Here is a 576716-nt window from a genome sequence, read left to right on the forward strand (position 1 = left end):
GTATCAGCAAAATAAGATTTGAAGGGTAAAGTAAGTGGGCTGCGGTGCGTCGGATAGATGCTACTGGGCTCCCAGGAGGGATTTAATGAGATGACAGTGGGCCCAGTTGTCACAGATGTTCACGTGCGCTTCATGAACAAAATATTTAATCTCGATGCAATTTCTGTGTTGTATCGGCAAAATAAGGTTGTGAAGGGTAAAGTCAGTGGGCTGCGGTGCGTCGGATACAGGCTACTGGTCTCCCAGGAGAGACTTAAAGAGATGACGGTGGCCCTAGTTGTCACAGATGAGAACGTGTGCTTGATGAACAAAATATTTAATCTCGATGCAATTTCTGTGTTGTATCAGCAATATAAGATTTGAAGGGTAAAGTAAGTGGGCTGCGGTGCGTCGGATAGATGCTACTGGGCTCCCAGGAGAGATTTAATGAGATGACAGTGGGCCCAGTTGTAACAGATGTGCACGTGTGCTTCATGAACAAAATGTTTAATCTCGATGCAATTTCTGTGTTGTATCGGCAAAATAAGGTTGTGAAGTGGGCTGCGGTGTGTCGGATACAGGCTACTGGTCTCCCAGGAGAGATTTAAGGAGATGACGGTGGCCCTAGTTGTCACAGATGTGATCGTGTGCTTGAAGAACAAAATATTTAATCTCGATGCAATTTCTGTGTTGTATCGGCAATATAAGATTTGAAGGGTAAAGTAAGTGGGCTGCGGTGCGTCGGATAGAAGCTACTGGGCTCCCAGGAGAGATTTAATGAGATGACGTAGGCCCAGTTGTCACGGATGTGCATGTGTGCTTCATGAACAAAATATTTAATCTCGATGCAATTTCTGTGTTGTATCGGCAAAATAAGGTTGTGAAGGGTAAAGTAAGTGGGCTGCGGTGCGTCGGATAGATGCTACTGGGCTCCCAGGAGAGATTTAATGAGATGACAGTGGCCCTAGTTGTCACAGATGAGAACGTGTGCTTGATGAACAAGATATTTAATCTCGATGCAATATCTGTGTTGTATCGGCAATATAAGATTTGAAGGGTAAAGTAAGTGGGCTGCGGTGCGTCGGATAGAAGCTACTGGGCTCCCAGGAGAGATTTAATGAGATGACGTAGGGGCCCAGTTGTCACAGATGTGCATGTGTGCTTCATGAACAAAATATTTAATCTCGATGCAATTTCTGTGTTGTATCGGCAAAATAAGGTTGTGAAGGGTACAGTCAGTGGGCTGCGGTGCGTCGGATACAGGCTACTGGTCTCCCAGGAGAGATTTAAAGAGATGACGGTGGCCCTAGTTGTCACAGATGAGAACGTGTGCTTGATGAACAAAATATTTAATCTCGATGCAATTTCTGTGTTGTATCAGCAATATAAGATTTGAAGGGTAAAGTAAGTGGGCTGCGGTGCGTCGGATAGATGCTACTGGGCTCCCAGGAGAGATTTAATGAGATGACAGTGGGCCCAGTTGTAACAGATGTGCACGTGTGCTTCATGAACAAAATGTTTAATCTCGATGCAATTTCTGTGTTGTATCGGCAAAATAAGGTTGTGAAGGGTAAAGTCAGTGGGCTGCGGTGTGTCGGATACAGGCTACTGGTCTCCCAGGAGAGATTTAAAGAGATGACGGTGGCCCTAGTTGTCACAGATGAGAACGTGTGCTTGATGAATAAAATATTTAATCTCGATGCAATTTCTGTGTTGTATCGGCAATATAAGATATGAAGGGTAAAGTAAGTGGGCTCCGGTGCGTCGGATAGATGCTACTGGGCTCCCAGGAGAGATTTAATGAGATGACAGTGGGCCCAGTTGTCACAGATCTGCACGTGTGCTTGATGAACAAAATATTTAATCTCGATGCAATTTCTGTGTTGTATCGGCAAAATAAAGTTGTGAAGGGTAAAGTCAGTGGGCTGCGGTGCGTCGGATACAGGCTACTGGTATCCCAGGAGAGATTTAAAGAGATGACGGTGGCCCTAGTTGTCACAGATGAGAACGTGTGCGTGATGAACAAAATATTTAATCTCGATGAAATTTCTGTGTTGTATCGGCAATATAAGATTTGAAGGGGAAAGAAAGTGGGCTGCGGTGCGTCGGATAGATGCTACTGGGCTCCCAGGAGAGCTTTAATGAGATGACGTTGGGCCCAGTTGTCACAGATGTGCACGTGTGCTTCATGAACAAAATATTTAATCTCGATGCAATTTCTGTGTTGTATCGGCAATATAAGATTTGACGGGTAAAGTAAGTGGGCTGCGGTGCGTCAGATAGATGCTACTGGGCTCCCAGGAGAGATTTAATGAGATGACAGTGGGCCCAGTTGTCACGGATGTGCACGTGTGCTTCATGAACAAAATATTTAATCTCGATGCAATTTCTGTGTTGTATCGGCAAAATAAGTTTGTGAAGGGTAAAGTAAGTGGGCTGCGGTGCGTCGGATAGATGCTACTGGGCTCCCAGGAGAGATTTAAGGAGATGACGGTGGCCCTAGTTGTCACAGATGTGATCGTGTGCTTGAAGAACAAAATATTTAATCTCGATGCAATTTCTGTGTTGTATCGGCAATATAAGATTTGAAGGGTAAAGTAAGTGGGCTGCGGTGCGTCTGATAGAAGCTACTGGGCTCCCAGGAGAGATTTAATGAGATGACGTAGGGGCCCAGTTGTCACGGATGTGCACGTGTGCTTCATGAACAAAATATTTAATCTCGATGCAATTTCTGTGTTGTATCGGCAAAATAAGGTTGTGAAGGGTAAAATAAGTGGGCTGCGGTGCGTCGGATACAGGCTACTGGGCTCCCAGGAGAGATTTAAAGAGATGACGGTGGCCCTAGTTGTCACAGATGAGATCGTGTGCTTGATGAACAAAATATTTAATCTCGATGCAATTTCTGTGTTGTATCGGCAATTTAAGATATGAAGGTAAAGTAAGTGGGCTGCGGTGCGTCGGATAGATGCTACTGGGCTCCCAGGAGAGATTTAATGAGATGACAGTGGGCCCAGTTGTCACAGATGTGCACGTGTGCTTGATGAACAAAATATTTAATCTCGATGCAATTTCTGTGTTGTATCGGCAAAATAGAGTAGTGAAGGGTAAAGTCAGTGGGCTGCGGTGCGTCGGATACAGGCTACTGGTCTCCCAGGAGAGATTTAAAGAGATGACGGTGGCCCTAGTTGTCACAGATGAGAACGTGTGCTTGATGAACCAAATATTTAATCTCGATGCAATTTCTGTGTTGTATCGGCAATATAAGATTTGAAGTGTAAAGTAAGTGGGCTGCGGTGCGTCGGATAGATGCTACTGGGCTCCCAGGAGAGCTTTAATGAGATGACGTTGGGCCCAGTTGTCACAGATGTGCACGTGTGCTTCATGAACAAAATATTTAATCTCGATGCAATTTCTGTGTTGTATCGGCAATATAAGATTTGAAGGGTAAAGTAAGTGGGCTGCGGTGCGTCGGATAGATGCTACGGGGCTCCCAGGAGAGATTTAATGAGATGACAGTGGGTCCAGTTGTCACGGATGTGCACGTGTGCTTCATGATCAAAATATTTAATCTCGATGCAATTTCTGTGTTGTATCGGCAAAATAAGGTTGTGAAGGGTAAAGTAAGTGGGCTGCGGTGCGTCGGATAGATGCTACTGGGCTCCCAGGAGAGATTTAATGAGATGACAGTGGGCCCAGTTGTCACGGATGTGCACGTGTGCTTCATGAACAAAATATTTAATCTCGATGCAATTTCTGTGTTGTATCGGCAAAATAAGGTTGTGAAGGGTAAAGTAAGTGGGCTGCGGTGCGTCGGATACAGGCTACTGGTCTCCCAGGAGAGATTTAATGAGATGACGGTGGCCCTAGTTGTCACAGATGTGATCGTGTGCTTGAAGAACAAAATATTTAATCTCGATGCAATTTCTGTGTTGTATCGGCAATACAAGATTTGAAGGGTAAAGTAAGTGGGCTACGGTGCGTCGGATAGAAGCTACTGGGCTCCCAGGAGAGATTTAATGAGATGACGTTGGGCCCAGTTGTCACAGATGTGCACGTGTGCTTCATGAACAAAATATTTAATCTCGATGCAATTTCTGTGTTGTATCGGCAATATAAGATTTGAAGGGTAAAGTAAGTGGGCTGCGGTGCGTCGGATAGATGCTACTGGGCTCCCAGGAGAGATTTAATGAGATGACAGTGGGCCCAGTTGTCACGGATGTGCACGTGTGCTTCATGAACAAAATATTTAATCTCGATGCAATTTCTGTGTTGTATCGGCAATATAAGATTTGAAGGGTAAAGTAAGTGGGCTGCGGTGCGTCGGATAGATGCTACTGGGCTCCCAGGAGAGCTTTAATGAGATGACGTTGGGCCCAGTGGTCACAGATGTGCACGTGTGCTTCATGAACAAAATATTTAATCTCGATGCAATTTCTGTGTTGAATCGGCAATATAAGATTTGAAGGGTAAAGTAAGTGGGCTGCGGTGCGTCGGATAGATGCTACTGGGCTCCCAGGAGAGATTTAATGAGGTGACAGTGGGCCCAGTTGTCACGGATGTGCACGTGTGCTTCATGAGCAAAATATTTAATCTCGATGCAATTTCTGTGTTGTATCGGCAATATAAGATTTGAAGGGTAAAGTAAGTGGGCTGCGGTGCGTCGGATAGATGCTACTGGGCTCCCAAGAGAGATTTAAAGAGATGACGGTGGCCCTAGTGGTCACAGATGAGAACGTGTGCTTAATGAACAAGATATTTAATCTCGATGCAATATCTGTGTTGTATCGGCAATATAAGATTTGAAGGGTAAAGTAAGTGGGCTGCGGTGCGTCGGATAGAAGCTACTGGGCTCGCAGGAGAGATTTAATGAGATGACGTTGGGCCCAGTTGTCACAGATGTGCACGTGTGCTTCATGAACAAAATATTTAATCTCGATGCAATTTCTGTGTTGTATCGGCAAAATAAGGTTGTGAAGGGTAAAGTCAGTGGGCTGCGGTGCGTCGGATACAGGCTACTGGTCTCCCAGGAGAGACTTAAAGAGATGACGGTGGCCCTAGTTGTCACAGATGAGAACGTGTGCTTGATGAACAAAATATTTAATCTCGATGCAATTTCTGTGTTGTATCAGCAATATAAGATTTGAAGGGTAAAGTAAGTGGGCTGCGGTGCGTCGGATAGATGCTACTGGGCTCCCAGGAGAGATTTAATGAGATGACAGTGGGCCCAGTTGTAACAGATGTGCACGTGTGCTTCATGAACTAAATGTTTAATCTCGATGCAATTTCTGTGTTGTATCGGCAAAATAAGGTTGTGAAGTGGGCTGCGGTGTGTCGGATACAGGCTACTGGTCTCCCAGGAGAGATTTAAAGAGATGACGGTGGCCCTAGTTGTCACAGATGAGAACGTGTGCTTGATGAACAAAATATTTAATTTCGATGCAATTTCTGTGTTGTATCGGCAATATAAGATATGAAGGGTAAAGTAAGTGGGCTCCGGTGCGTCGGATAGATGCTACTGGGCTCCCAGGAGAGATTTAATGAGATGACAGTGGGCCCAGTTGTCACAGATGTGCACGTGTGCTTGATGAACAAAATATTTAATCTCGATGCAATTTCTGTGTTGTATCGGCAAAATAAGGTTGTGAAGGGTAAAGTCAGTGGGCTGCGGTGCGTCGGATACAGGCTACTGGTCTCCCAGGAGAGATTTAAAGAGATGACGGTGGCCCTAGTTGTCACAGATGAGAACGTGTGCGTGATGAACAAAATATTTAATCTCGATGCAATTTCTGTGTTGTATCGGCAGTATAAGATTTGAAGGGTAAAGTAAGTGGGCTGCGGTGCGTCGGATAGATACTACTGGGCTCCCAGGAGAGCTTTAATGAGATGACGTTGGGCCCAGTTGTCACAGATGTGCACGTGTGCTTCATGAACAAAATATTTAATCTCGATGCAATTTCTGTGTTGTATCGGCAATATAAGATTTGAAGGGTAAAGTAAGTGGGCTGCGGTGCGTCGGATAGATGCTACTGGGCTCCCAGGAGAGATTTAACGAGATGACAGTGGGCCCAGTTGTCACGGATGTGCACGTGTTCTTCATGAACAAAATATTTAATCTCGATGCAATTTCTGTGTTGTATCGGCAAAATAAGGTTGTGAAGGGTAAAGTAAGTGGGCTGCGGTGCGTCGGATACAGGCTACTGGTCTCCCAGGAGAGATTTAAGGAGATGACGGTGGCCCTAGTTGTCACAGATGTGATCGTGTGCTTGAAGAACAAAATACTTAATCTCGATGCAATTTCTGTGTTGTATCGGCAATATAAGATTTGAAGGGTAAAGTAAGTGGGCTGCGGTGCGTCGGATAGATGCTACTGGGCTCCCAGGAGAGATTTAATGAGATGACAGTGGCCCTAGTTGTCACAGATGAGAACGTGTGCTTGATGAACAAGATATTTAATCTCGATGCAATATCTGTGTTGTATCGGCAATATAAGATTTGAAGGGTAATGTAAGTGGGCTGCGGTGCGTCGGATCGAAGCTACTGGGCTCCCAGGAGAGATTTAATGAAATGACGTTGGGCCCAGTTGTCACAGATGTGCACGTGTGCTTCATGAACAAAATATTTAATCTCGATGCAATTTCTGTGTTGTATCGGCAAAATAAGGTTGTGAAGGGTAAAGTCAGTGGGCTGCGGTGCGTCGGATACAGGCTACTGGTCTCCCAGGAGAGATTTAAAGAGATGACGGTGGGCCTAGTTGTCACAGATGAGAACGTGTGTTTGATGAACAAAATATTTAATTTCGATGCAATTTCTGTGTTGTATCAGCAATATAAGATTTGAAGGGTAAAGTAAGTGGGCTGCGGTGCGTCGGATAGATGCTACTGGGCTCCCAGGAGAGATTTAATGAGATGACAGTGGGCCCAGTTGTAACAGATGTGCACGTGTGCTTCATGAACAAAATGTTAAATCTCGATGCAATTTCTGTGTTGTATCGGCAAAATAAGGTTGTGAAGGGTAAAGTCAGTGGGCTGCGGTGTGTCGGATACAGGCTACTGGTCTCCCAGGAGAGATTTAAAGAGATGACGGTGGCCCTAGTTGTCACAGATGAGAACGTGTGCTTGATGAACAAAATATTTAATCTCGATGCAATTTCTGTGTTGTATCGGCAATATAAGATATGAAGGGTAAAGTAAGTGGGCTCCGGTGCGTCGGATAGATGCTACTGGGCTCCCAGGAGAGATTTAATGAGATGACAGTGGGCCCAGTTGTCACAGATGTGCACGTGTGCTTGATGAACAAAATATTTAATCTCGATGCAATTTCTGTGTTGTATCGGCAAAATAAAGTTGTGAAGGGTAAAGTCAGTGGGCTGCGGTGCGTCGGATACAGGCTACTCGTCTCCCAGGAGAGATTTAAAGAGATGACGGTGGCCCTAGTTGTCACAGATGAGAACGTGTGCGTGATGAACAAAATATTTAATCTCGATGAATTTTCTGTGTTGTATCGGCAATATAGGATTTGAAGGGGAAAGAAAGTGGGCTGCGTTGCGTCGGATAGATGCTACTGGGCTCCCAGGAGAGCTTTAATGAGATGACGTTGGGCCCAGTTGTCACAGATGTGCACGTGTGCTTCATGAACAAAATATTTAATCTCGATGCAATTTCTGTGTTGTATCGGCAATATAAGATTTGAAGGGTAAAGTAAGTGGGCTGCGGTGCATCAGATAGATGCTACTGGGCTCCCAGGAGAGATTTAATGAGATGACAGTGGGCCCAGTTGTCACGGATGTGCACGTGTGCTTCATGAACAAAATATTTAATCTCGATGCAATTTCTGTGTTGTATCGGCAAAATAAGGTTGTGAAGGGTAAAGTAAGTGGGCTGCGGTGCGTCGGATAGATGCTACTGGGCTCCCAGGAGAGATTTAAGGAGATGACGGTGGCCCTAGTTGTCGCAGATGAGAACGTGTGCTTGATGAACAAAATATTTAATCTCGATGCAATTTCTGTGTTGTATCGGCAATATAAGATATGAAGGTAAAGTAAGTGGGCTGCGGTGCGTCGGATAGATGCTACTGGGCTCCCAGGAGAGATTTAATGAGATGACAGTGGGCCCAGTTGTCACAGATGTGCACGTGTGCTTGATGAACAAAATATTTAATCTAGATGCAATTTCTGTGTTGTATCGGCAAAATAAGGTTGGGAAGGGTAAAATAAGTGGGCTGCGGTGCGTCGGATACAGGCTACTGGTCTCCCAGGAGAGATATAAAGAGATGACGGTGGCCCTAGTTGTCACAGATGAGAACGTGTGCTTGATGAACCAAATATTTAATCTCGATGCAATTTCTGTGTTGTATCGGCAATATAAGATTTGAAGTGTAAAGTAAGTGGGCTGCGGTGCGTCGGATAGATGCTACTGGGCTCCCAGGAGAGCTTTAATGAGATGACGTTGGGCCCAGTTGTCACAGATGTGCACGTGTGCTTCATGAACAAAATATTTAATCTCGATGCAATTTCTGTGTTGTATCGGCAATATAAGATTTGAAGGGTAAAGTAAGTGGGCTGCGGTGCGTCGGATAGATGCTACTGGGCTCCCAGGAGAGATTTAATGAGATGACAGTGGGTCCAGTTGTCACGGATGTGCACGTGTGCTTCATGAACAAAAAATTTAATCTCGATGCAATTTCTGTGTTGTATCGGCAAAATAAGGTTGTGAAGGGTAAAGTAAGTGGACTGCGGTGCGTCGGATAGATGCTACTGGGCTCCCAGGAGAGATTTAATGAGATGACAGTGGGCCAAGTTCTCACGGATGTGCACGTGCGCTTCATGAACAAAATATTTAATCTCGATGCAATTTCTGTGTTGTATCGGCAAAATAAGGTTGTGAAGGGTAAAGTAAGTGGGCTGCGGTGCGTCGGATACAGGCTACTGGTCTCCCAGGAGAGATTTAAGGAGATGACGGTGGCCCTAGTTGTCACAGATCTGATCGTGTGCTTGAAGAACAAAATATTTAATCTCGATGCAATTTCTGTGTTGTATCGGCAATATAAGATTTGAAGGGTAAAGTAAGTGGGCTGCGGTGCGTCGGATAGAAGCTACTGGGCTCCCAGTAGAGATTTAATGAGATGACGTAGGGGCCCAGTTGTCAAGGATGTGCACGTGTGCTTCATGAACAAAATATTTAATCTCGATGCAATTGCTGTGTTGTATCGGCAAAATAAGGTTGTGAAGGGTAAAGTAAGTGGGCTGCGGTGCTTCGGATACAGGCTACTGGGCTCCCAGGAGAGATTTAAAGAGATGACGGTGGCCCTAGTTGTCACAGATGAGAACGTGTGCTTGATGAACAAAATATTTAATCTCGATGCAATTTCTGTGTTGTATCGGCAATATAAGATATGAAGGTAAAGTAAGTGGGCTGCGGTGCGTCGGATAGATGCTACTGGGCTCCCAGGAGAGATTTAATGAGATGGCAGTGGGCCCAGTTGTCACAGATGTGCACGTGTGCTTGATGAACAAAATATTTAATCTCGATGCAATTTCTGTGTTGTATCGGCAAAATAAAGTTGTGAAGGGTAAAGTCAGTGGGCTGCGGTGCGTCGGATACAGGCTACTGGTCTCCCAGGAGAGATTTAAAGAGATGACGGTGGCCCTAGTTGTCACAGATGAGAACGTGTGCTTGATAAACAAAATATTTAATCTCGATGCAATTTCTGTGTTGTATCGGCAATATAATATTTGAAGGGTAAAGTAAGTGGGCTGCGGTGCGTCGGATAGATGCTACTGGGCTCCCAGGAGAGCTTTAATGAGATGACGTTGGGCCCAGTTGTCACAGATGTGCCCGTGTGCTTGATGAACAAAATATTTAATCTCGATGCAATTTCTGTGTTGTATCGGCAATATAAGATTTGAAGGGTAAAGTAAGTGGGCTGCGGTGCGTCGGATAGATGCTACTGGGCTCCCAGGAGAGATTTAATGAGATGACAGTGGGCCCAGTTGTCACGGATGTGCACGTGTGCTTCATGAACAAAATATTTAATCTCGATGCAATTTCTGTGTTCTATCGGCAAAATAAGGTTGTGAAGGGTAAAGTAAGTGGGCTGCGGTGCGTCGGATAGATGCTACTGGGCTCCCAGGAGAGATTTAATGAGATGACAGTGGGCCCAGTTGTCACGGATGTGCACGTGTGCTTCATGAACAAAATATTTAATCTCGATGCAATTTCTGTGTTGTATCGGCAAAATAAGGTTGTGAAGGGTAAAGTAAGTGGGCTGCGGTGCGTCGGATACAGGCTACTGTTCTCCCAGGAGAGATTTAATGAGATGACGGTGGCCCTAGTTGTCACAGATGTGATCGTGTGCTTGAAGAACAAAATATTTAATCTCGATGCAATTTCTGTGTTGTATCGGCAATATAAGATTTGAAGGGTAAAGTAAGTGGGCTGCGTTGCGTCGGATAGAAGCTACTGGGCTCCCAGGAGAGATTTAATGAGATGACGTTGGGCCCAGTTGTCACAGATGTGCACGTGTGCTTCATGAACAAAATATTTAATCTCGATGCAATTTCTGTGTTGTATCGGCAATATAAGATTTGAAGGGTAAAGTAAGTGGGCTGCGGTGCGTCGGATAGATGCTACTGGGCTCCCAGGAGAGATTTAATGAGATGACAGTGGGCCCAGTTGTCACGGATGTGCACGTGTGCTTCATGAACAAAATATTTAATCTCGATGCAATTTCTGTGTTCTATCGGCAAAATAAGGTTGTGAAGGGTAAAGTAAATGGGCTGCGGTGCGTCGGATAGATGCTACTGGGCTCCCAGGAGAGATTTAATGATATGACAGTGGGCCCAGTTGTCACGGATGTGCACGTGTGCTTCATGAACAAAATATTTAATCTCGATGCAATTTCTGTGTTGTATCGGCAAAATAAGGTTGTGAAGGGTAAAGTAAGTGGGCTGCGGTGCGTCGGATACAGGCTACTGTTCTCCCAGGAGAGATTTAATGAGATGACGGTGGCCCTAGTTGTCACAGATGTGATCGTGTGCTTGAAGAACAAAATATTTAATCTCGATGCAATTTCTGTGTTGTATCGGCAACATAAGATTTGAAGGGTAAAGTAAGTGGGCTGCGTTGCGTCGGATAGAAGCTACTGGGCTCCCAGGAGAGATTTAATGAGATGACGTTGGGCCCAGTTGTCACAGATGTGCACGTGTGCTTCATGAACAAAATATTTAATCTCGATGCAATCTCTGTGTTGTATCGGCAATATAAGATTTGAAGGGTAATGTAAGTGGGCTTCGGTGCGTCGGATAGATGCTACTGGGCTCCCAGGAGAGATTTAATGAGATGACAGTGGGCCCAGTTGTCACGGATGTGCACGTGTGCTTCATGAACAAAATATTTAATCTCGATGCAATTTCTGTGTTGTATCGGCAATATAAGATTTGAAGGGTAAAGTAAGTGGGCTGCGGTGCGTCGGATAGATGCTACTGGGCTCCCAGGAGAGCTTTAATGAGATGACGTTGGGCCCAGTTGTAACAGATGTGCACGTGTGCTTCATGAACAAAATATTAAATCTCGATGCAATTTCTGTGTTGTATCGGCAATATAAGATTTGAAGGGTAAAGTAAGTGGGCAGCGGTGCGTCGGATAGATGCTACTGGGCTCCCAGGAGAGATTTAATGAGTTGACAGTGGGCCCAGTTGTCACGGATGTGCAGGTGTGCTTCATGAACAAAATATTTAATCTCGATGCAATTTCTGTGTTGTATCGTCAATATAAGATTTGAAGGGTAAAGTAAGTGGGCTGCGGTGCGTCGGATAGATGCTACTGGGCTCCCAGGAGAGATTTAATGAGATGACAGTGGGCCCAGTTGTCACGGATGTGCACGTGTGCTTCATGAACAAAATATTTAATCTCGATGCAATTTCTGTGTTGTATCGGCAATATGAGATTTGAAGGGTAAAGTAAGTGGGCTGCGGTGCGTCGGATAGATGCTACTGGGCTCCCAGGAGAGCTTTAATGAGATGACGTTGGGCCCAGTTGTCACAGATGTGCACGTGTGCTTCATGAACAAAATATTTAATCTCGATGCAATTTCTGTGTTGTATCGGCAATATAAGATTTGAAGGGTAAAGTAAGTGGGCTGCGGTGCGTCGGATAGATGCTACTGGGATCCCAGGAGAGATTTAATGAGATGACAGTGGGCCCAGTTGTCACAGATGTGCACGTGTGCTTCATGAACAATATATTTAATCTCGATGCAATTTCTGTGTTGTATCAGCAATATAAGATTTGAAGGGTAAAGTAAGTGGGCTGTGGTGCGTCGGATAGATGCTACTGGGCTCCCAGGAGAGATCTAAAGAGATGACAGTGGGCCCAGTTGTAACAGATGTGCACGTGTGCTTCATGAACAAAATATTTAATCTCGATGCAATTTCTGTGTTGTATCGGCAAAAAAAGGTTGTGAAGGGTAAAGTCAGTGGGCTGCGGTGCGTCGGATACAGGCTACTGGTCTCCCAGGAGAGATTTAAAGAGATGACGGTGGCCCTAGTTGTCACAGATGAGAACGTGTGCTGGATGAACAAAATATTTAATATCGACGCAATTTCTGTGTTGTATCAGCAAAATAAGATTTGAAGGGTAAAGTAAGTGGGCTGCGGTGCGTCGGATAGATGCTACTGGGCTCCCAGGAGGGATTTAATGAGATGACAGTGGGCCCAGTTGTCACAGATGTTCACGTGCGCTTCATGAACAAAATATTTAATCTCGATGCAATTTCTGTGTTGTATCGGCAAAATAAGGTTGTGAAGGGTAAAGTCAGTGGGCTGCGGTGCGTCGGATACAGGCTACTGGTCTCCCAGGAGAGACTTAAAGAGATGACGGTGGCCCTAGTTGTCACAGATGAGAACGTGTGCTTGATGAACAAAATATTTAATCTCGATGCAATTTCTGTGTTGTATCAGCAATATAAGATTTGAAGGGTAAAGTAAGTGGGCTGCGGTGCGTCGGATAGATGCTACTGGGCTCCCAGGAGAGATTTAATGAGATGACAGTGGGCCCAGTTGTAACAGATGTGCACGTGTGCTTCATGAACAAAATGTTTAATCTCGATGCAATTTCTGTGTTGTATCAGCAATATAAGGTTGTGAAGTGGGCTGCGGTGTGTCGGATACAGGCTACTGGTCTCCCAGGAGAGATTTAAAGAGATGACGGTGGCCCTAGTTGTCACAGATGAGAACGTGTGCTTGATGAACAAAATATTTAATTTCGATGCAATTTCTGTGTTGTATCGGCAATATAAGATATGAAGGGTAAAGTAAGTGGGCTCCGGTGCGTCGGATAGATGCTACTGGGCTCCCAGGAGAGATTTAATGAGATGACAGTGGGCCCAGTTGTCACAGATGTGCACGTGTGCTTGATGAACAAAATATTAAATCTCGATGCAATTTCTGTGTTGAATCGGCAAAATAAGGTTGTGAAGGGTAAAGTCAGTGGGCTGCGGTGCGTCGGATACAGGCTACTGGTCTCCCAGGAGAGATTTAAAGAGATGACGGTGGCCCTAGTTGTCACAGATGAGAACGTGTGCGTGATGAACAAAATATTTAATCTCGATGCAATTTCTGTGTTGTATCGGCAGTATAAGATTTGAAGGGTAAAGTAAGTGGGCTGCGGTGCGTCGGATAGATGCTACTGGGCTCCCAGGAGAGCTTTAATGAGATGACGTTGGGCCCAGTTGTCACAGATGTGCACGTGTGCTTCATGAACAAAATATTTAATCTCGATGCAATTTCTGTGTTGTTTCGGCAATATAAGATTTGAAGGGTAAAGTAAGTGGGCTGCGTTGCGTCGGATAGATGCTACTGGGCTCCCAGGAGAGATTTAACGAGATGACAGTGGGCCCAGTTGTCACGGATGTGCACGTGTTCTTCATGAACAAAATATTTAATCTCGATGCAATTTCTGTGTTGTATCGGCAAAATAAGGTTGTGAAGGGTAAAGTAAGTGGGCTGCGGTGCGTCGGATACAGGCTACTGGTCTCCCAGGAGAGATTTAAGGAGATGACGGTGGCCCTAGTTGTCACAGATGTGATCGTGTGCTTGAAGAACAAAATACTTAATCTCGATGCAATTTCTGTGTTGTATCGGCAATATAAGATTTGAAGGGTAAAGTAAGTGGGCTGCGGTGCGTCGGATAGATGCTACTGGGCTCCCAGGAGAGATTTAATGAGGTGACAGTGGCCCTAGTTGTCACAGATGAGAACGTGTGCTTGATGAACAAGATATTTAATCTCGATGCAATATCTGTGTTGTATCGGCAATATAAGATTTGAAGGGTAAAGTAAGTGGGCTGCGGTGCGTCGGATCGAAGCTACTGGGCTCCCAGGAGAGATTTAATGAGATGACGTTGGGCCCAGTTGTCACAGATGTGCACGTGTGCTTCATGAACAAAATATTTAATCTCGATGCAATTTCTGTGTTGTATCGGCAAAATAAGTTTGTGAAGGGTAAAGTCAGTGGGCTGCGGTGCGTCGGATACAGGCTACTGGTCTCCCAGGAGAGATTTAAAGAGATGACGGTGGGCCTAGTTGTCACAGATGAGAACGTGTGCTTGATGAACAAAAGATTTAATCTCGATGCAATTTCTGTGTTGTATCAGCAATATAAGATTTGAAGGGTAAAGTAAGTGGGCTGCGGTGCGTCGGATAGATGCTACTGGGCTCCCAGGAGGGATTTAATGAGATGACAGTGGGCCCAGTTGTCACAGATGTTCACGTGTGCTTCATGAACAAAATATTTAATCTCGATGCAATTTCTGTGTTGTATCGGCAAAATAAGGTTGTGAAGGGTAAAGTCAGTGGGCTGCGGTGTGTCGGATACAGGCTACTGGTCTCCCAGGAGAGATTTAAAGAGATGACGGTGGCCCTAGTTGTCACAGATGAGAACGTGTGCTTGATGAACAAAATATTTAATCTCGATGCAATTTCTGTGTTGTATCAGCAATATAAGATTTGAAGGGTAAAGTAATTGGGCTGCGGTGCGTCGGATGGATGCTACTGGGCTCCCAGGAGAGATTTAATGAGATGACAGTGGGCCCAGTTGTAACAGATGTGCACGTGTGCTTCATGAACAAAATGTTTAATCTCGATGCAATTTCTGTGTTGTATCGGCAAAATAAGGTTGTGAAGGGTAAAGTCAGTGGGCTGCGGTGTGTCGGATACAGGCTACTGGTCTCCCAGGAGAGATTTAAAGAGATGACGGTGGCCCTAGTTGTCACAGATGAGAACGTGTGCTTGATGAACAAAATATTTAATCTCGATGCAATTTCTGTGTTGTATCGGCAATATAAGATATGAAGGGTAAAGTAAGTGGGCTCCGGTGCGTCGGATAGATGCTACTGGGCTCCCAGGAGAGATTTAATGAGATGACAGTGGGCCCAGTTGTCACGGATGTGCACGTGTGCTTGATGAACAAAATATTTAATCTCGATGCAATTTCTGTGTTGTATCGGCAAAATAAAGTTGTGAAGGGTAAAGTCAGTGGGCTGCGGTGCGTCGGATACAGGCTACTGGTCTCCCAGGAGAGATTTAAAGAGATGACGGTGGCCCTAGTTGTCACAGATGAGAACGTGTGCGTGATGAACAAAATATTTAATCTCGATGAAATTTCTGTGTTGTATCGGCAATATAAGATTTGAAGGGGAAAGAAAGTGGGCTGCGTTGCGTCGGATAGATGCTACTGGGCTCCCAGGAGAGCTTTAATGAGATGACGTTGGGCCCAGTTGTCACAGATGTGCACGTGTGCTTCATGAACAAAATATTTAATCTCGATGCAATTTCTGTGTTGTATCGGCAATATAAGATTTGAAGGGTAAAGTAAGTGGGCTGCGGTGCATCAGATAGATGCTACTGGGCTCCCAGGAGAGATTTAATGAGATGACAGTGGGCCCAGTTGTCACGGATGTGCACGTGTGCTTCATGAACAAAATATTTAATCTCGATGCAATTTCTGTGTTGTATCGGCAAAATAAGGTTGTGAAGGGTAAAGTAAGTGGGCTGCGGTGCGTCGGATAGATGCTACTGGGCTCCCAGGAGAGATTTAAGGAGATGACGGTGGCCCTAGTTGTCACAGATGTGATCGTGTGCTTGAAGAACAAAATATTTAATCTCGATGCAATATCTGTGTTGTATCGGCAATATAAGATTTGAAGGGTAAAGTAAGTGGGCTGCGGTGCGTCGGATAGAAGCTACTGGGCTCCCAGGAGAGATTTAATGAGATGACGTAGGGGCCCAGTTGTCACGGATGGGCACGTGTGCTTCATGAACAAAATATTTAATACCGATGCAATTTCTGTGTTGTATCGGCAAAATAAGGTTGTGAAGGGTAAAATAAGTGGGCTGCGGTGCGTCGGATACAGGCTACTGGGCTCCCAGGAGTGATTTAAAGAGATGACGGTGGCCCTAGTTGTCGCAGATGAGAACGGGTGCTTGATGAACAAAATATTTAATCTCGATGCAATTTCTGTGTTGTATCGGCAATATAAGATATGAAGGTAAAGTAAGTGGGCTGCGGTGCGTCGGATAGATGCTACTGGGCTCCCAGGAGAGATTTAATGAGATGACAGTGGGCCCAGTTGTCACAGATGTGCACGTGTGCTTGATGAACAAAATATTTAATCTCGATGCAATTTCTGTGTTGTATCGGCAAAATAAAGTAGTGAAGGGTAAAGTCAGTGGGCTGCGGTGCGTCGGATACAGGCTACTGGTCTCCCAGGAGAGATTTAAAGAGATGACGGTGGCCCTAGTTGTCACAGATGAGAACGTGTGCTTGATGAACCAAATATTTAATCTCGATGCAATTTCTGTGTTGTATCGGCAATATAAGATTTGAAGTGTAAAGTAAGTGGGCTGCGGTGCGTCGGATAGATGCTACTGGGCTCCCAGGAGAGCTTTAATGAGATGACGTTGGGCCCAGTTGTCACAGATGTGCACGTGTGCTTCATGAACAAAATATTTAATCTCGATGCAATTTCTGTGTTGTATCGGCAATATAGGATTTGAAGGGTAAAGTAAGTGGGCTGTGGTGCGTCGGATAGATGCTACTGGGCTCCCAGGAGAGATTTAATGAGATGACAGTGGGTCCAGTTGTCACGGATGTGCACGTGTGCTTCATGAACAAAATATTTAATCTCGATGCAATTTCTGTGTTGTATCGGCAAAATAAGGGTGTGATGGGTAAAGTAAGTGGGCTGCGGTGCGTCGGATAGATGCTACTGGGCTCCCAGGAGAGCTTTAATGAGATGACGTTGGGCCCAGTTGTCACAGATGTGCACGTGTGCTTCATGAACAAAATATTTAATCTCGATGCAATTTCTGTGTTGTATCGGCAATATAAGATTTGAAGGGTAAAGTAAGTGGGCTGCGGTGCGTCGGATAGATGCTACTGGGCTCCCAGGAGAGATTTAATGAGATGACAGTGGGCCCAGTTGTCACGGATGTGCACGTGTGCTTCATGAACAAAATATTTAATCTCGATGCAATTTCTGTGTTCTATCGGCAAAATAAGGTTGTGAAGGGTAAAGTAAGTGGGCTGCGGTGCGTCGGATAGATGCTACTGGGCTCCCAGGAGAGATTTAATGAGATGACAGTGGGCCCAGTTGTCACGGATGTGCACGTGTGCTTCATGAACAAAATATTTAATCTCGATGCAATTTCTGTGTTGTATCGGCAAAATAAGGTTGTGAAGGGTAAAGTAAGTGGGCTGCGGTGCGTCGGATACAGGCTACTGTTCTCCCAGGAGAGATTTAATGAGATGACGGTGGCCCTAGTTGTCACAGATGTGATCGTGTGCTTCATGAACAAAATATTTAATCTCGATGCAATTTCTGTGTTGTATCGGCAATATAAGATTTGAAGGGTAAAGAAAGTGGGCTGCGTTGCGTCGGATAGAAGCTACTGGGCTCCCAGGAGAGATTTAATGAGATGACGTTGGGCCCAGTTGTCACAGATGTGCACGTGTGCTTCATGAACAAAATATTTAATCTCGATGCAATTTCTGTGTTGTATCGGCAATATAAGATTTGATGGGTAAAGTAAGTGGGCTGCGGTGCGTCGGATAGATGCTACTGGGCTCCCAGGAGAGATTTAATGAGATGACAGTGGGCCCAGTTGTCACGGATGTGCACGTGTGCTTCATGAACAAAATATTTAATCTCGATGCAATTTCTGTGTTCTATCGGCAAAATAAGGTTGTGAAGGGTAAAGTAAGTGGGCTGCGGTGCGTCCGATAGATGCTACTGGGCTCCCAGGAGAGATTTAATGAGATGACAGTGGGCCCAGTTGTCACGGATGTGCACGTGTGCTTCATGAACAAAATATTTAATCTCGATGCAATTTCTGTGTTGTATCGGCAATATAAGATTTGAAGGGTAAAGTAAGTGGGCTGCGGTGCGTCGGATAGAAGCTACTGGGCTCCCAGGAGAGATTTAATGAGATGACGTTGGGCCCAGTTGTCACAGATGTGCACGTGTGCTTCATGAACAAAATATTTAATCTCGATGCAATTTCTGTGTTGTATCGGCAATATAAGATTTGAAGGGTAATGTAAGTGGGCTTCGGTGCGTCGGATAGATGCTACTGGGCTCCCAGGAGAGATTTAATGAGATGACAGTGGGCCCAGTTGTCACGGATGTGCACGTGTGCTTCATGAACAAAATATTTAATCTCGATGCAATTTCTGTGTTGTATCGGCAATATAAGATTTGAAGGGTAAAGTAAGTGGGCTGCGGTGCGTCGGATAGATGCTACTGGGCTCCCAGGAGAGATTTAATGAGATGACAGTGGGCCCAGTTGTAACAGATGTGCACGTGTGCTTCATGAACAAAATATTTAATCTCGATGCAATTTCTGTGTTGTATCGGCAATATAAGATTTGAAGGGTAAAGTAAGTGGGCTGCGGTGCGTCGGATGGATGCTACTGGGCTCCCAGGAGAGATTTAATGAGTTGACAGTGGGCCCAGTTGTCACGGATGTGCACGTGTGCTTCATGAACAAAATATTTAATCTCGATGCAATTTCTGTGTTGTATCGGCAATATAAGATTTGAAGGGTAAAGTAAGTGGGCTGCGGTGCGTCGGATAGATGCTACTGGGCTCCCAGGAGAGATTTAATGAGATGACAGTGGGCCCAGTTGTCACGGATGTGCACGTGTGCTTCATGAACAAAATATTTAATCTCGATGCAATTTCTGTGTTGTATCGGCAATATGAGATTTGAAGGGTAAAGTAAGTGGGCTGCGGTGCGTCGGATAGATGCTACTGGGCTCCCAGGAGAGCTTTAATGAGATGACGTTGGGCCCAGTTGTCACAGATGTGCACGTGTGCTTCATGAACAAAATATTTAATCTCGATGCAATTTCTGTGTTGTATCGGCAATATAAGATTTGAAGGGTAAAGTAAGTGGGCTGCGGTGCGTCGGATAGATGCTACTGGGATCCCAGGAGAGATTTAATGAGATGACAGTGGGCCCAGTTGTCACAGGTGTGCACGTGTGCTTCATGAACATAATATTTAATCTCGATGCAATTTCTGTGTTGTATCGGCCAAATAAGGCTGTGAAGGGTAAAGTAAGTGGGCTGCGGTGCGTCGGATACAGGCTACTGGGCTCCCAGGAGAGATTTAAAGAGATGACGGTGGCCCTAGTTGTCACAGATGAGAACGTGTGCTTGGTGAACAAAATACTTAATCTCGATGCAATTTCTGTGTTGTATCGGCAATATAAGATATGAAGGGTAAAGTAAGTGGGCTGCGGTGCGTCGGATAGATGCTACTGGGCTCCCAGGAGAGATTTAATGAGATGACAGTGGGCCCAGTTGTCACAGATGTGCACGTGTGCTTGATGAACAAAATATTTAATCTCGATGCAGTTTCTGTGTTGTATCGGCAAAATAAAGTACTGAAGGGTAAAGTCAGTGGGCTGCGGTGCGTCGGATACAGGCTACTGGTCTCCCAGGAGAGATTTAAAGAGATGACGGTGGCCCTAGTTGTCACAGATGAGAACGTGTGCTTGATGAACAAAATATTTAATCTCGATGCAATTTCTGTGTTGTATCGGCAAAATAAAGTTGTGAAGGGTAAAGTAAGTGGGCTGCGGTGCTTCGGATACAGGCTACTGGGCTCCCAGGAGAGATTTAAAGAGATGACGGTGGCCCTAGTTGTCACAGATGAGAACGTGTGCTTGATGAACAAAATATTTAATCTCGATGCAATTTCTGTGTTGTATCGGCAATATAAGATATGAGGGTAAAGTTAGTGGGCTGCGGTGCGTCGGATAGATGCTACTGGGCTCGCAGGAGAGATTTAATGAGATGGCAGTGGGCCCAGTTGTCACAGATGTGCACGTGTGCTTGATGAACAAAATATTTAATCTCGATGCAATTTGTGTGTTGTATCGGCAAAATAAAGTTGTGAAGGGTAAAGTCAGTGGGCTGCGGTGCGTCGGATACAGGCTACTGGTCTCCCAGGAGAGATTTAAAGAGATGACGGTGGCCCTAGTTGTCACAGATGAGAACGTGTGCTTGATAAACAAAATATTTAATCTCGATGCAATTTCTGTGTTGTATCGGCAATATAAGATTTGAAGGGTAAAGTAAGTGGGCTGCGGTGCGTCGGATAGATGCTACTGGGCTCCCAGGAGAGCTTTAATGAGATGACGTTGGGCCCAGTTGTCACAGATGTGCACGTGTGCTTCATGAACAAAATATTTAATCTCGATGCAATTTCTGTGTTGTATCGGCAATATAAGATTTGAAGGGTAAAGTAAGTGGGCTGCGGTGCGTCGGATAGATGCTACTGGGCTCCCAGGAGAGATTTAATGAGATGACAGTGGGCCCAGTTGTCACGGATGTGCACGTGTGCTTCATGAACAAAATATTTAATCTCGATGCAATTTCTGTGTTGTATCGGCAAAATAAAGTTGTGAAGGGTAAAGTAAGTGGGCTGCGGTGCGTCGGATAGATGCTACTGGGCTCCCAGGAGAGATTTAATGAGATGACAGTGGGCCCAGTTGTCACGGATGTGCACGTGTGCTTCATGAACAAAATATTTAATCTCGATGCAATTTCTGTGTTGTATCGGCAAAATAAGGTTGTGAAGGGTAAAGTAAGTGGGCTGCGGTGCGTCGGATACAGGCTACTGTTCTCCCAGGAGAGATTTAATGAGATGACGGTGGCCCTAGTTGTCACAGATGTGATCGTGTGCTTGAAGAACAAAATATTTAATCTCGATGCAATTTCTGTGTTGTATCGGCAATATAAGATTTGAAGGGTAAAGAAAGTGGGCTGCGTTGCGTCGGATAGAAGCTACTGGGCTCCCAGGAGAGATTTAATGAGATGACGTTGGGCCCAGTTGTCACAGATGTGCACGTGTGCTTCATGAACAAAATATTTAATCTCGATGCAATTTCTGTGTTGTATCGGCAATATAAGATTTGATGGGTAAAGTAAGTGGGCTGCGGTGCGTCGGATAGATGCTACTGGGCTCCCAGGAGAGATTTAATGAGATGACAGTGGGCCCAGTTGTCACGGATGTGCACGTGTGCTTCATGAACAAAATATTTAATCTCGATGCAATTTCTGTGTTCTATCGGCAAAATAAGGTTGTGAAGGGTAAAGTAAGTGGGCTGCGGTGCGTCGGATAGATGCTACTGGGCTCCCAGGAGAGATTTAATGAGATGACAGTGGGCCCAGTTGTCACGGATGTGCACGTGTGCTTCATGAACAAAATATTTAATCTCGATGCAATTTCTGTGTTGTATCGGCAATATAAGATTTGAAGGGTAAAGTAAGTGGGCTGCGGTGCGTCGGATAGAAGCTACTGGGCTCCCAGGAGAGATTTAATGAGATGACGTTGGGCCCAGTTGTCACAGATGTGCACGTGTGCTTCATGAACAAAATATTTAATCTCGATGCAATTTCTGTGTTGTATCGGCAATATAAGATTTGAAGGGTAATGTAAGTGGGCTTCGGTGCGTCGGATAGATGCTACTGGGCTCCCAGGAGAGATTTAATGAGATGACAGTGGGCCCAGTTGTCACGGATGTGCACGTGTGCTTCATGAACAAAATATTTAATCTCGATGCAATTTCTGTGTTGTATCGGCAATATAAGATTTGAAGGGTAAAGTAAGTGGGCTGCGGTGCGTCGGATAGATGCTACTGGGCTCCCAGGAGAGATTTAATGAGATGACAGTGGGCCCAGTTGTAACAGATGTGCACGTGTGCTTCATGAACAAAATATTTAATCTCGATGCAATTTCTGTGTTGTATCGGCAATATAAGATTTGAAGGGTAAAGTAAGTGGGCTGCGGTGCGTCGGATGGATGCTACTGGGCTCCCAGGAGAGATTTAATGAGTTGACAGTGGGCCCAGTTGTCACGGATGTGCACGTGTGCTTCGTGAACAAAATATTTAATCTCGATGCAATTTCTGTGTTGTATCGGCAATATAAGATTTGAAGGGTAAAGTAAGTGGGCTGCGGTGCGTCGGATAGATGCTACTGGGCTCCCAGGAGAGATTTAATGAGATGACAGTGGGCCCAGTTGTCACGGATGTGCACGTGTGCTTCATGAACAAAATATTTAATCTCGATGCAATTTCTGTGTTGTATCGGCAATATGAGATTTGAAGGGTAAAGTAAGTGGGCTGCGGTGCGTCGGATAGATGCTACTGGGCTCCCAGGAGAGCTTTAATGAGATGACGTTGGGCCCAGTTGTCACAGATGTGCACGTGTGCTTCATGAACAAAATATTTAATCTCGATGCAATTTCTGTGTTGTATCGGCAATATAAGATTTGAAGGGTAAAGTAAGTGGGCTGCGGTGCGTCGGATAGATGCTACTGGGATCCCAGGAGAGATTTAATGAGATGACAGTGGGCCCAGTTGTCACAGGTGTGCACGTGTGCTTCATGAACATAATATTTAATCTCGATGCAATTTCTGTGTTGTATCGGCCAAATAAGGCTGTGAAGGGTAAAGTAAGTGGGCTGCGGTGCGTCGGATACAGGCTACTGGGCTCCCAGGAGAGATTTAAAGAGATGACGGTGGCCCTAGTTGTCACAGATGAGAACGTGTGCTTGGTGAACAAAATACTTAATCTCGATGCAATTTCTGTGTTGTATCGGCAATATAAGATATGAAGGGTAAAGTAAGTGGGCTGCGGTGCGTCGGATAGATGCTACTGGGCTCCCAGGAGAGATTTAATGAGATGACAGTGGGCCCAGTTGTCACAGATGTGCACGTGTGCTTGATGAACAAAATATTTAATCTCGATGCAGTTTCTGTGTTGTATCGGCAAAATAAAGTACTGAAGGGTAAAGTCAGTGGGCTGCGGTGCGTCGGATACAGGATACTGGTCTCCCAGGAGAGATTTAAAGAGATGACGGTGGCCCTAGTTGTCACAGATGAGAACGTGTGCTTGATGAACAAAATATTTAATCTCGATGCAATTTCTGTGTTGTATCGGCAAAATAAGATATGAAGGGTAAAGTAAGTGGGCTGCGGTGCGTCGGATAGATGCTACTGGGCTCCCAGGAGAGAGTAAATGAGATGACAGTGGGCCCAGTTTTCACAGATGTGCACGTGTGCTTGATGAACAAAATATTTAATCTCGATGCAGTTTCTGTGTTGTATCGGCAAAATAAAGTTCTGAAGGGTAAAGTCAGTGGGCTGCGGTGCGTCGGATACAGGCTACTGGTCTCCCAGGAGAGATTTAAAGAGATGACGGTGGCCCTAGTTGTCACAGATGAGAACGTGTGCTTGATGAACAAAATATTTAATCTCGATGCAATTTCTGTGTTGTATCAGAAATATAAGATTTGAAGGGTAAAGTAAGTGGGCTGCGGTGCGTCGGATAGATGCTACTGGGCTCCCAGGAGAGATTTAATGAGATGACGTTGGGCCCAGTTGTCACAGATGTGCACGTGTGCTTCATGAACAAAATATTTAATCTCGATGCAATTTCTGTGTTGTATCGGCAATATAAGATTTGAAGGGTAAAGTAAGTGGGCTGCGGTGCGTCGGATAGATGCTACTGGGCTCCCAGGAGAGATTTAATGAGATGACAGTGGGCTTAGATGTCACGGATGTGCACGTGTGCTTCATGAACAAAATATTTAATCTCGATGCAATTTCTGTGTTGTATCGGCAAAATAAGGTAGTGAAGGGTAAAATAAGTGGGCTCCGGTGCGTCGGATACAGGCTACCGGTCTCCCAGGAGAGATTTAATGAGATGACGGTGGCCCTAGTTGTCACAGATGTGATCGTGTGCTTGAAGATCAAAATATTTAATCTCGATGCAATTTCTGTGTTGTATCGGCAATATAAGATTTGAAGGGTAAAGTAAGTGGGCTGCGGTGCGTCGGATAGAAGCTACTGGGCTCCCAGGAGAGATTTAATGAGATGACGTTGGGCCCAGTTGTCACAGATGTGCACGTGTGCTTCATGAACAAAATATTTAATCTCGATGCAATTTCTGTGTTGTATCGGCAATATAAGATTTGAAGGGTAAAGTAAGTGGGCTGCGGTGCGTCGGATAGATGCTACTGGGCTCCCAGGAGAGATTTAATGAGATGACAGTGGGCCCAGTTGGCACGGATGTGCACGTGTGCTTCATGAACAAAATATTTAATCTCGATGCAATTTCTGTGTTGTATCGGCAATATAGGATTTGAAGGGTAAAGTAAGTGGGCTGCAGTGCGTCGGATAGATGCTACTGGGCTCCCAGGAGAGCTTTAATGAGATGACGTTGGGCCCAGTTTTCACAGATGTGCACGTGTGCTTCATGAACAAAATATTTAATCTCGATGCAATTTCTGTGTTGTATCGGCAATATAAGATTTGAAGGGTAAAGTAAGTGGGCTGCGGTGCGTCGGATAGAAGCTACTGGGCTCCCAGGAGAGATTTAAAGAGATGACGTTGGGCCCAGTTGTCACAGATGTGCACGTGTGCTTCATGAACAAAATATTTAATCTCGATGCAATTTCTGTGTTGTATCGGCAAAATAAGGTTGTGAAGGGTAAAGTAAGTGGGCTGCGGTGCGTCGGATACAGGCTACTGGGCTCCCAGGAGAGATTTAAAGAGATGACGGTGGCCCAAGTTGTCACAGATGAGAACGTGTGCTTGGTGAACAAAATATTTAATTTCGATGCAATTTCTGTGTTGTATCGGCAATATAAGATATGAAGGGTAAAGTAAGTGGGCTCCGGTGCGTCGGATAGATGCTACTGGGCTCCCAGGAGAGATTTAATGAGATGACAGTGGGCCCAGTTGTCACAGATGTGCACGTGTGCTTGATGAACAAAATATTTAATCTCGATGCAATTTCTGTGTTGAATCGGCAAAATAAGGTTGTGAAGGGTAAAGTCAGTGGGCTGCGGTGCGTCGGATACAGGCTACTGGTCTCCCAGGAGAGATTTAAAGAGATGACGGTGGCCCTAGTTGTCACAGATGAGAACGTGTGCGTGATGAACAAAATATTTAATCTCGATGCAATTTCTGTGTTGTATCGGCAGTATAAGATTTGAAGGGTAAAGTAAGTGGGCTGCGGTGCGTCGGATAGATGCTACTGGGCTCCCAGGAGAGATTTAATGAGATGACAGTGGGCCCAGTTGTCACAGATGTGCACGTGTGCTTCATGAACAAAATATTTAATCTCGATGCAATTTCTGTGTTGTTTCGGCAATATAAGATTTGAAGGGTAAAGTAAGTGGGCTGCGTTGCGTCGGATAGATGCTACTGGGCTCCCAGGAGAGATTTAACGAGATGACAGTGGGCCCAGTTGTCACGGATGTGCACGTGTTCTTCATGAACAAAATATTTAATCTCGATGCAATTTCTGTGTTGTATCGGCAAAATAAGGTTGTGAAGGGTAAAGTAAGTGGGCTGCGGTGCGTCGGATACAGGCTACTGGTCTCCCAGGAGAGATTTAAGGAGATGACGGTGGCCCTAGTTGTCACAGATGTGATCGTGTGCTTGAAGAACAAAATACTTAATCTCGATGCAATTTCTGTGTTGTATCGGCAATATAAGATTTGAAGGGTAAAGTAAGTGGGCTGCGGTGCGTCGGATAGATGCTACTGGGCTCCCAGGAGAGATTTAATGAGGTGACAGTGGCCCTAGTTGTCACAGATGAGAACGTGTGCTTGATGAACAAGATATTTAATCTCGATGCAATATCTGTGTTGTATCGGCAATATAAGATTTGAAGGGTAAAGTAAGTGGGCTGCGGTGCGTCGGATCGAAGCTACTGGGCTCCCAGGAGAGATTTAATGAGATGACGTTGGGCCCAGTTGTCACAGATGTGCACGTGTGCTTCATGAACAAAATATTTAATCTCGATGCAATTTCTGTGTTGTATCGGCAAAATAAGGTTGTGAAGGGTAAAGTCAGTGGGCTGCGGTGCGTCGGATACAGGCTACTGGTCTCCCAGGAGAGATTTAAAGAGATGACGGTGGGCCTAGTTGTCACAGATGAGAACGTGTGCTTGATGAACAAAAGATTTAATCTCGATGCAATTTCTGTGTTGTATCAGCAATATAAGATTTGAAGGGTAAAGTAAGTGGGCTGCGGTGCGTCGGATAGATGCTACTGGGCTCCCAGGAGGGATTTAATGAGATGACAGTGGGCCCAGTTGTCACAGATGTTCACGTGTGCTTCATGAACAAAATATTTAATCTCGATGCAATTTCTGTGTTGTATCGGCAAAATAAGGTTGTGAAGGGTAAAGTCAGTGGGCTGCGGTGTGTCGGATACAGGCTACTGGTCTCCCAGGAGAGATTTAAAGAGATGACGGTGGCCCTAGTTGTCACAGATGAGAACGTGAGCTTGATGAACAAAATATTTAATCTCGATGCAATTTCTGTGTTGTATCAGCAATATAAGATTTGAAGGGTAAAGTAATTGGGCTGCGGTGCGTCGGATAGATGCTACTGGGCTCCCAGGAGAGATTTAATGAGATGACAGTGGGCCCAGTTGTAACAGATGTGCACGTGTGCTTCATGAACAAAATGTTTAATCTCGATGCAATTTCTGTGTTGTATCGGCAAAATAAGGTTGTGAAGGGTAAAGTCAGTGGGCTGCGGTGTGTCGGATACAGGCTACTGGTCTCCCAGGAGAGATTTAAAGAGATGACGGTGGCCCTAGTTGTCACAGATGAGAACGTGTGCTTGATGAACAAAATATTTAATCTCGATGCAATTTCTGTGTTGTATCGGATATATAAGATATGAAGGGTAAAGTAAGTGGGCTCCGGTGCGTCGGATAGATGCTACTGGGCTCCCAGGAGAGATTTAATGAGATGACAGTGGGCCCAGTTGTCACGGATGTGCACGTGTGCTTGATGAACAAAATATTTAATCTCGATGCAATTTCTGTGTTGTATCGGCAAAATAAAGTTGTGAAGGGTAAAGTCAGTGGGCTGCGGTGCGTCGGATACAGGCTACTGGTCTCCCAGGAGAGATTTAAAGAGATGACGGTGGCCCTAGTTGTCACAGATGAGAACGTGTGCGTGATGAACAAAATATTTAATCTCGATGAAATTTCTGTGTTGTATCGGCAATATAAGATTTGAAGGGGAAAGAAAGTGCGCTGCGTTGCGTCGGATAGATGCTACTGGGCTCCCAGGAGAGCTTTAATGAGATGACGTTGGGCCCAGTTGTCACAGATGTGCACGTGTGCTTCATGAACAAAATATTTAATCTCGATGCAATTTCTGTGTTGTATCGGCAATATAAGATTTGAAGGGTAAAGTAAGTGGGCTGCGGTGCATCAGATAGATGCTACTGGGCTCCCAGGAGAGATTTAATGAGATGACAGTGGGCCCAGTTGTCACGGATGTGCACGTGTGCTTCATGAACAAAATATTTAATCTCGATGCAATTTCTGTGTTGTATCGGCAAAATAAGGTTGTGAAGGGTAAAGTAAGTGGGCTGCGGTGCGTCGGATAGATGCTACTGGGCTCCCAGGAGAGATTTAAGGAGATGACGGTGGCCCTAGTTGTCACAGATGTGATCGTGTGCTTGAAGAACAAAATATTTAATCTCGATGCAATTTCTGTGTTGTATCGGCAATATAAGATTTGAAGGGTAAAGTAAGTGGGCTGCGGTGCGTCGGATAGAAGCTACTGGGCTCCCAGGAGAGATTTAATGAGATGACGTAGGGGCCCAGTTGTCACGGATGGGCACGTGTGCTTCATGAACAAAATATTTAATATCGATGCAATTTCTGTGTTGTATCGGCAAAATAAGGTTGTGAAGGGTAAAATAAGTGGGCTGCGGTGCGTCGGATACAGGCTACTGGGCTCCCAGGAGTGATTTAAAGAGATGACGGTGGCCCTAGTTGTCGCAGATGAGAACGTGTGCTTGATGAACAAAATATTTAATCTCGATGCAATTTCTGTGTTGTATCGGCAATATAAGATATGAATGTAAAGTAAGTGGGCTGCGGTGCGTCGGATAGATGCTACTGGGCTCCCAGGAGAGATTTAATGAGATGACAGTGGGCCCAGTTGTCACAGATGTGCACGTGTGCTTGATGAACAAAATATTTAATCTCGATGCAATTTCTGTGTTGTATCGGCAAAATAAAGTAGTGAAGGGTAAAGTCAGTGGGCTGCGGTGCGTCGGATACAGGCTACTGGTCTCCCAGGAGAGATTTAAAGAGATGACGGTGGCCCTAGTTGTCACAGATGAGAACGTGTGCTTGATGAACCAAATATTTAATCTCGATGCAATTTCTGTGTTGTATCGGCAATATAAGATTTGAAGTGTAAAGTAAGTGGGCTGCGGTGCGTCGGATAGATGCTACTGGGCTCCCAGGAGAGCTTTAATGAGATGACGTTGGGCCCAGTTGTCACAGATGTGCACGTGTGCTTCATGAACAAAATATTTAATCTCGATGCAATTTCTGTGTTGTATCGGCAATATAGGATTCGAAGGGTAAAGTAAGTGGGCTGCGGTGCGTCGGATAGATGCTACTAGGCTCCCAGGAGAGATTTAATGAGATGACAGTGGGTCCAGTTGTCACGGATGTGCACGTGTGCTTCATGAACAAAATATTTAATCTCGATGCAATTTCTGTGTTGTATCGGCAAAATAAGGTTGTGAAGGGTAAAGTAAGTGGGCTGCGGTGCGTCGGATAGATGCTACTGGGCTCCCAGGAGAGATTTAATGAGATGACAGTGGGCCAAGTTGTCACGGATGTGCACCTGTGCTTCATGAACAAAATATTTAATCTCGATGCAATTTCTGTGTTGTATCGGCAAAATAAGGTTGTGAAGGGTAAAGTAAGTGGGCTGCGGTGCGTCGGATACAGGCTACTGGTCTCCCAGGAGAGATTTAAGGAGATGACGGTGGCCCTAGTTGTCACAGATGTCATCGTTTGCTTGAAGAACAAAATATTTAATCTCGATGCAATTTCTGTGTTGTATCGGCAATATAAGATTTGAAGGGTAAAGTAAGTGGGCTGCGGTGCGTCGGATAGAAGCTACTGGGCTCCCAGTAGAGATTTAATGAGATGACGTAGGGGCCCAGTTGTCAAGGATGTGCACGTGTGCTTCATGAACAAAATATTTAATCTCGATGCAATTGCTGTGTTGTATCGGCAAAATAAGGTTGTGAAGGGTAAAGTAAGTGGGCTGCGGTGCTTCGGATACAGGCTACTGGGCTCCCAGGAGAGATTTAAAGAGATGACGGTGGCCCTAGTTGTCACAGATGAGAACGTGTGCTTGATGAACAAAATATTTAATCTCGATGCAATTTCTGTGTTGTATCGGCAAAATAAGATATGAAGGTAAAGTAAGTGGGCTGCGGTGCGTCGGATAGATGCTACTGGGCTCGCAGGAGAGATTTAATGAGATGGCAGTGGGCCCAGTTGTCACAGATGTGCACGTGTGCTTGATGAACAAAATATTTAATCTCGATGCAATTTCTGTGTTGTATCGGCAAAATAAAGTTGTGAAGGGTAAAGTCAGTGGGCTGCGGTGCGTCGGATACAGGCTACTGGTCTCCCAGGAGAGATTTAAAGAGATGACGGTGGCCCTAGTTGTCACAGATGAGAACGTGTGCTTGATAAACAAAATATTTAATCTCGATGCAATTTCTGTGTTGTATCGGCAATATAAGATTTGAAGGGTAAAGTAAGTGGGCTGCGGTGCGTCGGATAGATGCTACTGGGCTCCCAGGAGAGCTTTAATGAGATGACGTTGGGCCCAGTTGTCACAGATGTGCACGTGTGCTTCATGAACAAAATATTTAATCTCGATGCAATTTCTGTGTTGTATCGGCAATATAAGATTTGAAGGGTAAAGTAAGTGGGCTGCGGTGCGTCGGATAGATGCTACTGGGCTCCCAGGAGAGATTTAATGAGATGACAGTGGGCTTAGATGTCACGGATGTGCACGTGTGCTTCATGAACAAAATATTTAATCTCGATGCAATTTCTGTGTTCTATCGGCAAAATAAGGTTGTGAAGGGTAAAGTAAGTGGGCTGCGGTGCGTCGGATAGATGCTACTGGGCTCCCAGGAGAGATTTAATGAGATGACAGTGGGCCCAGTTGTCACGGATGTGCACGTGTGCTTCATGAACAAAATATTTAATCTCGATGCAATTTCTGTGTTGTATCGGCAAAATAAGGTTGTGAAGGGTAAAGTAAGTGGGCTGCGGTGCGTCGGATACAGGCTACTGTTCTCCCAGGAGAGATTTAATGAGATGACGGTGGCCCTAGTTGTCACAGATGTGATCGTGTGCTTGAAGAACAAAATATTTAATCTCGATGCAATTTCTGTGTTGTATCGGCAATATAAGATTTGAAGGGTAAAGAAAGTGGGCTGCGTTGCGTCGGATAGAAGCTACTGGGCTCCCAGGAGAGATTTAATGAGATGACGTTGGGCCCAGTTGTCACAGATGTGCACGTGTGCTTCATGAACAAAATATTTAATCTCGATGCAATTTCTGTGTTGTATCGGCAATATAAGATTTGATGGGTAAAGTAAGTGGGCTGCGGTGCGTCGGATAGATGCTACTGGGCTCCCAGGAGAGATTTAATGAGATGACAGTGGGCCCAGTTGTCACGGATGTGCACGTGTGCTTCATGAACAAAATATTTAATCTCGATGCAATTTCTGTGTTCTATCGGCAAAATAAGGTTGTGAAGGGTAAAGTAAGTGGGCTGCGGTGCGTCGGATAGATGCTACTGGGCTCCCAGGAGAGATTTAATGAGATGACAGTGGGCCCAGTTGTCACGGATGTGCACGTGTGCTTCATGAACAAAATATTTAATCTCGATGCAATTTCTGTGTTGTATCGGCAAAATAAGGTTGTGAAGAGTAAAGTAAGTGGGCTGCGGTGCGTCGGATACAGGCTACTGTTCTCCCAGGAGAGATTTAATGAGATGACGGTGGCCCTAGTTGTCACAGATGTGATCGTGTGCTTGAAGAACAAAATATTTAATCTCGATGCAATTTCTGTGTTGTATCGGCAATATAAGATTTGAAGGGTAAAGTAAGTGGGCTGCGGTGCGTCGGATAGAAGCTACTGGGCTCCCAGGAGAGATTTAATGAGATGACGTTGGGCCCAGTTGTCACAGATGTGCACGTGTGCTTCATGAACAAAATATTTAATCTCGATGCAATTTCTGTGTTGTATCGGCAATATAAGATTTGAAGGGTAATGTAAGTGGGCTTCGGTGCATCGGATAGATGCTACTGGGCTCCCAGGAGAGATTTAATGAGATGACAGTGGGCCCAGTTGTCACGGATGTGCACGTGTGCTTCATGAACAAAATATTTAATCTCGATGCAATTCCTGTGTTGTATCGGCAATATAAGATTTGAAGGGTAAAGTAAGTGGGCTGCGGTGCGTCGGATAGATGCTACTGGGCTCCCAGGAGAGATTTAATGAGATGACAGTGGGCCCAGTTGTAACAGATGTGCACGTGTGCTTGATGAACAAAATATTTAATCTCGATGCAATTTCTGTGTTGTATCGGCAATATAAGATTTGAAGGGTAAAGTAAGTGGGCTGCGGTGCGTCGGATGGATGCTACTGGGCTCCCAGGAGAGATTTAATGAGTTGACAGTGGGCCCAGTTGTCACGGATGTGCACGTGTGCTTCATGAACAAAATATTTAATCTCGATGCAATTTCTGTGTTGTATCGGCAATATAAGATATGAAGGGTAAAGTAAGTGGGCTGCGGTGCGTCGGATAGATGCTACTGGGCTCCCAGGAGAGATTTAATGAGATGACAGTGGGCCCAGTTGTCACAGATATGCACGTGTGCTTGATGAACAAAATATTTAATCTCGATGCAGTTTCTGTGTTGTATCGGCAAAATAAAGTACTGAAGGGTAAAGTCAGTGGGCTGTGGTGCGTCGGATACAGGCTACTGGTCTCCCAGGAGAGATTTAAAGAGATGACGGTGGCCCTAGTTGTCACAGATGAGAACGTGTGCTTGATGAACAAAATATTTAATCTCGATGCAATTTCTGTGTTGTATCGGCAAAATAAGATATGAAGGGTAAAGTAAGTGGGCTGCAGTGCGTCGGATAGATGCTACTGGGCTCCCAGGAGAGAGTAAATGAGATGACAGTGGGCCCAGTTTTCACAGATGTGCACGTGTGCTTGATGAACAAAATATTTAATCTCGATGCAGTTTCTGTGTTGTATCGGCAAAATAAAGTTCTGAAGGGTAAAGTCAGTGGGCTGCGGTGCGTCGGATACAGGCTACTGGTCTCCCAGGAGAGATTTAAAGAGATGACGGTGGCCCTAGTTGTCACAGATGAGAACGTGTGCTTGATGAACCAAATATTTAATCTCGATGCAATTTCTGTGTTGTATCAGAAATATAAGATTTGAAGGGTAAAGTAAGTGGGCTGCGGTGCGTCGGATAGATGCTACTGGGCTCCCAGGAGAGATTTAATGAGATGACGTTGGGCCCAGTTGTCACAGATGTGCACGTGTGCTTCATGAACAAAATATTTAATCTCGATGCAATTTCTGTGTTGTATCGGCAATATAAGATTTGAAGGGTAAAGTAAGTGGGCTGCGGTGCGTCGGATAGATGCTACTGGGCTCCCAGGAGAGATTTAATGAGATGACAGTGGGCTTAGATGTCACGGATGTGCACGTGTGCTTCATGAACAAAATATTTAATCTCGATGCAATTTCTGTGTTGTATCGGCAAAATAAGGTAGTGAAGGGTAAAATAAGTGGGCTCCGGTGCGTCGGATACAGGCTACCGGTCTCCCAGGAGAGATTTAATGAGATGACGGTGGCCCTAGTTGTCACAGATGTGATCGTGTGCTTGAAGATCAAAATATTTAATCTCGATGCAATTTCTGTGTTGTATCGGCAATATAAGATTTGAAGGGTAAAGTAAGTGGGCTGCGGTGCGTCGGATAGAAGCTACTGGGCTCCCAGGAGAGATTTAATGAGATGACGTTGGGCCCAGTTGTCACAGATGTGCACGTGTGCTTCATGAACAAAATATTTAATCTCGATGCAATTTCTGTGTTGTATCGGCAATATAAGATTTGAAGGGTAAAGTAAGTGGGCTGCGGTGCGTCGGATAGATGCTACTGGGCTCCCAGGAGAGATTTAATGAGATGACAGTGGGCCCAGTTGGCACGGATGTGCACGTGTGCTTCATGAACAAAATATTTAATCTCGATGCAATTTCTGTGTTGTATCGGCAATATAGGATTTGAAGGGTAAAGTAAGTGGGCTGCAGTGCGTCGGATAGATGCTACTGGGCTCCCAGGAGAGCTTTAATGAGATGACGTTGGGCCCAGTTTTCACAGATGTGCACGTGTGCTTCATGAACAAAATATTTAATCTCGATGCAATTTCTGTGTTGTATCGGCAATATAAGATTTGAAGGGTAAAGTAAGTGGGCTGCGGTGCGTCGGATAGAAGCTACTGGGCTCCCAGGAGAGATTTAAAGAGATGACGTTGGGCCCAGTTGTCACAGATGTGCACGTGTGCTTCATGAACAAAATATTTAATCTCGATGCAATTTCTGTGTTGTATCGGCAAAATAAGGTTGTGAAGGGTAAAGTAAGTGGGCTGCGGTGCGTCGGATACAGGCTACTGGGCTCCCAGGAGAGATTTAAAGAGATGACGGTGGCCCAAGTTGTCACAGATGAGAACGTGTGCTTGGTGAACAAAATATTTAATCTCGATGCAATTTCTGTGTTGTATCGGCAATATAAGATATGAAGGGTAAAGTAAGTGGGCTGCGGTGCGTCGGATAGATGCTACTGGGCTCCCAGGAGAGATTTAATGAGATGACAGTGGGCCCAGTTGTCACAGATGTGCACGTGTGCTTGATGAACAAAATATTTAATCTCGATGCAGTTTCTGTGTTGTATCGGCAAAATAAAGTTCTGAAGGGTAAAGTCAGTGGGCTGCGGTGCGTCGGATACAGGCTACTGGTCTCCCAGGAGAGATTTAAAGAGATGACGGTGGCCCTAGTTGTCACAGATGAGAACGTGTGCTTGATGAACAAAATATTTAATCTCGATGCAATTTCTGTGTTGTATCGGCAATATAAGATTTGAAGGGTAAAGTAAGTGGGCTGCGGTGCGTCGGATAGATGCTACTGGGCTCCCAGGAGAGCTTTAATGAGATGACGTTGGGCCCAGTTGTCACAGATGTGCACGTGTGCTACATGAACAAAATATTTAATCTCGATGCAATTTCTGTGTTGTATCGGCAATATAAGATTTGAAGGGTAAAGTAAGTGGGCTGCGGTGCGTCGGATAGATGCTACTGGGCTCCCAGGAGAGATTTAATGAGATGACAGTGGGCCCAGTTGTCACGGATGTGCACGTGTGCTTCATGAACAAAATATTTAATCTCGATGCAATTTCTGTGATGTATGGGCAAAATAAGGTAGTGAAGGGTAAAATAAGTGGGCTGCGGTGCGTCGGATACAGGCTACCGGTCTCCCAGGTGAGATTTAATGAGATGACGGTGGCCCTACTTGTCACAGATGTGATCGTGTGCTTGAAGAACAAAATATTTAATCTCGATGCAATTTCTGTGTTGTATCGGCAATATAAGAATTGAAGGGTAAAGTAAGTGGGCTGCGGTGCGTCGGATACAGGCTACTGGGCTCCCAGGAGAGCTTTAATGAGATGACGTTGGGCCCAGTTGTCAGAGATGTGCACGTGTGCTTCATGAACAAAATATTGAATCTCGATGCAATTTCTGTGTTGTATCGGCAATATAAGATTTGAAGGGTAAAGTAAGTGGGCTGCGGTGCGTCGGATACAGGCTACTGGTCTCCCAGGAGAGATTTAAGGAGATGACGGTGGCCCTAGTTGTCACAGATGTGATCGTGTGCTTGAAGAACAAAATACTTAATCTCGATGCAATTTCTGTGTTGTATCGGCAATATAAGATTTGAAGGGTAAAGTAAGTGGGCTGCGGTGCGTCGGATAGATGCTACTGGGCTCCCAGGAGAGATTTAATGAGGTGACAGTGGCCCTAGTTGTCACAGATGAGAACGTGTGCTTGATGAACAAGATATTTAATCTCGATGCAATATCTGTGTTGTATCGGCAATATAAGATTTGAAGGGTAAAGTAAGTGGGCTGCGGTGCGTCGGATCGAAGCTACTGGGCTCCCAGGAGAGATTTAATGAGATGACGTTGGGCCCAGTTGTCACAGATGTGCACGTGTGCTTCATGAACAAAATATTTAATCTCGATGCAATTTCTGTGTTGTATCGGCAAAATAAGGTTGTGAAGGGTAAAGTCAGTGGGCTGCGGTGCGTCGGATACAGGCTACTGGTCTCCCAGGAGAGATTTAAAGAGATGACGGTGGGCCTAGTTGTCACAGATGAGAACGTGTGCTTGATGAACAAAAGATTTAATCTCGATGCAATTTCTGTGTTGTATCAGCAATATAAAATTTGAAGGGTGAAGTAAGTGGGCTGCGGTGCGTCGGATAGATGCTACTGGGCTCCCAGGAGGGATTTAATGAGATGACAGTGGGCCCAGTTGTCACAGATGTTCACGTGTGCTTCATGAACAAAATATTTAATCTCGATGCAATTTCTGTGTTGTATCGGCAAAATAAGGTTGTGAAGGGTAAAGTCAGTGGGCTGCGGTGTGTCGGATACAGGCTACTGGTCTCCCAGGAGAGATTTAAAGAGATGACGGTGGCCCTAGTTGTCACAGATGAGAACGTGTGCTTGATGAACAAAATATTTAATCTCGATGCAATTTCTGTGTTGTATCAGCAATATAAGATTTGAAGGGTAAAGTAATTGGGCTGCGGTGCGTCGGATGGATGCTACTGGGCTCCCAGGAGAGATTTAATGAGATGACAGTGGGCCCAGTTGTAACAGATGTGCACGTGTGCTTCATGAACAAAATGTTTAATCTCGATGCAATTTCTGTGTTGTATCGGCAAAATAAGGTTGTGAAGGGTAAAGTCAGTGGGCTGCGGTGTGTCGGATACAGGCTACTGGTCTCCCAGGAGAGATTTAAAGAGATGACGGTGGCCCTAGTTGTCACAGATGAGAACGTGTGCGTGATGAACAAAATATTTAATCTCGATGAAATTTCTGTGTTGTATCGGCAATATAAGATTTGAAGGGGAAAGAAAGAGGGCTGCGTTGCGTCGGATAGATGCTACTGGGCTCCCAGGAGAGCTTTAATGAGATGACGTTGGGCCCAGTTGTCACAGATGTGCACGTGTGCTTCATGAACAAAATATTTAATCTCGATGCAATTTCTGTGTTGTATCGGCAATATAAGATTTGAAGGGTAAAGTAAGTGGGCTGCGGTGCATCAGATAGATGCTACTGGGCTCCCAGGAGAGATTTAATGAGATGACAGTGGGCCCAGTTGTCACGGATGTGCACGTGTGCTTCATGAACAAAATATTTAATCTCGATGCAATTTCTGTGTTGTATCGGCAAAATAAGGTTGTGAAGGGTAAAGTAAGTGGGCTGCGGTGCGTCGGATAGATGCTACTGGGCTCCCAGGAGAGATTTAAGGAGATGACGGTGGCCCTAGTTGTCACAGATGTGATCGTGTGCTTGAAGAACAAAATATTTAATCTCGATGCAATTTCTGTGTTGTATCGGCAATATAAGATTTGAAGGGTAAAGTAAGTGGGCTGCGGTGCGTCGGATAGAAGCTACTGGGCTCCCAGGAGAGATTTAATGAGATGACGTAGGGGCCCAGTTGTCACGGATGGGCACGTGTGCTTCATGAACAAAATATTTAATATCGATCCAATTTCTGTGTTGTATCGGCAAAATAAGGTTGTGAAGGGTAAAATAAGTGGGCTGCGGTGCGTCGGATACAGGCTACTGGGCTCCCAGGAGTGATTTAAAGAGATGACGGTGGCCCTAGTTGTCGCAGATGAGAACGTGTGCTTGATGAACAAAATATTTAATCTCGATGCAATTTCTGTGTTGTATCGGCAATATAAGATATGAAGGTAAAGTAAGTGGGCTGCGGTGCGTCGGATAGATGCTACTGGGCTCCCAGGAGAGATTTAATGAGATGACGTTGGGCCCAGTTGTCACAGATGTGCACGTGTGCTTGATGAACAAAATATTTAATCTCGATGCGATTTCTGTGTTGTATCGGCAAAATAAAGTAGTGAAGGGTAAAGTCAGTGGGCTGCGGTGCGTCGGATACAGGCTACTGGTCTCCCAGGAGAGATTTAAAGAGATGACGGTGGCCCTAGTTGTCACAGATGAGAACGTGTGCTTGATGAACCAAATATTTAATCTCGATGCAATTTCTGTGTTGTATCGGCAATATAAGATTTGAAGTGTAAAGTAAGTGGGCTGCGGTGCGTCGGATAGATGCTACTGGGCTCCCAGGAGAGCTTTAATGAGATGACGTTGGGCCCAGTTGTCACAGATGTGCACGTGTGCTTCATGAACAAAATATTTAATCTCGATGCAATTTCTGTGTTGTATCGGCAATATAAGATTTGAAGGGTAAAGTAAGTGGGCTGCGGTGCGTCGGATAGATGCTACTGGGCTCCCAGGAGAGATTTATTGAGATGACAGTGGGCCCAGTTGGCACGGATGTGCACGTGTGCTTCATGAACAAAATATTTAATCTCGATGCAATTTCTGTGTTGTATCGGCAATATAGGATTTGAAGGGTAAAGTAAGTGGGCTGCAGTGCGTCGGATAGATGCTACTGGGCTCCCAGGAGAGCTTTAATGAGATGACGTTGGGCCCAGTTTTCACAGATGTGCACGTGTGCTTCATGAACAAAATATTTAATCTCGATGCAATTTCTGTGTTGTATCGGCAATATAAGATTTGAAGGGTAAAGTAAGTGGGCTGCGGTGCGTCGGATAGAAGCTACTGGGCTCCCAGGAGAGATTTAAAGAGATGACGTTGGGCCCAGTTGTCACAGATGTGCACGTGTGCTTCATGAACAAAATATTTAATCTCGATGCAATTTCTGTGTTGTATCGGCAAAATAAGGTTGTGAAGGGTAAAGTAAGTGGGCTGCGGTGCGTCGGATACAGGCTACTGGGCTCCCAGGAGAGATTTAAAGAGATGACGGTGGCCCAAGTTGTCACAGATGAGAACGTGTGCTTGGTGAACAAAATATTTAATCTCGATGCAATTTCTGTGTTGTATCGGCAATATAAGATATGAAGGGTAAAGTAAGTGGGCTGCGGTGCGTCGGATAGATGCTACTGGGCTCCCAGGAGAGATTTAATGAGATGACAGTGGGCCCAGTTGTCACAGATGTGCACGTGTGCTTGATGAACAAAATATTTAATCTCGATGCAGTTTCTGTGTTGTATCGGCAAAATAAAGTTCTGAAGGGTAAAGTCAGTGGGCTGCGGTGCGTCGGATACAGGCTACTGGTCTCCTAGGAGAGATTTAAAGAGATGACGGTGGCCCTAGTTGTCACAGATGAGAACGTGTGCTTGATGAACAAAATATTTAATCTCGATGCAATTTCTGTGTTGTATCGGCAATATAAGATTTGAAGGGTAAAGTAAGTGGGCTGCGGTGCGTCGGATAGATGCTACTGGGCTCCCAGGAGAGCTTTAATGAGATGACGTTGGGCCCAGTTGTCACAGATGTGCACGTGTGCTACATGAACAAAATATTTAATCTCGATGCAATTTCTGTGTTGTATCGGCAATATAAGATTTGAAGGGTAAAGTAAGTGGGCTGCGGTGCGTCGGATAGATGCTACTGGGCTCCCAGGAGAGATTTAATGAGATGACAGTGGGCCCAGTTGTCACGGATGTGCACGTGTGCTTCATGAACAAAATATTTAATCTCGATGCAATTTCTGTGATGTATCGGCAAAATAAGGTAGTGAAGGGTAAAATAAGTGGGCTGCGGTGCGTCGGATACAGGCTACCGGTCTCCCAGGAGAGATTTAATGAGATGACGGTGGCCCTAGTTGTCACAGATGTGATCGTGTGCTTGAAGAACAAAATATTTAATCTCGATGCAATTTCTGTGTTGTATCGGCAATATAAGATTTGAAGGGTAAAGTAAGTGGGCTGCGGTGCGTCGGATACAGGCTACTGGGCTCCCAGGAGAGCTTTAATGAGATGACGTTGGGCCCAGTTGTCAGAGATGTGCACGTGTGCTTCATGAACAAAATATTTAATCTCGATGCAATTTCTGTGTTGTATCGGCAATATAAGATTTGAAGGGTAAAGTAAGTGGGCTGCGGTGCGTCGGATACAGGCTACTGGTCTCCCAGGAGAGATTTAAGGAGATGACGGTGGCCCTAGTTGTCACAGATGTGATCGTGTGCTTGAAGAACAAAATACTTAATCTCGATGCAATTTCTGTGTTGTATCGGCAATATAAGATTTGAAGGGCAAAGTAAGTGGGCTGCGGTGCGTCGGATAGATGCTACTGGGCTCCCAGGAGACATTTAATGAGGTGACAGTGGCCCTAGTTGTCACAGATGAGAACGTGTGCTTGATGAACAAGATATTTAATCTCGATGCAATATCTGTGTTGTATCGGCAATATAAGATTTGAAGGGTAAAGTAAGTGGGCTGCGGTGCGTCGGATCGAAGCTACTGGGCTCCCAGGAGAGATTTAATGAGATGACGTTGGGCCCAGTTGTCACAGATGTGCACGTGTGCTTCATGAACAAAATATTTAATCTCGATGCAATTTCTGTGTTGTATCGGCAAAATAAGGTTGTGCAGGGTAAAGTCAGTGGGCTGCGGTGCGTCGGATACAGGCTACTGGTCTCCCAGGAGAGATTTAAAGAGATGACTGTGGGCCTAGTTGTCACAGATGAGAACGTGTGCTTCATGAACAAAAGATTTAATCTCGATGCAATTTCTGTGTTGTATCAGCAATATAAGATTTGAAGGGTAAAGTAAGTGGGCTGCGGTGCGTCGGATAGATGCTACTGGGCTCCCAGGAGGGATTTAATGAGATGACAGTGGGCCCAGTTGTCACAGATGTTCACGTGTGCTTCATGAACAAAATATTTAATCTCGATGCAATTTCTGTGTTGTATCGGCAAAATAAGGTTGTGAAGGGTAAAGTCAGTGGGCTGCGGTGTGTCGGATACAGGCTACTGGTCTCCCAGGAGAGATTTAAAGAGATGACGGTGGCCCTAGTTGTCACAGATGAGAACGTGTGCTTGATGAACAAAATATTTAATCTCGATGCAATATCTGTGTTGTATCAGCAATATAAGATTTGAAGGGTAAAGTAATTGGGCTGCGGTGCGTCGGATAGATGCTACTGGGCTCCCAGGAGAGATTTAATGAGATGACAGTGGGCCCAGTTGTAACAGATGTGCACGTGTGCTTCATGAACAAAATGTTTAATCTCGATGCAATTTCTGTGTTGTATCGGCAAAATAAGGTTGTGAAGGGTAAAGTCAGTGGGCTGCGGTGTGTCGGATACAGGCTACTGGTCTCCCAGGAGAGATTTAAAGAGATTACGGTGGCCCTAGTTGTCACAGATGAGAACGTGTGCTTGATGAACAAAATATTTAATCTCGATGCAATTTCTGTGTTGTATCGGCAATATAAGATTTGAAGGGTAAAGTAAGTGGGCTGCGGTGCGTCGGATAGAAGCTACAGGCTTCCAGGAGAGATTTAATGAGATGACGTTGGGCCCAGTTGTCACAGATGTGCACGTGTGCTTCATGAACAAAATATTTAATCTCGATGCAATTTCTGTGTTGTATCGGCAAAATAAGGTTGTGAAGGGTAAAGTCAGTGGGCTGCGGTGCGTCGGATACAGGCTACTGGCCTCCCAGGAGAGATTTAAAGAGATGACGGTGGGCCTAGTTGTCACAGATGAGAACGTGTGCTTGATGAACAAAAGATTTAATCTCGATGCAATTTCTGTGTTGTATCAGCAATATAAGATTTGAAGGGTAAAGTAAGTGGACTGCGGTGCGTCGGATAGATGCTACTGGGCTCCCAGGAGAGATTTAATGAGACGACAGTGGGCCCAGTTGTAACAGATGTGCACGTGTGCTTCATGAACAAAATATTTAATCTCGATGCAATTTCTGTGTTGTTTCGGCAAAATAAGTTGTGAAGGGTAAAGTCAGTGGGCTGCGGTGCGTCGGATACAGGCTACTGGTCTCCCAGGAGAGATTTAAAGAGATGACGGTGGCCCTAGTTGTCACAGATGAGAACGTGTGCTTGATGAACAAAATATTTAATATCGATGCAATTTCTGTGTTGTATCAGCAATATAAGATTTGAAGGGTAAAGTAAGTGGGCTGCGGTGCGTCGGATAGATGCTACTGGGCTCCCAGGAGGGATTTAATGAGATGACAGTGGGCCCAGTTGTCACAGATGTTCACGTGTGCTTCATGAACAAAATATTTAATCTCGATGCAATTTCTGTGTTGTATCGGCAAAATAAGGTTGTGAAGGGTAAAGTCAGTTGGCTGCGGTGCGTCGGATACAGGCTACTGGTCTCCCAGGAGAGATTTAAAGAGCTGACGGTGGCCCTAGTTGTCACAGATAAGAACGTGTGCTTGATGAACAAAATATTTAATCTCGATGCAATTTCTGTGTTGCATCAGCAATATAAGATTTGAAGGGTAAAGTAAGTGGGCTGCGGTGCGTCGGATAGATGCTACTGGGCTCCCAGGAGAGATCTAATGAGATGACAGTGGGCCTAGTTGTAACAGATGTGCACGTGTGCTTCATGAACAAAATGTTTAATCTCGATGCAATTTCTGTGTTGTATAGGCAAAATAAGGTTGTGAAGGGTAAAGTCAGTGGGCTGCGGTGTGTCGGATACAGGCTACTGGTCTCCCAGGAGAGATATAAAGAGATGACGGTGGCCCTAGTTGTCACAGATGAGAACGTGTGCTAGATGAACAAAATATTTAATCTCGATGCAATTTCTGTGTTGCATCGGCAATATAACATATGAAGGGTAAAGTAAGTGGCCTCCGGTGCGTCGGATAGATGCTACTGGGCTCCCAGGAGAGATTTAATGAGATGACAGTGGGCCCAGTTGTCACAGATGTGCACGTGTGCTTGATGAACAAAATATTTAATCTCGATGCAATTTCTGTGTTGTATCGGCAAAATAAAGTTGTGAAGGGTAAAGTCAGTGGGCTGTGGTGCGTCGGATACAGGCTACTGGTCTCCCAGGAGAGATTTAAAGAGATGACGTTGGCCCTAGTTGTCACAGATGAGAACGTGTGCGTGATGAACAAAATATTTAATCTCGATGCAATTTCTGTGTTGTATCGGCAATATAAGATTTGAAGGGGAAAGAAAGCGGGCTGCGGTGCGTCGGATAGATGCTACTGGGCTCCCAGGAGAGCTTTAATGAGATAACGTTGGGCCCAGTTGTCATAGATGTGCACGTGTGCTTCATGAACAAAATATTTAATCTCGATACAATTTCTGTGTTGTATCGGCAATATAAGATTTGAAGGGTAAAGTAAGTGGGCTGCGGTGCGTCGGATAGATGCTACTGGGCTCCCAGGAGAGATTTAATGAGATGACAGTGGGCCCAGTTGTCACGGATGTGCACGTGTGCTTCATAAACAAAATATTTAATCTCGACGCAATTTCTGTGTTGTATCGGCAAAATAAGGTTGTGAAGGGTAAAGTAAGTGGGCTGCGGTGCGTCGGATACAGGCTACTGGTCTCCCAGGAGAGATTTAAGGAGATGACGGTGGCCCTAGTTGTCACAGATGTGATCGTGTGCTTGAAGAACAAAATATTTAATCTCGATGCAATTTCTGTGCTGTATCGGCAATATAAGATTTGAAGGGTAAAGTAAGTGGGCTGCGGTGCGTCGGATAGAAGCTACTGGGCTCCCAGGAGAGATTTAATGAGATGACGTAGGGGCCCAGTTGTCACGGAAGTGCACGTGTGCTTCATGAACAAAATATTTAATCTCGATGCAATTTCTGTGTTGTATCGGCAAAATAAGGTTGTGAAGGGTAAACTAAGTGGGCTGCGGTGCGTCGGATACAGGCTACTGGGCTCCCAGGAGAGATTTAATGAGATGACGTTGGGCCCAGTTGTCACAGATCTGCACGTGTGCTTCATGAACTAAATATTTAATCTCGATGCAATTTCTGTGTTGTATCGGCAATATAAGATATGAAGGTAAAGTAAGTGGGCTGCGGTGCGTCGGATAGATGCTACTGGGCTCCCAGGAGAGATTTAATGAGATGACAGTGGGCCCAGTTGTCACAGATGTGCACGTGTGCTTGATGAACAAAATATTTAATCTCGATGCAATTTCTGTGTTGTATCGGCAAAATAAAGTAGTGAAGGGTAAAGTCAGTGGGCTGCGGTGCGTCGGATACAGGCTACTGGTCTCCCAGGAGAGATTTAAAGAGATGACGGTGGCCCTAGTTGTCACAGATGAGAACGTGTGCTTGATGAACCAAATATTTAATCTCGATGCAATTTCTGTGTTTTATCGGCAATATAAGATTTGAAGTGTAAAGTAAGTGGGCTGCGGTGCGTCGGATAGATGCTACTGGTCTCCCAGGAGAGCTTTAATGAGATGACGTTGGGCCCAGTTGTCACAGATGTGCACGTGTGCTTCATGAACAAAATATTTAATCTCGATGCAATTTCTGTGTTGTATCGGCAATATAAGATTTGAAGGGTAAAGTAAGTGGGCTGCGGTGCGTCGGATAGATGCTACTGGGCTCCCAGGAGAGATTTAATGAGATGACAGTGGGCCCAGTTGTCACGGATGTGCACGTGTGCTTCATGAACAAAATATTTAAACTCGATGCAGTTTCTGTGTTGTATCGGCAAAATAAGGTTGTGAAGGGTAAAGTAAGTGGGCTGCGGTGCGTCGGATAGATGCTACTGGGCTCCCAGGAGAGATTTAATGAGATGACAGTGGGCCCAGTTGTCACGGATGTGCACGTGTGCTTCATGAACAAAATATTTAATCTCGATGCAATTTCTGTGTTGTATCGGCAATATAAGATATGAAGGGTAAAATAAGTGGGCTGCGGTGCGTCGGATAGATGCTACTGGGCTCCCAGGAGAGATTTAATGAGATGACAGTGGGCCCAGTTGTCACGGATGTGCACGTGTGCTTCATGAACAAAATATTTAATCTCGATGCAATTTCTGTGTTGTATCGGCAAAATAAGGTTGTGAAGGGTAAAGTAAGTGGGCTGCGGTGCGTCGGATACAGGCTACTGGGCTCCCAGGAGAGATTTAAAGAGATGACGGTGGCCCTAGTTGTCACAGATGAGAACGTGTGCTTCATGAACAAAATATTTAATCTCGACGCAATTTCTGTGTTGTATCGGCAATATAAGATATGAAGGTAAAGTAAGTGGGCTGCGGTGCGTCGGATAGATGCTACTGGGCTCCCAGGAGAGATTTAATGAGATGACGTTGGGCCCAGTTGTCACAGATGTGCACGTGTGCTTCATGAACAAATTATTTAATCTCGATGTAATTTCTGTGTTGTATCGGCAATATAAGATTTGAAGGGTAAAGTAAGTGGGCTGCGGTGCGTCGGATAGATGCTACTGGGCTCCCAGGAGAGATTTAATGAGATGACAGTGGGCCCAGTTGTCACGGATGTGCACGTGTGCTTCATGAACAAAATATTTAATCTCGATGCAATTTCTGTGTTGTATCGGCAAAATAAGGTTGTGAAGGGTAAAGTAAGTGGGCTGCGGTGCGTCGGATAGATGCTACTGGGCTCCCAGGAGAGATTTAATGAGATGACAGTGGGCCCAGTTGTCACGGATGTGCACGTGTGCTTCATGAACAAAATATTTAATCTCGATGCAATTTCTGTGTTGTATCGGCAATATAAGATTTGAAGGGTAAAGTAAGTGGGCTGTGGTGCGTCGGATAGATGCTACTGGGCTGCGAGGAGAGATTTAATGAGATGACAGTGGGCCCAGTTGTCACGGATGTGCACGTGTGCTTCATGAACAAAATATTTAATCTCGATGCAATTTCTGTGTTGTATCGGCAATATAAGATTTGAAGGGTAAAGTAAGTGGGCTGCGGTGCGTCGGATAGATGCTACTGGGCTCCCAGGAGAGCTTTAATGAGATGACGTTGGGCCCAGTTGTCAGAGATGTGCACGTGTGCTTCATGAGCAAAATATTTAATCTCGATGCAATTTCTGTGTTGTATCGGCAATATAAGATATGAAGGGTAAAGTAAGTGGGCTGCAGTGCGTCGGATAGATGCTACTGGGCTCCCAGGAGAGCTTTAATGAGATGACGTTGGGCCCAGTTGTCACAGATGTGCACGTTTGCTTCATGAACAAAATATTTAATCTCGATGCAATTTCTGTGTTGTATCGGCAAAATAAGGTTGTGAAGGGTAAAGTCAGTTGGCTGCGGTGCGTCGGATACAGGCTACTGGTCTCCCAGGAGAGATTTAAAGAGCTGACGGTGGCCCTAGTTGTCACAGATAAGAACGTGTGCTTGATGAACAAAATATTTAATCTCGATGCAATTTCTGTGTTGCATCAGCAATATAAGATTTGAAGGGTAAAGTAAGTGGGCTGCGGTGCGTCGGATAGATGCTACTGGGCTCCCAGGAGAGATCTAATGAGATGACAGTGGGCCTAGTTGTAACAGATGTGCACGTGTGCTTCATGAACAAAATGTTTAATCTCGATGCAATTTCTGTGTTGTATAGGCAAAATAAGGTTGTGAAGGGTAAAGTCAGTGGGCTGCGGTGTGTCGGATACAGGCTACTGGTCTCCCAGGAGAGATATAAAGAGATGACGGTGGCCCTAGTTGTCACAGATGAGAACGTGTGCTAGATGAACAAAATATTTAATCTCGATGCAATTTCTGTGTTGCATCGGCAATATAACATATGAAGGGTAAAGTAAGTGGCCTCCGGTGCGTCGGATAGATGCTACTGGGCTCCCAGGAGAGATTTAATGAGATGACAGTGGGCCCAGTTGTCACAGATGTGCACGTGTGCTTGATGAACAAAATATTTAATCTCGATGCAATTTCTGTGTTGTATCGGCAAAATAAAGTTGTGAAGGGTAAAGTCAGTGGGCTGTGGTGCGTCGGATACAGGCTACTGGTCTCCCAGGAGAGATTTAAAGAGATGACGTTGGCCCTAGTTGTCACAGATGAGAACGTGTGCGTGATGAACAAAATATTTAATCTCGATGCAATTTCTGTGTTGTATCGGCAATATAAGATTTGAAGGGGAAAGAAAGCGGGCTGCGGTGCGTCGGATAGATGCTACTGGGCTCCCAGGAGAGCTTTAATGAGATAACGTTGGGCCCAGTTGTCATAGATGTGCACGTGTGCTTCATGAACAAAATATTTAATCTCGATACAATTTCTGTGTTGTATCGGCAATATAAGATTTGAAGGGTAAAGTAAGTGGGCTGCGGTGCGTCGGATAGATGCTACTGGGCTCCCAGGAGAGATTTAATGAGATGACAGTGGGCCCAGTTGTCACGGATGTGCACGTGTGCTTCATAAACAAAATATTTAATCTCGATGCAATTTCTGTGTTGTATCGGCAAAATAACGTTGTGAAGGGTAAAGTAAGTGGGCTGCGGTGCGTCGGATACAGGCTACTGGTCTCCCAGGAGAGATTTAAGGAGATGACGGTGGCCATAGTTGTCACAGATGTGATCGTGTGCTTGAAGAACAAAATATTTAATCTCGATGCAATTTCTGTGCTGTATCGGCAATATAAGATTTGAAGGGTAAAGTAAGTGGGCTGCGGTGCGTCGGATAGAAGCTACTGGGCTCCCAGGAGAGATTTAATGAGATGACGTAGGGGCCCAGTTGTCACGGAAGTGCACGTGTGCTTCATGAACAAAATATTTAATCTCGATGCAATTTCTGTGTTGTATCGGCAAAATAAGGTTGTGAAGGGTAAACTAAGTGGGCTGCGGTGCGTCGGATACAGGCTACTGGGCTCCCAGGAGAGATTTAATGAGATGACGTTGGGCCCAGTTGTCACAGATCTGCACGTGTGCTTCATGAACTAAATATTTAATCTCGATGCAATTTCTGTGTTGTATCGGCAATATAAGATATGAAGGTAAAGTAAGTGGGCTGCGGTGCGTCGGATAGATGCTACTGGGCTCCCAGGAGAGATTTAATGAGATGACAGTGGGCCCAGTTGTCACAGATGTGCACGTGTGCTTGATGAACAAAATATTTAATCTCGATGCAATTTCTGTGTTGTATCGGCAAAATAAAGTAGTGAAGGGTAAAGTCAGTGGGCTGCGGTGCGTCGGATACAGGCTACTGGTCTCCCAGGAGAGATTTAAAGAGATGACGGTGGCCCTAGTTGTCACAGATGAGAACGTGTGCTTGATGAACCAAATATTTAATCTCGATGCAATTTCTGTGTTTTATCGGCAATATAAGATTTGAAGTGTAAAGTAAGTGGGCTGCGGTGCGTCGGATAGATGCTACTGGTCTCCCAGGAGAGCTTTAATGAGATGACGTTGGGCCCAGTTGTCACAGATGTGCACGTGTGCTTCATGAACAAAATATTTAATCTCGATGCAATTTCTGTGTTGTATCGGCAATATAAGATTTGAAGGGTAAAGTAAGTGGGCTGCGGTGCGTCGGATAGATGCTACTGGGCTCCCAGGAGAGATTTAATGAGATGACAGTGGGCCCAGTTGTCACGGATGTGCACGTGTGCTTCATGAACAAAATATTTAAACTCGATGCAGTTTCTGTGTTGTATCGGCAAAATAAGGTTGTGAAGGGTAAAGTAAGTGGGCTGCGGTGCGTCGGATAGATGCTACTGGGCTCCCAGGAGAGATTTAATGAGATGACAGTGGGCCCAGTTGTCACGGATGTGCACGTGTGCTTCATGAACAAAATATTTAATCTCGATGCAATTTCTGTGTTGTATCGGCAATATAAGATTTGAAGGGTAAAGTAAGTGGGCTGCGGTGCGTCGGATAGAAGCTACTGGGCTCCCAGGAGAGCTTTAATGAGATGACGTTGGGCCCAGTTGTCACGTGTGCTTCATGAACAAAATATTTAATCTCGATGCAATATCTGTGTTGTATCGGCAAAATAAGGTTGTGAAGGGTAAAGTAAGTGGGCTGCGGTGCGTCGGATACAGGCTACTGGGCTCCCAGGAGAGATTTAAAGAGATGACGGTGGCCCTAGTTGTCACAGATGAGAACGTGTGCTTGATGAACAAAATATTTAATCTCGATGCAATTTCTGTGTTGTATCGGCAATATAAGATATGAAGTGTAAAATAAGTGGGCTGCGGTGCGTCGGATAGATGCTACTGGGCTCCCAGGAGAGATTTAATGAGATGACAGTGGGCCCAGTTGTCACGGATGTGCACGTGTGCTTCATGAACAAAATATTTAATCTCGATGCAATTTCTGTGTTGTATCGGCAAAATAAGGTTGTGAAGGGTAAAGTAAGTGGGCTGCGGTGCGTCGGATACAGGCTACTGGGCTCCCAGGAGAGATTTAAAGAGATGACGGTGGCCCTAGTTGTCACAGATGAGAACGTGTGCTTCATGAACAAAATATTTAATCTCGACGCAATTTCTGTGTTGTATCGGCAATATAAGATATGAAGGTAAAGTAAGTGGGCTGCGGTGCGTCGGATAGATGCTACTGGGCTCCCAGGAGAGATTTAATGAGATGACGTTGGGCCCAGTTGTCACAGATGTGCACGTGTGCTTCATGAACAAATTATTTAATCTCGATGTAATTTCTGTGTTGTATCGGCAATATAAGATTTGAAGGGTAAAGTAAGTGGGCTGCGGTGCGTCGGATAGATGCTACTGGGCTCCCAGGAGAGATTTAATGAGATGACAGTGGGCCCAGTTGTCACGGATGTGCACGTGTGCTTCATGAACAAAATATTTAATCTCGATGCAATTTCTGTGTTGTATCGGCAAAATAAGGTTGTGAAGGGTAAAGTAAGTGGGCTGCGGTGCGTCGGATAGATGCTACTGGGCTCCCAGGAGAGATTTAATGAGATGACAGTGGGCCCAGTTGTTACGGATGTGCACGTGTGCTTCATGAACAAAATATTTAATCTCGATGCAATTTCTGTGTTGTATCGGCAATATAAGATTTGAAGGGTAAAGTAAGTGGGCTGTGGTGCGTCGGATAGATGCTACTGGGCTGCGAGGAGAGATTTAATGAGATGACAGTGGGCCCAGTTGTCACGGATGTGCACGTGTGCTTCATGAACAAAATATTTAATCTCGATGCAATTTCTGTGTTGTATCGGCAATATAAGATTTGAAGGGTAAAGTAAGTGGGCTGCGGTGCGTCGGATAGATGCTACTGGGCTCCCAGGAGAGCTTTAATGAGATGACGTTGGGCCCAGTTGTCAGAGATGTGCACGTGTGCTTCATGAGCAAAATATTTAATCTCGATGCAATTTCTGTGTTGTATCGGCAATATAAGATATGAAGGGTAAAGTAAGTGGGCTGCAGTGCGTCGGATAGATGCTACTGGGCTCCCAGGAGAGCTTTAATGAGATGACGTTGGGCCCAGTTGTCACAGATGTGCACGTGTGCTTCATGAAAAAATATTTAATCTCGATGCAATTTCTGTGTTGTATCGGCAATATAAGATTTGAAGGGTGAAGTAAGTGGGCTGCGGTCCGTCGGATAGATGCTACTGGGCTCCCAGGAGAGCTTTAATGAGATGACGTAGGGGCCCAGTTGTCACAGATGTGCACGTGTGCTTCATGAACAAAATATTTAATCTCGATGCAATTTCTGTGTTGTATCGGCAACATAAGATTTGAAGGGTAAAGTCAGTGGGCTGCGGTGCGTCGGATACAGGCTACTGGTCTCCCACGAGAGATTTAAAGAGATGACGGTGGCCCTAGTTGTCACAGATGTGATCGTGTGCTTGAAGAACAAAATATTTAATCTCGATGCAATTTCTGTGTTGTATCGGCAATATAAGATTTGAAGGGTAAAGTAAGTGGGCTGCGGTGCGTCAGATAGAAGCTACTGCGCTCCCAGGAGAGATTTAATGAGATGACGTTGGGCCCAGTTGTCACAGATGTGCACGTGTGCTTCATGAACAAAATATTTAATCTCGATGCAATTTCTGTGTTGTATCGGCAATATAAGATTTGAAGGGTAAAGTAAGTGGGCTGCGGTGCGTCGGATAGATGCTACTGGGCTCCCAGGAGAGATTTAATGAGATGACAGTGGGCCCAGTTGGCACGGATGTGCACGTGTGCTTCATGAACAAAATATTTAATCTCGATGCAATTTCTGTGTTGTATCGGCAATATAAGATTTGAAGGGTAAAGTAAGTGGGCTGCGGTGCGTCGGATAGATGCTACTGGGCTCCCAGGAGAGCTTTAATGAGATGACGTTGGGCCCAGTTGTCACAGATGTGCACGTGTGCTTCATGAACAAAATATTTAATCTCGATGCAATTTCTGTCTTGTATCGGCAATATAAGGTTGTGAAGGGTAAAGTAAATGGGCTGCGGTGCGTCGGATTCAATCTACTGGGCTTCCAAGAGAGATTTAGTGAGATGACGGAGGGCACAGTTGTCACAGATGTGAATGTGTGCTTGATGAACAAAATATTTAATCTCGATGCAATTTCTGTGTTGTATCGGCAATATAAGGTTGTGAAGGGTAAAGTAAGTGGGGTGTGGTGCGTCGGATACAAGCTACTGGTCTCCCAGGAGAGATTTAATGAGATGACGGTGGGCCCAGTTGTCACAGATGTGAACGTGTGCTTGATGAACAAAATATTTAATCTCGATTCAATTTCTGTGTTGTATCGGCAATATAAGCTTGTGAACGGTAAAGTAAGTGGGGTGTGATGCGTCGGATACAAGCTACTGGTCTCCCAGGAGAGATTTAATGAGATGACTGTGGGCCCAGTTGTCACAGATGTGAACGTGTGCTTGGTGAACAAAATATTTAATCTCGATGCAATTTCTGTGTTGTATCGGCAATATAAGGTTGTGAAGGGTAAAGAAAGTAGGCTGCGGTATGTCGGATAGAAACTACTGGTCTCCCAGGAGAGATTTAATGAGATGACGGTGGGCCCGGTTGTCACATATGTGAACGTGTGATTGATGAACAAAATATTTAATCTCGATTCAATTTCTGTGTTGTATCGGCAATATAAGGTTGTGAACGGTAAAGTAAGTGGGCTGCGGTGCTTCGGATAGATGCTATTGGTCTCCCAGGAGAGATTTAATGAGTTGACGGTGGCTCCAGTTGTCACAGCTGTGAACGTGTGCTTGATGAACAAAATATTTAATCTCGATGCAATTTCTGTGTTGTATCGGCAATATAAGGTTGTGAAGGGTAAAGTAAGTGGGGTGTGGTGCGTCGGATACAAGCTACTGGTCTCCCAGGAGAGATGTAATGAGATGACGGTGGGCCCAGTTGTCACAGATGTGAACGTGTGCTTGATGAACAAAATATTTAATCTCGATTCAATTTCTGAGTTGTATCGGCAATATAAAGTTGTGAAGCGTAAAGTAAGTGGGCTGCGGTGCGTCGAGTACAAGCTACTGGGCTCCTAGGAGAGATGTAATGAGATGACGGTGGGCCCAGTTGTCACAGATGTGAAAGTGTGCTTGATGAACAAAATATTTAATCTCGATTCAATTTCTATGTTGTATCTGCAATATAAGGTTGTGAAGGATAAAGTAAGTGGGCTGCGGTGCGTTGGACACAAGCTACTGGTCTCCCAGGAGAGATTTAATGAGATGACAGTGGGCCTTGTTGTCACAGATGTGAACGTGTGCTTGATGAACAAAATAATTAATCTCGATGCAATTTCTGTGTTGTATTGGCAATATAAGGTTGTGAAGAGTAAAGTAAGAGGGCTGCGGTGGGTCGGATTCAAGCTTCTGGGCTCCCAGGAGAAATGTAATGAGATGACGGTGGGCCCAGTTGTTACAGATGTGAACGTGTGCTTGATCAACAAAATATTTAATCTCGATTCAATTTCTGTGTTGTATCGGCAATATAAGGTTGTGAAGGGTGAAGTAAGTGGGCTGCGGTGCGTCGGATACAAGCTACTGGTCTCCCAGGAGAGATTTAATGAGATGACAGTGGGCCCAGTTGTCACAGAAGTAACGTGTGCTTGTTGAACAAAATATTTATTCTCGATGCAATTTCTGTGTTGTATCTGCAATATAAAGTTGTGAAGGGTAAAGTAAGTGGGCTGCGGTGCGTTGGATACAAGCTACTGGTCTCCCAGAAGAGATTTAATGACATGACGGTGGGCCCAGTTGTCACAGATGTGAACGTGTGCTTGATGAACTAAATAATTAATCTCGATGCTATTTCTGTGTTGTATTGGCAATATAAGGTTGTGAAGAGTACAGTAAGAGGGCTGCGGTGCGTCGGATACAAGCTACTGGGCTCCCAGGAGAGATGTAATGAGATGACGGTGGACCCAGTTGTCACGGATGTGAAAGTGTGCTTGATGAACAAAATATTTAATCTCGATGCAATTTCTGTGTTGTATCTGCAATATAAGGTTGTGAAGGGTAAAGTAAGTGGGCTGCGGTGCGTTGGATACAATCTACTGGTCTCCCAGGAGAGATTTAATGAGATGACGGTGGGCCCAGTTGTCACTGATGTGAACGTGTGCTTGATGAACAAAATATTTAATCTCGATTCAATTTCTGTGTTGTATCGGCTATATAAGGTTGTGAACGGTAAAGTAAGTGGGCTGCGGTGCTTCGGATAGATGCTATTGGTCTCCCAGGAGAGATTTAATGAGTTGACGGTGGCCCCAGTTGTCACAGATGTGCGGTGCGTCGGGTACAAGCTACTGGTCTCCCAGGAGCGATTTAATGGGATGACGGTGGGCCCAGTTGTCACAGATGTGAACGTGTGCTTGATGAACAAAATATTGAATCTCGATGCAATTTCTGTGTTGTATCGGCAATAGAAGGTTGTGAAGGGTAAAGTAAGTAGGCTGCGGTATGACGGATACAAGCTACTGGGCTCCCAGGAGAGATGTAATGAGATGACGGTAGGCCCACGTGTCACAGATGTGAACGTGTGCTTGATGAACAAAATATTTAATCTCGATTCAATTTCTGAGTTGTATCGGCAAATATGGTTGTGAAGCGTAAAGTAAGTTGGCTGCGGTGCGTCGAATACAAGCTACTGGGCTCCTAGGAGAGATGTAATGAGATGACGGTGGGCCCAGTTGTCACAGATGTGAATGTGTGCTTGATGAACAAAATATTTAATCTCGATGCAATGTCTGTGTTGTATCGGCAATACAAGATTGCGAAGGGTAAAGTAAGTGGGGTGTGGTGCGTCGGATACAAGCTACTGGTCTCCCAGGAGAGATTTATTGAGATGACGGTGGCCCCAATTGTCACAGATGTGAACGTGTGCTTGATGAACAAAATATTTAATCTCGATTCAATTTCTGTGTTGTATCGGCAATATAAGGTTGTGAAGGGTAAAGAAAGTAATCTGCGTTATGTCGGATAGAAGCTACTGGTCTCCCAGGAGAGATTTAATGAGATGACGGTGGGCCCAGTTGCCACAGATGTGAACGTGTGCTTGATGAACAAAATATTTAATCACGATTCAATTTCTGTGTTGTATCGGCAATACAGGGTTGTGAAGGGTGAAGTAAGTGGGCTGCGGTGCGTCGGATACAAGCTACTGGGCTTCCAAGAGAGATTTAGTGAGATGACGGTGGGCCCAGTTGTCACAGATGTGAATGTGTGCTTGATGAACAAAGTAATTAATCTCGATGCAATTTCTGTGTTGTATCGGCAATATAAGGTTGTGAAGGGTAAAGTAAGTGGGGAGTGGTGCGTCGGATACAAGCTACCGGTCTCCCAGGAGAGATTTAATTAGATGACGGTGGGCCCAGATGTCACAGATGTGAACGTGTGCTTGATGAACAAAATATTTAATCTCGATTCAATTTCTGAGTTGTATCGGCAATATAAGGTTGTGAAGCGTAAAGTAAGTGGGCTGCGGTGCGTCGAAAACAAGCTACTGGGCTCCTAGGAGAGATGTAATGAGATGACGGTGGGCCAAGTTGTCACAGATGTGAAAGTGTGCTTGATGAACAAAATATTTAATCTCGATTCAATTTCTATGTTGTATCTGCAATATAAGGTTGTGAAGGGTAAAGTAAGTGGGCTGCGGTGCGTTGGACACAAGCTACTGGTCTCCCAGGAGAGATTTAATGAGATGACGGTGGGCCTTGTTGTCACAGATGTGAACGTGTGCTTGATGAAGAAAATAATTAATCTCGATGCAATTTCTGTGTTGTATTGGCAATATAAGGTTGTGAAGAGTAAAGTAAGATGGCTGCGGTGCGTCGGATACAAGCTACTGGGCTCCCAGGAGAGATGTAATAAGATGACGGTGGGCCCAGTTGTTACAGATGTGAACGTGTGCTTGATGAACAAAATATTTGATCACGATGCAATTTCTGTGTTGTATCGGCAATACATGGTTGTGAACGGTAAAGTAATTGGGCTGCGGTGCTTCGGATAGATGCTATTGGTCTCCCAGGAGAGATTTATTGAGATGACGGAGGGGCCAGTTGTCACAGATGTGAACGTGTTCTTGATGAACAAAATATTTAATCTCGATGCAATTTCTGCGTTGTATCGGCAATATAAGGTTGTAAAGGGTAATGTAAGTGGGGTGTGGTGCGTCGGATACAAGCTACTGGTTTCCCAGGAGAGATTTAATGAGATGACGGTGGGCCCAGTTGCCACAGATGTGAACGTGTGCTTGATGAACAAAATATTTAATCTCGATTCAATTTCTGTGTTGTATCGGCAATATAAGGTTGTGAAGGGTAAAGTAAGTGGGCTGCGTTGCGTCGGATACAAGCTACTGGTCTCCCAGGAGAGATTTAATGAGATGACGGTGGGCCCAGTTGTCACAGATGTAACGTGTGCTTGTTGAACAAAATATTTAATCTCGATGCAATTTCTGTGTTGTAACTGCAATATAAAGTTGTGAAGGGTAAAGTAAGTGGGCTGCGGTGCGTTGGATACAAGCTACTAGTCTCCCAGAAGAGATTTAATGAGATGACGGTGGGTCCAGTTGTCACAGATGTGAACGTGTGCTTGATGAACAAAATAATTAATCTCGATGCTATTTCTGTGTTGTATTGGCAATATAAGGTTGTGAAGAGTAAAGTAAGAGGGCTGCGGTGCGTCGGATACAAGCTACTGGGCTCCCAGGAGAGATGTAATGAGATGACGGTAGGCCCAAGTATCACAGATGTGAACGTGTGCTTGATGAACAAAATATTTAATCTCGATTCAATTTCTGAGTTGTATCAGCAATATGAGGTTGTGAAGCGTAAAGTAAGTGGGCGGCGGTGCGTCGAATACAAGCTACTGGACTCCTAGGAGAGATGTAATGAGATGACGGTGGGCCCAGTTGTCACAGATGTGAAAGTGTGTTTGATGAATAAAATATTTAATCTCGATGCAATTTCTGTGTTGTATCTGCAATATAAGGTTGTGAAGGGTAAAGTAATTGGGCTGCGGTGCGTTGGATACAAGCTACTGGTCTCCCAGGAGAGATTTAATGAGATGACGGTGGGCGTTGTTGTCACAGATGTGAACGTGTGCTTGATGAACAAAATAATTAATCTCGATGCAATTTCTGTGTTGTATTGGCAATATAAGGTTGTGAAGAGTAAAGTAAGAGGGCTGCGGTGCGTCGAATACAAGCTACTGGGCTCCCAGGAGAGATGTAATGAGATGACGGTGGGCCCAGTTGTTACAGATGTGAACGTGTGCTTGATGAATAAAATTTTTAATCTCGATGCAATTTCTGTGTTGTATCGGCAATACATGGTTGTGAACGGTAAAGTAATTGGGCTGCGGTGCTTCGGATAGATGCTATTGGTCTCCCAGGAGAGATTTAATGAGTTGACGGTGGGCCCAGTTGTCACTGATGTGAACGTGTGCTTGATGAACGAAATATTTAATCTCGATGCAATTTCTGCGTTGTATCGGCAATATAAGGTTGTGAAGGGTAATGTAAGTGGGCTGCGGTGCGTCGGATACAAGCTACTGGTCTCCCAGGAGAGATTTAATGAGATGACGGTGGGCCCAGTTGTCACAGATGTAACGTGTGCTTGTTGAACAAAATATTTAATCTCGACGCAATTTCTGTGTTGTATCTGCAATATAAAGTTGTGAAGGGTAAAGTAAGTGGGCTGCAGTGCGTTGGATGTAAGCTACTGGTGTCCCAGAAGAGATTTAATGAGATGACGGTGGGCCCAGTTGTCACAGATGTGAACGTTTACTTGATGAAGAAAATATTTAATCTCTATGCAATTTCTGTGTTGTATCGGCAATATAAGGTTGTGAAGGGTAAAGTAAGTGGGCTGCGGTATGTCGGATAGATGCTACTGGTCTCCCAGGAGAGATTTATTGAGATGACGTTGGCCCCAGTTGTCGCAGATGTGAACGTGTGCTTGATGAACGAAATATTTAATCTCGATGCAATTTCTGTGTTGTATCGGCAATATAAGGTTGTGAAGGGTAAAGTAAGTAGGCTGCGGTATGTCGGATAGAAGCTACTGGTCTCCCAGGAGAGATTTATTGAAATGACGTTGGCCCCAGTTGTCACAGATGTGAACGTGTTTTTGATGAACAAAATGTTTAATCTCGATGCAATTTCTGCGTTGTATCGGCAATATAAGATTGTGAAGGGTAATGTAAGTGGGGTGTGGTGCGTCGGATACAAGCTACTGGTTTCCCAGGAGAGATTTAATGAGATGACGGTGGGCCCAGTTGTCACAGATGTGAACGTGTGCTTGATGAACAAAATATTTAATCTCGATTCAATTTCTGTGTTGTATCGGCAATATAAGGTTAAGAAGGGTACAGTAAGTGGGCTGCGGTGCGTCGGATACAAGCTACTGGTCTCCCAGGAGAGATTTAATGAGATGACGGTGGGCCCAGTTGTCACAGATGTAACGTGTGCTTGTTAAACAAAATATTTAATCTCAATGCAATTTCTGTGTTGTATCTGCAATATAAAGTTGTGAAGAGTAAAGTAAGAGGGCTGCGGTGCGTCGAATACAAGCTACTGGGCTCCCAGGAGAGATGTAATGAGATGACGGTGGGCTCAGTTGTCACAGATGTGAACGTGTGCTTGATGAACAAAATAATTAATCTCGATTCAATGTCTGTGTTGTATTGGCAATATATGGTTGTGAAGAGTAAAGTGAGAGGGCTGCGGTGCGTCGGATACAAGCTACTGGGCTCCCAGGAGAGATGTAAAAATGGCTCTGAGCACTATGGGACTCAACTGCTGAGGTCATTAGTCCCCTAAAACTTAGAACTAGTTAAACCTAACTAACCTAAGGACATCACAAACATCCATGCCCGAGGCAGGATTCGAACCTGCGACCGTAGCGGTCTTGCGGTTCCAGACTGCAGCGCCTTTAACCGCACGGCCACTTCGGCCGGCAGGAGAGATGTCAAGAGATGACGGTGGGCCCAGGTGTTACAGATGTGAACGTGTGCTTGATTAACAAAATATTTAATCTCGATGCAAATTCTGTGTTGTATCGGAAATATAAGGTTTTGAAGGACAAAGTAAGTGGGCTGCAGTGCGTCGGATACAAGCTACTGGGCTTCCAGGAGAGATGTAATGAGATTACGGTGGGCACAGTTGTCACAGGTGTGAAAGTGTGCTTGATGAACAAAAAATTTAATCTCGATGCAATTTCTGTGTTGAATCGCAACATAAGGTTGTGACGTGTAAAGTAAGTGGGCTGCGGTGCGTCGGATATAAGCTAGTGGCCTCCCAGGGAGATTTAATGAGATGACGGTGGGCCCAGTCGTCATAGATGTGAACGTGTTCTTCATGAACAAAGTATTTAATCTCGATGCAATTTCTGTGTTGTATCGGCAATATATGGTTGTGAACGGTAAAGTAAGTGGGCTGTGGTGCTTCGCATAGTTGCTATTGGTCTCCCAGGAGAGATTTAATGAGTTGACGGTGGGCCCAGTTGTCACTGATGGCTAAAGTAAGTGGGCTGCGGTGCGTCGGATACAAGATACTGAGCTTCCAGGAGAGATGTAATGAGATGACGGTTGGCCGAATTGTCACAGATGTGAACGTGTGCTTGATGAACAAAATATTTAATCTCGATGCAATTTCTGTGTTGTATCGGCAATATAAGGTTGTGAAGGGTAAAGGTAGTGAGCTGCTGTGCGTCAGATACAAGCTACTGGGCTTCCAGGAGAGATTTAATGAGATGACGGTGGGCCCAGTTGTCACAGATGTGAACGTGTGCTTGATGAACAAATTATTTAATCTCGATTCACTTTCTGTGTTGTATCGGCAATCTACGGTTGTGAAGGGTATAGTAAGTGGGCTGCGGTGCGTCGGATACAAGCTACTGGGCTCCCAGAAGAGATTTAATGAGATGACGGTGGGCCCAGTTGTCACAGATGTGAACGTGTGCTTGATGAACAAAATAATTAATCTCGATGCTATTTCTGTGTTGTATTGGCAATATAAGGTTGTGAAGAGTAAAGTAAGAGGGCTGCGGTGCGTCGGATACAAGCTACTGGGCTCCCAGGAGAGATGTAATGAGATGACGGTAGGCCCAAGTATCACAGATGTGAACGTGTGCTTGATGAACAAAATATTTAATCTCGATTCAATTTCTGTGTTGTATCGGCAATATAAGGTTGTGAAGGATAAAGTAAGTGGGCTGCGGTGCGTCGGATACAAGCTACTTGGCTTCCAGGGGAGATGTAATGAGATGACGGTGGGCCCAGTTGTCACAGATGTGAACGTGTGCTTGATGAACAAAATATTTAATCTCGATGCAATTTCTGTGTTGTATCGGCAATATAAGGTTGTGAATGATAAAGTAAGTTTGCTGCGGTGCGTCGGATACAAGCTACTTGGCTTCCAGGGGAGATGTAATGAGATGACGGTGGGCCCAGTTGTTACAGATGTGAACGTGTGCTTGATGAATAAAATTTTTAATCTCGATGCAATTTCTGTGTTGTATCGGCAATACATGGTTGTGAACGGTAAAGTAATTGGGCTGCGATGCTTCGGATAGATGCTATTGGTCGCCCAGGAGAGATTTAATGAGTTGACGGTGGGCCCAGTTGTCACTGATGTGAACGTGTGCTTGATGAACGAAATATTTAATCTCGATGCAATTTCTGCGTTGTATCGGCAATATAAGGTTGTGAAGGGTAATGTAAGTGGGGTGTGGTGCCTCGGATACAAGCTACTGGTTTCCCAGGAGAGATTTAATGAGATGACGGTGGGCCCAGTTGTCACAGATGTGAACGTGTGCTTGATGAACAAAATATTTAATCTCCATTCAATTTCTGTGTTGTATCGGCAATATAAGGTTGTGAAGGGTAAAGTAAGTGGGCTGCGGTGCGTCGGATACAAGCTACTGGTCTCCCAGGAGAGATTTAATGAGATGACGGTGGGCCCAGTTGTCACAGATGTAACGTGTGCTTGTTGAACAAAATATTTAATCTCGATGCAATTTCTGTGTTGTATCTGCAATATAAAGTTGTGAAGGGTAAAGTAAGTGGGCTGCAGTGCGTTGGATGCAAGCTACTGGTCTCCCAGGAGAGATTTAATGAGATGACGGTGGGCCCAGTTGTCACAGATGTGAACGTGTACTTGATGAACAAAATATTTAATCTCTATGCAATTTCTGTGTTGTATCGGCAATATAAGGTTGTGAAGGGTAAAGTAAGTGGGCTGCGGTATGTCGGAAAGATGCTACTGGTCTCCCAGGAGAGATTTATTGAGATGACGTTGGCCCCAGTTGTCGCAGATGTGAACGTGTGGTTGATGAACAAAATATTTTATCTCGATGCAATTTCTCTGTTGTATCGGCAATATAAGGTTGTGAAGGGTAAAGTAAGTGGGGTATGGTGCGTCGGATACAAGCTACTGGTCTCCCAGGAGAGATTTAATGAGATGACGGTGGGCCCAGTTGTCACAGATGTCAACGTGTGCTTGACGAACAAAATATTTAATCTCGATTCATTTTCTGATTTGTATCGGCAACATAAGGTTGTGAAGCGTAAAGTAAATGGGCTGCGGTGCGTCGAATACAGGCTACTGGGCTCCTAGGAGAGATGTAATGAGATGACGGTGGGCCCAGTTGCCACCGATGTGAAACTATGCTTGATGAACAAAATATTTAATCTCGATGCAATTTCTGTGTTGTATCTGCAATATAAGGTTGTGAAGGGTAAAGTAAGTGGGCTGCGATGCGGTGGATACACGCTACTGGTCTCCCAGGAGAGATTTAATGAGATGACGGTGGGCCTTGTTGTCACAGATGTGAACATGTGCTTGATGAACAGAATAATTAATTTTGAGGCAATTTCTATGTTGTATTGGCAATATAAGGTTGTGAAGAGTAAAGTAAGAGGGCTGCGGTGCGTCGGATACAAGCTACTGGGCTCCCAGGAGATATGTAATGAGATGACGGTGGGCCCATTTGTTACAGATGTGAACGTGTGCTTGATGAACAAAATATTTAATCTCGATGCAATTTCTGTGTTGTATCGGCAATACATGGTTGTGAACGGTAAAGTAATTGGGCTGCGGTGCTTCGGATGGATGCTATTGGTCTCCCAGGAGAGATTAACGAGTTGACGGTGGGCCCAGTTGTCACATATGTGAACGTGTGCTTGATGAACGAAATATTTAATCTCGATGCAATTTCTGTGTTGTATCGGCAATATAAGGTTGTGAAGGGTAAAGTAAGTAGGCTGCGGTATGTCGGATAGAAGCTACTGGTCTCCCAGGAGAGATTTATTGAAATGACGTTGGCCCCAGTTGTCACAGATGTGAAGGTGTTCTTGATGAACAAAATGTTTAATCTCGATGCAATTTCTGCGTTGTATCGGCAATATAAGTTTGTGAAGGGTAATGTAAGTGGGGTGTGGTGCGTCGGATACAAGCTACTGGTTTCCCAGGAGAGATTTAATGAGATGACGGTGGACCCAGTTGTCACAGATGTGAACGTGTGCTTGATGAACAAAATATTTAATCTCGATTCAATTTCTGTGTTGTATCGGCAATATAAGGTTAAGAAGGGTAAAGTAAGTGGGCTGCGGTGCGTCGGATACAAGCTACTGGTCTCCCAGGAGAGATTTAATGAGATGACGGTGGGCCCAGTTGTCACAGATGTAACGTGTGCTTGTTAAACAAAATATTTAATCTCGATGCAATTTCTGTGTTGTATCTGCAATATAAAGTTGTGAAGAGTAAAGTAAGATTGCTGCGGTGCGTCGAATACAAGCTACTGGGCTCCCAGGAGAGATGTAATGAGATGACGGTGGGCTCAGTTGTCACAGATGTGAACGTGTGCTTGATGAACAAAATAATTAATCTCGATTCAATGTCTGTGTTGTATTGGCAATATAAGGTTGTGAAGAGTAAAGTGAGAGGGCTGCGGTGCGTCGGATACAAGCTACTGGGCTCCCAGGAGAGATGTAATGAGATGACGGTGGGCCCAGGTGTTACAGATGTGAACGTGTGCTTGATTAACAAAATATTTAATCTCGATGCAAATTCTGTGTTGTATCGGAAATATAAGGTTGTGAAGGACAAAGTAAGTGGGCTGCAGTGCGTCGGATACAAGCTACTGGGCTTCCAGGAGAGATGTAATGAGATTACGGTGGGCACAGTTGTCACAGATGTGAAAGAGTGCTTGATGAACAAAATATTTAATCTCGATGCAATTTCTGTGTTGAAACGCAACATAAGGTTGTGATGTGTAAAGTAAGTGGGCTGCGGTGCGTCGGATACAAGCTAGTGGCCTCCCAGGGAGATTTAATGAGATGACGGTGGGCCCAGTTGTCATAGATGTGAACGTGTTCTTCATGAACAAAGTATTTAATCTCGATGCAATTTCTGTGTTGTATCGGCAATATATGGTTGTGAACGGTAAAGTAAGTGGGCTGCGGTGCTTCGCATAGTTGCTATTGGTCTCCAAGGAGAGATTTAATGAGTTGACGGTGGGCCCAGTTGTCACTGATGTGAACGTGTGCTTGATGAACAAAATATTTAATCTCGTTGCAATTTCTGTGTTGTATCGGAATTATAAGGTTTTGAAGGGTAAAGTAAGTGGGGTGTGGTGCGTCGGATACAAGCTACTGGTTTCCCAGGAGAGATTTAATGAGATGACGTTGGCCCCAGTTGTCACAGATGTGAACGTGTGCTTGATGAACAAAATATTTAATCTCGATTCAATTTCTGTGTTGTATCGGCAATATAAGGTTGTGAAGGGTAAAGTAAGTAGGCTGCGGTGCGTCGGATACAAGCTACTGGTCTCCCAGGAGAGATTTAATGAGATAACGGTGGGCCCAGTTGTCACAGATGTAACGTGTGCTTGTTGAACAAAATATTTAATCTCGAGGCAATTTCTGTGTTGTATCGGCAATATAAGGTTGTGAAGCGTAAAGTAATTGGGCTGCGGTGCGTCGAATACAAGCTACTATGCTCCCAGGAGAGATGTAATGAGATGACGGTGGGCTCAGTTGTCACAGATGTGAACGTGTGCTTGATGAACAAAATATTTAATCTCGATGCAATTTCTGTGTTGTATCGGCAATATAAAGTTGTGAAGGGTAAAGGTAGTGAGCTGCGGTGCGTCAGATACAAGCTACTGGGATTCCAGGAGAGATTTAATGAGATGACGGTGGGCTCAGTTGTCACAGATGTGAACGTGTGCTTGATGAACAAATTATTTAATCTCGATTCAATTTCTGTGTTGTATCGGCAATCTACGGTTGTGAAGGGTATAGTAAGTGGGCTGCGGTGCGTAGGATACAAGCCACTGGTCTCCCAGGAGAGATTTAATGAGATGACGGTGGGCCCAGATGTCATAGTTGTGAACGTGTGCTTGATGAACAAAATATTTAATCTCTATGCAATTTCTGTGATGTATCGGCAACATAAGGTTGTGAAGGGTAAAGTAAGTGGGCTACGGTGCGTCGGATACTAGGTACTGCTCTCCCTGGAGAGATTTAATGAGATGACGGTGGGCCCAGTTGTCCCAAATGTGAACGTGTGCTTGATGAACAAAATAATTAATCTCGATGCAATTTCTGTAGTCTATCGGCAATATAAGGTTGTGAAGGGTAAAGGAAGTGGGCTGCGGTGCGTCGGATACAATGTACTGGTCTCCCAGGAGAGATTTAATGAGATGACGGTGGCCCAGTTGTCACAGATGTGAACCTGAGTTTGATGCAGAAAATATTTAATCTTGATCCAAATTCTGTTTGGTATCGGCAATAAAAGTTTGTGAAGGATAACGTAAGTGGGCTGCGGTGCGTCGGATACAAGCTAATGGGCTTTCAGGAGAGATGTAACGAGATGACGGTGGGCCCAGTTGTCACAGATGTGAACGTGTGCTTGATGAACAAAATATTTAATTTCGATTCAATTTCTGTGTTGTATCGGCAATATAAGGTTGTGAAGGGTAAAGTAAGTGGGCTGCGGTGCGTCGGATATAAGCTACTGGTCTCCCAGGAGAGATTTAATGAGATGACGGTGGGCCCAGTTGTCACAGATGTAACGTGTGCTTGATGAACAAAATATTTAATCTCGATTGAATTTCTGTGTTGTATCGGCAATATAAGGTTGTGAAACGTAAAGTAAGCGGGCTGCGGTGCGTCGAATACAAGCTACTGGGCTCCCAGGAGAGATGTAATGAGATGACGGTGGGCCCAGTTGTCACAGATGTGAACGTGTGCTTGATGAACAAAATATTTAATCTCGATGCAATTTCTGTGTTGTATCTGCAATATAAGGTTGTGAAGGGTAAAGTAAGTGGGCTGTGGTGCGTTGGATACAAGCTACTGGTCTCCCAGGAGAGATTTAATGAGATGACGGTGGGCGTTGTTGTTACAGATGTTAACGTGTGCTTGATGAACAAAATAATTAATCTCGATGCAATTTCTGTGTTGTATTGGCAATATAAGGTTGTGAAGAGTAAAGTAAGAGGGCTGCGGTGCGTCGGATACAAGCTACTGGGCTCCCAGGAGAGATGTAATGAGATGACGGTGGGCCCAGTTGTTACAGATGTGAACGTGTGCTTGATGAATAAAATTTTTAATCTCGATGCAATTTCTGTGTTGTATCGGCAATACATGGTTGTGAACGGTAAAGTAATTGGGCTGCGGTGCTTCGGATAGATGCTATTGGTCGCCCAGGAGAGATTTAATGAGTTGACGGTGGGCCCAGTTGTCACTGATGTGAACGTGTGCTTGATGAACGAAATATTTAATCTCGATGCAATTTCTGCGTTGTATCGGCAATATAAGGTTGTGAAGGGTAATGTAAGTGGGGTCTGGTGCCTCGGATACAAGCTACTGGTTTCCCAGGAGAGATTTAATGAGATGACGGTGGGCCCAGTTGTCACAGATGTGAACGTGTGCTTGATGAACAAAATATTTAATCTCCATTCAATTTCTGTGTTGTATCGGCAATATAAGGTTGTGAAGGGTAAAGTAAGTGGGCTGCGGTGCGTCGGATACAAGCTACTGGTCTCCCAGGAGAGATTTAATGAGATGACGGTGGGCCCAGTTGTCACAGATGTAACGTGTGCTTGTTGAACAAAATATTTAATCTGGATGCAATTTCTGTGTTGTATCTGCAATATAAAGTTGTGAAGGGTAAAGTAAGTGGGCTGCAGTGCGTTGGATGCAAGCTACTGGTCTCCCAGGAGAGATTTAATGAGATGACGGTGGGCCCAGTTGTCACAGATGTGAACGTGTACTTGATGAACAAAATATTTAATCTCTATGCAATTTGTGTGTTGTATCGGCAATATAAGGTTGTGAAGGGTAGAGTAAGTGGGCTGCGGTATGTCGGAAAGATGCTACTGGTCTCCCAGGAGAGATTTATTGAGATGACGTTGGCCCCAGTTGTCGCAGATGTGAACGTGTGCTTGATGAACAAAATATTTTATCTCGATGCAATTTCTCTGTTGTATCGGCAATATTAGGTTGTGAAGGGTAAAGTAAGTGGGGTATGGTGCGTCGGATACAAGCTACTGGTCTCCCAGGAGAGATTTAATGAGATGACGGTGGGCCCAGTTGTCACAGATGTCAACGTGTGCTTGACGAACAAAATATTTAATCTCGATTCATTTTCTGATTTGTATCGGCAACATAAGGTTGTGAAACGTAAAGTAAATGGGCTGCGGTGCGTCGAATACAGGCTACTGGGCTCCTAGGAGAGATGTAATGAGATGACGGTGGGCCCAGTTGTCACCGATGTGAAACTATGCTTGATGAACAAAATATTTAATCTCGATGCAATTTCTGTGTTGTATCTGCAATATAAGGTTGTGAAGGGTAAAGTAAGTGGGCTGCGATGCGGTGGATACACGCTACTGGTCTCCCAGGAGAGATTTAATGAGATGACGGTGGGCCTTGTTGTCACAGATGTGAACATGTGCTTGATGAACAAAATAATTAATTTCGAGGCAATTTCTATGTTGTATTGGCAATATAAGGTTGTGAAGAGTAAAGTAAGAGGGCTGCGGTGCGTCGGATACAAGCTACTGGGCTCCCAGGAGATATGTAATGAGATGACGGTGGGCCCATTTGTTACAGATGTGAACGTGTGCTTGATCAACAAAATATTTAATCTCGATGCAATTTCTGTGTTGTATCGGTAATATAAGGTTGTGAAGGGTAAAGTAAGTAGGCTGCGGTATGTCGGATAGAAGCTACTGGTCTCCCAGGAGAGATTTATTGAAATGACGTTGGCCCCAGTTGTCACAGATGTGAACGTGTTCTTGATGAACAAAATGTTTAATCTCGATGCAATTTCTGCGTTGTATCGGCAATATAAGTTTGTGAAGCTTAATGTAAGTGGAGTGTGGTGCGTCGGATACAAGCTACTGGTTTCCCAGGAGAGATTTAATGAGATGACGGTGGACCCAGTTGTCACAGATGTGAACGTGTGCTTGATGAACAAAATATTTAATCTCGATTCAATTTCTGTGTTGTATCGGCAATATAAGGTTAAGAAGGGTAAAGTAAGTGGGCTGCGGTGCGTCGGATACAAGCTACTGGTCGCCCAGGAGAGATTTAATGAGATGACGGTGGGCCCAGTTGTCACAGATGTAACGTGTGCTTGTTAAACAAAATATTTAATCTCGATGCAATTTCTGTGTTGTATCTGCAATATAAAGTTGTGAAGAGTAAAGTAAGAGGGCTGCGGTGCGTCGAATACAAGCTACTGGGCTCCCAGGAGGGATGTAATGAGATGACGGTGGGCTCAGTTGTCACAGATGTGAACGTGTGCTTGATGAACAAAATAATTAATCTCGATTCAATGTCTGTGTTGTATTGGCAATATAAGGTTGTGAAGAGTAAAGTGAGAGGGCTGCGGTGCGTCGGATACAAGCTACTGGGCTCCCAGGAGAGATGTAATGAGATGACGGTGGGCCCAGGTGTTACAGATGTGAACGTGTGCTTGATTAACAAAATATTTAACCTCGATGCAAATTCTGTGTTGTATCGGAAATATAAGGTTGTGAAGGACAAAGTAAGTGGGCTGCAGTGCGTCGGATACAAGCTACTGGGCTTCCAGGAGAGATGTAATGAGATTACGGTGGGCACAGTTGTCACAGATGTGAAAGTGTGCTTGATGAACAAAATATTTAATCTCGATGCAATTTCTGTGTTGAAACGCAACATAAGGTTGTGATGTGTAAAGTAAGTGGGCTGCGGTGCGTCGGATACAAGCTAGTGGCCTCCCAGGGAGATTTAATGAGATGACGGTGGGCCCAGTTGTCATAGATGTGAACGTGTTCTTCATGAACAAAGTATTTAATCTCGATGCAATTTCTGTGTTGTATCGGCAATATATGGTTGTGAACGGTAAAGTAAGTGGGCTGCGGTGCTTCGCATAGTTGCTATTGGTCTCCAAGGAGAGATTTAATGAGTTGATGGTGGGCCCAGTTGTCACTGATGTGAACGTGTGCTTGATGAACAAAATATTTAATCTCGTTGCAATTTCTGTGTTGTATCGGAATTATAAGGTTTTGAAGGGTAAAGTAAGTGGGGTGTGGTGCGTCGGATACAAGCTACTGGTTTCCCAGGAGAGATTTAATGAGATGACGTTGGCCCCAGTTGTCACAGATGTGAACGTGTGCTTGATGAACAAAATATTTAATCTCGATTCAATTTCTGTGTTGTATCGGCAATATAAGGTTGTGAAGGGTAAAGTAAGTAGGCTGCGGTGCGTCGGATACAAGCTACTGGTCTCCCAGGAGAGATTTAATGAGATAACGGTGGGCCCAGTTGTCACAGATGTAACGTGTGCTTGTTGAACAAAATATTTAATCTCGAGGCAATTTCTGTGTTGTATCGGCAATATAAGGTTGTGAAGCGTAAAGTAATTGGGCTGCGGTGCTTCGAATACAGGCTACTATGCTCCCAGGAGAGATGTAATGAGATGACGGTAGGCCCAGTTGTCACAGATGTGAACGTGTGCTTGATGAACAAAATATTTAATCTCGATGCAATTTCTGTGTTGTATCGGCAATATAAGGTTGTGAAGGGTAAAGGTAGTGAGCTGCGATGCGTCAGATACAAGCTACTGGGATTCCAGGAGAGATTTAATGAGATGACGGTGGGCTCAGTTGTCACAGATGTGAACGTGTGCTTGATGAACAAATTATTTAATCTCGATTCAATTTCTGTGTTGTATCGGCAATCTACGGTTGTGAAGGGTATAGTAAGTGGGCTGCGGTGCGTCGGATACAAGCCACTGGTCTCCCAGGAGAGATTTAATGAGATCACGGTGGGCCCAGATGTCATAGTTGTGAACGTGTGCTTGATGAACAAAATATTTAATCTCTATGCAATTTCTGTGATGTATCGGCAACATAAGGTTGTGAAGGGTAAAGTAAGTGGGCTACGGTGCGTCGGATACTAGGTACTGCTCTCCCTGGAGAGATTTAATGAGATGACGGTGGGCCCAGTTCCCCAAATGTGAACGCGTGCTTGATGAACAAAATAAATAATCTCGATGCAATTTCTGTAGTCTATCGGCAATATAAGGTTGTGAAGGGTAAAGGAAGTGGGCTGCGGTGCGTCGAATACAATGTACTGGTCTCCCAGGAGAGATTTAATGAGATGACGGTGGCCCAGTTGTCACAGATGTGAACCTGAGCTTGATGCAGAAAATATTTAATCTTGATCCAAATTCTGTGTGGTATCGGCAATAAGAGGTTGTGAAGGATAACGTAAGTGGGCTGCGGTGCGTCGGATACAAGCTAAAGGGCTTTCAGGAGAGATGTAACGAGATGACGGTGGGCCCAGTTGTCACAGATGTGAACGTGTGCTTGATGAACAAAATATTTAATTTCGATTCAATTTCTGTGTTGTATCGGCAATATAAGGTTGTGAAGGGTAAAGTAAGTGGGCTGCGGTGCGTCGGATATAAGCTACTGGTCTCCCAGGAGAGATTTAATGAGATGACGGTGGGCCCAGTTGTCACAGATGTAACGTGTGCTTGATGAACAAAATATTTAATCTCGATTGAATTTCTGTGTTGTATCGGCAATATAAGGTTGTGAAACGTAAAGTAAGTGGGCTGCGGTGCGTCGAATACAAGCTACTGGGCTCCCAGGAGAGGTGTAATGAGATGACGGTTGGCCCAGTTGTCACAGATGTGAACGTGTGCTTGATGAACAAAATATTTAATCTCGATGCAATTTCTGTGTTGTATCTGCAATATAAGGTTGTGAAGGGTAAAGTAAGTGGGCTGTGGTGCGTTGGATACAAGCTACTGGTCTCCCAGGAGAGATTTAATGAGATGACGGTGGGCCCTGTTGTCGCAGATGTGAACGTGTGCTTGATGAACAAAATAATTAATCTCGATGCAATTTCTGTGTTGTATTGGCAATATAAGGTTGTGAAGAGTAAAGTAAGAGGGCTGCGGTGCGTCGGAAACAAGCTACTGGGCTCCCAGGAAAGATGTAATGAGATGACGGTGGGCCCAGTTGTCACAGATGAGAACGTGTGTTCGATGAACAAAACAATTAATCTCGATGCAATTTCTGTGTTGTGTCGGCAATATAAGGTTGTGAAGGGTAAAGTAAGTGGGCCGCGGTGCATCGGATACAAGCTACTGGTCCCCAGGAGTGGTTTAATGAGATGACGGTGGGCCCAGTTGTCACGGATGTGAACGTGTGCTTGATGAACAGAATAATTAATCTCGATGCAATTTCTGTGTTGTATCGGCAATATAAGGTTGTGAAGGGTAAAGTAAGTGGGCTGCGGTGCGTCGAATACAAGCTTTTGGTCTCCAGGAATGGTTTAATGAGATGACGGCGGGCCCAGTTGTCCCAGATGTGAACGTGTGCTTGATGAACAAAATAATTAATCTCGATGCAATTTCTGTAGTCAATCGGCAATATAAGGTTGTGAAGGGTAAAGGAAGTGGGCTGCGGTTCGTCGGATACAAGCTACTGGTCTCCCAGGAGAGATGTAATGAGATGACGGTGGGCCCAGTTGTCACAGATGTGAACGTGTGCTTGATGAACAAAATGTTTAATCTCGATGCAATTTCTGTGTTGTATCGGCAATATAATGTTGTGAACGGTAAAGTAAGTGGGCTGCGGTGCTACGGATAGATGCTATTGGTCTCCCAGGAGAGATTTAATGAGTTGACGGTGGGCCCAGTTGTCACTGATGTGAACGTGTGCTTGATGAACAAAATAATTAATCTCGATTCAATGTCTGTGTTGTATTGGCAATATAAGGTTGTGAAGAGTAAAGTGAGAGGGCTGCGGTGCGTCGGATACAAGCTACTGGGCTCCCAGGAGAGATGTAATGAGATGACGGTGGGCCCAGGTGTTACAGATGTGAACGTGTGCTTGATTAACAAAATATTTAATCTCGATGCAAATTCTGTGTTGTATCGGAAATATAAGGTTGTGAAGGACAAAGTAAGTGGGCTGCAGTGCGTCGGATACAAGCTACTGGGCTTCCAGGAGAGATGTAATGAGATTACGGTGGGCACAGTTGTCACAGATGTGAAAGTGTGCTTGATGAACAAAATATTTAATCTCGATGCAATTTCTGTGTTGAATCGCAACATAAGGTTGTGATGTGTAAAGTAAGTGGGCTGCGGTGCGTCGGATACAAGCTAGTGGCCTCCCAGGGAGATTTAATGAGATGACGGTGGGCCCAGTTGTCATAGATGTGAACGTGTTCTTCATGAACAAAATATTTAATTTCGATTCAATTTCTGTGTTGTATCGGCAATATAAGGTTGTGAAGGGTAAAGTAAGTAGGCTGCGGTGCGTCGGATACAAACTACTGGTCTCCCAGGAGAGACTTAATGAGATAACGGTGGGCCCAGTTGTCACAGATGTAACGTGTGCTTGTTGAACAAAATATTTAATCTCGAGGCAATTTCTGTGTTGTATCGGCAATATAAGGTTGTGAAGCGTAAAGTAATTGGGCTGCGGTGCGTCGAATACAAGCTACTATGCTCCCAGGAGAGATGTAATGAGATGACGGTAGGCCCAGTTGTCACAGATGTGAACGTGTGCTTGATGAACAAAATAATTAATCTCGATGCAATTTCTGTGTTGTATCGGAAATATAAGGTTGTGAAGGCTAAAGTAAGTGGGCTGCGGTGCGTCGGATACAAGATACTGAGCTCCCAGGAGAGATGTAATGAGATGACGGTTGGCCGAGTTGTCACAGATGTGAACGTGTGCTTGATGAACAATATATTTAATCTCGATGCAATTTCTGTGTTGTATCGGCAATATAAGGTTGTGAAGGGTAAAGGTAGTGAGCTGCGGTGCGTCAGATACAAGCTACTGGGATTCCAGGAGGGATTTAATGAGATGACGGTGGGCCCAGTTGTCACAGATGTGAACGTGTGCTTGATGAACAAATTATTTAATCTCGATTCAATTTCTGTGTTGTATCGGCAATCTACGGTTGTGAAGGGTATAGTAAGTGGGCTGCGGTGCGTCGGATACAAGCCACTGGTCTCCCAGGAGAGATTTAATGAGATGACGGTGGGCCCAGGTGTCATAGTTGTGAACGTGTGCTTGATGAACAAAATATTTAATCTCAATGCAATTTCTGTGATGTATCGGCAATATAAGGTTGTGAAGGGTAAAGTAAGTGGGCTACGGTGCGTCGGATACTAGATACTGCTCTCCCAGGAGAGATTTAATGAGATGACGGTGGGCCCAGTTGCCCCAGATGTGAACGTGTGCTTGATGAACAAAATAATTAATCTCGATGCAATTTCTGTAGTCTATCGGCAATATAAGGTTGTGAAGGGTAAAGGACGTCGGCTGCGGTGCGTCGGATACAAGCTAGTGGTCTCCCAGGAGAGATTTAATGAGATGACGGTAAGCCCAGTTGTCACAGATGTGAACGTGAGCTTGATGATGAAAATATTTAATCTTGATCCAAATTCTGTGTGGTATCGGCAATAGAAGGTTGTGAAGGATAAAGTAAGTGGGCTGCGGTGCGTCGGATACAAGCTAATGGGCTTTCAGGAGAGATGTAACGAGATGACGGTGGGCCCAGTTGTCACAGATGTGAACGTGTGCTTGATGAACAAAATATTTAATTTCGATTCAATTTCTGTGTTGTATCGGCAATATAAGGTTGTGAAGGGTAAAGTAAGTGGGCTGCGGTGCGTCGGATATAAGCTACTGGTCTCCCAGGAGAGATTTAATGAGATGACGGTGGGCCCAGTTGTCACAGATGTAACGTGTGCTTGTTGAACAAAATATTTAATCTCGATTGAATATCTGTGTTGTATCGGCAATATAAGGTTGTGAAACGTAAAGTAAGTGGGCTGCGGTGCGTCGAATACAAGCTACTGGGCTCCCAGGAGAGATGTAATGAGATGACGTTGGGCCCAGTTGTCACAGATGTGAACGTGTGCTTGATGAACAAAATATTTAATCTCGATGCAATTTCTGTGTTGTGTCGGCAATATAAGGTTGTGAAGGGTAAAGTAAGTGGGCCGCGGTGCGTCGGATACAAGCTACTGGTCCCCAGGAATGGTTTAATGAGGTGACGGTGGGCCCAGTTGTCACGGATGTGAACGTGTGCTTGATGAACAGAATAATTAATCTCGATGCAATTTCTGTGTTGTATCGGCAATATAAGGTTGTGAAGGGTAAAGTAAGTGGGCTGCGGTGCGTCGGATACAAGCTACTGGTCTCCCTGGAGAGATTTAATGAGATGACGGCGGGCCCAGTTGTCCCAGATGTGAACGTGTGCTTGATGAACAAAATAATTAATCTCGATGCAATTTCTGTAGTCTATCAGCAATATAAGGTTGTGAAGGGTAAAGGAAGTGGGCTGCGGTTCGTCGGATACAAGCTACTGGTCTCCCAGGAGAGATTTAATGAGATGACGGTGGGCCCAGTTGTCACAGATGTGAACGTGAGCTTGATGAACAAAATATTCAATCTCGATCCAAATTCTGTGTGGTATCGGCAATATAAGGTTGTGAAGGATAAAGTAAGTGGGCTGCGGTGCGTCGGATATAAGCTACTTGGCTTCCAATGGAGACGTTATGAGATGACGGTGGGCCCAGTTGTCACAGATGTGAACGTGTGCTTGATGAACAAAATATTTAATCTCGATGCAATTTCTGTGTTGTATCGGCAATATAAGGTTGTGAAGGATAAAGTAAGTGGGCTGCGGTGCGTCAGATACAAGCTACTGGTCTCCCTGGAGAGAATTAATGAGATGACGGTGGGCCCAGTTGTCACAGATGTAACGTGTGCTTGATGAACAAAATATTTAATATCGATTCAATTTCTGTGTTGTATCGGCAATATAAGGTTGTGAAGGATAAAGTAAGTGGGCTGCAGTGCGTCAGATACAAGCTACTTGGCTTCCAGGGGAGATGTAATGAGATGACGGTGGGCCCAGTTGTCACAGATGTGAACGTGTGCTTTATGAACAAAATATTTAATCTCGATGCAATTTCTGTGTTGTATCGGCAATATAAGGTTGTGAAGGATAAAGTAAGTGGGCTGCGGTGCGTCGGATACAAGCTACTTGGCTTCCAGGGGAGATGTAATGAGATGACGGTGGGCCCAGTTGTCACAGATGTGAACGTGTGCTTGATGAACAAAATATTTAATCTCGATGCAATTTCTGTGTTGTATCGGCAATATAAGGTTTTGAAGGATAAAGTAAGTGGGCTGCGGTGCGTCAGATACAAGCTACTGGTCTCCCAGGAGAGATTTAATGAGATGACGGTGGGCCCAGTTGGCACAGATGTAACGTGTGCTTGATGAACAAAATATTTAATATCGATTCAATTTCTGTGTTGTACCGGCAATATAAGGTTGTGAAGAGTAAAGTAAGAGGGCTGCGGTGCGTCGGATACAGGCTACTGGGCTCCAAGGAGAGATGTAATGAGATGACGGTGAGATCAGTTGTCACACATGTGAACGTGTGCTTGATGAACAAAATGTTTAATCTCGATGCAATTTCTGTGTTGTATCGGCAATATAATGTTGTGAACGGTAAAGTAAGTGGGCTGCGGTGAGTCGGATACAAGCTATTGGGCTCCCAGGAGAGGTTTCATGAGATTACGGTAGGCACAGTTGTCACACATGTGAACGTGTGCATGATGAACAAATTATTTAATCTCGATGCAATCTCTGTGTTGTATCGGCAACATACGTTTGTGATGTGTTTGGTAAGTGGGCAGCGGTGCGTCGGATACAAGCTACTGGTCTCCCAGGAGAGATTTAATGAGATGACGGTGGGTCCAGTTGTCACAAATGTGAACGTGTGCTTGATGAACAAAATATTTAATCTCGATGCAATTTCTGTGTTGTGTCGGCAATATAAGGTTGTGAACAAGTAAAGTAAGTGGGCTGCGGTGCTACGGATAGATGCTATTGGTCTCCCAGGAGAGATTTAATGAGTTGACGGTGGGCCCAGTTGTCACTGATGTGAATGTGTGCCTGATGAACAAAATATTTAATCTCGATGCAATTTCCTTGTTGTAACGGCAATATAAGGTTGTGAAGGGTAATGTAAGTAGGCTGCGGTATGTCGGATAGAAACTACTGGTCTCGCAGGAGAGATTTATTGAGATGACGTTGGCCCCAGTTGTCACAGATGTGAACGTGTGCTTGATGAACAAAATATTTAATCTCGATGCAATTTCTGTGTTGTATCGGCAATATAATATTGTGATGGGTAAAGTAAGTGGGGTCTGGTTCGTCGGATACAAGCTACTGGTCTCCCAGGAGAGATCTAATGAGATGACGGTGGGCCCAGTTGTCACAGATGTGAACGTGTGATTGATGAACAAAATATTTTATCTCGATTCAATTTCTGTGTTGTATCGGCAATATAAGGTTGTGAAGGGTAAAGTAAATGGGCTGCGGTGCGTCGGATACAAGCTACTGGGCTCCCAGGAGAGATGTAATGAGATGACGGTGGGCCCAGATGTCACAGATGTGAACGTGTGCTTGATGAACAATATATTTAATCTCGATGCAATTTCTGTGATGTATCTGCAAAATAATGTTGTGACGGGTAAAGTAAGTGGGCTGCGGTGCGTCGGATACAAGATACTGAGCTCCCAGGAGAGATGTAATGAGATGACGGTTGGCCGAGTTGTCACAGATGTGAACGTGTGCTTGATGAACAAAATATTTAATCTCGATGTCATTTCTGTGTTGTATGGGCAATATAAGGTTTTGAAGGAGAAAGGTAGTGAGCTGCGGTGCGTCAGATACAAGCTAGTGGGCTTCCAGGAGAGATTTAATGAGATGACGGTGGGCCCAGTTGTCACAGATGTGAACGTGTGCTTGGTGAACAAATTATTTTATCTCGATTCAATTTCTGTGTTGTATCGGCAATCTACGGTTGTGAAGGGTATAGTAAGTGGGCTGCGGTGCGTCGGATACAAGACACTGGTCTCCCAGGGGAGATTTAATGAGATGACGGTGGGCCCAGATGTCATAGTTGTGAACGTGTGCTTGATGAACAAAATATTTAATCCCAATGCAATTTCTGTGATGTATCGGCGATATAAGGTTGTGAAGGGTAAAGTAAGTGGGCTACGGTGCGTCGGATACTAGATACTGCTCTCCCTGGAGAGATTTAATGAGATGACGGTGGGCCCAGTTGTCCCAGATGTGAACGTGTGCTTGGTGAACAAAATAATTAATCTCGATGTAATTTCTGTAGTCTATCGGCAATATAAGGTTGTGAATGGTAGAGGAAGTGCGCTGCGGTGCGTCGGATACAAGCTACTCGTCTCCCAGGAGAGATTTAATGAGATGACGGTGGGCCCAGTTGTCACAGATGTGAACGTGAGCTTGATGAAGAAAATATTTAATCTTGATCCAAATTCTGTGTGGTATCGGCAATAAGAGGTTGTGAAGGATAAAGTAAGTGGGCTGCGGTGCGTCGGATACAAGCTAATGGGCTTTCAGGAGAGATGTAACGAGATGACGGTGGGCCCAGTTGTCACAGATGTGAACGTGTGCTTGATGAACAAAATATTTAATCTCGATGCAATTTCTGTGTTGTATCGGCAATATAAGGTTGTGAAGGATAAAGTAAGTGGGCTGCGGTGCGTCAGATACAACCTACTGGTCTCCCAGGAGAGATTTAATGAGATGACGGTGGGCCCATTTGTCACAGATGTAACGTGTGCTTGATGAACAAAATATTTAATATCAATTCAATTTCTGTGTTGTATCGGCAATATAAGGTTGTGAAGCGTAAAGTTAGTGTGCCGCGGTGCGTCGAATACAAGCTACTGGGCTCCCAGGAGAGATGTAATGAGATGACGGTGGGCCCAGTTGTCACAGATGTGAATGTGTGCTTGATGAACAAAATATTTAATCTCGATGCAATTTCTGTGTTGTATCTGCAATATAAGGTTGTGAAGGGTAAAGTAAGTGGGCTGCGGTGCGTTGGATAGAAGCTACTGGTCTCCCAGGAGAGATTTAATGAGATGACGGCGGGCCCAGTTGTCACAGATGTGAACGTGTGCTTGATGAACAAAATAATTAATCTCGATGCAATTTCTGTGTTGTATTGGCAATATAAGGTTGTGAAGAGTAAAGTAAGAGGGCTGCGGTGCGTCGGATACAGGCTACTGGGCTCCAAGGAGAGATGTAATGAGATGACGGTGAGCTCAGTTGTCACACATGTGAACGTGTGCTTGATGAACAAAATGTTTAATCTCGATGCAATTTCTGTGTTGTATCGGCAATATAAGGTTGTGAGGCGTAAAGTAAGTGGGCTGCGGTGCGTCGAATACAAGCTACTGGGCTCCCAGGAGAGATGTAATGAGATGACGGTGGGCCCAGATGTCACAGATGTGAACGTGTGCTTGATGAACAAAATATTTAATCTCGATGCAATTTCTGTGATGTATCTGCAAAATAATGTTGTGAAGGGTAAAGTAAGTGGGCTGCGGTGCGTCGGATACAAGATACTGAGCTCCCAGGAGAGATCTAATGAGATGACGGTTGGCCGAGTTGTCACAGATGTGAACGTGTGCTTGATGAACAAAATATTTAATCTCGATGCAATTTCTGTGTTGTATCGGCAATATAAGGTTGTGAAGGGTAAAGGTAGTGAGCTGCGGTGCGTCAGATACAAGCTACTGGGCTTCCAAGAGAGATTTAATGAGATGACGGTGGGCCCAGTTGTCACAGATGTGAACGTGTGCTTGATGAACAAATTATTTTATCTCGATTCAATTTCTGTGTTGTATCGGCAATCTACGGTTGTGAAGGGTATAGTAAATGGGCTGCGGTGCGTCGGATACAAGCCACTGGTCTCCCAGGAGAGATTTAATGAGATGACGGTGGGCCCAGATGTCATAGTTGTGAACGTGTGCTTGATGAACAAAATATTTAATCTCAATCCAATTTCTATGATGTATCGGCAATATAAGGTTGTGAAGGGTAAAGTAAGTGGGCTACGGTGCGTCGGATACTAGATACTGCTCTGCCTGGAGAGATTTAATGAGATGACGGTGGGCCCAGTTGTCCCAGATGTGACCCTCTGCTTGATGATCAAAATAATTAATCTCGATGCAATTTCTGTAGTCTATCGGCAATATAAGGTTGTGAAGGGTAGAGGAAGTGCGCTGCGGTGCGTCGGATACAAGCTACTGGTCTCCCAGGAGAGATTTATTGAGATGACGGTGGGCCCAGTTGTCACAGATGTGAACGTGAGCTTGATGAAGAAAATATTTAATCTTGATCCAAATTCTGTGTGGTATCGGCAATAAGAGGTTGTGAAGGATAAAGTAAGTGGGCTGCGGTGCGTCGGATACAAGCTAATGGGCTTTCAGGAGAGATGTAACGAGATGACGGTGGGCCCAGTTGTCACAGATGTGAACGTGTGCTTGATGAACAAAATATTTAATTTCGATTCAATTTCTGTGTTGTATCGGCAATATAAGGTTGTGAAGGGTAAAGTAAGTGGGCTGCGGTGCGTCGGATATAAGCTACTGGTCTCCCAGGAGAGATTTAATGAAATGACGGTGGGCCCAGTTGTCACAGATGTAACGTGTGCTTGGTGAACAAAATATTTAATCTCGATTGAATTTCTGTGTTGTATCGGCAATATAAGGTTGTGAAACGTAAAGTAAGTGGGCTGCGGTGCGTCGAATACAAGCTACTGGGCTCCCAGGAGAGATGTAATGAGATGACGGTGGGCCCAGTTGTCACAGATGTGAACGTGTGCTTGATGAACAAAATATTTAATCTCGATGCAATTTCTGTGTTGTATCTGCAATATAAGGTTGTGAAGGATAAAGTAAGTGGGCTGTGGTGCGTTGGATACAAGCTACTGGTCTCGCAGGAGAGATTTAATGAGATGACGGTGGCTCTGTTGTCACAGATGTGAACGTGGGCTTGATGAACAAAATAATTAATCTCGATGCAATTTCTGTGTTGTATTGGCAATATAAGGTTGTGAAGAGTAAAGTAAGAGGGCTGCGGTGCGTCGGATACAAGCTACTGGGCTCCCAGGAAAGATGTAATGAGATGACGGTGGGCCCAGTTGTCACAGGTGAGAACGTGTGTTCGATGAACAAAATCTTTAATCTCGATGCAATTTCTGTGTTGTGTCGGCAATATAAGGTTGTGAAGGGTAAAGTAAGTGGGTTGCGGTGCGTCGGATACAAGCTACTGGTCCCCAGGAATGGTTTAATGAGATGACGGTGGGCCCAGTTGTCACTGATGTGAACGTGTGCTTGATGAACAGAATAATTAATCTCGATGCAATTTCTGTGTTGTATCGGCAATATAAGGTTGTGAAGGGTAAAGTAAGTGGGCTGCGGTGCGTCGGATACAAGCTACTGGTCTCCCTGGAGAGATTTAATGAGATGACGGCGGGCCCAGTTGTCCCAAATGTGAACGTGTGCTTGATGAACAAAACAATTAATCTCGATGCAATTTCTGTACTCTATCGGCAATATAAGGTTGTGAAGGGTAAAGGAAGTGGGCTGCGGTTCGTCGGATACAAGCTACTGGTCTCCCAGGAGAGATTTAATGAGATGACGGTGGGTCCAGTTGTCACAGATGTGAACGTGAGCTTGATGAACAAAATATTCAATCTCGATCCAAATTCTGAGTGGTATCGGCAATATAAGGTTGTGATGGATAAAGTAAGTGGGCTGCGGTGCGTCGGATACAAGCTACTTGGCTTCCAGGAGAGATGTAATGAAATGACGGTGGGCCCAGTTGTCACAGATGTGAACGTGTGCTTGACGAAAAAAATATTTAATCTCGATGCAATTTCTGTGTTGTATCGGCAATATAAGGTTGTGAAGGATAAAGTAAGTGGGCTGCGGTGCGTCAGATACAAGCTACTGGTCTCCCAGGAGAGATTTAATGAGATGACGGTGGGCCCATTTGTCACAGATGTAACATGTGCTTGATGAACAAAATATTTAATATCGATTCAATTGCTGTGTTGTATCGGCAATATAAGGTTGTGAAGCGTAAAGTTAGTCTGCTGCGGTGCGTCGTGTACAAGCTACTGGGCTCCCAGGAGAGATGTAATGAGATGACGGTGGGCCCAGTTGTCACAGATGTGAATGTGTGCTTGATGAACAAAATATATAATCTCGATGCAATTTCTGTGTTGTATCTGCAATATAAGGTTGTGAAGGGTAAATTAAGTGGGCTGCGGTGCGTTGGATAGAAGCTACTGGTCTCCCAGGAGAGATTTAATGAGATGACGGCGGGCCCAGTTGTCACAGATGTGAACGTGTGCTTGATGAACAAAATAATTAATCTCGATGCAATTTCTGTGTTGTATTGGCAATATAAGGTTGTGAAGAGTAAAGTAAGAGGGCTGCGGTGCGTCGGATACAGGCTACTGGGCTCCAAGGAGAGATGTAATGAGATGACGGTGAGCTCAGTTGTCACACATGTGAACGTGTGCTTGATGAACAAAATGTTTAATCTCGATGCAATTTCTGTGTTGTATCGGCAATATAATGTTGTGAACGGTAAAGTAAGTGGGCTGCGGTGCGTCGGATACAAGCTATTGGTCTCCCAGGAGAGGTTTCATGAGATTACGGTAGGCACAGTTGTCACAGAAATGAACGTGTGCTTGATGAACAAAATATTTAATCTCGATGCAATCTCTGTGTTGTATCGGCAACATAAGTTTGTGATGTGTATGGTAAGTGGGCAGCGGTGCGTCGGATACAAGCTACTGGTCTCCCAGGAGAGATTTAATGAGATGACGGTGGGCCCAGTTGTCACAGATGTGAACGTGAGCTTGATGAACAAAATATTCAATCTCGATCCAAATTCTGTGTGGTATCGGCAATATAATGTTGTGAAGGATAAAGTAAGTGGGCTGCAGTGCGTCGGATACAAGCTACTCTGCTTCCAGGAGAGATGTAATGAGATGACGGTGGGCCCAGTTGTCACAGATGTGAACGTGTGCTTGATGAACAAAATATTTAATCTCGATGCAATTTCTGTGTTGTATCGGCAATATATGGTTGTGAAGGATAAAGTAAGTGGGCTTCGGTGCGTCAGATACAAGCTACTGGTCTCCCAGGAGAGATTTAATGAGATGACGGTGGGCCCAGTTGTCACAGATGTAACGTGTGCTTAATGAACAAAATATTTAATATCGATTCAATTTCTGTATTGTATCTGCAATATAAGATTGTGAAGCGTAAAGTAAGTGTGCTGCGGTGCGTCGAATACAGGCTACTGGGCTCCAAGGAGAGATGTAATGAGATGACGGTGAGCTCAGTTGTCACACATGTGAACGTGTGCTTGATGAACAAAATGTTTAATCTCGATGCAATTTCTGTGTTGTATCGGCAATATAATGTTGTGAACGGTAAAGTAAGTGGGCTGCGGTGCGTCGGATACAAGCTATTGGTCTCCCAGAAGAGGTTTCATGAGATTACGGTAGGCACAGTTGTCACAGATGTGAACGTGTGCTTGATGAACAAAATATTTAATCTCGATGCAATCTCTGTGTTGTATCGGCAACATAAGTTTGTGATGTGTATGGTAAGTGGGCAGCGGTGCGTCGGATACAAGCTACTGGTCTCCCAGGAGAGATTTAATGAGATGACGGTGGGTCCAGTTGTCACAAATGTGAACGTGTGCTTGATGAACTAAATATTTAATCTCGATGCAATTTCTGTGTTGTATCGGCAATATAAGGTTGTGAAGGGTAATGTAAGTATGCTGCGGTATGTCGGATAGAAACTACTGGTCTCCCAGGAGAGATTTATTGAGATGACGTTGGCCCCAGTTGTCACAGATGTGAACGTGTACTTGATGAACAAAATATTTAATCTCGATGCAATTTCTGTGTTGTATCGGCAATATAATATTGTGATGGGTAAAGTAAGTGGGGTGTGGTTCGTCAGATACAAGCTACTGGTCTCCCAGGAGAGATCTAATGAGATGACGGTGGGCCCAGTTGTCACAGATGTGAACGTGTGATTGATGAACAAAATATTTTATCTCGATTCAATTTCTGTGTTGTATCGGCAATATAAGGTTGTGAAGGGTGAAGTAAGTGGGCTGCGGTGCGTCGGATACAAGCTACTGGTCTCCCAGGAGAGATTTAATGAGATGACGGTGGGCCCAGTTGTCACAGATGTAACGTGTGCTTGTTGAACAAAATATTTTATCTCGATTCAATTTCTGCGTTGTATCGGCAATATAAGGTTGTGAAGCGTAAAGTAAGTGGGCTGCGGTGCGTCGAATACAAGCTACTGGGCTCCCAGGAGAGATGTAATGAGATGACGGTGGGCCCAGATGTCACAGATGTGAACGTGTGCTTGATGAACAAAATATTTAATCTCGATGCAATTTCTGTGATGTATCTGCAAAATAATGTTGTGAAGGGTAAAGTAAGTGGGCTGCGGTGAGTTGGATACAAGCTACTGGTCTCCCAGGAGAGATTTAATGAGATGACGGTGGGCCCAGTTGTCACAGATGTGAACGTGTGCTTGATGAACAGAATAATTAATCTCGATGCAATTTCTGTGTTGTATTGGCAATATAAGGTTGTGAAGAGTAAAGTAAGAGGGCAGCGGTGCGTCGGATACAAGCTACTGGGCTCCCAGGAGAGATGTAATGAGATGACGGTGGGCCCAGATGTCACAGATGAGAACGTGTGTTCGATGAACAAAATACTTAATCTCGATGCAATTTCTGTGTTGTGTCGGCAATATAAGGTTGTGAAGGGTAAAGTAAGTGGGCTGCGGTGCGTCGGATTCAAGCTACTGGTCCCTAGGAATGGTTTAATGAGATGACGGTGGGCCCAGTTGTCACGGATATGAACGTGTGCTTGATGAACAGAATAATTAATCTCGATGCAATTTCTGTGTTGTATCCGCAATATAAGGTTGTGAAGGCTGAAGTAAGTGGGCTGCGGTGCGTCGGATACAAGCTACTGGGCTCCCAGGAGAGATGTAATGAGATGACGGTGGGCCCAGTTGTCACAGATGTGAACGTGTGCTTGATGAACAAAATATTTAATCTCGATGCAATTTCTGTGTTGTATCGGCAATATAAGGTTGTGAAGGGTAAAGTAAGTGGGCTGCAGTGCGGCAGATACAAGCTACTGGTCTCCCAGAAGAGATTTAATGATTTGGCGGCGGGCCCAGTTGTCACAGATGTGAACGTGTGCTTGATGAACAAAATATTTAATCTCGATTCAATTTCTGTGTTGTATCGGCAATATAAGGTTGTGAAGGGAAAAGTAAGTGGGCTCCGGTGCGTCGGATAAAAGCTACTGCTCTCCCAGTAGAGATTTAATGAGATGACGGTGGGCACAGTTGTCACAGTGGTGAACGTGTGCTTGATGAACAAAATAATTAATCTCGATGCAATTTCTGTAGTCTATCGGCAATATAAGGTTGTGAAGGGTAAAGGAAGTGGGCTGCGGTTCGTCGGATACAAGCTACTGGTCTCCCAGGAGAGATTTAATGAGATGACGGTGGGCCCAGTTGTCACAGAAGTGAACGTGAGCTTGATGAACAAAATATTCAATCTCGATCCAAATTCTGTGTGGTATCGGCAATATAAGGTTGTGAAGGATAAAGTAAGTGGGCTGCGGTGCGTCGGATACAAGCTACTTGGCTTCCAGGAGAGATGTAATGAGATGACGGTGGGCCCAGTTGTCACAGATGTGAACGTGTGCTTGATGAACAAAATATTTAATCTCGATGCAATTTCTGTGTTGTATCGGCAATATAAGGTTGTGAAGGATAAAGTAAGTGGGCTGCGGTGCGTCAGATACAAGCTACTGGTCTCCCAGGAGAGATTTAATGAGAAGACGGTGGGCCCAGTTGTCACAGATGTAACGTGTGCTTGATGAACAAAATATTTAATATCGATTCAATTTCTGTGTTGTATCGGCAAAATAAGGTTGTGAAGCGTAAAGTAAGTGTGCTGCGGTGCGTCGAATACAAGCTACTGGGCTCCCAGGAGAGATGTAATGAGATGACGGTGGGCCCAGTTGTCACAGATGTGAACGTGTGCTTGATGAACAAAATATTTAATCGCGATGCAATTTCTGTGTTGTATCTGCAATATAAGGTTGTGAAGGGTAAAGTAAGTGGGCTGCGGTGCGTTGGATAGAAGCTACTGGTCTCCCAGGAGAGATTTAATGAGATGACGGTGCGCCCAGTTGTCACAGATGTGAACGTGTGCTTGATGAAAAAAATAATTAATCTCGATGCAATTTCTGTGTTGTATTGGCAATATAAGGTTGTGAAGAGTAAAGTAAGAGGGCTGCGGTGCGTCGGATACAGGCTACTGGGCTCCAAGGAGAGATGTAATGAGATGACGGTGAGCTCAGTTGTCACACATGTGAACGTGTGCTTGATGAACAAAATGTTTAATCCGAATGCAATTTCTGTGTTGTATCGGCAATATAATGTTGTGAACGGTAAAGTAAGTGGGCTGCGGTGCGTCGGATACAAGCTATTGGTCTCCCAGGAGAGGTTTCATGAGATTACGGTAGGCACAGTTGTCACAGATGTGAACGTGTGCTTGATGAACAAAATATTTCATCTCGATGCAATCTCTGTGTTGTATCGGCAACATAAGTTTGTGATGTGTATGGTAAGTGGGCAGCGGTGCGTCGGATACAAGCTACTGGTCTCCCAGGTGAGATTTAATGAGATGACGGTGGGTCCAGTTGTCACAAATGTGAACGTGTGCTTGATGAACAAAATATTTAATCTCGATGCAATTTCTGTGTTGTATCGGCAATATAAGGTTGTGAAGGGTAATGTAAGTAGGCTGCGGTATGTCGGATGGAAACTACTGGTCTCCCAGGAGAGATTTGTTGAGATGACGTTGGCCCCAGTTGTCACAGATGTGAACGTGTGCTTGATGAACAAAATATTTAATCTCGATGCAATTTCTGTGTTGTATCGGCAATATAATATTGTGATGGGTAAAGTAAGTGGGGTGTGGTTCGTCGGATACAAGCTACTGGTCTCCCAGGAGAGATCTAATGAGATGACGGTGGGCCCAGTTGTCACAGATGTGAACGTGTGATTGATGAACAAAATATTTTATCTCGATTCAATTTCTGTGTTGTATCGGCAATATAAGGTTGTGAAGGGTAAAGTAAGTGGGCTGCGGTGCGTCGGATACAAGCTATTGGTCTCCCAGGAGAGGTTTCATGAGATTACGGTAGGCACAGTTGTCACAGATGTGAACGTGTGCTTGATGAACAAAATATTTAATCTCGATGCAATCTCTGTGTTGTATCGGCAACATAAGTTTGTGATGTGTATGGTAAGTGGGCAGCGGTGCGTCGGATACAAGCTACTGGTCTCCCAGGAGAGATTTAATGAGATGACGGTGGGTCCAGTTGTCACAAATGTGAACGTGTGCTTGATGAACAAAATATTTAATCTCGATGCAATTTCTGTGTTGTATCGGCAATATAAGGTTGTGAAGGGTAATGTAAGTAGGCTGCGGTATGTCGGATAGAAACTACTGGTCTCCCAGGAGAGATTTATTGAGATGACGTTGGCCCCAGTTGTCACAGATGTGAACGTGTGCTTGATGAACAAAATATTTAATCTCGATGCAATTTCTGTGTTGTATCGGCAATATAATATTGTGATGGGTAAAGTAAGTGGGGTGTGGTTCGTCAGATACAAGCTACTGGTCTCCCAGGAGAGATCTAATGAGATGACGGTGGGCCCAGTTGTCACAGATGTGAACGTGTGATTGATGAACAAAATATTTTATCTCGATTCAATTTCTGTGTTGTATCGGCAATATAAGGTTGTGAAGGGTGAAGTAAGTGGGCTGCGGTGCGTCGGATACAAGCTACTGGTCTCCCAGGAGGGATTTAATGAGATGACGGTGGGCCCAGTTGTCACAGATGTAACGTGTGCTTGTTGAACAAAATATTTTATCTCGATTCAGTTTCTGTGTTGTATCGGCAATATAAGGTTGTGAAGCGTAAAGTAACTGGGCTGCGGTGCGTCGAATACAAGCTACTGGGCTCCCAGGAGAGATGTAATGAGATGACGGTGGGCCCAGATGTCACAGATGTGAACGTGTGCTTGATGAACAAAATATTTAATCTCGATGCAATTTCTGTGATGTATCTGCAAAATAATGTTGTGAAGGGTAAAGTAAGTGGGCTGCGGTGGGTTGGATACAAGCTACTGGTCTCCCAGGAGAGATTTAATGAGATGACGGTGGGCCCAGTTGTCACAGATGTGAACGTGTGCTTGTTGAACAAAATATTTTATCTCGATTCAATTTCTGTGTTGTATCGGCAATATAAGGTTGTGAAGCGTAAAGTAAGTGGGCTGCGGTGCGTCGAATACAAGCTACTGGGCTCCCAGGATAGATGTAATGAGATGACGGTGGGCCCATTTGTCACAGATGAGAACGTGTGTTCGATGAACAAAATATTTAATCTCGATGCAATTTCTGTGTTGTGTCGGCAATATAAGGTTGTGAAGGGTAAAGTAAGTGGGCTGCGGTGCGTCGGATTCAAGCTACTGGTCCCTAGGAATGGTTTAATGAGATGACGGTGGGCCCAGTTGTCACGGATGTGAACGTGTGCTTGATGAACAGAATAATTTATCTCGATGCAATTTCTGTGTTGTATCGGCAATATAAGGTTGTGAAGGCTGAAGTAAGTGGGCTGCGGTGCGTCGGATACAAGCTACTGGGCTCCCAGGAGAGATGTAATGAGATGACGGTGGGCCCAGTTGTCACAGATGTGAACGTGTGCTTGATGAACAAAATATTTAATCTCGATTCAATTTCTGTGTTGTATCGGGAATATAAGGTTGTGAAGGGAAAAGTAAGTGGGCTCCGGTGCGTCGGATAAAAGCTACTGCTCTCCCAGGAGAGATTTAATGAGATGACGGTGGGCCCAGTTGTCACAGTGGTGAACGTGTGCTTGATGAACAAATTATTTAATCTCGATGCAATTTCTGTGTTGTATCGGCAATATAAGGTTGTGAAGGGTATAGTAAGTGGGCTGCGGTGCGTCGGATACAAGCCACTGGTCTCCCAGGAGAGATTTAATGAGATGACGGTGGGCCCAGTTGTCATAGATGTGAACGTGTGCTTGATGAAACAAAATATTTAATCTCGATGCAAATTCTGTGTTGTATCGGCAATGTAAGGTTGTGAAGGGTAAAGTAAGTGGGTTGCGGTGCGTCGGATACAAGCTACTGGTCTCCCTGGAGAGATTTAATGACATGACGGCGGGCCCAGTTGTCCCAGATGTGAACGTGTGCTTGATGAACAAAATAATTAATCTCGATGCAATTTCTGTAGTCTATCGGCAATATAAGGTTGTGAAGGGTAAAGGAAGTGGGCTGCGGTTCGTCGGATACAAGCTACTGGTCTCCCAGGAGAGATTTAATGAGATGACGGTGGGCCCAGTTGTCACAGATGTGAACGTGACCTTGATGAACAAAATATTCAATCTCGATCCAAATTCTGTGTGGTATCGGCAATATAAGGTTGTGAAGGGAAAGTAAGTGGGCTGCGGTGCGTCGGATACAAGCTACTTGGCTTCCAGGAGAGATGTAATGAGATGACGGTGGGCCCAGTTGTCACAGATGTGAACGTGTGCTTGATGAACAAAATATTTAATCTCGATGCAATTTCTGTGTTGTATCGGCAATATAAGGTTGTGAAGGATAAAGTAAGTGGGCTGCGGTGCGTCAGATACAAGCTACTGGTCTCCCAGGAGAGATTTAATGAGATGACGGTGGGCCCAGTTGTCTCAGATGTAACGTGTGCTTGATGAACAAAATATTTAATATCGATTCAATTTCTGTGTTGTATCGGCAATATAAGGTTGTGAAGCGTAAAGTAAGTGTGCTGCGGTGCGTCGAATACAAGCTACTGGGCTCCCAGGAGAGATGTAATGAGATGACGGTGGGCCCAGTTGTCACAGATGTGAACGTGTGCTTGATGAACAAAATATTTAATCTCGATGCAATTTCTGTGTTGTATCTTCAATATAAGGTTGTGAAGGGTAAAGTAAGTGGGCTGCGGTGCGTTGGATAGAAGCTACTGGTCTCCCAGGAGAGATTTAATGAGATGACGGTGGGCCCAGTTGTCACAGATGTGAACGTGTGCTTCATGAACAAAATAATTAATCTCGATGCAATTTCTGTGTTGTATTGGCAATATAAGGTTGTGAAGAGTAAAGTAAGAGGGCTGCGGTGCGTCGGATACAGGCTACTGGGCTCCAAGGAGAGATGTAATGAGATGACGGTGAGCTCAGTTGTCACACATGTGAACGTGTGCTTGATGAACAAAATGTTTAATCTCGATGCAATTTCTGTGTTGTAGCGGCAATATAATGTTGTGAACGGTAAAGTAAGTGGGCTGCGGTGCGTCGGATACAAGCTATTGGTCTCCCAGGAGAGGTTTCATGATATTACGGTAGGCACAGTTGTCACAGATGTGAACGTGTGCTTGATGAACAAAATATTTAATCTCGATGCAATCTCTGTGTTGTATCGGCAACATAAGTTTGTGATGTGTATGGTAAGTGGGCAGCGGTGCGTCGGATACAAGCTACTGGTCTCCCAGGTGAGATTTAATGAGATGACAGTGGGTCCAGTTGTCACAAATGTGAACGTGTGCTTGATGAACAAAATATTTAATCTCGATGCAATTTCTGTGTTGTATCGGCAATATAAGGTTGTGAACGGTAAAGTAAGTGGGCTGCGGTGCTACGGATAGATGCTATTGGTCTCCCAGGAGAGATTTAATGAGTTGACGGTGGGCCCAGTTGTCACTGATGTGAACGTGTGCTTGATGAACAAAATATTTAATCTCGATGCAATTTCTGTGTTGTATCGGCAATATAAGGTTGTGAAGGGTAATGTAAGTAGGCTGCGGTATGTCGGATAGAAACTACTGGTCTCCCAGGAGAGATTTATTGAGATGACGTTGGCCCCAGTTGTCACAGATGTGAACGTGTGCTTGATGAACAAAATATTTTATCTCGATTCAATTTCTGTGTTGTATCGGCAATATAAGGTTGTGAAGGGTAAAGTAAGTGGGCTGCGGTGCGTCGGATACAAGCTACTGGTCTCCCAGAAGAAATTTAATGAGATGACGGTGGGCCCAGGTGTCACAGATGTGAACGTGTGCTTGATGAACAAAATAATTAATCTCGATGCAATTTCTGTGTTGTATTGGCAATATAAGGTTGTGAAGAGTAAAGTAAGAGGGCTGCGGTGCGTCGGATACAAGCTACTGGGCTCCCAGGAGAGATGTAATGAGATGACGGTGGGCCCAGTTGTCACGGATGTGAACGTGTGCTTGATGAACAGAATAATTAATCTCGATGCAATTTCTGTGTTGTATCGGCAATATAAGGTTGTGAAGGCTGAAGTAAGTGGGCTGCGGTGCGTCGGATACAAGCTACTGGGCTCCCAGGAGAGATCTGATGAGATGACGGTGGGCCCAGTTGTCATAGATGTGAACGTGTGCTTGATGAACAAAATATTTAATCTCGATGCAATTTCTGTGTTGTATCGGCAATATAAGGTTGTGAAGGGTATAGTAAGTGGGCTGCGGTGCGTCGGATACAAGCCACTGGTCTCCCAGGAGAGAGTTAATGAGATGACGGTGGGCCCAGTTGTCATAGATGTGAACGTGTGCTTGATGAACAAAATATTTAATCTCGATGCAATTTCTGTGTTGTATCGGCAATGTAAGGTTGTGAAGGGTAAAGTAAGTGGGCTGCGGTGCGTCGGATACAAGCTACTGGTCTCCCTGGAGAGATTTAATGAGATGACGGCGGGCCCAGTTGTCCTAGATGTGAACGTGTGCTTGATGAACAAAATAAGTAATCTCGATGCAATTTCTGTAGTCTATCGGCAATATAAGGTTGTGAAGGGTAAAGGAAGTGGGCTGCGGTTCGTCGGATACAAGCTACTGGTCTCCCAGGAGAGATTTAATGAGATGTCGGTGGGCCCAGTTGTCACAGATGTGAACGTGAGCTTGATGAACAAAATATTCAATCTCGATCCAAATTCTGTGTGGTATCGGCAATATAAGGTTGTGAAGGATAAAGTAAGTGGGCTGCGGTGCGTCGGATACAAGCTACTTGGCTTCCAGGAGAGATGTAATGAGATGACGGTGGGCCCAGTTGTCACAGATGTGAACGTGTGCTTGATGAACAAAATATTTAATCTCGATGCAATTTCTGTGTTGTATCGGCAATATAAGGTTGTGAAGGATAAAGTAAGTGGGCTGCGGTGCGTCAGATACAAGCTACTGGTCTCCCAGGAGAGATTTAATGAGATGACGGTGGGCCCAGTTGTCACAGATGTAACGTGTGCTTGATGAACAAAATATTTAATATCGATTCAATTTCTGTGTTGTATCGGCAATATAAGGTTGTGAAGCGTAAAGTAAGTGTGCTGCGGTGCGTCGAATACAAGCTACTGGGCTCCCAGGAGAGATGTAATGAGATGACGGTGGGCCCAGTTGTCACAGATGTGAACGTGTGCTTGATGAACAAAATACTTAATCTCGACGCAATTTCTGTGTTGTATCGGCAATATAAGGTTGTGAAGGGTAAAGTAAGTGGGCTGCGGTGCGTTGGATAGAAGCTACTGGTCTCCCAGGAGAGATTTAATGAGATGACGGTGGGCCCAGTTGTCACAGATGTGAACGTGTGCTTGATGAACAAAATAATTAATCTCGATGCAATTTCTGTGTTGTATTGGCAATATAAGGTTGTGAAGAGTAAAGTAAGAGGGCTGCGGTGCGTCGGATACAGGCTACTGGGCTCCAAGGAGAGATGTAATGAGATGACGGTGAGCTCAGTTGTCACACATGTGAACGTGTGCTTAATGAACAAAATATTTAATCTCGATGCAATTTCTGTGTTGTATCGGCAATATAATGTTGTGAACGGTAATGTAAGTGGGCTGCGGTGCGTCGGATACAAGCTATTGGTCTCCCAGGAGAGGTTTCATGAGATTACGGTAGGCACAGTTGTCACAGATGTGAACGTGTGCTTGATGAACAAAATATTTAATCTCGATGCAATCTCTGTGTTGTATCGGCAACATAAGTTTGTGATGTGTATGGTAAGTGGGCAGCGGTGCGTCGGATACAAGCTACTGGTCTCCCGGGAGAGATTTAATGAGATGACGGTGGGTCCAGTTGTCACAAATGTGAACGTGCGCTTGATGAACAAAATATTTAATCTCGATGCAATTTCTGCGTTGTATCGGCAATATAAGGTTGTGAACGGTAAAGTAAGTGGGCTGCGGTGCTACGGATAGATGCTATTGGTCTCCCAGGAGAGATTTAATGAGTTGACGGTGGGCCCAGTTGTCACTGATGTGAACGTGTGCTTGATGAACAAAATATTTAATCTCGATGCAATTTCTGTGTTGTATCGGCAATATAAGGTTGTGAAGGGTAATGTAAGTAGGCTGCGGTATGTCGGATAGAAACTACTGGTCTCCCAGGAGAGATTTATTGAGATGACGTTGGCCCCAGTTGTCACAGAAGTGAACGTGTGCTTGATGAACAAAATATTTAATCTCGATGCAATTTCTGAATTGTATCGGCAATATAATATTGTGATGGGTAAAGTAAGTGGGGTGTGGTTCGTCGGCTACAAGCTACTGGTCTCCCAGGAGAGATCTGATGAGATGACGGTGGGCCCAGTTGTCACAGATGTGAACGTGTGATTGATGAACAAAATATTTTATCTCGATTCAATTTCTGTGTTGTATCGGCAATATAAGGTTGTGAAGTGTAAAGTAAGTGGGCTGCGGTGCGTCGGATACAAGCTACTGGTCTCCCAGGAGAGATTTAATGAGATGACGGTGGGCCCAGTTGTCACAGATGTAACGTGTGCTTGTTGAACAAAATATTTTATCTCGATTCAATTTCTGAGTTGTATCGGCAATATAAGGTTGTGAAGCGTAAAGTAAGTGGGCTGCGGTGCGTCGAATACAAGCTACTGGGCTCCCAGGAGAGATGTAATGAGATACGATGGGCCCAGATGTCACAGATGGGAACGTGTGCTTGATGAACAAAATATTTAATCTCGATGCAATTTCTGTGATGTATCTGCAAAATAATGTTGTGAAGGGTAAAGTAAGTGGGCTGCGGTGAGTTGGATACAAGCTACTGGTCTCCCAGGAGAGATTTAATGAGATGACGGTGGGCCCAGTTGTCACAGATGTGAACGTGTGCTTGATGAACAAAATAAATAATCTCGATGCAATTTCTGTGTTGTATTGGCAATATAAGGTTGTGAAGAGTAAAGTAAGAGGGCTGCGGTGCGTCGGATACAAGCTACTGGGCTCCCAGGAGAGATGTAATAAGATGACGGTGGGCCCAGTTGTCACAGATGAGAACGTGTGTTCGATGAACAAAATATTTAATCTCGATGCAATTTCTGTGTTGTGTCGGCAATATAAGGTTGTGAAGGGTAAAGTAAGTGGGCTGTGGTGCGTCGGATTCAAGCTACTGGTCCCTAGGGATGGTTTAGTGAGATGACGGTGGGCCCAGTTGTCACGGATGTGAACGTGTGCTTGATGAACAGAATAATTAATCTCGATGCAATTTCTGTGTTGTATCGGCAATATAAGGTTGTGAAGGCTGAAGTAAGTGGGCTGCGGTGCGTCGGATACAAGCTACTGGGCTCCCAGGAGAGATGTAATGAGATGACGGTGGGCCCAGTTGTCACAGATGTGAACGTGTGCTTGATGAACAAAATATTTAATCTCGATGCAATTTCTGTGTTGTATCGGCAATATAAGGTTGTGAAGGGTAAAGTAAGTGGGCTGCAGTGCGGCAGATACAAGCTACTGGTCTCCCAGAAGAGATTTAATGAGTTGGCGGTGGGCCCAGTTGTCACAGATGTGAACGTGTGCTTGATGAACAAAATATTTAATCTCGATTCAATTTCTGTGTTGTATCGGCAATATAAGGTTGTGAAGGGAAAAGTAAGTGGGCTGCGGTGCGTCGGATAAATGCTACTGCTCTCCCATTAGAGATTTAATGAGATGACGGTGGGCCCAGTTGTCACAGTGGTGAACGTGTGCTTGATGAATAAATTATTTAATCTCGATGCAATTTCTGTGTTGTATCGGCAATATAAGGTTGTGAAGGGTATAGTAAGTGGGCTGCGGTGCGTCGGATACAAGCCACTGGTCTCCCAGGAGAGATTTAATGAGATGACGGTGGGCCCAGTTGTCATAGATGTGAACGTGTGCTTGATGAACAAAATATTTAATCTCGATGCAATTTCTGTGCTGTATCGGCAATATAAGGTTGTGAAGGGTAAAGTAAGTGGGCTGCGGTGCGTCGGATACAAGCTACTGGTCTCCCTGGAGAGATTTAATGAGATGACGGCGGGCCCAGTTGTCCCAGATGTGAACGTGTGCTTGATGAACAAAATAATCTCGATGCAATTTCTGTAGTCTATCGGCAATATAAGGTTGTGAAGGGTAAAGTAAGTGTGCTGCGGTGCGTCGGATACAAGCTACTGGTCTCCCAGGAGAGATTTAATGAGATAAGGGTGGGCCCAGTTGTCACAGATGTGAACGTGAGCTTGATGAACAAAATATTTAATCTCGATTCAAATTCTGTGTGGTATCGGCAATATAAGGTTGTGAAGGATAAAGTAAGTGGGCTGCGGTGCGTCGGATACAAGCTACTTAGCTTCCAGGAGAGATGTAATGAGATGACGGTGGGACCAGTTGTATAAGATGTGAACTTGTGCTTGATGAACAAAATATTTAATCTCGATGCAATTTCTGTGTTGTATCGGCAATATAAGGTTGTGAAGGGTAATGTAAGTAGGCTGCGGTATGTCGGATAGAAACTACTGGTGTCCCAGGAGAGATTTATTGAGATGACGTTGGCCCCAGTTGTCACAGATGTGAACGTGTGCTTGATGAACAAAATATTTAATCTCGATGCAATTTCTGTGTTGTATCGGCAATATAATATTGTGATGGGTAAAGTAAGTGGGGTGTGGTTAGTCGGATACAAGCTACTGGTCTCCCAGGAGAGATCTAATGGGATGACGGTGGGCCCAGTTGTCACAGATGTGAACGTGTGATTGATGAACAAAATATGTTATCTCGATTCAATTTCTGTGTTGTATCGGCAATATAAGGTTGTGAAGGGTAAAGTAAGTGGGCTGCGGTGCGTCGGATACAAGCTACTGGTCTCCCAGGAGAGATTCAATGAGATGACGGTGGGCCCAGTTGTCACAGATGTAACGTGTGCTTGTTGAACAAAATATTTTATCTCGATTCAATTTCTGTGTTGTATCGGCAATATAAGGTTGTGAAGCGTAAAGTAAGTGGGCTGCGGTGCGTCGAATACAAGCTACTGGGCTCCCAGGAGAGATGTAATGAGATGACGGTGGGCCCAGATGTCACAGATGTGAACGTGTGCTTGATGAACAAAATATTTAATCTCGATGCAATTTCTGTGATGTATCTGCAAAATAATGTTGTGAAGGGTAAAGTAAGTGGGCTGCGGTGAGTTGGATACAAGCTACTGGTCTCCCAGGAGAGATTTAATGAGATGACGGTGGGCCCAGTTGTCACAGATGTGAACGTGTGCTTGATGAACAAAATAATTAATCTCGATGCAATTTCTGTGTTGTATTGGCAATATAAGGTTGTGAAGAGTAAAGTAAGAGGGCTGCGGTGCGTCGGATACAAGCTACTGGGCTCCCAGGAGAGATGTAATGAGATGACGGTGGGCCCAGTTGTCACAGATGAGAACGTGTGTTCGATGAACAAAATATTTAATCTCGATGCAATTTCTGTGTTGTGTCGGCAATATAAGGTTGTGAAGGGTAAAGTAAGTGGGCTGCGGTGCGTCGGATTCAAGCTACTGGTCCCTAGGAATGGTTTAATGAGATGACGGTGGGCCCAGTTGTCACGGATGTGAACGTGTGCTTGATGAACAGAATATTTAATCTCGATGCAATTTCTGTGTTGTATCGGCAATATAAGGTTGTGAAGGGTAAAGTAAGTGGGCTGCAGTGCGGCAGATACAAGCTACTGGTCTCCCAGAAGAGATTTAATGAGTTGGCGGTGGGCCCAGTTGTCACAGATGTGAACGTGTGCTTGATGAACAAAATATTTAATCTCGATTCAATTTCTGTGTTGTATCGGCAATATAAGGTTGTGAAGGGAAAAGTAAGTGGGCTGCGGTGCGTCGGATAAATGCTACTGCACTCCCATTAGAGATTTAATGAGATTACGGTGGGCCCAGTTGTCACAGTGGTCAACGTGTGCTTGATGAACAAATTATTTAATCTCGATGCAATTTCTGTGTTGTATCGGCAATATAAGGTTGTGAAGGGTATAGTAAGTGGGCTGCGGTGCGTCGGATACAAGCCACTGGTCTCCCAGGAGAGATTTAATGAGATGACGGTGGGCCCAGTTGTCATAGATGTGAACGTGTGCTTGATGAACAAAATATTTAATCTCGATGCACTTTCTGTGCTGTATCGGCAATATAAGGTTGTGAAGGGTAAAGTAAGTGGGCTGCGGTGCGTCGGATACAAGCTACTGGTCTCCCTGGAGAGATTTAATGAGATGACGGCGGGCCCAGTTGTCCCAGATGTGAACGTGTGCTTGATGAACAAAATAAGCTCCATGCAATTTCTGTAGTCTATCGGCAATATAAGGTTGTGAAGGGTAAAGGAAGTGTGCTGCGGAGCGTCGGATACAAGCTACTGGTCTCCCAGGAGAGATTTAATGAGATGAGGGTGGGCCCAGTTGTCACAGATGTGAACGTGAGCTTGATGAACAAAATATTTAATCTCGATGCAATTTCTGTGTTGTATCGGCAATATAAGGTTGTGAAGGATAAAGTAAGTGGGCTGCGGTGCGTCGGATACAAGCTACTTAGCTTCCAGGAGAGATGTAATGAGATGACGGTGGGCCCAGTTGTCACAGATGTGAACGTGTACTTGATGAACAAAATATTTAATCTCGATGCAATTTCTGTGTTGTATCGACAATATAAGGTTGTGAAGGATAAAGTAAGTGGGCTGCGGTGCGTCACATACAAGCTACTGGTCTCCCAGGAGAGATTTAATGAGATGACGGTGAGCCCAGTTGTCACAGATGTGAACGTGTGCTTGATGAAAAAATATTTAATCTCGATGCAATTTCTGTGTTGTATCGGCAATATAAGGTTGTGGAGGGGAAAGTAAGTGGGCTGCGGTGCGTCGGATACAAGCTAATGGTCTCCCAGGAGAGATTTAATGAGATGACGGTGGGCCCAGTTGTTACAGATGTGAACGTGTGCTTGATGAACAAAATATTTAATCGCGATTCAAATTCTGTCTTGTATCGGAAATATAAGGTTGTGAAGGGTAAAGTTAGTGGTCTGCGGTGCGTCGGATACAAGCTACTGGTCTCCCAGGAGAGATTAAATGAGATGACGGTGGGTCCAGTTGTCACAAATTTGAACGTGTGCTTGATGAACAAAATATTTAATCTCGATGCAATTTCTGTGTTGTATCGGCAATATAATGTTGTGATGGGTAAAGTAAGTGGGGTGTGGTGCGTCGGATACAAGCTACTGGTCTCCCAGGAGAGATTTAATGGGATGACGGTGGGCCCAGTTGGTACAGATGTGAACGTGTGCTTGATGAACAAAATATTTAATCTCGATGCAATTTCTGTATTGTATCGGCAATATAAGGTTGTGAAGGGTAAAGTAAGTGGGCTGCGGTGCGTCGGATACAAGCTACTGGTCTCCCAGGAGGGATTTAATGAGATGACGGTGGGCCCAGATGTCGCAGATGTAACGTGTGCTTGTTGAACAAAATATCTAATCTCGATTCAATTTTTGTGTTGTATCGGCAATATAAGGTTGTGAAGCGTAAAGTAAGTGGGCTGCGGTGCGTCGAATACAAGCTACTGGGCTCCCAGGAGAGATGTAATGAGATGACGGTGGCCCCAGTTGTCACAGATGTGAACGTGTGCTTGATGAACAAAATATTTAATCTCGTAGCAATTTCTGTGTTGTATCTGCAATATAAGGTTGTGAAGGGTAAAGTAAGTGGGCTGCGGTGCGTTGGATACAAGCTACTGGTCTCCCAGGAGAGATTTAATGAGATGACGGTGGGCCCAGTTGTCACAGATGTGAACGTGTGCTTGATGAACAAAATAATTAATCTCGATGCAATTTCTGTTTGTATCGCCAATATAAGATTGTGAAGAATAAAGTAAGTGGGCTGCGGTGCGTCGGATACAAGCTAATGGTCTCCCAGGAGAGATTTAATGAGATGACGGTGGGCCCAGTTGTTACAGATGTGAACGTGTGCTTGATGAACAAAATATTTAATCGCGATGCAAATTCTGTGTTGTATCGGAAATATAAGGTTGTGAAGGGTAAAGTTAGTGGTCTGCGGTGCGTCGGATACAAGCTACTGGGCTTCCAGGAGAGATGTAATGAGATTACGGTAGGCACAGTTGTCACAGATGTGAACGTGTTCTTGATGATCAAAATATTTAATCTCGATGCAATTTCTGTGTTGTATCGGCAACATAAGTTTGTGATGTGTAAGGTAAGTGGGCAGCGGTGCGTCGGATACAAGCTACTGGTCTCCCAGGAGAGATTAAATGAGATGACGGTGGGTCCAGTTGTCACAAATTTGAACGTGTGCTTGATGAACAAAATATTTAATCTCGATGCAATTTCTGTGTTGTATCGGCAATATAATGTTGTGATGGGTAAAGTAAGTGGGGTGTGGTGCGTCGGATACAAGCTACTGGTCTCCCAGGAGAGATTTAATGGGATGATGGTGGGCCCAGTTGGTACAGATGTGAACGTGTGCTTGATGAACAAAATATTTAATCTCGAAGCAATTTCTGTATTGTATCGGCAATATAAGGTTGTGAAGGGTAAAGTAAGTGGGCTGCGGTGCGTCGGATACAAGCTACTGGTCTCCCAGGAGGGATTTAATGAGATGACGGTGGGCCCAGATGTCGCAGATGTAACGTGTGCTTGTTGAACAAAATATCTAATCTCGATTCAATTTTTGTGTTGTATCGGCAATATAAGGTTGTGAAGCGTAAAGTAAGTGGGCTGCGGTGCGTCGAATACAAGCTACTGGGCTCCCAGGAGAGATGTAATGAGATGACGGTGGCCCCAGTTGTCACAGATGTGAACGTGTGCTTGATGAACAAAATATTTAATCTCGTAGCAATTTCTGTGTTGTATCTGCAATATAAGGTTGTGAAGGGTAAAGTAAGTGGGCTGCGGTGCGTTGGATACAAGCTACTGGTCTCCCAGGAGAGATTTAATGAGATGACGGTGGGCCCAGTTGTCACAGATGTGAACGTGTGCTTGATGAACAAAATAATTAATCTCGATGCAATTTCTGTTTGTATCGCCAATATAAGATTGTGAAGAATAAAGTAAGTGGGCTGCGGTGCGTCGGATACAAGCTACTGGGCTTCCAGGAGAGATGTAATGAGATTACGGTAGGCACAGTTGTCACAGATGTGAACGTGTGCTTGATGAACAAAATATTTAATCGCGATGCAAATTCTGTGTTGTATCGGAAATATAAGGTTGTGAAGGGTAAAGTTAGTGGTCTGCGGTGCGTCGGATACAAGCTACTGGGCTTCCAGGAGAGATGTAATGACATTACGGTAGGCACAGTTGTCACAGATGTGAACGTGTTCTTGATGATCAAAATATTTAATCTCGATGCAATTTCTGTGTTGTATCGGCAACATAAGTTTGTGATGTGTAAGGTAAGTGGGCAGCGGTGCGTCGGATACAAGCTACTGGTCTCCGAGGGGAGATTAAATGAGATGACGGTGGGTCCAGTTGTCACAAATTTGAACGTGTGCTTGATGAACAAAATATTTAATCTCGATGCAATTTCTGTGTTGTATCGGCAATATAATGTTGTGATGGGTAAAGTAAGTGGGGTGTGGTGCGTCGGATACAAGCTACTGGTCTCCCAGGAGAGATTTAATGGGATGACGGTGGGCCCAGTTGGTACAGATGTGAACGTGTGCTTGATGAACAAAATATTTAATCTCGATGCAATTTCTGTATTGTATCGGCAATATAAGGTTGTGAAGGGTAAAGTAAGTGGGCTGCGGTGCGTCGGATAAAAGCTACTGGTCTCCCAGGAGGGATTTAATGAGATGACGGTGGGCCCAGATGTCGCAGATGTAACGTGTGCTTGTTGAACAAAATATCTAATCTCGATTCAATTTTTGTGTTGTATCGGCAATATAAGGTTGTGAAGCGTAAAGTAAGTGGGCTGCGGTGCGTCGAATACAAGCTACTGGGCTCCCAGGAGAGATGTAATGAGATGACGGTGGGCCCAGTTGTCACAGATGTGAACGTGTGCTTGATGAACAAAATATTTAATCTCGTAGCAATTTCTGTGTTGTATCTGCAATATAAGGTTGTGAAGGGTAAAGTAAGTGGGCTGCGGTGCGTTGGATACAAGCTACTGGTCTCCCAGGAGAGATTTAATTAGATGACGGTGGGCCCAGTTGTTACAGATGTGAGCGTTTGCTTGATGAACAAAATATTTAATCTCGATGCAAAATCTGTGTTGTATCGGAAATTTAAGGTTGTGAAGGCTAAAGTAAGTGGGCTGCGGTGCGTCGGATACAAGCTACTGGACTTCCAGGAGAGATGTAATGAAATTACGGTGGGAACAGTGGTCACATATGTGAACGTGTGCTTGATGAACAAAATATTTAATCTCGATGCAATTTCTGTGTTGTATCGGCAGTATAATGTTGTGAAGGGTAAAGTAAGTGGGCTGCGGTGCGTCAGATACAACCTACTGGTCTCCCAGGAGAGATTTAATGAGATGACGGTGGGCCCAGTTGTCACAGATGTGAACGTGTGCTAGATGAACAAAATATTTAATCTCGATTCAATTTCTGTGTTGTATCGGCAATATAAGGTTCTGATGTGTAAAGTAAGTGGGATGCGGTGGGTCGGATACAAGCTACTGGTCTCCCAGGAGAGATTTAATGAAATGACGAGGGCCTAGTTGTCACAGATGTGAACGTGTGCTTGATGAACAAAATATTTAATCTCGATGCAATTTCTGTGTTGTATCGGCAATATAAGGTTGTGAAGGGTAAAGTAAGTGGGCTGCGGTGCGTCGGATACAAGCTACTGGTCTCCCAGGAGAGATTTAATGAGATGACGGTGGGCCCAGTTGTCGCAGATGTAACGTGTGCTTGTTGAACAAAATATCTAATCTCGATTCAATTTCTGTGTTGTATCGGCAATATAAGGTTGTGAAGCGTAAAGTAAGTGGGCTGCGGTGCGTCGAATACAAGCTACTGGGCTCCCAGGAGAGATGTAATGAGATGACGGTGGGCCCAGTTTTCACAGATGTGAACGTGTGCTTGATGAACAAAATATTTAATCTCGATGCAATTTCTGTAGTCTATCGGCAATATAAGGTTGTGAAGGGTAAAGGAAGTGGGCTGCGGTTCGTCGGATACAAGCTACTGGTCTCCCAGGAGAGATTTAATGAGATGACGGTGAGACCAGTTGTCACAGATGTGAACGTGAGCTTGATGAACAAAATATTCAATCTCGATCCAAATTCTGTGTGGTATCGGCAATATAAGGTTGTCAAGGATAAAGTAAGTGGGCTGCGGTGCGTCGGATACAAGCTACTTGGCTTCCAGGGGAGATGTAATCAGATGACGGTGGGCCCAGTTGTCACAGATGTGAACGTGTGCTTGATGAACAAAATAATTAATCTCGATGCAATTTCTGTGCTGTATTGGCAATATAAGGTTGTGAAGAGTAAAGTAAGAGGGCTGCGGTGCGTCGGATACAGGTTACTGGGCTCCAAGGAGAGATTTAATGAGATGACGGTGAGCTCACTTGTCACACATGTGAACGTGTGCTTGATGAACAAAATGTTTAATCTCGATGCAATTTCTGTGTTGTATCGGCAATATAATGTTGTGAACGGTAAAGTAAGTGGGCTGCGGTGCGTCGGATAGATGCTATTGGTCTCCCAGGAGAGATTTAATGAGTTGACGGTGGGCCCAGTTGTCACTGATGTGAACGTGAGCTTGATGAACAAAATATTTAATCTCGATGCAATTTCTGTGTTGTATCGGCAACATAAGTTTGTGATGTGTATGGTAAGTGGGCAGCGGTGCGTCGGATACAAGCTACTGGTCTCCCAGGAGAGATTTAATGAGATGACGGTGAGCTCACTTGTCACACATGTGAACGTGTGCTTGATGAACAAAATGTATAATCTCGATGCAATTTCTGTATTGTATCGGCAATATAATGTTGTGAACGGTAAAGTAAGTGGGCTGCGGTGCGTCGGATAGATGCTATTGGTCTCCCAGGAGAGATTTAATGAGTTGACGGTGGGCCCAGTTGTCACAGATGTGAACGTGTGATTGATGAACAAAATATTTTATCTCGATTCAATTTCTGTGTTGTATCGGCAATATAAGGTTGTGAAGGGTAAAGTAAGTGGGCTGTGGTGCGTCGGATACAAGCTACTGGTCTCCCAGGAGAGATTTAATGAGATGACGGTGGGCCCAGTTGTCACAGATGTAACGTGTGCTTGTTGAACAAAATATTTTATCTCGATTCAATTTCTGTGTTGTATCGGCAATATAAGGTTGTGAAGCGTAGAGTAAGTGGGCTGCGGTGCGTCGAATACAAGCTACTGGGCTCGCAGGAGAGATGTAATGAGATGACGGTGGGCCCAGATGTCACAGATGTGAACGTGTGCTTGATGAACAAAATATTTAATCTCGATGCAATTTCTGTGATGTATCTGCAAAATAATGTTGTGAAGGGTAAAGTAAGTGGGCTGCGGTGAGTTGGATACAAGCTACTGGTCTCCCAGGAGAGATTTAATGAGATGACGGTGGGCCCAGTTGTCACAGATGTGAACGTGTGCTTGATGAACAAAATAATTAATCTCGATGCAATTTCTGTGTTGTATTGGCAATATGAGGTTGTGAAGGGTAAAGGATGTGGGCTGCGGTGCGTCGGATTCAAGCTAGTGGTCCCTAGGAATGGTTTAATGAGATGACGGTGGGCCCAGTTGTCACGGATGTGAACGTGTGTTTGATGAACAGAATAATTAATCTCGATGCAATTTCTGTGTTGTATCGGCAATATATGGTTGTGAAGGCTGAAGTAAGTGGGCTGCGGTGCGTCGGATACAAGCTAATGGGCTCCCAGGAGAGATGTAATGAGATGACGGTGGGCCCAGATGTCACAGATGTGAACGTGTGCTTGTTGAACAAATTATCTAATCTCGATTCAATTTCTGTGTTGTATCGGCAACATAAGTTTGTGATGTGTAAGGTAAGTGGGCAGCGGTGCGTCGGATACAAGCTACCGGTCTCCCAGGAGAGATTTAATGAGATGACGGTGGGTCCAGTTGTCACAAATTTGAACGTGTGCTTGATGAACAAAATATTTAATCTCGATCCAATTTCTGTGTTGTATCGGCAATATAATGTTGTGATGGGTGAAGTAAGTGGGGTGTGGTGCGTCGGATACAAGCTACTGGTCTCCCAGGAGAGATTTAATGAGATGACGGGGGGCCCAGATGTCGCAGATGTAACGTGTGCTTGTTGAACAAAATATCTAATCTCGATTCAATTACTGTGTTGTATCGGCAATATAAGGTTGTGAAGCGTAAAGTAAGTGGGCTGCGGTGCGTCGAATACAAGCTACTGGGCTCCCAGGAGAGATGTAATGAGATGACGGTGGGCCCAGATGTCACAGATGTGAACGTGTGCTTGATGAACAAAATATTTAATCTCGATGTAATGTCTGTGTTGTATCGGCAACATAAGGTTGTGAAGGATAAAGTAAGTGGGCTGCGGTGCGTCGGATACAAGCTACTGGTCTCCCAGGAGGGATTTAATGAGATGAAGGTGGCCCAGATGTCGCAGATGTAACGTGTGCTTGTTGAACAAAATATCTAATCTCGATTCAATTTCTGTGTTGTATCGGCAATATAAGGTTGTGAAGCGTAAAGTAAGTGGGCTGCGGTGCGTCGAATACAAGCTACTGGGCTCCCAGGAGAGATGTAATGAGATGACGGTGGGCCCAGTTGTCACAGATGTGAACGTGTGCTTGATGAACAAAATATTTAATCTCGTAGCAATTTCTGTGTTGTATCTGCAATATAAGGTTGTTAAGGGTAAAGTAAGTGGGCTGCTGCGTTGGATACAAGCTACTGGTCTCCCAGGGGAGATTTAATGAGATGACGGTGGGCCCAGTTGTCACAGATGTGAACGTGTGCTTGATGTACAAAATAATAAATCTCGATGCAATTTCTGTTTGTATCGCCAATATAAGATTGTGAAGAATAAAGTAAGTGGGCTGCGGTGCATCGGATACAAGCTAATGGTCTCCCAGGAGAGATTTAATTAGATGACGGTGGGCCCAGTTGTTGCAGATGTGAGCGTTTGCTTGATGAACAAAATATTTAATCTCGATGCAAAATCTGTGTTGTATCGGAAATATAAGGTTGTGAAGGCTAAAGTAAGTGGGCTGCAGTGCGTCGGATACAAGCTACTGGGCTTCCAGGAGAGATGTAATGAAATTACGGTGGGCACAGTGGTCACAGATGTGAACGTGTGCTTGATGAACAAAATATTTAATCTCGATGCAATTTCTGTGTTGTATCGGCAATATAATGTTGTGAAGGGTAAAGTAAGTGGGCTGCGGTGCGTCAGATACAACCTACTGGTCTCCCAGGAGAGATTTAATGAGATGACGGTGGGCCCAGTTGTCACAGATGTGAACGTGTGCTAGATGAACAAAATATTTAATCTCGGTTCAATTTCTGTGTTGTATCGGCAATATAAGGTTCTGATGTGTAAAGCAAGTGGGCTGCGGTGGGTCGGATACAAGCTACTGGTCTCCCAGGAGAAATTTAATGAGATAACGGTGGGTCCAGTTGTCACAGATGTGAACGTGTGCTTGATGAACAAAATATTTAATCTCGATGCAATATCTGTGTTGTATCGGCAATATAAGGTTGTGAACGTTAAAGCAAGTGGGCTGCGGTGCTTCGGATAGATGCTATTGGTCTCCCAGGAGAGATATAATAAGTTGACGGTGGGCCCAGTTGTCACTCATGTGAACGTGTGCTTGATGAACAAAATATTTAATCTCGATGCAATTTCTGTGTTGTATTGGCAATATATGGTTGTGAAGGGTAATGTAAGTAAGCTGCGGTATGTCGGATAGAAGCTACTGGTCCCCAGGGAGAGATTTATTGAGATGACGTTAGCCCCAGTTGTCACAGATGTGAACGTGTGCTAGATGAACAAAATATTTAATCTCGATTCAATTTCTGTGTTGTATCGGCAATATAAGGTTCTGATGTTTAAAGTAAGTGGGCTGCGGTGGGTCGGATACAAGCTACTGGTCTCCCAGGAGAGATTTAATGAGATGACGGTGGGCCCAGTTGTCGCAGATGTAACGTGTGCTTGTTGAACAAAATATCTAATCTCGATTCAATTTCTGTGTTGTATCGGCAATATAAGGTTGTGAAGCGTAAAGTAAGTGGGCTGCGGTGCGTCGAATACAAGCTACTGGGCTCCCAGGAGAGATGTAATGAGATGACGGTGGGCCCAGTTGTCACAGATGTGAACGTGTGCTTGATGAACAAAATATTTAATCTCGATGCAATTTCTGTAGTCTATCGGCAATATAAGGTTGTGAAGGGTAAAGGAAGTGGGCTGCGGTTCGTCGGATACAAGCTACTGGTCTCCCAGGAGAGATTTAATGAGATGACGGTGGGCCCAGTTGTCACAGATGTGAACGTGAGCTTGATGAACAAAATATTCAATCTCGATCCAAATTCTGTGTGGTATCGGCAATATAAGGTTGTCAAGGATAAAGTAAGTGGGCTGCGGTGCGTCGGATACAAGCTACTTGGCTTCCAGGGGAGATGTAATGAGATGACGGTGGGCCCAGTTGTCACAGATGTGAACGTGTGCTTGATGAACAAAATATTTAATCTCGATCCAATTTCTGTGTTGTATCGGCAGTATAAGGTTGTGAAGGATAAAGTAAAAAGGCTGCGGTGCGTCAGATACAAGCTACTGGTCTCCCAGGAGAGATTTAATGAGATGACGGTGGGCCCAGTTGTCACAGATGTAACGTGTGCTTGATGAACAAAATATTTAATATCGATTCAATTTCTGTGTTGTATCGGCAATATAAGGTTGTGAAGCGTAAAGTAAGTGTGCTGCGGTGTGTCGAATACAAGCTACTGGGCTCCCAGGAGAGATGTAATGAGATGACGGTGGGCCCAGTTGTCACAGATGTGAACGTGTGCTTGATGAACAAAATATTTAATCTCGATGCAATTTCTGTGTTGTATCTGCAATATAAGGTTGTGAAGGGTAAAGTAAGTGGGCTGCGGTGCGTTGGATAGAAGCTACTGGTCTCCCTGGAGAGATTTAATGAGTTGACGGTGGGCCCAGTTGTCACAGATGTGAACGTGTGATTGATGAACAAAATATTTTATCTCGATTCAATTTCTGTGTTGTATCGGCAATATAAGGTTGTGAAGGGTAAAGTAAGTAGGCTGTGGTGCGTCGGATACAAGCTACTGGGCTCCCAGGAGAGATGTAATGAGATGACGGTGGGCCCAGTTGTCACAGATGTGAACGTGTGCTTGATGAACAAAATAATTAATCTCGATGCAATTTCTGTGTTGTATTGGCAATATAAGGTTGTGAAGGGTAAAGGAAGTGGGCTGCGGTGCGTCGGATTCAAGCTACTGGTCCCTAGGAATGGTTTAATGAGATGACGGTGGGCCCAGTTGTCACGGATGTGAACGTGTGCTTGATGAACAGAATAATTAATCTCGATGCAATTTCTGTGTTGTATCGGCAATATAAGGTTGTGAAGGCTGAAGTAAGTGGGCTGCGGTGCGTCGGATACAAGCTAATGGCCTCCCAGGAGAGATGTAATGAGATGACGGTGGGCCCAGTTGTCACAGATGTGAACGTGTGCTTGATGAATAAAATATTTAATCTCGATGCAATTTCTGTGTTGCATCGGCAATATAAGGTTGTGAAGGGTAAAGTAAGTGGGCTGCAGTGCGGCAGATACAAGCTACTGGTCTCCCAGAAGAGATTTAATGAGTTGACGGTGGGCCCAGTTGTCACAGATGTGAACGTGTGCTTGATGAACAAAATATTTAATCTCGATTCAATTTCTGTGTTGTATCGGCAATATAAGGTTGTGAAGGGAAAAGTAAGTGGGCTGCGGTGCGTCGGATAAAAGCTACTGGTCTCCCAGGAGGGATTTAATGAGATGACGTTGGGCCCAGTTGTCACAGATGTGAACGTGTGCTTGATGAACAAATTATTTAATCTCGATGCAATTTCTGTGTTGTATCGGCAATATAAGGTTGTGAAGGGTATAGTAAGTGGGCTGCGGTGCGTCGGATACAAGCCACTGGTCTCCCAGGAGAGATTTAATGAGATGACGGTGGGCCCAGTTGTCATAGATGTGAACGTGTGCTTGATGAACAAAATATTTAATCTCGATGCAATTTCTGTGTTGTATCGGCAATATAAGGTTGTGAAGGGTAAAGTAAGTGGGCTGCGGTGCGTCGGATACAAGCTACTGGTCTCCCTGGAGAGATTTAATGAGATGACGACGGGCCCAGTTGTCTCAGATTTGAACATGTGCTTGATGAACAAAATAATTAATCTCGATGCAATTTCTGTAGTCTATCGGCAATATAAGGTTGTGAAGGGTAAAGGAAGTGGGCTGCGGTGCGTCGGATACAAGATACTGGTCTCACAGGAGAGATTTAATGAGATGAGGGTGGGCCCAGTTGTCACAGATGTGAACGTGAGCTTGATGAACAAAATATTTAATCTCGATGCAATTTCTGTGTTGTATCGGCAATATAAGGTTGTGAAGGGTAAAGTAAGTGGGCTGCGGTGCGTCGGATACAAGCTACTGGTCTCCCTGGAGAAATTTAATGAGATGACGGCGGGCCCAGATGTCTCAGATGTGAACATGTGCTTGATGAACAAAATATTTAATATCGATGCAATTTCTGTAGTCTATCGGCAATATAAGGTTGTGAAGGATAAAGTAAGTGGGCTGCGGTGCGTCAGATACAAGCTACTGGTCTCTCAGGAGAGATTTAGTGAGATGACGGTGGGCCCAGTTGTCACAGATGTGAATGTGTGCTTGATGAACAAAATATTTAATCTCGATGTAATGTCTGTGTTGTATCGGCAATATAAGGTTGAGAAGGATATAGTAAGTGGGCTGCGGTGCGTCGGATACAAGCTACTGGGCTCCCAGGAGAGATGTAATGAGATGACGCTGGGCCCAGTTGTCACATTTGTGAACGTGTGCTTGATGAACAAAACAATTAATCTCGATGCAATTTCTGTAGCCTATCGGCAATATAAGGTTGTGAAGGGTAAAGGAAGTTGGCTGCGGTGCGTCGGATACAAGCTACTGGTCTCCCAGGAGAGATTTAATGAGATGACGGTGTGCCCAGTTGTCACAGATGTGAACGTGAGCTTGATGAACAATATATTTAATCTCGATCCAAATTCTGTGTGGTATCGGCAATATAAGGTTGTGAAGGATAAAGTAAGTGGGCTGCGGTGCGTCGGATACAAGCTACTTAGCTTCCAGGAGAGACGTAATGAGATGACGGTGGGCCCAGTTGTCACAGATGTGAACGTGTGCTTGATGAACAAAATATTTAATCTCGATGCAATTTCTGTGTTGCATCGGCAATATAAGGTTGTGAAGGATAAAGTAAGTGGGCTGCGGTGCGTCAGATACAAGCTACTGGTCTCTCAGGAGAGATTTAGTGAGATGACGGTGGGCCCAGTTGTCACAGATGTGAATGTGTGCTTGATGAACAAAATATTTAATCTCGATGTAATGTCTGTGTTGTATCGGCAATATAAGGTTGTGAAGGATAAAGTAAGTGGGCTGCGGTGCGTCGGATACAAGCTACTGGGCTCCCAGGAGAGATGTAATGAGATGACGGTGGGCCCAGTTGTCACAGATGTGAACGTGTGCTAGATGAACAAAATATTTAATCTCGGTTCAATTTCTGTGTTGTATCGGCAATATAAGGTTCTGATGTGTAAAGCAAGTTGGCTGCGGTGGGTCGGATACAAGCTACTGGTCTCCCAGGAGAAATTTAATGAGATAACGGTGGGTCCAGTTGTCACAGATGTGAACGTGTGCTTGATGAACAAAATATTTAATCTCGATGCAATATCTGTGTTGTATCGGCAATATAAGGTTGTGAACGTTAAAGCAAGTGGGCTGCGGTGCTTCGGATAGATGCTATTGGTCTCCCAGGAGAGATATAATAAGTTGACGGTGGGCCCAGTTGTCACTCATGTGAACGTGTGCTTGATGAACAAAATATTTAATCTCGATGCAATTTCTGTGTTGTATTGGCAATATAAGGTTGTGAAGGGTAATGTAAGTAAGCTGCGGTATGTCGGATAGAAGCTACTGGTCCCCAGGGAGAGATTTATTGAGATGACGTTAGCCCCAGTTGTCACAGATGTGAACGTGTGCTAGATGAACAAAATATTTAATCTCGATTCAATTTCTGTGTTGTATCGGCAATATAAGGTTCTGATGTTTAAAGTAAGTGGGCTGCGGTGGGTCGGATACAAGCTACTGGTCTCCCAGGAGAGATTTAATGAGATGACGGTGGGCCCAGTTGTCGCAGATGTAACGTGTGCTTGTTGAACAAAATATCTAATCTCGATTCAATTTCTGTGTTGTATCGGCAATATAAGGTTGTGAAGCGTAAAGTAAGTGGGCTGCGGTGCGTCGAATACAAGCTACTGGGCTCCCAGGAGAGATGTAATGAGATGACGGTGGGCCCAGTTGTCACAGATGTGAACGTGTGCTTGATGAACAAAATATTTAATCTCGATGCAATTTCTGTAGTCTATCGGCAATATAAGGTTGTGAAGGGTAAAGGAAGTGGGCTGCGGTTCGTCGGATACAAGCTACTGGTCTCCCAGGAGAGATTTAATGAGATGACTTTAAGGAACCATTTGCACTCGAGCACAGACAATATTTAATTTAGTTAACTTAGATTATATGTATCGATTTTTAAGACAAGAGAATGCAAAATAAAGCAATTAACACCGCTCTCTTGTCACAGCCTGTACGCATCATCACTCTCATGTTATTCGTTGTCCTAGAAGGACTTAATATTTTGTGCGGCTCCACAGTTAGCCATATTGATATTTATTTGCAGAATAGAGGCGCAGAATTAATAAGTCGCTCTCATTTGTGAATGATCTGCCATTATTTAACTAGAATTTTACGTAAGTGTCAATTATATCGTAATGTATATGTTGAAATGAATATATGTTTTATTTAATCGTATGTTTTTCTTTGTTTTAGTAGTTTTAGTCACTCCATTTTCATGATTGATGCTGAGGTCAGATATCAGACTCTGTCTACAAAAAAATACATAATGAGCCCTGGCTACGTTCCGTACATCTTCGGACGTGCGAAGCTCGATAAATTCACGGCGTAAATTTTAATCCCTCAATTACTTATCCAAAACAAACTAACAAATTATTATTATTATTATTATTATTATTACAATATTATTATTATTTTTTTTATTTGTTACACTGGCGACTATGTGCCAGGACTCATTATTGTATCTGTACTACAACTAATTGTTCTTTTTCATGTACACCCTGACCGGCAACAACCTATGTGATGAGAATATTGAAGAAAACGAATAAAATCTGGAGACAATTTGGACTGGAAATGCAATCTTCGCATCAAGACGACATGTACGGTAAGACGCAGCACTCGCGCATCCACAATTGATTCCAAGCACATTTTTCATTCAAAATTATTTTTTCTCAGCATTAAATTCAATATTCAGTTTTCATTCAGTAATTTTTTCCAAATTCCGCGAAATCTCATTCAGACGATTACATTCCGATCCAACAATACGCAAGTTACATTGCACAATATGGCCGACATTGTACAAGATTCAAGCAACATGGCTAGTCACCATTAACACGTATGCTTCTTTCGATCTTTAAAGTCATCTTTCAATCATTCTCAGTCATTTAAACACACACATAGGCAGTACATTTTCACACTACGCGTTTAAACGATTTTTTTTTTGGACACAATTTATTCACGACATGGTAAAAACTCGACACCAGTACACAATGGAACAACAATCAAGTAATGTAAACATGGATACACGGACACATTCAGACACAGAAATTAATACAGACACGCAAACGCATCAAAATAATAATCCGCTACAGACACACATAAACGCCGAAAGGAGCAACTCCGAACCAAACCTGAGAGACCACGTCACGTCTAATGACGCGGCGGGGGCAAGCTCATTTTGCAATCAAAATTTTGCCGCTATACTGAATTCAATTTTGGAAGGCATATCCGATATTAAGCAAGATAATGCAGCCTTCAGGAATGACATAAAATCAGACTTCGCCACACTGACTCAAAAGGTAGATGAAATTAATACACGTCTTTCCAAACAGGTCGACGATCTTACGGAAAAATTCGAAAATTTAGAGTTACGACAAAGCGACAATGCCAATCACATCCATGACTTGACAAAAACCTGTGAAACTATTAATTGCAAATTAGAATCAAACACGCACGCATGTGACGAAATTAATTTAAAGGTGAATACAATAGAAACAGACGTAGCTGACATTCACAAACAGATTCACACAACAATACAGATAGAGGCTGAACCCCATCTGTCTCGCATTAATTCACAATTTAAAGAATGGACGGCACACAAAGACGAAATTTTTGAAGAATGTATACAAAACAAATTGCCACATATTGTGCACGATTCTGTAGTGGAATACATGAACAACAATAGACAAGTCATCGATGACGATATGCAAACAAAGACAACTCAATGCCAGGTACAACAAAATAGTACACCCACTACACATTTTTACACACACAGAAGAAAATCTCGATTCGGGAATGAACACATGTACACACACGAATTTCAACACTCAAATACACAATACACTGACACGCATAGCAACAGATACCCATCACACGAAATACAATACAATTATCATTCTGATGAAGAACCATGTACACACAGGGAAGAATTCAATGATTACACGGAAAGAAACAGACGAACACGTAATAAAGAAGAAGAAAGTCTATTCAAGCACCGTAAATTCCAACCTTTTATACCAGGCAAAAACACTGTACACCCTGTCATCTTCTTAAAAGCTTTTAGGAACGCATTCCCACGTTCGTGGAGCGACCACAAACGCATTGCGTACGTTGTGGATTACATTCAAGGGGACGCTGCTGTCTGGGCTTACCATGAAAGCGACAGATGTGTAACATACGAGCAGTTTGAACGCGCCTTCTTGAATAAGTTTTGGTCACCCACTGTGCAGGAACGTATCCGCAAACAAGTCACTGAACCCGAACACTTCAATCCTAAAAACGGCAACCTGCGCAGATATTTCGAGAAGTACCTAAACATGACACACTTCCTCAATGAACCAGTGAAACCAAAAGATGTGATCCGATCACTGAAAGCAAGACTTCCTTTTAATATTAAAGAGAAATTACTATACTTACCGGATGACGATCCTGAATATTTTTTGGAAAAGTTAGATGCTGTTGATTTACTGTATGAAGAACAAGAACCAACACACAACTCACGCAGTAGGAATCAACATGTCTACATTGCTACATTACCAAACACGCAGCAAAATTCACAACACACAGTAGACATGCAAAACAATCACCACAACTCACAGCTGCACACAAACAACAACTGCAACTATACACAGGGAGATAACCCGTACAAAAAACGAAGAAACGACAATTTTAATTCAAGAAGGAATAATGGAAACAACAACGGACACAAAGCCAAACAGAAACACTGGCAAGGAAACAACAACACAGATTACACAAGAAATGGAACACCTACACCGCACTTTAACCAGAACGACAACCAGTATTATGTGAGACAGTGGCAAACACAGCAAACGCCACCACAAAATCATATCCAGATGCCACAAGGGAATTTTGCACAAACAAGCAACACAAACCAACAAGTGACTTCAGCCAACCGAAAACAGACAGGCGATTGGCAAAGACAATATCCTAATGTAAATATTATTGAGGTAGCTAATGAAACTACAACTACACTTGCCAATGACCAGACAAACCAGGTAAACTAGAACCAGTCATACTGAGCCCCAGGTCGTGACTGAGGAACATTTGGGGGCAACTTCAATTTAGAAACTATGTTTGAATACACACTTGCTAGTGAAACTGTGAAACAAGAAAAATTAACATTTACACAACAAGAGTTGCCTACACTATTCTTAAGATATAATGAAAGTGGAAACTTAGCTGATGATCTGATAAATGACAACACACAATGTCACAATGTAAAGAAAAGATTTGTACTGTCTTCCACCTCAGGCATTGTAGGAGGTATACCTACTAACATAATTATTGATACAGGAGCTGCTGTCAGTGTAATTTCTCACAATTTTTATACTATGATCAAGAAAACTTCTAAGATACCAGAGTTCCCAGTTCAAAACTGTTTAATATTAACTGCATTAGGTAATAAGTCAAGTAGAGTTAATAAGCACGTATTTGTGACTGTTAATATTGGAAATGGAATCGTACAATGGCCTTTCCTAGTTGTCCAAAGCCTTGCTGCCAATTGTATATTGTGTATTGATTTTCTTTGCGAGAAGGACTGTACTATAGACTTCTCCAAAGGCATTTGTTATTTTAAGTATGAAGGCAGAGACATAGTTTTGAACTTGGACACTCGACTAGTAGACCATAACAAGCACTGTTCTGGCTACAAGATACAGATTATACGTGAGACTGACATAGATTCCACACAACAACCTGTATCACACAGTGAGGTAGTGAATGATGTACTTACACAAATTAATTCTAAGTTATCAGAATGTGATGCTATTAATGAAGAGGAGAGATCCCAGCTTAAACATATTTTACTTAAGAATAAGGATGTTTTCACTAGTAAGCCAGGTAGGATCAACACATATATGTATACGATTGAAGTCAAGCCTCACCAAATCTATTACCACAAGTCATACAATGTACCTCTAGCTCTGCGACCTGCGGTTTGAGAAGATTCACAAATGAGTACATGCCATACTGTGGAAAACCTAAAGCCATTCTATCAGATAACGCCAAGTATTATGCAGGATTCACCTGGAGAAAATTTCTAAGGGACAATAACATTAAGAGCATCTTTATTTCAAAGTTTCATGCATCAGCCAACCCTTGTGAGAGAATTTTTAGAGAATTAAATAGATTCATGAGAACTTATACCTCAACACAGCACACAAACTGGATACATTACCTAGCACTTTTTGAGGAAATACACAACAATTTAAATATATACAACACACCCTACACTCCCAGAGAAATCATGTTTGATACAAAGGAAACTAATGAATGGAGCAACCCACTACCAAAATTTTCTGACACCAAACCTTCACACGAGGAAAAGGTACGGGAAGTACTCATTGCAATTACTGAACAAGCTGACATTAGAAATAAGAACTATGGTGCTAATCTGAAAAGAAGGCAAAACTTTACAATAGGCATGCAAGTTTTACTTAAGACCCACTACAAATCGTCATTACCTCTAAAACGTAATGTTAAGTGGCGTCCATTATATGAAGGACCTTACACAATCATTGATATACCACACCCTGGAGCATATCTTCTACAAAACTCCAAGAATAAGAGAATTTTAGGTTTGTACCCTCACAAAGATTTGAAAACTTTTAGCCCTTAGCAGAGTATGCTGATACAAAAACAAGGTAAGTCACATCTGGTACTTCAAGCTGGAAGAAGAAGAAGATATAAGCTATAATCTTAAGTATCTACATTTTACAGCACCAGCAGTAACAGCAGCAGCAGCAGCAGCAAGACGATAAGACACAGGAAGAACTAACAATTTTCATGCAAAACACAGCTACTCATTATATTTATTAATACCTTGCAGACAAGCTGACAGACTAAATGACCGGAGACAATTGCTGACCTGAACCTGATATATAAATTGGCATGACAGACACTTGATTTTCTATTCACACTCACACCACAATCCACATGAACACAACATGCACAAAAACACTCTACAGGAAATGACAAATGAGATTAATTGAGCAAGGCCATATACTTTATTTTATTTGTAAATGATACTTTGTGCATGTGCTAATTTGGAATTGATTGTGGATGTGACGTGTCGTGTCTTATTGTAATCATGACTTTTCAGGACAGACCATCTCAAGGATGTTTTCTAACCTATTATGAAAGTTTATGTTGCAGGAAACATTTAATGAGGGAGAACACTTATTGTGTAGTACTGATGTAAAGGAAAATATACTTAAAAGGAAAACTTTATTAAAAAGGGGAAGAGACCTATAAAAGAAAATGGATTTTCTGAATGTATCACAATACACTGAACCTATAAGATAATTTTTTATGTCTGACCCATATGTATTTGTAAATATCTAGTTTAATGCAATTGAAAAATGTAAAATATGTATATGTATTACCAAACAATGTAATGTAAATGTATAAGTACATGTTTCACAGAAAATTTTTATATCTATGTAAATATGTAACAGAAAACTGTACTCAGTGTGAAGTGATATTTGTTATGTTTTGTGCTCTCTGTTGTGAACGAACATTTTGTTTTGCAACGACAATGTATGAAAAAGTTGTGTGCAAATTTAAAAAAAAAAAAAACGGTTCACAGCACTCATAATGGGACACTATAGGTGACGTGAGTCGCAAAACCACGGCACACTTTTCGACGAAACGACGACACAATATCCAGGAGACGACATACGCTTTTTGGAAGACGAAATATGGAGGTTATTGAGTAGATGTAACACGGACTGGTCAGTACGGAACCACTGACACCATGTATTCCTACCAAGACGAAATCACATTTTAACTACGTCTTCCAAAGCACGCTTCATTGCGAGATTCTTGATCTCCAACTTATTTCTTCAAGAACTTTCGTCTCAACGTAAACAAAACGTGTGACATGTGACATTTATTGTAAAGTGCAAAGACTCTCGCAAAGTATAAACCTTTAGCGACAAGTGACATTCTAAAGAGAATGTGTTCACATATCTCTGAATATGCACAAAACCATTAATTAATTTTATTTATTGAATGAACATGTGTAATAACATTTTGAAGTGAAAGAGAACAATGGAGTATATGCCCTACAATTTTTTACAAAGTAACAGCACAAGTGAATACGAACTGTGAAATTTGTTACAGTCTCTGTACAAGTGTTATAAAACATCGACAGCTAGTTTTGGATAAACAGTGATAGCACTGAGTCAGTGTGGTAGACTGTGATACTGGCGATCCCGGGTTCAATACTGCTCGGAATCAAATATTTTTATTTTTTCTTTTCACTTTCATTGATCTTGTATGTACATATTATTTATGTATTTTTGTGGATGTATGACATTTTATCATATTTTAAGTATGTTGAATCTGTGAAACAAGATACGTAATAACTTATGATTCATGACATGACAAATAAAGAAAATACGTCAACAAATTGCTCAGCTGCAGGTGGTACACCTTTGCTCTCGCAATTTGGGGGGCAGTTTAAGGAACCATTTGCACTCGAGCACAGACAATATTTAATTTAGTTAACTTAGATTATATGTATCGATTTTTAAGACAAGAGAATGCAAAATAAAGCAATTAACACCGCTCTCTTGTCACAGCCTGTACGCATCATCACTCTCATGTTATTCGTTGTCCTAGAAGGACTTAATATTTTGTGCGGCTCCACAGTTAGCCATATTGATATTTATTTGCAGAATAGAGGCGCAGAATTAATAAGTCGCTCTCATTTGTGAATGATCTGCCATTATTTAACTAGAATTTTACGTAAGTGTCAATTATATCGTAATGTATATGTTGAAATGAATATATGTTTTATTTAATCGTATGTTTTTCTTTGTTTTAGTAGTTTTAGTCACTCCATTTTCATGATTGATGCTGAGGTCAGATATCAGACTCTGTCTACAAAAAAATACATAATGAGCCCTGGCTACGTTCCGTACATCTTCGGACGTGCGAAGCTCGATAAATTCACGGCGTAAATTTTAATCCCTCAATTACTTATCCAAAACAAACTAACAAATTATTATTATTATTACTATTATTATATTTTATTATTATATTTTTTTATTTGTTACATGACGGTGGGCCCAGTTGTCACAGATGTGAACGTGAGCTTGATGAACAAAATATTCAATCTCGATCCAAATTCTGTGTGGTATCGGCAATATAAGGTTGTCAAGGATAAAGTAAGTGGGCTGCGGTGCGTCGGATACAAGCTACTTGGCTTCCAGGGGAGATGTAATGAGATGACGGTGGGCCCAGTTGTCACAGATGTGAACGTGTGCTTGATGAACAAAATATTTAATCTCGATCCAATTTCTGTGTTGTATCGGCAGTATAAGGTTGTGAAGGATAAAGTAAAAAGGCTGCGGTGCGTCAGATACAAGCTACTGGTCTCCCAGGAGAGATTTAATGAGATGACGGTGGGCCCAGTTGTCACAGATGTAACGTGTGCTTGATGAACAAAATATTTAATATCGATTCAATTTCTGTGTTGTATCGGCAATATAAGGTTGTGAAGCGTAAAGTAAGTGTGCTGCGGTGTGTCGAATACAAGCTACTGGGCTCCCAGGAGAGATGTAATGAGATGACGGTGGGCCCAGTTGTCACAGATGTGAACGTGTGCTTGATGAACAAAATATTTAATCTCGATGCAATTTCTGTGTTGTATCTGCAATATAAGGTTGTGAAGGGTAAAGTAAGTGGGCTGCGGTGCGTTGGATAGAAGCTACTGGTCTCCCTGGAGAGATTTAATGAGTTGACGGTGGGCCCAGTTGTCACAGATGTGAACGTGTGATTGATGAACAAAATATTTTATCTCGATTCAATTTCTGTGTTGTATCGGCAATATAAGGTTGTGAAGGGTAAAGTAAGTGGGCTGTGGTGCGTCGGATACAAGCTACTGGGCTCCCAGGAGAGATGTAATGAGATGACGGTGGGCCCAGTTGTCACAGATGTGAACGTGTGCTTGATGAACAAAATAATTAATCTCGATGCAATTTCTGTGTTGTATTGGCAATATAAGGTTGTGAAGGGTAAAGGAAGTGGGCTGCGGTGCGTCGGATTCAAGCTACTGGTCCCTAGGAATGGTTTAATGAGATGACGGTGGGCCCAGTTGTCACGGATGTGAACGTGTGCTTGATGAACAGAATAATTAATCTCGATGCAATTTCTGTGTTGTATCGGCAATATAAGGTTGTGAAGGCTGAAGTAAGTGGGCTGCGGTGCGTCGGATACAAGCTAATGGGCTCCCAGGAGAGATGTAATGAGATGACGGTGGGCCCAGTTGTCACAGATGTGAACGTGTGCTTGATGAATAAAATATTTAATCTCGATGCAATTTCTGTGTTGCATCGGCAATATAAGGTTGTGAAGGGTAAAGTAAGTGGGCTGCAGTGCGGCAGATACAAGCTACTGGTCTCCCAGAAGAGATTTAATGAGTTGACGGTGGGCCCAGTTGTCACAGATGTGAACGTGTGCTTGATGAACAAAATATTTAATCTCGATTCAATTTCTGTGTTGTATCGGCAATATAAGGTTGTGAAGGGAAAAGTAAGTGGGCTGCGGTGCGTCGGATAAAAGCTACTGGTCTCCCAGGAGGGATTTAATGAGATGACGTTGGGCCCAGTTGTCACAGATGTGAACGTGTGCTTGATGAACAAATTATTTAATCTCGATGCAATTTCTGTGTTGTATCGGCAATATAAGGTTGTGAAGGGTATAGTAAGTGGGCTGCGGTGCGTCGGATACAAGCCACTGGTCTCCCAGGAGAGATTTAATGAGATGACGGTGGGCCCAGTTGTCATAGATGTGAACGTGTGCTTGATGAACAAAATATTTAATCTCGATGCAATTTCTGTGTTGTATCGGCAATATAAGGTTGTGAAGGGTAAAGTAAGTGGGCTGCGGTGCGTCGGATACAAGCTACTGGTCTCCCTGGAGAGATTTAATGAGATGACGGCGGGCCCAGATGTCTCAGATGTGAACATGTGCTTGATGAACAAAATATTTAATATCGATGCAATTTCTGTAGTCTATCGGCAATATAAGGTTGTGAAGGATAAAGTAAGTGGGCTGCGGTGCGTCAGATACAAGCTACTGGTCTCTCAGGAGAGATTTAGTGAGATGACGGTGGGCCCAGTTGTCACAGATGTGAATGTGTGCTTGATGAACAAAATATTTAATCTCGATGTAATGTCTGTGTTGTATCGGCAATATAAGGTTGTGAAGGATAAAGTAAGTGGGCTGCGGTGCGTCGGATACAAGCTACTGGGCTCCCAGGAGAGATGTAATGAGATGACGCTGGGCCCAGTTGTCACATTTGTGAACGTGTGCTTGATGAACAAAACAATTAATCTCGATGCAATTTCTGTAGCCTATCGGCAATATAAGGTTGTGAAGGATAAAGTAAGGGGGCTGCGGTGCGTCACATACAAGATACTGGTCTCCCAGGAGAGATTTAATGAGATGACGGTGAGCCCAGTTATCACAGATGTGAACGTGTGCTTGTTGAACAAAATATCTAATCTCGATTCAATTTCTGTGTTGTATCGGCAACATAAGTTTGTGATGTGTAAGGTAAGTGGGCAGCGGTGCGTCGGATACAAGCTACCGGTCTCCCAGGAGAGATTTAATGAGATGACGGTGGGTCCAGTTGTCACAAATATGAACGTGTGCTTGATGAACAAAATATTTAATCTCGATGCAATTTCTGTGTTGTATCGGCAATATAATGTTGTGATGGGTAAAGTAAGTGGGGTGTGGTGCGTCGGATACAAGCTACTGGGCCCCCAGGAGAGATGTAATGAGATGACGGTGGGCCCAGTTGTCACAGATGTGAACGTGTGCTTGATGAACAAAATATTTAATCTCGTAGCAATTTCTGTGTTGTATCTGCAATATAAGGTTGTGAAGGGTAATGTAAGTGGGCTGCTGCGTTGGATACAAGCTACTGGTCTCCCAGGGGAGATTTAATGAGATGACGGTGGGCCCAGTTGTCACAGGTGTGAACGTGTGCTTGATGAACAAAATAATTAATCTCGATGCAATTTCTGTTTGTATCGCCAATATAAGATTGTGAAGAATAAAGTAAGTGGGCTGCGGTGCATCGGATACAAGCTAATGGTCTCCCAGGAGAGATTTAATGAGATGACGGTGGGCCCAGATGTCGCAGATGTAACGTGTGCTTGTTGAACAAAATATCTAATCTCGATTCAATTTCTGTGTTGTATCGGCAATATAAGGTTGTGAAGCGTAAAGTAAGTGGGCTGCGGTGCGTCGAATACAAGCTACTGGGCTCCCAGGAGAGATGTAATGAGATGACGGTGGGCCCAGTTGTCACAGATGTGAACGTGTGCTTGATGAACAAAATATTTAATCTCGTAGCAATTTCTGTGTTGTATCTGCAATATAAGGTTGTGAAGGGTAAAGTAAGTGGGCTGCTGCGTTGGATACAAGCTACTGGTCTCCCAGGGGAGATTTAATGAGATGACGGTGGGCCCAGTTGTCACAGATGTGAACGTGTGTCGCCAATATAAGATTGTGAAGAATAAAGTAAGTGGGCTGCGGTGCATCGGATACAAGCTAATGGTCTCCCAGGAGAGATTTAATTAGATGACGGTGGGTCCAGTTGTTACAGATGTGAGCGTTTGCTTGATGAACAAAATATGTAATCTCGATGCAAAATCTGTGTTGTATCGGAAATATAAGGTTGTGAAGGCTAAAGTAAGTGGGCTGCGGTGCGTCGGATACAAGCTACTGGGCTTCCAGGAGAGATGTAATGAAATTACGGTGGGCACAGTGGTCACAGATGTGAACGTGTGCTTGATGAACAAAATATTTAATCTCGATGCAAAATCTGTGTTGTATCGGAAATATAAGGTTGTGAAGGGTAAAGTAAGTGGGCTGCGGTGCGTCGGATACAAGCTACTGGGCTTCCAGGAGAGATGTAATGAAATTACGGTGGGCACAGTGGTCACAGATGTGAACGTGTGCTTGATGAACAAAATATTTAATCTCGATGCAATTTCTGTGTTGTATCGGCAATATTATGTTGTGAAGGGTAAAGTAAGTGGGCTGCGGTGCGTCAGATACAACCTACTGGTCTCCCAGGAGAGATTTAATGAGATGACGGTGGACCCAGTTGTCACAGATGTGAACGTGTGCTAGATGAACAAAATATATAATGTCGATTCAATTTCTGTGTTGTATCGGAAATATAGGGTTCTGATGTGTAAAGCAAGTGGGCTGCGGTGGGTCGGATACAAGCTACTGGTCTCCCAGGAGAGATTTAATGAGATAACGGTGGGTCCAGTTGTCACAGATGTGAACGTGTGCTTGATGAACAAAATATTTAATCTCGATGCAATTTCTGTGTTGTATCGGCAATATAAGGTTGTGAACGTTAAAGCAAGTGTGCTGCGGTGCTTCGGATAGATGCTATTGGTCCCCCAGGAGAGATATAATAAGTTGACGGTGGGCCCAGTTGTCACTGATGTGAACGTGTGCTTGATGAACAAAATATTTAATCTCGATGCAATTTCTGTGTTGTATCGGCAATATAAGGTTGTGAAGGGTAATGTAAGTAGGCTGCGGTATGTCGGATAGAAGCTACTGGTCCCCAGGGAGAGATTTATTGAGATGACGTTAGCCCCAGTTGTCACAGATGTGAACGTGTGCTAGATGAACAAAATATTTAATCTCGATTCAATTTCTGTGTTGTATCGGCAATATAAGGTTCTGATGTTTAAAGTAAGTGGGCTGCGGTGGGTCGGATACAAGCTACTGGTCTCCCAGGAGAGATTTAATGAGATAACGGTGGGTCCAGTTGTCACAGATGTGAACGTGTGCTTGATGAACAAATTATTTAATCTCGATGCAATTTCTGTGTTGTATCGGCAATATAAGGTTGTGAACGTTAAAGCAAGTGGGATGCGGTGCTTCGGATAGATGCTATTGGTCTCCCAGGTGAGATATAATAAGATGACGGTGGGCTCAGTTGTCACTGATGTGAACGTGTGCTTGATGAACAAAATATTTAATCTCGATGCAATTTCTGTGTTGTATCGGCAATATAAGGTTGTGAAGGGTAATGTAAGTTGGCTGCGGTATGTCGGATAGAAGCTACTGGTCTCCCAGGAGAGATTTATTGAGATGACGTTAGCCCCAGTTGTCACAGATGTGAACGTGTGCTTGATGAACAAAATATTTAATCTCGATGCAATTTCCGTGTTGTATCGGCAATATAAGGTTGTGAAGGTTAAAGTAAGTAGGCTGCGGTAAGTCGGATAGAAGCTACTGGTCTCCCAGGAGAGATTTATTGAGATGACGTTAGCCCCAGTTGTCACAGATGTGAACGTGTGCTTGATGAACAAAATATTTAATCTCGATGCAATTTCTGTGTTGTATCAGCAATATAAGGTTGTGAAGGGTAAAGTAAGTGGGCTGCGGTGCGCCGGATACAAGCTACTGGTCTTCCAGGAGAGGTTTAATGAGATGACGGTGGGACCAGTTGTCACAGATGTGAACGTGTGCTTGATGAACAAAATAATTAATCTCGATGCAATTTCTGTGTTGTATCGGTAATATAAGGTTCTGAAGGGTAAAGTAAGTGGGCTGCGGTGCGTCGGATACAAGCTAATGGTCTCCCAGGAGAGATTTAATGAGATGACGGTGGGCCCAGTTGTCACAGATGTGAACGTGTGCTTGATGAACAAAATATTTAATCTCGATTCAATTTCTGTGTTGTATCGGCAATATAAAGTTGTGAAGGGTAAAGTAAGTGGGCTGCGGTGCGTCGGATAAAAGCTACTGGTCTCCCAGGAGAGATTTAATGAGATGACGGGACGCCCAGTTGTCACAGATGTGAACGTGTGCTTGATGAACAAAATATTTAATCTCGATGCAATTTCTGTGTTGTATCGGCAATATGAGGTTGTGAAGGGTAAAGTAAGAGGGCTGCGGTGCGTCGGATACAAGCTACTGGTCTCCCAGGAGAGATTTAATGAGATGACGGTGGGCGCAGTTGTCACAGATGTGAGCGTGAGCTTGATGAACAAAATATTTAATCTCGATACAATTTCTGTGTTGTATTGGCAATATAAGGTTGTGATGGGTAAAGTAAGTGGGCTGCGGTGCGTCGGATACAAGCTACTGGTCTCCCAGGAGAGATTTAATGAGATGACGGTGGGCCCAGTTGTCACAGATGTGAACGTGTGCTTGATGAACAAAATATTTAATCTCGACGCAATTTCTGTGTTGTATCGGCAATATAAGGTTGTGAAGGGTAAAGTAAGTAGGCTGCGGTATGTCGGATAGAAGGTACTGGGCTCCCAGGAGAGATATAATGAGATGACGGTGGGCCCAGTTGTCACAGATGTAAACGTGTGCTTGATGAACAAAATATTGAATCTCGATGCAATTTCTGTGTTGTATCGGCAATATAAGGAGTTGAACGGTAAAGTAAGTGGGCTGCGGTGCTTCGTATAGATGCTATTGGTCTCCCAGGAGAGATTTAATGAGTTGAGGGTGGGCCCAGTTGTCACTGATGTGAACGTGTGCTTGATGAACAAAATATTTAATCTCGACGCAATTTCTGTGTTGTATCGGCAATATAAGGTTGTGAAGGTTAAAGTAAGTAGGCTGCGGTAAGTCGGATAGAAGCTACTGGTCTCCCAGGAGAGATTTATTGAGATGACGGTGGCCCCAGTTGTCACAGATGTAAACGCGTGCTTGATGAACAAAATATTTAATCTCGATGCAATTTCTGTGTTGTATCGGCAATATAAGGTTGTGAAGGGTAAAGTAAGTGGGGTGTGGTGTGTCGGATACAAGCTACTGGTCTCCCAGGAGAGATTTAATGAGTTGACGGTGGGCCCAGTTGTCACTGATGTGAACGTGTGCTTGATGAACGAAATATTTAATCTCGATGCAATTTCTGTGTTGTATCGGCAATACAAGGTTGTGAAGGGTAATATAAGTGGGGTGAGGTGTGTCGGATACAAGCTACTGGTCTCCCAGGAGAGATTTAATTAGATGACTGTGGGCCCAGTTGTCACAGATGTGAACGTGTGCTTGATGAACAAAATAATTAATCTCGATGCAATTTCTGTGTTGTATCGGCAATAACAACAAAACACCACGTCGTACAAAAAGTCTCTCCTTGTGAGCAAAAAATCGGCGAACCAGCGGATCCTCGATCCGTGACTTGGACAAGGGCCATTGCGTAGCAACAAAACGCAAAACGGGAGCAAGGGGCAGGGTCAGCAGCCGTGGCTGTAGTGACACGACGAAAATCAATCGGAAACGATTCGACCACGTCATCGGTTTCCGCATCAATGAACATGCAAGCAAGTTCGGAAGAATCGAATGCTCTATCCTCAGCAACAGGCAAACGGGACAACGCATCAGTGTTTCCGTGCTTAGCAGAGGACCGATACAAGATATCGTAGCGGTACTGCGAGAGGAAAAGAGACCAGCGAATGAATTTCTGCGCCGTACGCGGAGGTACCGGCTTGTTCGGATGAAAAAGCGATGTCAAAGGTTTGTGGTCCGTGATGATGGTAAAGTGACGACCATACAAGAAATCGTGAAACTTAGAAACACCAAACACGAGAGCAAAAGCCTCTTTCTCTATCTATGAATAATTTCTTTGCGCAGATGAGAGCAATTTTGACGCAAAGGCAATAGGGCGATCATGCATCCATCTTTGTGCGCAAGCACAGCACCGATCCCGAAATCCGAGGCATCTACTATCAAAAAAAGGGGTTTCTGGGGATCGAACGGCGTAAGGCAAGTATTTGAAAGTAACGCCGATTTCAACTGGTGAAAGGCACGTTCTTCACCACGGACATTGGGGTATAGTGCGTACGAAACAACTTGCTCGTCAGCACTGTACTTGGTTCGGAATCGATGCTGCGATTACGAATATGTGCTCCTCTTGCGTGGCGTGTGCCGAACAACAATCCGCACCGCCGCGGAAATTCTTTGCATGGCCGAAAGCCACTTCCCACGGCTGGCGGAAGCCTTATCTCACGACCGTTCGCCGATTTGCGGGGGAGGAATGTGGTGTCAGAGCCAGACACCATACGTGCTAGGTGGTAGCTTAAATCGGCCGCGGTCCTGTAGTACATGTCGGACCCGCGGGTCGCCACTGTGTGATCGCAAACCTAGCGCCACCACAAGTCAGGTCTCGAGAGACTGACTCGAACTCATCCCAGTTGTACGGACGACAGAGCTAGCGACTAGACGTACGAAGCCTTTCTCTCTCATTAGCCGAGAGACAGAATAGCCTTCAGCCAACTTATGGCTACGAACTAGCAAGTCGACATTAGCCTTACAGTGATTGTAATTAAAGTCTCCTTTGTGCGATGTACCACAATGATTGATTGAAGATAAGTATTATACCAGCTATGTACTTTTCTTCATAGAATTAATTACGTATCCTGTTCCAGTACTTCACGCCCATCTGCGTTAGTCTAGCGTGCCTTTTAAGCCACCTCTATCTACAAGGTGTTGGCACAGCTGCCGACACATCAATAAGGTTGTGAAGGGTAAAGTAAGTGGGCTGCGGTGCGTCGGATACAACCTACAGGTCTCCCTGGAGAGATTTAATGAGATGACGGAGGGCCCAGTTGTCACAGATGTGAACGTGTTGTATCGGCAATATAAGGTTGTGAAGGGTAAAGTAAGTGGGCTGCGGTGCGTCGGATACAAGCTACTGGTCTCCCAGGAGAGATTAAATGAGATGACGGTGGGCCCAGTTGTCACAGATGTGAACGTGAGCTTGATGAACAAAATATTTAATCTCGATGCAAATTCTGTGTGGTATCGGCAATATAAGGTTGTGAAGGATAAAGTAAGTGGGCTGCGGTGCGTCGGATTCAAGCTACTGGGCTTCCAAGAGAGATTTAGTGGATGACGGTGGGCCCAGTTGTCACAGATGTGAACGTGTGCTTGATGAACGAAATATTGAATCTCGATGCAATTTCTGTGTTGTATCGGCAATATAAGGTTGTGAACGGTAAAGTAAGTGGGCTGCGGTGCTTGGGATAGATGCTATTGGTCTCCCAGGAGGAATTTAATGAGTTGACGGTGGGCCCAGTTGTCACTGATGTGAACGTGTGCTTGATGAACAAAATATTTAATCTCGACGCAATTTCTGTGTTGTATCGGCAATATAAGGTTGTGAAGGGTAAAGTAAGTGGGCTGCGGTGCGTCGGATACAAGCTACTGGGCTTTCAAGAGAGATTTAGTGAGATGACGGTGGGCCCAGTTGTCACAGATGTGAACGTGTGCTTGATGAACAAAATATTTAATCTCGACGCAATTTCTGTGTTGTATCGGCAATATAAGGTTGTGAAGGGTAACGTAAGTGGGCTGCGGTGCGTCGAATAAAAGCTACTGGGCTACCAAGAGAGATTTAGTGAGATGACGGTGGGCCCAGTTGTCACAGATGTGAATGTGTGCTTGATGAACAAAATATTTAATCTCGATTCAATTTCTGTGTTGTATCGGCAATATAAGGTTGTGAAGGGTAAAGTAAGTGGGCTGCGGTGCGTCGGATTCAAGCTACTGGGCTTCCAAGAGAGATTTAGTGAGATGACGGTGGGCCCAGTTGTCACAGATGTGAACGTGTGCTTGATGAACAAAATATTTAATCTCGATGTAATTTCTGTGTTGTATCGGCAATATAAGGTTGTGAAGGGTAAAGTAAGTAGCCTGCGGTATGTCGGATAGAAACTACTGGTCTCCCAGGAGAGATTTAATGAGATGACGGTGGGCCCGGTTGTCACAGATGTGAACGTGTGCTTGATGAACAAAATATTTAATCTCGATTCAATTTCTGTGTTGTATCGGCAATATAAGGTAATGAAGGGTAAAGTAAGTTGGCTGTGGTGCGTCGGATACAAGCTACTGGGCTTCCAAGAGAGATTTAGTGAGATGACGGTGGGCCCTGTTGTCACAGATGTGAATGTGTGCTTGATGAACAAAATATTTAATCTCGATGCAATTTCTGTGTTGTATCGGCAATATAAGGTTGTGAAGGGTAAAGTAAGTGGGCTGCAGTGCGTCGGATAGATGCTCTTGGCCTCCCAGGAGAGATTTAATGAGTTGACGGTGGGCCCAGTTGTCACAGATGTGAATGTGTGCTTGATGAACAAAATATTTAATTTCGATGCAATTTCTGTGCTGTACCGGCAATATAAGGTCGTGAAGGGTAAAGTAAGTAGGCTGCGGTATGTCGGATAGAAGCTACTGGTCTCCCAGGAGAGATTTATTGAGATGACGGTGGTCCCAAATGTCACAGATGTGAACGTGTGCTTGATGAACAAAATTTTTAATCTGGATGCAATTTCTGTGTTGTATCGGCAATATAAGGTTCTGAAGGGTAAAGTAAGTATGGTGTGGTGAGTCGGATACAAGCTACTGGTCTCCCAGGGGAGATTTAATGAGATGACGGTGGGCCCAGTTGTCACAGATGTGAACGTGTGCTTGATGAACAAAATATTGAATCTCGATGCAATTTCTGTGTTGTATCGGCAATATAAGGTTGTGAACGGTAAAGTAAGTGGGCTGCGGTGCTTCGGATAGATGCTATTAGCCTCCCAGGAGAGATTTAATGAGTTGACGGTGGGCCCAGTTGTCACTGATGTGAACGTGTGCTTGATGAACAAAATATTTAATCTCGATTCAAATTTCTGTGTTGTATCGGCAATATAAGGTTGTGAAGGGTAAAGTAAGTGGGCTGCGGTGCGTCGGATACAAGCTACTGGGCTTCCAAGAGAGATTTAGTGAGATGACGGTGGGCCCAGTTGTCACAGATGTGAATGTGTGCTTGATGAACAAAATATTTAATCTCGATTCAATTTCTGTGTTGTATCGGCAATATAAAGTTGTGAAGGGTAAAGTAAGTGGGCTGCGGTGCGTCGGGTACAAGCTACTGGTCTCCCAGGAGCGATTAAATGAGATGACGGTAGGCCCAGTTGTCACAGATGTGAACGTGTGCTTGATGAACAAAATATTTAATCTCGATTCAATTTCTGTGTTGTATCGGCAATATAAGGTTATGAACGGTAAAGTAAGTGGGCTGCGGTGCTTCGGATAGATGCTATTGGTCTCCCAGGAGAGATTTAATGGGTTGACGGTGGGCCCAGTTGTCACTGATGTGAATGTGTGCTTGATGAACAAAATATTTAATCTCGACGCAATTTCTGTGTTGTATCGGCAATATAAGGTTGTGAAGGGTAAAGTAAGTGGGCTGCGGTGCGTCGGATACAAGCTACTGGGCTTGCAAGAGAGATTTAGTGAGATGACGGTGGGCCCAGTTGTCACAGATGTGAACGTGTGCTTGATGAACAAAATATTTAATCTCGACGCAATTTCTTTGTTGTGTCGGCAATATACGGTTGTGAAGGGTAAAGTAAGTGGGCTGCGGTGCGTCGGATACAAGCTACTGGCCTTCCAAGAGAGATTTAGTGAGATGACGGTGGGCCCAGTTGTCACAGATGTGAATGTGTGCTTGATGAACAAAATATTTAATCTCGACGCAATTTCTGTGTTGTATCGGCAATATAAGGTTGTGAAGGGAAAAGTAAGTGGGCTGCGGTGCGTCGGATACAAGCTACTGGGCTTCCAAGAGAGATTTATTGAGATGACGGTGACCCCAGTTGTCACAGATGTGAACGTGTGCTTGATGAACAAAATATTTAATCTCGATTTAATTTCTGTGTTGTATCGGCAATATATGGTTGTGAAGGGTAAAGTAAGTGGGCTGCGGTGCGTCGGATTCAAGCTACTGGGCTTCCAAGAGAGATTTAGTGAGATGACGGTGGGCCCAGTTGTCACAGATGTGAACGTGTGCTTGATGAACAAAATATTTAATCTCGATGCAATTTCTGTGTTGTATCGGCAATATAAGGTTGTGAAGGGTAAAGTAAGTGGGGTGTGGTGCGTCGGATACAAGCTACTGGTCTCCCAGGAGAGATTTAACGAGATGACGGTGGGCCCAGTTGTCACAGATGTGAACGTGTGCTTGATGAACAAAATATTTAATCTCGATTCAATTTCTGTGTTGTATCGGCAATATAAGGTTGTGAAGGGTAAAGTAAGTGGGGTGTGGTGATTCGGATACAAGCTACTGGTCTCCCAGGAGAGATTTAATGAGATGACGGTGGGCCCAGTTGTCACAGATGTGAACGTGTGCTTGATGAACAAAATATTTAATCTCGATGCAATTTGTGTGTTGTATCGGCAATATAAGGTTGTGAAGGGTAACGTAAGTGGGCTGCGGTGCGTCGAATAAAAAGCTACTGGGCTTCCAAGAGAGATTTAGTGAGATGACGGTGAGCCCAGTTGTCACAGATGTGAATGTGTGCTTGATGAACAAAATATTTAATCTCGACGCAATTTCTGTGTTGTATCGCCAATATAAGGTTGCGAACGGTAAAGTAAGTGGGCTGCGGTGCTTCGGATAGATGCTATTGGTCTCCCAGGAGAGATTTAATGAGTTGACGGTGGCTCCAGTTGTCACAGATATGAACGTGTGCTTGATGAACAAAATATTTAATCTCGATGCAATTTCTGTGTTGTATCGGCAATATAAGGTTGTAAAGGGTAAAGTAAGTGGGCTGCGGTGCGTCGGGTACAAGCTACTGGTCTCCCAGGAGCGATTTAATGAGATGACTGTGGGCCCAGTTGTCACAGATGTGAACGGGTGCTTGATGAACAAAATATTGAATCTCGATGCAATTTCTGTGTTGTATCGGCAATATAAGGTTGTGAACGGTAAAGTAAGTGGGCTGCGGTGCTTTGGATAGATGCTATTGGTCTCAAAGGAGGAATTTAATGAGTTGACGGTGGGCCCAGTTGTCACTGATGGGAACGTGTGCTTGATGAACAAAATATTTAATCTTGACGCAATTTCTGTGTTGTATCGGCAATATAAGGTTGTGAAGGGTAAAGTAAGTGGGCTGCGGTGCGTCGGATACAAGCTACTGGGCTTTCAAGAGAGATTTAGTGAGATGACGGTGGGCCCAGTTGTCACAGATGTGAACGTGTGCTTGATGAACAAAATATTTAATCTCGACGCAATTTCTGTGTTGTATCGGCAATATAAGGTTGTGAAGGGTAACGTAAGTGGGCTGCGGTGCGTCGAATAAAAGCTACTGGGCTTCCAAGAGAGATTTAGTGAGATGACGGTGGGCCCAGTTGTCACAGATGTGAATGTGTGCTTGATGAACAAAATATTTAATCTCGACGCAATTTCTGTGTTGTATCGGCAATATAAGGTTGTGAAGGGAAAAGTAAGTGGGCTGCGGTGCGTCGGATACAAGCCACTGGGCTTCCAAGAGAGATTTATTCAGATGACGGTGGCCCCAGTTGTCACAGATGTGAACGTGGGCTTGATGAACAAAATATTTAATCTCGATTCAATTTCTGTGTTGTATCGGCAATATAAGGTTGTGAAGGGTAAAGTAAGTAGGCTGCGGTATGTCGGATAGAAGGTACTGGGCTTCCAAGAGAGATTTAGTGAGATGACGGTGGGCCCAGTTGTCACAGATGTGAACGTGTGCTTGATGAATAAAATATTTAATCTCGATGTAATTTCTGTGTTGTATTGGCAATATAAGGTTGTGAAGGGTAAAGTAAGTAGCCTGCGGTATGTCGGATAGAAACTACTGGTCTCCCAGGAGAGATTTAATGAGATGACGGTGGGCCCGGTTGTCACAGATGTGAACGTGTGCTTGATGAACAAAATCTTTAATCTCGATTCAATTTCTGTGTTGTATCGGCAATATAAGGTAATGAAGGGTAAAGTAAGTTGGCTGTGGTGCGTCGGATACAAGCTACTGGGCTTCCAAGAGAGATTTAGTGAGATGACGGTGGGCCCTGTTGTCACAGATGTGAATGTGTGCTTGATGAACAAAATATTTAATCTCGATGCAATTTCTGTGTTGTATCGGCAATATAAGGTTGTGAAGGGTAAAGTAAGTGGGCTGCAGTGCGTCGGATAGATGCTATTAGCCTCCCAGGAGAGATTTAATGAGTTGACGGTGGGCCCAGTTGTCACTGATGTGAACGTGTGTTTGATGAACAAAATATTTAATTTCGATGCAATTTCTGTGTTGTACCGGCAATATAAGGTCGTGAAGGGTAAAGTAAGTAGGCTGCGGTATGTCGGATAGAAGCTACTGGGCTTCCAAGAGAGATTTAGTGAGATGACGGTGGGCCCAGTTGTCACAGATGTGAATGTGTGCTTGATGAACAAAATATTTAATCTCGATTCAATTTCTGTGTTGTATCGGCAATATTAAGTTGTGAAGGGTAAAGTAAGTGGGCTGCGGTGCGTCGGGTACAAGCTACTGGTCTCCCAGGAGCGATTAAATGAGATGACGGTAGGCCCAGTTGTCACAGATGTGAACGTGTGCTTGATGAACAAAATATTTAATCTCGATTCAATTTCTGTGTTGTATCGGCAATATAAGGTTATGAACGGTAAAGTATGTGGGCTGCGGTGCTTCGGATAGATGCTATTGGTCTCCCAGGAGAGATTTAATGGGTTGACGGTGGGCCCAGTTGTCACTGATGTGAATGTGTGCTTGATGAACAAAATATTTAATCTCGACGCAATTTCTGTGTTGTATCGGCAATATAAGGTTGTGAAGGGTAAAGTAAGTGGGCTGCGGTGCGTCGGATACAAGCTACTGGGCTTGCAAGAGAGATTTAGTGAGATGACGGTGGGCCCAGTTGTCACAGATGTGAACGTGTGCTTGATGAACAAAATATTTAATCTCGACGCAATTTCTTTGTTGTGTCGGCAATATACGGTTGTGAAGGGTAAAGTAAGTGGGCTGCGGTGCGTCGGATACAAGCTACTGGGCTTCCAAGAGAGATTTAGTGAGATGACGGTGGGCCCAGTTGTCACAGATGTGAATGTGTGCTTGATGAACAAAATATTTAATCTCGACGCAATTTCTGTGTTGTATCGGCAATATAAGGTTGTGAAGGGAAAAGTAAGTGGGCTGCGGTGCGTCGGATACAAGCTACTGGGCTTCCAAGAGAGATTTATTGAGATGACGGTGACCCCAGTTGTCACAGATGTGAACGTGTGCTTGATGAACAAAATATTTAATCTCGATTTAATTTCTGTGTTGTATCGGCAATATATGGTTGTGAAGGGTAAAGTAAGTGGGCTGCGGTGCGTCGGATTCAAGCTACTGGGCTTCCAAGAGAGATTTAGTGAGATGACGGTGGGCCCAGTTGTCACAGATGTGAATGTGTGCTTGATGAACAAAATATTTAATCTCGATGCAATTTCTGTGTTGTATCGGCAATATATGGTTGTGAAGGGTAAAGTAAGTGGGGTGTGGTGCGTCGGATACAAGCTACTGGTCTCCCAGGAGAGATTTAACGAGATGACGGTGGGCCCAGTTGTCACAGATGTGAACGTGTGCTTGATGAACAAAATATTTAATCTCGATTCAATTTCTGTGTTGTATCGGCAATATAAGGTTGTGAAGGGTAAAGTAAGTGGGGTGTGGTGATTCGGATACAAGCTACTGGTCTCCCAGGAGAGATTTAATGAGATGACGGTGGGCCCAGTTGTCACAGATGTGAACGTGTGCTTGATGAACAAAATATTTAATCTCGATGCAATTTGTGTGTTGTATCGGCAATATAAGGTTGTGAAGGGTAACGTAAGTGGGCTGCGGTGCGTCGAATAAAAAGCTACTGGGCTTCCAAGAGAGATTTAGTGAGATGACGGTGGGCCCAGTTGTCACAGATGTGAATGTGTGCTTGATGAACAAAATATTTAATCTCGACGCAATTTCTGTGTTGTATCGCCAATATAAGGTTGCGAACGGTAAAGTAAGTGGGCTGCGGTGCTTCGGATAGATGCTATTGGTCTCCCAGGAGAGATTTAATGAGTTGACGGTGGCTCCAGTTGTCACAGATATGAACGTGTGCTTGATGAACAAAATATTTAATCTCGATGCAATTTCTGTGTTGTATCGGCAATATAAGGTTGTAAAGGGTAAAGTAAGTGGGCTGCGGTGCGTCGGGTACAAGCTACTGGTCTCCCAGGAGCGATTTAATGAGATGACTGTGGGCCCAGTTGTCACAGATGTGAACGTGTGCTTGATGAACAAAATATTGAATCTCGATGCAATTTCTGTGTTGTATCGGCAATATAAGGTTGTGAACGGTAAAGTAAGTGGGCTGCGGTGCTTTGGATAGATGCTATTGGTCTCAAAGGAGGAATTTAATGAGTTGACGGTGGGCCCAGTTGTCACTGATGTGAACGTGTGCTTGATGAACAAAATATTTAATCTTGACGCAATTTCTGTGTTGTATCGGCAATATAAGGTTGTGAAGGGTAAAGTAAGTGGGCTGCGGTGCGTCGGATACAAGCTACTGGGCTTTCAAGAGAGATTTAGTGAGATGACGGTGGGCCCAGTTGTCACAGATGTGAACGTGTGCTTGATGAACAAAATATTTAATCTCGACGCAATTTCTGTGTTGTATCGGCAATATAAGGTTGTGAAGGGTAACGTAAGTGGGCTGCGGTGCGTCGAATAAAAGCTACTGGGCTTCCAAGAGAGATTTAGTGAGATGACGGTGGGCCCAGTTGTCACAGATGTGAATGTGTGCTTGATGAACAAAATATTTAATCTCGACGCAATTTCTGTGTTGTATCGGCAATATAAGGTTGTGAAGGGAAAAGTAAGTGGGCTGCGGTGCGTCGGATACAAGCCACTGGGCTTCCAAGAGAGATTTATTGAGATGACGGTGGCCCCAGTTGTCACAGATGTGAACGTGGGCTTGATGAACAAAATATTTAATCTCGATTCAATTTCTGTGTTGTATCGGCAATATAAGGTTGTGAAGGGTAAAGTAAGTGGGCTGTGGTGCGTCGGATTCAAGCTACTGGGCTTCCAAGAGAGATTTAGTGAGATGACGGTGGGCCCAGTTGTCACAGATGTGAACGTGTGCTTGATGAATAAAATATTTAATCTCGATGTAATTTCTGTGTTGTATTGGCAATATAAGGTTGTGAAGGGTAAAGTAAGTAGCCTGCGGTATGTCGGATAGAAACTACTGGTCTCCCAGGAGAGATTTAATGAGATGACGGTGGGCCCGGTTGTCACAGATGTGAACGTGTGCTTGATGAACAAAATCTTTAATCTCGATTCAATTTCTGTGTTGTATCGGCAATATAAGGTAATGAAGGGTAAAGTAAGTTGGCTGTGGTGCGTCGGATACAAGCTACTGGGCTTCCAAGAGAGATTTAGTGAGATGACGGTGGGCCCTGTTGTCACAGATGTGAATGTGTGCTTGATGAACAAAATATTTAATCTCGATGCAATTTCTGTGTTGTATCGGCAATATAAGGTTGTGAAGGGTAAAGTAAGTGGGCTGCAGTGCGTCGGATAGATGCTATTAGCCTCCCAGGAGAGATTTAATGAGTTGACGGTGGGCCCAGTTGTCACTGATGTGAACGTGTGCTTGATGAACAAAATATTTAATTTCGATGCAATTTCTGTGTTGTACCGGCAATATAAGGTCGTGAAGGGTAAAGTAAGTAGGCTGCGGTATGTCGGATAGAAGCTACTGGTCTCCCAGGAGAGATTTATTGAGATGACGGTGGTCCCAAATGTCACAGATGTGAACGTGTGCTTGATGAACAAAATTTTTAATCTGGATGCAATTTCTGTGTTGTATCGGCAATATAAGGTTCTGAAGGGTACAGTAAGTATGGTGTGGTGAGTCGGATACAAGCTACTGGTCTCCCAGGGGAGATTTAATGAGATGACGGTGGGCCCAGTTGTCACAGATGTGAACGTGTGCTTGATGAACAAAATATTGAATCTCGATGCAATTTCTGTGTTGTATCGGCAATATAAGGTTGTGAACGGTAAAGTAAGTGGGCTGCGGTGCTTCGGATAGATGCTATTAGCCTCCCAGGAGAGATTTAATGAGTTGACGGTGGGCCCAGTTGTCACTGATGTGAACGTGTGCTTGATGAACAAAATATTTAATCTCGATTCAAATTTCTGTGTTGTATCGGCAATATAAGGTTGTGAAGGGTAAAGTAAGTGGGCTGCGGTGCATCGGATACAAGCTACTGGGCTTCCAAGAGAGATTTAGTGAGATGACGGTGGGCCCAGTTGTCACAGATGTGAATGTGTGCTTCATGAACAAAATATTTAATCTCGATTCAATTTCTGTGTTGTATCGGCAATATACGGTTGTGAAGGGTAAAGTAAGTGGGCTGCGGTGCGTCGGGTACAAGCTACTGGTCTCCCAGGAGCGATTAAATGAGATGACGGTAGGCCCAGTTGTCACAGATGTGAACGTGTGCTTGATGAACAAAATATTTAATCTCGATTCAATTTCTGTGTTGTATCGGCAATGTAAGGTTGTGAACGGTAAAGTAAGTGTGCTGCGGTGCTTCGGATAGATGCTATTGGTCTCCCAGGAGAGATTTAATGGGTTGACGGTGGGCCCAGTTGTCACTGATGTGAATGTGTGCTTGATGAACAAAATATTTAATCTCGACGCAATTTCTGTGTTGTATCGGCAATATAAGGTTGTGAAGGGTAAAGTAAGTGGGCTGCGGTGCGTCGGATACAAGCTACTGGGCTTGCAAGAGAGATTTAGTGAGATGACGGTGGGCCCAGTTGTCACAGATGTGAACGTGTGCTTGATGAACAAAATATTTAATCTCGACGCAATTTCTTTGTTGTGTCGGCAATATACGGTTGTGAAGGGTAAAGTAAGTGGGCTGCGGTGCGTCAGATACAAGCTACTGGGCTTCCAAGAGAGATTTAGTGAGATGACGGTGGGCCCAGTTGTCACAGATGTGAATGTGTGCTTGATGAACAAAATATTTAATCTCGACGCAATTTCTGTGTTGTATCGGCAATATAAGGTTGTGAAGGGAAAAGTAAGCGGGGTTCGGGGCGTCGGATACAAGCTACTGGGCTTCCAAGAGAGATTTATTGAGATGACGGTGGCCCCAGTTGTCACAGATGTGAACGTGTGCTTGATGAACAAAATATTTAATCTCGATTTAATTTCTGTGTTGTATCGGCAATATATGGTTGTGAAGGGTAAAGTAAGTGGGCTGCGGTGCGTCGGATTCAAGCTACTGGGCTTCCAAGGGAGATTTAGTGAGATGACGGTGGGCCCAGTTGTCACAGATGTGAATGTGTGCTTGATGAACAAAATATTTAATCTCGATGCAATTTCTGTGTTGTATCGGCAATATAAGGTTGTGAAGGGTAAAGTAAGTGGGGTGTGGTGCGTCGGATACAAGCTACTGGTCTCCCAGGAGAGATTTAACGAGATGACGGTGGGCCCAGTTGTCACAGATGTGAACGTGTGCTTGATGAACAAAATATTTAATCTCGATTCAATTTCTGTGTTGTATCGGCAATATAAGGTTGTGAAGGGTAAAGTAAGTGGGGTGTGGTGATTCGGATACAAGCTACTGGTCTCCCAGGAGAGATTTAATTAGATGACGGTGGGCCCAGTTGTCACAGATGTGAACGTGTGCTTGATGAACAAAATATTTAATTTCGATGCAATTTGTGTGTTGTATCGGCAATATAAGGTTGTGAAGGGTAACGTAAGTGGGCTGCGGTGCGTCGAATAAAAGCTACTGGGCTTCCAAGAGAGATTTAGTGAGATGACGGTGGGCCCAGTTGTCACAGATGTGAATGTGTGCTTGATGAACAAAATATTTAATCTCGACGCAATTTCTGTGTTGTATCGGCAATATAAGGTTGTGAAGGGAAAAGTAAGTGGGCTGCGGTGCGTCGGATACAAGCTACTGGGCTTCCAAGAGAGATTTATTGAGATGACGGTGGCCCCAGTTGTCACAGAGGTGAACGTGTTCTTGATGAACAAAATATTTAATCTCGATTCAATTTCTGTGTTGTATCGGCAATATAAGGTTGTGAAGGGTAAAGTAAGTGGGCTGCGGTGCGTCGGATTCAAGCTACTGGGCTTCCAAGAGAGATTTAGTGAGATGACGGTGGGCCCAGTTGTCACAGATGTGAATGTGTGCTTGATGAACAAAATATTTAATCTCGACGCAATTTCTGTGTTGTATCGCCAATATAAGGTTGCGAACGGTAAAGTAAGTGGGCTGCGGTACTTCGGATAGATGCTATTGGTCTCCCAGGAGAGATTTAATGAGTTGACGGTGGCTCCAGTTGTCACAGATATGAACGTGTGCTTGATGAACAAAATATTTAATCTCGATGCAATTTCTGTGTTGTATCGGCAATATAAGGTTGTAAAGGGTAAAGTAAGTGGGCTGCGGTGCGTCGGGTACAAGCTACTGGTCTCCCAGGAGCGATTTAATGAGATGACGGTGGGCCCAGTTGTCACAGATGTGAACGTGTGCTTGATGAACAAAATATTGAATCTCGATGCAATTTCTGTGTTGTATCGGCAATATAAGGTTGTGAACGGTAAAGTAAATGGGCTGCGGTGCTTTGGATAGATGCTATTGGTCTCAAAGGAGGAATTTAATGAGTTGACGGTGGGCCCAGTTGTCACTGATGTGAACGTGTGCTTGATGAACAAAATATTTAATCTTGACGCAATTTCTGTGTTGTATCGGCAATATAAGGTTGTGAAGGGTAAAGTAAGTGGGCTGCGGTGCGTCGGATACAAGCTACTGGGCTTTCAAGAGAGATTTAGTGAGATGACGGTGGGCCCAGTTGTCACAGATGTGAACGTGTGCTTGATGAACAAAATATTTAATCTCGACGCAATTTCTGTGTTGTATCGGCAATATAAGGTTGTGAAGGGTAACGTAAGTGGGCTGCGGTGCGTCGAAGAAAAGCTACTGGGCTTCCAAGAGAGATTTAGTGAGATGACGGTGGGCCCAGTTGTCACAGATGTGAATGTGTGCTTGATGAACAAAATATTTAATCTCGACGCAATTTCTGTGTTGTATCGGCAATATAAGGTTGTGAAGGGAAAAGTAAGTGGGCTGCGGTGCGTCGGATACAAGCTACTGGGCTTCCAAGAGAGATTTATTGAGATGACGGTGGCCCCAGTTGTCACAGATGTGAACGTGTGCTTGATGAACAAAATATTTAATCTCGATTCAATTTCTGTGTTGTATCGGCAATATAAGGTTGTGAAGGGTAAAGTAAGTGGGCTGTGGTGCGTCGGATTCAAGCTACTGGGCTTCCAAGAGAGATTTAGTGAGATGACGGTGGGCCCAGTTGTCACAGATGTGAACGTGTGCTTGATGAATAAAATATTTAATCTCGATGTAATTTCTGTGTTGTATTGGCAATATAAGGTTGTGAAGGGTAAAGTAAGTAGCCTGCGGTATGTCGGATAGAAACTACTGGTATCCCAGGAGAGATTTAATGAGATGACGGTGGGCCCGGTTGTCACAGATGTGAACGTGTGCTTGATGAACAAAATATTTAATCTCGATTCAATTTCTGTGTTGTATCGGCAATATAAGGTAATGAAGGGTAAAGTAAGTTGGCTGTGGTGCGTCGGATACAAGCTACTGGGCTTCCAAGAGAGATTTAGTGAGATGACGGTGGGCCCTGTTGTCACAGATGTGAATGTGTGCTTGATGAACAAAATATTTAATCTCGATTCAATTTCTGTGTTGTATCGGCAATATAAGGTTGTGAAGGGTAAAGTAAGTGGGCTGCAGTGCGTCGGATTGATGCTGTTAGCCTCCCAGGAGAGATTTAATGAGTTGACGGTGGGCCCAGTTGTCACTGATGTGAACGTGTGCTTGATGAACAAAATATTTAATCTCGATGCAATTTCTGTGTTGTACCGGCAATATAAGGTCGTGAAGGGTAAAGTAAGTAGGCTGCGGTATGTCGGATAGAAGCTACTGGTCTCCCAGGAGAGATTTATTGAGATGACGGTGGTCCCAAATGTCACAGATGTGAACGTGTGCTTGATGAACAAAATTTTTAATCTGGATGCAATTTCTGTGTTGTATCGGCAATATAAGGTTGTGAAGGGTAAAGTAAGTGTGGTGTGGTGAGTCGGATACAAGCTACTGGTCTCCCAGGGGAGATTTAATGAGATGACGGTGGGTCCAGTTGTCACAGATGTGAACTTGTGCTTGTTGAACAAAATATTGAATCTCGATGCAATTTCTGTGTTGTATCGGCAATATAAGGTTGTGAACGGTAAAGTAAGTGGGCTGCGGTGCTTCGGATAGATGCTATTAGCCTCCCAGGAGAGATTTAATGAGTTGACGGTGGGCCCAGTTGTCACTGATGTGAACGTGTGCTTGATGAACAAAATATTTAATCTCGATTCAAATTTCTGTGTTGTATCGGCAATATAAGGTTTTGAAGGGTAAAGTAAGTGGGCTGCGGTGCGTCGGATACAAGCTACTGGGCTTCCAAGAGAGATTTAGTGAGATGAGGGTGGGCCCAGTTGTCACAGATGTGAATGTGTGCTTGATGAACAAAATATTTAATCTCGATTCAATTTCTGTGTTGTATCGGCAATATAAGGTTGTGAACGGTAAAGTAAGTGGGCTGCGGTGCGTCGGGTACAAGCTACTGGTCTCCCAGGAGCGATTAAATTAGATGACGGTAGGCCCAGTTGTCACAGATGTGAACGTGTGCTTGATGAACAAAATATTTAATCTCGACGCAATTTCTTTGTTGTGTCGGCAATATACGGTTGTGAAGGGTAAAGTAAGTGGGCTGCGGTGCGTCAGATACAAGCTACTGGGCTTCCAAGAGAGATTTAGTGAGATGACGGTGGGCCCAGTTGTCACAGATGTGAATGTGTGCTTGATGAACAAAATATTTAATCTCGACGCAATTTCTGTGTTGTATCGGCAATATAAGGTTGTGAAGGGAAAAGTAAGTGGGCTGCGGTGCGTCGGATACAAGCTACTGGGCTTCCAAGAGAGATTTATTGAGATGACGGTGGCCCCAGTTGTCACAGATGTGAACGTGTGCTTGATGAACAAAATATTTAATCTCGATTTAATTTCTGTGTTGTATCGGCAATATATGGTTGTGAAGGGTAAAGTAAGTGGGCTGCGGTGCGTCGGATTCAAGCTACTGGGCTTCCAAGGGAGATTTAGTGAGATGACGGTGGGCCCAGTTGTCACAGATGTGAATGTGTGCTTGATGAACAAAATATTTAATCTCGATGCAATTTCTGTGTTGTATTGGCAATATAAGGTTGTGAAGGGTAAAGTAAGTGGGGTGTGGTGCGTCGGATACAAGCTACTGGTCTCCCAGGAGAGATTTAACGAGATGACGGTGGGCCCAGTTGTCACAGATGTGAACGTGTGCTTGATGAACAAAATATTTCATCTCGATTCAATTTCTGTGTTGTATCGGCAATATAAGGTTGTGAAGGGTAAAGTAAGTGGGGTGTGGTGATTCGGATACAAGCTACTGGTCTCCCAGGAGAGATTTAATGAGATGACGGTGGGCCCAGTTGTCACAGATGTGAACGTGTGCTTGATGAACAAAATATTTAATCTCGATGCAATTTGTGTGTTGTATCGGCAATATAAGGTTGTGAAGGGTAACGTAAGTGGGCTGCGGTGCGTCGAATAAAAGCTACTGGGCTTCGAAGAGAGATTTAGTGAGATGACGGTGGGCCCAGTTGTCACAGGTGTGAATGTGTGCTTGATGAAGAAAATATTTAATCTCGACGCAATTTCTGTGTTGTATCGGCAATATAAGGTTGTGAAGGGAAAAGTAAGTGGGCTGCGGTGCGTCGGATACAAGCTACTGGGCTTCCAAGAGAGATTTATTGAGATGACGGTGGCCCCAGTTGTCACAGAGGTGAACGTGTTCTTGATGAACAAAATATTTAATCTCGATTCAATTTCTGTGTTGTATCGGCAATATAAGGTTGTGAAGGGTAAAGTAAGTGGGCTGCGGTGCGTCGGATTCAAGCTACTGGGCTTCCAAGAGAGATTTAGTGAGATGACGGTGGGCCCAGTTGTCACAGATGTGAATGTGTGCTTGATGAACAAAATATTTAATCTCGACGCAATTTCTGTGTTGTATCGCCAATATAAGGTTGCGAACGGTAAAGTAAGTGGGCTGCGGTGCTTCGGATAGATGCTATTGGTCTCCCAGGAGAGATTTAATGAGTTGACGGTGGCTCCAGTTGTCACAGATATGAACGTGTGCTTGATGAACAAAATATTTAATCTCGATGCAATTTCTGTGTTGTATCGGCAATATAAGGTTGTAAAGGGTAAAGTAAGTGGGCTGCGGTGCGTCGGGTACAAGCTACTGGTCTCCCAGGAGCGATTTAATGAGATGACGGTGGGCCCAGTTGTCACAGATGTGAACGTGTGCTTGATGAACAAAATATTGAATCTCGATGCAATTTCTGTGTTGTATCGGCAATATAAGGTTGTGAACGGTAAAGTAAATGGGCTGCGGTGCTTTGGATAGATGCTATTGGTCTCAAAGGAGGAATTTAATGAGTTGACGGTGGGCCCAGTTGTCACTGATGTGAACGTGTGCTTGATGAACAAAATATTTAATCTTGACGCAATTTCTGTGTTGTATCGGCAATATAAGGTTGTGAAGGGTAAAGTAAGTGGGCTGCGGTGCGTCGGATACAAGCTACTGGGCTTTCAAGAGAGATTTAGTGAGATGACGGTGGGCCCAGTTGTCACAGATGTGAACGTGTGCTTGATGAACAAAATATTTAATCTCGACGCAATTTCTGTGTTGTATCGGCAATATAAGGTTGTGAAGGGTAACGTAAGTGGGCTGCGGTGCGTCGAATAAAAGCTACTGGGCTTCCAAGAGAGATTTAGTGAGATGACGGTGGGCCCAGTTGTCACAGATGTGAATGTGTGCTTGATGAACAAAATATTTAATCTCGACGCAATTTCTGTGTTGTATCGGCAATATAAGGTTGTGAAGGGAAAAGTAAGTGGGCTGCGGTGCGTCGGATACAAGCTACTGGGCTTCCAAGAGAGATTTATTGAGATGACGGTGGCCCCAGTTGTCACAGATGTGAACGTGTGCTTGATGAACAAAATATTTAATCTCGATTCAATTTCTGTGTTGTATCGGCAATATAAGGTTGTGAAGGGTAAAGTAAGTGGGCTGTGGTGCGTGGGATTCAAGCTACTGGGCTTCCAAGAGAGATTTAGTGAGATGACGGTGGGCCCAGTTGTCACAGATGTGAACGTGTGCTTGATGAATAAAATATTTAATCTCGATGTAATTTCTGTGTTGTATTGGCAATATAAGGTTGTGAAGGGTAAAGTAAGTAGCCTGCGGTATGTCGGATAGAAACTACTGGTATCCCAGGAGAGATTTAATGAGATGACGGTGGGCCCGGTTGTCACAGATGTGAACGTGTGCTTGATGAACAAAATATTTAATCTCGATTCAATTTCTGTGTTGTATCGGCAATATAAGGTAATGAAGGGTAAAGTAAGTTGGCTGTGGTGCGTCGGATACAAGCTACTGGGCTTCCAAGAGAGATTTAGTGAGATGACGGTGGGCCCTGTTGTCACAGATGTGAGTGTGTGCTTGATGAACAAAATATTTAATCTCGATTCAATTTCTGTGTTGTATCGGCAATATAAGGTTGTGAAGGGTAAAGTAAGTGGGCTGCAGTGCGTCGGATTGATGCTGTTAGCCTCCCAGGAGAGATTTAATGAGTTGACGGTGGGCCCAGTTGTCACTGATGTGAACGTGTGCTTGATGAACAAAATATTTAATCTCGATGCAATTTCTGTGTTGTACCGGCAATATAAGGTCGTGAAGGGTAAAGTAAGTAGGCTGCGGTATGTCGGATAGAAGCTACTGGGCTTCCAAGAGAGATTTAGTGAGATGAGGGTGGGCCCAGTTGTCACAGATGTGAATGTGAGCTTGATGAACAAAATATTTAATCTCGATTCAATTTCTGTGTTGTATCGGCAATATAAGGTTGTGAAGGGTAAAGTAAGTGGGCTGCGGTGCGTCGGGTACAAGCTACTGGTCTCCCAGGTGCGATTAAATGAGATGACGGTAGGCCCAGTTGTCACAGATGTGAACGTGTGCTTGATGAACAAAATATTTAATCTCGATTCAATTTCTGTGTTGTAACGGCAATATAAGGTTGTGAACGGTAAAGTAAGTGGGCTGCGGTGCTTCGGATAGATGCTATTGGTCTCCCAGGAGAGATTTAATGGGTTGACGGTGGGCCCAGTTGTCACTGATGTGAATGTGTGCTTGATGAACAAAATATTTAATCTCGACGCAATTTCTGTGTTGTATCGGCAATATAAGGTTGTGAAGGGTAAAGTAAGTGGGCTGCGGTGCGTCGGATACAAGCTACTGGGCTTGCAAGAGAGATTTAGTGAGATGACGGTGGGCCCAGTTGTCACAGATGTGAACGTGTGCTTGATGAACAAAATATTTAATCTCGACGCAATTTCTTTGTTGTGTCGGCAATATACGGTTGTGAAGGGTAAAGTAAGTGGGCTGCGGTGCGTCGGATACAAGCTACTGGGCTTCCAAGAGAGATTTAGTGAGATGACGGTGGGCCCAGTTGTCACAGATGTGAATGTGTGCTTGATGAACAAAATATTTAATCTCGACGCAATTTCTGTGTTGTATCGGCAATATAAGGTTGTGAAGGGAAAAGTAAGTGGGCTGCGGTGCGTCGGATACAAGCTACTGGGCTTCCAAGAGAGATTTATTGAGATGACGGTGGCCCCAGTTGTCACAGATGTGAACGTGTGCTTGATGAACAAAATATTTAATCTCGATTTAATTTCTGTGTTGTATCGGCAATATATGGTTGTGAAGGGTAAAGTAAGTGGGCTGCGGTGCGTCGCATTCAAGCTACTTGGCTTCCAAGAGAGATTTAGTGAGATGACGGTGGGCCCAGTTGTCACAGATGTGAATGTGTGCTTGATGAACAAAATATTTAATCTCGATGCAATTTGTGTGTTGTATCGGCAATATAAGGTTGTGAAGGGTAAAGTAAGTGGGCTGTGGTGCGTCGGATACAAGCTACTGGGCTTCCAAGAGAGATCTAGTGAGCTGACGGTGGGCCCTGTTGTCACAGATGTGAATGTGTGCTTGATGAACAAAATATTTAATCTCGACGAAATTTCTGTGTTATATCGGCAATATAAGGTTGGAACGGTAAAGTAAGTGGGCTGCGGTGCTTCGGATAGATGCTATTGGTCTCCCAGGAGAGATTTAATGAGTTGACGGTGGCCCCAGTTGTCTCAGATGTGAACGTGTGCTTGATGAACAAAATATTTAATCTCGATGCAATTTCTGTGTTGTATCGGAAATATAAGATTGTGAAGGGTAAAGTAAGTGGGGTGTGGTGCGTCGGATACAAGCTACTGGCCTCCCAGGAGAGATTTAATGAGATGAAGGTGGGCCCGTTGTCACAGATGTGAACGTGTGCTTGATGAACAAAATACTTAATCAAGATGCAATTGCTGTGTTGTATCGGCAATATAAGGTTGTGAAGGGTGAAGTAAGTAGGCTGCGGTATGTCGGATAGAAACTACTGGTCTCACAGGAGAGATTTAATGAGATGACGGTGGGCTCGGTTGTCACATACGTGAACGTGTGCTTGATGAACAAAATATTGAATCTCGATGCAATTTCTGTGTTGTATCGGCAATATAAGTTTGTGAACGGTAAAGTAAGTGGGCTGCGGTGCGTCGGGTACAAGCTACTGGTCTCCCAGGAGCGATTTAATGAGATGACGGTGGGCCCAGTTGTCACAGATGTGAACGTGTGCTTGATGAACAAAATATTGAATCTCGATGCAATTTCTGTGTTGTATCGGCAATATAAGGTTGTGAAGGGTAAAGTAAGTGGGCTGCGGTGCTTCGGATAGATGCTATTGGTCTCCCAGGAGAGATTTAATGAGTTGACGGTGGGCCCAGTTGTCACTGATGTGAACGTGTGCTTGATGAACAAAATATTTAATCTCGACGCAATTTGTGTTGTATCGGCAATATAAGGTTGTATAGGGTAAAGTAAGTGGGCTGCGGTGCGTCGTATACAAGCTACTGGGCTTCCAATAGTGAATTAGTGAGATGACCGTGGGCCCAGTTGTCACAGATGTGAACGTGTGCTTGATGAACAAATTATTTAATCTCGATGCAATTTCTGTGTTGTATCGGCAATATACGGTTGTCAAGGGTAAAGTAAGTGGTCTGCGGTGCGTCGGATACAAGCTACTGGGCTTCCAAGAGAGATTTAGTGAGATGACGGTGGGCCCAGTTGTCACAGATGTGAACGTGTGCTTGATGAACAAAATATTTTATCTCGACGCAATTTCTGTGTTGTATCGGCAATATAAGGTTGTGAAGGGTAAAGTAAGTGGGCTGCGGTGCGTCGGATACAAGCTACTGGGCTTCCAAGAGAGATTTAGTGAGATGACGGTGGGCCCAGTTGTCACAGATGTGAATGTGTGCTTGATGAACAAAATATTTAATCTCGACGCAATTTCTGTGTTGTATCGGCAATGTAAGGTTGTGAAGGGAAAAGTAAGTGGGCTGCGGTGCGTCGGATACAAGCTACTGGGCTTCCAAGAGAGATTTATTGAGATGACGGTGGCCCCAGTTGTCTCAGATGTGAACGTGTGCTTGATGAACAAAATATTTAATCTCGATTCAATTTCTGTGTTGTATCGGCGATATAAGGTTGTGAAGGGTAAAGTAAGCGGGCTGCGGTGCGTCGGATTCAAGCTACTGGGCTTCCAAGAGTGATTTAGTGAGATGACGGTGGGTGCAGTTGTCACAGATGTGAATGTGTGCTTGATGAACAAAATATTTAATCTCGATGCAATTTCTGTGTTGTATCGGCAATATAAGGTTGTGAAGGGTAAAGTAAGTGGGGTGTGGTGCGTCGGATACAAGCTACTGGTCTCCCAGGAGAGATTTAATGAGATGAAGGTGGGCCCGTTGTCACAGATGTGAACGTGTGCTTGATGAACAAAATATTTAATCACGATGCAATTTCTGTGTTGTATCAGCAATATAAGGTAGTGAAGGGTAAAGTAAGTAGGCTGTGGTATGTCGGATAGAAACTACTGGTCTCACAGGAGAGATTTAATGAGATGACGGTGGGCTCGGTTGTCACATATGTGAACGTGTGCTTGATGAACAAAATATTTAATCTCGATTCAATTTCTGTGTTGTATCGGCAATATAAGGTTGTGAAGGGTAAAGTAAGTGGGGTGTGGTGCGTCGGATACAAGCTACTGGTCTCCCAGGAGAGATTTAATGAGATGACGGTGGGCCCAGTTGTCACAGATGTGAACGTGTGCTTGATGAACAAAATATTTAATCTCGATGCAATTTCTGTGTTGTATCGGCAATATAAGGTTGTGAAGGGTAAAGTAAGAAGGCTGCGGTATGTCGGATAGAAACTACTGGTCTCCCAGGAGAGATTTAATGAGATGACGGTGGGCCCGGTTGTCACAGATGTGAACGTGTGCTTGATGAACAAAATATTTAATCTCGATTCAATTTCTGTGTTGTATCGGCAATACAAGGTTGTGAAGGGTAAAGTAAGTGGGGTGTGGTGCGTCGGATACAAGCTACTGGTCTATCAGGAGAGATTTAATGGGATGACGGTGGGCCCAGTTGTCACAGATGTGAACGTGTGCTTGATGAACAAAATATTTAATCTCGATGCAATTTCTGTGTTGTATCGGCAATATAAGGTTGTGAAGGGTAAAGTAAGTAGGCTGCGGTATGTCGGATAGAAACTACTGGTCTCCCAGGAGAGATTTAATGAGATGACGGTGGGCCCGGTTGTCACAGATGTGAACGTGTGCTCGATAAACAAAATATTTAATCTCGATTCAATTTCTGTGTTGTATCGGCAATATAAGGTTGTGAAGGGTAAAGTAAGTGGGCTGCGGTGCGTCGGATACAAGCTACTGGGCTTCCAAGAGTGATTTAGTGAGATGACCGTGGGCCCAGTTGTCACAGATGTGAACGTGTGCTTGATGAACAAAATATTTAATCTCGATGCAATTTCTGTGTTGTATCGGCAATATACGGTTGCGAACGGTAAAGTAAGTGGGCTGCGGTGCGTCGGATACAAGCTACTGGGCTTCCAAGAGAGATTTAGCGAGATGACGGTGGGCCCGGTTGTCACAGATGTGAATGTGTGCTTCATGAACAAAATATTTAATCTCGATGAAATTTCTGTGTTGTATCGGCAATATAAGGTTGGAAAGCTAAAGTATGTGGGCTGCGGTGCGTCGGATACAAACTACTGGTCTCCCAGGAGAGATTTAATGAGATGACGGTGGGCCGAGTTGTCACAGATGTGAACGTGTGCTTGATGAACAAAATATTTAATCTGGATGCAATTTCTGTGTTGTATCGGCAATATAAGGATGTGAAGGGTAAAGTAAGTGGGCTGCGGTGCTTCGGATAGTTGCTATTGGTCTCCCAGGAGAGATGTAATGAGATGACGGTGGGCCCAGTTGTCACTGATGTGACCGTGTGTTTGATGAACAAAATATTTAATCTCGATGCAATTTCTGTGTTGTATCGGCAATATGAGGTTCTGAAGGGTAAAGTAAGTAGGCTGCGGTGTATCGGAAAGAAGCTACTGGTCTCCCAGGAGGGATTTATTGAGATGACGGTGGCCCCAGTTGTCACAGATGTGAACGTGTGCTTGATGAACAAAATATCTAATCTCGATGCAATTTCTGTGTTGTATCGGCAATATAAGGTTGTGAAGGGTAACGTAAGTGGGCTGCGGTGCGTCGAATAAAAGCTACTGGGCTTCCAAGAGAGATTTAGTGAGATGACGGTGGGCCCAGTTGTCACAGATGTGAAAGTGTGCTTGATGAACAAAATATTTAATCTCGACGCAATTTCTGTGTTGTATCGGCAATATAAGGTTGTGAAGGGAAAAGTAAGTGGGCTGCGGTGCGTCGGATACAAGCTACTGGGCTTCCAAGAGAGATTTATTGAGATGACGGTGGCCCCAGTTGTCACAGATGTGAACGTGTGCTTGATGAACAAAATATTTAATCTCGATTCAATTTCTGTGTTGTATCGGCAATATAAGGTTGTGAAGGGTAAAGTAAGTGGGCTGTGGTGCGTGGGATTCAAGCTACTGGGCTTCCAAGAGAGATTTAGTGAGATGACGGTGGGCCCAGTTGTCACAGATGTGAACGTGTGCTTGATGAATAAAATATTTAATCTCGATGTAATTTCTGTGTTGTATTGGCAATATAAGGTTGTGAAGGGTAAAGTAAGTAGCCTGCGGTATGTCGGATAGAAACTACTGGTATCCCAGGAGAGATTTAATGAGATGACGGTGGGCCCGGTTGTCACAGATGTGAACGTGTGCTTGATGAACAAAATATTTAATCTCGATTCAATTTCTGTGTTGTATCGGCAATATAAGGTAATGAAGGGTAAAGTAAGTTGGCTGTGGTGCGTCGGATACAAGCTACTGGGCTTCCAAGAGAGATTTAGTGAGATGACGGTGGGCCCTGTTGTCACAGATGTGAGTGTGTGCTTGATGAACAAAATATTTAATCTCGATTCAATTTCTGTGTTGTATCGGCAATATAAGGTTGTGAAGGGTAAAGTAAGTGGGCTGCAGTGCGTCGGATTGATGCTGTTAGCCTCCCAGGAGAGATTTAATGAGTTGACGGTGGGCCCAGTTGTCACTGATGTGAACGTGTGCTTGATGAACAAAATATTTAATCTCGATGCAATTTCTGTGTTGTACCGGCAATATAAGGTCGTGAAGGGTAAAGTAAGTGGGCTGCGGTATGTCGGATAGAAGCTACTGGGCTTCCAAGAGAGATTTAGTGAGATGAGGGTGGGCCCAGTTGTCACAGATGTGAATGTGAGCTTGATGAACAAAATATTTAATCTCGATTCAATTTCTGTGTTGTATCGGCAATATAAGGTTGTGAAGGGTAAAGTAAGTGGGCTGCGGTGCGTCGGGTACAAGCTACTGGTCTCCCAGGTGCGATTAAATGAGATGACGGTAGGCCCAGTTGTCACAGATGTGAACGTGTGCTTGATGAACAAAATATTTAATCTCGATTCAATTTCTGTGTTGTAACGGCAATATAAGGTTGTGAACGGTAAAGTAAGTGGGCTGCGGTGCTTCGGATAGATGCTATTGGTCTCCCAGGAGAGATTTAATGGGTTGACGGTGGGCCCAGTTGTCACTGATGTGAATGTGTGCTTGATGAACAAAATATTTAATCTCGACGCAATTTCTGTGTTGTATCGGCAATATAAGGTTGTGAAGGGTAAAGTAAGTGGGCTGCGGTGCGTCGGATACAAGCTACTGGGCTTGCAAGAGAGATTTAGTGAGATGACGGTGGGCCCAGTTGTCACAGATGTGAACGTGTGCTTGATGAACAAAATATTTAATCTCGACGCAATTTCTTTGTTGTGTCGGCAATATACGGTTGTGAAGGGTAAAGTAAGTGGGCTGCGGTGCGTCGGATACAAGCTACTGGGCTTCCAAGAGAGATTTAGTGAGATGACGGTGGGCCCAGTTGTCACAGATGTGAATGTGTGCTTGATGAACAAAATATTTAATCTCGACGCAATTTCTGTGTTGTATCGGCAATATAAGGTTGTGAAGGGAAAAGTAAGTGGGCTGCGGTGCGTCGGATACAAGCTACTGGGCTTCCAAGAGAGATTTATTGAGATGACGGTGGCCCCAGTTGTCACAGATGTGAACGTGTGCTTGATGAACAAAATATTTAATCTCGATTTAATTTCTGTGTTGTATCGGCAATATATGGTTGTGAAGGGTAAAGTAAGTGGGCTGCGGTGCGTCGCATTCAAGCTACTGGGCTTCCAAGAGAGATTTAGTGAGATGACGGTGGGCCCAGTTGTCACAGATGTGAATGTGTGCTTGATGAACAAAATATTTAATCTCGATGCAATTTGTGTGTTGTATCGGCAATATAAGGTTGTGAAGGGTAAAGTAAGTGGGGTGTGGTGCGTCGGATACAAGCTACTGGTCTCCCAGGAGAGATTTAACGAGATGACGGTGGGTCCAGTTGTCACAGATGTGAACGTGTGCTTGATGAACAAAATATTTAATCTCGATGCAATTTGTGTGTTGTATCGGCAATATAAGGTTGTGAAGGGTAAAGTAAGTAGGCTGCGGTATGTCGGATAGAAACTACTGGTCTCCCAGGAGAGATTTAATGAGATGACGGTGGGCCCGGTTGTCTCAGATGTGAACGTGTGCTTGATGAACAAAATATTTAATCTCGATTCAATTTCTGTGTTGTATCGGCAATATAAGGTTGTGAAGGGTAAAGTAAGTGGGCTGTGGTGCGTCGGATACAAGCTACTGGGCTTCCAAGAGAGATCTAGTGAGCTGACGGTGGGCCCTGTTGTCACAGATGTGAATGTGTGCTTGATGAACAAAATATTTAATCTCGACGAAATTTCTGTGTTATATCGGCAATATAAGGTTGGAACGGTAAAGTAAGTGGGCTGCGGTGCTTCGGATAGATGCTATTGGTCTCCCAGGAGAGATTTAATGAGTTGACGGTGGCCCCAGTTGTCTCAGATGTGAACGTGTGCTTGATGAACAAAATATTTAATCTCGATGCAATTTCTGTGTTGTATCGGAGATATAAGATTGTGAAGGGTAAAGTAAGTGGGGTGTGGTGCGTCGGATACAAGCTACTGGCCTCCCAGGAGAGATTTAATGAGATGAAGGTGGGCCCGTTGTCACAGATGTGAACGTGTGCTTGATGAAAAAAATACTTAATCAAGATGCAATTTCTGTGTTGTATCGGCAATATAAGGTTGTGAAGGGTGAAGTAAGTAGGCTGCGGTATGTCGGATAGAAACTACTGGTCTCACAGGAGAGATTTAATGAGATGACGGTGGGCTCGGTTGTCACATACGTGAACGTGTGCTTGATGAACAAAATATTGAATCTCGATGCAATTTCTGTGTTGTATCGGCAATATAAGTTTGTGAACGGTAAAGTAAGTGGGCTGCGGTGCGTCGGGTACAAGCTACTGGTCTCCCAGGAGCGATTTAATGAGATGACGGTGGGCCCAGTTGTCACAGATGTGAACGTGTGCTTGATGAACAAAATATTGAATCTCGATGCAATTTCTGTGTTGTATCGGCAATATAAGGTTGTGATGGGTAAAGTAAGTGGGCTGCGGTGCTTCGGATAGATGCTATTGGTCTCCCAGGAGAGATTTAATGAGTTGACGGTGGGCCCAGTTGTCACTGATGTGAACGTGTGCTTGATGAACAAAATATTTAATCTCGACGCAATTTGTGTTGTATCGGCAATATAAGGTTGTATAGGGTAAAGTAAGTGGGCTGCGGTGCGTCGGATACAAGCTACTGGGCTTCCAATAGTGAATTAGTGAGATGACCGTGGGCCCAGTTGTCACAGATGTGAACGTGTGCTTGATGAACAAATTATTTAATCTCGATGCAATTTCTGTGTTGTATCGGCAATATACGGTTGTCAAGGGTAAAGTAAGTGGTCTGCGGTGCGTCGGATACAAGCTACTGGGCTTCCAAGAGAGATTTAGTGAGATGACGGTGGGCCCAGTTGTCACAGATGTGAACGTGTGCTTGATGAACAAAATATTTTATCTCGACGCAATTTCTGTGTTGTATCGGCAATATAAGGTTGTGAAGGGTAAAGTAAGTGGGCTGCGGTGCGTCGGATACAAGCTACTGGGCTTCCAAGAGAGATTTAGTGAGATGACGGTGGGCCCAGTTGTCACAGATGTGAATGTGTGCTTGATGAACAAAATATTTAATCTCGACGCAATTTCTGTGTTGTATCGGCAATGTAAGGTTGTGAAGGGAAAAGTAAGTGGGCTGCGGTGCGTCGGATACAAGCTACTGGGCTTCCAAGAGTGATTTATTGAGATGACGGTGGCCCCAGTTGTCTCAGATGTGAACGTGTGCTTGATGAACAAAATATGTAATCTCGATTCAATTTCTGTGTTGTATCGGCGATATAAGGTTGTGAAGGGTAAAGTAAGCGGGCTGCGGTGCGTCGGATTCAAGCTACTGGGCTTCCAAGAGTGATTTAGTGAGATGACGGTGGGTGCAGTTGTCACAGATGTGAATGTGTGCTTGATGAACAAAATATTTAATCTCGATGCAATTTCTGTGTTGTATCGGCAATATAAGGTTGTGAAGGGTAAAGTAAGTGGGGTGTGGTGCGTCGGATACAAGCTACTGGTCTCCCAGGAGAGATTTAATGAGATGAAGGTGGGCCCGTTGTCACAGATGTGAACGTGTGCTTGATGAACAAAATATTTAATCACGATGCAATTTCTGTGTTGTATCAGCAATATAAGGTAGTGAAGGGTAAAGTAAGTAGGCTGTGGTATGTCGGATAGAAACTACTGGTCTCACAGGAGAGATTTAATGAGATGACGGTGGGCTCGGTTGTCACATATGTGAACGTGTGCTTGATGAACAAAATATTTAATCTCGATTCAATTTCTGTGTTGTATCGGCAATATAAGGTTGTGAAGGGTACAGTAAGTGGGGTGTGGTGCGTCGGATACAAGCTACTGGTCTCCCAGGAGAGATTTAATGAGATGACGGTGGGCCCAGTTGTCACAGATGTGAACGTGTGCTTGATGAACAAAATATTTAATCTCGATGCAATTTCTGTGTTGTATCGGCAATATAAGGTTGTGAAGGGTAAAGTAAGAAGGCTGCGGTATGTCGGATAGAAACTACTGGTCTCCCAGGAGAGATTTAATGAGATGACGGTGGGCCCGGTTGTCACAGATGTGAACGTGTGCTTGATGAACAAAATATTTAATCTCGATTCAATTTCTGTGTTGTATCGGCAATACAAGGTTGTGAAGGGTAAAGTAAGTGGGGTGTGGTGCGTCGGATACAAGCTACTGGTCTATCAGGAGAGATTTAATGGGATGACGGTGGGCCCAGTTGTCACAGATGTGAACGTGTGCTTGATGAACAAAATATTTAATCTCGATGCAATTTCTGTGTTGTATCGGCAATATAAGGTTGTGAAGGGTAAAGTAAGTAGGCTGCGGTATGTCGGATAGAAACTACTGGTCTCCCAGGAGAGATTTAATGAGATGACGGTGGGCCCGGTTGTCACAGATGTGAACGTGTGCTCGATAAACAAAATATTTAATCTCGATTCAATTTCTGTGTTGTATCGGCAATATAAGGTTGTGAAGGGTAAAGTAAGTGGGCTGCGGTGCGTCGGATACAAGCTACTGGGCTTCCAAGAGTGATTTAGTGAGATGACCGTGGGCCCAGTTGTCACAGATGTGAACGTGTGCTTGATGAACAAAATATTTAATCTCGATGCAATTTCTGTGTTGTATCGGCAATATACGGTTGCGAACGGTAAAGTAAGTGGGCTGCGGTGCGTCGGATACAAGCTACTGGGCTTCCAAGAGAGATTTAGCGAGATGACGGTGGGCCCGGTTGTCACAGATGTGAATGTGTGCTTCATGAACAAAATATTTAATCTCGATGAAATTTCTGTGTTGTATCGGCAATATAAGGTTGGAAAGCTAAAGTATGTGGGCTGCGGTGCGTCGGATACAAGCTACTGGTCTCCCAGGAGAGATTTAATGAGATGACGGTGGGCCGAGTTGTCACAGATGTGAACGTGTGCTTGATGAACAAAATATTTAATCTGGATGCAATTTCTGTGTTGTATCGGCAATATAAGGATGTGAAGGGTAAAGTAAGTGGGCTGCGGTGCTTCGGATAGTTGCTATTGGTCTCCCAGGAGAGATGTAATGAGATGACGGTGGGCCCAGTTGTCACTGATGTGACCGTGTGCTTGATGAACAAAATATTTAATCTCGATGCAATTTCTGTGTTGTATCGGCAATATGAGGTTGTGAAGGGTAAAGTAAGTAGGCTGCGGTGTATCGGAAAGAAGCTACTGGTCTCCCAGGAGGGATTTATTGAGATGACGGTGGCCCCAGTTGTCACAGATGTGAACGTGTGCTTGATGAACAAAATATCTAATCTCGATGCAATTTCTGTGTTGTATCGGCAATATAAGGTTGTGAAGGGTAAAGTAAGTGGGGTGTGGTGCGTCGGATACAAGCTACTGGTCTATCAGGAGAGATTTAATGAGATGACGGTGGGCCCAGTTGTCACAGATGTGAAAGTGTGCTTGATGAACAAAATATTTAATCTCGATGAAATTTCTGTGTTGTATCGGCAATATAAGGTTGGAAAGCTAAAGTAAGTGGGCTGCGGTGCGTCGGATACAAACTACTGGTCTCCCAGGAGAGATTTAATGAGATGACGGTGGGCCCCGTTGTCACAGATGTAACATGTGATTGTTCAACAAAACATTTAAACTCGACTCTATTTCTGTGTTCTATCGGCAATATAAGGTTGTGAAGGGTAAAGTAAGAGGGCTGTGGTCGGTCGGATAAAAGCTACTGGGCTCCCAGGAGAGATGTAATGAGATGACGTTGGGCCCGTTTCGCCCAGATGTGAACGTGTGCTTGATGAACAAAATAATTAATCTCGATGCAATTTCTGTGTTGTATCGGCAATATAAGGTTGTGAAGGGTAAAGTAAGTGGGCTGCGGTGCGTCGGATACAAGCTACTGTTCTCCCAGGAGAGATTTAATGAGATGACGGTGGGCCCAGTTGTCACAGATGTGAACGTGAGCATGATGAACAAAATATTTAATCTCGATGCAATATCTGTGTGGTGTCGGCAATATAAGGTTGTGCAGGATGAAGTAAGTGGGCTGCGGCGCGTCGGAAACAAGCTACTGGGCTTCCAAGAGAGATTTAGTGAGATGACGGTGGGCCCAGTTGTCACAGATGTGAATGTGTGCTTGATGAACAAAATTTTTAATCTCGACGCAATATCTGTGTTGTATCGGCAATATAAGGTTGTGATGGGTAAAGTAAGTGGGCTGCGGTGCATCGGATACAAACTACTGGTCTCCCAGGAGAGATTTAATGAGATGACGGTGGGCCCAGTTGTCACAGATGTGATCGTGTGCTTGATGAACAAAATATTTAATCTCGATTTAATTTCTGTGTTGTATCGGCAATATAAGGTTGTGAAGGGTAAAGTAAGTGGGCTGCGGTGCGTCGGATACAAGCTACTGGTCTCCCAGGAGAGATTTAATGAGATGACGGTGGGCCCAGTTGTCACAGATGTGAACACGTGCTTGATGAACAAAATATTTAATCTCGATTCAATTTCTGTGTTGTATCGGCAATATAAGGTTGTGAACGGTAAAGTAAGTGGGCTGCGGTGCTTCGGATAGATGCTATTGGTCTCCCAGGAGAGGTTTAATGAGTTGACGGTGGGCCCAGTTGTCACTGATGTGAACTTGTGCTTGATGAAAAAAATATTCAATCTCGACGCAATTTCTGTGTTGTATCGGCAATATAAGGTTGTGAAGGATAACGTAAGTGGGGTGTGGTGCGTCGGATACAAGCTACTGGCCTCCCAGGAGAGATTTAATGAGATGACGGTGGGCCCAGTTGTCACAGATGTGAACGTGTGCTTGATGAACAAAATATTTAATCTCAATTCAATTTCTGTGTTGTATCGGCAATATAAGGTTGTGAACGGTAAAGTAAGTGGGCTGCGGTGCTTCGGATAGATGCTATTGGTCTCCCAGGAGAGGTTTAATGAGTTGACGGTGGGCACAGTTGTCACTGATGTGAACGTGTGCTTGATGAACAAAATATTCAATCTCGACGCAATTTCTGTGTTCTATCGGCAATATAGGGTTGTGAAGGGTAACGTAAGTAAGGTGTGGTGCGTCGGATACAAGCTACTGGTCTCCCAGGAGAGATTTAATGAGTTGACGGTGGGCCCAGTTGTCACAGATGTGAACGTGTGCTTGATGAACAAAATATTTAATCTCGATTCAATTTCTGTGTTGTATCGGCAATATATGGTTGTGAAGGGTAAAGTAAGTGGTCTGCGGTGCGTCGGATACAAGCTACTGGTCTCCCAGGAGAGATTTAATGAGATGACGGTGCGCCCAGTTGTCTCAGATGTGAACGTGTGCTTGATGAACAAAATATTTGATCTCGATGCAATTTCTGTATTGTATCGGCATTATAAGGTTGTGAAGGGTAAAGTAAGTGGGCTGCAGTGCGTCGGATACAAGCTACTGGTCTCGCAGGAGAGATTTAATGAGATGACGGTGGGCCCAGTTGTCACAGATGTGAACGTGAGCTTGATGAACAAAATATTTAATCTCGATGCAAATTCTGTGTGGTATCGGCAATATAAGGTTGTGAAGGATACAGTAAGTGGGCTGCGGTGCGTCGGTTACAAGCTACTGGGCTTCCAAGAGAGATTTAGCGAGATGACGGTGGGCCCGGTTGTCACAGATGTGAATGTGTGCTTGATGAACAAAATATTTAATCTCGATGCAATATCTGTGTTGTATCGGCAATATGAGGTTGTGAAGGGTAAAGTAAGTGGGCTGCGGTGCGTCGGATAGTTGCTATTGGTCTCCCAGGAGAGATGAAATAGGATGACGGTGAGCCCAGTTGTCACTGATGTGACTGTGTGCTTGATGAACAAAATATTTAATCTCGATGCAAATTCTGTGTGGTATCGGCAATATAAGGTTGTGAAGGATAAAGTAAGTGGGCTGCGGTGCGTCGGTTACAAGCTACTGGGCTTCCAAGAGAGATTTAGCGAGATGACGGTGGGCCCGGCTGTCACAGATGTGAATGTGTGCTTGATGAACAAAATATTTAATCTCGATGCAATATCTGTGTTGTATCGGCAATATAAGGTTGTGAAGGGTAAAGTAAGTGGGGTGTGGTGCGTCGGATACAAGCTACTGGTCTATCAGGAGAGATTTAATGAGATGACGGTGGGCCCGGTTGTCACAGATGTGAACGTGTGCTCGATAAACTAAATATTTAATCTCGATTCAATTTCTGTGTTGTATCGCCAATATCTTCCCCCATGAGCCATGGACCTTGCCGTTGGTGGGGGGGCTTGCGTGCCTCAGCGATACAGATGGCCGTACCGTAGGTGCAACCACAACGGAGGGGTATCTGTTGAGAGGCCAGACAAACACGTGGTTCCTGAAGAGGGGCAGCAGCCTTTTCAGTAGTTGCAGGGGCAACAGTCTGGATGATTGACTGATCTGGCCTTGTAACATTAACCAAAACGGCCTTGCTGTGCTGGTACTGCGAACGGCTGAAAGCAAGGGGAAACTACGGCCGTAATTTTTCCCGAGGACATGCAGCTTTACTGTATGATTAAATGATGATGGCGTCCTCTTGGGTAAAATATTCCGGAGGTAAAATAGTCCCCCATTCGGATCTCCGGGCGGGGACTACTCAAGAGGACGTCGTTATCAGGAGAAAGAAAACTGGCATTCTACGGATCGGAGCATGGAATGTGAGATCCCTTAATCGGGCAGGTAGGTTAGAAAATTTAAAAAGGGAAATGGATAGGTTAAAGTTAGATATAGTGGGAATTAGTGAAGTTCGGTGGCAGGAGGAACAAGACTTTTGGTCAGGTGATTACAGGGTTATAAATACAAAATCAAATAAGGGTAATGCAGGAGTAGGTTTAATAATGAATAAAAAAATAGGACTGCGGGTTAGCTACTACAAACAGCATAGTGAACGCATTATTGTGGCCAAGATAGACACAAAGCCCATGCCTACTACAGTAGTACAAGTTTATATGCCAACTAGCTCTGCAGATGATGAAGAAATTGATGAAATGTATGACGAGATAAAAGAAATTATTCAGGTAGTGAAGGGAGACGAAAATTTAATAGTCATGGGTGACTGGAATTCGTCAGTAGGAAAAGGGAGAGAAGGAAACATAGTAGGTGAATATGGATTGGGGGGAAGAAATGAAAGAGGAAGCCGCCTTGTAGAATTTTGCACAGAGCATAACTTAATCATAGCTAACACTTGGTTCAAGAATCATAAAAGAAGGTTGTATACCTGGAAGAATCCTGGAGATACTAATAGGTATCAGATAGATTATATAATGGTAAGACAGAGATTTAGGAACCAGGTTTTAAATTGTAAGACATTTCCAGGGGCAGATGTGGATTCTGACCACAATCTATTGGTTATGAACTGCAGATTGAAACTGAAGAAACTGCAAAAAGGTGGGAATTTAAAGAGATGGGACCTGGATAAACTGAAAGAACCAGAGGTTGTAGAGAGTTTCAGGGAGAGCATAAGGGAACAATTGACAGGAATGTGGGAAAGAAATACAGTAGAAGAAGAATGGGTAGCTCTGAGGGATGAAGTAGTGAAGGCAGCAGAGGATCAAGTAGGTAAAAAGACGAGGGCTAATAGAAATCCTTGGGTAACAGAAGAAATATTGAATTTAATTGATGAAAGGAGAAAATATAAAAATGCATTAAATGAAGCAGGCAAAAGGGAATACAAATGTCTCAAAAATGAGATCGACAGAAAGTGCAAAATGGCTAAGCAGGGATGGCTAGAGGACAAATGTAAGGATGTAGAGGCTTGTCTCACTAGGGGTAAGATAGATACTGCCTACAGGAAAATTAAAGAGACCTTTGGAGAGAAGAGAACCACTTGTATGAATATCAAGAGCTCAGATGGCAACCCAGTTCTAAGCAAAGAAGGGAAGGCAGAAAGGTGGAAGGAGTATATAGAGGGTTTATATAAGGGCGATGTACTTGAGGACTGTATTATGGAAATGGAAGAGGATGTAGATGAAGATGAAATGGGAGATAAGATACTGCGTGAAGAGTTTGACAGAGCACTGAAAGACCTGAGTGGAAACAAGGCCCCGGGAGTAGACAACATTCCATTAGAACTACTGATGGCCTTGGGAGAGCCAGTTATGACAAAACTCTACCATCTGGTGAGCAAGATGTATGAGACAGGCGAAATACCCACAGACTTCAAGAAGAATATAATAATTCCAATACCAAAGAAAGCAGGTGTTGACAGATGTGAAAATTACCGAACTATCAGTTTAATAAGTCACAGCTGCAAAATACTAACGCGAATTCTTTACAGACGAATGGAAAAACTGGTAGAAGCGGACCTCGGGGAAGATCAGTTTGGATTCCGTAGAAATGTTGGAACACGTGAGGCCATACTAACCTTAAGACTTATCTTAGAAGAAAGATTAAGAAAAGGCAAACCTACGTTTCTAGCATTTGTAGACTTAGAGAAAGCTTTTGACAACGTTAACTGGAATACTCTCTTTCAAATTCTGAAGGTGGCAGGGGTAAAATACAGGGAGCGAAAGGCTATTTACAATTTGTACAGAAACCAGATGGCAGTTATAAGAGTCGAGGGGCATGAAAGGGAAGCAGTGGTTGGGAAAGGAGTGAGACAGGGTTGTAGCCTCTCCCCGATGTTATTCAATCTGTATATTGAGCAAGCAGTAAAGGAAACAAAAGAAAAATTCGGAGTAGGTATTAAAATTCATGGAGAAGGAGTAAAAACTTTGAGGTTCGCCGATGACATTGTAATTCTGTCAGAGACAGCAAAGGACTTGGAAGAGCAGTTGAACGGAATGGACAGTGTCTTGAAAGGAGGATATAAGATGAACATCAACAAAAGCAAAACGAGGATAATGGAATGTAGTCAAATTAAATCGGGTGATGCTGAGGGGATTAGATTAGGAAATGAGACACTTAAAGTAGTAAAGGAGTTTTGCTATTTAGGGAGTAAAATAACTGATGATGGTCGAAGTAGAGAGGATATAAAATGTAGACTGGCAATGGCAAGGAAATCGTTTCTGAAGAAGAGAAATTTGTTAACATCGAGTATAGATTTAAGTGTCAGGAAGTCGTTTCTGAAAGTATTTGTATGGAGTGTAGCCATGTATGGAAGTGAAACATGGACGATAACCAGTTTGGACAAGAAGAGAATAGAAGCTTTCGAAATGTGGTGCTACAGAAGAATGCTGAAGATAAGGTGGGTAGATCACGTAACTAATGAGGAGGTATTGAATAGGATTGGGGAGAAGAGAAGTTTGTGGCACAACTTGACTAGGAGAAGGGATCGGTTGGTAGGACATGTTTTGAGGCATCAAGGGATCACAAATTTAGCATTGGAGGGCAGCGTGGAGGGTAAAAATCGTAGAGGGAGACCAAGAGATCAATACACTAAGCAGATTCAGAAGGATGTAGGTTGCAGTAGATACTGGGAGATGAAGAAGCTTGCACAGGATAGAGTAGCATGGAGAGCTGCATCAAACCAGTCTCAGGACTGAAGACCACAACAACAACAATCGCCAATATAAGGTTGTGAAGGGTAAAGTAAGTGGGCTGCGGTGCGTCGGATACAAGCTACTGGGCTTCCAAGAGTGATTTAGTGAGATGACCGTGGGCCCAGTTGTCACAGATGTGAACGTGTGCTTGATGAACAAAATAATTAATCTCGATGCCATTTCTGTGTTGTATCGGCAATATAAGGTTGTGAAGGGTAAAGTAAGTGGGCTGCGGTGCGTCGGATACAAGCTACTGGTCTCCCAGGAGAGATTTAATGAGATGACGGTGGGCCGAGTTGTCACAGATGTGAACGTGAGCTTGATGAACAAAATATTTAATCTCGATTCAATTTCTGTGTTGTATCGGCAATATAAGGATGTGAAGGGTAAAGTAAGTGGGCTGCGGTGCGTCGGATAGTTGCTATTGGTCTCCCAGGAGAGATGAAATAGGATGACGGTGGGCCCAGTTGTCACTGATGTGACCGTGTGCTTGATGAACAAAATAATTAATCTCGATGCAATTTCTGTGTTGTATTGGCAATATGAGGTTGTGAAGGGTAAAGTAAGTAGGCTGCGGTATATCGGAAAGAAGCTACTGGTCTCCCAGGAGGGATTTATTGAGATGACGCTGGCCCCAGTTGTCACAGATGTGAACGTGTGCTTGATGAACAAAATATCTAATCTCGATGCAATTTCTGTGTTGTATCGGCAATATAAGGTTGTGAAGGGTAAAGTAAGTGGGGTGTGGTGCGTCGGATACAAGCTACTGGTCTCCCAGGAGAGATTTAATGAGATGACGGTGGGCCCGGTTGTCACAGATGTGAACGTGTGCTCGATAAACAAAATATTTAATCTCGATTCAATTTCTGTGTTGTATCGGCAATATAAGGTTGTGAAGGGTAAAGTAAGTGGGCTGCGGTGCGTCGGATACAAGCTACTGGGCTTCCAAGAGTGATTTAGTGAGATGACGGTGGGCCCAGTTGTCACAGATGTGAACGTGTGCTTGATGAACAAAATATTTAATCTCGATGCAATTTCTGTGTTGTATCGGCAATATACGGTTGCGAACGGTAAAGTAAGTGGGCTGCGGTGCGTCGGATACAAGCTACTGGGCTTCCAAGAGAGATTTAGCGAGATGACGGTGGGCCCGGTTGTCACAGATGTGAAAGTGTGCTTGATGAACAAAATATTTAATCTCGATGAAATTTCTGTGTTGTATCGGCAATATGAGGTTGTGAAGGGTAAAGTAAGTAGGCTGCGGTTTATCGGAAAGAAGCTACTGGTCTCCCAGGAGGGATTTATTGAGATGACGGTGGCCCCAGTTGTCACAGATGTGAACGTGTGCTTGATGAACAAAATATCTAATCTCGATGCAATTTCTGTGTTGTATCGGCAATATAAGGTTGTGAAGGGTAAAGTAAGTGGGGTGTGGTGCGTCGGATACAAGCTACTGGTCTATCAGGAGAGATTTAATGAGATGACGGTGGGCCCAGTTGTCACAGATGTGAAAGTGTGCTTGATGAACAAAATATTTAATCTCGATGAAATTTCTGTGTTGTATCGGCAATATAAGGTTGGAAAGCTAAAGTAAGTGGGCTGCGGTGAGTCGGATACAAACTACTGGTCTCCCAGGAGAGATTTAATGAGATGACGGTGGGCCCCGTTGTCACAGATGTAACATGTGATTGTTCAACAAAACATTTAAACTCGACTCTATTTCTGTGTTGTATCGGCAATATAAGGTTGTGAAGGGTAAAGTAAGAGGGCTGTGGTCGGTCGGATAAAAGCTACTGGGCTCCCAGGAGAGATGTAATGAGATGACGGTGGGCCCGTTTCGCCCAGATGTGAACGTGTGCTTGATGAACAAAATATTTAATCTCGATGCAATATCTGTGTTGTATCGGCAATATAAGGTTGTGAAGGGTAAAGTAAGTGGGCTGCGGTGCGTCGGATACAAGCTACTGTTCTCCCAGGAGAGATTTAATGAGATGACGGTGGGCCCAGTTGTCACAGATGTGAACGTGAGCTTGATGAACAAAATATTTAATCTCGATGCAAATTCTGTGTGGTATCGGCAATATAAGGTTGTGCAGGATAAAGTAAGTGGGCTGCGGCGCGTCGGAAACAAGCTACCGGGCTTCCAAGAGAGATTTAGTGAGATGACGGTGGGCCCAGTTGTCACAGATGTGAATGTGTGCTTGATGAACAAAATTTTTAATCTCGATGCAATATCTGTGTTGTATCGGCAATATAAGGTTGTGATGGGTAAAGTAAGTGGGCTGCGGTGCATCGGATACAAACTACTGGTCTCCCAGGAGAGATTTAATGAGATGACGGTGGGCCCAGTTGTCACAGATGTGAACGTGTGCTTGATGAACAAAATATTTAATCTCGATTCAATTTCTGTGTTGTATCGGCAATATAAGGTTGTGAACGGTAAAGTAAGTGGGCTGCGGTGCTTCGGATAGATGCTATTGGTCTCCCAGGAGAGGTTTAATGAGTTGACGGTGGGCCCAGTTGTCACTGATGTGAACTTGTGCTTGATGAAAAAAATATTCAATCTCGACGCAATTTCTGTGTTGTATCGGCAATATAAGGTTGTGAAGGATAACGTAAGTGGGGTGTGGTGCGTCGGATACAAGCTACTGGTCTCCCAGGAGAGATTTAATGAGATGACGGTGGGCCCAGTTGTCACAGATGTGAACATGTGCTTGATGAACAAAATATTTAATCTCGATTCAATTTCTGTGTTGTATCGGCAATATAAGGTTGTGAACGGTAAAGTAAGTGGGCTGCGGTGCTTCGGATAGATGCTATTGGTCTCCCAGGAGAGGTTTAATGAGTTGACGGTGGGCACAGTTGTCACTGATGTGAACGTGTGCTTGATGAACAAAATATTCAATCTCGACGCAATTTCTGTGTTCTATCGGCAATATAAGGTTGTGAAGGGTAACGTAAGTGGGGTGTGGTGCGTCGGATACAAGCTACTTGTCTCCCAGGAGAGATTTAATGAGTTGACGGTGGGCCCAGTTGTCACAGATGTGAACGTGTGCTTGATGAACAAAATATTTAATCTCGATTCAATTTCTGTGTTGTATCGGCATTATAAGTTTCACGTCTCTCTGAAAAAAAAACTATTGCTGTTGCTGACTGCCCTTTCGTTAATTGTTGCTTTTATAAAAATTGTTTTTGCTCCTTCTGGTTTATTTAATTATTTTTAATTATTATTAACGTAACAACGCATATATGGAAAGAGTGACGTGAAATTCTTTTAACAATGCTGTGCTTTTAATTGCTTTATCATCGTTACCTTTTTTAGCAAAATAAAATGATGGAAGTATTATTGTTCTGAATCTGGCCTACAATTTAAAGAACGATTTTTTAGTAACTGCAACTCATGCTAAGTATCAATATATCTTTCCTACTTCGTAATTATTCAAAGTTGAAATTAATGTCCTATGATCACTGATGTTACAGTTCGTACGATCGTTCACAAATACAAGTCTGCAGTGGATTTTATTTCTTACTAAAATGCTATTTCATACCACGGCTAGCCCAAGAACATGAGACTCTCATTAAAGAAAATTACGTATTCACTATAAAATTTAGCCGTGGTCAGAACGGAGCACAGCAAGTTTCCTATCAGATTCTTTAGGTACATAAAATTATTTGCACTGAAAATTATATCCTATCAGCAGCCCGCGTCAACCTGCAACACATCATAAAATCTGCTGATCTTCACTGCCAGCCTGGGAGCTAAAAGAAATAATATTATTTTTTACTATTATTTTACCGCTTCCTTGCGGTATACTCGACTATATTGTAAGTCGTTTAAATATGCCGCGGCAGCGGCTCTTCTTTCTCCACACAGCTCAGCTCCACAGATAATATTTTTATATGGCTGAAAAATATCTTAACAGGATGGGATAATAGGCAGGCACACTTTAACATTTAAGCAATACAAGTTTTCATTTAAACAACTCTATTTAAACATTTAAATATCTTAATAATTACAGACCTGTGTACATTCACGCGCAATGGCGTCCAATTCACAATCTCGACAAAAGAATGCTACCTTCGCGCTCTCTACGACAATAACAGGAGATCTTTCTCTCACAGCTTTTAGATTAAGAAGACAAAGACATTGCTTTACATCATGCCTTATATACAAATTCATTTGGTGATCTTTGTACAACATTTATCTTCTGTGTCGGTCTTATTATTCGCCGACACAGACGTTCTCAAAAATAAAAAATAAAGAAAATAATACATAATTTTACATAATGACACAATATGACACATCTAATATTTTAATTATTACATAATATATTGTCTTTGTTTATTACAAGACGTTACACTGCCCCCTGGCAGCATTTGACTAACGATGAAAATGTTCGGCAATATGCTGCCACTAACGTCTGTCTTGTTTATGGTTTATTACTTTGGTTGGAACATTCACTTTACACTACTCAGTTCTTTTACACTGTAGGTTTAATTACACTTCGTATACTGTTCTTACACTTTGCGAGGTGACCGTCAACCTAGTCCCAGGGTCATTACATTTATTTGGCTCCCCCATTCGGGCTACGTGCGATCAGAAAACCTGGGAAAACTGCGCCGGAGCCATGGTCATCTCACGAAAAGTTTAGACTCTATTCAATGTCCACATATAACAAAGGCTATTTGTGATATCATGCTACACTTTTAGTCTCTTTGTTATCAATATACTACTTGTATTCTGGATTGTTATGAAAGTCACTTATTACACATTTTTACAATAGTATAATGAACCGTCTTTGCACTTACTCGCGACAGTTGGTTTAAAATGTCTAGCATTCGTGCGAGTACCTTTCATTAACATGACGCAAACATATTAGATCGATACATCACTAAATCCATGAATATTGTGAGTTCGTGTTGGATAACAACAAAAAAAATGTTTATCACGTCATTGCGTGTCCATTAAACACCATTCATGTTAGCACATTATACATATAGTTAATAGTTCATTTGAATGACAACAATGTGGTATGGAGCTGGCGGCGCGAAGCAATTGTTGAGTAGCGTCGTCTGGAACGCCGCGTACCGACGGCCGCTGGGTTCGACGACCGGCTCTCAATAACCGTGAGGTCGTGCTAGCGTGGCGCCCAAGCAGTCGCGAACCGCGCTGAACCATTCGCTGTTGTCGGCGAGTGGCAGTGGTTTACCGCAACCGGCTGGATGGCGGCACGGCACTCGTCTCTGCTTCTCCGCATGGCTCCCCGTCGTGGCGCATGAAACAAACATTCCACAACGGTGTACTGTCTTTAAGGACACAGATTACTAGCTGTGGAAGAAGAGGCAATTTGTTAAAAGCGTTTATTGTTCAGTAAGCCGTCGCTTCACTGGTATGCACAGGATGTTTTGTCGTGATAACAGGTTTTTTTGTGGCATCGTGACACTGGTATTCAGAGTTCGTCACACGCACATTGTACTACACGTTTTCATTCACTTCCACGGTTGATGCACTGCCAGAGCGTCTTTCAACACGCGAAAATGGTTCGTTACACTCATACTACATGTCTCCGTTGAGCGATGTTTGTGTAAATCGTCTCCGAACGGGTCAATAACTACTGTTTTTATACACTGTCTATTGTTCGTTGAGCGCTGCACTAGGACAGTCTATCACTCAACACTAGATTTATCGACGTATATATTGGTGCAGATACAACAGTCATTTTCTGTCCCTACTACACACAATATTCCGTCCTGTCCTTAAGTGTTTATGCACACAGTTTATTTTTTAACACCTTTTAACTGTTCTTTGCATAGTCACTCTGATTTACATAGCATTTATTTGTTTTCACTTTATCACAACATACTCTTCATATTGTTGCTAGGCGTATTTGTCCCTTTTGTAAAATTTTTTTTTTAACGGTGTGTGAATTTTTTTTTTTTTATACATATTTTTTTTTTTCTTAGTGTAGCTTGCCTGATTATCACCCATCTATCAAACAGATTTTACCATGTGCATGACAGCTTGACTCGGGCATATTGTTCAATAAATACTTCGTTCAGCAATAACATTATTTTTAATGATTTTTCCTATATGACTACAGTGTAGGTTCTGCATTGTCTGACTTAACTCGCGTATCGCGTAATGAATATTCAAGGTCGTGTACCAAGTACACAGGCTTCAATTGAAGCATTGCTACATACAGAACGGAGTTTCCACGGAACGGGCTCGTTTTTAATTAGGTTCTGCTCCAGTGTCGTTCTCAAATCACTACTGGCAGCCAACATCACATTACATCATTGTCGCATATTGCAAAGTCAATGTCTGGCTAGTAAAGACTCTCTCTCTCAGGGTTTCTTATCCTAATACAATTACAGCAATTCCCTTACTCTATAAGGTTGCATCATTGATTGCACTTACACACTACACATAGAAAATGGTTCAAGAAATTAATCCTTTATACAACAAGAAAATTGTTCATTTTTTAATAAGCACATAATATCTTAATGACTAATTGTCTGTAAACAAAATCTGTCCTGTGTAAGCTATTGCTCACTTTCTGGTTCCACTTCCTCCCAACTTCATTACACACAAATTTCTTTCTAAATACTAACACACTTATATTCTAAAACACAATTAAAATCTTTTTACACCTATTACTCTTTATATATTATGTGTCACTGAATAAATAACTTCACGTCTTCTGAATCTCTTTAGCTACGAATTCCCTCCTCGACCAAGGGATGGAGTAGGTTGCGCGACAGTATGTATTATGGGGTATCACCTCTATGTGATAGTGGTACCCTTTGACTATTCCTGGACGGTCGGTAAATACCATAGTATATTCCGATAGCAGCTGCGTCAACTGTTGCTTTTGCGTATCATTTAAACCTTCCGATTCGTGCACTTTAGTCTGAAATGCCTCAACATTTGTTTCGAAATTTTGATCCTCTAAGTTCGGGTAATAGAGGTCTGTTGCATGTGAAAAATCATCGATGTGTAGTACCCAAGGGTTCCTACCTTTGATATCGATTCGATTACAGCACGGCACAAGTACCTCCTTCGATTTCATCATAGATAATTCAATCCTTCTACCCCTATTAATTATGCTTAGTTTCCCCACGGAGGGGTCGATCAATGCGTCCCTCTCACGGAGAAAATCTATTCCCAGAATGCAGGCCACCTTCAATCCTTTAACCACGAGGAACGAGCTCACTATGGCTTCGCCCTCCTTATAAATCTCCACCTGCACCTGGTACTTAACTGATTGGCTCTGTGCACTAATGGCTCCAGACACCTTACAATTATTAACCGGGAAGGTCGGAATACTATGTCCCTTTCCCAGTGCTTTAAATAGCTCCATACTCATCACACTTACTGAGGCACCTGTGTCGATAATTATGTTTACTGCAACATCATTGATTCTAGCTTCAATAATAGCTTGCACATTTTCGTTATTATCCTTCTTACATTCGTGCGGTTCGTTCAGCAGATCTTTATCCATACTGACACCTTCGTTGTATCGCAGCATGCGTATCCCAGGTCTATTACTGTTATTACTCGAGTTGCTCTCACTCCATCCCTCGGCCGTCGATGGAGAGCATATCGAGGCCGATTCTAGTTTGTTGGATTAGTTACTTGGGAGGTACTTGGACGGCTATTGTCCGCGACCTCCACTATATGTACGTTCTGATTTGTAGGCCGCCACGGCTGCGCAATAGGCGCGTTTTGCGGTGGTGGTCTATTGTTGTCATACCGGTCACTAGCCTGTCGCTCTGGGCTTCTACACTGATTCTGTTGCCAATTTCGATTACTATCATTATAATTACTCTGCCACTGACCTCGCGCATTTTTCCAGCGGTTGGTCCCTGATATTCCGGCTTCGTATCTGTCGTCAAATCGACGCTTTTTGTTATAATTTGGTTGTCCATACCCGTTTTGGCCTCTACCGTTACTACCATTTTGCGATTGTTCTTGTCGCTTGCTACCACCCCCACCATTTCTATGGTTGTGGTTCTGTGCACTACTGTTTCTGTCGTGATTACATCCCGACCCATTATTCCGCAAATGGTCGCACGCCGATTTTACATCTTCCTGTATCAAATCTATGTAATCTAGGACCGACAGGAAGTTTTCCATGTCGCTTTCTGGTACATGTATTAACTTCTCCTTGATCTGAATTGGTAAATGGGATTTGAGTAGTCTTATTATGTCTCTCGGTGATATAGGCTCGTCCCAGTAGCGTGTTTTGTTTATATATTTTTCAAAGTACCGCCTCAAATTCCCAAGACGGGGTGAGTACGGTTCGGGATTATATACCTCTTTTCTTAGTCGCTCTTGTATACACGGCGACCAATATTTCGATAAAAATGCCCTTTCAAACTGTTCGTATGTCTTGCAGCTGTCTGCTACTTCTGTAGCCCACAGTGCTGCGTCACCTTGAATGTACGACATTACGTATTGTATTTTCTGTGTTTCGTTCCATACACTGGGTAAGATATTTTTAAAGCTTTTTATAAATACCACTGGGTGTACTGATTTCCTTTCAGTAGTAAATGTTTGAAATTGTCTATTTTTAATTAAACTTTCTTCCACTAATATTTTTGAACTACATGGGTTCGCTGCTGGGACATATGCTGTGTGCTCCGAACCGGAGCTACAGCTCTTCGCATTATCGACTACAGATTCCCCATTGTTGTATCGCATATAAGTTTGTGCGTTGCCAAAACCATGGGCTGTTGGCGACAGAGGTTCCTGTTCCACTTGTTTCCTGGTTTGTGCTAAACCCTTCTCCAGATCGGATATCCGTTTGTTAACATTCACTTGCCACTGCGGAATATCCTCACTGAGTATTTGTTTAATGGTTTGCACATCGTTCTGTACCTGACTATTTACGGCGGTACTGAACGATTCTGAATCTCTATTTGCTATTGCTGCTTCTACTTTAGAATTAATATTCGTGTCAATCTCAGTCTCCTTCACTTCTAGCCATGAGTTAAATTCTGTTTCAATTTTATTTGCCTGTTCATTCCACTTCTGCTCTACAATCTGTGTGGAATCTATTTCTAGCTTTTCTACTCTGTTGGCTAAGACACCTATTTCATCTACCATGTTAGTGTTTGCTACTTGCAGGTGGGTGACCTGTTCAGTCAGCTCCTGCACGGCCTTAGGTATCGACTCGTAATTCTTTTTCATATCTGCTATCTCTTTTTTCATACTTTCTATCGATTGCACAAGTTGCTGGTCTCGCTCAGCTTGCTGGCGATCTCGCTCGGCTTGCTGGCGATCTCGTTCAGCTTGTTGGCGATCTCGCTCAACTTGCTGTTGCGCAAATTTTGCCTGGTAATCTAGCACACGCTCTAATATAGTCTGAATTGAATACCCACCAGGCAGATTACCACTCTCTGGTTCCTGCTTTTCTGGTGGTGGTACAATTTCTTTATCTACATCAACTTGATGACTAGTGGGCGGTGGCACTACTTCCTGTGGCCCTGCCCCCACATTTTCGCCAGTTATATCTTCAAAGAGAGTACTAGTACTACTTGAGGCACCCGGTTCCACATTTCCTTCACTAGCTAATTGTTGTTCTTCAATATCCATATTGCTCGGACGTTGACCACGCAACTTAACCATATTCCTAAATTGCTTACTAAAACACAAAATCTAACAGTTTTTCCCCTTGCACACAAAATACATCACTTTATATACACTACACTGCACACTAAAAATTACTATCTACATCAACTTTGTCCTGTCACAAATACTAACATCAAACTACGTACAGTATGCACACCACTAGCGATATGAGATTACTTCACTGGAGCTCAACTTCTACAAACAGGACAACTACACTGTAGTCTTACCTTTAGTTTCTATTATCTCGGGGTCCGGCTGCCCCCGGATTACGTAGTCGTTAGAACTTCTCAGTACAATCAGGATCGTCTTCTCAAACTCGCTTGCAGTAGTACGTTTTGTCATGTAAGAGTGTTTGAACATTCATTAATACATAGCATAGATCATGATATACATACATTTAACACTAAATACATATACATATACACCTACATAGCAATAGACACTGAAAGAAAATACATAAAATTTTATAATTGTGGCCACTGCAAATTCGGGCCCCGCGTTTTTGGGCGACAGTTTCACGTCTCTCTAAAAAAAACTACTATTGCTGTTGCTGACTGCCCTTTCGTTAATTGTTGCTTTTATAAAAATTGTTTTTGCTCCTTCTGGTTTATTTAATTATTTTTAATTATTATTAACGTAACAACGCATATATGGAAAGAGTGACGTGAAATTCTTTTAACAATGCTGTGCTTTTAATTGCTTTATCATCGTTACCTTTTTTAGCAAAATAAAATGATGGAAGTATTATTGTTCTGAATCTGGCCTACAATTTAAAGAACGATTTTTTAGTAACTGCAACTCATGCTAAGTATCAATATATCTTTCCTACTTCGTAATTATTCAAAGTTGAAATTAATGTCCTATGATCACTGATGTTACAGTTCGTACGATCGTTCACAAATACAAGTCTGCAGTGGATTTTATTTCTTACTAAAATGCTATTTCATACCACGGCTAGCCCAAGAACATGAGACTCTCATTAAAGAAAATTACGTATTCACTATAAAATTTAGCCGTGGTCAGAACGGAGCACAGCAAGTTTCCTATCAGATTCTTTAGGTACATAAAATTATTTGCACTGAAAATTATATCCTATCAGCAGCCCGCGTCAACCTGCAACACATCATAAAATCTGCTGATCTTCACTGCCAGCCTGGGAGCTAAAAGAAATAATATTATTTTTTACTATTATTTTACCGCTTCCTTGCGGTATACTCGACTATATTGTAAGTCGTTTAAATATGCCGCGGCAGCGGCTCTTCTTTCTCCACACAGCTCAGCTCCACAGATAATATTTTTATATGGCTGAAAAACATCTTAACAGGATGGGATAATAGGCAGGCACACTTTAACATTTAAGTAATACAAGTTTTCATTTAAACAACTCTATTTAAACATTTAAATATCTTAATAATTACAGACCTGTGTACATTCACGCGCAATGGCGTCCAATTCACAATCTCGACAAAAGAATGCTACCTTCGCGCTCTCTACGACAATAACAGGAGATCTTTCTCTCACAGCTTTTAGATTAAGAAGACAAAGACATTGCTTTACATCATGCCTTATATACAAATTCATTTGGTGATCTTTGTACAACATTTATCTTCTGTGTCGGTCTTATTATTCGCCGACACAGACGTTCTCAAAAATAAAAAATAAAGAAAATAATACATAATTTTACATAATGACACAATATGACACATCTAATATTTTAATTATTACATAATATATTGTCTTTGTTTATTACAAGACGTTACATAAGGTTGTGAAGGGTAAAGTAAGTGGGCTGCGGTGCGTCGGATACAAGCTACTGGTCTCGCAGGAGAGATTTAATGAGATGACGGTGGGCCCAGTTGTCACAGATGTGAAAGTGAGCTTGATGAACAAAATATTTAATCTCGATGCAAATTCTGTGTGGTATCGGAAATATAAGGTTGTGAAGGATAAAGTAAGTGGGCTGCGGTGCGTCGATTACAAGCTACTGGGCTTCCAAGAGAGATTTAGCGAGATGACGGTGGGCCCGGTTGTCACAGATGTGAATGTGTGCTTGATGAACAAAATATTTAATCTCGATGCAATATCTGTGTTGTATCGGCAATATGAGGTTGTGAAGGGTAAAGTAAGTGGGCTGCGGTGCGTCGGATAGTTGCTATTGGTCTCCCAGGAGAGATGAAATAGGATGACGGTGGGCCCAGTTGTCACTGATGTGACTGTGTGCTTGATGAACAAAATATTTTATCTCGATGCAAATTCTGTGTGGTATCGGCAATATAAGGTTGTGAAGGATAAAGTAAGTGGGCTGCGGTGCGTCGGTTACAAGCTACTGGGCTTCCAAGAGAGATTTAGCGAGATGACGGTGGGCCCGGTTGTCACAGATGTGAATGTGTGCTTGATGAACAAAATATTTAATCTCGATGCAATATCTGCGTTGTATCGGCAATATAAGGTTGTGAAGGGCAAAGTAAGTGGGCTGCGGTGCGTCGGATACAAGCTACTGGTCTCCCAGGAGAGATTTAATGAGATGACGGTGGGCCGAGTTGTCACAGATGTGAACGTGTGCTTGATGAACAAAATATTTAATCTCGATGCAATTTCTGTGTTGTATCGGCAATATAAGGATGTGAAGGGTAAAGTAAGTGGGCTGCGGTGCGTCGGATAGTTGCTATTGGTCTCCCAGGAGAGATGAAATAGGATGACGGTGGGCCCAGTTGTCACTGATGTGACCGTGTGCTTGATGAACAAAATAATTAATCTCGATGCAATTTCTGTGTTGTATTGGCAATATGAGGTTGTGAAGGGTAAAGTAAGTAGGCTGCGGTATGTCGGAAAGAAGCTACTGGTCTCCCAGGAGGGATTTATTGAGATGACGGTGGCCCCAGTTGTCACAGATGTGAACGTGTGCTTGATGAACAAAATATCTAATCTCGATGCAATTTCTGTGTTGTATCGGCAATATAAGGTTGTGAAGGGTAAAGTAAGTGGGGTGTGGTGCGTCGGATACAAGCTACTGGTCTCCCAGGAGAGATGTAATGAGATGACGGTGGGCCCGGTTGTCACAGATGTGAACGTGTGCTCGATAAACAAAATATTTAATCTCGATTCAATTTCTGTGTTGTATCGGCAATATAAGGTTGTGAAGGGTAAAGTAAGTGGGCTGCGGTGCGTCGGATACAAGCTACTGGGCTTCCAAGAGTGATTTAGTGAGATGACCGTGGGCCCAGTTGTCACAGATGTGAACGTGTGCTTGATGAACAAAATATTTAATCTCGATGCAATTTCTGTGTTGTATCGGCAATATACGGTTGCGAACGGTAAAGTAAGTCTGCTGCGGTGCGTCGGATACAAGCTACTGGGCTTCCAAGAGAGATTTAGCGAGATGACGGTGGGCCCGGTTGTCACAGATGTGAACGTGTGCTTGATGAACAAAATAATTAATCTCGATGCAATTTCTGTGTTGTATCGGCAATATAAGGTTGTGAAGGGTAAAGTAAGTGGGCTGCGGTGCGTCGGATACAAGCTACTGGTCTCCCAGGAGAGATTTAATGAGATGACGGTGGGCCGAGTTGTCACAGATGTGAACGTGTGCTTGATGAACAAAATATTTAATCTCGATGCAATTTCTGTGTTGTATCGGCAATATAAGGATGTGAAGGGTAAAGTAAGTGGGCTGCGGTGCGTCGGATATTTGCTATTGGTCTCCCAGGAGAGATGAAATAGGATGACGGTGGGCCCAGTTGTCACTGATGTGACCGTGTGCTTGATGAACAAAATAATTAATCTCGATGCAATTTCTGTGTTGTATTGGCAATATGAGGTTGTGAAGGGTAAAGTAAGTAGGCTGCGGTATTTCGGAAAGAAGCTACTGGTCTCCCAGGAGGGATTTATTGAGATGACGGTGGCCCCAGTTGTCACAGATGTGAACGTGTGCTTGATGAACAAAATATCTAATCTCGATGCAATTTCTGTGTTGTATCGGCAATGTAAGGTTGTGAAGGGTAAAGTAAGTGGGGTGTGGTGCGTCGGATACAAGCTACTGGTCTCCCAGGAGAGATTTAATGAGATGACGGTGGGCCCGGTTGTCACAGATGTGAACGTGTGCTCGATAAACAAAATATTTAATCTCGATTCAATTTCTGTGTTGTATCGGCAATATAAGGTTGTGAAGGGTAAAGTAAGTGGGCTGCGGTGCGTCGGATACAAGCTACTGGGCTTCCAAGAGTGATTTAGTGAGATGACCGTGGGCCTAGTTGTCACAGATGTGAACGTGTGCTTGATGAACAAAATATTTAATCTCGATGCAATTTCTGTGTTGTATCGGCAATATACGGTTGCGAACGGTAAAGTAAGTGGGCTGCGGTGCGTCGGATACAAGCTACTGGGCTTCCAAGAGAGATTTAGCGAGATGACGGTGGGCCCGGTTGTCACAGATGTGAATGTGTGCTTCATGAACAAAATATTTAATCTCGATGCAATATCTGTGTTGTATCGGCAATATAAGGTTGTGAAGGGTAAAGTAAGTGGGCTGCGGTGCGTCGGATACAAGCTACTGGTCTCCGAGGAGAGATTTAATGAGATGACGGTGGGCCGAGTTGTCACAGATGTGAACGTGTGCTTGATGAACAAAATATTTAATCTGGATGCAATTTCTGTGTTGTATCGGCAATATAAGGATGTGAAGGGTAAAGTAAGTGGGCTGCGGTGCTTCGGATAGTTGCTATTGGTCTCCCAGGAGAGATGTAATGAGATGACGGTGGGCCCAGTTGTCACTGATGTGACCGTGTGCTTGATGAACAAAATATTTAATCTCGATGCAATTTCTGTGTTGTATCGGCAATATGAGGTTGTGAAGGGTAAAGTAAGTAGGCTGCGGTATATCGGAAAGAAGCTACTGGTCTCCCAGGAGGGATTTATTGAGATGACGGTGGCCCCAGTTGTCACAGATGTGAACGTGTGCTTGATGAACAAAATATCTAATCTCGATGCAATTTCTGTGTTGTATCGGCAATATAAGGTTGTGAAGGGTAAAGTAAGTGGGGTGTGGTGCGTCGGATACAAGCTACTGGTCTATCAGGAGAGATTTAATGAGATGACGGTGGGCCCAGTTGTCACAGATGTGAAAGTGTGCTTGATGAACAAAATATTTAATCTCGATGAAATTTCTGTGTTGTATCGGCAATATAAGGTTGGAAAGCTAAAGTAAGTGGGCTGCGGTGCGTCGGATACAAACTACTGGTCTCCCAGGAGAGATTTAATGAGATGACGGTGGGCCCCGTTGTCACAGATGTAACATGTGATTGTTCAACAAAACATTTAAACTCGACTCTATTTCTGTGTTGTATCGGCAATATAAGGTTGTGAAGGGTAAAGTAAGAGGGCTGTGGTCGGTCGGATAAAAGCTACTGGGCTCCCAGGAGAGATGTAATGAGATGACGGTGGGCCCGTTTCGCCCAGATGTGAACGTGTGCTTGATGAACAAAATAATTAATCTCGATGCAATTTCTGTGTTGTATCGGCAATATAAGGTTGTGAAGGGTAAAGTAAGTGGGCTGCGGTGCGTCGGATAAAAGCTACTGTTCTCCCAGGAGAGATTTAATGAGATGACGGTGGGCCCAGTTGTCACAGATGTGAACGTGAGCTTCATGAACAAAATATTTAATCTCGATGCAAATTCTGTGTGGTATCGGCAATATAAGGTTGTGCAGGATAAAGTAAGTGGGCTGCGGCGCGTCGGAAACAAGCTTTTGGGCTTCCAAGAGAGATTTAGTGAGATGACGGTGGGCCCAGTTGTCACAGATGTGAATGTGTGCTTGATGAACAAAATTTTTAATCTCGATGCAATATCTGTGTTGTATCGGCAATATAAGGTTGTGATGGGTAAAGTAAGTGGGCTGCGGTGCATCGGATACAAACTACTGGTCTCCCAGGAGAGATTTAATGAGATGACGGTGGGCCCAGTTGTCACAGATGTGAACGTGTGCTTGATGAACAAAATATTTAATCTCGATTTAATTTCTGTGTTGTATCGGCAATATAAGGTTGTGAAGGGTAAAGTAAGTGGGCTGCGGTGCGTCGGATACAAGCTACTGGTCTCCCAGGAGAGATTTAATGAGATGACGGTGGGCCCAGTTGTCACAGATGTGAACGTGTGCTTAATGAACAAAATATTTAATCTCGATTCAATTTCTGTGTTGTATCGGCAATATAAGGTTGTGAACGGTAAAGTAAGTGGGCTGCGGTGCTTCGGATAGATGCTATTGGTCTCCCAGGAGAGATTTAATGAGTTGACGGTGGGCCCAGTTGTCACTGATGTGAACTTGTGCTTGATGACAAAATATTCAATCTCGACGCCATTTCTGTGTTGTATCGGCAATATAAGGTTGTGAAGGATAACGTAAGTGGGGTGTGGTGCGTCGGATACAAGCTACTGGTCTCCCGGGAGAGATTTAATGAGATGACGGTGGGCCCAGTTGTCACAGATGTGAACGTGTGCTTGATGAACAAAATATTTAATCTCGATTCAATTTCTGTGTTGTATCGGCAATATAAGGTTGTGAACGGTAAAGTAAGTGGGCTGCGGTGCTTCGGATAGATGCTATTGGTCTCCCAGGAGAGGTTTAATGAGTTGACGGTGGGCCCAGTTGTCACTGATGTGAACGTGTGCTTGATGAACAAAATATTCAATCTCGACGCAATTTCAGTGTTCTATCGGCAATATAAGGTTGTGAAGGGTAACGTAAGTGGGGTGTGGTTCGTCGGATACAAGCTACTGGTCTCCCAGGAGAGATTTAATGAATTGACGGTGGGCCCAGTTGTCACAGATGTGAACGTGTGCTTGATGAACAAAATATTTAATCTCGATTCAATTTCTGTGTTGTATCGGCAATATATGGTTGTGAAGGGTAAAGTAAGTGGTCTGCGGTGCGTCGGATACAAGCTACTGGTCTCCCAGGAGAGATTTAATGAGATGACGGCGGCCCAGTTGTCTCAGATGTGAACGTGTGCTTGATGAACAAAATATTTGATCTCGATGCAATTTCTGTGTTGTATCGGCAATATAAGGTTGTGAAGGGTAAAGTAAGTGGGCTGCGGTGCGTCGGATACAAGCTACTGGTCTCGCAGAAGAGATTTAATGAGATGACGGTGGGCCCAGTTGTCACAGATGTGAACGTGAGCTTGATGAACAAAATATTTAATCTCGATGCAAATTCTGTGTGGTATCGGCAATATAAGGTTGTGAAGGATAAAGTAAGTGGGCTGCGGTGCGTCGGTTACAAGCTACTGGGCTTCCAAGAGAGATTTAGCGAGATGACGGTGGGCCCGGTTGTCACAGATGTCAATGTGTGCTTGATGAACAAAATATTTAATCTCGATGCAATATCTGTGTTGTATCGGCAATATGAGGTTGTGAAGGGTAAAGTAAGTGGGCTGCGGTGCGTCGGATAGTTGCTATTGGACTCCCAGGAGAGATGAAATAGGATGACGGTGGGCCCAGTTGTCACTGATGTGACCGTGTGCTTGATGAACAAAATATTTAATCTCGATGCAAATTCTGTGTGGTATCGGCAATATAAGGTTGTGAAGGATAAAGTAAGTGGGCTGCGGTCCGTCGGTTACAAGCTACTGGGCTTCCAAGAGAGATTTAGCGAGATGACGGTGGGCCCGGTTGTCACAGATGTGAATGTGTGCTTGATGAACAAAATATTTAATCTCGATGCAATATCTGTGTTGTATCGGCAATATAAGGTTGTGAAGGGCAAAGTAAGTGGGCTGCGGTGCGTCGGATACAAGCTACTGGTCTCCCAGGAGAGATTTAATGAGATGACGGTGGGCCGAGTTGTCACAGATGTGAACGTGTGCTTGATGAACAAAATATTTAATCTCGATGCAATTTCTGTGTTGTATCGGCAATATAAGGATGTGAAGGGTAAAGTAAGTGGGCTGCGGTGCGTCGGATAGTTGCTATTGGTCTCCCAGGAGAGATGAAATAGGATGACGGTGGGCCCAGTTGTCACTGATGTGACCGTGTGCTTGATGAACAAAATAATTAATCTCGATGCAATTTCTGTGTTGTATTGGCAATATGAGGTTGTGAAGGGTAAAGTAAGTAGGCTGCGGTATATCGGAAAGAAGCTACTGGTCTCCCAGGAGGGATTTATTGAGATGACGGTGGCCCCAGTTGTCACAGATGTGAACGTGTGCTTGATGAACAAAATATCTAATCTCGATGCAATTTCTGTGTTGTATCGGCAATATAAGGTTGTGAAGGGTAAAGTAAGTGGGGTGTGGTGCGTCGGATACAAGCTACTGGTCTCCCAGGAGAAATTTAATGAGATGACGGTGGGCCCAGTTGTCACAGATGTGAAAGTGTGCTTGATGAACAAAATATTTAATCTCGATGAAATTTCTGTGTTGTATCGGCAATATAAGGTTGGAAAGCTAAAGTAAGTGGGCTGCGGTGCGTCGGATACAAACTACTGGTCTCCCAGGTGAGATTTAGTGAGATGACGGTGGGCCCAGTTGTCACAGTTGTAACATGTGATTGTTGAACAAAACATTTAAACTCGAGTCAATTTCTGTGTTGTATCGGCAATATAAGGTTGTGAAGGGTAAAGTAAGAGGGCTGTGGTCGGTCGGAAACGAGCTACTAGGCTCTCAGGAGAGATGTAATGAGATGACGGTGGGCCCGTTTCTCACAGATGTGAACGTGTGCTTGATGAACAAAATAATTAATCTGGATGCAATTTCTGTGTTGTATCGGCAATATAAGGTTGTGAAGGGTAAAGTAAGTGGGCTGCGGTGCGTCGGATACAAGCTACTGTTCTCCCAGGAGAGATTTAATGAGATGACGGTGGGCCCAGTTGTCACAGATGTGAACGTGAGCTTGATGAACAAAATATTTAATCTCGATGCAAATTCTGTGTGTTATCGGCAATATAAGGTTGTGAAGGGTAAAGTAAGTGGGCTGCGGTGCGTCGGATACAAGCTACTGGTCTCCCAGGAGAGATTTAATGAGATGACGGTGGGCCGAGTTGTCACAGATGTGAACGTGTGCTTGGTGAACAAAATAATTAATCTCGATGCAATTTCTGTGTTGTATCGGCAATATAAGGTTGTGAAGGGTAAAGTAAGTGGGCTGCGGTGCGTCGGATACAGGCTACTGGTCTCCCAGGAGAGATTTAATGAGATGACGGTGGGCCGAGTTGTCACAGATGTGAACGTGTGCTTGATGAACAAAATATTTAATCTCGATACAATTTCTGTGTTGTATCGGCAATATAAGGATGTGAAGGGTAAAGTAAGTGGGCTGCGGTGCGTCGGATAGTTGCTATTGGTCTCCCAGGAGAGATGAAATAGGATGACGGTGGGCCCAGTTGTCACTGATGTGACCGTGTGCTTGATGAACAAAATAATTAATCTCGATGCAATTTCTGTGTTGTATTGGCAATATGAGGTTGTGAAGGGTAAAGTAAGTAGGCTGCGGTATATCGGAAAGAAGCTACTGGCCTCCCAGGAGGGATTTATTGAGATGACGGTGGCCCCAGTTGTCACAGATGTGAACGTGTGCTTGATGAACAAAATATCTAATCTCGATGCAATTTCTGTGTTGTATCGGCAATATAAGGTTGTGAAGGGTAAAGTAAGTGGGGTGTGGTGCGTCGGATACAAGCTACTGGTCTCCCAGGAGAAATTTAATGAGATGACGGTGGGCCCAGTTGTCACAGATGTGAAAGTGTGCTTGATGAACAAAATATTTAATCTCGATGAAATTTCTGTGTTGTATCGGCAATATAAGGTTGGAAAGCTAAAGTAAGTGGGCTGCGGTGCGTTGGATACAAACTACTGGTCTCCCAGGTGAGATTTAGTGAGATGACGGTGGGCCCAGTTGTCACAGTTGTAACATGTGATTGTTGAACAAAACATTTAAACTCGAGTCAATTTCTGTGTTGTATCGGCAATATAAGGTTGTGAAGGGTAAAGTAAAAGGGCTGTGGTCGGTCGGAAACAAGCTACTAGGCTCCCAGGAGAGATGTAATGAGATGACGGTAGGCCCGTTTCTCACAGATGTAAACGTGTGCTTGATGAACAAAATAATTAATCTGGATGCAATTTCTGTGTTGTATCGGCAATATAAGGTTGTGAAGGGTAAAGTAAGTGGGCTGCGGTGCGTCGGATTCAAGCTACTGTTCTCCCAGGAGAGATTTAATGATTTGACGGTGGGCCCAGTTGTCACAGATGTGAACGTGAGCTTGATGAACAAAATATTTAATCTCGATGCAAATTCTGTGTGTTATCGGCAATATAAGGTTGTGAAGGGTAAAGTAAGTGGGCTGCGGTGCGTCGGATACAAGCTACTGGTCTCCCAGCAGACATTTAATGAGATGACGGTGGGCCCAGTTGTCACAGATGTGAACGTGTGCTTGATCAACAAAATATTTAATCTCGATTCAATTTCTGTGTTGTATCGGCAATATAAGGTTGTGAACGGTAAAGTAAGTGGGCTGCGGTGCTTCGGATAGATGCTATTGGTCTCCCAGGAGAGGTTTAATGATTTGACGGTGGGCCCAGGTGTCACTGATGTGAACGTGTGCTTGATGAACAAAATATTCAATCTCGACGCAATTTCTGTGTTGTATCGGCAATATAAGGGTGTGAAGGGTAACGTAAGTGTGGTGTGGTGCGTCGGATACAAGCTACTGGTCTCCCAGGAGAGATTTAATGAGATGACGGTGGGCCCAGTTGTCACAGATGTGAACGTGTGCTTGATCAACAAAATATTTAATCTCGATTCAATTTCTGTGTTGTATCGGCAATATAAGGTTGTGAAGGGTAATGTAAGTGGGCTGCGGTGCGTCGGATACAAGCTACTGGTCTCCCAGGAGAGATTTAATGAGATAACGGTGGGCCGAGTTGTCACAGATGTGAACGTGTGCTTGATGAACAAAATATTTAATCTGGATGCAATTTCTGTGTTGTATCGGCAATATAAGGATGTGAAGGGTAAAGTAAGTGGGCTGCGGTGCTTCGGATAGTTGCTATTGGTCTCCCAGGAGAGATGTAATGAGATGACGGTGGGCCCAGTTGTCACTGATGTGACCGTGTGCTTGATGAACAAAATATTTAATCTCGATGCAATTTCTGTGTTGTATCGGCAATATGAGGTTGTGAAGGGTAAAGTAAGTAGGCTGCGGTATATCGGAAAGAAGCTACTGGTCTATCAGGAGAGATTTAATGAGATGACGGTGGGCCCAGTTGTCACAGATATGAAAGTGTGCTTGATGAACAAAATATTTAATCTCGATGAAATTTCTGTGTTGTATCGGCAATATAAGGTTGGGAAGCTAAAGTAAGTGGGCTGCGGTGCGTCGGATACAAACTACTGGTCTCCCAGGAGAGATTTAATGAGATGACGGTGGGCCCCGTTGTCACAGATGTAACATGTGATTGTTCAACAAAACATTTAAACTCGACTCTATTTCTGTGTTGTATCGGCAATATAAGGTTGTGAAGGGTAAAGTAAGAGGGCTGTGGTCGGTCGGATAAAAGCTACTGGGCTCCCAGGAGAGATGTAATGAGATGACGGTGGGCCCGTTTCGCCCAGATGTGAACGTGTGCTTGATGAACAAAATAATTAATCTCGATGCAATTTCTGTGTTGTATCGGCAATATAAAGTTGTGAAGGGTAAAGTAAGTGGGCTGCGGTGCGTCGGATACAAGCTACTGTTCTCCCAGGAGAGATTTAATGAGATGACGGTGGGCCCAGTTGTCACAGATGTGAACGTGAGCTTCATGAACAAAATATTTAATCTCGATGCAAATTCTGTGTGGTATCGGCAATATAAGGTTGTGCAGGATAAAGTAAGTGGGCTGCGGCGCGTCGGAAACAAGCTACTGGGCTTCCAAGAGAGATTTAGTGAGATGACGGTGGGCCCAGTTGTCACAGATGTGAATGTGTGCTTGATGAACAAAATTTTTAATCTCGATGCAATATCTGTGTTGTATCGGCAATATAAGGTTGTGATGGGTAAAGTAAGTGGGCTGCGGTGCATCGGATACAAACTACTGGTCTCCCAGGAGAGATTTAATGAGATGACGGTGGGCCCAGTTGTCACAGATGTGAACGTGTGCTTGATGAACAAAATATTTAATCTCGATTTAATTTCTGTGTTGTATCGGCAATATAAGGTTGTGAAGGGTAAAGTAAGTGGGCTGCGGTGCGTCGGATACAAGCTACTGGTCTCCCAGGAGAGATTTAATGAGATGACGGTGGGCCCAGTTGTCACAGATGTGAACGTGTGCTTAATGAACAAAATATTTAATCTCGATTCAATTTCTGTGTTGTATCGGCAATATAAGGTTGTGAACGGTAAAGTAAGTGGGCAGCGGTGCTTCGGATGGATGCTATTGGTCTCCCAGGAGAGATTTAATGAGTTGACGGTGGGCCCAGTTGTCACTGATGTGAACTTGTGCTTGATGAAAAAAATATTCAATCTCGACGCCATTTCTGTGTTGTATCGGCAATATAAGGTTGTGAAGGATAACGTAAGTGGGGTGTGGTGCGTCGGATTCAAGCTACTGGTTTCCCGGGAGAGATTTAATGAGATGACGGTGGGCCCAGTTGTCACAGATGTGAACGTGTGCTTGATGAACAAAATATTTAATCTCGATTCAATTTCTGTGTTGTATCGGCAATATAAGGTTGTGAACGGTAAAGTAAGTGGGCTGCGGTGCTTCGGATAGATGCTATTGGTCTCCCAGGGGAGGTTTAATGAGTTGACGGTGGGCCCAGTTGTCACTGATGTGAACGTGTGCTTGATGAACAAAATATTCAATCTCGACGCAATTTCAGTGTTCTATCGGCAATATAAGGTTGTGAAGGGTAACGTAAGTGGGGTGTGGTGCGTCGGATACAAGCTACAGGTCTCCCAGGAGAGATTTAATGAGTTGACGGTGGGCCCAGTTGTCACAGATGTGAACGTGTGCTTGATGAACAAAATATTTAATCTCGATTCAATTTCTGTGTTGTATCGGCAATATATGGTTGTGAAGGGTAAAGTAAGTGGTCTGCGGTGCGTCGGATACAAGCTACTGGTCTCCCAGGAGAGATTTAATGAGATGACGGCGGCCCAGTTGTCTCAGATGTGAACGTGTGCTTGATGAACAAAATATTTGATCTCGATGCAATTTCTGTGTTGTATCGGCAATATAAGGTTGTGAAGGGTAAAGTAAGTGGGGTGTGGTGCGTCGGATACAAGCTACTGGTCTATCAGGAGAGATTTAATGAGATGACGGTGGGCCCAGTTGTCACAGATGTGAAAGTGTGCTTGATGAACAAAATATTTAATCTCGATGAAATTTCTGTGTTGTATCGGCAATATAAGGTTGGAAAGCTAAAGTAAGTGGGCTGCGGTGCGTCGGATACAAACTACTGGTCTCCCAGGAGAGATTTAATGAGATGACGGTGGGCCCCGTTGTCACAGATGTAACATGTGATTGTTCAACAAAACATTTAAACTCGACTCTATTTCTGTGTTGTATCGGCAATATAAGGTTGTGAAGGGTAAAGTAAGAGGGCTGTGGTCGGTCGGATAAAAGCTACTGGGCTCCCAGGAGAGATGTAATGAGATGACGGTGGGCCCGTTTCGCCCAGATTTGAACGTGTGCTTGATGAACAAAATAATTAATCTCGATGCAATTTCTGTGTTGTATCGGCAATATAAGGTTGTGAAGGGTAAAGTAAGTGGGCTGCGGTGCGTCGGATACAAGCTACTGTTCTCCCAGGAGAGATTTAATGAGATGACGGTGGGCCCAGTTGTCACAGATGTGAACGTGAGCTTCATGAACAAAATATTTAATCTCGATGCAAATTCTGTGTGGTATCGGCAATATAAGGTTGTGCAGGATAAGTAAGTGGGCTGCGGCGCGTCGGAAACAAGCTACTGGGCTTCCAAGAGAGATTTAGTGAGATGACGGTGGGCCCAGTTGTCACAGATGTGAATGTGTGCTTGATGAACAAAATTTTTAATCTCAATGCAATATCTGTGTTGTATCGGCAAAATAAGGTTGTGATGGGTAAAGTAAGTGGGCTGCGGTGCATCGGATACAAACTACTGGTCTCCCAGGAGAGATTTAATGAGATGACGGTGGGCCCAGTTGTCACAGATGTGAACGTGTGCTTGATGAACAAAATATTTAATCTCGATTTAATTTCTGTGTTGTATCGGCAATATAAGGTTGTGAAGGGTAAAGTAAGTGGGCTGCGGTGCGTCGGATACAAGCTACTGGTCTCCCAGGAGAGATTTAATGAGATGACGGTGGGCCCAGTTGTCACAGATGTGAACGTGTGCTTAATGAACAAAATATTTAATCTCGATTCAATTTCTGTGTTGTATCGGCAATATAAGGTTGTGAACGGTAAAGTAAGTGGGCTGCGGTGCTTCGGATTGATGCTATTGGTCTCCCAGGACAGATTTAATGAGTTGACGGTGGGCCCAGTTGTCACTGATGTGAACTTGTGCTTGATGAAAAAAATATTCAATCTCGACGCCATTTCTGTGTTGTATCGGCAATATAAGGTTGTGAAGGATAACGTAAGTGGGGTGTGGTGCGTCGGATACAAGCTACTGGTCTCCCGGGAGAGATTTAATGAGATGACGGTGGGCCCAGTTGTCACAGATGTGAACGTGTGCTTGATGAACAAAATATTTAATCTCGATTCAATTTCTGTGTTGTATCGGCAATATAAGGTTGTGAACGGTAAAGTAAGTGGGCTGCGGTGCTTCGGATAGATGCTATTGGTCTCCCAGGAGAGGTTTAATGAGTTGACGGTGGGCCCAGTTGTCACTGATGTGAACGTGTGTTTGATGAACAAAATATTCAATCTCGACGCAATTTCAGTGTTCTATCGGCAATATAAGGTTGTGAAGGGTAACGTAAGTGGGGTGTGGTGCGTCGGATACAAGCTACTGGTCTCCCAGGAGAGATTTAATGAGTTGACGGTGGGCCCAGTTGTCACAGATGTGAACGTGTGCTTGATGAACAAAATATTTAATCTCGATTCAATTTCTGTGTTGTATCGGCAATATATGGTTGTGAAGGGTAAAGTAAGTGGTCTGCGGTGCGTCGGATACAAGCTACTGGTCTCCCAGGAGAGATTTAATGAGATGACGGCGGCCCAGTTGTCTCAGATGTGAACGTGTGCTTGATGAACAAAATATTTGATCTCGATGCAATTTCTGTGTTGTATCGGCAATATAAGGTTGTGAAGGGTAAAGTAAGTGGGCTGCGGTGCGTCGGATACAAGCTACTGGTCTCGCAGAAGAGATTTAATGAGATGACGGTGGGCCCAGTTGTCACAGATGTGAACGTGAGCTTGATGAACAAAATATTTAATCTCGATGCAAATTCTGTGTGGTATCGGCAATATAGGGTTGTGAAGGATAAAGTAAGTGGGCTGCGGTGCGTCGGTTACAAGCTACTGGGCTTCCAAGAGAGATTTAGCGAGATGACGGTGGGCCCGGTTGTCACAGATGTGAATGTGTGCTTGATGAACAAAATATTTAATCTCGATGCAATATCTGTGTTGTATCGGCAATATGAGGTTGTGAAGGGTAATGTAAGTGGGCTGCGGTGCGTCGGATAGTTGCTATTGGTCTCCCTGGAGAGATGAAATAGGATGACGGTGGGCCCAGTTGTCACTGATGTGACCGTGTGCTTGATGAACAAAATATTTAATCTCGATGAAATTTCTGTGTTGTATCGGCAATATAAGGTTGGAAAGCTAAAGTAAGTGGGCTGCGGTGCGTCGGATACAGGCTACTGGTCTCCCAGGAGAGATTTAATGAGATGACGGTGGGCCGAGTTGTCACAGATGTGAACGTGTGCTTGATGAACAAAATATTTAATCTCAATGCAATTTCTGTGTTGTATCGGCAATATAAGGATGTGAAGGGTAAAGTAAGTGGGCTGCGGTGCGTCGGATAGTTGCTATTGGTCTCCCAGGAGAGATGAAATAGGATGACGGTGGGCCCAGTTGTCACTGATGTGACCGTGTGCTTGATGAACAAAATAATTAATCTCGATGCAATTTCTGTGTTGTATTGGCAATATGAGGTTGTGAAGGGTAAAGTAAGTAGGCTGCGGTATATCGGAAAGAAGCTACTGGCCTCCCAGGAGGGATTTATTGAGATGACGGTGGCCCCAGTTGTCACAGATGTGAACGTGTGCTTGATGAACAAAATATCTAATCTCGATGCAATTTCTGTGTTGTATCGGCAATATAAGGTTGTGAAGGGTAAAGTAAGTGGGGTGTGGTGCGTCGGATACAAGCTACTGGTCTCCCAGGAGAAATTTAATGAGATGACGGTGGGCCCAGTTGTCACAGATGTGAAAGTGTGCTTGATGAACAAAATATTTAATCTCGATGAAATTTCTGTGTTGTATCGGCAATATAAGGTTGGAAAGCTAAAGTAAGTGGGCTGCGGTGCGTTGGATACAAACTACTGGTCTCCCAGGTGAGATTTAGTGAGATGACGGTGGGCCCAGTTGTCACAGTTGTAACATGTGATTGTTGAACAAAACATTTAAACTCGAGTCAATTTCTGTGTTGTATCGGCAATATAAGGTTGTGAAGGGTAAAGTAAAAGGGCTGTGGTCGGTCGGAAACAAGCTACTAGGCTCCCAGGAGAGATGTAATGAGATGACGGTGGGCCCGTTTCTCACAGATGTAAACGTGTGCTTGATGAACAAAATAATTAATCTGGATGCAATTTCTGTGTTGTATCGGCAATATAAGGTTGTGAAGGGTAAAGTAAGTGGGCTGCGGTGCGTCGGATACAAGCTACTGTTCTCCCAGGAGAGATTTAATGAGATGACGGTGGGCCCAGTTGTCACAGATGTGAACGTGAGCTTGATGAACAAAATATTTAATCTCGATGCAAATTCTGTGTGTTATCGGCAATATAAGGTTGTGAAGGGTAAAGTAAGTGGGCTGCGGTGCGTCGGATACAAGCTACTGGTCTCCCAGCAGAGATTTAATGAGATGACGGTGGGCCCAGTTGTCACAGATGTGAACGTGTGCTTGATCAACAAAATATTTAATCTCGATTCAATTTCTGTGTTGTATCGGCAATATAAGGTTGTGAACGGTAAAGTAAGTGGGCTGCGGTGCTTCGGATAGATGCTATTGGTCTCCCAGGAGAGGTTTAATGATTTGACGGTGGGCCCAGGTGTCACTGACGTGAACGTGTGCTTGATGAACAAAATATTCAATCTCGACGCAATTTCTGTGTTGTATCGGCAATATAAGGGTGTGAAGGGTAACGTAAGTGTGGTGTGGTGCGTCGGATACAAGCTACTGGTCTCCCAGGAGAGATTTAATGAGATGACGGTGGGCCCAGTTGTCACAGATGTGAACGTGTGCTTGATCAACAAAATATTTAATCTCGATTCAATTTCTGTGTTGTATCGGCAATATAAGGTTGTGAAGGGTAATGTAAGTGGGCTGCGGTGCGTCGGATACAAGCTACTGGTCTCCCAGGAGAGATTTAATGAGATAACGGTGGGCCCAGTTGTCTCAGATGTGAACGTGTGCTTGATGAACAAAATATTTAATCCCGATGCAATTTCCGTGTTGTATCGGCAATATAAGGTTGTGAAGGGTAATGTAAGTGGGCTGCTGTGCGTCGGATACAAGCTACTGGTCTCCCAGCAGAGATGTAATGAGATGACGGTGGGCCAAGTTGTCACAGATGTAACGTGTGCTTGTTGAACAAAATATTTAATCTCGATTCAATTTCTGTGTTGTATCGGCAAAATAAGGTTGTGAAGGGTAAAGTAAGTGGGCTGTGGTGCGTCGAATACAAGCTACTGGGCTCCCAGGAGAGACGTAATGAGATGACGGTGGGCCCAGTTGTCACAGATGTGACCGTGTGCTTGATGAACAAAATATTTAATCTCGATGTAATTTCTGTGTTGTATCTGCAATATAAGGTTGTGAAGGGTAAAGTAAGTATGCTGCGGAGCGTTGGATACAAGCTACTGGTCTCCCAGGAGAGATTTTATGAAATGACGGTTGGCCCAGTTGTCACAGATGTGAACGTGTGCGTGATGAACAAAATAATAAATCTCGATGCAATTTCTGTGTTGTATTGGCAATATAAGGTTGTGAAGAGTAAAGTAAGTGGGCTGTGGTGCGTCGGATACAAGCTACTGGGCTCCCAGGAGAGATGTAATGAGATGACGGTGGGCCCAGTTGTCACAGATGTGAACGTGTGCTTGATGAACAAAATATTTAATCTCGATGCAATTTCTGTGTTGTATCGGCAATATAAGGTTGTGAAGGGTAAAGTAAGTGGGCTGCGGTGCGTCGGATACAAGCTACTGGTCTCCCAGGAGAGATTTAATGAGATGACGGTGGGCCCAGTTGTCACTGATGTGAACATTTGCTTGATGAACAAAATATTTAATCTCGATGCAATTTCTGTGTTGTATCGGCAATATAAGGTTGTGAACGGTAAAGTAAGTGGGCTGCGGTGCTTCGGATAGATGCTATTGGTCTCCCAGGAGAGATTTAATGAGTTGACGGTGGGCCCAGTTGTCACTGATGTGAACGTGTGCTTGATGAACAAAATATTCAATCTCGACGCAATTTCTGTGTTGTATCGGCAATAAAAGGTTGTGAAGGGTAAAGTAAGTGGGCTGCGGTGCGTCGAATACAAGCTACTGGGCTCCCAGGAGAGGCGTAATGAGATGACGGTGGGCCCAGTTGTCACAGATGTGACCGTGTGCTTGATGAACAAAATATTTAATCTCGATGCAATTTCTGTGTTGTTTCTGCAATATAAGGTTGTGAAGGTTAAAGTAAGTATGCTGCGGAGCGTTGGATACAAGCTACTGGTCTCCCAGGAGAGATGTAATGAGATGACGGTGGGCCCAGTTGTCACAGATGTGAACGTGTGCGTGATGAACAAAATAATTAATCTCGATGCAATTTCTGTGTTGTATTGGCAATATAAGGTTGTGAAGAGTAAAGTAAGTGGGCTGTGGTGCGTCGGATACAAGCTACTGGGCTCCCAGGAGAGATGTAATGAGATGACGGTGGGCCCAGTTGTCACAGATGTGAACGTGTGCTTGGTGAACAAAATATTTAATCTCGATGAAATTTCTGTGTTGTATCGGCAATATAAGGATGTGAAGGGTAAAGTAAGTGGGCTGCGGTGCGTCGGATAGTTGCTATTGGTCTCCCAGGAGAGATGAAATAGGATGACGGTGGGCCCAGTTGTCACTGATGTGACCGTGTGCTTGATGAACAAAATAATTAATCTCGATGCAATTTCTGTGTTGTATTGGCAATATGAGGTTGTGAAGGGTAAAGTAAGTAGGCTGCGGTATATCGGAAAGAAGCTACTGGCCTCCCAGGAGGGATTTATTGAGATGACGGTGGCCCTAGTTGTCACAGATGTGAACGTGTGCTTGATGAACAAAATATCTAATCTCGATGCAATTTCTGTGTTGTATCGGCAATATAAGGTTGTGAAGGGTAAAGTAAGTGGGGTGTGGTGCGTCGGATACAAGCTACTGGTCTCCCAGGAGAAATTTAATGAGATGACGGTGGGCCCAGTTGTCACAGATGTGAAAGTGTGCTTGATGAACAAAATATTTAATCTCGATGAAATTTCTGTGTTGTATCGGAAATATAAGGTTGGAAAGCTAAAGTAAGTGGGCTGCGGTGCGTCGGATACAAACTACTGGTCTCCCAGGTGAGATTTAGTGAGATGACGGTGGGCCCAGTTGTCACAGTTGTAACATGTGATTGTTGAACAAAACATTTAAACTCGAGTTAATTTCTGTGTTGTATCGGCAATATAAGGTTGTGAAGGGTAAAGTAAAAGGGCTGTGGTCGGTCGGAAACAAGCTACTAGGCTCCCAGGAGAGATGTAATGAGATGACGGTGGGCCCGTTTCTCACAGATGTGAACGTGTGCTTGATGAACAAAATAATTAATCTGGATGCAATTTCTGTGTTGTATCGGCAATATAAGGTTGTGAAGGGTAAAGTAAGTGGGCTGCGGTGCGTCGGATACAAGCTACTGTTCTCCCAGGAGAGATTTAATGAGATGACGGTGGGCCCAGTTGTCACAGATGTGAACGTGAGCTTGATGAACAAAATATTTAATCTCGATGCAAATTCTGTGTGTTATCGGCAATATAAGGTTGTGAAGGGTAAAGTAAGTGGGCTGCGGTGCGTCGGATACAAGCTACTGGTCTCCCAGCAGAGATTTAATGAGATGACGGTGGGCCCAGTTGTCACAGATGTGAACGTGTGCTTGATCAACAAAATATTTAATCTCGACGCAATTTCTGTGTTGTATCGGCAATATAAGGGTGTGAAGGGTAACGTAAGTGTGGTGTGGTGCGTCGGATACAAGCTACTGGTCTCCCAGGAGAGATTTAATGAGATGACGGTGGGCCCAGTTGTCACAGATGTGAACGTGTGCTTGATCAACAAAATATTTAATCTCGATTCAATTTCTGTGTTGTATCGGCAATATAAGGTTGTGAAGGGTAATGTAAGTGGGCTGCGGTGCTTCGGATAGATGCTATTGGTCTCCCAGGAGAGGTTTAATGAGTTGACGGTGGGCCCAGGTGTCACTGATGTGAACGTGTGCTTGATGAACAAAATATTCAATCTCGACGCAATTTCTATGTTGTATCGGCAATATAAGGGTGTGAAGGGTAACGTAAGTGTGGTGTGGTGCGTCGGATACAAGCTACTGGTCTCCCAGGAGAGATTTAATGAGATGACGGTGGGCCCAGTTGTCACAGATGTGAACGTGTGCTTGATCAACAAAATATTTAATCTCGATTCAATTTCTGTGTTGTATCGGCAATATAAGGTTGTGAAGGGTAATGTAAGTGGGCTGCGGTGCTTCGGATAGATGCTATTGGTCTCCCAGGAGAGGTTTAATGAGTTGACGGTGGGCCCAGGTGTCACTGATCTGAACGTGTGCTTGATGAACAAAATATTCAATCTCGACGCAATTTCTGTGTTGTATCGGCAATATAAGGGTGTGAAGGGTAACGTAAGTGTGGTGTGGTGCGTCGGATACAAGCTACTGGTCTCCCAGGAGAGATTTAATGAGATGACGGTGGGCCCAGTTGTCACAGATGTGAACGTGTGCTTGATCAACAAAATATTTAATCTCGATTCAATTTCTGTGTTGTATCGGCAATATAAGGTTGTGAAGGGTAATGTAAGTGGGCTGCGGTGCTTCGGATAGATGCTATTGGTCTCCCAGGAGAGGTTTAATGAGCTGACGGTGGGCCCAGGTGTCACTGATGTGAACGTGTGCTTGATGAACAAAATATTCAATCTCGACGCAATTTCTGTGTTGTATCGGCAATATAAGGGTGTGAAGGGTAACGTAAGTGTGGTGTGGTGCGTCGGATACAAGCTACTGGTCTCCCAGGAGAGATTTAATGAGATGACGGTGGGCCCAGTTGTCACAGATGTGAACGTGTGCTTGATGAACATAATATTTAATCTCGATTCAATTTCTGTGTTGTATCGGCAATATAAGGTTGTGAACGGTAAAGTAAGTGGGCTGCGGTGCTTCGGATAGATGCTATTGGTCTCCCAGGAGAGGTTTAATGAGTTGACGGTGGGCCCAGGTGTCACTGATGTGAACGTGTGCTTGATGAACAAAATATTCAATCTCGACGCAATTTCTGTGTTGTATCGGCAATATAAGGGTGTGAAGGGTAACGTAAGTGTGGTGTGGTGCGTCGGATACAAGCTACTGGTCTCCCAGGAGAGATTTAATGAGATAACGGTGGGCCCAGTTGTCACAGATGTGAACGTGTGCTTGATCAACAAAATATTTAATCTCGATTCAATTTCTGTGTTGTATCGGCAATATAAGGTTGTGAAGGGTAATGTAAGTGGGCTGCGGTGCTTCGGATAGATGCTATTGGTCTCCCAGGAGAGGTTTAATGAGTTGACGGTGGGCCCAGGTGTCACTGATGTGAACGTGTGCTTGATGAACAAAATATTCAATCTCGACGCAATTTCTGTGTTGTATCGGCAATATAAGGGTGTGAAGGGTAACGTAAGTGTGGTGTGGTGCGTCGGATACAAGCTACTGGTCTCCCAGGAGAGATTTAATGAGATGACGGTGGGCCCAGTTGTCACAGATGTGAACGTGTGCTTGATCAACAAAATATTTAATCTCGATTCAATTTCTGTGTTGTATCGGCAATATAAGGTTGTGAAGGGTAATGTAAGTGGGCTGCGGTGCTTCGGATAGATGCTATTGGTCTCCCAGGAGAGGTTTAATGAGTTGACGGTGGGCCCAGGTGTCACTGATGTGAACGTGTGCTTGATGAACAAAATATTCAATCTCGACGCAATTTCTGTGTTGTATCGGCAATATAAGGGTGTGAAGGGTAACGTAAGTGTGGTGTGGTGCGTCGGATACAAGCTACTGGTCTCCCAGGAGAGATTTAATGAGATGACGGTGGGCCCAGTTGACACAGATGTGAACGTGTGCTTGATGAACATAATATTTAATCTCGATTCAATTTCTGTGTTGTATCGGCAATATAAGGTTGTGAACGGTAAAGTAAGTGGGCTGCGGTGCTTCGGATAGATGCTATTGGTCTCCCAGGAGAGGTTTAATGAGTTGACGGTGGGCCCAGGTGTCACTGATGTGAACGTGTGCTTGATGAACAAAATATTCAATCTCGACCCAATTTCTGTGTTGTATCGGCAATATAAGGGTGTGAAGGGTAACGTAAGTGTGGTGTGGTGCGTCGGATACAAGCTACTGGTCTCCCAGGAGAGATTTAATGAGATAACGGTGGTCCCAGTTGTCACAGATGTGAACGTGTGCTTGATCAACAAAATATTTAATCTCGATTCAATTTCTGTGTTGTATCGGCAATATAAGGTGGTGAAGGGTAATGTAAGTGGGCTGCTGTGCGTCGGATACAAGCTACTGGTCTCCCAGGAGAGGTTTAATGAGATGACGGTGGGCCCAGGTGTCACTGATGTGAACGTGTGCTTGATGAACAAAATATTCAATCTCGACGCAATTTCTGTGTTGTATCGGCAATATAAGGTTATGAAGGGTAACGTAAGTGGGGTGTGGTGCGTCGGATACAAGCTACTGGTCTCCCAGGAGAGATTTAATGAGATGACGGTGGGCCCAGTTGTCACAGATGTGAACGTGTGCTTGATGAACATAATATTTAATCTCGATTCAATTTCTGTGTTGTATCGGCAATATAAGGTTGTGAACGGTAAAGTAAGTGGGCTGCGGTGCTTCGGATAGATGCTATTGGTCTCCCAGGAGAGGTTTAATGAGTTGACGGTGGGCCCAGGTGTCACTGATGTGAACGTGTGCTTGATGAACAAAATATTCAATCTCGACGCAATTTGTGTTGTATCGGCAATATAAGGGTGTGAAGGGTAACGTAAGTGTGGTGTGGTGCGTTGGATACAAGCTACTGGTCTCCCAGGAGAGATTTAATGAGATGACGGTGGGCCCAGTTGTCACAGATGTGAACGTGTGCTTGATCAACTAAATATTTAATCTCGATTCAATTTCTGTGTTGTATCGGCAATATAAGGTTGTGAAGGGTAATGTAAGTGGGCTGCGGTGCGTCGGATACAAGCTACTGGTCTCCCAGGAGAGATTTAATGAGATAACGGTGGGCCCAGTTGTCTCAGATGTGAGCGTGTGCTTGATGAACAAAATATTTAATCTCGATGCAATTTCAGTGTTGTATCGGCAATATAAGGTTGTGAAGGGTAAAGTAAGTGGGCTGCGGTGCGTCGGATACAAGCTACTGTTCTCCCAGGAGAGATTTAATGAGATGACGGTGGGCCCAGTTGTCACAGATGTGAACGTGTGCTTGATGAACAACATATTGAATCTCGATGCAATTTCTGTGTTGTATCGGCAATATAAGGTGGTGAAGGGTAATGTAAGTGGGCTGCTGTGCGTCGGATACAAGCTACTGGTCTCCCAGGAGAGATGTAATGAGATGACGGTGGGCCCAGTTGTCACAGATGTAACGTGTGCTTGTTGAACAAAATATTTAATCTCGATGCAATTTCTGTGTTGTATCTGCAATATAAGGTTGTGAAGGGTAAAGTAAGTGGGCTGCGGTGCGTCGGATACAAGCTACTGGTCTCCCAGGAGAGATTTAATGAGATGATGGTGGGCCCAGTTGTCACAGATGTTAACGTGTGCGTGATGAACAAAATAATTAATCTCGATGCAATTTCTGTGTTGTATTGGCAATATAAGGTTGTGAAGAGTAAAGTAAGTGGGCTGTGGTGCGTCGGATACAAGCTACTGGGCTCCCAGGAGAGATGTAATGAGATGACGGTGGGCCCAGTTGTCACAGATGTGAACGTGTGCTTGTTGAACAAAATATTTAATCTCGATTCAATTTCTGTGTTGTATCGGCAATATAAGGTTGTGAAGGGTAAAGTAAGTGGGCTGCGATGCGTCGAATACAAGCTACTGGGCTCCTAGGAGAGGCGTAATGAGTTGACGGTGGGCCCAGTTGTCACAGATGTGAACGTGTGCTTTATGAGCAAAATATTTAATCTCGATGCAATTTCTGTGTTGTATCTGCAATATAAGGTTGTGAAGGGTAAAGTAAGTGGGCTGCGGAGCGTTGGATACAAGCTACTGGTGTCCCAGGAGAGATTTAAAGAGATGACGGTGGGCCCAGTTGTCACAGATGTGAACGTGTGCTTGATCAACAAAATATTTAATCTCGATTCAATTTCTGTGTTGTATCGGCAATATAAGGTTGTGAAGGGTAATGTAAGTGGGCTGCGGAGCGTCGGATACAAGCTACTGGTCTCCCAGGAGAGATTTAATGAGATAACGGTGGGCCCAGTTGTCTCAGATGTGAACGTGTGCTTGATGAACAAAATATTTAATCTCGATGCAATTTCCGTGTTGTATCGGCAATATAAGGTTGTGAAGGGTAAAGTAAGTGGGCTGCGGTGCGTCGGATACAAGCTACTGTTCTCCCAGGAGAGATTTAATGAGATGACGGTGGGCCCAGTTGTCACAGATGTGAACGTGTGCTTGATGAACAACATATTGAATCTCGATGCAATTTCTGTGTTGTATTGGCAATATAAGGTGGTGAAGGGTAATGTAAGTGGGCTGCTGTGCGTCGGATACAAGCTACTGGTCTCGCAGGAGAGATGTAATGAGATGACGGTGGGCCCAGTTGTCACAGATGTAACGTGTGCTTGTTGAACAAAATATTTAATCTCGATTCAATTTCTGTGTTGTATCGGCAATATAAGGTTGTGAAGGGTAAAGTAAGTGGGCTGTGATGCGTCGAATACAAGCTACTGGGCTCCCAGGGAGAGACGTAATGAGATGACGGTGGGCCCAGTTGTCACAGATGTGACCGTGTGCTTGATGAACAAAATATTTAATCTCGATGCAATTTCTGTGTTGTATCTGCAATATAAGGTTGTGAAGGGTAAAGTAAGTATGCTGCGGAGCGTTGGATACAAGCTACTGGTCTCCCAGGAGAGATTTTATGAAATGACGGTGGGCCCAGTTGTCACAGATGTGAACGTGTGCGTGATGAACAAAATAATAAATCTCGATGCAATTTCTGTGTTGTATTGGCAATATAAGGTTGTGAAGAGTAAAGTAAGTGGGCTGTGGTGCGTCGGATACAAGCTACTGGGCTCCCAGGAGAGATGTAATGAGATGACGGTGGGCCCAGTTGTCACAGATGTGAACGTGTGCTTGATGAACAAAATATTTAATCTCGATGCAATTTCTGTGTTGTATCGGCAATATAAGGTTGTGAAGGGTAAAGTAAGTGGGCTGCGGTGCGTCGGATACAAGCTACTGGTCTCCCAGGAGAGATTTAATGAGATGACGGTGGGCACAGTTGTCACTGATGTGAACATTTGCTTGATGAACAAAATATTTAATCTCGATGCAATTTCTGTGTTGTATCGGCAATATAAGGTTGTGAACGGTAAAGTAAGTGGGCTGCGGTGCTTCGGATAGATGCTATTGGTCTCCCAGGAGAGATTTAATGAGTTGACGGTGGGCCCAGTTGTCACTGATGTGAACGTGTGCTTGATGAACAAAATATTCAATCTCGACGCAATTTCTGTGTTGTATCGGCAATATAAGGTTGTGAAGAGTAAAGTAAGTAGGCTGCGGTGCGTCGAATACAAGCTACTGGGCTCCCAGGAGAGACGTAATGAGATGACGGTGGGCCCAGTTGTCACAGATGTGACCGTGTGCTTGATGAACAAAATATTTAATCTCGATGCAATTTCTGTGTTGTATCTGCAATATAAGGTTGTGAAGGTTAAAGTAAGTATGCTGCGGAGCGTTGGATACAAGCTACTGGTCTCCCAGGAGAGATTTAATGAGATGACGGTGGGCCCAGTTGTCACAGATGTGAACGTGTGCGTGATGAACAAAATAATTAATCTCGATGCAATTTCTGTGTTTTATTGGCAATATAAGGTTGTGAAGAGTAAAGTAAGTGGGCTGTGGTGCGTCGGATACAAGCTACTGGGCTCCCAGGAGAGATGTAATGAGATGACGGTGGGCCCAGTTGTCACAGATGTGAACGTGTGCTTGGTGAACAAAATATTTAATCTCGATGAAATTTCTGTGTTGTATCGGCAATATAAGGTTGTAAAGGGTAAAGTAAGTGGGCTGTGGTGCGTCGGATAAAAGCTACTGGTCTCCCAAGAGAGGTTTAATGAGATGACGGTGGGCCCAGTTGTCACAGATGTGAACGTGTGCTTGATGAACAAAATATTTAATCTCGATGCAATTTCTGTGTTGTATCGGCAATATAAGGTTGTGAAGGGTAAAGTAAGTGGGCTGCGGTGCGTCGGGTACAAGCCACTGGTCTCCCACGAGAGATTTAATGAGATGACGGTGGGCCCAGTTGTCACAGATGTGAACGTGTGCGTGATGAACAAAATAATTAATCTCGATGCAATTTCTGTGTTTTATTGGCAATATAAGGTTGTGAAGAGTAAAGTAAGTGGGCTGTGGTGCGTCGGATACAAGCTACTGGGCTCCCAGGAGAGATGTAATGAGATGACGGTGGGCCCAGTTGTTACAGATCTGAACGTGTGCTTGATAAACAAAATATTTAATCTCGATGCAAATTCTGTGTTGTATCGGAAATATAAGGTTGTGAACTTAGTAAGTGGGCTGCGGTGCGTCGGATACAAGCCTACTGGGCTTCCAGGAGAGATGTAATGAGATTACGGTGGGCACAGGTGTCACAGATGTGAACGTGTGCTTGATGAACAAAATATTTAATCTCGATGCAATTACTGTGTTGTATCGGCAATATAAGGTTGTGAAGGGTAAAGTAAGATGGCTGCGGTGCGTCTGCTAAAACATACTGGCCTCCCAGGAGAGATTTAATGAGATGACGGTGGGCCCAGTTGTCACTGATGTGAACGTGTGCTTGATGAACAAAATATTGATTCTCGATGCAATTACTGTGTTGTATCGGCAATATAAGGTTGTGAACGGTAAAGTAAGTGGGCTGCGGTGCGTCGGATACAAGCTACTGGTCTCCCAGGAGAGATTTAATGAGATGAGGGTGGTCTCAGTTGTCACAGATGTGAACGTGTGCTTGATGAACAAAATATTTAATCTCGATGCAATTTCTATGTTGTATCGGCAATATAAGGTTGTGAAGGGCATTGTAAGTGGGCTGCGGTGCGTCGGATGCAGGCTACTTATCTCCCAGGAGAGATTTAATGAGAAGACGGTGGGCCCAGTTACCACAGATGTGAACGTGTGCTTGATGAACAAAATAATTAATCTCGATGCAATTTCGGTGTTGTATCGGCAATATAAGGTTGTGAAGGGTAAAGTAAGTCGGCTGCGGTGCTTCGGATACAAGCTACTGGTCTCCCAGGAGAGATTTAATGAGATGACGGTGGGCCTAGTTGTCACAGATGTGAACGTGTGCTTGATGAACAAAATATTTAATCTCGATTCAATTTCTGTGTTGTTTCGGCAATATAAGGTTGCGAAGGGTATAGTAAGTGGGCTGCGGTGCGTCGGATACAAGCTACTGGTCTCCCAGGAGAGATTTAATGAGATGACGGTGGGCCCAGTTGTCACTGATGTGAACGTGTGCTTGATGAACAAAATATTGAATCTCGATGCAATTTCTGTGTTGTATCGGCAATATAAGGTTGTGAACGGTAAAGTAAGTGGGCTGCGGTGCGTCGGATACAAGCTACTGGTCTCCCAGGAGAGATTTAATGAGATGACGGTGGGCCCAGTTGTCACAGATGTGAACGTGTGCTTGATGAACAAAATATTTAATCTCCATGCAATTTCTGTGTTGTATCGGCAATATAAGATTGGAAAGCTAAAGTAAGTGGGCTGCGGTGCGTCGGAAACAAGCTACTGGTCTCCCAGGAGAGATTTAATGAGATGATGGTGGGCCCAGTTGTCACTGATATGAACGTGTGCTTGATGAACAAAATATTTAATCTCGATGCAATTTCTGTGTTGTTTCGGCAATATAAAGTTGTGAAGGGTATAGTAAGTGGGCTGTGGTGCGTCGGATACAAGCTACTGGTCTCCCAGGAGAGATGTAATGAGATGACAGTGGGCCCAGTTGTCACTGATATGAACGTGTGCTTGATGAACAAAATATTTAATCTCGATGCAATTTCTGTGTTGTATCGGCAATATGAGGTTGTGAAGGGTAAAGTAAGTAGGCTGCGGTATGTCGGAAAGAAGCTACTGGTCTCCCAGGAGGGATTTATTGAGATGACGGTGGCCCCTGTTGTCACAGATGTGAACGTGTGCTTGATGAACAAAATATTTAATCTCGATGAAATTTCTGTGTTGTATCGGCAATATAAGGTTGGAAAGCTAAAGTAAGTGGGCTGCGGTGCGTCGGATACAAACTACTGGTCTCCAAGGAGAGATTTAATGAGATGACGGTGGGCCCAGTTGTTACAGATGTAACATGTGCTTGTTGAACAAAATATTGTAACTCGATTCAATTTCTGTGTTGTATCGGCAATATAAGGTTGTGAAGGGTAAAGTAAGAGGGCTGCGGTCGGTCGGATACAAGCTACTAGGCTCCCAGGAGAGTTGTAATGAGATGACGGTGGGCCCGTTTGTCACAGATGTGAACATGTGCTTGATGAACAAAATATTTAATCTCGATGCAATTACTGTGTTGTATCGGCAATATAAGGTTGTGAAGGGTAAAGTAAGTGGGCTGCGGTGCGTCGGATACAAGCTACTGGGCTTCCAAGAGAGATTTAGCGAGATGACGGTGGGCCCAGTTGTCACAGATGTGAACGTGAGCTTGATGAACAAAATATTTAATCTCGATGCAAATTCTGTGTGTTATCGGCAATATAAGGTTGTGAAGGGTAAAGTAAGTGGGCTGCGGTGCGTCGGATACAAGCTACTGGTCTCCCAGGAGAGATTTAATGAGATGACGGTGGGCCCAGTTGTCACAGATGTGAACGTGTGCTTGATGAACAAAATATTTAATCTCGATTCAATTTCTGTGTTGTATCGGCAATATAAGGTTGTGAACGGTAAAGTAAGTGGGCTGCGGTGCTTCGGATAGATGCTATTGGTCTCCCAGGAGAGGTTTAATGAGTTGACGGTGGGCCCAGGTGTCACTGATGTGAACGTGTGCTTGATGAACAAAATATTCAATCTCGACGCAATTTCTGTGTTGTATCGGCAATATAAGGGTGTGAAGGGTAACGTAAGTGTGGTGTGGTGCGTCGGATACAAACTACTGGTCTCCCAGGAGAGATTTAATGAGATGACGGTGGGCCCAGTTCTCACAGATGTGAACGTGTGCTTGATCAACAAAATATTTAATCTCGATTCAATTTCTGTGTTGTATCGGCAATATAAGGTTGTGAAGGGTAATGTAAGTGGGCTGCGGTGCGTCGGATACAAGCTACTGGTCTCCCAGGAGAGATTTAATGAGATAACGGTGGGCCCAGTTGTCTCAGATGTGAACGTGTGCTTGATGAACAAAATATTTAATCTCGATGCAATTTCCGTGTTGTATCGGCAATATAAGGTTGTGAAGGGTAAAGTAAGTGGGCTGCGGTGCGTCGGATACAAGCTACTGTTCTCCCAGGAGAGATTTAATGAGATGACGGTGGGCCCAGTTGTCACAGATGTGAACGTGTGCTTGATGAACAACATATTGAATCTCGATGCAATTTCTGTGTTGTATTGGCAATATAAGGTGGTGAAGGGTAAAGTAAGTGGGCTGTGATGCGTCGAATACAAGCTACTGGGCTCCCAGGAGAGACGTAATGAGATGACGGTGGGCCCAGTTGTCACAGATGTGACCGTGTGCTTGATGAACAAAATATTTAATCTCGATGCAATTTCTGTGTTGTATCTGCAATATAAGGTTGTGAAGGGTAAAGTAAGTATGCTGCGGAGCGTTGGATACAAGCTACTGGTCTCCCAGGAGAGATTTTATGAAATGACGGTGGGCCCAGTTGTCACAGATGTGAACGTGTGCGTGATGAACAAAATAATAAATCTCGATGCAATTTCTGTGTTGTATTGGCAATATAAGGTTGTGAAGAGTAAAGTAAGTGGGCTATGGTGCGTCGGATACAAGCTACTGGGCTCCCAGGAGAGATGTAATGAGATGACGGTGGGCCCAGTTGTCACAGATGTGAACGTGTGCTTGATGAACAAAATATTTAATCTCGATGCAATTTCTGTGTTGTATCGGCAATATAAGGTTGTGAAGGGTAAAGTAAGTGGGCTGCGGTGCGTCGGATACAAGCTACTGGTCTCCCAGGAGAGATTTAATGAGATGACGGTGGGCACAGTTGTCACTGATGTGAACATTTGCTTGATGAACAAAATATTTAATCTCGATGCAATTTCTGTGTTGTATCGGCAATATAAGGTTGTGAACGGTAAAGTAAGTGGGCTGCGGTGCTTCGGATAGATGCTATTGGTCTCCCAGGAGAGATTTAATGAGTTGACGGTGGGCCCAGTTGTCACTGATGTGAACGTGTGCTTGATGAACAAAATATTCAATCTCGACGCAATTTCTGTGTTGTATCGGCAATATAAGGTTGTGAAGGGTAAAGTAAGTGGGCTGCGGTGCGTCGAATACAAGCTACTGGGCTCCCAGGAGAGACGTAATGAGATGACGGTGGGCCCAGTTGTCACAGATGTGACCGTGTGCTTGATGAACAAAATATTTAATCTCGATGCAATTTCTGTGTTGTATCTGCAATATAAGGTTGTGAAGGTTAAAGTAAGTATGCTGCGGAGCGTTGGATACAAGCTACTGGTCTCCCAGGAGAGATTTAATGAGATGACGGTGGGCCCAGTTGTCACAGATGTGAACGTGTGCGTGAAGAACAAAATAATTAATCTCGATGCAATTTCTGTGTTGTATTGGCAATATAAGGTTGTGAAGAGTAAAGTAAGTGGGCTGTGGTGCGTCGGATACAAGCTACTGGGTTCCCAGGAGAGATGTAATGAGATGACGGTGGGCCCAGTTGTCACAGATGTGAACGTGTGCTTGGTGAACAAAATATTTAATCTCGATGAAATTTCTGTGTTGTATCGGCAATATAAGGTTGTAAAGGGTAAAGTAAGTGGGCTGTGGTGCGTCGGATAAAAGCTACTGGTCTCCCAAGAGAGGTTTAATGAGATGACAGTAGGCCCAGTTGTCACAGATGTGAACGTGTGCTTGATGAACAAAATATTTAATCTCGATGCAATTTCTGTGTTGTATCGGCAATATAAGGTTGTGAAGGGTAAAGTAAGTGGGCTGCGGTGCGTCGGATACAAGCTAATGGTCTCCTAGGAGAGATTTAATGAGATTACGGTGGGCCCAGTTGTTACAGATCTGAACGTGTGCTTGATGAACAAAATATTTAATCTCGATGCAAATTCTGTGTTGTATCGGAAATATAAGGTTGTGAACTTAGTAAGTGGGCTGCGGTGCGTCGGATACAAGCTACTGGGCTTCCAGGAGAGATGTAATGAGATTACGGTGGGCACAGGTGTCACAGATGTGAACGTGTGCTTGATGAACAAAATATTTAATCTCGATGCAATTACTGTGTTGTATCGGCAATATAAGGTTGTGAAGGGTAAAGTAAGAGGGCTGCGGTGCGTCTGCTAAAACATACTGGTCTCCCAGGAGAGATTTAATGAGATGACGGTGGGCCCAGTTGTCACAGATGTGAATGTGTGCTTGATGAACAAAATATTTAATCTCGATGCAATTCCAGTGTTGTATCGGCAATATAAGGTTGTGAACGGTAAAGTAAGTGGCCTGCGGAGCGTCGGATAAAAGCTACTGGTCTCCCAGGAGAGATTTAATGAGATGACGGTGGGCCCAGTTGTCACAGATGTGAACGTGTGCTTGATGAACAAAATAATTAATCTCGATGCAATTTCTGTGTTGTTTCGGCAATATAAGTTTGTGAAGGGTATAGTAAGTGGGCTGCGGTGCGTCGGATACAAGCTACTGGCCTCCCAGGAGAGATTTAATGAGATGACGGTGGGCCCAGTTGTCACAGATGTGAACGTGTGCTTGATGAACAAAATATTGAATCTCGATGCAATTACTGTGTTGTATCGGCAATATAAGGTTGTGAACGGTAAAGTAAGTGGGCTGCGGTGCGTCGGATACAAGCTACTGGTCTCCCAGGAGAGATTTAATGAGATGAGGGTGGGCTCAGTTGTCACAGATGTGAACGTGTGCTTGATGAACAAAATATTTAATCTCGATGCAATTTCTATGTTGTATCGGCAATATAAGGTTGTGAAGGGCATTGTAAGTGGGCTGCGGTGCGTCGGATGCAGGCCACTTATCTCCCAGGAGAGATTTAATGAGAAGACGGTGGGCCCAGTTATCACAGATGTGAACGTGTGCTTGATGAACAAAATAATTAATCTCGATGCAATTTCTGTGTTGTATCGGCAATATAAGGTTGTGAAGGGTAAAGTAAGTCGGCTGCGGTGCTTCGGATACAAGCTACTGGTCTCCCAGGAGAGATTTAATGAGATGACGGTGGGCCTAGTTGTCACAGATGTGAACGTGTGCTTGATGAACAAAATATTTAATCTCGATTCAATTTCTGTGTTGTTTCGGCAATATAAGGTTGTGAAGGGTATAGTAAGTGGGCTGCGGTGCGTCGGATACAAGCTACTGGTCTCCCAGGAGAGATTTAATGAGATGACGGTGGGCCCAGTTGTCACTGATGTGAACGTGTGCTTGATGAACAAAATATTGAATCTCGATGCAATTTCTGTGTTGTATCGGCAATATAAGGTTGTGAACGGTAAAGTAAGTGGGCTGCGGTGCGTCGGATACAAGCTACTGGTCTCCCAGGAGAGATTTAATGAGATGACGGTGGGCCCAGTTGTCACAGATGTGAACGTGTGCTTGATGAACAAAATATTTAATCTCCATGCAATTTCTGTGTTGTATCGGCAATATAAGATTGGAAAGCTAAAGTAAGTGGGCTGCGGTGCGTCGGAAACAAGCTACTGGTCTCCCAGGAGAGATTTAATGAGATGATGGTGGGCCCAGTTGTCACTGATATGAACGTGTGCTTGATGAACAAAATATTTAATCTCGATGCAATTTCTGTGTTGTTTCGGCAATATAAAGTTGTGAAGGGTATAGTAAGTGGGCTGCGGTGCGTCGGATACAAGCTACTGGTCTCCCAGGAGAGATGTAATGAGATGACAGTGGGCCCAGTTGTCACTGTTATGAACGTGTGCTTGATGAACAAAATATTTAATCTCGATGCAATTTCTGTGTTGTATCGGCAATATGAGGTTGTGAAGGGTAAAGTAAGTAGGCTGCGGTATGTCGGAAAGAAGCTACTGGTCTCCCAGGAGGGATTTATTGAGATGACGGTGGCCCCTGTTGTCACAGATGTGACCGTGTGCTTGATGAACAAAATATTTAATCTCGATGCAATTTCTGTGTTGTATCTGCAATATAAGGTTGTGAAGGTTAAAGTAAGTATGCTGCGGAGCGTTGGATACAAGCTACTGGTCTCCCAGGAGAGATTTAATGAGATGACGGTGGGCCCAGTTGTCACAGATGTGAACGTGTGCGTGAAGAACAAAATAATTAATCTCGATGCAATTTCTGTGTTGTATTGGCAATATAAGGTTGTGAAGAGTAAAGTAAGTGGGCTGTGGTGCGTCGGATACAAGCTACTGGGCTCCCAGGAGAGATGTAATGAGATGACTGTGGGCCCAGTTGTCACAGATGTGAACGTGTGCTTGGTGAACAAAATATTTAATCTCGATGAAATTTCTGTGTTGTATCGGCAATATAAGGTTGTAAAGGGTAAAGTAAGTGGGCTGTGGTGCGTCGGATAAAAGCTACTGGTCTCCCAAGAGAGGTTTAATGAGATGACGGTGGGCCCAGTTGTCACAGATGTGAACGTGTGCTTGATGAACAAAATATTTAATCTCGATGCAATTTCTGTGTTGTATCGGCAATATAAGGTTGTGAAGGGTAAAGTAAGTGGGCTGCGGTGCGTCGGATACAAGCTAATGGTCTCCTAGGAGAGATTTAATGAGATTACGGTGGGCCCAGTTGTTACAGATCTGAACGTGTGCTTGATGAACAAAATATTTAATCTCGATGCAAATTCTGTGTTGTATCGGAAATATAAGGTTGTGAACTGAGTAAGTGGGCTGCGGTGCGTCGGATACAAGCTACTGGGCTTCCAGGAGAGATGTAATGAGATTACGGTGGGCACAGGTGTCACAGATGTGAACGTGTGCTTGATGAACAAAATATTTAATCTCGATGCAATTTCTATGTTGTATCGGCAATATAAGGTTGTGAAGGTCATTGTAAGTGGGCTGCGGTGCGTCGGATGCAGGCTACTTATCTCCCAGGAGAGATTTAATGAGAAGACGGTGGGCCCAGTTACCACAGATGTGAACGTGTGCTTGATGAACAAAATAATTTATCTCGATGAAATTTCTGTGTTGTATCGGCAATATAAGGTTGTGAAGGGTAAAGTAAGTCGGCTGCGGTGCTTCGGATACAAGCTACTGGTCTCCCAGGAGAGATTTAATGAGATGACGGTAGGCCTAGTTGTCACAGATGTGAACGTGTGCTTGATGAACAAAATATTTAATCTCGATTCAATTTCTGTGTTGTTTCGGCAATATAAGGTTGTGAAGGGTATAGTAAGTGGGCTGCGGTGCGTCGGATACAAGCTACTGGTCTCCCAGGAGAGATTTAATGAGATGACGGTGGGCCCAGTTGTCACTGATGTGAACGTGTGCTTGATGAACAAAATATTGAATCTCGATGCAATTTCTGTGTTGTATCGGCAATATAAGGTTGTGAACGGTAAAGTAAGTGGGCTGCGGTGCGTCGGATACAAGCTACTGGTCTCCCAGGAGAGATTTAATGAGATGACGGTGGGCCCAGTTGTCACAGATGTGAACGTGTGCTTGATGAACAAAATATTTAATCTCCATGCAATTTCTGTGTTGTATCGGCAATATAAGATTGGAAAGCTAAAGTAAGTGGGCTGCGGTGCGTCGGAAACAAGCTACTGGTCTCCCAGGAGAGATTTAATGAGATGATGGTGGGCCCAGTTGTCACTGATATGAACGTGTGCTTGATGAACAAAATATTTAATCTCGATGCAATTTCTGTGTTGTTTCGGCAATATAAAGTTGTGAAGGGTATAGTAAGTGGGCTGCGGTGCGTCGGATACAAGCTACTGGTCTCCCAGGAGAGATGTAATGAGATGACAGTGGGCCCAGTTGTCATTGATATGAACGTGTGCTTGATGAACAAAATATTTAATCTCGATGCAATTTCTGTGTTGTATCGGCAATATAAGTTTGTGAAGGGTATAGTAAGTGGGCTGCGGTGCGTCGGATACAAGCTACTGGCCTCCCAGGAGAGATTTAATGAGATGACGGTGGGCCCAGTTGTCACAGATGTGAACGTGTGCTTGATGAACAAAATATTGAATCTCGATGCAATTACTGTGTTGTATCGGCAATATAAGGTTGTGAACGGTAAAGTAAGTGGGCTGCGGTGCGTCGGATACAAGCTACTGGTCTCCCAGGAGAGATTTAATGAGATGAGGGTGGGCTCAGTTGTCACAGATGTGAACGTGTGCTTGATGAACAAAATATTTAATCTCGATGCAATTTCTATGTTGTATCGGCAATATAAGGTTGTGAAGGGCATTGTAAGTGGGCTGCGGTGCGTCGGATGCAGGCTACTTATTTCCCAGGAGAGATTTAATGAGAAGACGGTGGGCCCAGTTACCACAGATGTGAACGTGTGCTTGATGAACAAAATAATTAATCTCGATGCAATTTCTGTGTTGTATCGGCAATATAAGGTTGTGAAGGGTAAAGTAAGTCGGCTGCGGTGCTTCGGATACAAGCTACTGGTCTCCCAGGAGAGATTTAATGAGATGACGGTAGGCCTAGTTGTCACAGATGTGAACGTGTGCTTGATGAACAAAATATTGAAACTCGATTCAATTTCTGTGTTGTATCGGCAATATAAGGTTGTGAAGGGTAAAGTAAGAGGGCTGCGGTCGGTCGGATACAAGCTACTAGGCTCCCAGGAGAGTTGTAATGGGATGACGGTGGGCCCGTTTGTCACAGATGTGAACATGTGCTTGATGAACAAAATATTTAATCTCGATGCAATTACTGTGTTGTATCGGCAATATAAGGTTGTGAAGGGTAAAGTAAGTGGGCTGCGGTGCGTCGGATACAAGCTACTGGGCTTCCAAGAGAGATTTAGCGAGATGACGGTGGGCCCAGTTGTCACGGATGTGAATGTGTGCTTGATGAACAAAATATTTAATCTCGATGCAAATTCTGTGTTGTATCGGCAATATAAGGTTGGAAAGCTAAAGTAAGTGGGTTGCGGTGCGTCGGATACAAGCTACTGGTCTCACAGGAGAGATTTAATGAGATGACGGTGGGCCCAGTTGTCACAGATGTGAACGTGAGCTTGATGAACAAAATATTTAATCTCGATGCAAATTCTGTGTGGTATCGGCAATATAAGGTTGTGAAGGATAAAGTATGTGGGCTGCGGTGCGTCGGATACATGCTACTGGGCTTCCAAGAGAGATTTAGCGAGATGACGGTGGGCCCAGTTGTCACAGATGTGAATGTGTGCTTGATGAACAAAATATTTACACTCGATGCAATATCTGTGTTGTATCGGCAATATAAGGTTGTGAAGGGTAAAGTAAGTGGGGTATGGTGCGTCGGATACAAGCTACTGGTCTCCCAGGGGAGATTGAATGAGATGACGGTGGGCCCAGTTGTCACAGTTGTTAAAGTGTGCTTGATGAACAATTTATTTAATCTCGATGAAATTTCTGTGTTGTATCGGCAATATAAGGTTGGAAAGCTAAAGTAAGTGGGCTGCGGTGCGTCGGATACAAACTACTGGTCTCCAAGGAGAGATTTAATGAGATGACGGTGGGCCCAGTTGTCACAGATGTGAACGTGTGCTTGATGAACAAAATATTTAATCTGGATGCAATTTCTGTGTTGTATCGGCAATATAAGGATGTGATGGGTAAAGTAAGTGGGCTGCGGTGCGTCGGATACAAGCTACTGGTCTCCCTGGAGAGATGTAATGAGATGACGTTGGGCCCAGTTGTCACTGATGTGAACGTGTGCTTGATGAACAAAATATTTAATCTCGATGCAATTTCTGTGTTGTATCGGCAATATGAGGTTGTGAAGGGTAAAGTAAGTAGGCTGCGGTATGTCGGAAAGAAGCTACTGGTCTCCCAGGAGGGATTTATTGAGATGACGGTGGGCCCAGTTGTCACAGATGTGAACGTGTGCTTGATGAACAAAATATTTAATCTCGATGCAATTCCAGTGTTGTATCGGCAATATAAGGTTGTGAACGGTAAAGTAAGTGGCCTACGGAGCGTCGGATAAAAGCTACTGGTCTCCCAGGAGAGATTTAATGAGATGACGGTGGGCCCAGTTGTCACAGATGTGAACGTGTGCTTGATGAACAAAATAATTAATCTCGATGCAATTTCTGTGTTGTTTCGGCAATATAAGGTTGTGAAGGGCATTGTAAGTGGGCTGCGGTGCGTCGGATGCAGGCTACTTATCTCCCAGGAGAGATTTAATGAGAAGACGGTGGGCCCAGTTACCACAGATGTTAACGTGTGCTTGATGAACAAAATAATTAATCTCGATGCAATTTCTGTGTTGTATCGGCAATATAAGGTTGTGAAGGGTAAAGTAAGTCGGCTGCGGTGCTTCGGATACAAGCTACTGGTCTCCCAGGAGAGATTTAATGAGATGACGGTGGGCCTAGTTGTCACAGATGTGAACGTGTGCTTGATGAACAAAATATTTAATCTCGATTCAATTTCTGTGTTGTTTCGGCAATATAAGGTTGTGAAGGGTATAGTAAGTGGGCTGCGGTGCGTCGGATACAAGCTACTGGTCTCCCAGGAGAGATTTAATGAGATGACGGTGGGCCCAGTTGTCACAGATGTGAACGTGTGCTTGATGAACAAAATATTGAATCTCGATGCAATTTCTGTGTTGTATCGGCAATATAAGGTTGTGAACGGTAAAGTAAGTGGGCTGCGGTGCGTCGGATAGAAGCTACTGGTCTCCCAGGAGAGATTTAATGAGATGACGGTGGGCCCAGTTGTCACAGATGTGAACGTGTGCTTGATGAACAAAATATTTAATCTCCATGCAATTTCTGTGTTGTATCGGCAATATAAGATTGGAAAGCTAAAGTAAGTGGGCTGCGGTGCGTCGGAAACAAGCTACTGGTCTCCCAGGAGAGATTTAATGAGATGATGGTGGGCCCTGTTGTCACTGATATGAACGTGTGCTTGATGAACAAAATATTTAATCTCGATGCAATTTCTGTGTTGTTTCGGCAATATAAAGTTGTGAAGGGTATAGTAAGTGGGCTGCGGTGCGTCGGATACAAGCTACTGGTCTCCCAGGAGAGATGTAATGAGATGACAGTGGGCCCAGTTGTCACTGATATGAACGTGTGCTTGATGAACAAAATATTTAATCTCGATGCAATTTCTGTATTGTATCGGCAATATGAGGTTGTGAAGGGTAAAGTAAGTAGGCTGCGGTATGTCGGAAAGAAGCTACTGGTCTCCCAGGAGGGATTTATTGAGATGACGGTGGCCCCTGTGGTCACAGATGTGAACGTGTGCTTGATGAACAAAATATTTAATCTCGATGAAATTTCTGTGTTGTATCGGCAATATAAGGTTGTGAAGGGTAAAGTAAGTGGGCTGCGGTGCGTCGGATACAAGCTACTGGTCTCCCAGGAGAGATTTAATGAGATGACGGTGGGCCCAGTTGTTACAGATGTAACATGTGCTTGTTGAACAAAATATTGAAACTCGATTCAATTTCTGTGTTGTATCGGCAATATAAGGTTGTGAAGGGTAAAGTAAGAGGGCTGCGGTCGGTCGGATACAAGCTACTAGGCTCCCAGGAGAGTTGTAATGAGATGACGGTGGGCCCGTTTGTCACAGATGTGAACATGTGCTTGATGAACAAAATATTTAATCTCGATGCAATTACTGTGTTGTATCGGCAATATAAGGTTGTGAAGGGTAAAGTAAGTGGGCTGCGGTGCGTCGGATACAAGCTACTGGGCTTCCAAGAGAGATTTAGCGAGATGACGGTGGGCCCAGTTGTCACGGATGTGAATGTGTGCTTGATGAACAAAATATTTAATCTCGATGCAAATTCTGTGTTGTATCGGCAATATAAGGTTGGAAAGCTAAAGTAAGTGGGCTGCGGTGCGTCGGATACAAGCTACTGGTCTCACAGGAGAGATTTAATGAGATGACGGTGGGCCCAGTTGTCACAGATGTGAACGTGAGCTTGATGAACAAAATATTTAATCTCGATGCAAATTCTGTGTGGTATCGGCAATATAAGGTTGTGAAGGATAAAGTATGTGGGCTGCGGTGCGTCGGATACATGCTACTGGGCTTCCAAGAGAGATTTAGCGAGATGACGGTGGGCCCAGTTGTCACAGATGTGAATGTGTGCTTGATGAACAAAATATTTACACTCGATGCAATATCTGTGTTGTATCGGCAATATAAGGTTGTGAAGGGTAAAGTAAGTGGGGTATGGTGCGTCGGATACAAGCTACTGGTCTCCCAGGGGAGATTTAATGAGATGACGGTGGGCCCAGTTGTCACAGTTGTTAAAGTGTGCTTGATGAACAATTTATTTAATCTCGATGAAATTTCTGTGTTGTATCGGCAATATAAGGTTGGAAAGCTAAAGTAAGTGGGCTGCGGTGCGTCGGATACAAACTACTGGTCTCCAAGGAGAGATTTAATGAGATGACGGTGGGCCCAGTTGTCACAGATGTGAACGTGTGCTTGATGAACAAAATATTTAATCTGGATGCAATTTCTGTGTTGTATCGGCAATATAAGGATGTGATGGGTAAAGTAAGTGGGCTGCGGTGCGTCGGATACAAGCTACTGGTCTCCCTGGAGAGATGTAATGAGATGACGTTGGGCCCAGTTGTCACTGATGTGAACGTGTGCTTGATGAACAAAATATTTAATCTCGATGCAATTTCTGTGTTGTATCGGCAATATAAGGATGTGATGGGTAAAGTAAGTGGGCTGCGGTGCGTCGGATACAAGCTACTGGTCTCCCTGGAGAGATTTAATGAGATGACGGTGGGCCCAGTTGTCACTGATGTGAACGTGTGCTTGATGAACAAAATATTTAATGTCGATGCAATTTCTGTGTTGTATCGGCAATATGAGGTTGTGAAGGGTAAAGTAAGTAGGCTGCGGTATGTCGGAAAGAAGCTACTGGTCTCCCAGGAGGGATTTATTGAGATGACGGTGGCCCCAGTTGTCACAGATGTGAACGTGTGCTTGATGAACAAAATATCTAATCTCGATGCAATTTCTGTGTTGTATCGGAATATAAGGTTGTGAAGGGTAAAGTAAGTGGGCTGCAGTGCGTCGGATACAAGCTACTGGTCTCCCAGGAGAGATTTAATGAGATGACGGTGGGCCCAGTTGTCACAGATGTGAACGTGTGCTTGATGAACAAAATATTTAATCTGGATGCAATTTCTGTGTTGTATCGGCAATATAAGGATGTGATGGGTAAAGTAAGTGGGCTGCGGTGCGTCGGATAGTTGGTATTGGTCTCCCTGGAGAGATGTAATGAGATGACGTTGGGCCCAGTTGTCACTGATGTGAACGTGTGCTTGATGAACAAAATATTTAATCTGGATGCAATTTCTGTGTTGTATCGGCAATATAAGGTTGTGAAGGGTAAAGTAAGTAGGCTGCGGTATGTCGGAAAAAAGCTACTGGTCTCCCAGGAGGGATTTATTGAGATGACGGTGGCCCCAGTTGTCACAGATGTGAACGTGTGCTTGATGAACAAAATATCTAATCTCGATGCAATTTCTGTGTTGTATCGGCAATATAAGGTTGTGAAGGGTAAAGTAAGTGGGCTGCAGTGCGTCGGATACAAGCTACTGGTCTCCCAGGAGAGATTTAATGAGATGACGGTGGGCCCAGTTGTCACAGATGTGAGTGTGTGCTTGATGAACAAAATATTTAATCTGGATGCAATTTCTGTGTTGTATCGGCAATATAAGGATGTGATGGGTAAAGTAAGTGGGCTGCGGTGCGTCGGATACAAGCTACTGGTCTCCCTGGAGAGATTTAATGAGATGACGGTGGGCCCAGGTGTCACTGATGTGAACGTGTGCTTGATGAACAAAATATTTAATCTCGATGCAATTTCTGTGTTGTATCGGCAATATGAGGTTGTGAAGGGTAAAGTAAGTAGGCTGCGGTATGTCGGAAAAAAGCTACTGGTCTCCCAGGAGGGATTTATTGAGATGACGGTGGGCCCAGTTGTCACAGATGTGAACGTGTGCTTGATGAACAAAATAATTAATCTCGATGCAATTTCTGTGTTGTATCGGCAATATAAGGTTGTGAAGGGTAAAGTAAGTGGGCTGCAGTGCGTCGGATACAAGCTACTGGTCTCCCAGGAGAGATTTAATGAGATGACGGTGGGCCCAGTTGTCACAGATGTGAACGTGTGCTTGATGAACAAAATATTTAATCTGGATGCAATTTCTGTGTTGTATCGGCAATATAAGGATGTGATGAGTAAAGTAAGTGGGCTGCGGTGCGTCGGATAGTTGCTATTGGTCTCCCTGGAGAGATGTAATGAGATGACGTTGGGCCCAGTTGTCACTGATGTGAACGTGTGCTTGATGAACAAAATATTTAATCTCGATGCAATTTCTGTGTTGTATCGGCAATATGAGGTTGTGAAGGGTAAAGTAAGTAGGCTGCGGTATGTCGGAAAGAAGCTACTGGTCTCCCAGGAGGGATTTATTGGGATGACGGTGGGCCCAGTTGTCACAGATGTGAACGTGTGCTTGATGAACAAAATAATTAATCTCGATGCAATTTCTGTGTTGTATCGGCAATATAAGGTTGTGAAGGGTAAAGTAAGTGGGCTGCAGTGCGTCGGATACAAGCTACTGGTCTCCCAGGAGTGTTTTAATGAGATGACGGTGAGCCCAGTTGTCACAGATGTAACATGTGCTTGTTGAACAAAATATTTAAACTCGATTCAATTTCTGTGTTGTATCGGCAATATAAGGTTGTGAAGGGTAAAGTAAGAGGGCTGCGGTCGGTCGGATACAAGCTACTAGGCTCCCAGGAGAGATGTAATGAGATGACGGTGGGCCCAGATTTCACAGATGTTAAAGTGTGCTTGATGAACAAAATATTTAATCTCGATGAAATTTCTGTGTTGTATCGGCAATATAAGGTTGTGAAGGGTAAAGTAAGTAGGCTGCGGTATGTCGGAAAGAAGCTACTGGTCTCCCAGGAGGGATTTATTGAGATGACGGTGGGCCCAGTTGTCACAGATGTGAACGTGTGCTTGATGAACAAAATATTTAATCTGGATGCAATTTCTGTGTTGTATCGGCAATATAAGGATGTGATGGGTAAAGTAAGTGGGCTGCGGTGCGTCGGATAGTTGCTATTGGTCTCCCTGGAGAGATGTAATGAGATGACGTTGGGCCCAGTTGTCACTGATGTGAACGTGTGCTTGATGAACAAAATATTTAATCTCGATGCAATTTCTGTGTTGTATCGGCAATATGAGGTTGTGAAGGGTAAAGAAAGTAGGCTGCGGTATGTCGGAAAGAAGCTACTGGTCTCCCAGGAGGGATTTATTGAGATGACGGTGGGCCCAGTTGTCACAGATGTGAACGTGTGCTTGATGAACAAAATAATTAATCTCGATGCAATTTCTGTGTTGTATCGGCAATATAAGGTTGTGAAGGGTAAAGTAAGTGGGCTGCAGTGCGTCGGATACAAGCTACTGGTCTCCCAGGAGAGATTTAATGAGATGACGGTGGGCCCAGTTGTCACAGATGTGAACGTGTGCTTGATGAACAAAATATTTAATCTGGATGCAATTTCTGTGTTGTATCGGCAATATAAGGATGTGATGAGTAAAGTAAGTGGGCTGCGGTGCGTCGGATAGTTGCTATTGGTCTCCCTGGAGAGATGTAATGAGATGACGTTGGGCCCAGTTGTCACTGATGTGAACGTGTGCTTGATGAACAAAATATCTAATCTCGATGCAATTTCTGTGTTGTATCGGCAATATAAGGTTGTGAAGGGTAAAGTAAGTGGGGTATGGTGCGTCGGATACAAGCTACTGGTCTCCCAGGAGAGATTTAATGAGATGACGGTGGGCCCAGTTGTCACAGATGTTAAAGTGTGCTTGATAAACAAAATATTTAATCTCGATGAAATTTCTGTGTTGTATCGGCAATATAAGGTTGGAAAGCTAAAGTAAGTGGGCTGCGGTGCGTCGGATACAAACTACTGGTCTCCCTGGAATGTTTTAATGAGATGACGGTGGGCCCAGTTGTCACAGATGTGAACGTGTGCTTGATGAACAAAATATTTAATCTGGATGCAATTTCTGTGTTGTATCGGCAATATAAGGATGTGATGGGTAAAGTAAGTTGGCTGCGGTGCGTCGGATAGTTGCTATTGGTCTCCCTGGAGAGATGTAATGAGATGACGTTGGGCCCAGTTGTCACTGATGTGAACGTGTGCTTGATGAACAAAATATTTAATCTCGATGCAATTTCTGTGTTGTATCGGCAATATGAGGTTGTGAAGGGTAAAGTAAGTAGGCTGCGGTATGTCGGAAAGAAGCTACTGGTCTCCCAGGAGGGATTTATTGAGATGACGGTGGGCCCAGTTGTCACAGATGTGAACGTGTGCTTGATGAACAAAATAATTAATCTCGATGCAATTTCTGTGTTGTATCGGCAATATAAGGTTGTGAAGGGTAAAGTAAGTGGGCTGCAGTGCGTCGGATACAAGCTACTGGTCTCCCAGGAGTGTTTTAATGAGATGACGGTGAGCCCAGTTGTCACAGATGTAACATGTGCTTGTTGAACAAAATATTTAAACTCGATTCAATTTCTGTGTTGTATCGGCAATATAAGGTTGTGAAGGGTAAAGTAAGAGGGCTGCGGTCGGTCGGATACAAGCTACTAGGCTCCCAGGAGAGATGTAATGAGATGACGGTGGGCCCAGATTTCACAGATGTTAAAGTGTGCTTGATGAACAAAATATTTAATCTCGATGAAATTTCTGTGTTGTATCGGCAATATAAGGTTGTGAAGGGTAAAGTAAGTAGGCTGCGGTATGTCGGAAAGAAGCTACTGGTCTCCCAGGAGGGATTTATTGAGATGACGGTGGGCCCAGTTGTCACAGATGTGAACGTGTGCTTGATGAACAAAATATTTAATCTGGATGCAATTTCTGTGTTGTATCGGCAATATAAGGATGTGATGGGTAAAGTAAGTGGGCTGCGGTGCGTCGGATAGTTGCTATTGGTCTCCCTGGAGAGATGTAATGAGATGACGTTGGGCCCAGTTGTCACTGATGTGAACGTGTGCTTGATGAACAAAATATTTAATCTCGATGCAATTTCTGTGTTGTATCGGCAATATGAGGTTGTGAAGGGTAAAGTAAGTAGGCTGCGGTATGTCGGAAAGAAGCTACTGGTCTCCCAGGAGGGATTTATTGAGATGACGGTGGGCCCAGTTGTCACAGATGTGAACGTGTGCTTGATGAACAATATAATTAATCTCGATGCAATTTCTCTGTTGTATCGGCAATATAAAGTTGTGAAGGGTAAAGTAAGTGGGGTATGGTGCGTCTGATACAAGCTACTGGTCTCCCAGGAGAGATTTAATGAGATGACGGTGGACCCAGTTGTCACAGATGTTAAAATGTGCTTGATGAACAAAATATTTAATCTCGATGAAATTTCTGTGTTTTATCGGCAATATAAGGTTGGAAAGCTAAAGTAAGTGGGCTGCGGTGCGTCGGATACAAACTACTGGTCTCCCAGGAGTGTTTTAATGAGATGACGGTGGGCCCAGTTGTCACAGATGTAACATGTGCTTGTTGAACAAAATATTTAAACTCGATTCAATTTCTGTGTTGTATCGGCAATATAAGGTTGTGAAGGGTAAAGTAAGAGGGCTGCGGTCGGTCGGATAAAAGCTACTAGGCTCCCAGGAGAGATGTAATGAGATGACGGTGGGCCCTTTTGTCACAGATGTGAACGTGTGCTTGATGAACAAAATATTTAATCTCGATGCAATTTCTGTGTTGTATCGGCAATTTAAGGTTGTGAAGGGTAAAGTAAGAGGGCTGCGGTCGGTCGGATACAAGCTACTAGGCTCCCAGGAGAGATGTAATGAGATGACGGTGGGCCCTTTTGTCACAGATGTGAACGTGTGCTTGATGAACAAAATATTTAATCTCGATGCAATTTCTGTGTTGTATCGGCAATTTAAGGTTGTGAAGCGTAAAGTAAGTGGGCTGCGGTGCGTCGGATACAAGCTACTGGTCTCCCAGGAGAGATTTAATGAGATGACGGTGGGCCCAGTTGTCACTGATGTGAACGTGAGCTTGATGAACAAAATATTTAATCTCGATGCAAATTCTGTGTGGTATCGGCAATATAAGGTTGTGAAGGATAAAGTAAGTGGGCTGCGGTGCGTCGGATACAAGCTACTGGGCTTCCAAGAGAGTTTTAGCGAGATGACGGTGGGCCCAGTTGTCACAGATGTGAATGTGTGCTTGATGAACAAAATATTTAATCTCGATGCAATATCTGTGTTGTATCGGCAATATAAGGTTGTGAAGGGTAAAGTAAGTGGGCTGCGGAGCGTCGGATACAAGCTACTGGTCTCCCAGGAGAGATTTAATGAGATGACGGTGGGCCCAGTTGTCACAGATGTGAACGTGAGCTTGATGAACAAAATATTTAATCTCGATGCAAATTCTGTGTTGTATCGGCAATATAAGGTTGTGTGGGCTGCGGAGCGTCGGATACAAGCTACTGGTCTCCCAGGAGAGATTTAATGAGATGACGGTGGGCCCAGTTGTCACAGATGTGAACGTGAGCTCGATGAACAAAATATTTAATCTCGATGCAAATTCTGTGTGGTATCGGCAATATAAGGTTGTGAAGGATAAAGTAAGTGGGCTGCGGTGCGTCGGATACAAGCTACTGGGCTTCCAAGAGAGATTTAATGAGATGACGGTGGGCCCAGTTGTCACAGATGTGAATGTGTGCTTGATGAACAAAATATTTAATCTCGATGCAAATTCTGTGTGGTATCGGCAATATAAGGTTGTGAAGGATAAAGTAAGTGGGCTGCGGTGCGTCGGATACAAGCTACTGGGCTTCCAAGAGAGATTTAATGAGATGACGTGGGCCCAGTTGTCACAGATGTGAATGTGTGCTTGATGAACAAAATATTTAATCTCGATGCAAATTCTGTGTGGTATCGGCAATATAAGGTTGTGAAGGATAAAGTAAGTGGGCTGCGGTGCGTCGGATACAAGCTACTGGGCTTCCAAGAGAGATTTAGCGAGATGACGGTGGGCCCAGTTGTCACAGATGTGAATGTGTGCTTGATGAACAAAATATTTAATCTCGATGCAATATCTGTGTGGTATCGGCAATATAAGGTTGTGAAGGGTAAAGTAAGTGGTCTGCGGAGCGTCGGATACAAGCTACTGGTCTCCCAGGAGAGATTTAATGAGATGACGGTGGGCCCAGTTGTCACAGATGTGAACGTGAGCTCGATGAACAAAATATCTAATCTCGATGCAAATTCTGTGTGGTATCGGCAATATAAGGTTGTGAAGGATAAAGTAAGTGGGCTGCGGTGCGTCGGATACAAGCTACTGGGCTTCCAAGAGAGATTTAGCGAGATGACGGTGGGCCCAGTTGTCACAGATGTGAATGTGTGCTTGATGAACAAAATATTTAATCTCGATGCAATATCTGTGTTGTATCGGCAATATAAGGTTGTGAAGGGTAAAGTAAGTGGGCTGCGGAGCGTCGGATACAAGCTACTGGTCTCCCAGGAGAGATTTAATGAGATGACGGTGGGCCCAGTTGTCACAGATGTTTACGTGAGCTTGATGAACAAAATATTTAATCTCGATGCAAATTCTGTGTGGTATCGGCAATTTAAGGTTGTGAAGGGTAAAGTAAGTGGTCTGCGGAGCGTCGGATACAAGCTACTGGTCTCCCAGGAGAGATTTAATGAGATGACGGTGGGCCCAGTTGCCACAGATGTGAACGTGAGCTTGATGAACAAAATATTTAATCTGGATGCGATTTCTGGGTTGTATCGGCAATATAAGGATGTGATGGGTAAAGTAAGTGGGCTGCGGTGCGTCGGATAGTTGCTATTGGTCTCCCAGGAGAGAGGTAATGAGATGACGGTGGGCCCAGTTGTCACTGATGTCAACGTGTGCTTGATGAACAAAATATTTAATCTCGATGCAATTTCTGTGTTTTATCGGCAATATGAGATTGTGAAAGGTAAAGTAAGTAGGCTGCGGTATGTCGGAAAGAAGCTACTGGTCTCCCAGGAGGGATTCATTGAGATGACGGTGGCCCCAGTTGTCACAGATGTGAACGTTTGCTTGATGAACAAAATATCTAATCTCGATGCAATTTCTGTGTTGTATCGGCAATATAAGGTTGGAAAGCTAAAGTAAGTGGGCTGCGGTGCGTCGGATACAAACTACTGGTCTCCCAGGAGTGATTTAATGAGATGACGGTGGGCCCAGTTGTCACAGATGTAACATGTGCTTGTTGAACAAAATATTTAAACTCGATTCAATTTCTGTGTTGTATCGGCAATATAAGGTTGTGAAGGGTAAAGTAAGAGGGTTGCGGTCGGTCGGATACAAGCTACTAGGCTCCCAGGAGAGATGTAACGAGGTGACGGTGGGCCCGTTTGTCACAGATGTGAACGTGCGCTTGATGAACAAAATATTTAATCTCGATGCAAATTCTGTGTGGTATCGGCAATATAAGGTTGTGAAGGATAAAGTAAGTGGGCTGCGGTGCGTCGGATACAAGCTAATGGGCTTCCAAGAGAGATTTAGCGAGATGACGGTGGGCCCAGTTGTCACAGATGTGAATGTGTGCTTGATGAACAAAATATTTAATCTCGATGCAATATCTGTGTTGTATCGGCAATATAAGGTTGTGATGGGTAAAGTAAGTGGGCTGCGGTGCATCGGATACAAACTACTGGTCTCCCAGGAGAGATTTAATGAGATGACGGTGGGCCCAGTTGTCACAGATGTGAACGAATGCTTGATGAGCAAAATATTTAATCTCGATGCAATTTCTGTGTTGTATCGGCAATATAAGGTTGTGAAGGGTAAAGTAAGTGGGGTGTGGTGCGTCGGATACAAGCTACCGGTCTCCCAGGAGAGATAAATGAGATGACGGTGGGCCCAGTTGTCACAGATGTGAACGTGTGCTTGATGAACAAAATATTTAATCTCGATTCAATTTCTGTGTTGTATCGGCAATATAAGGTTGTGAAGGGTAAAGTAAGTGTGCTGCGGTGCGTCGGATACAAGCTACTGGTCTCCCAGGAGAGATTTTATGAGATGACGGTGGACCCAGTTGTCACAGACGTAACGTGTGCTTGTTGAACGAAATATTTAATCTCGATTCAATTTCTGTGTTGTATCGGCAATATAAGGTTGTGAAGGGTAAAGTAAGTGGGCTGCGATGCGTCGAATACAAGCTACTGGGCTCCTAGGAGAGGCGTAATGAGATGACGGTGGGCCCAGTTGTCACAGATGTGAACGTGTGCTTTATGAGCAAAATATTTAATCTCGATGCAATTTCTGTGTTGTATCTGCAATATAAGATTGTGAAGGGTAAAGTAAGTGGGCTGCGGAGCGTTGGATACAAGCTACTGGTGTCCCAGGAGAGATTTAATGAGATGACGGTGGGCCCAGTTGTCACAGATGTGAACGTGTGCTTGATGAACAAAATAATTAATCTCGATGCAATTTCTGTGTTGTATTGGCCATATAAGGTTGTGAAGAGTAAAGTAAGTGGGCTGCGGTGCGTCGGATACAAGCTACTGGTCTCCCAGGAGAGATTTAATGAGATGACGGTGGGCCCAGTTGTCACAGATGTGAACGTGAGCTTGATGAACAAAATATTTAATCTCGATGCAAATTCTGTGTGGTATCGGCAATATAAGGTTGTGAAGGATAAAGTAAGTGGGCTGCGGTGCGTCGGATACAAGCTACTGGGCTTCCAAGAGAGTTTTAGCGAGATGACGGTGGGCCCAGTTGTCACAGATGTGAATGTGTGCTTGATGAACAAAATATTTAATCTCGATGCAATATCTGTGTTGTATCGGCAATATAAGGTTGTGAAGGGTAAAGTAAGTGGGCTGCGGAGCGTCGGATACAAGCTACTGGTCTCCCAGGAGAGATTTAATGAGATGACGGTGGGCCCAGTTGTCACAGATGTGAACGTGAGCTTGATGAACAAAATATTTAATCTCGATGCAAATTCTGTGTGGTATCGGCAATATAAGGTTGTGAAGGGTAAAGTAAGTGCGCTGCGGAGCGTCGGATACAAGCTACTGGTCTCCCAGGAGATATTTAATGAGATGACGGTGGGCCCAGTTGTCACAGATGTGAACGTGAGCTCGATGAACAAAATATTTAATCTCGATGCAAATTCTGTGTGGTATCGGCAATATAAGGTTGTGAAGGATAAAGTAAGTGGGCTGGGTGCGTCGGATACAAGCTACTGGGCTTCCAAGAGAGATTTAGCGAGATGACGGTGGGCCCAGTTGTCACAGATGTGAATGTGTGCTTGATGAACAAAATATTTAATCTCGATGCAATATCTGTGATGTATCGGCAATATAAGGTTGTGAAGGATAAAGTAAGTGGGCTGCGGTGCGTCGGATACAGGCTATTTATCTCCCAGGAGAGATTTAATGAGATGACGGTGGGCCCAGTTGTCACAGATGTGAACGTGTGCTTGATGAACAAAATATTTAATCTCGATGCAAATTCTGTGTGGTATCGGCAATATAAGGTTGTGAAGGGTAAAGTAAGTGGGCTGCGGAGCGTCGGATACAAGCTACTGGTCTCCCAGGAGAGATTTAATGAGATGACGGTGGGCCCAGTTGTCACAGATGTGAACGTGAGCTCGATGAACAAAATATTTAATCTCGATGCAAATTCTGTGTGGTATCGGCAATATAAGGTTGTGAAGGATAAAGTAAGTGGGCTGCGGTGCGTCGGATACAAGCTACTGGGCTTCCAAGAGAGATTTAGCGAGATGACGGTGGGCCCAGTTGTCACAGATGTGAGTGTGTGCTTGATGAACAAAATTTTTTATCTCGATGCAATATCTGTGTTGTATCGGCAATATAAGGTTGTGAAGGGTAAAGTAAGTGGGCTGCGGTGCGTCGGATACAAGCTACTGGGCTTCCAAGAGAGATTTAATGAGATGACGGTGGGCCCAGTTGTCACAGATGTGAATGTGTGCTTGATGAACAAAATATTTAATCTCGATGCAATATCTGTGTTGTATCGGCAATATAAGGTTGTGAAGGGTAAAGTAAGTGGGCTGCGGAGCGTCGGATACAAGCCACTGGTCTCCCAGGAGAGATTTAATGAGATGACGGTGGGCCCAGTTGTCACAGATGTGAACGTGAGCTCGATGAACAAAATACTTAATCTCGATGCAAATTCTGTGTGGTATCGGCAATATAAGGTTGTGAAGGGTAAAGTAAGTGGTCTGCGGAGCGTCGGATACAAGCTACTGGTCTCCCAGGAGAGATTTAATGAGATGACGGTGGGCCCAGTTGTCACAGATGTGAACGTGAGCTCGATGAACAAAATATTTAATCTCGATGCAAATTCTGTGTGGTATCGGCAATATAAGGTTGTGAAGGATAAAGTAAGTGGGCTGCGGTGCGTCGGATACAAGCAACTGGGCTTGCAAGAGAGATTTAGCGAGATGACGGTGGGCCCAGTTGTCACAGATGTGAATGTGTGCTTGATGAACAAAATATTTAATCTCGATGCAATATCTGTGTTGTATCGGCAATATAAGGTTGTGAAGGATAAAGTAAGTGGGCTGCGGTGCGTCGGATACTGGCTACTTATCTCCCAGGAGAGATTTAATGAGATGACGGTGGGCCCAGTTGTCACAGATGTGAACGTGTGCTTGATGAACAAAATAATTAATCTCGATGCAATTTCTGTGTTGTATCGGCAATATGAGGTTGTGAAGGGTAAAGTAAGTGGGCTGCAGTACGTCGGATACAAGCTACTGGTCACCCAGGAGAGATTTAATGAGATGACGGTGGGCCCAGTTGCCACAGATGTGAACGTGAGCTTGATGAACAAAATATTTAATCTGGATGCGATTTCTGGGTTGTATCGGCAATATAAGGATGTGATGGGTAAAGTAAGTGGGCTGCGGTGCGTCGGATAGTTGCTATTGGTCTCCCAGGAGAGAGGTAATGAGATGACGGTGGGCCCAGTTGTCACTGATGTCAACGTGTGCTTGATGAACAAAATATTTAATCTCGAAGCAATTTCTGTGTTTTATCGGCAATATGAGGTTGTGAAAGGTAAAGTAAGTAGGCTGCGGTATTTCGGAAAGAAGCTACTGGTCTCCCAGGAGGGATTCATTGAGATGACGGTGGCCCCAGTTGTCACAGATGTGAACGTTTGCTTGATGAACAAAATATCTAATCTCGATGCAATTTCTGTGTTGTATCGGCAATATAAGGTTGGAAAGCTAAAGTAAGTGGGCTGCGGTGCGTCGGATACAAGCCACTGGTCTCCCAGGAGAGATTTAATGAGATGACGGTGGGCCCAGTTGTCACAGATGTGAACGTGAGCTCGATGAACAAAATATTTAATCTCGATGCAAATTCTGTGTGGTATCGGCAATATAAGGTTGTGAAGGGTAAAGTAAGTGGTCTGCGGAGCGTCGGATACAAGCTACTGGTCTCCCAGGAGAGATTTAATGAGATGACGGTGGGCCCAGTTGTCACAGATGTGAACGTGAGCTCGATGAACAAAATATTTAATCTCGATGCAAATTCTGTGTGGTATCGGCAATATAAGGTTGTGAAGGATAAAGTAAGTGGGCTGCGGTGCGTCGGATACAAGCTACTGGGCTTCCAAGAGAGATTTAGCGACATGACGGTGGGCCCAGTTGTCACAGATGTGAATGTGTGCTTGATGAACAAAATATTTAATCTCGATGCAATATCTGTGTTGTATCGGCAATATAAGGTTGTGAAGGATAAAGTAAGTGGGCTGCGGTGCGTCGGATACAGGCTACTTATCTCCCAGGAGAGATTTAATGAGATGACGGTGGGCCCAGTTGTCACAGATGTGAACGTGTGCTTGATGAACAAAATATTTAATCTCGATGCAAATTCTGTGTGGTATCGGCTATATAAGGTTGTGAAGGGTAAAGCAAGTGGGCTGCGGAGCGTCGGATACAAGCTACTGGTCTCCCAGGAGAGATTTAATGAGATGACGGTGGGCCCAGTTGTCACAGATGTGAACGTGAGCTCGATGAACAAAATATTTAATCTCGATGCAAATTCTGTGTGGTATCGGCAATATAAGGTTGTGAAGGATAAAGTAAGTGGGCTGCGGTGCGTCGGATACAAGCTAATGGGCTTCCAAGAGAGATTTAGCGAGATGACGGTGGGCCCAGTTGTCACAGATGTGAGTGTGTGCTTGATGAACAAAATATTTAATCTCGATGCAAATTCTGTGTGGTATCGGCAATACAAGGTTGTGAAGGATAAAGTAAGTGGGCTGCGGTGCGTCGGATACAAGCTACTGGGCTTCCAAGAGAGATTTAATGAGATGACGGTGGGCCCAGTTGTCACAGATGTGAATGTGTGCTTGATGAACAAAATATTTAATCTCGATGCAAATTCTGTGTGGTATCGGCAATATAAGGTTGTGAAGGGTAAAGTAAGTGGGCTGCGGTGCGTCGGATACAAGCTACTGGGCTTCCAAGAGAGATTTAGCGAGATGACGGTGGGCCCAGTTGTCACAGATGTGAGTGTGTGCTTGATGAACAAAATATTTAATCTCGATGCAAATTCTGTGTTGTATCGGCAATATAAGGTTATGAAGGGTAAAGTAAGTGGGCTGCGGAGCGTCGGATACAAGCTACTGGTCTCCCAGGAGAGATTTAATGAGATGACGGTGGGCCCAGTTGTCACAGATGTGAACGTGAGCTCGATGAACAAAATATTTAATCTCGATGCCAATTCTGTGTGGTATCGGCAATATAAGGTTGTGAAGGATAAAGTAAGTGGGCTGCGGTGCGTCGGATACAAGCTACTGGGCTTCCAAGAGAGATTTAGCGAGATGACGGTAGGCCCAGTTGTCACAGATGTGAGTGTGTGCTTGATGAACAAAATATTTAATCTCGATGCAATATCTGTGTTGTATCGGCAATATAAGGTTGTGAAGGGTAAAGTAAGTGGGCTGCGGAGCGTCGGATACAAGCTACTGGTCTCCCAGGAGAGATTTAATGAGATGACGGTGGGCCCAGTTGTCACAGATGTGAACGTGAGCTCGATGAACAAAATATTTAATCTCGATGCAAATTCTGTGTGGTATCGGCAATATAAGGTTGTGAAGGATAAAGTAAGTGGGCTGCGGTGCGTCGGATACAAGCTACTGGGCTTCCAAGAGAGATTTAGCGAGATGACGGTGGGCCCAGTTGTCACAGATGTGAGTGTGTGCTTGATGAACAAAATATTTAATCTCGATGCAATATCTGTGTTGTATCGGCAATATAAGGTTGTGAAGGGTAAAGTAAGTGGGCTGCGGAGCGTCGGATACAAGCTACTGGTCTCCCAGGAGAGATTTAATGAGATGACGGTGGGCCCAGTTGTCACAGATGTGAACGTGAGCTCGATGAACAAAATATTTAATCTCGATGCAAATTCTGTGTGGTATCGGCAATATAAGGTTGTGAAGGATAAAGTAAGTGGGCTGCGGTGCGTCGGATACAAGCTACTGGGCTTCCAAGAGAGATTTAATGAGATGACGGTGGGCCCAGTTGTCACAGATGTGAATGTGTGCTTGATGAACAAAATATTTAATCTCGATGCAAATTCTGTGTGGTATCGGCAATATAAGGTTGTGAAGGGTAAAGTAAGTGGGCTGCGGTGCGTCGGATACAAGCTACTGGGCTTCCAAGAGAGATTTAATGAGATGACGGTGGGCCCAGTTGTCACAGATGTGAGTGTGTGCTTGATGAACAAAATATTTAATCTCGATGCAATATCTGTGTTGTATCGGCAATATAAGGTTGTGAAGGGTAAAGTAAGTGGGCTGCGGAGCGTCGGATACAAGCTACTGGTCTCCCAGGAGAGATTTAATGAGATGACGGTGGGCCCAGTTGTCACAGATGTGAACGTGAGCTCGATGAACAAAATATTTAATCTCGATGCAAATTCTGTGTGGTATCGGCAATATAAGGTTGTGAAGGATAAAGTAAGTGGGCTGCGGTGCGTCGGATACAAGCTACTGGGCTTCCAAGAGAGATTTAGCGAGATGACGGTGGGCCCAGTTGTCACAGATGTGAGTGTGTGCTTGATGAACAAAATATTTAATCTCGATGCAATATCTGTGTTGTATCGGCAATATAAGGTTGTGAAGGGTAAAGTAAGTGGGCTGCGGAGCGTCGGATACAAGCTACTGGGCTTCCAAGAGAGATTTAATGAGATGACGGTGGGCCCAGTTGTCACAGATGTGAACGTGAGCTCGATGAACAAAATATTTAATCTCGATGCAAATTCTGTGTGGTATCGGCAATATAAGGTTGTGAAGGATAAAGTAAGTGGGCTGCGGTGCGTCGGATACAAGCTACTGGGCTTCCAAGAGAGATTTAGCGAGATGACGGTGGGCCCAGTTGTCACAGATGCGAGTGTGTGCTTGATGAACAAAATATTTAATCTCGATGCAATATCTGTGTTGTATCGGCAATATAAGGTTGTGAAGGGTAAAGTAAGTGGGCTGCGGAGCGTCGGATACAAGCTACTGGTCTCCCAGGAGAGATTTAATGAGATGACGGTGGGCCCAGTTGTCACAGATGTGAACGTGAGCTCGATGAACAAAATATTTAATCTCGATGCAAATTCTGTGTGGTATCGGCAATATAAGGTTGTGAAGGATAAAGTAAGTGGGCTGCGGTGCGTCGGATACAAGCTACTGGGCTTCCAAGAGAGATTTAATGAGATGACGGTGGGCCCAGTTGTCACAGATGTGAATGTGTGCTTGATGAACAAAATATTTAATCTCGATGCAAATTCTGTGTGGTATCGGCAATATAAGGTTGTGAAGGGTAAAGTAAGTGGGCTGCGGAGCGTCGGATACAAGCTACTGGGCTTCCAAGAGAGATTTAGCGAGATGACGGTGGGCCCAGTTGTCACAGATGTGAGTGTGTGCTTGATGAACAAAATATTTAATCTCGATGCAATATCTGTGTTGTATCGGCAATATAAGGTTGTGAAGGGTAAAGTAAGTGGGCTGCGGAGCGTCGGATACAAGCTACTGGTCTCCCAGGAGAGATTTAATGAGATGACGGTGGGCCCAGTTGTCACAGATGTGAACGTGAGCTCGATGAACAAAATATTTAATCTCGATGCAAATTCTGTGTGGTATCGGCAATATAAGGTTGTGAAGGATAAAGTAAGTGGGCTGCGGTGCGTCGGATACAAGCTACTGGGCTTCAAAGAGAGATTTAATGAGATGACGGTGGGCCCAGTTGTCACAGATGTGAATGTGTGCTTGATGAACAAAATATTTAATCTCGATGCAAATTCTGTGTGGTATCGGCAATATAAGGTTGTGAAGGATAAAGTAAGTGGGCTGCGGTGCGTCGGATACAAGCTACTGGGCTTCCAAGAGAGATTTAGCGAGATGACGGTGGGCCCAGTTGTCACAGATGCGAGTGTGTGCTTGATGAACAAAATATTTAATCTCGATGCAATATCTGTGTTGTATCGGCAATATAAGGTTGTGAAGGGTAAAGTAAGTGGGCTGCGGAGCGTCGGATACAAGCTACTGGTCTCCCAGGAGAGATTTAATGAGATGACGGTGGGCCCAGTTGTCACAGATGTGAACGTGAGCTCGATGAACAAAATATTTAATCTCGATGCAAATTCTGTGTGGTATCGGCAATATAAGGTTGTGAAGGATAAAGTAAGTGGGCTGCGGTGCGTCGGATACAAGCTACTGGGCTTCCAAGAGAGATTTAATGAGATGACGGTGGGCCCAGTTGTCACAGATGTGAATGTGTGCTTGATGAACAAAATATTTAATCTCGATGCAAATTCTGTGTGGTATCGGCAATATAAGGTTGTGAAGGGTAAAGTAAGTGGGCTGCGGAGCGTCGGATACAAGCTACTGGGCTTCCAAGAGAGATTTAGCGAGATGACGGTGGGCCCAGTTGTCACAGATGTGAGTGTGTGCTTGATGAACAAAATATTTAATCTCGATGCAATATCTGTGTTGTATCGGCAATATAAGGTTGTGAAGGGTAAAGTAAGTGGGCTGCGGAGCGTCGGATACAAGCTACTGGTCTCCCAGGAGAGATTTAATGAGATGACGGTGGGCCCAGTTGTCACAGATGTGAACGTGAGCTCGATGAACAAAATATTTAATCTCGATGCAAATTCTGTGTGGTATCGGCAATATAAGGTTGTGAAGGATAAAGTAAGTGGGCTGCGGTGCGTCGGATACAAGCTACTGGGCTTCCAAGAGAGATTTAATGAGATGACGGTGGGCCCAGTTGTCACAGATGTGAATGTGTGCTTGATGAACAAAATATTTAATCTCGATGCAAATTCTGTGTGGTATCGGCAATATAAGGTTGTGAAGGATAAAGTAAGTGGGCTGCGGTGCGTCGGATACAAGCTACTGGGCTTCCAAGAGAGATTTAGCGAGATGACGGTGGGCCCAGTTGTCACAGATGTGAGTGTGTGCTTGATGAACAAAATATTTAATCTCGATGCAAATTCTGTGTTGTATCGGCAATATAAGGTTGTGAAGGGTAAAGTAAGTGGGCTGCGGAGCGTCGGATACAAGCTACTGGTCTCCCAGGAGAGATTTAATGAGATGACGGTGGGCCCAGTTGTCACAGATGTGAACGTGAGCTCGATGAACAAAATATTTAATCTCGATGCAAATTCTGTGTGGTATCGGCAATATAAGGTTGTGAAGGATAAAGTAAGTGGGCTGCGGAGCGTCGGATACAAGCTACTGGGCTTCCAAGAGAGATTTAATGAGATGACGGTGGGCCCAGTTGTCACAGATGTGAATGTGTGCTTGATGAACAAAATATTTAATCTCGATGCAAATTCTGTGTGGTATCGGCAATATAAGGTTGTGAAGGGAAAAGTAAGTGGGCTGCGGAGCGTCGGATACAAGCTACTGGTCTCCCAGGAGAGATTTAATGAGATGACGGTGGGCCCAGTTGTCACAGATGTGAACGTGAGCTCGATGAACAAAATATTTAATCTCGATGCAAATTCTGTGTGGTATCGGCAATATAAGGTTGTGAAGGGTAAAGTAAGTGGGCTGCGGAGCGTCGGATACAAGCTACTGGTCTCCCAGGAGAGATTTAATGAGATGACGGTGGGCCCAGTTGTCACAGATGTGAACGTGTGCTTGATGAACAAAATATTTAATCTCGATGCAAATTCTGTGTGGTATCGGCAATATAAGGTTGTGAAGGGTAAAGTAAGTGGGCTGCGGAGCGTCGGATACAAGCTACTGGTCTCCCAGGAGAGATTTAATGAGATGACGGTGGGCCCAGTTGTCACAGATGTGAACGTGAGCTCGATGAACAAAATATTTAATCTCGATGCAAATTCTGTGTGGTATCGGCAATATAAGGTTGTGAAGGGTAAAGTAAGTGGGCTGCGGAGCGTCGGATACAAGCTACTGGTCTCCCAGGAGAGATTTAATGAGATGACGGTGGGCCCAGTTGTCACAGATGTGAACGTGTGCTTGATGAACAAAATATTTAATCTCGATGCAAATTCTGTGTGGTATCGGCAATATAAGGTTGAGAAGGGTAAAGTAAGTGGGCTGCGGAGCGTCGGATACAAGCTACTGGTCTCCCAGGAGAGATTTAATGAGATGACGGTGGGCCCAGTTGTCACAGATGTGAACGTGAGCTCGATGAACAAAATATTTAATCTCGATGCAAATTCTGTGTGGTATCGGCAATATAAGGTTGTGAAGGATAAAGTAAGTGGGCTGCGGTGCGTCGGATACAAGCTACTGGGCTTCCAAGAGAGATTTAATGAGATGACGGTGGGCCCAGTTGTCACAGATGTGAATGTGTGCTTGATGAACAAAATATTTAATCTCGATGCAAATTCTGTGTGGTATCGGCAATATAAGGTTGTGAAGGGTAAAGTAAGTGGGCTGCGGAGCGTCGGATACAAGCTACTGGGCTTCCAAGAGAGATTTAGCGAGATGACGGTGGGCCCAGTTGTCACAGATGTGAGTGTGTGCTTGATGAACAAAATATTTAATCTCGATGCAATATCTGTGTTGTATCGGCAATATAAGGTTGTGAAGGGTAAAGTAAGTGGGCTGCGGAGCGTCGGATACAAGCTACTGGTCTCCCAGGAGAGATTTAATGAGATGACGGTGGGCCCAGTTGTCACAGATGTGAACGTGAGCTCGATGAACAAAATATTTAATCTCGATGCAAATTCTGTGTGGTATCGGCAATATAAGGTTGTGAAGGATAAAGTAAGTGGGCTGCGGTGCGTCGGATACAAGCTACTGGGCTTCCAAGAGAGATTTAATGAGATGACGGTGGGCCCAGTTGTCACAGATGTGAATGTGTGCTTGATGAACAAAATATTTAATCTCAATGCAAATTCTGTGTGGTATCGGCAATATAAGGTTGTGAAGGATAAAGTAAGTGGGCTGCGGTGCGTCGGATACAAGCTACTGGGCTTCCAAGAGAGATTTAGCGAGATGACGGTGGGCCCAGTTGTCACAGATGTGAGTGTGTGCTTGATGAACAAAATATTTAATCTCGATGCAAATTCTGTGTTGTATCGGCAATATAAGGTTGTGAAGGGTAAAGTAAGTGGGCTGCGGAGCGTCGGATACAAGCTACTGGTCTCCCAGGAGAGATTTAATGAGATGACGGTGGGCCCAGTTGTCACAGATGTGAACGTGAGCTCGATGAACAAAATATTTAATCTCGATGCAAATTCTGTGTGGTATCGGCAATATAAGGTTGTGAAGGATAAAGTAAGTGGGCTGCGGTGCGTCGGATACAAGCTACTGGGCTTCCAAGAGAGATTTAATGAGATGACGGTGGGCCCAGTTGTCACAGATGTGAATGTGTGCTTGATGAACAAAATATTTAATCTCGATGCAAATTCTGTGTGGTATCGGCAATATAAGGTTGTGAAGGGTAAAGTAAGTGGGCTGCGGAGCGTCGGATACAAGCTACTGGTCTCCCAGGAGAGATTTAATGAGATGACGGTGGGCCCAGTTGTCACAGATGTGAACGTGAGCTCGATGAACAAAATATTTAATCTCGATGCAAATTCTGTGTGGTATCGGCAATATAAGGTTGTGAAGGGTAAAGTAAGTGGGCTGCGGAGCGTCGGATACAAGCTACTGGTCTCCCAGGAGAGATTTAATGAGATGACGGTGGGCCCAGTTGTCACAGATGTGAACGTGTGCTTGATGAACAAAATATTTAATCTCGATGCAAATTCTGTGTGGTATCGGCAATATAAGGTTGTGATGGGTAAAGTAAGTGGGCTGCGGAGCGTCGGATACAAGCTACTGGTCTCCCAGGAGAGATTTAATGAGATGACGGTGGGCCCAGTTGTCACAGATGTGAACGTGAGCTCGATGAACAAAATATTTAATCTCGATGCAAATTCTGTGTGGTATCGGCAATATAAGGTTGTGAAGGGTAAAGTAAGTGGGCTGCGGAGCGTCGGATACAAGCTACTGGTCTCCCAGGAGAGATTTAATGAGATGACGGTGGGCCCAGTTGTCACAGATGTGAACGTGTGCTTGATGAACAAAATATTTAATCTCGATGCAATATCTGTGTGGTATCGGCAATATAAGGTTGTGAAGGGTAAAGTAAGTGGGCTGCGGAGCGTCGGATACAAGCTACTGGTCTCCCAGGAGAGATTTAATGAGATGACGGTGGGCCCAGTTGTCACAGATGTGAACGTGAGCTCGATGAACAAAATATTTAATCTCGATGCAAATTCTGTGTGGTATCGGCAATATAAGGTTGTGAAGGATAAAGTAAGTGGGCTGCGGTGCGTCGGATACAAGCTACTGGGCTTCCAAGAGAGATTTAATGAGATGACGGTGGGCCCAGTTGTCACAGATGTGAATGTGTGCTTGATGAACAAAATATTTAATCTCGATGCAATATCTGTGTGGTATCGGCAATATAAGGTTGTGAAGGGTAAAGTAAGTGGGCTGCGGAGCGTCGGATACAAGCTACTGGTCTCCCAGGAGAGATTTAATGAGATGACGGTGGGCCCAGTTGTCACAGATGTGAACGTGAGCTCGATGAACAAAATATTTAATCTCGATGCAAATTCTGTGTGGTATCGGCAATATAAGGTTGTGAAGGGTAAAGTAAGTGGGCTGCGGAGCGTCGGATACAAGCTACTGGTCTCCCAGGAGAGATTTAATGAGATGACGGTGGGCCCAGTTGTCACAGATGTGAACGTGTGCTTGATGAACAAAATATTTAATCTCGATGCAATATCTGTGTGGTATCGGCAATATAAGGTTGTGAAGGGTAAAGTAAGTGGGCTGCGGAGCGTCGGATACAAGCTACTGGTCTCCCAGGAGAGATTTAATGAGATGACGGTGGGCCCAGTTGTCACAGATGTGAACGTGAGCTCGATGAACAAAATATTTAATCTCGATGCAAATTCTGTGTGGTATCGGCAATATAAGGTTGTGAAGGATAAAGTAAGTGGGCTGCGGTGCGTCGGATACAAGCTACTGGGCTTCCAAGAGAGATTTAATGAGATGACGGTGGGCCCAGTTGTCACAGATGTGAATGTGTGCTTGATGAACAAAATATTTAATCTCGATGCAATATCTGTGTGGTATCGGCAATATAAGGTTGTGAAGGGTAAAGTAAGTGGGCTGCGGAGCGTCGGATACAAGCTACTGGTCTCCCAGGAGAGATTTAATGAGATGACGGTGGGCCCAGTTGTCACAGATGTGAACGTGAGCTCGATGAACAAAATATTTAATCTCGATGCAAATTCTGTGTGGTATCGGCAATATAAGGTTGTGAAGGATAAAGTAAGTGGGCTGCGGTGCGTCGGATACAAGCTACTGGGCTTCCAAGAGAGATTTAATGAGATGACGGTGGGCCCAGTTGTCACAGATGTGAATGTGTGCTTGATGAACAAAATATTTAATCTCGATGCAAATTCTGTGTGGTATCGGCAATATAAGGTTGTGAAGGGTAAAGTAAGTGGGCTGCGGAGCGTCGGATACAAGCTACTGGTCTCCCAGGAGAGATTTAATGAGATGACGGTGGGCCCAGTTGTCACAGATGTGAACGTGAGCACGATGAACAAAATATTTAATCTCGATGCAAATTCTGTGTGGTATCGGCAATATAAGGTTGTGAAGGATAAAGTAAGTGGGCTGCGGTGCGTCGGATACAAGCTACTGGGCTTCCAAGAGAGATTTAATGAGATGACGGTGGGCCCAGTTGTCACAGATGTGAATGTGTGCTTGATGAACAAAATATTTAATCTCGATGCAATATCTGTGTGGTATCGGCAATATAAGGTTGTGAAGGGTAAAGTAAGTGGGCTGCGGAGCGTCGGATACAAGCTACTGGTCTCCCAGGAGAGATTTAATGAGATGACGGTGGGCCCAGTTGTCACAGATGTGAACGTGAGCTCGATGAACAAAATATTTAATCTCGATGCAAATTCTGTGTGGTATCGGCAATATAAGGTTGTGAAGGATAAAGTAAGTGGGCTGCGGTGCGTCGGATACAAGCTACTGGGCTTCCAAGAGAGATTTAATGAGATGACGGTGGGCCCAGTTGTCACAGATGTGAATGTGTGCTTGATGAACAAAATATTTAATCTCGATGCAAATTCTGTGTGGTATCGGCAATATAAGGTTGTGAAGGGTAAAGTAAGTGGGCTGCGGAGCGTCGGATACAAGCTACTGGTCTCCCAGGAGAGATTTAATGAGATGACGGTGGGCCCAGTTGTCACAGATGTGAACGTGAGCTCGATGAACAAAATATTTAATCTCGATGCAAATTCTGTGTGGTATCGGCAATATAAGGTTGTGAAGGGTAAAGTAAGTGGGCTGCGGAGCGTCGGATACAAGCTACTGGTCTCCCAGGAGAGATTTAATGAGATGACGGTGGGCCCAGTTGTCACAGATGTGAATGTGTGCTTGATGAACAAAATATTTAATCTCGATGCAAATTCTGTGTGGTATCGGCAATATAAGGTTGTGAAGGGTAAAGTAAGTGGGCTGCGGAGCGTCGGATACAAGCTACTGGTCTCCCAGGAGAGATTTAATGAGATGACGGTGGGCCCAGTTGTCACAGATGTGAACGTGAGCTCGATGAACAAAATATTTAATCTCGATGCAAATTCTGTGTGGTATCGGCAATATAAGGTTGTGAAGGGTAAAGTAAGTGGGCTGCGGAGCGTCGGATACAAGCTACTGGTCTCCCAGGAGAGATTTAATGAGATGACGGTGGGCCCAGTTGTCACAGATGTGAACGTGTGCTTGATGAACAAAATATTTAATCTCGATGCAAATTCTGTGTGGTATCGGCAATATAAGGTTGTGAAGGGTAAAGTAAGTGGGCTGCGGAGCGTCGGATACAAGCTACTGGTCTCCCAGGAGAGATTTAATGAGATGACGGTGGGCCCAGTTGTCACAGATGTGAACGTGAGCTCGATGAACAAAATATTTAATCTCGATGCAAATTCTGTGTGGTATCGGCAATATAAGGTTGTGAAGGGTAAAGTAAGTGGGCTGCGGAGCGTCGGATACAAGCTACTGGTCTCCCAGGAGAGATTTAATGAGATGACGGTGGGCCCAGTTGTCACAGATGTGAACGTGTGCTTGATGAACAAAATATTTAATCTCGATGCAAATTCTGTGTGGTATCGGCAATATAAGGTTGAGAAGGGTAAAGTAAGTGGGCTGCGGAGCGTCGGATACAAGCTACTGGTCTCCCAGGAGAGATTTAATGAGATGACGGTGGGCCCAGTTGTCACAGATGTGAACGTGAGCTCGATGAACAAAATATTTAATCTCGATGCAAATTCTGCGTGGTATCGGCAATATAAGGTTGTGAAGGATAAAGTAAGTGGGCTGCGGTGCGTCGGATACAAGCTACTGGGCTTCCAAGAGAGATTTAATGAGATGACGGTGGGCCCAGTTGTCACAGATGTGAATGTGTGCTTGATGAACAAAATATTTAATCTCGATGCAATATCTGTGTGGTATCGGCAATATAAGGTTGTGAAGGGTAAAGTAAGTGGGCTGCGGAGCGTCGGATACAAGCTACTGGTCTCCCAGGAGAGATTTAATGAGATGACGGTGGGCCCAGTTGTCACAGATGTGAACGTGAGCTCGATGAACAAAATATTTAATCTCGATGCAAATTCTGTGTGGTATCGGCAATATAAGGTTGTGAAGGATAAAGTAAGTGGGCTGCGGTGCGTCAGATACAAGCTACTGGGCTTCCAAGAGAGATTTAATGAGATGACGGTGGGCCCAGTTGTCACAGATGTGAATGTGTGCTTGATGAACAAAATATTTAATCTCGATGCAATATCTGTGTGGTATCGGCAATATAAGGTTGTGAAGGGTAAAGTAAGTGGGCTGCGGAGCGTCGGATACAAGCTACTGGTCTCCCAGGAGAGATTTAATGAGATGACGGTGGGCCCAGTTGTCACAGATGTGAACGTGAGCACGATGAACAAAATATTTAATCTCGATGCAAATTCTGTGTGGTATCGGCAATATAAGGTTGTGAAGGATAAAGTAAGTGGGCTGCGGTGCGTCGGATACAAGCTACTCGGCTTCCAAGAGAGATTTAATGAGATGACGGTGGGCCCAGTTGTCACAGATGTGAATGTGTGCTTGATGAACAAAATATTTAATCTCGATGCAAATTCTGTGTGGTATCGGCAATATAAGGTTGTGAAGGGTAAAGTAAGTGGGCTGCGGAGCGTCGGATACAAGCTACTGGTCTCCCAGGAGAGATTTAATGAGATGACGGTGGGCCCAGTTGTCACAGATGTGAACGTGAGCTCGATGAACAAAATATTTAATCTCGATGCAAATTCTGTGTGGTATCGGCAATATAAGGTTGTGAAGGGTAAAGTAAGTGGGCTGCGGAGCGTCGGATACAAGCTACTGGTCTCCCAGGAGAGATTTAATGAGATGACGGTGGGCCCAGTTGTCACAGATGTGAATGTGTGCTTGATGAACAAAATATTTAATCTCGATGCAAATTCTGTGTGGTATCGGCAATATAAGGTTGTGAAGGGTAAAGTAAGTGGGCTGCGGAGCGTCGGATACAAGCTACTGGTCTCCCAGGAGAGATTTAATGAGATGACGGTGGGCCCAGTTGTCACAGATGTGAACGTGAGCTCGATGAACAAAATATTTAATCTCGATGCAAATTCTGTGTGGTATCGGCAATATAAGGTTGTGAAGGGTAAAGTAAGTGGGCTGCGGAGCGTCGGATACAAGCTACTGGTCTCCCAGGAGAGATTTAATGAGATGACGGTGGGCCCAGTTGTCACAGATGTGAACGTGAGCTCGATGAACAAAATATTTAATCTCGATGCAAATTCTGTGTGGTATCGGCAATATAAGGTTGTGAAGGATAAAGTAAGTGGGCTGCGGTGCGTCGGATACAAGCTACTGGGCTTCCAAGAGAGATTTAATGAGATGACGGTGGGCCCAGTTGTCACAGATGTGAATGTGTGCTTGATGAACAAAATATTTAATCTCGATGCAATATCTGTGTGGTATCGGCAATATAAGGTTGTGAAGGATAAAGTAAGTGGGCTGCGGTGCGTCGGATACAAGCTACTGGGCTTCCAAGAGAGATTTAGCGAGATGACGGTGGGCCCAGTTGTCACAGATGTGAGTGTGTGCTTGATGAACAAAATATTTAATCTCGATGCAAATTCTGTGTGGTATCGGCAATATAAGGTTGTGAAGGATAAAGTAAGTGGGCTGCGGTGCGTCGGATACAAGCTACTGGGCTTCCAAGAGAGATTTAGCGAGATGACGGTGGGCCCAGTTGTCACAGATGTGAGTGTGTGCTTGATGAACAAAATATTTAATCTCGATGCAATATCTGTGTTGTATCGGCAATATAAGGTTGTGAAGGGTAAAGTAAGTGGGCTGCGGAGCGTCGGATACAAGCTACTGGTCTCCCAGGAGAGATTTTATGAGATGACGGTGGGCCCAGTTGTCACAGATGTGAACGTGAGCTCGATGAACAAAATATTTAATCTCGATGCAAATTCTGTGTGGTATCGGCAATATAAGGTTGTGAAGGATAAAGTAAGTGGGCTGCGGTGCGTCGGATACAAGCTACTGGGCTTCCAAGAGAGATTTAATGAGATGACGGTGGGCCCAGTTGTCACAGATGTGAACGTGTGCTTGATGAACAACATATTTAATCCCGATGCAAATTCTGTGTGGTATCGGCAATATAAGGTTGTGAAGGGTAAAGTAAGTGGGCTGCAGAGCGTCGGATACAAGCTACTGGTCTCCCAGGAGAGATTTAATGAGATGACGGTGGGCCCAGTTGTCACAGATGTGAACGTGAGCTCGATGAACAAAATATTTAATCTCGATGCAAATTCTGTGTGGTATCGGCAATATAAGGTTGTGAAGGATAAAGTAAGTGGGCTGCGGTGCGTCGGATACAAGCTACTGGGCTTCCAAGAGAGATTTAGCGAGATGACGGTGGGCCCAGTTGTCACAGATGTGAGTGTGTGCTTGATGAACAAAATATTTAATCTCGATGCAATATCTGTGTTGTATCGGCAATATAAGGTTGTGAAGGGTAAAGTAAGTGGGCTGCGGAGCGTCGGATACAAGCTACTGGTCTCCCAGGAGAGATTTAATGAGATGACGGTGGGCCCAGTTGTCACAGATGTGAACGTGAGCTCGATGAACAAAATATTTAATCTCGATGCAAATTCTGTGTGGTATCGGCAATATAAGGTTGTGAAGGATAAAGTAAGTGGGCTGCGGTGCGTCGGATACAAGCTACTGGGCTTCCAAGAGAGATTTAGCGAGATGACGGTGGGCCCAGTTGTCACAGATGTGAGTGTGTGCTTGATGAACAAAATATTTAATCTCGATGCAATATCTGTGTTGTATCGGCAATATAAGGTTGTGAAGGGTAAAGTAAGTGGGCTGCGGAGCGTCAGATACAAGCTACTGGTCTCCCAGGAGAGATTTAATGAGATGACGGTGGGCCCAGTTGTCACAGATGTGAACGTGAGCTCGATGAACAAAATATTTAATCTCGATGCAAATTCTGTGTGGTATCGGCAATATAAGGTTGTGAAGGATAAAGTAAGTGGGCTGCGGTGCGTCGGATACAAGCTACTGGGCTTCCAAGAGAGATTTAATGAGATGACGGTGGGCCCAGTTGTCACAGATGTGAATGTGTGCTTGATGAACAAAATATTTAATCTCGATGCAATATCTGTGTGGTATCGGCAATATAAGGTTGTGAAGGATAAAGTAAGTGGGCTGCGGTGCGTCGGATACAAGCTACTGGGCTTCCAAGAGAGATTTAGCGAGATGACGGTGGGCCCAGTTGTCACAGATGTGAGTGTGTGCTTGATGAACAAAATATTTAATCTCGATGCAAATTCTGTGTGCTATCGGCAATATAAGGTTGTGAAGGGTAAAGTAAGTGGGCTGCGGAGCGTCGGATACAAGCTACTGGTCTCCCAGGAGAGATTTAATGAGATGACGGGTGGCCCAGTTGTCACAGATGTGAACGTGAGCTCGATGAACAAAATATTTAATCTCGATGCAAATTCTGTGTGGTATCGGCAATATAAGGTTGTGAAGGATAAAGTAAGTGGGCTGCGGTGCGTCGGATACAAGCTACTGGGCTTCCAAGAGAGATTTAGCGAGATGACGGTGGGCCCAGTTGTCACAGATGTGAGTGTGTGCTTGATGAACAAAATATTTAATCTCGATGCAATATCTGTGTTGTATCGGCAATATAAGGTTGTGAAGGGTAAAGTAAGTGGGCTGCGGAGCGTCGGATACAAGCTACTGGTCTCCCAGGAGAGATTTAATGAGATGACGGTGGGCCCAGTTGTCACAGATGTGAGTGTGTGCTTGATGAACAAAATATTTAATCTCGATGCAATATCTGTGTTGTATCGGCAATATAAGGTTGTGAAGGGTAAAGTAAGTGGGCTGCGGAGCGTCAGATACTAGCTACTGGTCTCCCAGGAGAGATTTAATGAGATGACGGTGGGCCCAGTTGTCACAGATGTGAACGTGAGCTCGATGAACAAAATATTTAATCTCGATGCAAATTCTGTGTGGTATCGGCAATATAAGGTTGTGAAGGGTAAAGTAAGTGGGCTGCGGAGCGTCGGATACAAGCTACTGGTCTCCCAGGAGAGATTTAATGAGATGACGGTGGGCCCAGTTGTCACAGATGTGAATGTGTGCTTGATGAACAAAATATTTAATCTCGATGCAAATTCTGTGTGGTATCGGCAATATAAGGTTGTGAAGGGTAAAGTAAGTGGGCTGCGGAGCGTCGGATACAAGCTACTGGTCTCCCAGGAGAGATTTAATGAGATGACGGTGGGCCCAGTTGTCACAGATGTGAACGTGAGCTCGATGAACAAAATATTTAATCTCGATGCAAATTCTGTGTGGTATCGGCAATATAAGGTTGTGAAGGGTAAAGTAAGTGGGCTGCGGAGCGTCGGATACAAGCTACTGGTCTCCCAGGAGAGATTTAATGAGATGACGGTGGGCCCAGTTGTCACAGATGTGAACGTGTGCTTGATGAACAAAATATTTAATCTCGATGCAAATTCTGTGTGGTATCGGCAATATAAGGTTGTGAAGGGTAAAGTAAGTGGGCTGCGGAGCGTCGGATACAAGCTACTGGTCTCCCAGGAGAGATTTAATGAGATGACGGTGGGCCCAGTTGTCACAGATGTGAACGTGAGCTCGATGAACAAAATAAATAATCTCGATGCAAATTCTGTGTGGTATCGGCAATATAAGGTTGTGAAGGATAAAGTAAGTGGGCTGCGGTGCGTCGGATACAAGCTACTGGGCTTCCAAGAGAGATTTAATGAGATGACGGTGGGCCCAGTTGTCACAGATGTGAATGTGTGCTTGATGAACAAAATATTTAATCTCGATGCAATATCTGTGTGGTATCGGCAATATAAGGTTGTGAAGGATAAAGTAAGTGGGCTGCGGTGCGTCGGATACAAGCTACTGGGCTTCCAAGAGAGATTTAGCGAGATGACGGTGGGCCCAGTTGTCACAGATGTGAGTGTGTGCTTGATGAACAAAATATTTAATCTCGATGCAAATTCTGTGTGGTATCGGCAATATAAGGTTGTGAAGGATAAAGTAAGTGGGCTGCGGTGCGTCGGATACAAGCTACTGGGCTTCCAAGAGAGATTTAGCGAGATGACGGTGGGCCCAGTTGTCACAGATGTGAGTGTGTGCTTGATGAACAAAATATTTAATCTCGATGCAATATCTGTGTTGTATCGGCAATATAAGGTTGTGAAGGGTAAAGTAAGTGGGCTGCGGAGCGTCGGATACAAGCTACTGGTCTCCCAGGAGAGATTTAATGAGATGACGGTGGGCCCAGTTGTCACAGATGTGAACGTGAGCTCGATGAACAAAATATTTGATCTCGATGCAAATTCTGTGTGGTATCGGCAATATAAGGTTGTGAAGGATAAAGTAAGTGGGCTGCGGTGCGTCGGATACAAGCTACTGGGCTTCCAAGAGAGATTTAGCGAGATGACGGTGGGCCCAGTTGTCACAGATGTGAGTGTGTGCTTGATGAACAAAATATTTAATCTCGATGCAATATCTGTGTTGTATCGGCAATATAAGGTTGTGAAGGGTAAAGTAAGTGGGCTGCGGAGCGTCGGATACAAGCTACTGGTCTCCCAGGAGAGATTTTATGAGATGACGGTGGGCCCAGTTGTCACAGATGTGAACGTGAGCTCGATGAACAAAATATTTAATCTCGATGCAAATTCTGTGTGGTATCGGCAATATAAGGTTGTGAAGGATAAAGTAAGTGGGCTGCGGTGCGTCGGATACAAGCTACTGGGCTTCCAAGAGAGATTTAATGAGATGACGGTGGGCCCAGTTGTCACAGATGTGAACGTGTGCTTGATGAACAACATATTTAATCCCGATGCAAATTCTGTGTGGTATCGGCAATATAAGGTTGTGAAGGGTAAAGTAAGTGGGCTGCGGAGCGTCGGATACAAGCTACTGGTCTCCCAGGAGAGATTTAATGAGATGACGGTGGGCCCAGTTGTCACAGATGTGAACGTGAGCTCGATGAACAAAATATTTAATCTCGATGCAAATTCTGTGTGGTATCGGCAATATAAGGTTGTGAAGGATAAAGTAAGTGGGCTGCGGTGCGTCGGATACAAGCTACTGGGCTTCCAAGAGAGATTTAGCGAGATGACGGTGGGCCCAGTTGTCACAGATGTGAGTGTGTGCTTGATGAACAAAATATTTAATCTCGATGCAATATCTGTGTTGTATCGGCAATATAAGGTTGTGAAGGGTAAAGTAAGTGGGCTGCGGAGCGTCGGATACAAGCTACTGGTCTCCCAGGAGAGATTTAATGAGATGACGGTGGGCCCAGTTGTCACAGATGTGAACGTGAGCTCGATGAACAAAATATTTAATCTCGATGCAAATTCTGTGTGGTATCGGCAATATAAGGTTGTGAAGGATAAAGTAAGTGGGCTGCGGTGCGTCGGATACAAGCTACTGGGCTTCCAAGAGAGATTTAGCGAGATGACGGTGGGCCCAGTTGTCACAGATGTGAGTGTGTGCTTGATGAACAAAATATTTAATCTCGATGCAATATCTGTGTTGTATCGGCAATATAAGGTTGTGAAGGGTAAAGTAAGTGGGCTGCGGAGCGTCAGATACAAGCTACTGGTCTCCCAGGAGAGATTTAATGAGATGACGGTGGGCCCAGTTGTCACAGATGTGAACGTGAGCTCGATGAACAAAATATTTAATCTCGATGCAAATTCTGTGTGGTATCGGCAATATAAGGTTGTGAAGGATAAAGTAAGTGGGCTGCGGTGCGTCGGATACAAGCTACTGGGCTTCCAAGAGAGATTTAATGAGATGACGGTGGGCCCAGTTGTCACAGATGTGAATGTGTGCTTGATGAACAAAATATTTAATCTCGATGCAATATCTGTGTGGTATCGGCAATATAAGGTTGTGAAGGATAAAGTAAGTGGGCTGCGGTGCGTCGGATACAAGCTACTGGGCTTCCAAGAGAGATTTAGCGAGATGACGGTGGGCCCAGTTGTCACAGATGTGAGTGTGTGCTTGATGAACAAAATATTTAATCTCGATGCAAATTCTGTGTGCTATCGGCAATATAAGGTTGTGAAGGGTAAAGTAAGTGGGCTGCGGAGCGTCGGATACAAGCTACTGGTCTCCCAGGAGAGATTTAATGAGATGACGGGTGGCCCAGTTGTCACAGATGTGAACGTGAGCTCGATGAACAAAATATTTAATCTCGATGCAAATTCTGTGTGGTATCGGCAATATAAGGTTGTGAAGGATAAAGTAAGTGGGCTGCGGTGCGTCGGATACAAGCTACTGGGCTTCCAAGAGAGATTTAGCGAGATGACGGTGGGCCCAGTTGTCACAGATGTGAGTGTGTGCTTGATGAACAAAATATTTAATCTCGATGCAATATCTGTGTTGTATCGGCAATATAAGGTTGTGAAGGGTAAAGTAAGTGGGCTGCGGAGCGTCGGATACAAGCTACTGGTCTCCCAGGAGAGATTTAATGAGATGACGGAGGGCCCAGTTGTCACAGATGTGAACGTGTGCTTGATGAACAAAATATTTAATCTCGATGCAAATTCTGTGTGGTATCGGCAATATAAGGTTGTGAAGGATAAAGTAAGTGGGCTGCGGTGCGTCGGATACAAGCTACTGGGCTTCCAAGAGAGATTTAATGAGATGACGGTGGGCCCAGTTGTCACAGATGTGAATGTGTGCTTGATGAACAAAATATTTAATCTCGATGCAAATTCTGTGTGGTATCGGCAATATAAGGTTTTGAAGGGTAAAGTAAGTGGGCTGCGGAGCGTCGGATACAAGCTACTGGTCTCCCAGGAGAGATTTAATGAGATGACGGTGGGCCCAGTTGTCACAGATGTGAACGTGAGCTCGATGAACAAAATATTTAATCTCGATGCAAATTCTGTGTGGTATCGGCAATATAAGGTTGTGAAGGATAAAGTAAGTGGGCTGCGGTGCGTCGGATACACGCTACTGGGCTTCCAAGAGAGATTTAGCGAGATGACGGTGGGCCCAGTTGTCACAGATGTGAGTGTGTGCTTGATGAACAAAATATTTAATCTCGATGCAATATCTGTGTTGTATCGGCAATATAAGGTTGTGAAGGGTAAAGTAAGTGGGCTGCGGAGCGTCGGATACAAGCTACTGGTCTCCCAGGAGAGATTTAATGAGATGACGGTGGGCCCAGTTGTCACAGATGTGAACGTGAGCTCGATGAACAAAATATTTAATCTCGATGCAAATTCTGTGTGGTATCGGCAATATAAGGTTGTGAAGGATAAAGTAAGTGGGCTGCGGTGCGTCGGATACAAGCTACTGGGCTTCCAAGAGAGATTTAGCGAGATGACGGTGGGCCCAGTTGTCACAGATGTGAGTGTGTGCTTGATGAACAAAATATTTAATCTCGATGCAATATCTGTGTTGTATCGGCAATATAAGGTTGTGAAGGGTAAAGTAAGTGGGCTGCGGAGCGTCGGATACAAGCTACTGGTCTCCCAGGAGAGATTTAATGAGATGACGGTGGGCCCAGTTGTCACAGATGTGAACGTGAGCTCGATGAACAAAATATTTAATCTCGATGCAAATTCTGTGTGGTATCGGCAATATAAGGTTGTGAAGGATAAAGTAAGTGGGCTGCGGTGCGTCGGATACAAGCTACTGGGCTTCCAAGAGAGATTTAGCGAGATGACGGTGGGCCCAGTTGTCACAGATGTGAGTGTGTGCTTGATGAACAAAATATTTAATCTCGATGCAATATCTGTGTTGTATCGGCAATATAAGGTTGTGAAGGGTAAAGTAAGTGGGCTGCGGAGCGTCGGATACAAGCTACTGGTCTCCCAGGAGAGATTTAATGAGATGACGGTGGGCCCAGTTGTCACAGATGTGAGTGTGTGCTTGATGAACAAAATATTTAATCTCGATGCAATATCTGTGTTGTATCGGCAATATAAGGTTGTGAAGGGTAAAGTAAGTGGGCTGCGGAGCGTCAGATACTAGCTACTGGTCTCCCAGGAGAGATTTAATGAGATGACGGTGGGCCCAGTTGTCACAGATGTGAACGTGAGCTCGATGAACAAAATATTTAATCTCGATGCAAATTCTGTGTGGTATCGGCAATATAAGGTTGTGAAGGGTAAAGTAAGTGGGCTGCGGAGCGTCGGATACAAGCTACTGGTCTCCCAGGAGAGATTTAATGAGATGACGGTGGGCCCAGTTGTCACAGATGTGAATGTGTGCTTGATGAACAAAATATTTAATCTCGATGCAAATTCTGTGTGGTATCGGCAATATAAGGTTGTGAAGGGTAAAGTAAGTGGGCTGCGGAGCGTCGGATACAAGCTACTGGTCTCCCAGGAGAGATTTAATGAGATGACGGTGGGCCCAGTTGTCACAGATGTGAACGTGAGCTCGATGAACAAAATATTTAATCTCGATGCAAATTCTGTGTGGTATCGGCAATATAAGGTTGTGAAGGGTAAAGTAAGTGGGCTGCGGAGCGTCGGATACAAGCTACTGGTCTCCCAGGAGAGATTTAATGAGATGACGGTGGGCCCAGTTGTCACAGATGTGAACGTGTGCTTGATGAACAAAATATTTAATCTCGATGCAAATTCTGTGTGGTATCGGCAATATAAGGTTGTGAAGGGTAAAGTAAGTGGGCTGCGGAGCGTCGGATACAAGCTACTGGTCTCCCAGGAGAGATTTAATGAGATGACGGTGGGCCCAGTTGTCACAGATGTGAACGTGAGCTCGATGAACAAAATAAATAATCTCGATGCAAATTCTGTGTGGTATCGGCAATATAAGGTTGTGAAGGATAAAGTAAGTGGGCTGCGGTGCGTCGGATACAAGCTACTGGGCTTCCAAGAGAGATTTAATGAGATGACGGTGGGCCCAGTTGTCACAGATGTGAATGTGTGCTTGATGAACAAAATATTTAATCTCGATGCAATATCTGTGTGGTATCGGCAATATAAGGTTGTGAAGGATAAAGTAAGTGGGCTGCGGTGCGTCGGATACAAGCTACTGGGCTTCCAAGAGAGATTTAGCGAGATGACGGTGGGCCCAGTTGTCACAGATGTGAGTGTGTGCTTGATGAACAAAATATTTAATCTCGATGCAAATTCTGTGTGGTATCGGCAATATAAGGTTGTGAAGGATAAAGTAAGTGGGCTGCGGTGCGTCGGATACAAGCTACTGGGCTTCCAAGAGAGATTTAGCGAGATGACGGTGGGCCCAGTTGTCACAGATGTGAGTGTGTGCTTGATGAACAAAATATTTAATCTCGATGCAATATCTGTGTTGTATCGGCAATATAAGGTTGTGAAGGGTAAAGTAAGTGGGCTGCGGAGCGTCGGATACAAGCTACTGGTCTCCCAGGAGAGATTTAATGAGATGACGGTGGGCCCAGTTGTCACAGATGTGAACGTGAGCTCGATGAACAAAATATTTGATCTCGATGCAAATTCTGTGTGGTATCGGCAATATAAGGTTGTGAAGGATAAAGTAAGTGGGCTGCGGTGCGTCGGATACAAGCTACTGGGCTTCCAAGAGAGATTTAGCGAGATGACGGTGGGCCCAGTTGTCACAGATGTGAGTGTGTGCTTGATGAACAAAATATTTAATCTCGATGCAATATCTGTGTTGTATCGGCAATATAAGGTTGTGAAGGGTAAAGTAAGTGGGCTGCGGAGCGTCGGATACAAGCTACTGGTCTCCCAGGAGAGATTTTATGAGATGACGGTGGGCCCAGTTGTCACAGATGTGAACGTGAGCTCGATGAACAAAATATTTAATCTCGATGCAAATTCTGTGTGGTATCGGCAATATAAGGTTGTGAAGGATAAAGTAAGTGGGCTGCGGTGCGTCGGATACAAGCTACTGGGCTTCCAAGAGAGATTTAATGAGATGACGGTGGGCCCAGTTGTCACAGATGTGAACGTGTGCTTGATGAACAACATATTTAATCCCGATGCAAATTCTGTGTGGTATCGGCAATATAAGGTTGTGAAGGGTAAAGTAAGTGGGCTGCGGAGCGTCGGATACAAGCTACTGGTCTCCCAGGAGAGATTTAATGAGATGACGGTGGGCCCAGTTGTCACAGATGTGAACGTGAGCTCGATGAACAAAATATTTAATCTCGATGCAAATTCTGTGTGGTATCGGCAATATAAGGTTGTGAAGGATAAAGTAAGTGGGCTGCGGTGCGTCGGATACAAGCTACTGGGCTTCCAAGAGAGATTTAGCGAGATGACGGTGGGCCCAGTTGTCACAGATGTGAGTGTGTGCTTGATGAACAAAATATTTAATCTCGATGCAATATCTGTGTTGTATCGGCAATATAAGGTTGTGAAGGGTAAAGTAAGTGGGCTGCGGAGCGTCGGATACAAGCTACTGGTCTCCCAGGAGAGATTTAATGAGATGACGGTGGGCCCAGTTGTCACAGATGTGAACGTGAGCTCGATGAACAAAATATTTAATCTCGATGCAAATTCTGTGTGGTATCGGCAATATAAGGTTGTGAAGGATAAAGTAAGTGGGCTGCGGTGCGTCGGATACAAGCTACTGGGCTTCCAAGAGAGATTTAGCGAGATGACGGTGGGCCCAGTTGTCACAGATGTGAGTGTGTGCTTGATGAACAAAATATTTAATCTCGATGCAATATCTGTGTTGTATCGGCAATATAAGGTTGTGAAGGGTAAAGTAAGTGGGCTGCGGAGCGTCAGATACAAGCTACTGGTCTCCCAGGAGAGATTTAATGAGATGACGGTGGGCCCAGTTGTCACAGATGTGAACGTGAGCTCGATGAACAAAATATTTAATCTCGATGCAAATTCTGTGTGGTATCGGCAATATAAGGTTGTGAAGGATAAAGTAAGTGGGCTGCGGTGCGTCGGATACAAGCTACTGGGCTTCCAAGAGAGATTTAATGAGATGACGGTGGGCCCAGTTGTCACAGATGTGAATGTGTGCTTGATGAACAAAATATTTAATCTCGATGCAATATCTGTGTGGTATCGGCAATATAAGGTTGTGAAGGATAAAGTAAGTGGGCTGCGGTGCGTCGGATACAAGCTACTGGGCTTCCAAGAGAGATTTAGCGAGATGACGGTGGGCCCAGTTGTCACAGATGTGAGTGTGTGCTTGATGAACAAAATATTTAATCTCGATGCAAATTCTGTGTGCTATCGGCAATATAAGGTTGTGAAGGGTAAAGTAAGTGGGCTGCGGAGCGTCGGATACAAGCTACTGGTCTCCCAGGAGAGATTTAATGAGATGACGGGTGGCCCAGTTGTCACAGATGTGAACGTGAGCTCGATGAACAAAATATTTAATCTCGATGCAAATTCTGTGTGGTATCGGCAATATAAGGTTGTGAAGGATAAAGTAAGTGGGCTGCGGTGCGTCGGATACAAGCTACTGGGCTTCCAAGAGAGATTTAGCGAGATGACGGTGGGCCCAGTTGTCACAGATGTGAGTGTGTGCTTGATGAACAAAATATTTAATCTCGATGCAATATCTGTGTTGTATCGGCAATATAAGGTTGTGAAGGGTAAAGTAAGTGGGCTGCGGAGCGTCGGATACAAGCTACTGGTCTCCCAGGAGAGATTTAATGAGATGACGGAGGGCCCAGTTGTCACAGATGTGAACGTGTGCTTGATGAACAAAATATTTAATCTCGATGCAAATTCTGTGTGGTATCGGCAATATAAGGTTGTGAAGGATAAAGTAAGTGGGCTGCGGTGCGTCGGATACAAGCTACTGGGCTTCCAAGAGAGATTTAATGAGATGACGGTGGGCCCAGTTGTCACAGATGTGAATGTGTGCTTGATGAACAAAATATTTAATCTCGATGCAAATTCTGTGTGGTATCGGCAATATAAGGTTTTGAAGGGTAAAGTAAGTGGGCTGCGGAGCGTCGGATACAAGCTACTGGTCTCCCAGGAGAGATTTAATGAGATGACGGTGGGCCCAGTTGTCACAGATGTGAACGTGAGCTCGATGAACAAAATATTTAATCTCGATGCAAATTCTGTGTGGTATCGGCAATATAAGGTTGTGAAGGATAAAGTAAGTGGGCTGCGGTGCGTCGGATACACGCTACTGGGCTTCCAAGAGAGATTTAGCGAGATGACGGTGGGCCCAGTTGTCACAGATGTGAGTGTGTGCTTGATGAACAAAATATTTAATCTCGATGCAATATCTGTGTTGTATCGGCAATATAAGGTTGTGAAGGGTAAAGTAAGTGGGCTGCGGAGCGTCGGATACAAGCTACTGGTCTCCCAGGAGAGATTTAATGAGATGACGGTGGGCCCAGTTGTCACAGATGTGAACGTGAGCTCGATGAACAAAATATTTAATCTCGATGCAAATTCTGTGTGGTATCGGCAATATAAGGTTGTGAAGGATAAAGTAAGTGGGCTGCGGTGCGTCGGATACAAGCTACTGGGCTTCCAAGAGAGATTTAGCGAGATGACGGTGGGCCCAGTTGTCACAGATGTGAGTGTGTGCTTGATGAACAAAATATTTAATCTCGATGCAATATCTGTGTTGTATCGGCAATATAAGGTTGTGAAGGGTAAAGTAAGTGGGCTGCGGAGCGTCGGATACAAGCTACTGGTCTCCCAGGAGAGATTTAATGAGATGACGGTGGGCCCAGTTGTCACAGATGTGAACGTGAGCTCGATGAACAAAATATTTAATCTCGATGCAAATTCTGTGTGGTATCGGCAATATAAGGTTGTGAAGGATAAAGTAAGTGGGCTGCGGTGCGTCGGATACAAGCTACTGGGCTTCCAAGAGAGATTTAGCGAGATGACGGTGGGCCCAGTTGTCACAGATGTGAGTGTGTGCTTGATGAACAAAGTATTTAATCTCGATGCAATATCTGTGTTGTATCGGCAATATAAGGTTGTGAAGGGTAAAGTAAGTGGGCTGCGGAGCGTCGGATACAAGCTACTGGTCTCCCAGGAGAGATTTAATGAGATGACGGTGGGCCCAGTTGTCACAGATGTGAACGTGAGCTCGATGAACAAAATATTTAATCTCGATGCAAATTCTGTGTGGTATCGGCAATATAAGGTTGTGAAGGATAAAGTAAGTGGGCTGCGGTGCGTCGGATACAAGCTACTGGGCTTCCAAGAGAGATTTAGCGAGATGACGGTGGGCCCAGTTGTCACAGATGTGAGTGTGTGCTTGATGAACAAAATATTTAATCTCGATGCAATATCTGTGTTGTGTCGGCAATATAAGGTTGTGAAGGGTAAAGTAAGTGGGCTGCGGAGCGTCGGATACAAGCTACTGGTCTCCCAGGAGAGATTTAATGAGATGACGGTGGGCCCAGTTGTCACAGATGTGAACGTGAGCTCGATGAACAAAATATTTAATCTCGATGCAAATTCTGTGTGGTATCGGCAATATAAGGTTGTGAAGGATAAAGTAAGTGGGCTGCGGTGCGTCGGATACAAGCTACTGGGCTTCCAAGAGAGATTTAATGAGATGACGGTGGGCCCAGTTGTCACAGATGTGAATGTGTGCTTGATGAACAAAATATTTAATCTCGATGCAAATTCTGTGTGGTATCGGCAATATAATGTTGTGAAGGGTAAAGTAAGTGGGCTGCGGAGCGTCGGATACAAGCTACTGGTCTCCCAGGAGAGATTTAATGAGATGACGGTGGGCCCAGTTGTCACAGATGTGAACGTGAGCTCGATGAACAAAATATTTAATCTCGATGCAAATTCTGTGTGGTATCGGCAATATAAGGTTGTGAAGGATAAAGTAAGTGGGCTGCGGTGCGTCGGATACAAGCTACTGGGCTTCCAAGAGAGATTTAATGAGATGACGGTGGGCCCAGTTGTCACAGATGTGAGTGTGTGCTTGATGAACAAAATATTTAATCTCGATGCAAATTCTGTGTGGTATCGGCAATATAAGGTTGTGAAGGGTAAAGTAAGTGGGCTGCGGAGCGTCGGATACAAGCTACTGGTCTCCCAGGAGAGATTTAATGAGATGACGGTGGGCCCAGTTGTCACAGATGTGAACGTGAGCTCGATGAACAAAATATTTAATCTCGATGCAATATCTGTGTGGTATCGGCAATATAAGGTTGTGAAGGATAAAGTAAGTGGGCTGCGGTGCGTCGGATACAAGCTACTGGGCTTCCAAGAGAGATTTAGCGAGATGACGGTGGGCCCAGTTGTCACAGATGTGAGTGTGTGCTTGATGAACAAAATATTTAATCTCGATGCAATATCTGTGTTGTATCGGCAATATAAGGTTGTGAAGGGTAAAGTAAGTGGGCTGCGGAGCGTCGGATACAAGCTACTGGTCTCCCAGGAGAGATTTAATGAGATGACGGTGGGCCCAGTTGTCACAGATGTGAACGTGAGCTCGATGAACAAAATATTTAATCTCGATGCAAATTCTGTGTGGTATCGGCAATATAAGGTTGTGAAGGATAAAGTAAGTGGGCTGCGGTGCGTCGGATACAAGCTACTGGGCTTCGAAGAGAGATTTAGCGAGATGACGGTGGGCCCAGTTGTCACAGATGTGAGTGTGTGCTTGATGAACAAAATATTTAATCTCGATGCAATATCTGTGTTGTATCGGCAATATAAGGTTGTGAAGGGTAAAGTAAGTGGGCTGCTGTGCGTCGGATACAAGCTACTGGTCTCCCAGGAGAGATTTAATGAGATGACGGTGGGCCCAGTTGTCACAGATGTTTACGTGAGCTTGATGAACAAAATATTTAATCTCGATGCAAATTCTGTGTGGTATCGGCAATATAAGGTTGTGAAGGGTAAAGTAAGTGGTCTGCGGAGCGTCGGATACAAGCTACTGGTCTCCCAGGAGAGATTTAATGAGATGACGGTGGGCCCAGTTGTCACAGATGTGAACGTGAGCTCGATGAACAAAATATTTAATCTCGATGCAAATTCTGTGTGGTATCGGCAATATAAGGTTGTGAAGGATAAGGTAAGTGGGCTGCGGTGCGTCGGATACAAGCAACTGGGCTTGGAAGAGAGATTTAGCGAGATTACGGTGGGCCCAGTTGTCACAGATGTGAATGTGTGCTTGATGAACAAAATATTTAATCTCGATGCAATATCTGTGTTGTATCGGCAATATAAGGTTGTGAAGGATAAAGTAAGTGGGCTGTGGTGCGTCGGATACTGGCTACTTATCTCCCAGGAGAGATTTAATGAGATGACGGTGGGCCCAGTTGTCACAGATGTGAACGTGTGCTTGATGAACAAAATAATTAATCTCGATGCAATTTCTGTGTTGTATCGGCAATATAAGGTTGTGAAGGGTAAAGTAAGTGGGCTGCAGTGCGTCGGATACAAGCTACTGGTCTCCCAGGAGAGATTTAATGAGATGACGGTGGGCCCAGTTGCCACAGATGTGAACGTGAGCTTGATGAACAAAATATTTAATCTGGATGCGATTTCTGGGTTGTATCGGCAATATAAGGATGTGATGGGTAAAGTAAGTGGGCTGCGGTGCGTCGGATAGTTGCTATTGGTCTCCCAGGAGAGAGGTAATGAGATGACGGTGGGCCCAGTTGTCACTGATGTCAACGTGTGCTTGATGAACAAAATATTTAATCTCGATGCAATTTCTGTGTTTTATCGGCAATATGAGGTTGTGAAAGGTAAAGTAAGTAGGCTGCGGTATGTCGGAAAGAAGCTACTGGTCTCCCAGGAGGGATTCATTGAGATGACGGTGGCCCCAGTTGTCACAGATGTGAACGTTTGCTTTATGAACAAAATATCTAATCTCGATGCAATTTCTGTGTTGTATCGGCAATATAAGGTTGGAAAGCTAAAGTAAGTGGGCTGCGGTGCGTCGGATACAAACTACTGGTCTCCCAGGAGTGATTTAATGAGATGACGGTGGGCCCAGTTGTCACAGATGTAACATGTGCTTGTTGAACAAAATATTTAAACTCGATTCAATTTCTGTGTTGTATCGGCAATATAAGGTTGTGAAGGGTAAAGTAAGAGGGTTGCGGTCGGTCGGATACAAGCTACTAGGCTCACAGGAGAGATGTAACGAGGTGACGGTGGGCCCGTTTGTCACAGATGTGAACGTGCGCTTGATGAACAAAATATTTAATCTCGATGAAAATTCTGTGTGGTATCGGCAATATAAGGTTGTGAAGGATAAAGTAAGTGGGCTGCGGTGCGTCGGATACAAGCTAATGGGCTTCCAAGAGAGATTTAGCGAGATGACGGTGGGCCCAGTTGTCACAGATGTGAATGTGTGCTTGATGAACAAAATATTTAATCTCGATGCAATATCTGTGTTGTATCGGCAATATAAGGTTGTGATGGGTAAAGTAAGTGGGCTGCGGTGCATCGGATACAAACTACTGGTCTCCCAGGAGAGATTTAATGAGATGACGGTGGGCCCAGTTGTCACAGATGTGAACGAATGCTTGATGAGCAAAATATTTAATCTCGATGCAATTTCTGTGTTGTATCGGCAATATAAGGTTGTGAAGGGTAAAGTAAGTGGGGTGTGGTGCGTCGGATACAAGCTACTGGTCTCCCAGGAGAGATAAATGAGATGATGGTGGGCCCAGTTGTCACAGATGTGAACGTGTGCTTGATGAACAAAATATTTAATCTCGATGCAATTTCTGTGTTGTATCGGCAATATAAGGTTGTGAAGGGTAAAGTAAGTGTGCTGCGGTGCGTCGGATACAAGCTACTGGTCTCCCAGGAGAGATTTAATGAGATGACGGTGGACCCAGTTGTCACAGACGTAACGTGTGCTTGTTGAACGAAATATTTAATCTCGATTCAATTTCTGTGTTGTATCGGCAATATAAGGTTGTGAAGGGTAAAGTAAGTGGGCTGCGATGCGTCGAATACAAGCTACTGGGCTCCTAGGAGAGGCGTAATGAGATGACGGTGGGCCCAGTTGTCACAGATGTGAACGTGTGCTTTATGAGCAAAATATTTAATCTCGATGCAATTTCTGTGTTGTATCTGCAATATAAGGTTGTGAAGGGTAAAGTAAGTGGGCTGCGGAGCGTTGGATACAAGCTACTGGTGTCCCAGGAGAGATTTAATGAGATGACGGTGGGCCCAGTTGTCACAGATGTGAACGTGTGCTTGATGAACAAAATAATTAATCTCGATGCAATTTCTGTGTTGTATTGGCCATATAAGGTTGTGAAGAGTAAAGTAAGTGGGCTGCGGTGCGTCGGATACAAGCTACTGGGCTCCCAGGAGAGATTTAATGAGATGACGGTGGGCCCAGTTGTCACAGATGTTAACGTGTGCTTGATGATCAAAATATTTTATCTCGATGCAATTTCTGTGTTGTATCGGCAATATAAGGTTGCGAAGGGTAAAGTAAGTGGGCTGCGGTGCGTCGGATACAAGCTACTGGTCTCCCAGGAGAGGTTTAATGAGATGACGGTGGGCCCAGTTGTCACAGATGTGAACGTGTGCTTGATGAACAAAATATTTAATCTCGATGCAATTTCTGTGTTGTATCGGCAATATAATGTTGTGAAGAGTAAATTAAGTGGGCTGCGGTGCGTCGGATACAAGCTAATAGTCTCCCAGGAGAGTTTTAATGAGATGACGGTGGGCCCAGTTGTTACAGAAGTGAACGTGTGCTTGATGAACAAAATATTTTATCTCGATGCAAATTCTGTGTCGTATCGGAAATATAAGGTTGTGAAGGATAAAGTAAGTGGGCTGCGGTGCGTCGGATACAAGCTACTGGGCTTCCAGGAGAAATGTAACGAGATTACGGTTGGGACTGTTGTAACAGATGTGAACGTGTGCTTGATGAACAAAATATTTAATCTCGATGCAATTTCTGTATTGTATCGGCAATATAAGATTGTGATGGGTAAAGTAAATGGGCTGCGGTGCGTCAGATACAAGCTACTGGGCTTCCAGGAGAGATTTAATGAGATGACGGTGGGTCCAGTTGTCACAGATGTGAACGTGTGCTTGATGAACAAAATATTTAATCTCGATTCAATTTCTGTGTTGTATCGGCAATATAAGGTTGTGAAGGGTAAAGTGAGAGGGCTGCGGTGCGTCTGCTAAAACCTACTGGTCTCCCAGGAGAGATTTAATGAGATGACGGTGGCCCCAGTTGTCACAGATGTGAACGTGTGCTTGATCAACAAAATATTTAATCTCGAGGCAATTTCAGTGTTGTATCGGCAATATAAAGTCGTGAAGGGTAAAGTAAGTGGGCTGCGGTGCGTCGGAAAAAAGCTACTGGTCTCCCAGGAGAGATTTAATGAGATGACGGTGGGCCCAGTTGTCACAGATGTGATCGTGTGCTTGATGAACAAAATAATTAATCTCGATGCAATTTCTGTGTTGTTACGGCAATATAAGGTTGTGAAGGGTATACTAAGAGGGCTGCGGTGCGTCGGATAAAAGCTACTGGTCTCCCAGGAGAGATTTAATGAGATGACGGTAGGCCCAGTTGTCACAGATGTGAACGTGTGCTTCATGAACAAAATAATTAATCTCGATGCAATTTCTGTGTTGTATCGGCCATATAAGGTTGTGAAGGGTATAGTAAGTGGGCTGCGGTGCGTCGAATACAAGCCACTGGTCTCCCAGGAGAGATTTAATGTGATAACGGTGGGTAGAGTTGTCACAGATGTGGACGTGAGCTTGATGAAAAAAATAATTAATCTCGATGTAAAATCTGTGTGGTATCGGCTATATATGGTTGTGAAGGCTAAAGTAAGTTGGCTGCGGTGCGTCGGTAACAAGCTACTGGGCTTCCAGGAGAGATTTAATGAGATTACGGCGGGCACAGTGGTTACAGATGTGACCGTGTGCTTGATGAACAAAATATTTAATCTCGATGCAATTTCTGTGTTGTATCGGCAACATAAGGTTGTGAAGGGTAAAGTAAGTGGGCTGCGGTGCTTCGGATAGATGCTATTGGTCTCCCAGGAGAGATTTAATGAGTTGACGTTGGGCCCAGTTGTCACAGATGTGAACGTGTGCTTGATGAACAAAATATTTAATCTCGATGCAATATCTGTGTTGTATCGGCAACATAAGGTTGTGAACGGTAAAGTAAGTGGGCTGCGGTGCTTCGGATAGATGCTATTGGTCTCCCAGGAGAGATTTAATGAGTTGACGTTGGGCCCAGTTGTCACAGATGTGAACGTGTGCTTGATGAACAAAATATTTAATCTCGATGCAATTTCTGTGTTGTATCCGCAATATAAGGTTGTGAAGTGTAAAGTAAGTGGGGTGTGGTGCGTCGGATACAAGCTACTGGTCTCCCAGGAGAGATTTAATGAGATGACGGTGGGCCCAGTTGTCGCTGATGTGAACGTGTGCTTGATGAACAAAATATTTAATCTCGATTCAATTTCTGTGTTGTATCGGCAATATAAGGTTGTGAAGGGTAAAGTAAGTGGGCTGCGGTGCGTCGGATACTCGCTACTGGTCTCCCAGGAGAGATTTAATGAGATGACGGTGAGCCCAGTTGTCACAGATGCAACGTGTTCTTGTTGAACAAAATATTTAATCTCGATTCAATTTCTGTGTTGTATCGGCAATATAAGGTTGTGAAGGGTAAAGTAAGTGGGCTGCGGTGCGTCGGATACTAGCTACTGGGCTCCCAGGACAGACGTAATGAGATGACGGCGGGCCCAGTTGTCCCAGATGTGAACGTGTGCTTGATGAACAAAATAATTAATCTCGATGATATTTCTGTGTTGTATCGGCAATATAAGGTTGTGAAGGGTAAAGTAAGTGGGCTGAGGTGCGTCGGATACAAGCCACTGGTCTCCCAGGAGAGATTTAATGAGATGACGGTGGGTCCAGTTGTCACAGATGTGGACGTGAGCTTGATGAACAAAATATTTAATCTCGATGCAAATTCTGTGTGGTATCGGCAATATAAGGTTGTGAAGGATAAAGTTAGTGGGCTGCGGTGCGTCGGATACAAGCTACTGGTATCCCAGGAGAGATTTAATGAGCTGACGGTGGGCCCAGTTTTCACAGAAGTGACTGTGTGCTTGATGAACAAAATAATTAATCTCGATGCAATTTCTGTGTTGTATCGGCAATATAAGGTTGTGAAGGGTAAAGTAAGTGGGCTGCGGTGCGTTAGATACAAGCTACTGGTCTCCCAGGAGAGATTTAATGAGATGACGGTGGGCCCAGTTGTCACAGATGTGAACGCGTGCTTGATGAACAAAATAATTAATCTCGATGCAATTTGTGTGTTGTATTGGCAATATAAGGTTGTGAAGAGTAAAGTAAGTGGGCTGCGGTGCGTCGGATACAAGCTACTGGTCTCCCAGGACAGATTTAATGAAATGACGGTGGGCCCAGTTGTCCCAGATGTTAACTTGTGCTTGATGAACAAAATAATTAATCTCGATGCAATTTCTGTGTTGTATCGGCAATATAAGGTTGTGAAGGGTAAAGTAAGTGGGCTGCGGTGCGTCGGGTACAAGCCACTGGTCTCCCACAAGAGATGTAATGAGATGACGGTGGGTCCAGTTGTCACAGATGTGGACGTGAGCTTGATGAACAAAATATTTAATCTCGATGCAAATTCTGTGTTATATCGGCATTATAAGGTTTTGAAGGATAAAGTAAGTGGGCTGCGGTGCGTCGGATACAAGCTACTGGGCTTCCAGGAGAGATGTAAAGAGATGACGGTGGGCCCAGTTGTCACAGATGTGAACGTGTGCTTGATGAACAAAATATTTAATCTCGATGCAATTTCTGTGTTTTATCGGCAAAATGAGGTTGTGAAAGGTAAAGTAAGTAGGCTGCGGTATGTCGGAAAGAAGCTACTGGTCTCCCAGGAGGGATTCATTGAGATGACGGTGGCCCCAGTTGTCACAGATGTGAACGTTTGCTTGATGAACAAAATATCTAATCTCGATGCAATTTCTGTGTTGTATCGGCAATATAAGGTTGGAAAGCTAAAGTAAGTGGGCTGCGGTACGTCGGATACAAACTACTGGTCTCCCAGGAGTGATTTAATGAGATGACGGTGGGCCCAGTTGTCACAGATGTAACATGTGCTTGTTGAACAAAATATTTAAACTCGATTCAATTTCTGTGTTGTATCGGCAATATAAGGTTGTGAAGGGTAAAGTAAGAGGGTTGCGGTCGGTCGGATACAAGCTACTAGGCTCACAGGAGAGATGTAACGAGGTGACGGTGGGCCCGTTTGTCACAGATGTGAACGTGCGCTTGATGAACAAAATATTTAATCTCGATGCAAATTCTGTGTGGTATCGGCAATATAAAGTTGTGAAGGATAAAGTAAGTGGGCTGCGGTGCGTCGTATTCAAGCTAATGGGCTTCCAAGAGAGATTTAGCGAGATGACGGTGGGCCCAGTTGTCACAGATGTGAATGTGTGCTTGATGCACAAAATATTTATTCTCGATGCAATATCTGTGTTGTATCGGCAATATAAAGTTGTGATGGGTAAAGTAAGTGGGCTGCGGTGCATCGCATACAAACTACTGGTCTCCCAGGAGAGATTTAATGAGATGACGGTGGGCCCAGTTGTCACAGATGTGAACGAATGCTTGATGAGCAAAATATTTAATCTCGATGCAATTTCTGTGTTGTATCGGCAATATAAAGTTGTGAAGGGTAAAGTAAGTGGGGTGTGGTGCGTCGGATACAAGCTACTGGTCTCCCAGGAGAGATAAATGAGATGACGGTGGGCCCAGTTGTCACAGATGTGAACGTGTGCTTGATGAACAAAATATTTAATCTCGATGCAATTTCTGTGTTGTATCGGCAATATAAGGTTGTGAAGGGTAAAGTAAGTGTGCTGCGGTGCGTCGGATACAAGCTACTGGTCTCCCAGGAGAGATTTAATGAGATGACGGTGGACCCAGTTGTCACAGACGTAACGTGTGCTTGTTGAACAAAATATTTAATCTCGATTCAATTTCTGTGTTGCATCGGCAATATAAGGTTGTGAAGGGTAAAGTAAGTGGGCTGCGATGCGTCGAATACAAGCTACTGGGCTCCTAGGAGAGGCGTAATGAGATGACGGTGGGCCCAGTTGTAACAGATGTGAACGTGTGCTTTATGAGCAAAATATTTAATCTCGATGCAATTTCTGTGTTGTATCTGCAATATAAGGTTGTGAAGGGTAAAGTAAGTGGGCTGCGGAGCGTTGGATACAAGCTACTGGTGTCCCAGGAGAGATTTAATGAGATGACGGTGGGCCCAGTGGTCACAGATGTGAACGTGTGCTTGATGAAGAAAATAATTAATCTCGATGCAATTTCTGTGTTGTATTGGCCATATAAGGTTGTGAAGAGTAAAGTAAGTGGGCTGCGGTGCGTCGGATACAAGCTACTGGGCTCCCAGGAGAGATTTAATGAGATGACGGTGGGCCCAGTTGTCACAGATGTTAACGTGTGCTTGATGAACAAAATATTTTATCTCGATGCAATTTCTGTGTTGTATCGGCAATATAAGGTTGCGAAGGGTAAAGTAAGTGGGCTGCGGTGCGTCGGATACAAGCTACTGGTCTCCCAGGAGAGGTTTAATGAGATGACGGTGGGCCCAGTTGTCACAGATGTGAACGTGTGCTTGATGAACAAAATATTTAATCTCGATGCAATTTCTGTGTTGTATCGGCAATATAATGTTGTGAAGAGTAAATTAAGTGGGCTGCGGTGCGTCGGATACAAGCTAATAGTCTCCCAGGAGAGTTTTAATGAGATGACGGTGGGCCCAGTTGTTACAGATGTGAACGTGTGCTTGATGAACAAAATATTTAATCTGGATGCAATTTCTGTGTTGTATCGGCAATATAAGGATGTGATGGGTAAAGTAAGTGGGCTGCGGTGCGTCGGATAGTTGCTATTGGTCTCCCTGGAGAGATGTAATGAGATGACGTTGGGCCCAGTTGTCACTGATGTGAACGTGTGCTTGATGAAAAAAATAATTAATCTCGATGCAATTTCTGTGTTGTATCGGCCATATAAGGTTGTGAAGGGTATAGTAAGTGGGCTGCGGTGCGTCGAATACAAGCCACTGGTCTCCCAGGAGAGATTTAATGTGATAACGGTGGGTAGAGTTGTCACAGATGTGGACGTGAGCTTGATGAAAAAAATAATTAATCTCGATGTAAAATCTGTGTGGTATCGGCTATATAAGGTTGTGAAGGCTAAAGTAAGTTGGCTGCGGTGCGTCGGTAACAAGCTACTGGGCTTCCAGGAGAGATTTAATGAGATTACGGCGGGCACAGTGGTTACAGATGTGACCGTGTGCTTGATGAACAAAATATTTAATCTCGATGCAATTTCTGTGTTGTATCGGCAACATAAGGTTGTGAAGGGTAAAGTAAGTGGGCTGCGGTGCTTCGGATAGATGCTATTGGTCTCCCAGGAGAGATTTAATGAGTTGACGTTGGGCCCAGTTGTCACAGATGTGAACGTGTGCTTGATGAACAAAATATTTAATCTCGATGCAATATCTGTGTTGTATCGGCAACATAAGGTTGTGAACGGTAAAGTAAGTGGGCTGCGGTGCTTCGGATAGATGCTATTGGTCTCCCAGGAGAGATTTAATGAGTTGACGTTGGGCCCAGTTGTCACAGATGTGAACGTGTGCTTGATGAACAAAATATTTAATCTCGATGCAATTTCTGTGTTGTATCCGCAATATAAGGTTGTGAAGTGTAAAGTAAGTGGGGTGTGGTGCGTCGGATACAAGCTACTGGTCTCCCAGGAGAGATTTAATGAGATGACGGTGGGCCCAGTTGTCGCTGATGTGAACGTGTGCTTGATGAACAAAATATTTAATCTCGATTCAATTTCTGTGTTGTATCGGCAATATAAGGTTGTGAAGGGTAAAGTAAGTGGGCTGCGGTGCGTCGGATACTCGCTACTGGTCTCCCAGGAGAGATTTAATGAGATGACGGTGAGCCCAGTTGTCACAGATGCAACGTGTTCTTGTTGAACAAAATATTTAATCTCGATTCAATTTCTGTGTTGTATCGGCAATATAAGGTTGTGAAGGGTAAAGTAAGTGGGCTGCGGTGCGTCGGATACTAGCTACTGGGCTCCCAGGACAGACGTAATGAGATGACGGCGGGCCCAGTTGTCCCAGATGTGAACGTGTGCTTGATGAACAAAATAATTAATCTCGATGATATTTCTGTGTTGTATCGGCAATATAAGGTTGTGAAGGGTAAAGTAAGTGGGCTGAGGTGCGTCGGATACAAGCCACTGGTCTCCCAGGAGAGATTTAATGAGATGACGGTGGGTCCAGTTGTCACAGATGTGGACGTGAGCTTGATGAACAAAATATTTAATCTCGATGCAAATTCTGTGTGGTATCGGCAATATAAGGTTGTGAAGGATAAAGTTAGTGGGCTGCGGTGCGTCGGATACAAGCTACTGGTATCCCAGGAGAGATTTAATGAGCTGACAGTGGGCCCAGTTTTCACAGAAGTGACTGTGTGCTTGATGAACAAAATAATTAATCTCGATGCAATTTCTGTGTTGTATCGGCAATATAAGGTTGTGAAGGGTAAAGTAAGTGGGCTGCGGTGCGTTAGATACAAGCTACTGGTCTCCCAGGAGAGATTTAATGAGATGACGGTGGGCCCAGTTGTCACAGATGTGAACGCGTGCTTGATGAACAAAATAATTAATCTCGATGCAATTTGTGTGTTGTATTGGCAATATAAGGTTGTGAAGAGTAAAGTAAGTGGGCTGCGGTGCGTCGGATACAAGCTACTGGTCTCCCAGGACAGATTTAATGAAATGACGGTGGGCCCAGTTGTCCCAGATGTTAACTTGTGCTTGATGAACAAAATAATTAATCTCGATGCAATTTCTGTGTTGTATCGGCAATATAAGGTTGTGAAGGGTAAAGTAAGTGGGCTGCGGTGCGTCGGGTACAAGCCACTGGTCTCCCACAAGAGATGTAATGAGATGACGGTGGGTCCAGTTGTCACAGATGTGGACGTGAGCTTGATGAACAAAATATTTAATCTCGATGCAAATTCTGTGTTATATCGGCATTATAAGGTTTTGAAGGATAAAGTAAGTGGGCTGCGGTGCGTCGGATACAAGCTACTGGGCTTCCAGGAGAGATGTAAAGAGATGACGGTGGGCCCAGTTGTCACAGATGTGAACGTGTGCTTGATGAACAAAATATTTAATCTCGATGCAATTTCTGTGTTTTATCGGCAAAATGAGGTTGTGAAAGGTAAAGTAAGTAGGCTGCGGTATGTCGGAAAGAAGCTACTGGTCTCCCAGGAGGGATTCATTGAGATGACGGTGGCCCCAGTTGTCACAGATGTGAACGTTTCCTTGATGAACAAAATATCTAATCTCGATGCAATTTCTGTGTTGTATCGGCAATATAAGGTTGGAAAGCTAAAGTAAGTGGGCTGCGGTACGTCGGATACAAACTACTGGTCTCCCAGGAGTGATTTAATGAGATGACGGTGGGCCCAGTTGTCACAGATGTAACATGTGCTTGTTGAACAAAATATTTAAACTCGATTCAATTTCTGTGTTGTATCGGCAATATAAGGTTGTGAAGGGTAAAGTAAGAGGGTTGCGGTCGGTCGGATACAAGCTACTAGGCTCACAGGAGAGATGTAACGAGGTGACGGTGGGCCCGTTTGTCACAGATGTGAACGTGCGCTTGATGAACAAAATATTTAATCTCGATGCAAATTCTGTGTGGTATCGGCAATATAAAGTTGTGAAGGATAAAGTAAGTGGGCTGCGGTGCGTCGTATTCAAGCTAATGGGCTTCCAAGAGAGATTTAGCGAGATGACAGTGGGCCCAGTTGTCACAGATGTGAATGTGTGCTTGATGCACAAAATATTTATTCTCGATGCAATATCTGTGTTGTATCGGCAATATAAAGTTGTGATGGGTAAAGTAAGTGGGCTGCGGTGCATCGCATACAAACTACTGGTCTCCCAGGAGAGATTTAATGAGATGACGGTGGGCCCAGTTGTCACAGATGTGAACGAATGCTTGATGAGCAAAATATTTAATCTCGATGCAATTTCTGTGTTGTATCGGCAATATAAAGTTGTGAAGGGTAAAGTAAGTGGGGTGTGGTGCGTCGGATACAAGCTACTGGTCTCCCAGGAGAGATAAATGAGATGACGGTGGGCCCAGTTGTCACAGATGTGAACGTGTGCTTGATGAACAAAATATTTAATCTCGATGCAATTTCTGTGTTGTATCGGCAATATAAGGTTGTGAAGGGTAAAGTAAGTGTGCTGCGGTGCGTCGGATACAAGCTACTGGTCTCCCAGGAGAGATTTAATGAGATGACGGTGGACCCAGTTGTCACAGACGTAACGTGTGCTTGTTGAACAAAATATTTAATCTCGATTCAATTTCTGTGTTGCATCGGCAATATAAGGTTGTGAAGGGTAAAGTAAGTGGGCTGCGATGCGTCGAATACAAGCTACTGGGCTCCTAGGAGAGGCGTAATGAGATGACGGTGGGCCCAGTTGTAACAGATGTGAACGTGTGCTTTATGAGCAAAATATTTAATCTCGATGCAATTTCTGTGTTGTATCTGCAATATAAGGTTGTGAAGGGTAAAGTAAGTGGGCTGCGGAGCGTTGGATACAAGCTACTGGTGTCCCAGGAGAGATTTAATGAGATGACGGTGGGCCCAGTGGTCACAGATGTGAACGTGTGCTTGATGAAGAAAATAATTAATCTCGATGCAATTTCTGTGTTGTATTGGCCATATAAGGTTGTGAAGAGTAAAGTAAGTGGGCTGCGGTGCGTCGGATACAAGCTACTGGGCTCCCAGGAGAGATTTAATGAGATGACGGTGGGCCCAGTTGTCACAGATGTTAACGTGTGCTTGATGAACAAAATATTTTATCTCGATGCAATTTCTGTGTTGTATCGGCAATATAAGGTTGCGAAGGGTAAAGTAAGTGGGCTGCGGTGCGTCGGATACAAGCTACTGGTCTCCCAGGAGAGGTTTAATGAGATGACGGTGGGCCCAGTTGTCACAGATGTGAACGTGTGCTTGATGAACAAAATATTTAATCTCGATGCAATTTCTGTGTTGTATCGGCAATATAATGTTGTGAAGAGTAAATTAAGTGGGCTGCGGTGCGTCGGATACAAGCTAATAGTCTCCCAGGAGAGTTTTAATGAGATGACGGTGGGCCCAGTTGTTACAGATGTGAACGTGTGCTTGATGAACAAAATATTTAATCTGGATGCAATTTCTGTGTTGTATCGGCAATATAAGGATGTGATGGGTAAAGTAAGTGGGCTGCGGTGCGTCGGATAGTTGCTATTGGTCTCCCTGGAGAGATGTAATGAGATGACGTTGGGCCCAGTTGTCACTGATGTGAACGTGTGCTTGATGAAAAAAATATTTAATCTCGATGCATTTTCTGTGTTGTATCGGCAATATGAGGTTGTGAAGGGTAAAGTAAGTAGGCTGCGGTATGTCGGAAAGAAGCTACTGGTCTCCCAGGAGGGATTTATTGAGATGACGGTGGCCCCAGTTGTCACAGATGTGAACGTGTGCTTGATGAACAAAATATCTAATCTCGATGCAATTTCTGTGTTGTATCGGCAATATAAGGTTGTGAAGGGTAAAGTAAGTGGGCTGCAGTGCGTCGGATACAAGCTACTGGTCTCCCAGAAGAGATTTAATGAGTTGACGGTGGGCCCAGTTGTCACAGATGTGAACGTGTGCTTGATGAACAAAATATTTAATCTCGATTCAATTTCTGTGTTGTATCGGCAATATAAGGTTGTGAAGGGAAAAGTAAGTGGGCTGCGGTGCGTCGGATAAAAGCTACTGGTCTCCCAGGAGAGATTTAATGAGATGACGTTGGGCCCAGTTGTCACAGATGTGAACGTGTGCTTGATGAACTAATTATTTAATCTCGATGCAATTTCTGTGTTGTATCGGCAATATAAGGTTGTGAAGGGTATAGTAAGTGGGCTGCGGTGCGTCGGATACAAGCCACTGGTCTCCCAGGAGAGATTTAATGAGATGACGGTGGGCCCAGTTGTCATAGATGTGAACGTGTGCTTGATGAACAAAATATTTAATCTCGATGCAATTTCTGTGTTGTATCGGCAATATAAGGTTGTGAAGGGTAAAGTAAGTGGGCTGCGGTGCGTCGGATACAAGCTACTGGTCTCCCTGGAGAGATTTAATGAGATGACGGCGGGCCCAGTTGTCTCAGATTTGAACATGTGCTTGATGAACAAAATAATTAATCTCGATGCAATTTCTGTAGTCTATCGGCAATATAAGGTTGTGAAGGGTAAAGGAAGTGGGCTGCGGTGCGTCGGATACAAGATACTGGTCTCACAGGAGAGATTTAATGAGATGAGGGTGGGCCCAGTTGTCACAGATGTGAACGTGAGCTTGATGAACAAAATATTTAATCTCGATGCAATTTCTGTGTTGTATCGGCAATATAAGGTTGTGAAGGGTAAAGTAAGTGGGCTGCGGTGCGTCGGATACAAGCTACTGGTCTCCCTGGAGAGATTTAATGAGATGACGGCGGGCCCAGATGTCTCAGATGTGAACATGTGCTTGATGAACAAAATATTTAATATCGATGCAATTTCTGTAGTCTATCGGCAATATAAGGTTGTGAAGGGTAAAGGAAGTGGGCTGCGGTGCGTCGGATACAAGATACTGGTCTCACAGGAGAGATTTAATGAGATGAGGGTGGGCCCAGTTGTCACAGATGTGAACGTGAGCTTGATGAACAAAATATCTAATCTCGATGCAATTTCTGTGTTGTATCGGCAATATGAGGTTGTGAAGGGTAAAGTAAGTGGGGTATGGTGCGTCGAATACAAGCTACTGGTCTCCCAGGAGAGATTTAATGAGATGACGGTGGGCCCAGTTGTCACAGATGTTAAAGTGTGCTTGATGAACAAAATATTTAATCTCGATGAAATTTCTGTGTTGTATCGGCAATATAAGGTTGGAAAGCTTAAGTAAGTGGGCTGCGGTGCGTCGGATACAAACTACTGGTCTCCCAGGAGAGATTTAATGAGATGACGGTGGGCTTAGTTGTCACAGATGTGAACGTGTGCTTGATGAACAAAATATTTAATCTGGATGCAATTTCTGTGTTGTATCGGCAATATAAGAATGCGATGGGTAAAGTAAGTGGGCTGCGGTGCGTCGGATAGTTGCTATTGGTCTCCCTGGAGAGATGTAATGAGATGACGTTGGGCCCAGTTGTCACTGATGTGAACGTGTGCTTGATGAAAAAAATATTTAATCTCGATGCATTTTCTGTGTTGTATCGGCAATATGAGGTTGTGAAGGGTAAAGTAAGTAGGCTGCGGTATGTCGGAAAGAAGCTACTGGTCTCCCAGGGGGGATTTATTGAGATGACGGTGGCCCCAGTTGTCACAGATGTGAACGTGTGCTTGATGAACAAAATATCTAATCTCGATGCAATTTCTGTGTTGTATCGGCAATATAAGGTTGTGAAGGGTAAAGTAAGTGGGGTATGGTGCGTCGGATACAAGCTACTGGTCTCCCAGGAGAGATTTAATGAGATGACGGTGGGCCCAGTTGTCACAGATGTTAAAGTGTGCTTGATGAACAAAATATTTAATCTCGATGAAATTTCTGTGTTGTATCGGCAATATAAGGTTGGAAAGCTAAAGTAAGTGGGCTGCGGTGCGTCGGATACAAACTATTGGTCTCCCAGGAGTGTTTTAATGAGATGACGGTGGGCCCAGTTGTCACAGATGTAACATGTGCTTGTTGAACAAAATATTTAAACTCGATTCAATTTCTGTGTTGTATCGGCAATATAAGGTTGTGAAGGGTAAAGTAAGAGGGCTGCGGTCGGTCGGATACAAGCTACTAGGCTCCCAGGAGAGATGTAATGAGATGACGGTGGGCCCAGTTGTCACAGATGTTAAAGTGTGCTTGATGAACAAAATATTTAATCTCGATGAAATTTCTGTGTTGTATCGGCAATATAAGGTTGTGAAGGGTAAAGTAAGTAGGCTGCGGTATGTCGGAAAGAAGCTACTGGTCTCCCAGGAGGGATTTATTGAGATGACGGTGGGCCCAGTTGTCACAGATGTGAACGTGTGCTTGATGAACAAAATATTTAATCTGGATGCAATTTCTGTATTGTATCGGAAATATAAGGATGTGATGGGTAAAGTAAGTGGGCTGCGGTGCGTCGGATAGTTGCTATTGGTCTCCCTGGAGAGATGTAATGAGATGACGTTGGGCCCAGTTGTCACTGATGTGAACGTGTGCTTGATGAACAAAATATTTAATCTCGATGCAATTTCTGTGTTGTATCGGCAATATGAGGTTGTGAAGGGTAAAGTAAGTAGGCTGCGGTATGTCGGAAAGAAGCTACTGGTCTCCCAGAAGGGATTTATTGAGATGACGGTGGGCCCAGTTGTCACAGATGTGAACGTGTGCTTGATCAACAAAATAATTAATCTCGATGCAATTTCTGTGTTGTATCGGCAATATAAGGTTGTGAAGGGTAAAGTAACTGGGCTGCAGTGCGTCGGATACAAGCTACTGGTCTCCCAGGAGAGATTTAATGAGATGACGGTGGGCCCAGTTGTCACAGTTGTTAAAGTGTGCTTGATGAACAAAATATCTAATCTCGATGCAATTTCTGTGTTGTATCGGCAATATAAGGTTGTGAAGGGTAAAGTAAGTGGGCTGCAGTGCGTCGGATACAAGCTACTGGTCTCCCAGGAGAGATTTAATGAGATGACGGTGGGCCCAGTTGTCACAGATGTGAACGTGTGCTTGATGAACAAAATATTTAATCTGGATGCAATTTCTGTGTTGTGTTGGCAATATGAGGTTGTGAAGGGTAAAGTAAGTAGGCTGCGGTATGTCGGAAAGAAGCTACTGGTCTCCCAGGAGGGATTTATTGAGATGACGGTGGCCCCAGTTGTCACAGATGTGAACGTGTGCTTGATGAACAAAATATCTAATCTCGATGCAATTTCTGTGTTGTATCGGCAATATAAGGTTGTGAAGGGTAAAGTAAGTGGGGTATGGTGCGTCGGATACAAGCTACTGGTCTCCCAGGAGAGATTTAATGAGATGACGGTGGGCCCAGTTGTCACAGATGTTAAAGTGTGCTTGATGAACAAAATATTTAATCTCGATGAAATTTCTGTGTTGTATCGGCAATATAAGGTTGGAAAGCTAAAGTAAGTGGGCTGCGGTGCGTCGGAAAGAAGCTACTGGTCTCCCAGGAGGGATTTATTGAGATGACGGTGGGCCCAGTTGTCACAGATGTGAACGTGTGCTTGATGACCAAAATAATTAATCTCGATGCAATTTCTCTGTTGTATCGGCAATATAAAGTTGTGAAGGGTAAAGTAAGTGGGCTGCAGTGCGTCGGATACAAGCTACTGGTCTCCCAGGAGTGTTTTAATGAGATGACGGTGAGCCCAGTTGTCACAGATGTAACATGTGCTTGTTGAACAAAATATTTAAACTCGATTCAATTTCTGTGTTGTATCGGCAATATAAGGTTGTGAAGGGTAAAGTAAGTAGGCTGCGGTATGTCGGAAAGAAGCTACTGGTCTCCCAGGAGGGATTTATTGAGATGACGGTGGGCCCAGTTGTCACAGATGTGAACGTGTGCTTGATGACCAAAATAATTAATCTCGATGCAATTTCTCTGTTGTATCGGCAATATAAAGTTGTGAAGGGTAAAGTAAGTGGGCTGCAGTGCGTCGGATACAAGCTACTGGTCTCCCAGGAGAGATTTAATGAGATGACGGTGGGCCCAGTTGTCACAGATGTGAACGTGTGCTTGATGAACAAAATATTTAATCTGGATGCAATTTCTGTGTTGTATCGGCAATATAAGGATGTGATGGGTAAAGTAAGTGTCCTGCGGTGCGTCGGATGGTTGCTATTGGTCTCCCTGGGGAGATGTAATGAGATGACGTTGGGCCCAGTTGTCACTGATGTGAACGTGTGCTTGATGAACAAAATATTTAATCTCGATGCAATTTCTGTGTTGTATCGGCAATATAAGGTTGTGAAGGGTAAAGTAAGTAGGCTGCGGTATGTCGGAAAGAAGCTACTGGTCTCCCAGGAGGGATTTATTGAGATGACGGTGGCCCCAGTTGTCACAGATGTGAACGTGTGCTTGATGAACAAAATATCGAATCTCGATGCAATTTCTGTGTTGTATCGGCAATATAAGGTTGTGAAGGGTAAAGTAAGTGGGGTATGGTGCGTCGGATACAAGCTACTGGTCTCCCAGGAGAGATTTAATGAGATGACGGTGGACCCAGTTGTCACAGATGTTAAAGTGTGCTTGATGAACAAAATATTTAATCTCGATGAAATTTCTGTGTTTTATCGGCAATATAAGGTTGGAAAGCTAATGTAAGTGGGCTGCGGTGCGTCGGATACAAACTACTGGTCTCCCAGGAGTGTTTTAATGAGATGACGGTGGGCCCAGTTGTCACAGATGTAACATGTGCTTGTTGAAGAAAATATTTAAACTCGATTCAATTTCTGTGTTGTATCGGCAATATAAGGTTGTGAAGGGTAAAGTAAGAGGGCTGCGGTCGGTCGGATACAAGCTACTAGGCTCCCAGGAGAGATGTAATGAGATGACGGTGGGCCCTTTTGTCACAGATGTGAACGTGTGCTTGATGAACAAAATATTTAATCTCGATGCAATTTCTGTGTTGTATCGGCAATTTAAGGTTGTGAAGGGTAAAGTAAGAGGGCTGCGGTCGGTCGGATACAAGCTACTAGGCTCCCAGGAGAGATGAAATGAGATGACGGTGGGCCCTTTTGTCACAGATGTGAACGTGTGCTTGATGAACAAAATATTTAATCTCGATGCAATTTCTGTGTTGTATCGGCATTTTAAGGTTGTGAAGCGTAAAGTAAGTGGGCTGCGGTGCGTCGGATACAAGCTACTGGTCTCCCAGGAGAGATTTAATGAGATGACGGTGGGCCCAGTTGTCACAGATGTGAACGTGAGCTTGATGAACAAAATATTTAATCTCGATGCAAATTCTGTGTGGTATCGGCAATATAAGGTTGTGAAGGATAAAGTAAGTGGGCTGCGGTGCGTCGGATACAAGCTACTGGGCTTCCAAGAGAGTTTTAGCGAGATGACGGTGGGCCCAGTTGTCACAGATGTGAATGTGTGCTTGATGAACGAAATATTTAATCTCGATGCAATATCTGTGTTGTATCGGCAATATAAGGTTGTGAAGGGTAAAGTAAGTGGGCTGCGGAGCGTCGGATACAAGCTACTGGTCTCCCAGGAGAGATTTAATGAGATGACGGTGGGCCCAGTTGTCACAGATGTGAACGTGAGCTTGATGAACAAAATATTTAATCTCGATGCAGATTCTGTGTGGTATCGGCAATATAAGGTTGTGAAGGGTAAAGTAAGTGGGCTGCGGAGCGTCGGATACAAGCTACTGGGCTTCCAAGAGAGATTTAGCGAGATGACGGTGGGCCCAGTTGTCACAGATGTGAATGTGTGCTTGATGAACAAAATATTTAATCTCGATGCAATATCTGTGTTGTATCGGCAATATAAGGTTGTGAAGGGTAAAGTAAGTGGGCTGCGGTGCGTCGGATACAGGCTACTTATCTCCCAGGAGAGATTTAATGAGATGACGGTGGGCCCAGTTGTCACAGATGTGAACGTGTGCTTGATGAACAAAATAATTAATCTCGATGCAATTTCTGTGTTGTATCGGCAATATAAGGTTGTGAAGGGTAAAGTAAGTGGGCTGCAGTGCGTCGGATACAAGCTACTGGTCTCCCAGGAGAGATTTAATGAGATGACGGTGGGCCCAGTTGCCACAGATGTGAACGTGAGCTTGATGAACAAAATATTTAATCTCGATGCAATTTCTGTGTTGTATCGGCAATATGAGGTTGTGAAGAGTAAAGTAAGTAGGCTGCGGTATGTCGGAAAGAAGCTACTGGTCTCCCAGGAGGGATTTATTGAGATGACGGTGGGCCCAGTTGTCACAGATGTGAACGTGTGCTTGATGAACAAAATATTTAATCTCGATGCAATTTCTGTGTTGTATCGGCAATATAAGGATGTGATGGGAAAAGTAAGTGGGCTGCGGTGCGTCGGATAGTTGCTATTGGTCTCCCTGGAGAGATGTAATGAGATGAAGTTGGGCCCAGTTGTCACTGATGTGAACGTGTGCTTGATGAACAAAATATTTAATCTCGATGCAATTTCTGTGTTGTATCGGCAATATGAGGTTGTGAAGAGTAAAGTAAGTAGGCTGCGGTATGTCGGAAAGAAGCTACTGGTCTCCCAGGAGGGATTTATTGAGATGACGGTGGGCCCAGTTGTCACAGATGTGAACGTGTGCTTGATGACCAAAATAATTAATCTCGATGCAATTTCTCTGTTGTATCGGCAATATAAAGTTGTGAAGGGTAAAGTAAGTGGGCTGCAGTCCGTCGGATACAAGCTACTGGTCTCCCAGGAGAGATTTAATGAGATGACGGTGGGCCCAGTTGTCACAGATGTGAACGTGTGCTTGATGAACAAAATATTTAATCTGGATGCAATTTCTGTGTTGTATCGGCAATATAAGGATGTGATGGGTAAAGTAAGTGTCCTGCGGTGCGTCGGATGGTTGCTATTGGTCTCCCTGGGGAGATGTAATGAGATGACGTTGGGCCCAGTTGTCACTGATGTGAACGTGTGCTTGATGAACAAAATATTTAATCTCGATGCAATGTCTGTGTTGTATCGGCAATATAAGGTTGTGAAGGGTAAAGTAAGTAGGCTGCGGTATGTCGGAAAGAAGCTACTGGTCTCCCAGGAGGGATTTATTGAGATGACGGTGGCCCCAGTTGTCACAGATGTGAACGTGTGCTTGATGAACAAAATATCGAATCTCGATGCAATTTCTGTGTTGTATCGGCAATATAAGGCTGTGAAGGGTAAAGTAAGTGGGGTATGGTGCGTCGGATACAAGCTACTGGTCTCCCAGGAGAGATTTAATGAGATGACGGTGGACCCAGTTGTCACAGATGTTAAAGTGTGCTTGATGAACAAAATATTTAATCTCGATGAAATTTCTGTGTTTTATCGGCAATATAAGGTTGGAAAGCTAATGTAAGTGGGCTGCGGTGCGTCGGATACAAACTACTGGTTTCCCAGGAGTGTTTTAATGAGATGACGGTGGGCCCAGTTGTCACAGATGTAACATGTGCTTGTTGAAGAAAATATTTAAACTCGATTCAATTTCTGTGTTGTATCGGCAATATAAGGTTGTGAAGGGTAAAGTAAGAGGGCTGCGGTCGGTCGGATACAAGCTACTAGGCTCCCAGGAGAGATGTAATGAGATGACGGTGGGCCCTTTTGTCACAGATGTGAACGTGTGCTTGATGAACAAAATATTTAATCTCGATGCAATTTCTGTGTTGTATCGGCAATTTAAGGTTGTGAAGGGTAAAGTAAGAGGGCTGCGGTCGGTCGGATACAAGCTACTAGGCTCCCAGGAGAGATGAAATGAGATGACGGTGGGCCCTTTTGTCACAGATGTGAACGTGTGCTTGATGAACAAAATATTTAATCTCGATGCAATTTCTGTGTTGTATCGGCATTTTAAGGTTGTGAAGCGTAAAGTAAGTGGGCTGCGGTGCGTCGGATACAAGCTACTGGTCTCCCAGGAGAGATTTAATGAGATGACGGTGGGCCCAGTTGTCACAGATGTGAACGTGAGCTTGATGAACAAAATATTTAATCTCGATGCAAATTCTGTGTGGTATCGGCAATATAAGGTTGTGAAGGATAAAGTAAGTGGGCTGCGGTGCGTCGGATACAAGCTACTGGGCTTCCAAGAGAGTTTTAGCGAGATGACGGTGGGCCCAGTTGTCACAGATGTGAATGTGTGCTTGATGAACGAAATATTTAATCTCGATGCAATATCTGTGTTGTATCGGCAATATAAGGTTGTGAAGGGTAAAGTAAGTGGGCTGCGGAGCGTCGGATACAAGCTACTGGTCTCCCAGGAGAGATTTAATGAGATGACGGTGGGCCCAGTTGTCACAGATGTGAACGTGAGCTTGATGAACAAAATATTTAATCTCGATGCAGATTCTGTGTGGTATCGGCAATATAAGGTTGTGAAGGGTAAAGTAAGTGGGCTGCGGAGCGTCGGATACAAGCTACTGGGCTTCCAAGAGAGATTTAGCGAGATGACGGTGGGCCCAGTTGTCACAGATGTGAATGTGTGCTTGATGAACAAAATATTTAATCTCGATGCAATATCTGTGTTGTATCGGCAATATAAGGTTGTGAAGGGTAAAGTAAGTGGGCTGCGGTGCGTCGGATACAGGCTACTTATCTCCCAGGAGAGATTTAATGAGATGACGGTGGGCCCAGTTGTCACAGATGTGAACGTGTGCTTGATGAACAAAATAATTAATCTCGATGCAATTTCTGTGTTGTATCGGCAATATAAGGTTGTGAAGGGTAAAGTAAGTGGGCTGCAGTGCGTCGGATACAAGCTACTGGTCTCCCAGGAGAGATTTAATGAGATGACGGTGGGCCCAGTTGCCACAGATGTGAACGTGAGCCTGATGAACAAAATATTTAATCTGGATGCGATTTCTGTGTTGTATCGGCAATATAAGGATGTGATGGGTAAAGTAAGTGGGCTGCGGTGCGTCGGATAGTTGCTATTGGTCTCCCAGGAGAGAGGTAATGAGATGACGGTGGGCCCAGTTGTCACTGATGTGAACGTGTGCTTGATGAACAAAATATTTAATCTCGATGCAATTTCTGTGTTTTATCGGCAATATGAGGTTGTGAAAGGTAAAGTAAGTAGGCTGCGGTATGTCGGAAAGAAGCTACTGGTCTCCCAGGAAGGATTCATTGAGATGACGGTGGCCCCAGTTGTCACAGATGTGAACGTTTGCTTGATGAACCAAAATATCTAATCTCGATGCAATTTCTGTGTTGTATCGGCAATATAAGGTTGGAAAGCTAAAGTAAGTGGGCTGCGGTGCGTCGGATACAAACTACTGGTCTCCCAGGAGTGATTTAATGAGATGACGGTGGGCCCAGTTGTCACAGATGTAACATGTGCTTGTTGAACAAAATATTTAAACTCGACTCAATTTCTGTGTTGTATCGGCAATATAAGGTTGTGAAGGGTAAAGTAAGAGGGTTGCGGTCGGTCGGATACAAGCTACTAGGCTCCCAGGAGAGATGTAACGAGGTGACGGTGGGCCCGTTTGTCACAGATGTGAACGTGCGCTTGATGAACAAAATATTTAATCTCGATGCAAATTCTGTGTGGTATCGGCAATATAAGGTTGAAAGGATAAAGTAAGTGGGCTGCGGTGCGTCGGATACAAGCTAATGGGCATCCAAGAGAGATTTAGCGAGATGACGGTGGGCCCAGTTGTCACAGATGTGAATGTGTGCTTGATGAACAAAATATTTAATCTCGATGCAATATCTGTGTTGTATCGGCAATATAAGGTTGTGATGGGTAAAGTAAGTGGGCTGCGGTGCATCGGATACAAACTACTGGTCTCCCAGGAGAGATTTAATGAGATGACGGTGGGCCCAGTTGTCACAGATGTGAACGAATGCTTGATGAGCAAAATATTTAATCTCGATGCAATTTCTGTGTTGTATCGGCAATATAAGGTTGTGATGGGTAAAGTAAGTGGGGTGTGGTGCGTCGGATACAAGCTACTGGTCTCCCAGGAGAGATAAATGAGATGACGGTGGGCCCAGTTGTCACAGATGTGAACGTGTGCTTGATGAACAAAATATTTAATCTCGATTCAATTTCTGTGTTGTATCGGCAATATAAGGTTGTGAAGGGTAAAGTAAGTGTGCTGCGGTGCGTCGGATACAAGCTACTGGTCTCCCAGGAGAGATTTAATGAGATGACGGTGGACCCAGTTGTCACAGACGTAACGTGTGCTTGTTGAACAAAATATTTAATCTCGATTCAATTTCTGTGTTGTATCGGCAATATAAGGTTGTGAAGGGTAAAGTAAGTGGGCTGCGATGCGTCGAATACAAGCTACTGGGCTCCTAGGAGAGGCGTAATGAGATGACGGTGGGCCCAGTTGTCACAGATGTGAACGTGTGCTTTATGAGCAAAATACTTAATCTCGATGCAATTTCTGTGTTGTATCTGCAATATAAGGTTGTGAAGGGTAAAGTAAGTGGGCTGCGGAGCGTTGGATACAAGCTACTGGTGTCCCAGGAGAGATTTAATGAGATGACGGTGGGCCCAGTTGTCACAGATGTGAACGTGTGCTTGATGAACAAAATAATTAATCTAGATGCAATTTCTGTGTTGTATTGGCCATATAAGGTTGTGAAGAGTAAAGTAAGTGGGCTGCGGTGCGTCGGATAGTTGCTATTGGTCTCCCAGGAGAGAGGTAATGAGATGACGGTGGGCCCAGTTGTCACTGATGTGAACGTGTGCTTGATGAACATAATATTTAATCTCGATGCAATTTCTGTGTTTTATCGGCAATATAATGTTGTGAAGAGTAAATTAAGTGGGCTGCGGTGCGTCGGATACAAGCTAATAGTCTCCCAGGAGAGTTTTAATGAGATGACGTTGGGCCCAGTTGTTACAGATGTGAACGTGTGCTTGATGAACAAAATATTTAATCTCGATGCAAATTCTGTGTCGTATCGGAAATATAAGGTTGTGAAGGATAAAGTAAGTGGGCTGCGGAGCGTCGGATACAAGCTACTGGTCTCCCAGGAGAGATTTAATGAGATGACGGTGGGCCCAGTTGTCACAGATGTGAACGTGAGCTTGATGAACAAAATATTTAATCTCGATGCAAATTCTGTGTGGTATCGGCAATATAAGGTTGTGAAGGGTAAAGTAAGTGGGCTGCGGAGCGTCGGATACAAGCTACTGGGCTTCCAAGAGAGATTTAGCGAGATGACGGTGGGCCCAGTTGTCACAGATGTGAATGTGTGCTTGATGAACAAAATATTTAATCTCGATGCAATATCTGTGTTGTATCGGCAATATAAGGTTGTGAAGGGTAAAGTAAGTGGGCTGCGGTGCGTCGGATACAGGCTACTTATCTCCCAGGAGAGATTTAATGAGATGACGGTGGGCCCAGTTGTCACAGATGTGAACGTGTGCTTGATGAACAAAATAATTAATCTCGATGCAATTTCGGTGTTGAATCGGCAATTTAATTTTGTGAAGGGTACAGTAAGTGGGCTGCAGTGCGTCGGATACAAGCTACTGGTCTCCCAGGAGAGATTTAATGAGATGACGGTGGGCCCAGTTGCCACAGATGTGAACGTGAGCTTGATGAACAAAATATTTAATCTGGATGCGATTTCTGTGTTGTATCGGCAATATAAGGATGTGATGGGTAAAGTAAGTGGGCTGCGGTGCGTCGGATAGTTGCTATTGGTCTCCCAGGAGAGAGGTAATGAGATGACGGTGGGCCCAGTTGTCACTGATGTGATCGTGTGCTTGATGAACAAAATATTTAATCTCGATGCAATTTCTGTGTTTTATCGGCAATATGAGGTTGTGAAAGGTAAAGTAAGTAGGCTGCGGTATGTCGGAAAGAAGCTACTGGTCTCCCAGGAGGGATTCATTGAGATGACGGTGGCCCCAGTTGTCACAGATGTGAACGTTTGCTTGATGAACCAAAATATCTAATCTCGATGCAATTTCTGTGTTGTATCGGCAATATAAGGTTGGAAAGCTAAAGTAAGTGGGCTGAGTTGCGTCGGATACAAACTACTGGTCTCCCAGGAGTGATTTAATGAGATGACGGTGGGCCCAGTAGTCACAGATGTAACATGTGCTTGTCGAACAAAATATTTAAACTCGATTCAATTTCTGTGTTGTATCGGCAATATAAGGTTGTGAAGGGTAAAGTAAGAGGGTTGCGGTCGGTCGGATACAAGCTACTAGGCTCCCAGGAGAGATGTAACGAGGTGACGGTGGGCCCGTTTGTCACAGATGTGAACGTGTGCTTGATGAACAAAATATTTAATCTCGATGCAATATCTGTGTTGTATCGGCAATATAAGGTTGCGATGGGTAAAGTAAGTGGGCTGCGGTGCATCGGATACAAACTACTGGTCTCCCAGGAGAGATTTAATGAGATGACGGTGGGCCCAGTTGTCACAGATGTGAACGAATGCTTGATGAGCAAAATATTTAATCTCGATGCAATTTCTGTGTTGTATCGGCAATATAAGGTTGTGAAGGGTAAAGTAAGTGGGGTGTGGTGCGTCGGATACAAGCTACTGGTCTCCCAGGAGAGATAAATGGGATGACGGTGGGCCCAGTTGTCACAGATGTGAACGTGTGCTTGATGAACAAAATATTTAATCTCGATTCAATTTCTGTGTTGTATCGGCAATATAAGGTTGTGAAGGGTAAAGTAAGTGTGCTGCGGTGCGTCGGATACAAGTTACTGGTCTCCCAGGAGAGATTTAATGAGATGACGGTGGACCCAGTTGTCACAGACGTAACGTGTGCTTGTTGAACGAAATATTTAATCTCGATTCAATTTCTGTGTTGTATCGGCAATATAAGGTTGTGAAGGGTAAAGTAAGTGGGCTGCGATGCGTCGAATACAAGCTACTGGGCTCCTAGGAGAGGCGTAATGAGATGACGGTGGGCCCAGTTGTCACAGATGTGAACGTGTGCTTTATGAGCAAAATATTTAATCTCGATGCAATTTCTGTGTTGTATCTGCAATATAAGGTTGTGAAGGGTAAAGTAAGTGGGCTGCGGAGCGTTGGATACAAGCTACTGGTGTCCCAGGAGAGATTTAATGAGATGACGGTGGGCCCAGTTCTCACAGATGTGAACGTGTGCTTGGCGAACAAAATAATTAATCTAGATGCAATTTCTGTGTTGTATTGGCCATATAAGGTTGTGAAGAGTAAAGTAAGTGGGCTGCGGTGCGTCGGATACAAGCTACTGGGCTCCCAGGAGAGATTTAATGAGATGACGGTGGGCCCAGTTGTCACAGATGTTAACGTGTGCTTGATGAACAAAATATTTTATCTCGATGCAATTTCTGTGTTGTATCGGCAATATAAGGTTGCGAAGGGTAAAGTAAGTGGGCTGCGGTGCGTCGGATACAAGCTACTGGTCTCCCAGGAAAGGTTTAATGAGATGACGGTGGGCCCAGTTGTCACAGATGTGAACGTGTGCTTGATGAACAAAATATTTAATCTCGATGCAATTTCTGTGTTGTATCGGCAATATAATGTTGTGAAGAGTAAATTAAGTGGGCTGCGGTGCGTCGGATACAAGCTACTGGTCTCCCAGGAGAGTTTTAATGAGATGACGGTGGGCCCAGTTGTTACAGATGTGAACGTGTGCTTGATGAACAAAATATTTAATCTCGATGCAAATTCTGTGTCGTATCGGAAATATAAGGTTGTGAAGGATAAAGTAAGTGGGCTGCGGTGCGTCGGATACAAGCTACTGGGCTTCCAGGAGAAATGTAATGAGATTACGGTTGGCACTGTTGTCACAGATGTGAACGTGTGCTTGATGAACAAAATATTTAATCTCGATGCAATTTCTGTGTTGTATCGGCAATATAAGATTCTGAAGGGTAAAGTAAATGGGCTGCGGTGCATCAGATACAAGCTACTGGGCTTCCAGGAGAGATTTAATGAGATGACGGTGGGTCCAGTTGTCACAGATGTGAATGTGTGCTTGATGAACAAAATATTTAATCTCGATTCAATTTCTGTGTTGTATCGGCAATATAAGGTTGTGAAGGGTAAAGTGAGAGGGCTGCGGTGCGTCTGCTAAAACCTACTGGTCTCCCAGGAGAGATTTAATGAGATGACGGTGGCCCCAGTTGTCACAGATGTGAACGTGTGCTTGATCAACAAAATATTTAATCTCGAGGCAATTTCAGTGTTGTATCGGCAATATAAAGTCGTGAAGGGTAAAGTAAGTGGGCTGCGGTGCGTCGGAAAAAAGCTACTGGTCTCCCAGGAGAGATTTAATGAGATGACGGTGGGCCCAGTTGTCACAGATGTGATCGTGTGCTTGATGAACAAAATAATTAATCTCGATGCAATTTCTGTGTTGTTACGGCAATATAAGGTTTTGAAGGGTATACTAAGAGGGCTGCGGTGCGTCGGATAAAAGCTACTGGTCTCCCAGGAGAGATTTAATGAGATGACGGTGGGCCCAGTTGTCACGGATTTATACGTGTGCTTGATCAACAAAATATTTAATCTCGATGCAATTTCAGTGTTGTATCGGCATTATAATGTCGTGAAGGGTAAAGTAAGTAGGCTGCGGTGCGTCGGATAAAAGCTACTGGTCTCCCGGGAGAGATTTAATGAGATGACGGTAGGCCCAGTTGTCACAGATGTGAACGTGTGCTTCATGAACAAAATAATTAATCTCGATGCAATTTCTGTGTTGTATCGGCAATATAAGGTTGTGAAGGGTATAGTAAGTGGTCTGCGGTGCGTCGAATACAAGCCACTGGTCTCCCAGGAGAGATTTAATGTGATGACGGTGGGTAGAGTTGTCACAGATGTGGACGTGAGCTTGAAGAAAAAAATAATTAATCTCGATGTAAATTCTGTGTGGTATCGGCTATAAAAGGTTGTGAAGGCTAAAGTAAGTTGGCTGCGGTGCGTCGGATACAAGCTACTGGGCTTCCAGGAGAGATTTAATGAGATTACGGCGGGCACAGTGGTTACAGATGTGACCGTGTGCTTGATGAACAAAATATTTAATCTCGATGCAATTTCTGTGTTGTATCGGCAACATAAGGTTGTGAAGGGTAAAGTAAGTGGGCTGCGGTGCTTCGGATAGATGGTATTGGTCTCCCAGGAGAGATTTAATGAGTTGACGTTGGGCCCAGTTGTCACAGATGTGAACGTGTGCTTGATGAACAAAATATATAATCTCGATTAAATTTCTGTGTTGTATCGGCAACATAAGGTTGTGAACGGTAAAGTATGTGGGCTGCGGTGCTTCGGATAGATGCTATTGGTCTCCCAGGAGAGATTTAATGAGTTGACGTTGGGCCCAGTTGTCACAGAAGTGAACGTGTGCTTGATGAACAAAATAATTAATCTCGATGCAATTTCTGTGTTGTATCGGCAATATAAGGTTGTGAAGGGTAAAGTAAGTGGGATGCGGTGCGTCGGATACAAGCCACTGGTCTCCCAGGAGAGATTTAATGAGATGACGGTGAGCCCAGTTGTCACAGATGCAACGTGTGCTTGTTGAACAAAATATTTAATCTCGATTCAATTTCTGTGTTGTATCGGCAATATAAGGTTGTGAAGGGTAAAGTAAGTGGGCTGCGGTGCGTCAGATACTAGCTACTGGGCTCCCAGGAGAGACGTAATGAGATGACGGCGGGCCCAGTTGTCCCAGATGTGAACGTGTGCTTGATGAACGAAATAATTAATCTCGATGCAATTTCTGTGTTGTATCGGCAATATAAGGTTGTGAAGGATAAAGTTAGTGGGCTGCGGTGCGTCGGATACAAGCTACTGGTATCCCAGGAGAGATTTAATGAGCTGACGGTGGGCCCAGTTTTCACAGAAGTGAACGTGTGCTTGATGAACAAAATAATTAATCTCGATGCAATTTCTGTGTTGTATCGGCAATATAAGGTTGTGAAGGGTAAAGTAAGTGGGCTGCGGTGCGTTAGATACAAGCTACTGGTCTCCCAGGAGAGATTTAATGAGATGACGGTGGGCCCAGTTGTCACAGATGTGAACGTGTGCTTCATGAACAAAATAATTAATCTCGATGCAATTTCTGTGTTGTATTGGCAATATAAGGTTGTGAAGAGTAAAGTAAGTGGGCTGCGGTGCGTCGGATACAAGCTACTGGTCTCCCAGGACAGATTTAATGTAATGACGGTGGGCCCAGTTGTCCCAGATGTTAACTTGTGCTTGATGAACAAAATAATTAATCTCGATGCAATTTCTGTGTTGTATCGGCAATATAAGGTTGTGAAGGGTAAAGTAAGTGGGCTGCGGTGCGTCGGGTACAAGCCACTGGTCTCCCACGAGAGATGTAATGAGATGGCGGTGGGTCCAGTTGTCACAGATGTGGACGTGAGCTTGATGAACAAAATATTTAATCTCGATGCAAATTCTGTGTTGTATCGGCATTATAAGGTTTTGAAGGATAAAGTAAGTGGGCTGCGGTGCGTCGGATACAAGCTACTGGGCTTCCAGGAGAGATGTAAAGAGATGACGGTGGGCCCAGTTGTCACAGATGTGAACGTGTGCTTGATGAACAAAATATTTAATCTCGATGCAATTTCTGTGTTTTATCGGCAATATGAGGTTGTGAAAGGTAAAGTAAGTAGGCTGCGGTATGTCGGAAAGAAGCTACTGGTCTCCCAGGAGGGATTCATTGAGATGACGGTGGCCCCAGTTGTCACAGATGTGAACGTTTGCTTGATGAACAAAATATCTAATCTCGATGCAATTTCTGTGTTGTATCGGCAATATAAGGTTGGAAAGCTAAAGTAAGTGGGCTGCGGTGCGTCGGATACAAACTACTGGTCTCCCAGGAGTGATTTAATGAGATGACGGTGGGCCCAGTTGTCACAGATGTAACATGTGCTTGTTGAACAAAATATTTAAACTCGATTCAATTTCTGTGTTGTATCGGCAATATAAGGTTGTGAAGGGTAAAGTAAGAGGGTTGCGGTCGGTCGGATACAAGCTACTAGGCTCCCAGGAGAGATGTAACGAGGTGACGGTGGCCCCGTTTGTCACAGATGTGAACGTGCGCTTGATGAACAAAATATTTAATCTCGATGCAAATTCTGTGTGGTATCGGCAATATAAGGTTGTGAAGGATAAAGTAAGTGGGCTGCGGTGCGTCGGATACAAGCTAATGGGCTTCCAAGAGAGATTTAGCGAGATGACGGTGGGCCCAGTTGTCACAGATGTGAATGTGTGCTTGATGAACAAAATATTTAATCTCGATGCAATATCTGTGTTGTATCGGCAATATAAGGTTGTGATGGGTAAAGTAAGTGGGCTGCGGTGCATCGCATACAAACTACTGGTCTCCCAGGAGAGATTTAATGAGATGACGGTGGGCCCAGTGGTCACAGATGTGAACGAATGCTTGATGAGCAAAATATTTAATCTCGATGCAATTTCTGTGTTGTATCGGCAATATAAGGTTGTGAAGGGTAAAGTAAGTGGGGTGTGGTGCGTCGGATACAAGCTACTGGTCTCCCAGGAGAGATTTAATGAGATGACGGTGGACCCAGTTGTCACAGACGTAACGTGTGCTTGTTGAACAGAATATTTAATCTCGATTCAATTTCTGTGTTGTATCGGCAATATAAGGTTGTGAAGGGTAAAGTAAGTGGGCTGCGATGCGTCGAATACAAGCTACTGGGCTCCTAGGAGAGGCGTAATGAGATGACGGTGGGCCCAGTTGTCACAGATGTGAACGTGTGCTTTATGAGCAAAATATTTAATCTCGATGCAATTTCTGTGTTGTATCTGCAATATAAGGTTGTGAAGGGTAAAGTAAGTGGGCTGCGGAGCGTTGGATACAAGCTACTGGTGTCCCAGGAGAGATTTAAAGAGATGACGGTGGGCCCAGTTGTCACAGATGTGAACGTGTGCTTGATGAATAAAATAATTAATCTCGATGCAATTTCTGTGTTGTATTGGCCATATAAGGTTGTGAAGAGTAAAGTAAGTGGGTTGCGGTCGGTCGGATACAAGCTACTAGGCTCCCAGGAGAGATGTAACGAGGTGACAGTGGCCCCGTTTGTCACAGAAGTGAACGTGCGCTTGATGAACAAAATATTTAATCTCGATGCAAATTCTGTGTGGTATCGGCAATATAAGGTTGTGAAGGATAAAGTAAGTGGGCTGCGGTGCGTCGGATACAAGCTACTGGGCTTCCAGGAGAAATGTAATGACATTACGGTTGGCACTGTGGTCACAGATGTGAACGTGTGCTTCATGAACAAAATATTTAATCTCGATACAATTTCTGTGTTGTATCGGCAATATAAGATTCTGAAGGGTAAAGTAAATGGGCTGCTGTGCGTCAGATACAAGCTACTGGGCTTCCAGGAGAGATTTAATGAGATGACGGTGGGTCCAGTTGTCACAGATGTGAACGTGTGCTTGATGAACAAAATATTTAATCTCGATTCAGTTTCTGTGTTGTATCGGCAATATAAGGTTGTGAAGGGTAAAGTGAGAGGGCTGCGGTGCGTCTGCTAAAACCTACTGGTCTCCCAGGAGAGATTTAATGAGATGACGGTGGCCCCAGTTGTCACAGATGTGAACGTGTGCTTGATCAACAAAATATTTAATCTCGAGGCAATTTCAGTGTTGTATCGGCAATATAAAGTCGTGAAGGGTAAAGTAAGTGGGCTGCGGTGCGTCGGAAAAAAGCTACTGGTCTCCCAGGAGAGATTTAATGAGATGACGGTGGGTAGAGTTGTCACAGATGTGGACGTGAGCTTGATGAAAAAAATAATTAATCTCGATGTAAATTCTGTGTGGTATCGGCTATATAAGGTTGTGAAGGCTAACGTAAGTTGGCTGCGGTGCGTCGGATACAAGCTACTGGGCTTCCAGGAGAGATTTAATGAGATTACGGCGGGCACAGTGGTTACAGATGTGACCGTGTGCTTGATGAACAAAATATTTAATCTCGATGCAATTTCTGTGTTGTATCGGCAACATAAGGTTGTGAAGGATTTAAGTGGGCTGCGGTGCGATAGATACAAGCTACTGTGCTTCCAGGAGAGATTTAATGAGATGACGGTGGGCCCAGTTGTCGCAGATGTGAACGTGTGCTTGATGAACAAAATATTTAATCTCGATGCAATTTCTGTGTTGTATCGGCAACATAAGGTTGTGAAGGGTAAAGTAAGTGGGCTGCGGTGCGATAGATACAAGCTACTGTGCTTCCAGGAGAGATTTAATGAGATGACGGTGGGCCCAGTTGTCGCAGATGTGAACTTCCAGGAGAGATTTAATGAGATGACGGTGGGTCCAGTTGTCACAGATGTGAACGTGTGCTTGATGAACAAAATATTTAATCTCGATGCAATTTCTGTGTTGTATCGGCAACATAAGGTTGTGAAGGGTAAAGTAAGTGGGCTGCGGTGCGATAGATACAAGCTACTGTGCTTCCAGGAGAGATTTAATGAGATGACGGTGGGCCCAGTTGTCGCAGATGTGAACGTGTGCTTGATGAACAAAATATTTAATCTCGATGCAATTTCTGTGTTGTATCGGCAATATAAGGTTGTGAAGGGTAAAGTAAGTGGGCTGCGGTGCGTCAGATACAAGCTCCTGGTCTCCCAGGAGAGATTTAATGAGATGACGGTAGGCCCAGTTGTCACAGATGTGAACGTGTGCTTCATGAACAAAATAATTAATCTCGATGCAATTTCTGTGTTGTATATGCAATATAAGGTTGTGAACGGTATAGTAAGTGGGCTGCGGTGCGTCGGATACAAGCCACTGGTCCCCCAGGAGAAATTAAATGTGATGACGGTGGGCCCAGGGTTCATAGATGTGAACGTGTGCTAGATGAACAAAATATTTAATCTCGATGCAATTTCTGTGTTGTATCGGCAATATAAGGTTGTGAACGGTAAAGTAAGTGGGCTGCGGTGCTTCGGATAGATGCTATTGGTCTCCCAGGAGAGATTTAATGAGTTGACGTTGGGCCCAGTTGTCACAGATGTGAACGTGTGCTTGATGAACAAAATATTTAATCTCGATGCAATTTCTGTGTTGTATCGGCAACATAAGGTTGTGAACGGTAAAGTATGTGGGCTGCGGTGCTTCGGATAGATGCTATTGGTCTCCCAGGAGAGATTTAATGAGTTGACGTTGGGCCCAGTTGTCACAGATGTGAACGTGTGCTTGATGAACAAAATATTTAATCTCGATGCAATTTCTGTGTTGTATCCGCAATATAAGGTTGTGAAGTGTAAAGTAAGTGGGGTGTGGTGCGTCGGATACAAGCTACTGGTCTCCCAGGAGAGATTTAATGAGATGACGGTGGGCCCAGTTGTCGCTGATGTGAACGTGTGCTTGATGAACAAAATATTTAATCTCGATTCAATTTCTGTGTTGTATCGGCAATATAAGGTTGTGAAGGGTAAAGTAAGTGGGCTGCGGTGCGTCGGATACTCGCTACTGGTCTCCCAGGAGAGATTTAATGAGATGACGGTGAGCCCAGTTGTCACAGATGCAACGTGTGCTTGTTGAACAAAATATTTAATCTCGATTCAATTTCTGTGTTGTATCGGCAATATAAGGTTGTGAAGGGTAAAGTAAGTGGGCTGCGGTGCGTCGGATACTAGCTACTGGGCTCCCAGGAGAGACGTAATGAGATGACGGTGGGCCCAGTTGTCCCAGATGTGAACGTGTGCTTGATGAACAAAATAATTAATCTCGATGCAATTTCTGTGTTGTATCGGCAATATAAGGTTGTGAAGGGTAAAGTAAGTGTGCTGCGGTGCGTCGGATACAAGCCACTGGTCTCCCAGGAGAGATTTAATGAGATGACGGTGGGTCCAGTTGTCACAGATGTGGACGTGTGCTTGATGAACAAAATATTTAATCTCGATTCAATTTCTGTGTTGTATCGGCAATATAAGGTTGTGAAGGATAAAGTTAGTGGGCTGCGGTGCGTCGGATACAAGCTACTGGTATCCCAGGAGAGATTTAATGAGCTGACGGTGGGCCCAGTTTTCACAGAAGTGAACGTGTGCTTGATGAACAAAATAATTAATCTCGATGCAATTTCTGTGTTGTATCGGCAATATAAGGTTGTGAAGGGTAAAGTAAGTGGGCTGCGGTGCGTTGGATACAAGCTACTGGTCTCCCAGGAGAGATTTAATGAGATGACGGTGGGCCCAGTTGTCACAGATGTGAACGTGTGCTTGATGAACAAAATAATTAATCTCGATGCAATTTGTGTGTTGTATTGGCAATATAAGGTTGTGAAGAGTAAAGTAAGTGGGCTGCGGTGCGTCGGATACAAGCTACTGGTCTCCCTGGACAGATTTAATGAAATGACGGTGGGCCTACTTGTCCCAGATGTTAACTTGTGCTTGATGAACAAAATAATTAATCTCGATGCAATTTCTGTGTTGTATCGGCAATATAAGGTTGTGAAGGGTAAAGTAAGTGGGCTGCGGTGCGTCGGGTACAAGCCACTGGTCTCCCACGAGAGATGTAATGAGATGACGGTGGGTCCAGTTGTCACAGATGTGGACGTGAGCTTGATGAACAAAATATATAATCTCGATGCAAATTCTGTGTTGTATCGGCATTATAAGGTTTTGAAGGATAAAGTAAGTGGGCTGCGGTGCGTCGGATACAAGCTACTGGGCTTCCAGGAGAGATGTAAAGAGATGACGGTGGGCCCAGTTGTCACAGTTGTGAACGTGTGCTTGCTGAACAAAATATTTAATCTCGATGCAATTTCTGTGTTGTTTCGGCAATATAAGGTTGTGAAGGGTATAGTAAGTGGGCTGCGGTGCGTCGGATACAAGCTACTGGTCTCCCAGGAGAGATTTAATGAGATGACGGTGGGCCCAGTTGTCACAGATGTGAACGTGTGCTTGATGAACAAAATATTGAATCTCGATGCAATTTCTGTGTTGTATCGGCAATATAAGGTTGTGAACGGTAAAGTAAGTAAGCTGCGGTGCGTCGGATACAAGCTACTGGTCTCCCAGGAGAGATTTAATGAGATGACGGTGGGCCCAGTTGTCACAGATGTGAACGTGTGCTTGATGAACAAAATATTTAATCTGGATGCAATTTCTGTGTTGTATCGGCAATATAAGGTTGTGAACGGTAAAGTAAGTAAGCTGCGGTGCGTCGGATACAAGCTACTGGTCTTCCAGGAGAGATTTAATGAGATGACGGTGGGCCTAGTTGTCACAGATGTGAACGTGTGCTTGATGAACAAAATATTTAATCTCGATGCAATTTCTGTGTTGTTTCGGCAATATAAGGTTGTGAACGGTAAAGTAAGTGGGCTGCGGTGCATCGGATACAAGCTACTGGTCTCCCAGGAGAGATTTAATGAGATGACGGTGGGCCCAGTTGTCACAGGTGTGACCGTGTGCTTGATGAACAAATTATTTAATCTGGATGCAATTTCTGTGTTGTATCGGCAATATAAGGATGTGAAGGGTAAAGTAAGTGGGCTGCGGTGCGTCGGATACAAGCTACTGGTCTCCCAGGAGAGATTTAATGAGATGACGGTGGGCCCAGTTGTCACAGATGTGAACGTGTGCTTGATGAACAAAATAATTAATCTCGATGCAATTTCTGTGTTGTATCGGCAATATAAGGTTGTGAAGGGTAAAGTAAGTGGGCTGCGGTGCGTCGGATACATGCTACTGGTCTCCCAGGAGAGATTTAGTGAGATGACGGTGGGCCCAGTTGTCACAGATTTGAACATGTGCTTGATGAACAAAATATTTAATCTGGATGCAATTTCTGTGTTGTATCGGCAATATAAGGATGTGAAGGGTAAAGTAAGTGGGCTGCGGTGCGTTGGATAGTTGCTGTTGGTCTCCCAGGAGAGATGTAATGAGATGACGGTGGGCCCAGTTGTCACTGATGTTAAAGTGTGCTTGATGAACAAAATATTTAATCTCGATGAAATTTCTGTGTTGTATCGGCAATATAAGGATGTGAAGGGTAAAGTAAGTGGGCTGCGGTGCATCGGTTACAAGCTACTGGTCTCCCAGGAGAGATTTAATGAGATGACGGTGGGCCCAGTTGTCACAGGTGTGAACGTGTGCTTGATGAACAAATTATTTAATCTGGATGCAATTTCTGTGTTGTATCGGCAATATAAGGATGTGAAGGGTAAAGTAAGTGGGCTGCGGTGCGTCGGATACAAGCTACTGGTCTCCCAGGAGAGATTTAATGAGATGACGGTGGGCCCAGTTGTCACAGATGTGAACGTGTGCTTGATGAACAAAATAATTAATCTCGATGCAATTTCTGTGTTGTATCGGCAATATGAGGTTGTGAATGGTAACGTAAGCAGGCTGCGGTATGTCGGAAAGAAGCTACTGGTCTAACAGGAGGGATTTATTGAGATGACGGTGGCCCCAGCTGTCACAGATGTGAACGTGTGCTTGATGAACAAAATATCTAATCTAGATGCAATTTCTGTGTTGTATCGGCAATATAAGGTTGTGAAGGGTAAAGTAAGTGGGGTGTGGTGCGTCGGATACAAGCTAGTGGTCTCCCAGGAGAGATTTAATGAGATGACGGTGGGCCCAGTTTTCACAGATGTGAACGTGTGCTTGATGAACAAAATAATTAATCTCGATGCAATTTCTGTGTTGTATCGGCAATATGAGGTTGTGAATGGTAACGTAAGCAGGCTGCGGTATGTCGGAAAGAAGCTACTGGTCTCCCAGGAGGGATTTATTGAGATGACGGTGGCCCCAGCTGTCACAGATGTGAACGTGTGCTTGATGAACAAAATATCTAATCTAGATGCAATTTCTGTGTTGTATCGGCAATATAAGGTTGTGAAGGGTAAAGTAAGTGGGGTGTGGTGCGTCGGATACAAGCTAGTGGTCTCCCAGGAGAGATTTAATGAGATGACGGTGGGCCCAGTTTTCACAGATGTGAACGTGTGCTTGATGAACAAAATAATTAATCTCGATGCAATTTCTGTGTTGTATCGGCAATATGAGGTTGTGAATGGTAACGTAAGCAGGCTGCGGTATGTCGGAAAGAAGCTACTGGTCTCCCAGGAGGGATTTATTGAGATGACGGTGGCCCCAGCTGTCACAGATGTGAACGTGTGCTTGATGAACAAAATATCTAATCTAGATGCAATTTCTGTGTTGTATCGGCAATATAAGGTTGTGAAGGGTAAAGTAAGTGGGGTGTGGTGCGTCGGATACAAGCTAGTGGTCTCCCAGGAGAGATTTAATGAGATGACGGTGGGCCCAGTTGTCACAGATGTGAACGTGTGCTTGATGAACAAAATATTTAATCTCGATGAAATTTCTGTGTTGTATCGGCAATATAAGGTTGGAAAGCTAAAGTAAGTGGGCTGCGGTGCGTCGGTTACAAACTACTGGTCTCCCAGGAGAGATTTAATGAGATGACGGTGGGCCCAGTTGTAACAGATGTAACATGTGCTTGTTGAACAAAATATTGAAACTCGATTCAATTTCTGTGTTGTATCGGCAATATAAGGTTGTGAAGGGTAAAGTAAGAGGGCTGCGGCCGGTCGGATAAAAGCTACTAGGCTCCCAGGAGAGATGTAATAAGATGACGGTGGGCCCGTTTTTTCACAGATGTGAACGTGTGCTTGATGAACAAAATATTTAATCTCGATGCAATTTCTGTGTTGTATCGGCAATATAAGGTTGTGAAGGGTAAAGTAAGTGGGCTGCAGTGCGTCGGATACAAGCTACTGGTCTCCCAGGAGAGATTTAATGAGATGACGGTGGGCCCAGTTGTCACAGATGTGAACGTGTGCTTGATGAAGAAAATATTTAATCTGGATGCAATTTCTGTGTTGTATCGGCAATATAAGGATGTGATGGGTAAAGTAAGTGGGCTGCGGTGCGTCGGATAGTTGCTATTGGTCTCCCAGGAGAGATGTAATGAGATGACGGTGGGCCCAGTTGTCACTGATGTTAAAGTGTGCTTGATGAACAAAATATTTAATCTCGATGAAATTTCTGTGTTGTATCGGTATATAAGGTTGGAAAGCTAAAGTAAGAGGGCTGCGGTGCGTCGGATACAAACTACTGGTCTCCCAGGAGTGATTTAATGAGATGACGGTGGGCCCAGTTGTCACAGATGTAACATGTGCTTGTTGAACAAAATATTTAAACTCGATTCAATTTCTGTGTAGTATCGGCAATATAAGGTTGTGAAGGGTAAAGTAAGAGGGCTGCGGTCGGTCGGATACAAGCTACTACGCTCCCAGGAGAGATGTAATGGGATGACGGTGGGCCCGTTTGTGACAGATGTGAACGTGTGCTTGATGAACAAAATATTTAATCTCGATGCAATTTGTGTGTTGTATCGGCAATATAAGGTTGTGAAGCGTAAAGTAAGTGGGCTGCGGTGCGTCGGATACAAGCTACGGGTCTCCCAGGAGTGATTTAATGAGATGACGGTGGGCCCAATTGACACAGATGTGAACGTGAGCTTGATGAACAAAATATTTAATCTCGATGCAAATTCTGTGTGGTATCGGCAATATAAGGTTGTGAAGGGTAAAGTAAGTGGGCTGTGGTGCGTCGGATACAAGCTACTGAGCTTCCAAGAGAGATTTAGCGAGATGACGGTGGGCCCAGTTGTCACAGGTGTGAATGTGTGCTTGATGAACAAAATATTTAATCTCGATGCAATATCTGTGTTGTATCGGCAATATAAGGTTGTGATGGGTAAAGTAAGTGGGCTGCGGTGCATCGGATACAAACTACTGGTCTCTCAGGAGAGATTTAATGAGATGACGATGGGCCCAGTTGTCACAGATGTGAACGTGTGCTTGATGAGCGAAATATTTAATCTGGATGCAATTTCTGTGTTGTATCGGCAATATAAGGATGTGAAGGGTAAAGTAAGTGGGCTGCGGTGCGTTGGATAGTTGCTGTTGGTCTCCCAGGAGAGATGTAATGAGATGACGGTGGGCCCAGTTGTCACTGATGTTAAAGTGTGCTTGATGAACAAAATATTTAATCTCGATGAAATTTCTGTGTTGTATCGGCAATATAAGGATGTGAAGGGTAAAGTAAGTGGGCTGCGGTGCATCGGTTACAAGCTACTGGTCTCCCAGGAGAGATTTAATGAGATGACGGTGGGCCCAGTTGTCACAGGTGTGAACGTGTGCTTGATGAACAAATTATTTAATCTGGATGCAATTTCTGTGTTGTATCGGCAATATAAGGATGTGAAGGGTAAAGTAAGTGGGCTGCGGTGCGTCGGATACAAGCTACAGGTCTCCCAGGAGAGATTTAATGAGATGACGGTGGGCCCAGTTGTCACAGATGTGAACGTGTGCTTGATGAACAAAATAATTAATCTCGATGCAATTTCTGTGTTGTATCGGCAATATAAGGATGTGAAGGGTAAAGTAAGTGGGCTGCGGTGCATCGGATACAAGCTACTGGTCTCCCAGGAGAGATTTAATGAGATGACGGTGGTCCCAGTTTTCACAGATGTGAACGTGTGCTTGATGAACAAAATAATTAATCTCGATGCAATTTCTGTGTTGTATCGGCAATATGAGGTTGTGAATGGTAACGTAAGCAGGCTGCGGTATGTCGGAAAGAAGCTACTGGTCTCCCAGGAGGGATTTATTGAGATGACGGTGGCCCCAGCTGTCACAGATGTGAACGTGTGCTTGATGAACAAAATATCTAATCTAGATGCAATTTCTGTGTTGTATCGGCAATATAAGGTTGTGAAGGGTAAAGTAAGTGGGGTGTGGTGCGTCGGATACAAGCTAGTGGTCTCCCAGGAGAGATTTAATGAGATGACGGTGGGCCCAGTTGTCACAGATGTGAACGTGTGCTTGATGAACAAAATATTTAATCTCGATGAAATTTCTGTGTTGTATCGGCAATATAAGGTTGGAAAGCTAAAGTAAGTGGGCTGCGGTGCGTCGGTTACAAACTACTGGTCTCCCAGGAGAGATTTAATGAGATGACGGTGGGCCCAGTTGTAACAGATGTAACATGTGCTTGTTGAACAAAATATTGAAACTCGATTCAATTTCTGTGTTGTATCGGCAATATAAGGTTGTGAAGGGTAAAGTAAGAGGGCTGCGGCCGGTCGGATAAAAGCTACTAGGCTCCCAGGAGAGATGTAATGAGATGACGGTGGGCCCGTTTTTTCACAGATGTGAACGTGTGCTTGATGAACAAAATATTTAATCTCGATGCAATTTCTGTGTTGTATCGGCAATATAAGGTTGTGAAGGGTAAAGTAAGTGGGCTGCAGTGCGTCGGATACAAGCTACTGGTCTCCCAGGAGAGATTTAATGAGATGACGGTGGGCCCAGTTGTCACAGATGTGAACGTGTGCTTGATGAAGAAAATATTTAATCTGGATGCAATTTCTGTGTTGTATCGGCAATATAAGGATGTGATGGGTAAAGTAAGTGGGCTGCGGTGCGTCGGATAGTTGCTATTGGTCTCCCAGGAGAGATGTAATGAGATGACGGTGGGCCCAGTTGTCACTGATGTTAAAGTGTGCTTGATGAACAAAATATTTAATCTCGATGAAATTTCTGTGTTGTATCGGTATATAAGGTTGGAAAGCTAAAGTAAGAGGGCTGCGGTGCGTCGGATACAAACTACTGGTCTCCCAGGAGTGATTTAATGAGATGACGGTGGGCCCAGTTGTCACAGATGTAACATGTGCTTGTTGAACAAAATATTTAAACTCGATTCAATTTCTGTGTAGTTTCGGCAATATAAGGTTGTGAAGGGTAAAGTAAGAGGGCTGCGGTCGGTCGGATACAAGCTACTACGCTCCCAGGAGAGATGTAATGGGATGACGGTGGGCCCGTTTGTGACAGATGTGAACGTGTGCTTGATGAACAAAATATTTAATCTCGATGCAATTTGTGTGTTGTATCGGCAATATAAGGTTGAGAAGCGTAAAGTAAGTGGGCTGCGGTGCGTCGGATACAAGCTACGGGTCTCCCAGGAGTGATTTAATGAGATGACGGTGGGCCCAGTTGTCACAGATGTGAACGTGAGCTTGATGAACAAAATATTTAATCTCGATGCAAATTCTGTGTGGTATCGGCAATATAAGGTTGTGAAGGGTAAAGTAAGTGGGCTGTGGTGCGTCGGATACAAGCTACTGAGCTTCCAAGAGAGATTTAGCGAGATGACGGTGGGCCCAGTTGTCACAGGTGTGAATGTGTGCTTGATGAACAAAATATTTAATCTCGATGCAATATCTGTGTTGTATCGGCAATATAAGGTTGTGATGGGTAAAGTAAGTGGGCTGCGGTGCATCGGATACAAGCTACTGGTCTCTCAGGAGAGATTTAATGAGATGACGATGGGCCCAGTTGTCACAGATGTGAACGTGTGCTTGATGAGCGAAATATTTAATCTCGATGCAATTTCTGTGTTGTGTAGGCAATATAAGGTTGTGAAGAGTAAAGTAAGTGGGCTGCGGTGCGTCGGATACAAGCTACTGGTCTCCCAGGAGAGATTTAATGAGATGACGGTGGGCCCAGTTGTCTCAGATGTGAACGTGTGCTTGATGAACAAAATATTGAATCTCGATGCAATTTCTGTGTTGTATCGGCAATATAAGGTTGTGAACGGTAAAGTAAGTAAGCTGCGGTGCGTCGGATACAAGCTACTGGTCTTCCAGGAGAGATTTAATGAGATGACGGTGGGCCTAGTTGTCACAGATGTGAACGTGTGCTTGATGAACAAAATATTTAATCTCGATGCAATTTCTGTGTTGTTTCGGCAATATAAGGTTGTGAACGGTAAAGTAAGTGGGCTGCGGTGCATCGGATACAAGCTACTGGTCTCCCAGGAGAGATTTAATGAGATGACGGTGGGCCCAGTTGTCACAGGTGTGACCGTGTGCTTGATGAACAAATTATTTAATCTGGATGCAATTTCTGTGCTGTATCGGCAATATAAGGATGTGAAGGGTAAAGTAAGTGGGCTGCGGTGCGTCGGATACAAGCTACTGGTCTCCCAGGAGAGATTTAATGAGATGACGGTGGGCCCAGTTGTCGCAGATGTGAACGTGTGCTTGATGAACAAAATAATTAATCTCGATGCAATTTCTGTGTTGTATCGGCAATATAAGGTTGTGAAGGGTAAAGTAAGTGGGCTGCGGTGCGTCGGATACATGCTACTGGTCTCCCAGGAGAGATTTAGTGAGATGACGGTGGGCCCAGTTGTCACAGATTTGAACATGTGCTTGATGAACAAAATATTTAATCTGGATGCAATTTCTGTGTTGTATCGGCAATATAAGGATGTGAAGCGTAAAGTAAGTGGGCTGCGGTGCGTTGGATAGTTGCTGTTGGTCTCCCAGGAGAGATGTAATGAGATGACGGTGGGCCCAGTTGTCACTGATGTTAAAGTGTGCTTGATGAACAAAATATTTAATCTCGATGAAATTTCTGTGTTGTATCGGCAATATAAGGATGTGAAGGGTAAAGTAAGTGGGCTGCGGTGCATCGGTTACAAGCTACTGGTCTCCCAGGAGAGATTTAATGAGATGACGGTGGGCCCAGTTGTCACAGGTGTGAACGTGTGCTTGATGAACAAATTATTTAATCTGGATGCAATTTCTGTGTTGTATCGGCAATATAAGGATGTGAAGGGTAAAGTAAGTGGGCTGCGGTGCGTCGGATACAAGCTACTGGTCTCCCAGGAGAGATTTAATGAGATGACGGTGGGCCCAGTTGTCACAGATGTGAACGTGTGCTTGATGAACAAAATAATTAATCTCGATGCAATTTCTGTGTTGTATCGGCAATATAAGGATGTGAAGGGTAAAGTAAGTGGGCTGCGGTGCATCGGATACAAGCTACTGGTCTCCCAGGAGAGATTTAATGAGATGACGGTGGTCCCAGTTTTCACAGATGTGAACGTGTGCTTGATGAACAAAATAATTAATCTCGATGCAATTTCTGTGTTGTATCGGCAATATAAGGTTGGAAAGCTAAAGTAAGTGGGCTGCGGTGCGTCGGTTACAAACTACTGGTCTCCCAGGAGAGATTTAATGAGATGACGGTGGGCCCAGTTGTAACAGATGTAACATGTGCTTGTTGAACAAAATATTGAAACTCGATTCAATTTCTGTGTTGTATCGGCAATATAAGGTTGTGAAGGGTAAAGTAAGAGGGCTGCGGCCGGTCGGATAAAAGCTACTAGGCTCCCAGGAGAGATGTAATGAGATGACGGTGGGCCCGTTTTTTCACAGATGTGAACGTGTGCTTGATGAACAAAATATTTAATCTCGATGTAATTTCTGTGTTGTATCGGCAATATAAGGTTGTGAAGGGTAAAGTAAGTGGGCTGCAGTGCGTCGGATACAAGCTACTGGTCTCCCAGGAGAGATTTAATGAGATGACGGTGGGCCCAGTTGTCACAGATGTGAACGTGTGCTTGATGAAGAAAATATTTAATCTGGATGCAATTTCTGTGTTGTATCGGCAAAATAAGGATGTGATGGGTAAAGTAAGTGGGCTGCGGTGCGTCGGATAGTTGCTATTGGTCTCCCAGGAGAGATGTAATGAGATGACGGTGGGCCCAGTTGTCACTGATGTTAAAGTGTGCTTGATGAACAAAATATTTAATCTCGATGAAATTTCTGTGTTGTATCGGTATATAAGGTTGGAAAGCAAAAGTAAGTGGGCTGCGGTGCGTCGGATACAAACTACTGGTCTCCCAGGAGTGATTTAATGAGATGACGGTGGGCCCAGTTGTCACAGATGTAACATGTGCTTGTTGAACAAAATATTTAAACTCGATTCAATTTCTGTGTAGTATCGGCAATATAAGGTTGTGAAGGGTAAAGTAAGAGGGCTGCGGTCGGTCGGATACAAGCTACTACGCTCCCAGGAGAGATGTAATGGGATGACGGTGGGCCCGTTTGTCACAGATGTGAACGTGTGCTTGATGAACAAAATATTTAATCTCGATGCAATTTGTGTGTTGTATCGGCAATATAAGGTTGTGAAGCGTAAAGTAAGTGGGCTGCGGTGCGTCGGATACAAGCTACGGGTCTCCCAGGAGTGATTTAATGAGATGACGGTGGGCCCAGTTGTCACAGATGTGAACGTGAGCTTGATGAACAAAATATTTAATCTCGATGCAAATTCTGTGTGGTATCGGGAATATAAGGTTGTGAAGGGTAAAGTAAGTGGGCTGTGGTGCGTCGGATACAAGCTACTGAGCTTCCAAGAGAGATTTAGCGAGATGACGGTGGGCCCAGTTGTCACAGGTGTGAATGTGTGCTTGATGAACAAAATATTTAATCTCGATGCAATATCTGTGTTGTATCGGCAATATAAGGTTGTGATGGGTAAAGTAAGTGGGCTGCGGTGCATCGGATACAAACTACTGGTCTCTCAGGCGAGATTTAATGAGATGACGATGGGCCCAGTTGTCACAGATGTGAACGTGTGCTTGATGAGCGAAATATTTAATCTCGATGCAATTTCTGTGTTGTGTAGGCAATATAAGGTTGTGAAGAGTAAAGTAAGTGGGCTGCGGTGCGTCGGATAGAAGCTACTGGTCTCCCAGGGAGATTTAATGAGATGACGGTGGACCCAGTTGTCACAGACGTAACGTGTGCTTGTTGAACAAAATATTTAATCTCGATTCAATTTCTGTGTTGTATCGGCAATATAAGGTTGTGAAGGGTAAAGTAAGTGGGCTGCGATGCGTCGAATACAAGCTACTGGGCTCCTAGGAGAGGCGTAATGAGATCACGGTGGGCCCAGTTGTCACAGATGTGAACGTGTGCTTGATGAACAAAATATTTAATCTCGATGCAATTTCTGTGTTGTATCTGCAATATAAGGTTGTGAAGGGTAAAGTAAGTGGGCTGCGGAGCGTTGGATACAAGCTACTGGTCTCCCAGGAGAGATTTAATGAGATGACGGTGGGCCCAGTTGTCACAGATGTGAACGTGTGCTTGATGAACAAAATAATTAATCTCGATGCAATTTCTGTGTTGTATTGGCCATATAGGGTTGTGAAGAGTAAAGTAAGTGGGCTGCGGTGCGTCGGATACAAGCTACTGGGCTCCCAGGAGAGATTTATTGAGATGACGGTGGGTCCAGTTGTCACAGATGTGAACGTGTGCTTGATGAACAAAGTATTTAATCTCGATGCAATTACAGTGTTGTTTCTGCAATATAATGTTGTGAAGGGTAAAGTAAGTGGGTTGCGGTGCGTCGGATAAAAGCTATTGGTCTCCCAGGAGAGATTTAATGAGAAGACGGTGGGCCCAGTTGTCACAGATGTGAACGTGTGCTTGATGAACAAAATAATTAATCTGGATGCAATTTCTGTGTTGTTTCTGCAATATAAGGTTGTGAAGGGTATACTAAGAGGGCTGCGGTGCGTCGGATACAAGCTACTGGTCTCCCAGGAGAGATTTAATGAGATGACGGTGGGCTCAGTTGTCACGGATTTAAACGTGTGCTTGATGAACAAAATATTTAATATCGATGCAATTTCTGTGTTGTATCGGCAATATAAGGTTGTGAAGCGTAAAGTAAGTGGGCTGCGGTGCGTCGGATACAAGCTACGGGTCTCCCAGGAGAGATTTAATGAGATGTCGGTGGGCCCAGTTGTCACAGATGTGAACGTGAGCTTGATGTACAAAATATTTAATCTCGATGCAAATTCTGTGCGGTATCGGCAATATAAGGTTGTGAAGGATAAAGTAAGTGGGCTGCGGTGCGTCGGATACAAGCTACTGAGCTTCCAAGAGAGATTTAGCGAGATGACGGTGGGCCCAGTTGTAACAGATGTAACATGTGCTTGTTGAACAAAATATTGAAACTCGATTCAATTTCTGTGTTGTATCGGCAATATAAGGTTGTGAAGGGTAAAGTAAGAGGGCTGCGGCCGGTCGGATAAAAGCTACTAGGCTCCCAGGAGAGATGTAATGAGATGACAGTGGGCCCGTTTTTTCACAGATGTGAACGTGTGCTTGATGAACCAAATATTTAATCTCGATGCAATTTCTGTGTTGTATCGGCAATATAAGGTTGTGAAGGGTAAAGTAAGTGGGCTGCAGTGCGTCGGATACAAGCTACTGGTCTCCCAGGAGAGATTTAATGAGATGACGGTGGGCCCAGTTGTCACAGATGTGAACGTGTGCTTGATGAAGAAAATATTTAATCTGGATGCAATTTCTGTGTTGTATCGGCAATATAAGGATGTGATGGGTAAAGTAAGTGGGCTGCGGTGCGTCGGATAGTTGCTATTGGTCTCCCAGGAGAGATGTAATGAGATGACGGTGGGCCCAGTTGTCACTGATGTTAAAGTGTGCTTGATGAACAAAATATTTAATCTCGATGAAATTTCTGTGTTGTATCGGTATATAAGGTTGGAAAGCAAAAGTAAGTGGGCTGCGGTGCGTCGGATACAAACTACTGGTCTCCCAGGAGTGATTTAATGAGATGACGGTGGGCCCAGTTGTCACAGATGTAACATGTGCTTGTTGAACAAAATATTTAAACTCGATTCAATTTCTGTGTAGTATCGGCAATATAAGGTTGTGAAGGGTAAAGTAAGAGGGCTGCGGTCGGTCGGATACAAGCTACTACGCTCCCAGGAGAGATGTAATGGGATGACGGTGGGCCCGTTTGTCACAGATGTGAACGTGTGCTTGATGAACAAAATATTTAATCTCGATGCAATTTGTGTGTTGTATCGGCAATATAAGGTTGTGAAGCGTAAAGTAAGTGGGCTGCGGTGCGTCGGATACAAGCTACGGGTCTCCCAGGAGTGATTTAATGAGATGACGGTGGGCCCAGTTGTCACAGATGTGAACGTGAGCTTGATGAACAAAATATTTAATCTCGATGCAAATTCTGTGTGGTATCGGGAATATAAGGTTGTGAAGGGTAAAGTAAGTGGGCTGTGGTGCGTCGGATACAAGCTACTGAGCTTCCACGAGAGATTTAGCGAGATGACGGTGGGCCCGTTTGTCACAGATGTGAACGTGTGCTTGATGAACAAAATATTTAATCTCGATGCAATTTGTGTGTTGTATCGGCAATATAAGGTTGTGAAGCGTAAAGTAAGTGGGCTGCGGTGCATCGGATACAAACTACTGGTCTCTCAGGAGAGATTTAATGAGATGACGATGGGCCCAGTTGTCACAGATGTGAACGTGTGCTTGATGAGCGAAATATTTAATCTCGATGCAATTTCTGTGTTGTGTAGGCAATATAAGGTTGTGAAGAGTAAAGTAAGTGGGCTGCGGTGCGTCGGATAGAAGCTACTGGTCTCCCAGGGAGATTTAATGAGATGACGGTGGACCCAGTTGTCACAGACGTAACGTGTGCTTGTTGAACAAAATATTTAATCTCGATTCAATTTCTGTGTTGTATCGGCAATATAAGGTTGTGAAGGGTAAAGTAAGTGGGCTGCGATGCGTCGAATACAAGCTACTGGGCTCCTAGGAGAGGCGTAATGAGATCACGGTGGGCCCAGTTGTCACAGATGTGAACGTGTGCTTGATGAACAAAATATTTAATCTCGATGCAATTTCTGTGTTGTATCTGCAATATAAGGTTGTGAAGGGTAAAGTAAGTGGGCTGCGGAGCGTTGGATACAAGCTACTGGTCTCCCAGGAGAGATTTAATGAGATGACGGTGGGCCCAGTTGTCACAGATGTGAACGTGTGCTTGATGAACAAAATAATTAATCTCGATGCAATTTCTGTGTTGTATTGGCCATATAAGGTTGTGAAGAGTAAAGTAAGTGGGCTGCGGTGCGTCGGATACAAGCTACTGGGCTCCCAGGAGAGATTTATTGAGATGACGGTGGGTCCAGTTGTCACAGATGTGAACGTGTGCTTGATGAACAAAGTATTTACCTCGATGCAATTACAGTGTTGTTTCTGCAATATAATGTTGTGAAGGGTAAAGTAAGTGGGTTGCGGTGCGTCGGATAAAAGCTATTGGTCTCCCAGGAGAGATTTAATGAGAAGACGGTGGGCCCAGTTGTCACAGATGTGAACGTGTGCTTGATGAACAAAATAATTAATCTGGATGCAATTTCTGTGTTGTTTCTGCAATATAAGGTTGTGAAGGGTATACTAAGAGGGCTGCGGTGCGTCGGATACAAGCTACTGGTCTCCCAGGAGAGATTTAATGAGATGACGTTGGGCTCAGTTGTCACGGATTTAAACGTGTGCTTGATGAACTAAATATTTAATATCGATGCAATTTCTGTGTTGTATCGGCAATATAAGGTTGTGAAGCGTAAAGTAAGTGGGCTGCGGTGCGTCGGATACAAGCTACGGGTCTCCCAGGAGAGATTTAATGAGATGTCGGTGGGCCCAGTTGTCACAGATGTGAACGTGAGCTTGATGTACAAAATATTTAATCTCGATGCAAATTCTGTGCGGTATCGGCAATATAAGGTTGTGAAGGATAAAGTAAGTGGGCTGCGGTGCGTCGGATACAAGCTACTGAGCTTCCAAGAGAGATTTAGCGAGATGACGGTGGGCCCAGTTGTCACAGATGTGAATGTGTGCTTGATGAACAAAATATTTAATCTCGATGAAATTTCTGTGTTGTATCGGTATATAAGGTTGGAAAGCAAAAGTAAGTGGGCTGCGGTGCGTCGGATACAAACTACTGGTCTCCCAGGAGTGATTTAATGAGATGACGGTGGGCCCAGTTGTCACAGATGTAACATGTGCTTGTTGAACAAAATATTTAAACTCGATTCAATTTCTGTGTAGTATCGGCAATATAAGGTTGTGAAGGGTAAAGTAAGAGGGCTGCGGTCGGTCGGATACAAGCTACTACGCTCCCAGGAGAGATGTAATGGGATGACGGTGGGCCCGTTTGTCACAGATGTGAACGTGTGCTTGATGAACAAAATATTTAATCTCGATGCAATTTGTGTGTTGTATCGGCAATATAAGGTTGTGAAGCGTAAAGTAAGTGGGCTGCGGTGCGTCGGATACAAGCTACGGGTCTCCCAGGAGTGATTTAATGAGATGACGGTGGGCCCAGTTGTCACAGATGTGAACGTGAGCTTGATGAACAAAATATTTAATCTCGATGCAAATTCTGTGTGGTATCGGGAATATAAGGTTGTGAAGGGTAAAGTAAGTGGGCTGTGGTGCGTCGGATACAAGCTACTGAGCTTCCACGAGAGATTTAGCGAGATGACGGTGGGCCCGTTTGTCACAGATGTGAACGTGTGCTTGATGAACAAAATATTTAATCTCGATGCAATTTGTGTGTTGTATCGGCAATATAAGGTTGTGAAGCGTAAAGTAAGTGGGCTGCGGTGCATCGGATACAAACTACTGGTCTCTCAGGAGAGATTTAATGAGATGACGATGGGCCCAGTTGTCACAGATGTGAACGTGTGCTTGATGAGCGAAATATTTAATCTCGATGCAATTTCTGTGTTGTGTAGGCAATATAAGGTTGTGAAGAGTAAAGTAAGTGGGCTGCGGTGCGTCGGATAGAAGCTACTGGTCTCCCAGGGAGATTTAATGAGATGACGGTGGACCCAGTTGTCACAGACGTAACGTGTGCTTGTTGAACAAAATATTTAATCTCGATTCAATTTCTGTGTTGTATCGGCAATATAAGGTTGTGAAGGGTAAAGTAAGTGGGCTGCGATGCGTCGAATACAAGCTACTGGGCTCCTAGGAGAGGCGTAATGAGATCACGGTGGGCCCAGTTGTCACAGATGTGAACGTGTGCTTGATGAACAAAATATTTAATCTCGATGCAATTTCTGTGTTGTATCTGCAATATAAGGTTGTGAAGGGTAAAGTAAGTGGGCTGCGGAGCGTTGGATACAAGCTACTGGTCTCCCAGGAGAGATTTAATGAGATGACGGTGGGCCCAGTTGTCACAGATGTGAACGTGTGCTTGATGAACAAAATAATTAATCTCGATGCAATTTCTGTGTTGTATTGGCCATATAAGGTTGTGAAGAGTAAAGTAAGTGGGCTGCGGTGCGTCGGATACAAGCTACTGGGCTCCCAGGAGAGATTTATTGAGATGACGGTGGGTCCAGTTGTCACAGATGTGAACGTGTGCTTGATGAACAAAGTATTTACCTCGATGCAATTACAGTGTTGTTTCTGCAATATAATGTTGTGAAGGGTAAAGTAAGTGGGTTGCGGTGCGTCGGATAAAAGCTATTGGTCTCCCAGGAGAGATTTAATGAGAAGACGGTGGGCCCAGTTGTCACAGATGTGAACGTGTGCTTGATGAACAAAATAATTAATCTGGATGCAATTTCTGTGTTGTTTCTGCAATATAAGGTTGTGAAGGGTATACTAAGAGGGCTGCGGTGCGTCGGATACAAGCTACTGGTCTCCCAGGAGAGATTTAATGAGATGACGGTGGGCTCAGTTGTCACGGATTTAAACGTGTGCTTGATGAACTAAATATTTAATATCGATGCAATTTCTGTGTTGTATCGGCAATATAAGGTTGTGAAGCGTAAAGTAAGTGGGCTGCGGTGCGTCGGATACAAGCTACGGGTCTCCCAGGAGAGATTTAATGAGATGTCGGTGGGCCCAGTTGTCACAGATGTGAACGTGAGCTTGATGTACAAAATATTTAATCTCGATGCAAATTCTGTGCGGTATCGGCAATATAAGGTTGTGAAGGATAAAGTAAGTGGGCTGCGGTGCGTCGGATACAAGCTACTGAGCTTCCAAGAGAGATTTAGCGAGATGACGGTGGGCCCAGTTGTCACAGATGTGAATGTGTGCTTGATGAACAAAATATTTAATCTCGATGCAATATCTGTGTTGTATCGGCAATATAAGGTTGTGATGGGTAAAGTAAGTGGGCTGCGGTGCATCGGATACAAACTACTGGTCTCTCAGGAGAGATTTAATGAGATGACGGTGGGCCCAGTTATCACTGATGTTAAAGTGTGCTTGATGAACGAAGTATTTAATCTCGATGAAATTGCTGTGTTGTATCGGCAATATAAGGTTGGAAAGCTAAAGTAAGTGGGCTGCGGTGCGTCGGATACAAACTACTGGTCTCCCAGGAGTGATTTAATGAGATGACGGTGGGCCCAGTTGTCACAGATGTAACATGTCCTTGTTGAACAAAATACTTAAACTCGATTCAATTTCTGTGTTGTATCGGCAATATAAGGTTGTGAAGGGTAAAGTAAGAGGCCTGCGGTCGGTCGGATACAAGCTACTACGCTCCCAGGAGAGATGTAATGAGATGACGGTGGGCCCGTTTGTCACACATGTGAACGTGTGCTTGATGAACAAAATATTTAATCTCGATGCAATTTGTGTGTTGTATCGGCAATATAAGGTTGTGAAGCGTAAAGTAACTGTGCTGCGGTGCGTCGGATACAAGCTACTGGTATCCCAGAAGGGATTTTATGGGATGACGGTGCGCCCAGTTGTCACAGATGTGAACGTGTGCTTGATGAACAAAATATTTAATCTCGATTCAATTTCTGTGTTGTATCTGCAATATAAGGTTGTGAAGGGTAAAGTAAGTGGGCTGCGGAGCGTTGGATACAAGCTACTGGTCTCCCAGGAGAGATTTAATGAGATGATGGTGGGCCCAGTTGTCACAGATGTGAACGTGTGCTTGATGAACAAAATAATTAATCTCGATGCAATTTCTGTGTTGTATTGGCCATATAAGGTTGTGAAGAGTAAAGTAAGTGGGCTGCGGTGCGTCGGATACAAGCTACTGGGCTCCCAGGAGAGATGTAATGAGATGACGGTGGGCCCAGTTGTCACAGATGTTAACGTGTGTTTGATGAACAAAATATTTTATCTCGATGCAATTTCTGTGTTGTATCGGCAATATAAGGTTGTGAAGGGTAAAGTAAGTGGGCTGCGGTGCGTCGGATAAAAGCTACTGAGCTTCCAAGAGAGATTTAGCGAGATGACGGTGGGCCCAGTTGTCACAGATGTGAATGTGTGCTTGATGAACAAAATATTTAATCTCGATGCAAATCTGTGTTGTATCGGCAATATAAGGTTGTGAAGGGTAAAGTAAGTGGGCTGCGGTGCGTCGGATACAAGCTACTGGTCTCCCAGGAGAGATTTAATGAGATGACGGTGGACCCAGTTGTACAGACGTAACGTGTGCTTGTTGAACAAAATATTTAATCTCGATTCAATTTCTGTGTTGTATCGGCAATATAACGTTGTGAAGGGTAAAGTAAGTGGGCTGCGATGCGTCGAATACAAGCTACTGGGCTCCTAGTAGAGGCGTAATGAGATGCCGGTGGGCCCAGTTGTTACAGATGTGAACGTGTGCCTGATGAACAAAATATTTAATCTCGATGCACTGTGTTGTATCTGCAATATAAGGTTGTGAAGGGTAAACTAAGTGGGCTGCGGAGCGTTGGATACAAACTACTGGTCTCCCAGGAGAGATTTAATGAGATGACGGTGGGCCCAGGTGTCACAGATGTGAACGTGTGCTTGATGAACAAAATAATTAATCTCGATGCAATTTCTGTGTTGTATTGGCCATATAAGGTTGTGAAGAGTAAAGTAAGTGGGCTGCGGTGCGTCGGATACAAGCTACTGGTCTCCCAGGAGAGATTAAATGAGATGACGGTGGGCCCAGTTGTTACGGATGTGAACGTGTGCTTGATGAACAAAATATTTAATCTCGATGCAAATTCTGTGTTGTATCGGAAATATAAGGTTGTGAAGGATAAAGTAAGTGGGCTGCGGTGCGTCGGATACAAGCTACTGGGCTTCCAGGAGAGATGTAATGAGATTACGGTGGGCAATGTTGTCACAGATGTGAACGTGTGCTTGATGAACAAAATATTTAATCTCGATGCAATTTCTGTGTTGTAGCGGCAATATAAGATTGTGAAGGGTAAAGTAAGTGGGCTGCGGTGCGTCACATACAAGCTACTGGGCTTCCAGGAGAGATTTAATGAGATGACGGTGGGTCCAGTTGTCACAGATGTGAACGTGTGCTTGATAAACAAAGTATTTAATCTCGATGCAATTTCAGTGTTGTTTCTGCAATATAATGTTGAGAAGGGTAAATTAAGTGGGCTGCGGTGCGTCGGATACAAGCTAATAGTCTCCCAGGAGAGATTTAATGAGATGACAGTGGGCCCAGTTGTTACAGATGTGAACGTGTGCTTGATGAACAAAATATTTTATTTCGATGCAAATTCTGTGTTGTATCGGAAATATAAGGTTGTGAAGGATAAAGTAAGTGGTCTGCGGTGCGTCGGATACAAGCTACTGGGCTTCCAGGAGAGATGTAATGAGATTACGGTGGGCACTGTTGTCACAGATGTGAACGTGTGCTTGATGAACAAAATATTTAATCTCGATGCAATTTCTGTGTTGTATCGGCAATATAAGATTGTGAAGGGTAAAGTAAGTGGGCTGCGGTGCGTCAGATACAAGCTACTGGGCTTCCAGGAGAGATTTAATGAGATGACGGTGGGTCCAGTTGTCACAGATGTGAACGTGTGCTTGATGAACAAAATAATTAATCTAGATGCAATTTCTGTGTTGTTTCTGCAATATAAGGTTGTGAAGGGTATACTAAGAGGGCTGAGGTGCGTCGGATACAAGCTACTGGTCTCGCAGGGGAGATTTAATGAGATGACGGTGGGCCCAGTTGTCACGGATTTAAACGTGTGCTTGATGAACAAAGTATTGAATCTCGATGCAATTTCTGTGTTGTTTCGGCAATATAAGGTTGTGAAGGGTAAAGTAAGTGGGCTGCGGTGCGTCGGATACAAGCTACTGGTCTCCCAGGAGTGATTTAATGAGATGACGGTGGGCCCAGTTGTCACAGATGTGAACGAGTGCTTGATGAACAAAAAATTTAATCTCGATGCAATTTCAGTGTTGTATCGGCAATATAAGGTTGGAAGGCTAAAGTAAGTGGGCTGCGGTGCGTCGGATACAAGCTACTGTGCTTCCAGGAGAGAATTAATGAGATGACGGTGGGTCCAGTTGTCACAGATGTGAACGTGTGCTTGATGAACAAAATAATTAATCTCGATGCAATTTCTGTGTTGTATCGGCAATATAAGGTTGTGAAGGGTGTAGTAAGTGGGCTGCGGTGCGTCGGATAGAAGCCACTGGTCTCCCAGGAGAGATTTAATGTGATGACGGTGGGTCCAGTTGTCACAGATGTGGACGTGAGCTTGATGAAAAAAATTTTTAATCTCGATGTAAATTCTCTGTGGTATCGGCAATATAAGGTTGTGAAGGCTAAAGTAAGTTGGCTGCGGTGCGTCGCATACAAGCTACCTGGCTTCCAGGAGAGATTTAATGAGATTACGGCGGGCACAGTGGTCACAGATGTGAACGTGTGCTTGATGAACAAAATATTTAATCTCTTTGCAATTTCTGTGTTGTATCGGCAACATAAGATTGTGAAGGGTAAAGTAAGTGGGCTGCGGTGCGTCAGATACAAGCTACTGTGCTTCCAGGAGCGATTTAATGAGATGATGGTTGGCCCAGTTGTCACAGATGTGATCGTGTGCTTGATGAACAAAATATTTAATCTCGATGCAAATTCTGTGTTGTATCGGCAATATAAGGTTGGAAGGCTAAAGTAAGTGGGCTGCGGTGCGTCGGATACAAACTACTGGTCTACCAGGAGAGATTTAAAGAGATGACGGTAGGCCCAGTTGTCGCAGATGTGAACGTGTGCTTCATGAACAAAATAATTAATCTCGATGCAATTTCTGTGTTGTATCGGCAATATAAGGTTGTGAAGGGTAAAGTAAGTGGGCTGCGGTGCGTCGGATACAAACTACTGGTCTCCCAGGAGAGATTTAATGAGATGACGGTAGGCCCAGTTGTCACAGATGTGAACGTGTGCTTCATGAACAAAATAATTAATCTCCATGCAATTTCTGTGTTGTATCGGCAATATAAGGTTGTGAAGGGTATAGTAAGTGGGCTGCGGTTCGTCGGACACAAGCCACTGGTCTCCCAGGAGAGATTTAATGTGATGACGGTGGGCTCAGTTGTCACAGATGTGGACGTGAACTTGATGAAAAATATATTTAATCTCGATGTAAATTCTGTGCGGTATCGGCAATATAAGGTTGTGAAGGCTAAAGTAAGTTGGCTGCGGTGCGTCGGATACATGCTACTGGGCTTCCAGGAGAGATTTAATGAGATTACGGCGGGCACATGGTCACAGATGTGAACGTGTGCTTGATGAACAAAATATTTAATATCGATGCAATTTCTGTGTTGTATCGGCAACATAAGGTTGTGAAGGGTAAAGTAAGTGGGCTGCGGTGCGTCAGATACAAGCTACTGTGCTTCCAGGAGAGATTTAATGAGATGACGGTGGGCCCAGTTGTCGCAGATGTGAACGTGTGCTTGATGAACGAAATATTTAATCTCGATGCAATTTCTGTGTTGTATCGGCAATATAAGGTTGTGAAGGGTAAAGTAAGTGGGCTGCGGTGCGTCAGATACATGCTACTGGTCTCCCAGGAGAGATTTAATGAGATGACGGTAGGCCCAGTTGTCACAGATGTGAACGTGTGCTTGTTGAACAAAATAATTAACCTCGATGCAATTTCTGTGTTGTATCGGCAATATAAGGTTGTGAAGGGTAAAGTAAGTGGGCTGCGGTGCGTCAGATACAAGCCACTGGTCTTCCAGGAGAAATTTAATGAGATGACGGTGGGCCCAGTTGTCATAGATGTGAACGTGTGCTAGATTAACAAAATATTTAATCTCGATGCAATTTCTGTGTTGTATCGGCAATATAAGGTTGTGAAGGGTAAAGTAAGTGGGCTGCGGTGCGTCGGATACAAGCTACTGGTCTCCCAGGAGAGATTTAATGAGATGACGGTGGGTCCAGTTGTCACAGATGTGAACGTGTGCTTGATGAACAAAATATTTAATCTCGATGCAATTTCTGTGTTGTATCGGCAATATAAGGTTGTGAAGTGTAAAGTAAGTGGGGTGTGGTGCGTCGGATACAAGCTACTGGTCTCCCAGGAGAGATTTAATGAGATGGCGGTGGGCGCAGTGTTCACTGATGTGGACGTGTGCTTAATGAACAGAATATTTAATCTCGATTCAATTTCTGTGTTGTATCGGCAATATAAGATTGTGACGGGTAAAGTGAGTGGGCTGCGGTGCGTCGGATACTAGCTACTGGTCTCCCAGGAGAGATTTAATGAGATGACGGTGAGCCCAGTTGTCACAGATGCAACGTGTGCTTGTTGAACAAAATATTTAATCTCGATTCAAGTTCTGTGTCGTATCGGCAATATAAGGTTGTGAAGGGTAAAGTAGGTGGGCTGCGGTGCGTCGAATACAAGCTACTGGGCTCCCAGGAGAGACGTAATGAGATGACGGTGGGCCCAGTTGTCCCAGATGTGAACGTCTGCTTGATCAACAAAATATTTAATCTCGATGCAATTTCTGTGTTGTATCGGCAATATAAGGTTGTGAAGGGTAAAGTAAGTGGGCTGCGGTGCGTCGGATACAAGCCACTGGTCTCCCAGGAGAGATTTAATGAGATGACGGTGGGTCCAGTTGTCACAGATGTGGACGTGAGCTTGATGAACAAAATATTTAATCTCGATGCAAATTCTGTGTTGTATCGGCAATATAAGGTTGTGAAGGGTAAAGTACGTGGGCTGCGGTGCGTCAGATACAAGCTACACGTCTCCCAGGAGAGATTTAATGAGATGACGGTGGTCCCAGTTGTTCCAGTTGTGAACGTGTGCTTGATGAACAAAATATTTATTCTCGATTTAATTTCTGTGTTGTATCGGCAATATAAGGTTGTGACGGGTAAAGTGAGTGGGCTGCGGTGCGTCGGATACTAGCTACTGGTCTCCCAGGAGAGATTTAATGAGATGACGGTGAGCCCAGTTGTCACAGATGCAACGTATGCTTGTTGAACAAAATATTTAATCTCGATTCAAGTTCTGTGTTGTATCGGCAATATAAGGTTGTGAAGGGTAAAGTAGGTGGGCTGCGTTGCGTCGAATACAAGCTACTGGGCTCCCAGGAGAGACGTAATGAGATGACGGTGGGCCCAGTTGTCCCAGATGTGAACGTGTGCTTGATGAACAAAATAATTAATCTCGATGCAATTTCTGTGTTGTATCGGCAATATAAGGTTGTGAAGGGTAAAGTAAGTGGGCTGCGGTGCGTCGGATACAAGCTACTGGGCTCCCAGGAGAGACGTAATGAGATGACGGTGGGCCCAGTTGTCCCAGATGTGAACGTGTGCTTGATGAACAAAATAATTAATCTCGATGCAATTTCTGTGTTGTTTCTGCAATATAAGGTTGTGAAGGGTATACTAAGAGGGCTGAGGTGCGTCGGATACAAGCTACTGGTCTCGCAGGGGAGATTTAATGAGATGACGGTGGGCCCAGTTGTCACGGATTTAAACGTGTGCTTGATGAACAAAGTATTGAATCTCGATGCAATTTCTGTGTTGTTTCGGCAATATAAGGTTGTGAAGGGTAAAGTAAGTGGGCTGCGGTGCGTCGGATACAAGCTACTGGTCTCCCAGGAGTGATTTAATGAGATGACGGTGGGCCCAGTTGTCACAGATGTGAACGAGTGCTTGATGAACAAAAAATTTAATCTCGATGCAATTTCAGTGTTGTATCGGCAATATAAGGTTGGAAGGCTAAAGTAAGTGGGCTGCAGTGCGTCGGATACAAGCTACTGTGCTTCCAGGAGAGATTTAATGAGATGACGGTGGGTCCAGTTGTCACAGATGTGAACGTGTGCTTGATGAACAAAATAATTAATCTCGATGCAATTTCTGTGTTGTATCGGCAATATAAGGTTGTGAAGGGTATAGTAAGTGGGCTGCGGTGCGTCGGATAGAAGCCACTGGTCTCCCAGGAGAGATTTAATGTGATGACGGTGGGTCCAGTTGTCACAGATGTGGACGTGAGCTTGATGAAAAAAATTTTTAATCTCGATGTAAATTCTCTGTGGTATCGGCAATATAAGGTTGTGAAGGCTAAAGTAAGTTGGCTGCGGTGCGTCGCATACAAGCTACCTGGCTTCCAGGAGAGATTTAATGAGATTACGGCGGGCACAGTGGTCACAGATGTGAACGTGTGCTTGATGAACAAAATATTTAATCTCTTTGCAATTTCTGTGTTGTATCGGCAACATAAGATTGTGAAGGGTAAAGTAAGTGGGCTGCGGTGCGTCAGATACAAGCTACTGTGCTTCCAGGAGCGATTTAATGAGATGACGGTTGGCCCAGTTGTCACAGATGTGATCGTGTGCTTGATGAACAAAATATTTAATCTCGATGCAAATTCTGTGTTGTATCGGCAATATAAGGTTGGAAGGCTAAAGTAAGTGGGCTGCGGTGCGTCGGATACAAACTACTGGTCTACCAGGAGAGATTTAAAGAGATGACGGTAGGCCCAGTTGTCGCAGATGTGAACGTGTGCTTCATGAACAAAATAATTAATCTCGATGCAATTTCTGTGTTGTATCGGCAATATAAGGTTGTGAAGGGTAAAGTAAGTGGGCTGCGGTGCGTCGGATACAAACTACTGGTCTCCCAGGAGAGATTTAATGAGATGACGGTAGGCCCAGTTGTCACAGATGTGAACGTGTGCTTCATGAACAAAATAATTAATCTCCATGCAATTTCTGTGTTGTATCGGCAATATAAGGTTGTGAAGTGTAAAGTAAGTGGGCTGCGGTTCGTCGGACACAAGCCACTGGTCTCCCAGGAGAGATTTAATGTGATGACGGTGGGCTCAGTTGTCACAGATGTGGACGTGAGCTTGATGAAAAATATATTTAATCTCGATGTAAATTCAGTGCGGTATCGGCAATATAAGGTTGTGAAGGCTAAAGTAAGTTGGCTGCGGTGCGTCGGATACATGCTACTGGGCTTCCAGGAGAGATTTAATGAGATTACGGCGGGCACATGGTCACAGATGTGAACGTGTGCTTGATGAACAAAATATTTAATATCGATGCAATTTCTGTGTTGTATCGGCAACATAAGGTTGTGAAGGGTAAAGTAAGTGGGCTGCGGTGCGTCAGATACAAGCTACTGTGCTTCCAGGAGAGATTTAATGAGATGACGGTGGGCCCAGTTGTCGCAGATGTGAACGTGTGCTTGATGAACGAAATATTTAATCTCGATGCAATTTCTGTGTTGTATCGGCAATATAAGGTTGTGAAGGGTAAAGTAAGTGGGCTGCGGTGCGTCAGATACATGCTACTGGTCTCCCAGGAGAGATTTAATGAGATGACGGTAGGCCCAGTTGTCACAGATGTGAACGTGTGCTTGATGAACAAAATATTTAATCTCGATGCAATTTCTGTGTTGTATCGGCAATATAAGGTTGGAAGGCTAAAATAAGTGGGCTGCGGTGCGTCGGATACAAACTACTGGTCTCCCAGGAAAGATTTAATGAGATGATGGTAGGCCCAGTTGTCACAGATGTGAACGTGTGCTTGATGAACAAAATAATTAATCTCGATGCAATTTCTGTGTTGTATCGGCAATATAAGGTTGTGAAGGGTATAGTAAGTGGGCTGCGGTGCGTCGGATACAGGCCACTGGTCTCCCAGGAGAGTTTTAATGTGATGACGGTGGGTCCAGTTGTCACAGATGTGAACGTGTGCTTGATGAACAAAATATTTAATCTCGATTCAATTTCTGTGTTGTATCGGCAATATAAGGTTGTGAAGGGTAAAGTAAGTGGGCTGCGGTGCGTCGGATACTAGCTACTGTGCTTCCAGGAGAGATTTAATGAGATGACGGTGGGCCCAGTCGTCGCAGATGTGAACGTGTGCTTGATGAACAAAATATTTAATCTCGATGCAATTTCTGTGTTGTATCGGCAATATAAGGTTGTGAAGGGTAAAGTAAGTGGGCTGCGGTGCGTCAGATACAAGCCACTGGTCTCCCAGGAGAAATTTAATGTGATGACGGTGGGCCCAGTTGTCATAGATGTGAACGTGTGCTAGATTAACAAAATATTTAATCTCGATGCAATTTCTGTGTTGTATCGGCAATATAAGGTTGTGAAGGGTAAAGTAAGTGGGCTGCGGTGCGTCGGATACAAGCTACTGGTCTCCCAGGAGAGATTTAATGAGATGACGGTGGGTCCAGTTGTCACAGATGTGAACGTGTGCTTGATGAACAAAATATTTAATCTCGATGCAATTTCTGTGTTGTATCGGCAATATAAGGTTGTGAAGTGTAAAGTAAGTGGGGTGTGGTGCGTCGGATACAAGCTACTGGTCTCCCAGGAGAGATTTAATGAGATGGCGGTGGGCGCAGTGTTCACTGATGTGGACGTGTGCTTAATGAACAGAATATTTAATCTCGATTCAATTTCTGTGTTGTATCGGCAATATAAGGTTGTGACGGGTAAAGTGAGTGGGCTGCGGTGCGTCGGATACTAGCTACTGGTCTCCCAGGAGAGATTTAATGAGATGACGGTGAGCCCAGTTGTCACAGATGCAACGTGTGCTTGTTGAACAAAATATTTAATCTCGATTCAAGTTCTGTGTCGTATCGGCAATATAAGGTTGTGAAGGGTAAAGTAGGTGGGCTGCGGTGCGTCGAATACAAGCTACTGGGCTCCCAGGAGAGACGTAATGAGATGACGGTGGGCCCAGTTGTCCCAGATGTGAACGTCTGCTTGATCAACAAAATATTTAATCTCGATGCAATTTCTGTGTTGTATCGGCAATATAAGGTTGTGAAGGGTAAAGTAAGTGGGCTGCGGTGCGTCGGATACAAGCCACTGGTCTCCCAGGAGAGATTTAATGAGATGACGGTGGGTCCAGTTGTCACAGATGTGGACGTGAGCTTGATGAACAAAATATTTAATCTCGATGCAAATTCTGTGTTGTATCGGCAATATAAGGTTGTGAAGGGTAAAGTACGTGGGCTGCGGTGCGTCAGATACAAGCTACAGGTCTCCCAGGAGAGATTTAATGAGATGACGGTGGTCCCAGTTGTTCCAGTTGTGAACGTGTGCTTGATGAACAAAATATTTATTCTCGATTTAATTTCTGTGTTGTATCGGCAATATAAGGTTGTGACGGGTAAAGTGAGTGGGCTGCGGTGCGTCGGATACTAGCTACTGGTCTCCCAGGAGAGATTTAATGAGATGACGGTGAGCCCAGTTGTCACAGATGCAACGTATGCTTGTTGAACAAAATATTTAATCTCGATTCAAGTTCTGTGTTGTATCGGCAATATAAGGTTGTGAAGGGTAAAGTAGGTGGGCTGCGTTGCGTCGAATACAAGCTACTGGGCTCCCAGGAGAGACGTAATGAGATGACGGTGGGCCCAGTTGTCCCAGATGTGAACGTGTGCTTGATGAACAAAATAATTAATCTCGATGCAATTTCTGTGTTGTATCGGCAATATAAGGTTGTGAAGGGTAAAGTAAGTGGGCTGCGGTGCGTCGGATACAAGCTACTGGTCTCCCAGCAGAGATTTAATGAGATGACGGTGAGCCCAGTTGTCACAGATGCAACGTGTGCTTGTTGAACAAAATATTTAATCTCGATTCAAATTCTGTGTTGTATCGGCAATATAAGGTTGTGACGGGTAAAGTGAGTGGGCTGCGGTGCGTCGGATACTAGCTACTGGTCTCCCAGGAGAGATTTAATGAGATGACGGTGAGCCCAGTTGTCACAGATGCAACGTGTGCTTGTTAAACAAAATATTTAATCTCGATTCAAGTTCTGTGTTGTATCGGCAATATAAGGTTGTGAAGGGTAAAGTAGGTGGGCTGCGGTGCGTCGAATACAAGCTACTGGGCTTCCAGGAGAGACGTAATGAGATGACGGTGGGCCCAGTTGTCCCAGATGTGAACGTGTGCTTGATGAACAAAATAATTAATCTCGATGCAATTTCTATGTTGTATCGGCAATATAAGGTTGTGAAGGGTAAAGTAAGTGGGCTGCGGTGCGTCGGATACAAGCCACTGGTCTCCCAGGAGAAATTTAATGTGATGACGGTGGGCCCAGTTGTCATAGATGTGAACGTGTGCTAGATTAACAAAATATTTAATCTCGATGCAATTTCTGGGTTGTATCGGCAATATAAGGTTGTGAAGGGTAAAGTAAGTGGACTGCGGTGCGTCAGATACAAGCTACTGGTCTCCCAGGAGAGATTTAATGAGATGACGGTGAGCCCAGTTGTCACAGATGCAACGTGTGCTTGTTGAACAAAATATTTAATCTCGATTCAAGTTCTGTGTTGTATCGGCAATATAAGGTTGTGAAGGGTAAAGTGAGTGGGCTGCGGTGCGTCGGATACTAGCTACTGGTCTCCCAGGAGAGACGTAATGAGATGACGGTGAGCCCAGTTGTCACAGATGCAACGTGTGCTTGTTGAACAAAATATTTAATCTCGATTCAAGTTCTGTGTTGTATCGGCAATATAAGGTTGTGACGGGTAAAGTAAGTGGGCTGCGGTGCGTCGGATACAAGCTACTGGTCTCCCAGGAGAGATTTAATGAGATGACGGTGGGCCCAGTTGTCCCAGATGTGAACGTGTGCTTGATGAACAAAATAATTAATCTCGATGCAATTTCTATGTTGTATCGGCAATATAAGGTTGTGAAGGGTAAAGTAAGTGGGCTGCGGTGCGTCGGATACAAGCCACTGGTCTCCCAGGAGAAATTTAATGTGATGACGGTGGGCCCAGTTGTCATAGATGTGAACGTGTGCTAGATTAACAAAATATTTAATCTCGATGCAATTTCTGGGTTGTATCGGCAATATAAGGTTGTGAAGGGTAAAGTAAGTGGACTGCGGTGCGTCAGATACAAGCTACTGGTCTCCCAGGAGAGATTTAATGAGATGACGGTGAGCCCAGTTGTCACAGATGCAACGTGTGCTTGTTGAACAAAATATTTAATCTCGATTCAAGTTCTGTGTTGTATCGGCAATATAAGGTTGTGAAGGGTAAAGTGAGTGGGCTGCGGTGCGTCGGATACTAGCTACTGGTCTCCCAGGAGAGACGTAATGAGATGACGGTGAGCCCAGTTGTCACAGATGCAACGTGTGCTTGTTGAACAAAATATTTAATCTCGATTCAAGTTCTGTGTTGTATCGGCAATATAAGGTTGTGACGGGTAAAGTAAGTGGGCTGCGGTGCGTCGGATACAAGCTACTGGTCTCCCAGGAGAGATTTAATGAGATGACGGTGGGCCCAGTTGTTCCAGTTGTGAACGTGTGCTTGATGAACAAAATATTTAATCTCGATTCAATTTCTGTGTTGTATCGGCAATATAAGGTTGTGACGGGTAAAGTGAGTGGGCTGGGGTGCGTCGGATACTAGCTACTGGTCTCCCAGGAGAGATTTAATGAGATGACGGTGAGCCCAGTTGTCACAGATGCAACGTGTGCTTGTTGAACAAAATATTTAATCTCGATTCAAGTTCTGTGTTGTATCGGCAATATAAGGTTGTGAAGGGTAAAGTAGGTGGGCTGCGGTGCGTCGAATACAAGCTACTGGGCTCCCAGGAGAGACGTAATGAGATGACGGTGGGCCCAGTTGTCCCAAATGTGAACGTGTGCTTGATGAACAAAATAATTAATCTCGATGCAATTTCTGTGTTGTATCGGCAATATAAGGTTGTGAAGGGTAAAGTAAGTGGGCTGCGGTGCGTCGGATACAAGCCACTGGTCTCCCAGGAGAAATTTAATGTGATGAAGGTGGGCCCAGTTGTCATAGATGTGAACGTGTGCTAGATTAACAAAATATTTAATCTCGATGATATTTCTGTGTTGTATCGGCAATATAAGGTTGTGAAGGGTAAAGTAAGTGGGCTGCGGTGCGTCAGATACAAGCTACTGGTCTCCCAGGAGAGATTTAATGAGATGACGGTGGGACCAGTTGTTCCAGTTGTGAACGTGTGCTTGAAGAACAAAATATTTAATCTCGATTCAATTTCTGTGTTGTATCGGCAATATAAGGTTGTGACGGGTAAAGTAAGTGGGCTGCGGTGCGTCGGATGCTAGCTACTGGTCTCCCAGGAGAGATTTAATGAGATGACGGTGAGCCCAGTTGTCAGAGATGCAACGTGTGCTTGTTGAACAAAATATTTAATCTCGATTCAATTTCTGTGTTGTATCGGCAATATAATGTTGTGAAGGGTAAAGTGAGTGGGCTGCGGTGCGTCGGATACAAGCTACTGGTCTCCCAGGAGAGATTTAATGAGATGACAGTGGGCCCAGTTGTTCCAGTTGTGAACGTGTGCTTGATGAACAAAATATTTAATCTCGATTCAATTTCTGTGTTGTATCGGCAATATAAGGTTGTGACGGGTAAAGTAAGTGGGCTGCGGTGCGCCGGATACAAGCTACTGGTCTCCCAGGAGAGATTTATTGAGATGACGGTGGGCCCAGTGGTTCCAGTTGTGAACGTGTGCTTGATGAACAAAATATTTAATCTCGATTCAATTTCTGTGTTGTATCGGCAATATAAGGTTGTGACGGGTAAAGTGAGTGGGCTGCGGTGCGTCGGATACTAGCTACTGGTCTCCGAGGAGAGATTTAATGAGATGACGGTGAGCCCAGTTGTCACAGATGCAACGTGTGCTTGTTGAACAAAATATTTAATCTCGATTCAATTTCTGTGTTGTATCGGCAATATAAGGTTGTGACGGGTAAAGTAAGTGGGCTGCGGTGCGTCGGATACTAGCTACTCGTCTCCCAGGAAAGATTTAATGAGATGACGGTGGGCCCAGTTGTTCCAGTTGTGAACGTGTGCTTGATGAACAAAATATTTAATCTCGATTCAATTTCTGTGTTGTATCGGGAATATAAGGTTGTGACGGGTAAAGTGAGTGGGCTGCGGTGCGTCGGATACTAGCTACTGGTCTCCCAGGAGAGATTTAATGAGATGACGGTGAGCCCAGATGTCACAGATGCAACGTGTGCTTGTTGAACAAAATATTTAATCTCGATTCAATTTCTGTGTTGTATCGGCAATATAAGGTTGTGACGGGTAAAGTGAGTGGGCTGCGGTGCGTCAGATACAAGCTACTGGTCTCCCAGGAGAGATTTAATGAGATGACGGTGGGCCCAGTTGTTCCAGTTGTGAACGTGAGCTTGATGAACAAAGTATTTAATCTCGATTCAATTTCTGTGTTGTATCGGCAATATAAGGTTGTGAAGGGTAAAGTAAGTGGGCTGCGGTGCGTCAGATACAAGCTACTGGTCTCCCACGAGAGATTTAATGAGATGACGGTGGGCCCAGTTGTCATAGATGTGAACGTGTGCTAGATTAACAAAATATTTAATCTCGATGCAATTTCTGTGTTGTATCGGCAATATAAGGTTGTGAAGGGTAAAGTAAGTGGGCTGCGGTGCGTCAGATACAAGCTACTGGTCTCCCAGGAGAGATTTAATGAGATGACGGTGGGCCCACTTGTTCCAGTTGTGAACGTGTGCTTGATGAACAAAATATTTAATCTCGATTCAATTTCTGTGTTGTATCGGCAATATAAGGTTGTGACGGGTAAAGTAAGTGGGCTGTGGTGCGTCGGATACAAGCTACTTGTCTCCTAGGAGAGATTTAATGAGATGACGGTGGGCCCAGTTGTTCCAGTTGTGAACGTGTGCTTGATGAACAAAATATTTAATCTCGATTCAATATCTGTGTTGTATCGGCAATATAAGGTTGTGACGGGTAAAGTAAGTGGGCTGCGGTGCGTCGGATACAAGCTACTGGTCTCCCAGGAGAGATTTAATGAGATGACGGTGAGCCCAGTTGTCACAGATGCAACGTGTGCTTGTTGAACAAAATATTTAATCTCGATTCAATTTCTGTGTTGTATCGGCAATATAAGGTTGTGACGGGTAAAGTAAGTGGGCTGCGGTGCGTCGGATACTAGCTACTGGTCTCCCAGGAGAGATTTAATGAGATGACGGTGAGCCCAGTTGTCACAGATGCAACGTGTGCTTTTTGAAAAAAATATTTAATCTCGATTCAATTTCTGTGTTGTATCGGCAATATATGGTTGTGACGGGTAAAGTAAGTGGGCTGCGGTGCGTCGGATACTAGCTACTGGTCTCCCAGGAGAGATTTAATGAGATGACGGTGAGCCCAGTTGTCACAGATGCAACGTGTGCTTGTTGAACAAAATATTTAATCTCGATTCAATTTCTGTGTTGTATCGGCAATATAAGGTTGTGACGGGTAAAGTGAGTGGGCTGCGGTGCGTCGGATACAAGCTACTGGTCTCCCAGGAGAGATTTAATGAGATGACGGTGAGCCCGGTTGTCACAGATGCAACGTGTGCTTGTTGAACAAAATATTTAATCTCGATTCAATTTCTGTGTTGTATCGGCAATATAAGGTTGTGACGGGTAAAGTAAGTGGGCTGCGGTGCGTCGGATACTAGCTACTGGTCTCCCAGGAGAGATTTAATGAGATGACGGTGAGCCCGGTTGTCACAGATGCAACGTGTGCTTGTTGAACAAAATATTTAATCTCGATTCAATTTCTGTGTTGTATCGGCAATATAAGGTTGTGACGGGTAAAGTAGGTGGGCTGCGGTGCGTCGAATACAAGCTACCGTGCTCCAAGGAGAGACGTAATGAGATGACGGTGGGCCCAGTTGTCCCAGATGTGAACGTGTGCTTGATGAACAAAATAATTAATCTCGATGCAATTTCTGTGTTGTATCGGCAATATAAGGTTGTGAAGGGTAAAGTAAGTGGGCTGCGGTGCGTCGGATACAAGCCACTGGTCTCCCAGGAGAGATTTAATGAGATGACGGTGGGTCCAGTTGTCACAGATGTGGACGTGAGCTTGATGAACAAAATATTTAATCTCGATGCAATTTCTGTGTTGTATCGGCAATATAAGGTTGTGAAGGGTAAAGTAAGTGGGGTGTGGTGCGTCGGATACAAGCCACTGGTCTGCCAGGAGAGATTTAATGAGATGACGGTGGGTCCAGTTGTCACAGATGTGGACGTGAGCTTGATGAACAAAATATTTAATCTCGATGCAATTTCTGTGTTGTATCGGCAATATAAGGTTGTGAAGTGTAAAGTAAGAGGGCTGCGGTGCGTCGGATACAAGCTACTGGTCTCCCAGGAGAGATTTAATGAGATGGCGGTGGGCCCAGTTGTCCCAGATGTGAACGTGTGCTTGATGAACAAAATAATTAATCTCGATGCAATTTCTGTGTTGTATCGGCAATATAAGGTTGTGAAGGGTATCGTAAGTGGGCTGCGGTGCGTCGGATACAAGCCACTGGTCTCCCAGGAGAGATTTAATGAGATGACGGTGGGTCCAGTTGTCACAGATGTGGACGTGAGCTTGATGAACAAAATATTTAATCACGATGCAATTTCTGTGTTGTATCGGCAATATAAGGTTGTGACGGGTAAAGTGAGTGGGCTGCGGTGCGTCGGATACAAGCTACTGGTCTCCCAGGAGAGATTTAATGAGATGGCGGTGGGCCCAGTTGTCCCAGATGTGAACGTGTGCTTGATGAACAAAATAATTAATCTCGATGCAATTTCTGTGTTGTATCGGCAATATAAGGTTGTGAAGGGTAAAGTAAGTGGGCTGCGGTGCGACGGATACTGGCTACTGGTCTCCCAGGAGAGATCTAATGAGATGACGGTGAGCCCAGTTGTCACAGATGCAACGTGTGCTTGTTGAACAAAATATTTAATCTCGATTCAATTTCTGTGTTGTATCGGCAATATAAGGTTGTGACGGGTAAAGTAAGTGGGCTGCGGTGCATCGGATACTAGCTACTGGTCTCCCAGGAGAGATTTAATGAGATGGCGGTGGGCGCAGTGTTCACTGATGTGGACGTATGCTTAATGAACAGAATATTTAATCTCGATTCAATTTCTGTGTTGTATCGGCAATATAAGGCTGTGACGGGTAAAGTGAGTGGGCTGCGGTGCGTCGGATACTAGCTACTGGTCTCCCAGGAGAGATTTAATGAGATGACGGTGAGCCGAGTTGTCACAGACGCAACGTGTGCTTGTTGAACAAAATATTTAATCTCGATTCAAGTTCTGTGTCGTATCGGCAATATAAGGTTGTGAAGGGTAAAGTAGGTGGGCTGCGGTGCGTCGAATACAAGCTACAGGGCTCCCAGGAGAGACGTAATGAGATGACGGTGGGCCCAGTTGTCCCAGATGTGAACGTGTGCTTGGTGAACAAAATAATTAATCTCGATGCAATTTCTGTGTTGTATCGGCAATATAAGGTTGTGAAGGGTAAAGTAAGTGGGCTGCGGTGCGTCGGATACAAGCCACTGGTCTCGCAGGAGAAATTTAATGTGACGACGGTGGGCCCAGTTGTCATAGATGTGAACGTGTGCTAGATTATCAAAATATTTAATCCCGATGCAATTTCTGTGTTGTATCGGCAATATAAGGTTGTGAAGCGTAAAGTAAGTGGGCTGCGGTGCGTCGGATACAAGCTACTGGTCTCCCAGGAGAGATTTAATGAGATGGCGGTGGGCCCATTTGTCCCAGATGTGAACGTGTGCTTGATGAACAAAATAATTAATCTCGATGCAATTTCTGTGTTGTATCGTCAATATAAGGTTATGAAGGGTAAAGTAAGTGGGCTGCGGTGCGTCGGATACGAGCCACTGGTCTCCCAGGAGAGATTTAATGAGATGACGGTGGGTCCAGTTGTCACAGATGTGGACGTGAGCTTGATGAACAAAATATTTAATCTCGATGCAATTTCTGTGTTGTATCGGCAATATAAGGTTGTGAAGTGTAAAGTAAGTGGGCTGCGGTGCGTCAGATACAAGCTACTGGTCTCCCTGGAGACATTTAATGAGATGGTGGTGGGCCCAGTTTTTCCAGATGTGAACGTGTGCTTGATGAACAAAATAATTAATCTCGATGCAATTTCTGTGTTGTATCGGCAATATAAGGTTGTGAAGGGTAAAGCAAGTGGGCTGCGGTGCGTCGGATACAAGCCACTGGTCTCCCAGGAGAGATTTAATGAGATGACGGTGGGTCCAGTAGTCACAGATGTGGACGTGAGCTTGATGAACGAAATATTTAATCTCGATGCAATTTCTGTGTTGTATCGGCAATATAAGGTTGTGAAGTGGAAAGTAAGTGGGCTGCGGTGCGTCGGATACAAGCTACTGGTCTCCCAGGAGAGATTTAATGAGATGGCGGTGGGCCCAGTTGTCCCAGATGTGAACGTGTGCTTGATGAACAAAATAATTAATCTCGATGCAATTTCTGTGTTGTATCGGCAATATAAGGTTGTGAAGGGTAAAGTAAGTGGGTTGTGGTGCGTCGGATACAAGCCACAGGTCTCCCAGGAGAGATTTAATGAGATGACGGTGGGTCCAGTTGTCACAGATGTGGACGTGAGCTTGATGAACAAAATATTTAATCTCGATGCAATTTCTGTGTTGTATCGGCAATATAAGGTTGTGAAGTGTAAAGTAAGTGGGCTGCGGTGCGTCGGATACAAGCTACTGGTCTCCCAGGAGAGATTTAATGAGATGGCGGTGGGCCCAGTTGTCCCAGATGTGAACGTGTGCTTGATGAACAAAATAATTAATCTCGATGCAATTTCTGTGTTGTATTGGCAATATAAGGTTGTGAAGGGTAAAGTAAGTGGGCTGCGGTGCGTCGGATACAAGCCACTGGTCTCCCAGGAGAGATTTAATGAGATGACGGTGGGTCCAGTTATCACAGATGTGGACGTGAGCTTGATGAACAAAATATTTAATCTCGATGCAATTTCTGTGTTGTATCGGCAATATAAGGTTGTGACGGGTAAAGTGAGTGGGCTGCGGTGCGTCGGATACTAGCTACTGGTCTCCCAGGAGAGATTTAATGAGATGACGGTGAGCCCAGTTGTCACAGATGCAACGTGTGCTTGTTGAACAAAATATTTAATCTCGATTCAAGTTCTGTGTCGTATCGGCAATATAAGGTTGTGAAGGGTAAAGTAGGTGGGCTGCGGTGCGTCGAATTCAAGCTACTGGGCTCCCAGGAGAGACGTAATGAGATGACGGTGGGCCCAGTTGTCCCAGATGTGAACGTGTGCTTGATGAACAAAATATTTAATCTCGATGCAATTTCTGTGTTGTATCGGCAATATAAGGTTGTGAAGGGTAAAGTAAGTGGGCTGCGGTGCGTCGGATACAAGCCACTGGTCTCCCAGGAGAGATTTAATGAGATGACGGTGGGTCCAGTTGTCACAGATGTGGACGTGAGCTTGATGAACAAAATATTTAATCTCGATGCAATTTCTGTGTTGTATCGGCAATATAAGGTTGTGAAGGGTAAAGTAAGTGGGCTGCGGTGCGTCGGATACAAGCCACTGGTCTCCCAGGAGAGATTTAATGAGATGACGGTGGGCCCAGTTGCCACAGATGTGGACGTGAGCTTGATGAACAAAATATTTAATCTCGATGCAATTTCTGTGTTGTATCGGCAATATAAGGTTGTGAAGGGTAAAGTAAGTGGGCTGCGGTGCGTCGGATACAAGCCACTGGGCTCCCAGGAGAGATTTAATGAGGTGACGGTGGGTCCAGTTGTCACAGATGTGGACGTGAGCTTGATGAACAAAATATTTAATCTCGATGCAATTTCTGTGTTGTATCGGCAATATAAGGTTGTGAAGTGTAAAGTAAGTGGGCTGCGGTGCGTCGGATACAAGCTACTGGTCTCCCAGGAGAGATTTAATGAGATGGCGGTGGGCCCAGTTGTCCCAGATGTGAACGTGTGCTTGATGAACAAAATAATTAATCTCGATGCAATTTCTGTGTTGTATTGGCAATATAAGGTTGTGAAGGGTAAAGTAAAAGGGCTGCGGTGCGTCGGATACAAGCCACTGGTCTCCCAGGAGAGATTTAATGAGATGACGGTGGGTCCAGTTGTCACAGATGAGGACGTGAGCTTGATGAACAAAATATTTAATCTCGATGCAATTTCTGTGTTGTATCGGCAATATAAGGTTGTGACGGGTAAAGTGAGTGGGCTGCGGTGCGTCGGATACTAGCTACTGGTCTCCCAGGAGAGATTTAATGAGATGACGGTGAGCCCAGTTGTCACAGATGCAACGTGTGCTTGTTGAACAAAATATTTAATCTCGATTCAAGTTCTGTGTCGTATCGGCAATATAAGGTTGTGAAGGGTAACGTAGGTGGGCTGCGGTGCGTCGAATTCAAGCTACTGGGCTCCCAGGAGAGACGTAATGAGATGACGGTGGGCCCAGTTGTCCCAGATGTGAACGTGTGCTTGATGAACAAAATATTTAATCTCGATGCAATTTCTGTGTTGTATCGGCAATATAAGGTTGTGAAGGGTAAAGTAAGTGGGCTGCGGTGCGTCGGATACAAGCCACTGGTCTCCCAGGAGAGATTTAATGAGATGACGGTGGGTCCAGTTGTCACAGATGTGGACGTGAGCTTGATGAACAAAATATTTAATCTCGATGCAATTTCTGTGTTGTATCGGCAATATAAGGCTGTGAAGGGTAAAGTAAGTGGGCTGCGGTGCGTCGGATACAAGCCACTGGGCTCCCAGGAGAGATTTAATGAGGTGACGGTGGGTCCAGTTGTCACAGATGTGGACGTGAGCTTGATGAACAAAATATTTAATCTCGATGCAATTTCTGTGTTGTATCGGCAATATAAGGTTGTGAAGGGTAAAGTAAGTGGGCTGCGGTGCGTCAGATACAAGCTACTGGTCTCCCTGGAGAGATTTAATGAGATGACGGTGGGCCCAGTTGTTCCAGTTGTGAACGTGTGCTTGATGAACAAAATATTTAATCTCGATGCAATTTCTGTGTTGTATCGGCAATATAAGGTTGTGAAGTGTAAAGTATGTGGGGTGTGGTGCGTCGGATACAAGCTACTGGTCTCCCAGGAGAGATTTAATGAGATGGCGGTGGGCGCAGTGTTCACTGATGTGGACGTGTGCTTAATGAACAGAATATTTAATCTCGATTCAATTTCTGTGTTGTATCGGCAATATAAGGTTGTGACGGGTAAAGTGAGTGGGCTGCGGTGCGTCGGATACTAGCTACTGGTCTCCCAGGAGAGATTTAATGAGATGACGGTGAGCCCAGTTGTCACAGATGCAACGTGTGCTTGTTGAACAAAATATTTAATCTCGATTCAAGTTCTGTGTCGTATCGGCAATATAAGGTTGTGAAGGGTAAAGTAGGTGGGCTGCGGTGCGTCGATTACAAGCTACTGGGCTCCCAGGAGAGACGTAATGAGATGACGGTGGGCCCAGTTGTCCCAGATGTGAACGTGTGCTTGATGAACAAAATAAATAATCTCGATGCAATTTCTGTGTTGTATCGGCAATATAAGGTTGTGAAGGGTAAAGTAAGTGGGCTGCGGTGCGTCGGATACAAGCCACTGGTCTCCCAGGAGAGATTTAATGAGATGACGGTGGGTCCAGTTGTCACAGATGTGGACGTGAGCTTGATGAACAAAATATTTAATCTCGATGCAAATTCTGTGTGGTATCGGCAATATTAGGATGTGAAGGATAAAGTATGTGGGTTGCGGTGCGTCGGATACAAGCTATTGGGCTTCCAGGAGAGATGTAATGAGATGACGGTGGGCCCAGTTGTCCCAGATGTGAACGTGTGCTTGATGAACAAAATAATTAATCTCGATGCAATTTGTGTGTTGTATCGGCAATATAAGGTTGTGAAGGGTAAAGTAAGTGGACTGCGGTGCGTCGGGTACAAGCCACTGGTCTCCCACGAGAGATGTAATGAGATGACGGTGGGTCCAGTTGTCACAGATGTGGACGTGAGCTTGATGAACAAAATATTTAATCTCGATGCAATTTCTGTGTTGTATCGGCAATATAAGGTTGTGAAGGGTAAAGTAAGTGGGCTGCGGTGCGTCGGATACAAGCCACTGGGCTCCCAGGAGAGACGTAATGAGATGACGGTGGGCCCAGTTGTCCCAGATGTGAACGTGTGCTTGATGAACAAAATATTTAATCTCGATGCAATTTCTGTGTTGTATCGGCAATATAAGGTTGTGAAGGGTAAAGTAAGTGGGCTGCGGTGCGTCGGATACAAGCCACTGGTCTCCCAGGAGAGATTTAATGAGATGACGGTGGGTCCAGTTGTCACAGATGTGGACGTGAGCTTGATGAACAAAATATTTAATCTCGATGCAATTTCTGTGTTGTATCGGCAATATAAGGTTGTGAAGGGTAAAGTAAGTGGGCTGCGGTGCGTCGGATACAAGCCACTGGTCTCCCAGGAGAGATTTAATGAGATGACGGTGGGCCCAGTTGCCACAGATGTGGACATGAGCTTGATGAACAAAATATTTAATCTCGATGCAATTTCTGTGTTGTATCGGCAATATAAGTTTCTGAAGTGTAAAGTAAGTGGGCTGCGGTGCATCGGATACAAGCCACTGGGCTCCCAGGAGAGATATAATGAGATGACGGTGGGTCCAGTTGTCACAGATGTGAACGTGTGCTTGATGAACAAAATATTTAATCTCGATGCAATTTCTCTGTTGTATCGGCAATATAAGGTTGTGAAGGGTAAAGTAAGTGGGCTGCGGTGCGTCGGATACAAGCCACTGGTCTCCCAGGAGAGATTTAATGAGATGACGGTGGGCCCAGTTGTTCCAGTTGTGAACGTGTGCTTGATGAACAAAATATTTAATCTCGATGCAATTTCTGTGTTGTATCGGCAATATAAGGTTGTGAAGTGTAAAGTAAGTGGGGTGTGGTGCGTCGGATACAAGCTACTGGTCTCCCTGGAGAGATTTAATGAGATGGCGGTGGGCGCAGTGTTCACTGATGTGGACGTGTGCTTAATGAACAGAATATGTAATCTCGATTCAATTTCTGTGTTGTATCGGCAATATAAGGTTGTGACGGGTAAAGTGAGTGGGCTGCGGTGCGTCGGATACTAGCTACTGGTCTCCCAGGAGAGATTTAATGAGATGACGGTGAGCCCAGTTGTCACAGATGAAACGTGTGCTTGTTGAACAACTTATTTAATCTCGATTCAAGTTCTGTGTCGTATCGGCAATATAAGGTTGTGAAGGGTAAAGTAGGTGGGCCGCGGTGCGTCGAATACAAGCTACTGGGCTCCCAGGAGAGACGTAATGAGATGACGATGGGCCCAGTTGTCCCAGATGTGACCGTGTGCTTGATGAACAAAATAAATAATCTCGATGCAATTTCTGTGTTGTATCGGCAATATAAGGCTGTGAAGGGTAAAGTAAGTGGGCTGCGGTGCGTCGGATACAAGCCACTGGTCTCCCAGGAGAGATTTAATGAGATGACGGTGGGTCCAGTTGTCACAGATGTGTACGTGAGCTTGATGAACAAAATATTTAATCTCGATGCAAATTCTGTGTGGTATCGGCAATATTAGGTTGTGAAGGATAAAGTATGTGGGTTGCGGTGCGTCGGATACAAGCTATTGGGCTTCCAGGAGAGATGTAATGAGATGACGGTGGGCCCAGTTGCCACAGATGTGAACGTGTGCTTGATGAACAAAATAATTAATCTCGATGCAATTTGTGTGTTGTATCGGCAATATAAGATTGTGAAGGGTAAAGTAAGTGGGCTGCGGTGCGTCGGGTACAAGCCACTGGTCTCCCACGAGAGATGTAATGAGATGACGGTGGGTCCAGTTGTCACAGATGTGGACGTGAGCTTGATGAACAAAATATTTAATCTCGATGCAATTTCTGTGTTGTATCGGCAATATAAGGTTATGAAGGGTAAAGTAAGTGGGCTGCGGTGCGTCAGATACAAGCTACTGGTCTCCCAGGAGAGATTTAATGAGATGGCGGTGGGCCCAGTTGTCCCAGATGTGAACGTGTGCTTGATGAACAAAATAATTAATCTCGATGCAATTTCTGTGTTGTATCGGCAATATAAGGTTGTGAAGGGTAAAGTAAGTGGGGTGTGGTGCGTCGGATACAAGCCACTGGTCTCCCAGGGGAGATTTAATGAGATGACGGTGGGTCCAGTTGTCACAAATGTGGACGTGAGCTTGATGAACAAAATATTTAATCTCGATGCAATTTCTGTGTTGTATCGGCAATATAAGGTTGTGAAGGGTAAAGTAAGTGGGCTGCGGTGCATCGGATACAAGCCACTGGGCTCCCAGGAGAGATATAATGAGATGACGGTGGGTCCAGTTGTCACAGATGTGAACGTGTGCTTGATGAACAAAATATTTAATCTCGATGCAATTTCTGTGTTGTATCGGCAATATAAGGTTGTGAAGGGTAAAGTAAGTGGGCTGCGGTGCGTCGGATACAAGCCACTGGTCTCCCAGGAGAGATTTAATGAGATGACGTTGGGTCCAGTTGTCACAGATGTGGACGTGAGCTTGATGAACAAAATATTTAATCTCGATGCAATTTCTGTGTTGTATCGGCAATATAAGGTTGTGAAGGGTAATGTAAGTGGGCTGCGGTGCGTCAGATACAAGCTACTGGTCTCCCTGGAGAGATTTAATGAGATGACGGTGTGCCCAGTTGTTCCAGTTGTGAACGTGTGCTTGATGAACAAAATATTTAATCTCGATGCAATATCTGTGTCGTGTCGGCAATATAAGGTTGTGAAGTGTAAAGTAAGTGGGGTGTGGTGCGTCGGATACAAGCTACTGGTCTCCCTGGAGAGATTTAATGAGATGGCGGTGGGCGCAGTGTTCACTGATGTGGACGTGTGCTTAATGAACAGAATATTTAATCTCGATTCAATTTCTGTGTTGTATCGGCAATATAAGGTTGTGACGGGTAAAGTGAGTGGGCTGCGGTGCGTCGGATACTAGCTACTGGTCTCCCAGGAGAGATTTAATGAGATGACGGTGAGCCCAGTTGTCACAGATGAAACGTGTGCTTGTTGAACAAAATATTTAATCTCGATTCAAGTTCTGTGTCGTATCGGCAATATAAGGTTGTGAAGGGTAAAGTAGGTGGGCTGCGGTGCGTCGAATACAAGCTACTGGGCTCCCAGGAGAGACGTAACGAGATGACGATGGGCCCAGTTGTCCCAGATGTGAACGTGTGCTTGATGAACAAAATAAATAATCTCGATGCAATTTCTGTGTTGTATCGGCAATATAAGGTTGTGAAGGGTAAAGTAAGTGGGCTGCGGTGCGTCGGATACAAGCCACTGGTCTCCCAGGAGAGATTTAATGAGATGACGGTGGGTCCAGTTGTCACAGATGTGGACGTGAGCTTGTTGAACGAAATATTTAATCTCGATGCAATTTCTGTGTTGTATCGGCAATATAAGGTTGTGAAGTGTAAAGTAAGTGGGCTGCGGTGCGTCGGATACAAGCTACTGGTCTCCCAGGAGAGATTTAATGAGATGGCGGTGGGCCCAGTTGTACCAGATGTGAACGTGTGCTTGATGAACAAAATAATTATCTCGATGCAATTTCTGTGTTGTATCGGCAATATAAGTTTGTGAAGGGTAAAGTAAGTGGGCTGCGGTGCGTCGGATACAAGCCACTGGTCTCCCAGGAGCGATTTAATGAGATGACGGTGGGTCCAGTTGTCACAGATGTGGACGTGAGCTTGATGAACAAAATATTTAATCACGATGCAATTTCTGTGTTGTATCGGCAATATAAGGTTGTGAAGTGTAAAGTAAGTGGGGTGTGGTGCGTCGGATACAAGCTACTGGGCTCCCAGGAGAGACGTAATGAGATGACGGTGGGCCCAGTTGTCCCAGATGTGAACGTGTGCTTGATGAACAAAATATTTACTCTCGATGCAATTTCTGTGTTGTATCGGCAATATAAGGTTGTGAAGGGTAAAGTAAGTGGGCTGCGTTGCGTCGGATACAAGCCACTGGTCTCCCAGGAGAGATTTAATGAGATGACGGTGGGTCCAGTTGTCACAGATGTGGACGTGAGCTTGATGAACAAAATATTTAATCTCGATGCAATTTCTGTGTTGTATCGGCAATATAAGGTTGTGAAGGGTAAAGTAAGTGGGCTGCGGTTCGTCGGATACTAGCTACTGGTCTCCCAGGAGAGATTTAATGAGATGACGGTGAACCCAGTTGTCACAGATGCAACGTGTGCTTGTTGAACAAAATATTTAATCTCGATTCAAGTTCTGTGTCGTATCGGCAATATAAGGTTGTGAAGGGTAAAGTAGGTGGGCTGCGGTGCGTCGAATACAAGCTAGTGGGCTCCCAGGAGAGACGTAATGAGATGACGGTGGGCCCAGTTGTCCCAGATGTGAACGTGAGCTTGATGAACAAAATATTTACTCTCGATGCAATTTCTGTGTTGTATCGGCAATATAAGGTTGTGAAGGGTAAAGTAAGTGGGCTGCGTTGCGTCGGATACAAGCCACTGGTCTCCAAGGAGAGATTTAATGAGATGACGGTGGGTCCAGTTGTCACAGATGTGGACGTGAGCTTGATGAACAAAATATTTAATCTCGATGCAATTTCTGTGTTGTATCGGCAATATAAGGTTGTGATGGGTAAAGTAAGTGGGCTGCGGTGCGTCGGATACAAGCCACTGGTCTCCCAGGAGAGATTTAATGAGATGACGGTGGGCCCAGTTGCCATAGATGTGGACGTGAACTTGATGAACAAAATATTTAATCTCGATGCAATTTCTGTGTTGTATCGGCAATATAAGGTTGTGAAGGGTAAAGTAAGTGGGCTGCGGTGCGTCGGATACAAGCCACTGGGCTCCCAGGAGAGATTTAATGAGATGACGGTGGGTCCAGTTGTCACAGATGTGAACGTGTGCTTGATGAACAAAATATTTAATCTCGATGCAATTTCTGTGTTGTATCGGCAATATAAGGTTGTGAAGTGTAAAGTAAGTGGGGTGTGGTGCGTCGGATACAAGCTACTGGTCTCCCAGGAGAGATTTAATGAGATGGCGGTGGGCGCAGTGTTCACTGATGTGGACGTGTGCTTAATGAACAGAATATTTAATCTCGATTCAATTTCTGTGTTGTATCGGCAATATAAGGTTGTGACGGGTAAAGTGAGTGGGCTGCGGTGCGTCGGATACTAGCTACTGGTCTCCCAGGAGAGATTTAATGAGATGACGGTGAGCCCAGTTGTCACAGATGCAACGTGTGCTTGTTGAACAAAATATTTAATCTCGATTCAAGTTCTGTGTCGTATCGGCAATATAAGGTTGTGAAGGGTAACGTAGGTGGGCTGCGGTGCGTCGAATACAAGCTACTGGGCTCCCAGGAGAGACGTAATGAGATGACGGTGGGCCCAGTTGTCCCAGATGTGAACGTCTGCTTGATCAACAAAATATTTAATCTCGATGCAATTTCTGTGTTGTATCGGCAATATAAGGTTGTGAAGGGTAAAGTAAGTGGGCTGCGGTGCGTCGGATACAAGCCACTGGTCTCCCAGGAGAGATTTAATGAGATGACGGTGGGTCCAGTTGTCACAGATGTGGACGTGAGCTTGATGAACAAAATATTTAATCTCGATGCAAATTCTGTGTGGTATCGGCAATATTAGGTTGTGAAGGATAAAGTATGTGGGTTGCGGTGCGTCGGATACAAGCTATTGGGCTTCTAGGAGAGATGTAATGAGATGACGGTGGGCCCAGTTGCCACAGATGTGAACGTGTGCTTGATGAACAAAATAATTAATCTCGATGCAATTTGTGTGTTGTATCGGCAATATAAGGTTGTGAAGGGTAAAGTAAGTGGGCTGCGGTGCGTCGGGTACAAGCCACTGGTCTCCCACGAGAGATGTAATGAGATGACGGTGGGTCCAGTTGTCACAGATGTAGACGTGAGCTTGATGAACAAAATATTTAATCTCGATGCAAATTCTGTGTTGTATGGGCAATATAAGGTTGTGAAGGATAAAGTAAGTGGGCTGCAGGAGAGATGTAATGAGATGACGGTGGGCCCAGTTGTCACAGATGTGAACGTCTGCTTGATCAACAAAATATTTAATCTCGATGCAATTTCTGTGTTTTATCGGCAATATAAGGTTGTGAAGGGTAAAGTAAGTGGGCTGCGGTGCGTCGGATACAAGACACTGGGCTCCCAGGAGAGATTTAATGAGATTACGGTGGGTCCAGTTGTCACAGATGTGAACGTGTGCTTGATGAACAAAATATTTAATCTCGATGCAATTTCTGTGTTGTATCGGCAATATAAGGTTGTGAAGTGTAAAGTAAGTGGGGTGTGGTGCGTCGGATACAAGCTACTGGTCTCCCAGTAGAGATTTAATGAGATGGCGGTGGGCGCAGTGTTCACTGATGTGGACGTGTGCTTAATGAACAGAATATTTAATCTCGATTCAATTTCTGTGTTGTATCGGCAATATAAGGTTGTGACGGGTAAAGTGAGTGGGCTGCGGTGCGTCGGATACTAGCTACTGGTCTCCCAGGAGAGATTTAATGAGATGACGGTGAGCCCAGTTGTCACAGATGCAACGTGTGCTTGTTGAACAAAATATTTAATCTCGATTCAAGTTCTGTGTCGTATCGGCAATATAAGGTTGTGAAGGGTAAAGTAGGTGGGCTGCGGTGCGTCGAATACAAGCTACTGGGCTCCCAGGAGAGACGTAATGAGATGACGGTGGGCCCAGTTGTCCCAGATGTGAACGTCTGCTTGATCAACAAAATATTTAATCTCGATGCAATTTCTGTGTTGTATCGGCAATATAAGGTTGTGAAGGGTAAAGTAAGTGGGCTGCGGTGCGTCGGATACAAGCCACTGGTCTCCCAGGAGAGATTTAATGAGATGACGGTGGGTCCAGTTGTCACAGATGTGGACGTGAGCCTGATGAACAAAATATTTAATCTCGATGCAAATTCTGTGTGGTATCGGCAATATTAGGTTGTGAAGGATAAAGTATGTGGGTTGCGGTGCGTCGGATACAAGCTATTGGGCTTCCAGGAGAGATGTAATGAGATGACGGTGGGCCCAGTTGCCACAGATGTGAACGTGTGCTTGATGAACAAAATAATTAATCTCGATGCAATTTGTGTGTTGTATCGGCAATATAAGGTTGTGAAGGGTAAAGTAAGTGGGCTGCGGTGCGTCGGGTACAAGCCACTGGTCTCCCACGAGAGATGTAATGAAATGACGGTGGGTCCAGTTGTCACAGATGTAGACGTGAGCTTGATGAACAAAATATTTAATCTCGATGCAAATTCTGTGTTGTATGGGCAATATAAGGTTGTGAAGGATAAAGTAAGTGGGCTGCAGTGCGTCGGATACAAGCTACTGGGCTACCAGGAGAGATGTAATGAGATGACGGTGGGCCCAGTTGTCACAGATGTGAACGTCTGCTTGATCAACAAAATATTTAATCTCGATGCAATTTCTGTGTTGTATCGGCAATATAAGGTTGTGAAGGGTAAAGTAAGTGGGCTGCGGTGCGTCGGGTACAAGCCACTGGTCTCCCACGAGAGATGTAATGAGATGACGGTGGGTCCAGTTGTCACAGATGTGGACGTGAGCTTGATGAACAAAATATTTAATCTCGATGCAATTTCTGTGTTGTATCGGCAATATAAGGTTATGAAGGGTAAAGTAAGTGGGCTGCGGTGCGTCAGATACAAGCTACTGGTCTCCCTGGAGAGATTTAATGAGATGACGGTGGGCCCAGTTGTTCCAGTTGTGAACGTGTGCTTGATGAACAAAATATTTAATCTCGATGCAATTTCTGTGTTGTATCGGCAATATAAGGTTGTGAAGGGTAAAGTAAGTGGGCTGCGGTGCGTCGGGTACAAGCCACTGGTCTCCCACGAGAGATGTAATGAGATGACGGTGGGTCCAGTTGTCACTGATGTGGACGTGAGCTTGATGAACAAAATATTTAATCTCGATGCAATTTCTGTGTTGTATCGGCAATATAAGGTTGTGAAGGGTAAAGTAAGTGGGCTGCGGTGCGTCGGATACAAGCCACTGGGCTCCCAGGAGAGATTTAATGAGATGACGGTGGGCCCAGTTGCCACAGATGTGGACGTGAGCTTGATGAACAAAATATTTAATCTCGATGCAATTTCTGTGTTGTATCGGCAATATAAGGTTGTGAAGGGTAAAGTAAGTGGGCTGCGGTGCGTCGGATACAAGCCACTGGGCTCCCAGGAGAGATTTAATGAGATGACGGTGGGTCCAGTTGTCACAGATGTGAACGTGTGCTTGATGAACATAATATTTAATCTCGATGCAATTTCTGTGTTGTATCTGCAATATAAGGTTGTGAAGTGTAAAGTAAGTGGGGTGTGGTGCGTCGGATACAAGCTACTGGTCTCCCAGGAGAGATTTAATGAGATGGCGGTGGGCGCAGTGTTCACTGATGTGGACGTGTGCTTAATGAACAGAATATTTAATCTCGATTCAATTTCTGTGTTGTATCGGCAATATAAGATTGTGACGGGTAAGGTGAGTGGGCTGCGGTGCGTCGGATACTAGCTACTGGTCTCCCAGGAGAGATTTAATGAGATGACGGTGAGCCCAGTTGTCACAGATGCAACGTGTGCTTGTTGCACAAAATATTTAATCTCGATTCAAATTCTGTGTCGTATCGGCAATATAAGGTTGTGAAGGGTAAAGTAGGTGGGCTGCGGTGCGTCGAATACAAGCTACTGGGCTCCCAGGAGAGATTTAATGAGATGACGGTGGGTCCAGTTGTCACAGATGTGGACGTGAGCTTGATGAACAAAATATTTAATCTCGATGCAATTTCTGTGTTGTATCGGCAATATAAGGTTGAGACGGGTAAAGTGAGTGGGCTGCGGTTCGTCGGATTCTAGCTACTGGTCTCCCAGGAGAGATTTAATGAGATGACGGTGAGCCCAGTTGTCACAGATGCAACGTGTGCTTGTTGAACAAAATATTTAATCTCGATTCAAGTTCTGTGTCGTATCGGCAATATAAGGTTGTGAAGGGTAAAGTAGGTGGGCTGCGGTGCGTCGAATACAAGCTACTGGGCTCCCAGGAGAGACGTAATGAGATGACGGTGGGCCCAGTTGTCCCAGATGTGAACGTGTGCTTGATGAACAAAATATTTACTCTCGATGCAATTTCTGTGTTGTATCGGCAATATAAGGTTGTGAAGGGTAAAGTAAGTGGGCTGCGTTGCGTCGGATAAAAGCCACTGGTCTCCCAGGAGAGATTTAATGAGATGACGGTGGGTCCAGTTGTCACAGATGTGGACGTGAGATTGATGAACAAAATATTTAATCTCGATGCAATTTCTGTGTTGTATCGGCAATATAAGGTTGTGATGGGTAAAGTAAGTGGGCTGCGGTGCGTCGGATACAAGCCACTGGTCTCCCAGGAGAGATTTAATGAGATGACGGTGGGCCCAGTTGCCACAGATGTGGACGTGAACTTGATGAACAAAATATTTAATCTCGATGCAATTTCTGTGTTGTATCGGCAATATAAGGTTGTGAAGGGTAAAGTAAGTGGGCTGCGGTGCGTCGGATACAAGCCACTGGGCTCCCAGGAGAGATTTAATGAGATGACGGTGGGTCCAGTTGTCACAGATGTGAACGTGTGCTTGATGAACAAAATATTTAATCTCGATGCAATTTCTGTGTTGTATCGGCAATATAAGGTTGTGAAGTGTAAAGTAAGTGGGGTGTGGTGCGTCGGATACAAGCTACTGGTCTCCCAGGGAGATTTAATGAGATGGCGGTGGGCGCAGTGTTCACTGATGTGGACGTGTGCTTAATGAACAGAATATTTAATCTCGATTCAATTTCTGTGTTGTATCGGCAATATAAGGTTGTGAAGGGTAAAGTAAGTGGGCTGTGGTGCGTCGGATACAAGCCACTGGGCTCCCAGGAGAGATTTAATGAGATGACGGTGGGTCCAGTTGTCACAGATGTGAACGTGTGCTTGATGAACATAATATTTAATCTCGATGCAATTTCTGTGTTGTATCTGCAATATAAGGTTGTGAAGTGTAAAGTAAGTGGGGTGTGGTGCGTCGGATACAAGCTACTGGTCTCCCAGGAGAGATTTAATGAGATGGCGGTGGGCGCAGTGTTCACTGATGTGGACGTGTGCTTAATGAACAGAATATTTAATCTCGATTCAATTTCTGTGTTGTATCGGCAATATAAGATTGTGACGGGTAAGGTGAGTGGGCTGCGGTGCGTCGGATACTAGCTACTGGTCTCCCAGGAGAGATTTAATGAGATGACGGTGAGCCCAGTTGTCACAGATGCAACGTGTGCTTGTTGAACAAAATATTTAATCTCGATTCAAATTCTGTGTCGTATCGGCAATATAAGGTTGTGAAGGGTAAAGTAGGTGGGCTGCGGTGCGTCGAATACAAGCTACTGGGCTCCCAGGAGAGATTTAATGAGATGACGGTGGGTCCAGTTGTCACAGATGTGGACGTGAGCTTGATGAACAAAATATTTAATCTCGATGCAATTTCTGTGTTGTATCGGCAATATAAGGTTGAGACGGGTAAAGTGAGTGGGCTGCGGTTCGTCGGATTCTAGCTACTGGTCTCCCAGGATAGATTTAATGAGATGACGGTGAGCCCAGTTGTCACAGATGCAACGTGTGCTTGTTGAACAAAATATTTAATCTCGATTCAAATTCTGTGTCGTATCGGCAATATAAGGTTGTGAAGGGTAAAGTAGGTGGGCTGCGGTGCGTCGAATACAAGCTACTGGGCTCCCAGGAGAGATTTAATGAGATGACGGTGGGTCCAGTTGTCACAGATGTGGACGTGAGCTTGATGAACAAAATATTTAATCTCGATGCAATTTCTGTGTTGTATCGGCAATATAAGGTTGTGAAGGGTAAAGTAAGTGGGCTGCGGTGCGTCGGATACAAGCCACTGGGCTCCCAGGAGAGATGTAATGAGATGACGGTGGGTCCAGTTGTCACAGATGTGAACGTGTGCTTGATGAACATAATATTTAATCTCGATGCAATTTCTGTGTTGTATCTGCAATATAAGGTTGTGAAGTGTAAAGTAAGTGGGGTGTGGTGCGTCGGATACAAGCTACTGGTCTCCCAGGAGAGATTTAATGAGATGGCGGTGGGCGCAGTGTTCACTGATGTGGACGTGTGCTTAATGAACAGAATATTTAATCTCGATTCAATTTCTGTGTTGTATCGGCAATATAAGATTGTGACGGGTAAGGTGAGTGGGCTGCGGTGCGTCGGATACTAGCTACTGGTCTCCCAGGAGAGATTTAATGAGATGACGGTGAGCCCAGTTGTCACAGATGCAACGTGTGCTTGTTGAACAAAATATTTAATCTCGATTCAAATTCTGTGTCGTATCGGCAATATAAGGTTGTGAAGGGTAAAGTAGGTGGGCTGCGGTGCGTCGAATACAAGCTACTGGGCTCCCAGGAGAGATTTAATGAGATGACGGTGGGTCCAGTTGTCACAGATGTGGACGTGAGCTTGATGAACAATATATTTAATCTCGATGCAATTTCTGTGTTGTATCGGCAATATAAGGTTGAGACCGGTAAAGTGAGTGGGCTGCGGTTCGTCGGATTCTAGCTACTGGTCTCCCAGGAGAGATTTATTGAGATGACGGTGAGCCCAGTTGTCACAGATGCAACGTGTGCTTGTTGAACAAAATATTTAATCTCGATTCAAGTTCTGTGTCGTATCGGCAATATAAGGTTGTGAAGGGTAAAGTAGGTGGGCTGCGGTGCGTCGAATACATGCTACTGGGCTCCCAGGAGAGACGTAATGAGATGACGGTGGGCCCAGTTGTCCCAGATGTGAACGTGTGCTTGATGAACAAAATATTTACTCTCGATGCAATTTCTGTGTTGTATCGGCAATATAAGGTTGTGAAGGGTAAAGTAAGTGGGCTGCGTTGCGTCGGATAAAAGCCACTGGTCTCCCAGGAGAGATTTAATGAGATGACGGTGGGTCCAGTTGTCACAGATGTGGACGTGAGCTTGATGAACAAAATATTTAATCTCGATGCAATTTCTGTGTTGTATCGGCAATATAAGGTTGTGATGGGTAAAGTAAGTGGGCTGCGGTGCGTCGGATACAAGCCACTGGTCTCCCAGGAGAGATTTAATGAGATGACGGTGGGCCCAGTTGCCACAGATGTGGACGTGAACTTGATGAACAAAATATTTAATCTCGATGCAATTTCTGTGTTGTATCGGCAATATAAGGTTGTGAAGGGTAAAGTAAGTGGGCTGCGGTGCGTCGGATACAAGCCACTGGGCTCCCAGGAGAGATTTAATGAGATGACGGTGGGTCCAGTTGTCACAGATGTGAACGTGTGCTTGATGAACAAAATATTTAATCTCGATGCAATTTCTGTGTTGTATCGGCAATATAAGGTTGTGAAGTGTAAAGTAAGTGGGGTGTGGTGCGTCGGATACAAGCTACTGGTCTCCCAGGGAGATTTAATGAGATGGCGGTGGGCGCAGTGTTCACTGATGTGGACGTGTGCTTAATGAACAGAATATTTAATCTCGATTCAATTTCTGTGTTGTATCGGCAATATAAGGTTGTGACGGGTAAAGTGAGTGGGCTGCGGTGCGTCGGATACTAGCTACTGGTCTCCCAGGAGAGATTTAATGAGATGACGGTGAGCCCAGTTGTCACAGATGCAACGTGTGCTTGTTGAACAAAATATTTAATCTCGATTCAAGTTCTGTGTCGTATCGGCAATATAAGGTTGTGAAGGGTAAAGTAGGTGGGCTGCGGTGCGTCGAATACAAGCTACTGGGCTCCCAGGAGAGACGTAATGAGATGACGGTGGGTCCAGTTGTCACAGATGTAGACGTGAGCTTGATGAACAAAATATTTAATCTCGATGCAAATTCTGTGTTGTATCGGCAATATAAGGTTGTGAAGGGTAAAGTAAGTGGGCTGCGGTGCGTCGGATACAAGCCACTGGGCTCCCAGGAGAGATTTAATGAGATGACGGTGGGCCCAGTTGTCCCAGATGTGAACGTCTGCTTGATCAACAAAATATTTAATCTCGATGCAATTTCTGTGTTGTATCGGCAATATAAGGTTGTGAAGGGTAAAGTAAGTGGGCTGCGGTGCGTCGGATACAAGCCACTGGTCTCCCAGGAGAGATTTAATGAGATGACGGTGGGTCCAGTTGTCACAGATGTGGACGTGAGCTTGATGAACAAAATATTTAATCTCGATACAAATTCTGTGTGGTATCGGCAATATTAGGTTGTGAAGGATAAAGTATGTGGGTTGCGGTGCGTCAGATACAAGCTATTGGGCTTCCAGGAGAGATGTAATGAGATGACGGTGGGCCCAGTTGCCACAGAAGTGAACGTGTGCTTGATGAACAAAATAATTAATCTCGATGCAATTTGTGTGTTGTATCGGCAATATAAGGTTGTGAAGGGTAAAGTAAGTGGGCTGCGGTGCGTCGGGTACAAGCCACTGGTCTCCCACGAGAGATGTAATGAGATGACGGTGGGTCCAGTTGTCACAGATGTAGACGTGAGCTTGATGAACAAAATATTTAATCTCGATGCAAATTCTGTGTTGTATGGGCAATATAAGGTTGTGAAGGATAAAGTAAGTGGGCTGCAGTGCGTCGGATACAAGCTACTGGGCTTCCAGGAGAGATGTAATGAGATGACGGTGGGCCCAGTTGTTCCAGTTGTGAACGTGTGCTTGATGAACAAAATATTTAATCTCGATTCAAATTCTGTGTTGTATCGGCAATATAAGGTTGTGAAGGGTAAAGTAAGTGGGCTGCGGTGCGTCGGGTACAAGCCACTGGTCTCCCACGAGAGATGTAATGAGATGACGGTGGGTCCAGTTGTCACAGATGTGGACGTGAGCTTGATGAACAAAATATTTAATCTCGACGCAATTTCTGTGTTGTATCGGCAATATAAGGTTATGAAGGGTAAAGTAAGTGGGCTGCGGTGCGTCAGATACAAGCTACTGGTCTCCCTGGAGAGATTTAATGAGATGACGGTGGGCCCAGTTGTTCCAGTTGTGAACGTGTGCTTGATGAACAAAATATTTAATCTCGATGCAATTTCTGTGTTGTATCGGCAATATAAGGTTGTGAAGGGTAAAGTAAGTGGGCTGCGGTGCGTCGGGTACAAGCCACTGGTCTCCCACGAGAGATGTAATGAGATGACGGTGGGTCCAGTTGTCACAGATGTGGACGTGAGCTTGATGAACAAAATATTTAATCTCGATGCAATTTCTGTGTTGTATCGGCAATATAAGGTTGTGAAGGGTAAAGTAAGTGGGCTGCGGTGCGTCGGATACAAGCCACTGGGCTCCCAGGAGAGATTTAATGAGATGACGTTGGGCCCAGTTGCCACAGATGTGGACGTGAGCTTGATGAACAAAATATTTAATCTCGATGCAATTTCTGTGTTGTATCGGCAATATAAGGTTGTGAAGGGTAAAGTAAGTGGGCTGCGGTGCGTCGGATACAAGCCACTGGGCTCCCAGGAGAGATTTAATGAGATGACGGTGGGTCCAGTTGTCACAGATGTGATTGTGTGCTAGATGAACAAAATATTTAATCTCGATGCAATTTCTGTGTTGTATCGGCAATATAAGGTTATGAAGGGTAAAGTAAGTGGTCTGCGGTGCGTCAGATACAAGCTACTGGTCTCACTGGAGAGATTTAATTAAATGACGGTGGGCCCAGTTGTTCCAGTTGTGAACGTGTGCTTGATGAACAAAATATTTAATCTCCATGCAATTTCTGTGTTGTATCGGCAATATAAGGTTGTGAAGGGTAAAGTAAGTGGGCTGCGGTGCGTCTGATACAAGCTACTGGTCTCCCTGGAGAGATTTACTGAGATGACGGTGGGCCCAGTTGTTCCAGTTGTGAACGTGTGCTTGATGAACAAAATATTTAATCTCCATGCAATTTCTGTGTTGTATCGGCAATATAAGGTTGTGAAGGGTAAAGTAAGTGGGCTGCGGTGAGTCGGGTACAAGCCACTGGTCTCCCACGAGAGATGTAATGAGATGACGGTGGGTCCAGTTGTCACAGATGTGGACGTGAGTTTGATGAACAAAATATTTAATCTCGATGCAATTTCTGTGTTGTATCGGAAATATAAGGTTATGAAGGGTAAAGTAAATGGGCTGCGGTGCGTCAGATACAAGCTACTGGTCTCCCTGGAGAGATTTACTGAGATGACGGTGGGCCCAGTTGTTCCAGTTGTGAACGTGTGCTTGATGAACAAAATATTTAATCTCCATGCAATTTCTGTGTTGTATCGGCAATATAAGGTTGTGAAGGGTAAAGTAAGTGGGCTGCGGTGAGTCGGGTACAAGCCACTGGTCTCCCACGAGAGATGTAATGAGATGACGGTGGGTCCAGTTGTCACAGATGTGGACGTGAGCTTGATGAACAAAATATTTAATCTCGATGCAATTTCTGTGTTGTATCGGCAATATAAGGTTATGAAGGGTAAAGTAAGTGGGCTGCGGTGCGTCAGATACCAGCTACTGGTCTCCCTGGAGAGATTTAATTAGATGACGGTGGGCCCAGTTGTTCCAGTTGTGAACGTGTGCTTGATGAACAAAATATTTAATCTCCATGCAATTTCTGTGTTGTATCGGCAATATAAGGTTGTGAAGGGTAAAGTAAGTGGGCTGCGGTGAGTCGGGTACAAGCCACTGGTCTCCCACGAGAGATGTAATGAGATGACGGTGGGTCCAGTTGTCACAGATGTGGACGTGAGCTCGATGAACAAAATTTTTAATCTCGATGCAATTTCTGTGTTGTATCGGCAATATAAAGTTATGAAGGGTAAAGTAAGTGGTCTGCGGTGCGTCAGATACAAGCTACTGGTCTCCCTGGAGAGATTTAATTAGATGACGGTGGGCCCAGTTGTTCCAGTTGTGAACGTGTGCTTGATGAACAAAATATTTAATCTCCATGCAATTTCTGTGTTGTATCGGCAATATAAGGTTGTGAAGGGTAAAGTAAGTGGGCTGCGGTGCGTCGGGTACAAGCCACTGGTCTCCTACGAGAGATGTAATGAGATGACGGTGGGTCCAGTTGTCACAGATGTGGACGTGAACTTGATGAACAAAATATTTAATCTCGATGCAATTTCTGTGTTGTATCGGCAATATAAGGTTATGAAGGGTAAAGTAAGTGGGCTGCGGTGCGTCAGATACAAGCTACTGGTCTCCCTGGAGAGATTTAATGAGATGACGGTGGGCCCAGTTGTTCCAGTTGTGAACGTGTGCTTGATGAACAAAATATTTAATCTCGATGCAATTTCTGTGTTGTATCGGCAATATAAGGTTGTGAAGGGTAAAGTAAGTGGGCTGCGGTGCGTCGGGTACAAGCCACTGGTCTCCCACGAGAGATGTAATGAGATGACGGTGGGTCCAGTTGTCACAGATGTGGACGTGAGCTTGATGAACAAAATATTTAATCTCGATGCAATTTCTGTGTTGTATCGGCAATATAAGGTTGTGAAGGGTAAAGTAAGTGGGCTGCGGTGCGTCGGGTACAAGCCACTGGTCTCCCACGAGAGATGTAATGAGATGACGGTGGGTCCAGTTGTCACAGATGTGGACGTGAGCTTGATGAACAAAATATTTAATCTCGATGCAATTTCTGTGTTGTATCGGCAATATAAGGTTATGAAGGGTAAAGTAAGTGGGCTGCGGTGCGTCAGATACAAGCTACTGGTCTCCCTGGAGAGATTTAATGAGATGACGGTGGGCCCAGTTGTTCCAGTTGTGAACGTGTGCTTGATGAACAAAATATTTAATCTCGATGCAATTTCTGTGTTGTATCGGCAATATAAGGTTGTGAAGGGTAAAGTAAGTGGGCTGCGGTGCGTCGGGTACAAGCCACTGGTCTCCCACGAGAGATGTAATGAGATGACGGTGGGTCCAGTTGTCACAGATGTGGACGTGAGCTTGATGAACAAAATATTTAATCTCGCAGCAATTTCTGTGTTGTATCGGCAATATAAGGTTATGAAGGGTAAAGTAAGTGGGCTGCGGTGCGTCAGATACAAGCTACTGGTCTCCCTGGAGAGATTTAATGAGATGACGGTGGGCCCAGTTGTTCCAGTTGTGAACGTGTGCTTGATGAACAAAATATTTAATCTCGATGCAATTTCTGTGTTGTATCGGCAATATAAGGTTGTGAAGGGTAAAGTAAGTGGGCTGCGGTGCGTCGGGTACAAGCCACTGGTCTCCCACGAGAGATGTAATGAGATGACGGTGGGTCCAGTTGTCACAGATGTGGACGTGAGCTTGATGGACAAAATATTTAATCTCGATGCAATTTCTGTGTTGTATCGGCAATATAAGGTTATGAAGGGTAAAGTAAGTGGGCTGCGGTGCGTCGGATACAAGCCACTGGGCTCCCAGGAGAGATTTAATGAGATGACGGTGGGTCCAGTTGTCACAGATGTGAACGTGTGCTTGATGAACAAAATATTTAATCTCGATGCAATTTCTGTGTTGTATCGGCAATATAAGGTTGTGAAGGGTAAAGTAAGTGGGCTGCGGTGCGTCAGATAAAAGCTACTGGCCTCCCTGGGGAGATTTAATGAGATGACGGTGGGCCCAGTTGTTCCAGTTGTGAACGTGTGCTTGATGAAAAAATATTTAATCTCGATGCAATTTCTGTGTTGTATCGGCAATATAAGGTTGTGAAGTGTAAAGTAAGTGGGGTGTGGTGCGTCTAATACAAGCTACTGGTCTCCCAGGAGAGATTTAATGAGATGGCGGTGGGCGCAGTGTTCACTGATGTGGACGTGTGCTTAATGAACAGAATATTTAATCTCGATTCAATTTCTGTGTTGTATCGGCAATATAAGGCTGTGACGGGTAAAGTGAGTGGGCTGCGGTGCGTCGGATACTAGCTACTGGTCTCCCAGGAGAGATTTAATGAGATGACGGTGAGCCCAGTTGTCACAGATGCAACGTGTGCTTGTTGAACAAAATATTTAATCTCGATTCAAGTTCTGTGTCGTATCGACAATATAAGGTTGTGAAGGGTAAAGTAGGTGGGCTGCGGTGCGTCGAATACAAGCTACTGGGCTCCCAGGAGAGATTTAATGAGATGACGGTGGGTCCAGTTGTCACAGATGTGGACGTGAGCTTGATGAACAAAATATTTAATCTCGATGCAATTTCTGTGTTGTATCGGCAATATAATGTTGTGAAGGGTAAAGTAAGTGGGCTGCGGTGCGTCAGATACAAGCTACTGGTCTCCCTGGAGAGATCTAATGAGATGACGGTGGGCCCAGTTGTTCCAGTTGTGAACGTCTGCTTGATCAACAAAATATTTAATCTCGATGCAATTTCTGTGTTGTATCGGCAATATAAGGTTGTGAAGGGTAAAGTAAGTGGGCTGCGGTGCGTCGGGTACAAGCCACTGGTCTCCCACGAGAGATGTAATGAGATGACGGTGGGTCCAGTTGTCACAGATGTGGACGTGAGCTTGATGAACAAAATATTTAATCTCGATGCAATTTCTGTGTTGTAGCCGGCCGAAGTGGCCGTGCGGTTAAAGGCGCTGCAGTCTGGAACCGCAAGACCGCTACGGTCGCAGGTTCGAATCCTGCCTCGGGCATGGATGTTTGTGATGTCCTTAGGTTAGTTAGGTTTAACTAGTTCTAAGTTCTAGGGGACTAATGACCTCAGCAGTTGAGTCCCATAGTGCTCAGAGCCATTTGAACCATTTTCTGTGTTGTATCGGCAATATAAGGTTATGAAGGGTAAAGTAAGTGGGCTGCGGTGCGTCAGATACAAGCTACTGGTCTCCCTGGAGAGATTTAATGAGATGACGGTGGGCCCAGTTGTTCCAGTTGTGAACGTGTGCTTGATGAACAAAATATTTAATCTCGATGCAATTTCTGTGTTGTATCGGCAAAATAAGGTTGTGAAGGGTAAAGTAAGTGGGCTGCGGTGCGTCGGGTACAAGCCACTGGTCTCCCACGAGAGATGTAATGAGATGACGGTGGGTCCAGTTGTCACAGATGTGGACGTGAGCTTGATGAACAAAATATTTAATCTCGATGCAATTTCTGTGTTGTATCGGCAATATAAGGTTATGAAGGGTAAAGTAAGTGGGCTGCGGTGCGTCAGATACAAGCTACTGGTCTCCCTGGAGAGATTTAATGAGATGACGGTGGGCCCAGTTGTTCCAGTTGTGAACGTGTGCTAGATTAACAAAATATTTAATCTCGATTCAAATTCTGTGTTGTATCGGCAATATAAGGTTGTGAAGGGTAAAGTAAGTGGGCTGCGGTGCGTCGGGTACAAGCCACTGGTCTCCCACGAGAGATGTAATGAGATGACGGTGGGTCCAGTTGTCACAGATGTGGACGTGAGCTTGATGAACAAAATATTTAATCTCGACGCAATTTCTGTGTTGTATCGGCAATATAAGGTTATGAAGGGTAAAGTAAGTGGGCTGCGGTGCGTCAGATACAAGCTACTGGTCTCCCTGGAGAGATTTAATGAGATGACGGTGGGCCCAGTTGTTCCAGTTGTGAACGTGTGCTTGATGAACAAAATATTTAATCTCGATGCAATTTCTGTGTTGTATCGGCAATATAAGGTTGTGAAGGGTAAAGTAAGTGGGCTGCGGTGCGTCGGGTACAAGCCACTGGTCTCCCACGAGAGATGTAATGAGATGACGGTGGGTCCAGTTGTCACAGATGTGGACGTGAGCTTGATGAACAAAATATTTAATCTCGATGCAATTTCTGTGTTGTATCGGCAATATAAGGTTATGAAGGGTAAAGTAAGTGGGCTGCGGTGCGTCAGATACAAGCTACTGGTCTCCATGGAGAGATTTAATGAGATGACGGTGGGCCCAGTTGTTCCAGTTGTGAACGTGTGCTTGATGAACAAAATATTTAATCTCGATGCAATTCCTGTGTTGTATCGGCAATATAAGGTTGTGAAGGGTAAAGTAAGTGGGCTGCGGTGCGTCTGGTACAAGCCACTGGTCTCCCACGAGAGATGTAATGAGATGACGGTGGGTCCAGTTGTCACAGATGTGGACGTGAGCTTGATGAACAAAATATTTAATCTCGATGCAATTTCTGTGTTGTATCGGCAATATAAGGTTATGAAGGGTAAAGTAAGGGGGCTGCGGTGCGTCAGATACAAGCTACTGGTCTCCCTGGAGAGATTTAATGAGATGACGGTGGGCCCAGTTGTTCCAGTTGTGAACGTGTGCTTGATGAACAAAATATTTAATCTCGATGCAATTTCTGTGTTGTATCGGCAATATAAGGTTGTGAAGGGTAAAGTAAGTGGGCTGCGGTGCGTCGGGTACAAGCCACTGGTCTCCCACGAGAGATGCAATGAGATGACGGTGGGTCCAGTTGTCACAGATGTGGACGTGAGCTTGATGAACAAAATATTTAATCTCGATGCAATTTCTGTGTTGTATCGGCAATATAAGGTTATGAAGGGTAAAGTAACTGGGCTGCGGTGCGTCAGATACAAGCTACTGGTCTCCCTGGAGAGATTTAATGAGATGACGGTGAGCCCAGTTGTCACAGATGCAACGTGTGCTTGATGAACAAAATATTTAATCTCGATGCAATTTCTGTGTTGTATCGGCAATATAAGGTTGTGAAGGGTAAAGTAAGTGGGCTGCGGTGCGTCGGGTACAAGCCACTGGTCTCCCACGAGAGATGTAATGAGATGACGGTGGGTCCAGTTGTCACAGATGTGGACGTGAGCTTGATGAACAAAATATTTAATCTCGATGCAATTTCTGTGTTGTATCGGCAATATAAGGTTATGAAGGGTAAAGTAAGTGGGCTGCGGTGCGTCGGATACAAGCTACTGGTCTCCCTGGAGAGATTTAATGAGATGACGGTGGGCCCAGTTGTTCCAGTTGTGAACGTCTGCTTGATCAACAAAATATTTAATCTCGATGCAATTTCTGTGTTGTTTCGGCAATATAAGGTTGTGAAGGGTAAAGTAAGTGGGCGTCGGTGCGTCGGCTACAAGCCACTGGTCTCCCACGAGAGATGTAATGAGATGACGGTGGGTCCAGTTGTCACAAATGTGGACGTGAGCTTGATGAACAAAATATTTAATCTCGATGCAATTTCTGTGTTGTATCGGCAATATAAGGTTATGAAGGGTAAAGTAAGTGGGCTGCGGTGCGTCAGATACAAGCTACTGGTCTCCCTGGAGAGATTTAATGAGATGACGGTGGGCCCAGTTGTTCCAGTTGTGAACGTGTGCTTGATGAACAAAATATTTAATCTCGATGCAATTTCTGTGTTGTATCGGCAATATAAGGTTGTGAAGGGTAAAGTAAGTGGGCTGCGGTGCGTCGGGTACAAACCACTGGTCTCCCACGAGAGAAGTAATGAGATGACGGTGGGTCCAGTTGTCACAGATGTGGACGTGAGCTTGATGAACAAAATATTTAATCTCGATGCAATTTCTGTGTTGTATCGGCAATTTAAGGTTATGAAGGGTAAAGTAAGTGGGCTGCGGTGCGTCAGATACAAGCTACTGGTCTCCCTGGAGAGATTTAATGAGATGACGGTGGGCCCAGTTGTTCCAGTTGTGAACGTGTGCTTGATGAACAAAATATTTAATCTCGATGCAATTTCTGTGTTGTATCGGCAATTTAAGGTTATGAAGGGTAAAGTAAGTGGGCTGCGGTGCGTCAGATACAAGCTACTGGTCTCCCTGGAGAGATTTAATGAGATGACGGTGGGCCCAGTTGTTCCAGTTGTGAACGTCTGCTTGATCAACAAAATATTTAATCTCGATGCAATTTCTGTGTTGTATCGGCAATATAAGGTTGTGAAGGGTAAAGTAAGTGGCCTGCGGTGCGTCGGGTACAAGCCACTGGTCTCCCACGAGAGATGTAATGAGATGACGGTGGGTCCAGTTGTCACAAATGTGGACGTGAGCTTGATGAACAAAATATTTAATCTCGATGCAATTTCTGTGTTGTATCGGCAATATAAGGTTATGAAGGGTAAAGTAAGTGGGCTGCGGTGCGTCAGATACAAGCTACTGGTCTCCCTGGAGAGATTTAATGAGATGACGGTGGGCCCAGTTGTTCCAGTCGTGAACGTCTGCTTGATCAACAAAATATTTAATCTCGATGCAATTTCTGTGTTGTATCGGCAATATAAGGTTGTGAAGGGTAAAGTAAGTGGGCTGCGGTGCGTCGGGTACAAGCCACTGGTCTCCCACGAGAGATGTAATGAGATGACGGTGGGTCCAGTTGTCACAGATGTGGACGTGAGCTTGATGAACAAAATATTTAATCTCGATGCAATTTCTGTGTTGTATCGGCAATTTAAGGTTATGAAGGGTAAAGTAAGTGGGCTGCGGTGCGTCAGATACAAGCTACTGGTCTCCCTGGAGAGATTTAATGAGATGACGGTGGGCCCAGTTGTTCCAGTTGTGAACGTGTGCTTGATGAACAAAATATTTAATCTCGATGCAATTTCTGTGTTGTATCGGCAATATAAGGTTGTGAAGGGTAAAGTAAGTGGGCTGCGGTGCGTCGGGTACAAGCCACTGGTCTCCCACGAGAGATGTAATGAGATGACGGTGGGTCCAGTTGTCACAGATGTGGACGTGAGCTTGATGAACAAAATATTTAATCTCGATGCAATTTCTGTGTTGTATCGGCAATATAAGGTTATAAAGGGTAAAGTAAGTGGGCTGCGGTGCGTCAGATACAAGCTACTGGTCTCCCTGGAGAGATTTAATGAGATGACGGTGGGCCCAGTTGTTCCAGTTGTGAACGTGTGCTTGATGAACAAAATAATTAATCTCGATGCAATTTCTGTGTTGTATCGGCAATATAAGGTTGTGAAGGGTAAAGTAAGTGGGCTGCGGTGCGTCGGATACGAGCTACTGGTCTCCCTGGAGAGATTTAATGAGATGACGGTGGGCCCAGTTGTTCCAGTTGTGAACGTGTGCTTGATGAACAAAATATTTAATCTCGATGCAATTTCTGTGTTGTATCGGCAATATAAGGTTGTGAAGGGTAAAGTAAGTGGGCTGCGGTGCGTCAGATACAAGCTACTGGTCTCCCTGGAGATATTTAAAGAGATGACGGTGGGCCCAGTTGTTCCAGTTGTGAACGTGTGCTTGATGAACAAAATATTTAATCTCGATGCAATTTCTGTGTTGTATCGGCAATATAAGGTTGTGAAGGGTAAAGTAAGTGGGCTGCGGTGCGTCAGATACAAGCTACTGGTCTCCCTGGAGATATTTAATGAGATGACGGTGGGCCCAGTTGTTCCAGTTGTGAACGTGTGCTTGATGAACAAAATATTTAATCTCGATGCAATTTCTGTGTTGTATCGGCAATATAAGGTTGTGAAGGGTAAAGTAAGTGGGCTGCGGTGCGTCGGATACAAGCCACTGGTCTCCCAGGAGAGATTTAATGAGATGACGGTGGGTCCAGTTGTCACAGATGTGGACGTGAGCTTGATGAACAAAATATTTAATCTCGATGCAATTTCTGTGTTGTATCGGCAATATAAGGTTGTGAAGGGTAAAGTAAGTGGGCTGCGGTGCGTCGGATACAAGCTACTGGTCTCCCTGGAGAGATTTAATGAGATGACGGTGGGCCCAGTTGTTCCAGTTGTGAACGTGTGCTTGATGAACAAAATATTTAATCTCGATGCAATTTCTGTGTTGTATCGGCAATATAAGGTTGTGAAGGGTAAAGTAAGTGGGCTGCGTTGCGTCAGATACAAGCTACTGGTCTCCCTGGAGATATTTAATGAGATGACGGTGGGCCCAGTTGTTCCAGTTGTGAACGTGTGCTTGATGAACAAAATATTTAATCTCGATGCAATTTCTGTGTTGTATCGGCAATATACGGTTGTGAAGGGTAAAGTAAGTGGGCTGCGGTGCGTCAGATACAAGCTACTGGTCTCCCTGGAGATATTTAGTGAGATGACGGTGGGCCCAGTTGTTCCAGTTGTGAACGTGTGCTTGATGAACAAAATATTTAATCTCGATGCAATTTCTGTGTTGTATCTTCAATATAAGGTTGTGAAATGTAAAGTAAGTGGGGTGTGGTGCGTCGGATACAAGCTACTGGTCTCCCTGGAGATATTTAATGAGATGACGGTGGGCCCAGTTGTCACAGATGTGAACGTGTGCTTGATGAACAAAATATTTAATCTCGATGCAATTTCTGTGTTGTATCGGCAATATAAGGTTGTGAAGTGTAAAGTAAGTGGGGTGTGGTGCGTCGGATACAAGCTACTGGTCTCCCAGGAGAGATTTAATGAGATGGCGGTGGGCGCAGTTGTCACTGATGTGGACGTGTGCTTAATGAACAGAATATTTAATCTCGATTCAATTTCTGTGTTGTATCGGCAATATAAGGTTGTGACGGGTAAAGTGAGTGGGCTGCGGTGCGTCGGATACTACCTACTGGTCTCCCAGGAGAGATTTAATGAGATGACGGTGAGCCCAGTTGTCACAGATGCAACGTGTGCTTGTTGAACAAAATATTTAATCTCGATTCAAGTTCTGTGTCGTATCGGCAATATAAGGTTGTGAAGGGTAAAGTAGGTGGGCTGCGGTGCGTCGAATACAAGCTACTGGGCTCCCAGGAGAGACGTAATGAGATGACGGTGGGCCCAGTTGTCCCAGATGTGAACGTGTTCTTGATGAACAAAATAATTAATCTCGATGCAATTTCTGTGTTGTATCGGCAATGTAAGGTTGTGAAGGGTAAAGTAAGTGGGCTGCGGTGCGTCGGATACAAGCCACTGGTCTCCCAGGAGACATTTAATGAGATGACGGTGGGTCCAGTTGTCACAGATGTGGACGTGAGCTTGATGAACAAAATATTTAATCTCGATGCAAATTCTGTGTGGTATCGGCATTATTAGGTTGTGAAGGATAAAGTATGTGGGTTGCGGTGCGTCGGATACAAGCTATTGGGCTTCCAGGAGAGATGTAATGAGATGACGGTGGGCCCAGTTGCCACAGATGTGAACGTGTGCTTGATGAACAAAATAATTAATCTCGATGCAATTTGTGTGTTGTATCGGCAATATAAGGTTGTGAAGGGTAAAGTAAGTGGGCTGCGGTGCGTCAGATACAAGCTACTGGTCTCCCTGGAGATATTTAATGAGTTGACGGTGGGCCCTGTTGTTCCAGTTGTGAACGTGTGCTTGATGAACAAAATATTTAATCTCGATGCAATTTCTGTGTTGTATCGGCAATATAAGGTTGTGAAGGGTAAAGTAGGTGGGCAGCGGTGCGTCGGATACAAGCCACTGGTCTCCCAGGAGAGATTTAATGAGATGACGGTGGGTCCAGTTGTCACAGATGTGGACGTGAGCTTGATGAACAAAATATTTAATCTCGATGCAATTTCTGTGTTGTATCGGCAATATAAGGTTGTGAAGGGTAAAGTAAGTGGGCTGCGGTGCGTCGGATACAAGCTACTGGTCTCCCTGGAGAGATTTAATGAGATGACGGTGGGCCCAGTTGTTCCAGTTGTGAACGTGTGCTTGATGAACAAAATATTTAATCTCGATGCAATTTCTGTGTTGTATCGGCAATATAAGGTTGTGAAGGGTAAAGTAAGTGGGCTGCGGTGCGTCAGATACAAGCTACTGGTCTCCCTGGAGATATTTAATGAGATGACGGTGGGCCCAGTTGTTCCAGTTGTGAACGTGTGCTTGATGAACAAAATATTTAATCTCGATGCAATTTCTGTGTTGTATCGGCAATATACGGTTGTGAAGGGTAAAGTAAGTGGGCTGCGGTGCGTCAGATACAAGCTACTGGTCTCCCTGGAGATATTTAATGAGATGACGGTGGGCCCAGTTGTTCCAGGTGTGAACGTCTGCTTGATCAACAGAATATTTAATCTCGATGCAATTTCTGTGTTGTATCGGCAATATAAGGTTGTGAAGGGTGAAGTAAGTGGGCTGCGGTGCGTCAGATAGAAGCTACTGGTCTCCCAGGAGAGATTTAATGAGATGACAGTGGGCCCAGTTGTCACAGATGTGAACGTGTGCTTGATGAACAAAATATTTAATCTCGATTCAATTTCTGTGTTGTATGGGCAATATATGGTTGTGAAGGGTAAAGTAAGTGGGCTGCGGTGCGTCGGATACAAGCTACTGGTCTCCCTGGAGAGATTTATTGAGATGACGGTGGGCCCAGTTGTCCCAGATGTGAACGTGTGTTTGATGAACAAAATAATTAATTTCGATGCAATTTCTGTGTTGTATCGGCAATATAAGGTTGTGAAGGGTAAAGTAAGTGGGCTGCGGTGCGTCGGATACAAGCCACTGGTCTTCTAGGATAGATTTTATGAGATGACGGTGAGCCCAGTTGTCACGGATGTAGATGTGAGCTTGACGAACTAAATATGTAATCTCGATGCAAATTCTGTGTGGTACCGGCAATATAAAATTGTGAAGAATAAAGTAAGTAGGCTGCGGTGCGTCGGATACAAGCTACTGGGCTTCCAGGAGAGATGTAATGAGATGACGGTGGGCCCAGTTGTCACAGATGTGAACGTGTGCTTGATGAACAAAATATTTAATCTCGATGCAATTTCTGTGTTGTATCGGCAATATAAGGTTGTGAAGGGAAAAGTAAGTAGGCTGCGGTGCGTTGCATACAAGCTACAGGTCTCCCAGGAGAGATTTAATGAGATGACGGTGGGCCCAGTTGTCACTAATGTGAACGTGTGCTTGATGAACAAAATATTTAATCTCGATGCAATTTCTGTGTTGTATCGGCAATATAAGGTTGTGAAGTGTAAAGTAAGTTGGGTGTGGTGCGTCGGATACAAGCTACTGGTCTCCCAGGAGAGATTTAATGAGATGGCGGTGGGCGCAGTTGTCACTGATGTGGACGTGTGCTTAATGAACAGAATATTTAATCTCGATTCAATTTCTGTGTTGTATCGGCAATATAAGGTTGTGACGGGTAAAGTGAGTGGGCTGCGGTGCGTCGGATACTAGCTACTGGTCTCCCAGGAGAGATTTAATGAGATGACGGTGAGCCAAGTTGTCACAGATGCAACGTGTGCTTGTTTAACAAAATATTTAATCTCGATTCAAGTTCTGTGTCGTATCGGCAATATAAGGTTTTGAAGGTTAAAGTAGGTGGGCTGCGGTGCGTCGAATACAAGCTACTGGGCTCCCAGGAGAGACGTAATGAGATGACGGTGGGCCCAGTTGTCCCAGATGTGAACGTGTGCTTGATGAACAAAATAATTAATCTCGATGCAATTTCTGTGTTGTATCGGCAATGTAAGGTTGTGAAGGGTAAAGTAAGTGGGCTGCGGTGCGTCGGATACAAGCCACTGGTCTCCCAGGAGACTTTTGATGAGATGACGGTGGGACCAGTTGTCACAGATGTGGACGTGAGCTTGATGAACAAAATATTTAATCTCGATGCAAATTCTGTGTGGTATCGGCAATATTAGGTTGTGAAGGATAAAGTATGTGGGCTGCGGTGCGTCGGATACAAGCTATTGGGCTTCCAGGAGAGATGTAATGAGATGACGGTGGGCCCAGTTGCCACAGATGTGAACGTGTGCTTGATGAACAAAATAATTAATCTCGATGCAATTTGTGTGTTGTATCGGCAATATAAGGTTGTGAAGGGTAAAGTAAGTGGGCTGCGGAGCGTCGGGTACAAGCCACTGGTCTCCCACGAGAGATGTAATGAGATGACGGTGGGTCCAGTTGTCACAGATGTGGACGTGAGCTTGATGAACCATATATTTAATCCCGATGCAATTTCTGTGTTGTATCTGCAATATAAGGTTGTGAAGGGTAAAGTAAGTGGGCTGCGGTGAGTTGGATACAAGCTACTGGTCTCCCAGGAGAGATTTAATGAGATGACGGTGGGCCCAGTTGTCACGGATGTAGATGTGAGCTTGACGAACTAAATATGTAATCTCGATGCAATTTCTGTGTGGTACCGGCAATATAAGGTTGTGAAGAATAAAGTAAGTAGGCTGCGGTGCGTCGGATACAAGTTACTGGGCTTCCAGGAGAGATGTAATGAGATGACGGTGGGCCCAGTTGTCACAAATGTGAACGTGTGCTTGATGAACAAAATATTTAATCTCGATGCAATTTCTGTGTTGAATCGGCAATATAAGGTTGTGAAGGATAAAGTAAGTGGGCTGCGGTGCGTCAGATACAAGCTACTGGGCTTCCAGGAGAGATTTAATGAGATGACGGTGGGTCCAGTTGTCACAGATGTGAACGTGTGCTTGATGAACAAAATATTTAATCTCGATGCAATTTCTGTGTTGTATCGGCAATATAAGGTTGTGAAGGGTAAAGTAAGTGGGGTGCGGTGCGTCAGATACAAGCTACTGGGCTCCCAGGTGAGATTTAATGAGATGACAGTGGGCCCAGTTGTCACAGATGTGAACGTGTGCATGATGAACGAAATATTTAATCTCGATTCAATTTCTGTGTTGTATGGGCAATATATGGTTGTGAAGCGTAAAGTAAGTGGGCTGCGGTGCGTCGGATACAAGCTACTGGTCTCCCTGGAGAGATTTAATGAGATGACGGTGGGCCCAGTTGTCCCAGATGTGAACGTGTGCTTGATGAACAAAATAATTAATCTCGATGCAATTTCTGTGTTGTATCGGCAATATAAGGTTGTGAAGGGTAAAGTAAGTGGGCTGCGGTGCGTCGGATACAAGCCACTGGTCTGCCAGGATAGATTTAATGAGATGACGGTGGGCCCAGTTGTCACGGATGTAGATGTGAGCTTGACGAACTAAATATGTAATCTCGATGCAATTTCTGTGTGGTACCGGCAATATAAGGTTGTGAAGAATAAAGTAAGTAGGCTGCGGTGCGTCGGATACAAGCTACTGGGCTTCCAGGAGAGATGTAATGAGATGACGGTGGGCCCAGTTGTCACAAATGTGAACGTGTGCTTGATGAACAAAATATTTAATCTCGATGCAATTTCTGTGTTGAATCGGCAATATAAGGTTGTGAAGGATAAAGTAAGTGGGCTGCGGTGCGTCAGATACAAGCTACTGGTCTCCCAGGAGAGATTTAGTGAGCTGACGGTGGGCCCAGTTTCCACAGAAGAGAACGTGTGCTTGATGAGCAAAATAATTAATCTCGATGCAATTTCTGTGTTGTATATGCATTATAAGGTTGTGAAGAGTAAAGTAAGTGGGCTGCGGTGCGTCGGATACAAGCTACTGGGCTTCCAGGAGAGATTTAATGAGATGACGGTGGGCCCAATTGTCACAGATGTGAACGTGTGCTTGATGAACAAAATATTTAATCTCGATTCAATTTCTGTGTTTTATCGGCAAAATAAGGTTGTGAAGGGTAAAGTAAGTGGGCTGCGGTGCGTCGGATAAAAGCTACTGGTCTCCCAGGAGAGATTTAATGAGATGACGGTAGGCCCAGTTGTCACACATGTGAAAGTGTGCATGATGAACAAAATAATTAATCTCGATGCAATTTGTGTGTTGTATAGGCATTATAAGGTTGTGAAGAGTAAAGTAAGTGGGCTGCGGTGCGTCGGATACAAACTACTGGGCTCCCAGGAGAGATTTAATGAGATGACGGTACGCCCAGTTGTCACAGATGCAACGTGTGCTTGTTGAACAAAATACTTAATCTCGATTCAATTTCTGTGTTGTATCGGCAATATAAGGTTGTGAAGGGTAAAGTAGGTGGGCTGCGGTGCGTCGAATACAAGCTACTGGGCTCCCAGGAGAGACGTAATGAGATGACGGTGGGCCCAGTTGTCCCAGATGTGAACGTGTGCTTGATGAACAAAATAATTAATCTCGATGCAATTTCTGTGTTGTATCGGCAATATAAGTTTGTGAACGGTAAAGTAAGTGGGCTGTGGTGCGTCAGATACTAGCTACTGGTCTCCCAGGAGAGATTTAGTGAGATGACGGTGGGCTCAGTTGTCACAGATGTGAATGTGTGCTTGATGAACAAAATATTTAATCTCGATGCAATTTCTGTGTTGTATCGGAAATGTAAGTTTGTGAACGGTAAAGTAAGTGGGCTGCGGTGCTTCGGATAGATGCTATTGGTCTCCCAGGAGAGATTTAAAGAGTTGACGATGGGCCCAGTTGTCTCAGATGTGAACGTGTGCTTGATGAACAAAATATTTAATCTCGATGCAATTTCTGTGTTGTATCGGCAATATAAGGTTGTGAAGTGTAAAGTAAGTGGGGTGTGGTGCGTCGGATACTAGCTACTGGTCTCCCAGGAGAGATTTAATGAGATGACGGTGGGCCCAGTTGTCACAGATGCAACGTGTGCTTGTTGAACAAAATATTTAATCTCGATTCAAGTTCTGTGTTGTATCGGCAATATAAGGTTGTGAAGGGTAAAGTAGGTGGGCTGCGGTGCGTCGAATACAAGCTACTGGGCTCCCAGGAGAGACGTAATGAGATGACGGTGGGCCCAGTTGTCCCAGATGTGGACGTGAGCTTGATGAACAAAATATTTAATCTCGATGCAAATTCTGTGTGGTATCGGCATTATTAGGTTGTGAAGGATAAAGTATGTGGGCTGCGGTGCGTCGGATACAAGCTATTGGGCTTCCAGGAGAGATGTAATGAGATGACGGTGGGCCCAGTTGTCACAGATGTGGACGTGAGCTTGATGAACAAAATATTTAATCTCGATGCAATTTCTATGTTGTATCGGCAATATAAGGTTATGAAGGGTAAAGTAAGTGGGCTGCGGTGCGTCAGAAACAAGCTACTGGTCTCCCTGGAGAGATTTAATGAGATGACGGTGGGCCCAGTTGTTCCAGTTGTGAACGTGTGCTTGATGAACAAAATATTTAATCTCGATGCAATTTCTGTGTTGTATCGGCAATATAAGGTTGTGAAGGGTAAAGTAAGTGGGCTGCGTTGCGTCGGGTACAAGCCACTGGTCTCCCACGAGAGATGTAATGAGATGACGGTGGGTCCAGTTGTCACAGATGTGGACGTGAGCTTGATGAACAAAATATTTAATCTCGATGCAATTTCTGTGTTGTATCGGCAATATAAGGTTATGAAGGGTAAAATAAGTGGGCTGCGGTGCGTCAGATACAAGCTACTGGTCTCCCTGGAGAGATTTAATGAGATGACGGTGGGCCCAGTTGTTCCAGTTGTGAACGTGTGCTTGATGAACAAAATATTTAATCTCGATGCAATTTCTGTGTTGTATCGGCAATATAAGGTTGTGAAGGGTAAAGTAAGTGGGCTGCGGTGCGTCGGGTACAAGCCACTGGTCTCCCACGAGAGATGTAATGAGATGACGATGGGTCCAGTTGTCACAGATGTGGACGTGAGCTTGATGAACAAAATATTTAATCTCGATGCAATTTCTGTGTTGTATCGGCAATATAAGGTTATGAAGGGTAAAGTAAGTGGGGTGCGGTGCGTCAGATACAAGCTTCTGGGCTCCCAGGAGAGATTTAATGAGTTGACGGTGGGCCCAGTAGTCACAGATGTGAACGTGTGCTTCATGAACAAAATATTTAATCTCGATTCAATTTCTGTGTTTTATCGGCAAAATAAGGTTGTGAAGGGTAAAGTAAGTGGGCTGCGGTGCGTCGGATAAAAGCTACTGGTCTCCCAGGAGAGATTTAATAAGATGACGGTAGGCCCAGTTGTCACACATGTGAAAGTGTGCATGATGAACAAAATAATTAATCTCGATGCAATTTGTGTGTTGTATAGGCATTATAAGGTTGTGAAGAGTAAAGTAAGTGGGCTGCGGTGCGTCGGATACAAACTACTGGGCTCCCAGGAGAGATTTAATGAGATGACGGTACGCCCAGTTGTCACAGATGCAACGTGTGCTTGTTGAACAAAATACTTAATCTCGATTCAATTTCTGTGTTGTATCGGCAATATAAGGTTGTGAAGGGTAAAGTAGGTGGGCTGCGGTGCGTCGAATACAAGCTACTGGGCTCCCAGGAGAGACGTAATGAGATGACGGTGGGCTCAGTTGTCACAGATGTGAATGTGTGCTTGATGAACAAAATATTTAATCTCGATGCAATTTCTGTGTTGTATCGGCAATGTAAGTTTGTGAACGGTAAAGTAAGTGGGCTGCGGTGCTTCGGATAGATGCTATTGGTCTCCCAGGAGAGATTTAAAGAGTTGACGTTGGGCCCAGTTGTCTCAGATGTGAACGTGTGCTTGATGAACCAAATATTTAATCTCGATGCAATTTCTGTGTTGTATCGGCAATATAAGGTTGTGAAGTGTAAAGTAAGTGGGGTGTGGTGCGTCGGATACTAGCTACTGGTCTCCCAGGAGAGATTTAATGAGATGACGGTGAGCCCAGTTGTCACAGATGCAACGTGTGCTTGTTGAACAAAATATTTAATCTCGATTCAAGTTCTGTGTTGTATCGGCAATATAAGGTTGTGAAGGGTAAAGTAGGTGGGCTGCGGTGCGTCGAATACAAGCTACTGGGCTCCCAGGAGAGACGTAATGAGATGACGGTGGGCCCAGTTGTCCCAGATGTGGACGTGAGCTTGATTAACAAAATCTTTAATCTCGATGCAAATTCTGTGTGGTATCGGCATTATTAGGTTGTGAAGGATAAAGTATGTGGGCTGCGGTGCGTCGGATACAAGCAATTGGGCTTCCAGGAGAGATGTAATGAGATGACGGTGGGCCCAGTTGTCACAGATGTGGACGTGAGCTTGATGAACAAAATATTTAATCTCGATGCAATTTCTATGTTGTATCGGCAATATAAGGTTATGAAGGGTAAAGTAAGTGGGCTACGGTGCGTCAGAAACAAGCTACTGGTCTCCCTGGAGAGATTTAATGAGATGACGGTGGGCCCAGTTGTTCCAGTTGTGAACGTGTGCTTGATGAACAAAATATTTAATCTCGATGCAATTTCTGTGTTGTATCGGCAATATAAGGTTGTGAAGGGTAAAGTAAGTGGGCTGCGTTGCGTCGGGTACAAGCCACTGGTCTCCCACGAGAGATGTAATGAGATGACGGTGGGTCCAGTTGTCACAGATGTGGACGTGAGCTTGATGAACAAAATATTTAATCTCGATGCAATTTCTGTGTTGTATCGGCAATATAAGGTTATGAAGGGTAAAGTAAGTGGGCTGCGGTGCGTCAGATACAAGCTACTGGTCTCCCTGGAGAGATTTAATGAGATGACGGTGGGCCCAGTTGTTCCAGTTGTGAACGTGTGCTTGATGAACAAAATATTTAATCTCGATGCAATTTCTGTGTTGTATCGGCAATATAAGGTTGTGAAGGGTAAAGTAAGTGGGCTGCGGTGCGTCGGGTACAAGCCACTGGTCTCCCACGAGAGATGTAATGAGATGACGGTGGGTCCAGTTGTCACAGATGTGGACGTGAGCTTGATGAACAAAATATTTAATCTCGATGCAATTTCTGTGTTGTATCGGCAATATAAGGTTATGAAGGGTAAAGTAAGTGGGCTGCGGTGCGTCAGATACAAGCTACTGGTCTCCCTGGAGAGATTTAATGAGATGACGGTGGGCCCAGTTGTTCCAGTTGTGAACGTGTGCTTGATGAACAAAATATTTAATCTCGATGCAATTTCTGTGTTGTATCGGCAATATAAGGTTGTGAAGGGTAAAGTAAGTGGGCTGCGGTGCGTCGGGTACAAGCCACTGGTCTCCCACGAGAGATGTAATGAGATGATGGTGGGTCCAGTTGTCACAGATGTGGACGTGAGCTTGATGAACAAAATATTTAATCTCGATGCAATTTCTGTGTTGTATCGGCAATATAAGGTTGTGAAGGGTAAAGTAAGTGGGCTGCGGTGCGTCAGATACAAGCTACTGGTCTCCCTGGAGAGATTTAATGAGATGACGGTGGGCCCAGTTGTTCCAGTTGTGAACGTGTGCTTGATGAACAAAATATTTAATCTCGATGCAATTTCTGTGTTGTATCGGCAATATAAGGTTGTGAAGGGTAAAGTAAGTGGGCTGCGGTGCGTCGGGTACAAGCCACTGGTCTCCCACGAGAGATGCAATGAGATGACGGTGGGTCCAGTTGTCACAGATGTGGACGTGAGCTTGATGAACAAAATATTTAATCTCGATGCAATTTCTGTGTTGTATCGGCAATATAAGGTTATGAAGGGTAAAGTAACTGGGCTGCGGTGCGTCAGATACAAGCTACTGGTCTCCCTGGAGAGATTTAATGAGATGACGGTGGGCCCAGTTGTTCCAGTTGTGAACGTGTGCTTGATGAACAAAATATTTAATCTCGATGCAATTTCTGTGTTGTATCGGCAATATAAGGTTGTGAAGGGTAAAGTAAGTGGCCTGCGGTGCGTCGGGTACAAGCCACTGGTCTCCCACGAGAGATGTAATGAGATGACGGTGGGTCCAGTTGTCACAGATGTGGACGTGAGCTTGATGAACAAAATATTTAATCTCGATGCAATTTCTGTGCTGTATCGGCAATATAAGGTTATGAAGGGTAAAGTAAGTGGGCTGCGGTGCGTCAGATACAAGCTACTGGTCTCCCTGGAGAGATTTAATGAGATGACGGTGGGCCCAGTTGTTCCAGTTGTGAACGTCTGCTTGATCAACAAAATATTTAATCTCGATGCAATTTCTGTGTTGTATCGGCAATATAAGGTTGTCAAGGGTAAAGTAAGTGGGCTGCGGTGCGTCGGGTACAAGCCACTGGTCTCCCACGAGAGATGTAATGAGATGACGGTGGGTCCAGTTGTCACAAATGTGGACGTGAGCTTGATGAACAAAATATTTAATCTCGATGCAATTTCTGTGTTGTATCGGCAATATAAGGTTATGAAGGGTAAAGTAAGTGGGCTGCGGTGCGTCAGATACAAGCTACTGGTCTCCCTGGAGAGATTTAATGAGATGACGGTGGGCCCAGTTGTTCCAGTTGTGAACGTCTGCTTGATCAACAAAATATTTAATCTCGATGCAATTTCTGTGTTGTATCGGCAATATAAGGTTGTGAAGGGTAAAGTAAGTGGGCTGCGGTGCGTCGGGTACAAGCCACTGGTCTCCCACGAGAGATGTAATGAGATGACGGTGGGTCCAGTTGTCACAGATGTGGACGTGAGCTTGATGAACAAAATATTTAATCTCGATGCAATTCCTGTGTTGTATCGGCAATTTAAAGTTATGAAGGGTAAAGTAAGTGGGCTGCGGTGCGTCAGATACAAGCTACTGGTCTCCCTGGAGAGATTTAATGAGATGACGGTGGGCCCAGTTGTTCCAGTTGTGAACGTGTGCTTGATGAACAAAATATTTAATCTCGATGCAATTTCTGTGTTGTATCGGCAATATAGGGTTGTGAAGGGTAAAGTAAGTGGGCTGCGGTGCGTCGGGTACAAGCCACTGGTCTCCCACGAGAGATGTAATGAGATGACGGTGGGTTCAGTTGTCACAGATGTGGACGTGAGCTTGATGAACAAAATATTTAATCTCGATGCAATTTCTGTGTTGTATCGGGAATATAAGGTTATGAAGGGTAAAGTAAGTGGGCTGCGGTGCGTCAGATACAAGCTACTGGTCTCCCTGGAGAGATTTAATGAGATGACGGTGGGCCCAGTTGTTCCAGTTGTGTACGTGTGCTTGATCAACAAAATATTTAATCTCGATGCAATTTCTGTGTTGTATCGGCAATAAAAGGTTGTGAAGGGTAAAGTAAGTGGGCTGCGGTGCGTCGGGTACAAGCCACTGGTTTCCCACGCGAGATGTAATAAGATGACGGTGGGTCCAGTTGTCACAGATGTGGACGTGTGCTTGATGAACAAAATATTTAATCTCGATGCAATTTCTGTGTTGTATCGGCAATATAAGGTTGTGAAGTGTAAAGTAAGTGGGGTGTGGTGCGTCGGATACAAGCTACTGGTCTCCCAGGAGAGATTTAATGAGATGGCGGTGGGCGCAATTGTCACTGATGTGGACGTGTGCTTAATGAACAGAATATTTAATCTCGATTCAATTTCTGTGTTGTATCGGCAATATAAGGTTGTGACGGGTAAAGTGAGTGGGCTGCGGTGCGTCGGATACTAGCTACTGGTCTCCCAGGAGAGATTTAATGAGATGACGGTCAGCCCACTTGTCACAGATGCAACGTGTGCTTGTTGAACAAAATATTTAATCTCGATTCAAGTTCTGTGTCGTATCGGCAATAGAAGGTTGTGAAGGGTAAAGTAGGTGGGCTGCGGTGCGTCGAATACAAGCTACTGGGCTCCCAGGAGAGACGTAATGAGATGACGGTGGGCCCAGTTGTCCCAGATGTGAACGTGTGCTTGATGAACAAAATAATTAATCTCCATGCAATTTCTGTGTTGTATCGGCAATATAAGGTTGTGAAGGGTAACGTAAGTGGGCTGCGGTGCGTCAGATACAAGCTACTGGTCTCCCTGGAGATATTTAATGAGATGACGGTGGGCCCAGTTGTTCCAGTTGTGAACGTGTGCTTGATGAACAAAATATTTAATCTCGATGCAATTTCTGTGTTGTATCGGCAATATAAGGTTGTGAAGTGTAAAGTAAGTGGGGTGTGGTGCGTCGGATACAAGCTACTGGTCTCCCTGGAGATATTTAATGAGATGACGGTGGGCCCAGTTGTCACAGATATGAACGTGTGCTTGATGAACAAAATATTTAATCTCGATTCAAGTTCTGTGTCGTATCGGCGATATAAGGTTGTGAAGGGTAAAGTAGGTGGGCTGCGGTGCGTCGAATACAAGCTACTGGGCTCCCAGGAGAGACGTAATGAGATGACGGTGGGCCCAGTTGTCCCAGATGTGAACGTGTGCTTGATGAACAAAATAATTAATCTCGATGCAATTTCTGTGTTGTATCGGCAATATAAGGTTGTGAAGGGTAAAGTAAGTGGGCTGCGGTGCGTCAGATACAAGCTACTGGTCTCCCAGGAGAGATTTAATGAGATGACGCTGGGTCCAGTTGTCACAGATGTGGACGTGAGCTTGATGAACAAAATATTTAATCTCGATGCAATTTCTGTGTTGTATCGGCAGTATAAGGTTGTGAAGGGTAAAGTAAGTGGGCTGCGGTGCGTCGGATACAAGCCACTGGTCTCCCAGGAGAGATTTAATGAGATGACGGTGGGTCCAGTTGTCACAGATGTGGACGTGAGCTTGATGAACAAAATATTTAATCTCGATGCAATTTCTGTGTTGTATCGGCAATATAAGATTGTGAAGGGTAAAGTAAGTGGGCTGCGGTGCGTCAGATACAAGCTACTGGTCTCCCTGGAGAAATTTAATGAGATGACGGTGGGCCCAGTTGTTCCAGTTGTGAACGTGTGCTTGATGAACAAAATATTTAATCTCGATGCAATTTCTGTGTTGTATCGGCAATATAAGGTTGTGAAGGGTAAAGTAAGTGGGCTGCGGTGCGTCAGATACAAGCTACTGGTCTCCCTGGAGATATTTAATGAGATGACGGTGGGCCCAGTTGTTCCAGTTGTGAACGTGTGCTTGATGAACAAAATATTTAATCTCGATGCAATTTCTGTGTTGTATCGGCAATATAAGGTTGTGAAGGGTAAAGTAAGTGGGCTGCGGTGCGTCAGATACAAGCTACTGGTCTCCCTGGAGAGATTTAATGAGATGACGGTGGGCCCAGTTGTTCCAGTTGTGAACGTGTGCTTGATGAACAAAATATTTAATCTCGATGCAATTTCTGTGTTGTATCGGCAATATAAGGTTGTGAAGGGTAAAGTAAGTGGGCTGCGGTGCGTCGGGTACAAGCCACTGGTCTCCCACGAGAGATGTAATGAGATGACGGTGGGTCCAGTTGTCACAGATGTGGACGTGAGCTTGATGAACAAAATATTTAATCTCGATGCAATTTCTGTGTTGTATCGGCAATATAAGGTTATGAAGGGTAAAGTAAGTGGGCTGCGGTGCGTCAGATACAAGCTACTGGTCTCCCTGGAGAGATTTAATGAGATGACGGTGGGCCCAGTTGTTCCAGTTGTGAACGTGTGCTTGATGAACAAAATATTCAATCTCGATTCAAGTTCTGTGTCGTATCGGCAATATAAGGTTGTGAAGGGTAAAGTAGGTGGGCTGCGGTGCGTCGGGTACAAGCCACTGGTCTCCCACGCGAGATGTAATAAGATGACGGTGGGTCCAGTTGTCACAGATGTGGACGTGTGCTTGATGAACAAAATATTTAATCTCGATGCAATTTCTGTGTTGTATCGGCAATATAAGGTTGTGAAGTGTAAAGTAAGTGGGGTGTGGTGCGTCGGATACAAGCTACTGGTCTCCCAGGAGAGATTTAATGAGATGGCGGTGGGCGCAATTGTCACTGATGTGGACGTGTGCTTAATGAACAGAATATTTAATCTCGATTCAATTTCTGCGTTGTATCGGCAATATAAGGTTGTGACGGGTAAAGTGAGTGGGCTGCGGTGCGTCGGATACTAGCTACTGGTCTCCCAGGAGAGATTTAATGAGATGACGGTCAGCCCACTTGTCACAGATGCAACGTGTGCTTGTTGAACAAAATATTTAATCTCGATTCAAGTTCTGTGTCGTATCGGCAATAGAAGGTTGTGAAGGGTAAAGTAGGTGGGCTGCGGTGCGTCGAATACAAGCTACTGGGCTCCCAGGAGAGACGCAATGAGATGACGGTGGGCCCAGTTGTCCCAGATGTGAACGTGTGCTTGATGAACAAAATAATTAATCTCCATGCATTTTCTGTGTTGTATCGGCAATATAAGGTTGTGAAGGGTAACGTAAGTGGGCTGCGGTGCGTCAGATACAAGCTACTGGTCTCCCTGGAGATATTTAATGAGATGACGGTGGGCCCAGTTGTTCCAGTTGTGAACGTGTGCTTGATGAACAAAATATTTAATCTCGATGCAATTTCTGTGTTGTATCGGCAATATAAGGTTGTGAAGTGTAAAGTAAGTGGGGTGTGGTGCGTCGGATACAAGCTACTGGTCTCCCTGGAGATATTTAATGAGATGACGGTGGGCCCAGTTGTCACAGATATGAACGTGTGCTTGATGAACAAAATATTTAATCTCGATTCAAGTTCTGTGTCGTATCGGCAATATAAGGTTGTGAAGGGTAAAGTAGGTGGGCTGCGGTGCGTCGAATACAAGCTACTGGGCTCCCAGGAGAGACGTAATGAGATGACGGTGGGCCCAGTTGTCCCAGATGTGAACGTGTGCTTGATGAACAAAATAATTAATCTCGATGCAATTTCTGTGTTGTATCGGCAATATAAGGTTGTGAAGGGTAAAGTAAGTGGACTGCGGTGCGTCAGATACAAGCTACTGGTCTCCCAGGAGAGATTTAATGAGATGACGCTGGGTCCAGTTGTCACAGATGTGGACGTGAGCTTGATGAACAAAATATTTAATCTCGATGCAATTTCTGTGTTGTATCGGCAATATAAGGTTGTGAAGGGTAAAGTAAGTGGGCTGCGGTGCGTCGGATACAAGCCACTGGTCTCCCAGGAGAGATTTAATGAGATTACGGTGGGTCCAGTTGTCACAGATGTGGACGTGAGCTTGATGAACAAAATATTTAATCTCGATGCAATTTCTGTGTTGTATCGGCAATATAAGATTGTGAAGGGTAAAGTAAGTGGGCTGCGGTGCGTCAGATACAAGCTACTGGTCTCCCTGGAGAAATTTAATGAGATGACGGTGGGCCCAGTTGTTCCAGTTGTGAACGTGTGCTTGATGAACAAAATATTTAATCTCGATGCAATTTCTGTGTTGTATCGGCAATATAAGGTTGTGAAGGGTAAAGTAAGTGGGCTGCGGTGCGTCAGATACAAGCTACTGGTCTCCCTGGAGATATTTAATGAGATGACGGTGGGCCCAGTTGTTCCAGTTGTGAACGTGTGCTTGATGAACAAAGTATTTAATCTCGATGCAATTTCTGTGTTGTATCGGCAATATAAGGTTGTGAAGGGTAAAGTAAGTGGGCTGCGGTGCGTCGGGTACAAGCCACTGGTCTCCCACGAGAGATGTAATGAGATGACGGTGGGTCCAGTTGTCACAGATGTGGACGTGAGCTTGATGAACAAAATATTTAATCTCGATGCAATTTCTGTGTTGTATCGGCAATATAAGGTTATGAAGGGTAAAGTAAGTGGGCTGCGGTGCGTCAGATACAAGCTACTGGTCTCCCTGGAGAGATTTAATGAGATGACGGTGGGCCCAGTTGTTCCAGTTGTGAACGTGTGCTTGATGAACAAAATATTTAATCTCGATGCAATTTCTGTGTTGTATCGGCAATATAAGGTTGTGAAGGGTAAAGTAAGTGGGCTGCGGTTTGTCGGGTATAAGCCACTGGTCTCCCACGAGAGATGTAATGAGATGACGGTGGGTCCAGTTGTCACAGATGTGGACGTGAGCTTGATGAACAAAATATTTAATCTCGATGCAATTTCTGTGTTGTATCGGCAATATAAGGTTGTGAAGTGTAAAGTAAGTGGGGTGTGGTGCGTCGGATACAAGCTACTGGTCTCCCAGGAGAGATTTAATGAGATGGCGGTGGGCGCAATTGTCACTGATGTGGACGTGTGCTTAATGAACAGAATATTTAATCTCGATTCAATTTCTGTGTTGTATCGGCAATATAAGGTTGTGACGGGTAAAGTGAGTGGGCTGCGGTGCGTCGGATACTAGCTACTGGTCTCCCAGGAGAGATTTAATGAGATGACGGTCAGCCCACTTGTCACAGATGCAACGTGTGCTTGTTGAACAAAATATTTAATCTCGATTCAAGTTCTGTGTCGTATCGGCAATAGAAGGTTGTGAAGGGTAAAGTAGGTGGGCTGCGGTGCGTCGAATACAAGCTACTGGGCTCCCAGGAGAGACGTAATGAGATGACGGTGGGCCCAGTTGTCCCAGATGTGAACGTGTGCTTGATGAACAAAATAATTAATCTCCATGCAATTTCTGTGTTGTATCGGCAATATAAGGTTGTGAAGGGTAACGTAAGTGGGCTGCGGTGCGTCAGATACAAGCTACTGGTCTCCCTGGAGATATTTAATGAGATGACGGTGGGCCCAGTTGTTCCAGTTGTGAACGTGTGCTTGATGAACAAAATATTTAATCTCGATGCAATTTCTGTGTTGTATCGGCAATATAAGGTTGTGAAGTGTAAAGTAAGTGGGGTGTGGTGCGTCGGATACAAGCTACTGGTCTCCCTGGAGAAATTTAATGAGATGACGGTGGGCCCAGTTGTTCCAGTTGTGAACGTGTGCTTGATGAACAAAATATTTAATCTCGATGCAATTTCTGTGTTGTATCGGCAATATAAGGTTGTGAAGTGTAAAGTAAGTGGGGTGTGGTGCGTCGGATACAAGCTACTGGTCTCCCAGGAGAGATTTAATGAGATGGCGGTGGGCGCAATTGTCACTGATGTGGACGTGTGCTTAATGAACAGAATATTTAATCTCGATTCAATTTCTGTGTTGTATCGGCAATATAAGGTTGTGACGGGTAAAGTGAGTGGGCTGCGGTGCGTCGGATACTAGCTACTGGTCTCCCAGGAGAGATTTAATGAGATGACGGTCAGCCCACTTGTCACAGATGCAACGTGTGCTTGTTGAACAAAATATTTAATCTCGATTCAAGTTCTGTGTCGTATCGGCAATAGAAGGTTGTGAAGGGTAAAGTAGGTGGGCTGCGGTGCGTCGAATACAAGCTACTGGGCTCCCAGGAGAGACGTAATGAGATGACGGTGGGCCCAGTTGTCCCAGATGTGAACGTGTGCTTGATGAACAAAATAATTAATCTCCATGCAATTTCTGTGTTGTATCGGCAATATAAGGTTGTGAAGGGTAACGTAAGTGGGCTGCGGTGCGTCAGATACAAGCTACTGGTCTCCCTGGAGATATTTAATGAGATGACGGTGGGCCCAGTTGTTCCAGTTGTGAACGTGTGCTTGATGAACAAAATATTTAATCTCGATGCAATTTCTGTGTTGTATCGGCAATATAAGGTTGTGAAGTGTAAAGTAAGTGGGGTGTGGTGCGTCGGATACAAGCTACTGGTCTCCCTGGAGATATTTAATGAGATGACGGTGGGCCCAGTTGTCACAGATATGAACGTGTGCTTGATGAACAAAATATTTAATCTCGATTCAAGTTCTGTGTCGTATCGGCGATATAAGGTTGTGAAGGGTAAAGTAGGTGGGCTGCGGTGCGTCGAATACAAGCTACTGGGCTCCCAGGAGAGACGTAATGAGATGACGGTGGGCCCAGTTGTCCCAGATGTGAACGTGTGCTTGATGAACAAAATAATTAATCTCGATGCAATTTCTGTGTTGTATCGGCAATATAAGGTTGTGAAGGGTAAAGTAAGTGGGCTGCGGTGCGTCAGATACAAGCTACTGGTCTCCCAGGAGAGATTTAATGAGATGACGCTGGGTCCAGTTGTCACAGATGTGGACGTGAGCTTGATGAACAAAATATTTAATCTCGATGCAATTTCTGTGTTGTATCGGCAGTATAAGGTTGTGAAGGGTAAAGTAAGTGGGCTGCGGTGCGTCGGATACAAGCCACTGGTCTCCCAGGAGAGATTTAATGAGATGACGGTGGGTCCAGTTGTCACAGATGTGGACGTGAGCTTGATGAACAAAATATTTAATCTCGATGCAATTTCTGTGTTGTATCGGCAATATAAGATTGTGAAGGGTAAAGTAAGTGGGCTGCGGTGCGTCAGATACAAGCTACTGGTCTCCCTGGAGAAATTTAATGAGATGACGGTGGGCCCAGTTGTTCCAGTTGTGAACGTGTGCTTGATGAACAAAATATTTAATCTCGATGCAATTTCTGTGTTGTATCGGCAATATAAGGTTGTGAAGGGTAAAGTAAGTGGGCTGCGGTGCGTCAGATACAAGCTACTGGTCTCCCTGGAGATATTTAAAGAGATGACGGTGGGCCCAGTTGTTCCAGTTGTGAACGTGTGCTTGATGAACAAAATATTTAATCTCGATGCAATTTCTGTGTTGTATCGGCAATATAAGGTTGTGAAGGGTAAAGTAAGTGGGCTGCGGTGCGTCAGATACAAGCTACTGGTCTCCCTGGAGAGATTTAATGAGATGACGGTGGGCCCAGTTGTTCCAGTTGTGAACGTGTGCTTGATGAACAAAATATTTAATCTCGATGCAATTTCTGTGTTGTATCGGCAATATAAGGTTGTGAAGGGTAAAGTAAGTGGGCTGCGGTGCGTCGGGTACAAGCCACTGGTCTCCCACGAGAGATGTAATGAGATGACGGTGGGTCCAGTTGTCACAGATGTGGACGTGAGCTTGATGAACAAAATATTTAATCTCGATGCAATTTCTGTGTTGTATCGGCAATATAAGGTTATGAAGGGTAAAGTAAGTGGGCTGCGGTGCGTCAGATACAAGCTACTGGTCTCCCTGGAGAGATTTAATGAGATGACGGTGGGCCCAGTTGTTCCAGTTGTGAACGTGTGCTTGATGAACAAAATATTCAATCTCGATTCAAGTTCTGTGTCGTATCGGCAATATAAGGTTGTGAAGGGTAAAGTAGGTGGGCTGCGGTGCGTCGGGTACAAGCCACTGGTCTCCCACGCGAGATGTAATAAGATGACGGTGGGTCCAGTTGTCACAGATGTGGACGTGTGCTTGATGAACAAAATATTTAATCTCGATGCAATTTCTGTGTTGTATCGGCAATATAAGGTTGTGAAGTGTAAAGTAAGTGGGGTGTGGTGCGTCGGATACAAGCTACTGGTCTCCCAGGAGAGATTTAATGAGATGGCGGTGGGCGCAATTGTCACTGATGTGGACGTGTGCTTAATGAACAGAATATTTAATCTCGATTCAATTTCTGCGTTGTATCGGCAATATAAGGTTGTGACGGGTAAAGTGAGTGGGCTGCGGTGCGTCGGATACTAGCTACTGGTCTCCCAGGAGAGATTTAATGAGATGACGGTCAGCCCACTTGTCACAGATGCAACGTGTGCTTGTTGAACAAAATATTTAATCTCGATTCAAGTTCTGTGTCGTATCGGCAATAGAAGGTTGTGAAGGGTAAAGTAGGTGGGCTGCGGTGCGTCGAATACAAGCTACTGGGCTCCCAGGAGAGACGCAATGAGATGACGGTGGGCCCAGTTGTCCCAGATGTGAACGTGTGCTTGATGAACAAAATAATTAATCTCCATGCATTTTCTGTGTTGTATCGGCAATATAAGGTTGTGAAGGGTAACGTAAGTGGGCTGCGGTGCGTCAGATACAAGCTACTGGTCTCCCTGGAGATATTTAATGAGATGACGGTGGGCCCAGTTGTTCCAGTTGTGAACGTGTGCTTGATGAACAAAATATTTAATCTCGATGCAATTTCTGTGTTGTATCGGCAATATAAGGTTGTGAAGTGTAAAGTAAGTGGGGTGTGGTGCGTCGGATACAAGCTACTGGTCTCCCTGGAGATATTTAATGAGATGACGGTGGGCCCAGTTGTCACAGATATGAACGTGTGCTTGATGAACAAAATATTTAATCTCGATTCAAGTTCTGTGTCGTATCGGCAATATAAGGTTGTGAAGGGTAAAGTAGGTGGGCTGCGGTGCGTCGAATACAAGCTACTGGGCTCCCAGGAGAGACGTAATGAGATGACGGTGGGCCCAGTTGTCCCAGATGTGAACGTGTGCTTGATGAACAAAATAATTAATCTCGATGCAATTTCTGTGTTGTATCGGCAATATAAGGTTGTGAAGGGTAAAGTAAGTGGACTGCGGTGCGTCAGATACAAGCTACTGGTCTCCCAGGAGAGATTTAATGAGATGACGCTGGGTCCAGTTGTCACAGATGTGGACGTGAGCTTGATGAACAAAATATTTAATCTCGATGCAATTTCTGTGTTGTATCGGCAATATAAGGTTGTGAAGGGTAAAGTAAGTGGGCTGCGGTGCGTCGGATACAAGCCACTGGTCTCCCAGGAGAGATTTAATGAGATTACGGTGGGTCCAGTTGTCACAGATGTGGACGTGAGCTTGATGAACAAAATATTTAATCTCGATGCAATTTCTGTGTTGTATCGGCAATATAAGATTGTGAAGGGTAAAGTAAGTGGGCTGCGGTGCGTCAGATACAAGCTACTGGTCTCCCTGGAGAAATTTAATGAGATGACGGTGGGCCCAGTTGTTCCAGTTGTGAACGTGTGCTTGATGAACAAAATATTTAATCTCGATGCAATTTCTGTGTTGTATCGGCAATATAAGGTTGTGAAGGGTAAAGTAAGTGGGCTGCGGTGCGTCAGATACAAGCTACTGGTCTCCCTGGAGATATTTAATGAGATGACGGTGGGCCCAGTTGTTCCAGTTGTGAACGTGTGCTTGATGAACAAAGTATTTAATCTCGATGCAATTTCTGTGTTGTATCGGCAATATAAGGTTGTGAAGGGTAAAGTAAGTGGGCTGCGGTGCGTCGGGTACAAGCCACTGGTCTCCCACGAGAGATGTAATGAGATGACGGTGGGTCCAGTTGTCACAGATGTGGACGTGAGCTTGATGAACAAAATATTTAATCTCGATGCAATTTCTGTGTTGTATCGGCAATATAAGGTTATGAAGGGTAAAGTAAGTGGGCTGCGGTGCGTCAGATACAAGCTACTGGTCTCCCTGGAGAGATTTAATGAGATGACGGTGGGCCCAGTTGTTCCAGTTGTGAACGTGTGCTTGATGAACAAAATATTTAATCTCGATGCAATTTCTGTGTTGTATCGGCAATATAAGGTTGTGAAGGGTAAAGTAAGTGGGCTGCGGTTTGTCGGGTATAAGCCACTGGTCTCCCACGAGAGATGTAATGAGATGACGGTGGGTCCAGTTGTCACAGATGTGGACGTGAGCTTGATGAACAAAATATTTAATCTCGATGCAATTTCTGTGTTGTATCGGCAATATAAGGTTATGAAGGGTAAAGTAAGTGGGCTGCGGTGCGTCAGATACAAGCTACTGGTCTCCCTGGAGAGATTTAATGAGATGACGGTGGGCCCAGTTGTTCCAGTTGTGAACGTGTGCTTGATGAACAAAATATTCAATCTCGATTCAAGTTCTGTGTCGTATCGGCAATATAAGGTTGTGAAGGGTAAAGTAGGTGGGCTGCGGTGCGTCGAATACAAGCTACTGGGCTCCCAGGAGAGACGTAATGAGATGACGGTGGGCCCAGTTGTCCCAGATGTGAACGTGTGCTTGATGAACAAAATAATTAATCTCGATGCAATTTCTGTGTTGTATCGGCAATATAAGGTTGTGAAGGGTAAAGTAAGTGGGCTGCGGTGCGTCAGATACAAGCTACTGGTCTCCCAGGAGAGATTTAATGAGATGACGCTGGGCGCAATTGTCACTGATGTGGACGTGTGCTTAATGAACAGAATATTTAATCTCGATTCAATTTCTGTGTTGTATCGGCAATATAAGGTTGTGACGGGTAAAGTGAGTGGGCTGCGGTGCGTCGGATACTAGCTACTGGTCTCCCAGGAGAGATTTAATGAGATGACGGTCAGCCCAGTTGTCACAGATGCAACGTGTGCTTGTTGAACAAAATATTTAATCTCGATTCAAGTTCTGTGTCGTATCGGCAATAGAAGGTTGTGAAGGGTAAAGTAGGTGGGCTGCGGTGCGTCGAATACAAGCTACTGGGCTCCCAGGAGAGACGCAATGAGATGACGGTGGGCCCAGTTGTCCCAGATGTGAACGTGTGCTTGATGAACAAAATAATTAATCTCCATGCAATTTCTGTGTTGTATCGGCAATATAAGGTCGTGAAGGGTAACGTAAGTGGGCTGCGGTGCGTCAGATACAAGCTACTGGTCTCCCTGGAGATATTTAATGAGATGACGGTGGGCCCAGTTGTTCCAGTTGTGAACGTGTGCTTGATGAACAAAATATTTAATCTCGATGCAATTTCTGTGTTGTATCGGCAATATAAGGTTGTGAAGTGTAAAGTAAGTGGGGTGTGGTGCGTCGGATACAAGCTACTGGTCTCCCTGGAGATATTTAATGAGATGACGGTGGGCCCAGTTGTCACAGATATGAACGTGTGCTTGATGAACAAAATATTTAATCTCGATTCAAGTTCTGTGTCGTATCGGCAATATAAGGTTGTGAAGAGTAAAGTAGGTGGGCTGCGGTGCGTCGAATACAAGCTACTGGGCTCCCAGGAGAGACGTAATGAGATGACGGTGGGCCCAGTTGTCCCAGATGTGAACGTGTGCTTGATGAACAAAATAATTAATCTCGATGCAATTTCTGTGTTGTATCGGCAATATAAGGTTGTGAAGGGTAAAGTAAGTGGGCTGCGGTGCGTCAGATACAAGCTACTGGTCTCCCAGGAGAGATTTAATGAGATGACGCTGGGTCCAGTTGTCACAGATGTGGACGTGAGCTTGATGAACAAAATATTTAATCTCGATGCAATTTCTGTGTTGTATCGGCAATATAAGGTTGTGAAGGGTAAAGTAAGTGGGCTGCGGTGCGTCGGATACAAGCCACTGGTCTCCCAGGAGAGATTTAATGAGATTACGGTGGGTCCAGTTGTCACAGATGTGGACGTGAGCTTGATGAACAAAATATTTAATCTCGATGCAATTTCTGTGTTGTATCGGCAATATAAGATTGTGAAGGGTAAAGTAAGTGGGCTGCGGTGCGTCAGATACAAGCTACTGGTCTCCCTGGAGAAATTTAATGAGATGACGGTGGGCCCGGTTGTTCCAGTTGTGAACGTGTGCTTGATGAACAAAATAGTTAATCTCGATGCAATTTCTGTGTTGTATCGGCAATATAAGGTTGTGAAGGGTAAAGTAAGTGGGCTGCGGTGCGTCAGATACAAGCTACTGGTCTCCCTGGAGATATTTAATGAGATGACGGTGGGCCCAGTTGTTCCAGTTGTGAACGTGTGCTTGATGAACAAAGTATTTAATCTCGATGCAATTTCTGTGTTGTATCGGCAATATAAGGTTGTGAAGGGTAAAGTAAGTGGGCTGCGGTGCGTCGGGTACAAGCCACTGGTCTCCCACGAGAGATGTAATGAGATGACGGTGGGTCCAGTTGTCACAGATGTGGACGTGAGCTTGATGAACAAAATATTTAATCTCGATGCAATTTCTGTGTTGTATCGGCAATATAAGGTTATGAAGGGTAAAGTAAGTGGGCTGCGGTGCGTCAGATACAAGCTACTGGTCTCCCTGGAGAGATTTAATGAGATGACGGTGGGCCCAGTTTTTCCAGTTGTGAACGTGTGCTTGATGAACAAAATATTTAATCTCGATGCAATTTCTGTGTTGTATCGGCAATATAAGGTTGTGAAGGGTAAAGTAAGTGGGCTGCGGTGCGTCGGGTACAAGCCACTGGTCTCCCACGAGAGATGTAATGAGATGACGGTGGGTCCAGTTGTCACAGATGTGGACGTGAGCTTGATGAACAAAATATTTAATCTCGATGCAATTTCTGTGTTGTATCGGCAATATAAGGTTATGAAGGGTAAAGTAAGTGGGCTGCGGTGCGTCAGATACAAGCTACTGGTCTCCCTGGAGAGATTTAATGAGATGACGGTGGGCCCAGTTGTTCCAGTTGTGAACGTGTGCTTGATGAACAAAATATTCAATCTCGATTCAAGTTCTGTGTCGTATCGGCAATATAAGGTTGTGAAGGGTAAAGTAGGTGGGCTGCGGTGCGTCGAATACAAGCTACTGGGCTCCCAGGAGAGACGTAATGAGATGACGGTGGGCCCAGTTGTCCCAGATGTGAACGTGTGCTTGATGAACAAAATAATTAATCTCGATGCAATTTCTGTGTTGTATCGGCAATATAAGGTTGTGAAGGGTAAAGTAAGTGGGCTGCGGTGCGTCAGATACAAGCTACTGGTCTCCCAGGAGAGATTTAATGAGATGACGCTGGGCGCAATTGTCACTGATGTGGACGTGTGCTTAATGAACAGAATATTTAATCTCGATTCAATTTCTGTGTTGTATCGGCAATATAAGGTTGTGACGGGTAAAGTGAGTGGGCTGCGGTGCGTCGGATACTAGCTACTGGTCTCCCAGGAGAGATTTAATGAGATGACGGTCAGCCCAGTTGTCACAGATGCAACGTGTGCTTGTTGAACAAAATATTTAATCTCGATTCAAGTTCTGTGTCGTATCGGCAATAGAAGGTTGTGAAGGGTAAAGTAGGTGGGCTGCGGTGCGTCGAATACAAGCTACTGGGCTGCCAGGAGAGACGTAATGAGATGACGGTGGGCCCAGTTGTCCCAGATGTGAACGTGTGCTTGATGAACAAAATAATTAATCTCCATGCAATTTCTGTGTTGTATCGGCAATATAAGGTTGTGAAGGGTAACGTAAGTGGGCTGCGGTGCGTCAGATACAAGCTACTGGTCTCCCTGGAGATATTTAATGAGATGACGGTGGGCCCAGTTGTTCCATTTGTGAACGTGTGCTTGATGAACAAAATATTTAATCTCGATGCAATTTCTGTGTTGTATCGGCAATATAAGGTTGTGAAGTGTAAAGTAAGTGGGGTGTGGTGCGTCGGATACAAGCTACTGGTCTCCCTGGAGATATTTAATGAGATGACGGTGGGCCCAGTTGTCACAGATATGAACGTGTGCTTGATGAACAAAATATTTAATCTGCATGCAATTTCTGTGTTGTATCGGCAATATAAGGTTGTGAAGTGTAAAGTAAGTGGGGTGTTGTGCGTCGGATACAAGCTACTGGTCTCCCTGGAGATATTTAATGAGATGACGGTGGGCCCAGTTGTTCCAGTTGTGAACGTGTGCTTGATGAACAAAATATTCAATCTCGATTCAAGTTCTGTGTCGTATCGGCAATATAAGGTTGTGAAGGGTAAAGTAGGTGGGCTGCGGTGCGTCGAATACAAGCTACTGGGCTCCCAGGAGAGACGTAATGAGATGACGGTGGGCCCAGTTGTCCCAGATGTGAACGTGTGCTTGATGAACAAAATAATTAATCTCGATGCAATTTCTGTGTTGTATCGGCAATATAAGGTTGTGAAGGGTAAAGTAAGTGGGCTGCGGTGCGTCAGATACAAGCTACTGGTCTCCCAGGAGAGATTTAATGAGATGACGCTGGGTCCAGTTGTCACAGATGTGGACGTGAGCTTGATGAACAAAATATTTAATCTCGATGCAATTTCTGTGTTGTATCGGCAATATAAGGTTGTGAAGGGTAAAATAAGTGGGCTGCGGTGCGTCGGATACAAGCCACTGGTCTCCCAGGAGAGATTTAATGAGATGACGGTGGGTCCAGTTGTCACAGATGTGGACGTGAGCTTGATGAACAAAATATTTAATCTCGATGCAATTTCTGTGTTGTATTGGCAATATAAGATTGTGAAGGGTAAAGTAAGTGGGCTGCGGTGCGTCAGATACAAGCTACTGGTCTCCCTGGAGATATTTAATGAGATGACGGTGGGCCCAGTTGTTCCAGTTGTGAACGTGTGCTTGATGAACAAAATATTTAATCTCGATGCAATTTCAGTGTTGTATCGGCAATATAAGGTTGTGAAGTGAAAAGTAAGTGGGGTGTGGTGCGTCGGATACAAGCTACTGGTCTCCCTGGAGATATTTAATGAGATGACGATGGGCCCAGTTGTCCCAGATGTGAACGTGTGCTTGATGAACAAAATATTTAATCTCCATGCAATTTCTGTGTTGTATCGGCAATATAAGGTTGTGAAGTGTAAAGTAAGTGGGGTGTGGTGCGTCGGATACAAGCTACTGGTCTCCCTGGAGATATTTAATGAGATGACGGTGGGCCCAGTTGTTCCAGTTGTGAACGTGTGCTTGATGAACAAAATATTCAATCTCGATTCAAGTTCTGTGTCGTATCGGCAATATAAGGTTGTGAAGGGTAAAGTAGGTGGGCTGCGGTGCGTCGAATACAAGCTACTGGGCTCCCAGGAGAGACGTAATGAGATGACGGTGGGCCCAGTTGTCCCAGATGTGAACGTGCGCTTGATGAACAAAATAATTAATCTCCATGCAATTTCTGTGTTGTATCGGCAATATAAGGTTGTGAAGGGTAAAGTAAGTGGGGTGTGGTGCGTCGGATACAAGCTACTGGTCTCCCTGGAGATATTTAATGAGATGACGGTGGGCCCAGTTGTTCCAGTTGTGAACGTGTGCTTGTTGAACAAAATATTTAATCTCGATTCAAGTTCTGTGTCGTATCGGCAATAGAAGGTTGTGAAGGGTAAAGTAGGTGGGCTGCGGTGCGTCGAATACAAGCTACTGGGCTCCCAGGAGAGACGTAATGAGATGACGGTGGGCCCAGTTGTCCCAGATGTGAACGTGTGCTTGATGAACAAAATAATTAATCTCCATGCAATTTCTGTGTTGTATCGGCAATATAAGGTTGTGAAGGGTAACGTAAGTGGGCTGCGGTGCGTCAGATACAAGCTACTGGTCTCCCTGGAGATATTTAATGAGATGACGGTGGGCCCAGTTGTTCCAGTTGTGAACGTGTGCTTGATGAACAAAATATTTAATCTCGATGCAATTTCTGTGTTGTATCGGCAATATAAGGTTGTGAAGGGTAAAGTAAGTGGGCTGCGGTGCGTCGGGTACAAGCCACTGGTCTCCCACGAGAGATGTAATGAGATGACGGTGGGTCCAGTTGTCACAGATGTGGACGTGAGCTTGATGAACAAAATATTTAATCTCGATGCAATTTCTGTGTTGTATCGGCAATATAAGGTTATGAAGGGTAAAGTAAGTGGGCTGCGGTGCGTCAGATACAAGCTACTGGTCTCCCTGGAGAGATTTAATGAGATGACGGTGGGCCCAGTTGTCCCAGATGTGAACGTGTGCTTGATGAACAAAATAATTAATCTCGATGCAATTTCTGTGTTGTATCGGCAATATAACGTTGTGAAGGGTAAAGTAAGTGGGCTGCGGTGCGTCAGATACAAGCTACTGGTCTCCCAGGAGAGATTTAATGAGATGACGCTGGGCGCAATTGTCACTGATGTGGACGTGTGCTTAATGAACAGAATATTTAATCTCGATTCAATTTCTGTGTTGTATCGGCAATATAAGGTTGTGACGGGTAAAGTGAGTGGGCTGCGGTGCGTCGGATACTAGCTACTGGTCTCCCAGGAGAGATTTAATGAGATGACGGTCAGCCCAGTTGTCACAGATGCAACGTGTGCTTGTTGAACAAAATATTTAATCTCGATTCAAGTTCTGTGTCGTATCGGCAATAGAAGGTTGTGAAGGGTAAAGTAGGTGGGCTGCGGTGCGTCGAATACAAGCTACTGGGCTCCCAGGAGAGACGCAATGAGATGACGGTGGGCCCAGTTGTCCCAGATGTGAACGTGTGCTTGATGAACAAAATAATTAATCTCCATGCAATTTCTGTGTTGTATCGGCAATATAAGGTCGTGAAGGGTAACGTAAGTGGGCTGCGGTGCGTCAGATACAAGCTACTGGTCTCCCTGGAGATATTTAATGAGATGACGGTGGGCCCAGTTGTTCCAGTTGTGAACGTGTGCTTGATGAACAAAATATTTAATCTCGATGCAATTTCTGTGTTGTATCGGCAATATAAGGTTGTGAAGTGTAAAGTAAGTGGGGTGTGGTGCGTCGGATACAAGCTACTGGTCTCCCTGGAGATATTTAATGAGATGACGGTGGGCCCAGTTGTCACAGATATGAACGTGTGCTTGATGAACAAAATATTTAATCTCGATTCAAGTTCTGTGTCGTATCGGCAATATAAGGTTGTGAAGAGTAAAGTAGGTGGGCTGCGGTGCGTCGAATACAAGCTACTGGGCTCCCAGGAGAGACGTAATGAGATGACGGTGGGCCCAGTTGTCCCAGATGTGAACGTGTGCTTGATGAACAAAATAATTAATCTCGATGCAATTTCTGTGTTGTATCGGCAATATAAGGTTGTGAAGGGTAAAGTAAGTGGGCTGCGGTGCGTCAGATACAAGCTACTGGTCTCCCAGGAGAGATTTAATGAGATGACGCTGGGTCCAGTTGTCACAGATGTGGACGTGAGCTTGATGAACAAAATATTTAATCTCGATGCAATTTCTGTGTTGTATCGGCAATATAAGGTTGTGAAGGGTAAAGTAAGTGGGCTGCGGTGCGTCGGATACAAGCCACTGGTCTCCCAGGAGAGATTTAATGAGATTACGGTGGGTCCAGTTGTCACAGATGTGGACGTGAGCTTGATGAACAAAATATTTAATCTCGATGCAATTTCTGTGTTGTATCGGCAATATAAGATTGTGAAGGGTAAAGTAAGTGGGCTGCGGTGCGTCAGATACAAGCTACTGGTCTCCCTGGAGAAATTTAATGAGATGACGGTGGGCCCGGTTGTTCCAGTTGTGAACGTGTGCTTGATGAACAAAATAGTTAATCTCGATGCAATTTCTGTGTTGTATCGGCAATATAAGGTTGTGAAGGGTAAAGTAAGTGGGCTGCGGTGCGTCAGATACAAGCTACTGGTCTCCCTGGAGATATTTAATGAGATGACGGTGGGCCCAGTTGTTCCAGTTGTGAACGTGTGCTTGATGAACAAAGTATTTAATCTCGATGCAATTTCTGTGTTGTATCGGCAATATAAGGTTGTGAAGGGTAAAGTAAGTGGGCTGCGGTGCGTCGGGTACAAGCCACTGGTCTCCCACGAGAGATGTAATGAGATGACGGTGGGTCCAGTTGTCACAGATGTGGACGTGAGCTTGATGAACAAAATATTTAATCTCGATGCAATTTCTGTGTTGTATCGGCAATATAAGGTTATGAAGGGTAAAGTAAGTGGGCTGCGGTGCGTCAGATACAAGCTACTGGTCTCCCTGGAGAGATTTAATGAGATGACGGTGGGCCCAGTTTTTCCAGTTGTGAACGTGTGCTTGATGAACAAAATATTTAATCTCGATGCAATTTCTGTGTTGTATCGGCAATATAAGGTTGTGAAGGGTAAAGTAAGTGGGCTGCGGTGCGTCGGGTACAAGCCACTGGTCTCCCACGAGAGATGTAATGAGATGACGGTGGGTCCAGTTGTCACAGATGTGGACGTGAGCTTGATGAACAAAATATTTAATCTCGATGCAATTTCTGTGTTGTATCGGCAATATAAGGTTATGAAGGGTAAAGTAAGTGGGCTGCGGTGCGTCAGATACAAGCTACTGGTCTCCCTGGAGAGATTTAATGAGATGACGGTGGGCCCAGTTGTTCCAGTTGTGAACGTGTGCTTGATGAACAAAATATTCAATCTCGATTCAAGTTCTGTGTCGTATCGGCAATATAAGGTTGTGAAGGGTAAAGTAGGTGGGCTGCGGTGCGTCGAATACAAGCTACTGGGCTCCCAGGAGAGACGTAATGAGATGACGGTGGGCCCAGTTGTCCCAGATGTGAACGTGTGCTTGATGAACAAAATAATTAATCTCGATGCAATTTCTGTGTTGTATCGGCAATATAAGGTTGTGAAGGGTAAAGTAAGTGGGCTGCGGTGCGTCAGATACAAGCTACTGGTCTCCCAGGAGAGATTTAATGAGATGACGCTGGGCGCAATTGTCACTGATGTGGACGTGTGCTTAATGAACAGAATATTTAATCTCGATTCAATTTCTGTGTTGTATCGGCAATATAAGGTTGTGACGGGTAAAGTGAGTGGGCTGCGGTGCGTCGGATACTAGCTACTGGTCTCCCAGGAGAGATTTAATGAGATGACGGTCAGCCCAGTTGTCACAGATGCAACGTGTGCTTGTTGAACAAAATATTTAATCTCGATTCAAGTTCTGTGTCGTATCGGCAATAGAAGGTTGTGAAGGGTAAAGTAGGTGGGCTGCGGTGCGTCGAATACAAGCTACTGGGCTGCCAGGAGAGACGTAATGAGATGACGGTGGGCCCAGTTGTCCCAGATGTGAACGTGTGCTTGATGAACAAAATAATTAATCTCCATGCAATTTCTGTGTTGTATCGGCAATATAAGGTTGTGAAGGGTAACGTAAGTGGGCTGCGGTGCGTCAGATACAAGCTACTGGTCTCCCTGGAGATATTTAATGAGATGACGGTGGGCCCAGTTGTTCCATTTGTGAACGTGTGCTTGATGAACAAAATATTTAATCTCGATGCAATTTCTGTGTTGTATCGGCAATATAAGGTTGTGAAGTGTAAAGTAAGTGGGGTGTGGTGCGTCGGATACAAGCTACTGGTCTCCCTGGAGATATTTAATGAGATGACGGTGGGCCCAGTTGTCACAGATATGAACGTGTGCTTGATGAACAAAATATTTAATCTGCATGCAATTTCTGTGTTGTATCGGCAATATAAGGTTGTGAAGTGTAAAGTAAGTGGGGTGTTGTGCGTCGGATACAAGCTACTGGTCTCCCTGGAGATATTTAATGAGATGACGGTGGGCCCAGTTGTTCCAGTTGTGAACGTGTGCTTGATGAACAAAATATTCAATCTCGATTCAAGTTCTGTGTCGTATCGGCAATATAAGGTTGTGAAGGGTAAAGTAGGTGGGCTGCGGTGCGTCGAATACAAGCTACTGGGCTCCCAGGAGAGACGTAATGAGATGACGGTGGGCCCAGTTGTCCCAGATGTGAACGTGTGCTTGATGAACAAAATAATTAATCTCGATGCAATTTCTGTGTTGTATCGGCAATATAAGGTTGTGAAGGGTAAAGTAAGTGGGCTGCGGTGCGTCAGATACAAGCTACTGGTCTCCCAGGAGAGATTTAATGAGATGACGCTGGGTCCAGTTGTCACAGATGTGGACGTGAGCTTGATGAACAAAATATTTAATCTCGATGCAATTTCTGTGTTGTATCGGCAATATAAGGTTGTGAAGGGTAAAATAAGTGGGCTGCGGTGCGTCGGATACAAGCCACTGGTCTCCCAGGAGAGATTTAATGAGATGACGGTGGGTCCAGTTGTCACAGATGTGGACGTGAGCTTGATGAACAAAATATTTAATCTCGATGCAATTTCTGTGTTGTATTGGCAATATAAGATTGTGAAGGGTAAAGTAAGTGGGCTGCGGTGCGTCAGATACAAGCTACTGGTCTCCCTGGAGATATTTAATGAGATGACGGTGGGCCCAGTTGTTCCAGTTGTGAACGTGTGCTTGATGAACAAAATATTTAATCTCGATGCAATTTCAGTGTTGTATCGGCAATATAAGGTTGTGAAGTGTAAAGTAAGTGGGGTGTGGTGCGTCGGATACAAGCTACTGGTCTCCCTGGAGATATTTAATGAGATGACGATGGGCCCAGTTGTCCCAGATGTGAACGTGTGCTTGATGAACAAAATATTTAATCTCCATGCAATTTCTGTGTTGTATCGGCAATATAAGGTTGTGAAGTGTAAAGTAAGTGGGGTGTGGTGCGTCGGATACAAGCTACTGGTCTCCCTGGAGATATTTAATGAGATGACGGTGGGCCCAGTTGTTCCAGTTGTGAACGTGTGCTTGATGAACAAAATATTCAATCTCGATTCAAGTTCTGTGTCGTATCGGCAATATAAGGTTGTGAAGGGTAAAGTAGGTGGGCTGCGGTGCGTCGAATACAAGCTACTGGGCTCCCAGGAGAGACGTAATGAGATGACGGTGGGCCCAGTTGTCCCAGATGTGAACGTGCGCTTGATGAACAAAATAATTAATCTCCATGCAATTTCTGTGTTGTATCGGCAATATAAGGTTGTGAAGGGTAAAGTAAGTGGGGTGTGGTGCGTCGGATACAAGCTACTGGTCTCCCTGGAGATATTTAATGAGATGACGGTGGGCCCAGTTGTTCCAGTTGTGAACGTGTGCTTGTTGAACAAAATATTTAATCTCGATTCAAGTTCTGTGTCGTATCGGCAATAGAAGGTTGTGAAGGGTAAAGTAGGTGGGCTGCGGTGCGTCGAATACAAGCTACTGGGCTCCCAGGAGAGACGTAATGAGATGACGGTGGGCCCAGTTGTCCCAGATGTGAACGTGTGCTTGATGAACAAAATAATTAATCTCCATGCAATTTCTGTGTTGTATCGGCAATATAAGGTTGTGAAGGGTAACGTAAGTGGGCTGCGGTGCGTCAGATACAAGCTACTGGTCTCCCTGGAGATATTTAATGAGATGACGGTGGGCCCAGTTGTTCCAGTTGTGAACGTGTGCTTGATGAACAAAATATTTAATCTCGATGCAATTTCTGTGTTGTATCGGCAATATAAGGTTGTGAAGGGTAAAGTAAGTGGGCTGCGGTGCGTCGGGTACAAGCCACTGGTCTCCCACGAGAGATGTAATGAGATGACGGTGGGTCCAGTTGTCACAGATGTGGACGTGAGCTTGATGAACAAAATATTTAATCTCGATGCAATTTCTGTGTTGTATCGGCAATATAAGGTTATGAAGGGTAAAGTAAGTGGGCTGCGGTGCGTCAGATACAAGCTACTGGTCTCCCTGGAGAGATTTAATGAGATGACGGTGGGCCCAGTTGTTCCAGTTGTGAACGTGTGCTTGATGAACAAAATATTTAATCTCGATGCAATTTCTGTGTTGTATCGGCAATATAAGGTTGTGAAGGGTAAAGTAAGTGGGCTGCGGTGCGTCGGGTACAAGCCACTGGTCTCCCACGAGAGATGTAATGAGATGACGGTGGGTCCAGTTGTCACAGATGTGGACGTGAGCTTGATGAACAAAATATTTAATCTCGATGCAATTTCTGTGTTGTATCGGCAATATAAGGTTATGAAGGGTAAAGTAAGTGGGCTGCGGTGCGTCAGATACAAGCTACTGGTCTCCCTGGAGAGATTTAATGAGATGACGGTGGGCCCAGTTGTTCCAGTTGTGAACGTGTGCTTGATGAACAAAATATTCAATCTCGATTCAAGTTCTGTGTCGTATCGGCAATATAAGGTTGTGAAGGGTAAAGTAGGTGGGCTGCGGTGCGTCGAATACAAGCTACTGGGCTCCCAGGAGAGACGTAATGAGATGACGGTGGGCCCAGTTGTCCCAGATGTGAACGTGTGCTTGATGAACAAAATAATTAATCTCGATGCAATTTCTGTGTTGTATCGGCAATATAAGGTTGTGAAGGGTAAAGTAAGTGAGCTGCGGTGCGTCAGATACAAGCTACTGGTCTCCCAGGAGAGATTTAATGAGATGACGCTGGGCGCAATTGTCACTGATGTGGACGTGTGCTTAATGAACAGAATATTTAATCTCGATTCAATTTCTGTGTTGTATCGGCAATATAAGGTTGTGACGGGTAAAGTGAGTGGGCTGCGGTGCGTCGGATACTAGCTACTGGTCTCCCAGGAGAGATTTAATGAGATGACGGTCAGCCCAGTTGTCACAGATGCAACGTGTGCTTGTTGAACAAAATATTTAATCTCGATTCAAGTTCTGTGTCGTATCGGCAATAGAAGGTTGTGAAGGGTAAAGTAGGTGGGCTGCGGTGCGTCGAATACAAGCTACTGGGCTGCCAGGAGAGACGTAATGAGATGACGGTGGGCCCAGTTGTCCCAGATGTGAACGTGTGCTTGATGAACAAAATAATTAATCTCCATGCAATTTCTGTGTTGTATCGGCAATATAAGGTTGTGAAGGGTATCGTAAGTGGGCTGCGGTGCGTCAGATACAAGCTACTGGTCTCCCTGGAGATATTTAATGAGATGACGGTGGGCCCAGTTGTTCCACTTGTGAACGTGTGCTTGATGAACAAAATATTTAATCTCGATGCAATTTCTGTGTTGTATCGGCAATATAAGGTTGTGAAGTGTAAAGTAAGTGGGGTGTGGTGCGTCGGATACAAGCTACTGGTCTCCCTGGAGATATTTAATGAGATGACGGTGGGCCCAGTTGTCACAGATATGAACGTGTGCTTGATGAACAAAATATTTAATCTGCATGCAATTTCTGTGTTGTATCGGCAATATAAGGTTGTGAAGTGTAAAGTAAGTGGGGTGTTGTGCGTCGGATACAAGCTACTGGTCTCCCTGGAGATATTTAATGAGATGACGGTGGGCCCAGTTGTTCCAGTTGTGAACGTGTGCTTGATGAACAAAATATTCAATCTCGATTCAAGTTCTGTGTCGTATCGGCAATATAAGGTTGTGAAGGGTAAAGTAGGTGGGCTGCGGTGCGTCGAATACAAGCTACTGGGCTCCCAGGAGAGACGTAATGAGATGACGGTGGGCCCAGTTGTCCCAGATGTGAACGTGTGCTTGATGAACAAAATAATTAATCTCGATGCAATTTCTGTGTTGTATCGGCAATATAAGGTTGTGAAGGGTAAAGTAAGTGGGCTGCGGTGCGTCAGATACAAGCTACTGGTCTCCCAGGAGAGATTTAATGAGATGACGCTGGGTCCAGTTGTCACAGATGTGGACGTGAGCTTGATGAACAAAATATTTAATCTCGATGCAATTTCTGTGTTGTATCGGCAATATAAGGTTGTGAAGGGTAAAATAAGTGGGCTGCGGTGCGTCGGATACAAGCCACTGGTCTCCCAGGAGAGATTTAATGAGATGACGGTGGGTCCAGTTGTCACAGATGTGGACGTGAGCTTGATGAACAAAATATTTAATCTCGATGCAATTTCTGTGTTGTATTGGCAATATAAGATTGTGAAGGGTAAAGTAAGTGGGCTGCGGTGCGTCAGATACAAGCTACTGGTCTCCCTGGAGATATTTAATGAGATGACGGTGGGCCCAGTTGTTCCAGTTGTGAACGTGTGCTTGATGAACAAAATATTTAATCTCGATGCAATTTCAGTGTTGTATCGGCAATATAAGGTTGTGAAGTGTAAAGTAAGTGGGGTGTGGTGCGTCGGATACAAGCTACTGGTCTCCCTGGAGATATTTAATGAGATGACGATGGGCCCAGTTGTCCCAGATGTGAACGTGTGCTTGATGAACAAAATATTTAATCTCCATGCAATTTCTGTGTTGTATCGGCAATATAAGGTTGTGAAGTGTAAAGTAAGTGGGGTGTGGTGCGTCGGATACAAGCTACTGGTCTCCCTGGAGATATTTAATGAGATGACGGTGGGCCCAGTTGTTCCAGTTGTGAACGTGTGCTTGATGAACAAAATATTCAATCTCGATTCAAGTTCTGTGTCGTATCGGCAATATAAGGTTGTGAAGGGTAAAGTAGGTGGGCTGCGGTGCGTCGAATACAAGCTACTGGGCTCCCAGGAGAGACGTAATGAGATGACGGTGGGCCCAGTTGTCCCAGATGTGAACGTGCGCTTGATGAACAAAATAATTAATCTCGATGCAATTTCTGTGTTGTATCGGCAATATAAGGTTGTGAAGGGTAAAGTAAGTGGGGTGTGGTGCGTCGGATACAAGCTACTGGTCTCCCTGGAGATATTTAATGAGATGACGGTGGGCCCAGTTGTTCCAGTTGTGAACGTGTGCTTGTTGAACAAAATATTTAATCTCGATTCAAGTTCTGTGTCGTATCGGCAATAGAAGGTTGTGAAGGGTAAAGTAAGTGGGCTGCGGTGCGTCGAATACAAGCTACTGGGCTCCCAGGAGAGACGTAATGAGATGACGGTGGGCCCAGTTGTCCCAGATGTGAACGTGTGCTTGATGAACAAAATAATTAATCTCCATGCAATTTCTGTGTTGTATCGGCAATATAAGGTTGTGAAGGGTAACGTAAGTGGGCTGCGGTGCGTCAGATACAAGCTACTGGTCTCCCTGGAGATATTTAATGAGATGACGGTGGGCCCAGTTGTTCCAGTTGTGAACGTGTGCTTGATGAACAAAATATTTAATCTCGATGCAATTTCTGTGTTGTATCGGCAATATAAGGTTGTGAAGTGTAAAGTAAGTGGGGTGTGGTGCGTCGGATACAAGCTACTGGTCTCCCTGGAGATATTTAATGAGATGACGGTGGGCCCAGTTGTCCCAGATGTGAACGTGTGCTTGATGAACAAAATATTTAATCTCCATGCAATTTCTGTGTTGTATCGGCAATATAAGGTTGTGAAGGGTAACGTAAGTGGGCTGCGGTGCGTCAGATACAAGCTACTGGTCTCCCTGGAGATATTTAATGAGATGACGGTGGGCCCAGTTGTTCCAGTTGTGAACGTGTGCTTGATGAACAAAATATTTAATCTCGATGCAATTTCTGTGTTGTATCGGCAATATAAGGTTGTGAAGTGTAAAGTAAGTGGGGTGTGGTGCGTCGGATACAAGCTACTGGTCTCCCTGGAGATATTTAATGAGATGACGGTGGGCCCAGTTGTCCCAGATGTGAACGTGTGCTTGATGAACAAAATATTTAATCTCCATGCAATTTCTTTTTTGAATCGGCAATATAAGGTTGTGAAGTGTAAAGTAAGTGGGGTGTGGTGCGTCGGATACAAGCTACTGGTCTCCCTGGAGATATTTAATGAGATGACGGTGGGCCCAGTTGTTCCAGTTGTGAACGTGTGCTTGATGAACAAAATATTCAATCTCGATTCAAGTTCTGTGTCGTATCGGCAATATAAGGTTGTGAAGGGTAAAGTAGGTGGGCTGCGGTGCGTCGAATACAAGCTACTGGGCTCTCAGGAGAGACGTAATGAGATGACGGTGGGCCCAGTTGTCCCAGATGTGAACGTGTGCTTGATGAACAAAATAATCTCGATGCAATTTCTGTGTTGTATCGGCAATATAAGGTTGTGAAGGGTAAAGTAAGTGGGCTGCGGTGCGTCAGATACAAGCTACTGGTCTCCCAGGAGAGATTTAATGAGATGACGCTGGGTCCAGTTGTCACAGATGTGGACGTGAGCTTGATGAACAAAATATTTAATCTCGATGCAATTTCTGTGTTGTATCGGCAATATAAGGTTGTGAAGGGTAAAGTAAGTGGGCTGCGGTGCGTCGGATACAAGCCACTGGTCTCCCAGGAGAGATTTAATGAGATGACGGTGGGTCCAGTTGTCACAGATGTGGACGTGAGCTTGATGAACAAAATATTTAATCTCGATGCAATTTCTGTGTTGTATCGGCAATATAAGATTGTGAAGGGTAAAGTAAGTGGGCTGCGGTGCGTCAGATACAAGCTACTGGTCTCCCTGGAGATATTTAATGAGATGACGGTGGGCCCAGTTGTTCCAGTTGTGAACGTGTGCTTGATGAACAAAATATTTAATCTCGATGCAATTTCTGTGTTGTATCGGCAATATAAGGTTGTGAAGGGTAAAGTAAGTGGGCTGCGGTGCGTCAGATACAAGCTACTGGTCTCCCTGGAGATATTTAATGAGATTACGGTGGGCCCAGTTGTTCCAGTTGTGAACGTGTGCTTGATGAACAAAATATTTAATCTCGATGCAATTTCTGTGTTGTATCGGCAATATAAGGTTGTGAAGGGTAAAGTAAGTGGGCTGCGGTGCGTCAGATACAAGCTACTGGTCTCCCTGGAGAGATTTAATGAGATGACGGTGGGCCCAGTTGTTCCAGTTGTGAACGTGTGCTTGATGAACAAAATATTTAATCTCGATGCAATTTCTGTGTTGTATCGGCAATATAAGGTTGTGAAGGGTAAAGTAAGTGGGCTGCGGTGCGTCAGATACAAGCTACTGGTCTCCCTGGAGATATTTAATGAGATGACGGTGGGCCCAGTTGTTCCAGTTGTGAACGTGTGCTTGATGAACAAAATATTTAATCTCGATGCAATTTCTGTGTTGTATCGGCAATATAAGGTTGTGAAGGGTAAAGTAAGTGGGCTGCGGTGCGTCAGATACAAGCTACTGGTCTCCCTGGAGATATTTAATGAGATGACGGTGGGCCCAGTTGTTCCAGTTGTGAACGTGTGCTTGATGAACAAAATATTTAATCTCGATGCAATTTCTGTGTTGTATCGGCAATATAAGGTTGTGAAGGGTAAAGTAAGTGGGCTGCGGTGCGTCGGATACAAGCCACTGGTCTCCCAGGAGAGATTTAATGAGATGACGGTGGGTCCAGTTGTCACAGATGTGGACGTGAGCTTGATGAACAAAATATTTAATCTCGATGCAATTTCTGTGTTGTATCGGCAATATACGGTTGTGAAGGGTAAAGTAAGTGGGCTGCGGTGCGTCAGATACAAGCTACTGGTCTCCCTGGAGATATTTAATGAGATGACGGTGGGCCCAGTTGTCACAGATGTGCACGTGTGCTTGATGAACAAAATATTTAATCTCGATGCAATTTCTGTGTTGTATCGGCAATATACGGTTGTGAAGGGTAAAGTAAGTGGGCTGCGGTGCGTCAGATACAAGCTACTGGTCTCCCTGGAGATATTTAATGAGATGACGGTGGGCCCAGTTGTTCCAGTTGTGAACGTGTGCTTGATGAACAAAATATTTAATCTCGATGCAATTTCTGTGTTGTATCGGCAATATACGGTTGTGAAGGGTAAAGTAAGTGGGCTGCGGTGCGTCAGATACAAGCTACTGGTCTCCCTGGAGATATTTAATGAGATGACGGTGGGCCCAGTTGTTCCAGTTGTGAACGTGTGCTTGATGAACAAAATATTTAATCTCGATGCAATTTCTGTGTTGTATCGGCAATGTAAGGTTGTGAAGGGTAAAGTAAGTGGGCTGCGGTGCGTCAGATACAAGCTACTGGTCTCCCTGAAGATATTTAATGAGATGACGGTGGGCCCAGTTGTCACAGATGTGCACGTGTGCTTGATGAACAAAATATTTAATCTCGATGCAATTTCTGTGTTGTATCGGCAATATACGGTTGTGAAGGGTAAAGTAAGTGGGCTGCGGTGCGTCAGATACAAGCTACTGGTCTCCCTGGAGATATTTAATGAGATGACGGTGGGCCCAGTTGTTCCAGTTGTGAACGTGTGCTTGATGAACCAAATATTTAATCTCGATGCAATTTCTGTGTTGTATCGGCAATATAAGGTTGTGAAGTGTAAAGTAAGTGGGGTGTGGTGCGTCGGATACAAGCTACTGGCCTCCCAGGAGAGATTTAATGAGATGGCGGTGGGCGCAGTTGTCACAGATGTGCACGTGTGCTTGATGAACAAAATATTTAATCTCGATGCAATTTCTGTGTTGTATCGGCAATATACGGTTGTGAAGGGTAAAGTAAGTGGGCTGCGGTGCGTCAGATACAAGCTACTGGTCTCCCTGGAGATATTTAATGAGATGACGGTGGGCCCAGTTGTTCCAGTTGTGAACGTGTGCTTGATGAACAAAATATTTAATCTCGATGCAATTTCTGTGTTGTATCGGCAATGTAAGGTTGTGAAGGGTAAAGTAAGTGGGCTGCGGTGCGTCAGATACAAGCTACTGGTCTCCCTGAAGATATTTAATGAGATGACGGTGGGCCCAGTTGTCACAGATGTGCACGTGTGCTTGATGAACAAAATATTTAATCTCGATGCAATTTCTGTGTTGTATCGGCAATATACGGTTGTGAAGGGTAAAGTAAGTGGGCTGCGGTGCGTCAGATACAAGCTACTGGTCTCCCTGGAGATATTTAATGAGATGACGGTGGGCCCAGTTGTTCCAGTTGTGAACGTGTGCTTGATGAACAAAATATTTAATCTCGATGCAATTTCTGTGTTGTATCGGCAATATAAGGTTGTGAAGGGTAAAGTAAGTGGGCTGCGGTGCGTCAGATACAAGCTACTGGTCTCCCTGGAGATATTTAATGAGATTACGGTGGGCCCAGTTGTTCCAGTTGTGAACGTGTGCTTGATGAACAAAATATTTAATCTCGATGCAATTTCTGTGTTGAATCGGCAATATAAGGTTGTGAAGGGTAAAGTAAGTTGGCTGCGGTGCGTCAGATACAAGCTACTGGTCTCCCTGGAGAGATTTAATGAGATGACGGTGGGCCCAGTTGTCACAGATGTGAACGTGTGCTTGATGAACAAAATATTTAATCTCGATGCAATTTCTGTGTTGTATCGGCAATATAAGGTTGTGAAGTGTAAAGTAAGTGGGGTGTGGTGCGTCGGATACAAGCTACTGGTCTCCCTGGAGATATTTAATGAGATGACGGTGGGCCCAGTTGTCACAGATGTGAACGTGTGCTTGATGAACAAAATATTTAATCTCGATGCAATTTCTGTGTTGTATCGGCAATATAAGGTTGTGAAGTGTAAAGTAAGTGGGGTGTGGTGCGTCGGATACAAGCTACTGGTCTCCCAGGAGAGATTTAATGAGATGGCGGTGGGCGCAGTTGTCACTGATGTGGACGTGTGCTTAATGAACAGAATATTTAATCAGGATTCAATTTCTGTGTTGTATCGGCAATATAAGGTTGTGACGGGTAAAGTGAGTGGGCTGCGGTGCGTCGGATACTAGCTACTGGTCTCCCAGGAGAGATTTAATGAGATGACGGTGAGCCCAGTTGTCACAGATGCAACGTGTGCTTGTTGAACAAAATATTTAATCTCGATTCAAGTTCTGTGTCGTATCGGCAATATAAGGTTGTGAAGGGTAAAGTAGGTGGGCTGCGGTGCGTCGAATACAAGCTACTGGGCTCCCAGGAGAGACGTAATGAGATGACGGTGGGCCCAGTTGTCCCAGATGTGAACGTGTGCTTGATGAACAAAATAATTAATCTCGATGCAATTTCTGTGTTGTATCGGCAATGTAAGGTTGTGAAGGGTAAAGTAAGTGGGCTGCGGTGCGTCGGATACAAGCCACTGGTCTCCCAGGAGACATTTAATGAGATGACGGTGGGTCCAGTTGTCACAGATGTGGACGTGAGCTTGATGAACAAAATATTTAATCTCGATGCAAATTCTGTGTGGTATCGGCAATATTAGGTTGTGAAGGATAAAGTATGTGGGTTGCGGTGCGTCGGATACAAGCTATTGGGCTTCCAGGAGAGATGTAATGAGATGACGGTGGGCCCAGTTGCCACAGATGTGAACGTGTGCTTGATGAACAAAATGATTAATCTCGATGCAATTTGTGTGTTGTATCGGCAATATAAGGTTGTGAAGGGTAAAGTAAGTGGGCTGCGGTGCGTCGGGTACAAGCCACTGGTCTCCCACGAGAGATGTAATGAGATGACGGTGGTCCAGTTGTCACAGATGTGGACGTGAGCTTGTTGAACCAAATATTTAATCTCGATGCAAATTCTGTGTTGTATGGGCAATATAAGGTTGTGAAGGATAAAGTAAGTGGGCTGCGGTGCGTCGGATACAAGCTACTGGGCTTCCAGGAGAGATGTAATGAGATGACGGTGGGCCCAGTTGTCACAGATGTGAACGACTGCTTGATCAACAAAATATTTAATCTCGATGCAATTTCTGTGTTGTATCGGCAATATAAGGTTGTGAAGGGTGAAGTAAGTTTGCTGCGGTGCGTCAGATAGAAGCTACTGGTCTCCCAGGAGAGATTTAATGAGATGACGGTGGGCCCAGTTGTCACAGATGTGAACGTGTGCTTGATGAATAAAATATTTAATCTCGATGCAATTTCTGTGTTGTATCTGCAATATAAGGTTGTGAAGGGTAAAGTAAGTGGGCTGCGGTGAGTTGGATACAAGCTACTGGTCTCCCAGGAGAGATTTAATGATATGACGGTGGGCCCAGTTGTCACAGATGTGCACGTGTGCTTGATGAACAAAATATTTAATCTCGATGCAATTTCTGTGTTGTATCGGCAACATAAGGTTAAGATGGGGAAAGTAAGTGGGCTGCGGTGCGTCAGATACAAGCTACTGGGCTTCCAGGAGAGATTTAATGAGATGACGGTGGGTCCAGTTGTCACAGATGTGAACGTGTGCTTGATGAACAAAATATTTAATCTCGATGAAATTTCTGTGTTGTATCGGCAATATAAGGTTGTGAAGGGTAATGTAAGTGGGCTGCGGTGCGTCAGATACAAGCTACTGGGCTCCCAGGTGAGATTTAATGAGATGACAGTGGGCCCAGTTGTCACAGATGTGAACGTGTGCTTGATGAACAAAATATTTAATCTCGATTCAATTTCTGTGTTGTATGGGCAATATATGGTTGTGAAGGGTAAAGTAAGTGGGCTGCGGTGCGTCGGATACAAGCTACTGGTCTCCCTGGAGAGATTTAATGAGATGACGGTGGGCCCAGTTGTACCAGATGTGAACGTGTGTTTGATGAACAAAATAATTAATTTCGATGCAATTTCTGTGTTGTATCGGCAATATAAGGTTGTGAAGGGTAAAGTAAGTGGGCTGCGGTGCGTCGGATACAAGCCACTGGTCTGCCAGGATAGATTTAATGAGATGACGGTGGGCCCAGTTGTCACGGATGTAGATGTGAGCTTGACGAACAAAATATGTAATCTCGATGCAAATTCTGTGTGGTACCGGCAATATAAAGTTGTGAAGAATAAAGTAAGTAGGCTGCGGTGCGTCGGATACAAGCTACTGGGCTTCCAGGAGAGATGTAATGAGATGACGGTGGGCCCAGTTGTCACAGATGTGAACGTGTGCTTGATGAACAAAATATTTAATCTCGATGCAATTTCTGTGTTGTATCGGCAATATAAGGTTGTGAAGTGTAAAGTAAGTGGGGTGTGGTGCGTCGGATACAAGCTACTGGTCTCCCAGGAGAGATTTAATGAGATGGCGGTGGGCGCAGTTGTCACTGATGTGGACGTGTGCTTAATTAACAGAATATTTAATCTCGATTTAATTTCTGTGTTGTATCGGCAATATAAGGTTGTGACGGGTAAAGTGAGTGGGCTGCGGTGCGTCGGATACTAGCTACTGGTCTCCCAGGAGAGATTTAATGAGATGACGGTGAGCCCAGTTGTCACAGATGCAACGTGTGCTTGTTTAACAAAATATTTAATCTCGATTCAAGTTCTGTGTCGTATCGGCAATATAAGGTTGTGAAGGGTAAAGTAGGTGGGCTGCGGTGCGTCGAATACAAGCTACTGGGCTCCCAGGAGAGACGTAATGAGATGACGGTGGGCCCAGTTGTTCCAGTTGTGAACGTGTGCTTGATGAACAAAATATTTAATCTCGATGCAATTTCTGTGTTGTATCGGCAATATAAGGTTGTGAAGGGTAAAGTAAGTGGGCTGCGGTGCGTCAGATACAAGCTACTGGTCTCCCTGGAGATATTTAATGAGATGACGGTGGGCCCAGTTGTTCCAGTTGTGAACGTGTGCTTGATGAACAAAATATTTAATCTCGATGCAATTTCTGTGTTGTATCGGCAATATAAGGTTGTGAAGTGTAAAGTAAGTGGGGTGTGGTGCGTCGGATACAAGCTACTGGTCTCCCAGGAGAGATTTAATGAGATGGCGGTGGGCGCAGTTGTCACTGATGTGGACGTGTGCTTAATTAACAGAATATTTAATCTCGATTTAATTTCTGTGTTGTATCGGCAATATAAGGTTGTGACGGGTAAAGTGAGTGGGCTGCGGTGCGTCGGATACTAGCTACTGGTCTCCCAGGAGAGATTTAATGAGATGACGGTGAGCCCAGTTGTCACAGATGCAACGTGTGCTTGTTTAACAAAATATTTAATCTCGATTCAAGTTCTGTGTCGTATCGGCAATATAAGGTTGTGAAGGGTAAAGTAGGTGGGCTGCGGTGCGTCGAATACAAGCTACTGGGCTCCCAGGAGAGACGTAATGAGATGACGGTGGGCCCAGTTGTTCCAGTTGTGAACGTGTGCTTGATGAACAAAATATTTAATCTCGATGCAATTTCTGTGTTGTATCGGCAATATAAGGTTGTGAAGGGTAAAGTAAGTGGGCTGCGGTGCGTCAGATACAAGCTACTGGTCTCCCTGGAGATATTTAATGAGATGGCGGTGGGCCCAGTTGTTCCAGTTGTGAACGTGTGCTTGATGAACAAAATATTTAATCTCGATGCAATTTCTGTGTTGTATCGGCAATATAAGGTTGTGAAGTGTAAAGTAAGTGGGGTGTGGTGCGTCGGATACAAGCTACTGGTCTCCCAGGAGAGATTTAATGAGATGGCGGTGGGCGCAGTTGTCACTGATGTGGACGTGTGCTTAATTAACAGAATATTTAATCTCGATTTAATTTCTGTGTTGTATCGGCAATATAAGGTTGTGACGGGTAAAGTGAGTGGGCTGCGGTGCGTCGGATACTAGCTACTGGTCTCCCAGGAGAGATTTAATGAGATGACGGTGAGCCCAGTTGTCACAGATGCAACGTGTGCTTGTTTAACAAAATATTTAATCTCGATTCAAGTTCTGTGTCGTATCGGCAATATAAGGTTGTGAAGGGTAAAGTAGGTGGGCTGCGGTGCGTCGAATACAAGCTACTGGGCTCCCAGGAGAGACGTAATGGGATGACGGTGGGCCCAGTTGTTCCAGTTGTGAACGTGTGCTTGATGAACAAAATATTTAATCTCGATGCAATTTCTGTGTTGTATCGGCAATATAAGGTTGTGAAGGGTAAAGTAAGTGGGCTGCGGTGCGTCAGATACAAGCTACTGGTCTCCCTGGAGATATTTAATGAGATGACGGTGGGCCCAGTTGTTCCAGTTGTGAACGTGTGCTTGATGAACAAAATATTTAATCTCGATGCAATTTCTGTGTTGTATCGGCAATATAAGGTTGTGAAGTGTAAAGTAAGTGGGGTGTGGTGCGTCGGATACAAGCTACTGGTCTCCCTGGAGATATTTAATGAGATGACGGTGGGCCCAGTTGTCACAGATATGAACGTGTGCTTGATGAACAAAATATTTAATCTCGATTCAAGTTCTGTGTCGTATCGGCAATATAAGGTTGTGAAGGGTAAAGTAGGTGGGCTGCGGTGCGTCGAATACAAGCTACTGGGCTCCCAGGAGAGACGTAATGAGATGACGGTGGGCCCAGTTGTCCCAGATGTGAACGTGTGCTTGATGAACAAAATAATTAATCTCGATGCAATTTCTGTGTTGTAGCGGCAATATAAGGTTGTGAAGGGTAAAGTAAGTGGGCTGCGGTGCGTCAGATACAAGCTACTGGTCTCCCAGGAGAGATTTAATGAGATGACGGTGGGTCCAGTTGTCACAGATGTGGACGTGAGCTTGATGAACAAAATATTTAATCTCGATGCAATTTCTGTGTTGTATCGGCAATATAAGGTTGTGAAGGGTAAAGTAAGTGGGCTGCGGTGCGTCGGATACGAGCTACTGGTCTCCCTGGAGAGATTTAATGAGATGACGGTGGGCCCAGTTGTTCCAGTTGTGAACGTCTGCTTGATGAACAAAATATTTAATCTCGATGCAATTTCTGTGTTGTATCGGCAATATAAGGTTGTGAAGGCTAAAGTAAGTGGGCTGCGGTGCGTCAGATACAAGCTACTGGTCTCCCTGGAGATATTTAATGAGATGACGGTGGGCCCAGTTGTTCCAGTTGTGAACGTGTGCTTGATGAACAAAATATTTAATCTCGATGCAATTTCTGTGTTGTATCGGCAATATAAGGTTGTGAAGGGTAAAGTAAGTGGGGTGTGGTGCGTCGGATACAAGCTACTGGTCTCCCTGGAGATATTTAATGAGATGACGGTGGGCCCAGTTGTCACAGATATGAACGTGTGCTTGATGAACAAAATATTTAATCTCGATTCAAGTTCTGTGTCGTATCGGCAATATAAGGTTGTGAAGGGTAAAGTAGGTGGGCTGCGGTGCGTCGAATACAAGCTACTGGGCTCCCAGGAGAGACGTAATGAGATGACGGTGGGCCCAGTTGTCCCAGATGTGAACGTGTGCTTGATGAACAAAATAATTAATCTCGATGCAATTTCTGTGTTGTAGCGGCAATATAAGGTTGTGAAGGGTAAAGTAAGTGGGCTGCGGTGCGTCAGATACAAGCTACTGGTCTCCCAGGAGAGATTTAATGAGATGACGGTGGGTCCAGTTGTCACAGATGTGGACGTGAGCTTGATGAACAAAATATTTAATCTCGATGCAATTTCTGTGTTGTATCGGCAATATAAGGTTGTGAAGGGTAAAGTAAGTGGGCTGCGGTGCGTCGGATACAAGCCACTGGTCTCCCAGGAGAGATTTAATGAGATGACGGTGGGTCCAGTTGTCACAGATGTGGACGTGAGCTTGATGAACAAAATATTTAATCTCGATGCAATTTCTGTGTTGTATCGGCAATATAAGATTGTGAAGGGTAAAGTAAGTGGGCTGCGGTGCGTCAGATACAAGCTACTGGTCTCCCTGGAGATATTTAATGAGATGACGGTGGGCCCAGTTGTTCCAGTTGTGAACGTGTGCTTGATGAACAAAATATTTAATCTCGATGCAATTTCTGTGTTGTATCGGCAATATAAGGTTGTGAAGGGTAAAGTAAGTGGGCTGCGGTGCGTCAGATACAAGCTACTGGTCTCCCTGGAGATATTTAATGAGATTACGGTGGGCCCAGTTGTTCCAGTTGTGAACGTGTGCTTGATGAACAAAATATTTAATCTCGATGCAATTTCTGTGTTGTATCGGCAATATAAGGTTGTGAAGGGTAAAGTAAGTGGGCTGCGGTGCGTCAGATACAAGCTACTGGTCTCCCTGGAGAGATTTAATGAGATGACGGTGGGCCCAGTTGTTCCAGTTGTGAACGTGTGCTTGATGAACAAAATATTTAATCTCGATGCAATTTCTGTGTTGTATCGGCAATATAAGGTTGTGAAGGGTAAAGTAAGTGGGCTGCGGTGCGTCAGATACAAGCTACTGGTCTCCCTGGAGATATTTAATGAGATGACGGTGGGCCCAGTTGTTCCAGTTGTGAACGTGTGCTTGATGAACAAAATATTTAATCTCGATGCAATTTCTGTGTTGTATCGGCAATATAAGGTTGTGAAGGGTAAAGTAAGTGGGCTGCGGTGCGTCAGATACAAGCTACTGGTCTCCCTGGAGATATTTAATGAGATGACGGTGGGCCCAGTTGTTCCAGTTGTGAACGTGTGCTTGATGAACAAAATATTTAATCTCGATGCAATTTCTGTGTTGTATCGGCAATATAAGGTTGTGAAGGGTAAAGTAAGTGGGCTGCGGTGCGTCGGATACAAGCCACTGGTCTCCCAGGAGAGATTTAATGAGATGACGGTGGGTCCAGTTGTCACAGATGTGGACGTGAGCTTGATGAACAAAATATTTAATCTCGATGCAATTTCTGTGTTGTATCGGCAATATACGGTTGTGAAGGGTAAAGTAAGTGGGCTGCGGTGCGTCAGATACAAGCTACTGGTCTCCCTGGAGATATTTAATGAGATGACGGTGGGCCCAGTTGTCACAGATGTGCACGTGTGCTTGATGAACAAAATATTTAATCTCGATGCAATTTCTGTGTTGTATCGGCAATATACGGTTGTGAAGGGTAAAGTAAGTGGGCTGCGGTGCGTCAGATACAAGCTACTGGTCTCCCTGGAGATATTTAATGAGATGACGGTGGGCCCAGTTGTTCCAGTTGTGAACGTGTGCTTGATGAACAAAATATTTAATCTCGATGCAATTTCTGTGTTGTATCGGCAATATACGGTTGTGAAGGGTAAAGTAAGTGGGCTGCGGTGCGTCAGATACAAGCTACTGGTCTCCCTGGAGATATTTAATGAGATGACGGTGGGCCCAGTTGTTCCAGTTGTGAACGTGTGCTTGATGAACAAAATATTTAATCTCGATGCAATTTCTGTGTTGTATCGGCAATGTAAGGTTGTGAAGGGTAAAGTAAGTGGGCTGCGGTGCGTCAGATACAAGCTACTGGTCTCCCTGAAGATATTTAATGAGATGACGGTGGGCCCAGTTGTCACAGATGTGCACGTGTGCTTGATGAACAAAATATTTAATCTCGATGCAATTTCTGTGTTGTATCGGCAATATACGGTTGTGAAGGGTAAAGTAAGTGGGCTGCGGTGCGTCAGATACAAGCTACTGGTCTCCCTGGAGATATTTAATGAGATGACGGTGGGCCCAGTTGTTCCAGTTGTGAACGTGTGCTTGATGAACCAAATATTTAATCTCGATGCAATTTCTGTGTTGTATCGGCAATATAAGGTTGTGAAGTGTAAAGTAAGTGGGGTGTGGTGCGTCGGATACAAGCTACTGGCCTCCCAGGAGAGATTTAATGAGATGGCGGTGGGCGCAGTTGTCACAGATGTGCACGTGTGCTTGATGAACAAAATATTTAATCTCGATGCAATTTCTGTGTTGTATCGGCAATATACGGTTGTGAAGGGTAAAGTAAGTGGGCTGCGGTGCGTCAGATACAAGCTACTGGTCTCCCTGGAGATATTTAATGAGATGACGGTGGGCCCAGTTGTTCCAGTTGTGAACGTGTGCTTGATGAACAAAATATTTAATCTCGATGCAATTTCTGTGTTGTATCGGCAATGTAAGGTTGTGAAGGGTAAAGTAAGTGGGCTGCGGTGCGTCAGATACAAGCTACTGGTCTCCCTGAAGATATTTAATGAGATGACGGTGGGCCCAGTTGTCACAGATGTGCACGTGTGCTTGATGAACAAAATATTTAATCTCGATGCAATTTCTGTGTTGTATCGGCAATATACGGTTGTGAAGGGTAAAGTAAGTGGGCTGCGGTGCGTCAGATACAAGCTACTGGTCTCCCTGGAGATATTTAATGAGATGACGGTGGGCCCAGTTGTTCCAGTTGTGAACGTGTGCTTGATGAACAAAATATTTAATCTCGATGCAATTTCTGTGTTGTATCGGCAATATAAGGTTGTGAAGGGTAAAGTAAGTGGGCTGCGGTGCGTCAGATACAAGCTACTGGTCTCCCTGGAGATATTTAATGAGATTACGGTGGGCCCAGTTGTTCCAGTTGTGAACGTGTGCTTGATGAACAAAATATTTAATCTCGATGCAATTTCTGTGTTGAATCGGCAATATAAGGTTGTGAAGGGTAAAGTAAGTTGGCTGCGGTGCGTCAGATACAAGCTACTGGTCTCCCTGGAGAGATTTAATGAGATGACGGTGGGCCCAGTTGTCACAGATGTGAACGTGTGCTTGATGAACAAAATATTTAATCTCGATGCAATTTCTGTGTTGTATCGGCAATATAAGGTTGTGAAGTGTAAAGTAAGTGGGGTGTGGTGCGTCGGATACAAGCTACTGGTCTCCCTGGAGATATTTAATGAGATGACGGTGGGCCCAGTTGTCACAGATGTGAACGTGTGCTTGATGAACAAAATATTTAATCTCGATGCAATTTCTGTGTTGTATCGGCAATATAAGGTTGTGAAGTGTAAAGTAAGTGGGGTGTGGTGCGTCGGATACAAGCTACTGGTCTCCCAGGAGAGATTTAATGAGATGGCGGTGGGCGCAGTTGTCACTGATGTGGACGTGTGCTTAATGAACAGAATATTTAATCAGGATTCAATTTCTGTGTTGTATCGGCAATATAAGGTTGTGACGGGTAAAGTGAGTGGGCTGCGGTGCGTCGGATACTAGCTACTGGTCTCCCAGGAGAGATTTAATGAGATGACGGTGAGCCCAGTTGTCACAGATGCAACGTGTGCTTGTTGAACAAAATATTTAATCTCGATTCAAGTTCTGTGTCGTATCGGCAATATAAGGTTGTGAAGGGTAAAGTAGGTGGGCTGCGGTGCGTCGAATACAAGCTACTGGGCTCCCAGGAGAGACGTAATGAGATGACGGTGGGCCCAGTTGTCCCAGATGTGAACGTGTGCTTGATGAACAAAATAATTAATCTCGATGCAATTTCTGTGTTGTATCGGCAATGTAAGGTTGTGAAGGGTAAAGTAAGTGGGCTGCGGTGCGTCGGATACAAGCCACTGGTCTCCCAGGAGACATTTAATGAGATGACGGTGGGTCCAGTTGTCACAGATGTGGACGTGAGCTTGATGAACAAAATATTTAATCTCGATGCAAATTCTGTGTGGTATCGGCAATATTAGGTTGTGAAGGATAAAGTATGTGGGTTGCGGTGCGTCGGATACAAGCTATTGGGCTTCCAGGAGAGATGTAATGAGATGACGGTGGGCCCAGTTGCCACAGATGTGAACGTGTGCTTGATGAACAAAATGATTAATCTCGATGCAATTTGTGTGTTGTATCGGCAATATAAGGTTGTGAGGGGTAAAGTAAGTGGGCTGCGGTGCGTCGGGTACAAGCCACTGGTCTCCCACGAGAGATGTAATGAGATGACGGTGGTCCAGTTGTCACAGATGTGGACGTGAGCTTGTTGAACCAAATATTTAATCTCGATGCAAATTCTGTGTTGTATGGGCAATATAAGGTTGTGAAGGATAAAGTAAGTGGGCTGCGGTGCGTCGGATACAAGCTACTGGGCTTCCAGGAGAGATGTAATGAGATGACGGTGGGCCCAGTTGTCACAGATGTGAACGTCTGCTTGATCAACAAAATATTTAATCTCGATGCAATTTCTGTGTTGTATCGGCAATATAAGGTTGTGAAGGGTGAAGTAAGTGGGCTGCGGTGCGTCAGATAGAAGCTACTGGTCTCCCAGGAGAGATTTAATGAGATGACGGTGGGCCCAGTTGTCACAGATGTGAACGTGTGCTTGATGAATAAAATATTTAATCTCGATGCAATTTCTGTGTTGTATCTGCAATATAAGGTTGTGAAGGGTAAAGTAAGTGGGCTGCGGTGAGTTGGATACAAGCTACTGGTCTCCCAGGAGAGATTTAATGATATGACGGTGGGCCCAGTTGTCACAGATGTGCACGTGTGCTTGATGAACAAAATATTTAATCTCGATGCAATTTCTGTGTTGTATCGGCAACATAAGGTTAAGATGGGGAAAGTAAGTGGGCTGCGGTGCGTCAGATACAAGCTACTGGGCTTCCAGGAGAGATTTAATGAGATGACGGTGGGTCCAGTTGTCACAGATGTGAACGTGTGCTTGATGAACAAAATATTTAATCTCGATGAAATTTCTGTGTTGTATCGGCAATATAAGGTTGTGAAGGGTAATGTAAGTGGGCTGCGGTGCGTCAGATACAAGCTACTGGGCTCCCAGGTGAGATTTAATGAGATGACAGTGGGCCCAGTTGTCACAGATGTGAACGTGTGCTTGATGAACAAAATATTTAATCTCGATTCAATTTCTGTGTTGTATGGGCAATATATGGTTGTGAAGGGTAAAGTAAGTGGGCTGCGGTGCGTCGGATACAAGCTACTGGTCTCCCTGGAGAGATTTAATGAGATGACGGTGGGCCCAGTTGTACCAGATGTGAACGTGTGTTTGATGAACAAAATAATTAATTTCGATGCAATTTCTGTGTTGTATCGGCAATATAAGGTTGTGAAGGGTAAAGTAAGTGGGCTGCGGTGCGTCGGATACAAGCCACTGGTCTGCCAGGATAGATTTAATGAGATGACGGTGGGCCCAGTTGTCACGGATGTAGATGTGAGCTTGACGAACAAAATATGTAATCTCGATGCAAATTCTGTGTGGTACCGGCAATATAAAGTTGTGAAGAATAAAGTAAGTAGGCTGCGGTGCGTCGGATACAAGCTACTGGGCTTCCAGGAGAGATGTAATGAGATGACGGTGGGCCCAGTTGTCACAGATGTGAACGTGTGCTTGATGAACAAAATATTTAATCTCGATGCAATTTCTGTGTTGTATCGGCAATATAAGGTTGTGAAGTGTAAAGTAAGTGGGGTGTGGTGCGTCGGATACAAGCTACTGGTCTCCCAGGAGAGATTTAATGAGATGGCGGTGGGCGCAGTTGTCACTGATGTGGACGTGTGCTTAATTAACAGAATATTTAATCTCGATTTAATTTCTGTGTTGTATCGGCAATATAAGGTTGTGACGGGTAAAGTGAGTGGGCTGCGGTGCGTCGGATACTAGCTACTGGTCTCCCAGGAGAGATTTAATGAGATGACGGTGAGCCCAGTTGTCACAGATGCAACGTGTGCTTGTTTAACAAAATATTTAATCTCGATTCAAGTTCTGTGTCGTATCGGCAATATAAGGTTGTGAAGGGTAAAGTAGGTGGGCTGCGGTGCGTCGAATACAAGCTACTGGGCTCCCAGGAGAGACGTAATGAGATGACGGTGGGCCCAGTTGTTCCAGTTGTGAACGTGTGCTTGATGAACAAAATATTTAATCTCGATGCAATTTCTGTGTTGTATCGGCAATATAAGGTTGTGAAGGGTAAAGTAAGTGGGCTGCGGTGCGTCAGATACAAGCTACTGGTCTCCCTGGAGATATTTAATGAGATGACGGTGGGCCCAGTTGTTCCAGTTGTGAACGTGTGCTTGATGAACAAAATATTTAATCTCGATGCAATTTCTGTGTTGTATCGGCAATATAAGGTTGTGAAGTGTAAAGTAAGTGGGGTGTGGTGCGTCGGATACAAGCTACTGGTCTCCCAGGAGAGATTTAATGAGATGGCGGTGGGCGCAGTTGTCACTGATGTGGACGTGTGCTTAATTAACAGAATATTTAATCTCGATTTAATTTCTGTGTTGTATCGGCAATATAAGGTTGTGACGGGTAAAGTGAGTGGGCTGCGGTGCGTCGGATACTAGCTACTGGTCTCCCAGGAGAGATTTAATGAGATGACGGTGAGCCCAGTTGTCACAGATGCAACGTGTGCTTGTTTAACAAAATATTTAATCTCGATTCAAGTTCTGTGTCGTATCGGCAATATAAGGTTGTGAAGGGTAAAGTAGGTGGGCTGCGGTGCGTCGAATACAAGCTACTGGGCTCCCAGGAGAGACGTAATGAGATGACGGTGGGCCCAGTTGTTCCAGTTGTGAACGTGTGCTTGATGAACAAAATATTTAATCTCGATGCAATTTCTGTGTTGTATCGGCAATATAAGGTTGTGAAGGGTAAAGTAAGTGGGCTGCGGTGCGTCAGATACAAGCTACTGGTCTCCCTGGAGATATTTAATGAGATGACGGTGGGCCCAGTTGTTCCAGTTGTGAACGTGTGCTTGATGAACAAAATATTTAATCTCGATGCAATTTCTGTGTTGTATCGGCAATATAAGGTTGTGAAGTGTAAAGTAAGTGGGGTGTGGTGCGTCGGATACAAGCTACTGGTCTCCCAGGAGAGATTTAATGAGATGGCGGTGGGCGCAGTTGTCACTGATGTGGACGTGTGCTTAATTAACAGAATATTTAATCTCGATTTAATTTCTGTGTTGTATCGGCAATATAAGGTTGTGACGGGTAAAGTGAGTGGGCTGCGGTGCGTCGGATACTAGCTACTGGTCTCCCAGGAGAGATTTAATGAGATGACGGTGAGCCCAGTTGTCACAGATGCAACGTGTGCTTGTTTAACAAAATATTTAATCTCGATTCAAGTTCTGTGTCGTATCGGCAATATAAGGTTGTGAAGGGTAAAGTAGGTGGGCTGCGGTGCGTCGAATACAAGCTACTGGGCTCCCAGGAGAGACGTAATGGGATGACGGTGGGCCCAGTTGTTCCAGTTGTGAACGTGTGCTTGATGAACAAAATATTTAATCTCGATGCAATTTCTGTGTTGTATCGGCAATATAAGGTTGTGAAGGGTAAAGTAAGTGGGCTGCGGTGCGTCAGATACAAGCTACTGGTCTCCCTGGAGATATTTAATGAGATGACGGTGGGCCCAGTTGTTCCAGTTGTGAACGTGTGCTTGATGAACAAAATATTTAATCTCGATGCAATTTCTGTGTTGTATCGGCAATATAAGGTTGTGAAGTGTAAAGTAAGTGGGGTGTGGTGCGTCGGATACAAGCTACTGGTCTCCCTGGAGATATTTAATGAGATGACGGTGGGCCCAGTTGTCACAGATATGAACGTGTGCTTGATGAACAAAATATTTAATCTCGATTCAAGTTCTGTGTCGTATCGGCAATATAAGGTTGTGAAGGGTAAAGTAGGTGGGCTGCGGTGCGTCGAATACAAGCTACTGGGCTCCCAGGAGAGACGTAATGAGATGACGGTGGGCCCAGTTGTCCCAGATGTGAACGTGTGCTTGATGAACAAAATAATTAATCTCGATGCAATTTCTGTGTTGTAGCGGCAATATAAGGTTGTGAAGGGTAAAGTAAGTGGGCTGCGGTGCGTCAGATACAAGCTACTGGTCTCCCAGGAGAGATTTAATGAGATGACGGTGGGTCCAGTTGTCACAGATGTGGACGTGAGCTTGATGAACAAAATATTTAATCTCGATGCAATTTCTGTGTTGTATCGGCAATATAAGGTTGTGAAGGGTAAAGTAAGTGGGCTGCGGTGCGTCGGATACGAGCTACTGGTCTCCCTGGAGAGATTTAATGAGATGACGGTGGGCCCAGTTGTTCCAGTTGTGAACGTCTGCTTGATGAACAAAATATTTAATCTCGATGCAATTTCTGTGTTGTATCGGCAATATAAGGTTGTGAAGGCTAAAGTAAGTGGGCTGCGGTGCGACAGATACAAGCTACTGGTCTCCCTGGAGATATTTAATGAGATGACGGTGGGCCCAGTTGTTCCAGTTGTGAACGTGTGCTTGATGAACAAAATATTTAATCTCGATGCAATTTCTGTGTTGTATCGGCAATATAAGGTTGTGAAGGGTAAAGTAAGTGGGGTGTGGTGCGTCGGATACAAGCTACTGGTCTCCCTGGAGATATTTAATGAGATGACGGTGGGCCCAGTTGTCACAGATATGAACGTGTGCTTGATGAACAAAATATTTAATCTCGATTCAAGTTCTGTGTCGTATCGGCAATATAAGGTTGTGAAGGGTAAAGTAGGTGGGCTGCGGTGCGTCGAATACAAGCTACTGGGCTCCCAGGAGAGACGTAATGAGATGACGGTGGGCCCAGTTGTCCCAGATGTGAACGTGTGCTTGATGAACAAAATAATTAATCTCGATGCAATTTCTGTGTTGTAGCGACAATATAAGGTTGTGAAGGGTAAAGTAAGTGGGCTGCGGTGCGTCAGATACAAGCTACTGGTCTCCCAGGAGAGATTTAATGAGATGGCGGTGGGCGCAGTTGTCACTGATGTGGACGTGTGCTTAATGAACAGAATATTTAATCTCGATTTAATTTCTGTGTTGTATCGGCAATATAAGGTTGTGACGGGTAAAGTGAGTGGGCTGCGGTGCGTCGGATACTAGCTACTGGTCTCCCAGGAGAGATTTAATGAGATGACGGTGAGCCCAGTTGTCACAGATGCAACGTGTGCTTGTTTAACAAAATATTTAATCTCGATTCAAGTTCTGTGTCGTATCGGCAATATAAGGTTGTGAAGGGTAAAGTAGGTGGGCTGCGGTGCGTCGAATACAAGCTACTGGGCTCCCAGGAGAGACGTAATGAGATGACGGTGGGCCCAGTTGTTCCAGTTGTGAACGTGTGCTTGATGAACAAAATATTTAATCTCGATGCAATTTCTGTGTTGTATCGGCAATATAAGGTTGTGAAGGGTAAAGTAAGTGGGCTGCGGTGCGTCAGATACAAGCTACTGGTCTCCCTGGAGATATTTAATGAGATGACGGTGGGCCCAGTTGTTCCAGTTGTGAACGTGTGCTTGATGAACAAAATATTTAATCTCGATGCAATTTCTGTGTTGTATCGGCAATATAAGGTTGTGAAGTGTAAAGTAAGTGGGGTGTGGTGCGTCGGATACAAGCTACTGGTCTCCCTGGAGATATTTAATGAGATGACGGTGGGCCCAGTTGTCACAGATATGAACGTGTGCTTGATGAACAAAATATTTAATCTCGATTCAAGTTCTGTGTCGTATCGGCAATATAAGGTTGTGAAGGGTAAAGTAGGTGGGCTGCGGTGCGTCGAATACAAGCTACTGGGCTCCCAGGAGAGACGTAATGAGATGACGGTGGGCCCAGTTGTCCCAGATGTGAACGTGTGCTTGATGAACAAAATAATTAATCTCGATGCAATTTCTGTGTTGTAGCGGCAATATAAGGTTGTGAAGGGTAAAGTAAGTGGGCTGCGGTGCGTCAGATACAAGCTACTGGTCTCCCAGGAGAGATTTAATGAGATGACGGTGGGTCCAGTTTTCACAGATGTGGACGTGAGCTTGATGAACAAAATATTTAATCTCGATGCAATTTCTGTGTTGTATCGGCAATATAAGGTTGTGAAGGGTAAAGTAAGTGGGCTGCGGTGCGTCGGATACGAGCTACTGGTCTCCCTGGAGAGATTTAATGAGATGACGGTGGGCCCAGTTGTTCCAGTTGTGAACGTCTGCTTGATGAACAAAATATTTAATCTCGATGCAATTTCTGTGTTGTATCGGCAATATAAGGTTGTGAAGGCTAAAGTAAGTGGGCTGCGGTGCGTCAGATACAAGCTACTGGTCTCCCTGGAGATATTTAATGAGATGACGGTGGGCCCAGTTGTTCCAGTTGTGAACGTGTGCTTGATGAACAAAATATTTAATCTCGATGCAATTTCTGTGTTGTATCGGCAATATAAGGTTGTGAAGGGTAAAGTAAGTGGGCTGCGGTGCGTCGGATACAAGCCACTGGTCTCCCAGGAGAGATTTAATGAGATGACGGTGGGTCCAGTTGTCACAGATGTGGACGTGAGCTTGATGAACAAAATATTTAATCTCGATGCAATTTCTGTGTTGTATCGGCAATATAAGGTTGTGAAGGGTAAAGTAAGTGGGCTGCGGTGCGTCGGATACAAGCTACTGGTCTCCGTGGAGAGATTTAATGAGATGACGGTGGGCCCAGTTGTTCCAGTTGTGAACGTGTGCTTGATGAACAAAATATTTAATCTCGATGCAATTTCTGTGTTGTATCGGCAATATAAGGTTGTGAAGGGTAAAGTAAGTGGGCTGCGGTGCGTCAGATACAAGCTACTGGTCTCCCTGGAGATATTTAATGAGATGACGGTGGGCCCAGTTGTTCCAGTTGTGAACGTGTGCTTGATGAACAAAATATTTAATCTCGATGCAATTTCTGTGTTGTATCGGCAATATACGGTTGTGAAGGGTAAAGTAAGTGGGCTGCGGTGCGTCAGATGCAAGCTACTGGTCTCCCTGGAGATATTTAATGAGATGACGGTGGGCCCAGTTGTTCCAGTTGTGAACGTGTGCTTGATGAACAAAATATTTAATCTCGATGCAATTTCTGTGTTGTATCGGCAATATAAGGTTGTGAAGTGTAAAGTAAGTGGGGTGTGGTGCGTCGGATACAAGCTACTGGTCTCCCAGGAGAGATTTAATGAGATGGCGGTGGGCGCAGTTGTCACTGATGTGGACGTGTGCTTAATGAACAGAATATTTAATCTCGATTCAATTTCTGTGTTGTATCGGCAATATAAGGTTGTGACGGGTAAAGTGAGTGGGCTGCGGTGCGTCGGTTACTAGCTACTGGTCTCCCAGGAGAGATTTAATGAGATGACGGTGAGCCCAGTTGTCACAGATGCAACGTGTGCTTGTTGAACAAAATATTTAATCTCGATGCAATTTCTGTGTTGTATCGGCAATATAAGGTTGTGAAGGGAAAAGTAAGTAGGCTGCGGTGCGTTGCATACAAGCTACAGGTCTCCCAGGAGAGATTTAATGAGATGACGGTGGGCCCAGTTGTCACTAATGTGAACGTGTGCTTGATGAACAAAATATTTAATCTCGATGCAATTTCCGTGTTGTATCGGCAATATAAGGTTGTGAAGTGTAAAGTAAGTGGGGTGTGGTGCGTTGGATACAAGCTACTGGTCTCCCAGGAGAGATTTAATGAGATGGCGGTGGGCGCAGTTGTCACTGATGTGGACGTGTGCTTAATGAACAGAATATTTAATCTCGATTCAACTTCTGTGTTGTATCGGCAATATAAGGTTGTGACGGGTAAAGTGAGTGGGCTGCGGTGCGTCGGATACTAGCTACTGGTCTCCCAGGAGAGATTTAATGAGATGACGGTGAGCCCAGTTGTCACAGATGCAACGTGTGCTTGTTTAACAAAATATTTAATCTCGATTCAAGTTCTGTGTCGTATCGGCAATATAAGGTTGTGAAGGGTAAAGTAGGTGGGCTGCGGTGCGTCGAATACAAGCTACTGGGCTCCCAGGAGAGACGTAATGAGATGACGGTGGGCCCAGTTGTTCCAGTTGTGAACGTGTGCTTGATGAACAAAATATTTAATCTCGATGCAATTTCTGTGTTGTATCGGCAATATAAGGTTGTGAAGGGTAAAGTAAGTGGGCTGCGGTGCGTCAGATACAAGCTACTGGTCTCCCTGGAGATATTTAATGAGATGACGGTGGGCCCAGTTGTTCCAGTTGTGAACGTGTGCTTGATGAACAAAATATTTAATCTCGATGCAATTTCTGTGTTGTATCGGCAATATAAGGTTGTGAAGTGTAAAGTAAGTGGGGTGTGGTGCGTCGGATACAAGCTACTGGTCTCCCTGGAGATATTTAATGAGATGACGGTGGGCCCAGTTGTCACAGATATGAACGTGTGCTTGATGAACAAAATATTTAATCTCGATTCAAGTTCTGTGTCGTATCGGCAATATAAGGTTGTGAAGGGTAAAGTAGGTGGGCTGCGGTGCGTCGAATACAAGCTACTGGGCTCCCAGGAGAGACGTAATGAGATGACGGTGGGCCCAGTTGTCCCAGATGTGAACGTGTGCTTGATGAACAAAATAATTAATCTCGATGCAATTTCTGTGTTGTATCGGCAATATAAGGTTGTGAAGGGTAAAGTAAGTGGGCTGCGGTGCGTCAGATACAAGCTACTGGTCTCCCAGGAGAGATTTAATGAGATGACGGTGGGTCCAGATGTCACAGATGTGGACGTGAGCTTGATGAACAAAATATTTAATCTCGATGCAATTTCTGTGTTGTATCGGCAATATAAGGTTGTGAAGGGTAAAGTAAGTGGGCTGCGGTGCGTCGGATACGAGCTACTGGTCTCCCTGGAGAGATTTAATGAGATGACGGTGGGCCCAGTTGTTCCAGTTGTGAACGTGTGCTTGATGAACAAAATATTTAATCTCGATGCAATTTCTGTGTTGTATCGGCAATATAAGGTTGTGAAGGCTAAAGTAAGTGGGCTGCGGTGCGTCAGATACAAGCTACTGGTCTCCCTGGAGATATTTAATGAGATGACGGTGGGCCCAGTTGTTCCAGTTGTGAACGTGTGCTTGATGAACAAAATATTTAATCTCGATGCAATTTCTGTGTTGTATCGGCAATATAAGGTTGTGAAGGGTAAAGTAAGTGGGCTGCGGCGCGTCAGATACAAGCTACTGGTCTCCCTGGAGATATTTAATGAGATGACGGTGGGCCCAGTTGTTCCAGTTGTGAACGTGTGCTTGATGAACAAAATATTTAATCTCGATGCAATTTCTGTGTTGTATCGGCAATATAAGGTTGTGAAGGGTAAAGTAAGTGGGCTGCGGTGCGTCGGATACAAGCCACTGGTCTCCCAGGAGAGATTTAATGAGATGACGGTGGGTCCAGTTGTCACAGATGTGGACGTGAGCTTGATGAACAAAATATTTAATCTCGATGCAATTTCTGTGTTGTATCGGCAATATAAGGTTGTGAAGGGTAAAGTAAGTGGGCTGCGGTGCGTCGGATACAAGCTACTGGTCTCCCTGGAGAGATTTAATGAGATGACGGTGGGCACAGTTGTTCCAGTTGTGAACGTGTGCTTGATGAACAAAATATTTAATCTCGATGCAATTTCTGTGTTATATCGGCAATATAAGGTTGTGAAGGGTAAAGTAAGTGGGCTGCGGTGCGTCAGATACAAGCTACTGGTCTCCCTGGAGATATTTAATGAGATGACGGTGGGCCCAGTTGTTCCAGTTGTGAACGTGTGCTTGATGAACAAAATATTTAATCTCGATGCAATTTCTGTGTTGTATCGGCAATATACGGTTGTGAAGGGTAAAGTAAGTGGGCTGCGGTGCGTCAGATACAAGCTACTGGTCTCCCTGGAGATATTTAATGAGATGACGGTGGGCCCAGTTGTTCCAGTTGTGAACGTGTGCTTGATGAACAAAATATTTAATCTCGATGCAATTTCTGTGTTGTATCGGCAATATAAGGTTGTGAAGTGTAAAGTAAGTGGGGTGTGGTGCGTCGGATACAAGCTACTGGTCTCCCAGGAGAGATTTAATGAGATGGCGGTGGGCGCAGTTGTCACTGATGTGGACGTGTGCTTAATGAACAGAATATTTAATCTCGATTCAATTTCTGTGTTGTATCGGCAATATAAGGTTGTGACGGGTAAAGTGAGTGGGCTGCGGTGCGTCGGTTACTAGCTACTGGTCTCCCAGGAGAGATTTAATGAGATGACGGTGAGCCCAGTTGTCACAGATGCAACGTGTGCTTGTTGAACAAAATATTTAATCTCGATTCAAGTTCTGTGTCGTATCGGCAATATAAGGTTGTGAAGGGTAAAGTAGGTGGGCTGCGGTGCGTCGAATACAAGCTACTGGGCTCCCAGGAGAGACGTAATGAGATGACGGTGGGCCCAGTTGTCCCAGATGTGAACGTGTGCTTGATGAACAAAATAATTAATCTCGATGCAATTTCTGTGTTGTATCGGCAATGTAAGGTTGTGAAGGGTAAAGTAAGTGGGCTGCGGTGCGTCGGATACAAGCCACTGGTCTCCCAGGAGACATTTAATGAGATGACGGTGGGTCCAGTTGTCACAGATGTGGACGTGAGCTTGATGAACAAAATATTTAATCTCGATGCAAATTCTGTGTGGTATCGGCAATATTAGGTTGTGAAGGATAAAGTATGTGGGTTGCGGTGCGTCGGATACAAGCTATTGGGCTTCCAGGAGAGATGTAATGAGATGACGGTGGGCCCAGTTGCCACAGATGTGAACGTGTGCTTGATGAACAAAATGATTAATCTCGATGCAATTTGTGTGTTGTATCGGCAATATAAGGTTGTGAAGGGTAAAGTAAGTGGGCTGCGGTGCGTCGGGTACAAGCCACTGGTCTCCCACGAGAGATGTAATGAGATGACGGTGGGTCCAGTTGTCACAGATGTGGACGTGAGCTTGATGAACCAAATATTTAATCTCGATGCAAATTCTGTGTTGTATGGGCAATATAAGGTTGTGAAGGATAAAGTAAGTGGGCTGCGGTGCGTCGGATACAAGCTACTGGGCTTCCAGGAGAGATGTAATGAGATGACTGTGGGCCCAGTTGTCACAGATGTGAACGTCTGCTTGATCAACAAAATATTTAATCTCGATACAATTTCTGTGTTGTATCGGCAATATAAGGTTGTGAAGGGTGAAGTAAGTGGGCTGCGGTGAGTTGGATACAAGCTACTGGTCTCCCAGGAGAGATTTAATGAGATGACGGTGGGCCCAGTTGTCACAGATGTGCACGTGTGCTTGATGAACAAAATAATTAATCTCGATGCAATTTGTGTTTTGTATTGGCAATATAAGGTTGTGAAGGGTAAAGTAAGTGGGCTGCGGTGCGTCGGATACAAGCTACTGGGCTCCCAGAAGAGATGTAATGAGATGACGGTGGACCCAGTTGTCACAGATGCGAACGTGTGCTTGATGAACAAAATATTTAATCTCGATGCAATTTCTGTGTTGTATCGGCAACATAAGGTTAAGATGGGGAAAGTAAGTGGGCTGCGGTGCGTCAGATACAAGCTACTGGGCTTCCAGGAGAGATTTAATGAGATGACGGTGGGTCCAGTTGTCACAGATGTGAACGTGTGCTTGATGAACAAAATATTTAATCTCGATGCAATTTCTGTGTTGTATCGGCAATATAAGGTTGTGAAGGGTAAAGTAAGTGGGCTGCGGTGCGTCGGATACAAGCCACTGGTCTGCCAGGATAGATTTAATGAGATGACGGTGGGCCCAGTTGTCACGGATGTAGATGTGAGCTTGACGAACTAAATATGTAATCTCGATGCAAATTCTGTGTGATACCGGCAATATAAAGTTGTGAAGAATAAAGTAAGTAGGCTGCGGTGCGTCGGATACAAGCTACTGGGCTTCCAGGAGAGATGTAAAGAGATGACGGTGGGCCCAGTTGTCAGAGATGTGAACGTGTGCTTGATGAACAAAATATTTAATCTCGATGCAATTTCTGTGTTGTATCGGCAATATAAGGTTGTGAAGGGTGAAGTAAGTGGGCTGCGGTGCGTCAGATAGAAGCTACTGGTCTCCCAGGAGAGATTTAATGAGATGACGGTGGGCCCAGTTGTCACAGATGTGAACGTATGCTTGATGAATAAAATATTTAATCTCGATGCAATTTCTGTGTTGTATCTGCAATATAAGGTTGTGAAGGGTAAAGTAAGTGGGCTGCGGTGAGTTGGATACAAGCTACTGGTCTCCCAGGAGAGATTTAATGAGATGACGGTGGGCCCAGTTGTCACAGATGTGCACGTGTGCTTGATGAACAAAATAATTAATCTCGATGCAATTTGTGTTTTGTATTGGCAATATAAGGTTGTGAAGGGTAAAGTGAGTGGGCTGCGGTGCGTCGGATACTAGCTACTGGTCTCCCAGGAGAGATTTAATGAGATGACGGTGAGCCCAGTTGTCACAGATGCAACGTGTGCTTGTTTAACAAAATATTTAATCTCGATTCAAGTTCTGTGTCGTATCGGCAATATAAGGTTTTGAAGGGTAAAGTAGGTGGGCTGCGGTGCGTCGAATACAAGCTACTGGGCTCCCAGGAGAGACGTAATGAGATGACGGTGGGCCCAGTTGTCCCAGATGTGAACGTGTGCTTGATGAACAAAATAATTAATCTCGATGCAATTTCTGTGTTGTATCGGCAATGTAAGGTTGTGAAGGGTAAAGTAAGTGGGCTGCGGTGCGTCGGATACAAGCCATTGGTCTCCCAGGAGACATTTAATGAGATGACGGTGGGTCCAGTTGTCACAGATGTGGACGTGAGCTTGATGAACAAAATATTTAATCTCGATGCAAATTCTGTGTGGTATCGGCAATATTAGGTTGTGAAGGATAAAGTATGTGGGTTGCGGTGCGTCGGATACAAGCTATTGGGCTTCCAGGAGAGATGTAATGAGATGACGGTGGGCCCAGTTGCCACAGATGTGAACGTGTGCTTGATGATCAAAATAATTAATCTCGATGCAATTTGTGTGTTGTATCGGCAATATAAGGTTGTGAAGGGTAAAGTAAGTGGGCTGCGGTGCGTCGGGTACAAGCCACTGGTCTCCCACGAGAGATGTAATGAGATGACGGTGGGTCCAGTTGTCACAGATGTGGACGTGAGCTTGATGAACCAAATATTTAATCCCGATGCAATTTCTGTGTTGTATCTGCAATATAAGGTTGTGAAGGGTAAAGTAAGTGGGCTGCGGTGAGTTGGATACAAGCTACTGGGCTTCCAGGAGAGATGTAAGTAGATGACGGTGGGCCCAGTTGTCAGAGATGTGAACGTCTGCTTGATCAACAAAATATTTAATCTCGATGCAATTTCTGTGTTGTATCGGCAATATAAGGTTGTGAAGGGTGAAGTAAGTGGGCTGCGGTGCGTCAGATAGAAGCAACTGGTCTCCCAGGAGAGATTTAATGAGATGACGGTGGGCCCAGTTGTCACAGATGTGAACGTGTGCTTGATGAATAAAATATTTAATCTCGATGCAATTTCTGTGTTGTATCTGCAATATAAGGTTGTGAAGGGTAAAGTAAGTGGGCTGCGGTGAGTTGGATACAAGCTAATGGTCTCCCAGGAGAGATTTTATGAGATGACGGTGGGCCCAGTTGTCACAGATGTGCACGTGTGCTTGATGAACAAAATAATTAATCTCGATGCAATTTGTGTTTTGTATTGGCAATATAAGTTTGTGAAGGGTAAAGTAAGTGGGCTGCGGTGCGTCAGATACAAGCTACTGGGCTCCCAGAAGAGATGTAATGAGATGACGGTGGGCCCAGTTGTCACAGATGCGAACGTGTGCTTGATGAACAAAATATTTAATCTCGATGCAATTTCTGTGTTGTATCGGCAACATAAGGTTAAGATGGGGAAAGTAAGTGGGCTGCGGTGCGTCAGATACAAGCTACTGGGCTTCCAGGAGAGATTTAATGAGATGACGGTGGGTCCAGTTGTCACAGATGTGAACGTGTGCTTGATGAACAAAATATTTAATCTCGATGCAATTTCTGTGTTGTATCGGCAATATAAGGTTGTGAAGGGTAAAGTAAGTGGGGTGCGGTGCGTCAGATACAAGCTACTGGGCTCCCAGGTGAGATTTAATGAGATGACAGTGGGCCCAGTTGTCACAGATGTGAACGTGTGCATGATGAACAAAATATTTAATCTCGATTCAATTTCTGTGTTGTATGGGCAATATATGGTTGTGAAGGGTAAAGTAAGTGGGCTGCGGTGCGTCGGATACAAGCTACTGGTCTCCCTGGAGAGATTTAATGAGATGACGGTGGGCCCAGTTGTCCCAGATGTGAACGTGTGTTTGATGAACAAAATAATTAATCTCGATGCAATTTCTGTGTTGTATCGGCAATATAAGGTTGTGAAGGGTAAAGTAAGTGGGCTGCGGTGCGTCGGATACAAGCCCCTGGTCTGCCAGGATAGATTTAATGAGATGACGGTGGGCCCAGTTGTCACGGATGTAGATGTGAGCTTGACGAACTAAATATGTAATCTCGATGCAATTTCTGTGTGGTACCGGCAATATAAGGTTGTGAAGAATAAAGTAAGTAGGCTGCGGTGCGTCGGATACAAGCTACTGGGCTTCCAGGAGAGATGTAATGAGATGACGGTGGGCCCAGTTGTCACAAATGTGAACGTGTGCTTGATGAACAAAATATTTAATCTCGATGCAATTTCTGTGTTGAATCGGCAATATAAGGTTGTGAAGGATAAAGTAAGTGGGCTGCGGTGCGTCAGATACAAGCTACTGGTCTCCCAGGAGAGATTTAGTGAGCTGACGGTGGGCCCAGTTTCCACAGAAGAGAACGTGTGCTTGATGAGCAAAATAATTAATCTCGATGCAATTTCTGTGTTGTATCGGCAATATAAGGTTGTGAAGGGAAAAGTAAGTAGGCTGCGGTGCGTTGCATACAAGCTACAGGTCTCCCAGGAGAGATCTAATGAGATGACGGTGGGCCCAGTTGTCACACATGTGAAAGTGTTCATGATGAACAAAATAATTAATCTCGATGCAATTTGTGTGTTATATAGGCATTATAAGGTTGTGAAGAGTAAAGTAAGTGGGCTGCGGTGCGTCGGATACAAACTACTGGGCTCCCAGGAGAGATTTAATGAGATGACGGTACGCCCAGTTGTCACAGATGCAACGTGTGCTTGTTGAACAAAATATTTAATCTCGAGTCAATTTCTGTGTTGTATCGGCAATATAAGGTTGTGAATGGTAAAGTAGGTGGGCTGCGGTGCGTCGAATACAAGCTACTGGGCTCCCAGGAGAGACGTAATGAGATGACGGTGGGCCCAGTTGTCCCAGATGTGAACGTGTGCTTGATGAACAAAATAATTAATCTCGATGCAATTTCTGTGTTGTATCGGCAATATAAGTTTGTGAACGGTAAAGTAAGTGGGCTGTGGTGCGTCAGATACTAGCTACTGGTCTCCCAGGAGAGATTTAGTGAGATGACGGTGGGCTCAGTTGTCACAGATGTGAATGTGTGCTTGATGAACAAAATATTTAATCTCGATGCAATTTCTGTGTTGTATCGGCAATGTAAGTTTGTGAACGGTAAAGTAAGTGGGCTGCGGTGCTTCGGATAGATGCTATTGGTCTCCCAGGAGAGATTTAATGAGATGACGGTGGGCCCAGTTGTCTCAGATGTGACCGTGTGCTTGATGAACAAACTATTTAATCTCGATGCAATTTCTGTGTTGTATCGGCAATATAAGGTTGTGAAGTGTAAAGTAAGTGGGGTGTGGTGCGTCGGATACTAGCTACTGGTCTCCCAGGAGAGATTTAATGAGATGACGGTACGCCCAGTTGTCACAGATGCAACGTGTGCTTGTTGAACAAAATATTTAATCTCGATTCAAGTTCTGTGTTGTATCGGCAATATAAGGTTGTGAAGGGTAAAGTAAGTGGGCTGCGGTGCGTCGAATACATGCTACTGGGCTCCCAGGAGAGACGTAATGAGATGACGGTGGGCCCAGTTGTCCCAGATGTGAACGTCATCTTGATCAACAAAATAATTAATCTCGATGCAATTTCTGTGTTGTATCGGCAATATAAGGTTGTGAAGGGTAAAGTAAGTGGGCTGCGGTGCGTCGGATACAAGCCACTGGTCTCCCAGGAGAGATTTAATGAGATGACGGTGGGTCCCGTTGTCACAGATGTGGACGTGAGCTTGATGAACAAAATATTTAATCTCGATGCAAATTCTGTGTGGTATCGGCATTATTAGGTTGTGAAGGATAAAGTAGTTGGGCTGCGGTGCGTCGGATACAAGCTATTGGGCTTCCAGGAGAGATGTAATGAGATGACGGTGGGCCCAGTTGTAACAGATGTGAAAGTGTGCATGATGAACAAAATATTTAATCTCGATGAAATTTCTGTGTTGTATCGGCAATATAAGGTTGGAAGGCTAAAATAAGTGGGCTTCGGTGCGTCGGATACAAACTACTGGTCTCCCAGGAGAGATTTAATGAGGTGACGGTACATCCAGTTGTCACAGATGTGCACGTGTGCTTGATGAACAAAATAATTAATCTCGATGCAATTTCTGTGTTGTATCGGCAATATAGGGTTGTGAAGGATATAGTAAGTGGGCTGCGGTGCATCGGATACAGGCCACTGGTCTCCCAGCAGAGATTTAATTTGATGACGGTGGGTCCAGTTGTCACAGATGTGAACGTGTGCTTGATGAACAAAATATTTAATCTCGATTCAATTTCTGTGTTGTATCGGCAATATGAGGTTGTGAAGGGTAAAGTAAGTGGGCTGCGGTGCGTCGGATACTAGCTACTGTGCTTCCAGGAGAGATTTAATGAGATGACGGTGAGCCCAGTTGTCACAGATGCAACGTGTGCTTGTTGAACAAAATATTTAATCTCGATTCAAGTTCTGTGTTGTTTCGGCAATATAAGGTTGTGAAGGGTAAAGTAGGTGGGCTGCGGTGCGTCGAATACAAGCTACTGGGCTCCCAGGAGAGACGTAATGAGATGACGGTGGGCCCAGTTGTCCCAGATGTGAACGTGTGCTTGATGAACAAAATAATTAATCTCGATGCAATTTCTGTGTTGTATCGGCAATATAAGGTTGTGAAGGGTAAAGTAAGTGGGCTGCGGTGCGTCGGATACAAGCCACTGGTCTCCCAGGAGAGATTTAATGAGATGACGTTGAGTCCAGTTGTCACAGATGTGGGCGTGAGCTTGATGAACAGAATATTTAATCTCGATGCAAATTCTGTGTGGTATCGGCAATATTAGGTTGTGAAGGATAAAGTATGTGGGCTGCGCTGCGTCGGATACAAGCTATTGGGCTTCCAGGAGAGATGTAATGAGATGACGGTGGGCCCAGTTGCCACGGATGTGAACGTGTGCTTGATGAACAAAATAATTAATCTCGATGCATTTGTGTGTTGTATCGGCAATATAAGGTTGTGAAGGGTAAAGCAAGTGGGCTGCGGTGCGACGGGTACAAACCACTGGTCTCCCACGAGAGATGTAATGAGATGACGGTGGGTCCAGTTGTCACAGATGTGGACGTGAGCTTGATGAACAAAATATTTAATCTCGATGCAAATTCTGTGTTGTATGGGCAATATAAGGTTGTGAAGGATAAAGTAAGTGGGCTGCGGTGCGTCGGATACAAGCTACTGGGCTTCCAGGAGAGATGTAATGAGATAACGGTGGGCCAGTTGTCACAGATGTGAACGTCTGCTTGATCAACAAAATATTTAATCTCGATGCAATTTCTGTGTTGTATCGGCAATATAAAGTTGTGAAGGGTAAAGTAAGTGGTATGCGGTGCGTCATATAGAAGCTACTGGTCTCCCAGGAGAGATTTAATGAGAAGACGGTGGGCCGAGTTGTCACAGATGTGAACGTGTGCTTGATGAATAAAATATTTAATCTCGATGCAATTCCTGTGTTGTATCTGCAATATAAGGTTGTGAAGGGTAAAGTAAGTGGGCTGCGGTGCGTTGGATACAAGCTACTGGTCTCCCAGGAGAGATTTAATGAGATGACGGTGGGCCCAGTTGTCACAGATGTGCACGAGTGCTTGATGAACAAAATAATTAATCTCGATGCAATTTGTGTTTTGTATTGGCAATATAAGGTTGTGAAGGGTAAAGTAAGTGGGCTGCGGTGCGTCGGATACAAGCTACTGGGCTCCCAGAGGAGATGTAATGAGATGACGGTGGGCCCACTTGTCACAGAGGCGAACGTGTGCTTGATGAACAAAATATTTAATCTCGATGCAATTTCTGTGTTGCATCGGCAACATAAGGTTAAGATGGGGAAAGTAAGTGGGCTGCGGTGCGTCAGATACAAGCTACTGGGCTTCCAGGAGAGATTTAATGAGATGACGGTGGGCCCAGTTGTCACAGATGTGAACGTGTGCTTGATGAACAAAATATTTAATCTCGATGCAATTTCTGTGTTGTATCGGCAATATAAGGTTGTGAAGGGTAAAGTAAGTGGGGTGCGGTGCGTCAGATACAAGCTACTGGGCTCCAAGGTGAGATTTAATGAGATGACAGTGGGCCCAGTTGTCACAGATGTGAACGTGTGCTTGATGAACAAAATATTTAATCTCGATTCAATTTCTGTGTGGTGTCGGCAATATAAGGTTGTGAAGAATAAAGTAAGTAAGCTGCGGAGCGTCGGATACAAGCTACTGGGCTTCCAGGAGAGATGTAATGAGGTGACGGTGGGCCCAGTTGTCACAGATGTGAACGTGTGCTTGATGAACAAAATATTTAATCTCGATGCAATTTCTGTGTTGAATCGGCAATATAAGGTTGTGAAGGATAAAGTAAGTGGGCTGCGGTGCGTCAGATATAAGCTACTGGTCTCCCAGGTGAGATTTAGTGAGCTGACGGTGGGCCCAGTTTCCACAGAAGAGAACGTGTGCTTGATGAACAAAATAATTAATCTCGATGCAATTTCTGTGTTGTATCGGCAATATAAGGTTGTGAAGGGAAAAGTAAGTAGGCTGCGGTGCGTTGCATACAAGCTACAGGTCTCCCAGGAGAGATTTAATGAGATGACGGTGGGCCCAGTTGTCACTAATGTGAACGTGTGCTTGATGAACAAAATAATTAATCTCGATGCAATTAGTGTGTTGTATTGGCAATATAAGGTTGTGAAGAGTAAAGTAAGTGGGCTACGGTGCGTCGGATACAAGCTACTGGGCTTCCAGGAGAGATTTAATGAGATGACGGTGGGCCCAGTTGTCACGGATGTGAACGTCTGCTTTTGTGAAGTGAAAAGTAAGTAGGCTGCGGTGCGTTGGATACAAGCTACAGACCTCCCAGGAGAGATTTTATGAGATGACGGTGGGCCCAGTTGTCACTAATGTGAACGTGTGCTTGATGAACAAAATAATTAATCTCGATGCAATTTGTGTGTTGTATAGGCATTATAAGGTTGTGAAGAGTAACGTAAGTGGGCTGCGGTGCGTCGGATACAAGCTACTGGGCTTCCAGGAGAGATTTAATGAGATGACGGTGGGCCCAGTTGTCACAGATGTGAACGTGTGCTTGATGAACAAAATATTTAATCTCGATTCAATTTCTGTATTTTATCGGCAAAATAGGGTTGTGAAGGGTAAAGTAAGTGGGCTGCGGTGCGTCGGATAAAAGCTACTGGTCTCCCAGGAGAGATTTAATGAGATGACGGTAGGCCCAGTTGTCACACATGTGAAAGTGTGCATGATGAACAAAATAATTAATCTCGATGCAATTTGTGTGTTGTATAGGCATTATAAGGTTGTGAAGAGTAAAGTAAGTGGGCTGCGGTGCGTCGGATACAAACTACTGGGCTCCCAGGAGAGATTTAATGAGATGACGGTACGCCCAGTTGTCACAGATGCAACGTGTGCTTGTTGAACAAAATATTTAATCTCGATTCAAGTTCTGTATAGTATCGGCAATATAAGGTTGTGAAGGGTAATGTAGGTGGGCTGCGGTGCGTCGAATACAAGCTACTGGGCTCCCAGGAGAGACGTAATGAGATGACGGTGGGCCCAGTTGTCCCAGATGTGAACGTGTGCTTGATGAACAAAATAATTAATCTCGATGCAATTTCTGTGTTGTATCGGCAATATAAGTTTGTGAACGATAAAGTAAGTGGGCTGTGGTGCGTCAGATACTAGCTGCTGGTCTCCCAGGAGAGATTTCATGAGATGACGGTGGGTCCCGTTGTCACAGATGTGGACGTGAGCTTGATGAACAAAATATTTAATCCCGATGCAAATTCTGTGTGGTATCGGCATTATTAGGTTGTGAAGGATAAAGTATGTGGGCTGCGGTGCGTCGGATACAAGCTATTGGGCTTCCAGGAGAGATGTAATGAGATGACGGTGGGCCCAGTTGCCACAGATGTGAACGTGTGCTTGATGAACAAAATATTTAATCTCGATGCAATTTCTGTGTTGTATCGGCAATATAAGGTTGTGAAGGGTAAAGTAAGTAGGCTGCGGTGCGTCGGATACAAGCCACTGGTCTCCCAGGAGAGATTTAATGAGATGACGGTGGGTCCAGTTGTCACAGATGTGGGCGTGAGCTTGATGAACAAAATATTTAATCTCGATGCAAAATCTGTGTGGTATCGGCAATATTAGGTTGTGAAGGATAAAGTATGTGGGCTGCGGTGCGTCGGATACAAGCTATTGGGCTTCCAGGGGAGATGTAATGAGATGACGGTGGGCCCAGTTGCCACGGATGTGAACGTGTGCTTGATGAACAAAATAATTAATCTCGATGCAATTTGTGTGTTGTATCGTTAATATAAGGTTGTGAAGGGTAAAGTAAGTGGGCTGCGGTGCGTCGGGTACAAACCACTGGTCTCCCACGAGAGATGTAATGAGATGACGGTGGGTCCAGTTGTCACAGATGTGGACGTGAGCTTGATCAACAAAATATTTAATCTCGATGCAATTTCTGGGTTGTATCGGCAATATAAGGTTGTGAAGGGTAAAGTAAGTGGTATGCGGTGCGTCAGATAGAAGCTACTGGTCTCCCAGGAGATATTTAATGAGATGACGGTGGGCCCAGTTGTCACAGATGTGCACGTGTGCTTGATGAACAAAATAATTAATCTCGATGCAATTTGTGTTTTGTATTGGCAATATAAGGTTGTGAAGGGTAAAGTAAGTGGGCTGCGGTGCGTCGGATACAAGCTACTGGGCTCCCAGGAGAGATGTAATCAGATGACAGTGGGCCCAGTTGTCACAGATGCGAACGTGTGCTTGATGAACAAAATATTTAATATCGATGCAATTTCTGTGTTGTATCGACAACATAAGGTTAAGATGGGGAAAGTAAGTGGGCTGCGGTGCGTCAGATACAAGCTACTGGGCTTCCAGGAGAGATTTAATGAGATGACGGTGGGCCCAGTTGTCACTAATGTGAACGTGTGCTTGATGAACAAAATATTTAATCTCGATGCAATTTCTGTGTTGTATCGGCAATATAAGGTTGTGAAGGGTAAAGTAAGTGGGCTGCGGTGCGTCAGATACAAGCTACTGGTCTCCCTGGAGATATTAAATGAGATGACGGTGGGCCCAGTCTTTCAAGTTGTGAACGTGTGCTTAATGAACAAAATATTTAATCTCGATGCAATTTCTGTGTTGTATCGGCAATATAAGGTTGTGAAGTGTAAAGTAAGTGGGGTGTGGTGCGTCGGATACCAGCTACTGGTCTCCCTGGAGATATTTAATGAGATGACGGTGGGCCCAGTTGTCACAGATGTGAACGTGTGCTTGATGAACAAAATATTTAATCTCGATGCAATTTCTGTGTTGTATCGGCAATATAAGGATGTGAAGTGTAAAGTAAGTGGGGTGTGGTGCGTCGGATACAAGCTACTGGTCTCCCAGGAGAGATTTAATGAGATGGCGGTGGGCGCAGTTGTCACTGATGTGAACGTGTGCTTAATGAACGGAATATTTAATCTCGATTCAATTTCTGTGTTGTATCGGCAATATAAGGTTGTGACGTTTAAAGTGAGTGGGCTGCGGTGCGTCGGATACTAGCTACTGGTCTCCCAGGAGAGATTTAATGAGAGGACGGTGAGCCCAGTCGTCACAGATGCAACGTGTGCTTGTTGAACAAAATATTTAATCTCGATTCAAGTTCTGTGTCGTATCGGCAATATAAGGTTGTGAAGGGTAAAGTAGGTGGGCTGCGGTGCGTCGAATACAAGGTACTGGGCTCCCAGGAGAGACGTAATGAGATGACGGTGGGCCCAGTTGTCCCAGATCTGAACGTGTGCTTGATGAACAAAGTAATTAATCTCGATGCAATTTCTGTGTTGTATCGGCAATATAAGGTTGTGAAGGGTAAAGTAAGTGGGCTGCGGTGCGTCGGATACAAGCCACTGGTCTCCCAGGAGAGATTTAATGAGATGACGGTGGGTCCAGTTGTCACAGATGTGGACGTGAGCTTGATGAACAAAATATTTAATCTCGATGCAATTTCTGTGTTGTATCGGCAATATAAGGTTGTGAAGGGTAAAGTAAGTGGGCTGCGGTGCGTCGGATACAAGCTACTGGTCTCCCTGGAGAGATTTAATGAGATGACGGTGGGCCCAGTTGTTCCAGTTGTGAACGTGTGCTTGATGAACAAAATATTTAATCCTGATGCAATTTCTGTGTTGTATCGGCAATATAAGGTTGTGAAGGGTAAAGTAAGTGGGCTGCGGTGCGTCAGATACAAGCTACTGGTCTCCCTGGAGATATTTAATGAGATGGCGGTGGGCCCAGTTGTTCCAGTTGTGAACGTGTGCTTGATGAACAAAATATTTAATCTCGATGCAATTTCTGTGTTGTATCGGCAATATAAGGTTGTGAAGGGTAAAGTAAGTGGGCTGCGGTGCGTCAGATACAAGCTACTGGCCTCCCTGGAGATATTTAATGAGATGACGGTGGGCCCAGTTGTTCCAGTTGTGAACGTGTGCTTGATGAACAAAATATTTAATCTCAATGCAATTTCTGTGTTGTATCGCAATATAAGGTTGTGAAGTGTAAAGTAAGTGGGGTGTGGTGCGTCGGATACAAGCTACTGGTCTCCCTGGAGATATTTAATGAGATGACGGTGGGCCCAGTTGTCACAGATGTGAACGTGTGCTTGATGAACAAAATATTTAATCTCGATGCAATTTCTGTGTTTTATCGGCAATATAAGGTTGTGAAGTGTAAAGTAAGTGGGGTGGTGTGCGTCGGATACAAGCTACTGGTCTCCCAGGAGAGATTTAATGAGATGGCGGTGGGCGCAGTTGTCACTGATGTGGACGTGTGCTTAATGAACAGAATATTTAATCTCGATTCAATTTCTGTGTTGTATCGGCAATATAAGGTTGTGACGGGTAAAGTGAGTGGGCTGCGGTGCGTCGGATACTAACTACTGGTCTCCCAGGAGAGATTTAATGAGATGACGGTGAGCCCAGTTGTCACAGATGCAACGTGTGCTTGTTGAACAAAATATTTAATCTCGATTCAACTTCAGTGTCGTATCGGCAATTTAAGGTTGATAGGGTAAAGTAGGTGGGCTGCGGTGCGTCGAATACAAGCTACTGGGCTCCCAGGAGAGACGTAATGAGATGACGGTGGGCCCAGTTGTCCCAGATGTGAACGTGTGCTTGATGAACAAAATAATTAATCTCGATGCAATTTCTGTGTTGTATCGGAATTGTAAGGTTGTGAAGGGTAAATTAAGTGGGCTGCGGTGCGTCGGATACAAGCCACAGGTCTCCCAGGAGACATTTAATGAGATGACGGTGGGTCCAGTTGTCACAGATGTGGACGTGAGCTTGATGAACAAAATATTTAATCTCGATGCAAATTCTGTGTGGTATCGGCAATATTAGGTTGTGAAGGATAAAGTATGTGGGTTGCGGTGCGTCGGATACAAGCTATTGGGCTTCCAGGAGAGATGTAATGAGATGACGGTGGGCCCAGTTGCCACAGATGTGAACGTGTGCTTGATGAACAAAATAATTAATCTCGATACAATTTGTGTGTTGTATCGGCAATATAAGGTTGTGAAGGGTGAAGTAAGTGGGCTGCGGTGCGTCAGATAGAAGCTACTGGTCTCCCAGGAGAGATTTAATGAGATGACGGTGGGCCCAGTTGTCACAGATGTGAACGTGTGCTTGATGAATAAAATATTTAATCTCGATGCAGTTTCTGTGTTGTATCTGCAATATAAGGTTGTGAAGGGTAAAGTAAGTGGGCTGCGGTGCGTTGGATACAAGCTACTGGTCTCCCAGGAGAGATTTAATGAGATGACGGTGGGCCCAGTTGTCACAGATGTGCACGTGTGCTTGATGAACAAAATAATTAATCTCGATGCAATTTGTGTTTTGTATTGGCAATATAAGGTTGTGAAGGGTAAAGTAAGTGGGCTGCGGTGCGTCGGATACAAGCTACTGGGCTCCCAGAAGAGATGTAATGAGATGACGGTGGGCCCAGTTGTCACAGATGCGAACGTGTGCTTGATGAACAAAATAATTAATCTCCATGCAATTTCTGTGTTGTGTCGGCAACATAAAGTTAAGATGGGGAAAGTAAGTGGGCTGCGGTGCGTCAGATACAAGCTACTGGGCTTCCAGGAGAGATTTAATGAGATGACGGTGGGCCCAGTTGTCACAGATGTGAACGTGTGCTTGATGAACAAAATATATAATCTCGATGCAATTTCTGTGTTGTATCGGCAATATAAGGTTGTGAAGGGTAAAGTAAGTGGGGTGCGGTGCGTCAGATACAAGCTACTGGGCTCCCAGGTGAGATTTAATGAGATGACAGTGGGCCCAGTTGTCACAGATGTGAACGTGTGCTTGATGAACAAAATATTTAATCTCGATTCAATTTCTGTGTTGTATGGGCAATATATGGTTGTGAAGGGTATAGTAAGTGGGCTGCGGGGCGTCGGATAAAAGCTACTGGTCTCCCAGGAGAGATTTAATGAGATGACGGTAGGCCCAGATGTCACAGATGTGAACGTGTGTTTGATGAACAAAATAATTAATGTCGATGCAATTTCTGTGTTGTATCGGCAATATAAGGTTGTGAAGGATAAAGTAAGTGGGCTGCGGTGCGTCAGATACAAGCCACTGGTCTCCCAGGAGAGATTTAATGAGATGTCGGTGGGCCCAGTTGTCACAGATGTGAACGTGTGCTTGATGAACAAAATAATTAATCTCGATGCAATTTCTGTGTTGTATCGGCAATATAAGGTTGTGAAGGGTAAAGTAAGTGGGCTGCGGTGCGTCGGATACAAGCTACTGGTCTCCCTGGAGAGATTTAATGAGATGACGGTGGGCCCAGTTGTCCCAGATGTGAACGTGTGTTTGATGAACAAAATAATTAATCTCGATGCAATTTCTGTGTTGTACCGGCAATATAAAATTGTGAAGGGTAAAGTAAGTGGGCTGCGGTGCGTCGGATACAAGCCACTGGTCTGCCAGGATAGATTTAATGAGATGACGGTGGGCCCAGTTGTCACGGATGTAGACGTGAGCTTGATGAACTAAATATGTAATCTCGATGCAAATTCTGTGTGGTATCGGCAATATAAGGTTGTGAAGAATAAAGTAAGTAGGCTGCGGTGCGTCGGATACAAGCTACTGGGCTTCCAGGAGAGATGTAATGAGATGACGGTGGGCCCAGTTGTCACAGATGTGAACGTGTGCTTGATGAACAAATTATTTAATCTCGATGCAATTTCTGTGTTGAATCGGCAATATTAGGTTGTGAAGGATAAAGTAAGTGGGCTGCGGTGCGTCAGATACAAGCTACTGGTCTCCCAGGAGAGTTTTAGTGAGCTGACGGTGGGCCCAGATTCCACAGAAGAGAACGTGTGCTTGATGAACAAAATAATTAATCTCGATGCAATTTCTGTGTTGTATCGGCAATATAAGGTTGTGAAGGGTAAAGTAAGTGGGCTGCGGTGCGTCGGATACAAGCCACTGGTCTGCCAGGATAGATTTAATGAGATGACGGTGGGCCCAGTTGTCACGGATGTAGACGTGAGCTTGATGAACTAAATATGTAATCTCGATGCAAATTCTGTGTGGTATCGGCAATATAAGGTTGTGAAGAATAAAGTAAGTAGGCTGCGGTGCGTCGGATACAAGCTACTGGGCTTCCAGGAGAGATGTAATGAGATGGCGGTGGGCCCAGTTGTCACAGATGTGAACGTGTGCTTGATGAACAAATTATTTAATCTCGATGCAATTTCTGTGTTGAATCGGCAATATAAGGTTGTGAAGGATAAAGTAAGTGGGCTGCGGTGCGTCAGATACAAGCTACTGGTCTCCCAGGAGAGTTTTAGTGAGCTGACGGTGGGCCCAGTTTCCACAGAAGAGAACGTGTGCTTGATGAACAAAATAATTAATCTCGATGCAATTTCTGTGTTGTATCGGCAACATAAGGTTGTGAAGGGAAAAGTAAGTAGGCTGCGGTGCGTTGCATACAAGCTACAGGTCTCCCAGGAGAGATTTAATGAGATGACGGTGGGCCCAGTTGTCACTAATGTGAACGTGTGCTTGATGAACAAAATAATTAATCTCGATGCAATTTGTGTGTTGTATAGGCATTATAAGGTTGTGAAGAGTAAAGTAAGTGGGCTGCGGTGCGTCGGATACAAGCTACTGGGCTTCCAGGAGAGATTTAATGAGATGTTGGTGGGCCCAGTTGTCACAGATGTGAACGTGTGCTTGATGAACAAAATATTTAATCTCGATGCAATTTCTGTGTTGTGTCGGCAATATAAGGTTGTGAAGGGTAAAGTAAGTGGGGTGCGGTGCGTCAGATACAAGCTACTGTGCTCCCAGGAGAGATTTAATGAGTTGACGGTGGGCCCAGTAGTCACAGATGTGAACGTGTGCTTGATGAACAAAATATTTAATCTCGATTCAAGTTCTGTGTTGTATCGGCAATATAAGGTTGTGAAGGGTAAAGTAAGTGGGGTGCGGTGCGTCAGATACAAGCTTCTGGGCTCCCAGGAGAGATTTAATGAGTTGACGGTGGGCCCAGTTGTCCCAGATGTGAACGTGTGCTTGATGAACAAAATATTTAATCTCGATGCAATTTCTGTGTTGTATCGGCAATGTAAGTTTGTGAACGGTAAAGTAAGTGGGCTGCGGTGCTTCGGATAGATGCTATTGGTCTCCCAGGAGAGATTTAATGAGTTGACGTTGGGCCCAGTTGTCTCTGATGTGAACGTGTGCTTGATGAACAAAATATTTAATCTCGATGCAATTTCTGTGTTGTATCGGCAATATAAGGTTGTGAAGTGTAACGTAAGTGGGCTGTGGTGCGTCGGATACTAGCTACTGGTCTACCAGGAGAGATTTAATGAGATGACGGTGAGCCCAGTTGTCACAGATGCAACGTGTGCTTGTTGAACAAAATATTTAATCTCGATTCAAGTTCTGTGTTGTATCGGCAATATAAGGTTGTGAAGGGTAAAGTAGGTGGGCTGCGGTGCGTCGAATACAAGCTACTGGGCTCCCAGGAGAGACGTAATGAGATGACGGTGGGCCCAGTTGTCCCAGATGTGAACGTGTGCTTGATGAACAAAATAATTAATCTCGATGCAAATTCTGTGTTGTATCGGCAATATAAGGTTGTGAAGGATAAAGTAAGTGGGCTGCGGTGCGTCAGATACAAGCCACTGGTCTCCCAGGAGAGATTTAATGAGATGTCGGTGGGCCCAGTTGTCACAGATGTGAACGTGTGCTTGATGAACAAAATAATTAATCTCGATGCAGTTTCTGTGTTGTATCGGCAATATAAGGTTGTGAAGGGTAAAGTAAGTGGGCTGCGGTGCGTCGGATACAAGCTACTGGTCTCCCTGGAGAGATTTAATGAGATGACGGTGGGCCCAGTTGTCCCAGATGTGAACGTGTGTTTGATGAACAAAATAATTAATCTCGATGCAATTTCTGTGTTGTATCGGCAATATAAGGTTGTGAAGGGTAAAGTAAGTGGGCTGCGGTGCGTCGGATACAAGCCACTGGTCTGCCAGGATAGATTTAATGAGATGACGGTGGGCCCAGTTGTCACGGATGTAGACGTGAGCTTGATGAACTAAATATGTAATCTCGATGCAAATTCTGTGTGGTATCGGCAATATAAGGTTGTGAAGAATAAAGTAAGTAGGCTGCGGTGCGTCGGATACAAGCTACTGGGCTTCCAGGAGAGATGTAATGAGATGACGGTGGGCCCAGTTGTCACAGATGTGAACGTGTGCTTGATGAACAAATTATTTAATCTCGATGCAATTTCTGTGTTGAATCGGCAATATAAGGTTGTGAAGGATAAAGTAAGTGGGCTGCGGTGCGTCAGATACAAGCTACTGGTCTCCCAGGAGAGTTTTAGTGAGCTGACGGTGGGCCCAGTTTCCACAGAAGAGAACGTGTGCTTGATGAACAAAATAATTAATCTCGATGCAATTTCTGTGTTGTACCGGCAATATAAGGTTGTGAAGGGAAAAGTAAGTAGGCTGCGGTGCGTTGCATACAAGCTACAGGTCTCCCAGGAGAGATTTAATGAGATGACGGTGGGCCCAGTTCTCACTAATGTGAATGTGTGCTTGATGAACAAAATAATTAATCTCGATGCAATTTGTGTGTTGTATTGGCAATATAAGGTTGTGAAGAGTAAAGTAAGTGGGCTACGGTGCGTCGGATACAAGCTACTGGGCTTCCAGGAGAGATTTAATGAGATGACGGTGGGCCCAGTTGTCACGGATGTGAACGTCTGCTTTTGTGAAGTGAAAAGTAAGTAGGCTGCGGTGCGTTGGATACAAGCTACAGGTCTCCCAGGAGAGATTTTATGAGATGACGGTGGGCCCAGTTGTCACTAATGTGAACGTGTGCTTGATGAACAAAATAATTAATCTCGATGCAATTTGTGTGTTGTATAGGCATTATAAGGTTGTGAAGAGTAAAGTAAGTGGGCTGCGGTGCGTCGGATACAAGCTACTGGGCTTCCAGGAGAGATTTAATGTGATGACGGTGGGCCCAGTTGTCACAGATGTGAACGTGTGCTTGATGAACAAAATATTTAATCTCGATGCAATTTCTGTGTTGTGTCGGCAATATAAGGTTGTGCAGGGTAAAGTAAGTGGGGTGCGGTGCGTCAGATACAAGCTACTGGGCTCCCAGGAGAGATTTAATGAGTTGACGGTGGGCCCAGTAGTCACAGATGTGAACGTGTGCTTGATGAACAAAATATTTAATCTCGATTCAAGTTCTGTGTTGTATCGGCAATATAAGGTTGTGAAGGGTAAAGTAAGTGGGGTGCGGTGCGTCAGATACAAGCTTCTGGGCTCCCAGGAGAGATTTAATGAGTTGACGGTGGGCCCAGTTGTCCCAGATGTGAACGTGTGCTTGATGAACAAAATATTTAATCTCGATGCAATTTCTGTGTTGTATCGGCAATGTAAGTTTGTGAACGGTAAAGTAAGTGGGCTGCGGTGCTTCGGATAGATGCTATTGGTCTCCCAGGAGAGATTTAATGAGTTGACGTTGGGCCCAGTTGTCTCTGATGTGAACGTGTGCTTGATGAACAAAATATTTAATCTCGATGCAATTTCTGTGTTGTATCGGCAATATAAGGTTGTGAAGTGTAACGTAAGTGGGCTGTGGTGCGTCGGATACTAGCTACTGGTCTACCAGGAGAGATTTAATGAGATGACGGTGAGCCCAGTTGTCACAGATGCAACGTGTGCTTGTTGAACAAAATATTTAATCTCGATTCAAGTTCTGTGTTGTATCGGCAATATAAGGTTGTGAAGGGTAAAGTAAGTGGGCTGCGGTGCGTCGAATACAAGCTACTGGGCTCCCAGGAGAGACGTAATGAGATGACGGTGGGCCCAGTTGTCCCAGATGTGAACGTGTGCTTGATGAACAAAATAATTAATCTCGATGCAAATTCTGTGTTGTATCGGCAATATAAGGTTGTGAAGGATAAAGTAAGTGGGCTGCGGTGCGTCAGATACAAGCCACTGGTCTCCCAGGAGAGATTTAATGAGATGTCGGTGGGCCCAGTTGTCACAGATGTGAACGTGTGCTTGATGAACAAAATAATTAATCTCGATGCAATTTCTGTGTTGTATCGGCAATATAAGGTTGTGAAGGGTAAAGTAAGTGGGCTGCGGTGCGTCGGATACAAGCTACTGGTCTCCCTGGAGAGATTTAATGAGATGACGGTGGGCCCAGTTGTCCCAGATGTGAACGTGTGTTTGATGAACAAAATAATTAATCTCGATGCAATTTCTGTGTTGTATCGGCAATATAAGGTTGTGAAGGGTAAAGTAAGTGGGCTGCGGTGCGTCGGATACAAGCCACTGGTCTGCCAGGATAGATTTAATGAGATGACGGTGGGCCCAGTTGTCACGGATGTAGACGTGAGCTTGATGAACTAAATATGTAATCTCGATGCAAATTCTGTGTGGTATCGGCAATATAAGGTTGTGAAGAATAAAGTAAGTAGGCTGCGGTGCGTCGGATACAAGCTACTGGGCTTCCAGGAGAGATGTAATGAGATGACGGTGGGCCCAGTTGTCACAGATGTGAACGTGTGCTTGATGAACAAATTATTTAATCTCGATGCAATTTCTGTGTTGAATCGGCAATATAAGGTTGTGAAGGATAAAGTAAGTGGGCTGCGGTGCGTCAGATACAAGCTACTGGTCTCCCAGGAGAGTTTTAGTGAGCTGACGGTGGGCCCAGTTTCCACAGAAGAGAACGTGTGCTTGATGAACAAAATAATTAATCTCGATGCAATTTCTGTGTTGTACCGGCAATATAAGGTTGTGAAGGGAAAAGTAAGTAGGCTGCGGTGCGTTGCATACAAGCTACAGGTCTCCCAGGAGAGATTTAATGAGATGACGGTGGGCCCAGTTCTCACTAATGTGAATGTGTGCTTGATGAACAAAATAATTAATCTCGATGCAATTTGTGTGTTGTATTGGCAATATAAGGTTGTGAAGAGTAAAGTAAGTGGGCTACGGTGCGTCGGATACAAGCTACTGGGCTTCCAGGAGAGATTTAATGAGATGACGGTGGGCCCAGTTGTCACGGATGTGAACGTCTGCTTTTGTGAAGTGAAAAGTAAGTAGGCTGCGGTGCGTTGGATACAAGCTACAGGTCTCCCAGGAGAGATTTTATGAGATGACGGTGGGCCCAGTTGTCACTAATGTGAACGTGTGCTTGATGAACAAAATAATTAATCTCGATGCAATTTGTGTGTTGTATAGGCATTATAAGGTTGTGAAGAGAAAAGTAAGTGGGCTGCGGTGCGTCGGATACAAGCTACTGGGCTTCCAGGAGAGATTTAATGAGATGACGGTGGGCCCAGTTGTCACAGATGTGAACGTGTGCTTGATGAACAAAATATTTAATCTCGATGCAATTTCTGTGTTGTGTCGGCAATATAAGGTTGTGAAGGGTAAAGTAAGTGGGGTGCGGTGCGTCAGATACAAGCTACTGGGCTCCCAGGAGAGATTTAATGAGTTGACGGTGGGCCCAGTAGTCACAGATGTGAACGTGTGCTTGATGAACAAAATATTTAATCTCGATTCAAGTTCTGTGTTGTATCGGCAATATAAGGTTGTGAAGGGTAAAGTAAGTGGGGTGCGGTGCGTCAGATACAAGCTACTGGGCTCCCAGGAGAGATTTAATGAGTTGACGGTGGGCCCAGTTGTCCCAGATGTGAACGTGTGCTTGATGAACAAAATATTTAATCTCGATGCAAATTCTGTGTGGTATCGGCAATATAAGGTTGTGAAGGATAAAGTAAGTGGGCTGCGGTGCGTCGGATACAAGCTACTGGGCTTCCAAGAGAGATTTAATGAGATGACGGTGGGCCCAGTTGTCACAGATGTGAATGTGTGCTTGATGAACAAAATATTTAATCTCGATGCAATATCTGTGTGGTATCGGCAATATAAGGTTGTGAAGGGTAAAGTAAGTGGGCTGCGGAGCGTCGGATACAAGCTACTGGTCTCCCAGGAGAGATTTAATGAGATGACGGTGGGCCCAGTTGTCACAGATGTGAACGTGAGCTCGATGAACAAAATATTTAATCTCGATGCAAATTCTGTGTGGTATCGGCAATATAAGGTTGTGAAGGATAAAGTAAGTGGGCTGCGGTGCGTCGGATACAAGCTACTGGGCTTCCAAGAGAGATTTAATGAGATGACGGTGGGCCCAGTTGTCCCAGATGTGAACGTGTGCTTGATGAACAAAATAATTAATCTCGATGCAAATTCTGTGTTGTATCGGCAATATAAGGTTGTGAAGGGTAAAGTAAGTGGGCTGCGGTGCGTCAGATACAAGCTACTGGGCTCCCAGGTGAGATTTAATGAGATGACAGTGGGCCCAGTTGTCACAGATGTGAACGTGTGCTTGATGAACAAAATATTTAATCTCGATTCAATTTCTGTGTTGTATGGGCAATATATGGTTGTGAAGGGTATAGTAAGTGGGCTGCGGGGCGTCGGATAAAAGCTACTGGTCTCCCAGGAGAGATTTAATGAGATGACGGTAGGCCCAGTTGTCACAGATGTGAACGTGTGTTTGATGAACAAAATAATTAATGTCGATGCAATTTCTGTGTTGTATCGGCAATATAAGGTTGTGAAGGATAAAGTAAGTGGGCTGCGGTGCGTCAGATACAAGCCACTGGTCTCCCAGGAGAGATTTAATGACATGTCGGTGGGCCCAGTTGTCACAGATGTGAACGTGTGCTTGATGAACAAAATAATTAATCTCGATGCAATTTCTGTGTTGTATCGGCAATATAAGGTTGTGAAGTGTAAAGTAAGTGGGCTGCGGTGCGTCGGATACAAGCTACTGGTCTCCCTGGAGAGATTTAATGAGATGACGGTGGGCCCAGTTGTCCCAGATGTGAACGTGTGTTTGATGAACAAAATAATTAATCTCGATGCAATTTCTGTGTTGTATCGGCAATATAAGGTTGTGAAGGGTAAAGTAAGTGGGCTGCGGTGCGTCGGATACAAGCCACTGGTCTGCCAGGATAGATTTAATGAGATGACGGTGGGCCCAGTTGTCACGGATGTAGACGTGAGCTTGATGAACTAAATATGTAATCTCGATGCAAATTCTGTGTGGTATCGGCAATATAAGGTTGTGAAGAATAAAGTAAGTAGGCTGCGGTGCGTCGGATACAAGCTACTGGGCTTCCAGGAGAGATGTAATGAGATGGCGGTGGGCCCAGTTGTCACAGATGTGAACGTGTGCTTGATGAACAAATTATTTAATCTCGATGCAATTTCTGTGTTGAATCGGCAATATAAGGTTGTGAAGGATAAAGTAAGTGGGCTGCGGTGCGTCAGATACAAGCTACTGGTCTCCCAGGAGAGTTTTAGTGAGCTGACGGTGGGCCCAGTTTCCACAGAAGAGAACGTGTGCTTGATGAACAAAATAATTAATCTCGATGCAATTTCTGTGTTGTATCGGCAATATAAGGTTGTGAAGGGAAAAGTAAGTAGGCTGCGGTGCGTTGCATACAAGCTACAGGTCTCCCAGGAGAGATTTAATGAGATGACGGTGGGCCCAGTTGTCACTAATGTGAACGTGTGCTTGATGAACAAAATAATTAATCTCGATGCAATTTGTGTGTTGTATAGGCATTATAAGGTTGTGAAGAGTAAAGTAAGTGGGCTGCGGTGCGTCGGATACAAGCTACTGGGCTTCCAGGAGAGATTTAATGAGATGTTGGTGGGCCCAGTTGTCACAGATGTGAACGTGTGCTTGATGAACAAAATATTTAATCTCGATGCAATTTCTGTGTTGTGTCGGCAATATAAGGTTGTGAAGGGTAAAGTAAGTGGGGTGCGGTGCGTCAGATACAAGCTACTGTGCTCCCAGGAGAGATTTAATGAGTTGACGGTGGGCCCAGTAGTCACAGATGTGAACGTGTGCTTGATGAACAAAATATTTAATCTCGATTCAAGTTCTGTGTTGTATCGGCAATATAAGGTTGTGAAGGGTAAAGTAAGTGGGGTGCGGTGCGTCAGATACAAGCTACTGGGCTCCCAGGAGAGATTTAATGAATTGACGGTGGGCCCAGTTGTCCCAGATGTGAACGTGTGCTTGATGAACAAAATATTTAATCTCGATGCAATTTCTGTGTTGTATCGGCAATGTAAGTTTGTGAACGGTAAAGTAAGTGGGCTGCGGTGCTTCGGATAGATGCTATTGGTCTCCCAGGAGAGATTTAATGAGTTGACGTTGGGCCCAGTTGTCTCAGATGTGAACGTGTGCTTGATGAACAAAATATTTAATCTCGATGCAATTTCTGTGTTGTATCGGCAATATAAGGTTGTGAAGTGTAACGTAAGTGGGGTGTGGTGCGTCGGATACTAGCTACTGGTCTCCCAGGAGAGATTTAATGAGATGACGGTGAGCCCAGTTGTCACAGATGCAACGTGTGCTTGTTGAACAAAATATTTAATCTCGATTCAAGTTCTGTGTTGTATCGGCAATATAAGGTTGTGAAGGATAAAGTAGGTGGGCTGCGGTGCGTCGAATACAAGCTACTGGGCTCCCAGGAGAGACGTAATGAGATGACGGTGGGTCCAGTTGTCCCAGATGTGAACGTGTGCTTGATGAACAAAATAATTAATCTCGATGCAATTTCTGTGTTGTATCGGCAATATGAGGTTGTGAAGGGTAAAGTAAGTGGGCTGCGGTGCGTCGGATACTAGCTACTGTGCTTCCAGGAGAGATTTAATGAGATGACGGTGAGCCCAGTTGTCACAGATGCAACGTGTGCTTGTTGAACAAAATATTTAATCTCGATTCAAGTTCTGTGTTGTTTCGGCAATATAAGGTTGTGAAGGGTAAAGTAGGTGGGCTGCGGTGCGTCGAATACAAGCTACTGGGCTCCCAGGAGAGACTTAATGAGATGACGGTGGGCCCAGTTGTCCCAGATGTGAACGTGTGCTTGATGAACAAAATAATTAATCTCGATGCAAATTCTGTGTTGTATCGGCAATATAAGTTTGTGAAGGGTAAAGTAAGTGGGCTGCGGTGCGTCGGATACAAGCCACTGGTCTCCCAGGAGAGATTTAATGAGATGACGGTGGGTCCAGTTGTCACAGATGTGGGCGTGAGCTTGATGAACAAAATATTTAATCTCGATGCAAATTCTGTGTGGTATCGGCAATATTAGGTTGTGAAGGATAAAGTATGTGGGCTGCGGTGCGTCGGATACAAGCTATTGGGCTTCCAGGAGAGATGTAATGAGATGACGGTGGGCTCAGTTGCCACGGATGTGAACGTGTGCTTGATGAACAAAATAATTAATCTCGATGCAATTTGTGTGTTGTATCGGCAATATAAGGTTGTGAAGGTTAAAGTAAGTGGGCTGCGGTGCGTCGGGTACAAGCCACTGGTCTCCCACGAGAGATGTAATGAGATGACGGTGGGTCCAGTTGTCACAGATGTGGACGTGAGCTTGATGAACAAAATATTTAATCTCGATGCAAATTCTGTGTTGTATGGGCAATATAAGGTTGTGAAGGATAAAGTAAGTGGGCTGCGGTGCGTCGGATACAAGCTACTGGGCTCCCAGGAGAGATTTAATGAGTTGACGGTGGGCCCAGTTGTCCCAGATGTGAACGTGTGCTTGATGAACAAAATATTTAATCTCGATGCAATTTCTGTGTTGTATCGGCAATGTAAGTTTGTGAACGGTAAAGTAAGTGGGCTGCGGTGCTTCGGATAGATGCTATTGGTCTCCCAGGAGAGATTTAATGAGTTGACGTTGGGCCCAGTTGTCTCTGATGTGAACGTGTGCTTGATGAACAAAATATTTAATCTCGATGCAATTTCTGTGTTGTATCGGCAATATAAGGTTGTGAAGTGTAACGTAAGTGGGCTGTGGTGCGTCGGATACTAGCTACTGGTCTACCAGGAGAGATTTAATGAGATGACGGTGAGCCCAGTTGTCACAGATGCAACGTGTGCTTGTTGAACAAAATATTTAATCTCGATTCAAGTTCTGTGTTGTATCGGCAATATAAGGTTGTGAAGGGTAAAGTAGGTGGGCTGCGGTGCGTCGAATACAAGCTACTGGGCTCCCAGGAGAGACGTAATGAGATGACGGTGGGCCCAGTTGTCCCAGATGTGAACGTGTGCTTGATGAACAAAATAATTAATCTCGATGCAAATTCTGTGTTGTATCGGCAATATAAGGTTGTGAAGGGTAAAGTAAGTGTGGTGCGGTGCGTCAGATACAAGCTACTGGGCTCCCAGGTGAGATTTAATGAGATGACAGTGGGCCCAGTTGTCACAGATGTGAACGTGTGCTTGATGAACAAAATATTTAATCTCGATTCAATTTCTGTGTTGTATGGGCAATATATGGTTGTGAAGGGTATAGTAAGTGGGCTGCGGGGCGTCGGATAAAAGCTACTGGTCTCCCAGGAGAGATTTAATGAGATGACGGTAGGCCCAGTTGTCACAGATGTGAACGTGTGTTTGATGAACAAAATAATTAATGTCGATGCAATTTCTGTGTTGTATCGGCAATATAAGGTTGTGAAGGATAAAGTAAGTGGGCTGCGGTGCGTCAGATACAAGCCACTGGTCTCCCAGGAGAGATTTAATGAGATGTCGGTGGGCCCAGTTGTCACAGATGTGAACGTGTGCTTGATGAACAAAATAATTAATCTCGATGCAATTTCTGTGTTGTACCGGCAATATAAGGTTGTGAAGGGAAAAGTAAGTAGGCTGCGGTGCGTTGCATACAAGCTACAGGTCTCCCAGGAGAGATTTAATGAGATGACGGTGGGCCCAGTTCTCACTAATGTGAATGTGTGCTTGATGAACAAAATAATTAATCTCGATGCAATTTGTGTGTTGTATTGGCAATATAAGGTTGTGAAGAGTAAAGTAAGTGGGCTACGGTGCGTCGGATACAAGCTACTGGGCTTCCAGGAGAGATTTAATGAGATGACGGTGGGCCCAGTTGTCACGGATGTGAACGTCTGCTTTTGTGAAGTGAAAAGTAAGTAGGCTGCGGTGCGTTGGATACAAGCTACAGGTCTCCCAGGAGAGATTTTATGAGATGACGGTGGGCCCAGTTGTCACTAATGTGAACGTGTGCTTGATGAACAAAATAATTAATCTCGATGCAATTTGTGTGTTGTATAGGCATTATAAGGTTGTGAAGAGAAAAGTAAGTGGGCTGCGGTGCGTCGGATACAAGCTACTGGGCTTCCAGGAGAGATTTAATGAGATGACGGTGGGCCCAGTTGTCACAGATGTGAACGTGTGCTTGATGAACAAAATATTTAATCTCGATGCAATTTCTGTGTTGTATCGGCAATATAAGGTTGTGAAGGGTAAAGTAAGTGGGGTGCGGTGCGTCAGATACAAGCTACTGGGCTCCCAGGAGAGATTTAATGAGTTGACGGTGGGCCCAGTTGTCCCAGATGTGAACGTGTGCTTGATGAACAAAATATTTAATCTCGATGCAAATTCTGTGTGGTATCGGCAATATAAGGTTGTGAAGGATAAAGTAAGTGGGCTGCGGTGCGTCGGATACAAGCTACTGGGCTTCCAAGAGAGATTTAATGAGATGACGGTGGGCCCAGTTGTCACAGATGTGAATGTGTGCTTGATGAACAAAATATTTAACCTCGATGCAATATCTGTGTGGTATCGGCAATATAAGGTTGTGAAGGGTAAAGTAAGTGGGCTGCGGAGCGTCGGATACAAGCTACTGGTCTCCCAGGAGAGATTTAATGAGATGACGGTGGGCCCAGTTGTCACAGATGTGAACGTGAGCTCGATGAACAAAATATTTAATCTCGATGCAAATTCTGTGTGGTATCGGCAATATAAGGTTGTGAAGGATAAAGTAAGTGGGCTGCGGTGCGTCGGATACATGCTACTGGGCTTCCAAGAGAGATTTAATGAGATGACGGTGGGCCCAGTTGTCCCAGATGTGAACGTGTGCTTGATGAACAAAATAATTAATCTCGATGCAAATTCTGTGTTGTATCGGCAATATAAGGTTGTGAAGGGTAAAGTAAGTGGGGTGCGGTGCGTCAGATACAAGCTACTGGGCTCCCAGGTGAGATTTAATGAGATGACAGTGGGCCCAGTTGTCACAGATGTGAACGTGTGCTTGATGAACAAAATATTTAATCTCGATTCAATTTCTGTGTTGTATGGGCAATATATGGTTGTGAAGGGTATAGTAATTGGGCTGCGGGGCGTCGGATAAAAGCTACTGGTCTCCCAGGAGAGATTTAATGAGATGACGGTAGGCCCAGTTGTCACAGATGTGAACGTGTGTTTGATGAACAAAATAATTAATGTCGATGCAATTTCTGTGTTGTATCGGCAATATAAGGTTGTGAAGGATAAAGTAAGTGGGCTGCGGTGCGTCAGATACAAGCCACTGGTCTCCCAGGAGAGATTTAATGACATGTCGGTGGGCCCAGTTGTCACAGATGTGAACGTGTGCTTGATGAACAAAATAATTAATCTCGATGCAATTTCTGTGTTGTATCGGCAATATAAGGTTGTGAAGTGTAAAGTAAGTGGGCTGCGGTGCGTCGGATACAAGCTACTGGTCTCCCTGGAGAGATTTAATGAGATGACGGTGGGCCCAGTTGTCCCAGATGTGAACGTGTGTTTGATGAACAAAATAATTAATCTCGATGCAATTTCTGTGTTGTATCGGCAATATAAGGTTGTGAAGGGTAAAGTAAGTGGGCTGCGGTGCGTCGGATACAAGCCACTGGTCTGCCAGGATAGATTTAATGAGATGACGGTGGGCCCAGTTGTCACGGATGTAGACGTGAGCTTGATGAACTAAATATGTAATCTCGATGCAAATTCTGTGTGGTATCGGCAATATAAGGTTGTGAAGAATAAAGTAAGTAGGCTGCGGTGCGTCGGATACAAGCTACTGGGCTTCCAGGAGAGATGTAATGAGATGGCGGTGGGCCCAGTTGTCACAGATGTGAACGTGTGCTTGATGAACAAATTATTTAATCTCGATGCAATTTCTGTGTTGAATCGGCAATATAAGGTTGTGAAGGATAAAGTAAGTGGGCTGCGGTGCGTCAGATACAAGCTACTGGTCTCCCAGGAGAGTTTTAGTGAGCTGACGGTGGGCCCAGTTTCCACAGAAGAGAACGTGTGCTTGATGAACAAAATAATTAATCTCGATGCAATTTCTGTGTTGTATCGGCAATATAAGGTTGTGAAGGGAAAAGTAAGTAGGCTGCGGTGCGTTGCATACAAGCTACAGGTCTCCCAGGAGAGATTTAATGAGATGACGGTGGGCCCAGTTGTCACTAATGTGAACGTGTGCTTGATGAACAAAATAATTAATCTCGATGCAATTTGTGTGTTGTATAGGCATTATAAGGTTGTGAAGAGTAAAGTAAGTGGGCTGCGGTGCGTCGGATACAAGCTACTGGGCTTCCAGGAGAGATTTAATGAGATGTTGGTGGGCCCAGTTGTCACAGATGTGAACGTGTGCTTGATGAACAAAATATTTAATCTCGATGCAATTTCTGTGTTGTGTCGGCAATATAAGGTTGTGAAGGGTAAAGTAATTGGGGTGCGGTGCGTCAGATACAAGCTACTGTGCTCCCAGGAGAGATTTAATGAGTTGACGGTGGGCCCAGTAGTCACAGATGTGAACGTGTGCTTGATGAACAAAATATTTAATCTCGATGCAATTTCTGTGTTGTATCGGCAATGTAAGTTTGTGAACGGTAAAGTAAGTGGGCTGCGGTGCTTCGGATAGATGCTATTGGTCTCCCAGGAGAGATTTAATGAGTTGACGTTGGGCCAAGTTGTCTCAGATGTGAACGTGTGCTTGATGAACAAAATAATTAATCTCGATGCAATTTCTGTGTTGTATCGGCAATATAAGGTTGTGAAGGGTAAAGTAAGTGGGCTGCGGTGCGTCGGATACTAGCTACTGGTCTCCCAGGAGAGATTTAATGAGATGACGGTGAGCCCAGTTGTCACAGATGCAACGTGTGCTTGTTGAACAAAATATTTAATCTCGATTCAAGTTCTGTGTTGTATCGGCAATATAAGGTTGTGAAGGATAAAGTAGGTGGGCTGCGGTGCGTCGAATACAAGCTACTGGGCTCCCAGGAGAGACGTAATGAGATGACGGTGGGTCCAATTGTCCCAGATGTGAACGTGTGCTTGATGAACAAAATAATTAATCTCGATGCAATTTCTGTGTTGTATCGGCAATATGAGGTTGTGAAGGGTAAAGTAAGTGGGCTGCGGTGCGTCGGATACTAGCTACTGTGCTTCCAGGAGAGATTTAATGAGATGACGGTGAGCCCAGTTGTCACAGATGCAACGTGTGCTTGTTGAACAAAATATTTAATCTCGATTCAAGTTCTGTGTTGTTTCGGCAATATAAGGTTGTGAAGGGTAAAGTAGGTGGGCTGCGGTGCGTCGAATACAAGCTACTGGGCTCCCAGGAGAGACTTAATGAGATGACGGTGGGCCCAGTTGTCCCAGATGTGAACGTGTGCTTGATGAACAAAATAATTAATCTCGATGCAAATTCTGTGTTGTATCGGCAATATAAGTTTGTGAAGGGTAAAGTAAGTGGGCTGCGGTGCGTCGGATACAAGCCACTGGTCTCCCAGGAGAGATTTAATGAGATGACGGTGGGTCCAGTTGTCACAGATGTGGGCGTGAGCTTGATGAACAAAATATTTAATCTCGATGCAAATTCTGTGTGGTATCGGCAATATTAGGTTGTGAAGGATAAAGTATGTGGGCTGCGGTGCGTCGGATACAAGCTATTGGGCTTCCAGGAGAGATGTAATGAGATGACGGTGGGCTCAGTTGCCATGGATGTGAACGTGTGCTTGATGAACAAAATAATTAATCTCGATGCAATTTGTGTGTTGTATCGGCAATATAAGGTTGTGAAGGTTAAAGTAAGTGGGCTGCGGTGCGTCGGGTACAAGCCACTGGTCTCCCACGAGAGATGTAATGAGATGACGGTGGGTCCAGTTGTCACAGATGTGGACGTGAGCTTGATGAACAAAATATTTAATCTCGATGCAAATTCTGTGTTGTATGGGCAATATAAGGTTGTGAAGGATAAAGTAAGTGGGCTGCGGTGCGTCGGATACAAGCTACTGGGCTTCCAGGAGAGATGTAATGAGATGACGGTGGGCCCAGTTGTCACAGATGTGAACGTCTGCTTGATCAACAAAATATTTAATCTCGATGCAATTTCTGTGTTGTATCGGCAATATAAGGTTGTGAAGGGTAAAGTAAGTGGTATGCGGTGCGTCAGATAGAAGCTACTGGGCTCCCAAGAGACATTTAATGAGATGACGGTGGGCCCAGTTGTCACAGTTGTGAACGTGTGCTTGATGAATAACATATTTAATCTCGATGCAATTTCTGTGTTGTATCTGCAATATAAGGTTGTGAAGGGTAAAGTAAGTGGGCTGCGGTGCGTTCGATACAAGGTACTGGTCTCCCAGGAGAGATTTAATGAGATGACGGTGGGCCAAGTTGTCACAGATGTGCACGTGTGCTTGATGAACAAAATAATTAATCTCGATGCAATTTGTGTTTTGTATTGGCAACATAAGGTTGTGAAGGGTAAAGTAAGTGGGCTGCGGTGCGTCGGATACAAGCTACTGGGCTCCCAGGAGAGATGTAATCAGATGACGGTGGGCCCAGTTGTCACAGATGTGAACGTGTGCTTGATGAACAAAATATTTAAACTCGATGCAATTTCTGTGTTGTATCGGCAATATAACGTTGTGAAGTGTAAAGTAAGTGGGCTGCGGTGCGTCTGATACAAGCTACTGGTCTCCCAGGAGAGTTTTATTGAGCTGACGGTGGGCCCATTTTTCACAGAAGTGAACGTGTGCTTGATGAACAAAATAATTAATCTCGATGCAATTTCTGTGTTGTATCGGCAATATAAGGTTGTGAAGGATAAAGTAAGTGGGCTGCGGTGCGTCAGATACAAGCTACTGGTCTCCCAGGAGAGAATTAGTGAGATGACGGTGGGCCCAGTTGTCACAGATGTGAATGTGTGCTTGATGAACAAAATATTTAATCTCGATGCAATTTCTGTATTGTATCGGCGTTATAAGGTTGTGAAGCATAAAGTAAGTGGGCTGCGGTGCGTCGGATACAAGCTACTGGGCTCCCAGGAGAGATGTAATGAGATGACGGTGGGCCCAGTTATCACAGATCTCAACGTGTGCTTGATGAACAAAATATTTAATCTCGATGCAATTTCTGTGTTGTATCGGCAATATAACGTTGTGAAGCGTAAAGTAAGTGGGCTGCGGTGCGTCGGATACAATCTACTGGTCTCCCAGGAGAGATTTAATGAGCTGACGGTGGGCCCAGTTTTCACAGAAATGAACGTGTGCTTGATGAACAAAATAATTAATCTCGATGCAATTTCTGTGTTGTATCGGCAATATAAGGTTGTGAAGGATAAAGTAAGTGGGCTGCGGTGCGTCGGATACAAGCTACTGGGCTTCCAGGAGAGATGTAATGAGATGACGGTGGGCCCAGTTGTCACAGATGTGAACGTGTGCTTGATGAACAAAATATTTAATCTCGATGCAAGTTCTGTGTTGAATCGGCAATATAAGGTTGTGAAGAATAAAGTAAGTGGGCTGCGGTGCGTCAGATACAAGCTACTGGTCTCCCAGGAGAGATTTAATGAGATGACGGTGGGCCCAGTTGTCACAGATGTGGACGTGAGCTTGATGAGCTAAATATGTAATCTCGATGCAAATTCTTTGTGGTATCGGCAATATAAGGTTGTGAAGAATAAAGTAAGTGGGCTGCGGTGCGTCGGATACAAGCTACTGGGCTTCCAGGAGAGGTGTAATGAGATGACGGTGGGGCCAGTTGTCACAGATGTGAACGTGTGCTTGATGAACAAAATATTTAATCTCGATGCAATTTCTGTGTTGAATCGGCAATATAAGGTTGTGAAGAATAAAGTAAGTGGGCTGCGGTGCGTCAGATACAAGCTACTGGTCTCCCAGGAGAAATTTAATCAGATGACGGTGGGCCCAGTTGTCACAGATGTGAATGTGTGCTTGATAAACAAAATATTTAATCTCGATGCAATTTCTGTATTGTATCGGCATTATAAGGTTGGGAAGCATAAAGTAAGTGGGCTGCGGTGCGTCGGATACAAGCTACTGGTCTCCCAGGAGAGATGTAATGAGATGACGGTGGGCCCAGTTGTCACAGATGTGAACGTGTGCTTGATGAACAAAATATTTAATCTCGATGCAATTTCTGTGTTGTATCGGCAATATAACATTGTGAAGGGTTAAGTAAGTGGGCTGCGGTGCGTCGGATACAAGTCACTGGTCTCCCAGGAGAGATGTAATGAGGTGACGGTGGGCCCAGTTGTCACAGATGTGGACGTGAGCTTGATGAACTAAATATGTAATCTCGATGCAAATTCTGTGTGGTATCGGCAATATAAGGTTGTGAAGAATAAAGTAAGTCGGCTGCGGTGCGTCGGATACAAGCTACTGGGCTTCCAGGAGAGATGTAATGAGATGACGGTGGGCCCAGTTGTCACAGATGTGAACGTGTACTTGATGAACAAAATAATTAATCTCGATGCAACTTCTGTGTTGCATCGGCAATATAAGGATGTGAAGGGAAAAGTAAGTAGGCTGCGGTGCGTTGGATTCAAGCTACAGGTCTCCCAGGAGAGATTTAATGAGATGACGGTGGGCCCAGTTGTCACTAATGTGAACGTGTGCTTGATGAACAAAATAATTAATCTCGATGCAATTTGTGTGTTGTATTGACAATATAAGGTTGTGAAGAGTAAAGTAAGTGAGCTGCGGTGCGTCGGATACAAGCTACTGGGCTTCCAGGAGAGATTTAATGAGATGACGGTGGGCCCAGTTGTCACAGATGTGAAAGTGTGTTTGATGAACAAAATATTTAATCTCGATGCAATCTCTGTGTTGTATCGGCAATATAAGGTTGTGAAGGTTATAGTAAGTGGGCTGCGGTGCATCGGATACAAGCCACTGGTCTCCCAGGAGAGATTTAATCAGATGACGGTGGGCCCAGTTGTCACAGATGTGAACGTGTGCATGATGAACAATATATTTAATCTCGATGCAATTTCTGTGTTGTATCGGCAATATAAGGTTGTGAAGGGTAAAGTAAGTGGGCTGTGGTGCGTCGGATACAAGCTACTGGTCTCCCTCGAGAGATTTAATGAGATGAAGGTGGGCCCAGTTGTCCCAGATGTGAACGTGTGTTTGATGAACAAAATAATTAATCTCGATGCAATTTCTGTGTTGTATCAGCAATATAAGGTTGTGAAGAGTAAAGTAAGTGGGCTGCGGTGCGTCGGATACAAGCCACTGGTCTCCCAGGAGAGATTTAATGAGGTGACGGTGGGCAAAGTTGTCACAGATGTGGACGTGAGCTTGATGAACAAAATATGTAATCTCGATGCAAATTCTGTGTGGTATCGGCAATATAAGGTTGTGACGAATAATGTAATTGGGCTGCGGTGCGTCGGATACAAGCTACTGGGCTTCCAGGAGAGATGTAATGCGATGACGGTGGGCCCAGTTGTCACAGATGTGAACGTGTGCGTGATGAACAAAATATTTAATCTCGATGCAATTTCTGTGTTGTATCGGCAATATAAGGTTGTGAAGGATAAAGTAAGTGGGCAGCGGTGCGTCAGATACAAGCTACTGGTCCCCCAGGAGAGATTTAGTGACATGACGGTGGGCCCAGTTGTCACAGATGTGAATGTGTGCTTGATGAACAAAATATTTAATCTCGATGCAATTTCTGTATTGTATCGGCAATATAAGGTTGTGAAGGGAAAAGTAAGTGGGCTGCGGTGCGTCGGCTACAAGCTACTGGGCTTGCAGGAGATATGTAATGAGATGACGGTGGGCCCAGTTGTCACAGATGTGAACGTGTGCTTGATGAACAAACTATTTAATCTCGATGCAATTTCTGTGTTGAATCGGCAATATAAGGTTGTGAAGGATAAAGTAAGTGGGCTGCGGTGCGTCAGATACAAGCTACTGGTCTTCCAGGAGAGATTTAGTGGGATGACAGTGGAGCCAGTTGTCACAGATGTGAATGTGTGCTTGATGAACAAAATATTTAATCTCGATGCAATTTCTGTATTGTATCGGCATTATAAGGTTGTGAAGCATAAAGGAAGTGGGCTGCAGTGCGTCGGATACAAGCTACTGGGCTCCCAGGAGAGATGTAATGAGATGACGGTGGGCCCGGTTGTCACAGATGTGAACGTGTGCTTGATGAACAAAATATTTAATCTCGATGCAATTTCTGTGTTGTATCGGCAATATAACGTTGTGAAGGATAAAGTAAGTGGGCTGTGGTGCGTCAGATACAAGCTACTGGTCTCCCAGGAGAGATTTAGTGAGATCACGGTGGGCTCAGTTGTCACAGATGTGAATGTGTGCTTGATGAACCAAATATTTAATCTCGATGCAATTTCTGTATTGTATCGGCATTATGAGGTTGTGAAGCATAAAGTAAGTGGGCTGCGGTGCGTCGGATACAAGTTACTGGGCTCCCAGGAGAGATGTAATGAGATGACGGTGGGCCCAGTTGTCACAGATGTGAACGTGTGCTTGATGAACAAAATATTTAATCTCGATGCAATTTCTGTGTTGTATCGGCAATTTAACGTTGTGAAGGGTAAAGTAAGTGGGCTGCGGTGGGTCGGATACAAGCTACTGGTCTCCCAGGAGAGATTTAATGAGCTGACGGTGGGCCCAGTTTTCACAGAAGTGAACGTGTGCTTGATGAACAAAATAATTAATCTCGATGCAATTTCTGTGTTGTATCGGCAATATAAGGTTGTGAAGGATAAAGTAAGTGGGCTGCGGTGCGTCGGATACAATCCACCGGTCTCCCAGGAGAGATTTAATGAGATGACGGTGGGCCCAGTTGTCACAGATGTGGACATGAGCTTGATGAGCTAAATATGTAATCTCGATGCAAATTCTTTGTGGTATCGGCAATATAACGTTGTGAAGAATAAAGTAAGCGAGCTGTGGTGCGTCGGATACAAGCTACTGGGCTTCCAGGAGAGATGTAATGAGATGATGGTGGGCCCAGTTGTCACAGATGTGAACGTGTGCTTGATGAACAAAATATTTAATCTCGATGCAATTTCTGTGTTGAATCGGCAATATAAGAATGTGAAGAATAAAGTAAGTGGGCTGCGGTGCGTCAGATACAAGCTACTGGTCTCCCAGGAGAGATTTAATGAGATGACGGTGGGCCCAGTTGTCACAGATGTGAATGTGTGCTTCATGAACAAAATATTTAATCTCGAAGCAATTTCTGTATTGTATCGGCATTATAAGGTTGGGAAGCATAAAGTAAGTGGGCTGCGGTGCATCGGATAGAAGCTACTGGGCTCCCAGGAGAGATGTAATGATATGACGGTGGGCCCAGTTGTCACAGATGTGAACGTGTGCTTGATGAACAAAATATTTAATCTCGATGCAATTTTTGTGTTGAATCGGCAATATAAGGTTGTGAAGGATAAAGTAAGTGGGCTGCGGTGCGTCAGATACAAGCTACTGGTCTCCCAGGAGAGATTTAGTGAGATGACGGTGGGCCCAGTTGTCACAGATGTGAATGTGTGCTTGATGAACAAAATATTTAATCTCGTTGCAATTTCTGTATTGTATCGGCAATATAAGGTTGTGAAGGGAAAAGTAAGCGGGCTGCGGTGCGTCGGATACAAGCTACTGGGCTTCCAGGAGAGATGTAATGGGATGACGGTGGGCCCAGTTGTCACAGATGTGAACGTGTGCTTGATGAACAAACTATTTAATATCGATGCAATTTCTGTGTTGAATCGGCAATATAAGGTTGTGAAGGATAAAGTAAGTGGGCTGCGGTGCGTCAGATACAAGCTACTGGTCTCCCAGGAGAGATTTAGTGAGATGACGGTGGGGCCAGTTGTCACAGATGTGAATGTGTGCTTGATGAACAAAATATTTCATCTCGATGCAATTTCTGTATTGTATCGGCATTATAAGGTTGTGAAGCATAAAGGAAGTGGCCTGCGGTGCGTCGGATACAAGCTACTAGGCTCCCAGGAGAGATGTAACGAGATGACGGTGGGCCCGGTTGTCACAGATGTGAACGTGTGCTTGATGAACAAAATATTTAATCTCGATGCAATTTCTGTGTTGTATCGGCAATATAACGTTGTGAAGTGTAAAGTAAGTGGGCTGCGGTGCGTCTGATACAAGCTACTGGTCTCCCAGGAGAGATTTAATGAGCTGACGGTGGGCCCAGTTTTCACAGAAGTGAACGTGTGCTTGATGAACAAAATAATTAATCTCGATGCAATTTCTGTGTTGTATCGGCAATATAAGGTTGTGAAGGATAAAGTAAGTGGGCTGCGGTGCGTCAGATACAAGCTACTGGTCTCCCAGGAGAGAATTAGTGAGATGACGGTGGGCCCAGTTGTCACAGATGTGAATGTGTGCTTGATGAACAAAATATTTAATCTCGATGCAATTTCTGTATTGTATCGGCATTATAAGGTTGTGAAGCATAAAGTAAGTGGGCTGCGGTGCGTCGGATACAAGCTACTGGGCTCCCAGGAGAGATGTAATGAGATGACGGTGGGCCCAGTTATCACAGATGTCAACGTGTGCTTGATGAACAAAATATTTAATCTCGATGCAATTTCTGTGTTGTATCGGCAATATAACGTTGTGAAGCGTAAAGTAAGTGGGCTGCGGTGCGTCGGATACAATCTACTGGTCTCCCAGGAGAGATTTAATGAGCTGACGGTGGGCCCAGTTTTCACAGAAGTGAACGTGTGCTTGATGAACAAAATAATTAATCTCGATGCAATTTCTGTGTTGTATCGGCAATATAAGGTTGTGAAGGATAAAGTAAGTGGGCTGCGGTGCGTCGGATACAAGCTACTGGGCTTCCAGGAGAGATGTAATGAGATGACGGTGGGCCCAGTTGTCACAGATGTGAACGTGTGCTTGATGAACAAAATATTTAATCTCGATGCAAGTTCTGTGTTGAATCGGCAATATAAGGTTGTGAAGAATAAAGTAAGTGGGCTGCGGTGCGTCAGATACAAGCTACTGGTCTCCCAGGAGAGATTTAATGAGATGACGGTGGGCCCAGTTGTCACAGATGTGGACGTGAGCTTGATGAGCTAAATATGTAATCTCGATGCAAATTCTTTGTGGTATCGGCAATATAAGGTTGTGAAGAATAAAGTAAGTGGGCTGCGGTGCGTCGGATACAAGCTACTGGGCTTCCAGGAGAGATGAAATGAGATGACGGTGGGGCCAGTTGTCACAGATGTGAACGTGTGCTTGATGAACAAAATATTTAATCTCGATGCAATTTCTGTGTTGAATCGGCAATATAAGGTTGTGAAGAATAAAGTAAGTGGGCTGCGGTGCGTCAGATACAAGCTACTGGTCTCCCAGGAGAAATTTAATGAGATGACGGTGGGCCCAGTTGTCACAGATGTGAATGTGTGCTTGATGAACAAAATATTTAATCTCGATGCAATTTCTGTATTGTATCGGCATTATAAGGTTGGGAAGCATAAAGTAAGTGGGCTGCGGTGCGTCGGATACAAGCTACTGGTCTCCCAGGAGAGATGTAATGAGATGACGGTGGGCCCAGTTGTCACAGATGTGAACGTGTGCTTGATGAACAAAATATTTAATCTCGATGCAATTTCTGTGTTGTATCGGCAATATAACGTTGTGAAGGGTTAAGTAAGTGGGCTGCGGTGCGTCGGATACAAGCCACTGGTCTGCCAGGAGAGATGTAATGAGGTGACGGTGGGCCCAGTTGTCACAGATGTGGACGTGAGCTTGATGAACTAAATATGTAATCTCGATGCAAATTCTGTGTGGTATCGGCAATATAAGGTTGTGAAGAATAAAGTAAGTCGGCTGCGGTGCGTCGGATACAAGCTACTGGGCTTCCAGGAGAGATGTAATGAGATGACGGTGGGCCCAGTTGTCACAGATGTGAACGTGTGCTTGATGAACAAAATATTTAATCTCGATGCAATTTCTGTGTTGAATCGGCAATATAAGGTTGTGAAGGATAAAGTAAGTGGGCTGCGGTGCGTCAGATACAAGCTACTGGTCTCCCAGGAGAGATTTAGTGAGATGACGGTGGGCCCAGTTGTCACAGACGTGAATGTGTGCTTGATGAACAAAATAATTAATCTCGATGCAATTTCTGTGTTGTATCGGCAATATAAGGATGTGAAGGGAAAAGTAAGTAGGCTGCGGTGCGTTGGATTCAAGCTACAGGTCTCCCAGGAGAGATTTAATGAGATGACGGTGGGCCCAGTTGTCACTAATGTGAACGTGTGCTTGATGAACAAAATAATTAATCTCGATGCAATTTGTGTGTTGTATTGACAATATAAGGTTGTGAAGAGTAAAGTAAGTGAGCTGCGGTGCGTCGGATACAAGCTACTGGGCTTCCAGGAGAGATTTAATGAGATGACGGTGGGCCCAGTTGTCACAGATGTGAAAGTGTGTTTGATGAACAAAATATTTAATCTCGATGCAATCTCTGTGTTGTATCGGCAATATAAGGTTGTGAAGTTTATAGTAAGTGGGCTGCGGTGCATCGGATACAAGCCACTGGTCTCCCAGGAGAGATTTAATCAGATGACGGTGGGCCCAGTTGTCACAGATGTGAACGTGTGCATGATGAACAATATATTTAATCTCGATGCAATTTCTGTGTTGTATCGGCAATATAAGGTTGTGAAGGGTAAAGTAAGTGGGCTGTGGTGCGTCGGATACAAGCTACTGGTCTCCCTCGAGAGAGTTAATGAGATGAAGGTGGGCCCAGTTGTCCCAGATGTGAACGTGTGTTTGATGAACAAAATAATTAATCTCGATGCAAGTTCTGTGTTGTATTAGAATTATAAGGTTGTGAAGAGTAAAGTAAGTGGGCTGCGGTGCGTCGGATACAAGCCACTGGTCTCCCAGGAGAGATTTAATGAGGTGACGGTGGGCAAAGTTGTCACAGATGTGGACGTGAGCTTGATGAACAAAATATGTAATCTCGATGCAAATTCTGTGTGGTATCGGCAATATAAGGTTGTGAAGAATAATGTAATTGGGCTGCGGTGCGTCGGATACAAGCTACTGGGCTTCCAGGAGAGATGTAATGCGATGACGGTGGGCCCAGTTGTCACAGATGTGAACGTGTGCGTGATGAACAAAATATTTAATCTCGATGCAATTTCTGTGTTGTATCAGCAATATAAGGTTGTGAAGGATAAAGTAAGTGGGCAGCGGTGCGTCAGATACAAGCTACTGGTCCCCCAGGAGAGATTTAGTGACATGACGGTGGGCCCAGTTGTCACAGATGTGAATGTGTGCTTGATGAACAAAATATTTAATCTCGATGCAATTTCTGTATTGTATCGGCAATATAAGGTTGTGAAGGGAAAAGTAAGTGGGCTGCGGTGCGTCGGATACAAGCTACTGGGCTTCCAGGAGATATGTAATGAGATGACGGTGGGCCCAGTTGTCACAGATGTGAACGTGTGCTTGATGAACAAACTATTTAATCTCGATGCAATTTCTGTGTTGAATCGGCAATATAAGGTTGTGAAGGATAAAGTAAGTGGGCTGCGGTGCGTCAGATACAAGCTACTGGTCTTCCAGGAGAGATTTAGTGGGATGACAGTGGAGCCAGTTGTCACAGATGTGAATGTGTGCTTGATGAACAAAATATTTAATCTCGATGCAATTTCTGTATTGTATCGGCATTATAAGGTTGTGAAGCATAAAGGAAGTGGGCTGCAGTGCGTCGGATACAAGCTACTGGGCTCCCAGGAGAGATGTAATGAGATGACGGTGGGCCCGGTTGTCACAGATGTGAACGTGTGCTTGATGAACAAAATATTTAATCTCGATGCAATTTCTGTGTTGTATCGGCAATATAACGTTGTGAAGGATAAAGTAAGTGGGCTGTGGTGCGTCAGATACAAGCTACTGGTCTCCCAGGAGAGATTTAGTGAGATGACGGTGGGCTCAGTTGTCACAGATGTGAATGTGTGCTTGATGAACCAAATATTTAATCTCGATGCAATTTCTGTATTGTATCGGCATTATGAGGTTGTGAAGCATAAAGTAAGTGGGCTGCGGTGCGTCGGATACAAGTTACTGGGCTCCCAGGAGAGATGTAATGAGATGACGGTGGGCCCAGTTGTCACAGTTGTGAACGTGTGCTTGATGAACAAAATATTTAATCTCGATGCAATTTCTGTGTTGTATCGGCAATTTAACGTTGTGAAGGGTAAAGTAAGTGGGCTGCGGTGGGTCGGATACAAGCTACTGGTCTCCCAGGAGACATTTAATGAGCTGACGGTGGGCCCAGTTTTCACAGAAGTGAACGTGTGCTTGATGAACAAAATAATTAATCTCGATGCAATTTTTGTGTTGTATCGGCAATATAAGGTTGTGAAGGATAAAGTAAGTGGGCTGCGGTGCGTCGGATACAATCCACCGGTCTCCCAGGAGAGATTTAATGAGATGACGGTGGGCCCAGTTGTCACAGATGTGGACATGAGCTTGATGAGCTAAATATGTAATCTCGATGCAAATTCTTTGTGGTATCGGCAATATAAGGTTGTGAAGAATAAAGTAAGCGAGCTGTGGTGCGTCGGATACAAGCTACTGGGCTTCCAGGAGAGATGTAATGAGATGATGGTGGGCCCAGTTGTCACAGATGTGAACGTGTGCTTGATGAACAAAATATTTAATCTCGATGCAATTTCTGTGTTGAATCGGCAATATAAGAATGTGAAGAATAAAGTAAGTGGGCTGCGGTGCGTCAGATACAAGCTACTGGTCTCCCAGGAGAGATTTAATGAGATGACGGTGGGCCCAGTTGTCACAGATGTGAATGTGTGCTTGATGAACAAAATATTTAATCTCGAAGCGATTTCTGTATTGTATCGGCATTATAAGGTTGGGAAGCATAAAGTAAGTGGGCTGCGGTGCATCGGATAGAAGCTACTGGTCTCCCAGGAGAGATGTAATGAGATGACGGTGGGCCCAGTTGTCACAGATGTGAACGTGTGCTTGATGAACAAAATATTTAATCTCGATGCAATTTTTGTGTTGAATCGGCAATATAAGGTTGTGAAGGATAAAGGAAGTGGGCTGCGGTGCGTCAGATACAAGCTACTGGTCTCCCAGGAGAGATTTAGTGAGATGACGGTGGGCCCAGTTGTCACAGATGTGAATGTGTGCTTGATGAACAAAATATTTAATCTCGATGCAATTTCTGTATTGTATCGGCAATATAAGGTTGTGAAGGGAAAAGTAAGCGGGCTGCGGTGCGTCGGATACAAGCTACTGGGCTTCCAGGAGAGATGTAATGAGATGACGGTGGGCCCAGTTGTCACAGATGTGAACGTGTGCTTGATGAACAAACTATTTAATATCGATGCAATTTCTGTGTTGAATCGGCAATATAAGGTTGTGAAGGATAAAGTAAGTGGGCTGCGGTGCGTCAGATACAAGCTACTGGTCTCCCAGGAGAGAATTAGTGAGATGACGGTGGGCCCAGTTGTCACAGATGTGAATGTGTGCTTGATGAACAAAATATTTAATCTCGATGCAATTTCTGTATTGTATCGGCATTATAAGGTTGTGAAGCATAAAGTAAGTGGGCTGCGGTGCGTCGGATACAAGCTACTGGGCTCCCAGGAGAGATGTAATGAGATGACGGTGGGCCCAGTTATCACAGATGTGAACGTGTGCTTGATGAACAAAATATTTAATGTCGATGCAATTTCTGTGTTGTATCGGCAATATAACGTTGTGAAGCGTAAAGTAAGTGGGCTGCGGTGCGTCGGATACAATCTACTGGTCTCCCAGGAGAGATTTAATGAGCTGACGGTGGGCCCAGTTTTCACAGAAGTGAACGTGTGCTTGATGAACAAAATAATTAATCTCGATGCAATTTCTGTGTTGTATCGGCAATATAAGGTTGTGAAGGATAAAGTAAGTGGGCTGCGGTGCGTCGGATACAAGCTACTGGGCTTCCAGGAGAGATGTAATGAGATGACGGTGGGCCCAGTTGTCACAGATGTGAACGTGTGCTTGATGAACAAAATATTTAATCTCGATGCAAGTTCTGTGTTGAATCGGCAATATAAGGTTGTGAAGAATAAAGTAAGTGGGCTGCGGTGCGTCAGATACAAGCTACTGGTCTCCCAGGAGAGATTTAATGAGATGACGGTGGGCCCAGTTGTCACAGATGTGGACGTGAGCTTGATGAGCTAAATATGTAATCTCGATGCAAATTCTTTGTGGTATCGGCAATATAAGGTTGTGAAGAATAAAGTAAGTGGGCTGCGGTGCGTCGGATACAAGCTACTGGGCTTCCAGGAGAGATGTAATGAGATGACGGTGGGGCCAGTTGTCACAGATGTGAACGAGTGCTTGATGAACAAAATATTTAATCTCGATGCAATTTCTGTGTTGTATCGGCAATATAACGTTGTGAAGGGTTAAGTAAGTGGGCTGCGGTGCGTCGGATAGAAGCCACTGGTCTCCCAGGAGAGATTTAATGAGATGACGGTGGGCCCAGTTGTCACGGATGTGGACGTGAGCTACATGAACTAAATATGTAATCTCGATGCAAATTCTGTGTGGTATAAGCAATATAAGGTTGTGAAGGGTAAAGTAAGTGGGCTGCGGTGCGTCGGATACAAGCCACTGGTCTGCCAGGAGAGATGTAATGAGGTGACGGTGGGCCCAGTTGTCACAGATGTGAACGTGTGCTTGATGAACAAAATATTTAATCTCGATGCAATTTCTGTGTTGAATCGGCAATATAAGGTTGTGAAGGATAAAGTAAGTGGGCTGCGGTGCGTCAGATACAAGCTACTGGTCTCCCAGGAGAGATTTAGTGAGATGACGGTGGGCCCAGTTGTCACAGATGTGAATGTGTGCTTGATGAACAAAATAATTAATCTCGATGCAATTTCTGTGTTGTATCGGCAATATAAGGATGTGAAGGGAAAAGTAAGTAGGCTGCGGTGCGTTGGATACAAGCTACAGGTCTCCCAGGAGAGATTTAATGAGATGACGGTGGGCCCAGTTGTCACTAATGTGAACGTGTGCTTGATGAACAAAATAATTAATCTCGATGCAATTTGTGTGTTGTATTGACAATATAAGGTTGTGAAGAGTCAAGTAAGTGAGCTGCGGTGCGTCGGATACAAGCTACTGGGCTTCCAGGAGAGATTTAATGAGATGACGGTGGGCCCAGTTGTCACAGATGTGAAAGTGTGCTTGATGAACAAAATATTTAATCTCGATGCAATCTCTGTGTTGTATCGGCAATATAAGGTTGTGAAGGGTATAGTAAGTGGGCTGCGGTGCATCGGATACAAGGCACTGGTCTCCCAGGAGAGATTTAATCAGATGACGGTGGCCCAGATGTCACAGATGTGAACGTGTGCATGATGAACAATATATTTAATCTCGATGCAATTTCTGTGTTGTATCGGCAATATAAGGTTGTGAAGGGTAAAGTAAGTGGGCTGCGGTGCGTCGGATACAAGCTACTGGTCTCCCAGGAGAGATTTAATGAGATGAAGGTGGGCCCAGTTGTCCCAGATGTGAACGTGTGTTTGATGAACAAAATAATTAATCTCGATGCAATTTCTGTGTTGTATCAGCAATATAAGGTTGTGAAGAGTAAAGTAAGTGGGCTGCGGTGCGTCGGATACAAGCCACTGGTCTCCCAGGAGAGATTTAATGAGGTGACGGTGGGCAAAGTTGTCACAGATGTGGACGTGAGCTTGATGAACAAAATATGTAATCTCGATGCAAATTCTGTGTGGTATCGGCAATATAAGGTTGTGAAGAATAATGTAAGTGGGCTGCGGTGCGTCGGATACAAGCTACTGGGCTTCCAGGAGAGATGTAATGAGATGACGGTGGGCCCAGTTGTCACAGATGTGAACGTGTGCGTGATGAACAAAATATTTAATCTCGATGCAATTTTTGTGTTGAATCGGCAATATAAGGTTGTGAAGGATAAAGTAAGTGGGCTGCGGTGCGTCAGATACAAGCTACTGGTCTCCTAGGAGAGATTTAGTGAGATGACGGTGGGGCCAGTTGTCACAGATGTGAATGTGTGCTTGATGATCAAAATATTTAATCTCGATGCAATTTCTGTATTGTATCGCAATATAAGGTTGAGAAGCATAAAGTAAGTGGGCTGCGGTGCGTCGGATACAAGCTACTGGGCTTCCCGGAGAGATGTAATGAGATGACGGTGGGCCCAGTTGTCACAGATGTGAACGTGTGCTTGATGAACAAAATAATTAATCTCGATGCAATTTCTGTGTTGAATCGGCAATATAAGGTTGTGAAGGATAAAGTAAGTGGGCTGCGGTGCGTCAGATACAAGCTACTGGTCTCCCAGGAGAGATTTAGTGAGATGACGGTGGTTCCAGTTGTCACAGATGTGAATGTGTGCTTGATGAACAAAATAATTAATCTCGATGCAATTTCTGTATTGTATCGGCATTATAAGGTTGTGAAGCATAAAGTAAGTGGGCTGCGGTGCGTCGGATACAAGCTACTGGGCTCCCAGGATAGATGTAATGAGATGACGGTGGGACCAGTTGTCACAGATGTGAACGTGTGCTTGATGAACAAAATAATTAATCTCGTTGCAATTTCTGTGTTTAATCGGCAATATAAGGTTGTGAAGGATAAAGTAAGTGGGCTGCGGTGCGTCAGATACAAGCTACTGGTCTCCCAGGAGAGATTTAGTGAGATGACGGTGGGCCCAGTTGTCACAGATGTGAATGTGTGCTTGATGAACAAAATAATTAATCTCGATGCAATTTCTGTGTTGAATCGGCAATATAAGGTTGTGAAGGATAAAGTAAGTGGGCTGCGGTGCGTCGGATACAAGCTACTGGGCTTCCAGGCGAGATGTAATGGGATGACGGTGGGCCCAGTTGTCACAGATGTGAACGTGTGCTTGATGAACAAAATAATTAATCTCGATGCAATTTCTGTGTTGAATCGGCATTATAAGGTTGTGAAGCATAAAGTAAGTGGGCTGCGGTGCGTCGGATACAAGCTACTGGGCTTCCAGGAGAGATGTAATGAGATGACGGTGGGCCCAGTTGTCACAGACGTGAACGTGTGCTTGATGAACAAAATAATTAATCTCGATGCAATTTCTGTGTTGAATCGGCAATATAAGGTTGTGAAGGATAAAGTAAGTGGGCTGCGGTGCGTCAGATACAAGCTACTGGTCTCCCAGGAGAGATTTAGTGAGATGACGGTGGGCCCAGTTGTCACAGATGTGAATGAGTGCTTGATGAACAAAATAATTAATCCCGATGCAATTTCTGTATTGTATCGGCATTATAAGGTTGTGAAGCATAAAGTAAGTGGGCTGCGGTGCGTCGGATACAAGCTACTGGGCTCCCAGGATAGATGTAATGAGATGACGGTGGGCCCAGTTTGTCACAGATGTGAACGTGTGCTTGATGAACAAAATATATAATCTCGATGCAATTTATGTGTTGTATCGGCAATATAACGCTGTGAAGGATAAAGTAAGTGGGCTGCGGTGCGTCGGATACAAGCTACTGGTCTCCCAGGAGAGATTTAATGAGCTGACGGTGGGCCCAGTTTTCACAGAAGTGAACGTGTGCTTGATGAACAAAATAATTAATCTCGATGCAATTTCTGTGTTGCATCGGCAATATAAGGTTGTGAAGGGTAAAGTAAGTGGGCTGCGGTGCGTCGGATACAAGCCACTGGTCTCCCAGAAGAGATTTAATGAGATGACAGTGGGCCCAGTTGTCACAGATGTGGACGTGAGCTTGATGAACTAAATATGTAATCTCGATGCAAATTCTGTGTGGTATCGGCAATATAAGGTTGTGAAGAATAAAGTAAGTGGGCTGCAGTGCGTCGGATACAAGCTACTGGGGTTCCAGGTGAGATGTAATGAGATGACGGTGGGCCCAGTTGTCACAGATTTTAACGTGTGCTTGATGAACAAAATATTTAATCTCGATGCAATTTCTGAGTTGAATCGGCATTATAAGGTTGTGAAGAATAAAGTAAGTGGGCTGCGGTGCGTCAGATACAAGCTACTGGTCTCCCAGGATAGATTTAGTGAGATGACGGTGGGCCCAGTTGTCACAGATGTGAATGTGTGCTTGATGAACAAAATATTTAATCTCGATGCAATTTCTGTATTGTATCGGCATTATAAGGTTGTGAAGCATATAGTAAGTGGGCTGCGGTGCGTCGGATACAAGCTAATGGGCTTCCAGGAGAGATTTAATGAGATGACGGTGGGCCCAGTTGTCACAGATGTGAACGTGTGCTTGTTGAACAAAATATTTAATCTCGATGCAATTTCTTTGTTGTATCGGCAATATAAGGTTGTGAAGGGTATAGTAAGTGGGCTGCGGTGCATCGGATACAAGCCACTGGTCTCCCAGGAGAGATTTAATGAGATGACGGTGGGCCCAGTTGTCACAGATGTGAACGTGTGCTTGATGAACAATATATTTAATCTCGATGCAATTTCTGTGTTGTATCGGCAATATAAGGTTGTGAAGGGTAAACTAAGTGGGCTGCGGTGCGTCAGATACAAGCTACTGGTCTCCCTGGAGGGATTTAATGAGATGAAGGTGGGCCCAGTTGTCCCAGATGTGAACGTGTGTTTGATGAACAAAATAATTCATCTCGATGCAATTTCTGTGTTGTATCGGCAATATAAGGTTGTGAAGGGTAAAGTAAGTGGGCTGCGGTGCGTCGGATACAAGCCACTGGTCTCCCAGGAGAGATTTAATGAGATGACGGTGGGCCCAGTTGTCACAGATGTGGACATGAACTTGATGAACAAAATATGTAATCTCGATGCAAATTCTGTGAGGTATCGGCAATATAAGGTTGTGAAGAATAAAGTAAGTGGGCTGCGGTGCGTCGGATACAAGCTACTGGGCTTCCAGGAGAGATGTAATGAGATGACGGTGGGCCCAGTTGTCACAGATGTGAACGTGTGCTTGATGAACAATACATTTAATCTCGATGCAACTTTTTTGTTGAATCGGCAATATAAGGTTGTGACGGATAAAGTAAGTGGGCTGCGGTGCGTCAGATACAAGCTACTGGTCTCCCAGGAGAGATTTAGTGAGATGACGGTGGGCCCAGTTGTCACAGATGTCAATGTGTGCTTGATGAACAAAATATTTAATCTCGATGCAATTTCTGTATTGTATCGGCATTATAAGGTTGTGAAGCATAAAGTAAGTGGGTTGCGGTGCGTCGGATACAAGCCACTGTGCTCCCAGGAGAGATGTAATGAGATGACGGTGGGCCCAGTTGTCACAGATGTGATCGTGTGCTTGATGAACAAAATATTTATTCTCGATGCAATTTCTGTGTTGTATCGGCAATATAACGTTGTGAAGGTTAAAGTAAGTGGGCTGCGGTGCGTTGGATACAAGCTACAGGTCTCCCAGGAGAGATTTAATGAGATGACGGTGGGCCCAGTTGCCACTAATGTGAACGTGTGCTTGATGAACAAAATATTTAATCTCGATTCAATTTCTGTGTTGTATCGGCAATATAAGGTTGTGAAGGATAAAGTAAGTGGGCTGCGGTGCGTCAGATACAAGCTACTGGTCTCCCAGGAGAGAATTAGTGAGATGACGGTGGGCCCAGTTGTCACAGATGTGAATGTGTGCTTGATGAACAAAATATTTAATCTCGATGCAATTTCTGTATTGTATCGGCATTATAAGGTTGTGAAGCATAAAGTAAGTGGGCTGCGGTGCGTCGGATACAAGCTACTGGGCTCCCAGGAGAGATGTAATGAGATGACGGTGGGCCCAGTTATCACAGATGTGAACGTGTGCTTGATGAACAAAATATTTAATCTCGATGCAATTTCTGTGTTGTATCGGCAATATAACGTTGTGAAGCGTAAAGTAAGTGGGCTGCGGTGCGTCGGATACAATCTACTGGTCTCCCAGGAGAGATTTAATGAGCTGACGGTGGGCCCAGTTTTCACAGAAGTGAACGTGTGCTTGATGAACAAAATAATTAATCTCGATGCAAATTCTTTGTGGTATCGGCAATATAAGGTTGTGAAGAATAAAGTAAGTGGGCTGCGGTGCGTCGGATACAAGCTACTGGGCTTCCAGGAGAGATGTAATGAGATGACGGTGGGGCCAGTTGTCACAGATGTGAACGTGTGCTTGATGAACAAAATATTTAATCTCGATGCAATTTCTGTGTTGAATCGGCAATATAAGGTTGTGAAGAATAAAGTAAGTGGGCTGCGGTGCGTCAGATACAAGCTACTGGTCTCCCAGGAGAAATTTAATGAGATGACGGTGGGCCCAGTTGTCACAGATGTGAATGTGTGCTTGATGAACAAAATATTTAATCTCAATGCAATTTCTGTATTGTATCGGCATTATAAGGTTGGGAAGCATAAAGTAAGTGGGCTGCGGTGCGTCGGATACAAGCTACTGGGCTCCCAGGAGAGATGTAATGAGATGACGGTGGGCCCAGTTGTCACAGATGTGAACGTGTGCTTGATGAACAAAATATTTAATCTCGATGCAATTTCTGTGTTGTATCGGCAATATAACGTTGTGAAGGGTTAAGTAAGTGGGCTGCGGTGCGTCGGATAGAAGCCACTGGTCTCCCAGGAGAGATTTAATGAGATGACGGTGGGCCCAGTTGTCACGGATGTGGACGTGAGCTACATGAACTAAATATGTAATCTTGATGCAAATTCTGTGTGGTATAAGCAATATAAGGTTGTGAAGGGTAAAGTAAGTGGGCTGCGGTGCGTCGGATACAAGCCACTGGTCTGCCAGGAGAGATGTAATGAGGTGACGGTGGGCCCAGTTGTCACAGATGTGGACGTGAGCTTGATGAACTAAATATGTAATCTCGATGCAAATTCTGTGTGGTATCGGCAATATAAGGTTGTGAAGAATAAAGTAAGTCGGCTGCGGTGCGTCGGATACAAGCTACTGGGCTTCCAGGAGAGATGTAATGAGATGACGGTGGGCCCAGTTGTCACAGATGTGAACGTGTGCTTGATGAACAAAATATTTAATCTCGATGCAATTTCTGTGTTGAATCGGCAATATAAGGTTGTGAAGGATAAAGTAAGTGGGCTGCGGTGCGTCAGATACAAGCTACTGGTCTCCCAGGAGAGATTTAGTGAGATGACGGTGGGCCCAGTTGTCACAGATGTGAATGTGTGCTTGATGAACAAAATAATTAATCTCGATGCAATTTCTGTGTTGTATCGGCAATATAAGGATGTGAAGGGAAAAGTAAGTAGGCTGCGGTGCGTTGGATACAAGCTACAGGTCTCCCAGGAGAGATTTAATGAGATGACGGTGGGCCCAGTTGTCACTAATGTGAACGTGTGCTTGATGAACAAAATAATTAATCTCGATGCAATTTGTGTGTTGTATTGACAATATAAGGTTGTGAAGAGTAAAGTAAGTGAGCTGCGGTGCGTCGGATACAAGCTACTGGGCTTCCAGGAGAGATTTAATGAGATGACGGTGGGCCCAGTTGTCACTGATGTGAAAGTGTGCTTGATGAACAAAATATTTAATCTCGATGCAATCTCTATGTTGTATCGGCAATATAAGGTTGTGAAGGGTATAGTAAGTGGGCTGCGGTGCGTCGGATACAAGCTACTGGTCTCCCAGGAGACATTTAATGAGCTGACGGTGGGCCCAGTTTTCACAGAAGTGAACGTGTGCTTGATGAACAAAATAATTAATCTCGATGCAATTTTTTTGTTGTATCGGCAATATAAGGTTGTGAAGGATAAAGTAAGTGGGCTGCGGTGCGTCGGATACAATCCACCGGTCTCCCAGGAGAGATTTAATGAGATGACGGTGGGCCCAGTTGTCACAGATGTGAATGTGTGCTTGATGAACAAAATATTTAATCTCGAAGCGATTTCTGTATTGTATCGGCATTATAAGGTTGGGAAGCATAAAGTAAGTGGGCTGCGGTGCATCGGATAGAAGCTACTGGTCTCCCAGGAGAGATGTAATGAGATGACGGTGGGCCCAGTTGTCACAGATGTGAACGTGTGCTTGATGAACAAAATATTTAATCTCGATGCAATTTTTGTGTTGAATCGGCAATATAAGGTTGTGAAGGATAAAGTAAGTGGGCTGCGGTGCGTCAGATACAAGCTACTGGTCTCCCAGGAGAGAATTAGTGAGATGACGGTGGGCCCAGTTGTCACAGATGTGAATGTGTGCTTGATGAACAAAATATTTAATCTCGATGCAATTTCTGTGTTGAATCGGCAATATAAGAATGTGAAGAATAAAGTAAGTGGGCTGCGGTGCGTCAGATACAAGCTACTGGTCTCCCAGGAGAGATTTAATGAGATGACGGTGGGCCCAGTTGTCACAGATGTGAATGTGTGCTTGATGAACAAAATATTTAATCTCGAAGCGATTTCTGTATTGTATCGGCATTATAAGGTTGGGAAGCATAAAGTAAGTGGGCTGCGGTGCATCGGATAGAAGCTACTGGTCTCCCAGGAGAGATGTAATGAGATGACGGTGGGCCCAGTTGTCACAGATGTGAACGTGTGCTTGATGAACAAAATATTTAATCTCGATGCAATTTTTGTGTTGAATCGGCAATATAAGGTTGTGAAGGATAAAGTAAGTGGGCTGCGGTGCGTCAGATACAAGCTACTGGTCTCCCAGGAGAGATTTAGTGAGATGACGGTGGGCCCAGTTGTCACAGATGTGAATGTGTGCTTGATGAACAAAATATTTAATCTCGATGCAATTTCTGTATTGTATCGGCAATATAAGGTTGTGAAGGGAAAAGTAAGCGGGCTGCGGTGCGTCGGATACAAGCTACTGGGCTTCCAGGAGAGATGTAATGAGATGACGGTGGGCCCAGTTGTCTCAGATGTGAACGTGTGCTTGATGAACAAACTATTTAATATCGATGCAATTTCTGTGTTGAATCGGCAATATAAGGTTGTGAAGGATAAAGTAAGTGGGCTGCGGTGCGTCAGATACAAGCTACTGGTCTCCCAGGAGAGAATTAGTGAGATGACGGTGGGCCCAGTTGTCACAGATGTGAATGTGTGCTTGATGAACAAAATATTTAATCTCGATGCAATTTCTGTATTGTATCGGCATTATAAGGTTGTGAAGCATAAAGTAAGTGGGCTGCGGTGCGTCGGATACAAGCTACTGGGCTCCCAGGAGAGATGTAATGAGATGACGGTGGGCCCAGTTATCACAGATGTGAACGTGTGCTTGATGAACAAAATATTTAATGTCGATGCAATTTCTGTGTTGTATCGGCAATATAACGTTGTGAAGCGTAAAGTAAGTGGGCTGCGGTGCGTCGGATACAATCTACTGGTCTCCCAGGAGAGATTTAATGAGCTGACGGTGGGCCCAGTTTTCACAGAAGTGAACGTGTGCTTGATGAACAAAATAATTAATCTCGATGCAATTTCTGTGTTGTATCGGCAATATAAGGTTGTGAAGGATAAAGTAAGTGGGCTGCGGTGCGTCGGATACAAGCTACTGGGCTTCCAGGAGAGATGTAATGAGATGACGGTGGGCCCAGTTGTCACAGATGTGAACGTGTGCTTGATGAACAAAATATTTAATCTCGATGCAAGTTCTGTGTTGAATCGGCAATATAAGGTTGTGAAGAATAAAGTAAGTGGGCTGCGGTGCGTCAGATACAAGCTACTGGTCTCCCAGGAGAGATTTAATGAGATGACGGTGGGCCCAGTTGTCACAGATGTGGACGTGAGCTTGATGAGCTAAATATGTAATCTCGATGCAAATTCTTTGTGGTATCGGCAATATAAGGTTGTGAAGAATAAAGTAAGTGGGCTGCGGTGCGTCGGATACAAGCTACTGGGCTTCCAGGAGAGATGTAATGAGATGACGGTGGGGCCAGTTGTCACAGATGTGAACGAGTGCTTGATGAACAAAATATTTAATCTCGATGCAATTTCTGTGTTGTATCGGCAATATAACGTTGTGAAGGGTTAAGTAAGTGGGCTGCGGTGCGTCGGATAGAAGCCACTGGTCTCCCAGGAGAGATTTAATGAGATGACGGTGGGCCCAGTTGTCACGGATGTGGACGTGAGCTACATGAACTAAATATGTAATCTCGATGCAAATTCTGTGTGGTATAAGCAATATAAGGTTGTGAAGGGTAAAGTAAGTGGGCTGCGGTGCGTCGGATACAAGCCACTGGTCTGCCAGGAGAGATGTAATGAGGTGACGGTGGGCCCAGTTGTCACAGATGTGGACGTGAGCTTGATGAACTAAATATGTAATCTCGATGCAAATTCTGTGCGGTATCGGCAATATAAGGTTGTGAAGAATAAAGTAAGTCGGCTGCGGTGCGTCGGATACAAGCTACTGGGCTTCCAGGAGAGATGTAATGAGATGACGGTGGGCCCAGTTGTCACAGATGTGAACGTGTGCTTGATGAACAAAATATTTAATCTCGATGCAATTTCTGTGTTGAATCGGCAATATAAGGTTGTGAAGGATAAAGTAAGTGGGCTGCGGTGCGTCAGATACAAGCTACTGGTCTCCCAGGAGAGATTTAGTGAGATGACGGTGGGCCCAGTTGTCACAGATGTGAATGTGTGCTTGATGAACAAAATAATTAATCTCGATGCAATTTCTGTGTTGTATCGGCAATATAAGGATGTGAAGGGAAAAGTAAGTAGGCTGCGGTGCGTTGGATACAAGCTACAGGTCTCCCAGGAGAGATTTAATGAGATGACGGTGGGCCCAGTTGTCACTAATGTGAACGTGTGCTTGATGAACAAAATAATTAATCTCGATGCAATTTGTGTGTTGTATTGACAATATAAGGTTGTGAAGAGTCAAGTAAGTGAGCTGCGGTGCGTCGGATACAAGCTACTGGGCTTCCAGGAGAGATTTAATGAGATGACGGTGGGCCCAGTTGTCACAGATGTGAAAGTGTGCTTGATGAACAAAATATTTAATCTCGATGCAATCTCTGTGTTGTATCGGGAATATAAGGTTGTGAAGGGTATAGTAAGTGGGCTGCGGTGCATCGGATACAAGGCACTGGTCTCCCAGGAGAGATTTAATCAGATGACGGTGGCCCAGATGTCACAGATGTGAACGTGTGCATGATGAACAATATATTTAATCTCGATGCAATTTCTGTGTTGTATCGGCAATATAAGGTTGTGAAGGGTAAAGTAAGTGGGCTGCGGTGCGTCGGATACAAGCTACTGGTCTCCCTCGAGAGATTTAATGAGATGAAGGTGGGCCCAGTTGTCCCAGATGTGAACGTGTGTTTGATGAACAAAATAATTAATCTCGATGCAATTTCTGTGTTGTATCAGCAATATAAGGTTGTGAAGAGTAAAGTAAGTGGGCTGCGGTGCGTCGGATACAAGCCACTGGTCTCCCAGGAGAGATTTAATGAGGTGACGGTGGGCAAAGTTGTCACAGATGTGGACGTGAGCTTGATGAACAAAATATGTAATCTCGATGCAAATTCTGTGTGGTATCGGCAATATAAGGTTGTGAAGAATAATGTAAGTGGGCTGCGGTGCGTCGGATACAAGCTACTGGGCTTCCAGGAGAGATGTAATGAGATGACGGTGGGCCCAGTTGTCACAGATGTGAACGTGTGCGTGATGAACAAAATATTTAATCTCGATGCAATTTTTGTGTTGAATCGGCAATATAAGGTTGTGAAGGATAAAGTAAGTGGGCTGCGGTGCGTCAGATACAAGCTACTGGTCTCCTAGGAGAGATTTAGTGAGATGACGGTGGGGCCAGTTGTCACAGATGTGAATGTGTGCTTGATGATCAAAATATTTAATCTCGATGCAATTTCTGTATTGTATCGCAATATAAGGTTGAGAAGCATAAAGTAAGTGGGCTGCGGTGCGTCGGATACAAGCTACTGGGCTTCCCGGAGAGATGTAATGAGATGACGGTGGGCCCAGTTGTCACAGATGTGAACGTGTGCTTGATGAACAAAATAATTAATCTCGATGCAATTTCTGTGTTGAATCGGCAATATAAGGTTGTGAAGGATAAAGTAAGTGGGCTGCGGTGCGTCAGATACAAGCTACTGGTCTCCCAGGAGAGATTTAGTGAGATGACGGTGGGCCCAGTTGTCACAGATGTGAATGTGTGCTTGATGAACAAAATAATTAATCTCGATGCAATTTCTGTATTGTATCGGCATTATAAGGTTGTGAAGCATAAAGTAAGTGGGCTGCGGTGCGTCGGATACAAGCTACTGGGCTCCCAGGATAGATGTAATGAGATGACGGTGGGACCAGTTGTCACAGATGTGAACGTGTGCTTGATGAACAAAATAATTAATCTCGTTGCAATTTCTGTGTTTAATCGGCAATATAAGGTTGTGAAGGATAAAGTAAGTGGGCTGCGGTGCGTCAGATACAAGCTACTGGTCTCCCAGGAGAGATTTAGTGAGATGACGGTGGGCCCAGTTGTCACAGATGTGAATGTGTGCTTGATGAACAAAATAATTAATCTCGATGCAATTTCTGTGTTGAATCGGCAATATAAGGTTGTGAAGGATAAAGTAAGTGGGCTGCGGTGCGTCGGATACAAGCTACTGGGCTTCCAGGCGAGATGTAATGGGATGACGGTGGGCCCAGTTGTCACAGATGTGAACGTGTGCTTGATGAACAAAATAATTAATCTCGATGCAATTTCTGTGTTGAATCGGCATTATAAGGTTGTGAAGCATAAAGTAAGTGGGCTGCGGTGCGTCGGATACAAGCTACTGGGCTTCCAGGAGAGATGTAATGAGATGACGGTGGGCCCAGTTGTCACAGATGTGAACGTGTGCTTGATGAACAAAATAATTAATCTCGATGCAATTTCTGTGTTGAATCGGCAATATAAGGTTGTGAAGGATAAAGTAAGTGGGCTGCGGTGCGTCAGATACAAGCTACTGGTCTCCCAGGAGAGATTTAGTGAGATGACGGTGGGCCCAGTTGTCACAGATGTGAATGAGTGCTTGATGAACAAAATAATTAATCCCGATGCAATTTCTGTATTGTATCGGCATTATAAGGTTGTGAAGCATAAAGTAAGTGGGCTGCGGTGCGTCGGATACAAGCTACTGGGCTCCCAGGATAGATGTAATGAGATGACGGTGGGCCCAGTTTGTCACAGATGTGAACGTGTGCTTGATGAACAAAATATATAATCTCGATGCAATTTATGTGTTGTATCGGCAATATAACGCTGTGAAGGATAAAGTAAGTGGGCTGCGGTGCGTCGGATACAAGCTACTGGTCTCCCAGGAGAGATTTAATGAGCTGACGGTGGGCCCAGTTTTCACAGAAGTGAACGTGTGCTTGATGAACAAAATAATTAATCTCGATGCAATTTCTGTGTTGTATCGGCAATATAAGGTTGTGAATGGTAAAGTAAGTGGGCTGCGGTGCGTCGGATACAAGCCACTGGTCTCCCAGAAGAGATTTAATGAGATGACAGTGGGCCCAGTTGTCACAGATGTGGACGTGAGCTTGATGAACTAAATATGTAATCTCGATGCAAATTCTGTGTGGTATCGGCAATATAAGGTTGTGAAGAATAAAGTAAGTGGGCTGCAGTGCGTCGGATACAAGCTACTGGGGTTCCAGGTGAGATGTAATGAGATGACGGTGGGCCCAGTTGTCACAGATTTTAACGTGTGCTTGATGAACAAAATATTTAATCTCGATGCAATTTCTGAGTTGAATCGGCATTATAAGGTTGTGAAGAATAAAGTAAGTGGGCTGCGGTGCGTCAGATACAAGCTACTGGTCTCCCAGGATAGATTTAGTGAGATGACGGTGGGCCCAGTTGTCACAGATGTGAATGTGTGCTTGATGAACAAAATATTTAATCTCGATGCAATTTCTGTATTGTATCGGCATTATAAGGTTGTGAAGCATATAGTAAGTGGGCTGCGGTGCGTCGGATACAAGCTAATGGGCTTCCAGGAGAGATTTAATGAGATGACGGTGGGCCCAGTTGTCACAGATGTGAACGTGTGCTTGTTGAACAAAATATTTAATCTCGATGCAATTTCTTTGTTGTATCGGCAATATAAGGTTGTGAAGGGTATAGTAAGTGGGCTGCGGTGCATCGGATACAAGCCACTGGTCTCCCAGGAGAGATTTAATGAGATGACGGTGGGCCCAGTTGTCACAGATGTGAACGTGTGCTTGATGAACAATATATTTAATCTCGATGCAATTTCTGTGTTGTATCGGCAATATAAGGTTGTGAAGGGTAAACTAAGTGGGCTGCGGTGCGTCAGATACAAGCTACTGGTCTCCCTGGAGGGATTTAATGAGATGAAGGTGGGCCCAGTTGTCCCAGATGTGAACGTGTGTTTGATGAACAAAATAATTCATCTCGATGCAATTTCTGTGTTGTATCGGCAATATAAGGTTGTGAAGGGTAAAGTAAGTGGGCTGCGGTGCGTCGGATACAAGCCACTGGTCTCCCAGGAGAGATTTAATGAGATGACGGTGGGCCCAGTTGTCACAGATGTGGACATGAACTTGATGAACAAAATATGTAATCTCGATGCAAATTCTGTGAGGTATCGGCAATATAAGGTTGTGAAGAATGAAGTAAGTGGGCTGCGGTGCGTCGGATACAAGCTACTGGGCTTCCAGGAGAGATGTAATGAGATGACGGTGGGCCCAGTTGTCACAGATGTGAACGTGTGCTTGATGAACAATACATTTAATCTCGATGCAACTTTTTTGTTGAATCGGCAATATAAGGTTGTGACGGATAAAGTAAGTGGGCTGCGGTGCGTCAGATACAAGCTACTGGTCTCCCAGGAGAGATTTAGTGAGATGACGGTGGGCCCAGTTGTCACAGATGTCAATGTGTGCTTGATGAACAAAATATTTAATCTCGATGCAATTTCTGTATTGTATCGGCATTATAAGGTTGTGAAGCATAAAGTAAGTGGGTTGCGGTGCGTCGGATACAAGCTACTGGGCTCCCAGGAGAGATGTAATGAGATGACGGTGGGCCCAGTTGTCACAGATGTGATCGTGTGCTTGATGAACAAAATATTTATTCTCGATGCAATTTCTGTGTTGTATCGGCAATATAACGTTGTGAAGGTTAAAGTAAGTGGGCTGCGGTGCGTTGGATACAAGCTACAGGTCTCCCAGGAGAGATTTAATGAGATGACGGTGGGCCCAGTTGCCACTAATGTGAACGTGTGCTTGATGAACAAAATATTTAATCTCGATTCAATTTCTGTGTTGTATCGGCAATATAAGGTTGTGAAGGATAAAGTAAGTGGGCTGCGGTGCGTCAGATACAAGCTACTGGTCTCCCAGGAGAGAATTAGTGAGATGACGGTGGGCCCAGTTGTCACAGATGTGAATGTGTGCTTGATGAACAAAATATTTAATCTCGATGCAATTTCTGTATTGTATCGGCATTATAAGGTTGTGAAGCATAAAGTAAGTGGGCTGCGGTGCGTCGGATACAAGCTACTGGGCTCCCAGGAGAGATGTAATGAGATGACGGTGGGCCCAGTTATCACAGATGTGAACGTGTGCTTGATGAACAAAATATTTAATCTCGATGCAATTTCTGTGTTGTATCGGCAATATAACGTTGTGAAGCGTAAAGTAAGTGGGCTGCGGTGCGTCGGATACAATCTACTGGTCTCCCAGGAGAGATTTAATGAGCTGACGGTGGGCCCAGTTTTCACAGAAGTGAACGTGTGCTTGATGAACAAAATAATTAATCTCGATGCAAATTCTTTGTGGTATCGGCAATATAAGGTTGTGAAGAATAAAGTAAGTGGGCTGCGGTGCGTCGGATACAAGCTACTGGGCTTCCAGGAGAGATGTAATGAGATGACGGTGGGGCCAGTTGTCACAGATGTGAACGTGTGCTTGATGAACAAAATATTTAATCTCGATGCAATTTCTGTGTTGAATCGGCAATATAAGGTTGTGAAGAATAAAGTAAGTGGGCTGCGGTGCGTCAGATACAAGCTACTGGTCTCCCAGGAGAAATTTAATGAGATGACGGTGGGCCCAGTTGTCACAGATGTGAATGTGTGCTTGATGAACAAAATATTTAATCTCAATGCAATTTCTGTATTGTATCGGCATTATAAGGTTGGGAAGCATAAAGTAAGTGGGCTGCGGTGCGTCGGATACAAGCTACTGGGCTCCCAGGAGAGATGTAATGAGATGACGGTGGGCCCAGTTGTCACAGATGTGAACGTGTGCTTGATGAACAAAATATTTAATCTCGATGCAATTTCTGTGTTGTATCGGCAATATAACGTTGTGAAGGGTTAAGTAAGTGGGCTGCGGTGCGTCGGATAGAAGCCACTGGTCTCCCAGGAGAGATTTAATGAGATGACGGTGGGCCCAGTTGTCACGGATGTGGACGTGAGCTACATGAACTAAATATGTAATCTTGATGCAAATTCTGTGTGGTATAAGCAATATAAGGTTGTGAAGGGTAAAGTAAGTGGGCTGCGGTGCGTCGGATACAAGCCACTGGTCTGCCAGGAGAGATGTAATGAGGTGACGGTGGGCCCAGTTGTCACAGATGTGAACGTGTGCTTGATGAACAAAATATTTAATCTCGATGCAATTTCTGTGTTGAATCGGCAATATAAGGTTGTGAAGGATAAAGTAAGTGGGCTGCGGTGCGTCAGATACAAGCTACTGGTCTCCCAGGAGAGATTTAGTGAGATGACGGTGGGCCCAGTTGTCACAGATGTGAATGTGTGCTTGATGAACAAAATAATTAATCTCGATGCAATTTCTGTGTTGTATCGGCAATATAAGGATGTGAAGGGAAAAGTAAGTAGGCTGCGGTGCGTTGGATACAAGCTACAGGTCTCCCAGGAGAGATTTAATGAGATGACGGTGGGCCCAGTTGTCACTAATGTGAACGTGTGCTTGATGAACAAAATAATTAATCTCGATGCAATTTGTGTGTTGTATTGACAATATAAGGTTGTGAAGAGTAAAGTAAGTGAGCTGCGGTGCGTCGGATACAAGCTACTGGGCTTCCAGGAGAGATTTAATGAGATGACGGTGGGCCCAGTTGTCACTGATGTGAAAGTGTGCTTGATGAACAAAATATTTAATCTCGATGCAATCTCTATGTTGTATCGGCAATATAAGGTTGTGAAGGGTATAGTAAGTGGGCTGCGGTGCGTCGGATACAAGCCACTGGTCTCCCAGGAGAGATTTAATGAGGTGACGGTGGGCAAAGTTGTCACAGATGTGGACGTGAGCTTGATGAACAAAATATGTAATCTCGATGCAAATTCTGTGTGGTATCGGCAATATAAGGTTGTGAAGAATAATGTAAGTGGGCTGCGGTGCGTCGGATACAAGCTACTGGGCTTCCAGGAGAGATGTAATGAGATGACGGTGGGCCCAGTTGTCACAGATGTGAACGTGTATGTGATGAACAAAATATTTAATCTCGATGCAATTTTTGTGTTGAATCGGCAATATAAGGTTGTGAAGGATAAAGTAAGTGAGCTGCGGTGCGTCAGATACAAGCTACTGGTCTCCTAGGAGAGATTTAGTGAGATGACGGTGGGGCCAGTTGTCACAGATGTGAATGTGTGCTTGATGATCAAAATATTTAATCTCGATGCAATTTCTGTATTGTATCGCAATATAAGGTTGAGAAGCATAAAGTAAGTGGGCTGCGGTGCGTCGGATACAAGCTACTGGGCTTCCCGGAGAGATGTAATGAGATGACGGTGGGCCCAGTTGTCACAGATGTGAACGTGTGTTTGATGAACAAAATAATTAATCTCGATGCAATTTCTGTGTTGAATCGGCAATATAAGGCTGTGAAGGATAAAGTAAGTGGGCTGCGGTGCGTCAGATACAAGCTACTGGTCTCCCAGGAGAGATTTAGTGAGATGACGGTGGGCCCAGTTGTCACAGATGTGAATGTGTGCTTGATGAACAAAATAATTAATCTCGATGCAATTTCTGTATTCTATCGGCATTATAAGGTTGTGAAGCATAAAGTAAGTGGGCTGCGGTGCGTCGGATACAAGCTACTGGGCTCCCAGGATAGATGTAATGAGATGACGGTGGGACCAGTTGTCACAGATGTGAACGTGTGCTTGATGAACAAAATAATTAATCTCGTTGCAATTTCTGTGTTTAATTGGCATTATAAGGTTGTGAAGGATAAAGTAAGTGGGCTGCGGTGCGTCAGATACAAGCTAATGGTCTCCCAGGAGAGATTTAGTGAGATGACGGTGGGCCCAGTTGTCACAGATGTGAATGTGTGCTTGATGAACAAAATAATTAATCTCGATGCAATTTCTGTGTTGAATCGGCAATATAAGGTTGTGAAGGATAAAGTAAGTGGGCTGCGGTGCGTCGGATACAAGCTACTGGGCTTCCAGGAGAGATGTAATGAGATGACGGTGGGCCCAGTTGTCACAGATGTGAACGTGTGCTTGATGAACAAAATAATTAATCTCGATGCAATTTCTGTGTTGAATCGGCATTATAAGGTTGTGAAGCATAAAGTAAGTGGGCTGCGGTGCGTCGGATACAAGCTACTGGGCTTCCAGGAGATATGTAATGAGATGACGGTGGGCCCAGTTGTCACAGATGTGAACGTGTGCTTGATGAACAAAATAATTAATCTCGATGCAATTTCTGTGTTGAATCGGCATATAAGGTTGTGAAGGATAAAGTAAGTGGGCTGCGGTGCGTCAGATACAAGCTACTGGTCTCCCAGGAGAGATTTAGTGAGATGACGGTGGGCCCAGTTGTCACAGATGTGAATGTGTGCTTGATGAACAAAATAATTAATCCCGATGCAATTTCTGTATTGTATCGGCATTATAAGGTTGTGAAGCATAAAGTAAGTGGGCTGCGGTGCGTCGGATACAAGCTACTGGGCTCCCAGGATAGATGTAATGAGATGACGGTGGGCCCAGTTTGTCACAGATGTGAACGTGTGCTTGATGAACAAAATATATAATCTCGATGCAATTTATGTGTTGTATCGGCAATATAACGTTGTGAAGGATAAAGTAAGTGGGCTGTGGTGCGTCGGATACAAGCTACTGGTCTCCCAGGAAAGATTTAATGAGCTGACGGTGGGCCCAGTTTTCACAGAAGTGAACGTGTGCTTGATGAACAAAATAATTAATCTCGATGCAATTTAGGTGTTGTATCGGCAATATAAGGTTGTGAAGGGTAAAGTAAGTGGGCTGCGGTGCGTCGGATACAAGCCACTGGTCTCCCAGAAGAGATTTAATGAGATGACAGTGGGCCCATTTGTCACAGATGTGGACGTGAGCTTGATGAACTAAATATGTAATCTCGATGCAAATTCTGTGTGGTATCGGCAATACAAGGTTGTGAAGAATAAAGTAAGTGGGCTGCGGTGCGTCGGATACAAGCTACTGGGCTTCCAGGAGAGATGTAATGAGATGACGGTGGGCCCAGTTGTCACAGATGTTAACGTGTGCTTGATGAACAAAATATTTAATCTCGATGCAATTTCTGAGTTGAATCGGCATTATAAGGTTGTGAAGGATAATGTAAGTGGGCTGCGGTGCGTCAGATACAAGCTACTGGTCTCCCAGGAGAGATTTAGTGAGATGACGGTGGGCCCAGTTGTCACAGATGTGAATGTGTGCTTGATGAACAAAATATTTAATCTCGATGCAATTTCTGTATTGTATCGGCATTATAAGGTTGTGAAGCATACAGTAAGTGGGCTGCGGTGCGTCGGATACAAGCTAATGGGCTTCCAGGAGAGATTTAATGAGATGACGGTGGACCCAGTTGTCACAGATGTGAACGTGTGCTTGTTGAACAAAATATTTAATCTCGATGCAATTTCTTTGTTGTATCGGCAATATAAGGTTGTGAAGGTTATAGTAAGTGGGCTGCGGTGCATCGGATACAAGCCACTGGTCTCCCAGGAGAGATTTAATGAGATGACCGTGGGCCCAGTTGTCACAGATGTGAACGTGTGCTTGATGAACAATATATTTAATCTCGATGCAATTTCTGTGTTGTATCGGCAGTATAAGGTTGTGAAGGGTAAACTAAGTGGGCTGCGGTGCGTCAGATACAAGCTACTGGTGTCCCTGGAGGGATTTAATGAGATGAAGGTGGGCCCAGTTGTCCCAGATGTGAACGTGTGTTTGATGAACAAAATAATTCATCTCGATGCAATTTCTGTGTTGTATCGGCAATATAAGGTTGTGAAGGGTAAAGTAAGTGGGCTGCGGTGCGTCGGATACAAGCCACTGGTCTCCCAGGAGAGATTTAATGAGATGACGGTGGGCCCAGTTGTCACAGATGTGGACATGAACTTGATGAACAAAATATGTAATCTCGATGCAAATTCTGTGTGGTATCGGCAATATAAGGTTGTGAAGAATAAAGTAAGTGGGCTGCGGTGCGTCGGATACAAGCTACTGGGCTTCCAGGAGAGATGTAATGAGATGACGGTGGGCCCAGTTGTCACAGATGTGAACGTGTGCTTGATGAACAAAACATTTAATCTCGATGCAACTTTTTTGTTGAATCGGCAATATAAGGTTGTGACGGATAAAGTAAGTGGGCTGCGGTGCGTCAGATACAAGCTACTGGTCTCCCAGGAGAGATTTAGTGAGATGCCGGTGGGCCCAGTTGTCACAGATGTCAATGTGTGCTTGATGAACAAAATATTTAATCTCGATGCAATTTCTGTATTGTATCGGCATTATAAGGTTGTGAAGCATAAAGTAAGTGGGTTGCCGTGCGTCGGATACAAGCTACTGGGCTCCCAGGAGAGATGTAATGAGATGACGGTGGGCCCAGTTGTCACAGATGTGAACGTGTGCTTGATGAACAAAATATTTATTCTCGATGCAATTTCTGTGTTGTATCGGCAATATAACGTTGTGAAGGGTAAAGTAAGTAGGCTGCGGTGCGTTGGATACAAGCTACAGGTCTCCCAGGAGAGATTTAATGAGATGACGGTGGGCCCAGTTGCCAGTAATGTGAACGTGTGCTTGATGAACAAAATATTTAATCTCGATTCAATTTCTGTGTTGTATCGGCAAAATAAGGTTGTCAAGGTTAAAGTAAGTGGGCTGCGGTGCGTCGGATAAAATCTACTGGTCTCCCAGGAGAGATTTAATGAGATGACGGTAGGCCCAGTTGTCACACATGTGAACGTGTACATGATGAACAAAATAATTAATCTCGATGCAATTTCTGTGTTGTATCGGCAATATAAGGTTGTGAAGGGTATAGTAAGTGGGCTGCGGTGCATCGGATACAAGCTACTGGTCTCCCAGGAGAGATTTAGTGAGATGACGGTGGGCCCAGTTGTCACAGATGTCAATGTGTGCTTGATGAACAAAATATTTAATCTCGATGCAATTTCTGTATTGTATCGGCATTATAAGGTTGTGAAGCATAAAGTAAGTGGGTTGCGGTGTGTCGGATACAAGCTACTGGGCTCCCAGGAGAGATGTAATGAGATGACGGTGGGCCCAGTTGTCACAGATGTGAACGTGTGATTGATGAACAAAATATTTAATCTCGATGCAATTTCTGTGTTGTATCGGCAATATAACGTTGTGAAGGGTAAAGTAAGTGGGCTGCGGTGCGTTGGATACAAGCTACAGGTCTCCCAGGAGAGATTTAATGAGATGACGGTGGGCCCAGTTGCCTCTAATGTGAACGTGTGCTTGATGAACAAAATATTTAATCTCGATGCAATTTCTGTATTGTATCGGCAATATAAGATTGTGAAGCATAAAGTAAGTTGGCTGTGGTGCGTCGGATACAAGCTACTGGTCTCCCAGGAGAGATTTAATTAGCTGACGGTGGGCCCAGTTTTAACAGAAGTGAACGTGTGCTTGATGAACAAAATAATTAATCTTGATGCAATTTCTGTGTTGTATCGGCAATATAAGGTTGTGAAGGGTAAAGTAAGTGGCCTGTGGTGTTTCGGATACAAGCTACTGGTCTCCCAGGAGAGATTTAATGAGATGACGATGGGCCCAGTTGTCATAGATGTGAACGTGTGCTTGATGAACAAAATATTTAATCTCGATGCAAATCCTGTGTTGTATCGGCAATATAACGTTGTGAAGGATAAAGTAATTGGGCTGCGGTGCGTCGGATACAAGCTACTGAGCTTCCAGGAGAGTTGAAATGAGATGAAGGTGGGCCCAGTTGTCACAGATGTGAACGTGTGCTTGATGAACAGAATATTTAATCTCGATGCAATTTCTGTGTTGTATCTGCAATATAAGGTCGTGAAGGGTAAAGTAAGTGGGCTGCGGTGCGTTGGATATAAACTACTGGTCTCCCAGGAGAGATTTCATTAGATGACGGTGGGCCCAGTTGTAACAGATGTAACGTGTGCTTGTTGAACAAAATATTTAATCCTGATTCAATTTCTGTGTTGTATCGGCAATATAAGGTTGTGAAGCGTAAAGTAAGTAGGCTGCGGTGCGTCGAATACAAACTACTGGGCTCCCAGGAGAGATGTAATGAGATGACGGTGGGCCCAGTTGTCACAGATGTGAACGTGTGCTTCATGAACAAAATATTTAATCTCGATGCAATTTCTGTGTTGTATCTGTAAAATAAGGTTATGAAGGGTAAAGTAAGTGGGCTGCGGTGCGTTGGATACAAGCTACTGGTCTCCCAGGAGAGATTTAATGAGATGACGGTGGGCCCAGTTGCCACAGATAGGAACGAGTGCTTGATGAACAAAATAATTAATCTAGATGCAATTTCTGTGTTGTAATGGCAATATAAGGTTGTGAAGAGTAAGGTAAAAGGGCTGCGGTGCGTCGGATACAAGCTAATGGTCTAAAAGGAGAGATTTAATGAGACGACGGTGGGCCCAGTTGTTACTGATGTGAAAGTGTGCTTGATGAAAAAAATTTTAATCTCGATGCAAAATCTGTGTTGTATCGGAAATATAAGGTTGTGAAGGCTAAAGTAAGTGGGCTGCGGTGCGTCGGATGCAAGCTACTGGTCTCCCAGGAGAGATTTAATGAGATGACGGTGGGCCCAGTTGTCACAGATGTGAACGTGTGCTTGATGAATAAAATATTTAATCTCGATTCAATTTCTGTGTTGTATCGTCAATGTATGGTTGTGAAGGGTAAAGTAAGAGGGCTGCAGTGTGTCGGATAAAAGCTACTGGCCTCCCAGGAGAGATTTAATGAGATGACGATGGGCCCAGTTGTCACAGATGTGAACGTGTGCTTGATGAACAAAATATTTAATCTCGATGCAATTTCTGTGTTGTATCGGCAATATAAGGTTGTGAAGGGTAAAGTAAGTGGGCTGCGGTGCGTCGGATAAAAGCTACTGGTCTCCCAGGAGAGATTTAAGGAGATGACGGTGGGCCCAGTTGTCACAGATGTGAACGTGTGATGATGAACAAAATAATTAATCTCGATGAAATTTCTGTGTTGTTTCGGCAATATAAGGTTGTTAAGGGTATATTAAGTGGGCTGCGATGCGTCGGATACAAGCTACTGGTCTCCCAGGAGAGATTTAATGAGATGACGGTGGGCCCAGTTGTTACAGATGTGAACGTGTGCTTGATGAACAAAATATTGAATCTCCATGCAATTTCTGTGTTGTATCGGCAATATAAGGTTGTGAAGGGGAAAGTAAGTGGGCTGCGGTGCGTCGGATACAAGCTACTGGTCTCCCAGGAGAGATTTAATGAGATGACGGTGGGCCAAGTTGTTACAGATGTGAACGAGTGCTTGATGAACAAAATATTGAATCTCGTTGCAATTTCTGTGTTGTATCGGCAATATAAGGTTGTTAAGGGTAAAGTAAGAGGGCTGCGGTGCTTCGGATACAGGCTACTGGTCTCCCAGGAGAGATTTGATGAGATGACGGTGGGCCCAGTTGTCACAGATGTGAACGTGTGCTTGATGAACAAAATAATTAATCTCGATGCAATTTCTGTGTTGTATCGGCTATATAAGGTTGTGAAGGGTAAAGTAAGTGGGCTGCGGTGCGTCGGATACAAGCTACTGGTCTCCCAGGAGATTTTTAATGAGATGACGGTGGGCCCAGTTGTAACAGATGTGAACGTGTGCTTGATGAAAAAAATATTTAATCTGAATGCAATTTCTGTGTTGAATCGGCAATATAAGGTTGTGAAGGATAAAGTAAGTGGGCTGCGGTGCGTCAGATACAAGCTACTGGTCTCCCAGGAGAGATTTAGTGAGATGACGGTGGGCCCAGTTGTCACAGATGTCAATGTGTGCTTGATGAACAAAATATTTAATCTCGATGCAATTTCTGTGTAGTATCGGCAATATAACGTTGTGAAGGGTAAAGTAAGTGGGCTGCGGTGCGTTGGATACAAGCTACAGGTCTCCCAGGAGAGATTTAATGAGATGACGGTGGGCAAAGTTGCCACTAATGTGAACGTGTGCTTGATGAACAAAATATTTAATCTCGATTCAATTTCTGTGTTGCATCGGCAAAATAAGGTTGTGAAGGTTAAAGTAAGTGGGCTGCGGTGCGTCGGATAAAAGCTACTGGTCTCCCAGGAGAGATTTAATGAGATGACGGTAGGCCCAGTTGTCACACATGTGAACGTGTGCATGTTGAACAAAATAACTAATCTCGATGCAATTTCTGTGTTGTATCGGCAATATAAGGTTGTGAAGGGTATAGTAAGTGGGCTGCGGTGCATCGGATACAAGCTACTGGTCTCCCAGGAGAGATTTAGTGAGATTACGGTGGGCCCAGTTGTCACAGATGTCATTGTGTGCTTGATGAACAAAATATTAAATCTCGATGCAATTTCTGTATTGTATCGGCATTATAAGGTTGTGAAGCATAAAGTAAGTGGGTTGCGGTGCGTCGGATACAAGCTACTGGGCTCCCAGGAGAGATGTAATGAGATGACGGTGGGCCCAGTTGTCACAGATGTGAACGTGTGCTTGATGAACAAAATATTGAATCTCGATGCAATTTCTGTGTTGTATCGCCAATATAACGTTGTGAAGGGTAAAGTAAGTGGGCTGCGGTGCGTTGGATACAAGCTACAGGTCTCCAAGGAGAGATTTAATGAGATGACGGTGGGCCCAGTTGCCACTAATGTGAACGTGTGCTTGATGAACAAAATATTTAATCTCGATTCAATTTCTGTGTTGTATCGGCAAAATAAGGTTGTGAAGGTTAAAGTAAGTGGGCTGCGGTGCGTCGGATAAAAGCTACTGGTCTCCCAGGAGAGATTTAATGAGCTGACGGTAGGCCCAGTTGTCACACATGTGAACGTGTGCATGATGAACAAAATATTTAATCTCGATGCAATTTCTGTATTCTATCGGCAATATAAGGTTGTGAAGCATAAAGTAAGTGGGCTGTGGTGCGTCGGATACAAGCTACTGGTCTCCCAGGAGAGATTTAATTAGCTGACGGTGGGCCCAGTTTTCACAGAAGTGAACGTGTGCTTGATGAACAAAATAATTAATCTTTGTTGTATCGGCAATATAAGGTTGTGAAGGGTAAAGTAAGTGGCCTGTGGTGCTTCGGATACAAGCTACTGGTCTCCCAGGAGAGATTTAATGAGATGACGATTGGCCCAATTGTCATAGATGTGAACGTGTGCTTGATGAACAAAATATTTAATCTCGATGCAAATCCTGTGTTGTATCGGCAATATAAGGTTGTGAAGGATAAAGTAAGTGGGCTGCGGTGCGTCGGATACAAGCTACTGAGCTTCCAGGAGCGTTGTAATGAGATGACGGTGGGCCCAGTTGTCACAGATGTGAACGTGTGCTTGATGAACAGAATATTTAATCTCGATGCAATTTCTGTGTTGTATCGGCAATATAAGGTTGTGAAGCGTAAAGTAAGTGGGCTGCAGTGCGTCACATAGAAGCTCATGGTCTCCCAGGAGAGATTTAATGAGATGACGGTGGGCCCAGTTGTCACAGGTGTGAACGTGTGCTTGATGAACGAAGTATTTAATCTCGATGCAATTTCTGTGTTGTATCTGCAATATAAGGTCGTGAAGGGTAAAGTAAGTGGGCTGCGGTGCGTTGGATATAAACTACTGGTCTCCCAGGAGAGATTTAATGAGATGACGGTGGGCCCAGTTGTAACAGATGTAACATGTGCTTGTTGAACAAAATATTTAATCCTGATTCAATTTCTGTGTTGTAATGGCAATATAAGGTTGTGAAGAGTAAGGTAAAAGGGCTGCGGTGCGTCGGATACAAGCTACTGGTCTCCCAGTAGAGGTTTAATGAGATGTCGGTGGGCCCAGTTGTCACAGATGTGAACGTGTGCTTGATGAACAAAATAATTAATCTCGATGCAATTTCTGTGTTGTATCGGCAATATAAGGTTGTGAAGGGTAAAGTAAGTGGGCTGCGGTGCGTCGGATACAAGCTAATGGTCTAAAAGGAGAGATTTAATGAGACGACGGTGGGCCCAGTTGTTACTGATGTGAACGTGTGCTTGATGAAAAAAATATTTAATCTCGATGCAAAATCTGTGTTGTATCGGAAATATAAGGTTGTGAAGGCTAAAGTAAGTGGGCTGCGGTGCGTCGGATACAAGCTACTGGGCTTCCAGGAGAGATGTATTGAGATTACGGTGGGCACAGTGGTCACATTTGTGAACGTGTGCTTGATGAACAAAATATTTAATCTCGATGCAATTTCTGTGTTGTATCGGCAACATAAGGTTGTGAAGGGTAAAATAAGTGGGCTGCGGTGCGTCAGATACAAGCTGCTGGGCTTCCAGGAGAGATTTAATGAGATGACGGTGGGCCCAGTTGTCACAGATGTGAACGTGTGCTTGATGAATAAAATATTAAATCTCGATTCAATTTCTGTGTTGTATCGGCAATGTATGTTTGTGAAGGGTAAAGTAAGAGGGCTGCGGTGCGTCGGATAAAAGCTACTGGCCTCCCAGTAGAGATTTAATGAGATGGCGATGGGCCCAGTTGTCACAGATGTGAACGTGTGCTTGATGAACAAAATATTTAATCTCGATGCAATTTCTGTGTTGTATCGGCAATATAAGGTTGTCAAGGGTAAAGTAAGTGGGCTGCGGTGCGTCGGATAAAAGCTACTGGTCTCCCAGGAGAGATTTAATGAGATGACGGTGGGCCCAGTTGTCACAGATGTGAACGTGTGATGATGAACAAAATAATTAATCTCGATGAAATTTCTGTGTTGTTTCGGCAATATAAGGTTGTTAAGGGTATATTAAGTGGGCTGCGATGCGTCGGATACAAGCTACTGGTCTCCCAGGAGAGATTTAATGAGATGACGGTGGGCCCAGTTGTCACAGATGTGAACGTGTGCTTGATGAACAAAATATTTAATCTCGATGCAATTTCTGTGTTGTATCGGCAATATAACGTTGTGAAGGGTAAAGTAAGTGGGCTGCGGTGCGTTGGATACAAGCTACAGGTCTCCCAGGAGAGATTTAATGAGATGACGGTGGGCCCAGTTGCCACTAACGTGAACGTGTGCTTGATGAACAAAATATTTAATCTCGATTCAATTTCTGTGTTGTATCGGCAAAATAAGGTTGTGAAGGTTAAAGTAAGTGGGCTGCGGTGCGTCGGATAAAAGCTACTGGTCTCCCAGGAGAGATTTAATGAGCTGACGGTAGGCCCAGTTGTCACACATGTGAACGTGTGCATGATGAACAAAATATTTAATCTCGATGCAATTTCTGTATTCTATCGGCAATATAAGGTTGTGAAGCATAAAGTAAGTGGGCTGTGGTGCGTCGGATACAAGCTACTGGTCTCCCAGGAGAGATTTAATTAGCTGACGGTGGGCCCAGTTTTCACAGAAGTGAACGTGTGCTTGATGAACAAAATAATTAATCTTGATGCAATTTCTGTGTTGTATCGGCAATATATGGTTGTGAAGGGTAAAGTAAGTGGCCTGTGGTGCTTCGGATACAAGCTACTGGTCTCCCAGGAGAGATTTAATGAGATGACGATGGGCCCAGTTGTCATAGATGTGAACGTGTGCTTGATGAACAAAATATTTAATCTCGATGCAAATCCTGTGTTGTATCGGCAATATAAGGTTGTGAAGGATAAAGTAAGTGGGCTGCGGTGCGTCGGATACAAGCTACTGAGCTTCCAGGAGAGTTGTAATGAGATGACGGTGGGCCCAGTTGTCACAGATGTCAACGTGTGCTTGATGAACAGAATATTTAATCTCGATGCAATTTCTGTGTCGTATCGGCAATATAAGGTTGTGAAGCGTAAAGTAAGTGGGCTGCAGTGCGTCAGATAGAAGCTCATGGTCTCCCAGGAGAGATTTAATGAGATGACGGTGGGCCCAGTTGTCACAGATGTGAACGTGTGCTTGATGAACAAAGTATTTAATCTCGATGCAATTTCTGTGTTGTATCTGCAATATAAGGTCGTGAAGGGTAAAGTAAGTGGGCTGCGGTGCGTTGGATATAAACTACTGGTCTCCCAGGAGAGATTTAATGAGATGACGGTGGGCCCAGTTGTAACAGATGTAACGTGTGCTTGTTGAACAAAATATTTAATCCTGATTCAATTTCTGTGTTGTATCGGCAATATAAGGTTGTGAAGCGTAAAGAAAGTAGGCTGCGGTGCGTCGAATACAAACTACTGGGCTCCCAGGAGAGATGTAATGAGATGACGGTGGGCCCAGTTGTCACAGATGTGAACGTGTGCTTGATCAACAAAATATTTAATCTCGATGCAATTTCTGTGTTGTGTCTGTAATATAAGGTTATGAAGGGTAAAGTAAGTGGGCTGCAGTGCGTTGGATACAAGCTACTGGTCTCCCAGGAGAGATTTAATGAGATGACGGTGGGCCCAGTTGTCACAGATAGGAACGAGTGCTTGATGAACAAAATAATTAATCTAGATGCAATTTCTGTGTTGTAATGGCAATATAAGGTTGTGAAGAGTAAGGTAAAAGGGCTGCGGTGCGTCGGATAAAAGCTACTGGTCTCCCAGGAGAGATTTAATGAGATGACGGTGGGCCCAGTTGTCACAGATGTGAACGTGTGATGATGAACAAAATAATTAATCTCGATGAAATTTCTGTGTTGTTTCGGCAATATAAGGTTGTTAAGGGTATATTAAGTGGGCTGCGATGCGTCGGATACAAGCTACTGGTCTCCCAGGAGAGATTTAATGAGATGACGGTGGGCCCAGTTGTTACAGATGTGAACGTGTGCTTGATGAACAAAATATTGAATCTCCATGCAATTTCTGTGTTGTATCGGCAATATAAGGTTGTGAAGGGGAAAGTATCTGGGCTGCGGTGCGTCGGATACAAGCTACTGGTCTCCCAGGAGAGATTTAATGAGATGACGGTGGGCCAAGTTGTTACAGATGTGAACGAGTGCTTGATGAACAAAATATTGAATCTCGTTGCAATTTCTGTGTTGTATCGGCAATATAAGGTTGTTAAGGGTAAAGTAAGAGGGCTGCGGTGCTTCGGATACAGGCTACTGGTCTCCCAGGAGAGATTTGATGAGATGACGGTGGGCGCAGTTGTCACAGATGTGAACGTGTGCTTGATGAACAAAATAATTAATCTCGATGCAATTTCTGTGTTGTATCGGCTATATAAGGTTGTGAAGGGTAAAGTAAGTGGGCTGCGGTGCGTCGGATACAAGCTACTGGTCTCCCAGGAGATTTTTAATGAGATGACGGTGGGCCCAGTTGTAACAGATGTGAACGTGTGCTTGATGAAAAAAATATTTAATCTGAATGCAATTTCTGTGTTGAATCGGCAATATAAGGTTGTGAAGGATAAAGTAAGTGGGCTGCGGTGCGTCAGATACAAGCTACTGGTCTCCCAGGAGAGATTTAGTGAGATGACGGTGGGCCCAGTTGTCACAGATGTCAATGTGTGCTTGATGAACAAAATATTTAATCTCGATGCAATTTCTGTGTAGTATCGGCAATATAACGTTGTGAAGGGTAAAGTAAGTGGGCTGCGGTGCGTTGGATACAAGCTACAGGTCTCCCAGGAGAGATTTAATGAGATGACGGTGGGCAAAGTTGCCACTAATGTGAACGTGTGCTTGATGAACAAAATATTTAATCTCGATTCAATTTCTGTGTTGCATCGGCAAAATAAGGTTGTGAAGGTTAAAGTAAGTGGGCTGCGGTGCGTCGGATAAAAGCTACTGGTCTCCCAGGAGAGATTTAATGAGATGACGGTAGGCCCAGTTGTCACACATGTGAACGTGTGCATGTTGAACAAAATAACTAATCTCGATGCAATTTCTGTGTTGTATCGGCAATATAAGGTTGTGAAGGGTATAGTAAGTGGGCTGCGGTGCATCGGATACAAGCTACTGGTCTCCCAGGAGAGATTTAGTGAGATTACGGTGGGCCCAGTTGTCACAGATGTCACTGTGTGCTTGATGAACAAAATATTAAATCTCGATGCAATTTCTGTATTGTATCGGCATTATAAGGTTGTGAAGCATAAAGTAAGTGGGTTGCGGTGCGTCGGATACAAGCTACTGGGCTCCCAGGAGAGATGTAATGAGATGACGGTGGGCCCAGTTGTCACAGATGTGAACGTGTGCTTGATGAACAAAATATTGAATCTCGATGCAATTTCTGTGTTGTATCGGCAATATAACGTTGTGAAGGGTAAAGTAAGTGGGCTGCGGTGCGTTGGATACAAGCTACAGGTCTCCAAGGAGAGATTTAATGAGATGACGGTGGGCCCAGTTGCCACTAATGTGAACGTGTGCTTGATGAACAAAATATTTAATCTCGATTCAATTTCTGTGTTGTATCGGCAAAATAAGGTTGTGAAGGTTAAAGTAAGTGGGCTGCGGTGCGTCGGATAAAAGCTACTGGTCTCCCAGGAGAGATTTAATGAGCTGACGGTAGGCCCAGTTGTCACACATGTGAACGTGTGCATGATGAACAAAATATTTAATCTCGATGCAATTTCTGTATTCTATCGGCAATATAAGGTTGTGAAGCATAAAGTAAGTGGGCTGTGGTGCGTCGGATACAAGCTACTGGTCTCCCAGGAGAGATTTAATTAGCTGACGGTGGGCCCAGTTTTCACAGAAGTGAACGTGTGCTTGATGAACAAAATAATTAATCTTGATGCAATTTCTGTGTTGTATCGGCAATATAAGGTTGTGAAGGGTAAAGTAAGTGGCCTGTGGTGCTTCGGATACAAGCTACTGGTCTCCCAGGAGAGATTTAATGAGATGACGATTGGCCCAATTGTCATAGATGTGAACGTGTGCTTGATGAACAAAATATTTAATCTCGATGCAATTTCTGTGTTGTATCTGCAATATAAGGTCGTGAAGGGTAAAGTAAGTGGGCTGCGGTGCGTTGGATATAAACTACTGGTCTCCCAGGAGAGATTTAATGAGATGACGGTGGGCCCAGTTGTAACAGATGTAACGTGTGCTTGTTGAACAAAATATTTAATCCTGATTCAATTTCTGTGTTGTATCGGCAATATAAGGTTGTGAAGCGTAAAGAAAGTAGGCTGCGGTGCGTCGAATACAAACTACTGGGCTCCCAGGAGAGATGTAATGAGATGACGGTGGGCCCAGTTGTCACAGATGTGAACGTGTGCTTGATCAACAAAATATTTAATCTCGATGCAATTTCTGTGTTGTGTCTGTAATATAAGGTTATGAAGGGTAAAGTAAGTGGGCTGCAGTGCGTTGGATACAAGCTACTGGTCTCCCAGGAGAGATTTAATGAGATGACGGTGGGCCCAGTTGTCACAGATAGGAACGAGTGCTTGATGAACAAAATAATTAATCTAGATGCAATTTCTGTGTTGTAATGGCAATATAAGGTTGTGAAGAGTAAGGTAAAAGGGCTGCGGTGCGTCGGATAAAAGCTACTGGTCTCCCAGGAGAGATTTAATGAGATGACGGTGGGCCCAGTTGTCACAGATGTGAACGTGTGATGATGAACAAAATAATTAATCTCGATGAAATTTCTGTGTTGTTTCGGCAATATAAGGTTGTTAAGGGTATATTAAGTGGGCTGCGATGCGTCGGATACAAGCTACTGGTCTCCCAGGAGAGATTTAATGAGATGACGGTGGGCCCAGTTGTCACAAATGTGAACGTGTGCATGATGAACAAAATATTGAATCTCCATGCAATTTCTGTGTTGTATCGGCAATATAAGGTTGTGAAGGGTAAAGTAAGTGGGCTGCGGTGCGTCGGATACAAGATAATGGTCTAAAAGGAGAGATTTAATGAGACGACGGTGGGCCCAGTTGTTACTGATGTGAACGTGTGCTTGATGAAAAAAAAATTTAATCTCGATGCAAAATCTGTGTTTTATCGGATATATAAGGTTGTGAAGGCTAAAGTCAGTGGGCTGCGGTGCGTCGGACACAAGCTACTGGGCTTCCAGGAGAGATGTATTGAGATTACGGTGGGCACAGTGGGCACATTTGTGAACGTGTGCTTGATGAACAAAATATTTAATCTCGATGCAATTTCTGTGTTGTATCGGCAACATAAGGTTGTGAAGGGTAAAATAAGTGGGCTGCGGTGCGTCAGATACAAGCTGCTGGGCTTCCAGGAGAGATTTAATGAGATGACGGTGGGCCCAGTTGTCACAGATGTGAACGTGTGCTTGATGTATAAAATATTTAATCTCGATGCAATTTCTGTGTTGTATCGGCAATATAAGGTTGTAAAGGGTAAAGTAAGTGGGCTGCGGTGCGTCGGATAAAAGCTACTGGTCTCCCAGGAGAGATTTAATGAGTTGACGGTGGGCCCAGTTGTCACAGATGTGAACGTGTGATGATGAACAAAATAATTAATCTCGATGAAATTTCTGTGTTGTTTCGGCAATATAAGGTTGTTAAGGGTATATTAAGTGGGCTGCGATGCGTCGGATACAAGCTACTGGTCTCCCAGGAGAGATTTAATGAGATGACGGTGGGCCCAGTTGTCACAGATGTGAACGTGTGCTTGATGAACAAAATATTGAATCTCCATGCAATTTCTGTGTTGTATCGGCAATATAAGGTTGTGAAGGGGAAAGTAAGTGGGCTGCGGTGCGTCGGATACAAGCTACTGGTCTCCCAGGAGAGATTTAATGAGATGACGGTGGGCCCAGTTGTCACAGATGTGAACGAGTGCTTGATGAACAAAATATTGAATCTCGTTGCAATTTCTGTGTTGTATCGGCAATATAAGGTTGTTAAGGGTAAAGTAAGAGGGCTGCGGTGCTTCGGATACAGGCTACTGGTCTCCCAGGAAAGATTTGATGAGATGACGGTGGGCCCAGTTGTCACAGATGTGAACGTGTGCTTGATGAACAAAATAATTAATCTCGATGCAATTTCTGTGTTGTATCGGCAATATAAGGTTGTGAAGGGTAAAGTAAGTGGGCTGCGGTGCGTCGGATACAAGCTACTGGTCTCCCAGGAGATTTTTAATGAGATGACGGTGGGCCCAGTTGTCACAGATGTGAACGTGTGCTTGATGAAAAAAATATTTAATCTGAATGCAATTTCTGTGTTGAATCGGCAATATAAGGTTGTGAAGGATAGAGTAAGTGGGCTGCGGTGCGTCAGATACAAGCTACTGGTCTCCCAGGAGAGATTTAGTGAGATGACGGTGGGCCCAGTTGTCACAGATGTCAATGTGTGCTTGATGAACAAAATATTTAATCTCGATGCAATTTCTGTGTAGTATCGGCAATATAACGTTGTGAAGGGTAAAGTAAGTGGGCTGCGGTGCGTTGGATACAAGCTACAGGTCTCCCAGGAGAGATTTAATGAGATGACGGTGGGCCCAGTTGCCACTAATGTGAACGTGTGCTTGATGAACAAAATATTTAATCTCGATTCAATTTCTGTGTTGTATCGGCAAAATAAGGTTGTGAAGGTTAAAGTAAGTGGGCTGCGGTGCGTCGGATAAAAGCTACTGGTCTCCCAGGAGAGATTTAATGAGATGACGGTAGGCCCAGTTGTCACACATGTGAACGTGTGCATGTTGAACAAAATAACTAATCTCGATGCTATTTCTGTGTTGTATCGGCAATATAAGGTTGTGAAGGGTATAGTAAGTGGGCTGCGGTGCATCGGATACAAGCTACTTGTCTCCCAGGAGAGATTTAGTGAGATGACGGTGGGCCCAGTTGTCACAGATGTCAATGTGTGCTTGATGAACAAAATATTTAATCTTGATGCAATTTCTGTATTGTATCGGCATTATAAGGTTGTGAAGCATAAAGTAAGTGGGTTGCGGTGCGTCGGATACAAGCTACTGAGCTTCCAGGAGAGTTGTAATGAGATGACGGTGGGCCCAGTTGTCACAGATGTCAACGTGTGCTTGATGAACAGAATATTTAATCTCGATGCAATTTCTGTGTTGTATCGGCAATATAAGGTTGTGAAGCGTAAAGTAAGTGGGCTGCAGTGCGTCAGATAGAAGCTCATGGTCTCCCAGGAGAGATTTAATGAGATGACGGTGGGCCCAGTTGTCACAGATGTGAACGTGTGCTTGATGAACAAAGTATTTAATCTCGATGCAATTTCTGTGTTGTATCTGCAATATAAGGTCGTGAAGGGTAAAGTAAGTGGGCTGCGGTGCGTTGGATATAAACTACTGGTCTCCCAGGAGAGATTTAATGAGATGACGGTGGGCCCAGTTGTAACAGATGTAACGTGTGCTTGTTGAACAAAATATTTAATCCTGATTCAATTTCTGTGTTGTATCGGCAATATAAGGTTGTGAAGCGTAAAGAAAGTAGGCTGCGGTGCGTCGAATACAAACTACTGGGCTCCCAGGAGAGATGTAATGAGATGACGGTGGGCCCAGTTGTCACAGATGTGAACGTGTGCTTGATCAACAAAATATTTAATCTCGATGCAATTTCTGTGTTGTGTCTGTAATATAAGGTTATGAAGGGTAAAGTAAGTGGGCTGCAGTGCGTTGGATACAAGCTACTGGTCTCCCAGGAGAGATTTAATGAGATGACGGTGGGCCCAGCTGTCACAGATAGGAACGAGTGCTTGATGAACAAAATAATTAATCTAGATGCAATTTCTGTGTTGTAATGGCAATATAAGGTTGTGAAGAGTAAGGTAAAAGGGCTGCGGTGCGTCGGATAAAAGCTACTGGTCTCCCAGGAGAGATTTAATGAGATGACGGTGGGCCCAGTTGTCACAGATGTGAACGTGTGATGATGAACAAAATAATTAATCTCGATGAAATTTCTGTGTTGTTTCGGCAATATAAGGTTGTTAAGGGTATATTAAGTGGGCTGCGATGCGTCGGATACAAGCTACTGGTCTCCCAGGAGAGATTTAATGAGATGACGGTGGGCGCAGTTGTCACAAATGTGAACGTGTGCTTGATGAACAAAATATTGAATCTCCATGCAATTTCTGTGTTGTATCGGCAATATAAGGTTGTGAAGGGTAAAGTAAGTGGGCTGCGGTGCGTCGGATACAAGATAATGGTCTAAAAGGAGAGATTTAATGAGACGACGGTGGGCCCAGTTGTTACTGATGTGAACGTGTGCTTGATGAAAAAAAAATTTAATCTCGATGCAAAATCTGTGTTGTATCGGAAATATAAGGTTGTGAAGGCTAAAGTCAGTGGGCTGCGGTGCGTCGGATACAAGCTACTGGGCTTCCAGGAGAGATGTATTGAGATTACGGTGGGCACAGTGGTCACATTTGTGAACGTGTGCTTGATGAACAAAATATTTAATCTCGATGCAATTTCTGTGTTGTATCGGCAACATAAGGTTGTGAAGGGTAAAATAAGTGGGCTGCGGTGCGTCAGATACAAGCTGCTGGGCTTCCAGGAGAGATTTAATGAGATGACGGTGGGCCCAGTTGTCACAGATGTGAACGTGTGCTTGATGTATAAAATATTTAATCTCGATGCAATTTCTGTGTTGTATCGGCAAAATAAGGTTGTAAAGGGTAAAGTAAGTGGGCTGCGGTGCGTCGGATAAAAGCTACTGGTCTCCCAGGAGAGATTTAATGAGATGCCGGTGGGCCCAGTTGTCACAGATGTGAACGTGTGATGATGAACAAAATAATTAATCTCGATGAAATTTCTGTGTTGTTTCGGCAATATAAGGTTGTTAAGGGTATATTAAGTGGGCTGCGATGCGTCGGATACAAGCTACTGGTCTCCCAGGAGAGATTTAATGAGATGACGGTGGGCCCAGTTGTCACAGATGTGAACGTGTGCTTGATGAACAAAATATTGAATCTCCATGCAATTTCTGTGTTGTATCGGCAATATAAGGTTGTGAAGGGGAAAGTAAGTGGGCTGCGGTGCGTCGGATACAAGCTACTGGTCTCCCAGGAGAGATTTAATGAGATGACGGTGGGCCCAGTTGTCACAGATGTGAACGAGTGCTTGATGAACAAAATATTGAATCTCGTTGCAATTTCTGTGTTGTATCGGCAATATAAGGTTGTTAAGGGTAAAGTAAGAGGGCTGCGGTGCTTCGGATACAGGCTACTGGTCTCCCAGGAAAGATTTGATGAGATGACGGTGGGCCCAGTTGTCACAGATGTGAACGTGTGCTTGATGAACAAAATAATTAATCTCGATGCAATTTCTGTGTTGTATCGGCAATATAAGGTTGTGAAGGGTAAAGTAAGTGGGCTGCGGTGCGTCGGATACAAGCTACTGGTCTCCCAGGAGATTTTTAATGAGATGACGGTGGGCCCAGTTGTCACAGATGTGAACGTGTGCTTGATGAAAAAAATATTTAATCTGAATGCAATTTCTTTGTTGAATCGGCAATATAAGGTTGTGAAGGATAAAGTAAGTGGGCTGCGGTGCGTCAGATACAAGCTACTGGTCTCCCAGGAGAGATTTAGTGAGATGACGGTGGACCCAGTTGTCACAGATGTCAATGTGTGCTTGATGAACAAAATATTTAATCTCGATGCAATTTCTGTGTAGTATCGGCAATATAACGTTGTGAAGGGTAAAGTAAGTGGGCTGCGGTGCGTTGGATACAAGCTACAGGTCTCCCAGGAGAGATTTAATGAGATGACGGTGGGCCCAGTTGCCACTAATGTGAACGTGTGCTTGATGAACAAAATATTTAATCTCGATTCAATTTCTGTGTTGTATCGGCAAAATAAGGTTGTGAAGGTTAAAGTAAGTGGGCTGCGGTGCGTCGGATAAAAGCTACTGGTCTCCCAGGAGAGATTTAATGAGATGACGGTAGGCCCAGTTGTCACACATGTGAACGTGTGCATGTTGAACAAAATAACTAATCTCGATGCAATTTCTGTGTTGTATCGGCAATATAAGGTTGTGAAGGGTATAGTAAGTGGGCTGCGGTGCATCGGATACAAGCTACTTGTCTCCCAGGAGAGATTTAGTGAGATGACGGTGGGCCCAGTTGTCACAGATGTCAATGTGTGCTTGATGAACAAAATATTTAATCTTGATGCAATTTCTGTATTGTATCGGCATTATAAGGTTGTGAAGCATAAAGTAAGTGGGTTGCGGTGCGTCGGATACAAGCTACTGGGCTCCCAGGAGAGATGTAATGAGATGACGGTGGGCCCAGTTGTCACAGATGTGAACGTGTGCTTGATGAACAAAATATTTAATCTCGATGCAATTTCTGTGTTGTATCGGCAATATAACGTTGTGAAGGGTAAAGTAAGTGGGCTGCGGTGCGTTGGATACAAGCTACAGGTCTCCCAGGAGAGATTTAATGAGATGACGGTGGGCCCAGTTGCCACTAATGTGAACGTGTCCTTGATGAACAAAATATTTAATCTCGATTCAATTTCTGTGTTGTATCGGCAAAATAAGGTTGTGAAGGTTAAAGTAAGTGGGCTGCGGTGCGTCGGATAAAAGCTACTGGTCTCCCAGGAGAGATTTAATGAGCTGACGGTAGGCCAAGTTGTCACACATGTGAACGTGTGCATGATGAACAAAATATTTAATCTCGATGCAATTTCTGTATTCTATCGGCAATATAAGGTTGTGAAGCATAAAGTAAGTGGGCTGTGGTGCGTCGGATACAAGCTACTGGTCTCCCAGGAGAGATTTAATTAGCTGACGGTGGGCCCAGTTTTCACAGAAGTGAACGTGTGCTTGATGAACAAAATAATTAATCTTGATGCAATTTCTGTGTTGTATCGGCAATATAAGGTTGTGAAGGGTAAAGTAAGTGGCCTGTGGTGCTTCGGATACAAGCTACTGGTCTCCCAGGAGAGATTTAATGAGATGACGATGGGCCCAGTTGTCATAGATGTGAACGTGTGCTTGATGAACAAAATATTTAATCTCGATGCAAATCGTGTGTTGTATCGGCAATATAAGGTTGTGAAGGATAAAGTAAGTGGGCTGCGGTGCGTCGGATACAAACTACTGAGCTTCCAGGAGAGTTGTAATGAGATGACGGTGGGCCCAGTTGTCACAGATGTGAACGTGTGCTTGATGAAAGAATATTTAATCTCGATGCAATTTCTGTGTTGTGTCTGTAATATAAGGTTATGAAGGGTAAAGTAAGTGGGCTGCAGTGCGTTGGATACAAGCTACTGGTCTCCCAGGAGAGATTTAATGAGATGACGGTGGGCCCAGTTGTCACAGATAGGAACGAGTGCTTGATGAACAAAATAATTAATCTAGATGCAATTTCTGTGTTGTAATGGCAATATATGGTTGTGAAGAGTAAGGTAAAAGGGCTGCGTTGCGTCGGATACAAGCTACTGGTCTCCCAGTAGAGGTTTAATGAGATGTCGGTGGGCCCAGTTGTCACAGATGTGAACGTGTGCTTGATGAACAAAATAATTAATCTCGATGCAATTTCTGTGTTGTATCGGCAATATAAGGTTGTGAAGGGTAAAGTAAGTGGGCTGCGGTGCGTCGGATACAAGCTAATGGTCTAAAAGGTGAGATTTAATGAGACGACGGTGGGCCCAGTTGTTACTGATGTGAACGTGTGCTTGATGAAAAAAATATTTAATCTCGATGCAAAATCTGTGTTGTATCGGAAATATAAGGTTGTGAAGGCGAAAGTAAGTGGGCTGCGGTGCGTCGGCTACAAGCTACTGGGCTTCCAGGAGAGATGTATTGAGATTACGGTGGGCACAGTGGTCACATTTGTGAACGTGTGCTTGATGAACAAAATATTTAATCTCGATGCAATTTCTGTGTTGTATCGGCAACATAAGGTTGTGAAGGGTAAAGTAAGTGGGCTGCGGTGCGTCAGATACAAGCTGCTGGGCTTCCAGGAGAGATTTAATGCGATGACGGTGGGCCCAGTTGTCACAGATGTGAACGTGTTCTTGATGAATAAAATGTTTAATCTCGATTCAATTTCTGTGTTGTATCGGCAATGTATGGTTGTGAAGGGTAAAGTAAGAGGGCTGCGGTGCGTCGGATAAAAGCTACTGGCCTCCCAGGAGAGATTTAATGAGATGGCGATGGGCCCAGTTGTCACAGATGTGAACGTGTGCTTGATGAACAAAATATTGAATCTCCATGCAATTTCTGTGTTGTATCGGCAATATAAGGTTGTGAAGGGTAAAGTAAGTGGGCTGCGGTGCGTCGGATAAAAGCTACTGGTCTCCCAGGAGAGATTTAATGAGATGACGGTGGGCCCAGTTGTCACAGATGTGAACGTGTGATGATGAACAAAATAAATAATCTCGATGAAATTTCTGTGTTGTTTCGGCAATATAGGGTTGTTAAGGGTATATTAAGTGGGCTGCGATGCGTCGGATACAAGCTACTGGTCTCCCAGGAGAGATTTAATGAGATGACGGTGGGCCCAGTTGTCACAGATGTGAACGTGTGCTTGATGAACAAAATATTGAATCTCCATGCAATTTCTGTGTTGTATCGGCAATATAAGGTTGTGAAGGGGAAAGTAAGTGGGCAACGGTGCGTCGGATACAAGCTACTGGTCTCCCAGGAGAGATTTGATGAGATGACGGTGGGCCCAGTTGTCACAGATGTGAACGTGTGCTTGATGAACGAAATATTTAATCTCGATGCAATTTCTGTGTTGTCTCAGCAATATAAGGTTGTGAAGGGTAAAGTAAGTGGGCTGCGGTGTGTCGGATACAACCTCCTGGTCTCCCAGGAGAGACCTAATGAGGGACGGTGGGCCCAGTTGTCACAGATAGTAATGTGTGCTTGATGAAAAAATACTTAATCCCGATGCAAATTCTGTGTTGTATCGGCAATATAAAGTTGTGAACGGTAAAGTAAGTGGGCTGCGGTGCATGAGATACCAGAAACAGGTCTCCCAGGAGAGATTTAATGAGGTGACGGTGGGCCCAGTTGTCACAGATAGAAATGTGTGCTTGATGATCAAATTATTTAATCTCGATGCAATTTCTGTGTTGTATCGGCAATATAAGGTTCTGAGGGGTAAAGTAAATGGGCTGCGGTGAGTCGGTTAGAAGCTACTGGTCTCCCAGGAGAGATTTAATGAGATGACTGTGGGCCCATTTGTCACAGATGTGAACGTGTGCTTGATGAACAAATTAATTAATCTCGATGCAATTTCTGTGTTGTATCGGCAATATAAGCTTGTGAACGGTAAAGTAAGAGGGCTGCGGTCGGTCGGATACAAGCTACTGGGCGCCCAGGAGAGATGTAATGAGATGACGGTGGGCCCATTTGTCACAGATGTGAACGTGTGCTTGATGAATAAAAGATTTAATCTCGATGAAATTTCTGTGTTGTATCGGCAATATAATGTAGTGAGGGGTAAAGTAAGTGGGCTGCGGTGCGTCGGATACAAGCTACCTGTCTCCCAGGAGAGATTTAATGAGATGACGGTGGATCCCAGTTGACACAGATGTGAACGTGTGCTAGATGAACAAAATAATTAATCGCGATGCAATTTCTGTGTTGTATCGGCAATATAATGTTGTGAAGGCTAAAGTAAGTGGGCTGCGGTGCGTCAGATAGAAGCTACTGGTCTCCCAGGAAAGATTTAATGAGTTGACGGTGGACCCAGTTGTCACAGATGTGAACGTGTGCTTGATGAACAAAATATTTAATCTCGATGCAATTTCTGTGTTGTATCGGCAATATAAGTTTGTGAAGGGTAAAGTAAGAGGGCTGCGGTCGGTCGGATACAAGCTGCTGGGCTCCCAGTAGAGATGTAATGAGATGACGGTGGGGCCCAGTTGTCACAGATGTGAACGTGTGCTAGATGAACAAAGTAATTAATCGCGATGCAATTTCTGTGTTGTATCGGCAATATAATGTTGTGAAGGCTAAAGTAAGTGGGCTGCGGTGCGTCAGATAGAAGCTACTTGTCTCCCAGGAAAGATTTAATGAGATGACGGTGGGCCCAGTTGTCACAGATGTGAACGTGTGCTTGATGAACAAAATATTTAATCTCGATGCCATTTCTGTGTTGTATCGGCAATACAAGTTTGTGAAGGGTAAAGTAACTAGGCTGCGGTGCGTTAGATAGAAGCTACTGGTCTCCCAGGAAACATTTAATGAGATGACTGTGGGCCCAGTTGTCACAGATGTGAACGTGTGCTTGATGAACAAAATATTTAATCTCGATGCAATTTCCGTGTTGTATCGGCAATATAAGCTTGTGAAGGGTAAGGTAAGTGGGCTGCGGTGCGTCGGATAAAAGCTACTGGTCTCCCAGGAGAGATGTAATGAGATGACGGTGGGCCCAGTTGTCCCAGATGTGAACGTGTGCTTGATGAACAAAATAATTAATCTCGATGCAATTTGTGTGTTGTATTGGCAATATAAGGTTGTGAAGAGTAAAGTAAGTGGGCTTCGGTGCGTCGGATACAAGCTACTGGGCTCCCAGGAGAGATTTAATGAGATGACGGTGGGCCCAGTTGTCACAGATGTGAACGTGTGCTTGATGAACAAAATATTTAATCTCCATGCAATTTCTGTGTTGTATCGGCTACATAAGGTTGAGAAAGGTAAAGTAAGTGGGCTGTGGTGCGTCAGATACAAGCTACTGAGCTTCCAGGAGAGATTTAATGAGATGACGGTGGGCCCAGTTGTCACAGATGTGAACGTGTGCATGATGAACAAAATATTTAATCTCGATGCAATTTCCGTGTTGTATCTGCAATGTAAGGTTGTGAAGGGTAAAGTAAGTGGGCTGCGGTGCGTCGGATACAAGCTACTGGTCTCCCTGGACAGATTTAATGAGATGACTGTGGGCCCAGTTGTCCCAGATGTGAACGTGTGCTTGATGAACAAAATAATTAATCTCGATGCAATTTGTGTGTTGTATCGGCAATATAAGGTTTGAAGGGTAAAGTAAGTGGGCATGTGGTGCGTCAGAAGCAAGCTACTGCTCTCCCAGGAGAGATTTAATGAGATGACGGTGGGCCCAGTTGTCACAGATGTGAACGTGTGCTTGATGAACAAAATATTTAATCTTTATTCAATTTCTGTGTTGTATCGGCAATATAAGGTTGTGAAGGGTAAGGTAAGTGGGCTGCGGTGCGTCGGATAAAAGCTACTGGTCTCCCAGGAGAGATTTAATGAGATGACGGTGGGCCCAGTTGTCACAGATGTGAACGTGTGCATAATGAACAAAAAATTTAATCTCGATGCAATTTGTGTGTTGTATTGGCAATATAAGGTTGTGAAGAGTAAAGTAAGTGGGCTGCGGTGCGTCGGAAACAAGCTACTGGGCTCTCAGGAGAGATGAAATGAGATGACGGTGGGCCCAGTTGTCACAGATGTGAACGTGTGCTTGATGAACAAAATATTTAATCTCGATGCAATTTCCGTGTTGTATCGGCAACATAAGGTTATGAAGGGTGAAGAATGTGGGCTGCGGTGCGTCGGATACAAGCTACTGGGCTTCCAGGAGAGATTTAAGTGGTCTGCGGAGTGTCGGATGCTAGCTACTGGTCTCCCAGGAATGATTAAATGATGTGAAGGTGGGCCCAGTTGTCACAGATAGGAAAGTGTGCTTGATGAACAAAATATATAATCCCGATGCAAATTCTGTCTTGTATCGGTAATATAAGGTTGTGTAGGGTAAAGTATGTGGGCTGCGGTGCGCCGGATTCAAGCTAATGGTCTCCCAGGAAAGATGTAATGGGGTACGGTGGGCCCAGTTATAACATATGGGAATGTGTGCGTGATGAACAAAATATTTAATCTCGATGGAATTTCTGTGTTGTATCGGCAATATAAGGTTGTGAAGGGTAAAGTAAGTGGGCTGCGGTGTGTCTGATACTAGCTACTGGTCTCCCAGGAGAGATTTAATGTGGTGAAGGTGGGCCCAGTTGTCACAGATATTAAAGTGTGCTTGATCAACAAAATATTTAATCCCGATGCAAATTCTGTCTTGTATCGGTAATATAAAGTTGTGAACGGTAGAGTAAGTGGGCTGCGGTGCGTCGGATACAAGCTACTGGTCTCCCAGGAGAGAATTAATGAGGTGACGGTGGTCCCAGTTGTCACAGATAGGAATGTGTGCTTGATGAACGAAATATTTAATCTCGATGCAATTTCTGTGTTGTATCAGCAATATAAAGTTATGAACGGTAATGTAAGTGGGCTTCGGTGCGTCGGATTCAAGCTACTGTTCTCCCAGGAGAGATGTAATGAGGTGACGGTGGGCCCAGTTATCACAGATAGGAATGTGTGCCTGATGAACAAAATATTTAATCTCAATGCAATTTCTGATTTGTATCGGCAATATACGGTTGTGAGGGTAAAGTAAGTGGGCTGCCGTGCGTCTGATACAAGCTACTGGTCTCCCGGGAGAGATTTAATGAGGTGACGGTTCGCCCAGTTGTCACAGACAGGAATGTGTGCTTGATGAACAAAATATTCAATCCCGATGCAAATTCTGTGTTGTATCGGCAATATAAGGTTGTGAACGGTAAAGTAAGTGGGCTGCGGTGCATGAGATATATAACGATATGTTTACGTAATGTGTATACATAAACATACAGTTATAAATGTCCCCGTTCGTAGTCTCTAATTATAACAATATGTTACTTTTGTGCTGTAACATATAGCTATAATCGGCGGTGGAAACATATTTGCGAACGCCGACCGTCTGCGGCTGTTTCTTGTTGGATCGTCTGATCAGTCGGAAGTTGCATTGCAGAGGAGAGTAAATACCTATTCAAAATATAATTATTTTGGATAGCTCAACATGAATTTCCTAAGGGACCGTAGTTTATCATGCATTTACCAGTAGAATATGGCGCGGAGAAAATATTTCGCCGCATGCAACCTCCGTCCGAACTCGACGAAAGAATTCGTGACTGTGAACTCTCTATTTGGCAGAAACATATAGAAAATTAAATAATTTCATGAAGAAGTGAGACATAGATTCTATAGTAAATGAATAGTCCATACACCAGTTCCATTTAACTCTGAATTTATGGCAAGTAATAGACAAACTTACACTGCAATGACGGATTTAACATGGATGCCGTTTTGACTGGCACTTCTCTTAATGAAAACAATTCCTTTGACGTTTTCACATACACGTCGCACAATAAATCTGCTGCTAGGCACTTTTAGTATTACACATTTACTTTACACTAGAACAATATTAATTTTTACAATAATAATACGGCGGCAAGACATGCGCGTCCGACACAAGTTACAGGAGACAACAGAAGAATGAGTAACTGTTCATCGAGAATATCTCGTACATCCAAACAAAATGTGTAAAAATGTTCTTCTTCTGTCCGTTTTTCGCGCCGCGGTTTTCAAAGTCAATAACTCACAGCATCTCTGACGGCGCTTCGACAATAAACAAGTTACGTCACAGGTCGTTCACCTTTTACATTTTCGCAACGTTATTTGCTAACTTTAGCTGTTGCCGAGCGACTGCTCGATTAGTGAATGATTTAAAATGATAAGGCAATCACATAATGTTACATTGCCTTCCATGGGAATCTTGGAAATCAAGGAGATTACCAAGATTCACATGTCGCCGTTAACATTATGGGATTGAGTCCTTTACAGATTTACATTGATCAAACACAGTATTCCTGTCATTTGATTATTAGGATTACACAAATATGGTGATCTCTCATTCATAGACAAAGTCAGTTCTTAAGGTAAAGATACACAAAAAAAAAATTTAAAGACTAAGACAGTAAATCTACGAAGTTTACAATTGACATTATACATTATACTCATTACAGTCCTTTTTTTTTACACAGTTCATACCGACCATCTTTGTGGCCTCAAGTTATTGTCCAGAGCTCATAGGCTCTTTGCTCCTGAAAGAAAACACATAGGATTCATCTTTTTATACACACATAGTTCTCACACATGGAATTTCTCACACGTGTCCATTTTTATACACATATACTTCTCACACATGGAATTTCTCACACGTGTCCATTTTCCATTGCTCACTAGTTGATATAATTTTTACGCTTTCATTGTTTGTGTATTGACAGGAAAGTTAAAATTTGATTCTTCTCCAGGTGAAGCTTATGCCTTGAGAAGTTGGATCGCTACTTTGCGGTCTCCGAGTAGAAAACTTTTCATCAGCTCTGGCGGGCGAGTCTCACTCGCACGTTACGTACACACGTTACATGTAACAAAAAATATAAATAACCATTAGTCTAAAAACTAAGCTTAAATCTATTTTAGGACTTGGGATTCATAGGAATTTGACTTTGTCACAATTCGCGTGTGGTTTGGCTGTTCGCATTTCATCCACAGGATATAACATTAGCATAGTATGTGATATGTTGTGAACTCATATAAGAGTCTTTTATTTTGGGAGCGGCTTTCATGGAAAGTCCGTTTCGTCGAACTGCAGCGGGAGTGCTGTGCAAGTACATCACTTTAAATTTAACGCGTTTGTTGCGTCGATGGACGTTGACACAGGCTGATTGTTAGAGCTGAATCGCAACTCGAGGCGCTCACCAGCCTCCACGCGGTACTTCAGCTTTTCCGCGCACGGTTCAGTGAACACGTTGCGTCAATGGTGTTGTGGTTTTTTTGTGGTTTGCTGAGCTGGTGTGGAGGGACGAAGATTACCAGGGACAGAGACTCCATTGAAACCATCCCTGTCTCCACATTTTCCAGCCGATTTTGAAGATTTTAAGGTAGGCTAGCGCTCGCACTTTGCAAAGCAGCTAACACACTTGATTTCCGATGCACTGCACGTAATCACATCACCGCCTTCGGTTACACAACCGGACTATCATTGTCCGTCGGCCTATCTGCACGTTTAACACTTTTAATCTTCATCGTGAATGAAATTATCACTTACTTACAACAACGATGCATTGCTTCGTCTCTGTGGCAGACTTCCACACCATTTTAAGCCTTCACTTATACACTACTATGTACACAATTTTTTTTACAGTTTATAATCAAATAGTTTGTCTCACTTTGAAGCTTGCTAATTGAGAGCTTCGATTATCATGTCCATTTCAATTTCTGTTACTTTGTTGGTAACTATCTTTAACATTTCGCTTTACATTGTTCCTCATCTTTCTCTAAGACTAATTATGCTTTTAGTTCACAGTCACAATACATTAGTTTCTCCGATCTGTTAGCAATTATTATTATTTTAATTCATTTCAACCGTTCTTTCTATTTATTAGATTCATTAAAGTTATCACTGTCATTTCAACAAAAATTCTCTTTTTACTAGATGTGAGGATCAATCAGTCACATTTGATCGCCCTCTCACGTGAGAACAGAACACCATTCAAGAAAATATTCAAATTCCTTATTGCGATCTCGGTTTCCGTCTCGGATTGACTTTAAAAGGAAAAATAAAGACATTTCAAAACTAGCTTTTCCCGATTTCATTCACGCATTTCCTTTTGAAAATCGTATGCCAAACCAGCCTTCCACGTCAACCGCATTTCTCAATCTGTGACGTCAAGTCTACGGGACGGGTTTAGGCGGGTTAGGATATTTACACAAATTCAGAAGAAAGACATAGATATAATAGTACATAGAAGAAGAAATCTAGCAAACAACTCCTTGTTCCTTATGACTTAGAAATTAATTTTCCTTTGCGCCGTACGTCTGCGTACGCGCTCCAATTACAAACTAGCTACTTTGTTTTGCCGGCGGTTTCATCGTCATTTTATTCTCGCCTTGACGCCTGCTTGCGCTACACTGCATTGGCCTCTATATATGACCTTAAGTCATAATTGCTTTGTCCTTGCCACTTACGCTCTTATACTTGGTATTTATTTCACTTATGGCTTTGAATGTATCTGTCCTGCGTATTGCAATTACAATTAATGCTACTTTGTTTATCTACCTGAAGGATAGCGCTTTCGTGGTCATGTTGGTACTTACAAGTAACTCACATGCTTCGTAAACATTACGTTATTTTAATGCAGAGATGAACCTGTTCCAGATTTCTATGTACATTAGAACTTAATCTAGACATAGATGACTTATAAACTAGTTACTTGTTTTCCCTTTTTACTGGGATAAGGAACCAATAATTGTCAAGCGACCCTTGTCCTTGACGGAAATAAATTTCGTTTCTGGATCATTGCTCCTTGAACTTAAAAAAAAATTCTTACATACTATGTTTTATTTTCACTTCTTTAGCATTTCATATCGCAGAAGCCGGCTTGTTAGGCACATCCTTCGCTTTATATTTCATTTTTCTCTCTTAAATATTATCTCCTTAAAACTAAATCTTAAAACTAGAGTTCTCGGAGTTGATCACTTTCTTTGTTAAACAAGAATTTGTTTTTTTATTATTTATCAGCTTGTCTGTACTTAAATTATGGCTCAAGATAACATATTTTAAATTCTCTGCTGTATAGCAAGATAGACTCACTGTCGTGTAATTTATTCTAAGCATTTTTTTTTTTAACGAAGTCAGATCAGTTGTCACTCACTAGCGGCTAACCTTCTCTTGTCATTATAAAGCTTTCCTTTTGACTTATTCTGTAGCATGATACTTTTTAAGATCAGAGTGATGGTATAACCCTTTTATTTTTCCATTTGCGGGATCAGAAATCAGATAACAACCTGTGTGCGGTATACGAAGGATCTCGTAAGGTCCCTCAAAAAGACTTTGCCATTTTCGATTTTTGTGTAAGAGCAACGATGGTTTAAAGTGTGTTTTTAGCAAGACTTTTTCGCCTACTTTATAAGTTAACACCTTATCTCAGTACAAGTACGTCATAGTTAGTCTCTCCGTCGAAGTGGTAGCCCCATTCTGTCTCACAGCATCGCTTAGGGAGCTTTCAGATGCTGAACTTAGTTTTCCTGCTTGTGGGGTTTTGATTGGCCTTCATCATTAGAAAGTTCGACCAATCTGACATTGTGAGAACACTGAGGAACAAAATTACTGTTATGCACAAACCTCGTGTCAAAATGTTTCTGCGTTTGTTCTGGTGTCCAATACATGTTACAGTCTTCCGCGTTTGCGAAAAAATACAGGGGGATTGTAATGTCTTCGCGGGGTCTGATGATTTTTATTACTATTATGATTTCCGGAATTGTTACTGTGAAATCCACCTTCACACTGTGGTTTTCCGTTAAACTGTGTGTTTCTGTACATTCCCTGCGCTTGATTTTTACTAGGCGCGGAGTTGTATTGGTATGAGTGGGCGTTATCAGCTGTTTGTTGCTGCCCGCAATCTGAGTGTTGGCTGCGCGAGTACGGTGCATTCCATTGCGATCCGCTCTGCTGTTGCCAACCTTTTTGACTGAAACCATTTCCAAACTTCTGCTTGTACGATTGATTGCTGTACTGGTTACCAGTCGTGTTATACACGGGATTGAATCGGTTGTGTTGATTATGTCTATTCCTTTTGTGCGGATACCCATTGCCTTTATTTCCGTTTTGCCAATCGTTACTATTTTTTGAATCGTTCCCTGGCTTTTCATAGCCGTTACTGTCGTAATGTTGTGGCCAAGAATTGTGCGGAGTATTCCGCGGTTTGTTAGCTCTCATGTCCTCATAGATCAGGTCTAGGGAATCTAATATCGACAGAAAGGTATCTGGATCATCATCTGGTATGGCTATCAGCTTTTCACGAATCGAAATGGGTAATTTAGACTTGAGAATCATAATTACATCTTTACTATTGATGGGGTTATCCCAATACCTAATTTTGCCAAGATATTTTTCGAAGTACTTTCTCAGGCTGCAATTCCTGGGGTCAAATTGTTCTGCATTATAGACTTCTTTACGAAGGCGCTTCTGAACACCTTCGCTCCAAAATTTGCTGAGGAAACAGTGCTCAAACTCCTCATATGTTCGACACTTATCAACCATTTCTGTTCCCCATATTGCCGATTCGCCACCTATATATCCGGTAACGAATTGGATACGCTGTCTATCAGTCCACGAATTTGGAAAAATGCCGGAGAATCCACGAAGAAAGACAATTGGGTGGATATTTCGTTTTTCCGGGTTAAAAGTTTGAAAAACTCGATGCTTTATCATGCTTTCTTCCTTCATCATTTTTACTAATGAGTCAGATTCTTGGTTTCGTTGTCTAACTGGAATATGTGGTGGTGAAGTGTGTTCATTAGATACAACAGGTATTCGGAATTGCCGAAATAATTCATCTTCTTCCTCTGAGGCTAAAGAGTTAGGATAATTCGGTCTCTGTATTCGGGAACTACTACTCACTTGTGCCTTCAGGATATTTAGCTGTTCCGTTACCTCTTGCTTCCAATTTGGTAATTCTTGCTGAAGGGTACGCCTAATGCTACCGAGTTCAGACATAACGGTATCTCCGGAGCTTCCAGGAGCTGACAAGATACCAAGAGTGGTTGCTTTCACAGTCTCTACTAGGTCTTTGTTAATTTTATCTTCGACAAATTTGTCCTTTCCAGCAATCCAGTTCTCATACTTTTCTCTAAATTCTCTCTCATGACTATCTAGCCTCTCCTTTACTTTCGTTTCCGTTTCCAGAGTCAAGTTTGACATTCCGTCAGTTAGTTTTTCTACCTGCGTAGTTACTCTGTCTAATCTGTGATTAACCGTGGTTACGGTGGAATCAAGATTCTTGGTTGCGTTTCGGATGTCAGCTGTCTCGCTTTGCATGGTAGCTAAAGTGTCATTCAGTTCGATAATTATTCCACTTCGCATTTGAGAAACAGCATCCTTAACTTGCTTAGCTACTTCTTTGGCTACGTTTTCTCTAACAGTTTTTATTTCTTCGCTTACTGTAGAAAGTTTATCTTCAAGTGAGTCTAACATTTGTCTATTTTCGTATTTCAAATCATCTTCAAGTGAGGCTAACATTTGTCTATTTTCGTCTTTCAAATCATTTTTAATGGAATTCACCATTTGGCGATTTTCCTCTTTCAAATCATTTTTAATGGAATTCACCATTTGGCGATTTTCCTCTTTCAATTGGCTATTTCCGTCCTGCATCATTTGACTTATTTGACTCAGTAGCTGTTTGAATACATCGTCTGTCACTACCCCTGAATTGCTTTCACCTGCCTCCCTTGTAACCGGTATATGGCTACGACTACAAGTGGCAGAAACTATGTTGGCATTGTCTAGTTCAGTACCGGTAACATTATGGTGTGAGGCACCAAAGTCCGTAAGATTTCCCACTTCACTTTCTACAATTGTTTCAATTGGTGTCTCAGCCCTACTAATTATCGTGCGGGACCGTAAGCGACGCGACACTTCACTCGTTTCATTCTGTTCATCTGAATCTAGTGATGACATTTTATCGTCTGCCATAGCTCACTTATTTACAAACAGTAAGTCAATGAAGTTCGTTTGAGCTACGGCCGTCAGCTGTCGACAGAGATGTAATTTATCGGTTGCGAGTCGGTTGTCACTGCTACGTCACAAGATCGGAATGTCGGGAGATGCACGTCACGAGAACAAGAGACTATTCTGGACCGTAAAGAAAGTATGGCTGCACACTGTTCAAAATAAATGAAAACTAAGGCTGGTCAGCTCCGTGAACAGGCAGCGGACATTTAAAAACAAATGATATGCAATACACAACAATGGAATTTAAACAGTACTTGAAGAAATTACTAATCTACTAAATGCAATCTACTGAATTCAAAGCAAATTTTTACTGCACTACTAAAGATCGTCACAAATTGATTAATGTCGGCTGAAATTAAGGAAGCTTGGCTACGGCTAACAAAATTTTAACTTACGTTACTGATGACTGCCTTCGGCGTTGCAACTAGATTTTCGCACAAATTCTGTTCCAAAAAACATCTCTCTTCCGTAATTTTCTTTGAATATCTCGTTTCTTTCGATCAATGGAAATTTTATTGGATGGCGTTTGATGTCATGTAACAAATAAAAAGCACAAGATTAGCTACAATTATTTATGAATATTTCCACAATGCCTATCTTACATAAATTTTTATTCCTTTAAGTTTTTTTTTTTTTTTATTCGGGTCCCTGTTCGGGCGCCAATTATAACGATATGTTTACGTAATATGTATACATAAACATACAGTTATAAATGTCCCCGTTCGTAGTCTCTAATTATAACAATATGTTACTTTTGTGCTGTAACATATAGCTATAATCGGCGGTGGAAACATATTTGCGAACGCCGACCGTCTGCGGCTGTTTCTTGTTGGATCGTCTGATCAGTCGGAAGTTGCATTGCAGAGGAGAGTAAATACCTATTCAAAATATAATTATTTTGGATAGCTCAACATGAATTTCCTAAGGGACCGTAGTTTATCATGCATTTACCAGTAGAATATGGCGCGGAGAAAATATTTCGCCGCATGCAACCTCCGTCCGAACTCGACGAAAGAATTCGTGACTGTGAACTCTCTATTTGGCAGAAACATATAGAAAATTAAATAATTTCATGAAGAAGTGAGACATAGATTCTATAGTAAATGAATAGTCCATACACCAGTTCCATTTAACTCTGAATTTATGGCAAGTAATAGACAAACTTACACTGCAATGACGGATTTAACATGGATGCCGTTTTGACTGGCACTTCTCTTAATGAAAACAATTCCTTTGACGTTTTCACATACACGTCGCACAATAAATCTGCTGCTAGGCACTTTTAGTATTACACATTTACTTTACACTAGAACAATATTAATTTTTACAATAATAATACGGCGGCAAGACATGCGCGTCCGACACAAGTTACAGGAGACAACAGAAGAATGAGTAACTGTTCATCGAGAATATCTCGTACATCCAAACAAAATGTGTAAAAATGTTCTTCTTCTGTCCGTTTTTCGCGCCGCGGTTTTCAAAGTCAATAACTCACAGCATCTCTGACGGCGCTTCGACAATAAACAAGTTACGTCACAGGTCGTTCACCTTTTCCATTTTCGCAACGTTATTTGCTAACTTTAGCTGTTGCCGAGCGACTGCTCGATTAGTGAATGATTTAAAATGATAAGGCAATCACATAATGTTACAGATACAAGCTACTGGTCTTCCAGAAGAGATTTATTGAGGTAACGGTGGGCCCATTTGTCACACATAGGAATGTGTGCTTGATGAACAAAATATTTAATCTCGATGCAATTTCCGTGTTGTATCGGCAATATAAGGTTGTGAAGGGTAAAGTAAGTGGGCTGCGGTGTGTCGGATACTAGCTACTGGTCTCCCAGGAGAGATTAAATGAGGTGAAGGTGGGCCCAGTTGTCACAGATAGGAAAGTGTGCTTGATGAACAAAATATTTAATCCCAATGCAAATTCTGTGTTGTATTGGCAATATAAGGTTGTGAACGGTAAAGTAAGTGGGCTGCGATGCGTCGGATTCAAGCTAATGGTCTCCCGGGAGAGATGTAATGAGGTGACGGTGGGCCCAGTTATAACAGATGGGAATGTGTGCGTGATGAACAAAATATTTAATCTCGATGAGATTTCTGTGTTGTATCGGCAATATATGGTTGTGAAGGGTAAAGTAAGTGGGCTGCGGTGTGTCGGATACTAACTACTGGTGTCCCAGGAGATATTTAATGAGGTGAAGGTGGGCCCAGTTGTCACAGATAGGAAAGTGTGCTTGATGAACAAAATATTTAATCCCAATGCAAATTCTGTGTTGTATTGGCAATATAAGGTTGTGAACGGTAAAGTAAGTGGGCTGCGATGCGTCGGATACAAGCTACTGGTCTAACGGGAGAGATTTAATGAGGTTACGGTGGGCCCAGTTGTTTACACATAGGAATGTGTGCTTGATGAACAAAATATTTAATCACGATGCAATTTCTGTGTTGTATCGGGAATATAAGGTTGTGAACGGTAATGTAAGTGGGCTGCAGTGTGTCGGATACAAGCTACTGGTCTCCCAGGAGAGATTTAATGAGGTGATGGTGAGCCCAGTTGTCACAGATAGGAATGTGTGCTTGATGAAAACAATATTTAATGTCGATGCAATTTCTGTGTTGTATCGGCAATATAAGGTTGTGAACGGTAAAGTAAGTGGGCTGCGGTACGTCGGATACAAGCTATTGGTCTCCCGGGAGAGGAGATAGGAATGTGTGCTTGATGAAAACAATATTTAATGTCGATGCAATTTCTGTGTTGTATCGGCAATATAAGGTTGTGAACGGTAAAGTAAGTGGGCTGCGGTACGTCGGATACAAGCTATGGGTCTCCCGGGAGAGATTTAATGAGGTGACGGTGGGCCCAGTTGTCACATATAGGAATGTGTGTTTGATGATCAAAATATTTAATTTCGATGCCATTTCTGTGTTGTATCGGCAGTATAAGTTTGTGAAGGGTAATGTAAGTGGTCTGCGATGCGTCGGATACAAGCTACTGGTCTCCCAGGAGAGATTTAATCAGGTGACGGTGGGCCCAGTTGTCGCAGACGGGAATGTGTGATTGATGAACTAAATATTTAATCCCGATGAAATTCTGTGTTGTATCGGCAATATAAAGTTATGAACGGTATAGTAAGTGGGCTCCGGTGCGTCAGATACAAGCTACTGGTCTCACAGGAGAGATTTAATGAGGTGACGGTGGGCCCAGTTGTCACAGATAGAAATGTGTGCTTGATGATCAAATTATTTAATCTCGATGCAATTTCTGTGCTGTATTTGCAATATAAGGTTGTGAAGGGTAAAGTAAGTGCGCTGCGATGCGTCGGATAAAAGCTACAGGTCTCCCAGGAGAGATTTTATGAGGTGACGGTGGGCCCAGTGGTCACAGATAGGAATGTGTGCTTGATGAACAAAATATTTAATCTCGATGCAACTTCTGTGTTGTATCGGTAATATAAGGTTGTGAACGGTAAAGTAAGTGGGCTGCGCTGCGTCAGATACTAGCTACTGGTCTCCCAGGAGAAATTAAATGAGGTGACGGTGGGCCAAGTTGTCACGGATAGGAATGTGTGCATGATGAAAAAATAATTAATCCCGATGCAAATTCTGTGTTGTATCGGCAATATAAGGTTGTGAACGGTAAAGTAACTGGGCTGCGGTGCGTCGGATTCAAGCTACTGGTGTCCCAGGAGAGATTTAATGATCTGACGGTGAGCCTAGTTATCACAGATGGGAATGTGTGCGTGATGAACAAAATATTTAATTTCGATGCAATTTCCGTGTTGTATCGGCAATATATGGTTGTGAAAGGTAAAGTAAGAGGGCTGCGGTGCGTCGGATTCAAGCTACTGGTCTCCCAGGAGAGATATAATGAGGTGACGGTGGGCCCAGTTGTCACAGATAGGAATGTGTGCATGATAAACAAAATATTTAATCTCGATGCAATTTCTGTGTTGTATCGGCAATGTAAGGTTGTGAACGGTAAAGTAAGTGGGCTGCTGTGCTTCGGATACAAGCTAATGGTCTCCCAGGAGAGATTTAATGAGGTGGCAGTGGGCCCAGTTGTCACAGATAGGTATGTGTGCTTGATAAACAAAATATTAAATCTCGATGCAATTTCTGTGTTGTATCGACAATATACGGTTATGAAGGGTAAAGTAAATGGGCTGCGGTGAGTCGGTTAGAAGCTACTGGTCTCCCAGGAGAGATTTAATGAGGTGACGGTGGGCCCAGTTGTCACAGATAGGAATGTGTGCTTGATGAACAAAATATTTAATCTCGATGCAACTTCTGTGTTGTATCGGCAATATAAGGTTGTGAACGGTAAAGTAAGTGGGCTGCGGTGCGTGAGATACAAGCTACTGGTTTCGCAGGAGAGATTTAATGAGGTGACGGTGGGCCCAGTTGTCACAGATAGAAATGTGTCTTGAAGAAATAATAATTAATCTCGATGCAATTTCGGTGTTGTATCGGCATTATGAGGTTGTGAACGGTAAAGTAAGTGGGATGAGGTGCATCGGATTCAAGCTACTGGTCTCCCAGGAGACATTTAATGAGGTGTCGGTGGGCCCAGTTGTCACAGATAGAAATGTGTGCTTGATGAACGAAATATTTAATCTCGATGCAATTTCTGTGTTGTCTCGGCAATATAAGGTTGTGAAGGGTAAAGTAAGTGGGTTGCGGTGTGTCGGATACAACCTACAGGTCTCCCAGGACAGACTTAATGAGGTGACGGTCGGCCCAGTTGTCACAGATAGTAATGTGTGCTTGATGAAAAAAATATTTAATCCCGATGCAAATTCTGTGTTGTATCGGCAATATAAGGTTGTGAACGGTAAAGTAAGTGGGCTGAGGTGCATCGGATTCAAGCTACTGGTCTCCCAGGAGAGATTTAATGAGGTGACGGTGGGCCCAGTTGTCACAGATAGGAATGTGTGCTTGATGAACGAAATATTTAATCTCGATGCAATTTCTGTGTTGTCTCGACAATATAAGGTTGTGAAGGGTAAAGTAAGTGGGCTGCGGTGTGTCGGATACAACCTACTGGTCTCCCAGGAGAGACGTAATGAGGTGACGGTCGGCCCAGTTGTCACAGATAGTAATGTGTGCTTGATGAAAAAAATATTTAATCCCGATGCAAATTCTGTGTTGTATAGGCAATATAAAGTTGTGAACGGTAAAGTAAGTAGGCTGCGGTGCGTGAGATACCAGAAACTGGTCTCCCAGGAGAGATTTAATGAGGTGACGGCGGGCCCAGATGTCACAGATAGAAATGTGTGCTTGATGAAAACAATATTTAATCTCGATGCAAATTCTGTGTTGTATCGGCAATATAAGGTTGTGAACGGTAAAGTAAGTGGGCTGAGGTGCGTCGGATTCAAGCTACTGGTCTCCCAGGAGAGATTTAATGAGGTGACGTTGGGCCCAGTTGTCACAGATAGAAATGTGTGCTTGATGAACGAAATATTTAATCTCGATGCAATTTCTGTGTTGTCTCGGCAATATAAGGTTGTGAAGGGTAAAGTAAGTGGGCTGCGGTGTGTCGGATACAACCTACTGGTCTCCCAGGAGAGACGTAATGTGGTGACGGTCGGCCCAGTTGTCACAGATAGTAATGTGTGCTTGATGAAAAAAATATTTAATCCCGACGCAAATTCTGTGTTGTATCGGCAATATAAAGTTGTGAACGGTAAAGTAAGTGGGCTGCGGTGCGTGAGATACCAGAAACTGGTCTCCCAGGAGATATTTAATGAGGTGACGGCGGGCCCAGATGTCACAGATAGAAATGTGTGCTTGATGAAAACAATATTTAATCCCGATGCAAATTCTGTGTTGTATCGGCAATATAAGGTTGTGAACGGTAAAGTAAGTGGGCTGCGGTTCGTCGCATTCAAGCTACTGGAATCCCAGGAGAGATTTAATGAGGTGACGGTGGGCCCAGTTATCACAGATGGGAATGTGTGCGTGATGAACAAAATATTTCATCTCGATGCAATTTCCGTGTTGTATCGGCAATATAAGGTTGTAAGGGGTAAAGTAAGTGGGCTGCGGTGTGTCGGATACAACCTACTGGTCTCCCAGGAGAGACTTAATGAGGTGACGGTGGGCCCAGTTGTCACAGATAGGAATGTGTGCTTGATGAACGAAATATTTAATCTCGATGCAATTTCTGTGTTGTCTCGGCAATATAACGTTGTGAACGGAAAAGTAAGTGGGCTGCGGTGCGTCAGATACAAGCTACTGGTCTCCCAGGAGAGATTTAATGAGGTGACGGTAGGCCCAGTTGTCACACATAGGAATGTGTGCTTGATGAACAAAATATTTAATCTCGATGCAATTTCTGTGTTGTATCTACAACATAAGGTGGTGAAGGGTAAGGTAACTGGGCAGTGGTGTAACGGATACTAGCTACTGGTCTCCCAGGTGAGATTTAATGAGGTGTGGGTGGGCCCAGGTGTCACAGATAGGAATGTGTGCTTGATGAACAAAATATTTAATCCCGATGCAAATTCTGTGTTGTTTCGTCAATATAAGGTTGTGAACGGTAAAGTAAGTGGGCTGCGGTGCGTGAGATACAAGCTACTGGTCTTTTAGGAGAGTTTTAATGAGGTGACGGTGGGCCCAGTTGTCACAGATAGGAATTTGTGCATGATGAAAAAATATTTAATCCCGATGCTAATTCTGTGTTGAATCGGCAATGTAAGGTTGTGAACGGTAAAGTAAGTGGGCTGCGGTGCGTCCGATTCAAGCTACTAGTCTCCCTGGAGAGATTTAATGAGGTGACGGTGGGCCCAGTTGTCACAGATAGAAATGTGTGCTTGATGATCAAATTATTTAATCTCGATGCAATTTCTGCGTTGTATCGGCAATATAAGGTTGTGAACGGTAAAGGAAGTGGGCTGCGATGCGTCGGATAAAAGCTACTGGTCTCGCAGGAGAGATTTTATGAGGTGACGGTGGGTCCAGTTGTCAGAGATAGGAATGTGTGCTTGATGAACGAAATATTTAATCTCGATGCAAATTCTGTGTTGTATCGGCAATATAAGGTTGTGAACGGTAAAGTAAGTGGGCTGCGATGCGTCGGATACAAGCTACTGGTCTCCCAGGAGAGAATTAATGAGGTGACGGTGGGCCCAGTTGTCACAAATAGCAGTGTGTGCTTGATGAACGAAATATTTAATCACGATGCAATTTCTGTGTTGTATCGGCAATATAAAGTTATGAACGGTAATGTAAGTGGGCTTCGGTGCGACGGATTCAAGCTACTGTCCTCCCAGGAGAGATTTAATGAGTTGACGGTGGGTCCAGTTAACACAGATAGGAATGTGTGCGTGATGAACAAAATATTTAATCTCAATGCAATTTCTGTTTTGTATCGGCACTATAAGGTTGTGAAGGGTAAAGTAAGTGGGCTGCGGTGCGTCGCATACGAGCTACTGGTCTCCCGGTAGAGATTTAATGAGGTGACGGTTGGCCCAGTTGTCACAGATAGGAATGTGTGCATGATGAACAAAATATTTAATCCCGATGCAAATTCTGTGTAGTATCGGCAATATAAGGCTGTGAACGGTAAAGTAAGTGGGCTGCGGTAGAAGAGATACCAGCTACTGGTCTCCCAGGAGAGATTTATTGAGGTGAGGGTGGGCCCAGTTGTCACAGATAGGAATGTGTGCTTGATGAAAAACTATTTAATCTCGATGCAATTTCGGTGTTGTATCGGCAATATAAGGTTGTGAACGGTAAAGTAAGCAGGCTGTGGTGCGTCGGATTCAAGCTACTGGTCTCCCAGGAGAGATTTAATGAGGTGACGGTGGGCCCAGTTGTCACAGATAGGAATGTGTGCTTGATAAACAAAATATTAAATCTCGATGCAATTTCTGTGTTGTATCGGCAAAATACGGTTCTGCAGGGTAAAGTTATTGGGCTGCGGTGCGTCGGTTGGAAGCTACTTGTCTCCCAGGAGAGAGTTAATGAGGTGACGGTGGGCCCAGTTTTCAAAGATAAAAATGTGTGCTTGATGCAAAAATATTTAATCTCGATGCAATTTCTGTGTTGTATCGGCAATATAAGGTTCTTGAACGGTAAAGTAAGTGGGCTGCGGTGCGTCGGATTCATGCTACTGGACTCCCAGGAGACATTTAATGATGTGACGGTGGGCCCAGTTATCACAGATGGGAATGTGTGCGTGATGAACAAAATATGTAATCTCGATGCAATTTCCGTGTTGTATTGGCAATATATGTTTGTGAAGGGTAAAGTAAGAGGGCTGCATTGCGTCGGCTGCAATCTACTGGTCTCCCAGGAGAGATTTATTGAGGTGACGGTGGGCCCAGTTGTCACAGATAGAAATGTGTGCTTGATGATCAAATTATTGAATCTCGATGCAATTTCTGTGTTATATGGGCAATATAAGGTTGTGAAGGGTAAAGTAAGTGGGCTGCGATGCGTCGGATAAAAGCTACTGGTCTCCCAGGAGAGATTTAATGAGGTGACGGTGGGCCCAGTTGTCAGAGATAGGAATGTGTGCTTGATGAACGAAATATTTAATCTCTATGCAACTTCTGTGTTGTATCGGCAATATAAGGTTGTGAACGGTAAAGTAAGTGGGCTGCGGTGCGTCAGATACAAGCTACTTGTCTCCCAGGAGAGATTTAATGAGGTGACGGCGGGCCCAGTTGTCGCAGACAGGAATGGTGCTTGATGAACAAAATATTTTATCCTGATGCAAATTCTGTGTTGTATCGGCAATATAATGTTGTGAACGGTATAGTAAGTGGGCTGCGGAGCGTCGGATACGAGCTACGGGTCTCACAGTAGAGATTTAATGAGGTGTCGGTGGGCCCAATTGTCACAGATAGGAATGTGTGCTTGATGATCAAATTATTTAATCTCGATGCAATTTCTGTGTTGTATGGGCAATATAAGGTTGTGAAGGGTAAAGTAAGTGCGCTGCGATGCGTCGGATAAAAGCTACTGGTCTCCCAGGAGAGATTTAATGAGGTGACGGTGGGCCCAGTTGTCAGAGATAGGAATGTGTGCTTGATGAACGAAATATTTAATCTCTATGCAACTTCTGTGTTGTATCGCAATATAAGGTTGTGAAGGGTAAAGTAAGTGGGCTGCGGTGCGTCAGATACAAGCTACTTGTCTCCCAGGAGAGATTTAATGAGGTGACGGTGGGCCCAGTTGTCGCAGTTAGAAATGTGTGTTTGATGATCAAAATATTTAATTTCGATGCAATTTCTGTGTTGTATTTGCAGTATAAGGTTGTGCAGGGTAAAGTAAGTGGGCTGCGATGCGTCAGATACAAGCTACTGGTCTCCCAGTAGAGATTTAATGAGGTGACGGCGGGCCCAGTTGTCGCAGACAGGAATGGTGCTTGATGAACAAAATATTTAATCCTGATGCAAATTCTGTGTTGTATCGGCAATATAAGGTAGTGAACGGTAAATTAAGTGGGCTGCGGTGCATCGGATACAAGCTACTGGTCTCCCAGGAGAGATTTAATGAGGTGACGGTGGGCCCAGTTGTTTACACATAGCAATGTGTGCTTGATGAACAAAATATTTAGTCACGATGCAATTTCTGTGTTGTATCGGGAATATAAGGTTGTGAACGGTAATGTAAGTGGGCTGCAGTGTGTCGGATACAAGCTACTGGTCTCCCAGGAGAGATTTAATGAGGTGATGGTGGGCCCAGTTGTCACAGATAGGAATGTGTGCTTGATGAAATCAATATTTAATCTCGATGCAATTTCTGTGTTGTATCGGCAATATAAGGATGTGAACGGTAAAGTAAGTGGGCTGCGGTACGTCGGATACAAGCTATTGGTCTCCCGGGAGAGATTTAATGAGGTGACGGTGGGCCCAGTTGTCACGTATAGGAATGTGAGCTTGATGAACAAAATATTTAATCTCGATGCAATTTCTGTGTTGTATCGGCAATATAAAGTTGTGAACGGTATAGTAAGTGGGCTGCGGTGCGTGAGATACAAGCTACTGTTCTCCCAGGAGAGATTTAATGAGGTGACGGTGGACCCAGTTGTCACAGTTAGAAATGTGTGTTTGATGATCAAAATATTTAATTTCGATGCCATTTCTGTGTTGTATCGGCAGTATAAGTTTGTGAAGGGTAATGTAAGTGGTCTGCGATGCGTCGGATACAAGCTACTGGTCTCCCAGGAGAGATTTAATCAGGTGACGGTGGGCCCAGTTGTCGCAGACGGGAATGTGTGATTGATGAACTAAATATTTAATCCCGATGAAATTCTGTGTTGTATCGGCAATATAAAGTTATGAACGGTATAGTAAGTGGGCTGCGGTGCGTCAGATACAAGCTACTGGTCTCACAGGAGAGATTTAATGAGGTGACGGTGGGCCCAGTTGTCACAGATAGAAATGTGTGCTTGATGATCAAATTATTTAATCTCGATGCAATTTCTGTGCTGTATCGGCAATATACGGTTGTGAAGGGTAAAGTAAGTGCGCTGCGATGCGTCGGATAAAAGCTACAGGTCTCCCAGGAGAGATTTTATGAGGTGACGGTGGGCCCAGTGGTCACAGATAGGAATGTGTGCTTGATGAACAAAATATTTAATCTCGATGCAACTTCTGTGTTGTATCGGTAATATAAGGTTGTGAACGGTAAAGTAAGTGGGCTGCGCTGCGTCAGATACTAGCTACTGGTCTCCCAGGAGAAATTAAATGAGGTGACGGTGGGCCAAGTTGTCACGGATAGGAATGTGTGCATGATGAAAAAATAATTAATCCCGATGCAAATTCTGTGTTGTATCGGCAATATAAGGTTGTGAACGGTAAAGTAACTGGGCTGCGGTGCGTCGGATTCAAGCTACTGGTCTCCCAGGAGAGATTTAATGATCTGACGGTGAGCCTAGTTATCACAGATGGGAATGTGTGCGTGATGAACAAAATATTTAATTTCGATGCAATTTCCGTGTTGTATCGGCAATATATGGTTGCGAAAGGTAAAGTAAGAGGGCTGCGGTGCGTCGGATTCAAGCTACTGGTCTCCCAGGAGAGATATAATGAGGTGACGGTGGGCCCAGTTGTCACAGATAGGAATGTGTGCATGATAAACAAAATATTTAATCTCGATGCAATTTCTGTGTTGTATCGGCAATGTAAGGTTGTGAACGGTAAAGTAAGTGGGCTGCTGTGCTTCGGATACAAGCTAATGGTCTCCCAGGAGAGGTTTAATGAGGTGGCAGTGGGCCCAGTTGTCACAGATAGGTATGTGTGCTTGATAAACAAAATATTAAATCTCGATGCAATTTCTGTGTTGTATCGACAATATACGGTTATGAAGGGTAAAGTAAATGGGCTGCGGTGAGTCGGTTAGAAGCTACTGGTCTCCCAGGAGAGATTTAATGAGGTGACGGTGGGCCCAGTTGTCACAGATAGGAATGTGTGCATGATGAACAAAATATTTAATCCCGATGCAAATTCTGTGTAGTATCGGCAATATAAGGCTGTGAACGGAAAAGTAAGTGGGCTGCGGTAGAAGAGATACCAGCTACTGGTCTCCCAGGAGAGATTTATTGAGGTGAGGGTGGGCCCAGTTGTCACAGATAGGAATGTGTGCTTGATGAAAAACTATTTAATCTCGATGCAATTTCGGTGTTGTATCGGCAATATAAGGTTGTGAACGGTAAAGTAAGTGGGCTGTGGTGCGTCGGATTCAAGCTACTGGTCTCCCAGGAGAGATTTAATGAGGTGACGGTGGGCCCAGTTGTCAGAGATAGGAATGTGTGCTTGATGAACGAAATATTTAATCTCTATGCAACTTCTGTGTTGTATCGGTAATATAAGGTTGTGAACGGTAAAGTAAGTGGGCTGCGGTGCGTCGGTTGGAAGCTACTGGTCTCCCAGGAGAGAGTTAATGAGGTGACGGTGGGCCCAGATGTCAAAGATAAAAATGTGTGCTTGATGCAAAAATATTTAATCTCGATGCAATTTCTGTGTTGTATCGGCAATATAAGGTTATTGAACGGTAAAGTAAGTGGGCTGCGGTGCGTCGGATTCATGCTACTGGACTCCCAGGAGAGATTTAATGATGTGACGGTGGGCCCAGTTATCACAGATGGGAATGTGTGCGTGATGAACAAAATATGTAATCTCGATGCAATTTCCGTGTTGTATTGGCAATATATGTTTGTGAAGGGTAAAGTAAGAGGGCTGCAGTGCGTCGGCTGCAATCTACTGGTCTCCCAGGAGAGATTTATTGAGGTGACGGTGGGCCCAGTTGTCACAGATAGAAATGTGTGCTTGATGATCAAATTATTGAATCTCGATGCAATTTCTGTGTTATATGGGCAATATAAGGTTGTGAAGGGTAAAGTAAGTGGGCTGCGATGCGTCGGATAAAAGCTACTGGTCTCCCAGGAGAGATTTAATGAGGTGACGGTGGGCCCAGTTGTCAGAGATAGGAATGTGTGCTTGATGAACGAAATATTTAATCTCTATGCAACTTCTGTGTTGTATCGGCAATATAAGGTTGTGAACGGTAAAGTAAGTGGGCTGCGGTGCGTCAGATACAAGCTACTTGTATCCCAGGAGAGATTAATGAGGTGACGGCGGGCCCAGTTGTCGCAGACAGGAATGGTGCTTGATGAACAAAATATTTATTCCTGATGCAAATTCTGTGTTGTATCGGCAATATAATGTTGTGAACGGTATAGTAAGTGGGCTGCGGAGCGTCAGATACGAGCTACGGGTCTCACAGTAGAGTTTTAATGAGGTGTCGGTGGGCCCAATTGTCACAGATAGGAATGTGTGCTTGATGATCAAATAATTTAATCTCGATGCAATTTCTGTGTTGTATGGGCAATATAAGGTTGTGAAGGGTAAAGTAAGTGCGCTGCGATGCGTCGGATAAAAGCTACTGGTCTCCCAGGAGAGATTTAATGAGGTGACGGTGTGCCCAGTTGTCAGAGATAGGAATGTGTGCTTGATCAACGAAATATTTAATCTCTATGCAACTTCTGTGTTGTATCGGCAATATAAGGTTGTGAAGGGTAAAGTAAGTGGGCTGCGGTGCGTCAGATACAAGCTACTTGTCTCCCAGGAGAGATTTAATGAGGTGACGGTGGGCCCAGTTGTCGCAGTTAGAAATGTGTGTTTGATGATCAAAATATTTAATTTCGATGCAATTTCTGTGTTGTATTTGCAGTATAAGGTTGTGCAGGGTAAAGTAAGTGGGCTGGGATGCGTCAGATACAAGCTACTGGTCTCCCAGTAGAGATTTAATGAGGTGACGGCGGGCCCAGTTGTCGCAGACAGGAATGGTGCTTGATGAACAAAATATTTAATCCTGATGCAAATTCTGTGTTGTATCGGCAATATAAGGTAGTGAACGGTAAATTAAGTGGGCTGCGGTGCATCGGATACAAGCTACTGGTCTCCCAGGAGAGATTTATTGAGGTGACGGTGGGCCCAGTTGTTTACACATAGCAATGTGTGCTTGATGAACAAAATATTTAATCTCGATGCAATTTCTGTGTTGTATCGGCAATATAAGGTTGTGAACGGTAAAGTAAGTGGGCTGCGGTACGTCGGATACAAGCTATTGGTCTCCCGGGAGAGATTTTATGAGGTGACGGTGGGCCCAGTTTTCACATATAGGAATGTGTGCTTGATGAACAAAATATTTAATCTCGATGCAATTTCTGTGTTGTATCGGCAATATAAAGTTGTGAACGGTATAGTAAGTGGGCTGCGGTGCGTGAGATACAAGCTACTGTTCTCCCAGGAGAGATTTAATGAGGTGACGGTGGACCCAGTTGTCACGGTTAGAAATGTGTGTTTGATGATCAAAATATTTAATTTCGATGCCATTTCTGTGTTGTATCGGCAGTATAAGTTTGTGAAGGGTAATGTAAGTGGTCTGCGATGCGTCGGATACAAGCTACTGGTCTCCCAGGAGAGATTTAATCAGGTGACGGTGGGCCCAGTTGTCGCAGACGGGAATGTGTGATTGATGAACTAAATATTTAATCCCGATGAAATTCTGTGTTGTATCGGCAATATAAGGTTGTGAACGGTAAAGTAACTGGGCTGCGGTGCGTCGGATTCAAGCTACTGGTCTCCCAGGAGAGATTTAATGATCTGACGGTGAGCCTAGATATCACAGATGGGAATGTGTGCGTGATGAACTAAATATTTAATTTCGATGCAATTTCCGTGTTGTATCGGCAATATATGGTTGTGAAAGGTAAAGTAAGAGGGCTGCGGTGCGTCGGATTCAAGCTACTGGTCTCCCAGGAGAGATATAATGAGGTGACGGTGGGCCCAGTTGTCACAGATAGGAATGTGTGCATGATAAACAAAATATTTAATCTCGATGCAATTTCTGTGTTGTATCGGCAATGTAAGGTTGTGAACGGTAAAGTAAGTGGGCTGCTGTGCTTCGGATACAAGCTAATGGTCTCCCAGGAGAGATTTAATGAGGTGGCAGTGGGCCCAGTTGTCACAGATAGGTATGTGTGCTTGATAAACAAAATATTAAATCTCGATGCAATTTCTGTGTTGTATCGACAATATACGGTTATGAAGGGTAAAGTAAATGGGCTGCGGTGAGTCGGTTAGAAGCTACTGGTCTCCCAGGAGAGATTTAATGAGGTGACGGTGGGCCCAGTTGTCACAGATAGGAATGTGTGCTTGATGAACAAAATATTTAATATCGATGCAACTTCTGTGTTGTATCGGCAATATAAGGTTGTGAACGGTAAAGTAAGTAGGCTGCGGTGCGTGAGATACAAGCTACTGGTTTCGCAGGAGAGATTTAATGAGGTGACGGTGGGCCCAGTTGTCACAGATAGAAATGTGTCTTGAAGAAATAATAATTAATCTCGATGCAATTCAATTTCTGTGTTGTATCGGCATTATGAGGTTGTGAACGGTAAAGTAAGTGGGATGAGGTGCATCGGATTCAAGCTACTGGTCTCCCAGGAGACATTTAATGAGGTGTCGGTGGGCCCAGTTGTCACAGATAGAAATGTGTGCTTGATGAACGAAATATTTAATCTCGATGCAATTTCTGTGTTGTCTCGGCAATATAAGGTTGTGAAGGGTAAAGTAAGTGGACTGCGGTGTGTCGGATACAACCTACAGGTCTCCCAGGACAGACTTAATGAGGTGACGGTCGGCCCAGTTGTCACAGATAGTAATGTGTGCTTGATGAAAAAAATATTTAATCCCGATGCAAATTCTGTGTTGTATCGGCAATATAAGGTTGTGAACGGTAAAGTAAGTGCGCTGAGGTGCATCGGATTCAAGCTACTGGTCTCCCAGGAGAGATTTAATGAGGTGACGGTGGGCCCAGTTGTCACAGATAGGAATGTGTGCTTGATGAACGAAATATTTAATCTCGATGCAATTTCTGTGTTGTCTCGACAATATAAGGTTGTGAAGGGTAAAGTAAGTGGGCTGCGGTGTGTCGGATACAACCTACTGGACTCCCAGGAGAGACGTAATGAGGTGACGGTCGGCCCAGTTGTCACAGATAGTAATGTGTGCTTGATGAAAAAAATATTTAATCCCGATGCAAATTCTGTGTTGTATCGGCAATATAAGGTAGTAAACGGTAAATTAAGTGGGCTGCGGTGCATCGGATACAAGCTACTGGTCTCCCAGGAGAGATTTAATGAGGTGACGGTGGGCCCAGTTGTCGCAGTTAGAAATGTGTGTTTGATGATCAAAATATTTAATTTCGATGCAATTTCTGTGTTGTATTTGCAGTATAAGGTTGTGCAGGGTAAAGTAAGTGGGCTGCGATGCGTCAGATACAAGCTACTGGTCTCCCAGTAGAGATTTAATGAGGTGACGGCGGGCCCAGTTGTCGCAGACAGGAATGGTGCTTGATGAACAAAATATTTAATCCTGATGCAAATTCTGTGTTGTATCGGCAATATAAGGTAGTGAACGGTAAATTAAGTGGGCTGCGGTGCATCGGATACAAGCTACTGGTCTCCCAGGAGAGATTTAATGAGGTGACGGTGGGCCCAGTTGTTTACACATAGCAATGTGTGCTTGATGAACAAAATATTTAATCACGATGCAATTTCTGTGTTGTATCGGGAATATAAGGTTGTGAACGGTAATGTAAGTGGGCTGCAGTGTGTCGGATACAAGCTACTGGTCTCCCAGGAGAGATTTAATGAGGTGATGGTGGGCCCAGTTGTCACAGATAGGAAAGTGTGCTTGATGAAAACAATATTTAATCTCGATGCAATTTCTGTGTTGTATCGGCAATATAAGGTTGTGAACGGTAAAGTAAGTGGGCTGCGGTACGTCGGATACAAGCTATTGGTCTCCCGGGAGAGATTTAATGAGGTGACGGTGGGCCCAGTTGTCACATATAGGAATGTGTGCTTGATGAACAAAATATTTAATCTCGATGCAATTTCTGTGTTGTATCGGCAATATAAAGTTGTGAACGGTATAGTAAGTGGGCTGCGGTGCGTTAGATACTAGCTACTGTTCTCCCAGGAGAGATTTAATGAGGTGACGGTGGACCCAGTTGTCACAGTTAGAAATGTGTGTTTGATGATCAAAATATTTAATTTCGATGCCATTTCTGTGTTGTATCGGCAGTATAAGTTTGTGAAGGGTAATGTAAGTGGTCTGCGATGCGTCGGATACAAGCTACTGGTCTCCCAGGAGAGATTTAATCAGGTGACGGTGGGCCCAGTTGTCGCAGACGGGAATGTGTGATTGATGAACTAAATATTTAATCCCGATGAAATTCTGTGTTGTATCGGCAATATAAAGTTATGAACGGTATAGTAAGTGGGCTGCGGTGCGTCAGATACATGCTACTGGTCTCACAGGAGAGATTTAATGAGGTGACGGTGGGCCCAGTTGTCACAGATAGAAATGTGTGCTTGATGATCAAATTATTTAATCTCGATGCAATTTCTGTGCTGTATCGGCAATATAAGGTTGTGAAGGGTAAAGTAAGTGCGCTGCGATGCGTCGGATAAAAGCTACAGGTCTCCCAGGAGAGATTTTATGAGGTGACGGTGGGCCCAGTGGTCACAGATAGGCATGTGTGCTTGATGAACAAAATATTTAATCTCGATGCAACTTCTGTGTTGTATCGGTAATATAAGGTTGTGAACGGTAAAGTAAGTGGGCTGCGCTGCGTCAGATACTAGCTACTGGTCTCCCAGGAGAAATTAAATGAGGTGACGGTGGGCCAAGTTGTCACGGATAGGAATGTGTGCATGATGAAAAAATAATTAATCCCGATGCAAATTCTGTGTTGTATCGGCAATATAAGGTTGTGAACGGTATAGTAAGTGGGCTGCGGTGCGTGAGATACAAGCTACTGGTTTCGCAGGAGAGATTTAATGAGGTGACGGTGGGCCCAGTTGTCACAGATAGAAATGTGTCTTGAAGAAATAATAATTAATCTCGATGCAATTCAATTTCTGTGTTGTATCGGCATTATGAGGTTGTGAACGGTAAAGTAAGTGGGATGAGGTGCATCGGATTCAAGCTACTGGTCTCCCAGGAGACATTTAATGAGGTGTCGGTGGGCCCAGTTGTCACAGATAGAAATGTGTGCTTGATGAACGAAATATTTAATCTCGATGCAATTTCTGTGTTGTCTCGGCAATATAAGGTTGTGAAGGGTAGAGTAAGTGGGTTGCGGTGTGTCGGATACAACCTACAGGTCTCCCAGGACAGACTTAATGAGGTGACGGTCGGCCCAGTTGTCACAGATAGTAATGTGTGCTTGATGAAAAAAATATTTAATCCCGATGCAAATTCTGTGTTGTATCGGCAATATAAGGTTGTGAACGGTAAAGTAAGTGCGCTGAGGTGCATCGGATTCAAGCTACTGGTCTCCCAGGAGAGATTTAATGAGGTGACGGTGGGCCCAGTTGTCACAGATAGGAATGTGTGCTTGATGAACGAAATATTTAATCTCGATGCAATTTCTGTGTTGTCTCGACAATATAAGGTTGTGAAGGGTAAAGTAAGTGGGCTGCGGTGTGTCGGATACAACCTACTGATCTCCCAGGAGAGACGTAATGTGGTGACGGTCGGCCCAGTTGTCACAGATAGTAATGTGTGCTTGATGAAAAAAATATTTAATCCCGATGCAAATTCTGTGTTGTATCGGCAATATAAAGTTGTGAACGGTAGAGTAAGTGGGCTGCGGTGCGTGAGATACCAGAAACTGGTCTCCCAGGAGAGATTTAATGAGGTGACGGCGGGCCCAGATGTCACAGATAGAAATGTGTGCTTGATGAAAACAATATTTAATCCCGATGCAAATTCTGTGTTGTATCGGCAATATAAGGTTGTGAACGGTAAAGTAAGTGGGCTGCGGTGCATCGGATTCAAGCTACTGGTCTCCCAGGAGAGATTTAATGAGGTGACGGTGGGCTCAGTTGTCACAGATAGGAATGTGTGCTTAATGAAATAATAATTAATCTCGATGCAATTTCTGTGTTGTATCGGCATCATAAGATTGTGAACGGTAAAGTAAGTGGACTGCGGTTCGTCGCATTCAAGCTACTGGACTCCCAGGAGAGATTTAATGAGGTGACGGTGGGCCCAGTTATCGCAGATGGGAATGTGTGCGTGATGAACAAAATATTTCATCTCGATGCAATTTCCGTGTTGTATCGGCAATATAAGGTTGTAAGGGGTTAAGTAAGTGGGGTGCGGTGTGTCGGATACAACCTACTGGTCTCCCAGGAGAGACTTAATGAGGTGACGGTAGGCCCAGTTGTCACACATAGGAATGTGTGCTTGATGAACAAAATATTTAATCTCGATGCAATTTCTGTGTTGTATCTACAACATAAGGTGGTGAAGGTTAAGGTAAGTGGGCAGTGGTGTAACGGATAGTCGCTACTGGTCTCCCAGGTGAGATTTAATGAGGTGTGGGTGGGCCCAGGTGTCACAGATAGGAATGTGTGCTTGATGAACAAAATATTTAATCCCGATGCAAATTCTGTGTTGTTTCGTCAATATAAGGTTGTGAACGGTAAAGTAAGTGGGCTGCGGTGCGTGAGATACAAGCTACTGGTCTTTCAGGAGAGTTTTAATGAGGTGACGGTGGGCCCAGTTGTCACAGATAGGAATTTGTGCATGATGAAAAAATATTTAATCCCGATGCTAATTCTGTGTTGAATCGGCAATGTAAGGTTGTGAACGGTAAAGTAAGTGGGCTGCGGTGCGTCCGATTCAAGCTACTAGTCTCCCTGGAGAGATTTAATGAGGTGACGGTGGGCCCAGTTGTCACAGATAGGAATGTGTGCTTGATGATCAAATTATTTAATCTCGATGGAATTTCTGCGTTGTATCGGCAATATAAGGTTGTGAACGGTAAAGTAAGTGGGCTGCGGTGCGTCGGATACAAGCTACTGGTCTCCCAGGAGAGAATTAATGAGGTGACGGTGGGCCCAGTTGTCACAAATAGCAGTGTGTGCTTGATGAACGAAATATTTAATCACGATGCAATTTCTGTGTTGTATCGGCAATATAAAGTTATGAACGGTAATGTAAGTGGGCTTCGGTGCGACGGATTCAAGCTACTGTCCTCCCAGGAGAGATTTAATGAGTTGACGGTGGGTCCAGTTAACACAGATAGGAATGTGTGCGTGATGAACAAAATATTTAATCTCAATGCAATTTCTGTTTTGTATCGGCACTATAAGGTTGTGAAGGGTAAAGTAAGTGGGCTGCGGTGCGTCGCATACGAGCTACTGGTCTCCCGGTAGAGATTTAATGAGGTGACGGTTGGCCCAGTTGTCACAGATAGGAATGTGTGCCTGATGAACAAAATATTTAATCCCGATGCAAATTCTGTGTAGTATCGGCAATATAAGGCTGTGAACGGTAAAGTAAGTGGGCTGCGGTAGAAGAGATACCAGCTACTGGTCTCCCAGGAGAGATTTATTGAGGTGAGGGTGGGCCCAGTTGTCACAGATAGGAATGTGTGCTTGATGAAAAACTATTTAATCTCGATGCAATTTCGGTGTTGTATCGGCAATATAAGGTTGTGAACGGTAAAGTAAGCAGGCTGTGGTGCGTCGGATTCAAGCTACTGGTCTCCCAGGAGAGATTTAATGAGGTGACGGTGGGCCCAGTTGTCAGAGATAGGAATGTGTGCTTGATGAACGAAATATTTAATCTCTATGCAACTTCTGTGTTGTATCGGTAATATAAGGTTGTGAACGGTAAAGTAAGTGGGCTGCGGTGCATCGGATACAAGCTACTGGTCTCCCAGGAGAGATTTAATGAGGTGACGGTGGGCCCAGTTGTCACAGATAGGAATGTGTGCTTGATAAACAAAATATTAAATCTCGATGCAATTTCTGTGTTGTATCGGCAAAATACGGTTCTGCAGGGTAAAGTTATTGGGCTGCGGTGCGTCGGTTGGAAGCTACTTGTCTCCCAGGAGAGAGTTAATGAGGTGACGGTGGGCCCAGTTGTCAAAGATAAAAATGTGTGCTTGATGCAAAAATATTTAATCTCGATGCAATTTCTGTGTTGTATCGGCAATATAAGGTTATTGAACGGTAAAGTAAGTGGGCTGCGGTGCGTCGGATTCATGCTACTGGACTCCCAGGAGATATTTAATGATGTGACGGTGGGCCCAGTTATCACAGATGGGAATGTGTGCGTGATGAACAAAATATGTAATCTCGATGCAATTTCCGTGTTGTATTGGCAATATATGTTTGTGAAGGGTAAAGTAAGAGGGCTGCAGTGCGTCGGCTGCAATCTACTGGTCTCGCAGGAGAGATTTATTGAGGTGACGGTGGGCCCAGTTGTCACAGATAGAAATGTGTGCTTGATGATCAAATTATTGAATCTCGATGCAATTTCTGTGTTATATGGGCAATATAAGGTTCTGAAGGGTAAAGTAAGCGGGCTGCGATGCGTCGGATAAAAGCTACTGGTCTCCCAGGAGAGATTTAATGAGGTGACGGTGGGCCCAGTTGTCAGAGATAGGAATGTGTGCTTGATGAACGAAATATTTAATCTCTATGCAACTTCTGTGTTGTATCGGCAATATAAGGTTGTGAACGGTAAAGTAAGTGGGCTGCGGTGCGTCAGATACAAGCTACTTGTCTCCCAGGAGAGATTTAATGAGGTGACGGCGGGCCCAGTTGTCGCAGACAGGAATGGTGCTTGATGAACAAAATATTTAATTCTGATGCAAATTCTGTGTTGTATCGGCAATATAATGTTGTGAACGGTATAGTAAGTGGGCTGCGGAGTGTCAGATACGAGCTACGGGTCTCACAGTAGAGATTTAATGAGGTGTCGGTGGGCCCAATTGTCACAGATAGGAATGTGTGCTTGATGATCAAATTATTTAATCTCGATGCAATTTCTGTGTTGTATGGGCAATATAAGGTTGTGAAGGGTAAAGTAAGTGCGCTGCGATGCGTCGGATAAAAGCTACTGGTCTCCCAGGAGAGATTTAATGAGGTGACGGTGGGCCCAGTTGTCAGAGATAGGAATGTGTGCTCGATGAACGAAATATTTAATCTCTATTCAACTTCTGTGTTGTATCGGCAATATAAGGTTGTGAAGGGTAAAGTAAGTGGGCTGGGGTGCCTCAGATACAAGCTACTGGTCTAACGGGAGAGATTTAATGAGGTTACGGTGGGCCCAGTTGTTTACACATAGGAATGTGTGCTTGATGAACAAAATATTTAATCACGATGCAATTTCTGTGTTGTATCGGGAATATAAGGTTGTGAACGGTAATGTAAGTGGGCTGCAGTGTGTCGGATACAAGCTACTGGTCTCCCAGGAGAGATTGAATGAGGTGATGGTGGGCCCAGTTGTCACAGATAGGAATGTGTGCTTGATGAAAACAATATTTAATCTCGATGCAATTTCTGTGTTGTATCGGCAATATAAGGTAGTGAACGGTAAATTAAGTGGGCTGCGGTGCATCGGATACAAGCTACTGGTCTCCCAGGAGAGATTTAATGAGGTGACGGTGGGCCCAGTTGTCACAGATAGGAATGTGTGCTTGATAAACAAAATATTAAATCTCGATGCAATTTCTGTGTTGTATCGGCAAAATACGGTTCTGCAGAGTAAAGTTATTGGGCTGCGGTGCGTCGGTTGGAAGCTACTGGTCTCCCAGGAGACAGTTAATGAGGTGACGTTGGGCCCAGTTGTCAAAGATAAAAATCTGTGCTTGATGCAAAAATATTTAATCTCGATGCAATTTCTGTGTTGTATCGGCAATATAAGGTTATTGAACGGTAAAGTAAGTGGGCTGCGGTGCGTCGGATTCAAGCTACTGGTCTCCCAGGAGAGATTTAATGATGTGACGGTGGGCCCAGTTATCACAGATGGGAATGTGTGCGTGATGAACAAAATATGCAATTTCCGTGTTGTATTGGCAATATATGTTTGTGAAGGGTAAAGTAAGAGGGCTGCAGTGCGTCGGCTGCAAGCTACTGGTCTCCCAGGAGAGATTTATTGAGGTGACGGTGGGCCCAGTTGTCACAGATAGAAATGTGTGCTTGATGAAAAAATATTTAATCTCGATTCAATTTCTGTGTTGTATCGGCAATATAAGTTTGTGAAGGGTAAAGTAAGTAGGCTGCGGTGCGTCGGTGAGACGCTACTGGTCTCCCAGGATAGATTTAATGAGGTAACGGTGGGCCCAGTCGTCACAGATAGAAATGTGTGCTTGATGATCAAAATATCTAATCTCGATGCAATTTCTGTTTTGTATCGGCAAAATAAGGTTGTGAAGGGTAAAGTAAGTGGGCTGCGATGCGTCGGATAAAAGCTAATGGTCTCCCAGGTGAGATTTAATGAGGTAACGGTGGGCCCAGTTGTCACAGAGAGGAATGTGTGCTTCATGAACAAAATATTTAATCCCGATGCAAATTCTGTGTTGTATCGGCAATATAAAGTTGTGAACGGTATAGTAAGTGGGCTGGGGTGCCTCAGATACAAGCTACTGGTCTAACGGGAGAGATTTAATGAGGTTACGGTGGGCCCAGTTGTTTACACATAGGAATGTGTGCTTGATGAACAAAATATTTAATCACGATGCAATTTCTGTGTTGTATCGGGAATATAAGGTTGTGAACGGTAATGTAAGTGGGCTGCAGTGTGTCGGATACAAGCTACTGGTCTCCCAGGAGAGATTTAATGAGGTGATGGTGGGCCCAGTTGTCACAGATAGGAATGTGTGCTTGATGAAAACAATATTTAATCTCGATGCAATTTCTGTGTTGTATCGGCAATATAAGGTTGTGAACGGTAAAGTAAGTGGGCTGCGATGCGTCGGATAAAAGCTAATGGTCTCCCAGGTGAGATTTAATGAGGTGACGGTGGGCCCAGTTGTCACATATAGGAATGTGTGCTTGATGAACAAAATATTTTATCTCGATGCAATTTCTGTGTTGTATCGGCAATATAAAGTTGTGAACGGTAAAGTAAGTGGGCTGCGATGCGTCAGATACAAGCTACTGTTCTCCCAGGAGAGATTTAATGAGGTGACGGTGGACCCAGTTGTCACAGTTAGAAATGTGTGTTTGATGATCTAAATATTTAATTTCGATGCCATTTCTGTGTTGTATCGGCAGTATAAGTTTGTGAAGGGTAATGTAAGTGGTCTGCGATGCGTCGGATACAAGCTACTGGTCTCCCAGGAGAGATTTAATGAGGTGACGGTGGGCCCAGTTGTCGCAGACAGGAATGTGTGCTTGATGAACTAAATATTTAATCCCGATGCAAATTCTGTGTTCTATCGGCAATATAAAGTTGTGAACGGTATAGTAAGTGGGCTGCGGTGCCTCAGATACAAGCTACTGGTCTCACAGGAGAGATTGAATGAGGTGACGGTGGGCCCAGTTGTCACAGATAGAAATGTGTGCTTGATGAACGAAATATTTAATCTCGTTGCAACTTCTGTGTTGTATCGGTAATATAAGGTTGTGAACGGTAAAGTAAGTGGGCTGCGGTGCGTCGGATACTAGCTACTGGTCTCCCAGGAGAGATTTAATGAGGTGACGGTGGGCCCAGTTGTCACACATAGGAATGTGTGCTTGATGAACAAAATATTTAATCTCGATGCAATTTCTGTGTTGTATCTACAACATAAGGTGGTGAAGGGTAAGGTAAGTGGGCAGTGGTTTAACGGATACCAGCTACTGGTCTCCCAGGTGAGATTTAATGAGGTGTGGGTGGGCCCAGGTGTCACAGATAGGAATGTGTGCTTGATGAACAAAATATTTAATCCCGATGCAAATTCTGTGTTGTTTCGACAATATAAGGTTGTGAACGGTAAAGTAAGTGGGCTGCGGTGCGTGAGATACAAGCTACTGGTCTCCCAGGAGAGTTTTAATGAGGTGACGGTGGGCCCAGTTGTCACAGATAGGAATTTGTGCATGAAGAAAAAATATTTTATCCCGATGCTAATTCTGTGTTGAATCGGCAATATAAGGTTGTGAACGGTAAAGTAAGTGGGCTGCGGTGCGTCCGATTCAAGCTACTAGTCTCCCTGGAGAGATTTAATGAGGTGACGGTGGGCCCAGTTGTCACAGATAGACATGTGTGCTTGATGATCAAATTATTTAATCTCGATGCAATTTCTGCGTTGTATCGGCAATATAAGGTTGTGAACGGTAAAGTAAGTGGGCTGCGATGCGTCGGATAAAAGCTACTGGTCTCGCAGGAGAGATTTTATGAGGTGACGGTGGGTCCAGTTGTCAGAGATAGGAATGTGTGCTTGATGAACGAAATATTTAATCTCGATGCAAATTCTGTGTTGTTTCGGCAATATAAGGTTGTGAACGGTAAAGTAAGTGGGCTGCGATGCGTCGGATACAAGCTGCTGGTCTCCCAGGAGAGAATTAATGAGGTGACGGTGGGCCCAGTTGTCACAGATAGGAGTGTGTGCTTGATGAACGAAATATTTAATCACGATGCAATTTCTGTGTTGTATCGGCAATATAAAGTTATGAACGGTAATGTAAGTGGGCTTCGGTGCGACGGATTCAAGCTACTGTCCTCCCAGGAGAGATTTAATGAGTTGACGGTGGGTCCAGTTATCACAGATAGGAATGTGTGCGTGATGAACAAAATATTTAATCTCAATGCAATTTCTGTTTTGTATCGGCACTATAAGGTTGTGAAGGGTAAAGTAAGTGGGCTGCGGTGCGTCGCATACGAGCTACTGGTCTCCCGGTAGAGATTTAATGAGGTGACGGTTGGCCCAGTTGTCACAGATAGGAATGTGTGCATGATGAACAAAATATTTAATCCCGATGCAAATTCTTTGTAGTATCGGCAATATAAGGCTGTGAACGGTAAAGTAAGTGGGCTGCGGTAGAAGAGATACCAGCTACTGGTCTCCCAGGAGAGATTTATTGAGGTGAGGGTCGGCCCAGTTGTCACAGATAGGATTGTGTGCTTGATGAAAAACTATTTAATCTCGAAGCAATTTCGGTGTTGTATCGGCAATATAAGGTTATGAACGGTAAAGTATGCAGGCTGTGGTGCGTCGGATACAAGCTACTGGTCTCCCAGGAGAGATTTAATTAGGTGACGGTGGGCCCAGTTGTCAGAGATAGGAATTTGTGCTTGATGAACGAAATATTTAATCTCTATGCAACTTCTGTGTTGTATCGGTAATATAAGGTAGTGAACGGTAAAGTAAGTGGGCTGCGGTGCATCGGATACAAGCTACTGGTCTCCCAGGAGAGATTTAATGATGTGACGGTGGGCCCAGTTATCACAGATGGGAATGTGTGCGTGATGAACAAAATATGTAATCTCGATGCAATTTCCGTGTTGTATTGGCAATATATGTTTGTGAAGGGTAAAGTAAGAGGGCTGCAGTGCGTCGGCTGCAATCTACTGGTCTCCCAGGAGAGATTTATTAAGGTGACGGTGGGCCCAGTTGTCACAGATAGAAATGTGTGCTTGATGATCAAATTATTGAATCTCGATGCAATTTCTGTGTTATATGGGCAATATAAGGTTGTGAAGAGTAAAGTAAGTGGGCTGCGATGCGTCGGATAAAAGCTACTGGTCTCCCAGGAGAGATTTAATGAGGTGACGGTGGGCCCAGTTGTCAGAGATAGGAATGTGTGCTTGATGAACGAAATATTTAATCCCTATGCAACTTCTGTGTTGTATCGGCAATATAAGGTTGTGAAGGGTAAAGTAAGTGGGCTGCGGTGCGTCAGATACAAGCTACTTGTCTCCCAGGAGAGATTTAATGAGGTGACGGTGGGCCCAGTTGTCGCAGTTAGAAATGTGTGTTTGATGATCGAAATGTATATTTTCGATGCAATTTCTGTGTTGTATTGGCAGTATAAGGTTGTGCAGGGTAAAGTAAGTGGGCTGCGATGCGTCAGATACAAGCTACTGGTCTCCCTGTAGAGATTTAATGAGGTGACGGCGGGCCCAGTTGTCGCAGACAGGAATGGTGCTTGATGAACAAAATATTTAATCCTGATGCAAATTCTGTGTTGTATTGGCAATATAATGTTGTGAACGGTATAGTAAGTGGGCTGCGGAGCGTCAGATACGAGCTACGGGTCTCACAGTAGAGATTTAATGAGGTGTCGGTGGGCCCAATTGTCACAGATAGGAAAGTGTGCTTGATGATCAAATTTTTTAATCTCGATGCAATTTCTGTGTTATATGGGCAATATAAGGTTGTGAAGGGTAAAGTAAGTGGGCTGCGATGCGTCGGATAAAAGCTACTGGTTTCCCAGGAGAGATTTAATGAGGTGACGGTGGGCCCAGTTGTCAGAGATAGGAATGTGTGCTTGATGAACGAAATATTTAATCTCTATGCAACTTCTGTGTTGTATCGGTAATATAAGGTAGTGAACGGTAAATTAAGTGGGCTGCGGTGCATCGGATACAAACTACTGGTCTCCCAGGAGAGATTTAATGAGGTGACGGTGGGCCCAGTTGTCACAGATAGGAATGTGTGCTTGATAAACAAAATATTAAATCTCGTTGCAATATCTGTGTTGTATCGGCAAAATACGGTTCTGCAGGGTAAAGTTATTGGGCTGCGGTGCGTCGGTTGGAAGCTACTGGTCTCCCAGGAGAGAGTTAATGAGGTGACGGTGGGCCCAGTTGTCAAAGATAAAAATGTGTGCTTGATGCAAAAATATTTAATCTCGATGCAATTTCCGTGTTGTATTGGCAATATATGTTTGTGAAGGGTAAAGTAAGAGGGCTGCAGTGCGTCGGCTGCAAGCTACTGGTCTCCCAGGAGAGATTTATGGAGGTGACGGTGGGCCCAGTTGTCACAGATAGAAATGTGTGCTTGATGAAAAAATATTTAATCTCGATGAAATTTCTGTGTTGTATCGGCAATATAAGGTTGTGAAGGGTAAAGAAAGTAGGCTGCGGTGCGTCGGTGAGACGCTACTGGTCTCCCAGGAGAGATTTAATGAGGTAACGGTGGGCCCAGTTGTCACAGATAGAAATGTGTGCTTGATGATCAAAATATCTAATCTCGATGCAATTTCTGTTTTGTATCGGAAAATAAGGTTGTGAAGGGTAAAGTAAGTGGGCTGCGATGCGTCGGATAAAAGCTAATGGTCTCCCAGGTGAGATTTAATGAGGTGACGGTGGGCCCAGTTGTCACAGAGAGGAATGTGTGCTTGATGAACGAAATATTTAATATCGATGCAATTTCTGTGTTGAATCGGGAATATTAGGTTGTGAACGGTAAAGTAAGTGGGCTGCGGTGCGTCGGATACAAGCTACTGGTCTCCCAGGAGCGATTTAATGATGTGATGGTGGGCCCAGTTGTCACAGATAGGAATGTGTGCTTGATGAACAAAATATTTAATCCCGATGCAAATTCTGTGTTGTATCGGCAATATAAAGTTGTGAACGGTATAGTAAGTGGGCTGCGGTGCCTCAGATACAAGCTACTGGTCTAACGGGAGAGATTTAATGAGGTTACGGTGGGTCCAGTTGTTTACACATAGGAATGTGTGCTTGATGAACAAAATATTAAATCACGATGCAATTTCCGTGTTGTATCGGGAATATAAGGTTGTGAACGGTAATGTAAGTGGGCTGCAGTGTGTCGGATACAAGCTACTGGTCTCCCAGGAGAGATTTAATGAGGTGATGGTGGGCCCAGTTGTCACAGATAGGAATGTGTGCTTGATGAAAACAATATTTAATCTCGATGCAATTTCTGTGTTGTATCGGCGATATAAGGTTGTGAACGGTAAAGTAAGTGGGCTGCGGTACGTCGGATACAAGCTACTGGTCTCCCGGGAGAGATTTAATGAGGTGACGGTGGGCCCAGTTGTCACATGTAGGAATGTGTACTTGATGAACAAAATATTTAATCTCGATGCAATTTCTGTGTTGTATCGGCAATATAAAGTTGTGAACGGTAAAGTAAGTGGGCTGCGGTGCGTCAGATACAAGCTACTGTTCTCCCAGGAGAGATTTAATGAGGTGACGGTGGACCCAGTTGTCACAGTTAGAAATGTGTGTTTGATGACCAAAATATTTAATTTCGATGCCATTTCTGTGTTGTATCGGCAGTGTAAGTTTGTGAAGGGTAATGTTAGTGGTCTGCGATGCGTCGGATACAAGCTACTGGTCTCCCAGGAGAGATTTAATGAGGTGACGGTGGGCCCAGTTGTCACAGATAGAAATGTGTGCTTGATGAACGAAATATTTAATCTCGTTGCAACTTCTGTGTTGTATCGGTAATATAAGGTTGTGAACGGTAAAGTAAGTGGGCTGCGGTGCGTCGGATACTAGCTACTGGTCTCCGAGGAGAGATTTAATGATCTGATGGTGCGCCTAGTTATGGCAGATGGGAATGTGGCGTGATAAACGAAATATTTAATTTCGGTGCAATTTCTGTGTTGTATCGGCAAAATAAGGTTGTGAAGGGTAATGTAAGAGGGCTGCGGTGCGTCGGATTCAAGCTACTGGTCTCCCAGGAGCGATATAATGAGGTGAAGGTGGGTAACGTTGTCACAGGTAGTAATGTGTGCTTGATGAAAAAAATATTTAATCCCCATGCAAAGTCTGTGTTGTATCGGCAATATTAAGTTGTGAACGGTAAAGTAAGTGGCCTGCGGTGCCTCAGATACAAGCTACTTGTCTCCCAGGAGAGATTTAATGAGGTGACGGTCGAACCAGTTGTCACAGTTAGAAATGTGTGTTTGATGATCAAAATATTTAATTTCGATGCCATTTCTGTGTTGTATCGGCAAAATAAGGTTGTGAAGGGTAATGTAAGAGGGCTGCGGTGCGTCGGATTCAAGCTACTGGTCTCCCAGGAGCGATATAATGAGGTCAAGGTGGGTAACGTTGTCACAGGTAGTAATGTGTGCTTGATGAAAAAAATATTTAATCCCCATGCAAATTCTGTGTTGTATCGGCAATATAAAGTTGTGAACGGTAAAGTAAGTGGGCTGCGGTGCCTCAGATACAAGCTACTTGTCTCCCAGGAGAGATTTAATGAGGTGATGGTGGGCCCAGTTGTCACAGATAGGAATGTGTGCTAGATGAAAACAATATTTAATCTCGATGCAATTTCTGTGTTGTATCGGCAATATAAGGTTGTGAACGGTAAAGTAAGTGGGCTGCGGTACGTCGGATACAAGCTACTGGTCTCCCGGGAGAGATTTAATGAGGTGACGGTGGGCCCAGTTGTCACATATAGGAATGTGTGCTTGATGAACAAAATATTTAATCTCGATGCAATTTCTGTGTTGTATCGGCAATATAAAGTTGTGAACGGTAAAGTAAGTGGGCTGCGGTGCGTCAGATACAAGCTACTGTTCTCCCAGGAGAGATTTAATGAGGTGACGGTGGACCCAGTTGTCACAGTTAGAAATGTGTGTTTGATGATCAAAATATTTAATTTCGATGCCATTTCTGTGTTGTATCGGCAATATAAAGTTGTGAACGGTAAAGTAAGTGGGCTGCGGTGCCTCAGATACAAGCTACTTGTCTCCCAGGAGAGACTTGATTACCTGACGGTGGACCCAGTTGTCACAGTTAGAAATGTGTGTTTGATGATCAAAATATTTAATTTCGATGCCATTTCTGTGTTGTATCGGCAAAATAAGGTTGTGAAGGGTAATGTAAGAGGGCTGCGGTGCGTCGGATTCAAGCTACTGGTCTCCCAGGAGCGATATAATGAGGTGAAGGTGGGTAACGTTGTCACAGGTAGTAATGTGGGCTTGATGAAAAAAATATTTAATCGCCATGCAAATTCTGTGTTGTATCGGCAATATAAAGTTTTGAACGGTAAAGTAAGTGGGCTGCGGTGCCTCAGATACAAGCTACTTGTCTCCCAGGAGAGATTTAATGAGGTGACGGTGGGCCCAGTTGTCACAGATAGGAATGTGTGCTTGATAAACAAAATATTAAATCTCGATGCAATTTCTGTGTCGTATCGGCAAAATACGGTTCTGCAGGGTAAAGTTATTGGGCTGCGGTGCGTCGGTTGGAAGCTACTGGTCTCCCAGGAGAGAGTTAATCAGGTGACGGTGGGCCCAGTTGTCAAAGAAAAAATGTGTGCTTGATGCAAAAATATTTAATCTCGATGCAATTTCTGTGTTGTATCGGCAATATAAGGTTATTGAACGGTAAAGTAAGTGGGCTGCGGTGCGTCGGATTCAAGCTACTGGACTCCCAGGAGAGATTTAATGATGTGACGGTGGGCCCAGTTATCACAGATGGGAATGTGTGCGTGATGAACAAAATATGTAATCTCGATGCAATTTCCGTGTTGTATTGGCAATATATGTTTGTGAAGGGTAAAGTAAGAGGGCTGCAGTGCGTCGGCTGCAATCTACTGGTCTCCCAGGAGAGATTTATTGAGGTGACGGTGGGCCCAGTTATCACAGATAGAAATGTGTGCTTGATGATCAAATTATTGAATCTCGATGCAATTTCTGTGTTATATGGGCAATATAAGGTTGTGAAGGGTAAAGTAAGTGGGCTGCGATGCGTCGGATAAAAGCTACTGGTCTCCCAGGAGAGATTTAATGAGGTGACGGTGGGCCCAGTTGTCAGAGATAGGAATGTGTGCTTGATGAACGAAATATTTAATCCCTATGCAACTTCTGTGTTGTATCGGCAATATAAGGTTGTGAAGGGTAAAGTAAGTGGGCTGCGGTGCGTCAGATACAAGCTACTTGTCTCCCAGGAGAGATTTAATGAGGTGACGGTGGGCCCAGTTGTCGCAGTTAGAAATGTGTGTTTGATGATCGAAATGTTTATTTTCGATGCAATTTCTGTGTTGTATTGGCAGTATAAGGTTGTGCAGGGTAAAGTAAGTGGGCTGCGATGCGTCAGATACAAGCTACTGGTCTCCCTGTAGAGATTTAATGAGGTGACGGCGGGCCCAGTTGTCGCAGACAGGAATGGTGCTTGATGAACAAAATATTTAATCCTGATGCAAATTCTGTGTTGTATTGGCAATATAATGTTGTGAACGGTATAGTAAGTGGGCTGCGGAGCGTCAGATACGAGCTACGGGTCTCACAGTAGAGATTTAATGTGGTGTCGGTGGGCCCAATTGTCACAGATAGGAATGTGTGCTTGATGATCAAATTTTTTAATCTCGATGCAATTTCTGTGTTATATGGGCAATATAAGGTTGTGAAGGGTAAAGTAAGTGGGCTGCGATGCGTCGGATAAAAGCTACTGGTCTCCCAGGAGAGATTTAATGAGGTGACGGTGGGCCCAGTTGTCAGAGATAGGAATGTGTGCTTGATGAACGAAATATTTAATCTCTATGCAACTTCTGTGTTGTATCGGTAATATAAGGTAGTGAACGGTAAATTAAGTGGGCTGCGGTGCATCGGATACAAACTACTGGTCTCCCAGGAGAGATTTAATGAGGTGACGGTGGGCCCAGTTGTCACAGATAGGAATGTGTGCTTGATAAACAAAATATTAAATCTCGTTGCAATTTCTGTGTTGTATCGGCAAAATACGGTTCTGCAGGGTAAAGTTATTGGGCTGCGGTGCGTCGGTTGGAAGCTACTGGTCTCCCAGGAGAGAGTTAATGAGGTGACGGTGGGCCCAGTTGTCAAAGATAAAAATGTGTGCTTGATGCAAAAATATTTAATCTCGATGCAATTTCCGTGTTGTATTGGCAATATATGTTTGTGAAGGGTAAAGTAAGAGGGCTGCAGTGCGTCGGCTGCAAGCTACTGGTCTCCCAGGAGAGATTTATGGAGGTGACGGTGGGCCCAGTTGTCACAGATAGAAATGTGTGCTTGATGAAAAAATATTTAATCTCGATGCAATTTCTGTGTTGTATCGGCAATATAAGGTTGTGAAGGGTAAAGAAAGTAGGCTGCGGTGCGTCGGTGAGACGCTACTGGTCTCCCAGGAGAGATTTAATGAGGTAACGGTGGGCCCAGTTGTCACAGATAGAAATGTGTGCTTGATGATCAAAATATCTAATCTCGATGCAATTTCTGTTTTGTATCGGAAAATAAGGTTGTGAAGGGTAAAGTAAGTGGGCTGCGATGCGTCGGATGAAAGCTAATGGTCTCCCAGGTGAGATTTAATGAGGTGACGGTGGGCCCAGTTGTCACAGAGAGGAATGTGTGCTTGATGAACGAAATATTTAATATCGATGCAATTTCTGTGTTGAATCGGGAACATTAGGTTGTGAACGGTAAAGTAAGTGGGCTGCGGTGCGTCGGATACAAGCTACTGGTCTCCCAGGAGCGATTTAATGATGTGATGGTGGGCCCAGTTGTCACAGATAGGAATGTGTGCTTGATGAACAAAATATTTAATCCCGATGCAAATTCTGTGTTGTATCGGCAATATAAAGTTGTGAACGGTATAGTAAGTGGGCTGCGGTGCCTCAGATACAAGCTACTGGTCTAACGGGAGAGATTTAATGAGGTTACGGTGGGTCCAGTTGTTTACACATAGGAATGTGTGCTTGATGAACAAAATATTAAATCACGATGCAATTTCTGTGTTGTATCGGGAATATAAGGTTGTGAACGGTAATGTAAGTGGGCTGCAGTGTGTCGGATACAAGCTACTGGTCTCCCAGGAGAGATTTAATGAGGTGATGGTGGGCCCAGTTGTCACAGATAGGAATGTGTGCTTGATGAAAACAATATTTAATCTCGATGCAATTTCTGTGTTGTATCGGCGATATAAGGTTGTGAACGGTAAAGTAAGTGGGCTGCGGTACGTCGGATACATGCTACTGGTCTCCCGGGAGAGATTTAATGAGGTGACGGTGGGCCCAGTTGTCACATATAGGAATGTGTGCTTGATGAACAAAATATTTAATCTCGATGCAATTTCTGTGTTGTATCGGCAATATAAAGTTGTGAACGGTAAAGTAAGTGGGCTGCGGTGCGTCAGATACAAGCTACTGTTCTCCCAGGAGAGATTTAATGAGGTGACGGTGGACCCAGTTGTCACAGTTAGAAATGTGTGTTTGATGATCAAAATATTTAATTTCGATGCCATTTCTGTGTTGTATCGGCAGTGTAGGTTTGTGAAGGGTAATGTAAGTGGTCTGCGATGCGTCGGATACAAGCTACTGGTCTCCCAGGAGAGATTTAATGAGGTGACGGTGGGCCCAGTTGTCACAGATTGAAATGTGTGCTTGACGAACGAAATATTTAATCTCGTTGCAACTTCTGTGTTGTATCGGTAATATAAGGTTGTGAACGGTAAAGTAAGTGGGCTGCGGTGCGTCGGATACTAGCTACTGGTCTCCGAGGAGAGATTTAATGATCTGATGGTGCGCCTAGTTATGGCAGATGGGAATGTGGCGTGATAAACGAAATATTTAATTTCGGTGCAATTTCTGTGTTGTATCGGCAAAATAAGGTTGTGAAGGGTAATGTAAGAGGGCTGCGGTGCGTCGGATTCAAGCTACTGGTCTCCCAGGAGCGATATAATGAGGTGAAGGTGGGTAACGTTGTCACAGGTAGTAATGTGTGCTTGATGAAAAAAATATTTAATCCCCATGCAAATTCTGTGTTGTATCGGCAATATAAAGTTGTGAACGGTAAAGTAAGTGGGCTGCGGTGCCTCAGATACAAGCTACTTGTCTCCCAGGAGAGATTTAATGAGGTGTCGGTGGACCCAGTTGTCACAGTTAGAAATGTGTGTTTGATGATCAAAATATTTAATTTCGATGCCATTTCTGTGTTGTATCGGCAAAATAAGGTTGTGAAGGGTAATGTAAGAGGGCTGCGGTGCGTCGGATTCAAGCTACTGGTCTCCCAGGAGCGATATAAAGAGTTGAAGGTGGGTAACGTTGTCACAGGTAGTAATGTGTGCTTGATGAAAAAAATATTTAATCCCCATGCAAATTCTGTGTTGTATCGGCAATATAAAGTTGTGAACGGTAAAGTAAGTGGGCTGCGGTGCCTCAGATACAAGCTACTTGTCTCCCAGGAGAGATTTAATGAGGTGATGGTGGGCCCAGTTGTCACAGATAGGAATGTGTGCTAGATGAAAACAATATTTAATCTCGATGCAATTTCTGTGTTGTATCGGCAATATAAGGTTGTGAACGGTAAAGTAAGTGGGCTGCGGTACGTCGGATACAAGCTACTGGTCTCCCGGGAGAGATTTAATGAGGTGACGGTGGGCCCAGTTGTCACATATAGGAATGTGTGCTTGATGAACAAAATATTTAATCTCGATGCAATTTCTGTGTTGTATCGGCAATATAAAGTTGTGAACGGTAAAGTAAGTGGGCTGCGGTGCGTCAGATACAAGCTACTGTTCTCCCAGGAGAGATTTAATGAGGTGACGGTGGACCCAGTTGTCACAGTTAGAAATGTGTGTTTGATGATCAAAATATTTAATTTCGATGCCATTTCTGTGTTGTATCGGCAGTATAAGTTTGTGAAGGGTAATGTAAGTGGTCTGCGATGCGTCGGATACAAGCTACTGGTCTCCCAGGAGAGATTTAATGAGGTGACGGTGGGCCCAGTTGTCACAGATAGAAATGTGTGCTTGATGAACGAAATAATTAATCTCGTTGCAACTTCTGTGTTGTATCGGTAACATAAGGCTGTGAACGGTAAAGTAAGTGGGCTGCGGTGCGTCGGATACTAGCTACTGGTCTCCCAGGAGAGATTTAATGATCTGACGGTGGGCCTTGTTATGGCAGATGGGAATGTGGCGTGATAAACGAAATATTTAATTTCGGTGCAATTTCTGTGTTGTATCGGCAAAATAAGGTTGTGAAGGGTAATGTAAGAGGGCTGCGGTGCGTCGGATTCAAGCTACTGGTCTCCCAGGAGCGATATAATGAGGTGAAGGTGGGTAACGTTGTCACAGGTAGTAATGTGTGCTTGATGAAAAAAATATTTAATCCCCATGAAAATTCTGTGTTGTATCGGCAATATAAAGTTGTGAACGGTAAAGTAAGTGGGCTGCGGTGCCTCAGATACAAGCTACTTTGTCTCCCAGGAGAGACTTAATGAGGTGACGGTGGACCCAGTTGTCACAGTTAGAAATGTGTGTTTGATGATCAAAATATTTAATTTCGATGCCATTTCTGTGTTGTATCGGCAAAATAAGGTTGTGAAGAGTAATGTAAGAGGGCTGCGGTGCGTCGGATTCAAGCTACTGGTCTCCCAGGAGCGATATAATGAGGTGAAGGTGGGTAACGTTGTCACAGGTAGTAATGTGTGCTTGATGAAAAAAATATTTAATCCCCATGCAAATTCTTTGTTGTATCGGCAATATAAAGTTGTGAACGGTAAAGTAAGTGGGCTGCGGTGCCTCAGATACAAGCTACTTGTCTCCCAGGAGAGATTTAATGAGGTGACGGTGGGCCCAGTTGTCACAGATAGAAATGTGTGCTTGATGATCAAATTATTTAATCTCGATGCAATTTCTGTTTTGTATCGGCACTATAAGGCTGTGAAGGGTAAAGTAAGTGGGCTGCGGTGCGTCGCATACGAGCTACTGGTCTCCCGGGAGAGATTTAATGAGGTGACGGTTGGCCCAGTTGTCACAGATAGGAATGTGTGCATGATGAACAAAATATTTAATCCCGATGCAAATTCTGTGTAGTATCGGCAATATAAGGCTGTGAACGGTAAAGTAAGTGGGCTGCGGTAGAAGAGATACCAGCTACTGGTCTCCCAGGAGAGATTTATTGAGGTGAGGGTGGGGCCAGTTGTCACAGATAGAAATGTGTGCTTGATGAAAAACTATTTAATCTCGGTGCAATTTCGGTGTTGTATCAGCAATATAAGGTTGTGAACGGTAAAGTAAGTAGGCTGTGGTGCGTCGGATTCAAGCTACTGGTCTCCCAGGAGAGATTTAATGATGTGACGGTGGGCCCAGTTGTCAGAGATAGGAATGTGTGCTTGATAAACAAAATATTAAATCTCGATGCAATTTCTGTGTTGTATCGGCAAAATAGGGTTTTGCAAGGTAAAGTTTTTGGGCTGCGGTGCGTCGGTTGGAAGCTACTGGTCTCCCAGGAGAGAGTTAATGAGGTGACGGTGGGCCCAGTTGTCAAAGATAAAAACGTGTGCTTGATGCAAAAATATTTAATCTCGATGCAATTTCTGTGTTGTATCGGCAATATAAGGTTATTGAACGGTACAGTAAGTGGGCTGCGGTGCGTCGGATTCAAGCTACTGGTCTCCCAGGAGAGAGTTAATGAGGTGACGGTGGGCCCAGTTGTCAAAGATAAAAATGTGTGCTTGATGCAAAAATATTTAATCTCGATGCAATTTCTGAGTTGTATCGGCAATATAAGGTTATTGAACGGTAAAGTAAGTGGGCTGCAGTGTGTCGGATACAAGCTACTGGTCGCCCAGGAGAGATTTAATGAGGTGAAGGTGGGTAACGTTGTCACAGGTAGTAATGTGTGCTTGATGAAAAAATATTTAATCCCCATGCAAATTCTGTGTTGTATCGGCAATATAAAGTTGTGAACGGTAAAGTAAGTGGGCTGCGGTGCGTCAGATACAAGCTACTTGTCTCCCAGGAGAGATTTAATGAGGTGACGGTAAGCCCAGTTGTCACAGTTAGAAATGTGTGTTTGATGATCAAAATATTTAATTTCTATGCAATTTCTGTGTTGTATTGGCAGTATAAGGTTGTGCAGGGTAAAGTAAGTGGGCTGCGATGCGTCGGATACAAGCTACTGGTCTCCCAGTAGAGATTTAATGAGGTGACGGCGGGCCCAGTTGTCGCAGACAGGAATGTGTGCTTGATGAACAAAATATTTAATCCTGATGCAAATTCTGTGTTGTATCGGCAATATAATGTTGTGAACGGTATAGTATGTGGGCTGCGGAGCGTCAGACACGAGCTACGGTTCTCACAGTAGAGATTTAATGAGGTGACGGAGGGCCCAATTGTCACAGATAGGAATGTGCGCTTGATGATCAAATTATTTAATCTCGATGCAATTTCTGTGTTGTATGGGCAACACAAGGTTGTGAAGGGTAAAGTAAGTGGGCTGCGATGCGTCGGATAAAAGCTACTGGTCTCCCAGGAGAGATTTAATGAGCTGACGGTGGGCCCAGTTGTCAGAGATAGGAATGTGTTCTTGATAAACGAAATATTTAATCTCTATGCAACTTCTGTGTTGTATCGGTAATATAAGGTTGTGAAGGGTAAAGTAAGTGCGCTGCGATGCGTCGGATAAAAGCAACTGGTCTCCCATGAGAGATTTAATGAGGTGACAGTGGGCCCAGTTGTCAGAGATAGGAATGTGTGCTCGATGAACGAAATATTTAAGCTCTATGCAACTTCTGTGCTGTATCGGCAATATAAGGTTGTGAAGGGTAAAGTAAGTGGGCTGCGATGCGTCAGATACAAGCTACTGGTCTCCCAGTAGAGATTTAATGAGGTGACGGCGGGCCCAGTTGTCGCAGACAGGAATGGTGCTTGATGAACAAAATATTTAATCCTGATGCAAATTCTGTGTTGTATCGGCAATATAAGGTAGTGAACGGTAAATTAAGTGGGCTGCGGTGCATCGGATACAAGCTACTGGTCTCCCAGGAGAGATTTAATGAGGTGACGGTGGGCCCAGTTGTCACAGATAGGAATGTGTGCTTGATAAACAAAATATTAAATCTCGATGCAATTTCTGTGTTGTATCGGCAAAATACGGTTCTGCAGGGTAAAGTTATTGGGCTGCGGTGCGTCGGTTGGAAGCTACTGGTCTCCCAGGAGAGAGTTAATGAGGTGACCGTGGGCTCAGTTGTCAAAGATAAAAATGTGTGCTTGATGCAAAAATATTTAATCTCGATGCAATTTCTGTGTTGTATCGGCAATATAAGGTTATTGAACGGTAAAGTAAGTGGGCTGCGGTGCGTCGGATTCAAGCTACTGGTCTCCCAGGAGAGATTTAATGATGTGACCTTGGGCCCAGTTATCACAGATGGGAATGTGTGCGTGATGAACAAAATATGCAATTTCCGTGTTGTATTGGCAATATATGTGCGTGAAGGGTAAACTAAGAGGGCTGCAGTGCGTCGGCTGCAAGCTACTGGTCTCCCAGGAGAGATTTATTGAGGTGACGGTGGGCCCAGTTGTCACAGATAGAAATGTGTGCTTGATGAAAAAATATTTAATCTCTATTCAATTTCTGTGTTGTATCGGCAATATAAGTTTGTGAAGGGTAAAGTAAGTAGGCTGCGGTGCGTCGGTGACACGCTACTGGTCTCCCAGGAGAGATTTAATGAGGTAACGGTGGGCCCAGTCGTCACAGATAGAAATGTGTGCTTGATGATCAAAATATCTAATCTCGATGCAATTTCTGTTTTGTATCGGCAAAATAAGGTTGTGAAGGGTAAAGTAAGTGGGCTGCGATGCGTCGGATAAAAGCTAATGGTCTCCCAGGTGAGATTTAATGAGGTGACGGTGGGCCCAGTTGTCACAGAGAGGAATGTGTGCTTCATGAACAAAATATTTAATCCCGATGCAAATTCTGTGTTGTATCGGCAATATAAAGTTGTGAACGGTATAGTAAGTGGGCTGGGGTGCCTCAGATACAAGCTACTGGTCTAACGGGAGAGATTTAATGAGGTTACGGTGGGCCCAGTTGTTTACACATAGGAATGTGTGCTTGATGAACAAAATATTTAATCACGATGCAATTTCTGTGTTGTATCGGGAATATAAGGTTGTGAACGGTAATGTAAGTGGGCTGCAGTGTGTCGGATACAAGCTACTGGTCTCCCAGGAGAGATTTAATGAGCTGATGGTGGGCCCAGTTGTCACAGAGAGGAATGTGTGCTTGATGAACGAAATATTTAATATCGATGCAATTTCTGTGTTGAATCGGGAATATTAGGTTGTGAACGGTAAAGTAAGTGGGCTGCGGTGCGTCGGATACAAGCTACTGGTCTCCCAGGAGCGATTTAATGATGTGATGGTGGGCCCAGTTGTCACAGATAGGAATGTGTGCTTGATGAACAAAATATTTAATCCCGATGCAAATTCTGTGTTGTATCGGCAATATAAAGTTGTGAACGGTATAGTAAGTGGGCTGCGGTGCCTCAGATACAAGCTACTGGTCTAACGGGAGAGATTTAATGAGGTTACGGTGGGTCCAGTTGTTTACACATAGGAATGTGTGCTTGATGAACAAAATATTAAATCACGATGCAATTTCTGTGTTGTATCGGGAATATAAGGTTGTGAACGGTAATGTAAGTGGGCTGCAGTGTGTCGGATACAAGCTACTGGTCTCCCAGGAGAGATTTAATGAGGTGATGGTGGGCCCAGTTGTCACAGATAGGAATGTGTGCTTGATGAAAACAATATTTAATCTCGATGCAATTTCTGTGTTGTATCGGCGATATAAGGTTGTGAACGGTAAAGTAAGTGGGCTGCGGTACGTCGGATACAAGCTACTGGTCTCCCGGGAGAGATTTAATGAGGTGACGGTGGGCCCAGTTGTCACATATAGGAATGTGTGCTTGATGAACAAAATATTTAATCTCGATGCAATTTCTGTGTTGTATCGGCAATATAAAGTTGTGAACGGTAAAGTAAGTGGGCTGCGGTGCGTCAGATACAAGCTACTGTTCTCCCAGGAGAGATTTAATGAGGTGACGGTGGACCCAGTTGTCACAGTTAGAAATGTGTGTTTGATGATCAAAATATTTAATTTCGATGCCATTTCTGTGTTGTATCGGCAGTGTAGGTTTGTGAAGGGTAATGTAAGTGGTCTGCGATGCGTCGGATACAAGCTACTGGTCTCCCAGGAGAGATTTAATGAGGTGACGGTGGGCCCAGTTGTCACAGATTGAAATGTGTGCTTGATGAACGAAATATTTAATCTCGTTGCAACTTCTGTGTTGTATCGGTAATATAAGGTTGTGAACGGTAAAGTAAGTGGGCTGCGGTGCGTCGGATACTAGCTACTGGTCTCCGAGGAGAGATTTAATGATCTGATGGTGCGCCTAGTTATGGCAGATGGGAATGTGGCGTGATAAACGAAATATTTAATTTCGGTGCAATTTCTGTGTTGTATCGGCAAAATAAGGTTGTGAAGGGTAATGTAAGAGGGCTGCGGTGCGTCGGATTCAAGCTACTGGTCTCCCAGGAGCGATATAATGAGGTGAAGGTGGGTAACGTTGTCACAGGTAGTAATGTGTGCTTGATGAAAAAAATATTTAATCCCCATGCAAATTCTGTGTTGTATCGGCAATATAAAGTTGTGAACGGTAAAGTAAGTGGGCTGCGGTGCCTCAGATACAAGCTACTTGTCTCCCAGGAGAGATTTAATGAGGTGTCGGTGGACCCAGTTGTCACAGTTAGAAATGTGTGTTTGATGATCAAAATATTTAATTTCGATGCCATTTCTGTGTTGTATCGGCAAAATAAGGTTGTGAAGGGTAATGTAAGAGGGCTGCGGTGCGTCGGATTCAAGCTACTGGTCTCCCAGGAGCGATATAAAGAGGTGAAGGTGGGTAACGTTGTCACAGGTAGTAATGTGTGCTTGATGAAAAAAATATTTAATCCCCATGCAAATTCTGTTTTGTATCGGCAATATAAAGTTGTGAACGGTAAAGTAAGTGGGCTGCGGTGCCTCAGATACAAGCTACTTGTCTCCCAGGAGAGATTTAATGAGGTGATGGTGGGCCCAGTTGTCACAGATAGGAATGTGTGCTAGATGAAAACAATATTTAATCTCGATGCAATTTCTGTGTTGTATCGGCAATATAAGGTTGTGAACGGTAAAGTAAGTGGGCTGCGGTACGTCGGATACAAGCTACTGGTCTCCCGGGAGAGATTTAATGAGGTGACGGTGGGCCCAGTTGTCACATATAGGAATGTGTGCTTGATGAACAAAATATTTAATCTCGATGCAATTTCTGTGTTGTATCGGCAATATAAAGTTGTGAACGGTAAAGTAAGTGGGCTGCGGTGCGTCAGATACAAGCTACTGTTCTCCCAGGAGAGATTTAATGAGGTGACGGTGGACCCAGTTGTCACAGTTAGAAATGTGTGTTTGATGATCAAAATATTTAATTTCGATGCCATTTCTGTGTTGTATCGGCAGTGTAGGTTTGTGAAGGGTAATGTAAGTGGTCTGCGATGCGTCGGATACAAGCTACTGGTCTCCCAGGAGAGATTTAATGAGGTGACGGTGGGCCCAGTTGTCACAGATTGAAATGTGTGCTTGATGAACGAAATATTTAATCTCGTTGCAACTTCTGTGTTGTATCGGTAATATAAGGTTGTGAACGGTAAAGTAAGTGGGCTGCGGTGCGTCGGATACTAGCTACTGGTCTCCGAGGAGAGATTTAATGATCTGATGGTGCGCCTAGTTATGGCAGATGGGAATGTGGCGTGATAAACGAAATATTTAATTTCGGTGCAATTTCTGTGTTGCATCGGCAAAATAAGGTTGTGAAGGGTAATGTAAGAGGGCTGCGGTGCGTCGGATTCAAGCTACTGGTCTCCCAGGAGCGATATAATGAGGTGAAGGTGGGTAACGTTGTCACAGGTAGTAATGTGTGCTTGATGAAAAAAATATTTAATCCCCATGCAAATTCTGTTTTGTATCGGCAATATAAAGTTGTGAACGGTAAAGTAAGTGGGCTGCGGTGCCTCAGATACAAGCTACTTGTCTCCCAGGAGAGATTTAATGAGGTGTCGGTGGACCCAGTTGTCACAGTTAGAAATGTGTGTTTGATGATCAAAATATTTAATTTCGATGCCATTTCTGTGTTGTATCGGCAAAATAAGGTTGTGAAGGGTAATGTAAGAGGGCTGCGGTGCGTCGGATTCAAGCTACTGGTCTCCCAGGAGCGATATAAAGAGGTGAAGGTGGGTAACGTTGTCACAGGTAGTAATGTGTGCTTGATGAAAAAAATATTTAATCCCCATGCAAATTCTGTTTTGTATCGGCAATATAAAGTTGTGAACGGTAAAGTAAGTGGGCTGCGGTGCCTCAGATACAAGCTACTTGTCTCCCAGGAGAGATTTAATGAGGTGATGGTGGGCCCAGTTGTCACAGATAGGAATGTGTGCTAGATGAAAACAATATTTAATCTCGATGCAATTTCTGTGTTGTATCGGCAATATAAGGTTGTGAACGGTAAAGTAAGTGGGCTGCGGTACGTCGGATACAAGCTACTGGTCTCCCGGGAGAGATTTAATGAGGTGACGGTGGGCCCAGTTGTCACATATAGGAATGTGTGCTTGATGAACAAAATATTTAATCTCGATGCAATTTCTGTGTTGTATCGGCAATATAAAGTTGTGAACGGTAAAGTAAGTGGGCTGCGGTGCGTCAGATACAAGCTACTGTTCTCCCAGGAGAGATTTAATGAGGTGACGGTGGACCCAGTTGTCACAGTTAGAAATGTGTGTTTGATGATCAAAATATTTAATTTCGATGCCATTTCTGTGTTGTATCGGCAGTGTAGGTTTGTGAAGGGTAATGTAAGTGGTCTGCGATGCGTCGGATACAAGCTACTGGTCTCCCAGGAGAGATTTAATGAGGTGACGGTGGGCCCAGTTGTCACAGATTGAAATGTGTGCTTGATGAACGAAATATTTAATCTCGTTGCAACTTCTGTGTTGTATCGGTAATATAAGGTTGTGAACGGTAAAGTAAGTGGGCTGCGGTGCGTCGGATACTAGCTACTGGTCTCCGAGGAGAGATTTAATGATCTGATGGTGCGCCTAGTTATGGCAGATGGGAATGTGGCGTGATAAACGAAATATTTAATTTCGGTGCAATTTCTGTGTTGCATCGGCAAAATAAGGTTGTGAAGGGTAATGTAAGAGGGCTGCGGTGCGTCGGATTCAAGCTACTGGTCTCCCAGGAGCGATATAATGAGGTGAAGGTGGGTAACGTTGTCACAGGTAGTAATGTGTGCTTGATGAAAAAAATATTTAATCCCCATGCAAATTCTGTGTTGTATCGGCAATATAAAGTTGTGAACGGTAAAGTAAGTGGGCTGCGGTGCCTCAGATACAAGCTACTTGTCTCCCAGGAGAGATTTAATGAGGTGTCGGTGGACCCAGTTGTCACAGTTAGAAATGTGTGTTTGATGATCAAAATATTTAATTTCGATGCCATTTCTGTGTTGTATCGGCAAAATAAGGTTGTGAAGGGTAATGTAAGAGGGCTGCGGTGCGTCGGATTCAAGCTACTGGTCTCCCAGGAGCGATATAAAGAGGTGAAGGTGGGTAACGTTGTCACAGGTAGTAATGTGTGCTTGATGAAAAAAATATTTAATCCCCATGCAAATTCTGTGTTGTATCGGCAATATAAAGTTGTGAACGGTAAAGTAAGTGGGCTGCGGTGCCTCAGATACAAGCTACTTGTCTCCCAGGAGAGATTTAATGAGGTGATGGTGGGCCCAGTTGTCACAGATAGGAATGTGTGCTAGATGAAAACAATATTTAATCTCGATGCAATTTCTGTGTTGTATCGGCAATATAAGGTTGTGAACGGTAAAGTAAGTGGGCTGCGGTACGTCGGATACAAGCTACTGGTCTCCCGGGAGAGATTTAATGAGGTGACGGTGGGCCCAGTTGTCACATATAGGAATGTGTGCTTGATGAACAAAATATTTAATCTCGATGCAATTTCTGTGTTGTATCGGCAATATAAAGTTGTGAACGGTAAAGTAAGTGGGCTGCGGTGCGTCAGATACAAGCTACTGTTCTCCCAGGAGAGATTTAATGAGGTGACGGTGGACCCAGTTGTCACAGTTAGAAATGTGTGTTTGATGATCAAAATATTTAATTTCGATGCCATTTCTGTGTTGTATCGGCAGTATAAGTTTGTGAAGGGTAATGTAAGTGGTCTGCGATGCGTCGGATACAAGCTACTGGTCTCCCAGGAGAGATTTAATGAGGTGACGGTGGGCCCAGTTGTCACAGATAGAAATGTGTGCTTGATGAACGAAATAATTAATCTCGTTGCAACTTCTGTGTTGTATCGGTAACATAAGGCTGTGAACGGTAAAGTAAGTGGGCTGCGGTGCGTCGGATACTAGCTACTGGTCTCCCAGGAGAGATTTAATGATCTGACGGTGGGCCTTGTTATGGCAGATGGGAATGTGGCGTGATAAACGAAATATTTAATTTCGGTGCAATTTCTGTGTTGTATCGGCAAAATAAGGTTGTGAAGGGTAATGTAAGAGGGCTGCGGTGCGTCGGATTCAAGCTACTGGTCTCCCAGGAGCGATATAATGAGGTGAAGGTGGGTAACGTTGTCACAGGTAGTAATGTGTGCTTGATGAAAAAAATATTTAATCCCCATGAAAATTCTGTGTTGTATCGGCAATATAAAGTTGTGAACGGTAAAGTAAGTGGGCTGCGGTGCCTCAGATACAAGCTACTTTGTCTCCCAGGAGAGACTTAATGAGGTGACGGTGGACCCAGTTGTCACAGTTAGAAATGTGTGTTTGATGATCAAAATATTTAATTTCGATGCCATTTCTGTGTTGTATCGGCAAAATAAGGTTGTGAAGAGTAATGTAAGAGGGCTGCGGTGCGTCGGATTCAAGCTACTGGTCTCCCAGGAGCGATATAATGAGGTGAAGGTGGGTAACGTTGTCACAGGTAGTAATGTGTGCTTGATGAAAAAAATATTTAATCCCCATGCAAATTCTTTGTTGTATCGGCAATATAAAGTTGTGAACGGTAAAGTAAGTGGGCTGCGGTGCCTCAGATACAAGCTACTTGTCTCCCAGGAGAGATTTAATGAGGTGACGGTGGGCCCAGTTGTCACAGATAGAAATGTGTGCTTGATGATCAAATTATTTAATCTCGATGCAATTTCTGTTTTGTATCGGCACTATAAGGCTGTGAAGGGTAAAGTAAGTGGGCTGCGGTGCGTCGCATACGAGCTACTGGTCTCCCGGGAGAGATTTAATGAGGTGACGGTTGGCCCAGTTGTCACAGATAGGAATGTGTGCATGATGAACAAAATATTTAATCCCGATGCAAATTCTGTGTAGTATCGGCAATATAAGGCTGTGAACGGTAAAGTAAGTGGGCTGCGGTAGAAGAGATACCAGCTACTGGTCTCCCAGGAGAGATTTATTGAGGTGAGGGTGGGGCCAGTTGTCACAGATAGAAATGTGTGCTTGATGAAAAACTATTTAATCTCGGTGCAATTTCGGTGTTGTATCAGCAATATAAGGTTGTGAACGGTAAAGTAAGTAGGCTGTGGTGCGTCGGATTCAAGCTACTGGTCTCCCAGGAGAGATTTAATGATGTGACGGTGGGCCCAGTTGTCACAGATAGGAATGTGTGCTTGATAAACAAAATATTAAATCTCGATGCAATTTCTGTGTTGTATCGGCAAAATAGGGTTTTGCAAGGTAAAGTTATTGGGCTGCGGTGCGTCGGTTGGAAGCTACTGGTCTCCCAGGAGAGAGTTAATGAGGTGACGGTGGGCCCGGTTGTCAAAGATAAAAACGTGTGCTTGATGCAAAAATATTTAATCTCGATGCAATTTCTGTGTTGTATCGGCAATATAAGGTTATTGAACGGTACAGTAAGTGGGCTGCGGTGCGTCGGATTCAAGCTACTGGTCTCCCAGGAGAGAGTTAATGAGGTGACGGTGGGCCCAGTTGTCAAAGATAAAAATGTGTGCTTGATGCAAAAATATTTAATCTCGATGCAATTTCTGAGTTGTATCGGCAATATAAGGTTATTGAACGGTAAAGTAAGTGGGCTGCAGTGTGTCGGATACAAGCTACTGGTCGCCCAGGAGAGATTTAATGAGGTGAAGGTGGGTAACGTTGTCACAGGTAGTAATATGTGCTTGATGAAAAAATATTTAATCCCCATGCAAATTCTGTGTTGTATCGGCAATATAAAGTTGTGAACGGTAAAGTAAGTGGGCTGCGGTGCGTCAGATACAAGCTACTTGTCTCCCAGGAGAGATTTAATGAGGGGACGGTAAGCCCAGTTGTCACAGTTAGAAATGTGTGTTTGATGATCAAAATATTTAATTTCTATGCAATTTCTGTGTTGTATTGGCAGTATAAGGTTGTGCAGGGTAAAGTAAGTGGGCTGCGATGCGTCGGATACAAGCTACTGGTCTCCCAGTAGAGATTTAATGAGGTGACGGCGGGCCCAGTTGTCGCAGACAGGAATGTGTGCTTGATGAACAAAATATTTATTCCTGATGCAAATTCTGTGTTGTATCGGCAATATAATGTTGTGAACGGTATAGTATGTGGGCTGCGGAGCGTCAGACACGAGCTACGGTTCTCACAGTAGAGATTTAATGAGGTGACGGAGGGCCCAATTGTCACAGATAGGAATGTGCGCTTGATGATCAAATTATTTAATCTCGATGCAATTTCTGTGTTGTATGGGCAACACAAGGTTGTGAAGGGTAAAGTAAGTGGGCTGCGATGCGTCGGATAAAAGCTACTGGTCTCCCAGGAGAGATTTAATGAGCTGACGGTGGGCCCAGTTGTCAGAGATAGGAATGTGTTCTTGATAAACGAAATATTTAATCTCTATGCAACTTCTGTGTTGTATCGGTAATATAAGGTTGTGAAGGGTAAAGTAAGTGCGCTGCGATGCGTCGGATAAAAGCAACTGGTCTCCCATGAGAGATTTAATGAGGTGACAGTGGGCCCAGTTGTCAGAGATAGGAATGTGTGCTCGATGAACGAAATATTTAAGCTCTATGCAACTTCTGTGCTGTATCGGCAATATAAGGTTGTGAAGGGTAAAGTAAGTGGGCTGCGATGCGTCAGATACAAGCTACTGGTCTCCCAGTAGAGATTTAATGAGGTGACGGCGGGCCCAGTTGTCGCAGACAGGAATGGTGCTTGATGAACAAAATATTTAATCCTGATGCAAATTCTGTGTTGTATCGGCAATATAAGGTAGTGAACGGTAAATTAAGTGGGCTGCGGTGCATCGGATACAAGCTACTGGTCTCCCAGGAGAGATTTAATGAGGTGACGGTGGGCCCAGTTGTCACAGATAGGAATGTGTGCTTGATAAACAAAATATTAAATCTCGATGCAATTTCTGTGTTGTATCGGCAAAATACGGTTCTGCAGGGTAAAGTTATTGGGCTGCGGTGCGTCGGTTGGAAGCTACTGGTCTCCCAGGAGAGAGTTAATGAGGTGACCGTGGGCTCAGTTGTCAAAGATAAAAATGTGTGCTTGATGCAAAAATATTTAATCTCGATGCAATTTCTGTGTTGTATCGGCAATATAAGGTTATTGAACGGTAAAGTAAGTGGGCTGCGGTGCGTCGGATTCAAGCTACTGGTCTCCCAGGAGAGATTTAATGATGTGACCTTGGGCCCAGTTATCACAGATGGGAATGTGTGCGTGATGAACAAAATATGCAATTTCCGTGTTGTATTGGCAATATATGTTTGTGAAGGGTAAACTAAGAGGGCTGCAGTGCGTCGGCTGCAAGCTACTGGTCTCCCAGGAGAGATTTATTGAGGTGACGGTGGGCCCAGTTGTCACAGATAGAAATGTGTGCTTGATGAAAAAATATTTAATCTCTATTCAATTTCTGTGTTGTATCGGCAATATAAGTTTGTGAAGGGTAAAGTAAGTAGGCTGCGGTGCGTCGGTGACACGCTACTGGTCTCCCAGGAGAGATTTAATGAGGTAACGGTGGGCCCAGTCGTCACAGATAGAAATGTGTGCTTGATGATCAAAATATCTAATCTCGATGCAATTTCTGTTTTGTATCGGCAAAATAAGGTTGTGAAGGGTAAAGTAAGTGGGCTGCGATGCGTCGGATAAAAGCTAATGGTCTCCCAGGTGAGATTTAATGAGGTGACGGTGGGCCCAGTTGTCACAGAGAGGAATGTGTGCTTCATGAACAAAATATTTAATCCCGATGCAAATTCTGTGTTGTATCGGCAATATAAAGTTGTGAACGGTATAGTAAGTGGGCTGGGGTGCCTCAGATACAAGCTACTGGTCTAACGGGAGAGATTTAATGAGGTTACGGTGGGCCCAGTTGTTTACACATAGGAATGTGTGCTTGATGAACAAAATATTTAATCACGATGCAATTTCTGTGTTGTATCGGGAATATAAGGTTGTGAACGGTAATGTAAGTGGGCTGCAGTGTGTCGGATACAAGCTACTGGTCTCCCAGGAGAGATTTAATGAGCTGATGGTGGGCCCAGTTGTCACAGAGAGGAATGTGTGCTTGATGAACGAAATATTTAATATCGATGCAATTTCTGTGTTGAATCGGGAATATTAGGTTGTGAACGGTAAAGTAAGTGGGCTGCGGTGCGTCGGATACAAGCTACTGGTCTCCCAGGAGCGATTTAATGATGTGATGGTGGGCCCAGTTGTCACAGATAGGAATGTGTGCTTGATGAACAAAATATTTAATCCCGATGCAAATTCTGTGTTGTATCGGCAATATAAAGTTGTGAACGGTATAGTAAGTGGGCTGCGGTGCCTCAGATACAAGCTACTGGTCTAACGGGAGAGATTTAATGAGGTTACGGTGGGTCCAGTTGTTTACACATAGGAATGTGTGCTTGATGAACAAAATATTAAATCACGATGCAATTTCTGTGTTGTATCGGGAATATAAGGTTGTGAACGGTAATGTAAGTGGGCTGCAGTGTGTCGGATACAAGCTACTGGTCTCCCAGGAGAGATTTAATGAGGTGATGGTGGGCCCAGTTGTCACAGATAGGAATGTGTGCTTGATGAAAACAATATTTAATCTCGATGCAATTTCTGTGTTGTATCGGCGATATAAGGTTGTGAACGGTAAAGTAAGTGGGCTGCGGTACGTCGGATACAAGCTACTGGTCTCCCGGGAGAGATTTAATGAGGTGACGGTGGGCCCAGTTGTCACATATAGGAATGTGTGCTTGATGAACAAAATATTTAATCTCGATGCAATTTCTGTGTTGTATCGGCAATATAAAGTTGTGAACGGTAAAGTAAGTGGGCTGCGGTGCGTCAGATACAAGCTACTGTTCTCCCAGGAGAGATTTAATGAGGTGACGGTGGACCCAGTTGTCACAGTTAGAAATGTGTGTTTGATGATCAAAATATTTAATTTCGATGCCATTTCTGTGTTGTATCGGCAGTGTAGGTTTGTGAAGGGTAATGTAAGTGGTCTGCGATGCGTCGGATACAAGCTACTGGTCTCCCAGGAGAGATTTAATGAGGTGACGGTGGGCCCAGTTGTCACAGATTGAAATGTGTGCTTGATGAACGAAATATTTAATCTCGTTGCAACTTCTGTGTTGTATCGGTAATATAAGGTTGTGAACGGTAAAGTAAGTGGGCTGCGGTGCGTCGGATACTAGCTACTGGTCTCCGAGGAGAGATTTAATGATCTGATGGTGCGCCTAGTTATGGCAGACGGGGAATGTGGCGTGATAAACGAAATATTTAATTTCGGTGCAATTTCTGTGTTGTATCGGCAAAATAAGGTTGTGAAGGGTAATGTAAGAGGGCTGCGGTGCGTCGGATTCAAGCTACTGGTCTCCCAGGAGCGATATAATGAGGTGAAGGTGGGTAACGTTGTCACAGGTAGTAATGTGTGCTTGATGAAAAAAATATTTAATCCCCATGCAAATTCTGTGTTGTATCGGCAATATAAAGTTGTGAACGGTAAAGTAAGTGGGCTGCGGTGCCTCAGATACAAGCTACTTGTCTGCCAGGAGAGATTTAATGAGGTGTCGGTGGACCCAGTTGTCACAGTTAGAAATGTGTGTTTGATGATCAAAATATTTAATTTCGATGCCATTTCTGTGTTGTATCGGCAAAATAAGGTTGTGAAGGGTAATGTAAGAGGGCTGCGGTGCGTCGGATTCAAGCTACTGGTCTCCCAGGAGCGATATAAAGAGGTGAAGGTGGGTAACGTTGTCACAGGTAGTAATGTGTGCTTGATGAAAAAAATATTTAATCCCCATGCAAATTCTGTGTTGTATCGGCAATATAAAGTTGTGAACGGTAAAGTAAGTGGGCTGCGGTGCCTCAGATACAAGCTACTTGTCTCCCAGGAGAGATTTAATGAGGTGATGGTGGGCCCAGTTGTCACAGATAGGAATGTGTGCTAGATGAAAACAATATTTAATCTCGATGCAATTTCTGTGTTGTATCGGCAATATAAGGTTGTGAACGGTAAAGTAAGTGGGCTGCGGTACGTCGGATACAAGCTACTGGTCTCCCGGGAGAGATTTAATGAGGTGACGGTGGGCCCAGTTGTCACATATAGGAATGTGTGCTTGATGAACAAAATATTTAATCTCGATGCAATTTCTGTGTTGTATCGGCAATATAAAGTTGTGAACGGTAAAGTAAGTGGGCTGCGGTGCGTCAGATACAAGCTACTGTTCTCCCAGGAGAGATTTAATGAGGTGACGGTGGACCCAGTTGTCACAGTTAGAAATGTGTGTTTGATGATCAAAATATTTAATTTCGATGCCATTTCTGTGTTGTATCGGCAGTATAAGTTTGTGAAGGGTAATGTAAGTGGTCTGCGATGCGTCGGATACAAGCTACTGGTCTCCCAGGAGAGATTTAATGAGGTGACGGTGGGCCCAGTTGTCACAGATAGAAATGTGTGCTTGATGAACGAAATAATTAATCTCGTTGCAACTTCTGTGTTGTATCGGTAACATAAGGCTGTGAACGGTAAAGTAAGTGGGCTGCGGTGCGTCGGATACTAGCTACTGGTCTCCCAGGAGAGATTTAATGATCTGACGGTGGGCCTTGTTATGGCAGATGGGAATGTGGCGTGATAAACGAAATATTTAATTTCGGTGCAATTTCTGTGTTGTATCGGCAAAATAAGGTTGTGAAGGGTAATGTAAGAGGGCTGCGGTGCGTCGGATTCAAGCTACTGGTCTCCCAGGAGCGATATAATGAGGTGAAGGTGGGTAACGTTGTCACAGGTAGTAATGTGTGCTTGATGAAAAAAATATTTAATCCCCATGAAAATTCTGTGTTGTATCGGCAATATAAAGTTGTGAACGGTAAAGTAAGTGGGCTGCGGTGCCTCAGATACAAGCTACTTTGTCTCCTAGGAGAGACTTAATGAGGTGACGGTGGACCCAGTTGTCACAGTTAGAAATGTGTGTTTGATGATCAAAATATTTAATTTCGATGCCATTTCTGTGTTGTATCGGCAAAATAAGGTTGTGAAGAGTAATGTAAGAGGGCTGCGGTGCGTCGGATTCAAGCTACTGGTCTCCCAGTAGCGATATAATGAGGTGAAGGTGGGTAACGTTGTCACAGGTAGTAATGTGTGCTTGATGAAAAAAATATTTAATCCCCATGCAAATTCTTTGTTGTATCGGCAATATAAAGTTGTGAACGGTAAAGTAAGTGGGCTGCGGTGCCTCAGATACAAGCTACTTGTCTCCCAGGAGAGATTTAATGAGGTGACGGTGGGCCCAGTTGTCACAGATAGAAATGTGTGCTTGATGATCAAATTATTTAATCTCGATGCAATTTCTGTTTTGTATCGGCACTATAAGGCTGTGAAGGGTAAAGTAAGTGGGCTGCGGTGCGTCGCATACGAGCTACTGGTCTCCCGGGAGAGATTTAATGAGGTGACGGTTGGCCCAGTTGTCACAGATAGGAATGTGTGCATGATGAACAAAATATTTAATCCCGATGCAAATTCTGTGTAGTATCGGCAATATAAGGCTGTGAACGGTAAAGTAAGTGGGCTGCGGTAGAAGAGATACCAGCTACTGGTCTCCCAGGAGAGATTTATTGAGGTGAGGGTGGGGCCAGTTGTCACAGATAGAAATGTGTGCTTGATGAAAAACTATTTAATCTCGGTGCAATTTCGGTGTTGTATCAGCAATATAAGGTTGTGAACGGTAAAGTAAGTAGGCTGTGGTGCGTCGGATTCAAGCTACTGGTCTCCCAGGAGAGATTTAATGATGTGACGGTGGGCCCAGTTGTCACAGATAGGAATGTGTGCTTGATAAACAAAATATTAAATCTCGATGCAATTTCTGTGTTGTATCGGCAAAATAGGGTTTTGCAAGGTAAAGTTATTGGGCTGCGGTGCGTCGGTTGGAAGCTACTGGTCTCCCAGGAGAGAGTTAATGAGGTGACGGTGGGCCCAGTTGTCAAAGATAAAAACGTGTGCTTGATGCAAAAATATTTAATCTCGATGCAATTTCTGTGTTGTATCGGCAATATAAGGTTATTGAACGGTACAGTAAGTGGGCTGCGGTGCGTCGGATTCAAGCTACTGGTCTCCCAGGAGAGAGTTAATGAGGTGACGGTGGGCCCAGTTGTCAAAGATAAAAATGTGTGCTTGATGCAAAAATATTTAATCTCGATGCAATTTCTGAGTTGTATCGGCAATATAAGGTTATTGAACGGTAAAGTAAGTGGGCTGCAGTGTGTCGGATACAAGCTACTGGTCGCCCAGGAGAGATTTAATGAGGTGAAGGTGGGTAACGTTGTCACAGGTAGTAATGTGTGCTTGATGAAAAAATATTTAATCCCCATGCAAATTCTGTGTTGTATCGGCAATATAAAGTTGTGAACGGTAAAGTAAGTGGGCTGCGGTGCGTCAGATACAAGCTACTTGTCTCCCAGGAGAGATTTAATGAGGTGACGGTAAGCCCAGTTGTCACAGTTAGAAATGTGTGTTTGATGATCAAAATATTTAATTTCTATGCAATTTCTGTGTTGTATTGGCAGTATAAGGTTGTGCAGGGTAAAGTAAGTGGGCTGCGATGCGTCGGATACAAGCTACTGGTCTCCCAGTAGAGATTTAATGAGGTGACGGCGGGCCCAGTTGTCGCAGACAGGAATGTGTGCTTGATGAACAAAATATTTAATCCTGATGCAAATTCTGTGTTGTATCGGCAATATAATGTTGTGAACGGTATAGTATGTGGGCTGCGGAGCGTCAGACACGTGCTACGGTTCTCACAGTAGAGATTTAATGAGGTGACGGTGGGCCCAATTGTCACAGATAGGAATGTGCGCTTGATGATCAAATTATTTAATCTCGATGCAATTTCTGTGTTGTATGGGCAACACAAGGTTGTGAAGGGTAAAGTAAGTGGGCTGCGATGCGTCGGATAAAAGCTACTGGTCTCCCAGGAGAGATTTAATGAGCTGACGGTGGGCCCAGTTGTCAGAGATAGGAATGTGTTCTTGATAAACGAAATATTTAATCTCTATGCAACTTCTGTGTTGTATCGGTAATATAAGGTTGTGAAGGGTAAAGTAAGTGCGCTGCGATGCGTCGGATAAAAGCAACTGGTCTCCCATGAGAGATTTAATGAGGTGACAGTGGGCCCAGTTGTCAGAGATAGGAATGTGTGCTCGATGAACGAAATATTTAAGCTCTATGCAACTTCTGTGCTGTATCGGCAATATAAGGTTGTGAAGGGTAAAGTAAGTGGGCTGCGATGCGTCAGATACAAGCTACTGGTCTCCCAGTAGAGATTTAATGAGGTGACGGCGGGCCCAGTTGTCGCAGACAGGAATGGTGCTTGATGAACAAAATATTTAATCCTGATGCAAATTCTGTGTTGTATCGGCAATATAAGGTAGTGAACGGTAAATTAAGTGGGCTGCGGTGCATCGGATACAAGCTACTGGTCTCCCAGGAGAGATTTAATGAGGTGACGGTGGGCCCAGTTGTCACAGATAGGAATGTGTGCTTGATAAACAAAATATTAAATCTCGATGCAATTTCTGTGTTGTATCGGCAAAATACGGTTCTGCAGGGTAAAGTTATTGGGCTGCGGTGCGTCGGTTGGAAGCTACTGGTCTCCCAGGAGAGAGTTAATGAGGTGACCGTGGGCTCAGTTGTCAAAGATAAAAATGTGTGCTTGATGCAAAAATATTTAATCTCGATGCAATTTCTGTGTTGTATCGGCAATATAAGGTTATTGAACGGTAAAGTAAGTGGGCTGCGGTGCGTCGGATTCAAGCTACTGGTCTCCCAGGAGAGATTTAATGATGTGACCTTGGGCCCAGTTATCACAGATGGGAATGTGTGCGTGATGAACAAAATATGCAATTTCCGTGTTGTATTGGCAATATATGTTTGTGAAGGGTAAACTAAGAGGGCTGCAGTGCGTCGGCTGCAAGCTACTGGTCTCCCAGGAGAGATTTATTGAGGTGACGGTGGGCCCAGTTGTCACAGATAGAAATGTGTGCTTGATGAAAAAATATTTAATCTCTATTCAATTTCTGTGTTGTATCGGCAATATAAGTTTGTGAAGGGTAAAGTAAGTAGGCTGCGGTGCGTCGGTGACACGCTACTGGTCTCCCAGGAGAGATTTAATGAGGTAACGGTGGGCCCAGTCGTCACAGATAGAAATGTGTGCTTGATGATCAAAATATCTAATCTCGATGCAATTTCTGTTTTGTATCGGCAAAATAAGGTTGTGAAGGGTAAAGTAAGTGGGCTGCGATGCGTCGGATAAAAGCTAATGGTCTCCCAGGTGAGATTTAATGAGGTGACGGTGGGCCCAGTTGTCACAGAGAGGAATGTGTGCTTCATGAACAAAATATTTAATCCCGATGCAAATTCTGTGTTGTATCGGCAATATAAAGTTGTGAACGGTATAGTAAGTGGGCTGGGGTGCCTCAGATACAAGCTACTGGTCTAACGGGAGAGATTTAATGAGGTTACGGTGGGCCCAGTTGTTTACACATAGGAATGTGTGCTTGATGAACAAAATATTTAATCACGATGCAATTTCTGTGTTGTATCGGGAATATAAGGTTGTGAACGGTAATGTAAGTGGGCTGCAGTGTGTCGGATACAAGCTACTGGTCTCCCAGGAGAGATTTAATGAGCTGATGGTGGGCCCAGTTGTCACAGATAGGAATGTGTGCTTGATGAAAACAATATTTAATCTCGATGCAATTTCTGTGTTGTATCGGCAATATAAGGTTGTGAACGGTAAAGTAAGTGGGCTGCGGTACGTCGGATACAAGCTACTGGTCTCCCGGGAGAGATATAATGAGGTGACGGTGGGCCCAGTTGTCACATATAGGAATGTGTGCTTGATGAACAAAATATTTAATCTCGATGCAATTTCTGTGTTGTATCGGCAATATAAAGTTGTGAACGGTAAAGTAAGTGGGCTGCGATGCGTCAGATACAAGCTACTGTTCTCCCAGGAGAGATTTAATGAGGTGACGGTGGACCCAGTTGTCACAGTTAGAAATGTGTGTTTGATGATCTAAATATTTAATTTCGATGCCATTTCTGTGTTGTATCGGCAGTATAAGTTTGTGAAGGGTAATGTAAGTGGTCTGCGATGCGTCGGATACAAGCTACTGGTCTCCCAGGAGAGATTTAATGAGGTGACGGCGGGCCCAGTTGTCGCAGACAGGAATGTGTGCTTGATGAACTAAATATTTAATCCCGATGCAAATTCTGTGTTCTATCGGCAATATAAAGTTGTGAACGGTATAGTAAGTGGGCTGCGGTGCCTCAGATACAAGCTACTGGTCTCACAGGAGAGATTGAATGAGGTGACGGTGGGCCCAGTTGTCACAGATAGAAATGTGTGCTTGATGAACGAAATATTTAATCTCGTTGCAACTTCTGTGTTGTATCGGTAATATAAGGTTGTGAACGGTAAAGTAAGTGGGCTGCGGTGCGTGAGATACAAGCTACTGGTCTCCCAGGAGAGTTTTAATGAGGTGACGGTGGGCCCAGTTGTCACAGATAGGAATTTGTGCATGATGAAAAAATATTTTATCCCGATGCTAATTCTGTGTTGAATCGGCAATATAAGGTTGTGAACGGTAAAGTAAGTGGGCTGCGGTGCGTCCGATTCAAGCTACTAGTCTCCCTGGAGAAATTTAATGAGGTGACGGTGGGCCCAGTTGTCACAGATAGACATGTGTGCTTGATGATCAAATTATTTAATCTCGATGCAATTTCTGCGTTGTATCGGCAATATAAGGTTGTGAACGGTAAAGTAAGTGGGCTGCGATGCGTCGGATAAAAGCTACTGGTCTCGCAGGAGAGATTTTATGAGGTGACGGTGGGTCCAGTTGTCAGAGATAGGAATGTGTGCTTGATGAACGAAATATTTAATCTCGATGCAAATTCTGTGTTGTATCGGCAATATAAGGTTGTGAACGGTAAAGTAAGTGGGCTGCGATGCGTCGGATACAAGCTACTGGTCTCCCAGGAGAGAATTAATGAGGTGACGGTGGGCCCAGTTGTCACAGATAGGAGTGTGTGCTTGATGAACGAAATATTTAATCACGATGCAATTTCTGTGTTGTATCGGCAATATAAAGTTATGAACGGTAATGTAAGTGGGCTTCGGTGCGACGGATTCAAGCTACTGTCCTCCCAGGAGAGATTTAATGAGTTGACGGTGGGTCCAGTTATCACAGATAGGAATGTGTGCGTGATGAACAAAATATTTAATCTCAATGCAATTTCTGTTTTGTATCGGCACTATAAGGTTGTGAAGGGTAAAGTAAGTGGGCTGCGGTGCGTCGGATTCAAGCTACTGGATTCCCAGGAGAGATTTAATGATGTGACGGTGGGCCCAGTTATCACAGATGGGAATGTGTGCGTGATGAACAAAATATGTAATCTCGATGCAATTTCCGTGTTGTATTGGCAATATATGTTTGTGAAGGGTAAAGTAAGAGGGCTGCAGTGCGTCGGCTGCAATCTACTGGTCTCCCAGGAGAGATTTATTGAGGTGACGGTGGGCCCAGTTGTCACAGATAGAAATGTGTGCTTGATGATCAAATTATTGAATCTCGATGCAATTTCTGTGTTATATGGGCAATATAAGGTTGTGAAGGGTAAAGTAAGTGGGCTGCGATGCGTCGGATAAAAGCTACTGGTCTCCCAGGAGAGATTTAATGAGGTGACGGTGGGCCCAGTTGTCAGAGATAGGAATGTGTGCTTGATGAACGAAATATTTAATCCCTATGCAACTTCTGTGTTGTATCGGCAATATAAGGTTGTGAAGGGTAAAGTAAGTGGGCTGCGGTGCGTCAGATACAAGCTACTTGTCTCCCAGGAGAGATTTAATGAGGTGACGGTGGGCCCAGTTGTCGCAGTTAGAAATGTGTGTTTGATGATCGAAATGTTTATTTTCGATGCAATTTCTGTGTTGTATTGGCAGTATAAGGTTGTGCAGGGTAAAGTAAGTGGGCTGCGATGCGTCAGATACAAGCTACTGGTCTCCCTGTAGAGATTTAATGAGGTGACGGCGGGCCCAGTTGTCGCAGACAGGAATGGTGCTTGATGAACAAAATATTTAATCCTGATGCAAATTCTGTGTTGTATTGGCAATATAATGTTGTGAACGGTATAGTAAGTGGGCTGCGGAGCGTCAGATACGAGCTACGGGTCTCACAGTAGAGATTTAATGAGGTGTCGGTGGGCCCAATTGTCACAGATAGGAATGTGTGCTTGATGATCAAATTTTTTAATCTCGATGCAATTTCTGTGTTATATTGGCAATATAAGGTTGTGAAGGGTAAAGTAAGTGGGCTGCGATGCGTCGGATAATAGCTACTGGTCTCCCAGGAGAGATTTAATGAGGTGACGGTGGGCCCAGTTGTCAGAGATAGGAATGTGTGCTTGATGAACGAAATATTTAATCTCTATGCAACTTCTGTGTTGTATCGGTAATATAAGGTAGTGAACGGTAAATTAAGTGGGCTGCGGTGCATCGGATACAAACTACTGGTCTCCCAGGAGAGATTTAATGAGGTGACGGTGGGCCCAGTTGTCACAGATAGGAATGTGTGCTTGATAAACAAAATATTAAATCTCGATGCAATTTCTGTGTTGTATCGGCAAAATACGGTTCTGCAGGGTAAAGTTATTGGGCTGCGGTGCGTCGGTTGGAAGCTACTGGTCTCCCAGGAGAGAGTTAATGAGGTGACGGTGGGCCCAGTTGTCAAAGATAAAAATGTGTGCTTGATGCAAAAATATTTAATCTCGATGCAATTTCCGTGTTGTATTGGCAATATATGTTTGTGAAGGGTAAAGTAAGAGGGCTGCAGTGCGTCGGCTGCAAGCTACTGGTCTCCCAGGAGAGATTTATGGAGGTGACGGTGGGCCCAATTGTCACAGATAGAAATGTGTGCTTGATGAAAAAATATTTAATCTCGATGCAATTTCTGTGTTGTATCGGCAATATAAGGTTGTGAAGGGTAAAGAAAGTAGGCTGCGGTGCGTCGGTGAGACGCTACTGGTCTCCCAGGAGAGATTTAATGAGGTAACGGTGGGCCCAGTTGTCACAGATAGAAATGTGTGCTTGATGATCAAAATATCTAATCTCGATGCAATTTCTGTTTTGTATCGGAAAATAAGGTTGTGAAGGGTAAAGTAAGTGGGCTGCGATGCGTCGGATAAAAGCTAATGGTCTCCCAGGTGAGATTTAATGAGGTGACGGTGGGCCCAGTTGTCACAGAGAGGAATCTGTGCTTGATGAACGAAATATTTAATATCGATGCAATTTCTGTGTTGAATCGGGAATATTAGGTTGTGAACGGTAAAGTAAGTGGGCTGCGGTGCGTCGGATACAAGCTACTGGTCTCCCAGGAGCGATTTAATGATGTGATGGTGGGCCCAGTTGTCACAGATAGGAATGTGTGCTTGATGAACAAAATATTTAATCTCGATGCAATTTCTGTGTTGTATCGGCAATATAAAGTTGTGAACGGTAAAGTAAGTGGGCTGCGGTGCGTCAGATACAAGCTACTGTTCTCCCAGGAGAGATTTAATGAGGTGACGGTGGACCCAGTTGTCACAGTTAGAAATGTGTGTTTGATGATCAAAATATTTAATTTCGATGCCATTTCTGTGTTGTATCGGCAGTGTAAGTTTGTGAAGGGTAATGTAAGTGGTCTGCGATGCGTCGGATACAAGCTACTGGTCTCCCAGGAGAGATTTAATGAGGTGACGGTGGGCCCAGTTGTCACAGATGGAAATGTGTGCTTGATGAAAGAAATATTTAATCTCGTTGCAACTTCTGTGTTGTATCGGTAATATAAGGTTGTGAACGGTAAAGTAAGTGGGCTGCGGTGCGTCGGATACTAGCTACTGGTCTCCGAGAAGAGATTTAATGATCTGATGGTGCGCCTAGTTATGACAGATGGGAATGTGGCGTGATAAACGAAATACATAATTTCGGTGCAATTTCTGTGTTGTATCGGCAAAAAAAGGTTGTGAAGGGTAATGTAAGAGGGCTGCGGTGCGTCGGATTCAAGCTACTGGTCTCCCAGGAGCGATATAATGAGGTGAAGGTGGGTAACGTTGTCACAGGTAGTAATGTGTGCTTGATGAAAAAAATATTTAATCCCCATGCAAATTCTGTGTTGTATCGGCAATATAAAGTTGTGAACGGTAAAGTAAGTGGGCTGCGGTGCCTCAGATACAAGCTACTTGTCTCCCAGGAGAGATTTAATGAGGTGACGGTGGACCCAGTTGTCACAGTTAGAAATGTGTGTTTGATGATCAAAATATTTAATTTCGATGCCATTTCTGTGTTGTATCGGCAAAATAAGGTTGTGAAGGGTAATGTAAGAGGGCTGCGGTGCGTCGGATTCAAGCTACTGGTCTCCCAGGAGCGATATAATGAGGTGAAGGTGGGTAACGTTGTCACAGGTAGTAATGTGTGCTTGATGAAAAAAATATTTAATCCCCATGCAAATTCTGTGTTGTATCGGCAATATAAAGTTGTGAACGGTAAAGTAAGTGGGCTGCGGTGCCTCAGATACAAGCTACTTGTCTCCCAGGAGAGATTTAATGAGGTGATGGTGGGCCCAGTTGTCACAGATACGAATGTGTGCTAGATGAAAACAATATTTAATCTCGATGCAATTTCTGTGTTGTATCGGCAATATAAGGTTGTGAACGGTAAAGTAAGTGGGCTGCGGTACGTCGGATACAAGCTACTGGTCTCCCGGGAGAGATTTAATGAGGTGACGGTGGGCCCAGTTGTCACATATAGGAATGTGTGCTTGATGAACAAAATATTTAATCTCGATGCAATTTCTGTGTTGTATCGGCAATATAAAGTTGTGAACGGTAAAGTAAGTGGGCTGCGGTGCGTCAGATACAAGCTACTGTTCTCCCAGGAGAGATTTAATGAGGTGACGGTGGACCCAGTTGTCACAGTTAGAAATGTGTGTTTGATGATCAAAATATTTAATTTCGATGCCATTTCTGTGTTGTATCGGCAGTATAAGTTTGTGAAGGGTAATGTAAGTGGTCTGCGATGCGTCGGATACAAGCTACTGGTCTCCCAGGAGAGATTTAATGAGGTGACGGTGGGCCCAGTTGTCACAGATAGAAATGTGTGCTTGATGAACGAAATATTTAATCTCGTTGCAACTTCTGTGTTGTATCGGTAATATAAGGTTGTGAGCGGTAAAGTAAGTGGGCTGCGGTGCGTCGGATACTAGCTACTGGTCTCCCAGGAGAGATTTAATGATCTGACGGTGGGCCTAGTTATGGCAGATGGGAATGTGGCGTGATAAACGAAATATTTAATTTCGGTGCAATTTCTGTGTTGTATCGGCAAAATAAGGTTGTGAAGGGTAATGTAAGAGGGCTGCGGTGCGTCGGATTCAAGCTACTGGTCTCCCAGGAGCGATATAATGAGGTGAAGGTGGGTAACGTTGTCACAGGTAGTTATGTGTGCTTGATGAAAAAAATATTTAATCCCCATGCAAATTCTGTGTTGTATCGGCAATATAAAGTTGTGAACGGTAAAGTAAGTGGGCTGCGGTGCCTCAGATACAAGCTACTTGTCTCCCAGGAGAGACTTAATGAGGTGACGGTGGACCCAGTTGTCACAGTTAGAAATGTGTGTTTGATGATCAAAATATTTAATTTCGATGCCATTTCTGTGTTGTATCGGCAAAATAAGGTTGTGAAGGGTAATGTAAGAGGGCTGCGGTGCGTCGGATTCAAGCTACTGGTCTCCCAGGAGCGATATAATGAGGTGAAGGTGGGTAACGTTGTCACAGGTAGTAATGTGTGCTTGATGAAAAAAATATTTAATCCCCATGCAAATTCTGTGTTGTATCGGCAATATAAAGTTGTGAACGGTAAAGTAAGTGGGCTGCGGTGCCTCAGATACAAGCTACTTGTCTCCCAGGAGAGATGTAATGAGGTGACGGTGGGCCCAGTTGTCACAGATAGAAATGTGTGCTTGATGATCAAATTATTTAATCTCGATGCAATTTCTGTTTTGTATCGGTACTATAAGGTTGTGAAGGGTAAAGTAAGTGGGCTGCGGTGCGGCGCATACGAGCTACTGGTCTCCCGGGAGAGATTTAATGAGGTGACGGTTGGCCCAGTTGTCACAGATAGGAATGTGTGCATGATGAACAAAATATTTAATCCCGATGCAAATTCTGTGTAGTATCGGCAATATAAGGCTGTGAACGGTAAAGTAAGTGGGCTGCGGTAGAAGAGATACCAGCTACTGGTCTCCCAGGAGAGATTTAATGATGTGACGGTGGGCCCAGTTGTCACAGATAGGAATGTGTGCTTGATAAGCAAAATATTAAATCTCGATGTAATTTCTGTGTTGTATCGGCAAAATAGGGTTTTGCAAGGTAAAGTTATTGGGCTGCGGTGCGTCGGTTGGAAGCTACTGGTCTCCCAGGAGAGAGTTAATGAGGTGACGGTGGGCCCAGTTGTCAAAGATAAAAACGTGTGCTTGATGCAAAAATATTTAATCTCGATGCAATTTCTGTGTTGTATCGGCAATATAAGGTTATTGAACGGTACAGTAAGTGGGCTGCGGTGCGTCGGATTCAAGCTACTGGTCTCCCAGGAGAGAGTTAATGAGGTGACGGTGGGCCCAGTTGTCAAAGATAAAAATGTGTGCTTGATGCAAAAATATTTAATCTCGATGCAATTTCTGAGTTGTATCGGCAATATAAGGTTATTGAACGGTAAAGTAAGTGGGCTGCAGTGTGTCGGATACAAGCTACTGGTCTAATGGGAGAGATTTAATGAGGTTACGGTGGGTCCAGTTGTTTACACATAGGAATGTGTGCTTGATGAACAAAATATTAAATCACGATGCAATTTCTGTGTTGTATCGGGAATATAAGGTTGTGAACGGTAATGTAAGTGGGCTGCAGTGTGTCGGATACAAGCTACTGGTCTCCCAGGAGAGATGTAATGAGGTGATGGTGGGCCCAGTTGTCACAGATAGGAATGTGTGCTTGATGAACGAAATATTTAATCTCGATGCAATTTCTGTGTTGTATCGGCGATATAAGGTTGTGAACGGTAAAGTAAGTGGGCTGCGGTACGTCGGATACAAGCTACTGGTCTCCCGGGAGAGATTTAATGAGGTGACGGTGGGCCCAGTTGTCACATATAGGAATGTGTGCTTGATGAACAAAATATTTAATCTCGATGCAATTTCTGTGTTGTATCGGCAATATAAAGTTGTGAACGGTAAAGTAAGTGGGCTGCGGTGCGTCAGATACAAGCTACTGTTCTCCCAGGAGAGATTTAATGAGGTGACGGTGGACCCAGTTGTCACAGTTAGAAATGTGTGTTTGATGATCAAAATATTTAATTTCGATGCCATTTCTGTGTTGTATCGGCAGTGTAAGTTTGTGAAGGGTAATGTAAGTGGTCTGCCATGCGTCGGATACAAGCTACTGGTCTCCCAGGAGAGATTTAATGAGGTGACGGTGGGCCCAGTTGTCACAGATAGAAATGTGTGCTTGATGAACGAAATATTTAATCTCGTTGCAACTTCTGTGTTGTATCGGTAATATAAGGTTGTGAACGGTAAAGTAAGTGGGCTGCGGTGCGTCGGATACTAGCTACTGGTCTCCGAGGAGAGATTTAATGATCTGATGGTGCGCCTAGTTATGGCAGATGGGAATGTGGCGTGATAAACGAAATATTTAATTTCGGTGCAATTTCTGTGTTGTATCGGCAAAATAAGGTTGTGAAGGGTAATGTAAGAGGGCTGCGGTGCGTCGGATTCAAGCTACTGGTCTCCCAGGAGCGATATAATGAGGTGAAGGTGGGTAACGTTGTCACAGGTAGTAATGTGTGCTTGATGAAAAAAATATTTAATCCCCATGCAAATTCTGTGTTGTATCGGCAATATTAAGTTGTGAACGGTAAAGTAAGTGGGCTGCGGTGCCTCAGATACAAGCTACTTGTCTCCCAGGAGAGATTTAATGAGGTGACGGTCGACCCAGTTGTCACAGTTAGAAATGTGTGTTTGATGATCAAAATATTTAATTTCGATGCCATTTCTGTGATGTATCGGCAAAATAAGGTTGTGAAGGGTAATGTAAGAGGGCTGCGGTGCGTCGGATTCAAGCTACTGGTCTCCCAGGAGCGATATAATGAGGTGAAGGTGGGTAACGTTGTCACAGGTAGTTATGTGTGCTTGATGAAAAAAATATTTAATCCCCATGCAAATTCTGTGTTGTATCGGCAATATAAAGTTGTGAACGGTAAAGTAAGTGGGCTGCGGTGCCTCAGATACAAGCTACTTGTCTCCCAGGAGAGATTTAATGAGGTGATGGTGGGCCCAGTTGTCACAGATACGAATGTGTGCTAGATGAAAACAATATTTAATCTCGATGCAATTTCTGTGTTGTATCGGCAATATAAGGTTGTGAACGGTAAAGTAAGTGGGCTGCGGTACGTCGGATACAAGCTACTGGTCTCCCGGGAGAGTTTTAATGAGGTGACGGTGGGCCCAGTTGTCACATATAGGAATGTGTGCTTGATGAACAAAATATTTAATCTCGATGCAATTTCTGTGTTGTATCGGCAATATAAAGTTGTGAACGGTAAAGTAAGTGGGCTGCGGTGCCTCAGATACAAGCTACTTGTCTCCCAGGAGAGATTTAATGAGGTGACGGTCGACCCAGTTGTCACAGTTAGAAATGTGTGTTTGATGATCAAAATATTTAATTTCGATGCCATTTCTGTGATGTATCGGCAAAATAAGGTTGTGAAGGGTAATGTAAGAGGGCTGCGGTGCGTCGGATTCAAGCTACTGGTCTCCCAGGAGCGATATAATGAGGTGAAGGTGGGTAACGTTGTCACAGGTAGTAATGTGTGCTTGATGAAAAAAATATTTAATCCCCATGCAAATTCTGTGTTGTATCGGCAATATAAAGTTTTGAACGGTAAAGTAAGTGGGCTGCGGTGCCTCAGATACAAGCTACTTGTCTCCCAGGAGAGATTTAATGAGGTGACGGTGGGCCCAGTTGTCACAGATAGAAATGTGTGCTTGATGATCAAATTATTTAATCTCGATGCAATTTCTGTTTTGTATCGGCACTATAAGGTTGTGAAGGGTAAAGTAAGTGGGCTGCGGTGCGTCGCATACGAGCTACTGGTCTCCCGGGAGAGATTTAATGAGGTGACGGTTGGCCCAGTTGTCACAGATAGGAATGTGTGCATGATGAACAAAATATTTAATCCCGATGCAAATTCTGTGTAGTATCGGCAATATAAGGCTGTGAACGGTAAAGTAAGTGGGCTGCGGTAGAAGAGATACCAGCTACTGGTCTCCCAGGAGAGATTTATTGAGGTGAGGGTGGGGCCAGTTGTCACAGATAGAAATGTGTGCTTGATGAAAAACTATTTAATCTCGGTGCAATTTCGGTGTTGTATCAGCAATATAAGGTTGTGAACGGTAAAGTAAGTAGGCTGTGGTGCGTCGGATTCAAGCTACTGGTCTCCCAGGAGAGATTTAATGATGTGACGGTGGGCCCAGTTGTCACAGATAGGAATGTGTGCTTGATAAACAAAATATTAAATCTCGATGCAATTTCTGTGTTGTATCGGCAAAATAGGGTTTTGCAAGGTAAAGTTATTGGGCTGCGGTGCGTCGGTTGGAAGCTACTGGTCTCCCAGGAGAGAGTTAATGAGGTGACGGTGGGCCCAGTTATCAAAGATAAAAACGTGTGCTTGATGCAAAAATATTTAATCTCGATGCAATCTCTGTGTTGTATCGGCAATATAAGGTTATTGAACGGTACAGTAAGTGGGCTGCGGTGCGTCGGATTCAAGCTACTTGTCTCCCAGGAGAGAGTTAATGAGGTGACGGTGGGCCCAGTTGTCAAAGATAAAAATGTGTGCTTGATGCAAAAATATTTAATCTCGATGCAATTTCTGAGTTGTATCGGCAATATAAGGTTATTGAACGGTAAAGTAAGTGGGCTGCAGTGTGTCGGATACAAGCTACTGGTCGCCCAGGAGAGATTTAATGAGGTGAAGGTGGGTAACGTTGTCACAGGTAGTAATGTGTGCTTGATGAAAAAATATTTAATCCCCATGCAAATTCTGTGTTGTATCGGCAATATAAAGTTGTGAACGGTAAAGTAAGTGGGCTGCGATGCGTCGGATACAAGCTACTGGTCTCCCAGGAGAGATTTATTGAGGTGACGGTGGGCCCATTTGTCACAGATAGAAATGTGTGCTTGATGAAAAAATATTTAATCTCGATGCAATTTCTGTGTTGTATCGGCAATATAAGGTTGTGAAGGGCAAAGTAAGTGGGCTGCGATGCGTCGGATAAAAGCTAATGGTCTCCCAGGTGAGATTTAATGAGGTGACGGTGGGCCCAGTTGTCACAGAGAGGAATGTGTGCTTGATGAACGAAATTTTTAATATCCATGCAATTTCTGTGTTGTATCGGGAATATCAGGTTGTGAACGGTAAAGTAAGTGGGCTGCGGTGCGTCGGATACAAGCTACTGGTCTCCCAGGAGAGATTTAATGACGTGATGGTGGGCCCAGTTGTCACAGATAGGAATGTGTGCTTGATGAACACAATATTTAATATCGATGCAATTTCTGTGTTGTATCGGCAATATAAGGTTGTGAAGGGTAATGTAAGTGGTCTGCGGTGCGTCGGATACAAGCTACTGGTCTCCCAGGAGAGATTTAATGAGGTGACGGTGGACCCAGTTGTCACAGTTAGAAATGTGTGTTTGATGATCAAAATATTTAATCTCGATGCCATTTCTGTGTTGTATCGGCAAAATAAGGTTGTGAAGGGTAATGTAAGAGGGCTGCGGTGCGTCGGATTCAAGCTACTGGTCTCCCAGGAGCGATATAATGAGGTGAAGGTGGGTAACGTTGTCACAGGTAGTAATGTGTGCTTGATGAAAAAAATATTTAATCCCCATGCAAATTCTGTGTTGTATCGGCAATATAAAGTTGTGAACGGTAAAGTAAGTGGGCTGCGGTGCCTCAGATACAAGCTACTTGTCTCCCAGGAGAGATTTAATGAGGTGACGGTGGGCCCAGTTGTCACAGATAGAAATGTGTGCTTGATGATCAAATTATTTAATCTCGATGCAATTTCTGTTTTGTATCGGCACTATAAGGTTGTGAAGGGTAAAGTAAGTGGGCTGCGGTGCGTCGCATACGAGCTACTGGTCTCCCGGGAGAGATTTAATGAGGTGACGGTTGGCCCAGTTGTCACAGATAGGAATGTGTGCATGATGAACAAAATATTTAATCCCGATGCAAATTCTGTGTAGTATCGGCAATATAAGGCTGTGAAGGGTAAAGTAAGTGGGCTGCGGTAGAAGAGATACCAGCTACTGGTCTCCCAGGAGAGATTTATTGAGGTGAGGGTGGGCCCAGTTGTCACAGATAGAAATGTGTGCTTGATGAAAAACTATTTAATCTCGGTGCAATTTCGGTGTTGTATCAGCAATATAAGGTTGTGAACGGTAAAGTAAGTAGGCTGTGGTGCGTCGGATTCAAGCTACTGGTCTCCCAGGAGAGATTTAATGATGTGACGGTGGGCCCAGTTGTCACAGGTAGGTATGTGTGCTTGATAAACAAAATATTAAATCTCGATGCAATTTCTGTGTTGTATCGGCAAAATAGGGTTCTGCAAGGTAAAGTTATTGGGCAGCGGTGCGTCGGTTGGAAGCTACTGGTCTCCCAGGAGAGAGTTAATGAGGTGACGGTGGGCCCAGTAGTCAAAGATAAAAACGTGTGCTTGATGCAAAAATATTTAATCTCGATGCAATTTCTGTGTTGTATCGGCAATATAAGGTTATTGAACGGTACAGTAAGTGGGCTGCGGTGCGTCGGATTCAAGCTACTGGTCTCCTAGGAGAGATTTAATGATGTGACGGTGGGCCCAGTTATCACAGATGGGAATGTGTGCGTGATGAACAAAATATGTAATCTCGATGCAATTTCCGTGTTGTATTGGCAATATATGTTTGTGAGGGGTAAAGTAAGAGGGCTGCAGTGCGTCGGCTGCAAGCTACTGGTCTCCCAGGAGAGATTTATTGAGGTGACGGTGGGCCCAGTTGCCACAGATAGAAATATGTGCTTGATGATCAAATTATTTTATCTCGATGCAATTTCTGTGTTGTATGGGCAATATAAGGTTGTGAAGGGTAAAGTAAATTGGCTGCGATGCGTCGGATAAAAGCTACTGGTCTCCCAGGAGAGATTTAATGAGGTGACGGTGGGCCCAGTTGTCAGAGATAGGAATGTGTGCTTGATGAACGAAATATTTAATCTCTATGCAACTTCTGTGTTGTATCGGTAATATAAGGTTGTGAACGGTAAAGTAAGTGGGCTGCGGTGCATCGGATACAAGCTACTGGTCTCCCAGGAGAGATTTAATGAGGTGACGGTGGGCCCAGTTGTCAGAGATAGGAATGTGTGCTTGATGAACGAAATATTTAATCTCTATGCAACTTCTGTGTTGTATCGGTAATATAAGGTTGTGAACGGTAAAGTAATTGGGCTGCGGTGCATCGGATACAAGCTACTGGTCTCCCAGGAGAGATTTAATGAGGTGCCGGTGGGCGCAGTTGTCATAGATAGGAATGTGTGCTTGATAAACAAAATATTAAATCTCGATGCAATTTCTGTGTTGTATCGGCAAAATACGGTTCTGCAGGGTAAAGTTAATGGGCTGCGGTGCGTCGGTTGGAAGCTACTGGTCTCCCAGGAGAGTGTTAATGAGGTGACGGTGGGCCCAGTTGTCAAAGATAAAAATGTGTGCTTGATGCAAAAATATTTAATCTCGATGCAAATTCTGTGTTGTATCGGCAATATAAAGTTGTGAACGGTAAAGTAAGTGGGCTGCGGTGCGTCAGATACAAGCTACATGTCTCCCAGGAGAGATTTAATGACGTGACGGTAAGCCCAGTTGTCACAGTTAGAAATGTGTGTTTGATGATCAAAATATTTAATTTCTATGCAATTTCTGTGTTGTATTGGCAGTATAAGGTTGTGCAGGGTAAAGTAAGTGGGCTGCGATGCGTCGGATACAAGCTACTGGTCTCCCAGTAGAGATTTAATTAGGTGACGGCGGGCCCAGTTGTCGCAGACAGGAATGTGTGCTTGATGAACAAAATATTTAATCCTGATGCAAATTCTGTGTTGTATCGGCAATATAATGTTGTGAACGGTATAGTATGTGGGCTGCGGAGCGTCAGACACGAGCTACGGTTCTCACAGTAGAGATTTAATGAGGTGACGGTGGGCCCAATTGTCACAGATAGGAATGTGCGCTTGATGATCAAATTATTTAATCTCGATGCAATTTCTGTTTTGTATGGGCAACACAAGGTTGTGAAGGGTAAAGTAAGTGGGCTGCGATGCGTCGGATAAAAGCTAATGGTCTCCCAGGAGAGATTTAATGAGCTGACGGTGGGCCCAGTTGTCAGAGATAGGAATGTGTTCTTGATGAACGAAATATTTAATCTCTATGCAACTTCTGTGTTGTATCGGTAATATAAGGTTGTGAACGGTAAAGTAATTGGGCTGCTGTGCATCGGATACAAGCTACTGGTCTCCCAGGAGAGATTTAATGAGGTGCCGGTGGGCCCAGTTGTCATAGATAGGAATGTGTGCTTGATAAACAAAATATTAAATCTCGATGCAATTTCTGTGTTGTATCGGCAAAATACGGTTCTGCAGGGTAAAGTTAATGGGCTGCGGTGCGTCGGTTGGAAGCTACTGGTCTCCCAGGAGAGTGTTAATGAGGTGACGGTGGGCCCAGTTGTCAAAGATAAAAATGTGTGCTTGATGCAAAAATATTTAATCTCGATGCAATTTCTGTGTTGTATTGGCAATATAAGTTTGTGAAGGGTAAAGTAAGAGGGCTGCAGTGCGTCGGCTGCAAGCTACTGGTCTCCCAGGAGAGATTTATTGAGGTGACGGTGGGCCCATTTGTCACAGATAGAAATGTGTGCTTGATGAAAAAATATTTAATCTCGATGCAATTTCTGTTTTGTATCGGCAAAATAAGTTTGTGAAGGGCAAAGTAAGTGGGCTGCGATGCGTCGGATAAAAGCTAATGGTCTCCCAGGTGAGATTTAATGAGGTGACGGTGGGCCCAGTTGTCACAGAGAGGAATGTGTGCTTGATGAACGAAATTTTTAATATCCATGCAATTTCTGTGTTGTATCGGGAATATCAGGTTGTGAACGGTAAAGTAAGTGGGCTGCGGTGCGTCGGATACAAGCTACTGGTCTCCCAGGAGAGATTTAATGACGTGATGGTGGGCCCAGTTGTCACAGATAGGAATGTGTGCTTGATGAAAACAATATTTAATATCGATGCAATTTCTGTGTTGTATCGGCAATATAAGGTTGTGAAGGGTAATGTAAGTGGTCTGCGGTGCGTCGGATACAAGCTACTGGTCTCCCAGGAGAGATTTAATGAGGTGACGGTGAACCCAGTTGTCACAGTTCGAAATGTGTGTTTGATGATCAAAATATTTAATTTCGATGCCATTTCTGTGTTGTATCGGCAGTATAAGCTTGTGAAGGGTAATGTAAGTGGTCTGCGATGCGTCGGATACAAGCTACTGGTCTGCCAGGAGAGATTTAATGAGGTGATGGTGGGCCCAGTTGTCGCAGACAATAATGTGTGCTTGATGAACTAAATATTTAATCCCGATGCAAATTCTGTGTTGTATCGGCAATATAAAGTTGTGAACGGTATAGTAAGTGGGCTGCGGTGCCTCAGATACAAGCTACTGGTCTAACGGGAGAGATTTAATGAGGTTACGGTGGGCCCAGTTGTTTACACATAGGAATGTGTGCTTGATGAACAAAATATTTAATCACGATGCAATTTCTGTGTTGTATCGGGAATATAAGGTTGTGAACGGTAATGTAAGTGGGCTGCAGTGTGTCGGATGCAAGCTACTGGTCTCCCGGGAGAGATTTAATGAGGTGACGGTGGGCCCAGTTGTCACATATAGGAATGTGTGCTTGATGAACAAAATATTTAATCTCGATGCAATTTCTGTTTTGTATCGGCAATATAAAGTTGTGAACGGTATAGTAAGTGGGCTGCGGTGCCTCAGATACAAGCTACTGGTCTCACAGGAGAGATTTAATGAGGTGACGGTGGGTCCAGTTGTCACAGATAGAAATGTGTGCTTGATGATCAAATTATTTAATCTCGATGCAATTCCTGTGCTGTATCGGCAATATAAGGTTGTGAAGGGTAAAGTAAGTGCGCTGCGATGCGTCGGATAATAGCTACAGGTCTCCCAGGAGAGATTTTATGAGGTGACGGAGGGCCCAGTTGTCACAGATAGGAATGTGTGCTTGATGAACCAAATATTTTATCTCGATGCAACTTCTGTGTTGTATCGGTAATATAAGGTTGTGAACGGTAAAGTAAGTGGGCTGCGGTGCATCGGATACTAGCTACTGGTCTCCCAGGAGAGATTTAATGAGGTGACGGTGTGCCCAGTTGTCACGGATAGGAATGTGTGCATGATGAAAAAATAATTAATCCCGATGCAAATTCTGTGTTGTATCGGCAATATAAGATTGTGAACGGTAAAGTAACTGGGCTGCGGTGCGTCGGATTCAAGCTACTGGTCTCCCAGCAGAGATTTAATGATCAGACGGTGGGCCTAGTTATAACAGATGGGAATGTGTGCGTGATAAACAAATTATTTAATTTCGGTGCAATTTCCGTGTCGTATCGGCAATATATGGTTGTGAAGGGTAAAGTAAGAGGGCTGCGGTGCGTCGGATTCAAGCTACTGGTCTCCCAGGAGAGATATAATGAGGTGACTGTGGGCCTAGTTATCACAGATGGGAATGTGTGCTTGATGAACAAAATAATTAATCTCGATGCAATTTCTGTGTTGTATCTACAACATAAGGTGGTGAAGGGTAAGGTAAGTGGCCTGCGGTGTGTCGGATACTAGCTACTGGTCTCCCAGGTGAGATTTAACGAGGTGTGGGTGGGCCCAGTTGTCACACATAGGAATGTGTGCTTGATGAACACAATATTTAATATCGATGCAATTTCTGTGTTGTATCGGCAATATAAGGTTGTGAAGGGTAATGTAAGTGGTCTGCGGTGCGTCGGATACAAGCTACTGGTCTCCCAGGAGAGATTTAATGAGGTGGCGGTGGGCCCAGTTGTCACAGATAGGAATGTGTGCTTGATAAACAAAATATTAAATCTCGATGCAATTTCTGTGTTGTATCGAAAATATACGGTTCTGAAGGGTAAAGTAAATGGGCTGCGGTGAGTCGGTTAGAAGCTACTGGTCTCCCAGGAGAGATTTAATGAGGTGACGGTGGGCCCAGTTGTCACAGATAGGAATGTGTGCATGATGAGCAAAATATTTAATCTCGATGTAATTTCTGTGTTTTATCGGCAATATAAGGTTGTGCACGGTAAAGTACGTGGGCTGCGGTGCATGAGATACAAGCTACTGGTTTCGCAGGAGAGATTTAATGAGGTGACGGTGGGCCCAGTTGTCACAGATAGATATGTGTGCTTGATGAAATAATAATTAATCTCGATGCAATTTCTGTGTTGTATCGGCATTATAAGGTTGTGAACGGAAAAATTAGTGGGCTGCGGTGCGTCAGATACAAGCTACTGGTCTCCCAGGCGGGATTTAATGAGGTGACGGTGGGCCCAGTTGTCACAGATAGTAATGTGTGTTTAATGATCAAAATATTTAATTACGATGCAATTTCTGTGTTGTATCGGCAATATAAGGTTGTGAAGGATAAAGTAAGTGGGCTGCGGTGCGTCGGATACAAACTACTGGTCTCCCAGGACAGATTTAATGAGGTGACGGTGGGCCCAGTTGTCACAGATAGGAATGTGTGCTTGATGAACGAAATATTTAATCTCGATGCAATTTCTGTGTTGAATCGGCAATATAAGGTTGTGAACGGTAAAGTAAGTGGGCTGCGGTGCGTCAGATACAAGCTACTGGTCCTCCAGGAGAGATTTAATGAGGTGACGGTGGGCCCAGTTGCCACAGATAGTAATGTGTGTTTAATGATCAAAATATTTAATTACGATGCAATTTCTGTGTTGTATCGGCAATATAAGGTTGTGAAGGATAAAGTAAGTGGCCTGCGATACGTCGGATACAAACTACTGGTCTCCCAGGAGAGATTTAATGAGGTGACGGTGGGCCCAGTTGTCACAGATAGTAATGTGTGCTTGATGAACGAAATATTTAATCTCGATGCAATTTCTGTGTTGTCTCAGCAATGTAAGGTTGTGAAGGGTAAAGTAAGTGGGCTGCGGTGTGTCGGATACAACCTCCTGGTCTCCCAGGAGAGACTTAATGTGGTGACGGTGGGCCCAGTAGTCACAGATAGTAATGTGTGCTTGATGAGAAAATACTTAATCCCGATGCAAATTCTGTGTTGTATCGGCAATATAAGGTTGTGAACGGTAAAGTAAGTGAGCTGCGGTGCATGAGATACCAGAAACAGGTCTCCCAGGAGAGATTTAACGAGGTGACTGCGGGCGCAGATGTCACAGATAGAAATGTGTGCTTGATGAAAACAATATTTAATCTCGATGCAATTTCTGTGTTGTATCGGCAATATAAGGTTGTGAAGGATAAAGTAAGTGGGCTGCGATGCGTCGGATACAACCTACTGGTCTCCCTGGAGAGATTTAATGAGGTGACGGTGGGCCCAGTTGTCACAGATAGTAATGTGTGTTTAATGATCAAAATATTTAATTTCGATGCAATTTCTGTGTTGTATCGGCAATATAAGGTTGTGAAGGATAAAGTAAGTGGGCTGCGATGCGTCGGATACAAACTACTGGTCTCCCAAGACAGATTTAATGAGGTGACGGTGGGCCCAGTTGTCACAGATAGGAATGTGTGCTTGATGAACGAAATATTTAATCTCGATGCAATTTCTGTGTTGTCTCAGCAATATAAGGTTGTGAAGGGTAAACTAAGTGGGCTACGGTGTGTCGGATACAACCTCCTGGTCTCCCAGGAGAGACTTAATGAGGTGACGGTGGGCCCAGTTGTCACAGATAGTAATGTGTGTTTAATGATCAAAATATTTAATTACGATGCAATTTCTGTGTTGTATCGGCAATATAAGGTTGTGAAGGGTAAAGTAAGTGGGCTGCGGTGTGTCGGATACTAGCTACTGGTCTCCCAGGTGAGATTTAATGAGGTGTGGGTGGGCCCAGTTGTCACAGATAGTAATGTGTGCATGATAAACAAAATATTTAATCTCGATGCAATTTCTGTGTTGTATCGGCAATATAAGGTTGTGAACGGTAAAGTAAGTGGGCTGCTGTGCTTCGGATACAAGCTAATGGTCTCCCAGGAGAGATTTAATGAGGTGACGGTGGGCCCAGTTATCACAAATGGGAATGTGTGCTTGATGATCAAAAAGTTTCATCTCGATGCAATTTCCGTGTTGTATCGCCAATATAAGGTTGTGAACGGTAAAGTAAGTGGGCTGCTGTGCTTCGGATACAAGCTAATGGTCTCCCAGGAGAGATTTAATGAGGTGACGGTGGGCCCAGTTATCACAGATAGGAATGTGTACATGATAAACAAAATATTTCATCTTGATGCAATTTCCGTGTTGTATCGGCAATATAAGGTTGTGAAGGGTAAAGTAAGTGGGCTGCGGTGTGTCGGATACAACCTACTGGTCTCGCAGGAGAGACTTAATGAGGTGACGGTGGGCCCAGTTGTCACAGATAGGAATGTGTGCTTGATGAACGAAATATTTAATCTCGATGCAATTTCTGTGTTGTCTCGGCAATATAAGGTTGTGAACGGTAAAGTAAGTGGGCTGCGGTGCGTCACATACAAACTACTGGTCTCTCAGGCGAGATTTAATGAGGTGATGGTGGGCCCAGTTGTCACTGATAGTAATGTGTGTTTGATGATCAAAATATTTAATTTCGATGCAATTTCTGTGTTGTATCGGCAACATAAGGTTGTGAAGGATAAAGTAAGTGGGCTGCGATGCTTCGGATACAACCTACTGGTCTCCCAGGAGAGATTTAATGAGGTGACGGTGGGCCCAGTTGTCACAGATAGTAATGTGTGTTTAATGATCAAAATATTTAATTACGATGCAATTTCTGTGTTGTATCGGCAATATAAGGTTGTGAAGGATAAAGTAAGTGGGCTGCGATGCGTCGGATACACACTACTGGTCTCCCAGGACAGATTTAATGAGGTGACGGTGGGCCCAGTTGTCACAGATAGGAATGTGTGCTTGATGAACGAAATATTTAATCTCGATGCAATTTCTGTGTTGAATCGGCAATATAAGGTTGTGAACGGTAAAGTAAGTGGGCTGCGGTGCGTCAGATACAAGCTACTGGTCCTCCAGGAGAGATTTAATGAGGTGGCGGTGGGCCCAGTTGTCACAGATAGTAATGTGTGTTTAATGATCAAAATATTTAATTACGATGCAATTTCTGTGTTGTATCGGCAATATAAGGTTGTGAAGGATAAAGTAAGTGGGCTGCGATACGTCGGATACAAACTACTGGTCTCCCAGGAGAGATTTAATGAGGTGACGGTGGGCCCAGTTGTCACAGATAGGAATGTGTGCTTGATGAACGAAATATTTAATCTGGATGCAATTTCTGTGTTGTCTCAGCAATATAAGGTTGTGAAGGGTAAAGTAAGTGGGCTGCGGTGTGTCGGATACAACCTCCTGGTCTCCCAGGAGAGACTTAATGAGGGACGGTGGGCCCAGTTGTCACAGATAGTAATGTGTGCTTGATGAAAAAATACTTAATCCCGATGCAAATTCTGTGTTGTATCGGCAATATAAGGTTGTGAACGGTAAAGTAAGTGGGCTGCGGTGCATGAGATACCAGAAACAGGTCTCCCAGGAGAGATTTAACGAGGTGACTGCGGGCGCAGATGTCACAGATAGAAATGTGTGCTTGATGAAAACAATATTTAATCTCGATGCAATTTCTGTGTTGTATCGGCAATATAAGGTTGTGAAGGATAAAGTAAGTGGGCTGCGATGCGTCGGATACAACCTACTGGTCTCCCAGGAGAGATTTAATGAGGTGACGGTGGGCCCAGTTGTCACAGATAGTAATGTGTGTCTAATGATCAAAATATTTAATTACGATGCAATTTCTGTGTTGTATCGGCAATATAAGGTTGTGATGGATAAAGTAAGTGGGCTGCGATGCGTCGGATACAAACTACTGGTCTCCCAGGACAGATTTAATGAGGTGACGGTGGGCCCAGTTGTCACAGATAGGAATGTGTGCTTGATGAACGAAATATTTAATCTCGATGCAATTTCTGTGTTGTCTCAGCAATATAAGGTTGTGAAGGGTAAAGTAAGTGGGCTGCGGTGTGTCGGATACAACCTCCTGGTCTCCCAGGAGAGACTTAATGAGGGACGGTGGGCCCAGTTGTCACAGATAGTAATGTGTGCTTGATGAAAAAATACTTAATCCCGATGCAAATTCTGTGTTGTATCGGCAATATAAAGTTGTGAACGGTAAAGTAAGTGGGCTGCGGTGCATGAGATACCAGAAACAGGTCTCCCAGGAGAGATTTAATGAGGTGACGGTGGGGCCAGTTGTCACAGATAGAAATGTGTGCTTGATGATCAAATTATTTAATCTCGATGCAATTTCT

This window comes from Schistocerca nitens, chromosome 8 (assembly GCF_023898315.1).
Source record: "Schistocerca nitens isolate TAMUIC-IGC-003100 chromosome 8, iqSchNite1.1, whole genome shotgun sequence".
Lineage (NCBI taxonomy): Eukaryota > Metazoa > Arthropoda > Insecta > Orthoptera > Acrididae > Schistocerca > Schistocerca nitens.